This window comes from Crinia signifera, chromosome 9, assembly GCF_055691185.1.
Source record: "Crinia signifera chromosome 9, ASM5569118v1, whole genome shotgun sequence".
Taxonomy (NCBI): Eukaryota; Metazoa; Chordata; class Amphibia; order Anura; family Myobatrachidae; genus Crinia; species Crinia signifera.
Window position 1 is genome coordinate 15,391,737 of NC_139225.1, and position 576,716 is coordinate 15,968,452.

At 48.5% G+C, this 576,716-nt stretch overlaps 11 protein-coding genes, 1 long non-coding RNA gene and 1 pseudogene across 20 annotated transcripts in view; 4 read left to right on the forward strand and 9 right to left on the reverse strand.

Moving 5' to 3' along the window:
* The window catches only part of GPSM1 (G protein signaling modulator 1), a 145,936-nt gene extending 80,340 nt beyond the window's left edge, over positions 1 to 65,596 (forward strand). For 5 of the 6 annotated variants that reach the window (XM_083161132.1, XM_083161131.1, XM_083161130.1 and 2 more), the window contains 5 exons: positions 18,029 to 18,099; positions 19,295 to 19,453; positions 51,189 to 51,348; positions 54,882 to 55,090; positions 57,471 to 65,596. In XM_083161132.1, the coding sequence (XP_083017258.1) occupies positions 18,029 to 18,099; positions 19,295 to 19,453; positions 51,189 to 51,348; positions 54,882 to 55,090; positions 57,471 to 57,665 (794 nt within the window). In that variant the 3' untranslated portion in view covers positions 57,666 to 65,596. Of the gene's footprint in view, positions 1 to 18,028; positions 18,100 to 19,294; positions 19,454 to 35,584; positions 35,725 to 51,188; positions 51,349 to 54,881; positions 55,091 to 57,470 lie in introns of those variants that run through there. The other variant, XM_083161133.1, reaches the window with a different exon arrangement.
* Positions 65,597 to 71,902: 6,306 nt separating this feature from the next.
* On the reverse strand, positions 71,903 to 131,701 carry ADAMTS13 (ADAM metallopeptidase with thrombospondin type 1 motif 13). Of its 2 annotated transcripts, none has more exons than XM_083161135.1 (32): positions 131,571 to 131,701; positions 107,262 to 107,325; positions 106,762 to 107,030; positions 104,679 to 104,817; positions 102,729 to 102,877; positions 102,529 to 102,612; positions 96,416 to 96,540; positions 95,430 to 95,576; positions 94,992 to 95,135; positions 94,080 to 94,230; positions 93,012 to 93,116; positions 92,581 to 92,732; positions 92,266 to 92,329; positions 92,061 to 92,187; positions 91,036 to 91,181; positions 88,780 to 88,900; positions 88,136 to 88,216; positions 87,548 to 87,729; positions 84,321 to 84,456; positions 84,105 to 84,234; positions 83,836 to 84,015; positions 81,393 to 81,582; positions 80,417 to 80,534; positions 79,923 to 80,052; positions 79,644 to 79,823; positions 78,673 to 78,858; positions 76,385 to 76,589; positions 75,753 to 76,056; positions 73,410 to 73,556; positions 72,875 to 73,051; positions 72,439 to 72,617; positions 71,903 to 72,289 (listed from the first exon to the last, which is right to left on the reverse strand). In XM_083161135.1, exons 1-32 carry the CDS (start codon positions 131,571 to 131,573, stop codon positions 72,122 to 72,124), a joined length of 4,683 nt encoding a protein of 1,560 aa, XP_083017261.1. In that variant the 5' UTR covers positions 131,574 to 131,701; the 3' UTR covers positions 71,903 to 72,121. The 2 variants fall into 2 exon arrangements, with proteins under 2 accessions (XP_083017261.1, XP_083017260.1); XM_083161134.1 differs by lacking the exon at positions 131,571 to 131,701 and adding an exon at positions 129,716 to 129,869.
* Positions 131,702 to 135,479: 3,778 nt separating this feature from the next.
* Positions 135,480 to 343,883, forward strand: KCNT1 (potassium sodium-activated channel subfamily T member 1). Its single transcript, XM_083161136.1, is given in 35 exon segments — positions 135,480 to 135,993; positions 186,034 to 186,177; positions 279,202 to 279,281; positions 283,552 to 283,651; positions 287,198 to 287,254; positions 287,355 to 287,403; positions 289,085 to 289,144; positions 290,535 to 290,609; positions 293,382 to 293,465; positions 298,816 to 298,910; positions 305,412 to 305,592; positions 308,419 to 308,583; positions 308,888 to 309,024; positions 309,208 to 309,271; positions 309,933 to 310,041; positions 310,396 to 310,504; positions 312,354 to 312,503; positions 312,827 to 313,056; positions 318,186 to 318,402; positions 320,384 to 320,489; positions 320,591 to 320,763; positions 321,347 to 321,418; positions 321,962 to 322,096; positions 322,981 to 323,092; positions 324,302 to 324,403; positions 324,637 to 324,691; positions 324,694 to 324,719; positions 324,909 to 325,011; positions 325,014 to 325,036; positions 325,508 to 325,528; positions 326,985 to 327,089; positions 327,091 to 327,286; positions 331,434 to 331,496; positions 340,004 to 340,088; positions 340,244 to 343,883. Coding segments are annotated over 35 exon segments (3,786 nt in total). The 5' UTR covers positions 135,480 to 135,814; the 3' UTR covers positions 340,368 to 343,883.
* LOC146039973 (U2 spliceosomal RNA) lies at positions 145,790 to 145,925 on the reverse strand (annotated as a pseudogene).
* LOC146037168 (uncharacterized) lies at positions 306,842 to 312,486 on the reverse strand. Its single transcript, XR_014460991.1, has 3 exons — positions 312,172 to 312,486; positions 308,825 to 308,995; positions 306,842 to 308,659 (listed from the first exon to the last, which is right to left on the reverse strand). It is a non-coding gene; the product is annotated as an uncharacterized LOC146037168 (long non-coding RNA).
* A 3,466-nt stretch (positions 343,884 to 347,349) lies between the features above and the next one.
* Positions 347,350 to 352,667, reverse strand: LOC146037169 (uncharacterized). The gene is made up of 2 exons (XM_083161137.1): positions 352,023 to 352,667; positions 347,350 to 351,427 (listed from the first exon to the last, which is right to left on the reverse strand). Exons 1-2 carry the CDS (start codon positions 352,633 to 352,635, stop codon positions 348,468 to 348,470), a joined length of 3,573 nt encoding a protein of 1,190 aa, XP_083017263.1. The 5' UTR covers positions 352,636 to 352,667; the 3' UTR covers positions 347,350 to 348,467.
* Positions 352,668 to 356,773: 4,106 nt separating this feature from the next.
* Positions 356,774 to 376,971, reverse strand: LOC146037170 (uncharacterized). The gene is made up of 4 exons (XM_083161138.1): positions 375,583 to 376,971; positions 372,335 to 372,856; positions 365,680 to 365,853; positions 356,774 to 358,791 (listed from the first exon to the last, which is right to left on the reverse strand). The coding sequence occupies exons 1-4, from the start codon at positions 375,767 to 375,769 to the stop codon at positions 357,524 to 357,526; spliced, it is 2,151 nt and encodes a 716-aa protein (XP_083017264.1). The 5' UTR covers positions 375,770 to 376,971; the 3' UTR covers positions 356,774 to 357,523.
* A 7,982-nt stretch (positions 376,972 to 384,953) lies between these two features.
* Positions 384,954 to 426,419, reverse strand: CAMSAP1 (calmodulin regulated spectrin associated protein 1). 2 transcript variants are annotated; one of them, XM_083161139.1, is made up of 19 exons: positions 426,089 to 426,419; positions 420,214 to 420,376; positions 411,279 to 411,541; positions 405,972 to 406,133; positions 405,816 to 405,896; positions 403,495 to 403,527; positions 402,192 to 402,333; positions 401,965 to 402,104; positions 401,778 to 401,874; positions 400,792 to 400,960; positions 400,418 to 400,509; positions 399,966 to 400,050; positions 396,170 to 398,546; positions 391,874 to 392,010; positions 391,356 to 391,570; positions 391,089 to 391,191; positions 390,869 to 390,984; positions 386,905 to 387,023; positions 384,954 to 386,823 (listed from the first exon to the last, which is right to left on the reverse strand). In XM_083161139.1, the coding sequence occupies exons 2-19, from the start codon at positions 420,374 to 420,376 to the stop codon at positions 386,521 to 386,523; spliced, it is 4,797 nt and encodes a 1,598-aa protein (XP_083017265.1). In that variant the 5' UTR covers positions 426,089 to 426,419; the 3' UTR covers positions 384,954 to 386,520. The 2 variants fall into 2 exon arrangements, with proteins under 2 accessions (XP_083017265.1, XP_083017266.1); XM_083161140.1 differs by lacking the exon at positions 403,495 to 403,527.
* Positions 426,420 to 446,203: 19,784 nt separating this feature from the next.
* On the forward strand, positions 446,204 to 485,149 carry LOC146037173 (uncharacterized). The gene is made up of 17 exons (XM_083161141.1): positions 446,204 to 446,252; positions 466,281 to 466,489; positions 470,242 to 470,422; positions 471,369 to 471,600; positions 471,793 to 471,887; positions 472,050 to 472,246; positions 472,474 to 472,552; positions 475,994 to 476,172; positions 476,966 to 477,673; positions 479,170 to 479,361; positions 479,714 to 479,786; positions 480,394 to 480,516; positions 481,360 to 481,583; positions 481,849 to 481,925; positions 482,434 to 482,628; positions 482,751 to 482,862; positions 483,797 to 485,149. Exons 2-17 carry the CDS (start codon positions 466,308 to 466,310, stop codon positions 483,921 to 483,923), a joined length of 2,976 nt encoding a protein of 991 aa, XP_083017267.1. The 5' UTR covers positions 446,204 to 446,252; positions 466,281 to 466,307; the 3' UTR covers positions 483,924 to 485,149.
* A 682-nt stretch (positions 485,150 to 485,831) lies between these two features.
* Positions 485,832 to 495,479, reverse strand: COQ4 (coenzyme Q4). Its single transcript, XM_083161142.1, has 7 exons — positions 495,132 to 495,479; positions 493,694 to 493,882; positions 493,136 to 493,232; positions 491,022 to 491,124; positions 486,855 to 486,984; positions 486,687 to 486,780; positions 485,832 to 486,560 (listed from the first exon to the last, which is right to left on the reverse strand). Exons 1-7 carry the CDS (start codon positions 495,211 to 495,213, stop codon positions 486,401 to 486,403), a joined length of 855 nt encoding a protein of 284 aa, XP_083017268.1. The 5' UTR covers positions 495,214 to 495,479; the 3' UTR covers positions 485,832 to 486,400.
* A 211-nt stretch (positions 495,480 to 495,690) lies between these two features.
* Positions 495,691 to 504,778, forward strand: EDF1 (endothelial differentiation related factor 1). The gene is made up of 5 exons (XM_083161143.1): positions 495,691 to 495,920; positions 499,706 to 499,757; positions 502,479 to 502,639; positions 502,716 to 502,809; positions 504,316 to 504,778. Exons 1-5 carry the CDS (start codon positions 495,843 to 495,845, stop codon positions 504,375 to 504,377), a joined length of 447 nt encoding a protein of 148 aa, XP_083017269.1. The 5' UTR covers positions 495,691 to 495,842; the 3' UTR covers positions 504,378 to 504,778.
* Positions 504,779 to 506,532: 1,754 nt separating this feature from the next.
* Positions 506,533 to 540,137, reverse strand: MAMDC4 (MAM domain containing 4). Its single transcript, XM_083160474.1, has 30 exons — positions 539,991 to 540,137; positions 538,177 to 538,219; positions 536,947 to 537,042; positions 534,144 to 534,311; positions 532,918 to 533,043; positions 532,201 to 532,343; positions 532,032 to 532,116; positions 530,050 to 530,169; positions 527,235 to 527,351; positions 525,378 to 525,454; positions 522,849 to 523,016; positions 522,632 to 522,716; positions 520,898 to 520,984; positions 520,542 to 520,631; positions 520,254 to 520,385; positions 519,198 to 519,328; positions 518,486 to 518,594; positions 516,950 to 517,057; positions 516,330 to 516,464; positions 515,580 to 515,701; positions 515,202 to 515,421; positions 512,631 to 512,768; positions 511,984 to 512,120; positions 511,367 to 511,457; positions 509,799 to 509,948; positions 509,271 to 509,405; positions 509,048 to 509,175; positions 508,725 to 508,836; positions 507,963 to 508,129; positions 506,533 to 506,729 (listed from the first exon to the last, which is right to left on the reverse strand). Exons 1-30 carry the CDS (start codon positions 540,135 to 540,137, stop codon positions 506,694 to 506,696), a joined length of 3,603 nt encoding a protein of 1,200 aa, XP_083016600.1. The 3' UTR covers positions 506,533 to 506,693.
* Positions 536,945 to 559,059, reverse strand: PHPT1 (phosphohistidine phosphatase 1). Of its 2 annotated transcripts, XM_083161145.1 has the most exons (4): positions 558,842 to 559,059; positions 556,456 to 556,577; positions 555,566 to 555,697; positions 536,945 to 537,042 (listed from the first exon to the last, which is right to left on the reverse strand). In XM_083161145.1, the coding sequence occupies exons 1-3, from the start codon at positions 558,987 to 558,989 to the stop codon at positions 555,605 to 555,607; spliced, it is 363 nt and encodes a 120-aa protein (XP_083017271.1). In that variant the 5' UTR covers positions 558,990 to 559,059; the 3' UTR covers positions 536,945 to 537,042; positions 555,566 to 555,604. The 2 variants fall into 2 exon arrangements, with proteins under 2 accessions (XP_083017271.1, XP_083017270.1); XM_083161144.1 differs by lacking the exon at positions 536,945 to 537,042 and having other exon boundaries at positions 555,301 to 555,697; positions 558,842 to 559,058.
* Positions 559,060 to 576,716: the final 17,657 nt, after the last annotated feature.

Genomic DNA, 576,716 nt, shown 5'->3' on the forward strand with positions numbered 1-576,716 from the left:
GTGCGTGTGTTGCGGGTCTCCCCTTATCATCGTATTGCTGTCATACTGCTGATTACTCACCTGTGCTGCAGGTATGTGTGTGTGCTGACACGTGGTGTGTGTGTCCGGGGTCTCCCCTTATCATCGTATTACTGTCATACTGCTGATTACTCACCTGTGCTGCAGGTATGTGTCATACTTGCCTACCTGACCCTCTCCATGCGGGAGACAATGCTCTGTTCCTGGACTTCCCTGGTAATGTAGGATTGCCAGCACCTGTGGTGACACCTTTACCTAGCTCCCCACAGGTGATGGCAATCATACATTACCAGGGAAGTCCAGGAACAGAGCATTTTCTCCCGCATGGAGAGGGTCAGGTAGGCAAGTATGGTATGTGTGTGTGTGTGTCCGTGGTCTCACCTTACTATCGTGTCACTGTCATACTGCTAATTACTCACCTGTGCTATACAGTAGGTGTGTGTTCTGACAGGTGGTGTGTGTGTGTGTAGGGTATCACCTTAGTATTGTGTTACTGTCATACTGTTAATTACTCACCTGTGCTATAGTTGTGTGTGTGTGTGTGTGTGTGCGTGTGCTGACACATGGTGCATGTGTGTGGGGTCTCACCTTACTATCCTATCTATTCCTGCTCAGTGGGGTGCATCTCCCCGTGCAGGTCCTAGGAGCAGGCGGTGGTCTTAGTGGGGTGTGTGTGTCTACCTCTACCTCTACCTCTGTAATGGGGGGCGATGGTGGAACTTTTCTTCTGTGTGACTCCAGTCGCCGGGCAGTGTGTCCTCTGTCAGTGACATTCAGGACTTGGAGGCACCCCGAGAGCTGGGCTGGTGCCATGCTCTCTGCGCTGTGCCCACAATGTGGCTGAGGGGCATGGAGGGCATTGAGAGCCAGTAGAGATGACAGCCTCCAACTACGCCTCCGTCACAGGAATCGCTGATTGCGGCTTCTGTCCAACACAGAATCAGCCTCCCGGGATTAACCGCTTCCATACTCGCTGATCTCCACTTCTGTACATTATAGCCACTTTATGTATTATTAAGTGCCAGACAGTGTACGCAGTGCTGTACAAGGGAGACCATAAATACAGAGCACATTGGGGAACCGTAACATGAGCCCGGACCGTACATTATACATAGACATACATACATATTGTACATACATATACAGTATAGCGATGTGTGATGCTAGGACTTTTATAGACACGCCCACTAGCGGCAGAACCCTTCCCAGTGGCTGCATACAGAGACGCAGCGTCACTCGCGGCTGCTGCAGCGAGGGAGGCAGATGTGACCGTGTGGCGGCTGCTACAGCGAGGGAGGCAGATGTGACTGTGTGGCGGCTGCTACAGCGAGGGAGGCAGATGTGACCGTGTGGCGGCTGCTACAGCGAGGGAGGCAGATGTGACCATGTGGCGGCTGCTACAGCGAGGGAGGCAGATGTGACTGTGTGGCGGCTGCTACAGCGAGGGAGGCAGATGTGACCGTGTGGCGGCTGTTACAGCGAGGGAGGGAGATGTGACCGTGTGGCAGCTGCTGCTGTGAGGGAGGCAGATGTGACCTTGTGGCGGCTGCTACAGCGAGGGAGATGTGACCTTGTGGCGGCTGCTACAGCGAGGGAGGCAGATGTGACTGTGTGGCGGGTGCTGCAGCGAGGGAGGCAGATGTGACTGTGTGGAGGGCGCTGCAGCGAGGGAGGCAGATGTGACCGTGTGGCGGGCGCTGCAGCGAGGGAGGCAGCTGTGACTGTGTGGCGGCTGCTACAGCGAGGGAGGCAGATGTGACTGTGTGGCGGCTGCTACAGCGAGGGAGGCAGATGTGACCGTGTGGCGGCTGTTACAGCGAGGGAGGGAGATGTGACTGTGTGGCGGCTGCTGCTGTGAGGGAGGCAGATGTGACCTTGTGGCGGCTGCTGCAGTGAGGGAGGCAGATGTGACCTTGTGGCGGCTGCTACAGCGAGGGAGGCAGATGTGACTGTGTGGCGGGTGCTGCAGCGAGGGAGGCAGATGTGACCTTGTGGCGGCTGCTACAGCGAGGGAGGCAGATGTGACCTTGTGGCGGCTGCTACAGCGAGGGAGGCAGATGTGACCTTGTGGCGGCTGCTACAGCGAGGGAGGCAGATGTGACTGTGTGGCGGGCGCTGCAGCGAGGGAGGCAGATGTGACTGTGTGGCGGGTGCTGCAGCGAGGGAGGCAGATGTGACTGTGTGGAGGGCGCTGCAGCGAGGGAGGCAGATGTGACCGTGTGGCGGCTGCTACAGCGAGGGAGGCAGATGTGACCTTGTGGCGGCTGCTACAGCGAGGGAGGCAGATGTGACCGTGTGGCGGGCGCTGCAGCGAGGGAGGCAGATGTGACCATGTTTATACACCTTGCACCGGGCACAGTGTGAGTCGCCGGACAGAGACCCGCTGTTACCGTACTTTCCATCTGACCCTCACTCTTGCACCATAGCATCACCCTGGCCTTGTACAGCCAATCACCAGCACCTAGGAGTCTGAACTATTCCCCATAGTGTGCTGGGTCACAAATCTGCAGATGATGGAATATGTTACCGGCCGGATGTTCTCCAGGGAAAGCCGTCGCTCCCAGTTACCGGCAGTGTCACAGCTGAGTTACACAGGGCAGCGTTGGATGAAGGTTGCTTACGCCCCCAAACCTTGAGGGTGAGACTGCTATCGGGGATGACAAAGTGACAGCGAGCCGGAGTGGGTTATATGGCAAAGCAAATGAGATGGCATTGCATAGACGGGCGGCACGGAGTCACTGGCGAGTGCTGCCACAGGAATCGCCTGGAACACGTGGAGCTGAGGGCCAATATCTTATTGCTGGAAGGTGCTCAGTTACTGGTTCTAAGCTGGGACACACTTCTCCCACACCTACCTCTCTGCACATGTTACATCTGCCCCCTGCAGCGCAGCATGGTGTTACTCAGGTGCTCGGTTACTGGCTGCTTCTGCATGTAGCCCACACATGTATTCTCACACTGCAATGTAGCTCTGAGCTAAGACACACTCCTCCCACACCTAACTCTCTGCACATGTTACATCTGCCCCCTGCAGTGCAGCATGTTGTTATTCAGGTGCACGGTTATTGGCTGCTTCTGCATGTAGCCCACACATGCTGGGCAGCTGTATTCTCACACTGCAATGTAGCCCTGAGCTAAGACACACCCCTCCCACACCTAACTTTCTGCACATGTTACATCTGCCCCCTGCAGCGCAGCATGGTGTTACTCAGGTGCTCGGTTACTGGCTGCTTCTGCATGTAGCCCACACATGTATTCTCACACTGCAATGTAGCTCTGAGCTAAGACACACTCCTCCCACACCTAACTCTCTGCACATGTTACATCTGCCCCCTGCAGTGCAGCATGTTGTTATTCAGGTGCACGGTTATTGGCTGCTTCTGCATGTAGCCCACACATGCTGGGCAGCTGTATTCTCACACTGCAATGTAGCCCTGAGCTAAGACACACCCCTCCCACACCTAACTTTCTGCACATGTTACATCTGCCCCCTGCAGCGCAGCATGGTGTTACTCAGGTGCTCGGTTACTGGCTGCTTCTGCATGTAGCCCACACATGTATTCTCACACTGCAATGTAGCTCTGAGCTAAGACACACTCCTCCCACACCTAACTCTCTGCACATGTTACATCTGCCCCCTGCAGTGCAGCATGTTGTTATTCAGGTGCACGGTTATTGGCTGCTTCTGCATGTAGCCCACACATGCTGGGCAGCTGTATTCTCACACTGCAATGTACAGTAGCTCTGAGTTAGGACACGCCCCTCCCACACCTAACACTCTGCACATGTTACATCTGCCCCCTGCAGCACAGCATGGTGTTACTCAGGTGCTCGGTTACTTGCTGCTTCTGCATATTTCTCACACATGCTGGGCAGCTGTATTCTCACACTGCGATGTAGCTCTGAGCTAAGACACACTCCTCCCACACCTAACTCTCTGCACATGTTACATCTGCCCCCTGCAGTGCAGCATGTTGTTATTCAGGTGCTCGGTTATTGGCTGCTCTTATCCACTTTTCTCTGAATGGAGTACCTGACCACTCTGCCACATTTATTACGTTTTCTTGATAATTTGGCCACTGGGTGGCAACACTCTACCAGTGATATGAGCAGTGATAGCACGCGTTCCGGAATTGTAGGACTAACATACTGTACATCTTATCCCACGACGTGTGTGCACCCAACAGGTTAATGCATGGCACTGAGGGGAAAAGCCACAAGTGTCATTATGCTGGAGAAAGCAGAAATAAGCAGCCAGGAATAGCAGAGGAAGCGAGCGCGGGATGAGCGCTGACATGGGAAGAATAAGACAAATCAGGGGCTGGAAGCATGAAGAAAGCACAAGCTGTCTGTGCGCTGTATAATCAGAGGCACGCCGCGCTCAGACGCACAAAAACCGGGACAATGGAAAATTACTGACTTCAGTACGGATGCGTCTCATTTCTCCTAAGGCGCACACAGTGATAGCAGTAGCATTAACCCTCGTGTCACCAGGGGTGGAGGGGGTCCAACCAGGGCGGACTGATTGTGTCACTTAAACTCCCAGTGTGTCATCCAGACGCGCCAGGTGTAAGCTGTGAGGTACGCGCCAGGTGTAAGCTGTGAGGTACACGCCAGGTGTAAGCTGTGAGGTACGCGCCAGGTGTAAGCTGTGAGGTACGCGCCAGGTGTAAGCTGTGAGGTACGCGCCAGGTGTAAGCTGTGAGGTAGGCGCCAGGTGTAAGCTGTGAGGTACGCGCCAGGTGTAAGCTGTGCAGTACGCGCCAGGTGTAAGCTGTGAGGTACGCGCCAGGTGTAAGCTGTGAGGTACGCGCCAGGTGTAAGCTGTGAGGTACGCGCCAGGTGTAAGCTGTGAGGTACGCGCCAGGTGTAAGCTGTGAGGTACGCGCCAGGTGTAAGCTGTGAGGTACGCGCCAGGTGTAAGCTGTGAGGTACGCGCCAGGTGTAAGCTGTGAGGTAGGCGCCAGGTGTAAGCTGTGAGGTAGGCGCCAGGTGTAAGCTGTGAGGTAGGCGCCAGGTGTAAGCTGTGCGGTACGCGCCAGGTGTAAGCTGTGAGGTACGCGCCAGGTGTAAGCTGTGAGGTACGCGCCAGGTGTAAACTGTGAGGTACGCGCCAGGTGTAAGCTGTGAGGTACGCGCCAGGTGTAAGCTGTGAGGTACGCGCCAGGTGTAAGCTGTGAGGTACGCGCCAGGTGTAAGCTGTGAGGTACGCGCCAGGTGTAAGCTGTGAGGTACGCGCCAGGTGTAAGCTGTGAGGTACGCGCCAGGTGTAAGCTGTGAGGTACGCGCCAGGTGTAAGCTGTGAGGTACGCGCCAGGTGTAAGCTGTGAGGTACGCGCCAGGTGTAAGCTGTGAGGTACGCGCCAGGTGTAAGCTGTGAGGTACGCGCCAGGTGTAAGCTGTGAGGTACGCGCCAGGTGTAAGCTGTGAGGTACGCGCCAGGTGTAAGCTGTGAGGTACGCGCCAGGTGTAAGCTGTGAGGTACGCGCCAGGTGTAAGCTGTGAGGTACGCGCCAGGTGTAAGCTGTGAGGTACGCTCCAGGTGTAAGCTGTGCGGTACGCGCCAGGTGTAAGCTGTGAGGTACGCTCCAGGTGTAAGCTGTGAGGTACGCTCCAGGTGTAAGCTGTGAGGTACGCGCCAGGTGTAAGCTGTGAGGTACGCGCCAGGTGTAAGCTGTGAGGTACGCTCCAGGTGTAAGCTGTGAGGTACGCGCCAGGTGTAAGCTGTGAGGTACGCGCCAGGTGTAAGCTGTGAGGTACGCGCCAGGTGTAAGCTGTGAGGTACGCGCCAGGTGTAAGCTGTGAGGTACGCGCCAGGTGTAAGCTGTGAGGTACGCGCCAGGTGTAAGCTGTGAGGTACGCGCCAGGTGTAAGCTGTGAGGTACGCGCCAGGTGTAAGCTGTGAGGTACGCGCCAGGTGTAAGCTGTGAGGTACGCGCCAGGTGTAAGCTGTGAGGTACGCGCCAGGTGTAAGCTGTGAGGTACCCGCCAGGTGTAAGCTGTGAGGTACGCTCCAGGTGTAAGCTGTGAGGTAAGCTCCAGGTGTAAGCTGTGAGGTACGCTCCAGGTGTAAGCTGTGAGGTACGCTCCAGGTGTAAGCTGTGAGGTACGCGCCAGGTGTAAGCTGTGAGGTACGCGCCAGGTGTAAGCTGTGAGGTACGCTCCAGGTGTAAGCTGTGAGGTACGCGCCAGGTGTAAGCTGTGAGGTACGCGCCAGGTGTAAGCTGTGAGGTATGCGCCAGGTGTAAAAGTGCCCATACACTGTGCGAGGGTGCTGCGCAGAGCTCATAAAGGCCCTTATTCTGGTTGACTCACTCAGGTGTAAATTTGCACCCTTGCAAGGTAACCAGAACCCACCCTGTGAATGGTGGCACGCCGGCCCCCCTTTGCAAGATGGTTTGTTCGCCCGGCATGCGAATGGATGTTTTACCGCCGACCATCGAATGATGGTGAAGGCGCACGCATATGTAAGGGTGGTCCAGACCACTTGTACATATACGTGTAGAATTCCAGGGAATTGGGCGGGCAGCTGACATCCGGTTACGCATTTGCATGTGTACGCCCAGTGTTTTCATGGGATATGCTAATGGCCCAGCCCAGAACCCAAACCCCTCTCCACCCCCTGCTCGAAAGGCAGGGATCGTGCACCCAGCGAAGCGATTTTTCACTGAGTTCACACGCACCCAGCAAATACACTTGCGCAAAACATCGGTTCCCCTTGCGAATTCGCAGAAGAGCAAGTCAACCAGACTAAGGGCCAAGGTCTGTGCAACCCATGCTTTTTGAACTAGGTCCCGTTTGCATTGCACGCAAATAAGATGCAGCATGTAATGCAATCTAGTTTAAAACGCACAGGGATAGTTTAAAACGCACAGGGACCTTAAATTATGCACCAGGTAGTGTCTACAGATAATGATGTGTGTACCAGCAGGGCCCTCTTACCTCTCCGTGGCCCTTATTCTGGTTGGTGCGGCCGGAGCCGCATATGCGGCTCCGACCGTGCAGGCGAATCCCCGCCTTCCACACGGATCGCCACGGCCGTCCGTACGCGGACATGTGGCAGTCCGCATGAAAATGGCGGGGGATACGCCTCCACCATCTTGGAGCAGCCCCCGGCATTCGATGGTCGCCGACCATCGAAGGCAGGGCCGCACGCTCCACCAGATCCCGCACCCATAGACCTCACGGACACTTGTCCGTGTGAAAGCATGTATGGGGGCGGGCAGCTGACATCCGGCGATGTCAGATGCCCGCCCCCAACACATGCGTCACAGCCTCATTACCATGCGTACGCCCCGCGTTTGCATGGGAACGCCCATGAAACGCGGGGCGTATGCATAGGGAAATGAGGCTAAGTAGCCCCTCACGCCCCTATCCACCCCCTTTGCGGCGGTAAAAAAAAATGTGCGGCGATTTCACCTGCACATGCGCAGAGCGAAAACATCGGCGGAACGGCCGCAAGCGGCCGTTACCGCTTAGATCAGAATAAGGGCCCGTATCTCCCTATATACTGCTAATTATCCCCACCCCAGGATCAGACACATATCACATATCATACCCACATATGGATCTCCATACAGCTGTATTCCTGTGCCGGCCGCTGTGTATACAGATAATGATGTGTGTACCGGCAGGGCCCTCTTACCTCTCCGTATCTCCCTATATACTGCTAATTATCCCCACCCCAGGATCAGACTCTCCATACAGCTGTATTCCTGTGCCGGCCGCGGTGTATACAGATAATGATGTGTGTACCAGCAGGGCCCTCTTACCTCTCCGTATCTCCCTATATACTGCTAATTATCCCCACCCCAGGATCAGACTCTCCATACAGCTGTATTCCTGTGCCGGCCGCTGTGTATACAGATAATGATGTGTGTACCGGCAGGGCCCTCTTACCTCTCCGTATCTCCCTATATACTGCTAATTATCCCCCACCCCGGGATCAGACTCTCCATACAGCTGTATTCCTGTGCCGGCCGCTGTGTATACAGATAATAATGTGTGTACCAGCAGGGCCCTCTTACCTCTCCGTATCTCCCTATATACTGCTAATTATCCCCCACCCCGGGATCAGACTCTCCATACAGCTGTATTCCTGTGCCGGCCGTTGTGTATACAGATAATGATGTGTGTACCGGCAGGGCCCTCTTACCTCTCCGTATCTCCCTATATACTGCTAATTATCCCCACCCCAGGATCAGACTCTCCATACAGCTGTATTCCTGTGCCGGCCGCTGTGTATACAGATAATGATGTGTACATCAGGATAATACAATGTCACATACAGACAGGGTCATTAGGATTATTAAGCATCAGACTGAGATCGGAGCTATTCCTGGTGACACAAACTAGGTCAGGTAACAACCTCCATCATATCCTTACAAGGACAGGTTTCATCTCATATCCCCTGAACGTGCTGGTATTCTGTACGCCCCAGAGGAATGCGCACTCCGCAGTGTGATGTGCCAGCGTTGTGCACTGAGCAATCTGTCAGGGTCAGTGCTATCCGCTGAGGCGATAGCGACAAGTGGGGCTGCATATTGCTATTGCTATGGCACCTACACAAAGAGCAATCTAGTGAGATTGTTTAGTAAAGGCCCCTAAATCGCTACTTGTGTAGGCCCCATAAGTGTCTCCACAACCAGAAGCAGATTACATGTGGCTAACGAGCTGATTACGGCCCACTACTGCCCCAGCTACTCTCTCCCAGTCGCCCACTGTTTTTCCCTGTCACACTCTGCCTCTCCATGTCACCCTCTGCCACTCCCTGCCTCTCCCTGTCACCCTCTGCCTCTTCCTGTCACCCTCTGCCTCTCCCTGTCACTCTTTGCCTCCCCCTGCCACCCTCTGCCTCTCGCTGTCACCCTCTGCCTCTCGCTGTCACCCTCTGCCTCTCGCTGTCACCCTCTGCCTCTCCCTGTTACCTTCTGCCTCTTCCTGTCACCCTCTGTCTCCCCTGTCACTCTTTACCTCCCCCTGTCACTCTTTGCCTCCCCCTGTCACCCTCTGCCTCCCCCTGTCACCCTCTGCCTCCCCCTGTCACTCTTTGCCTCTCCCTGTCACTCTTTGCCTCTCCCTGTCACCTTCTGCCTCTTCCTGTCACCCTCTGCCTCTCCCTGTCACCTTCTGCCTCTCCCTGTCACCCTCTGCCTCTCCTTGTCACCCTCTGCCTCTCCTTGTCACTTTCTGCCTCTCCCTGTCACCCTCTGCCTCTCCCTGTCACCTTCTGCCTCTCCCTGTCACCTTCTGCCTCTCCCGGTCACCCTTTGCCTCCCCCTGTCACCCTCTGCCTCTCCCTGTCACCCTCTGCCTCTCCCTGTCACCCTCTGCCACTCCCTGTCACCCTCTGCCTGTCACCCTCTGCCACTCCCTGTCACCCTTTGCCACTCCCTGTCACCCTCTGCCTCTTCCTGTCACCCTCTGTCTCTCCCTGTCACTTTTTGCCTCTCCCTATCACTCTCTGCCTCTCCCTGTCACCCTCTGCCACTCCCTATCACCCTCTGCCTCTTCCGGTCTCCCTCTGCCACTCCCTGTCACTTTTTGCCTCCACCTGTCACCCTCTGCCTCTCGCTGTCACCCTTTGCTTCTCCCTGTCACTCTCTGTCTCTCCCTGCCAATCCCTGTCACCTTCTGCCTCTCCCTGTCACCTTCTGCCTCTTCCGGTCTCCCCCTGCCACTCTCTGCGTCTCCTGCCTCCCCCTGCCACTCCCTGTCACCACTTGCCTCTTCCTGTCACCCTCGGCCTCTCCATGTCACCCTCTGCCTCTCCCTGTCATCCACTGCCATGTTACATATTGTGTACTTGGGTTGGGGTGGAGGAGGGTTCCCCAATTCTATTTTTGCACCTGGGCTGAACACCTGCAACTTCCACCACTGGCATGCAGTGTGTAGTATGTGATCCTGGTCCCAGTGTGTAGTATGTGGTCTGAAGGCGATAGCACCGTGCAATGCCATGCGGGCATCACATCGCACAGTACAAAAAAGTATGTGCTGCACATACTTTTTGTACTGCCCGCGGATCACATCGCATGCAAAACGCACATATGCGATCCAATGCGATTTAGCACAAAATGCACAGGTGCTATCGCACGGTGTATGGGCACCTTGACAAAAAGTGTGTGAGCAGACGTTCTGTGTGTGTGTGTGAGCAGAAATTCTCTGTAGGTGTGTGTGTGATTGGACGTCCCGTGTGTGTGAGATGGGGGGGGGGCTAGGTATTATAGAGGGGACACCATGGGGGATGGGGGGCTATGGCATTATACAGAGGACACCTTGGCGTGTGTGTGTGTGATGGGGGGTGGGGGGCTATGGCAATATACAGAGGACACCTTGGCGTGTGTGTGATGGGGGGGGGGGGGCTACGGCATTATACAGGGGGAACTTTGGCGTGCGTGCTCTCCGCTGACCTCCTCTTGCTACAAAACCCGGCTACACGTGTCACTGGAGCAGTAGACAGTCTGTGATCTGCGGCCAATTACCCGCGCTGGATAAGATAAAGGGAATTAGTCATCGGCTTAATACTTTCTGTAATTAGTTTTATCAGGAATGCTGCAGCCACTCGCAGGGTTTCCATGTAACCGCGTCCAGAGCTGGATGGGGGTGGTCTGGGCTGTGCTATGCCCCCGATATTCATGGTGTGGGCTTCCCCCGGCAGCAGGTTCTGTAATATGTGTACACAGAACCGGTTACATGACTGTAACCCAGAGCTAATGGGGGCAGCAGGAAGCCACAGACTGAGAGTTATATAGTGGGAGGAGCAGGGTCCCCAGCAGCACAGAGTATATCAGGAGGTGAGTGATGTGTCAGTGAGGACAGGGCTGCATGTGACAAGGTCAGTGACATGATGTGAGGAGGGGAATGGGGCAGCAGGAACCCACGACTGAGAGTTATATAGTGGGAGGAGAAGGGTCCCCATCAGCACAGAGTATATCAGGAGATGAGTGATGTGTCATTGAGGACAGGGCTGCATGTAACAGGGCAGTGACATGATGTGCGGAGGGGAATGGGGCAGCAGGAAACCACAGACTGAGAGTTATATAGTGGGAGGAGAAGGGTCCTCAGCAGCACAGAGTATATCAGGAGATGAGGGATGAGTCATTGAGGACAGGGCTGCATGTGACAGGGGCAGTGACATGATGTGAGGAGGGGAATGGGGCAGCAGGAAACCACAGACTGAGAGTTATATAGTGGGAGGAGCAGGGTCCCTAGCAGCACAGAGTATATCAGGAGATGAGTGATGTGTCAGTGAGGACAGGGCTGCATGTGACAGGGGCAGTGACATGATGTGAGGAGGGGAATGGAGGCAGCAGGAAGCCACAGACTGAGAGTTATATAGTGGGAGGAGCAGGGTCCCCAGCAGCACATAGTATATCAGGAGATGGGTGATGTGTCAGTGAGGACAGTGCTGTATGTGACAGGGTTGGGATAGTTTAGTCGACCATAACTAGATCAACAAGCATTGGGTCGACACCACTGGGTCGACATGGGTTAAGGCCGACATGATATTAGGTCGACACTAGTGTTATATCGACATGGGCTAGGTCGACAGTCAAAAAGTCGACATGGGGTTCTTCACAGTTTTTTTTACCCGAAAGTCGACATGGACACAGTTTGAAGTGCACTGCATCCCCTCGCAACGCTTGCTTCGCTCGCAATGCTTCGGGCACACTACTTTATGCTCCCACCGCACCCTAGCGGGTGGCAAGGCAAGAAATACCGCCTGTCGGCACAGGTCGGCTCAAAATACATTGAAAAAAAACAACATGTCGACCTTTTGACTGTCGACCTAGCCCATGTCGACCTAACGCTACTGTCGACCTATATCCATGTCGACCTTGACCCATGTCGACCTTGCTACATGTCAACCTAGTGTTGTTGGCCCAATGCTTGTCGGCCTAGTTACTGTAGACCTAATGACTGTATCCCATGTGACCGGGGCAGTGACAAGGGGAATGAAAGCATTATATTGTGAGAAACTTATCATACTTTAGTAAGACTGACAGGAGTGCTCTCAGAGGGTGATATAGGAATTATGGGGGAGAGCTTCAAACAATGGCAACTGTACTCAGATGTGATTTCTGCAAGCTGCCCCTAAGTTGGTACCTAGTATTACATGCTAGAGATGGTCAGATGTGTGAGAGTGATGGGGCCTTTGCTGTCCCTACAGAAGGACCTACCATGCACTGTAATCAGACTGGGTCCCCCACCTCCTCACTACAGCCCTCTATGGGCCACTTAGAGTCCCCAACATGCATACCAGAGATTACAGCCTGGAAGGCTTCTCCTGTATTCCCGGGCCCCCAGGAGAGCTGGAATAGGAATGGGCATCCACTATTAGGGGCTTGGTACCACAGCGTCCTGATTCCAGGTGCCCCGATGTTGGGTGGCAATAATAAGTCGTGCAGTCTCCCACCGCCCCCCACATGAGCCGCAACCCTGATAATGCCCTGTAATGTATCCTGGGGTAACATGCTGACAGGGGGAGTAATTGGGTTACCAGCTAAGAGCCTTTACTAGGTCTGCAATGTCGCTGTATTCCTGTATATGTCTGTACTGTCAGCGTATAATGCTGGGCTAGATCAGCCTGCGGGGCAGACTCTACTAGGGGTGCCGGGATCTGGGGAGTCCACCTTTCACAGAATGAAGGATGTCTATGAAGGACATCCTTATTGTACTTACCTCAGGTGGTGACTGTGGAACTTGTAAGACTTCACCTCTACGCTGTCACTGAGGGTGCTAGAAAGTGGGTATCGGAAGGGGCGGGAGGGGGGGGGTGTGTGTGCCAAGAAGCCTCACAGGTTCCCCGGGATCTGTGGGGGGTGCTGGGAAGGGGGGGGGGGGGGGGGGCGGCAGCGGCACTAGGTGAAGTTCTGCCTAGAGTGTCGGGAAGCCTCACAGGGGCCCTGGCAGCCGGTCTGTGAGCTGCTCCATCCTCCCCTTCCCTGTTGTTCTCTGTAGGTTTCACTAATTGCTATCATGGGTTTAATTTAGTAAATGCAATTAGAGTGACTGCCGGCTAATTAGAGCCTATAAATTGATTTACCACACGCGGGACGGGGACAATCTCTGCTCCAAATCATTTTGGCCACTTTTTCCTGTTTGTGAACCTGGGAGTGATTCGTAGGCGCCGGGTGAATCGCCATTGCGGCCTTTTCTCTTTATCTGTTGTATAAAGATGAGCATCATCGACCTTTGGCCTCTGTGTCAGTAGAAGTAATGTTCCCTTATACGCCGGGATGTTGTACTGGAAGCAAAGCGCTAAAGCTGCAGCTCTCCACATACGGCACAACGCTGCGTTCTGAGAGCTCCGCCGAGGCACTTGGGCTGTAGGTGACCATGGCGGACTGAGCGACGCAGGGGATGAGTACAGGTTAGTCCCAGTGATGTGGTGACGAGGAATAACACAAAGGGAACGCCATTTCCATCACACGTCTCCTTATTGTGGCCCTGCTCTTTAGTACATAAGGCCCGATTCAGAGATGTGCGCTAGGCTGGCATGTTCTCTGTTGAACGATCGACGCACATGCGTCAAAATCCATTACAGTAGTCGCTCAAAGGGAGGATTCATCTGCAAAGGGATTGGCAGGAAGGGACGATGGTACTCTTTACCTAGCACGGCGCCCATCGCGGCCATCAAATGCACTAAAAAACGGGTGCGACGCGATGCCCGCGATTTCCCATAGGGAACAATGTTAAAAGTGTGATTAGACGCGATTTTACTGTTCAATGCCTCAATGCCCGCGATTTTTCCATAGAACACAATGTTAAATGGGCCACAGAGCCAAAATAGTCCCCCTGAAGTCTGAAATGGCCCCCACAATTGTTAACGCCACCCCACGATCAACGTGAACCCGAAGCGTGGCGAGCGCAGCGGTACGCGTCCTCCGACCTTTTCATACCCCCACTATCCACGTCGGCGTGGAGTTGAGAATAGAATAGTGTGGCGAGCGCAGCGAGCGGACGCGGATACCTTCACAGGTAAACGCGTCCCTTCGCGGGCTTCACAGGTATCCGCGTCCCCTCGCGGGGCTCGCTGCGCTCGCCACGCTTCGGGCTCGGTGGCTCGCTGCGCTCGCCACACTATTCTATTCTCAACTCCACGCCGACGTGGATAGTGGGGGTATGAAAAGGTCGGAGGACGCGTACCGCCGCCCCTCGCGGGCTCGCTGCGCTCGCCACGCTTCGGGTTCACGTTAATCGTGGGGTGGCGTTAACAATTGTGGGGGCCATTTCAGACTTCAGGGGGACTATTAGGGCTCTGTGGCCCATTTAACATTGTTTCCTATGGAAAAATCGCGGGCATTGAGGCATTGAACAGTAAAATCGCGTCCAATCACACTTTTAACATTGATCCCTATGGGAAATCGCGGGCATCGCGTCGCACACCTGTTTTTTTAGTGCATGCGATGGCCGCGATGCCCGCGATTTTTTACCCCCGATGACCGCGATGGACATCGTGGGCGCCGTGCTAGGTAAAGAGTACCGGGACGATCTGCAGGAGGTAACTGGGTGTGTTGGCACAAATGCCGGCATGTTGCGGCCAGTGTTTGGACATGTCACTGCCGGTCTCTGTGATCCAATGTGACGCCATTCTGCGTGACCGCTGGGTTACTCAGAGGACAGGTTATCTAAGGCGTACAGGACACTGTATGATGAGTGGGATCTATTGGGTCATGTAGGTATTTAGGTTGCTGAGGGGAGTGGAGGGGGCTGGTGCTAGACTTAGCCCAGGCTGGCGTGCCACTGGGATGAGGTCCCGTCGTTGTGTTGTAGGAGAACTTCGGCGTCTTCTCTTCTACATAGTTTAATGTTGGATGGTTTGGAAGAAGAAGGAGATAAATTCAGTGTGGGCGACAAACGTATATTTAAATAAATGTTGTTATAAATAAGGAAATGTTCCTCCTATCCCATTGCAAAGTACAGTGTCGGGTGCAAGAAATGATTGTGATGAATGTTTCAGAGTATGCATCAGCATGCAGGTGGGATCGTCCTATCATGACATAGAGCAGTGGTTCTCAAACTCGGTCCTCAGTTCGCGGGTTCCTGGTCCCCCGACAGTTGCACTCATTACTCACTGACACATTTTAAAAGATCACAGGTGGAGGTAATTATTTCACTTGTGGTTCTGTGAGGAAGCCTGCAAAACCTGCACTGTGGACCGATGTTGAGAACCTGTGACATAGAGGAATAATAGGTGTAAGGGTTGTGCGGGCTGGAGACAGGGGTCACTGACCCTACACTAAGAGGTGATGCTCTGCAGGTCAGCGTGGTGAATGTCAGCACAGCACATATAAGTGTCCTGGGTACTTAGGCCGCTTCCCCTCCCTCACCTCCTGCTCTGTCCCATCGGTCTCCTATAACCCACACAAACACCAGCTCGGGCATCTGGAAGCCAGGCTACACCTCAGGATCCGGCACACTCCGTCCCAGGACGTCTCTCAGAGACACAGTGAGAGCGCAGATCGTCTCCTGGAAACCTGGCCAGTTATTCCACGGGCGCAGACAGAGAGAGCATTTACTGATACCCCTGAGGTTTCCGTCCGCCTGTGCTCAGCTTGGCAATGGCAGCAGTAAATACTGGGGGGGGGGGGGGGGGGGGGGGGGGGTGACTTGCAAAGTATCCGAGATGGAATTTAGGTTCAGAATCATCTGAGAGCTGTAAGGGGAACGGCTGCTGGGAATCCTACCGCCGCAGTAAGCAGACACTATTGGCGGCCCAGTAACCACTCTCTATATGGAGCCACGCTGACAACACAAACGACATGGGGGTAGATGGATAATACTGGTGAGTGCTGCAATGGAGGCCGGGTATTGTTATCTAGTGGTGATCGCGGATTGGTTCACCCCTGCGGATCGTCTTCCGACCGAGTCATGTGATGCTGTTGGGTGGGGTGCAGCAGATTACTGAGTTATACGGACGCGATGGAGAATATCATTTGTAATCATATATACAGTGTTTGTGTATATATAATCTATAACCTGGGGATACCCATATGAGTGTATATACTGCACCGTGTACATGTTGCTATGGGGACGCAGTGTGGGGTATGTGGGACACATTGTAAGAAGGGACAGGGGTGTGTTACATCATACGGAGTAAGAGGATGAAGGGCCCAAGGCGCAGCGATTACAGGATGCCGGATGGATAATCAGAGTCGGCACTGTCGGACAGTACCTGTCGGTGTCCTGTATATATTCTGTGGCTTTACTTCATCATATATACAGTTATATCTCTTATCTTTGTGACTACAAGGAGGATTATGCTACCAAATTACAGAAGATTATTGTAAATCCCATAAAGTGGACTTTTGTCCGAGATTGACATCTCCCTTTGGTCTGATTAATAACAGGATTATAGTGGATTGTCATGTGACGGCACTGTGTCCCTGCGGTAAACATTCTAGTGACCGTGTCTCTGTTCTAGTGACTGTGTCCCAGCGGTATACACTCTAGTGACCGAGTCACTGTTCTAGTGACTTTGTCTCTGCAGTATCTGTTCTAGTGACTGTGTCTCTGCATTATACATTCTAGTGACCGTGTCTCTGTTCTAGTGACTGTGTCCCAGCGGTATACACTCTAGTGACCGAGTCACTGTTCTAGTGACTTTGTCTCTGCAGTATCTGTTCTAGTGACTGTGTCCCTGCAGTATACATACTAGTGACTGTATATCTATTCTAGTGACTCTTTCTCTACAGTATACATACTAATGATAGTGTATTTGTTCTAGTGACTGTGTCCCTGCAGTGTTCATACTAGTGACTGTGTATCTGTTCTTGTGCCTGTGTCTCTGCGGTACATGTACTAGTGACAATGTATATATTCTAGTGAATGTGTGTCTGCAGTGTATGTTCTAGTGACTTCTCTGCAGCATATATTCTGGTGACAGCGTATCTGTTCTAGCGACAGTCTCTGCAGTATACGTACTAGACAGTGTATCTCTTTTAGTTACTGTCTCTGCAGTATACATACTAGTGACAGCGTATCTGTTCTAGTGACAGTGTCTCTGCAGTGCACATACTAGTGACTTCTCTGCAGCATATATTCTGGTGACAGCGTATTTGTTCTAGTGACTGTATCTCTGCAGTATACATACTAGTGACAGTGTCTCTGCAGTGCACATACTAGTGACTTCTCGCAGCATATACTCTGGTGACAGCGTATCTGTTCTAGCGACAGTCTCTGCAGTATACGTACTAGAGACCGTGTATCTGTTCTAGTGACTGTATCTCTGCAGTGTTCATACTAGTGACTGTGTATCTGTTCAAGTGACTGTGTCACTGCGATATATGTTATGGTAACTGTCTCTGCGGTATATGTACTAGTGATAGTGTATTGGTTTTAGTGACTGTGTCTCTGCAGTATATGTTGTAGTGACAATGTATCTGTTCTAGTCACTGTGTCACAGCAGCACTTTCATTGGCTGTTTGTGTAAGGAGCCCCAGCTGCTAGGAGTCATTCACTAGCCCTGTGGCTACATTGTAGCGAGTTACAGCTGTCCAGTCACATTACACGTCCTTCCCATGTGGAAGCTTCAGGACTGGAGGATGGAGATGGTCGGTAATTAGTGACATTGTAGTGATGATGAATGACACCTTCCCGGCACTGTTCTATTTTTTACATGAGTCTTTATTATAATACTAGTTACCAGCCTATCATCATAACGGTAATGTCATCAGAACTTAAATCCCCCCATAGAGATGAGAAGCAACATTAGCCTTTTATTATATAGGATAATTATGTCATGTGACATAAATAGCTCTAACACCTGGCGCAAACTGTAAGATGCCTCCTGAATTATGACAGGGAGCACACCATATGCACACACAAACGCACACACACACGTACGTACACACACATACACACACACACATAGACCAGACCCTATATCACTACACCATGTATATACATTAATGAACTCACTTCATGTCTGCTGGTAGAGTTTGTTAAATGAACGTACAGATAACTCATGTCAGTGCCTCATGCCTCCCTGTGGTTGTTTCTCTTGCAGGAGCCAGGCCCAAGAGGCTGCATCGGACCAGCATGGACAGCTTAGACTTAATCAAGTTTCCTTCAGAAAAGGTGAGAGAGCGTGTAAAACAAAGAGTATGTCACATGACCTCACCTCCCGCAGGTATACCAGTGCCTCACACAGTAGCCATTAGGGAAGCCAATCCTGGGGCATTTTTTCAATCCCGGGATTCGGGATTGAAAAATGCTCAATCCCGGGATTGGCTTTCCTAATAGAAAAACGCCCTGGCCGCCCCTCATTTACTTACATGCAGGTGCAGCTGAGTTGCCGGGTGGGTGGATGGATGAGTTGCCGGGTGGGTGGATGGGCGGTCAGCTTCAGGAGTCGGGTTGGGGGACGGGTGGTTAATGCTGCTGCTGGCTGGCTAGTTGGGCGGGCAAGCGGCGCGGCTTCTTCATACTGCCGGGCGTGATGTGACCTGCCTGCGCAGCGTGACCTCTGATCTCGTCACGCTGAGAGGTCACGCTGCGCAGTATGCTCTGCCGGGTGCTGGCAGAAGCCGGGCAGCGCCTGAGCGGGTGCTCAGACGCTGCCTGGCATTAGAATGCGCATGCGCAGTCTAAATCCGAAATCCTGGGATTGGAAACTTCAATCCCGGGATTGAAATCCCGGCCTTTTGGGGGCCAAATACCGGGATCCCGCCGATCCCGGGATTGGCCACCCTAGTAGCCATAAAAACAGTGTGAGAGATCCCAGGCTTTCAAGTTTATTTAGCAGTCTAGAATGTTGGGCAGTGTGAAATGCCTTGCTAAATCCTAGACATTCTACATCTACCCTCCATGATGTATTATTTTCCTCATAGTCAGTAACATTTGTTTGGCAGGATCTCCCCCAGTAAATCAAGATGTTTGGGATCCTGTATTTTTTTTTTTTATATAAGATATTCTATAGCTCTTTCTTATAATTGTGTTTCCGTGAGTTTCCTTCCTACTGATGTAAGGCTCACTGGTCTATGGTTACTTGCTTCTAACTTGCTTCCACTTTTGTGCAGTGGAACAACAGTCGCTTTTTTTTTTTCAGTGTTCTGTGACGTCCTCGTACTGGAGGGAAGTGCAGAGTGGCTAGGCTGGGTCTCCCAGCACAGTGCCTGAGTGGCCGGATCCGGGCTAGTCAGTCATCAGTCAGTCTGACCTCGCTGCTTGCAGATCTTGCTGTAAGCTGTGTTATTGAAGATTGCATGGTGCAGCCAGTTTAGCAGGGTGAGGAATTAATGATATTCTGCATTTATTGTCTTTCATTTTATAGACCCAGAATGGAGACAGTCACCACATGCCAGGTATAAGGAAGGACTTTACTGCCAATGTGGTGAGAAGCGGGAAATACAGAGAGCACCAGTATTCTGCAAACACACAGGACGTAGGCGCGGTGCACACTATGGAGGTCAGAGTGCAGATGCCTCATCTGGTAAGGATACTGGTGGTATGCCCTGTGTACTGTATATTTGCTGATGGTATGCTTTGTGTACTGTATATCTACTGGTGGTATGCTCTGTGTACTGCATATTTGCTGATGGTATGATGTGTGTACTGTATATCTGCTGGTGGTATGCTCTGTGTACTGTAGAACCACTGGTGATATGTACTGTATATTCTCTGATTTTATGCTCTGTGTATATTAGCTGGTGGTATGCTCTTTGTACTGCTGGTGGTATGCTCTGTGTACTGTATATCAGCTGTTGGTATGCTGTGGGTATATATGCTGGTAGATATTGCAGTATTAGTGCAATATCTGATGTGCTGGTCATTTTCAATGAAAGATGCTCTGATCGCTTCATGGATATCAGCTGCTGGTACGAGATGGAATTAAAACCCAGCACACAACGTTTCAATATGTACTCAACTACGGTTTTGTTTTAGGCACATTGCAGGACCTATGTTGAGCCTTTCTCCCTACCTGTGCTCATCATTATTACTGCTTTATTGTTGTAATTAGGTGATTTTTCTTTGTGTCTTGGCAGAATGAGCAAGTGGCAGCTCCCATTAATATTAATAAACAGGAATTTGCAGAGAAATCTGCTCCATATGAAAGTGTGAATAATGCAGACGCTGTCCTGTACTCAGTGCCTGGTCATACAGAGAGTGAGAGTAACGCAGCCGCTGCCCTGCACTCAGTGCCTGGTCATACAGAGAGTGAGAGTAATGGCGGCAGCTGTCCTGTACTCAGTGCCTGGTCATACAGAGAGTGAGAGTAACGCAGCCGCTGTCCTGTACTCAGTGCCTGGTCATACAGAGAGTGAGAGTAATGGCGGCAGCTGTCCTGTACTCAGTGCCTGGTCATACAGAGAGTGAGAGTAACGCAGCCGCTGTCCTGTACTCAGTGCCTGGTCATACAGAGAGTGAGCGTAACGCAGCCGCTGTCCTGTACTCAGTGCCTGGTCATACAGAGAGTGAGCGTAACGCAGCCGCTGTCCTGTGCTCAGTGCCTGGTCATACAGAGCGTGAGCGTAACGCAGCCGCTGTCCTGTACTCTGTTCCTGGTCATACAGAGTGAGAGTAACGCAGCCGCTGTCCTGTACTCTGTTCCTGGACATACAGAGAGTGAGAGTAATGGCGGCAGCTGTCCTGTACTCAGTGCCTGGTCATACAGAGAGTGAGAGTAACGCAGCCGCTGTCCTGTACTCAGTGCCTGGTCATACAGAGAGTGAGCGTAACGCAGCCGCTGTCCTGTACTCAGTGCCTGGTCATACAGAGAGTGAGCGTAACGCAGCCGCTGTCCTGTGCTCAGTGCCTGGTCATACAGAGAGTGAGCGTAACGCAGCCGCTGTCCTGTACTCTGTTCCTGGTCATACAGAGTGAGAGTAACGCAGCCGCTGTCCTGTACTCTGTTCCTGGACATACAGAGAGTGGGAGTAATGGCTGCAGCTGTCCTGTACTCAGTGCCTGGTCATACAGAGAGTGAGCGTAACGCAGCCGCTGTCCTGTACTCAGTGCCTGGTCATACAGAGAGCGAGGGTAACACAGCCGCTGTCCTGTACTCAGTGCCTGGTCATACAGAGAGCGAGGGTAACGCAGCCGCTGTCCTGTACTCAGTGCCTGGTCATACAGAGAGCGAGAGTAATGCAGCCGCTGTCCTGTACTCAGTGCCTGGACATACAGAGAGTGAGCGTAACGCAGCCGCTGTCCTGTACTCAGTGCCTGGTCATACAGAGAGTGAGCGTAACACAGCCGCTGTCCTGTACTCAGTGCCTGGTCATACAGAGTGAAAGAAACACAGCCTCTGTCCTGTACTCTGTTCCTGGACATACAGAAAGTAAGAGTAATGGCTGCAGCTGTCCTGTACTCAGTGCCTGGACATACAGAGAGTGAGAGTAACGCAGCCGCTGTCCTTTACTCAATGCCTGGCCATACAGAGAGTGAGAATAACTCTGTCCTGTGCTCAGTGCTTGGTCATACAGAGAGTGAGAGTAACACAGCCGCTGTCCTGTACTCAGTGCCTCGTCATACAGAGAGTGAGAGTAACGCAGCCGCTTTCCTGGTCATACAGAGAGTGAGAGTAACGCAGCTGCTGTCCTGTACTCAATGCCTGGTCATACAGAGACTGAGAGTAACGCTGCCGCTGTCCTGTACTCAGTGCCTGGTCATACAGAGAGTGAGAGTAACGCAGCCGCTGTCCTGGTCATACAGAGAGTGAGAGTAACGCAGCTGCTGTCCTGTACTCAATGCCTGGTCATACAGAGAGTGAGAGTAACGCAGCCGCTGTCCTGTACTCAGTGTCTAGTCATACAGAGAGTGAGAGTAACACAGCCGCTGTCCTGTACTCAGTCATACAGAGAGTGAGAGTAACGCAGCTGCTGTCCTGGTCATATGGAGTGAGAGAGTAACGCAGCCGCTGTCCTGTACTTAGTGCCTAGTCATACAGAGAGTGAGAGTAACACAGCCGCTGTCCTGTACTCAGTCATACAGAGAGTGAGAGTAACGCAGCTGCTGTCCTGGTCATACGGAGTGAGAGAGTAACGCAGCCGCTGTCCTGTACTCAGTCATACAGAGAGTGAGAGTAACGCAGCTGCTGTCCTGGTCATACAGAGAGTGAGAGTAACGCAGCCGCTGTCCTGTACTCAGTGCCTGGTCATACAGAGAGTGAGAGTAACGCAGCCGCTGTCCTGTACTCAGTGCCTGGTCATACAGAGAGTGAGAGTAACGCAGCCGCTGTCCTGTGCTCAGTCATACAGAGAGTGAGAGTAACGCAGCCGCTGTCCTGTACTCAGTGCCTGGTCATACAGAGAGTGAGAGTAACACAGCCGCTGTCCTGTACTCAGTGCCTGGTCATACAGAGAGTGAGCGTAACGCAGCCGCTGTCCTGTACTCAGTGCCTGGTCATACAGAGAGTGAGAGTAACGCAGCCGCTGTCCTGTACTCTGTTCCTGGTCATACAGAGTGAGAGTAACGCAGCCGCTGTCCTGTACTCAGTGCCTGGTCATACAGAGAGTGAGAGTAACACAGCCGCTGTCCTGTACTCAGTGCCTGGTCATACAGAGAGTGAGCGTAACGCAGCCGCTGTCCTGTACTCAGTGCCTGGTCATACAGAGAGTGAGAGTAACACAGCCGCTGTCCTGTACTCAGTGCCTGGTCATACAGAGAGTGAGAGTAACACAGCCGCTGTCCTGTACTCAGTGCCTGGTCATACAGAGAGTGAGCGTAACGCAGCCGCTGTCCTGTACTCAGTGCCTGGTCATACAGAGAGTGAGAGTAACGCAGCCGCTGTCCTGTACTCTGTTCCTGGTCATACAGAGTGAGAGTAACGCAGCCGCTGTCCTGTACTCAGTGCCTGGTCATACAGAGAGTGAGAGTAACACAGCCGCTGTCCTGTACTCAGTGCCTGGTCATACAGAGAGTGAGCGTAACGCAGCCGCTGTCCTGTACTCAGTGCCTGGTCATACAGAGAGTGAGAGTAACGCAGCCGCTGTCCTGTACTCAGTGCCTGGTCATACAGAGAGTGAGAGTAACGCAGCCGTACTCAGTACCCGGTCATACGGAGTGAGAGAGTAACACAGCCGCTGTCCTGTACTCAGTGCCTGGTCATACAGAGAGTGAGAGTAACACAGCCGCTGTCCTGTACTCAGTGCCTGGTCATACAGAGAGTGAGCGTAACGCAGCCGCTGTCCTGTACTCAGTGCCTGGTCATACAGAGAGTGAGAGTTAGGCCTGGTACACACCAGAACGATCCTGATTGTTAGTAGATTGTTAGCAGATTGTGTGATGCTCGCACGATCTGTTGGGTGCACACAATCTGCTAACGATCTGCATCCAATCTGATCCCAATCCGATCTGAGTCTGTATCCAGTTGAATGGATCTTTTACAGATCCTCACTGCAGCAGGTAGGATCTGTAAAACGACCAAACGACAGCGGGGACGCGCATCGGATTGGAATCGGATCGGAATTGGACCTAAACATGCCCAATCTACATACAATCTGCATCCAATCGGTCGGAATTGGATCCAGATTGATGGAATTGAGCCCTAATCGTTCTGGTGTGTACCCCCCCTAACGCAGCCGCTGTCCTGTACTCTGTTCCTGGTCATACAGAGAGTCCTGTACTCAGTGCCTGGTCATACAGAGAGTGAGAGTAACGCAGCCATACTCAGTACCCGGTCATACGGAGTGAGAGAGTAACACAGCCAACCACACAATACTACATGTAGCATATGACAGCATGGAACACCCCATTACCATGTCGGTCAGATCACAAAGCTGTCCACTGGAAAATATTTCCTGTATGGGATAGGGTTCTGGCACTTTCCATGCGACACGCATCTGGGGGACAGCAACATAATAGTCCCGTCTGCCGATGCATTGATTACACATGGTGTCTGCAGATGGGGGGGGGGGGGGGGGGGATGCATTGTTTCCCCAGCACTGACTGACCCCAGTAACCAGATATAAACACTACATGGTAATTGATTTCTGAGATCTTGGTTACATTCATTTGCACAAATATATGAATAAGCAGCACAGGAATTGCGCAGTTCCTATGATGTCAGTGGCTGACTCGCCACGCTGTGTTACTGAAGGTCCACAAATGGTAGCTCAGAGGTTGGCAACCTGCGGCTGGGACTTGTAGTTCCACAACAGCTGGAGTGCTATGTACAGTATAATGTAATGTTTGACATATTCCCCACCATCAGCTGGAATCCCTCCGCATTGTTCAGTAGTGAGACCTATGGAAACTACTCCCAACTGGTTACTATAGCAACAAGACAACAGCCATTGACGCCGTCATCATTCTCCCTCACCGTGCGAGGTCTGTGCCGTACAGGTAGCTGTGATGGAGGCACCTCTAGCATGTAAGTGCTTTGGGGAGGGATTTCATGGCCGATTCCCATTGATTACATAACACTATAATTTCATCATGATGTGAGCCGGTCACACCGGCTACAGCTGTCACACATACCCCCCCGCGCAGACGGCGTCAGGTGTAACAGCCGCAGAGAAATGCACATGGTAAGTCGTTGTCTGCATTAGAGACTGCCGGAAATACATTTCATTTTTTGCTTTTAATTAAATGGCAGAATTATTCATCGATACAATTATCAGAATAATGACCACGTGATGTGGTCTGGATGCAAACAACACAAGTATTAACACTTACATAGCCCTGCTATGGGAGTGTAATAATAGTCCATGGCAGTGGTTCTCAACCTCGGTCCTCCGGACCCCCACACACAGTGCACGTTTTCCATGTCTCCGAACAGAATCGCAAGTGAAATAATTAGCTCCACCTGCGGATCTTTTAAAATGTGTCAGTGAGTAATAAATGCACCTGTGCACATGCTGGGTGACCTAGAAATGTGCACTGCATGGGGTTTTTGAGAACTGAGGTTGAGAACCACTGGTCTATGGGTCAGCATGCAACAAAGTCGCGCGTACACGCAGGTCCTGCGCAGCCACGGGGCGGTGGTGCCTGCAGCGCATGATCGTTCTCAGGACAGATGGATGCTCCATCCTGTCCTGCAACCATTACACTTCTGTCACTGCGCTTCTGTCCTTTGCTTTGGGCAAAGTTGTTGCCAAGAGCAGAGTGACTGTTCCTGTTCTCTTCCTTCCCTGCAGCCTTCCGGTTATAGTCTAGTCTGGTGCCGCTGCAAACTTGTGTCAATGTTATTTTCCCCTTGCATGTGAGAGATATAGTTGTTCCTACTAGGCCATGATAAAGTGAGTAATGATTTGTCACCTGGATGCAGTGGAGTCTATTAGGGGGGGGTATTTAATCCCAGTCGAGCATGTCATTTTGTCGAGTTTTTTAAATTTGTTCGACAGGAAATTACGTTTTTTCAGAGCTCGTCTATTCATTCTGACTTGAGGCGAGCTCGCCTGATTTGTGGTTCCGTTTTGCTCGCCTGTCGAGATGACCAATTTTCGAATCGTCGAGCATATTTGGGTGAGATTTCTCGGGATATTCTCATCTGCCTATTCAATGTGGATTATTGTTCAGGTGCTCAGCCGCTTCAAGGCAGGTTCTCTACTTTTTTAACTCGCCTCTTTCAGGAGTCATGATAGGGTACTTTTGCTTTACCAATCTGTCCCACAAGCATGCCCATTCCCAAACCTCATGATTTTTTGTTGTTTGTGCCACTCCTCTCAGCTCATATTCTTTTTATTTTTTGAATACTTTCATTCCATGATTTACTTTACAAAAGTGATTAAAATGTTGTGTAATTGCAATGCATTCTGTACTTCAGATTTCCAAAGTTTGTTGCTGGGGCATCTATTTCAGTAGCCTTCTATAAGTATGCTCATACTTGCCGACTTTTCGGATAGCCTCTCCGGGAGAAGCCTGGAGAGGGCAGTCGGAACTTCAGGTCTGGGGGCAGGGACGGGGCTGATGACTGAAAGCCCCGCCCCCAATACAGGCAAACACCACGATTCGCAGGTTCGAGAGTAGGGGGCGGGTCTAAAATGACACGAAATTACGCGAATTGCATCATTTTAGCTCCACCCCTTGCCACGAACCTGTGAAAAAAACGTTAATTAGTGCGGTAAGGAAGGGGGGTTCAGGGGCTGCCAGGCAAAAGCGGGAGGATTGCCAACCTTCCTGGGGGACCGGGAGGGGGACCCGATTTCGAGAGCCTCCCGACAATTCCGGGAGGGTAGGCAATCCTAAGTATGCTTCAGGATTACCTGATATTATGAAACAATGCTTATGAACAGTGTAGTTGTTTAATAAATGGTACAGTACATATGTATCTCTAGAATAGCTTAAATTCCTTTTATCCCTTATACATTTTGACGCTCTTGTAATGGGGGATATACTATATAACTACTGTACTGTACAGCTCATGTGGCCTTATGGCTTTAAATGGTGCTTTTTTCTAACTTTATTCTTTCCTTTGAAAATGTTGTCTGTCCAGATTGTATAAGTTTTTTTAAACTATGTATTTATGAGGCAATGCGAATGGACCTCACTTAGGTCCCTTGCAGTGGGTTTATAAAGTATCTGTCTAGGCGGAAAGGCGAGATCGGCACGCCTACAGCTCGTCTCATTGGTCAAATGTCGACAGGAGGAGTCACTGATGATTTACACTTTGAATAGGCGGAAACTCGAATTGTCGAGTTGCATTTTGGCTGTCGAGCAAAACGAAAAATGCAAAACTTGACTATTCTGACTATTTCTGATGGGATTAAATACCCCCTTAGTGTCCTGTAACATATGCTTCTGCTAGAGACTTGCTATATGTGATAACCTTGTCTGAGTTCCAACGTATTACTCTCTTTATGTACAGCACCCTGCATTAACTGTGCAATGCGGAGATGTTGGAGGAAGTTATACTGTGTAATGTGGATATGTTGGAGGAAGTAATACTGTGTATTGTGGAGATGTTGGTGGAAGTTATACTGTGTAATGTGGATATGTTGGAGGAAGTAATACTGTGTAATGTGGAGATGTTGGAGGAAGTCATACTGTGTATTGTGGAGATGTTGGAGGCAGTTATACTGTGCAATGTGGAGATATTGGAGGAAGTTATACTGTGTAATGTGGATATGTTAGAGGAAGTTATACTGTGTAATGTGGAGATGTTGGAAGTCATACTGTGTAATGTGGAGATGTTGGAGGAAGTCATACTGTGTATTGTGGAGATGTTGGAGGAAGTTATACTGTGTAATGTGGAGATGTTGGAGGAGGTCATACTGTGTATTGTGGAGATGTTGGAGGAAGTTATACTGTGTAATGTGGAGATGTTGGAGGAAGTTATACTGTGTAATGTGGATATGTTGGAGGAAGTTATACTGTGTAATGTGGAGATGTTGGAGGAAGTTATACTGTGTAATGTGGAGATGTTGGAGGAAGTCATACTGTGTAATGTGGAGATGTTGGCGGTAGTTATACTGTGTAATGTGGAGATGTTGGCGGTAGTTATACTGTGTAATGTGGAGATGTTGGAGGTAGTTATACTGTGTAATGTGGAGATGTTAGAGGAAGTCATACTGTGTAATGTAGATATGTTGGAGGAAGTCATACTGTGTAATGTGGAGATGTTGCAGGAAGTTATACTGTGTAATGTGGAGATGTTGGAGGAAGTTATACTGTGTAATGTGGAGATGTTGGAGGAAGTTATACTGTGTAATGTGGAGATGTTGGAGGAAGTCATACTGTGTAATGTGGAGCTGTTGGGGGAAGTCATACTGTGTAATGTGGAGATGTTGTAGGAAGTCATACTGTGTAATGTGGAGCTGTTGTAGGAAGTCATACTGTGTAATGTGGAGATGTTGTAGGAAGTCATACTGTGTAATGTGGATATGTTGGAGGAAGTTATACTGTGTAATGTGGAGATGTTGGAGGAGGTCATACTGTGTATTGTGGAGATGTTGGAGGAAGTCATACTGTGTAATGTGGATATGTTGGAGGAAGTTATACTGTGTAATGTGGATAGGTTGGAGGAAGTTATACTGTGTAATGTGGAGATGTTGGAGGAAGTCATACTGTGTAATGTGGAGATGTTGGAGGAAGTTATACTGTGTAATGTGGAGATGTTGGAGGAGGTCATACTGTGTATTGTGGAGATGTTGGAGGAAGTCATACTGTGTAATGTGGAGATGTTGGCGGTAGTTATACTGTGTAATGTGGATATGTTGGAGGAAGTTATACTGTGTAATGTGGAGATGTTGGAGGAAGTCATACTGTGTAATGTGGATAGGTTGGAGGAAGTTATACTGTGTAATGTGGAGATGTTGGAGGAAGTCATACTGTGTAATGTGGATATGTTGGAGGAAGTTATACTGTGTAATGTGGAGATGTTGGAGGAGGTCATACTGTGTATTGTGGAGATGTTGGAGGAAGTCATACTGTGTAATGTGGATATGTTGGAGGAAGTTATACTGTGTAATGTGGATAGGTTGGAGGAAGTTATACTGTGTAATGTGGAGATGTTGGAGGAAGTCATACTGTGTAATGTGGATATGTTGGAGGAAGTTATACTGTGTAATGTGGAGATGTTGGAGGAAGTTATACTGTGTAATGTGGAGATGTTGGAGGAAGTCATACTGTGTAATGTGGAGATGTTGGCGGTAGTTATACTGTGTAATGTGGAGATGTTGGCGGTAGTTATACTGTGTAATGTGGAGATGTTGGAGGTAGTTATACTGTGTAATGTGGAGATGTTGGAGGAAGTCATACTGTGTAATGTAGATATGTTGGAGGAAGTCATACTGTGTAATGTGGAGATGTTGGAGGAAGTTATACTGTGTAATGTGGAGATGTTGGAGGAAGTTATACTGTGTAATGTGGAGATGTTGGAGGAAGTTATACTGTGTAATGTGGAGATGTTGGAGGAAGTCATACTGTGTAATGTGGAGCTGTTGTAGGAAGTCATACTGTGTAATGTGGAGATGTTGTAGGAAGTCATACTGTGTAATGTGGATATGTTGGAGGAAGTTATACTGTGTAATGTGGAGATGTTGGAGGAGGTCATACTGTGTATTGTGGAGATGTTGGAGGAAGTCATACTGTGTAATGTGGATATGTTGGAGGAAGTTATACTGTGTAATGTGGATAGGTTGGAGGAAGTTATACTGTGTAATGTGGAGATGTTGGAGGAAGTCATACTGTGTAATGTGGAGATGTTGGAGGAAGTTATACTGTGTAATGTGGAGATGTTGGAGGAGGTCATACTGTGTTTTGTGGAGATGTTGGAGGAAGTCATACTGTGTAATGTGGAGATGTTGGCGGTAGTTATACTGTGTAATGTGGATATGTTGGAGGAAGTTATACTGTGTAATGTGGAGATGTTGGAGGAAGTCATACTGTGTAATGTGGATATGTTGGAGGAAGTTATACTGTGTAATGTGGAGATGTTGGAGGAGGTCATACTGTGTAATGTGGATATGTTGGAGGAAGTTATACTGTGTAATGTGGAGATGTTGGAGGAAGTTATACTGTGTAATGTGGAGATGTTGGAGGAAGTTATACTGTGTAATGTGGAGATGTTGGAGGAAGTTATACTGTGTAATGTGGAGATGTTGGAGGAAGTTATACTGTGTATTGTGGAGATGTTGGAGGAAGTCATACTGTGTAATGTGGAGATGTTGGAGGAAGTCATACTGTGTAATGTGGATATGTTGGAGGAAGTTATACTGTGTAATGTGGAGATGTTGGAGGAAGTTATACTGTGTAATGTGGAGATGTTGGAGGAAGTCATACTGTGTAAAGTGGAGATGTTGGTACACATACGATATGCCGCACCACTGATGACAATTGAGGCGGTGCCACAAGAACGAATGACCCGCGGGTAAACACTAAATTATATTGATCAGTGCCGCTGACCATAAATGATTTCTATTGGTTCTGTACCAACCTGCGGCACCCCTGAAGCGTCCTGAGATACCCCAGGGTAACATGGCACACAGCGTGGGAACCACTGGTGTAGTGTAATGTATTTTGGGCTTTATTTATACTCCATGGATTTGGGACCACAAATGTCCCATGTAAACAGATAATCTGAAAACTGTTCTTGTAGCGGCGCAGATCTGTGCTCTGCATAGTAATAAGGTGCCGCTCCGCCCGCACAGGTGCATAGCTACGTTCTGCAGCAGGTGTCTTACTCTGATGCCGCCTGCTCTCTGCTGATAAGCCTGGCATTTCATACTGTCTCCATGGCACTTGTTACAGTACAATGCCCAGTGTTATGTTCCTGGTTCCATCTGCAATGGTCACCAATATCTAGCGGCCGAAGGGGAAATAAATCATTCCATGGTCTGTCTAAACAGACTTTTATTTCCGCCGCTAATCGCCAAAAAGGGGGTGGGCACTGACGTCATATGACGCCAGCCTCCCGCCCTGAGCAGGCATCCCCAGGGCGTTCCCCTGCTCTGGCCCGGTGTGCTCCCCCACCCGCCCCCCTACGGAACCAAAGGCTCGGCTAGTGTGAAACGCCCCCACCATCGGAACTGGGCTGAATTCGGCCCTTCTTACCAAATCTGAATCGCCCCCATTATCGCCTTCTATTATTGTCACTGCAGAAATGAGAGTGGAAGGCACTGTGCTCTGGGGAGGGAGGTGCGAGGCACCACCATGTCTATTAGCACTTGAGGAGATGTTGTACAGTAGGAGGAGATGTTGTACAGTATGAGCCCCCAGCGAGGTCCCTGCGTGTGCACAGCACAGATATGTGTTCTGTATGTTGGGACGCAGATGATCTCAGCACAGATATGTGTTCTGTATGTTGGGACGCAGATGATCTCATTAATCTGTGACAGAGGGTGGATCCTACTCGTTACTGTCACTTATATACAAGTCTGTGTTCTTCCCTTCACACCGCTCCCTGTCCTGTAATAAGACCAGGGGTGGAGGGATTATCTGAGTAACGTTATAGTAGTCGCTCAGTACATGGCCTGAAGTGTCAGCTCTGCAGGAGAGGCGCCTCTCCATTACATGAGCTGAGACATTTTCCCAGTGATTTCGGTCTGCAGTGGGAGTCTGGATGGTTCAGTGTAATTATACGGGTGCGGTGTGGACCCAGGGGCCCCTGAGCACTGCTCTCCCTGAGCCCAGTATAGATCCACCAATGTACCTGACAACAGTCCCTGGTTTACTCAAGACCGTGCTGATTCCTGGACCCAGAAAGGGGTGTGTCCTAACAAGTATGTGGGCGTGGTTTATGTAGACTACAGATTGTCGTTATATGGTATTACGTCATATTATGGGAACATTCTCTGTATAATCCAATTTGATATTCCCACGTTCTGCTCACACACCTGGGGCGAAATGTAATAGGTGGCGATTTTTGGTCATGTTTAAAAATTGCACCAAATCGGACCTTTAAAAATCAAATTTTTTGCCGCGAATTCGAATATGTAATGAGAAAAAAGTGCGATTTTTAGACTTCAAAGTGTGCGCATTTTCAGTCATGCGATTTTGTGTTAAAAAAAAAGTGTGGCGGTTCCCCTTCCTGAGCATAACCAGCCCCGGGCTCAAAGAGCCTGTCCTGGTTTCATAAAATCACAGGGACAAACAAGTTGGGGTTCCCTTGATTTTACAAAACCAGCACCAAGCTCAAGGGCCGGTCCTGGTTCCCAAAATACGGGGGGACAAAATGACTAGGGATCCCCTGTATTTCAAGAACCAGCACCAGGTCCTACCAGCCAGCAGGGTAATGCCACAGCTGACGGGAGACTTTTTATACAAGTCCCCCCGGCCAAAGCATTCATCCCACTGACCAGTCAGCATGGGCAGGGGTCCTGGGGAAGTGGGGAGCCCCCAAAATAAGAGCCCCCCCCCCCCTCCAGAACTTACCTGCCCATGTTGAAGCCCTGAGCTGTCCTCGATGCCCCTGGGTGGTGGGCATCGAGCTGACAATTGGTGTAGAAAATATCCTATTGTATATTGCTGTGGAACTATGAGTCCCAGCAAGCCTGCACTGCATGCAGGGACTTGGAGAACCACAAGTCCCAGCATGCGGGGGCAATAAAGGGCCTGCTGGGACTTGTAGTCCCACAGTAGTACAAATAGTTAAATAAATACACACATACAACACACTTGCAGTAAAACTTTATTGCACACGGGGCCCACTCATCCAATACTCACTTATGTTGCCACGGAGCATCGGTCCCCTTGTCCAGTAGTATACATTTGGGGTACCTGTGGATAGAAAACATACTCACCAGCCGTCTTCAGGGCTTCTCCGGGACCCCTGCACCGCTGTAACCAAGCTCTGGTCTTCTGTTTACTTCTGAGGCTCCGCCCCACCGACCGGGACTTAGGCCCGCCCACAAGCCAATCCTGGTCCGGCATCGGGAAATCCCGGACCGTGATTGTGCGAGTTAGATACTTTGTAATTGGAAAACATCTGGATGCAAATTGAAGTGTTACTAAAAATTGCCACTTGAAAATGTGCGATTTCGCTGCAAAAAGTGCAGGTTTTTTTGCCGCGAATCGCACCCTGTTACATGTGCGAGTTTTGGAAAACGTGCGATTTCGGACGTTTTGGACCAAAATTCGCACATGTGTAAAAGAACGACCTCTATTACATTTCGCCCCTGGTGTCCTGGGAGACATAGAGGACACAGTGGGAATATCTGCGATCCTTGCTAATGGTTCGGTGACTCTGCAAGCTCTATAGGCTGTGCGGCTGTATGTCCGCGACGTATAACCCTGTAGTAATGCCCACGGACCACCACCCACATCACTATCTGCTGTCTCTGAGGCTGGTGCTCTCCTGCCGGCCCCTCTATTGCATCTGATTGACAAGACTAATAAAGTGTTCTGTAACCGTTTGGGTAAATGATTGCCGTATCTTAGCTCTATATACAGAAAGGAGTCTCCCTCTGCGGCCCGGCTTTAGGTAGGGCAGGATCACATGTTATCCCCCAGTGTGAGAATGGTCTAATTAGATAACTGACATATTTCTAGGCAATGAGACTGCATCGTGCAGCGCTGTCTCTGTGACCTGGTCTAGTGTGCGTTACTGTTACCAATGCACAAGCCTGGTACCCGATATCAGCCATCAGATGATGAGCCCTAAATCCGGGGAAGTCATGTGATCAGTCCCCCCAATCAGGCGCACTTTCTGCCGTGACAAAGCCAGGGAAGAGGCAGCGCCACCTCACGCCACCAATAGCCTGTGCGTTGCAGTGGCTGGTCAGGCCACATGGCCACCCCCCCTTCTGGTACATTACTAGTGATCCCCCAATTTGGGAGGTACGAGTGTGCATGTGGCTCGTGCCTCCATGTAGCGATTTGCTGCACGCTGATGACATCATCTTGTCCATAATAATGCAGCCGCCCTTTGGACTTAATTCAGAGTCGATCGTTGAATTCGCAGAAAGAGAGTGATTATCGAATGTTTGAGGAGATATACGGATCATAGCGACAGAAAATACATACGGATGGTAAACGCGAAGTGTCCGGGGAGGTTGGCTGACAGGAAGTCGCTGTTTGGGGGGTGGTAACTGGCTATTATTTGGGAGTGTCAGACAAAACGTAGGCATGTCCAGGCGTTATTAGGAAGGGTCTGTCGGAGCCGGCCTTGGTCAGTCTGTCTCTGTTACAGAGGTGTGGGAGAGTCAGAGTTACGCACAGACTGGGAAAACCATTTGATGACTTGTGAATTGCGTATTGATCTGTGAGTGAATCTGCAGCAGATCAGCGATCAGATCTGAATCAGGCCCTTAGTTATTAGTTAAGGCACAAAAATGGTTGCCCCCAGCTGCAGGCCATGCTTACAGTACATTATAGGCTGTGCCCGGTGTAGAGATTGGCGTAGTGACAGGATGGACCAGTCAGTCAGTAGGCTTGTTGCGGGGGAGCTGCATGGTCGCTCAGGGGGCAACCAATCAGATTATATCTATTATTTTCTAGAAGGTGCTAAATAAATAAGTAGATTCTGATTGGTTGCCCTTAGCAACATCACATGTGATATAGAACTCCCATCTTAGTAAATTTACCCCATTAGTCTTCGTGCGGCTTTAGCTCCTCCCTGCCAGTGACATCACAGCCCGTGTCAAATTCTCAGCCTATCACTGACCTGGAGGAGCAGGAACTATAAAAAAACATTTGGGAGATGTATTTGGTACTTTATCTCTCTCTCCAAGCTGTGATACTTCCCCCCTTGGTCAGTCATTTAGGAGCCCATTTATTAATAACCCCAATATGATCTGAGTACGATATTAGCACCCACAGTGGCATTGCCATATGTAATGACTCCAGGTGAGTGTATTATGCCGCACCTGCAGGGACCTCATCTTGCCACTAGGGGGAGCTAAGTGTGCTGCACGGTCACCTACACATGCGCCGTCCTGCTGCTTGCACAGGTGCGGCCGCCATTACTCTGTAGACCCAGTTTCCAGGATCCAGTTTCAGTGATAAACTCCGGATTTACTAAGGGCCAAATGTAACATCCGAGAATCATAACACAATAGATTTTGGGAGAGTTTAAAGTGGCAATCAATTACATGTCAATATATACCTGGTATTGCAGTGTAAATGATTGCCGCTTTAAAAAAACGTGAAAACTCTAACTTTGTAATTCTCACACCCTATTACATTTGGCCCCACATGTCAGACATGAACTCGTTAGCCAAATATCACCCCTGGAACAGACACTGGGGCCAATTCAGGATGGTGTGTGCAAACCCCAACTGCAAACGGCTTCGGCGAGTTACACACTTGCCGGTCTGTTCGCTGCGGGGAGGGAAGGCCGGGTCCGCCGCCCATCCTGTCTTCGTCCTAGCAGTTGAGACCGACTTTTATTTGCGAAGGCAGGAGAAATCATTCAATGTCGCGACCATCGACTGATTTTCTCCTTCTAGTGGCTGAATGCGAGGGATGTGTTCTCTCATGTTACCGAGGGGATTCGCGTTAAGCCGCTTGGTGTTGAATCAGGCCCATTGTTGGACTAATGTTAACATCACTGCTTTATCGCTTCTCAGTCGGCTCCTCCCAGCACAACCAAGACGATTCCTGTCCCTATCGGACAACGTGACTCGGCACAACATGGTGCCAAGGGGGTTATTCAGACTTGATCGCACGGCTGCGACTGTGCAGGCTGAGCAATCATTCATAGACTGTGTATGCGTATGGCTGGCGGCATGTATGCGCAAGGCCAACCTGCGATAAAATCCAGCGTTTTTTTTTCCATCACTGGCCGTTGATGGACAGAAAGCCGACATTTGTGGGTGGGAACCGGACGTCTCTGTGTGTGTCAGGTAAAACGCAGCGAGCTGCGAATGGGTTTCCCTTTAGTCACCAATCTGTGATATCTTCACAGCCCTGCGCGGGGCAGGATGTCACTCTGGCGGAGCGGCCCTACGATCAGGTGTGAATAACCCCTAAGTCGTTTTATAATTTGATGCTGAAAACTTTCCAGGAATAAGGTGCAATTAGGGATCGCAGCCGATTCTTAGTAAATCTCCCCCTATTTTCCCCCCATGCCAGTAGAATGCCTTGTGTGTTCTGGAATCCCAGCCCTGAAAGGGTTACCAGCACCACCTGGTGCATCACGCTATATAAATCCCGGGCGATGTGTTTGCTCATCCTGCCAGCGAGGAGCAGTAACATCCTTGCCGTGAGGGTGTGTGCTGCTTTATTTGGTGGGTTGGTCCCCATCCAGCCCGAATTGTATCACACAGCCGGCAAATGGGCTGTCTCAGTATAGAGCAGGTTACTGGCACTGTCTCCTGTTTCCACATGGATGATCGCTGCTCCGCCAGCACAGGGATATAGCAGAGGCTCTGTCTCCCGGGATCCGTGAGTACCACCCTGGGCACCTACTGGGCACCATCAGCTAACATAGCATCCCTTGTCTGCATCCCTCAGCCCCCCCTAATTACAGGACCCCCTGGTGCCACAGGGACGGGGTCTCGCCTCTCAGGGAATCCGTGTATGTGATAGGAATTGTTTCTGTATGTGTGTGTCCCCCAACATAGCGGAACCCCCCCAAACTTAGACTAACCCCCATTCCGCAGGAACGTTGGTGCATCCAGCGAGGTATCCGCCGGCGGCTGAGGCTTCCCAGCAGCACGGGGTTAACAGACCTACTAAATCTTTTAAGAAAGGGACTTTTATGTCGGCGCAGACGGCTCTGCTTCTCTTGCATGACTTGGCGGAGATCTGCCGGAACATGCAGAGCCTGTCTCCAGGAACTGCAGAGCACTAATGGGGCGATGGATCACCAAGGACAACTTGTATCCCTCTCTCAGTAATTCCCTCTACTTACGGCAGAGAGAGACGGGCACGACCCAACGCGTCTCCTAATCCACCGAGAGAAATGAAGGTCTATGAATTTATCCGTAGGGAGAGATAAAGTAATAGCCAACCAGCTCCTAACTGCCATGTGACAGGAGGTGGGCACTATGGACTAAACTTTAGAGAGAGGTAAAGTAGGAACCAAATCAGCGTCTAACTGGCGTGGTACTTTATCTCTCTCCGATACTTGGTCCATCTGCCCCAGTCTGGTGCCCGGCACATGGCACCCACTGCCCGTAACATGCGGGCAGGACATAAATAGTGTGTAGTGTAATGCTGATCGGTAAGTCATTAAGTGCTGATGCTGCCTGATCTCGTTTAGGTTTGTGATTATGGATTAAGTTTGGTTTAATGATGCCAGCGCTGATCTGTCAGCCATATGCTGTGTGCAGATTACAGGGGAACCCATCAGCATCAGTACTGGCCCTGTCCACCCTGTACTGTGCTCATTGCCGGCAACTCTCCCCTCTTCTGTCTGACCGGTTATGGCGGAGATATATAATGTATATAGCACATATAGATGATATGCTGTACACTAGCAGGGACAGTCAGTAACAGGACAGTATATAATGCTGTATTACTGTATATAGCACGTATAGATGATATACTGTACACTAGCAGGGACAGTCGGTAACAGGACATTATATAATGCTGTATTACTGTATATAGCACGTATAGATGATATACTGTACACTAGCAGGGACAGTCAGTAACAGGACGGTATATAATGCTGTATAACTGTATATAGCACATATAGATGATATGCTGTACACTAGCAGGGACAGTCAGTAACAGGACAGTATATAATGCTGTATTACTGTATATAGCACGTATAGATGATATACTGTACACTAGCAGGGACAGTCAGTATCAGGACAGTATATAATGCTGTATTACTGTATATAGCACGTATAGATGATATACTGTACACTAGCAGGGGCAGTCAGTAACAGGACAGTATATAATGCTGTATAACTGTATATAGCACGTATAGATAATATACTGTACACTAGCAGGGACAGTCAGTAACAGGACAGTATATAATGCTGTATAACTTTATATAGCACGCATAGATGATATACTGTACACTAGCAGGGACAGTCAGTAACAGGACAGTATATAATGCTGTATTACTGTATATAGCACGTATAGATGATATACTGTACACTAGCAGGTAGTTAGTAACAGGACAGTATATAATGCTGTATAACTGTATATAGCACGTATAGATGATATACTGTACACTAGCAGGGACAGTCAGTAACAGGACAGTATATAATGTTGTATTACTGTATATAGCACGTATAGATGATATACTGTACACTAGCAGGGGCAGTCACTAACAGGACAGTATATAATGCTGTATAACTGTATATAGCACTTATAGATGATATACTGTACACTAGCAGGGGCAGTCAGTAACAGGACAGTATATAATGCTGTATTACTGTATATAGCACATATAGATGATATACTGTACACTAGCAGGTAGTCAGTAACAGGACAGTATATAATGCTGTATAACTGTATATAGCACGTATAGATGATATACTGTACACTAGCAGGTAGTCAGTAACAGGACAGTATATAATGCTGTATTACTGTATATAGCACTTATAGATGATATACTGTACACTAGCAGGGACAGTCAGTAACAGGACAGTATATAATGCTGGGTACTTATGTAGTATCTGGGCGTCCGATTTAGAAATCGGATCGTATCGCATCGCATGCGACCAAATCGTATGCGATGCGATGGTCAAGATTTTTCCATAGGATTCAATGTTAAAATGGTCTGAGTCCATTTTAACATAGAATTCAATGGGAAAAAGGGGTCCTTTTCCTTTCCCCACTATCCAAGTGGGCATGGAGTTGGATATAAACCTGTGGCGAGCGTAGCGAGCCACCGAGCCCGAAGCGTGGCGAGCGTAGCGAGCCCCGCGAGGGGACACAGAATACTTTTTAAGAAATATGCTTCCCCTCGCTTTGCTCGCCACGCTTCGGGCTCGGTGGCTCGCTGCGCTCGCCACGCTATATAAAATCAACTCTATGCCCACTTGGATAGTGGGGAAATGAACAGGACCTTCTTAACATTGAATCCTATGCAAAATCGCATCGAATCGCATCGCATCTGATTGTATGCCTTAAGGTAAGGCATACAATCACAAAATCGGCAGCCCAGATACTACATAAGTACCTAATGCTGCATTACTGTATATAGCACGTATAGATGATATACTGTACACTAGCAGGGACAGTCAGTAACAGGACAGTATATAATGCTGTATAACTGTATATAGCACGTATAGATGATATACTGTACACTAGCAGGGACAGTCAGTAACAGGACAGTATATAATGCTGTATTACTGTATATAGCACGTATATATCATATACTGTACACTAGCAGGGACAGTCAGTAACAGGACAGTATATATTGCTGTATTACTGTATATAGCATGTATAGATGACATACTGTACACTAGCAGGGACAGTCAGTAACTGGACATTATATAATGCTGTATTACTGTATATAGCACGTATAGATGATATACTGTACACTAGCAGGGACAGTCAGTAACAGGACAGTATATAATGCTGTATTACTGTATATAGCATGTATAGATGATATACTGTACACTAGCAGGGACAGTCAGTAACAGGACAGTATATAATGCTTTATTACTGTATATAGCACATATAGATGATATACTGTACACTAGCAGGGACAGTCAGTAACAGGACAGTATATAATGCTGTATTACTGTATATAGCACGTATAGATGATATACTGTACACTAGCAGGGACAGTCAGTAACAGGACAGTATATAATGCTGTATTACTGTATATAGCACGTATAGATGATATACTGTACACTAGCAGGGACAGTCAGTAACAGGACAGTATATAATGCTGTATTACTGTATATAGCACGTATAGATGATATACTGTACACTAGCAGTAACAGGACAGTATATAATGCTGTATTACTGTATATAGCACGTATAGATGATATACTGTACACTAGCAGGGACAGTCAGTAACAGGACAGTATATAATGCTGTATTACTGTATATAGCACGTATAGATGATATACTGTACACTAGCAGGGACAGTCAGTAACAGGACAGTATATAATGCTGTATTACTGTATATAGCACGTATAGATGATATACTGTACACTAGCAGGGACAGTCAGTAACAGGACAGTATATAATGTTGTATTACTGTATATAGCACGTATAGATGATATACTGTACACTAGCAGGGACAGTCAGTAACAGGACAGTATATAATGCTGTATTACTGTATATAGCACGTATAGATGATATACTGTACACTAGCAGTAACAGGACAGTATATAATGCTGTATAACTGTATATAGCAAGTATAGATGATATACTGTACACTAGCAGGGTCAGTCAGTAACAGGACAGTATATAATGCTGTATAACTGTATATAGCATGTATAGATGATATACTGTACACTAGCAGGGGCAGTCAGTAACAGGACAGTATATAATGCCGTATTACTGTATATAGCACGTATAGATGATATACTGTACACTAGCAGGGACAGTCAGTAACAGGACAGTATAAAATGCCGTATTACTGTATATAGCACGTATAGATGATATACTGTACACTAGCAGGGACAGTCAGTAACAGGACAGTATATAATGCTATATTACTGTATATAGCACGTATAGATGATATACTGTACACTAGCAGGGGCAGTCAGTAACAGGACAGTATATAATGCTGTATAACTGTATATAGCATGTATAGATTATATACTGTACACTAGCAGGGACAGTCAGTAACAGGACAGTATATAATGCTGTATAACTTTATATAGCATGTATAGATGATATACTGTACACTTGCAGGGACAGTCAGTAACAGGACAGTATATAATGCTGTATAACTGTATATAGCACGTATAGATCATATACTGTACACTAGCAGGGACAGTCAGTAACAGGATAGTATATAATGCTGTATAACTGTATATAGCACGTATAGATCATATACTGTACAATAGCAGGGACAGTCAGTAACAGGACAGTATATAATGCTGCATTACTGTATATAGCACGTATAGATGATATACTGTACACTAGCAGTGACAGTCAGTATCAGGACAGTATATAATGCTGTATTACTGTATATAGCACGTATAGATGATATACTGTACACTAGCAGGGACAGTCAGTATCAGGACAGTATATAATGCTGTATAACTGTATATAGCACGTATAGATGATATCCTGTACACTAGCAGGGACAGTCAGTAACAGGACAGTATATAATGCTGTATTACTGTATATAGCACGTATAGATGATATCCTGTACACTAGCAGGGACAGTCAGTAACAGGACAGTATATAATGCTGTATTACTGTATATAGCACGTATAGATGATATACTGTACACTAGCAGGGACAGTCAGTAACAGGCCAGTATATAATGCTGTATAACTGTATATAGCACGTATAGATGATATACTGTACACTAGCAGGGACAGTCAGTAACAGGACAGTATATAATGCTGAATAACTGTATATAGCACGTATAGATGATCTACTGTACACTAGCAGGGACAGTCAGTAACAGGACAGTATATAATGCTGTATTACTGTATATAGCACGTATAGATGATATACTACTGTACACTAGCAGGGACAGCCAGTAATAGGACAGTATATAATGCTGTATTACTGTATATAGCACGTATAGATGATATACTGTACACTAGCATTGACAGTCAGTAACAGGACGGTATATAATGCTGTATAACTGTATATAGCACATATAGATGATATACTGTACACTAGCAGGGACAGTCAGTAACAGGACGGTATATAATGCTGTATAACTGTATATAGCACATATAGATGATATACTGTACACTAGCAGGGACAGTCAGTAACAGGACAGTATATAATGCTGTATAACTGTATATAGCACATATAGATGATATAATGTACACTAGCAGGGACAGTCAGTAACAGGACAGTATATAATGCTGTATTACTGTATATAGCACGTATAGATGATATACTGTACACTAGCAGGGACAGTCAGTAACAGGACAGTATATAATGCTGTATAACTTTATATAGCATGTATAGATGATATACTGTACACTAGCAGGGACAGTCGGTAACAGGACAGTATATAATGCTGTATTACTGTATATAGCACGTATAGATGATATACTGTACACTAGCAGGGACAGTCGGTAACAGGACAGTATATAATGCCGTATAACTGTATATAGCACATATAGATGATATACTGTACGCTAGCAGGTAGTCAGTAACAGGACAGTATATAATGCCGTATTACTGTATATAGCACGTATAGATGATATGCTATACACTAGCAGTGACAGTCAGTAACAGGACAGTATATAATGCTGTATTACTGTATATAGCACGTATAGATGATATACTGTACACTAGCAGGGACAGTCAGTATCAGGACAGTATATAATGCTGTATAACTGTATATAGCACGTATAGATGATATACTGTACACTAGCAGTCACAGTCAGTAACAGAACAGTATATAATGCTGTATAACTGTATATAGCACGTATAGATGATATACTGTACACTAGCAGGGACAGTCAGTAATAGGACAGTATATAATGCTGTATAACTGTATATAGCACGTATAGATGATATACTGTACACTAGCAGGGACAGTCAGTAACAGGACAGTATATAATGCTGTATTACTGTATATAGCACGTATAGATTATATACTGTACACTAGCAGGGACAGTCAGTAACAGGACAGTATATAATGCTGTATTACTGTATATAGCATGTATAGATGATATACTGTACACTAGCAGGGACAGTCGGTAACAGGACAGTATATAATGCTGTATTACTGTATATAGCACGTATAGATGATATACTGTACACTAGCAGGGACAGTCGGTAACAGGACAGTATATAATGCTGTATTACTGTATATAGCACGTATAGATGATATACTGTACACTAGCAGGGACAATCAGAAACAGGACAGTATATAATGCTGTATAACTGTATATAGCACATATAGATGATATACTGTACACTAGCAGGGACAGTCAGTAACAGGACAGTATATAATGCTGTATAACTGTATATAGCACATATAGATGATATACTGTACACTAGCAGGGACAGTCAGTAACAGGACAGTATATAATGCTGTATTACTGTATTTAGCACGTATAGATTATATACTGTATGCTGTAGCAGGGACAGTCTGACAGTAACAGGCCAGTATATAAACCTGTATTACTGTATATGACACAAATAGATGATATACTATACCTGCAGGTGTCATAGCGCTGTGTCTGTATGGCGTTACCTGCGGGTGTTATAGCGCTGTGTCTGTATGGCGTTACCTGCGGGTGTTATAGCGATGTGTCTGTATGGCGTTACCTGCGGGTGTTATAGCGCTGTGTCTGTATTGCGTTACCTGCAGGTGTTATAGCGCTGTGTCTATATGGCGTTTCCTGCGGGTGTTATAGTGCTGTGTCTGTATGGCGTTACCTGCGGTTTTTATAGCGCTGTGTCTGTATGGCGGTACCTGTGGGTGTTATAGCGCTGTGTCTGTATGGTGTTACCTGCGGGTGTTATAGCGCTGTGTCTGTATGGCGTTACCTGCGAGTGTTATAGCGCTGTGTCTGTATGGCGTTACCTGGGGGTGTTATAGCGCTGTGTCTGTATGGCGTTACCTGCGGGTGTTATAGCGCTGTGTCTGTATGGCATTACTTGCGGGTGTTATAGCGCTGTGCCTGTATGGCGTTACCTGCGGGTGTTATAGCGCTGTGTCTGTATGGCGTTACCTGCGGTTGTTATAGCGCTGTGTCTGTATGACGTTACCTGCGGGTGTTATAGCGCTGTGTCTGTATGGCGTTACCTGCGGGTGTTATAGCACTGTGTCTGTATGGCGTTACCTGCGGGTGTTATAGCGCTGTGTCTGTATGGCGTTACCTGCGGGTGTTATAGCGCTGTGTCTGTATGGCGTTACCTGCTAGTGGTATAGCGCTGTGTCTTAATGGCGTTTCCTGCGGGTGTTATAGCGCTGTGTCTGTATGACGTTACCTGCGGGTGTTATAGCGCTGTGTCTGTATGGCGTTACATGCTGGTGTTATAGCGCTGTGTCTGTATGGCGTTACCTGCGGGTGTTATAGCGCTGTGTCTGTATGGCGTTACCTGCGAGTGTTATAGCGCTGTGTCTGTATGGCGTTACCTGCGGGTGTTATAGCGCTGTGTCTTAATGGCGTTACCTGCGGGTGTTATAGCGCTGTGTCTGTATGGCGTTACCTGCGGGTGTTATAGCGCTGTGCCTGTATGGCATTACCTGCGGGTGTTATAGCGCTGTGTCTGTATGGCGTTACCTGTGGGTGTTATAGCGCTGTGTCTGTATGGCGTTACCTGCGGGTGTTATAGCGCTGTGTCTGTATAGCGTTACCTGCGGGTTTTATAGCGCTGTGTCTGTATGGCGTTACCTGCGGGTGTTATAGCGCTGTGCCTGTATGGCGTTACCTGCGGGTGTTATAGCGCTGTGTCACATGGATGTCTCCTGTATGGCATCGTGCAGGCACACAGCACATGTGGGGAATATATATGTTATATGTAGTAGTCAGAGGAGCACACAGTTGTCCCTGGTATGGCAGCGTGCGGGCTGCGGGCACATCACTCTCCCCGCAAGGCTCTGACAAGGTCACCCTCGGTCTGTTATCTGGTCTTACATTGCCCCTTATTTCTCTGTGTGACAATCCTTGCTAATTAGAGTCCCTGTAATTATAATCAGTCACCCTGCAGTCTGTATGAAGTCGCCTAATTACAAGGCAGCCTTGGATATGCCCTGCTTATTTCTAGGGCAACAAGGGACGCGGGAGTAATTGAAGTGCCCAGTTTAACCCCTTCCCGCGGGTGCAGAGTTCGGTCGCTGCTTCCCGGCTCTTCTGTGTCTCAGCTGGACCGGTTTTGTGTAGAGCTTGTGCACCGGCCCCGGTATATGTCTTTATGTCTTGATCTGCAGAAAGATATCGTTCTTACATGAGGTACTTTGTGTTGCATTTATGTGCATGTATGCGAGCCTGTCCCTGGTCATACACACGTGTGGCACATATTACATATATGGCGGTAGTGCTGGGGTGTCTGATGCAGCCCACATTTGGGCAGGTGCCATGTGTAGTAGGTGCAGGGTATTTATAAGAAGTTATATATAGCACTGGCAGACATGTCCGGTTGCTGGGTACAGGTTGGGAAAGGATGCAGTTGTCCTAGAGGTTAGTAATCAAGTGAGACTGTGGCCGGAACCAGTCAGAGTAAGTACCAGTCCCGGCCAACACACATGGGCGGAACGCTACATCTCTGGCCCCATAGCACAATGTGTGTGGGGGATCCTCACCCCACAGACAAACTCCCCCTCTCCCACCATTCCGTTACCTTTCCATTATTCTTCTGGGTTGTTTTCTATGCTCCATAACTTCTGTACCCCCAGCAGCAGTGGTACTTCCACCTCTGGCTTGTCAACAGAGCTGACAATCTAATTCCCCTACTACAGACACACACTGTGTAAGAACGGCTGTACCACCCATTTCTGCCAATTAGTAGATGACTGATGCCAGCTGCCTCCCTGGGCTCAGGCGTGCTGAGGTTCCTGCCCAATTAAGACTAAAACTGCCTAATCGTCTGAAACGCAGCATGTACGCGCCCCTGCGGACTGAGTTGCGGTCATCGATGTGTCACATGGTTATTAGTTGCCTATAACTTCTTCTGGTTTCTCTGCATAATTGCTTATATTAATGTAAGCAGTACCCTGCCTATAGGCACCCGCAGGACAGCGCTGTATACTCGCCAGTTACCACATGACGCAGCGGTATGTCATTACCCACAATTCATCACAGCATCTTTTTCTGTATGCATGAAGGGCAGCATATGAGACCGATACAACATGGATTAGAAACTTCATTGTCATTGAGATCTTAACGAATCCCAGTCTGTCACTGAGATCCTCATGAAACATTAAATCAAATATATAACGCAGTTTGCACTGTATCATATAACACAGTGCATATATAACATAGTGTGCACCGTATCATATAACACAGTGCATATATAATGTAGTGTGCATGTATCATATAACACAGTGCATATATAACGTAGTGTGCATGTATCATATAACACAGTGCATATATAACATAGTGTGCACGTATCATATAACACAGTGTATATATAACGTAGTGTGCACCGTATCATATAACACAGTACATATATAACATAGTGTGCACCGTATCATATAACACAGTGTATATATAACGTAGTGTGCACCGTATCATATAACACAGTGTATATATAACATAGTGTGCACTGTATCATATAACACAGTGCATATATAACATAGTGTGCACCGTATCATATAACACAGTGTATATATAACGTAGTGTGCATGTATCATATAACACAGTGCATATATAACATAGTGTGCATGTATCATATAACACAGTGCATATATAACATAGTGTGCACTGTATCATATAAAACAGTGCATATATAACATAGTGTGCACGTATCATATAACACAGTGTATATATAACGTAGTGTGCACCGTATCATATAACACAGTACATATATAACATAGTGTGCACCGTATCATATAACACAGTGTATATATAACGTAGTGTGCACCGTATCATATAACACAGTGTATATATAACATAGTGTGCACTGTATCATATAACACAGTGCTTATATAATGTAGTGTGTACGTATCATATAACACAGTGCATATATAACGTAGTGTGCATGTATCATATAACACAGTGCATATATAACATAGTGTGCATGTATCATATAACACAGTGCATATATAACATAGTGTGCACTGTATCATATAAAACAGTGCATATATAACATAGTGTGCACGTATCATATAACACAGTGTATATATAACGTAGTGTGCACCGTATCATATAACACAGTACATATATAACATAGTGTGCACCGTATCATATAACACAGTGTATATATAACGTAGTGTGCACCGTATCATATAACACAGTGTATATATAACATAGTGTGCACCGTATCATATAACACAGTGCATATATAATGTAGTGTGCACCGTATCATATAACACAGTGCATATATAACGTAGTGTGCACCGTATCATATAACTCACTGTATATATAACAGTGTGCACCGTATCAAATAACACAGTACATGTATAACGTAGTGTGCACCGCCGTATTATATAACACAATACATATATAACTCAGTGTGCACTGTATCGTATAAAACAGTGCATATATAACATAGTGTGCACCGTATCAAATAACACAGTGCATATATAATGTAGTGTGCACCGTATCATATAACACATTGTATATATAACGTAGTGTGCACCGTATCATATAACACATTGTATATATAACATAGTGTGCACCGTATCATATAACACAGTGCATATATAATGTAGTGTGCATGTATCATATAACACAGTGCATATATAACGTAGTGTGCACGTATCATATAACACAGTGTATATATAACATAGTGTGCACCGTATCATATAACACAGTGCATATATAACGCAGTGTGCACTGTATCATATAACACAGTGCATATATAACATAGTGTGCACCGTATCATATAAAACAGTGCATATATAACATAGTGCGCACCGTATCATATAACACAGTGTATATATAACATAGTGTGTACCATATCATATAACACAGTGCGTATATAACATAGTGTGCACTGTATCATATAACACATTGTATATATAACATAGTGTGCACCGTATCAAATAACACAGTGTATATATAATGTAGTGTGCATGTATCATATAAAACAGTGTATATATAATGTAGTGTGCATGTATCATATAACACAGTGCATATATAACATAGTGCGCACCGTATCATATAACACAGTGCATATATAATGTAGTGTGCACCGTATCATATAACACAGTGTATATATAACGTAGTGTGCACCGTATCATATAACACAGTGCATATATAACGTAGTGTGCACCGTATCATATAACACAGTGCATATATAAAGTAGTGTGCACGTATCATATAACACAGTGTATATATAACGTAGTGTGCACCGTATCATATAACACAGTGTATATATAACATAGTGTGCACCGTATCATATAACACAGTGCATATATATACTAGTGTGTACGTATCATATAACACAGTGCATATATAACGTAGTGTGCACCGTATCATATAACACAGTGTATATATAACGTAGTGTGCACCGTATCATATAACACAGTGCATATATATACTAGTGTGTACGTATCATATAACACAGTGCATATATAACGTAGTGTGCACCGTATCATATAACACAGTGTATATATAACGTAGTGTGCACCGTATCATATAACACAGTGCATATATATACTAGTGTGTACGTATCATATAACACAGTGTATATATAACGTAGTGTGCACCGTATCATATAACACAGTGCATATATATACTAGTGTGTACGTATCATATAACACAGTGCATATATAACATAGTGTGCACCGTATCATATAACACAGTGCATATATATACTAGTGTGTACGTATCATATAACACAGTGCATATATAACGTAGTGTGCACCGTATCATATAACACAGTGCATATATAATGTAGTGTGTACGTATCATATAACACAGTGCATATATAACGTAGTGTGCACGTATTATATAACACAGTGCATATATAACATAGTGCGCACCGTGTCATATAACACAGTGTATATACACCAGCCCAGAATGGAACGCGTAAGCAACGAAACGCGTTGACCGACCACCTTTTTGCACCAGCACTGTGTTTTAATGTAAGCTGTATTTTATATATATATATATATATATATATATATATATTTATGTCACTTTTTTAAACTTCAATTATTTATTCTATGTGGCATCATTATCTCTCTGATATCTGCATGGTAAATATACCACCGAGAGAACTACCCTTGAAACACGGAGGACTTCTATGCGGGTTCACATTGGCACCATCCGGGTACATGCTGGTAATGCACCGCCCTCAAAGAGCTCCACCAAAAGTGCATGAGCATTTATCCTTTATTACACGGTACGCACAATACAATTATACGCCAATCGGATACCTAACTATTACACCAGAGAGCGCTGCTTCTCACTCCGGTTTAGTAACCATACCTCCCAGCATGCCCCTCTCCAGGAGGACACATTGCTCTGCTCCTGGACTTCCCTGGTAATGTATGACTACCATCACCTGTGGTGACACCTTTCTTATCAATTTACCTGTTCAAGCAGGTGATGGCAATCCTACATTACCGGGGAAGTCCAGATACAGAGCATGGTCAGAGCATGATCCTCCTGGAGAGGGTTGGGAGGTATGTACTGTAGTAACTACCTTCTGAGACGATACAACAACGTTTCCCAGGTGATATATCGGCATCACCTGTCATACAGGGAGTGTATTTGATTGAATGAACTGTAACTGCAGCATTTCCCCTTTTGCTTCAGGAGGGGCGCAGGTCCTGGGTCACATGGCTGCAGTCAGGACGGGCGCAGCACCCGGGTCACGTGGCTGCAGGCAGGAGTCGGGCACGGCTGCCTCCTGTCTCTGCATTTGTTGCCTGCTCGCTGTGAATGACCTGCAATCCTTCTGGGATGTTTCCAAAGTGAAGTACATGTTCTTTGTCTGCAAGCCTCGCTGCCCCTGCACCGTTCATGTAACATTTATTGCAGTCTCTGAGCTGGTACCAGCGACAGGCCTCACCTCTGTGCTCTCACGCTGGCTGCTAATGTCTGCCCAGCAGGGACCCCAGACGTCAGGGAACGTCATGCCATGGTCAGATATGACCTAGAAACTTTTATTAGCCACAACCACCTGGTCCTGCTTCTGAGGTGTCCATAGATCATTATGTCCCCAGATATATACTGGTGTATACTACAGATGTTCTCACACCTAGACGCCATTGGTTCTGCTGCTGTGTCTTCCTGCAGTGTGTGTCCTCAGAGACCTGTGTAGGATGAGTCTGTCCTCAGAGACCTGTGTAGGATGAGTGTGTCCTTGGAGACCGCTGTGTAGGAAGAGTGTGTCCTCGGAGAACGCTGTGTAGGATGAGTGTGTCCTCAGAGACCACTGTGTAGGATGAGTGGGTCCTCTGAGAAGGCTGTGTAGGATGAGTGTGTCCTCGGAGACCGCTGTGTAGGATGAGTGTGTCCTCGGAGACCGCTGTATAGGATGAGTGTGTCCTCAGAGACCGCTGTGTAGGATGATTGTGTCCTCGGAGACCGCTGTGTAGGGTGAGTGTGTCCTCGGAGACCTCTGTGTGTAGTATCAGTGTGTCCTCAGAGACAGCTGTGTAGGGTGAGTGTGTCCTCAGAGACCGCTGTGTGTAGTATCAGTGTGTCCTCAGAGACCACTGTGTAGGATGAGTGTGTCCTCGGAGGCCGCTGTGTGTAGTGTCAGTGTGTCCTCGGAGAACGCTGTGTAGGATGAGTGTGTCCTCGGAGACCGCTGTGTGTAGTATCAGTGTGTCCTCGGAGAACGCTGTGTAGGATGATTGTGTCCTCGGAGACCGCTGTGTGTAGGATGAGTGTGTCCTCGGAGACCGCTGTGTAGGAAGAGTGTGTCCTCGGAGACCGCTGTGTAGGATGAGTGTGTCCTCGGAGACCGCTGTGTAGGATGAGTGTGTCCTCGGAGACCGCTGTGTAGGATGAGTGTGTCCTCGGAGACCGCTGTGTAGGATGAGTGTGTCCTCGGAGACCGCTGTGTAGGATGAGTGTGTCCTCGGAGACCGCTGTGTATAATGATTGTGTCCTCGGAGACCGCTGTGTAGGAAGAGTGTGTCCTCGGAGACCGCTGTGTAGGATGAGTGTGTCCTCGGAGACCGCTGTGTAGGATGAGTGTGTCCTCGGAGACCACTGTGTATTCTGCTGCAGGGAACCTCACACTGAGCGGGGTCTTTTTTTCGGGCTTACCACCTGTTAGCGACTTCTAATTACCCATGGTCTGACACATCCTTCTGATTAACATGCTGTATTAATTATCAGAGGAAGACGTGTGATATTACATTTGCAGATTTTGATCATCTCTGTGTGTCTGAGAGGAAGATGTGAAGTGTCCGCGTACAACTGTATTTAAGGCTAAATGGTGTTGTGTGATTTATGTAACATGAATCAGATTCCCCCAGACACCGTGTCCTCAGCACTCCTACACTATCACCCACAAGAGGACCTTACTCTGGTACACACGCAACGCTGCGAATGGGGATTAAACGCCACCCGCAACAGGTCTGCTGCCTGTGTCCTGCACACGGATAAAGGCGAGATCTGTATGTGTGAGAATGTGATTCCCCAGCAGATGCTTGTATAACTCATGCATCACATGCTTTGTATAATGCTAATTACTGGGAACACGCGTGTGCTGTGTCATACGCATCCAATATAGCTCAGTGATTAGCGTCACATTACACAACCTCTCATTTTATTACACAAGTACTGGTGATTGTGGTACACGGCAGGGATGTGTGCCGTACGCCGGGGCGTGTTACTCCGAACTTTATGATTCATGTCTGTTAATGTGACTTTTGTATGCGAGTGTCAGATTTGCCTGTTGTTACATCTGGAACACGTTAGCAATTGTTTCTTTATGGTTGTCGTGACTTTAGACTGTAAGCTCTGGTGCTTGATGTTTATATGATCAATATAGTGCCTCGGCCTACAGTGGGCACAGGGTGAGAGGTAACACGCCACCTTTCCCATGAGCGCTACGGCAGACTGGCAATCCTCTGACCGTGCCCGACATCCAGGCTGACTCGGATCAATAGTTACTGTAGAGAGGAGCATTAACCGCATTGATTGCTGTAGACGCAGCTCTGGGAGAGCCGAGGAAACCCCATTAATGATCTTCCCTCCTGTGTATTGCAGAAAGGCAGTCGGGCTCCGTCGGACGAGGAATGCTTCTTTGACCTCTTAAGTAAATTCCAAAGCAATCGAATGGATGACCAGAGGTGCACGTTAGAGGATGGTCAGAGCGGCGAGGCCGAAACCACAACGTCAGCCGTTCCGGTGATGGACGACCAGATATGTGAGTCCCTGTTATACACGCCACGCAGCGTGTTACATACATGTGCGTGAATTCCTACTGCACGTTCTCAGCCAGGGGGGTGGGCGGATTGTGGGGTGGAAGGGGCAGAATGCAGCCCATGCAGATCAGTGAGGAACCACTACTAGTATATAGGTGATGGCGACTTGTATTGATCCCAGGCGCATGTGCAGCTCGCCATATGTGTGTGTGTGTCAATGAGGAAGGTCATGTGCAGCGGCGTTCCTTACCCCCTGCCTAGCCGCTATTCCTAACCCCCTGGCAGCAGTCCTGTGCATGGGATGCAGTGTAAATCCCGGCGGTCGGGATCCCGGCGTTCAGAATCCCGACGCTGAAATCCCGACACTTTCTCCCTCTGTGGGTGTCCACGACACCCCCGGAGGGAGAATAAATTAGTGTGCCGAGCGTAGCGAGGCACCGGGCCCGCTGCGCGGCGAGCACAGCGAGCCCGCAAGGGGGGGGGCGATCCACGTCCCCCCCTTGTCGGGATTTCGGCGGTCGGGATTCCAGATTCGGGATTCTGAACGCCGGGATCCCGACCGCCGGGATTTAATACTGAATCCCTGTGCATCCCTACCTCTCTAGCAGCAGGCGGTCCTGTGCATCCCTACATCTCGTGTGGCGGTTCTGTGCATCCCTACCTCTCTGTCAGCAGGCGGTCCTGTGCATCCCTACCTCTCGTGTGGCGGTTCTGTGCATCCCTACCTCTCTAGCAGCAGGTGGCCCTGTGCATCCCTACCTCTCTAGCAGCAGGCGGTCCTGTGCATCCCTACCTCTCGTGTGGCGGTTCTGTGCATCCCTACCTCTCTGGCAGCAGGCGGTCCTGTGCATCCTACCTCCCTGGTGGCGGTCCTGTGCATCCCTACCTCCCTGCCAGCGAGCGGTCCTGTGCATCCCTACCTCCCAGGCAGCAGGCGGTCCTGTGCATCACTACCTCCCTGGCAACAGGCGGTCCTGTGCATCCTACCTCCCTGGTGCCGGTCCTGTGCATCCCTACCTCCCTGGCAGCAGGCGGTCCTGTGCATCCCTACCTCCCCGGCAGCAGGTGGCCCTGTGCATCCCTACCTCCCTGGCAGCAGGCGGCCCTGTGCATCCCTACCTCTCGTGTGGCGGTTCTGTGCATCCCTACCTCTCTGGCAGCAGGCGGTCCTGTGCATCACTACCTCCCTGGCAACAGGCGGTCCTGTGCATCCTACCTCCCTGGTGGCGGTCCTGTGCATCCCTACCTCCCTGGCAGCAGGTGGTCCTGTACATCCCTACCTCCCTGGTGCCGGTCCTGTGCATCCCTACCTCCCTGGCAACAGGCGGTCCTGTGCATCCTACCTCCCTGGTGCTGGTCCTGTGCATCCCTACCTCCCAGGCAGCAGGCGGTCCTGTGCATCACTACCTCCATGGCAACAGGCGGTCCTGTGCATCCTACCTCCCTGGTGGCGGTCCTGTGCATCCCTACCTCCCTGCCAGCGGGCGGTCCTGTACATCCCTACCTCGCTGGTGCCGGTCCTGTGCATCACTACCTCTCTGGCAACAGGCGGTCCTGTGCATCCTACCCCCTGGTGCCGGTCCTGTGCATCCCTACCTCCCTGGCAACAGGCGGTCCTGTACATCCCTACCTCCCTGGCAGCAGGCGGCCCTGTGCATCCCTACCTCCCCGGCAGCAGGTGGCCCTGTGCATCCCTACCTCCCCAGCAGCAGATGGCCCTGTGAATCCCAACCTCCCTGGCAGCAGGCGGCCCTGTGCATCCCTACCTCCCCAGCAGCAGATGGCCCTGTGAATCCCAACCTCCCTGGCAGCAGGCGGTCCTGTGCATCCCTACCTCCCTGGCATTTCCAAACAGTCCTCAGGCTTTCAGGATAACTGTGGTTGGGCTCAGGTGACCTAATTTAGTACCTCAGTCAATTTGTTTTAACTGTTAGCATAGCACCCAGCATGCACCTCTCCAGGAGGGACACAATGCTCTGCTCCTGCACTTCCCACTGAATGTGTGACTGCCAGCACCTTTGTGGAAACAGGTTAATGGGTAAGAAAGGCGTTTCCAAACAGGTGATGACAATCATGGATCCAGCGGGAAGCGCAGGAGCAGAGCAACGTGTCCCTCCTGGAGAGGGTCATGTAGGGAGGTATGGAGCATTGTGTCCTCCTGGAGAGGGTCATATCGGGAGGTATGTGTTAGGGGTAAATTTACTAAAGCTTCTACAATAAAAAAGGTGATGTTACCTATAGCAACCAATAGAGATTTGAGGCACACAGTGTCTCGTACCTCAGGTATGGCCCTAGTGAGAATGCACAGTCCTCAGGTGAGAGCCAGACTACCCAGTGGCTGTCACCTGTTCCCTGCGCACACAGCCATTACCGGCATTGCCAGATGCTGCATTACCCCGCGCTCGGCCTGTTACATGCCCGCTGTATCTGCAGCACTGGGCACAAAGGGTTAGTGACAGAACGTGGTTGCGGGTTCTGTCACGTCTCCTCAGTGCAGCCCCCTCTGTCCTGTGTCCCCAGCTTGTCACAATGTCAGGACAGGCAATCACTGGCTCCGGGCCTGAGGCGGTCACATACCACCAGCTGGGGCACACGCTGCCCGTAACGTTATGTTGTCGCTTTATATTCTGAGCCTGTAACCCTCATGCAGACTGATGGGTAGTCCATGACATGGTATGCGGGGACACATGCAGAGATTTACATACCCGGCATGATGCATCCCAGTGCTATCAGGTGCCCGGCGCCTCCCAGTGCTATCAGGTGCCCGGCGCATCCCAGCGCTATCAGGTGCCCGGCGCATCCCAGCGCTATCAGGTGCCCGGTGCATCCCAGCGCTATCAGGTGCCCGGTGCATCCCAGCGCTATCAGGTGCCCGGTGCATCCCAGTGCTATCAGGTGCCCTGTGCATCCCAGAGCTCTCAGGTGCCTGGTGCATCCCAGCTCTATCAGGTGCCCGGTGCATCCCAGCGCTATCAGGTGCCCGGTGCATCCCAGCACTATCAGGTGCCCGGTGCATCCCAGCGCTGTCAGGTGCCTGGTGCCTCCCACCACTATCAGATGCCTGGTGCATCCCAGCCCCATCAGGTGCCCTCTGTAACTCCCCTCCCCCCCCCCCCTCCTGTAATGCAGCAGGGTCTGTAACAGGTGCAGTTATTCCCACCTCACCATCAGCTCCATAGGACGGTTCAACTCCAGACCCCAACTCCCAGCGTCAGCTCAAACTTTGGGGGAGTATTTAGTCTATGTTGCTGGGTCAGTAATTATCCCACAGATAGAAATCCTGTAAACATGACCTGTTAGGGGCACGCAAGGGTTCCAAGCGGCTGCTGTAGAGGTTCCAGCAGGCTGGAGATGGTACTGGACATGGAGGACGGGAGGTTACAGGGATGGGACAGGGTGGGTCCGTGTATCGGCACATAAGGATACATCCGTCCAGTGTTTCGTGGCCAAGGGCACAGAACGTTCCCGGACGGCGCATGGTAAGTGATTTATCATTAGATTCCGGCTTTATGGTTTAACCCCCGGTGTCTTCCAGCTGCCTCCTCGTTAATGGCCTCGCCCCAGACAGAAGAGTTCTTTGACCTGATTGCCAGCTCGCAGAGCAGACGGCTGGATGACCAGCGAGCGAGTGTGGGGAGTTTGCCCGGCCTACGACTGACGCACAATAACATGGGTCACCTAAGAGTGGAGGGAGACCAGCAGGAGCCCGGGGACGAGTTCTTCAACATGCTGATGAAATGCCAGGTAAGTGGCCCCGAAAAATCCCAAATGTACACAGGCTGTAATTATGTAGGGGCCAAATGTTCTGCACACAGATGACTCTCGCTGGGCATGTTTATACCATGATCTGCGTCACACACGTGTGTACATCTCCACACGTATGAGGGTAATACCGTGATCTGCGTCACACACCTGTGTACATCTCCACACGTATGAGGGTAATACCGTGATCTGTGTCACACACCTGTGTACATCTCCACACGTATGAGGGTAATACGTGATCTGCGTCACACACCTGTGTACATCTGCACACGTATGAGAGTAATACCGTGATCTGCGTCACACACATGTGCCCATCTCCACATGTATGAGGGTAATACCGTGATCTGCGTCACACACCTGTGTACATCTCCACACGTATGAGGGTAATACCGTGATTTGCGTCACACACCTGTGTACATCTCCACACGTATGAGTGTAATACCGTGATCTGCGTCACACGCCTGTGTACATCTCCACACGTATGAGGGTAATACCGTGATCTGCGTCACACACCTGTGAACATCTCCACACGTATGAGTGTAATACCGTGATCTGCGTCACACCCCTGTGTACATCTCCACACGTATGAGTGTAATACCGTGATCTGCGTCACACGCCTGTGTACATCTCCACACGTATGAGTGTAATACCGTGATCTGCGTCACACACCTGTGTACATCTCCACACGTATGAGGGTAATACCGTGATCTGCGTCACACACCTGTGTACATCTCCACACGTATGAGTGTAATACCGTGATCTGCGTCACACACCTGTGTACATCTCCACACGTATGAGTGTAATACCGTGATCTGCGTCACACGCCTGTGTACATCTCCACACGTATGAGGGTAATACCGTGATCTGCGTCACACGCCTGTGTATATCTCCACACGTATGAGGGTAATACCGTGATCTGCGTCACACGCCTGTGTACATCTCCACACGTATGAGTGTAATACCGTGATCTGCGTCACACGCCTGTGTACATCTCCACACGTATGAGGGTAATACCGTGATCTGCGTCACACGCCTGTGTACATCTCCACATGTATGAGTGTAATACCGTGATCTGCGTCACACGCCTGTGTACATCTCCACACGTATGAGTGTAATACCGTGATCTGCGTCACACGCCTGTGTACATCTCCACACGTATGAGTGTAATACCGTGATCTGCGTCACACGCCTGTGTACATCTCCACACGTATGAGTGTAATACCGTGATCTGCGTCACACGCCTGTGTACATCTCCACACGTATGAGGGTAATACCGTGATCTGCGTCACACACCTGTGTACATCTCCACACGTATGAGTGTAATACCGTGATCTGCGTCACACGCCTGTGTACATCTCCACACGTATGAGGGTAATACCGTGATCTGCGTCACACACCTGTGTACATCTTCACACGTATGAGGGTAATACCGTGATCTGCGTCACACACCTGTGTACATCTCCACACGTATGAGGTTAATACCGTGATCTGCGTCACACACCTGTGTACATCTCCACACGTATGAGGGTAATACCGTGTTCTGCGTCACACAGGTCACAGTTATCTCCGGCATGTACTAATGATACTCCTCTGCATTGCTGATGTGCCTGTGTGTGTGTCAGGGATGATCATCTCCCTGTGGGTGTGTGAGCTGCTTCCAGTGTTATTACAGCACATTATTACGCTTCACTGGAATCCTGAGTCTCTATTGTATTCCATACCTCAATTATAAGACCGCCAAACGCAAGATACAGCACACGAGCCACTAATCGTGCCATCCCACGCCGTTCATTATCTACTCACATCGCGGCATCTGGGGACATCGTCACCATTACCCTGGTATTGCCAACTACATCCTCTGTACACATAAACAATGTATCCTGCTAGACTCCTGTGCACACTTTCACCATTACCAAATGTGCCAGCCTGGTATTGCCACTTACATGCCAGTGTGCCACCCCAGTGTCCGCTGTACATGCTGTCTACTGCCTCGTCAGTCCTAGGAGTACTCCCATTGTCAGTCATAATTGCAGAAGGTTCAGACCCTATAAACCCTCTGTATACCATCAGCTACAGCAGAGTGACAGAACCCATACACATTGGACACAGTAATGAGTGACTCTCAGCCCTAAGGAGGCCATAATGCACAAATGTACGTATAGAAGTCTATAGTATATTTCCCGATCAGCCTGCCATTGTAATACATGGAGTTCCCCTGTAGGTGTCACTGTCACTGAGCTCTCCCATCTTCTGTGGCGCTGGCATCTGGACTTATATACCCCTGGATACAGAACTGTACAGAGGTATACATCGTCACACCACCTATACGTTCCCTTCTCACTGACTTCCCTTCTGCTTCTAGTCTTCACGGATTGACGACCAAAGATGCGCCCCACCAGACTCCACGCCGCGGGGGCCCACCATGCCCGACGAAGACTTCTTCAGCCTCATCCAGAGAGTACAGGCCAAGAGGATGGACGAACAAAGAGTGGACCTCTCATCCAACCAGGAAGACGGAGAACGCCAAGACAGTCAGAGGAGGCCGAGCAACAGCTAAGTGCTAGCTCTTCTGCCCGGACAAACATCTGCCTTTCCCAAAGGCGTCTGAGTCCATGTAGTCTCTGAGCGCAGAGAACAATGTAGGTTAGACGTCCGTGTATGTCCTGAGCCGATAGAGGTTAGCAGGAGTCCTTACACTTACGTGGAATATTCAGGTGTCTGTGGCCAATTAGTTAATAACAATACGGAACATCCACTTTTTATAGGATGATTTTATTAGACGATGAATGAACGATATGCTGCAGTTATCAGACGGACATACATTGCGGCACACAATGCGTGGCGTAGATAGGCGAAGCTGGAGCTGGAGCGTTGTCTACAGTAGGCGAACAGCAGTCTATACACGGACTGAGTGCGGATGTGGCAGTGTGCAGGGTATAACCTGAGGATTCCACACATTTCAGGCCGTTATGATCTAGAACACCACGGCTCGCAGGCTGACCGGCGTGGAACAGGTTACCAGGTACTGATAATAGCAATAACGGGGAGACGCGGGCCTAGATCTGAGCTGTGTAGTGAATGAGCCCTAGAGATGTGCTAGAGGCTGCGCCCTGTACTGCCTCCCCCGTGCCGGAGCAATCTGCCTTCTTCATACATTACCACATAACCTGGCATTTCCTACAGAGGTACTTCCTGGGCAATCTGCTCCGCCAACCCTGCCCCAGGATTGCCATGGTGGCAGCCATCTTTAAGGAACAGTAGCTGCCCCCCTTTCTGGGGTAATTAGGGGTCCTGCCCCATTCTGACACAGCGTTACCCTCTGGTTGTGGCTGATATTCTGTAACAGGAGGCAGCAGTATAGCAGAGACATACGTCAGACATTGCCCCATGACGGTTCTATCTGCATATTGTACATACAGGGAGACATTCCAAATCATAGACGTATTTATTGTATTTCAGTAACATGTACATTATAGTCCCTACTGACCAGACTACAGATCCGGGGTTATCAGCCGTCACACAGCTCAGTGATCCCTACTCCATGACTGACCGGGACCCCCACATATAACATCACCCTGATTTCTGTCCTGTATGGTTATATATAATGTGTCTCCTATACAGGATGTAGGGACTGGTCACACCGCTCAGTGATCCCTACTCCCTGACTGACCGGGACCCCCAGATACACCATCACCCTGATTTCTGTCCTGTATAGTTATATATAATGTCTCCTATACAGGATGTAGGGACTGGTCACACAGCTCAGTGATCCCTACTCTCTGACTGACCCGGGACCCCCACATACACCATCACCCTGATTTCTGTCCTGTACGGTTATATATAATGTCTCCTATACAGGATGTAGGGACTGGTCACACAGCTCAGTGATCCCTACTCTCTGACTGACCCAGGACCCCCCACATATAACATCACCCTGATTTCTGTCCTGTATAGTTATATATAATGTCTCCTATACAGGATGTAGGGACTGGTCACACAGCTCAGTGATCCCTACTCCATGACTGACCGGGACCCCCACATATAACATCACCCTGATTTCTTTCCTGTACGGTTATATATAATGTCTCCTATACAGTATGTAGGGACTGGTCACACAGCTCAGTGATCCCTACTCTCTGACTGACCAGGGACCCCCACATACACCATCACCCTGATTTCTGTCCTGCACGGTTATATATAATGTCTCCTATACAGGATGTAGGGACTGGTCACACCGCTCAGTGATCCCTACTCCCTGACTGACCGGGACCCCCAGATACACATCACCCTGATTTCTGTCCTGTATAGTTATATATAATGTCTCCTATACAGGATGTAGGGACTGGTCACACCGCTCAGTGATCCCTACTCTCTGACTGACCAGGGACCCCCACATATAACATCACCCTGATTTCTGTCCTGTATAGTTATATATAATGTGTCTCCTATACAGGATGTAGGGACTGGTCACACAGCTCAGTGATCCCTACTCTCTGACTGACCCGGGACCCCCACATACACCATCACCCTGATTTCTGTCCTGTATAGTTATATATAATGTCTCCTATACAGGATGTAGGGGCTGGTCACACCGCTCAGTGATCCCTACTCTCTGACTGACCAGGGACCCCCACATATAACATCACCCTGATTTCTGTCCTGTATAGTTATATATAATGTGTCTCCTATACAGGATGTAGGGACTGGTCACACAGCTCAGTGATCCCTACTCTCTGACTGACCCGGGACCCCCACATACACCATCACCCTGATTTCTGTCCTGTATAGTTATATATAATGTCTCCTATACAGGATGTAGGGACTGGTCACACAGCTCAGTGATCCCTACTCTCTGACTGACCAGGGACCCCCACATACACCATCACCCTGATTTCTGTCCTGTACGGTTATATATAATGTCTCCTATACAGGATGTAGGGACTGGTCACACCGCTCAGTGATCCCTACTCCCTGACTGACCCGGGACCCCCACATACACCATCACCCTGATTTCTGTCCTGTACGGTTATATATATAATGTCTCCTATACAGGATGTAGGGACTGGTCACACAGCTCAGTGATCCCTACTCTCTGACTGACCAGGGACCCCCACATACACCATCACCCTGATTTCTGTCCTGTACGGTTATATATAATGTCTCCTATACAGGATGTAGGGGCTGGTCACACCGCTCAGTGATCCCTACTCTCCCTGACTGACCCGGGACCCCCACATACACCATCACCCTGATTTCTGTCCTGTACGGTTATATATAATGTGTCTCCTATACAGGATGTAGGGACTGGTCACACAGCTCAGTGATCCCTACTCTCTGACTGACCCGGGACCCCCACATACACCATCACCCTGATTTCTGTCCTGTATAGTTATATATAATGTGTCTCCTATACAGGATGTAGGGGCTGGTCACACAGCTCAGTGATCCCTACTCCCTGACTGACCAGGGACCCCCAGATACACATCACCCTGATTTCTGTCCTGTATAGTTATATATAATGTCTCCTATACAGGATGTAGGGACTGGTCACACCGCTCAGTGATCCCTACTCTCTCTGACTGACCCGGGACCCCCACATACACCATCACCCTGATTTCTGTCCTGTATGGTTATATATAATGTCTCCTATACAGGATGTAGGGGCTGGTCACACCGCTCAGTGATCCCTACTCTCCCTGACTGACCCGGGACCCCCAGATACACCATCACCCTGATTTCTGTCCTGTACGGTTATATATAATGTCTCCTATACAGGATGTAGGGGCTGGTCACACAGCTCAGTGATCCCTACTCTCTCTGACTGACCAGGGACCCCCACATACACCATCACCCTGATTTCTGTCCTGTATGGTTATATATAATGTCTCCTATACAGGATGTAGGGACTGGTCACACCGCTCAGTGATCCCTACTCCCTGACTGACCCGGGACCCCCACATACACCATCACCCTGATTTCTGTCCTGTACGGTTATATATAATGTCTCCTATACAGGATGTAGGGACTGGTCACACAGCTCACTGATCCCTACTCTCTGACTGACCAGGGACCCCCACATATAACATCACCCTGATTTCTGTCCTGTATAGTTATATATAATGTGTCTCTTATACAGGATGTAGGGACTGGTCACACCGCTCAGTGATCCCTACTCTCTGACTGACCCGGGACCCCCCACATACACCATCACCCTGATTTCTGTCCTGTATAGTTATATATAATGTGTCTCCTATACAGGATGTAGGGACTGGTCACACCGCTCAGTGATCCCTACTCTCTGACTGACCAGGGACCCCCACATATAACATCACCCTGATTTCTGTCCTGTATAGTTATATATAATGTGTCTCCTATACAGGATGTAGGGACTGGTCACACAGCTCAGTGATCCCTACTCTCTGACTGACCCGGGACCCCCACATACACCATCACCCTGATTTCTGTCCTGTATAGTTATATATAATGTCTCCTATACAGGATGTAGGGGCTGGTCACACCGCTCAGTGATCCCTACTCTCTGACTGACCAGGGACCCCCACATATAACATCACCCTGATTTCTGTCCTGTATAGTTATATATAATGTGTCTCCTATACAGGATGTAGGGACTGGTCACACAGCTCAGTGATCCCTACTCTCTGACTGACCCGGGACCCCCACATACACCATCACCCTGATTTCTGTCCTGTATAGTTATATATAATGTCTCCTATACAGGATGTAGGGACTGGTCACACAGCTCAGTGATCCCTACTCTCTGACTGACCAGGGACCCCCACATACACCATCACCCTGATTTCTGTCCTGTACGGTTATATATAATGTCTCCTATACAGGATGTAGGGACTGGTCACACAGCTCAGTGATCCCTACTCTCTGACTGACCAGGGACCCCCACATACACCATCACCCTGATTTCTGTCCTGTACGGTTATATATAATGTCTCCTATACAGGATGTAGGGGCTGGTCACACCGCTCAGTGATCCCTACTCTCCCTGACTGACCCGGGACCCCCACATACACCATCACCCTGATTTCTGTCCTGTACGGTTATATATAATGTGTCTCCTATACAGGATGTAGGGACTGGTCACACAGCTCAGTGATCCCTACTCTCTGACTGACCCGGGACCCCCACATACACCATCACCCTGATTTCTGTCCTGTATAGTTATATATAATGTGTCTCCTATACAGGATGTAGGGGCTGGTCACACAGCTCAGTGATCCCTACTCCCTGACTGACCAGGGACCCCCAGATACACATCACCCTGATTTCTGTCCTGTATAGTTATATATAATGTCTCCTATACAGGATGTAGGGACTGGTCACACCGCTCAGTGATCCCTACTCTCTCTGACTGACCCGGGACCCCCACATACACCATCACCCTGATTTCTGTCCTGTATGGTTATATATAATGTCTCCTATACAGGATGTAGGGGCTGGTCACACCGCTCAGTGATCCCTACTCTCCCTGACTGACCCGGGACCCCCAGATACACCATCACCCTGATTTCTGTCCTGTACGGTTATATATAATGTCTCCTATACAGGATGTAGGGGCTGGTCACACAGCTCAGTGATCCCTACTCTCTCTGACTGACCAGGGACCCCCACATACACCATCACCCTGATTTCTGTCCTGTATGGTTATATATAATGTCTCCTATACAGGATGTAGGGACTGGTCACACCGCTCAGTGATCCCTACTCCCTGACTGACCCGGGACCCCCACATACACCATCACCCTGATTTCTGTCCTGTACGGTTATATATATAATGTCTCCTATACAGGATGTAGGGACTGGTCACACCGCTCAGTGATCCCTACTCCCTGACTGACCCGGGACCCCCACATACACCATCACCCTGATTTCTGTCCTGTACGGTTATATATAATGTCTCCTATACAGGATGTAGGGACTGGTCACACCGCTCAGTGATCCCTACTCTCCCTGACTGACCCGGGACCCCCACATACACCATCACCCTGATTTCTGTCCTGTACGGTTATATATAATGTGTCTCCTATACAGGATGTAGGGACTGGTCACACAGCTCACTGATCCCTACTCTCTGACTGACCAGGGACCCCCACATATAACATCACCCTGATTTCTGTCCTGTATAGTTATATATAATGTGTCTCTTATACAGGATGTAGGGACTGGTCACACCGCTCAGTGATCCCTACTCTCTGACTGACCCGGGACCCCCCACATACACCATCACCCTGATTTCTGTCCTGTACGGTTATATATAATGTCTCCTATACAGGATGTAGGGACTGGTCACACAGCTCACTGATCCCTACTCTCTGACTGACCCGGGACCCCCCACATACACCATCACCCTGATTTCTGTCCTGTACGGTTATATATATAATGTGTCATACAGGATGTAGGGACTGGTCACACAGCTCAGTGATCCCTACTCCCTGACTGACCCGGGACCCCCACATACACCATCACCCTGATTTCTGTCCTGTACGGTTATATATAATGTCTCCTATACAGGATGTAGGGACTGGTCACACAGCTCAGTGATCCCTACTCCCTGACTGACCGGGACCCCCACATACACCATCACCCTGATTTCTGTCCTGTACGGTTATATATATAATGTCTCCTATACAGGATGTAGGGACTGGTCACACCGCTCACTGATCCCTACTCCCTGACTGACCCGGGACCCCCACATACACCATCACCCTGATTTCTGTCCTGTATAGTTATATATAATGTCTCCTATACAGGATGTAGGGACTGGTCACACAGCTCAGTGATCCCTACTCCCTGACTGACCGGGACCCCCACATACACCATCACCCTGATTTCTGTCCTGTACGGTTATATATAATGTCTCCTATACAGGATGTAGGGACTGGTCACACAGCTCAGTGATCCCTACTCTCTGACTGACCCGGGACCCCCACATACACCATCACCCTGATTTCTGTCCTGTATAGTTATATATAATGTCTCCTATACAGGATGTAGGGGCTGGTCACACAGCTCAGTGATCCCTACTCTCTGACTGACCGGGACCCCCACATACACCATCACCCTGATTTCTGTCCTGTACGGGTATATATAATGTCTCCTATACAGGATGTAGGGACTGGTCACACAGCTCAGTGATCCCTACTCTCTGACTGACCAGGGACCCCCAGATACACCATCACCCTGATTTCTGTCCTGTACGGTTATATATAATGTGTCTCCTATACAGGATGTAGGGGCTGGTCACACAGCTCAGTGATCCCTACTCTCTGACTGACCCGGGACCCCCCACATACACCATCACCCTGATTTCTGTCCTGTACGGTTATATATAATGTGTCTCCTATACAGGATGTAGGGACTGGTCACACCGCTCAGTGATCCCTACTCTCTGACTGACCAGGGACCCCCACATATAACATCACCCTGATTTCTGTCCTGTACGGTTATATATAATGTGTCTCCTATACAGGATGTAGGGACTGGTCACACAGCTCAGTGATCCCTACTCTCTGACTGACCCGGGACCCCCACATACACCATCACCTTTTCCTCCTCCTTAAATGTAATGCACCGCACTTCATCATGTGACACTGCCAGGCGTCCATCTTGGCGCCATTCATCGTTACATATGCCCAAAGCACTCCATGCCACAATGGAAATGGCGCAGAATTTCAGAGCCAGGAATAGGACCTAGAGGGTTCGCTGTCCCCAGGTGATACAGAACCACATCTGGGCAGCAGCTGGTCCTGACCATGGTAATGGTGATCTGATGCAATATACCAGAGTTACACATATCAGTGTTATTTGGGGCTGATTGCTGGTGTGGGAGTTTGTGGGTGACAACCTCCCGTTTCTAGGAGTGTCGGGGAAGGTGCCGGCGTGTGCCGGCGTGATCAGGGAGGGCCTGTGAGGTCAGCTCCGCCTTCCATCAGCCGGTCTCGGTCGCAGAGTTGTGGGAGGGTCAGAGTTGCGTACAGACTGCACACACTGGGAAATCATTAGATGCTGCGGGCGCAGACTTCCACAGAGTGGACAGCGGCTATCTGACTGCACATTTACCTTCCATACAACATGCTCCTTGTCTCCTCGCCCCACGCCAACTCCCCACCCGCCCTGCAAGGGTCCTTTACACGTCTCTGCTGACCTCATTATCAGTCGTCTCCTCAATGAGATGGAATGAGGGAGGGGGTTCTGTGCCCATTATAGCAGCATCGGCCCATGGTACGGACACTGTTACCCCCCAATCTCAGATGCTGGAACCGCGCAGGAAACACGAAGGAAACGCCGCATACTTGAATGTATTAAACTATTGCTTTTCTATTGTGCGTTTGCAGAATTCTCTTTGCAGGATGGGTCCATAACGAGAGAGGTTCTGGACTGTTCCTGACAAAACATCTGCCAAATATAGGAACAATTTGTGTTATCGTGCTTAATAAAGGAGAATATTTTGTGTTCTGTGGCGTGGCCTCATTACCTGCGCGACAATCCCAGAAACACGACTACGCAGTATATACCACATGTACGGGAGAGGCAGATAATGGGGGACCTCGGGGTCTGGAGGGGATAGGTTTTATAAATCCCCAATACTGCCTCGATACACACAACCCTGCAGAACACAATACTGCCTAGACACACACACACACACACACTACAGCACACAATACTGCCTCGATACACACCCTACAGCACACCATCCTGCCTAGACACACACACCCTACAGCACACCATCCTGCCTAGACACATACACACACACACACACTACAGCACACAATACTGCCTCGATACACATCCTACAGCACAAAATCCTGCCTAGACACACACACACACACTACAGCACACCATCCTGCCTACACACACACACACACACTACAGCACACCATCCTGCATAGACACACACACACACTACAGCACACCATCCTGCATAGACACACACACTACAGCACACCATCCTGCCTAGACACACATACTACAGCACACCATCCTGCCTAGACACACACACACACACTACAGCACACCATCCTGCCTAGACACACACAGACACACACACACACACACTACAGCACACCATCCTGCCTAGACACACACACTACTGCACACCATCCTGCCTAGACACACACACTACTGCACACCATCCTGCCTAGACACACACACTACTGCACACCATCCTGCCTAGACACACACACACTACAGCACCCCATCCTGCCTACACACACACACTACAGCACACCATCCTGCCTAGACACACACTACAGCACATCATCCTGCCTAGACACACACACACTACAGCACACCATCCTGCCTAGACACACACACCCTACAGCACACCATCCTGCCTAGACACACACACTACAGCACATCATCCTGCCTAGACACACACACTACAGCACACCATCCTGCCTAGACACACACACTACAGCACACCATCCTGCCTAGACACACACACCCTACAGCACACCATCCTGCCTAGACACACACACTACAGCACACCATCCTGCCTAGACACACACACTACAGCACACCATCCTGCCTAGACACACACACTACAGCACACCATCCTGCCTAGACACACACACTACAGCACACCATCCTGCCTAGACACACACACCCTACAGCACACCATCCTGCCTAGACTCACACATCCTACAGCACACCATCCTGCCTAGACACACTACAGCACACCATCCTGCCTAGACACACACACACTACAGCACACCATCCTGCCTAGACACACACACACTACAGCACACCATCCTGCATAGACACACACACTACAGCACACCATCCTGCATAGACACACACACTACAGCACCCCATCCTGCCTACACACACACACTACAGCACCCCATCCTGCCTACACACACACACTACAGCACACCATCCTGCCTAGACACACACACACACACACACTACAGCACACCATCCTGCCTAGACACACACACACACACACACTACAGCACACCATCCTGCCTAGACACACACACTACAGCACACCATCCTGCCTAGACACACACACTACAGCACACCATCCTGCCTAGACACACACACTACAGCACACCATCCTGCATAGACACACACACTACAGCACCCCATCCTGCCTACACACACACACACACTACAGCACACCATCCTGCCTAGACACACACACTACAGCACACCATCCTGCCTAGACACACACACTACAGCACACCATCCTGCCTAGACACACACACACACTACAGCACACCATCCTGCCTAGACACACACACACACACACTACAGCACACCATCCTGCCTAGACACACACACTACTGCACACCATCCTGCCTAGACACACACACTACTGCACACCATCCTGCCTAGACACACACACTACAGCACACCATCCTGCCTAGACACACACACTACAGCACACCATCCTGCCTAGACACACACACACACACACTACAGCACACCATCCTGCCTAGACACACACACACACACACACACACACTACAGCACACCATCCTGCCTAGACACACACACTACAGCACACCATCCTGCATAGACACACACACTACAGCACACCATCCTGCCTAGACACACACACTACAGCACCCCATCCTGCCTACACACACACACTACAGCACACCATCCTGCCTACACACACACACACTACAGCACACCATCCTGCCTAGACACACACACACTACAGCACACCATCCTGCCCACACACACACACACTACAGCACACCATCCTGCCTAGACACACACACTACAGCACACCATCCTGCCTAGACACACACACTACTGCACACCATCCTGCCTAGACACACACACTACAGCACACCATCCTGCCTAGACACACACACTACAGCACACCATCCTGCCTAGACACACACACTACAGCACACCATCCTGCCTAGACACACACACTACTGCACACCATCCTGCCTAGACACACACACTACTGCACACCATCCTGCCTAGACACACACACTACAGCACACCATCCTGCCTAGACACACACACACTACAGCACACCATCCTGCATAGACACACACACTACAGCACACCATCCTGCCTAGACACACACACACACACACACACACACACTACAGCACATCATCCTGCCTAGACACACACACTACTGCACACCATCCTGCCTACACACACACACACACTACAGCACACCATCCTGCCTAGACACACACACTACTGCACACCATCCTGCCTAGACACACACACTACTGCACACCATCCTGCCTACACACACACACACACACTACAGCACACCATCCTGCCTAGACACACACACACACACACTACAGCACACCATCCTGCCTAGACACACACACACACACACACACACACTACAGCACACCATCCTGCCTAGACACACACACTACTGCACACCATCCTGCCTACACACACACTACAGCACACCATCCTGCCTAGACACACACACACACACACACACACACTACAGCACACCATCCTGCCTAGACACACACACTACAGCACACCATCCTGCCTAGACACACACACTACAGCACACCATCCTGCCTAGACACACACACTACAGCACACCATCCTGCCTAGACACACACACTACAGCACACCATCCTGCCTAGACACACACACACACACACACACACTACAGCACACCATCCTGCCTAGACACACACACACACACTACAGCACACCATCCTGCCTAGACACACACACTACAGCACACCATCCTGCCTAGACACACACACACTACAGCACACCATCCTGCCTAGACACACACACACACACACACACACTACAGCACACCATCCTGCCTAGACACACACACACACACACACACACACACTACAGCACACCATCCTGCCTAGACACACACACACTACAGCACACCATCCTGCCTAGACACACACACACTACAGCACACCATCCTGCCTAGACACACACACTACAGCACACCATCCTGCCTAGACACACACACACACACACACACACTACAGCACACCATCCTGCCTAGACACACACACACACACACTACAGCACACCATCCTGCCTAGACACACACACACACACACACACACACACTACAGCACACCATCCTGCCTAGACACACACACTACAGCACACCATCCTGCATAGACACACACACTACAGCACACCATCCTGCCTACACACACACACTACAGCACACCATCCTGCCTACACACACACACTACAGCACACCATCCTGCCTAGACACACACACACTACAGCACACCATCCTGCCTACACACACACACTACAGCACACCATCCTGCCTACACACACACACACACTACAGCACACCATCCTGCCTAGACACACACACTACTGCACACCATCCTGCCTAGACACACACACTACAGCACACCATCCTGCCTAGACACACACACTACAGCACACCATCCTGCCTAGACACACACACTACAGCACACCATCCTGCCTAGACACACACACTACTGCACACCATCCTGCCTAGACACACACACTACAGCACACCATCCTGCATAGACACACACACACTACAGCACATCATCCTGCCTAGACACACACACTACTGCACACCATCCTGCCTACACACACACACACACACTACAGCACACCATCCTGCCTAGACACACACACTACTGCACACCATCCTGCCTAGACACACACACTACTGCACACCATCCTGCCTACACACACACACACACACTACAGCACACCATCCTGCCTAGACACACACACACACACACACACACACTACAGCACACCATCCTGCCTAGACACACACACTACAGCACATCATCCTGCCTAGACACACACACACACACACACACACACTACAGCACACCATCCTGCCTAGACACACACACACACACACACTACAGCACATCATCCTGCCTAGACACACACACACACACTACAGCACATCATCCTGCCTAGACACACACCCTACAGCACACAATCCGGCCTAGACACACACACACACACACACACACACACACACACACACACACACACACACACACTACAGCACACCATCCTGCCTAGACACACACACACACACTACAGCACACCATCCTGCCTAGACACACACACACACACTACAGCACACCATCCTGCCTAGACACACACACTACAGCACACAATCCTGCATAGACACACACACACACACACACACACTACAGCACACCATCCTGCCTAGACACACACACACACTACAGCACACAATCCTGCATAGACACACACTACAGCACACAATCCGGCCTAGACACACACACACACACCCTTCAGCACACAATTCTGCATAGATACACACCCTAGAGCACACAATCCTACATAGACACACACACACACTACAGCACACAATCCTACATAGACACACACACACTACAGCACACAATCCTGCATAGACACACACACACTACAGCACACAATCCTGCATAGACACACACACACTACAGCACACAATCCTGCATAGACACACACACACTACAGCACACAATCCTGCCTAGACACACACACACCCTACAGCACACAATCCTGCCTAGACACACACACACCCTACAGCACACAATCCTGCCTAGACACACACACACCCTACAGCACACAATCCTGCCTAGACACACACACACCTACAGCACACAATCCTGCCTAGACACACACTATAGCACACAAGCTTGCATAGACACACACACACACACACACACACTACAGCATACAATCCTGCATAGACACACACACTACAGCACACAATACTGCATCGATACACATCCTAAAGCACACAATCCTGCATTGGCACACACACTACAGCACACAATCCTGCATTGACACACACACTACAGCACACAATCCTGCATTGACACACACACTACAGCACACAATTCTGCATAGACCAGGCATATCCAAACTGTGGCCCTCCAGATGTTTTGAAACTACACATCCCAGCATGCCTTGCCAGAGTCCTAGCATTCCCTAATAGCAAAACTATGGCAAGGCAGGATGGGACTTGTAGTTTCACAACAGCTGGAGGGCCGTAGTTTGGGCATGCCTGGCATAGACACGCTACAGCACACAATACTGCATAGATACACACACTACAGCACACAATACTACATAGGTACACTACAGCACACAATACTACATAGATACACACACTACAGTACACAATACTACATAGATACACACAATACAGCACACAATACTGTACAGAGTCCCATAGAATGATCTGTGTGTTCTTAGTATTGTATAAAGGTCTCAAGTGTTCAGTGTATTGTACAGAAGGCCCTACCTAGACTGCTCACTATTGTACAGCTCAATCCACTTATATCTCTTCTTTTATTTCCTTAGCTGTAGAAAACCGCACCCATCACACTGATGTCTTATGTCGCAGCGCACTGGTAGAAAAGGAAAACAAGGAAAGAAAGGATTTGTCCTGGTGTGGTGCACCACACCAGGACAAATCCTTTCTTTCCTCGTTTTCCTTGAACTCAATACATTTGTCAGTGGTAGCACACCCCTACAAGACCATTTTTTCTGTATAGATTGAATAAGTTACTATAAGGGGGCCTCATTGATATATGCCTTTTGATTACAATCCACAAGTCTTGTGCGATTGCACCCAACATGTGCACTGGTAGAAAAGGTCACTGCTTGTTCCCAGACCACAAAGTACCACTACAGCATGCCCCTATGGCAGTGCATATTGTTTAGATCTCCCCACTGGAACACAAGTAGAATTAAGAACTGATTTAACCAGTTTGATATAATGTAATGCATAATGAAAAACTGCCTTAATGATGTGATTATAACCATGCCTCTTTATAGGAATGTGACTGGTACAATTACATAATAGTTATTAAAACACACTCTCCGTTGCCATAGAACTCACACTGATGCCATATTTTAAGTGACAACAAAAACGTGTATCCACGCACAGCAAACCTTGGAGATGACATCAGTAGGCAAATCTATGCAGAGTGTCATGTGATCTGTGTGAGGGTGGCACTGATGATGTCACATAAGTCCTCTCGGCTTTGTAGCCCAGTACTTAGCCCGGAAGTTCACTCTCTCCTGCGAGAAGTCACCGTTGAAGTCTATCTCTGCCTGACTCCCCGCGGACTCCCAGTAGAACAAGTTATTTCCATGGAAGGCGGAAGACTTCAGTGTTTTCATATCACGGATCTAGAGAGGAGAAAAATACAGTATATTACAGTCATTGTGATGATATTTAGCCTCCTTCTAGGACAGCCCTGCTCTGTAGGACGTGATAGACCAGCCTATGAAATACTATAACGTAGGAGGCCGTGGACGGACAGTGACTGGTAACTCACCAGGATGAAGTTAGGGTGGGTTGTGTTGGCTCCTGCTTCCAGATCCATATAAAAGGCATAGATTGCGATGGAATACTTCGGGGGCACATCGATAAAGGTACGGCACGCGTGAGGCCTTGACTTGGACTGTACTGGATTCTGGATGTCTCCTCGCATTCCAAACAGCTGAACGTCACAGTCTGTCAGAACAGAGAGAGTGGCGGCAGGTCAGAGACAATCCGTGCCACCTGCCTCTTCTCAGTCATGGCATCTACTATTTATATAGCAGTGATTATTTAACTCCGTACACCCCACACACGGCCAACTGGTATGTCGTTGGAATGTGGCATCACAGAGAAAACCCAGGCTACCATCTTAAGAATCAAACCCATGGCCCGGCAGCTCTGATGCAGCACTGGTGATCACGGGAGGGGGGGGGGGGACCAGTCTCTCGTACCTTGCTGACTGCCCTTTGTATCCAGTCTGCTGAAGTACTCCAGTACAATCCCGTTCCCAGCATGCACCTGGCGCTGTCTCACTTTCAGGGTGTTTGACCTGGCCAGTACCGTCACAGCTGAAAGACGCCTGCACCCTTTCCTCCACATTTCTTTGTTATAGAACTCCACAAACTCTCCTGTGAAGGCAGAAGATTATAGCAGATAAACAGCATTATTTATATGGCAACATACTGTATGCGCTGGAAACGATACATTGGAGCCATTGGCCACTAGAGGCGCTGTTCCATTGTAAACTGAGTGTATTGGCCAAGTAACAGCGCTTTGACACACAGACATAAGATGATGCTGCTGCTGGCTCAGATGGACATAAGTGTAGTGACCCCAGAGCTGCTTCATAAAACTAGTCCCATGACTGTTGGGTTCTAGATCAGGTTTATCAGATTATCTGAATCTAGTAGTCACATCCTCACCACTGCGTCGCGCAGTAGCCTTGACCTCAGATAGGGTTCTGGCGTTCTCTGTGAAGACACATACCCGCTGTACAGTTGAGGGAACTAGACAGAACTTTGATGACGATCACCTCGCCAAGCGGGCGACCGACGGAGAACACACAGTCCTTTTCAAGGAGCCCAGTAGCATTTATAACTCCAGATGAGTTCAGGAATTGATGCCCGCAGACACCTACAGGTGAGAGGAACACAACGAATCATCAAGAAGATATATACTGGGAAGATGCACAAAGAATTAACCTGGTGATATTTCCTTAGCTTGGCAGGCACAGGAGCTCATAGAGACACAAGACCAGGAACATTGAGTTCTGGGATCAGGTATCTATAAGGTGCAATCCATGCTGGGTAATGAGTAATCAATCACCTGGCCTCAACACAGTGAGCAGGTCAGGGAGGGACAGCAACATACAGGAGAAGAGGTCAGGGAGGGACAGTAACATACAGGAGAAGAGGTCAGGGAGGGACAGTAATATACAGGAGAAGAGGTCAGGGAGGGACAGTAATATACAGGAGAAGAGGTCAGGGAGGGACAGCAACATACAGGAGAAGAGGTCAGGGAGGGACTAATATACAGGAGAAGAGGTCAGGGAGGGACAGCAACATACAGGAGAAGAGGTCAGGGACGGACAGCAACATACAGGAGAAGAGGTCAGGGAGGGACAGCAATATACAAGAGAAGAGGTCAGGGAGGGACAGCAATATACAGGAGAAGGGGTCAGGGAGGGACAGCAATATACAGGAGAAGAGGTCAGGGAGGGACAGCAACATACAGGAGAAGAGGTCAGGGAGGGACAGCAACATACAGGAGAAGAGGTCAGGGAGGGACAGTAAAAACAGGAGAAGAGGTCAGGGAGGGACAGTTATATACAGGAGAAGAGGTCAGGGAGGGACAGTAATCTACAGGAGAAAAGGTCAGGGAGGGACAGCAATATACAGGAGAAGAGGTCAGGGAGGGACAGTAAAAACAGGAGAAGAGGTCAGGGAGGGACAGTAATCTACAGGATAAAAGGTCAGGGAGGGACAGTTATATACAGGAGAAGAGGTCAGGGAGGGACAGTTATACACAGGAGAAGAGGTCAGGGAGGGACAGTAATCTACAGGAGAAAAGATCAGGGATGGACAGTTATATACAGGAGAAAGGGTCAGGGAGGGACAGCAATATACAGGAGAAGAGGTCAGGGAGGGACAGTAATCTACAGGAGAAAAGGTCAGGGAGGGACAGTAATATACAGGAGAAAGGGTCAGGGAGGGACAGCAATATACAGGATAAAAGGTCAGGGAGGGACAGTAATCTACAGGAGAAAAGGTCAGGGAGGGACAGTAATATACAGGAGAAAGGGTCAGGGAGGGACAGCAATATACAGTAGAAGAGGTCAGGGAGGGACAGTAATCTACAGGAGTAGAGGTCAGGGAGGGACAGTTATATACAGGAGAAAGGGTCAGGGAGGGACAGCAATATACAGGATAAAAGGTCAGGGAGGGACAGTTATATACAGGAGAAGAGGTCAGGGAGGGACAGTTATATACAGGAGAAGAGGTCAGGGAGGGATAGCAACATACAGGAGAAAAGGTCAGGGAGGGACAGTTATATACAGGAGAAGAGGTCAGGGAGGGACAGTAATCTACAGGAGAAAAGGTCAGGGAGGGACAGTAATATACAGGAGAAAGGGTCAGGGAGGGACAGCAATATACAGGATAAAAGGTCAGGGAGGGACAGTAATCTACAGGAGAAAAGGTCAGGGAGGGACAGTAATATACAGGAGAAAGGGTCAGGGAGGGACAGCAATATACAGTAGAAGAGGTCAGGGAGGGACAGTAATCTACAGGAGTAGAGGTCAGGGAGGGACAGTTATATACAGGAGAAAGGGTCAGGGAGGGACAGCAATATACAGGATAAAAGGTCAGGGAGGGACAGTTATATACAGGAGAAGAGGTCAGGGAGGGACAGTTATATACAGGAGAAGAGGTCAGGGAGGGATAGCAACATACAGGAGAAAAGGTCAGGGAGGGACAGTTATATACAGGAGAAGAGGTCAGGGAGGGACAGCAACATACAGGAGAAAAGGTCAGGGAGGGACAGTGATATACAGGAGAAAGGGTCAGGGAGGGACAGTAATATACAGGAGAAAGGATCAGGGAGGCAACGAGCAAGCATTTTTAATGACATCCACCAGAAAAAGCAGGGCTGACCTAGGTTCAGTGTAAATGGTGCAGACCTAGGTCCGACCCTGGTCGAAGTGCTGTGTAAATGGGGTATAAAGCAGGGTCAGATCCTGGAAACTCCAGTGTTCAAAGACCAGGGTCTGACCAGGGTTTTTGGTGTAAAAGGGGTATAAATAGGGCACTATAACCAGCGGCGGATACATACCATTCCCTCCATCCGCCATCACAGACCCTTCTGATCTGTCACTTGGTGGTACATAGACAGAATGTGGGGCAGCATCTGTATCCGGAGGTCTCCGCCCAGGGTAACTTGGTGTTTGGGGTGTCACCAGTGATCTGTATGATACGTCCGGCTGTGCGTCCTGGTGGCAGGGTGTCTCCGAGCAGCCGCGCAGGGTGATTGGCTTTGGGGTGTGCCTACAGAATGCGGGACTAACTTGCTGGTGACTCTTTGTGTTGATACAGAATTGCTCACGACTTTGTATCCCGTTACCACAGGTGGCGGAACACTAAATATAAAGACACGTCACCAACACACAACAGGTACCAACAGCTCTGTAACATCTCCGATACCTGCTAGGGGCAGATTTATTAAACTCGGTGAAGTGATAAAGTTCATCACCGGCCAATCATTTCCTAACTGAAGTTACAGGCTTGGTTTGAAAAATGACAGGTAGTAACTGATTGGCCGGTGATAAAAACCAGACACTTTATCACTTCACCGCTTAATAAAGCTACCCCCATAGGTTTCTATGCGGATGCTGCCAGATTTACCAATAATATCGGCCCGCCCAGCTACCGCAACCATTTAATTACAGGAACCCATAGCAGTAATACCTGCATCCAGGCCCCTACTTCCCATGTGTAGAAGCAGCCGGTGATAAAGCAGGGAACGGCAGGCAGGGGTCTCTCCTGAGACAGACACAACGCTTCATCCACATCTCTCTGTACCTCGGCCACAATCTGCACACATGACACCTTCTGCTTAACCACGCCGTAACCGCAAGCTTCAGAACACGGGCTGGTTTCCACAACTCGCCACCTGGTGGTGACAAAGGAGAAGACACCGTTACCTTCAGAACACTGGCTGGTGTCCACAACTCGCCATCTAGTGGTGACAAAGGAGAAGACACCGTTGCCCTTAAATTTATTTCATCATCAGCAGAATGGATGTGGACGCCTGGATATCACATCCATAGGCACCAGATATATTGCGTATGGTGACCCAAGACTTGGCTGCTCGGCCATGGAAATCTAGGGTGACGTAATAGGATGAGATTTTCTGACTTTTGGGATTTTTAGTCAAAAAAATGTCTGATGTAGCCTGTTTTGTGTAATTCACACATGTAATGATAGAATAGAATTCCTTTATTAGTCTCACAATGGAGAAATTCACATTGTTACAGCAAAGCGCATAGTGGAGATAGAATAAATAGCATAATAAAAACACATAAAAAGTAAAAGAGAAACCAAAACAAAGTACAGAACAATGGTAAATAAAAATATGTAAATATCTATTGCACATGATTGGCATAAAGTAAGATGTATGCAGGAATCTACCGGGGACCAGGGCTATTTTGAGGCCGGAACGCCGTTCCTGAAGCTCTTTTGCAAAATTAGGAACGGTGTTCAGGGACCTCCGCGGTCTGCCCTGCTGTCAGTCTCCTCTGCCAATCAGAGCTCACGAGCCGGCAGCCAATCAGGAGCTGGCCCGTGATGTATGATTGACTGACGGTCCAGTCACGAGGACACAGTGAGGGGAAGGAGATACGCTGAGCCCTCTCTTCGGAAGTGGTGGTGGGGTCAGCGGCAGAGGAGAGAGACAGCAGGGGGACATCGGACTGGGGTGAGGGCTGGAGAGGCGCGTACTGCTGGACAAGGTGCGTATGGAGTAAGGCGTGTCTATTACATTTATACTTTTCTGTGTGTAAATTATTTACACATTTTTATATTACACTTTTTACAGGTGAACTACGACACCCAGCGAGCATATTAATGCCCTGCATGCTGGGTCTTGTAGTTCTCCTGTGTAAAGCAAAGTGTTTTATTCTATTTTTTTACACAGATCAGCCCGGGGTCCACCTCCCTGTGACAGCACCGAACTTCAGCCCTGGATGGAGGACCCCCCTTTTAATAGGGGGCTTCTGACTCCCCCACGGTCCCCATCCAGGGCTGAGCAGCCACGGTGCTCATGGTACGGTCGGGGGACTTTGTAGAAAAAATGTTCCCTGGCCGTGGCATGACACCGCAGGCTGTTGGAGTCCGATGCTGGTTCCCCCGTATTTTTTAACCAGGACCGGCTCAATGAGTCCGGTGCAGGTTATGCTCAGGACACCGTTTTTTTTTAAATTATGACCAAAAACCGCATATTACCATGTGTAAAAATTTCCGTGACCATAAATCGCATGCGAATTCCATCTCTACCCCTAAGATCAAATCCTATTACATGTCACCCCCACCCGTAACAGAGCTTACAGCAACATATCCCTCTGCCACGGAGGCAGTTAGGACCTCAGTATGCTCAGCAGTTACAAGTTACACCCGGGGGACGCACTCATTAAGTCAACAGTGTGAACAATGTCGACACGGTCAAAATGTCGACAAAGACAAAAGATGGACATAAGTTTTTCAAGTTTTCTTCCCAAAAATTTACTTGCTCATACTTTACCATCCCAGTGGACGTGGAGGGGGAGCATAATAGTGCGCCGAGCGCAGCGAGCCGTGCGAGGGAACGCGATAAACTTACATGATGTCCATGTCAACTTATGTCGATATAGACACACACAAAAAACACGTCGACCTTTTTCATGTGTCAACCTTTTCAATGTCGACCAATAGTGGACAACCTTTTCACTATAATCCTTAATTGTGTCATCCCTATGACCCACGACCCAACCGAGGACCCCCGTTAACACTAACCCGCCTGTACACTTATGTTCAGGAATCCTCATTGATGTCGGCATTACAGCACCGGTCTTACTGCAAGACAGGATGCGGGCGTCGGTACGCTGACTGCCGACACCCGGCCCGGCAGGATACTATCTCTACATCTGACATACTGTAACCTTAGTATCAGGAATGTGGAGCCATGCTCCACTAGTAATGGGTAAGGAAGGAGCGGGCACCTCGGGGGGCATGGCTGCTGGTTGCAGGGTTCCTGTTCCTGGGGGTGAGGCAGGTGCTGACAGTCACCATCTGCCACAATCTGTTCCTCGTTGCTGCCCTGATCGGGAGCCTTGGCACAGTACAGGACCCTCTTCAGAATGCCCCCTCCGCAGCTCACGCTACAAGATCCGGTCTTATAGCGCCACCTGTAGGAGACAGAAGCAAGAGAACCTTGTGTGGTATAACTGCACTGGTTACATGTGAGAGGCACAAGCAGAGGAGGCATAGAGGGGTACAAGAGGCGATCACTTAATAAAGGTGGTTCTATACTTGAATAGATATATAGATATACACCTACCCAAATACTGCGAAACGGAGCTCTGTGCATACACTGAGAAAACTGGGGAGTATCACCCTATACCGTATATATGGTCATAAATCACCTTTAAATAAATGTAATATAGGATTTCATTATATACTACCGATATGCTTGCCCCCCCTCTGAATCTGTGACTGTTTCATTATATACTGCTTATATGTGTGACCCCCCCCCCCTGAATTTGCTGCTGTTTCCTTATATAAGGCCCCCCCTGAATCCGCCACTGTTTCCTTATATACTACTTATATGAGGCCTCCCCTGAATCCCCCGTGTTTCCTTATATACTGTTTATATAAGGCCCCCCCTGAATCCGCCACTGTTTCCTTATATACTGCTTATATAAGGCCCCCCGTGAATCCGCCACTGTTTCCTTATATACTACTTATATGAGGCCTCCCCTGAATCCCCCGTGTTTCCTTATATACTGTTTATATGAGTATTGTAGAATACTTTCTTTCCTACGGTTTGGTGCAGGATACGTATTGCAGGGTGCACGTCCCGTGGAATCATACTGTATACTAACCAGATGGTAGTATGGGAGCAGTAGAATAAGTGAGTGCACGACTGTTATACGGGTAATAACCCTTCTCTTGTACTTAGTGTTAGTATTACCGGACTGGGCAGGGCTGCGTCGCACACTCCTTTGTGGCGCTCGGACGAGGGATTTGGCCGCAGTGGGAGTGATGTAATTGCAGCGAGCCATCGTTATCTCTTCTCACACAAGTCACAGACAGGGGTATAACTCCTCCGCCACACGTCACAGGACACGGCGACAGCTCGCGCACCTCCCAGCTGTGAGCAGGACAGTTACAGGTTACTACATAGTTCTGTGTGGCAGGCGTCACACTGCTCATAGGACAACATCAGATACATCTCATAGACCTTCCGTACATCGGAGGGCAGCTCCTGTGGCTACATGCATTGCGCCGTGTCTGCGGCTTCAGGGTTCCGTTGCAATTCTCCTCCAGAGTTTCTTCCTTGGCATAAAAGTCAACACAGATGTAGCTGAGCTCCAAAGTCCCTAAAATACAAGAATGAGAGGACCCCAGTCGCTGAGTCACATGTTAGTGCGAGGATGTCGGTATCTGGGTGACGCACTCCTGTGATGGCTCTAAGTGATTCTGTTCATGTATAGAGCAGGTAGTGTAGTAATAATATTCGCTGGAGTGCGTCTGACTGAGGTCACATGATCACCAGCTATTATCAGTTTGCCATGTGACTGTGGTTGCCATGGTAGTCACATGACAAAAGATGCCGGATTATCAATCATTAATTGCAATTGATTTGCAAAACGTTCGCAATTGTGCTTAATACGCTTTTGGAAAGTAACGTGTCCCATTGCTGGTCACAGCAGATCAGCGTCTTTTTTGTGCGATATTACTCACCAGTGCCGCACGTGACGGAACATTCCCCCAGGATCGGGCTCCAGACGTAAACAGCGGTTGTGTTCCAGTAGTGGGCGCTGATTTGCGGGTAGTCTTTATTGATGGAGGAAAGGACTTGCTGCGGAAGGAGAACACACAATATTAGTTGAATGATGTTCATAGGATCAGATTTATACTAGAATATACATATATACACATTATATTAGATATATTCATTGCCCCTGATGAAGTCCTGAAGGACGAAACGCGTAGGGGTGCAAATTATTTCTGTATGTGGCACATACAGAAATAAACCCCTGATGAAGTCCCACTTTATGGAATAAAGGGACGAAACCGGTTGCGCAAACATCTCTTCATCCCCCGCTGGCATCATAACTAGATAAGCTATACAATACGCTTTGCTAATATACGGATTCACCTACACTGTTTTCTATGTATTTTTAATCAAATTGTATTGTTTTAAATAAATGTCTTTTTTATAAAACAACATCACGCTATGAGTTCTTCCCGTATTGGGAGACTTTTTTGGTTTTAAAGGTCTTGAATGACACATGCCGGAAACATCACCTGGATACATATGATCCAAGCGTGAGTTTCGTGATAAACCAATTTATAAATATCTATTTTTTCCACAAGATGATCACTATGTGCATTTAATAAATTTAACCACAAGGTGGCGTTGCTCACCAATTTATCTTCCATGCCCAAGCACCTATAATAGTAATTTTTTTTCACAAAGTCACATAATTATCCCTGTTTGGGATAAATGATCATCTACTCCCCGTAATACTTCCCTCGTGTCTGAAATGTTCCAATGAGACGGACAGTGAGGAACGAGGGAGACCTTTAAAGAGAGAGCTACTGCTACATGTGAACTTTCAGCTATCTGCTGGCACGCATAATATAAGATCTTTAGAAGGATTGTCACATTATTAACGGTTTCAAAAACACTGAAGGCGCCGAAGCCCGTACTTACTCTGTCCCAGCCCATGGGGCACACGCTGACCATACATGGGACCACAGCGGATGGCTTCTCTTGCCCGAAGCATTTCCAGTCGTCCACAACGGCCTCCGAGCCCGACAGAGACTGCATACAGGAAACGTCCCGCTTGGCCAGGCCTGACCCGCACACTGCGGAGCAGCCCCCGGGCTCTGCCGCCTGCCATCTATGTAAGGAAGACACCATCTATACCATCCTGAGAGCAAACCACCAATTTGTCACTAATCCTATGGGCAGCACGGTGGCACAGTGTGAGAATTGCTGCCGCACATTGTCATTTCTGAATGGACTTTATCTGCATAGAGTTTGTATGTGCCTCCTCTGTCTGTTCCGGGTGCTGCGATTTTCTTGTGCAGCCCCAAAACATTTTTCTATTGCTGCATCTTGATAAATAAACCCCTTAATATTCTCTGTAAAGTACTGTATACTGTGGCACTATACAGAGATAGGATGTACTATATGAGGTATAACATGGGGACCAGTAAGGTAGAAGGGATCTCGAAGGAGGGAATCCTAACACGGTCAGGTAGGCTTAATCACCTTCCCCCTGCCCCCACCTAATCCTAATCCCCCCACCCCACAGCCTATCCCTAATCTTTCCCTCCCGGCAGCCTAACCCCAACCTTCCCCTCCCCGCTAGTGCTTAACCCTAACCTCCCCTCCCACAGCCTAACCCTAACCTTCCCCTCCCAGCTAGTGCCTAACCCTAACCACCCCTCCCATAGCCTAACTCTAACCTTCCCCTCCCCGCAGCCTAACCCCAACCTTCCCCTCCCCGCTAGTGCTTAACCCTAACCTTCCCTCCCACAGCCTAACCCTAACCTTCCCCTCCCAGCTAGTGCCTAACCCTAACCTCCCCTCCCACAGCCTAACTCTAACCTTCCCCTCCCCGCAGCCTAACCCCAACCTTCCCCTCCCACAGCCTAACCCTAACCTTCCCCTCCCTGTTAGTGCCTAACCCTAACCACCCCTCCCACAGCCTAACTCTAACCTTCCCCTCCCCGCAGCCTAACCCCAACCTGCCCCTCCCACAGCCTAACCCTAACCTTCCCCTCCCTGCTAGTGCCTAACCCTAACCTCACCTCCCACAGCCTAACCCTAACCTTCCCCTCCCCGCAGCCTTACCCCCAACCTGCCCCTCCCACAGCCTAACCCTAACCTTCCCCTCCCTGCTAGTGCCTAACCCTAACCTCACCTCCCACAGCCTAACCCTAACCTTCCCCTCCCCGCAGCCTTACCCCAACCGCCCCTCCCACAGCCTAACCCGGTACTCTTTACCTAGCACGGCGCCCACGATTTTGATCGTGGGCATCGCAGGTAAAAAAATCGCGGGCATCGCGGCCATTGAATGCACTAAAAATCGGGTGCGACGCGATGCCCGCGATTTCCCATAGGGATCAATGTTAAATTTCTCAATTGACCCGATTTTACTGTTCAATGCCTCAATTGACACGATTTTTCCATAGGAAACAATGTTAAATGGCCCACAGAGGCCAAATAGGCACCCTGAAGTGTGAAATGGCCCCCATAATTGTTAACGCCACCCCACGATCAACGTCAACCCGAAGCGTGGCGAGCGCAGCGGTACGCGTCGGGTTCACATTGATCGTGGGGTGGCGTTAACAATTGTGGGGGCCATTTCACACTTCAGGGTGGCTATTTGGCCTCTGTGGGCCATTTAACATTGATTCCTATGCAAAAATCGTGTCAATTGAGGCATTGAACAGAAAAATCGGGTCAATTGAGAAATTTAACATTGGTCCCTATGGGAAATCGCGGGCATCGCAGCCGATTTTTTAGTGCATTCAATGCCCGCCGTGCTAGGTAAAGAGTACCCCTAACCTTCCCCTCCCAGCTAGGGCCTAACCCCCAACCTTCCCCTCCCTGCTAGTGCCTAACCCTCACCTCCCCTCCCACAGCCTAACCCTATCCTTCCACTTCCCGGTAGTGCCTAACCCTAACCTTCCCCTCTTTTGTAGTGCCTAACCTTCCCTTCCCCTCCCTGGTAGTGCCTAACCTTCCCCTCCCCTGTAGTGCCTAACCCTAACCTTCCCCTTCCCAGTAGTGCCTAACCTTCCCTTCCCCTCCCTGGTAGTGCCTAACCTTCCCCTTCCCAGTAGTGCCTAACCCTAACCTTCGCCTCCCCGGTAGTGCCTAACCCTAACCTTCCCCTCCCCCGTAGTGCCTAACCTTCCCCTCCCCGCAGCCAAAACCTCCCCTCCTACAGCCTAACCTTAACCTTCTCCTCCCCATACCCTAAACTTCCCCTCCTCGCAGCCGCAGTTGGCAGGAGTGAGAATAAGGTGCCAGTCACCCATTGCATTGCCAGAGCTTAGACGTCTTTTGGACCAAGTTTTACACCATTTTCAGTGTTGGGAGGAATTGTGCCTGAATGTGTTACTTCAGGTGAGAGAGATACCTGGCAGGACAGGGTTCCAGATTACAGGTAGTAAAGCCTTCAGGTCTCGGAAAGTGGGCACAATGCCCATCGGGCAGGACTGTTTCTAGGTCCTGCTGGGTTTGGACACATTGCATGGTCCTCAGCATGACTCCACCTCCGCAGGAGACGGTACATGGAAAGTTTTCCTTCACGCCCCACCTGTAGATGGAGACAGAGGCATTTTGCGTGAGATGAGCGTCACTATGGCGCTCCACCAGACAGCTGACAATGGGAGTAGATGGACGCACCTCGGAGGGCAGGGGTCTTCTCCACATGGTTCCTGGGTGGGACTGAGTAAATCAGAGTCATTACAGAACTTGGAATCCACCAGCTGTTGGAGGGTATCATCAAAGCACTCGTGGACCACTGACCGAAAACCTGGGAAAGAATATTGTTTCCCAGTCAGGAATCAGGGTCTCAAGATAGTAATACTGGCCGGTATTGTAAGACGCCATTTTCTGTACCTCCACCACAGGTGACCGGGCATAGTCCTGGTACTGGCGTCCACACATACATATGGTCTTTTTTGGGAACATAGTAACTGTATGTGATGTCAGGATTTGTGATGTCACCGTATCCTGCACCGTATTTTCTATATACCTGGGGGGAAAAAAACACTGACATGAGTTGTTTAAGTTTTTGTGTGAATGTTGACACCTGTCAACATGGACCCCTAATTAGTGTGGCTCGTACCCTCAAACTTTAGTGTTCCTAACTGTAGTCCACGTGGATGCTAAGGTATGAAAAAGTCCAGGTCAACCATTGCTGTGTTGACCTTCTTGCTTGTGTTGACCATTTGTCAATGTCGACCAGTGTATTTTTACCTTCCATGGGCGACCTATCACCCGGATACCCCCACAATGCCAATTTGAAAGACCTTAACTACCTGTGAGTGCTCCGCTGGTGCCTGGTTACACCCAAAGAGCCGCAAGTGGTGCCGCCTGCCCACTGCGCACAGGCAAGATGATGGATCTGCACGGGCAATTGGTTGTTAGGTCGACAGTCAAAAAGGTCAACCCTTGATAAAGATCGACATGGTCAAAAGGTCGAGGTGTGTTGTCCTCACCTGTATCTCTATATGGAATGTGGCTGGTTGTCCTCACCTGTATCTCCATGCTTGATGCGGCTGTTGTCCTCCCCTGTATCTCCATGTGTGATGTGGTTGGTTGTTCTCACCTGTATCTTCATGTGTCATGTGGTTGGTTGTCCTCACCTGTATCTCCATGTGTGATGTGGTTGGTTGTCCTCACCTGTATCTCCATGTGTCATGTGGTTGGTTGTCCCCCTGTATCTCCAGGTGTGATGTGGTTGGTTGTCCTCACCTGTATCTCCATGTGTGATGTGGTTGGTTGTCCTCACCTGTATCTCCATGTGTGGTGTGGTTGGATGTCCTCATCTATATCTCCATGTGTCATGTGGTTGGTTGTCTCCCCCCCCCCCCCCCTGTATCTCCATGTGTGATGTGGCTGGTTGTCACCCCTTGCATCTTCATGTGTGTTGTGGTTGGTTGTCCTCACCTGTATCTCCATGTGTGATGTGGTTGGTTGCCATCACCTGCATCTCCATGTGTCATGTGGTTGGTTGCCCTCACCAGTATCTCCATGTGTGTTGTGGTTGGTTGTCCTCACCTGTATCTCCATGTGTGTTGTGGTTGGTTGTCCTCACCTGTATCTCCATGTGTGTTGTGGTTGGTTGTCCTCACCTGTATCTCCATGTGTGATTTGGTTGGTTGTCCTCACCTGTATCTCCATGTGTGATGTGGTTGGTTGCCCTCACCTGTATCTCCATGTGTGATGTGATTGGTTGCCCTCACCTGTATCTCCATGTGTCATGTGGTTGGTTGCCCTCACCTGTATCTTCATGTGTGATGTGATTGGTTGCCCTCACCTCTATCTCCATGTGTCATGTGGTTGGTTGCCCTCACCTGTATCTTCATGTGTGATGTGATTGGTTGCCCTCACCTGTATCTCCATGTGTCATGTGGTTGGTTGTCCTCACCTGTATCTCCATATGTGATGTGATTGGTTGCCCTCACCTGTATCTCCATGTGTCATGTGGTTGGTTGTCCTCACCTGTATCTCCATGTGTGGTGTGCTTGGATGTCCTCACCTGTATCTCCATGTGTCATGTGGTTGGTTGTCCTCACCTGTATCTCCATGTGTGATGTGGTTGGTTGTCACCCCTTGTATCTTCATGTGTGTTGTGGTTGGGTGTCCCCCCTCTATCTCCATGTGTGATGTGGTTGGTTGTCACCCCTTGTATCTCCATGTGTGTTGTGGTTGGTTGTCCTCACCTGTATCTCCATGTGTGTTGTGGTTGGTTGTCCTCACCTGTATCTCCATATGTGATGTGGTTGGTTGTCCTCACCTGTATCTCCATATGTGATGTGGTTGGTTGTCCTCACCTGTATCTCCATGTGTCATGTGGTTGGTTGTCTCCCCCCCCCCCTGCATCTCCATGTGTGATGTGGTTGGTTGTCACCCCTTGTATCTTCATGTGTGTTGTGGTTGGTTGTCCTCACCTGTATCTCCATGTGTGATGTGGTTGGTTGCCATCACCTGCATCTCCATGTGTCATGTGGTTGGTTGTCCTCACCTGTATCTCCATGTGTGATGTGGTTGGTTGTCCTCACCTGTATCTCCATATGTGATGTGATTGGTTGCCCTCACCTGTATCTCCATGTGTCATGTGGTTGGTTGTCCTCACCTGTATCTTCATGTGTCATGTGGTTGGTTGCCCTCACCTGTATCTCCATGTCTCATGTGGTTGGTTGCCCTCTCCTGTATCTCCATGTGTCATGTGGTTGGTTGTCCCCCCTTGTATCTCCATGTGTGTTGTGGTTGGTTGTCCTCACCTGTATCTCCATGTGTGATGTGGTTGGTTGCCCTCACCTGTATCTTCATGTGTGATGTGATTGGTTGCCCTCACCTGTATCTCCATGTGTCATGTGGTTGGTTGCCCTCACCTGTATCTCCATGTGTGATGTGATTGGTTGCCCTCACCTGTATCTCCATGTGTCATGTGGTTGGTTGCCCTCACCTGTATCTCCATGTGTCATGTGGTTGGTTGTCCTCACCTGTATCTCCATATGTGATGTGGTTGGTTGCCCTCACCTGTATCTTCATGTGTGATGTCATTGGTTGTCCTCACCTGTATCTCCATGTGTCATGTGGTTGGTTGTCCTCACCTGTATCTCCATGTGTCATGTGGTTGGTTGTCCTCACCTGTATCTCCATGTGTCATGTGGTTGGTTGCCCTCACCTGTATCTCCATGTGTGATGTGGTTGGTTGTCCTCACCTGTATCTCCATATGTGATGTGGTTGGTTGCCCTCACCTGTATCTTCATGTGTGATGTGATTGGTTGCCCTCACCTGTATCTCCATGTGTCATGTGGTTGGTTGCCCTCACCTGTATCTCCATGTGTCATGTGGTTGGTTGCCCTCACCTGTATCTTCATGTGGTTGGTTGCCCTCACCTGTATCTCCATGTGTGATGTGGTTGGTTGCCCTCACCTGTATCTTTATGTGTGATGTCATTGGTTGTCCTCACCTGTATCTCCATGTGTGATGTGGTTGGTTGTCCTCACCTGTATCTTCATGTGTCATGTGGTTGGTTGCCCTCACCTGTATCTTCATGTGGTTGGTTGCCCTCACCTGTATCTCCATGTGTCATGTGGTTGGTTGTCCTCACCTGTATCTCCATGTGTGATGTGGTTGGACCATTAATGTAGATGTGCTCGACATGGGGAAGCCGCTCAGGAGTTAGGAAGAGTCGATACTCTGTCCGCCTGTCCTCCAGGACTGATGGGTGGGTGACGTTCAGAGAGATGCTCATCTTCCCAGCTACAATGTACTCAGAGTTCTCTCTCACAGCTGCACAGGAAGAAAGTAGCGGAAATGTTTCTGTGTTATCACCTGTCTGATATCGCCGCAGCGGTAACATCCCAATCCCCCAATGACTGGGAACATTAAACACTTCCCCAGGGGTAAACGCATAACATGTGGACCCTTATTATTATTATAATAGGACACAGCTCTAACCTGTACAAACCATGGCTGAATGCCACCTGGTCGCAGCATGCCCTGGCAGACACAGAATGCCTGGCATTGTGCCAACATATCCACGGTGGCCACAACGTGCCAGCAGATCTCTGGGTCATGGGACAAGAACATGCATGATCACTGGTATACGGGAACATACAGCAGCCAATCACTACGTTGCTCTCACTGTCTATGCGCTGCAAGAATATCGGATTGTGTGATAGATGTCTCTGCTTACCCAAATGTGTGAAGAGAGGCTTCTGATTGGTCACAGTTATTGCCATGGAGCCCAGAGGGACGGTCAGAAAGGTCAAATATTCTGCAACATCACAAGAAAATGGAAACCTATATTACATTATAGTGTATCATAAACTCCCCTACTGCTATAATGATCCTATCCACATACAGGTGCGGGGGACCGGAGCCACGCACAGGTGCGGGGGACCGGAGCCACGCACAGGTGCGGGGGACCGGAGCCACGCGCAGGTGCGGGGGGCCAGAGCCACGCTCAGGTGCGGGGGACCGGAGCCACACACAGGTGCGGGGCGGCCGGAGCCACACACAGGTGCGATGGGCCGGAGCCACGCACAGGTGCGGGGGGCCGGAGCCACGCACAGGTGCGGTGGGCCGGAGCCACGCACAGGTGCGGGGGGCCGGAGCCACGCACAGGTGCGGGGGGCCGGAGCCACGCACAGGTGCGGTGGGCCAGAGCCACACACAGGTGCGGTGGGCCAGAGCCACACACAGGTGCGGTGGGCCAGAGCCACACACAGGTGCGGGGGGCCAGAGCCATGCACAGGTGCGGGGGGGGGGCAGAGCCACGCACAGGTGCACACATTACAGACATTACACAGGTATGACGTTCCTCTGTAGGTGACTCACCTCCCGCAGTGCCACCACGGAAAGCACCAGTGACTCTGCTGCATGTGCCGTTATCTCCACCACACACACTGCACTGATCTACCGCTAGGCCGGAATCCATTACTCCGTCACAGCCAAAGACCTGAGCGAGACACCTGCAGCATTATACACAGGTGATTACATCATAAGGGTCATTGGGCCAGATGCACTGAGCTTCACAGCCAGCCAATCAGCTCCTACCTGCCATGTCACATGTTTGAAAACTGTCAGGCAGGAGATGATATGTTGGTTGTTTATCACTCTCCATTTTATTTTACAGTTTATTGCATCTGGCCCATTATCTGCCTGCTGGTCTGTAGGTACTACATGTCCTGGCTACACGCGGCACATACGTGCTCACATCCCGGCTACACGCGGCACATACAGGCTCCCCTCCCAGCTACACGCGGCACATACGGGCTCCCCTCCGGGCTACACGCGGCACATACGTGCTCACATCCCGGCTACATGTGGCACATACGGGCTCCCCTCCCGGCTACATGCGGCACATACGGGCTCCCCTCCGGGCTACACGCGGCACATACGGGCTCCCCTCCGGGCTACACGCGGCACATACGGGCTCCCCTCCCGGATACACGCGGCACATACAGGCTCACCTCCCGGCTACACGCGGCACATACGTGCTCCCCTCCCGGCTACACGCGGCACATACAGGCTCACCTCCCGGCTACACGCGGCACATACAGGCTCACCTCCCGGCTACATGTGGCACATACGTGCTCCCCTCCCGGCTACACGCGGCACATACAGGCTCATCTCCCGGCTACACGCGGCACATACAGGCTCACCTCCCGGCTACATGTGGCACATACGGGCTCACCTCCCGGCTACATGTGGCACATACGGGCTCACCCCCCATCTCCCGGCTACATGCGGCACCGTACATGCTCACCCCCCATCTCTCGGCAACACGCGGCACTGTACCGGCTCACCCCACATCTCCCGGCTACATGCAGCACCGTACATGCTCACCCCCCATCTCTCGGCTACACGCAACACCTTACCGGTTCACCCCCCATCTCTCGGCTACACGCGGCACCGTACCGGCTCACCCCCATCTCCTGGCTATATGCGGCACCGTACAGGCTCACCCCCCCATCTCCTGGCTATATGCGGCACCGTACAGGCTCACACACACACACACCCCCATCTCCGGGCTATATGCGGCACCGTACAGGCTCACCCCCCCCCCCCTCTCCCGGCTACATGCTGCACTGTACAGGCTCACCCCCCATCTCCTGGCTACACGCGGCACCGTACAGGCTCACCCCCCATCTCCCGGCTGTATGCGGCACCGTACGGGCTCACTCCACATCTCGCGGCTATTTGCGGCACATACGGGCTCACCCCCCATCTCCCGGCTACATGCAGCACCGTACAGGCTCACCCCCCATCACCCAGCTATATGTGGCACCGTACGGGCTCACCCCCCATCTCCTGGATACACGTGGCACATACGGGCTCACCCCCCATCTCCCGTCTAACTTGCAGCACCGTACAGGCTCACCCCCCATCTCCCAGCTATATGTGGCACCGTCCGGGCTCACCCCCCATCTCCCAGCTATATGTGGCACCGTCCGGGCTCACCCCCCATCTCCCGGCTTTATGCAGCACTGTACTGGCTTACCCCCCATCTCCTGGCTACACACGGCACATACGGGCTCACCCCCCATCTCCCGGCTACATGCAGCACCGTACAGGCTCACCCCCCATCACCCAGCTATATGCGGCACCGTCCGTGCTCACCCCCCATCTCCCAGCTTTATGCAGCACTGTACTGGCTTACCCCTCATCTCCCGGCTTTATGCAGCACTGTACTGGCTCACCCCCTATCTCCCAGCTATATGCGGCACCGTCCGGGCTCACCCCCCATCTCCCGGCTTTATGCAGCACTGTACTGGCTCACCCCCTATCTCCCAGCTATATGCGGCACCGTCCGGGCTCACCCCCCATCTCCCGGCTTTATGCAGCACTGTACTGGCTCACCCCCTATCTCCCAGCTATATGCGGCACCGTCCGGGCTCACCCCCCATCTCCCGGCTTTATGCAGCACTGTACTGGCTTACCCCTCATCTCCTGGCTATATGCGGCACATACGGGTTCACCCCCCATCTCCCGGCTACATGCAGCACGTACTGGCTCACCCCCCATCTCCCAGCTACACGTGGCACGTACGGGTTCACCTCCCCCCACTACACGTGGCACATATGGACTCACCTTGCATCTCCCGCCTACACACAGCTTGTAAGGGGCACTAGTCTCTGCACTCTGGTCACACCGGGTGCCATCTATAAAGCTGTCCCCTCGTTTCACCATGAAATTCATCCCTTGGGCACGGCACATATACTGGCAGAGCGTGTCTCCTAATTAACAAAGGATAAGGTGCACGTGTATTGCTTTCCATTTGTTTTCATCCAATAACATCAGAATAATTGAATTAAGAGATAACTGTATAAAATCTGGGCTGACATGTTTTCTGTTAAGACTATCAGCGCAGCCTCATTTAGCTTCTAAAGTACAGTGCCATGGTCAGCCACAGTACCGCACCATGCTTACAGCCACAGTACCGTACCAGGCTTACAGCCACAGTACCGTACCACACTTACAGCCACAGTACCGCACCACGCTTACAGCCACAGTACCGCACCACGCTTACAGCCACAGTACCGCACCATGCTTACAGCCACAGTGCCGTACCATGGTCACAGCCACAGTACAGCACCACGCTTACAGCCACAGTACCATGCCACGCTTACAGCCACAGTCCCGTACCACGCTTACAGCCACAGTACCATACCACACTTATAGCCACAGTACCGTACCACGCTTACAGCCACAGTACCGTACCACGCTTACAGCCACAGTACCGCACATGCTAACAGCCACAGTACCGTACCACGCTTACAGCCACAGTACCGTACCACGCTTACAGCCACAGTACCACACCATGCTAACAGCCACAGTACCGCGCCACGCTTACAGCCACAGTACCGTACCACGCTTACAGCCACAGTACCGCACATGCTAACAGCCACAGTACCGTACCACGCTTACAGCCACAGTACCACACCATGCTAACAGCCACAGTACCGCGCCACGCTTACAGCCACAGTACCACACCACGTTTACAGCCACAGTACCATACCACGGTCACAGCCACGGTTCCAAACTAAACTGACCACTGCTCCTTTTCAGTAGATGACAGATTTCCTGGAACCAGTTGACCAATTCCTGGCACTTACCCTGTGCAAACCCGGCTGCTGCTGTCCATTGGTAGAAGGCGCTCTCACCACGGGAGAAGAAGAGAGGGTCGTCATCCGTGGCAGAACACTGATGTGTCATGAAGTCCAGCTGTGTTGTCTCACAGGCCTGAAACAGCCGCACAGTCATCTGGACAAACCCAAGTAACATCGACTAACAAAGACGCAATCTGAGGCCGGGTCCTACCTGCATATTACACATTTGCGCCTGGAGATCGGACCCCTCACAGCTGCGACCGCCGAATGCTGGTCTGTAGGGAGAATCAGAGGGAAATGAGCAGATACTGTTATACCCAGGATTCAAACCCATGACCTTCCATATTGCACTTAAACTCTTTACTCATGAAGCTATTTGCCTCTGTATGGGAGGGAAATGAGCAGATGTGGCGCGGGACTTTGAGATGAGGCGACCGAGGAAACGGACAAATGTGTCCTAATATTGTCAGGTGTAGTCAGATCTCCAGTAAATATAAGGCTAAACCAGCTCATATTGGCACTTCACCTTGGGTTGTTGCACTGGCGTTTCCTGGCGGTGACACCTCCTCCGCAGGTTCGGGAACATGCGCTGAAGCTACTCCAACTGGACCAGACACCGTGGACCACCGACAGCGGACTCAGCTCCTCTAGAGAACTGCAGCGACCTTTGTGACACCACTGAAATAAGGACATAGTCACACACGCCGCCACCACTGATATATATATATATATATATATATATATATATATATATATATATATATATATATATAAAAATAAATAAAACAACTGCTTTCCCACAATGAGGACTCGTTACTGTCAGACACAGAGGCAGCTGCCTGGGGCAGCAGTGTTAGGGGGCAGCACTGAATAAGCTGGAATACATAAATATCGGACGTAACACAGCTCAGGAAGATATTTACATTGAATCACTTCTCCCCCTGAGCTGCTCCTCACCTTGTTCTCCCCGCACTCAGTGCCGTCCAGAAGTGGCACGAGGAGGCGGCTGCAGGTGCTGCGGTCCTGAGGGCTGGTGTGGCAGGAGAGGACGCTGCACGTGTCCTACAGGAGACATTTGGAAGACACACGTAGAGCCATGATGGCGGTCAGCGTCTGTACATGACGAACATGAATATATAACAGCAGACAAGCCGGGTGTATGATGCACGTGAAAGAGTATTTCCAATGGGAGAACCTATCCAGATGGTAGGTCGGCAAGGTCTACCCTGACAGTCACAAGGTTGGTGCCATACGGTCGACTTTGACAATACACTGGGCGTCCATGTTGACAGGTTGTTGACATTGACACCAAAAATGTGAAAAACTCATGTCGACCTTTTCATATGTCTACCTATTTCTTGTAAACCTTTTTGCTTGCGTCAACCTTTTGACCCTGTCGACCTTTTGGGGTTGACCTATTGACTGTGAACCTAGACTCCATCCACCCTTTGAACCACACCCGAACACCCAGTGCCCGACCTAGTGGTGTAACCAGATTGAATGTTGGGGAGCACGGGGTGAGAAAGTATGCGCCATTCACACTTGGTAATTTGGGTCTCTTCCTTTCTCCCTAATGGGGGGTATTTTATTTGCTATATTCTGCCTGGGGGCTCTCTCCTTGTACTAACTTCTCCCCGCTCCCCCTCCTATTACCCCCTTCACCCCGGCCCCCAGGCTTCCTGGAATATCTCCCTTCCCCTCAGTTACAGGTGCCATGTTGGGTGATGCCTGACGGTGGTGCGGCCATCTTGCTGAAGCCCAGTGGTGTCGCAGAGGGGTCTCTCAATGGTGCCATTGGGGGTCGCATAATTAAAAAGGCATCGAGTAGAACATTTCCGCTCTCCCTGCGCCCACCCTGGCTATGCCAATGACAAGACTTGATCAGAAAAAACATATTACGTTGCCATGCCTCCCCATATGTGCCCCACCTCTGGGAACGGTATGGGATTTGCCCTATTGAGCAGGGAGGGGGGGTCTTTCTTATATGGCAATATAAGTGTGTTTGATAATTAATAAAGCACAGACCAGGTCATTGCGGGAGAATGTGCAGGCAAGGGCGGGGCTTCCAAACGCAATCTGGCACTGTTCATCAGCTCCATAGTACAGGCCAGGCTTCATGTCGGGGATACTGCCCTCTAGTGCTGGGAGGTCATCAATGCAGCTGGCCTGGTTACTGCTGTACAAAGCACACACAACACACATCACTATGGAAACAGTGAGGACATTATCCATAAAACTTATTATATGATATATTGTACAAAAGGACACATACATATTATACTGACAGAACAACACAACTTTCCTGCATTTAGAAAACCTGTAAAAGTTTGAGTTACCTAAAAAAATAACAATTTTATCAAAAATCCATATGAAGTCCAGAGATGGGGGGGCTACTTGTCAAATCTGGCCTTTAATAAATTCAGGGGTTCAATTTCTAAGCAAAAACGCTCTGTGTGGAGTTTGTATGTCCGCCAAGTGTCCGGGCAGGATTCCTTCCGCACCTGCTGGTAAGCCAACTGGCTACTGACATAACACTACCCCTAGTGGGCGTCTGGGTACATACCATACATGTGATAGGTTATATAGAGTGTGAGCTCCGCTGGGGAGATTCAGGGACCAAAATACTTTATATACATCGCTCATACCCTCCAACATGACCCATCCCATTAGGTACAAAATGCTCTGTTCCTGGACTTCCCTGCCAGTGGCAGTTACAGATGTGAGCCTACAGCACAGTCCAATATTCAAAGAGGGGGGGTCACATCAACTCTCAGTGATGTTTGGGATGGCAGCTGGTGTGGCTCCCCTTTTTGAATATTGGACTGTGCTGCAGGCTCACATCTGTAGCTGCCACTGGCAGGGAAGTCCAGGAACAGAGCATTTTGTACCTAATGGAATGGGTCATGTTGGAGGGTATGCATCGCTGTGTTCAGGTACCTGAGATGCTGGAGAAACAGGAGGAACTGTTCTCGGCTACACTGCGACCAGCTGAGGTGGACACTGTTGTGGCTTCCTTCGGCCGCCATGATGTAACCGCTCCCGCCGCAGCTGTTCCCCTCCCCGTCGTGGTTTATTCCAAAACTGCAGAAAGGGGAAACACAGGGTAAATCCTGCGGCCTGGGAAGCTCTGTCTACGCCTGACTCACCAGATCTGTGGTTCCCGAGCGAGGTCCTCAAGGCACAACAACAGTCCAGGTGTTCAGTATTTCCATGTTTGGCCACAGGTGACTTAATTAGTACCTCAGTCAGTTTGATCTGACATCTGTGCTGAGCCAAGGATATCCTTAAAACTTGGATAATTGGGGTGCCCTGAGGACCACTTTTGGGAACCTCTGCACTTCACACCACACCTCTTGGTGGGGGTGGGGGCATCACCTGTGTCCAATCTCATGCGCCATAGTGATCCCCAGGTCAAAGCCGGTATCCTCGGTGATGAGGCAACTCCAGGAGGAAGAGCAGGCCCCTCCCAGCTGGGTGACCCCTCGGACCTGCTTGTTTCCGTCCGGTGACTCAAGGTCGAACCTGCGGCGAGACAGAAGAACAGAGAGCATATCAGTGTATAGCGGTATATCAGAGAATTAGGGAAGGGTCGACACAGGCAAAATGTTGTCATGTAGTCAAAACATGAGAAGGTCTACATGAGTTTTTTTATTTTTTTGTGTCGATGTTGACAGGTGTGGATCAGTAGGTCACCATAATGTTGGACAGCAGGTCAACACCTTTAGGTCGAAATGAGTCTAGGTCGACATGCAGGAATGTCGACATGAGCCTAAGGCGACAGGGTCATTAGGTCGACAGTCAAAAGGTCGACATGCCGTTTTTTAATAAAAATTGTCCCGAATGTTGACACAGCCGACATGGACGCTGCGCTCGGCACACTATTTTATTCTCCCACCATGCCCTAGTGGATGGTAGGGCATGAAATACCGCCTGTCGGCACATGTCGACTATTTTTTTTTTTTAAACTCCATGTTGACCTTTTGACTGTCGACCTAATGACCCTGTTGACCTAACCCCTTTCGATCTTCCTGCATGTCGACCTAGACTCATGACGACCTGAATGCATGTCGACCTGATGACTGTCGACCAACATCCTGGTGACCAAATGACCATACCCCATGTTGACATGGACCCCCGATTAGCGTGTACCCTTGCATGGTGCATTGTACCACTTATCGCTGCGCTCGCCGCACTTTACCGTTCCCAATCGAAATCCACGAGGATAATTAAATATGAAAGTACAAGACTAATCCCTACTCACGTCGACCTTTGGTCCATGTTGACATTTTTGCATGGGATAATAATGATACATTTATTTATACATTATGAGAATGAGGGGAGCACATAACATTTGGGGTTACCTGGTGACGTAGAGGGTAAGGTCAGCATGCTGGGCATCGGAGTCACTGCTGGCACTCAGCTTCCTGCCCCACTGGCACACACTGATGAGGGAGGAAGTGAGGTTGGCACTTATCCGGACGCTCTCCTGGTGACACCGAATCAGAGCATCAGCCACAACATCTGCATGAAGTCTCCCCTCTATTCCGATCCACAATCCAAGTTTGGGGTTCCCTGATATAACAGCACAAAGCCTGATACCCAGTCGCCTCTGTCTGCTCTGCCTATTGTGGCATCACTGGGCAGTATGGACAGTGTAGTGGTTCCTCCGGGTGCTCCGGTTTCTTCCCACAATCCAAAAATATACTGGTAGACTATCTGGCTCCCCAAAAAATAATCCTAGAATGTCTGCGTGTATGAATATAGATTGTAAGCTCCACTGGGGCAGGGACTGATGTGAATGTTCTAATATCCTCCATACAGTGCTGCGGAATATGTGTGCGCTATATAATATAACTGGTAATAATATTCTCTGTACAGCGCTGCGGTATATGTGTGCGCTATATAATAACTGGTAGTAATATTCTCTGTACAGCGCTGCGGAATATGTGTGCGCTATATAATAACTGGTAATATTCTCTGTACAGCGCTGCGGAATATGTGTGCGCTATATAATAACTGGTAATAATATTCTCTGTACAGCACTGCGGAATATGTGTGCGCTATATAATATAACTGGTAATAATAGTCTCTGTACAGCGCTGCGGAATATGTGTGCGCTATATAAATAACTGGTAATAATATTCTCTGTACAGCGCTGCGGAATATGTGTGCGCCATATAAATAACTGGTAATAATATTCTCTGTACAGCGCTGCGGAATATGTGTGCACTATATATATAACTGGTAATAATATTCTCTGTACAGCGCTGCGGTATATGTGTGCGCTATATAAATAACTGGTAATAATATTCTCTGTACAGCGCTGCGGAATATGTGTGCGCCATATAAATAACTGGTAATAATATTCTCTGTACAGCGCTGCGGAATATGTGTGCACTATATATATAACTGGTAATAATATTCTCTGTACAGCGCTGCGGTATATGTGTGCGCTATGTAATAACTGGTGGTAATATTCTCTGTACAGTGATGTGGAATATGTGTGCGCTATATAATAACTGGTAATAATATTCTCTGTACAGCGCTGCGGAATATGTGTGCGCTATATAAATACTTGGTGATAATATTCTCTGTACAGCGCTGCGGAATATGTGTGCGCTATATAATATAACTGGTGATAATATTCTCTGTACAGCGCTGCGGAATATGTGTGCGCTATATAACTGGTAATAATATTCTCTGTACAGCGCTGTGGAATATGTGTGCGCTATATAAATAACTGGTAATAATATTCTCTGTACAGCGCTGCGGAATATGTGTGCGCTATATAAATAACTGGTAATAATATTCTCTGAACAGCGCTGCGGAATATGTGTGCACTATATAACTGGTAATAATATTCTCTGTACAGCGCTGTGGAATATGTGTGCGCTATATAAATAACTGGTGATAATATTGTCTGTACAGCGCTGCGGAATATGTGTGCGCTATATAATAACTGGTAATAATATTCTCTGTACAGCACTGCAGAAAATGTGTGCGCTATATAAATAACTGGTGATAATATTCTCTGTACAGCGCTGTGGAATATGTGTGCGCTATATAAATAACTGGTAATAATATTCTCTGTACAGCGCTGCGGAATATGTGTGCGCTATATAATAACTGGTAATAATATTCTCTGTACAGCGCTGCGGAATATGTGTGCGCTATATAATAACTGGTAATAATATTCTCTGTACAGCGCTGCGGAATATGTGTGCGCTATATAATAACTGGTAATAATATTCTCTGTACAGCGCTGCGGAATATGTGTGCGCTATATAATAACTGGTAATAATATTCTCTGTACAGCGCTGCGGAATATGTGTGCGCTATATAATAACCGGTAATAATATTCTCTGTACAGCGCTGCGGAATATGTGTGCGCTATATAAATAACTGGTAATAATATTCTCTGTACAGCGCTGCGGAATATGTGTGCGCTATACAATAACTGGTAATAATATTCTCTGTACAGCGCTGTGGAATATGTGTGCGCTATATAATAACTGGTAATAGTATTCTCTGTAGTACAGCGCTGCGGAATATGTGTGCGCTATATAATAACTGGTAATAATATTCTCTGTAGTACAGCGCTGCGGTATATGTGTGCGCTATATAATAACTGGTAGTAATATTCTCTGTACAGCGCTGCGGAATATGTGTGCGCTATATAATAACTGGTAATATTCTCTGTACAGCGCTGCGGAATATGTGTGCGCTATATAATAACTGGTAATAATATTCTCTGTACAGCGCTGCGGAATATGTGTGCGCTATATAATATAACTGGTGATAATATTCTCTGTACAGCGCTGCCGAATATGTGTGCGCTATATAAATAACTGGTAATAATATTCTCTGTACAGCGCTGCGGAATATGTGTGCGCCATATAAATAACTGGTAATAATATTCTCTGTACAGCGCTGCGGAATATGTGTGCACTATATATATAACTGGTAATAATATTCTCTGTACAGCGCTGCGGTATATGTGTGCGCTATGTAATAACTGGTGGTAATATTCTCTGTACAGTGATGTGGAATATGTGTGCGCTATATAATAACTGGTAATAATATTCTCTGTACAGCGCTGCGGAATATGTGTGCGCTATATAAATACTTGGTGATAATATTCTCTGTACAGCGCTGCGGAATATGTGTGCGCTATATAATATAACTGGTGATAATATTCTCTGTACAGCGCTGCGGAATATGTGTGCGCTATATAACTGGTAATAATATTCTCTGTACAGCGCTGTGGAATATGTGTGCGCTATATAAATAACTGGTAATAATATTCTCTGTACAGCGCTGCGGAATATGTGTGCGCTATATAAATAACTGGTAATAATATTCTCTGAACAGCGCTGCGGAATATGTGTGCACTATATAACTGGTAATAATATTCTCTGTACAGCGCTGTGGAATATGTGTGCGCTATATAAATAACTGGTGATAATATTGTCTGTACAGCGCTGCGGAATATGTGTGCGCTATATAATAACTGGTAATAATATTCTCTGTACAGCACTGCAGAATATGTGTGCGCTATATAAATAACTGGTGATAATATTCTCTGTACAGCGCTGTGGAATATGTGTGCGCTATATAAATAACTGGTAATAATATTCTCTGTACAGCGCTGCGGAATATGTGTGCGCTATATAATAACTGGTAATAATATTCTCTGTACAGCGCTGCGGAATATGTGTGCGCTATATAATAACTGGTAATAATATTCTCTGTACAGCGCTGCGGAATATGTGTGCGCTATATAATAACTGGTAATAATATTCTCTGTACAGCGCTGCGGAATATGTGTGCGCTATATAATAACCGGTAATAATATTCTCTGTACAGCGCTGCGGAATATGTGTGCGCTATATAAATAACTGGTAATAATATTCTCTGTACAGCGCTGCGGAATATGTGTGCGCTATACAATAACTGGTAATAATATTCTCTGTACAGCGCTGTGGAATATGTGTGCGCTATATAATAACTGGTAATAATAGTCTCTGTACAGCGCTGCGGAATATGTGTGCGCTATATAAATAACTGGTAATAATATTCTCTGTACAGCGCTGCGGAATATGTGTGCGCTATATAATAACTGGTGATAATATTCTGTGTACAGCGCTGCGGAATATGTGTGCACTATATAATAACTGGTAATAATATTCTCTGTACAGCGCTGCGGAATATGTGTGCGCTATATAATAACTGGTAATAATATTCTCTGTACAGCGCTGCGGAATATGTGTGCGCTATATAATAACTGGTAATAATATTCTCTGTACAGCGCTGCGGAATATGTGTGCGCTATATAATATAACTGGTGATAATATTCTCTGTACAGCGCTGCGGAATATGTGTGCGCTAAATAAATAACTGGTGATAATATTCTCTGTACAGCGCTGCGGAATATGTGTGCACTATATAAATAACTGGTAATAATATTCTCTGTACAGCGCTGCAAAATATGTGTGCACTCAGTGGCGTAGTTACGTTTTGGGCGCCCCCCCCCCCCCCGCCCATTCAAACCCCCCCAATCCCCCGCAGCCTTACCTTTCACGCTGGTCCCGGCGACTCCGTTCTTCTGCTGAGGACCACCACAAAATGGCCGCCCCCATACAGCAGACAGTTTCAGAGAACTGTGTGCTATATGGGGGCGGCCATTTTGTGGTGGTCCTCAGCAGAAGAACGGAGCCGCCGGGACCAGCGCGAAAGGTAAGGCTGCGGGGGATTGGGGGGAGGTGTAACTATAGCACTGCAGCCCCCGGCGCCCCCATATGCACAGCGCCCCCCCGCGGTGGCGGGGGCTGCGGTGCTATAGTTACGCCACTGTGTGCACTATATAAATAACTGGTTATAATATTCTCTGTACAGCGCTGCGGAATATGTGTGCGCTATATAATAACTGGTGATAATATTCTGTGTACAGCGCTGCGGAATATGTGTGCACTATATAATAACTGGTAATAATATTCTCTGTACAGCGCTGCGGAATATGTGTGCGCTATATAATAACTGGTAATAATATTCTCTGTACAGCGCTGCGGAATATGTGTGCGCTATATAATAACTGGTAATAATATTCTCTGTACAGCGCTGCGGAATATGTGTGCGCTATATAATATAACTGGTGATAATATTCTCTGTACAGCGCTGCGGAATATGTGTGCGCTAAATAAATAACTGGTGATAATATTCTCTGTACAGCGCTGCGGAATATGTGTGCACTATATAAATAACTGGTAATAATATTCTCTGTACAGCGCTGCAAAATATGTGTGCACTCAGTGGCGTAGTTACGTTTTGGGCGCCCCCCCCCCCCCCCGCCCATTCAAACCCCCCCAATCCCCCGCAGCCTTACCTTTCACGCTGGTCCCGGCGACTCCGTTCTTCTGCTGAGGACCACCACAAAATGGCCGCCCACATACAGCAGACAGTTTCAGAGAACTGTGTGCTATATGGGGGCGGCCATTTTGTGGTGGTCCTCAGCAGAAGAACGGAGCCGCCGGGACCAGCGCGAAAGGTAAGGCTGCGGGGGATTGGGGGGAGGTGTAACTATAGCACTGCAGCCCCCGGCGCCCCCATATGCACAGCGCCCCCCCGCGGTGGCGGGGGCTGCGGTGCTATAGTTACGCCACTGTGTGCACTATATAAATAACTGGTTATAATATTCTCTGTACAGCGCTGCGGAATATGTGTGCACTATATAAATAACTGGTAATAATATTCTCTGAACAGCGCTGCGGAATATGTGCGCACTATATAACTGGTAATAATATTCTCTGTACAGCGCTGTGGAATATGTGTGCGCTATATAAATAACTGGTGATAATATTCTCTGTACAGCTCTGCGGAATATGTGTGCACTATATAAATAACTGGTAATAATATTCTCTGTACAGCGCTGCAGAATATGTGTGCACCATATAATAACTGGTAATAATCTCTGAACAGCGCTGCGGAATATGTGTGCGCTATATAAATAACTGGTAATAATATTATCTGTACAGCGCTGCGGAATATGTGTGCGCTATATAAATAACTGGTAATAATCTCTGTACAGCGCTGAGGAATATGTGTGCGCTATATAAGTAACTGGTAATAATATTCTCTGTACAGCGCTGTGGAATATGTGTGCGCTATATAATAACTGGAGATAATATTCTCTGTACAGCGCTGCGGAATATGTTTGCGCTATATAATATAACTGGTGATAATATTCTCTGTACAGCGCTGCGGAGTATGTGTGCACTATTTCAATCATTGCCAGGTCTTAGGGTGGCATCTATTGGTGATGGCACTTTGTTTAAAGTTTGGCAACACTTGGCAAATGGACCCTCGGCCTCATATATCTGGAGACCCTAAACAGCACAAGGTGGCAGAGCCCAGCCTGTAGACGATTTCCCCGTCCTGGGTACAACTGGATACCTTGTACCCCTAATGTGACCAGTACCTCCGGCTCCGTCAGAATGATCATCTTCACCAGGTGAACACGGAAAGTGGTGCCCAGGGAGACGTCTCTCAATAATTCTGCCCCCTGGAATAGAACATACAGTAAGCGAGCTTGCAGTCTCCTGGCACACAGCCACATACGTACAATGCCAGGCCGTCTCCTGGCCGGCCTGGCACACAGCTAGATTGCCACATACTTACAATGTTCAGGTTGGTCAGGATGTATCTCTCCGTGTCTTCTTGGTGGAACTGGTACACGTCATGACCCACAACCACTAGAAGCTCCAAGTGCTTCACATCGAGAACTGCCCGCTTCTCCAGACGGTGGGCACTGCCGGCAATGGCTGGTGCTGCAGGAGGAGTTGAGACAGGAAGTCAGGTGATCATTCCAAATATACAAAAAACTGATCCCACCAGTGTGAGGAAGATGTCATCAATGATGTCATAGAAATGGCCATAAAGGCCCTTTTTCTGGTTCACTCGCAAGGCAAAATACCTTCTCAAATGGACAAAAACATGTGCACTGCAGGTGGGGCAGATGTAACTTGTGCAGAGAAAGTTAGATTTGGGTGAGTTATTTTGTTTCTGTGCAGGGAAAATACTGGCTGCTTTATTTTTGCACTGCTATATAGATCTCACTTTGAAGTAAAACCCCACCCAAATCTAATTATCACATGTTACATCTACCCCACCTGCAGTGCACTTGGTTTTCTCCATTTGAGATGGAATTTTCCTTTGCGCGTGAACCACAATGTGCTGCATGTAGCACCTGTATATGCAACATCTAGCGCCTGATTATTCTGTGCGCTGCATCTAGCACCCATGCATGGTGTGATCATAGTCTGGCACCTGTGCATGCTGTGTGCAGCGTCTGGCGTTTGTGCCTGTTGTGCGCTGCATCTAGCACCTGTGCATGCTGAGATCTGCGTCTGGCGCCTGTGCATGCTGTGCGCTGCATCTAGTACCTGTGTGTGCAGCGCTCTGCGTGTAGTACCTGTGTGTGCTGCGCTCTGCGTCTAGTACCTGTGTGTGCTGCACGCTGCATCTAGTACCTGTGTGTGCTGCGCTCTGCGTCTAGTACCTGAGTGTGCTGCACTCTGCGTCTAGTACCTGTGCATGCTGCGCTCTGAGTCTAGGACCTGTGTGTGCTGCGCTCTGCGTCTAGTACCTGTGTGTGCTGCACGCTGCATCTAGTACCTGTGTGTGCTGCACTCTGCGTCTAGTACCTGTGCGTGCTGCGCTCTGAGTCTAGGACCTGTGTGTGCTGCGCTCTGCATCTAGTACATGTGTGTGCTGCGCGCTGCATCTAGTACCTGTGTGTGCTGCGCGCTGTGTCTAGTACCTTGTGTGCTGCGCTCTGCGTCTAGTACCTGTGTGTGCTGCGCACTGCGTCTAGTACCTGTGTGTGCTGCATGCTGCATCTAATACTTGTGTGTGCTGCGCGCTGCATCTAGTACCTGTTTGTGCTGCACGCTGCATCTAGTACCTGTGTGTGCTGCACGCTGCATCTAGTACCTGTGCGCTGCGCACTGCGTCTAGTACCTGTGTGTGATGCATGCTGCATCTAGTACCTGTGTGTGCTGCACGCTGCATCTAGTACCTGTGTGTGCTGCACGCTGCATCTAGTACCTGTGTGTGCTGCACGCTGCATCTAGTACCTGTGTGTGCTGCACGCTGCATCTAGTACCTGTGTGTGCTGCACGCTGCATCTAGTACCTGTGTGTGCTGCTCTCTGTGCCTAGTACCTGTGTGTGCTGCGCACTGCATCTAGTACCTGTGTGTGCTGCGCTCTGCGTCTAGTACCTGTGTGTGCTGTGATCTGCGTATAACACCTGTGTGTGCTGCGCACTGCGTCTAGTACCTGTGTGTGCTGCATGCAGCATCTAGTACCTGTGTGTGCTGCGCGCAGCTTCTAGTACCTGTGTGTGCTGCGCTCTGCGTCTAGTACCTGTGTGTGCTGTGCTCTGCGTATAACACCTGTGTGTGCTGCGCACTGCGTCTAGTACCTGTATGTGCTGCATGCGGCATCTAGTACCTGTGTCTGCTGCGCGCAGCTTCTAGTATCTGTGTGTGCTGCACTCTGCGTCTAGTACCTGTGTGTGCTGCGCGCTGCGTATAACACCTGTATGTGCTGCGCTCTGCGTCTAGTACCTGTGTGTGCTGCGGGCACGTTCCTTGCTCGGGCAATGATATGAAGGTTCCATGGTCCGTCTCTATGAGTCTTTAGTAAATGTCTTCTCTTCACAGGCTGCACAGAGAACTGCTCCCCGTCCACGGTGATAAAGCCGCGCTGAGCATCAGAGAAACATGGTTACTGCTTGTTCTATACATGACAGTGATTGCCGGATGTTAGGCCTGATTCATATGCAAGTACCAGTTGACACGTAGTTGCGGCTCGCACCCCCCAGTGACGCCACCACTGAGGACGAGGACTCACACTAGATACCCGGGCTCAGAAAGGAACACACTGGGAAGTGACAAGGTTACGGTATAAAACAAAGACTGACTCATCATAGACCAAGGGTGGCCAAACCTCGAGATCCACGTATTCCAGGTCACCTAGCTGGTGCACAGCTGTAGTCATTACTAACTGTCACATTCCCCAGGTCACCTAGCTGGTGCACAGCTGTAGTCATTACTAACTGTCACATTCCCCAGGTCACCTAGCTGGTGCACAGCTGTAGTCATTACTAACTGTCACATTCCCCAGATCACCTAGCTGGTGCACAGCTGTAGTCATTACTAACTGTCACATTCCCCAGATCACCTAGCTGGTGCACAGCTGTAGTCATTACTAACTGTCACATTCCCCAGATCACCTAGCTGGTGCACAGCTGTAGTCATTACTAACTGTCACATTTTCAAACCAGCTGCATTCATTCCTCCTATAGATACACAGGTTGCCTGGAAAACATGCACCGTTGGTAGATCTTGAGGACAGGTTTGGCCACCCCTGTCATAGACAGTCACAAGGTCGACACGGAAAAAGGTCAACATGAGTTTTTAATGTTTTAAAGGTGTCTTTGTCGACATAGGTCATCATGGACACTGTCCAAGTGTACCGCGTCCCCTCGCATGACTCGTGGCGCTTGGCACACTATTTTATCCTTGCCCTAGTGGATGGTAGAGCATTAAATACCGCCTGTCCGCACATGTCGGCTGAAAATTTTGTAAAAAAATGCCTACCTTGTTCATGTCGACCTTTTGACCATGTTGATCTTTAGACCCTGTCGACCTTTTGACTGTCTACCATTAGTGGTCGACCATATGGCTGTCTATCATGAGTCAGTCTATGATCAGTCCGCATTCCCTCTGACAAAGCCAAGTCACAGTTGCAGGATTACATAGGAAGCACTTGCCTGCTATTGGAAGCACGAGTCATGTGAGCGCAGCCGTGGGATCTGGTTGGAGGAGGTGTTTACCTTCTGCTATTGGAAGCCTGAGTCATGTGAGCACAGCAGCGGGAACTGGTTGGAGGAGGTGTTTACCTTCTGCTATTGGAAGCACGAGTCATGTGAGCGCAGCAGCGGGATCTGGTTGGAGGAGCTGTTTACCTTCTGCTATTGGAAGCCTGAGTCATGTGAGCACAGCAGCGGGAACTGGTTGGAGGAGGTGTTTACCTTCTGCTATTGGAAGCACGAGTCATGTGAGCGCAGCAGTGGGATCTGGGTCACCTGACTCGGAAACATGGCTGCACCCATGCAGTTGTCTCAAAATCGGTATCCGGACCCCAGGTCAACCATGTCTAGGTCCACACCCTATGGTCGACAGTCAGTAGGTCGACACCAATGAATGGTTGACATACTCATTGCCGACAGAGTCTAAAGGTCGACACAAACTTTAGGTTGACATTGGGACGTCGACAGTCAAAAGGTTGACACAAGTTTTTCATGTTTTTTGGGGGGGCAGACATGTGCCGACAGGCGGTATTTCATACCATACGATCCACTACGGCATGTGGGGGGGGGGGGGGGAAGAATGTGCCAAACGTAGCAAGGCTCAGTGCCCAAATCATGTGAGCTAAAGCTTGTGTCGACCATAGGGTTTCAACCTAATTAATGTCGACCTAGCATACCATAAACCCTCATAATCAATAACCGGAACGCGATGACAGGCCGGGAATAGCACAACCCATCTGACTAAATCAACTCCATACAGTGAATGATACTGAATCTCGTTGGAGTTGCTTGCGGCTGGGAATCAGGCCCTTTGGCAACAAACTACAGTAACCCACCAGTTCCCCATCACAGTAGGTGACCACTGACGTCACTCCTTTGGGATGCAAGACGGTACCCAGAGACCCGCAGGCCTCCGGGAATCTCCTCAGATGGTGCAGGGAGAGATTTAGAACCCGCTCAGTGATAATCGGTCTCTCTCCCTCCTGGAGCCTGAAGATGAATCTGTGCGAATTCCCCTGCAGGATGCAGAGATGGACCGAGGACGGGGATAACGGCGTAGGGTCTGCACCGGGGCACGTCAGGTCCGCTAGATCTATGTCAGCATCTGCAGAGAGAAAAAAAATATATTATTTAGTTATATATATATATATATCTTATTCTCAGAAAATAAATTCAATCAGGTCGCTAAAAATATGGACAACAATTGTATGAGCCGCTTTACAGGATCGGGGAACGTCTCCGGCGCAATGACACAATGTCCTCTGTACATTTCTTATTTCATTTGTTCTTGCAGCCAGATGTCTTCAACAAGAAATAATCCTATTTATGAGTTTACCTAGAACGTGTTCCGTGCCGAAATACCAAACGGAGTCTTCAGCGGGCAATGTTCTCAGGAACATCTAGAAACAGGAGAGTATGAGGCAAAATCAGAAATGGTGGGGCCTGGAACTTTCATAATAGGCAGGGCACCCCCAAACTCAACCCCCCACCTTCCCGAACTCCCGGCGTGCCTGGTGAAGACCTCCGGTGTCCCCAACCTGAGACATTCTACTCTACCTCTGCGCCCCCTGTCTGTCAGGGCCCGATACTAGAGTCCTGTAGTCCCCCCCGATTGTGGGCCTGGGCAAAAAATTTCCATGAGATGCCGTATAAATAATAATAATATAACTATATAATCCTGGTCCTTTACCTGTTTTAATATAATTACATTTTAAACGTATTTAATTAGTAATAAACATCACAACTGACAAAATAAAATAATTATATTAAATCATAGTAAAAAATATTAGTTAAATGACCATGAAATTATTATTATTTTCTTTAAATACGTAACTGAAGTATATTTCATAAGCAAAAAATTTTTATTCATACCCATGGAAAATATACTTACCGGGGGAAAAAATAAAATAAAACATAAAAAAAAAAATCCAAGGGATTTGGGCATGACTCTGGACGAGGAGGAGTGGTCAGAAATAAAAACACTGATAGCAAAATCCTCAATAAACTCGAATCTCAAGGAAAATGCCTTCAAGGTCTACACTAGGTGGTACATGGTTCCCACAGTAATACACCGTATTTTCCCTTCTAGCTCTAGTCAGTGCTGGCGGAACTGTGGATCACAGGGTACGTTCATCCACATATGGTGGGACTGCCCCCAGATTAGCACCTACTGGGATGACATTTTTTCTCTTTTAGGAAAGATATTTGATTCCCCGACCCCAAAAAATCCCTTGTCGGCTCTACTTTGCAGACCAGTTGCAGGGACCCTAAAAGCAAGTTATGCAGCCACATACTCAACTCCGCCAGGTTGCTGATTGCGGCAAACTGGAAACAACCTACCGCTCCTTCCATTCAGGCCGTTATCAATAAGGTCTGGTTTGCAGCTTCCATGGAGTATATCACTGCGCTGCTACACGACTCGGTGGGGAAATACAGATCAATTTGGACTCCCTGGTATGTACATGACCAGAGGCAACTCCCTGGGTAGAAGCGATCACTGGCTCGTACTTGTTGCTCTGATAAATTTAGTTCTTGAACAGTAGATACCCTTTCATGTGCAAGGTTAAATGTTCCCCACTCCCCCTCTCTTTTTTCCCCCTTCCTCCCTCTGTCCTTTCTTTTTCTGGGTTTCCCCAATGCCATTATTTTGCTGTTTGTTCGCTGGACTAACAAAAAAAAAAACAGTGGTACTCATAGCAGTATATTTTATTTACATGCATTACACCATGTTGTTTGTTTATACCAAGTTGTATGTAAATGCATCTTTCAGATATCTGCCTCATTCAACTGTATTGTCTGCCACTGCAAAAATAAAGAGTTAAAAAAAAAAAATCCAAGTATAATAACGTTCTCACAATTAAGATGATTATTAACAGTAGTAACAATGAAGGCGAATAATACAAGAATTATCTGTAGCACAATGAGTAATATATTCAAAATTCTTAAAAATTATTCTTCCTAAAAATAAAATATGTGCTAAATTTTCCCGACCCTACCCTACAGCGTTGCGCCGTTATGTTCGTCAATAAATTAAAATCCAAATTTGAAAGATTTTTTTTTTTTTTTTTTAATCTGACGCACCAATGAATGGCGGTAAATTTAATATGTAGCTAGATATTCGATACATTGTCAATATTGTAAAAAAAGAAAACGTCATTCAAATGTCAACAAAGAGGCGCTTGACTCCCACGGTTCCGGTAACATTGATGAGTCATGGGCCCTTATTCAGATCTGATCGCAGTACAGATTTGTTCTCAAAATGGGCAAAACCATGTGCACTGCAGGTGGGGCAGATGTAACATGTGCACAGAGAGTTACATTTGGGTGGGGTGCTTTGAAACAGAAATCTAAATTGCAGTGTAAAAATAATGCAGTCAGTATTTACCCTGCACAGAAACAAAATAACTGGGATATACTAAAAGGAATGACAGTGGAATGACACTGCTGATAAGGAATGCCAATTGACTATAATGGGAGAAAATGACTTTTATATTAATATTTCTGAAATTATTGCACATATCAACTATATTTTAGGTATACTTCTTGCTAAGACCATTACACATATTTTACATGCAGAATGACGCGGAATGACGGCTTCCTCCTATGGAATGACGGCCTTTTAATTCGCCATCCTGAAGCCAAAATAGCATTAAAATAGCTCCATTATGCGATATTAAGACCCCGATGTTACGGTGATCCCCATAGCGCACGCGCTCATCCTTTTCCAAATATGTCCGCCTACACCCCTACTCTCGTAAACATGTCACCTGACGCGGAATGACGGCTGCATCCTATGGAATGACGGCCTTTTAATTCGCCATCCTGAAGCCAAAATAGCATTAAAGCAGCTCCATTATGCGATATTAAGACCCCGATGTTACGGTGATCCCCATAGCGCACGCGCTCATCCTTTTCCAAATATGCCCGCCTACACCCCTACTCTCATAAACATGTCACGTGACGCGGAATGACGGCTTCCTCCTATGGAATGACGGCCTTTTAATTCGCCATCCTGAAGCCAAAATAGCATTAAAATAGCTCCATTATGCGATATTAAGACGCCGATGTTACGGTGATCCCCATAGCGCACGCGCTCATCCTTTTCCAAATATGTCCGCCTACACCCCTACTCTAGTAAACATGTCACCTGACGCGGAATGACGGCTGCATCCTATGGAATGACAGCCTTTTAATTCGCCATCCTGAAGCCAAAATAGCATTAAAGCAGCTCCATTATGCGATATTAAGACCCCGATGTTACGGTGATCCCCATAGCGCACGCGCTCATCCTTTTCCAAATATGCCCGCCTACACCCCTACTCTCATAAACATGTCACGTGACGCGGAATGACGGCTTCCTCCTATGGAATGACGGCCTTTTAATTCGCCATCCTGAAGCCAAAATAGCATTAAAATAGCTCCATTATGCGATATTAAGACCCCGATGTTACGGTGATCCCCATAGCGCACGCGCTCATCCTTTTCCAAATATGTCCGCCTACACCCCTACTCTCGTAAACATGTCACCTGACGCGGAATGACGGCTGCATCCTATGGAATGACGGCCTTTTAATTCGCTATCCTGAAGCCAAAATAGCATTAAAATAGCTCCATTATGCGATATTAAGACGCCGATGTTACGGTGATCCCCATAGCGCACGCGCTCATCCTTTTCCAAATATGTCCGCCTACACCCCTACTCTAGTAAACATGTCACCTGACGCGGAATGACGGCTGCATCCTATGGAATGACAGCCTTTTAATTCGCCATCCTGAAGCCAAAATAGCATTAAAGCAGCTCCATTATGCGATATTAAGACCCCGATGTTACGGTGATCCCCATAGCGCACGCGCTCATCCTTTTCCAAATATGCCCGCCTACACCCCTACTCTCATAAACATGTCACGTGACGCGGAATGACGGCTTCCTCCTATGGAATGACGGCCTTTTAATTCGCCATCCTGAAGCCAAAATAGCATTAAAATAGCTCCATTATGCGATATTAAGACCCCGATGTTACGGTGATCCCCATAGCGCACGCGCTCATCCTTTTCCAAATATGTCCGCCTACACCCCTACTCTCGTAAACATGTCACCTGACGCGGAATGACGGCTGCATCCTATGGAATGACGGCCTTTTAATTCGCTATCCTGAAGCCAAAATAGCATTAAAATAGCTCCATTATGCGATATTAAGACCCCGATGTTACGGTGATCCCCATAGCGCACGCGCTCATCCTTTTCCAAATATGTCCGCCTACACCCCTACTCTCGTAAACATGTCACCTGACGCGGAATGACGGCTGCCTCCTATGGAATGACGGCCTTTTAATTCGCCATCCTGAAGCCAAAATAGCATTAAAATAGCACAGTGGAATGACAGTGGAATGACAGTGTTGTCTGCAGATAAGGAATGCCAATTGACTATAATGGGAGAAAATGACTTTTATATTAATATTTCTTAAATTATTGCATATATCAACTATATTTTAGGTATACTTCTTGCTAAGACCATTACACATATTTTACATGCAGAATGACGCGGAATGACGGCTTCCTCCTATGGAATGACGGCCTTTTAATTCGCCATCCTGAAGCCAAAATAGCATTAAAATAGCTCCATTATGCGATATTAAGACGCCGATGTTACGATGATCCCCATAGCGCACGCGCTCATCCTTTTCCAAATATGTCCGCCTACACCCCTACTCTAGTAAACATGTCACCTGACGCGGAATGACGGCTGCATCCTATGGAATGACGGCCTTTTAATTCGCCATCCTGAAGCCAAAATAGCATTAAAGCAGCTCCATTATGCGATATTAAGACCCCGATGTTACGGTGATCCCCATAGCGCACGCGCTCATCCTTTTCCAAATATGCCCGCCTACACCCCTACTCTCATAAACATGTCACGTGACGCGGAATGACGGCTTCCTCCTATGGAATGACGGCCTTTTAATTCGCCATCCTGAAGCCAAAATAGCATTAAAATAGCTCCATTATGCGATATTAAGACCCCGATGTTACGGTGATCCCCATAGCGCACGCGCTCATCCTTTTCCAAATATGTCCGCCTACACCCCTACTCTCGTAAACATGTCACCTGACGCGGAATGACGGCTGCATCCTATGGAATGACGGCCTTTTAATTCGCCATCCTGAAGCCAAAATAGCATTAAAGCAGCTCCATTATGCGATATTAAGACCCCGATGTTACGGTGATCCCCATAGCGCACGCGCTCATCCTTTTCCAAATATGCCCGCCTACACCCCTACTCTCATAAACATGTCACGTGACGCGGAATGACGGCTTCCTCCTATGGAATGACGGCGTTTTAATTCGCCATCCTGAAGCCAAAATAGCATTAAAATAGCTCCATTATGCGATATTAAGACGCCGATGTTACGGTGATCCCCATAGCGCACGCGCTCATCCTTTTCCAAATATGTCCGCCTACACCCCTACTCTAGTAAACATGTCACCTGACGCGGAATGACGGCTGCATTCTATGGAATGACAGCCTTTTAATTCGCCATCCTGAAGCCAAAATAGCATTAAAGCAGCTCCATTATGCGATATTAAGACCCCGATGTTACGGTGATCCCCATAGCGCACGCGCTCATCCTTTTCCAAATATGCCCGCCTACACCCCTACTCTCATAAACATGTCACGTGACGCGGAATGACGGCTTCCTCCTATGGAATGACGGCCTTTTAATTCGCCATCCTGAAGCCAAAATAGCATTAAAATAGCTCCATTATGCGATATTAAGACCCCGATGTTACGGTGATCCCCATAGCGCACGCGCTCATCCTTTTCCAAATATGTCCGCCTACACCCCTACTCTCGTAAACATGTCACCTGACGCGGAATGACGGCTGCATCCTATGGAATGACGGCCTTTTAATTCGCTATCCTGAAGCCAAAATAGCATTAAAATAGCTCCATTATGCGATATTAAGACCCCGATGTTACGGTGATCCCCATAGCGCACGCGCTCATCCTTTTCCAAATATGTCCGCCTACACCCCTACTCTCGTAAACATGTCACCTGACGCGGAATGACGGCTGCCTCCTATGGAATGACGGCCTTTTAATTCGCCATCCTGAAGCCAAAATAGCATTAAAATAGCACAGTGGAATGACAGTGGAATGACAGTGTTGTCTGCAGATAAGGAATGCCAATTGACTATAATGGGAGAAAATGACTTTTATATTAATATTTCTTAAATTATTGCATATATCAACTATATTTTAGGTATACTTCTTGCTAAGACCATTACACATATTTTACATGCAGAATGACGCGGAATGACGGCTTCCTCCTATGGAATGACGGCCTTTTAATTCGCCATCCTGAAGCCAAAATAGCATTAAAATAGCTCCATTATGCGATATTAAGACGCCGATGTTACGGTGATCCCCATAGCGCACGCGCTCATCCTTTTCCAAATATGTCCGCCTACACCCCTACTCTAGTAAACATGTCACCTGACGCGGAATGACGGCTGCATCCTATGGAATGACGGCCTTTTAATTCGCCATCCTGAAGCCAAAATAGCATTAAAGCAGCTCCATTATGCGATATTAAGACCCCGATGTTACGGTGATCCCCATAGCGCACGCGCTCATCCTTTTCCAAATTTGCCCGCCTACACCCCTACTCTCGTAAACATGTCACCTGACGCGGAATGACGGCTTCCTCCTATGGAATGACGGCCTTTTAATTCGCCATCCTGAAGCCAAAATAGCATTAAAATAGCTCCATTATGCGATATTAAGACCCCGATGTTACGGTGATCCCCATAGCGCACGCGCTCATCCTTTTCCAAATATGTCCGCCTACACCCCTACTCTCGTAAACATGTCACATGACGCGGAATGACGGCTTCCTCCTATGGAATGACGGCCTTTTAATTCGCCATCCTGAAGCCAAAATAGCATTAAAATAGCTCCATTATGCGATATTAAGACCCCGATGTTACGGTGATCCCCATAGCGCACGCGCTCATCCTTTTCCAAATATGTCCGCCTACACCCCTACTCTCGTAAACATGTCACCTGACGCGGAATGACGGCTGCCTCCTATGGAATGACGGCCTTTTAATTCGCCATCCTGAAGCCAAAATAGCATTAAAATAGCTCCATTATGCGATATTAAGACGCCGATGTTACGGTGATCCCCATAGCGCACGCGCTCATCCTTTTCCAAATATGTCCGCCTACACCCCTACTCTAGTAAACATGTCACCTGACGCGGAATGACGGCTGCATCCTATGGAATGACAGCCTTTTAATTCGCCATCCTGAAGCCAAAATAGCATTAAAGCAGCTCCATTATGCGATATTAAGACCCCGATGTTACGGTGATCCCCATAGCGCACGCGCTCATCCTTTTCCAAATATGCCCGCCTACACCCCTACTCTCATAAACATGTCACGTGACGCGGAATGACGGCTTCCTCCTATGGAATGACGGCCTTTTAATTCGCCATCCTGAAGCCAAAATAGCATTAAAATAGCTCCATTATGCGATATTAAGACCCCGATGTTACGGTGATCCCCATAGCGCACGCGCTCATCCTTTTCCAAATATGTCCGCCTACACCCCTACTCTAGTAAACATGTCACCTGACGCGGAATGACGGCTGCATCCTATGGAATGACAGCCTTTTAATTCGCCATCCTGAAGCCAAAATAGCATTAAAGCAGCTCCATTATGCGATATTAAGACCCCGATGTTACGGTGATCCCCATAGCGCACGCGCTCATCCTTTTCCAAATATGCCCGCCTACACCCCTACTCTCATAAACATGTCACGTGACGCGGAATGACGGCTTCCTCCTATGGAATGACGGCCTTTTAATTCGCCATCCTGAAGCCAAAATAGCATTAAAATAGCTCCATTATGCGATATTAAGACCCCGATGTTACGGTGATCCCCATAGCGCACGCGCTCATCCTTTTCCAAATATGTCCGCCTACACCCCTACTCTCGTAAACATGTCACCTGACGCGGAATGACGGCTGCATCCTATGGAATGACGGCCTTTTAATTCGCTATCCTGAAGCCAAAATAGCATTAAAATAGCTCCATTATGCGATATTAAGACCCCGATGTTACGGTGATCCCCATAGCGCACGCGCTCATCCTTTTCCAAATATGTCCGCCTACACCCCTACTCTCGTAAACATGTCACCTGACGCGGAATGACGGCTGCATCCTATGGAATGACGGCCTTTTAATTCGCCATCCTGAAGCCAAAATAGCATTAAAGCAGCTCCATTATGCGATATTAAGACCCCGATGTTACGGTGATCCCCATAGCGCACGCGCTCATCCTTTTCCAAATATGTCCGCCTACACCCCTACTCTCGTAAACATGTCACCTGACGCGGAATGACGGCTGCATCCTATGGAATGACGGCCTTTTAATTCGCCATCCTGAAGCCAAAATAGCATTAAAGCAGCTCCATTATGCGATATTAAGACCCCGATGTTACGGTGATCCCCATAGCGCACGCGCTCATCCTTTTCCAAATATGTCCGCCTACACCCCTACTCTCGTAAACATGTCACCTGACGCGGAATGACGGCTGCCTCCTATGGAATGACGGCCTTTTAATTCGCCATCCTGAAGCCAAAATAGCATTAAAGCAGCTCCATTATGCGATATTAAGACCCCGATTTTACTATGATCCAATAAGCGCACACACTAACCTCTTTCCGTATACGCCTGCCTACACCCCTACTCTTATTAATCTGTCAAATTACTTTGTTTTTTTTTTGGTACTTGTGTGTTATTGCGGTGCCCGTTACGTAGCGTCCCTGTCAAAATAGGCGTAGTGTTCCCGCGGCCAGCGTAGTTTAGTGTTCCCGCCCGTCGAGCCGGAGCTTACGTAGTTAGCGTAGTCAGTCAGTGTTATGCAGTTAGCGTAGTCAGTGATCGCATATTGTATTGTGTGGAAACCATTGACCATTTTAACCTGCCTGACATGACAGGTGTGAATGTGTTCCTGAAACACCCCCACTATCCACGCCAGCCCAAAGCGTGGTGAGTGCAGCGTCAAGCATCCTCCTGACCCTTTCATACCCCCACTATTGCCGCGCTTCGGACTCAGTGGCTCGCTGCGCTTGCCACACTTTTCTAAAATCAACTCCCCGCTGACGTGGATAGTGGGGGTATGAAAAGGTCGGGAGGACATGTAACACATCAACGCGTCCCCTTTGCGGGGCTTGCTACGCTCGCCACGCTTCAGGCTGACGTGGATAGTGGGGGTTTGAAATGGAGGCATTTGCCAGTAAGTAACATGGAGCACTGGCAAATGACTCCTTTATTGTGCATGAGACGCACTTGCTGCCAAACCCCTCCCCCCTTTGCGCAGGAGACGCACGTGCTACCGAACCCCTAACCCTGCCGTACCCTGCCGCAATAATTACTGAGACGTCTCAGACCCGCATGATCCCCTCTCCGCTGGTGTCTGCCAGCGCAGGGGATCTGGCGGTTACCAGCGCTGTGTGAGAGGCACTCACTAGGCTGGCCAGGGATGCTGGGGACAGAGCCGCAGCTCTCCTGGGGACAGTACGCTGGCTAGCTGCCTGATGGGGACACTGCGCTGACTACGCAGGGCTGCCGCGGAGTCACTACGCTGACTACGCTAGGCAGCTGTTGGGCTACGCTAACGTAGCTTAGCCTGCGCTGAAAAGGTAGCATAGCCAGGCACTGTGATAATACACAATTACCAGGGTTTTTTTTCACAAAAGTGCTTGAAGTGTGGCAGTAAACAACTTTATGACATACCGCCAGATCTGGCCACCATTTTGATCTTGCCGGAGAAAATAAAATAGCAGCCTTGGGATTGAGTATGGCATCCCAGCTCTGGAAAAGTAACATCATTATGTGTAAAGGTGTCCCTCTGTGGACAGGTGTCCATCAGCATTGGCCAAGCTGGTATGTACTGTAGGTTGAGCATGGTCCTGGCTGTAACTTTTTAGTTAGCACTGGGGCGGTGGGTATGCTGGCATTCACAATACTCACCCCTGCATACCGACTACCACCAGGAGTCCTGCCCCAGAATACCAAGATCATTGGAAATGCCTACGTCGGAATGTTGAATGCAAGTATGTGCGTTAGGAATGGCTGGGGGGGGGTTAAGGTTTAGGCACTAGGGATGACATAGGTCAATTCTGGGTAGGTGGGAGTTAGGGTTATGCACTTAGAAATGTTTTTTTTTTTTTTTTCAATAATAACTTTTTATTGAGTCTTGAACACATATAACAATAGAATCAGTAACCAATGTTTGGTTTTGGTTTCGATTGTGCAAAATATCTGAATAAATTGTAAAAAGACATTACAATTACATAGGTGTGAAACATACAAGAGTTTTAAATTTATGAGTTAAGAAGAGAAAAGGAGGAAAGAGCGGAGAGAAAAATAAGAAGATAAAAGATGAAAAGAGGGAAAGAAAGGGGTGAAAAGGAAAGGAAAAGGTCCCGGGGTGAGTTATGAGGCGGAGAGGTCCAATAGGCAGGGGGCCATAAGGGGACAACTAGCTCCTAAGTAGAGCCGTCATCCACAGAATGCGGAGGGGATAGAAGGGTTGCTGGGTCTGCAGTGTCTGTGTGAGACAGTGGAAGGCCATGGGACTCCCTATATTCACTCCGTTTAAACCTATTGACGAAGATGTATATTTAACGTTGGATGTCTCGAATAGAAAATGCTTATGAATACTAGAAATTATATGTGGCATGGAAGGGACATCTAAGGATTTCCAAAGTTGACCTATGGCAGCTTTGGTGGCTATCAGAATGTGTCGAAGAATGTATAGGTCTCCCTTGGGAAGCTGCATACAATGATGTAGGAGAGCTATTATTGGGTCCAAAGGGATACTAACTCTCAAAACATCACTAATAAGGGAGAACACTTCACCCCACAGCGGACGTATTAACGCACATTCCCAGAAGATGTGGTACAGGGAACCCACACTGCCACAGCTCCTCCAGAAAAGTTTGGAGACGGTGGGCCAGATCCCGTGGAGCCGCTGGGGGGTGAAGTACGCTCTGTGGCACAACCTGTAAAACATCTCAGAGTGGTGGAGGCATCTAGACATTTTAAAGCCAGAGTAGAGAATAGCGTTCCACTCCTCCTCCGTGAAGGTAGTGACAGATCCACCTCCCACTTCAGCTGGGCCGGTAATTTACCTTTTTTCCCTTTAGTAACCAAGTATCTATACCATCTTGAAATACCCCCTCTATGGTTCTGTGAAGTCAAATAAGAGAGTACGTAATTAGGGAAGGAGGGGCTGGCCATGGTACTTTTAAATGAGGATGACAACCAGTGCCGTATTTGAAGGTATTTATAAAAGTCCTGCTTGAGTACCCCGTATCTCTCCTGTAAAGAAGAGAACTGTAAAAGATTACCCTCGTGGTACATCTGTCTAAGGGACACTATTCCTGCCTCTATCCAAGAGTCTAGCTTCAGATTGGGAATGAGTCTCGATATAGCTTTAAGTGACAGGTCGGGTCCAGGCAGGGAAACTCCCTCCGCGCCAGTGATAGCTTTATGCCAAACCGTTACCGTAGCTTTGATAGATGTCCCAGGGCCAGACCATTTAGGGGAGACCTGAGGGGGAATCCAAAATAGGTCGTTTAGGCCCAGTCTTGGGGAGAAAGAGCGTTCTATCACCACCCAAGGCTTAGGGGAGTGCGGCGCGAACCAGTCTCTAGCTTGACTAAGCCGACAAGCCAATTGATATCTCTTGATATCCGGATAGGCCACTCCCCCCCTGTCCTTAGGCAGCGAGAGCACTCCTCTGGAGATCCTGGGCCTGGAACCCTTCCAAATGTATTTAGAAAATAAGGCATTGAATTTACAAATAAGAGAAGTAGGGAGGATCCGAGGGATAGCTCTGAACAAATACATGAGCTTAGGTAGCAAGACCATCTTTGACGCTGCTACTCTACCTAACCAGGAGATCTCGTGTATGGACCATTCAGTAATGAGCTTTTCAAAAGCATTCAGTAAAGGGATAAAATTACAATCTATAATATTGAGATCCCAAGCTACATGCACCCCCAGATATTTAATCGATTTGTTCTGCCAGGCATATTGGTATTTGTCTTTTAATACTGTAGTTACCGCGGGAGGGATATGCAGTGGGAGGGCTTCAGTCTTAGAGGTATTAAGCTTATAAAAGGATACTTTGGAATATTCCTCCAGAGTCTCGTGTAGAGCAGGGAGGGAGCTCTCAGGATCCAGAAGACATAAAAGTATGTCATCTGCAAACATACAAATTTTATGGGGAATCTCACCCACAACTGGGCCCACTATTTGGCTGTTTGTCCTAATTTTTTCCGCCAAAGGTTCTATAGCCAGAACGAAAATTAGTGGGGACAGGGGGCAACCCTGTCTGGTCCCGTTGGTAATATTAAAGCTAGAGGACAGGCAGCCGTTCACGAAGACCCTTGCGGAAGGACAGGAATACAGGGCAAGTATGGAATTCAAAAATCTACCTTCTATCCCAAAATGCATCAGAACCGAACTAAGATAACCCCAATGGAGCCTATCGAACGCTTTCTCAGCGTCAAGAGAAAGCAACAATAAGGGCTCTAGATTCATATTACAGTACTCCACAATATCAAAAACCCTTCTTGTATTATCCGGTGCCTGCCTCCCCGGGACAAATCCCACCTGATTGGCTGCCACCAAAACAGGAAGCAGAGGTGCCAAACGATTGTCGACTAATTTAGCGTATAGTTTAAGGTCCGTGTTTAAAAGGGCTATAAGGCAAAAGTTCTGGGCCGAGGTTGCAGGTTTACCAGGTTTGGGGATCGCCACTATTCTCGCCTCAAGCATTTCCCTAGGGAAGCCCTTGGATTCCGAGGCTTCACTAAAGACAGTTAACAGTACAGGGATAAGTTCTGACTTGAAGCATTTATAGAAGGTGGAGGGATATCCATCCGGGCCAGGGGCTTTATCTCGTGGCAAAGAGTCGATAGCAGCCTCTATTTCGGAAGTAGACCAGGGAGAGCATAGAGACAGCGATGTCTCGGTCCAATTTTGGGAGATTGATGCTGTTCAGAAAGTTATCTATGTCGGCTGTCGTGGGTTGGTAAGTAAGTGGGTCTGAGTTGAGATTATATAGCTGTGAGTAGTAATCAGCGAAGGTATTCGCAATGCTAAAAGGGTCCACCACTCTCGAGCCCTGGGAGTTAATTAGAAGGTTAATTTTTGCCCTGGCTCTATGGCCTCTTAATTTCCTCGCCAAAAGGCGCCCCGCTTTATTCCCAAAAATGTAAAACCGCTGATTTAATGTGGCTAGATTCTTTTGTACTTCTTGCATAGAAAATGAATTAACTTTATCTCTAGCTTGAACCAGTTCTTTATGTAGAGCCCTATCTGAGGGGTTCGCTTTATGGGCAGACTCCAATCTAGTTAATTCTTCTTCAGCTAGTAAGCGCTCTTTGATTTGAGCCTTTTTTAACCTGGAGGCTGCCTGAATGGCAGAACCTCGGATTACCGCTTTGAGCGAACACCAATGATTGAATATGGAGGTGTCGTTGGGGTGATTAGTAGAGATATAGGAAGTAAGAGCGTCCTTAATAAACTGAAGGGATTCAGGGTGGGACAAGGCCGATTTACCCAGTCTCCAGGGGCCCGGGGGAGCTCTATAGCGAGATTGATCCCAGGAGATAAACAAGGGGGCATGGTCCGACCAAGTAATGGGTAGTATTTCAATTTTACGTAGAGACTCTAAAATCCATTTATCTGTTAGCGCTAAGTCTATCCTAGAATAAGTTTGGTGAGGGTGAGAGAAGAACGTATAATCTCGCTTCCCTGGGTGCTTAGCACGCCAAGCATCATGTAGGTCAAATTCATTAATGATCTGCCTAAACCTGGAGGAGTGGTCTGCTGCTTGGGTCCCCCTTCTAGAGCAATGGCCCGATCTATCAATATTGGGGTCCAAGACCATATTGAAGTCTCCCAGAACAATGAGGGCTCCCCTTGTATGCTTCTGCACCAATGCACAGAGTCTCCTTACGAACTTTACCTGCCCAGTATTTGGAGCATAGCAGGCAACCAGGGTTACCTCCACTTCATCCAATTTACCCACTAAAATGATAAATCTGCCCTCCTAATCAGAGTGTTGAAAAGAGAGTGTGAAAGGACAGTGAACAGAAAACAGAATTGCAACACCAGCTTTCTTAAGGGGACCATTGGCTGAATAACACTGGGGATATCTAGCATCTGAGAACTTAGGAGGGGACGATTTCTTAAAGTGTGTTTCTTGTAGTGCAACTATATGAGCCTTCAATTTATGGAAGGTGGCCAGAGCAACTCTGCGTTTATGGGGGGAATTGAGCCCCTTCACATTCAGCGATAGAATGTTAACCATAATCTAACTTGGGTAAAAGTTTAACTCTATCTAGGCAGAGTACAATCTCATAATAACTCACCCACACCGGGACCCCGAGAGGAGGGATAGTAAGAAGAAAGGATAGGTTAAGCAGGGAGAATAGAGACAGAGATGTAAAGACAGCGACTCTCAGAAGAGTCGAGAAGAGGCACCAAGCAAAAAGTACCTCACACATAGTTCAAAAAGGGGGGTAGTGGCCTAACACCCCAAGGTAGTTGCATCCAAACTAGTATTAAACAGGCTTAAACAGACTATACTAAACTCTACCGATCTCCTTAATGCCAATATCAAACATTGCAGGAATAAGATAATAGAAATGCAACAGGGACACAGAGCCCTTGCTCATAGGTTAAAACATAACGGGGATCAGGAGGCCCCCTGCGGAGGTCCCCACGGTAGTTTTAATATTACAATATATTTAAACAACATTAGACCAAGTGCTGAGGCCCGCCACAGACAGCAGGCCCTCCGCTCACTCCTCGGCACGTCCCCCAAGTCGGCATAGACTAGTGAACAGATACAGTGCGCCAACAGGAGGTATAGGGCGCATCTTAGAGGACACCTGGAGCGCTCCAAGGAGAGACCGGGGCCGGTCCGCCACATGCAGTGCAATTAACGGTTTGCTACATCAGACATGGCTAATAACATAAGTACGTTGTAAAACAATTATGCTCTATATGCTTAATTCAACAGGATAATTAGGGCTATGTGGGCACTATTAATAAAAGACGTATCACAGGGTATCCACTTTCCAAATAATTTGGGAATACCACCAGCGAGAAGGCGCCATTGGGCGCGTCCTTCCCCACCGGCGTGGACTTACTCCACCGTCGACCAGTCCTGCTGAAGCCGGCGGTTTGGAGAGTCCCCTGGGTGAGTTACCGGGATGTTTCATTTCTGCAATATTTTCAAACCGTCCTCCATTGAGGAGAGAGAGATGGTTGACCCCTCACGTACAATCAGTAGTCGAGTCGGGAAACCCCAACGGTAAAGGACATTGGCCTTCCTGAGCGATAAGGTAATAGGTTGTAGCGCTCTCCTCTTAGCTAAGGTTGCCTGCGACAGGTCCCCAAACAACTGATAGGAGCCCAAGGCAGCAGCTGTCTCAGAGGAGGGTCTCGCTGCTTTTAGGAGAGCCTCTTTAATGTGGTAGAAATGTACACGCATGAGGACGTCTCTGGGTGCACCCTCAGGGGCGTAGATGGCTCGTGGAAGCCTATGAATCCGGTCTATCAACAGGTCGGAAGCCGAGGCCGATGGAAGGAGCTTCTTGAAAATCTCCAAAGTCACATCATGAAGGCTACTGTTAGAGACGTTGTCAGGAATGCCCCTTAGCTTAAGGTTATTCCTGCGGGAGCGATCCTCCAAGTCTGCAACTTTATCCCGTAACAAGGCGACTTCCGTCTCCAGATCAATCAAATCGTTATGGGAAGCAACCACCTCCCCCATTTTCAACTCCAAAGCATCCGTACGTTCTCCCAGTTCGTTTATGGAACGCTGGCACGACTGTAGGGATGTACGTATTTCCGCGGATACTTCATCTTTCAGTTGTGTAAGTAGAAATTTCAAGGTGCCAACTGTCAGCGCCTCATCATCAGGAAGCTCCCTGCGGGTTGGGGTCTCCAGAGGAGAAGACAGGGAAGGGGCTGACGTAGGGAATAGTGAAGTGGGAGACGATGTGGAAGATGGAGCATTTTCAGATTTAGAGGATCTGGGAGACGGTTTGAAAAAAGCCACCTGGGACACTGTCTTAGACACCTTGTTTTTGCGCGATCTCATAATGGCGAAGGCAGGAACATAGACTTCTCTTAAATCAATTCCTTAATAGAGTCAAGGGGGTCGGTAGCAATTTCACATAAACAGAACTGTCAGGCTGCACTCATGCAGAAAGAGGACAGTCTCACAGCATCCGCCTTGACATAATGGGGTGTATGGGAGGCCGTCACATCAAATGTACACAAGACCCATTCCTGAGCACACTGACTCCCCAATGGGCTGAATGATAAGGTAGGGATTCACAGCTAGCAGGAGGGGGGTGAGATCACTGTGTCCCGATCAATTCTGGTTGTAGCAGTATAGTGAAGTAAGGAGCAGTAGTGTAGATTCAGAGTAGGTGGCGCACAGGAGACACTTATTTTGTGTACCCACTATCTCATGCCCAGGCTGAGCTTACCCTGCAGTACAGTACAGAGGGGCTTGCCACCCAGTATGTGAGTGAAGGCAGTGCAGTACAGTAATATGCCCTGTGAGGTGTTATATTAATGTAGGCTAGGGTAGCTGTAAAGAAGGCACTGAGTGCCACTTACTGCAGCTTGCTGGGGGCAGCTGGGGGTCTGCAGGAATCCGTGTGGAGCACAGTATGCCGGGGCAGAGCAGCAGAGGTCTTAGGCTGCAGCTCCGGATCCAAGATGGCCGCCATCTCCCTGAAGCAGAGGGGATCACAACAGGGAGGACTCCTCGGGCGACAGCAGCAGATCCTCAGCCCGCTGCCAGCCTCCTCCCGCTCCTGGGTGGGCTGCTGGGGGTCTCTGCTTCACTCCAGCCACTCCGGGCGCGGCGGGCTGGACCCGGAACCGCGTCGTGGGCAGCCGCAAAACTCGAGGCCCCGGCTCCACCACCGCGAGTAGGCCGCAACCCGTGGGGACTCCGGGAATGTCCCCCGGCTCTGCGGCACTAGTCAGCTGTGCGAGGGGGCCCCGGGCAAGTGATCCGGGGCAGTTGTGGGTAGGGATGAGGCTCTGGGCACCAGGTTTTGGCCTTGATAGTGGGAGCTCCAGCAGCCCACGTCTGCTCAGCTCAGCGTCCTGGCCACGCCCCCCCCCCCAAATGTGTTTAAGGCTAGGCTTTGGGGTGGGAGGGTTCGGTTTAGTGAGCAGAGTACTAGGGTTAGTCTGTGTGGTTGGGGGAAGGTTAGGGATAGGAAGGGGCTGTAAAGTATACTTACAAGACCCCTTTCAGGATTCCGTCTTACAGGATGCCGGTGTTGGTTTTCTGACTGTCAGCATCCTCACTGCCACTCATTTATGTGTATTTCATCTCTTAAGGCCCCCCATACACTACACAATTTGGGCCCGATTTCACCCGATTCTGGAGGATCGGGCCAAGAAATCGGGTGAAATTGCCCAAATCGCGTAGGGTAGGACATCCAATCTCATCCGATGCGTGGTCCCGTGCGCATCGGATCAGATCTGGATGTCGGACGGTCTGCACATAAGATAAATCTTATGTGCAGCCGGCATTGAGCTGGTCTGGGGGAGTGGGGACCAGAGACCGGAGAGCAGGGTCCGGTCCGTGGGTGATGCAGAGGGGGTAGTCACCTAGCGGCAGGAGAGGTGGCGGGGAGTGGGGTCCGGTCCAGCTGCAGGAGGGGTAGTGGGCTAGCGGGTGGACTGGATAGGTAGCGACAGGCGGGAGCGCACGGCACAAAGCAGAGTCCAGGTATCGGCGAGCGGGAGAATAGGAAACATCCTATTCAAAAGAATGGGTGGGCAGGGCGGTCGCTGATTGGCTGAGCTCTCGGGCAATCAGCGTCCGCCCAGTCTCTCCGGTCTCTGGTCCCCGCTCCCCCAGACGGACCCTGACCCCCCCCGCCGCAAGCTCCCCCTAGACCCTGCTCTCCTGCAGCTCCCCCGGATTTGAATCGATCCGATTTATCACATGCAAAAAATGGCACATCAAGTGCCAAATCATATCAGGAGCTGCCGGGGGGAGCTCAGTGGAAGTCGGGGCCGACATTAGGCCGACTTGTCCTAATGTCCCGGCAAAGTGTAAAAAATCACACACATCATCTATAGGGATGTGGAACCATTTGTAGGCAACAAGTAGATGGTTCCCACACAATACAATATGCGATCACTGACTACGCTAACTGCATAACACTGACTGACTACGCTAACTACGTAAGCTCCGGCTCGACGGGCGGGAACACTAAACTACGCTGGCCGCGGGAACACTACGCCTATTTTGACAGGGACGCTACGTAACGGGCACCGCAATAACACACAAGTACCAAAAAAACAACAAAGTAATTTGACATATTAATAAGAGTAGGGGTGTAGGCAGGCGTATACGGAAAGAGGTTAGTGTGTGCGCTTATTGGATCATAGTAAAATCGGGGTCTTAATATAGCATAATGGAGCTGCTTTAATGCTATTTTGGCTTCAGGATGGCGAATTAAAAGGCCGTCATTCCATAGGATGCAGCCGTCATTCCGCGTCAGGTGACATGTTTACGAGAGTAGGGGTGTAGGCGGATATATTTGGTAAAGGATGAGCGCGTGCGCTATGGGGATCACCGTAACATCGGGGTCTTAATATCGCATAATGGAGCTGCTTTAATGCTATTTTGGCTTCAGGATGGCGAATTAAAAGGCCGTCATTCCATAGGAGGCAGCCGTCATTCCGCGTCACGTGACATGTTTACGAGAGTAGGGGTGTAGGCGGGCATATTTGGAAAAGGATGAGCGCGTGCGCTATGGGGATCACCGTAACATCGGGGTCTTAATATCGCATAATGGAGCTGCTTTAATGCTATTTTGGCTTCAGGATGGCAAATTAAAAGGCCGTCATTCCATAGGAGGAAGCCGTCATTCCGCGTCAGGTGACATGTTAACGAGAGTAGGGGTGTAGGCGGACATATTTGGAAAAGGATGAGCGCGTGCGCTATGGGGATCACCGTAACATCGGGGTCTTAATATCGCATAATGGAGCTATTTTAATGCTATTTTGGCTTCAGGATGGCGAATTAAAAGGCTGTCATTCCATAGGAGGCAGCCGTCATTCCGCGTCAGGTGACATGTTAACGAGAGTAGGGGTGTAGGCGGACATATTTGGAAAAGGATGAGCGTGTGCGCTATGGGGATCACCGTAACATCGGGGTCTTAATATCGCATAATGGAGCTGCTTTAATGCTATTTTGGCTACAGGATGGCGAATTAAAAGGCCGTCATTCCATAGGAGGCAGCCGTCATTCCGCGTCATTCTGCATGTAAAATATGTGTAATGGTCTTAGCAAGAAGTATACCAAAAATATAGTTGATATGTGCAATAATTTCAGAAATATTAATATAAAAGTCATTTTCTCCCATTATAGTCAATTGGCATTCCTTATCTGCAGACAACACTGTCATTCCACTGTCATTCCACTGTGCTATTTTAATGCTATTTTGGCTTCAGGATGGCGAATTAAAAGGCCGTCATTCCATAGGAGGCAGCCGTCATTCCGCGTCAGGTGACATGTTTACGAGAGTAGGGGTGTAGGCGGACATATTTGGAAAAGGATGAGCGCGTGCGCTATGGGGATCACCGTAACATCAGGGTCTTAATATCGCATAATGGAGCTGCTTTAATGCTATTTTGGCTTCAGGATGGCGAATTAAAAGGCCGTCATTCCATAGGAGGCAGCCGTCATTCCGCGTCAGGTGACATGTTTACTAGAGTAGGGGTGTAGGCGGACATATTTGGAAAAGGATGAGCGCGTGCGCTATGGGGATCACCGTAACATTGGCGTCTTAATATCGCATAATGGAGCTATTTTAATGCTATTTTGGCTTCAGGATGGCGAATTAAAAGGCCGTCATTCCATAGGAGGAAGCCTTCATTCCGCGTCACGTGACATGTTTACGAGAGCAGGGGTGTAGGCGGGCATATTTGGAAAAGGATGAGCGCGTGCGCTATGGGGATCACCGTAACATCGGGGTCTTAATATCGGATAATGGAGCTATTTTAATGCTATTTTGGCTTCAGGTTGGCGAATTAAAAGGCCGTCATTCTATAGGATGCAGCCGTCATTCCGCGTCAGGTGACATGTTTACGAGAGTAGGGGTGTAGGCGGATATATTTGGTAAAGGATGAGCGCGTGCGCTATGGGGATCACCGTAACATCGGGGTCTTAATTTCGCATAATGGAGCTGCTTTAATGCTATTTTGGCTTCAGGATGGCGAATTAAAAGGCCGTCATTCCATAGGAGGCAGCTGTCATTCCGCGTCACGTGACATGTTAACGAGAGTAGGGGTGTAGGCGGACATATTTGGAAAAGGATGAGCGCGTGCGCTATGGGGATCACCGTAACATCGGGGTCTTAATATCGCATAATGGAGCTGCTTTAATGCTATTTTGGCTACAGGATGGCGAATTAAAAGGCCGTCATTCCATAGGAGGCAGCCGTCATTCCGCGTCATTCTGCATGTAAAATATGTGTAATGGTCTTAGCAAGAAGTATACCAAAAATATAGTTGATATGTGCAATAATTTCAGAAATATTAATATAAAAGTCATTTTCTCCCATTATAGTCAATTGGCATTCCTTATCTGCAGACAACACTGTCATTCCACTGTGCTATTTTAATGCTATTTTGGCTTCAGGATGGCGAATTAAAAGGCCGTCATTCCATAGGATGCAGCCGTCATTCCGCGTCATGTGACATGTTTACGAGAGCAGGGGTGTAGGCGGGCATATTTGGAAAAGGATGAGCGCGTGCGCTATGGGGATCACCGTAACATCGGGGTCTTAATATCGGATAATGGAGCTATTTTAATGCTATTTTGGCTTCAGGTTGGCGAATTAAAAGGCCGTCATTCCATAGGATGCAGCCGTCATTCCGCGTCAGGTGACATGTTTACGAGAGTAGGGGTGTAGGCGGATATATTTGGTAAAGGATGAGCGCGTGCGCTATGGGGATCACCGTAACATCGGGGTCTTAATATCGCATAATGGAGCTGCTTTAATGCTATTTTGGCTTCAGGATGGCGAATTAAAAGGCCGTCATTCCATAGGAGGCAGCCGTCATTCCGCGTCACGTGACATGTTTACGAGAGTAGGGGTGTAGGCGGGCATATTTGGAAAAGGATGAGCGCGTGCGCTATGGGGATCACCGTAACATCGGGGTCTTAATATCGCATAATGGAGCTGCTTTAATGCTATTTTGGCTTCAGGATGGCGAATTAAAAGGCCGTCATTCCATAGGAGGCAGCCGTCATTCCGCGTCACGTGACATGTTTACGAGAGTAGGGGTGTAGGCGGGCATATTTGGAAAAGGATGAGCGCGTGCGCTATGGGGATCACCGTAACATCGGGGTCTTAATATCGCATAATGGAGCTGCTTTAATGCTATTTTGGCTTCAGGATGGCAAATTAAAAGGCCGTCATTCCATAGGAGGAAGCCGTCATTCCGCGTCAGGTGACATGTTAACGAGAGTAGGGGTGTAGGCGGACATATTTGGAAAAGGATGAGCGCGTGCGCTATGGGGATCACCGTAACATCGGGGTCTTAATATCGCATAATGGAGCTATTTTAATGCTATTTTGGCTTCAGGATGGCGAATTAAAAGGCTGTCATTCCATAGGAGGCAGCCGTCATTCCGCGTCAGGTGACATGTTAACGAGAGTAGGGGTGTAGGCGGACATATTTGGAAAAGGATGAGCGCGTGCGCTATGGGGATCACCGTAACATCGGGGTCTTAATATCGCATAATGGAGCTGCTTTAATGCTATTTTGGCTACAGGATGGCGAATTAAAAGGCTGTCATTCCATAGGAGGCAGCCGTCATTCCGCGTCAGGTGACATGTTAACGAGAGTAGGGGTGTAGGCGGACATATTTGGAAAAGGATGAGCGCGTGCGCTATGGGGATCACCGTAACATCGGGGTCTTAATATCGCATAATGGAGCTGCTTTAATGCTATTTTGGCTACAGGATGGCGAATTAAAAGGCCGTCATTCCATAGGAGGCAGCCGTCATTCCGCGTCATTCTGCATGTAAAATATGTGTAATGGTCTTAGCAAGAAGTATACCAAAAATATAGTTGATATGTGCAATAATTTCAGAAATATTAATATAAAAGTCATTTTCTCCCATTATAGTCAATTGGCATTCCTTATCTGCAGACAACACTGTCATTCCACTGTCATTCCTTTTAGTACATCCCAAATAACTCACCCAAATCTAACTCTCTCTGCACATGTTACATCTGCCCCACCTGCAGTGCACATGGTTTTGCCCATTTTGAGAACAAATTTGTTCTGCAATCAGATCTGAATAAGGGCCATGTGCTCTGTCTGTTATTATGGTTATATGTATATATATATATATATATATATATATATATATATATATATATATATATATATATATATATATATATATATATATATATATATATAACATTTCCAATATAAATCAATTGATAATGATACAGAAAACAGGCCCTGAAATTATAACTTGTGGATGACAATAAAAGCTTGCGGATAATTTGGGACAATGTTGAGCGTTCAGCACAGGAGACACTGAAGCAAAGGTCGTATTCAGGAGCTTTACACAGGGACATGCAGCAAACATACAGGAGAGTCTTATCCAGCTAAACCAGTACCTTGGTGGCGATCTGTGGCACAGGGTGCCCATGGATGGGCGCAGAGGAGGGTACAAGTAGGACAAAAACTATCAGGAGAGGGTGGCTCATCTCTGCCGGCGAGGATAATATACACCTTTGGTGGCTGATCAGTCACAGAGGTGGAGGGAGGGAGGGAGGGAGGGAGGGTAGAGGGGGTAAAGGATGTGTGTGTAGGGGGTTGGGCAGAACGGACGCTTGCACAACTTCTAGTCAGGATGTTACTGGCAATGAATATAAGGGAGCACCTGGAATCATAACGGAGTAATAACACAGAGGTAAGAGGGCCCTGCTCGTAAGCTTACACTCTATAGAACCACACTTACTACACCTCATGTATATAGAATGATTAAATGTTCTAAATCGGTATAAAAGTGATGTTAATTAGGGGTCAGCGGTCACTATACCAATGCCATTGACTACAGAGACCAGAGCAAAAACCCCAACATCATGAAATTCATTCTTTAATCTTTATAAGTAACTGAACTATATTTCTATATGGATACAAATGTTAATCGGGCACCGGAATCCCGACTGCCAGGATGCCGAACATATGTATGCCGGGGCGGATTAGGGTCAGGCTGGGGAAGGGAGGATACTGTAGGTATAGGCACAAGTGGCGGTCTTAGAGTTAGGCTACAGGGGAGGGGGGGGGGGGGGGGGTGGTTAGGGCACTTATAAGGGGGTTAGGGTAAAGCTGTGGGCAAGGGGGGATAAGTTTAGGTGGTGGGGTACGGGGGTTAGGGCATAGTTGCCTACTTTCTGACTGGGCAGCCAGTTCATTTAGGTGGGGGGATGGAGGATCAGGTGTGGGGGTGTGGCCAGCACGAATGCGTCCTCGTGGCAATCCGTGTTCGTCCGGGATGCGGTCATTTGGTCTACAGCATTATGGTCGACAGTCATTAGGTCGACACCATTAGCTCGACATGTTAAAGGGTCGACATAGAAAAAGGTTGACGTGGTTCTAGGTCGAAAGGTCATTAGTTGGACAGGTCGTTAGTTCGACAGTCATTAGGTCGACACCATTAGCTCAACATGTGAAAGGGTCGACATGGGTCCAGGTCGACATAGGAAAAGGTTAACGTGGTTCTAGGTCAAAAGGTCATTAGTTCGACAGGTCATTAGTTCGACAATGTCTAGGTCGACAGTCAAAAGATCGACATGGGGTTTTTCACTGTTTTTTGAGCCGTCATGTGCCGACAGGGGGTATTTCATGCCCTACCATCCACTAGGGCGTGGTGGGAGGATAAAATAGTGTGCCGAGCGCAGTGAGGCACCGTGCCCGACGCATTGCGAGCGCAGCAATGTCGACTGTGTTGACATTCAGGTCAAAAACAGTGAAAAACACCGTGTCGACCTTTTGACTGTCGACATAGACATTGTCGAACTAACGACCTGTCGAACTAATGACCTATCAACCTAGAACCATGTCGACCTAGACCAATGTCGACCTTTCCCCATGTCGACCTAATGGTGTTGACCTAATGACTGTTGACCATCATGCTGTAGACCAAATGATCCCAACACGTTCGTCCTGAGGCCTCCGCCACCATCTCATCCTATAGACCCAATGGTGGAAATTTCATGACTTCGATTTCACATGGGAACCAATCCGATACAATGTATTATCTTCTATAAGGTGCTAAATAAATGACAAGTTGATTCTGCTTGTTGCCCGTAGCAACATCCCATCACATCTCAGTAAATTTCCTCCAATGCACCGAACCTCGTACACACAACTGGAAATGCGACATCAGGAATAAAGGAGTAAGGGGAGAATAAAAGCAGCTGTGGAAGTAAATGAGAGAGGACTTGTCACAGCGGAAATGTGCATTACCATATTATATGATGTGTGTAGGCCGCTGCCTATACAAAGCGCCCTTTATTTTCCAGAGTTACATTATTACAGGCGCTCAGCCTCCCGCCGGCTTTTGGAAATGACGTCAACTCTTCAGTCTTCCGAGACAAACTCTCAGCGTGTCCTATAAAGCAACCACACAACATAAAGGCTCTTATTAGACAGTTATTAGTGGCGGTATAATTCAGCGCATACAGCAGAACCGCGCAGAACGATGCCGCTAACTGCTCTGCAATTAAATGTATGCCCCCCACCCCATTTACCGTGTGCTGACATGACCCCAAACTCCTCTCACCCATGGGAAATAATGACAGCACTACATGTTGCCCATAGCAACTAATAATTTCTCCATTGCAGCCTGGAAAATGAGAGATGCCTGGTATCGGTACCGGTTAAGAGCTGCAGTGTGAAAGGGGTACCAGTAATAGGAATTGCTACAGGGTATCAGTGGGGACAAAAATAATATTCAGAGATGTCCCCGATTTACTGCAATTATAATCATAATAATCATATATGAAGGTTATGTTGTATTGAGTTTTGCTTTTTTAATTTCAGCTTTATTTAAAATAAAGGTATCATAAAATTATCCTTCCTTTCTCCTGCTCTCTTTAACTCCGCCCATACATGGCAAACATCTCGAATGGCAAAGCACAGCACACCAGTTGTCTTACCTGTGGACTCCGGTATTGAACCTGTGCCAGATGCCACTTACTGATTTCTGTTACAGATCAGACGTACAGTAGACGTTGGGGTGTGAGCGCAGACTGGAGGAAAAGGATTCCCCGCTCTCTCGTGATGTTCTGCGCAATGTCCGACAGCCCCTGTGGTGATTGGCCAGTGCAGAAGGTTTGGGTCAGTGATATAGATGCAGATATGACACTTATTGTGCACTGTTGCTAGTTACGCCAATTCGATGGATATGATACACCTCTACTAAGTTTTTGATTTAGGGTCAATTAACCAAAAGCCCTAAGGCAGGCATGTCCAAACTGTGGCCCTCCAGCTGTGAATCTACACATGCCAGCATGCCTTGCCATATTTTTAGCATTCACTAATAGCAAAACTGTGGCAATGCCTGATGGGACTTGTAGTTTGACACCAGCTGGAGGGCAATAGGCCTTTATTCAGATCTGATCGCAGTACAAATGGGCAAAACCATGATGCAGTGCAGTTGGGGCAGATGTAACATGTGCAGAGAGAGTTAGATTTGTGGTAGTTATGTTGTTCTGTGCACTGTAAATTCTGTCTGCATTATTTTTACACTGCAATTTAGATTTCAGTTTCAACACACCCAGCCCAAATGTAACTCTCTCTGCACATGTTACATCTTCCCCACCTGCAGTGAACATGGTTTGCCCATTTTTAGAACAAATTTGTACTGCGATCAGATCTGAATAAGGGCCATAGTTTGAACATGCCTGAGGGCCTGATTCAGACAGGTATATTCGCAGCCTAACGAACAGGTAAACACCGCCTGGACGCCGGCCGAACGAACACCCGCTCCCCAGCCACGGGAATCCCTGCATTTACATGCTACACGCTTACACATAAAAAGTCAGTCTAGACGAAGGAGATGGATGAGTTTAGGGCTGGTGCTGGTGTAATGTGACATCTCCTGCCAGACCACTGACAAACCTGCATTCCCAGAGCCACTGACTGTACACTATAGTCCTATGACCCTGACTGATCACGCTGAGGATGCCAGCTAGCATATAATCAGCAGTGACACAGGAGCGCCACAAGGTGGCGATACAGCACAACATATAATATGGGGACAAAGAAGGAGCCTCTGACTATTACAGGGGAGAACAATGTTCCATGTCATAGTACAGGATGAGCCAGTGCTGTTTCAATGGGGGTTGGCATATGCCACCTGTAGCACAATCCCTGATAATGATTCTGCCACACTAGCTACCCACATGTCCTTAAGTATAATGCCTGGCATGCTTATACAGAGTCATACCTCAGGGGCCAATACACAGTACATTGGGCAGGTTATGCCAGCCCTGCATAGAACGTGGCAACCCCTCCAGTCTGCCCCTTTCTGCGCTGGTGTAATAGTATCGGGCTCATGGTAAGGTGGTAGAGTTGGTGCAGGGAAATGACATTTCAGGCACACAATGATGTCATTGCACTGACTTGATGACATCACAGAGTGCGCCAGGGCTTATCCCTACACTAGAGAGCTAAATGGGGTGCACATGGGAGGTGACTGATCCCCCCCCCCCATCCTGGCACCTGCAGATTAGGGGGCACCCCCAGATCTTGTATAGGATCTATCAATGGCTCCATTCAGGTACAAGTAACGAGGGCAGCCCTCTACTGAAAGTGAGGGGGGTTTAGGGGTCAGGCCGCCAGCAGGCAAATTATTGGTCGCCCGCCATCATGACACTGCCTCTTTAATTTTGGGGCTAATCCAGATGCCTCAAGACGAGAGTCTGGGGGAGCGGTAACAGCTCCATAAATTAGACTTTTTATACACTGGATACAGTATTAATATAACAGTACAGATGGTCTATAGTATAGGCCAATGGTTCCCAAACTGTGTGCCTAGGCACCCTGGGGTGCCTCAGGACACTTGCAGGGGTGCCTTGGGTTGGTGGACCAAGATCAATTCATATTATTTATGGTCAATGTACCAGGCAAAACCAGTGCTGGTGGCTGCCAATCATAATATATGTGGACAAACAGAAGCAAATCCTGTCCCTCACCACATAACTGTGACATATAAACACAATGTACTTCATTTAATTTTTTTTTTCTGACTTTCTCGATAAGAAGCATTTGGCCTAGGGGTGCTTTGAAAATATTTTGTTGCTCTAGGGTGCCATGATTCAAAAAAGTTTGGGAACCACTGGTATAGGCTGTTTCAAACGTTTAAATAAGATATGTGGTCAGGAAATGGAAAAACATATCATAATATATAAATACACAAACATAATAGAACCAATACTGCACTTTTTAAGCTCACAGTCTCCCACTTCATGGTAAGGCTCCTGTCTCTTCCTCCTGGCAGCTGCTCTCTGGTCTAATGTGATGTTTGAGGGCTCAGATCTACACACACACACACACACACACAATACTTGGTAAAAGAAGCTGCTTCCACAGGACATGTGAAGCAGCTCCGCTCTGTCCCTTACACTGATGTGGTGGCAGCTCTGTTGATCATATTATATACCAGTGCTATTGTTGGCATAATTGAAGGCACTTGCCAAGAGGAGGGGGGTTTCTGAGCAACGAGAAACCCTCCCTGTGTGTGCCTATGGGGTGCACCAAGTTGCTGCAGTGGGGTGTTCTGCACTGTCCGGCAATTTATTCCTATGCATTAATTGCATTTCATTCCAGGCAGTGCAAACCAGCACGTGCACTAGAATTTTGCCTTGCAGAAGGGAGAGTCAGCTTAAATTTGTGTGGGTGCTGCATAAACAACTTGCGGAAGAACTACAGGTTCCAGCATGTCCTGCCAGCTAGCAGCAGCCTCCTGTTAGTCACAGTACAGAACACGGCTGTATTGTACAGCAGGGAAGGAGCCCTGAGCTGGTCCATCTGCACATTCTGGGCACCAGTGCAATGTGTCCTCTATGTGCAGGAACAGAGGCGGGAGGACTGGGGTGATGGCAATCTATGAATTGGGGTCCCATCCAGGAGACACAAGACCATCAGCACTTGCAAGTACAGCAGTGTATGAGGGGTGCCACCTGGACAGAACCTGAATGATATTCTGCAAGAGTTAATATAGCTTCTTGTAGTCTCCCCACCTGGCAGCTTCCAGGACAGAATGCTGCAATACAAACACTGACCGGCAGGTGGCGCAATAGGACCAGTGCCACTGGGAGCTTTAAATCCAGCGTGTGAAACGGCTGCTGGACAGTCAGCTCAGCTGTACGGGGAAGATGGAACTGGTCGGGTTGTGACCAGAGCCGGAGGGAAGAAGTGTGTCATATAGCAGCTTGCTGTATAGGGGGCCCGGTGCTGACACAGCAATGGCTCCCCACAGGAGCAGGCAGTGCTAAGGTAGGTGCAAACCAGGAGCAGCGGCACCCACCTGCTCATTGCCTGCCCTCTGCAACTGGCATGAGTGACCCCACCTGTGCTCCGCCACCTGCAGGATCTGACTGAGGAGGGGGCTTGTAGTGCAGAAAGAGGGACCAGCTGCAGCCTAGAGCAATCTGCAGAAGTCGGAACTTCATGGTGAGTCCCTGCGCTGGGAGCCGGGGGCTGGGATGCCGTTCTCCGACCAGGACAGGAGCCTGCAGGGATTGTACAAGTCTACAGCCCACCAGCATCAGCTGCCCCCGGGAGGGGAGGCTGGCAGCGCCGACAGGAGTACGGGCAGCGAGTGCTACACCAACCAGAGCTTCGTCTATGATGATGGGACCAGCAGCCACAGGTGCACTGCCAGGTAACTAGCCAAGGGGCTCTGCCAACCACACCACAGGTACACTGCCAGGTAACTAACCAGGGGGCTCTGCCAACCACACCACAGGTGCACTGCCAGGTAACTAGCCAGGGGGCTCCACACACCACACCACAGGTGCACTGCCAGGTAACTAGCCAGGGGGCTCTGCCAACCACACCACAGGTACACTGCCAGGCAACTAGCCAGGGGGCTCTGCCAACCACACCACAGGTACACAGCCAGGTAACTAGCCAGAGGGCGGCTCCGCCCATCACACATGCTCTGCCAGGTAACTAGACACGGGGCTCCACCCACCACACCACAGGTGCACTGCCAAGTAACTAGCCAGGTGGCTCTGCCCACTACACCACAGGTGCACTGCCAGGTAACGGTACTTATGTAGTATCTGGGCGCCCGATTTTTTGATTGTATGCCTTAACTTAAGGCATACAATCAGTGCGATGCGATGCGATATCGCATCGCATGCGACCATATCGCATGCGATGCGATGCGATGACCCGATTTCCCCATAGGATTCAATGTTAAAATGGACTGAGTCCATTTTAACATGGAATTCAATGGGAAAAAGGGGTCCTTTTCATACCCCTACTATCCAAGTGGGCATGGAGTTGGATATAAACCTGTGGCGAGCGTAGCGAGCCACCGAGCCCGAACCGTGGCGAGCGAACGGTATTCTGTGTCCCCTCGCGGGGCTCGCTACGCTGCCACGCTTCGGGCTCGGTGGCTCGCTACGCTCGCCACAGGTTTATATCCAACTCCATGCCCACTTGGATAGTGGGGCAAGGAACAGGACCCCTTTTTCCCATTGAATTCTATGTTAAAATGGACTCAGACCATTTTAACATTGAATCCTATGGAAAAATCGGGTCCATCACATCGCATCGCATCCGATGGTACTTGTGTATTTTGGCGGCGCCCATCGCATCGCATACCATAACGCATACGATGGTATGCGATGCGACGCGATATCGTAAGATAGTGCACGATGGCATACAATTTTCAAATTGTATGCCATTGTACATGGCATACGATGCCATACGATGCGATTAAACATTGTATAAGCACCCTAATGGGTGCTTATACAATGTAAAGCACACAAATGGGTGCTTACAATGTTTAATGCACCCCCACGCCACCCCCCACTATAAACGTGAACCCGAAGCGTGGCGAGCGCAGCGGTACGCGTCCTACGACCTTTTCATACCCCCACTATCCACGTCGGCGTGGAGTTGAGAATAGAATAGTGTGGCGAGCGCAGCGAGCCACCGAGCCCGAAGCGTGGCGAGCGCAGCGGATACCTGTGAAGCCCGCGAAGGGACGCGTTTACCTGTGAAGGTATCCGCGTCCGCTCGCCACGCTTCGGGCTCGTATGCTCGCTGCGCTCGCCACACTATTCTATTCTCAACTCCACACCGACGTGGATAATGGGGGTATGAAAAGGTCGTAGGACGCGTACCGCCGCCCCTCGCGGGCTCGCTGCGCTCGCCACGCTTCGGGTTCATGTTTATAGTGGGGGGGTGGCGTGGGGGTGCATTTAATATTGTAAGCACCCATTAGGGTGCTCAAAAGCACCCTTTAGGGTGCTTATATGATTTTTGATCGTATAGGGGGTCAAAATCGGGTGCATGGCATGCGATGCGATCCGTTCATCGTACGACGGACATCAGGGGCGCCGCCAAAATACACAAGTACCCGTCCGATTTGGTCGCATGCGATGCGATACGATGTTCCCGATCCGACCCGATTTCTAAATCGGGCTCCCAGATACCCAGGTAACTAACCAGGGGATGGCTCCGACCACCACACCACAGGTACACTGCCTGGTAACTAGGCAGAGGGCGGCTCCGCCCACCACACATGCTCTGCCAGGTAACTAGACACGGGGCTCCACCCACCACACCACAGGTGCACTGCCAGGTAACTAACCAGGGGATGGCTCCGACCACCACACCACAGGTGCACTGCCAGGTATCTAGCCGGGGGGCTCTGCCCACCACACCACAGGTGCACTGCCATGTAACTAGTCAGGGGGTGGTTCTGCCCACCACACCACAGGTGCACTGCCAGGTAACTAGCCAGGGGGCTCCGCCCACCACACCAAAGCTGCACTGCCAGGTCACTAGCCAGGGAGTGGCTCCGCCCATCATACCACAGGTACACTGCCAGGTAACTAGCCCAGGGGGCTCCACCCACCACACCAAAGGTATACTGCCAGGAAACTAGCCCAGAAGCCTCCACCCACCACACCACAGGTACACTGCCAGTTAATTTGCCAGGGGGTGGCTACGCCCAGCACACCACAGGTAACTAGCCAGGGGGGCGGCTCTGGCCACAACACCACAGGTACACTGCTAGGTAACTAGCCAGGGGGCTCCACACACCATAGGTACACAGCCAGGTAACTAGCCACAGGGCTCCACCCACCACACCACAGGTACACTGCCAAGTAACTAGCCAGGGGCTTTGCCCACCTCACCACAGGTACACTGGCAAGTAACTAGCCAGGGGGCTCCGCTCACCACACGTACACTGCCCGGTAACTAGCCAGGGAGCTCTACCCACCACACCCACAGGTACACCACCAGGTAACTAGCTATGGGTCTCCGAAAACCATACCACAGGTGCACTGCCAGGTAACTAACCAGGGGATGGCTCCGACCACCACACCACAGGTGCACTGCCAGGTAACTAACCAGGGGATGGCTCCGACCACCACACCACAGGTGCACTGCCTGGTAACTAGTCAGGGGGTGGTTCTGCCCACCATACCACAGGTACACTGCCAGGTAACTAGCCACAGGGCACCGCCCACCACACCACAGGTACACTGCCAGGTAACTAGCCACAGGGCACCTCCCACCACACCACAGGTACACTATATATATATCACATACAGCACATGTAATATTGGTACAAGCTGAAGTCTATGTGGTTATAGTGAATGAAATAAGTATGACATCGCTATGTAGCCTAGAATGCTCATCCTGCTGTGGGACTACAAATCCCAGCAAGCTAAGGCAGACTTGTTTGTATATAGATAGATATGCTTGTGTTTTCCTGGCTGTTGCGGGTCTTGCCAGGTTCTGTGCCCTATTCCAGTGTTGGTACACCATCACATCTGGTGTACAGGGTGCCTGTGATAAAGTCCCGTGGGCAACCTCATGTGCCAACGTGCCACCACAGTACATATATCACTGTGTAACAGGCGACTGATCCTGTCACCAGCTGTGGTAACGTACACATTCCCTCGCATGTTAGAGAGAAGGGGGGACACTAGCGAGCCAGGCTGAATCAGGCACAATGTTCCGTCCATCACTGACTTTCCTATGGGTTTCCCTGTGCGCAGCATGTTGTGTAGTAACTGCCTCAGTCCTGCAGGTGTCACTGTTGTTATTTATTATTATTATCCTGCATTTGTGTTTTGTTCCATAGACAGTTATACCAGCAATGATATCTCTCAGCTGGCATGTGCATTCATATACGTGGGGTTCTCCTAAATACACACCCTGAATGTCCTATCGGGGCATCTGGGTGGTATCCCGGCAGTTCCTAGGTGGTCTCTCCGGCTGGTGGGGGTGTGAGTGTGCACTGCTGCCCTGAGCACAGATGGGGACAATACAGCACCTGCGTCCTGGCCCAGATGTAGAGCAGGGGGGAGTATGGCTGCTGTGATCACATGGGTCAGCATCAAACAGGATGCAGAGACCCCCTGCAGGGCCACATAATGCAGCGTCAGGCCACTGAGCGCACACAGGGACACGACTCTGCCCGGGGGTAATACACAACAGCAGCCAGTGATGTGCAGAGCGGAGCCTCCGTCTGCGTCCTGCGTGGCGCTGCTGCCCGTTGTACAGGGTCTCTGCAGATAATGAGGCACTGTCAGATGAACCTGGGACAGTGCCAACCTCAGCGCCAGTGATCGTGATCCCCAGAGATCATTGCTCCGTCAACACTTACACTACCAGGTTCTACAACGCTGAACCCCTGGCCCCAGGAGCTTACAGTCTAAACTCTCTGACGCACACATGGGTCCATATTACCACTATGGTTTATTAACTTATATAGCGCCAGCATAGTCCGTTGTGCTTTACAATTGAGAACAAACATTATTAGGGGGAAATTTACTAAAGGAAATTTGAAAAAAATAGGTGTAAAAATAGGTATATTTGTATCCAGAAATACACTTATTTTTGACATTTACTATCCCGAAAATACGGCAATTCGTATTCGTATTGATGTTCGATCAATTTGAATACGAATTGCCGTATTTTCGGGATAGTAAATGTCAAAAATAAGTGTATTTCTGGATACAAATATACCTATTTTTACACCTATTTTTTTCAAATTTCCTTTAGTAAATTCCCCCCAATATCTGATCAAGGCCAGTGGTCAGGACATGTTGGGGTGTAGTGTCCTATGTCTGTATAGGGTGTAATAGATGTATTATGGCCGGTGGTCAGGACATGTTGGGGTGTAGTGTCCTATGTCTGTATAGGGTGTAATAGATGTATTATGGCCGGTGGTCAGGACATGTTGGGGTGTAGTGTCCTATGTCTGTATAGGGTGTAATAGATGTATTATGGCCAGCGGTCAGGACATGTTGGGGTTGTAGTGTCCTATGTCTGTATAGGGTGTAATAGATGTATTATGGCCAGCGGTCAGGACATGTTGGGGGTGTAGTGTCCTATGTCTGTATAGGGTGTAATAGATGTATTATGGCCAGCGGTCAGGACATGTTGGGGTGTAGTGTCCTATGTCTGTATAGGGTGTAATAGATGTATTATGGCCAGCGGTCAGGACATGTTGGGGTGTAGTGTCCTATGTCTGTATAGGGTGTAATAGATGTATTATGGCCAGCGGTCAGGACATGTTGGGGTGTAGTGTCCTATGTCTGTATAGGGTGTAATAGATGTATTATGGCCAGCGGTCAGGACATGTTGGGGTGTAGTGTCCTATGTCTGTATAGGGTGTAATAGATGTAGTATGGCCGGCGGTCAGGACATGTTGGGGTGTAGTGTCCTATGTCTGTATAGGGTGTAATAGATGTATTATGGCCAGAGGTCAGGACATGTTGGGGTGTAGTGTCCAATGTCTGTATAGGGTGTAATAGTTGTATTATGGCCAGTGGTCAGGACATTTTGGGGGTGTAGTGTCCTATGTCTGTATAGGGTGTAATAGATGTATTATGGCCAGCGGTCAGGACATGTTGGGGTGTAGTGACCTATGTCTGTATAGGGTGTAATAGATGTATTATGGCCAGCGGTCAGGACATGTTGGGGTGTAGTGCCCTTTGTTTGTATAGGGTGTAATAAATGTATTATGGCCAGCGGTCAGGACATGTTGGGGGTGTAGTGTCCTATGTTTGTATAGGGTGTAATAGATGTATTATGGCCAGCGGTCAGGACATGTTGGGGTGTAGTGTCCTATGTCTGTATAGGGTGTAATAGATGTATTATGGCCAGCGGTCAGGACATGTTGGGGTGTAGCGTCCTATGTCTGTATAGGGTGTAATAGATGTATTATGGCCAGCGGTCAGGACATGTTGGGGTGTAGTGTCCTTTGTTTGTATAGGGTGTAATAGATGTATCATGGCCAGCGGTCAGGACATGTTGGGGGTGTAGTGTCCTATGTTTGTATAGGGTGTAATAGATGTATTATGGCCAGCGGTCAGGACATGTTGGGGTGTAGCGTCCTATGTCTGTATAGGGTGTAATAGATGTATTATGGCCAGCGGTCAGGACATGTTGGGGTGTAGCGTCCTATGTCTGTATAGGGTGTAATAGATGTATTATGGCCAGCGGTCAGGACATGTTGGGGTGTAGCGTCCTATGTCTGTATAGGGTGTAATAGATGTATTATGGCCAGCGGTCAGGACATGTTGGGGGTGTAGCGTCCTATGTCTGTATAGGGTGTAATAGATGTATTATGGCCAGCGGTCAGGACATGTTGGGGTGTAGTGTCCTATGTCTGTATAGGGTGTAATAGATGTATTATGGCCAGCGGTCAGGACATGTTGGGGTGTAGTGTTCTATGTCTGTATAGGGTGTAATAGATGTATTATGGCCAGCGGTCAGGACATGTTGGGGTGTAGTGTCCTATGTCTGTATAGGTGTAATAGATGTACTATGGCCAGCGGTCCGGTCATGTTGGGATGTAGTGTCCTATGTCTGTATAGGGTGTAATAGATGTATTATGGCCAGAGGTCAGGACATGTTAGGGTGTAGTGTCCAATGTCTGTATAGGGTGTAATAGTTGTATTATGGCCAGCAGGGCTGGCAACAGAAATCTTGGGGCCCGGTACACTGATATATCCGGGGGCCCAATACCCCCACAATTTTAGTACACTGCATATTGAACTTGTATTTCTATTGTTACAAAATAAACCTAATTAATATTCACTAATACCGGAGGGGGGTTCCAGGCAAGCACCCTTTCAGGAATCCAGACGGGTGCCTTTATAAACCATTGCTAGGCACTGCACTACCACAGCCATGCTTACAGCCCCTGATTCCCTTAGAACCTTGGGGCCCCTCATAAGCTTGGGGCCCGGTACAGCTGTCCCCTTTGACCCCCCCTGTCGCCTGCCCTGATGGCCAGTGGTCAGGACATGTTGGGGGTGTAGTGTCCTATGTCTGTATAGGGTGTAATAGATGTATTATGGCCAGCGGTCAGGACATGTTGGGGTGTAGTGACCTATGTCTGTATAGGGTGTAATAGATGTATTATGGCCAGCGGTCAGGACATGTTGGGGTGTAGTGTCCTTTGTTTGTATAGGGTGTAATAGATGTATTATGGCCAGCGGTCAGGACATGTTGGGGGTGTAGTGTCCTATGTCTGTATAAGGTGTAATAGATGTATTATGGCCGGTGGTCAGGACATGTTGGGGGTGTAGTGTCCTATGTCTGTATAGGGTGTAATAGATGTATTATGGCCGGTGGTCAGGACATGTTGGGATGTAGTGACCTATGTCTGTATAGGGTGTAATAGATGTATTATGGTCAGCGGTCAGGACATGTTGGGGTGTAGTGTCCTATGTCTGTATAGGGTGTAATAGATTTATTATGGCCAGTGGTCAGGACATGTTGGGGGTGTAGTGTCCTATGTCTGTATAGGGTGTAATAGATGTATTATGGCCGGCGGTCAGGACATGTTGGGGTGCAGTGTCCTATGTCTGTATAGGGTGTAATAGATGTATTATGGCCAGTGGTCAGGACATGTTGGGGGTGTAGTGTCCTATGTCTGTATATGGTGTAATAGATGTATTATGGCCGGCGGTCAGGACATGTTGGTGTGCAGTGTCCTGTGTCTGTATAGGGTGTAATAGATGTATTATGGTCAGCGGTCAGGACATGTTGGGGGTGTAGTGTCCTATGTCTGTATATGGTGTAATAGATGTATTATGGCCGGCGATCAGGACATGTTGGGGGTGTAGTGTCCTATGTCTGTATAGGGTGTAATAGATGTATTATGGCGGGCGGTCAGGACATGTTGGAGTGTATTGTCCTATGTCTGTATAGGGTGTAATAGATGTATTATGGCCAGCGGTCAGGACATGTTGGGGGTGTAGTGTCCTATGTCTGTATAGGGTGTAATAGATGTATTATGGCGGGCGGTCAGGACATGTTGGAGTGTATTGTCCTATGTCTGTATAGGGTGTAATAGATGTATTATGGCCAGCGGTCAGGACATGTTGGGGGTGTAGTGTCCTATGTCTGTATAGGGTGTAATAGATGTATTATGGTCAGTGGTCAGGACATGTTGGGGTGTAGTGTCCTATGTCTGTATAGGGTGTAATAGATGTATTATGGCCAGTGGTCAGGTCCTGTTGGGATGTAGTGTCCTATGTCTGTATAGGGTGTAATAGATGTATTATGGGCAGTGGTCAGGTCCTGTTGGGGTGTAGTGTCCTGTGTCTGTATAGGGTGTAATAAATGTATTATGGCCAGTGGTCAGGTCATGTTGGGGTGTAGTGTCCTATGTCTGTATAGGGTGTAATAGATGTATTATGGCCAGCGGTCAGGACATGTTGGGGTGTAGTGTCCTATGTCCGTATAGGGTGTAATAGATGTATTATGGGCAGCGGTCAGGTCATGTTGGGGTGTAGTGTCCTATGTCCGTATAGGGTGTAATAGATGTATTATGGGCAGTGGTCAGGTCCTGTTGGGGGTGTAGTGTCTTGATGATACACGTGCGGTTATGATTGACAGCATGGAAATGATCCAGTAGCGGCTGACACCTGCCGGGTTTACGAGCAGTCGTCTCCACTGTGTGTGAGATCAGCGGGGGCCGGATACTTGGTATCTGGCCCTATAGCACTTATTCCCCATAAGTCAGAGAGTGCCAGTGTATCCCATTGTCGCCTTTGGCCAAGCCTTTGTTTATGAAGGTTCTGCGCTTCCTTCCCCCGCAGGATAACGCCATTCAGTCCCGTGTGTGCCGGAGGCAGCAGAATATCAGTGACAGTTGCACATTCTCAGTGCTTGGCAGCTGCTCTATAGCAAACAGCCCCCCGGCCAGCCGGCCACCCCTCTGTGCATCAGCGTCTACTGCAGCCAAGAACCCAGCTCATCACTATTCCCTACTACAGGACGCGTCTTTGATCCTTAAGAAAAACAACAGATAATAATCCCAGGAACAATATTTGTGTATGGCCATTGGTTTGTGCGTTCTGCATACAAGTGTGTAGGAAACAACACACCGCGATTGTGTAAGGACATTATTGGGAGCCTGGAACCCATGACTCCACTGTAGATTCCCTAGTACAGAGGGGGGGTTATGTGTCATGGAAAATTCCCACTCCTGACTTGTGACAGGGACAATGGGGTATTGCACATATAATCCCCCCATGTGCTCTGATATTGGCTTCTGTTGGAGGGGTACAGATGAGTTTGAAACAACTCAGGAGCCCGAGGTGTGCTCCCTACCACCAGTGCTGTGCCTAAACACGTGCATAGGGGTCGTGCGATCGAATGGACCCTCTCCCAAAGGATAAGGGCCCGTATCTCCCCTAACCCCTCTCAGCCATAAGGCCGAAGAGGGGGAAAAAAGGGATCGGTGGGTCCTCTTTGCCGAAGCTTAGAGAGACCCGCTTTCCTCAACCCCGGAAGGGTTAGGACAGTGGGTCCTCCGCACCCAAAGGTTTGGAGAGACCCGCATTAGGCTTCCCTCCACCTTGCGGCTCGGGGTCGCCCTCGAGGGGACCGAAGCTCTCCCCAAAAGGATGAGAGCTTCGGTACATTGGGGAATGGTAGGCCCATAAGGGTCAGCCACACAACCCAAAAAAAAAACCTGACAAAACTACAAAAAAACAGAAAACATGAAAAGTGCACGAACGTGCGAAGAAGAGAAATAAATAATAAAGAGGACCCCAGCCAGAAGGCCGGGGTGGGGGTGTGAAAACTTGTCCTACCCCATCCAAAAGGACGAGGTAAGGACGTGCAGCCTAACCTAGAGGGGAAGTGCGCAGTGCTAGTGCCATACTAGTGCATGGTGATCTTTGGGATCACCCGTGCAGGTTCGGCAGCCCCGAGTTTCCCCGGGGGCACACTGCAGCCTCGGGCTCCAGGCAGCCAACCGATCAGCGTCCGACCAAGTGTTTCTCTGCTCCCATCATAGGGCACTTTCCAGCCCCTGGCATGAGAATGGGTACACCACTGGGCTTTTCGAATGACTCCCTTAGGGGTTGAGGCCCCCTCGGAAGAGCAATCTACTCAGTCTCAGTGTTTCTCCGATCCCAAGGTGAAGGTACTCAGCCAGACTTTTCACCACTCCCAGGCATGAGGGGTCCCAAACCCTCCGCCCATCAGAGCAGCTGCTCAGTCCAGCCTTTCTCTATTCTCTGCCAGAGGCCAGTCCATACCCACTGATAAGAACAGATACTACACTTGATCTTAGCCAAAAGGCCGAGAAGCGATGACATCAGTGCCCCTCACAGGCAGTCCTAAGTGACTGCTAGCAGTGCATGTTTTCCAGATGATGTGACAGCCAGTAGTGATTGCAGCGGTTATGGAGAACATGGAGTGTTGGGTATCCATGGGGCACATGGCAATACTGCAGAACCCCACTTGAGCGGGCAAGGGGGCAATAGCCCCTACTATGACTGGCGCAGTATTGCAGAGTGCTGACCTGCACACAGGTAATGTGGTAGACCCCATTATGATGCACATATCTGACATATTTATATCAGAGGTGTACACAGGTATATACACACAGGTAACAGTTACATCACAGGTATATACACACACAGGTAACAGTTACATCACAGATATATACACACACAGGTAACCGTTATATCACAGGTATATCCAGGTGACATGGTTATATCACAGGTATATGCAGGTGACATGGTTATATCACAGGTATATACAGGTGACATGGTTATATCACAGCTATATACAGGTGACATGGTTATATCACAGCTATATACAGGTGACATGGTTATATCACAGGTGTATACAGGTGACATTGTTATATCACAGGTACTGTATATACAGGTGACATGGTTATATCACAGGTACTGTATATACAGGTGACATGGTTATATCACAGGTATATGCAGGTGACATGGTTATATCACAGGTGTATACAGGTGACATGGTTATATCACAGGTGTATACAGGTGACATGGTTATATCACAGGTATATACAGGTGACATGGTTATATCACAGGTACTGTATATACAGGTGACATGGTTATATCACAGGTACTGTATATACAGGTGACATGGTTATATCACAGGTATATGCAGGTGACATGGTTATATCACAGGTGTATACAGGTGACATGGTTATATCACAGGTGTATACAGGTGACATGGTTATATCACAGGTATATACAGGTGACATGGTTATATCACAGGTACTGTATATACAGGTGACATGTTATATCACAGCTATATACAGGTGACATGGTTATATCACAGGTACTGTATATACAGGTGACATGGTTATATCACAGGTATATACAGGTGACATGGTTATATCACAGCTATATACAGGTGACATGGTTATATCACAGGTGTATACAGGTGACATTGTTATATCACAGGTACTGTATATACAGGTGACATGGTTATATCACAGGTACTGTATATACAGGTGACATGGTTATATCACAGGTACTGTATATACAGGTGACATGTTATATCACAGCTATATACAGGTGACATGGTTATATCACAGGTACTGTATATACAGGTGACATGGTTATATCACAGGTACTGTATATACAGATGACATGGTTATATCACAGCTATATACAGGTGACATGGTTATATCACAGGTGTATACAGGTGACATGGTTATATCACAGGTGTATACAGGTGACATGGTTATATCACAGGTATATACAGGTGACATGGTTATATCACAGGTATATACAGGTGACATGTCATATCACATCTATATACAGGTGACATGGTTATATCACAGGTATATCCAGGTGACATGGTTATATCACAGGTGTATACAGGTGACATTGTTATATCACAGGTATATCCAGGTGACATGGTTATATCACAGGTGTATACAGGTGACATGTTATATCACAGGTATATACAGGTGACATGGTTATATCACAGGTGTATACAGGTGACATGGTTATATCACAGGTGTATACAGGTGACATGGTTATATCGCAGGTGTATACAGGTGACATGGTTATATCACAGGTGTATACAGGTGACATGTTATATCACAGGTATATACAGGTGACATGGTTATATCACAGGTATATACAGGTGACATGTTATATCACAGCTATATACAGGTGACATGTTATATCACAGCTATATACAGGTGACATGGTTATATCACAGGTGTATACAGGTGACATGGTTATATCACAGGTATATCCAGGTGACATGGTTATATCACAGGTACTGTATACAGTTGATTGTTATATCACAGGTATATCCAGGTGACATAGTTATATCACAGGTAACATTTTATATCACAGCTTTATACAGGTGACCGTTACATTACAGGTGTATACAGGTGACCTGGTTATAGCACAGATTTATACTAGTGACCATTACATTACAGGTATATACAGGTGACATGGATATATCACAGGTGTATACAGGAGATGGTTATATCACAGCTGTGTACGGGTATATACAGGTGACCGTTACATTACAGGTATATACAGGTGATGGTTTAGTTACAGGACAGCTATATACAGGTTTCATCACAGGTGAGATAGTGGGGTCCTAATGATAACATATTGCAGTCACCTGTACCATCAGCCCCCCCCCCCTCCTAAAGGTACATAGTTATACCCATTTCATACCCACCAGGGTCACTGAAAACAAGTTTCAAACTGTGTTCACACTGCAGGCTGGACCAGGGTTATTACCACATATTCTTATTTTCCAGTGCTTGGAGGTGACAATCTACAAGCTTCGTTGAGCCAGATTTCAAATAGAGTATCAACAGAGTCCAGGTTAGATGACCCGGGTTACTTATTCACACTGCCCCTTAACCCGGGTCTTTCCCAGGACCAACCCTGTGTGCTACCACGGATCACAGGGCCTATTCTTCGGGCTGTGACCTGAGATAACCCGGCAATAACCTAGGTTTTTGCGGCAGTGGGAAAGGAGGTATAACCGCTGGAGAACATCTGACGGGACCGGTCCCCTGCAGCAACGTTTCACAGGATCCAAAATCCGCTTCTGCTCTCATTGACAGATTCTACTGCAGGATCCACAATCCGCTTCTGCTCTCGGTGACAGATTCTACTGCAGGATCCAGAATCCGCTTCTGCTCTCGGTGATGGATTCTGCTGCAGGATCCAGAATCCGCTTCTGCTCTCATTAACAGATTCTACTGCAGGATCCACAATCCGCTTCTGCTCTCGGTGACGGATTCTACTGCAGGATCCACAATCCGCTTCTGCTTTCGGTGACGGATTCTACTGCAGGATCCAGAATCCGCTTCTGCTCTCGGTGACAGATTCTGCTGCAGCAGCCACAATCCGCTTCTGCTCTCGGTGACAGATTCTGCTGCAGGATCCACAATCCGCTTCTGCTCTCAGTGACAGATTCTGCTGCAGGATCCACAATCCGCTTCTGCTCTCGGTGACGGATTCTTCAGCAGGATCCGGAATCCGCTTCTGCTCTCGGTGACGGATTCTTCTGCAGGGTCCACAATCCGCTTCTGCTCTCGGTGACGAATTCTTCAGCAGGATCCACAATCCGCTTCTGCTCTCGGTGACGAATTCTTCAGCAGGATCCACAATCCGCTTCTGCTCTCGGTGACGGATTCTTCTGCAGGATCCACAATCCGCTTCTGCTCTCGGTGACAGATTCTGCTGCAGGATCCACAATCCGCTTCTGCTCTCGGTGACGGATTCTGCTGAAGGATCCACAATCCGCTTCTGCTCTCGGTGACGGATTCTGCTGCAGGATCCACAATCCGCTTCTGCTCTCGGTGACGGATTCTGCTGCAGGATCCAGAATCCGCTTCTGCTCTCGGTGACGGATTCTGCTGCAGGATCCAGAATCCGCTTCTGCTCTCGGTGACGGATTCTACTGCAGGGTCCACAATCCGCTTCTGCTCTCGGTGACAGATTTTGCTGCAGGGTCCACAATCCGCTTCTGCTCTCGGTGACAGATTCTACTGCAGGATCCACAATCCGCTTCTGCTCTCGGTGACGGATTCTACTGCAGGATCCAAAATCCGCTTCTGCTCTCGGTGACAGATTCTGCTGCAGGATCCACAATCCGCTTCTGCTCTTATTGACAGATTCTGATGCAGGATCCACAATCCGCTTCTGCTCTTGGTGACAGATTCTGCTGCAGGATCCACAATCCGCTTCTGCTTTCGGTGACGGATTCTGCTGCAGGATCCACAATCCGCTTCTGCTCTCGGTGATTGATTCTTCTGCAGGGTCCACAATCCGCTTCTGCTCTCGGTGACGGATTCTGCTGCAGGATCCACAATCCGCTTCTGCCCTCGGTGACGGATTCTGCTGCAGGATCCGGAATCCGCTTCTGCTCTCGGTGACGGATTCTGCTGCAGGATCCACAATCCGCTTTTGCTCTCAGGGACAGATTCTGCTGCAGGATCCACATTCCGCTTCTGCTCTCGGTGACGGATTCTGCTGCAGGATCCAGAATCCGCTTCTGCTCTCTGTGACAGATTCTGCTGCAGGATCCACAATCCGCTTCTGCTCTCGGTGACGGATTCTGCTGCAGGATCCACAATCCGCTTCTGCCCTCGGTGACGGATTCTGCTGCAGGATCCACAATCCGCTTCTGCTCTCATTAACAGATTCTACTGCAGGATCCACAATCCGCTTCTGCCCTCGGTGACGGATTCTGCTGCAGGATCCGGAATCCGCTTCTGCTCTCGGTGACGGATTCTGCTGCAGGATCCGGAATCCGCTTCTGCTCTCGGTGACGGATTCTGCTGCAGGATCCACAATCCGCTTTTGCTCTCAGGGACAGATTCTGCTGCAGGATCCACATTCCGCTTCTGCTCTCGGTGACGGATTCTGCTGCAGGATCCAGAATCCGCTTCTGCTCTCTGTGACAGATTCTGCTGCAGGATCCACAATCCGCTTCTGCTCTCGGTGACAGATTCTGCTGCAGGATCCACAATCCGCTTTTGCTCTCGGTGACAGATTCTGCTGCAGGATCCACATTCCGCTTCTGCTCTCGGTGACGGATTCTGCTGCAGGATCCACAATCCGCTTCTGCTCTCGGTGACGGATTCTGCTGTGATGGGGTGTGTAGGGGGCTGTGATTGGGGTGTGTAGTGGGGCTATGACAGGTTGTGTGTGTGGGGGGGCTGTGACGGGGGGTGTGGGGGGCTGGAAGGCAAATCAGTGTTTTATTGTAAATTGCCCCTGATTGCTCTGATTACTGCAGTATATTTGATGCATTATGTAAGTCATAATATAAATACTGAAAATAAAACAGTTATCATAGTCCTGCAACTGGGCCATCGATACCATACCCAAGGAGGGCCACTGGTACCACCCCAAGGGCCACTGGTACCATGCCCAAGGGTCAAGGGCCTAGCACTGGTCCACCTGACATACAGTAACCTCATCGACAAGACGATATATTGATAGCGTCAGCAAGGCATACTGTACTGTGGAACGGCCCGGAGGCAGCCTGAAGGGGCCCCATGATGTCATGAGCACTCCCGGCCTATCAGAACAGCTCAGTTTGAGGCCTGTGATGCGATTTGCTGTATGTGATCCAATGACAGGCAGCACAGCTCATATACCTCCAGTGGGATGAGCCCCTTCCGTCCTCCGGGCACCTGGCTGGGTCACACAGCCTGGGTGGCGCAGTTACATGATCACCCAGCCTGAACAGACTGGCAGCAACAGAGTCGTGCCCCAGAAAGGGCGTTGTGCCAGGTGACACCAATCTCTGTGTAATTATGTGAGAGATTTGTCATGTTTCTGGGCAGCACTAGAACCAGAGCAGATGGGTAATGAGGCATAAAATGGCCGGATCACCGAATAGCGAGAGATCAGACAGATGGGTTCATAAACTAACTCATACATTCCCAATCCAAGGACATTGATGAGTTCTGTCACACAAATACAGTTATAAGACGTGGCTGCGTGGACGGGGCAGTCGTTACATTAACGAGTGGGATTTGATGTGGGGATATCGATGTACCAGTTATTATCGCTTTCTTATGGCAATAGCTGAAGAAGATGCTGATTACCGCAGCGGAGCTGACAGACCACGGGCGCGGTGCAGGCCGCAATCAGTCACAAGGAAACATGCAAACAGACCCGCGGGATTCTGGGACTCCTGCAGGATAGTGCCTATGCATTTTCCTATATAATAAAAGGCTATGTGCCACCGCGGCCACCAGCGTCTGCCCCACCAATGACTCCTGCGGGAGTTCACGGTAAAAGTGATAATGGCGGCAGCTGTTACAGCCTGCTGCTAATTCATTATAATGACTCTCATATACTTGGTGCCATACCTCGGCCACCTGTCCTGGATCCTGGCTGGTCTGTGCTCGCTGAGAAAACCTGTGTACTATCTGGGAGGTCCTCCTGTGTGTGTATACCTGTGTGTATATGCGATGTGTATACCTGTGTGTGTGTGTGTGTGTACATATATATATGTGGTGTGTGTACCTGTGTATATCCGGTGTGTGTGTGTACATATATATGTGGTGTGTGTACCTGTGTATATCCGGTGTGTGTGTGTACATATATATGTGGTGTGTGTACCTGTGTATATCCGGTGTGTGTGTGTACATATATATGTGGTGTGTGTACCTGTGTATATATGTGGTGTGTGTGTATATGTGATGTGTGTACTATCTGGGAGGTATGAGCTGCCAGCAGTCCGCACTCTGCGATGATTATCCTCCTGTGCTAATGCTGACATCACCAGGTCTCTCCATGCTGCCTGCACGGCCATTACTGAGGACTGCTCATACTCTTGCTGTGCAGCACACCCATCCAGCCATGTCCAATCTCATTTTCAGCTCCCCATGCCCATTCAAGCCACCGCCATTATCACAGGCCTGTCAGTACCAACCAAGCCAGGTTTCCCTCCAAGCACCAAACATGGGGGCAGTCATGTTGGCCTCAATCACATGATTCACCACAGCCAATCCTGCAATACCAGCTTCTGTCACCTGTTTGCTTTAGCCAATCAGCTCACACTGGCTACTAGAAGTTAAGCATGGCCACAGTTGTGGTCACCATCCTGATTGTACAAACAGTAATCGATGGCAGCATAATATCTCATGGATTACATTGATATATTTTATGACGATGGTCATCTATAATGGACTCTATGCCCCCCCCCCCCCCAGCTTTATATTGTGCTCCTGTGGGGATCTCTCAGTTCTACCACTTTCGGACAGAAATGTCTGAAAATCCCAGCCTGACCCCCCTTCGCACAGAAGAACTACCGGGTTGAAAATTTCTACCTGGTAATTTTCTGAAGAACCTGGGTATTTCTTCTGTGTGAAAGGGTCAACCAGGGTCGTAAAATCCTGGGTCCTTGACCCTAGTAAATTCCAGGGTTGGAGACCCGGGATTTACCACCTGAGTTGACCTTTTTACATAGAAATTACCAGGTAGAACTGCTTCACCCGGTAATTTTGTTTTCTGTGTGAAAGGGGTATAAGAGACTCAGTGCAAGTCTCAATCCTTCTACACCGCTGCTTCATTCAGTGTAACTGATTCCCACTCCTTCCATTCCAGTATCTACAATCATCTATCAATTACTGTCACCATCGGTTGCAATCTATCACTACGAAGGCGCCACCAGTTTCCCATCTCATCCCTAGTGTACCATTTCCTATTGCAAGTCATTCATCGGTAACAGTCATCATCGGTGATCTACTCCTCGTGCCTGTGTTATTGGTACTTCTCCAGAGCTCTAGTTACTAACCTGCAGTGTATGGCATTGCTTCATCCACCCCCAGCAATACCATCGATATTCATCATTCCTGTGACACTAATCTCGCTGTAGTATCACTGTAATCTCGCTGTAATGTTGTAATCTCGCTGTAGTGTCATTGTAATCTCCCTGTAGTGTCATTGTAATCTCCCTGCAATCTCGCTGTAGTGGGATTCCTGTATATCCTCCGGTTCCAGTCCGGTCACAGTAGTCCTTTATAGACTCACCACCAGTGTGCAGTGCTATGCTATGTGAGTACGCGCCCTCTGCAGGAGTGCTTGTGGGGTGATGCATGAAGGTTTAGGAAACCCGCTCATCTTTAGCAGATGAATCATTTACCCGTCTATTGCTTAATGGTTAGGAAATAACAATTCAACTCGGAGCCACCTGCTGTACATCCCGCTGTCAGATGCAGTTATGGGAAATATCACATTCCTAGAAAACTAAAAGCGGGCACAGGAAGACACTTGAGTACTGAAAATCCCAGAACCTCCAAACTCTCACTGTAATCTTGCTGTAGTGTCACTGTAATCTCGCTGTAGTGTCACTGTAATCTCGCTGTAGTGTCACTGTAATCTCGCAGTAGTGTCACTGTAATCTCACTGTAGTGTCACTGTAATCTCGCTGTAGTGTCACTGTAATCTCGCAGTAGTGTCACTGTAATCTCACTGTAGTGTCACTGTAATCTCGCTGTAGTGTCACTGTAATCTCACTGTAGTGTCACTGTAATCTCGCTGTAGTATCACTGTAGTGTCACTGTAATCTCCCTGTAGTATCACTGTAATCTCGCTGTAGTGTCACTGTAATCTCCCTGTAGTATCACTGTAATCTCACTTTAGTGTCAGTGTAATCTCCCTGTAGTATCACTGTAATCTCGCTGTAGTGTCACTGTAATCTCCCATTAGTATCACTGTAATCTCGCTGTAGTGTCACTGTAAACTCGCTGTAGTGTTGCTGTAATCTCGCTGTAGTGTCACTGTAATCTCGCTGTAGTGTCACTGTAATCTCGCTGTAGTGTCACTGTAATCTCCCTGTAATCTCCCTGTAGTATCACTGTAATCTCACAGTAGTGTCACTGTAATCTCCCTGTAGTATCACTGTAATCTCGCTGTAGTGTCACTGTAATCTCCCTGTAGTATCACTGTAATCTCGCTGTAGTGTCACTGTAATCTCCCTGTAGTATCACTGTAATCTCACTGTAGTGTCAGTGTAATCTCCCTGTAGTATCACTGTAATCTCGCTGTAGTGTCACTGTAATCTCCCATTAGTATCACTGTAATCTCGCTGTAGTGTCACTGTAAACTCGCTGTAGTGTTGCTGTAATCTCGCTGTAGTGTCACTGTAATCTTGCTGTAGTGTCACTGTAATCTCCCTGTAGTATCACTGTAATCTCGCTGTAGTGTCACTGTAATCTTGCTGTAGTGTTGCTGTAATCTCGCTGTAGTGTCACTGTAATCTCCCTGTAATCTCCCTGTAGTATCACTGTAATCTCGCAGTAGTGTCACTGTAATATCCCTGTAGTATCACTGTAATCTCGCTGTAGTGTCACTGTAATCTCGCTGTAGTGTTGCTGTAATCTCGCTGTAGTGTCACTGTAATCTCCCTGTAGTGTCGCTGTAATCTCCCTGTAGTATCACTGTAATCTCGCAGTAGTGTCACTGTAATCTCCCTGTAGTGTCGCTGTAGTATCACTGTAATCTCGCTATAGTGTCACTGTAATCTCGCTGTAGTGTCGCTGTAGTATCACTGTAGTCTCGCTGTAGTGTTGTTGTAATCTCCCTGTATTGTCGCTGTAGTATCACTGTAATCTCAATTTTGTGTCGCTGTAATCTCGCTGTAGTGTCGTTGTAATTACCCTGTAGTGGCGTTGTAATCTCTCTGTAGTGTCGCTGTAATCTCGCTGTAGTGTTATTGTAATCTCGCTGTAGTGTTGTTGCAATCTCGCTGTAGTGTTGCTGTAATCTCCCTGTAAGTGTCGCCATAATCTTGCTGTAGTATCACTGTAATCTCGCTGTAGTGTTGCTGTAATCTCATTGTAGTGTCGCTGTAATCTCGCTGTAGTGTCGCTGTAATCTCGCTGTAGTGTTGTTGCAATCTCTCTGTAGCGTCGCTGTAATCTCCCTGTAAATGTCGCCCTGTAAATCTCGCTGTAGTATCACTGTAAATTTGCTGTAGTATCACTGTAATCTCGCTGTAGTGTTGCTGTAATCTTGCTGTAGTGTCACTGTAATCTTGCTGTAGTGTTGCTGTAATCTCGCTGTAGTGTCGTTGTAATCTCCCTGTAGTGTTGTTGTAATCTCGCTGTAATCACACTGTAGTGGCATTGTAATCTCACTGTAGTGTTGGTGCAATTTCGCTGTAATCTGGCTGTAGTGTTGTTGCAATCTCGCAGTAATGTCGCTATAATCTCACTGTAGTATCACTGTAATCTCGCTGTAGTGTCGTTGTAATCTCCCTGTGTTGTAATCTCGCTGTAATCACGCTGTAGTGGCATTGTAATCTTGCTGTAGTGTTGGTGCAATCTCGCTGTAATCTCGCCGTAGTGTCGCTATATTCTCGCTGTAGTATCACAGTAATCTTGCTGTAGTGTTGTTGTAATCTCCCTGTAGTGTTGTTGTAATCTCCCTGTAATCACGCTGTAGTGGCATTGTAATCTCACTGTAATCTCGCTGTAGTGTTGTTGCAATCTCGCTGTAATCTCTCTGTAGTGTTGTTGCAATCTCGCTGTAATCTCTCTGTAGTGTTGTTGCAATCTCGCCGTAGTGTCGCTGTAATCTCGCTGTAGTATCACTGTAATCTCGCTGTAATGTTGTAATCTCGCTGTAGTGTCATTGTAATCTCCCTGTAGTGTCATTGTAATCTCCCTGCAATCTCGCTGTAGTGGCGTTGTAATCTCACTGTAGTATCACTGTAATCTCACTGTAGTATCACTGTAATCTCACTGTAATCTCACTGTAGTATCACAGTAATCTCACTGTAGTGTTGTTGTGGGCACTGTGTGGGCACCCTCCTGCTCCCCTTCCCCCATTGATGCATTTTGATTTATGTTTATTTTAAATTATCAGCGTTACCCACGGACGCCAGTCGACACTGGGTCCGAGATACCAGAGCGACGGTGTGTGTGGCGCCCATCACCGTGTGTCTACTGGTATCGGAGCGGACAGGGCATCGGTGGTATCACATTTACCTAACCCCGATCCCCTTTCAGCATCTGGAGGCACGCACGGCCAACTGTCTCCCCGTGAGCGTCTGAGTGACACAGCGTCGGAAATACGATCCGCACGCTGCACCCGACCGGCTTCACAGGTATCGGCGTTCCCTCGCGGGCTTCACAGGTATCGGCGTCCGCTCGCCATGCTTCTGGCTCGCTGCGCTCGCCACACTTTCTATTCTCAACTCCACGCCGACATGGATAGTGGGGGTATGAAAAGGTCGGAGGACACGTGCCGCCGCCCCTCGCGGGCTCACAGTGCTCGGCACGCTTCGGGTTCACGTTGATCGTGGGGTGGCGTTAACAATTGGGGGGGCCATTTCACACTTCAGGGTGGGTATTTGGGGTTTGTGGGCCATATAACATTGTTCCCTATGTGAAATCGCGGTAATCGCGTCGGTCGCATCGCATGCCATTATAATGCGATGGACGCCCGCGATGGGCGCCCTTCTAGGAAACAAGTACCAAATTGACTTTAAAAGTAGGCAACCCTGTCTAAGGCCTGTCAACACAATGTACGTTGACCTTAATTTGGTCGACGCAATGACCCATACCAATTTGAATAACCCCCATAAGCCCTGACAATGCATGTCTACAGTTACAGGGGTGCACAGTGTGAGGAACACATGGCGTTGCTCTCCCAGACACACAATGCATACGTCACTTTCTGTAACCCAGCAGTTTCAGGCCGCTGATGCTGTAAGTGCCATTTCTGCTCAGGACTGTGCCCTTGTATGTCCCTTCCCGTGAGAAACTGGGACATTCCTCCCCGCAGCCTCTGCAGCGTCACCCGGGTCCCTCGATAGAAATAGCTGCATAATCCTCCGGGAAACAAATGACATGGCAGAAACTTCCTAGAGGAGCTGGCACAGGTCACAGTTCTGCTCTTCATTAATTAAACGTTGGCATATTAGCTGGTATAAGCCTGAGAGATGCTGGGCGGCACCGACGTTGTCATGATGTGGCTGAGAATGAACAGAACAGCGAAGGACACTGGGGGTGAGCCGCATTTTCCGGCTCCGAGCCCAGGCGAGGATGCTATTCTCCCCAGTGATCCAGCATGAGAGACGGGAGAGTCGGTGTGTGCGGATATAGGAGGCTGTGGACTCGGCAGGTGCCCAGGTAAGAGTTCAGCGGGCAAGGAAGACCCTAGTATCTGCCGCAGGGGCATCAGTGGTTCAGAGCCTGGTATACTGAGTATGCCGATGCCTGCATGAAAAAATGCATATTCGCTTTTACGTGACCATACCGCATCCCCCCTCCCATCCCATCTAGTTCAAGCCGCCGTCCTGCACCAGCCTTATCCTAGGCGCATAGGGGGGGTATTTTGGTTCACTCCTTCTGACAAATTCCTTCTTATGCTGCCCATACACTTGTGCAATCGGATTCGATGCGACATTGCAGTGTGATGTCCATCGAACCCGATCGCATCTTGTGGTGCTAAAGTGTCCCCTTTGCCGCACCTGATGTTGCATGCCATCTTGAGATGGCACATCGGGTGCTGGAAGTGAGCGTGCAGAGGGCGACGTTATGTAGCGCAAGAAGTGCTAGCGCTAACTGGGCAGCCCTCTGATTGGCTGAGATATCTCAGCCAATCAGAGGGCTGCCCAGTGATTTAAACACTTCTGCCGCCACCGCTGACAGACCCCCGACGCCCGCTAGCTCTACTTCTTGCGTTATATAACGCTGCCCACTGTCTCCCACGCCGCCAGCGGTCTCTCCGGCCCCCTCTCCCCATCCCCACGCCGATGAAAAAGCGTTTCCTCCGCCCCCCCATCTGTGGATTGCATTCGAGCATCGCATGTGGTGAAAAACCACATGCGATTGCTCCTGCAATTCGATAAATATTATGTGCAGCACATAAAACCGCAAGACTCGACATTCGACCGGCGTGCCTGCCCATCGCATTGAATGTCCCCTTAAAAATGCATTCAATCATTCGATTTAACGGCCAGATGCGGTGGAAACCGAATGATTGCATGCAATATCTCACAAGTGTATTGGCAGCATTAGATGGACAAAACCATGCGCACTGCAGGTGGGGCAGATGTTACTTGTGCAGAGAGAGTTAGATTTGGGTTGGGTTTTACTTCAAAGTGAGATCTATATTGCAGTGTAAAAATAATGCAGCCAGTATTTACCCTGCACAGAAACAAAATAACTCACCGAAATCTAATTCTCTCTGCACATTTTTACATCTACCCCCCTGCAGTGCACATGGCTTTGTCCATCTAAGATGGAATTTGTCAGAAGGAATGAAACAAAATAACCCCCATAAATACAACGCTCCCAGGGAACACTGATGCTGGGGACAGTTTCACCTCTGATGCACGTTCCTGTGAACATCGGAGCCGGAGATCACAAGGCCTACGCTATACATTTATCGGATCCCACAGGCTTTGCTGGGATAACATAGGATACATCGTATGGAAAAGGGCTCCATACAATGTGTCACATGCAATCCTACCGCCTGAGAAGCTGCGGGTGGTTCGGAGAAGTCGCATAGTATTTGGGGGCTTAAGGTATAACGGAATATACAACAGAGAACATTAATCTGATACTTTTTTTAGTATATTTTTATGAATTTATTATAACCTAGAACTCCTGTCCCAGGTCTCCCCTGCTGTGATGAGTGTAACGTAAGCCCCCCCAGTGAGGTTACACTGTGTCAGTACGGACGGGCGGATCTTACCTGCAGGGACATGGATGTCCTTACACGGGGCAGAATGCCAGATCAGTGGCAAACCCAGGATTTTCAGAAGGGGGTTTCCAGAGGGGTGGAGCAAAGCACGGAGATGGACACTTAGGTGACCCAGTATATGCCGGGTCAGTTAAAGTATTATAGATAGACCAAATGTACTGTATATAAATAATAAAATATATATATATATATATAGCAATGGACTTGCGGGCGGCACTCACGGATATGAAAAAACGAGGACACAGCAGTGTAGCTTAACGTTTCAATTCACAGCGGAATTTTCATCAGAAGCAACTTGTACAATACACAAACAACATTTAAATACCCTTACCTACACCCCGTGGTGTGAGCAGCCGTCCCCGGCCCGATTTCCCGCCTTCGTCCGTCCCGGCGTCGCCCCGCTGATGACGTCACAGGCGTCATCCCGTTACCTGGATACTACCAGCAACACTTCCGTGTGCCGCGCTCGCGTCCTGGTCGCTATGACTACCCGCCGCTCATTCAGTCAGCTGCTACATATGCCGGCTACGTTCCCAAAGCTGGATCGGTTGCCCAGGGAGCGGTATCTGCAAAAAACAAAGTGGCATTAGGACACATTCTATGTCATGGAAACAACATTAGTATAAGCATGAGAGTAGTTTTAAAGGGAAAAGGCAATCAAAAAGAATATTCAAAGAAAACAGTTTAAATTTAGCTGTTCATTAAGGCCGGATGGGTTCACAGTGTCCAATCTATAAATCCACCGCGCTTCTTTTTGTAATAGCGCCTTGGCACGGTCGCCCCCTCTGATGTCAGGTGGTACACTGTCTATGATTTTATATCTGATAGTCGATTCTCCGTGCTTCATGGTTTTAAAATGACGGGCCACTGGTTGGTCCGTCTCTCGGCCCAATAGTGCCAAATGTATGGCACTCCTGTGTTGTCCCATCCTCTCTTTGAATTTGCATGTGGTCTTGCCCACATACGCAAGACCACATGGACATTTTATCAAATACACCACAAATGTGGAATTGCAAGTGTATACATGCTTGATTTTGAAGACTTTGCCAGATCTGGGGTGTGTGAACGTGTCACCCACCTCCAGAAAGTTACATGTTGTACATCCCAAACACCGGTAGTTTCCTGGTTTCTTACTAAGGAAATGAACAGCTGTTTCAGGCATCTTCTTTCGGGGACTGGTTTTTACAACCCAGTCTCTGATGCTGCGACTTCGTTTGAAACAGGGTACCAGTGTATTGTCCCTTAATAAGTCTTCAAAATCAAGCATGTATACACTTGCAATTCCACATTTGTGGTGTATTTGATAAAATGTCCATGTGGTCTTGCGTATGTGGGCAAGACCACATGCAAATTCAAAGAGAGGATGGGACAACACAGGAGTGCCATACATTTGGCACTATTGGGCCGAGAGACGGACCAACCAGTGGCCCGTCATTTTAAAACCATGAAGCACGGAGAATCGACTATCAGATATAAAATCATAGACAGTGTACCACCTGACATCAGAGGGGGCGACCGTGCCAAGGCGCTATTACAAAAAGAAGCGCGGTGGATTTATAGATTGGACACTGTGAACCCATCCGGCCTTAATGAACAGCTAAATTTAAACTGTTTTCTTTGAATATTCTTTTTGATTGCCTTTTCCCTTTAAAACTACTCTCATGCTTATACTAATGTTGTTTCCATGACATAGAATGTGTCCTAATGCCACTTTGTTTTTTGCAGATACCGCTCCCTGGGCAACCGATCCAGCTTTGGGAACGTAGCCGGCATATGTAGCAGCTGACTGAATGAGCGGCGGGTAGTCATAGCGACCAGGACGCGAGCGCGGCACACGGAAGTGTTGCTGGTAGTATCCAGGTAACGGGATGACGCCTGTGACGTCATCAGCGGGGCGACGCCGGGACGGACGAAGGCGGGAAATCGGGCCGGGGACGGCTGCTCACACCACGGGGTGTAGGTAAGGGTATTTAAATGTTGTTTGTGTATTGTACAAGTTGCTTCTGATGAAAATTCCGCTGTGAATTGAAACGTTAAGCTACACTGCTGTGTCCTCGTTTTTTCATATCCGTGAGTGCCGCCCGCAAGTCCATTGCTACATACCCTGATAACCAAGGAAGGCACCCGGAGCCACAGTATATCGTTAAGCTGAGTGCCGAATATCTGGGACTGTATGTATTGGTGTTTTCACACTCTTATGGCACCGCTTCATTGAAAAGTAATACCATCATCTCAAGCCTTGGTGGTGGAGCACACTAGCTGTGCGAACATTCACGGGTGTACTTCACGTTCTATGAATATGGAACCAGGGATGTCCCAGGGGGCCCATGCACCCACAGGATTGTTGGAGGTGGATCTACCAGTGGGAGACCTGTTTACGTTCTCTGAAACGGAAATTGAAGGTATTTTGAGAAGAGACAAGTGCCTGTTGGCAGCAGATGTGTCGGCACAACACATCTACCAAAATCTATTACGTCTACGCAAGAGGGAGGTCGACTTTGATTTGCACAGTATTACTCTCTCGGAGTACTACATTGAGAAACTAATCCCGAGGGGGTTCAGGATTAAAAATGCACCCACTATTGGCCGAAATAATGCTGAGTTTTGTAGAAAGTGGGCTGCGATACTTAACCGAGCATCGTTTGACCTAATACTCCTAGTGGTGGAAGAGTCTACACGCGAATGCAAAGTGACTAAAGAAAAAATCTCCACGTATGAACGCATACACCTCAATACCCTACAACAAGATAAAACAGAGAATTATTTGGAGAAACTGGACATACAAATTAAAAAATACCGGCAGGAGCTGATAACGTTTAAGAAAAAGAAATTGTCCCTAGTCAATAAGGACTATGAAGACAAGAAAGTTTACCAGTGGACCAGCGGAGTAACACGCAACTATAGGCAGAATAAATTTCGCCAGAGAGCAAACAGAAGATTCCCATTGGACACAGAAACATCTGACACAACAAACAGTGAGGGAGAGAATCGACATGGAGCCGGCACCAGTTCGGGACTCCCTTTAGGGGTATCAACCAGGGCAAAAGGAGGCCCTTTAATAGACCCCATACAAGACGAGCGGGACAAAATGTCCGCATTACAAAAGCAGAGAGCAGCAAACAAGGGGAAAAGATAATTTATAATTTATCTAACCACAAATTGAATGACAACGAACTGGCGGTATTGAAGCGTGGTTTGGGTTTTGTTCCCACCAACAAACATGACCCATTCCAAAGTAAGGTTGATCTATGTCGCTTCAATAGACAATTAAGACTCAAGGAATTTTATGGCAATCAGGAAAACATCACGACTATAGAATGCGATGCCTCCAAACCGATATTGAAGTCCAAACATTTATTTGATCCTCCCTCAAATAGTACATCGATTAAATCTTTTACTACCTCTCTGGCAGCGACCATAGAAGAGACAGCAAAGAGCAAATACACTGGACGTTATAACCTGAACTTTGCTGAGAGGGAAGCATTAAAATCGTTATCAACTAGAGAAGAAATCACCATACGCCCCGCTGACAAGGGGGGCGGTATAGTGGTTCTAAACTCAAGTGACTATATGGCAGAGGCATACGCACAGCTCAATGACATTCAAGTGTACCGTAAATTGCAAGGAGATCCCACACAACAATTTCTAAAGGAATTAGACGACATATTGAAGAAAGCCATGGAGGACAAAATAATATCCAAGAGAGAATATCTGTCTCTAATCTAACCCCCCCTGCGTGCGCTGCTGCAGATGATGCCATCATTGTGAAATCACAGGATTCCCTGTGCCCAGCCATGTGTAATCGGTTGTAACACGTTGGCAGCTGTGCTATATATGGGTGTGAATCATTAGGTCATGCAGCATGTTGGTCGGCAGTCATTAGGTCGACACTATTTTGTCGACATGCATTTAGGTCAACATGAGGCTGCTTTTGCAATTAAATATGGTAGACGGCGGCAGATATCTGCTGAGGGCCCCTGGACATACATTTGGGAATATTTAATAGGTATGCCCTGAAAACATGGCATATTCTGCAAATCCTTGATAAGCAGGGCTCCTAGGCACCACGGCCTGCACATCCAGCCCACTGTCCTTTCCCTGTGGCCTACTGATAGGGCTGCATATGGTACCCTACAAGCGCTTTACACAATGTCACATTGTCTGTGTGCTGCGGGGATTCGGCCCAGCCAAGGAAACACAATAACTTGTCTTCTCTGTGACGTCTGCGTTCAGTCTCCTGTGCACCAGACGCCGGATGGCTGCAGCCTGTAAGGTGGCGGAACAGCTGCACAGATGCCTTTATGGTTCTTTCTGCCAGCGACATTTTATGGCCCCGTAACAGGCTGATTATTCCCCCGGCGGTAGATGCTGGCGACAGGAACATCGGATTTTTCGTGATCGTTCTGGAAAGGCATTAGAATGTTTTTGTTTGCTCCTCCGCTCTATAGGGGGAATTCAAGTGTTGCGTACAGCTGCTGGCACCAACATATTAGTTCTGTTGTTCTGTCATTAGTCGGTAACTATTAAAATATATACATACATACATACATAAGCCAGTGGAACAGCCAAGGTCTTCATTCCGCACATACGTCCGAGTCGCACCGTGTATAGGTCCTGGCGGTCTGTGCACATAGACGCCGCACAGAATCGGACGCATGTGGGAGTAATAATACGTTTGCTGGCTGATCTTGGACTGCTTTCTTAAAGCGGCCATCATTTACAAGGGACAATCATGCTTTGTAAATGATTGCCACTTTAATAAAGTAATTCACCATGATACAGGCACTACCATTTTCCTGCCACTACAGCAGTGATTCCTGGGAGTCTTGTAGTAAATATCACAACATAACAATCATTTACGCTTACTAAAACTGAGCCTTTCACTAGTGTGCTGCATTGGGGCGGCCGCCTGCGCTGACTGGCTTGGACCCCGCGCCCTGGACTTAGACCTTAGTGTTAGCCTACCTCCCAACTTTGAGTAGGGATGCTGAGGGCGTGGCCTAGCGGAAAGGCGACATGACCTATGGTTGCGATGCTCCCATGAGGCCACGCCCCCGGTTGCGCCACTGTACGGGCACGAATCGACGTCTATTCATGGGTGACACCTCAGCAAGGTAGCTCCTCCCATTGGGTCTTATTCTAGTTCACTCTTTCTGACAAAATCCTTCTTAGATGGACAAAACCATGTGCACTGCAGGGGGGAAGATGTAACATGTGCAGAGAGAATTAGATTTGGGTGAGTTATTTAGTTTCTGTGCAGGGTAAATACTGGCTGCTTTATTTTTACACTGCAATATAGATCTCACTTTGAAGTAAAACCCCACCCAAATCTAACTCCCTCTGCACAAGTAACATCTGCCCCACCTGCAGCGCACATGGTTTTGTCCATCTAAGAAGGATTTTGTCAGAAAGAGTGAACTAGAACAAGGCCCATTATCTCATTATGTTTGTACTGCAGAAAGGTTGTACCCACATAGATCTGTACCTGCGGGCAGGAACCCAGGCCGGCGACTGCCATTAGATTACAGATCATTGTGGGACGCACAACCAGCAGGATATATTGTCATTTGTGCGCCAAACCCTCAGCTGACACATTAAGGACGGAGCTTTTAAAGCCTCATAATGCTTTTTAGTTTATGAAAACATATTTTCCCCAGCGGCCATCTTCTGCAGTTGCCATGGAAACGCCATTCTACCCCAGGCACCTGGGTAACATCCATTTTGAGTGGACGGCATGTAGGTCTGTAATTTCATTTGTCTGAGCCACTCATCCCTCACGGTGACCTGAGGCGGCTGTAAAACAAAAACAAATATGGAAAGTATTCTGTATGTAATCTCTATGTACTAAGAGGAGTCTCTGCCCAGTACACCGCGGCTGCAGAGCAGGGTGGGTTATATGTGCCGCAGCTGGGAGATACATAGGGTGACATGCAATGTTCCCTCTAATTTTACGAAGACTGTGTGCGGCAAAAGATTTTGGCTGTGCAACTTTGGAAGGAAATTAAAATTTTTGTGCTTCACTTTTATATAACTGGAAAATGACGTTCAGCATTTGTGTTAACTTTACTTCTAAATGATATTAAACATTTAAACATTCAAAACACAGCACACAATGTAGTTAATGGGTGAAACACACATTAATTGAGTCCACAACTGCAAAAAGGGATCACTGCTGCTTTGTGCGCTCTGTTGTAATGTCTGTGCGCACGCTCGTCGAGTGGTGTGCGCGCGCACGTGCGCACAGCTTAGAGGGAACACTGGTGACATGGACACACCACGCTGTGACTGGGACAATGCTCTTCTGGAGAATCTGCTGCAGTACCGCCTGTGGTCATTAGGTGGCAGCGTAGTGTCAGGCCTGACTGGAGAGGTGCCACACTCAGCACCTCGGCCAGAGACTAAGGAGCCAATGTCACCAAAATAGCTCCTCTGGGTATAATTTCATATTGCAGCAATAAGGCATCAATTATCCTATCAGCGGATTATGTTACCTCATGAAGGGATCTGGCTCCGATAGGAAACTGCGTCGTGTCTAAGGGGCCGAGTTATCATCGGCCTAATCCACGTTACCCGCAAATATTAGCCTTCTTCTGAATGTATGAGGGAGGGACCACAGCCTAATCCGGGTGGCTGACCGTGTCTGGGTCAACATGCATGAGGTCAGCAATTGACAAAATGTCGACATAAACAATAGCACAGGAAAAGGTGGAGTTTTTCACTCACCCTTTATTGGTGTACATTAAGTCATGCTGGTGCTATAACTGCCCGCAGAGCAGCCCAGAACTTCAAATACTGGGCAGCATTAACCCTAACCGCATACTTGCCTACTTTTTGAAACCTAGTTTCAGGGAGATTATAGTTGGTAGTAGTATTTTGAAAAGCGCCCCATTGACGGGCGTGTCTAGTTCCATATATGGAGAGATTGTGATCATGACACCTAGAAGCGTGGGTGTGGAAGTTAAAGTGACTTATATCCAAATGTAGATGAGCCCCAAAGCTGTTAGTAAGAGCTACTATACTTGGTAAAGTGCTGGGAAATGGTGCTGATGATTCAATGTAGATGTATCTATCTCTCATTCCTTTTTTCCCCAAAAATGTAACCGTGTAATGTGGGCTAGGTGACATGAGGGAGATTGCTAGACTAATGAGGGAGAGAGGGAGATTGCTGATATGTCAGGGAGTCTCCTGCAGGAGGGTAGGTAACTATGATGTAACAGTGTAATGTGGGCTAGGTGACATGAGGGAGATTGCTAGACTAATGAGGGAGAGAGGAAGATTGCTGCTATGTCAAGGAGTCTCCAGAATGCAGGAGAGGAGGTAACTATGGTGTAACAGTGTAATGTGGGCTAGGTGACATGAGGGAGATGGCTAGACTAATGAGGGAGAGAGGGAGATTGCTGCTATGTCAGGGAGACTCCTGCAGAATGCAGGAGGGGAGGTAACTATGATGTAACAGTGTAATGTGGGCTAGGTGACATGAGGGAGATTGCTAGACTAATGAGGGAGAGAGGGAGATTGCTGCAATGTCAGGGAGACTCCTGCAGAATGCAGGAGGGGAGGTAACTATGATGTAACAGTGTAATGTGGGCTAGGTGACATGAGGGAGATTGCTGATATGTCAGGGAGTCTCCTGCAGGAGGGAGGTAACTATGATGTAACAGTGTAATGTGGGCTAGGTGACATGAGGGAGATTGCTAGACTAATGAGGGAGAGAGGAAGATTGCTGCTATGTCAAGGAGTCTCCAGAATGCAGGAGAGGAGGTAACTATGGTGTAACAGGATAATGTGGGCTAGGTGACATGAGGGAGATTGCTTGACTAATGAGGGAGAGAGGGAGATTGCTGCTATGTCAGGGAGTCTCCAGAATGCAGGAGAGGAGGTAACTATGGTGTAACAGTCTAATGTGGGCTAGGTGACATGAGGGAGATGGCTAGACTAATGAGGGAGAGAGGGAGATTGCTGCTATGTCAGGGAGACTCCTGCAGACTGCAGGACGGTAGGTAACTATGATGTAACAGTGTAATGTGGGCTAGGTGACATGAGGGAGATTGCTAGACTAATGAGGGAGAGAAGGAGATTGCTGCTATGTCAGGGAGTCTCCTGCAGAATGCAGGAGGGGAGGTAACCATGATGTAACAGTGTAATGGGGGCTAGGTGACATGAGGGAGATTGCTAGACTAATGAGGGAGAGAGGGAGATTGCTGCTATGTCAGGGAGTCTCCTGCAGAATGCAGGAGGGGAGGTAACCATGATGTAACAGTGTAATGTAGGCTAGGTGACATGAGGGAGATTGCTAGACTAATGAGGGAGAGAGGGAGATTGCTGCTATGTCAGGGAGACTCCTGCAGAATGCAGGGGTGTGGTATAATTACCCGACAGTCGGGATTCCGACAGTCATTAGTCAGACGTTGGAATCCCGGCTGCACAGCGTGGGGAGCGAAATGAAGCCCCTTGCGGGATTTCGACGTCGGAGTAATGACTGTCGGAATCCCGACTGTCGGGGAGCCGTCCGGCACACGAATGCAGGAGGGGTGGCAAATATGCCTTACTGGTGCACACAGGGGCTGTAACTGCCCACAGATCAGCCCAGAGCTCCAAATACTGGGCAGCATTAACCCTTTACTGGTGCTGTAACTGCCCACAGAGCAGCCCAGAATGAAGCGTCATTGGCGCATGCCAGTGCAGTACAATTACTGTAGCCCAATTCCTGCCTGTTCGGTGCTGGAGATGCAATGGTCACATTTCTGGTGCTGGTTAGATCAGCAATATAAAGGTGGACCAATTATCCTGCAGAAGATTCCCCACCAGGAGACTGGCTTTATACACGCACCCCGCAGATCCCACCCACACTCTGCAGAGTAACCTAAACGCTGATCATCTCCGAAGTCAGCAACGGAATGAACGGAGCGAGGGAATGAGCGAGTGCAGGCGGAGGGTTAGTAAGTAACGATCTGGGAGAGATTAGATATAACGCTGGTTACTGGGGCATCTCAGGTCCGCACACTTAGGCACTTGCTTTGTGTGAGATATTACTGCGCTGCTCCCCTTTCCTGAGTGCCGACATGTGGGCCTTTCTTCCAGAAGAGGCATTTGTATTCTCTAGGGTGAGAAGTGCAGCTGGGAACACCCTTTGCCGGGCAGAACCATAACATTACTAGCGTTACCAACCTCGCGCCCACACAACACTGCAAAAGTGCGCATACTCTACCCTGGTCACTGCATCCCATGCGAATATCCAAGATTGTGCCCACGCTGGATGGGATTCTGAGGCTGGTGCATGTCCGTGGTAGCCGGATGTACTACCTCATGCCAAATCACAGTGCATATGCCCTGGGGCAGCGCATACGCAGTGTGGCGTTGGTGCTGAGTATGTGCGCACTTGTTGAGACCTCTGGGACGGTTCCAGTGGGCCTCTCTCCTTTTGGTGGCAGCGTCACGTACGATAGCGCAGCCTGGAACATGGCAGCTGCTCAGTGCCCCCCATCCCCCTCTCTATGTAAGGTGCTTCCAACTGATAAGATGTCAGCATTGTCTCTGATGTCTGCCACTTACATCCCCTGCAACCGTGCCAAAATCTGATTGGCTGTTGCAGGAGACCACGCCTCTCGCTGTGCTGTCTTACCCATAGCAACCATGTATTTACTTAATAGGTAGAAGATAAAGAAGACTGTATACGGTTGCTATAGTTACAGTGCTTTTTTTCACCACACAATAACTTGTCCTGTATGGGTTATTATTTGTATAGGAGCGGAGACGTGTATGCCAGAAATATAATAATACACAGAACATGGTGAGGGCCACATACTGATGCAGAGATGCATACGGAGCGAGATGTACAAAAAAAGCAGCGCTGGAGTTACAATGAACACAATTATAATGGATGGTAAAATACCTTTATAAATCAATTAAAATGACATTTATTACACAATTACACAACATGAATATACAATGAAAACATATGGTAAAAATAAATAAAAAAAAAGTAAAATTGATCTCACTCTGTGGTTGGATCGAAGGACCTGGACAATGTCCAATTTTGTCTGTCCAAATGGTAAGTGCACTTTCCAATAAATAGTCTGCCAAGTGGGACAAGATGGAAGTGGGTGGGGTACCGGTTCACTGGTCCTCACTATAGAAACATAGAAACATAGAATTTGACGGCAGATAAGAACCACTTGGCCCATCTAGTCTGCCCCTTTTTTTAAACATGTTACCTCAAACCATATTTGATCCTTATTTTTTTGTAAGGATATCAATATGCTTATCCCAAGCATGTTTAAATTGTACTACTGTATTTGCGTCTACCACCTCTGTTGGGAGGCTATTCCACTTATCTACTACTCTTTCTGTGAAAAAAATCTTCCTCACATTTCCCCTGAATCTTCCTCCCTCTAGTGTCAGTGCGTGTCCTCGTGTTCTGCTGCTCCTCTTCCTGTGAAGAATGTCTCCCACCTGTACCTTCCTCCCTCTAGTTTCAGTGCATGTCCTCGTGTTCTGTTGCTCCTCTTCCTGTGAAGAATGTCTCCCACCTGTACCTTCCTCCCTCTAGTGTCAGTGCATGTCCTCGTGTTCTGTTGCTCCTCTTCCTGTGAAGAATGTCTCCCACCTGTACCTTGTTAAAGCCCTTGATATATTTGAAAGTTTCTATCATGTCCCCCCTTTCCCTTCTCTGCTCTAAAGTATACATATTAAGATCTTTTAGTCTTTCCTGGTACGTTTTGTGATGTGGGCCATGCACCATTTTAGTTGCTCTTCTTTGTACAGTCTCTAATGTATTTATATCCTTCTGGAGATATGGCCTCCAGAACTGAACACAATACTCTAGGTGAGGTCGTACCAATGACCTATACAGTGGCATTATTACTTCTTTCTTTCTACTGCTGATACCTCTCCCTATGCAACTAAGCATCTGACTTGCCTTCTTCATTGCTTTGTTACATTGCCTACCTGCTTATAAGTCCCCTGAAATAGTGACACCTAGATCCCTCTCTTCCTCAGTAGTTTCCATTATAGTGCCATTTATACTATATTGAGTCTTTGGATTTCTGAGACCCAAGTGCATGATTTTGCATTTTTTGGCATTAAACTGTAGTTGCCATTCTCTTGACCATTTCTCTAATCTGCCTAGATCCTCAATCATTTGTTTTACCCCTCCTGTTTTTCCCCCAGTAAACCCATGCTGTTTTGGATCCTGTAAATTGCTGGTTTTGAGATATTCTACAACTCTTTGTTTTAAGAGTGTTTCCATCAATTTCCCTACTACTGATGTAAGGCTCACTGGTCGATAGTTGCTTACCTCTTCCTTGCTTCCACTTTTGTGCAGTGGGACTACATTTGCTGTTTTCCAGTCCTCTGAGATTACTCCAGTAGCTAGTGACTGGTTGAATAATTCTGTTATTGGTTTTACCAGCTCCCCTTTAAGCTCTTTTAGTATCCTTGGATGTATCCCATCTGGCCCCATTGATTTATCCACTTTCAGTTTTGAGAGTTCTGTGAGGACTTTCTCCTCTGTAAATGTACTTGTCTCTCCCTCAGTTTTCTGACTATACTTGCAACTTAACTGTGGCCCCTTCCCCTCTCTTTCAGTAGTGAATACTGAGCAGAAATAATTATTAATATGATCTGCTATTACATTGTCCCCCTCAAGAAAACTTCCACTCTCTGTCTTCAGTCTAATTATTCCACTTTTTGTTTTTCTCCTTTTACTTATATACCTAAAAAAAGTTTTCCCCCCTTTACCCACTGACTGGGCCATTTTCTCTTCAGCCTGTGCTTTTGCACATCTGATTACCTTCTTAGCCTCCATCTGTCTAACAAGATACACCTCTTTGTCCTCATTCTTCTGCGTCTGCTTAAATTTCTTAAAGGCCAACTTTTTTGCTTTCACAATACTTGCTACTTCTTTTGCAAACCACAATGGCTTTCTTTTTCTTGTGTTTTTCCTAACTCTTTTGACACAAAGTTCTGTTGCTTTTAGAATTGCACTTTTTAATTTTTCCCACTTATCCTGCACTCCTTCCAAGTTCTTCCACTCTGCCAAAGAATCCCTTACAGAGTTTCCCATCTCTACAAAATCAGCCTTCCTAAAATCTAACACCTTTGTTTTTGTGTGCGATGAGTCAGTCTCTGTCTTTATTTTGAACCATACTGCTTGATGGTCACTGGATCCCAGATTTTCACCCACATTTATGTCAGATATTCTGTCACCATTTGTAAGTATTAAGTCTAATATTGTGTCCTTACGAGTGGTCTCCCTCACCAATTGCTGGAGGGATGCTCCTTGCAAGGAATTCAGCATGTCCCTACTTCTGGTGGAACTTGCAACAGGCAGCTCCCAGTTTACATCAGGTAGATTAAAGTCTCCCATGATTATCACCTCTCCTTTTAATGCCATTTTATTGATGTCCTGCAATATGCTCTTGTCTAGTTTCTCTTCCTGACCTGGTGGTCTGTAGATCACCCCTATACGAAGAATCGCCTTTTCCCCTGTTTCTATGGTCACCCAAAGGGCCTCAGTTTTTTCTTCAATACTTTGTATTAAGGTAGTCTTTATATATTTTTTCACATATATTGCAACCCCTCCTCCAATTTTTCCCATTCTGTCCTTCCTAAATAAAGTATATCCTGGTATAGCTATGTCCCAGTCATGATTTTCATTGCACCATGTCTCTGTAATAGCCACAATATCCAGTTCATCCCTTGTCATTATTGCAATTAGTTCTGGGATTTTATTTCCTAAGCTCCTAGCATTTGCACACATAGCTCTTAAAGTTGTGTTTGTGCTTCTCCTGCTGCTAGCTATGTCGCGGAGATCTTGCTTGCTGCCGCTGGAGGGGTCAGTGAAGGGAATTCCGGATTGGTCCCTTTATCCTGGGCCTTTAAAGGGTATTTTGGGAGATTATAAGGTACTCTGTACTCATGCAATGAGAGTCCCCTGTATGTGACTTATTTGGGTGGAAGTCACTGCTGTAGTAGTACACACGTGTGGGAATGACAGGTGTTAGTTCTCCAAATGTGACATTTATATGGGGATCCTGGACCTCGGACAGGTGGCTATGATGTTGTTGGCTCACCTGGAGGTGTGGATAGCTGTTCACCCCGGTCACTTTGGTGAATGATGAAGATTTTGGGACCCAATTGTTGGTCCTGTTGGGGAAAAGACACAGTCTCCACAGGTGGCTGGGAATGTCAGAGTTCACCTGGAGTTCTGTATCGTAGAAGGTCCCAGAGGGAAGGAAGGTGAGGTTCCCAAACGGCAGATGATGGTAATCAAGGCGATCCAATATCACAGAGGTGAGGGGCTGCACCTGACACGTTTCGCCACTAGCTTGTGGCTTTTTCAAAGGTGCATACGGAGCGAGCCAAGCGTTCCCGGGTAATGCTATATGCTTTGCGTTCTCCTAAAAGACACTGGGCCAGATGCACTAAGCTTCAAAAGTGATAAATTGGAGAGTGATAAACAGCCAGCCAATCAGCTCCTGTCTGACATTTTTCATACACAGCCTGTGACATGGCAGGTAGGAGCTGATTGGCTGGCTGTTTATCACTCTCCATTTTATCACTTTTGAAGCTTAGTGCATCTGGTCCACCAGGAGGTTCTCTAGACATGGTCACCCACCCTCCCAGAATGGCCAGGAGGCTCCCGAAAATCGGATACGCCTCTCAAAAATCAGATACGGCTTCCCGCCCCCCGGAAAGTTGGGCAAGTCTCCCGCATCTCCACCAGTCCCCCATGCCTGCCTTCCGCAGGGGGGTCTGTGGGGCATCAAATGATGCAAATCACTTCATCGGAGGCCCTCCCTCCACTGTGCAATGCCTGTATTACTGGCATTGCATGGCAGGGGTGTGGCCATAATGATGCAATAGTTCTGGTCACACCCCAAAGTTCTTCCCATAAGCTCCGCCCCATCCTGCCTCTTTTATGACACCCCTGGTGGCTTGGAGCTGGCTGCTCTTTACAAAGTAGGCAAGCCTGCCTCTAGGAACTCCAGTATAAGCCTCCAAGTTGGCGGCCATTTTTTGGGAGGTATTTTTTCAGCTGGTTACGTGGGAGACCCTGTACCCATGTGATGCCAACTTTCTCAAGCTACCAGCATTTCTAAATCACTGACCCCTCCTGGTGTGTCTACCCTGTTGCATACCATTGTGTCATTTGCAAAAAGGCACATTTTACCCTCAATTCCATTTGCTATATCTTCAATAAAGATATTAAAAAGCACCGGTCCAAGTACAGATCCCTGTGATCCATTTACTACAACTCTCTGTTTTCTGTCCTGCAACCAAGATCTTATCAATTCAACATCTTAGAATCCAATCCAAAGCTTTCGAGTTTATTTAACAGTCTGCGGTGTGCGACAGTGTCAAAAGCCTTACTAAAGTCTAGATAAGCTACATCTACAGCCCCACCTTGATCTATTACTTTGGTCACCCAGTCAAAAAAGTCACTAAGATTTGTTTGACATGATCTTCCCCCACTAAACCCATTGCTGTTTCGGACCCTGTTGCTGGTTTTGAGATATTCTACAACTCTTTGTTTTAAGTTTTGAGTGTTTCCATCAATTTCCCTACTAATGATGTAAGGCTCACTGGTTGGTAATTGATTACCTCTTCCTTGCTTCCACTTTTGTGCAGTGGGACTACATTCACTGTTTTCCAGTCCTCTGGGATTACTCCAGTAGCTAGTGACTGGTTGAATAATTCTGTTATTGGTTTTACCAGCTCCCCTTTAAGCTCTTTTAGTATCCTTGGATGTATCCCATCTGACCCCATTGATTTATCCACTTTCAGTTTTGAGAGTTCTGTTAGGACTTTCTCCTCTGTAAAGGTACTTGTACACTCCCTAATTTTTCTGACTATTCTTGCAACTTAACTGTGGCCCCTTCCCCTCTCTTTCAGCAGTGAATACTGAGCAGAAAGAATTATTAATATGATCTGCTATTACATTGTCCCCTTCAAGAAGACTTCCACTCTCTGTCTTTAGTCTTATTACTCCACCTTTTGTTTTTCTCCTTTCACTTATATACCTAAAAAAGTTTTCCCCCCTTTACCCACTGACTGGGCCAATTTCTCCTCAGCCTGTGATATCTGATTATCTTGTGAAAATGATACACTGCCAGGTGAAGAGGCAGTGGAAGTCGCTGGACCACACTCCAATCGCTGACAATACGGTCGCTCAGCGACCATATTGCCAGCGATAAGTGCCCATGTGTAAGCACCTTTAGCCTCCTTTTTTCTAACAATCTTAACCTCTTTGTCGTCAAAGTTCCACTTATGTTTAAGAAGTTGGGAGGTATGCACAATGAGAAATATCGTTCATTATATCGTCCACATTCCTCACAGATCGCCATCTTCTACTTTGAAACTATGAGGAAATTCAGAAAACATGCTCGGCAAGGATTTGCTGAGGGTAGATTTGGAAAGCAGCGCTGTACATAACACGTTTTACCTTCCTAGCACAGCGCTTGGATCTGCCTCTGTGACAATCCAGCCTGTAAGCTCACCTGAGTGACACTATTGAGGCGGGTGTGGATCATTTGGTCTACAAGATTTTGGTCAACAAGCATTAGGTCGACATGCTGAAAGGTCGACATGGGTCTATGTCACCATGGGGTTAGGTCGACAGGTCATTAGATTATCATGGGATTAGGTCGACAGGTCATTAGTGCTACATGGGTCTACGTCGAAATGGGTTAGGTCGACAGGTCATAAGGTTGACACATGCATTAGGTCAACAATGAAAAGGTCGACATGGCGTTTTCACTGTTTTCTTTCAGCCAAATGTCGACACAGTCGACATGGACACTGAAACGTAGCATCGCGTCCCCATGCATGGCTCACTACGCTTAGCACACTATTTTATTCTCCCTCCACGCCCTAGTTGATGGTAGGGCATGAAATACCGCCTGTCGGCACATGTCGGCTCCTAAAACAGTCAAAAGCCTCATGTCGACCTTGCCCATGTCGACCTAATGCATGTGTCAACCTAATGACCTGTCGACCTAGACACATGTCCACCTAAAGCCATGTCGACCTAATGATCTGTCGACCTAGTCCCATGTCGACCATCATGCTGTAGACCAAATAACCGTATCCCTATTGAGGCCTGAGGCACTGGTTCACACTGTACCTCCCTCCAAATATATTTCACCCTTTTCTCAGGCACCCCCAGGTGTGTGCTGTAAGCAGCACCTCCTCCCCTCCCCCGTCCTCACATTAGATTGTTACTGACGGTGAGAGTGGGGCAGCTGTGCAATGAGGTGTTCAGTGTAGGGGAGGACAGGTCATTCTGAGCATGGAGGTTGTCAGGAAGATACTCGGAGAGGCGCTGGGGAAACGGTGAGTGGCCCTCAGTGGGCGCAGCGTTAATGCTTTGTTTTTCTAAATGTCTCTCAAATAACACAACAAACGTGTAGAAGGCAGCTGAGCCCTTGTGTTATGTGTGTAATTGGAGCTGACAGGCGTTGCCTGCACATGACCAGCGGCAGATGATGTTCTAGTGGTACTCTGGATCCGCGCAGAGGTCATGTGATAAAGACGTAGCGTAAACTAGGGTTGGCCAAACCAGTCTACAGAATGTGTGGTCTTGGAATGAATGCTGCCGTATGCTGTATGAATGAATGCTGTATGAAAATATGACCGTTAGTAATGACTGCACCTGTGCACCAGCTAGGTGGTCTGGGAGATGTGACAGTAATGACTACACCTGTGCACCAGCTACGTGGTCTGTGAAATGTGACAGCAGTAAAGACTGCATCTGTGAACCAGCTAGGTGGTCTAGAACACGTGACAGCTAGTAATGACTGCACCTGTGCACCAGCTAGGGGGTCTGGACAATGTGACAGCTAGTAATGACTGCACCATCAAGGTGGCCTGTGAAATGTGACAATAATAACTGCACCTGTGCACCAGATAGGTGGTCTGGAACATGTGACAGTTAGTAATGACTGCACCTGTGCACAAGCTAGGTGGTCTGTAAAAAGTTACAGTAATGACTGCACCTGTGCACCTGTGCCCCAGCTACAGCCCAGCCTGCGCGCACACACTGCCCACCCACCCGGACCAGCGGCCATTGCAAAGGGCAGCTCTTATTGAGAGTGCTGCCCTTTGTGCAAACTAAACATACTGTATGCGATCAGTATTGGTGGGATGTAGCCCTCTATCCTCACGTTCGTCCCCAGCACTAACCTGGCTTCCAGTGCCTCCTGTCTCTTATTTCCTAGTCCCTTTTTAGCTCCTTTGAATCGGCATGCTTCACTGGGCGCAGGCCATATGTCCCAGAGAGGAGATGCAGCCAGTCAGCTCGGAGGGCGGAGCTGAGCAATCGCGCTGATTAGACCCCACCCCCTTATGGTAAAATGCAGCGACTCCTGACTTTGCATAAAAGAGGTTCTAAAATGATTACATTTTGTGTTGTTTAGCCCCTCTTTAAGGCGTTGCAAGTCCCTGTATTATCTCCACAACCTGCCCACTTCACTAGTCTGTAGTGAAGCAGCAGAAATGTTCAGGATGCGGGAGATCTGCTTGATCATCCAGGAGTGCAGGGGATTACGCAGAATATTGGGAGTCTCCTGCAGCTTCCAGAAGGGGTTGGTTAGTATGGCACAGTGTGGCTCGTCCCCATGCCCTACCTCTAGCCCTCATCCAGTGATATGGCAGCTTACACTTCTTACCACTGGTGTGTCGTGTTGCTGTGTGTGTAACCTGTACAGCGGAAGCTCTGTGCGCCCTATGAAATAAAGGATAATTATACTTCATATGACATACTTGGGCAACTGGGGCTCCTTGTGTAACCAGACGTCTGAGCATTCAGGTACTTGTAGTTCCACACCAGCCGATAAGACATGAGATTGGTTCTCTGCAGTGATATAACAGTTGCTGGTACACACAAGGCTGCGTTCTGTAGGACTGATGCCAATGTCCTGGCACAAAGCAGGGGAATGAGACGCTCAGCTGGGAAAGACGCAGGGGTCAGCCTGCGCCAGCTGTCCATCTGCTGACGGCATCTGCCTGGGCTTCTCTCAGCAGTGCCACGCTCTTATATCTCCATGTATCGGTGACACAGCTGGCAGAGTGACAACGGGCAACTAGAGGGGGGGGCGAAGGATTCGAGGCTGTGATTTCTCTGTAAGAGAGAAATAGTATCTCCTGCAGGGCAGGAAGCTGTCAGTGAGTGGCGCGAGCTTGTGGTAACGTCACCGCACTGCAGACCTGTGCCCGATTCGCTGCCACAATACAGCACAGACGATGGGGCATTATATGTAACGGGCGCTACAGGGCACAGAAGGAGGTGGGAACATTGCAGCAAATACATTTGTTCAGGTATCTGTCTCCTTGGATCTGAGGACGGCAATGTCTAAGTAGAAGGTTAGTAAAGAGCCTTCCACACGCTGCCATAATGCTGTCAATGCCTTGCTCTTGCTCTAAGGGCCTGATTCGGACCGCTTGCTGGGCCGCAAGTGTTTGGAACACAGCGAGCAGGAAGTCGCCACCCCGCCGATCGAATGACCCCCGCCCCTATGCACGGCTGCGAACAGCCGCGCACAGGGGGGAAATAGCTCTCCATCAAATGATTTCGTCCTGCTCGCAGCACTGAGTAAGCCAGGACTCACTCAGCACTGCAAATTCTGTGGGGAGAAGAATGCCTCTGATGACATCATCAGCCCTCCTTGAAGGCCAGGGTACGTTTGAAAAACGCCGGCGGCACACCCCCAAACGGCCGCAGCCCATCTGAACGCGTCTGAATTGGCCCCATGCTGCACTGCACGTGGGGCAGATGTAACAGGTGCAGAGAGAGTTAGATTTGGGTGGGGGGTGTTTAAACTGATCTCTATATTGCAGTGTAAAAATAAAGCAGGCAGTATTTAACCTGCACAGAAACAATAAAACACCCAAATCGTATTCTCTCATTTTACATCAGCCACACCTGCAGTGCAGCATGGTTTTGTCCATTAGAGAGTGATTGTGCCTTGACGAGTGAATCAGAATAACCCCCAATGTGTATGAAGCACAGATATGAGGGGCAGCAGCCTATAATGGGGACTTTGGCTTCTCCATCTGGGGCTTAGTCATACAGGTGCCCCAGGGATGCTCAGACTTGGAATAGGAGGTGGATGATCAAACAGACATACAGTATAGACACATTACAGATTCCTATTGGTCTATGTGCTCGTACTTCATTATACATAGGAAGACTGAGAGGGATAAGGATGAGGGTGGGCATGTCCAAGAGGGATGAGGAGGAGGGTGATCACAGACATATAGACAAATTACAGCTTCAGGATAGACACATTAGATGTGCGTTGTAAGGTTAGACCACATCTTGACTCCAAGCCAGAGTATGTTTTACTGAAGTTAACATGATACAGGTGATAGAAGACAAACAGCAGTCAATATGATTTGGTGTCAGTCACTCCTGGGCCAAGCACTGTACAGCCGTACAGCATGGTGACGCTCCAGTAACAAAGTCACGGGCTTGTGCACATGCAGAACCTTTTATAGAGCCATGTAAACAACATGCACCTGCAGTCTAATCAACCTGACCTTTAAATCTGGTTAATCAGACGTGATGCTATTGTGGCTGATATATATGAGCGCAAATATATAAAAAATAATAACCTTTTGATACTACATTAATTTGTAAATATAATATATTACCATATACTGTATAAAACCACAAATCGAAGCCATAACCAGTTAAATAGCACACAAATAAAATGTCTCTTAGTAGACTTGTGCCTCATATGCTTGTGCTTCCCTGTAGTCCCCAGGGCCGGCAACAGAAATCTTGGGGCCCTGTACAATGATATTTCTGGGGCCCCCCACCTAATCTCAAATCCACACAACGCTCTTCTGCATGAGCCTTAAACTTTCGCTGCTCCAGATCCTGCTTTCAGGTGTGGACTTCTCTCATTCTCAGTCCTGCTGGCTTGGCTCCTGCTGCTGCTTCTTGCTGGCTCCGGCTGCTGCTGGCCTGTCACTTTCACAAAGAATGCTGAGCACTACGAGCAGGCAGGGCAGGTCTTTCGCAGAGTGCGGAACAGACGACCAGCGCAGTAAAAGTACTGGAGACAGAGACTGAGGCCACAGCACCAGCGCGGGTAAGGCTGTACGCCTGCCAAAAACAGATGGTGCACAGTAGACGGCCGGCCCACAAGGGTCACTGACAGGCCAGCTAGTACAGGCAGTGGCCATGCCCAGGGATGGAAGCTCTGGGGCCCTTCATATCTCTGGGGCCCATCACACTTGTCCCCCTTGACCCCCCCTGTCGCCTGCCCTGGTAGTCCCAGAGTCTCACCGTTATATTAGAACTGCAGCTGTCCGCTGTCATTTTCGGGGCTGTTTTGTCATGCACTTTACCAGCTGGTGTATGTAGTGTGGTCTTGTGGGGGCGGGAGAACGAGGCTACCAAAGTACCCCAGATGGGTTGTGTGGTCCTGTGTCCCGTGCGCTCATCTCCATTCTTGACAATTGGAATAAGTCGAGACCTGTGAGGGAGGACAGGTGGGTGGCCAGCGATGGGAGGGCAGGTGGGTGGGCAGCGGTGCGAGGGAGAGCCAGCGGTACTGTACTGGAGTGAAATGAGAGAGCTTGTTAGGAATGGACATTGGCAGATACCAGTATAACTTCCTCTGCCTAATGCTAAATCCAGCCCTGAACTTCTAATATCCTTATAATCTACAGAACAGGATCTACTGTATTATCCCTCTTGTGTATGCAGCAGATAATATAACTGCACCCCCTTAGTGGGTCATCAAGTGCCAGTTTGTATGTAACCCTCCCAGGGAGCTGCCAGGGGACTTCATGGCCAACCTCAAGTGTATGGGGGTCTTCTCCAGCATGGAGTGGATATAACACAATGATACAAACATTCGTGTCGGCTTTAGGCAGAACGTCGTCGACACAAGACCTACATCAGTAACACAAGAACATATTACATGTTGCAATGGCTGAAAGTGCCATGTGCATCCATCATTGTCGCCCCCCCCCCCCCCCATCTGAATCCGTGATCTCTACCTGCAGGGGGTTTCGCCAATGTAGTAAGTGCCCCCCAGACTCTCTCCCCAGTGATGGCAGCAGAGTAATGGGGGAGGATTTGCTAAACTTCTCACATAAACTACAAAGCTTCTATGTAATTGAGTTATTACATAATACATGAGGGCGGCATTTCCTGATTTCTCCATAAATATTATATGGAACGCCAGTTATTCTGCACCAATATCCTCCAGTTCTGTATTTATTAATCATCAGCAGCAGCTGCCATGTCTGCTGCGCCAATGTCACATCAAATGTCATGCATAAGAAATAACGCCATCTGGTGGCCAAATTATCATGAGGAACTGCGGAATGTTTCAATACCAATAAACTGGGGCTAAACCGTGCCTAAAATATTGGGGTTCTTCCTAATCACTCGGCAAGGCTCTGCCCTGTGGATAATAAAGTCCTCTCCAACTGCATGAGACTACATTGCTGTACAGGTGAGTGCCGAGGTGTAGTATACATACAGCCATGGCACCCACACCAAGCTCACGTCACAGCGCCCCCACCCCAACATTGTACGATGATAACCACCGTGGACAAAAACACACGATAGCTCCCACAGGGAAAAAAAACACACACATTGGGCCTAATTCAGCATCAGTCTCCCACACGCTTGGGGGACAGCACAGCACAGAGCAAGTCTGCTCTGATAGCATCACAGAAATGATGGCGAAGGCAGGAACAGGGCTGCCATGTTTTGGCTCGCAGCGACTGTGTCTGACGTCGCGCAGCCACTCCGAACCGCCCTGAAAATGGTCCAGACATGCCTGCTTTGTCCAGACGCCCTCTGAATGCTGCATCGCCCCCCCCCCCCACACACACTGTCAATCAAAATGTCAACGCATGCAACTGCAGTTTGAGCCTGCAACTATGTGCGCTGTAGCAGCTGCACACCCGCAGGAGTGTGGAAATCACCAAATGCCTATTTTTGCACTTCTACGATCAGTACTGAATCACCCTATTGACTCCAACGGGGAAAAAAACACATATTATTGGCCTACACAAAAAATTAGACCCCTAGATTCAATGATTGCTCCTACAGGAAAATAAAATAAAACCTTGATTTATTGACCCCCACAGCCATAAAAGATAATAACAAAGCAGCCCCCTAGAGAAGGCTGATCCCACCTGCAGGGACGTCACAGATAGCTGCAGAGCTAAGCACAGGAGAAAAGCCTACATTCCCTCTACTCCATACCAGTGAGTGTCTTCCTGCAGAGTCCAGACCAAGCCAGTGGGTTGTATCATGGTCCCATGCCCTACCTCCTCCGGGCCTTCATCACCGTCTTCGGCTGTTCTCACCTCCAACATCTCAACTTACTCAGTCCCTTATCTCCTTCCTCAGCCCCAGCCACCATCACCTTCCTCAGCCCCCATCACTCTCCTCAGCCCCAGCCACCATCACCTTCCTCGGCCCCAGCCAACATCACTTTCCTCAGCCACAGTCCCCATCACGTCCCTCAACCACACTTCCTCATCACCTCCCTCAGCCACAGTCCCCATCACCATCCTCAGCCACAGTCCCCACAGTGCCCATCACCTTCCTCAGCCACAGTGCCCATCACCTCCCTCAGCCACAGTCCCCATCACCATCCTCAGCCACAGTCCCCACAGTGCCCATCACCTTCCTCAGCCACAGTGCCCATCACCATCCTCAGCCACAGTCCCCCATCACCATCCTCAGCCACAGTCCCCCATCACCTTCCTCGGCCCCAGTCCCCCATCACCTTCCTCGGCCCCAGTCCCCCAGCACCATCCTCGGCCCCAGTCCCCCATCACCTTCCTCAGCCCCAGTCCCCCATCACCTTCCTCAGCCCCAGTCCCCCATCACCTTCCTCAGCCCAGACCCCCCCCATCACCTTCCTCAGCCCCCCCCCCCCCATCACCTTCCTCAGCCCAGCCCCCCCCATCACCTTCCTCGGCCACAGTCCCCATCACCTTCCTCGGCCACAGACCCCATCACCTTCCTCGGCCACAGTCCCCATCACCTTCCTCGGCCACAGTCCCCATCACCTTCCTCGGCCACAGTCCCCATCACCTTCCTCGGCCACAGTCCCCATCACCTTCCTCAGCCCAGACCCCCCCATCACCTTCCTCAGCCCCCCCCCCCATCACCTTCCTCGGCCACAGTCCCCATCACCTTCCTCGGCCACAGTCCCCATCACCTTCCTCGGCCACAGACCCCATCACCTTCCTCGGCCACAGTCCCCATCACCTTCCTCGGCCACAGTCCCCATCACCTTCCTCGGCCACAGTCCCCATCACCTTCCTCGGCCACAGTCCCCATCACCTTCCTCGGCCACAGTCCCCATCACCTTCCTCGGCCACAGTCCCCATCACCTTCCTCGGCCACAGTCCCCATCACCTTCCTCGGCCACAGTCCCCATCACCTTCCTCGGCCACAGTCCCCAACACCTTCCTCGGCCACAGTCCCCATCACCTTCCTCGGCCACAGTCCCCCCCCCCCCTCATCACCTTCCTCGGCCACAGTTCCCATCACCTTCCTTGGCCACAGTCCCCCCCCCCATCACCTTCCTCGGCCACAGTCCCCCCCCCCATCACCTTCCTCGGCCACAGACCCCATCACCTTCCTCGGCCACAGTCCCCATCACCTTCCTCGGCCACAGTCCCCATCACCTTCCTCGGCCACAGTCCCCATCACCTTCCTCGGCCACAGTCCCCATCACCTTCCTCGGCCACAGTCCCCATCACCTTCCTCGGCCACAGTCCCCATCACCTTCCTCGGCCACAGTCCCCATCACCTTCCTCGGCCACAGCCCCCATCACCTTCCTCGGCCACAGTCCCCATCACCTTCCTCGGCCACAGCCCCCATCACCTTCCTCGGCCACAGCCCCCAGCACCTTCCTCGGCCACAGTCCCCATCACCTTCCTCGGCCACAGTCCCCATCACCTTCCTCGGCCACAGTCCCCAGCACCATCCTCGGCCACAGTCCCCAGCACCATCCTCGGCCCCAGCACCTTCCTCGGCCCCAGCACCTTCCTCGGCCCCAGCACCTTCCTCGGCCCCAGCACCTTCCTCGGCCCCAGCACCATCCTCGGCCCCAGCACCATCCTCGGCCCAAGCTTCCATCACCTTCCTCAGCCACAGTCCCCACAGCCCCATCACCTTCCTCAGCCCAGCCCCCCCCCCCATCACCTTCCTCGGCCACAGTCCCCATCACCTTCCTCGGCCACAGTCCCCATCACCTTCCTCGGCCACAGTCCCCATCACCTTCCTCGGCCACAGTCCCCATCACCTTCCTCGGCCACAGTCCCCATCACCTTCCTCGGCCACAGTCCCCATCACCTTCCTCGGCCACAGTCCCCATCACCTTCCTTGGCCACAGTCCCCACCATCACCTTCCTCGGCCACAGTCCCCACCATCACCTTCCTCGGCCACAGTCCCCACCATCACCTTCCCCGGCCACAGTCCCCACCATCACCTTCCTCGGCCACAGTCCCCACCATCACCTTCCTCGGCCACAGTCCCCACCATCACCTTCCTCGGCCACAGTCCCCACCATCACCTTCCTCGGCCCCAGCACCTTCCTCGGCCCCAGCACCTTCCTCGGCCCCAGCACCTTCCTCGGCCCCAGCACCTTCCTCGGCCCCAGCACCATCCCAGGCCCCAGCACCATCCTCGGCCCCAGCACCATCCTCGGCCCCAGCACCATCCTCGGCCCCAGCACCATCCTCGGCCCCAGCACCATCCTCGGCCCCAGCCCCCAGCACCATCCTCGGCCCCAGCCCCCTGCACCATCCTCGGCCCCAGCCCCCAGCACCATCCCAGGCCCCAGCACCATCCCAGGCCCCAGCACCATCCCAGGCCCCAGCACCATCCCAGGCCCCAGCACCATCCTCGGCCCCAGCACCATCCTTGGCCCCAGCACCTTCCTCGGCCCCAGCCCCCTGCACCATCCTCGGCCCCAGCCCCCAGCACCATCCTCGGCCCCAGCCCCCAGCACCATCCTCGGCCACAGTCCCCACAGCCTCCATCACCTTCCTTGGCCACAGTCCCCACAGCCCCCATCACCTTCCTCTGCCCCAGCCCCCATCACCTTCCTCGGCCCCAGCCCCCATCACCTTCCTCGGCCACAGCCCCCATCACCTTCCTCGGCCACAGTCCCCACAGCCCCCTTCACCTTCCTCGGCCACAGTCCCCACAGCCCCCATCACCTTCCTCGGCCACAGCCCCCATCACCTTCCTCGTCCACAGTCCCCACAGCCCCCATCACCTTCCTCGTCCACAGTCCCCACAGCCCCCATCACCTTCCTCGTCCACAGTCCCCACAGCCCCCATCACCTTCCTCGGCCACAGTCCCCACAGCCCCCATCACCTTCCTCGGCCACAGTCCCCACAGCCCCCATCACCTTCCTCGACCACAGTCCCCACAGCCCCCATCACCTTCCTCGGCCACAGTCCCCACAGCCCCCATCACCTTCCTCGGCCACAGTCCCCACAGCCCCCATCACCTTCCTCGACCACAGTCCCCACAGCCCCCATCACCTTCCTCGGCCAGAGCCACCAACACCTTCCCCAGCCACCATCTCCTTCCTCGGCCCCAGCCACCATCACATTCCTCGCCCCAGCCCCCAGAACCATCCTCACCCTCAGCACCATCCTTGGCCCCAGCCCCTTCATCGGGCCCCATCCCCTTCCACAGCGCAGATGGAACAATGTATGGTGATGTGACCTGTGGCACCAAATTACTGCGCCACCAATTGTAGGCTACAAGGGAGATGCACTGTGAGTAAGGGTCCCACCTTATTGTCTCTCTGCATGGTGCAGCTTAGAGAAAGAGGGCTCCCTGGCCTGTAGGATGGGCTCCTGGCTGGCAGAGCCTGGCACCATGTCATCCTGATGTAAGGGAGGTGTCTTGTGGACAGGGTGAGGGGTGCCTGTGAGCTGGGCTCCTGGCTGGCAGAGCTGGCACCCTAATGGAATAGAGGTGTGTTGGGGAAGGGGTGCCTGCCTGTGAGATGGGTTCCTGACTGGCAGATCTGCCACCCTGATGTAAGGGAGGTGTGTTGGGGGTGGGTGAGGGGTGCACCCACCACACGGAAGGGGGTGTCTGTGAGATGGGCTCCTGGCTGGCAGAGCTGGCACCCTGATGTAAGGGAGGTGTGTTGGGGGGAGGGTGAGGGGTTCCCCCATCCCCAGATGGGGGGGTGTCTGTGAGATGGGTTCCTGGCTGGCAGAGCTGGCACCCTGATGTAAGGGAGGTGTGTTGGGGGGAGGGTGAGGGGTTCCCCTGTCCTTAGAAGGTTGGGTTTCTGTGAGATGGGTTCCTGGCTGGGGGGGCTGCCTGTGAGATGGGCTCCTGGCTGGCAGAGCTGACAGCCTGATGTAAGGGAGGTGTGTTGTGGGGTGGGTGAGGGGTTCCCCCGCCCCCAGTGGGGGGGGGGGTGTCTGTGAGATGGGTTCCTGGCTGGCAGAGCTGGCACCCTGATGTAAGGGAGGTGTGTTAGGATGAGGGGTGCCCCCGCCCCCAGAGGGGGGGGGGGGTGTCTGTGAGATGGGTTCCTGGCTGGCAGAGCTGGCACCCTGATGTAAGGGAGGTGTGTTAGGATGAGGGGTGCCCCCGCCCCCAGAGGGGGGTGCCTGTGTTGTGTATCTCTGTGTATACAATGTATCTCCCAGCAAACGTGCCCTCACCTCCTCCTTGTTCCCTCCTGCAGGCTGGCAGCGGACAGGACCGGGGTCATCCTAGACATCAGCACCCTGAGGATGAATGAGCTGGAGACCGAGGTGCCCCCTCTGCCGCCCCGATACCGCTTCCGAGACCTCCTGCTGGGGGACCAGACCTTCCAGAACGATGACAGGTGAGCGGGGGTAGCTCCTGCTGCGTGGACGGGGATGCTGGAGCTGTCCCTGGTGCTGACGCTGCGCGGGGCTGCCGGGGCTGCTATGTACTAGTACACTATGCTGATAGACTGACATATACATATATAGAGCACTGTGCATCCTTCTATACAGTACAGGGCACTGTGCAGCCTTCTATACAGTACAGAGCACTGTGCAGCCTTATATACAGTACAGAGCACTGTGCAGCCTTATATACAGTACAGAGCGCTGTGCAGCCTTATATACAGTACAGAGCGCTGTGCATCCTTATATACCGTACAGAGCGCTGTGCATCCTTATATACCGTACGTGGCACTGTGCATCCTTATATACAGTATGTGGCACTGTGCATCCTTATATACAGTATGTGGCACTGTGCATCCTTATATACAGTACGTGGCACTGTGCTTCCTTATATACAGTATGTGGCACTGTGTGCCCTTATATATAGTATAGAGCACTGTGTATCCTCCTGTACAGTACTTATATAGCCAGTGGTGTAAGTTCGTCCCAGTTGCCGGGAGGCAAAATAAATATTGCTTGCCCCCCCCCCAAACACACACAAAGCACCTTACAGTATATCATTATATGTATACATGCATGTGTATGATATCGATATTATGTTTAAATGTGATGTCTATGGTCCTGCTAGGAGGGGGAGCCAGCGACAGAAATTATATTGACAGCTTTCAATTAACGGATTCAAACTTGCAGGGGAGGAGAGGTGCCCCCTTGGGAGCAGGAGCCCGGCGGCAGATAACTCCATTGCCTCCCAGAGTTACACCTCTATATATAGCCATGTGTATTCTCCTGCACAGTACATATATAACCATGTGTATCTTCCTGTACAGTACTTATGTAGCCATGTGCATCCTCCTGTACAGTACTTATATACTGTATACTTGTGTAACCTCCTGCACAGTACTTGTATACTGTAGCTTTGTGTGTCCTCCTGCACAGTTCTTATATACAGTACTGTAACTTTGTGCATCCTCTTGTATAGCTGTATAGTGTTGCCTTGCACTGGTTGTATACTGGCAGCCCCTGCTGTGGGCTGATAGAGTGGTGACAGAGTGATCTTTCCTACTAGTGGGTGTGAGTAGGTACAATGTTACCACCATGGCAGTGTGATGTACCTGCTGGGGGCATGGAGCCCTGTAGCGGATATGTCATATCCATACTTTAGTCCTCTTCATTATACTGTGACCACAGCCAGATTAAGGGGGGACACAGGAGATACTGTACCTTGGGGCCCCCTGGCCTGAGCACAGTGACATCACTAGCTCTCCTGATTGCTGTCCCAGTGTGTAAGTAGTACAGGGGCTGCTGCTGTTCATGCATGGGACAAGACCGATGATACAGTAGATGTTATGTGTCTGTAAGTGACGTGTGGTGGTGGCTGTGAACAGAGACCCCACCACACTCCAAAGCCGCCACCTACCCTGCAGTCGCGGACACCCGACCCCCTGGCCACTGCCCACACACGGCCGCCACCAACAGCAGATCCCCCCCTGCAGGATCTGAAAACCACCCCTTCTACTGGGTACAGATCCGGATCGGATGCAGATCGTACGACCATCGTATGGTCGTCTCACGATCGTGATTGTTCTGGTGTGTACCCAGCATTACTCCCTGTCCCTCGCTGCGTCAGCCGTTGCGAATCAGTCACCGCACGTGCGCAGTGTGTCCCATGCATGTGCTGGAACGTGCGCTGTACTGTGTTGTGTTTGGGGCATGAGCTGTAGCTGACTGACGCAAAACATGACATCTGAGTGCACAGCACCGTGGCTGTAGGAGCTGCGGGTTATTACAGTAGTAACTTGTACAGCACCGTGACTGTATGCACTGCAGGTTATTACAGTAGTAACTTGTACAGCACCGTGACTGTAGGCACTGCGGGTTATTACAGTAGTAATTTGTAAAGCACCGTGACTGTATGCACTATGGGTTATTACAGTAGTAACTTGTACAGCACTGTGACTGTATGCACTGCAGGTTATTACAGTTGTAACTTGTACAGCACCGTGACTGTATGCACTGCAGGTTATTACAGTTGTAACTTGTACAGCACCGTGACTGTATGCACTATGGGTTATTACAGTAGTAACTTGTACAGCACTGTGACTGTATGCACTGCAGGTTATTACAGTTGTAACTTGTACAGCACCGTGACTGTAGGCACTGTGGGTTATTATAGTAGGAACTTGTACAGCACCGTGACTGCAGGCACTGTAGGTTATTATAGTAGGAACTTTTACAGCACCGTAACTGTAGGCACTGCGGGTTATTACAGTAGGGGCTTGTACAGCACCGTAACTGAAGGCACTCAGGTTATAACTTGTACAGCACCGTAACTGTAGGCACTGAGGGTTATTCTAGTAGGAACTTGTACAGCACCGTAACTGTAGGCACTGCGGGTTATAACAGTAGTGACTTGTACAGCACCGTGACTGCAGGCACTGCAGGTTATAACTTGTACAGCACCGTAACTGTAGGCACTGCAGGTTATTACTGTAGTAACTTGTACAGCACCGTAACTGTAGGCACTGTGGGTTATAACAGTAGTGACTTGTACAGCACCGTAACTGTAGGCACTGTAGGTTATAACAGTAGTGACTTGTACAGCACCGTAACTACAGGCACTGCGGATTATAACAGTAGTGACTGTTACAGCACCGTAACTGTATGCACTGCAGGTTATTATAGTAGGAACTTGTACAGCACCGTGACTGTAGGCACTGCGGGTTATTATAGTAGGAACTTGTACAGCACCATGACTGTAGGCACTGCGGGTTATAACAGTACTGACTTGTACAGCACCGTAACTGTAGGCACTGAGGGTTATTATAGTAGGAACTTGTACAGCACCGTGACTTTAGGCACTGAGGGTTATTAAAGTAGGAACTTGTACAGCACCGTGACTGTAGGCACTGCAGATTATTATAGTAGTAGCTTGTACAGCACCGTAACTATAGGCACTGAGGGTTATTATAGTAGGAACTTGTACAGCACCGTAACTGTAGGCACTGAGGGTTATTCTAGTAGGAACTTGTACAGCACCGTAACTGTAGGCACTGCGGGTTATAACAGTAGTGACTTGTACAGCACCATGACTGCAGGCACTGCAGGTTATAACTTGTACAGCACCGTAACTGTAGGCACTGCAGGTTATTACTGTAGTAACTTGTACAGCACCGTAACTGTAGGCACTGTGGGTTATAACAGTAGTGACTTGTACAGCACCATAACTGTAGGCACTGTGGGTTATAACAGTAGTGACTTGTACATCACCGTAACTACAGGCACTGCGGATTATAACAGTAGTGACTGATACAGCACCGTAACTGTATGCACTGCAGGTTATTATAGTAGGAACTTGTACAGCACCGTGACTGTAGGCACTGCGGGTTATTATAGTAGGAACTTGTACAGCACCATGACTGTAGGCACTGCGGGTTATTATAGTAGTAGCTTGTACAGCACCGTAACTATAGGCACTGCGGGTTATTATAGTAGGAACTTGTACAGCACCGTAACTGTAGGCAATGCGGGTTATAACATTAGTGACTTGTACAGCACCGTAACTATAGGCACTGTGGGTTATAACAGTAGTGACTTGTACAGCACCGTGACTGCAGGTTATAATTCGTACAGCACCGTGACTGTAGGCACTGCGGGTTATTATAGTAGGAACTTGTACAGCACCGTAACTGTAGGCACTGTGTGTTATAACAGTAGTGACTTGTACAGCACCGTGACTGCAGGTTATAACTTGTACAGGACCGTGACTGTAGGCACTGAGGGTTAGTATAGTAGGAACTTGTACAGCACCGTGACTTTAGGCACTGCAGGTTATTATAGTAGGAACTTGTACAGCACCGTGACTGTAGGCACTGAGGGTTATTATAGTAGTAGCTTGTACAGCACCGTAACTATAGGCACTGCGGGTTATAACATTAGTGACTTGTACAGCACCGTAACTATAGGCACTGTGGGTTATAACAGTAGTGACTTGTACAGCACCGTGACTGCAGGTTATAATTCGTACAGCACCGTGACTGTAGGCACTGCGGGTTATTATAGTAGGAACTTGTACAGCACCGTAACTGTAGGCACTGTGTGTTATAACAGTAGTGACTTGTACAGCACCGTGACTGCAGGTTATAACTTGTACAGGACAGTGACTGTAGGCACTGAGGGTTATTATAGTAGGAACTTGTACAGCACCGTGACTTTAGGCACTGCAGGTTATTATAGTAGGAACTTGTACAGCACCGTGACTGTAGGCACTGCGGGTTATTATAGTAGGAACTTGTACAGCACCGTAACTATAGGCACTGCGGGTTATAACAGTAGTGACTTGTACAGCACCGTGACTGCAGGTTATAACTTGTACAGGACCGTGACTGTAGGCACTGCGGGTTATTATAGTAGGAACTTGTACAGCACCGTAACTATAGGCACTGCGGGTTATAACAGTAGTGACTTGTACAGCACCGTGACTGCAGGTTATAACTTGTACAGGACCGTGACTGTAGGCACTGCGGGTTATTATAGTAGGAACTTGTACAGCACCGTAACTATAGGCACTGCGGGTTATAACAGTAGTGACTTGTACAGTACCGTGACTGCAGGTTATAACTTGTACAGCACTGCGGGTTATTCCGTCTTGTTAGTTACATTAGATGTGTAGTAAATTGTACAACGGCAAAAAGTTTTCTCCAGCAGAATGTAGAACAAATGGGTTCATTGTGGGGGACACGACGACTTTATGGTTCTACAGTGTCTAGATAAACAGTCAAAAGGTCGACATGAGTTGACATGAACAAGGGTCTACAAACAGACAATGAAGGTGCTGGGTTCTGTCTCTTCCCTCTGAGCAATGTCTGGTAGAAGGTCAATGTCTCTTTGGTAAATGTGCCCCAATGTCCGTCCTTCGTCGCTCCATAACATTACATGATATCACCGCGCAGTAACAGATCGCCGATGAGCAGACTCCCAGACAGGGTGGTGATCCGGAATCCATCGATTCCTGCCCTCTTATTGGCCGGCACCCAGGTTATATTTGGCGCTGACAACAGGACTCCTGTTTCAGGGTCACATAATAACAATATCATTCTTTTTATTTACCAGACATTTGTCTACAATGAAGCCACATTATTTTTATTATTATGAAGGTACGGATTGTGTATACAGTAAGACCATATTACGCTTCGGGTGACCCTGTTGCACTACACCGTACGCCAGTTACTGTGCTCGCTGTGATTTCCATGTACGTAGGATGGCGTGGGCCTTACTCGCGGGAAAACTTCACGGTTCCTGCACAAACGCCCACGGACGGAGAATCTCCCGCTGACAAGTGATCATGTCTGATTATATTAATGTGGAGATGAGACCCCCAGAGATCTCTGTAATGAACACAAACTGTCTCATTCGGACGCTGCGGCCCCCAGCCCAATCCCCAATTAGCTCAGAAATTGTGCTGTTTATTAACATTTCCCAGTGACTGCTCATATAGAAGCCAGGCTGGCATCAAACGCCAGTTACCCCATGGGGAAAAGCCTTTCTTAAGTGTGCCTCTCATAGGCCTATAGGGGGTGATTCAAACCTGATTGTACGGCTGTGAATTCACATTGATAGGCTACGCCCGTAGTACGATGCCAGGCTGTCCTGCGATAAAATCCTTATCCTTTTTTTTAGCCTGCATTTGTGGGTGTCACCTGCATGGTTTCTGGCATTTTAGGCTCTTGCTCCGATCAGTCTGAATGACCCCCATAATCTGTAATGTAGCAGCCCAGCGATCAGGTGCGAATAACCCCCATACTCTGTAATGTAGCAGCCCAGCGATCAGATTTGAATAACCCCCATACTCTGTAATGTATTTGTGCACGGTGATTGGTCAATTTATTTATGTTGCTATACAATCTCCATGATCTCACTCCCTCTTGTAATTAGTGCACATTGTACGGTGACGCGTATCCTGGGCCTGTGCTCCTCGTGATCCAGGGACAATGACGATGGGCCCGGCCTCCCCGTCGCACCTAGTAATGGATCTAAAGCAAATACTGAGATGGGAGAATGATGTCCGCAGGCAGGTGCTTGATAACCTCTGTATTATGTGCAGCCCATTACCTGGTGTGTGCATTGTATACAGATGTGAGGATCATGGGGTTATTATTGGAGTCAGATGCTCCCTATTCACACTGTAACATTAGTGTCATCCATTATCCCGTGTGCATGGCGTGTGCGCTACACAGGAAGGATGGCGTAGTAATTGGCGCTGTACCGTATGGGACAGATCGAACATTAGCTTTCCTTCTTCATCAATAAAGACTGACGTTATCAAAGCTAATATCTGATTGGCTGAGAGATCACATGACTTCATCATTGCTGTTGCAGCAGCAGAGGGCGGGGCTAGAGAACGCACGGGTGAGCTGCGCAGCTAGGTATTAGAGGCTTGGGAATTGGTCAGCACCGGCCGTTCCGGTGTCATAGACAATATGCCACAGACAGATGCCTCGGTGTCTCCTCACTGCCGGGCGCCCTGGGCATCTCCCCATATGGCCCATGCTGGGAGCAGGTTATTAAGTGAACAGTGTCTAGGTCTACCACTATCGGCTGACAGGGACACCTAAAAACCATCAACGTGCATTAGGTCAGCATTGGCAGAAGGTTGATATAAGCAAACTACTCCTTATACCACAGGCGTGGCCAACCTGTGGCTCTCTAGCTATTGGGAAACTACAAGTCCCAGCATGCCCTGCCACAGTTTTGCTATTAGGGCATGTTGGGATGTGCTATAGGTTGGCATGGCCTGACCTAATACATAGATAGGTGCAAGATTGTGGTCACACCAAAGGTTCCCAATTTCAGTCTTCAACTGGGTCGACAGTGTCTAGGTTGACAGTCAAAAGGTCGACATGGGGTTTTTCACTTTTTTGAGCCGACAGGTGCCGACAGGTGGTATTTCATGCCCTACCATCCACTAGGGCGTGGTGGAAGAATATAATAGTGTGCCGAGCGATGCGGTGCATTTCAAACTGTGTCCATGTTGACTGTGTCGACATTTGGGTCAAAAGACTGTGAAAACCCCATGTTGACATTTTGACTGTCGACCTTATGCTTGTGTCGACCTAGACCCATGTCGACCTAGTGGTGTCGACCTAATGCTTGTTGACCAACATACTGTAGACCAAACGATCCTAACCCGATATAGCACCAGTTGGTCAGCGTTAGGTGTGAGAGGCGTCCTGAAGGGATACGTTCAATGCTGACTGCCGGCATTCCTATATTACATATACAGGATTGTTCCCATTGGTCCTGGGTGCGATGGCAGGTTAAAGTTTAGGCACTAGGGAAGGAAGGTTAGGGACTTAGAGGGTTATTTTGGTTCACTCTTTCTGACAAATTGCTTCTTAGATGGACAAAACCATGTGCACTGCAGGTGGGGCAGATGTTACTTGTGCAGAGAGAGTTAGATTTGGGTGGGGTTTTACTTCAAAGTGAGATATATATTGCAGTGTAAAAATAAAGCAGTCAGTATTTTCCCTGCACAGAAACAAAATAACTCACCCAAATCTAATTCTCTCTGCACATGTTACATCTGCCCCACCTGCAGTGCACATGGTTTTGCCCTTCTAAGAAGGATTTTGTCAGAAAGAGTGAACCAAAATAACCCCCTTAGGCTGCAGGGTGGGGTGGTTAGGTTTAGGCATATGGGGGGCAGGGTGAAGGTAGGTACACTTACCTGACCCCCTGTCAGGATTCCCGCCATCAGGATGCTGTGTCGGTATTCTGACCGTCGGCATCCCCACTGCCGGTTACCTGTATGTACCCCATCCTGAGAGCGGAGTCAGGTTCCACACTGTGCACCACAGTTATATGTGGGTACTCTTATTAGAGGGTCACTTACCTGCTGGTCAGGACCACGACTCATCCCCACTAGTCAAAGTGGGCGATCGCAACACCCCCCTGTCCCCTCCTTGTTGCCCCTGGGCTTGATCATAATGACCCCCGTTCCTGCCAGTGATTGGAATACATTTTAGCTCCGCATTCAATCACTATCCTACAATAAAGTAATTCCTGTAGACCAGTGTTTCACCATCACTGGGGGATGTGCTGCACGCCGGCCTTTCCCTGTACTGGCCATAAAACAGACTAATAAGATAAATGAAATGGGGAAACTGTCTCTAGTAATATAAGTAGCCACAATTAACTTGGACGCTTGTGACATGACCCAGCACTTAGGCCGGTGATAATACGGAGGAAACAATGGTTTGGTATTGCACTCATTAACTCATCTCTGTCTGATAGGCAGAATCATGGATTGTTTTATTATTATCAATGTTATTGCTAAGCAATTAATGAGAAAAACAGAGGCAACCGGCAACTCCAAATAAAATAATTTGCATTGTTTTCATTTGCAAAAAATGTAACACTAAAGTAATAACAATGTAACAATAATAGGACAGCAAGGTGCCGCTAATGTGACAACAATGTATCGCTTATATACCAGCAATCACTAATTTCACAGCAAGGGAACACTAATGTAACCACAATGTACCACTAATATAACAACAATGTAACACTAATATAACAACAATTTTATTAAAACCACATTATAAACATAAAAAGTTCATTGAACAGTCTGCACACGAAGGAGTAATATAGGCGCTTCTTCGACAGTTTAATTTATAGTTATTTATATATTTCAAATGATTTCAAAGAAGTTTATATTGTGGATTTGATAACATTGTTGTAATACAGTATTAGTGATACATTGTTATATTAGTGTTACATTGTTGTTATATTAATGTTACATTGTTTTATTAGTGGTACATTGTTATATTAGTGTTACATTGTTGTTATATTAATGTTACATTGTTATATTAGTGTTACATTGTTGTTATATTAGTGTTACATTGTTATATTAGTGTTACATTGTTTTATTAGTGGTACATTGTTATATTAGTGTTACATTGTTGTTATATTAATGTTACATTGTTATATTAGTGTTACATTGTTATATTAATGTTACATTGTTATATTAGTGTTATATTGTTGTTATATTATTGTTACATTGTTTTATTAGTGGTACATTGTTATATTAGTGTTACATTGTTGTTATATTAATGTTACATTGTTTTATTAGTGGTACATTGTTATATTAGTGTTACATTGTTGCAGGATATTTGATTGCACTGCGCCTCTTTTTCGAATATCCGTGCTTAGTAATAACATTTGTTTTGATAATACAATCTGTGATTCTTCCGACAGACTGTGTTAATTAGCTCAATACCAAACCATTGTCTTGGGCTCACTATCTTGAGACCCGATATTAATTAGTATGCTGGGTCCGGAATCTGTACTGCCGACATGCTGATTGGTAGGTAAGTATGCAGGGAGCGCTAGCATGTGACCGGGGACGTGGAGGAGGGTTACATTTAGGCACTAGGGGGGTACATGGATGTAGACTGCAGGAGAGAGGGAATTAGGCTGGGGGGTTGGGGGGCATGTAAAGGGTAAGCGTACATATATAACTCCTGCCAGGATTCCCTCCATCAGGATGCCGGCATCCTGTCATCTGTATGTACCTAGCACATTTCTCGCTGCGTTGTAGACACTGGATGACCATTTTTCTGGCCATTTGCGCACCAGCAACAGTGTGGTGTCAGGGCACTAAAGCGGTCAGACTCCATTTCGCATGCGCAGATTGCCAGATGATTGCGCTGTGGCCATTGTACCTGCAATTGCTGCAGTGCTGCCGGATCTAGAGGGTAGGTAATTATTGGTGTGGGCCCCCTGGAACCCAGGGGCCAGTGTGCACTGCGCACATTGCACCCATTATAAATACGCCACTGCCCCCCTCCCCCCAGTACACAGGATGCACTACCCACACACACACACACATACTCGCGCCCCTTCCATTGGTAAGTGCCAGCCTTCTGCGGGCGTCTGAGGGCAGGTATGAGATAATTGACTGTAATCAGCTGCTAATTTACTGTAACGGCTGATTGTCAGGAATGAATAAACCACAATAACCTCTTACAGCATCATCCGTGTAAGGATCAGGATTAGCGCCAGTAGAGGAAGCGAGCCTGTAATGGAGCAAGGCGTATCCGCTACAGATGTAGGGCAGGCGGCAACTCGTCCCCCTGCGCAGTCCTAAATACCTGCTAAATACCACCTAGGATTTACTGGGGCTGTTACAGCTCCAACACCGGTTCTCGGTTACTGTAATTACTGCTCAGATTGTCATGGAAGTCGTCATAATGCGGAGATAGGAAAAGAACATGTGATTATATATGTGTGTGTGTGTGTGTGTGTGTGTGTGTGTGTGTGTGTATTTTCTGATTTTGGTTACTTCTAGATTGCAGCAGAAAATGTTCCAAGTGAGAAAAGAAAATCCCATTGTGTTCCTCACTATACAGATATACAGTAACAGTGTTGCCTTATTATAAATGTAGTTTGGCTTAGACTTCTTTTTCCCATGGCAACCAATTATTTATCTAGCACCTTCTAGGGGATACAAGCCAGAATCTGATTAGTTGCTGTGGGCAACATCTCATCTCAAAACTCACACTTCAGTAAATTAATCTCTGATATACTCTGTGCTGCTGGGGACCCTGCTCCTCTCACTATATAACTCTCAGTCTGTGGCTTCCTGCTGCCCCCATTCCCCTCCTCACATCATGTCACTGCCCCACATGCAGCCCTGTCCTCACTGACACATCACTCATATCCTGATATACTCTGTGCTGCTGGGGACCCTGCTCCTCCCACTATATAACTCTCAGTCTGTGGCTTCCTGCTGCCTCCATTCCCTCCTCATTTCATGTCACTGCCCTACATGCAGCCCTGTCCTCACTGACACATCACTTATCTCCTGATATACTCTGTGCTGCTGGGGACCTTGCTCCTCCCACTATATAACTCTCAGTCTGTGGCTTCCTGCTGCTCCCATTCCCTCCTCTTTTCATGTCACTGCCCCTGTCACATGCAGCCCTGTCCTCACTGATCACTTATATCCTGATATACTCTGTGCTGCTGGGGACCCTGATCCTTCCACTATATAACCCTCAGTCTGTGGCTTCCTGCTGTCCCCATTCCCTCCTCATTTCATGTCACTGCCCTACATGCAGCCCTGTCCTCACTGACTCATCACTTATCTCCTGATATACTCTGTGCTGCTGGGGACCTTGCTCCTCCCACTATATAACTCTCAGTCTGTGGCTTCCTGCTGCCCCCATTCCCTCCTCATTTCATGTCACTGCCCTACATGCAGCCCTGTCCTCACTGATCACTTATCTCCTGATATACTCTGTGCGAGTGCCGGATGGGTTCCCGACAGTCGGGATCCCGACAGTCATTTACCCCACGTCAGCATCCCGACTGTCAAAACGCCGGCAGCCGGGTGACCGACGGCCACCCGCTATTTTCCCTCGTCGGGGTCCACGACCCCCATAGAGGGAGAATAGAATAGGTGGCTCGCGTAGCGAGCCACCGTGCCCGCAGCGTGGCGAGCGCAGCGAGCCCGCAAGGGGCTTTTTTGCACTCGCCATGCTGTCTGACTCCGGGGCAGTCGGGATCCCGACATCGGGATAATGACTGTCGGGATCCCGACTGTCGGAGTCCCATACCACACCCCTCTGTGCTGCTGGGGACCCTGATACTTCCATTATATAACCCTCAGTCTGTGGCTTCCTGCTACCCCCATTCCCCTCCTCCAGTCATGTCACTGCCTCTGTCACATGCAGCCCTGTCCTCACTGACACATCACTCATCTCCTGATATACTCTGTGCTGCTGTGGACCCTGCTCCTCCCACTATATAACCCTCAGTCTGTGGCTTCCTGTTGCCTCTATTCCCCTCCCCACATCATGTCACTGCCTCTGCCACATGCAGCCCTTTCCTCACTGACACATCACTCATCTCCTGATATACTCTGTGCTGCTGGGGGACCCTGCTCCTCCCACTATATAACTCTCAGTCTGTGCCTTCCTGCTGCCTCCATTCCCCTCCTCACATCATGTCACTGCCCCTGTCACATGCAGCCCTGTCCTCACTGACACATCACTCATCTCCTGATATACTCTGTGCTGCTGGGGACACTTGGCTCCAATGAGACCTGCGATATTGCTACAATTAGAGCATCCAGCGCTGCTACATAAACTCGCTGGCTGGTGATCTGTGTGACACCCCACTCTGCACAAGTACTGGTGTGTGCAACAGTGAGTACGGCTTTACCTACCTTATCTTCAATAAAATTACTGCACTGGTTAATGACTTTTTTAAGGTGCGAGATGGTGCCAATTGCACACACCCCCCCCCCCCCCTCCCCCATGGATATAATGTTTTACCTCTTTATAATATAGCAGGATATAAAATACGGGTCAGTAGCGGCTCCGTGTCTCCATACAATGCAGAAATGCCGACGGCAGCAGTTCTGTAGTATTATAAATAACCCAGTGTATGGATGCACCCGGGCATCGGTTAGATTGGTGCCGCTAATTGTATAGCATGTGCCAGGGTAAATGACGGCCGGCTAAGTAGTCAGGCGTACAGCGCGCACACTCCAGGCATAATCCAATTACACAGCAGGAGTATCAGGTCCGATCAGGAATTGCAGAGACTCAGCACAAACAGGATTCCCCCGGAGTCATCGGTCTGTCTGCAGCTGCCATCAACCCACTGGCGTAACTAAGCCACCGCAGCCCCCGCCATGGCGGGGAGGCGCAGAGTAACTATGGGCGCCTGGGGGGCTGCGGGGCTATACCAGCACAGTAGATTCCCCCCCCCATAGCGGGAAGGTGCAGACCGTGAGGCTGGAGGCACAAGAGATCTCCCCCTTTCCATAGAGTGGAGATGCACGCCGTGAGGCTGGAGGCACAGCAGATTCCCCCCCCCCCCCCCGATAGAGTGGAGGTGCACGGCGTGAGGCTGGAGACACAGCAGATCCCCCCCCCCATTGAGTGGAGGTGCAGGCCGTGAGGCTGAAGGCACAGCAGATGCCCCCCCCCCCCCCCATACAGTGGAGGTGCAGACCTTGAGGCTGGAGGCACAGCATTTAATTCCCCATTTCCCCCCATAGAGTGGAAGTGCAGGCCATGAGGCTGGAGGCACAGCAGATTCCACCCCCCCCCCCCCCGATAGAGTGGACGTGCACGGCGTGAGGCTGGAGACACAGCAGGCCCCCCCATAGAGTGAAGGTGCAGACCGTGAGACTGGAGGCACAGCAGATCCCCCCCCCCCCCCATAGAGTGGAGGTGCACGGCGTGAGGCTGGAGGCACCATTGATAGACCTGTGTTTTAATTGCAGCGCTTTACATTATTACATAGGACTGGCCACCTGGTAATATATCTGCAAAAGTGATAGCTTTTTAGACTTGCTCTGCAGAAACGTGTTGAAGATGGAGTGCACTACTGCAGGGAAGCTTCATTCCCTGCACCAAGATGGCCACAGAGGCTACAAATGATCTTGAGACTGGGGGGCTGATTCACACCTGCTTGCAGTCGATGTTTGGGTCTGTGCATGGCCATTGTCGGCAATGCGCATGGGCAGGCTCGGATGCAAGCGCCTTCATCTAAGTTTTTATGTGCCGAGGTGTTCCAGGGAGGTGTTCCTTGGTGGACCCCCTGTGTTCCATGGGTGTGCCCACAAAAACGGTGGGCACGCCTATAGAATTTTGCGTTGACCCGCGCAGCCGCCAAGTGACTCCTGGGTCACGCGACGGCTGCGAGCACCAAACAGAGGAGAAGAAATAATTCTATGGTACGCATCTGTTCACATCCAATCGCAGACCTGCACAGGGGCTTGCGGGGGTGCGCGTTAACACACGCAGCACAGTAAGCCGGTCTGAATCAGCCCGAGTGTTAGAGTGCCACCAAGTAGTCCCTTAGTAGCGGATGGGAAGCCAGTGATGTCACCGCACTACTATCTTTGCTTTCTGACCCATAACCAATCTGGACCGGAGAGGAAATGCGTCGGCACGTCGGCGTATTACTGATGACATTATCATATCTTCATGGCTCATGTGTAGAAATGTAATCTCTTAGTAAGTATTGTACCCTGTTCCTGTATGTAATTATTGGCAGCGTCTCGTCGTGTATTGGATGTTATTTATAACTATAGTATTCATAATGTATTATCCACCGGGGACGGGAATGTAGGATGCGGAAGAATGAGCGTGTGATGTGATAGGCTGGGCAGTTAGGGCCCCCTAGATGTGAGAGGCGTACCTAGATATTCGTAGGCCCCATAGCAAAGGTTTGTAAGGGCCCCCTATATAGCAACTGATGGTGAGAAATGTATGTAAAACATAGTACTTAGACACCAAAGAAGGGCCCCCTTCAGCTCTGGGCCCCATAGCAGCTGCACCCCTGGCACCTATGGTAGTTATGGCCTTGACGTGCTCTACAGCAGGCATGTCCAACGTTGGCCCTCCAGATGTTGTGAAACTACACATCCCAGCATGCTTTGCCACAGTTTTGCTATTAGAAAATGCTAAAACTATTGCAAAGCATGCTGGGATGTGTAGTTTCACAACATCTGGAGGGCCAACGTTGGACATGCCTGCTCTACAGCCTGCGTCATACTCTGCAGCCATACACGTTGTGCTTTCATTGCATAACCTGCCGTAGCTGTTGGCTGCTGTGACTGTACAGTGTTTGTTCTGCTGACCGCAGCCCTCAATAAATATATTGTCTCATTGTCGCCACCTATGGGACTCACGTGAGATTGCAGCAGAGGTTGGTGGATGTTTTCATCTTACTTTATTATTGCCCTGTTGTGAAGAATATACCGTCTCAGGAGTAAGGGGTTACTGTGTACTAGGCCCTGGAGTGGGATACAGTGGAGAGAGCTAAAGTACCAGACAACCAGCTCCTAACTGTCATGTTACAAGTGAAGGGCTCTGTGTGGTAAGCCTTGCAGAGTGATCATGCTGAACGAGATAAAGTGCCGACCAACCAGCACCTAACAGTCATTTTCCCAAAATGACCTCTAACATGCCACTTGGGCACTGTTTGGCTGATACTTTATCTCTCTTCAAGGCTAGGCACATAGACCCCTGTGTTTGTCACCTGTACTTTACCAATGACTGGCAGTAGAGACCAGTATAAACCTCTGCAGTGAACAAGTGTTTCCCAGTGACCCTATGGCTGCCGCCACCCTAGAGGAGAACACATTGCACGGATGATAGTGATAATACCGGAGTCCAGCTGCCTGAGTACCCCTGCTACACTTAAGGTGCAGTACCTTTTTCTAGACTGGAGGTGTCGCTGTTTCCATAGAACATTGCTGCAGGTGTCCTAGACATCCAGGGCCGCTACTAGTAATGTTGGGGCCTGGGACTGACCTTCAGTCCGGGCCCCCAGCGGAACCCCCCTTGACGCGTGCCGGCACCCCCCCCCCCCCCCCCGTCGCGCGCTGGCACCCCGCCTCCCCCCAATTACTATTACTTACCAGCAGTGGCGGCGGTACAACATCTTCTCCCTCTGGGACTCAGGACTCGGAGCACTCACTGCACAGTGCAGTCTGCAGAGCGCCGAGCCCCTCTGTATCCTAGGCTCGGCGCTCTGCAGGCTGCACTGTGTATTGTGCGTGCCTGGCCGCCGGGTGGGGGGATTTGTGCGGGTGCTGGGGGGGATGCCGTGCCACTGTGGGCAGCTGCCCGGGCCCCTTCAGAGGCCGGGGCCCGGGACAGCTGTGCCCCTGGCACCCCCTTGTCGGCGGCCCTGTAGACTTCAGGACAAATATACATCACAGCTGTAGGATCAGTGTAATCTTCCTCACTCCTTGTTCCTCCTATAGAAAGTAGTGTGGATGGTGGCTTCATGCAGGGGTGCGTTTCTATACACCTGCTAAACTTTGTAATCATTACTGCCACTCACAGCTCCACCAGCAGGGGGTGCCGCTCACAGCTCCACCAGCAGGGGGTGCCGCTCACAGCTCCACCAGCAGGGGGAGACCTTGCCCACGTTCCATCTCTTGTCTATAGAAGATATTCTCTGTGTTACCTCATACCAGATATGACTCCGCTGCCGTTTGCGTCTCCGTAATGTTACTGTAATTGTAGAATGATTTCCCAGGACGCGGGCAGATTAAATCAGGCTGGAGTAATACCGAACGATCTGGCCCACAGTCAGAAATTCATTTTCTTCTGTGAGAGAGAATAGAGCAGAACGCGCGCCCTTCCTCGTGTCTGAGGCGTCCGCACTTCACATTCGCCAGGATAAAAGAATCAATTTAAGTTCTACAGATAAGTGGAAAATCTTCTGTTACATAATCCGGTGCAGCGAAGCGTCTACGGGGGAGGGGGGGGCGCTGGTGAGCAGAGCCAGAGGCTACAATGCTGCAGCCGATGTCAGAGAGGCGTACACAGTGCTCCTGAGCTTCCCACTTACATACCCTCCAACATGACCCCTTCCACCAGGTACACAGTGCTCCGCTCCTGGGCTTCCCACTTACACACCCTCCAACATGTCCCCTTCCACCAGGTACACAGTGCTCCGCTCCTGAGCTTCCCACATACATACCCTCCAACATGACCCCTTCCACCAGGTACACAGTGCTCCGCTCCTGAGCTTCCCACTTACATACCCTCCAACATGTCCCCTTTCACCAGGTACACAGTGCTCCGCTCCTGGGCTTCCCACTTACACACCCTCCAACATGTCCCCTTCCACCAGGTACGCAGTGATCCTGAGCTTCCCACTTACATACCCTCCAACTTGTCCCCTTCCACCAGGTACACAGTGCTCCGCTCCTGGGCTTCCCACTTATATGCCCTCCAACATGTCCCCTTCCACCAGGTACACAGTGCTCCGCTCCTGGGCTTCCCACTTACATACCCTCCAACATGTCCCCTTCCACCAGGTACACAGTGCTCCGCTCCTGGGCTTCCCACTTACACACCCTCCACAATGGCCCCTTCCACCAGGTACACAGTGCTCCGCTCCTGGGCTTCCCACTTACACACCCTCCAACATGTCCCCTTCCACCAGGAACACAGTGCTCCGCTCCTGGGCTTCCCACTTACATACCCTCCAACATGTCCCCTTCCACCAGGTACACAGTGCTCCGCTCCTGGGCTTCCCACTTACATACCCTCCAACATGTCCCCTTCCACCAGGTACACAGTGCTCCGCTCCTGGGCTTCCCACTTACACACCCTCCAACATGTCCCCTTCCACCAGGTACACAGTGCTCCGCTCCTGGGCTTCCCACTTACATACCCTCCAACATGTCCCCTTCCACCAGGTACACAGTGCTCCGCTCCTGGGCTTCCCACTTACATACCCTCCAACATGTCCCCTTCCACCAGGTACACAGTGCTCCGCTCCTGGGCTTCCCACTTACATACCCTCCAACATGACCCCTTCCACCAGGTACACAGTGCTCTGCTCCTGGGCTTTCCACTTACACACCCTCCAACATGTCTCCTTCCACCAGGTACACAGTGCTCCGCCCCTGGGCTTCCTACTTATACACCCTCCCACATGTCCCCTTCCACCAGGTACACAGTGCTCTGCTCCTGGGCTTCCTACTTACAAACCCTCCAACATGTCCCCTTCCATCAGGTACACAGTGCTCCGCTCCTGGGCTTCCCACTTACATACCCTCCAACATATCCCCTTCCACCAGGTACACAGTGCTCCGCTCCTGGGCTTTCCACTTACACACCCTCCAACATGGCCCCTTCCACCAGGTACACAGTGCTCCGCTCCTGGGCTTCCCACTTACATACCCTCCAACATGTCCCCTTCCACCAGGTACACAGTGATCCTGAGCTTCCCACTTACACACCCTCCAACATGACCCCTTCCACCAGGTACACAGTGCTCCGCTCCTGGGCTTCCCACTTACATACCCTCGAACATGTCCCCTTCCACCAGGTACACAGTGCTCCGCTCCTGGGCTTCCCACTTACACACCCTCCAACATGTCCCCTTCCACCAGGTACACAATGCTCCACTCCTGGGCTTCCCACTTACACACCCTCCAACATATCCCCTTCCACCAGGTACACAATGCTCCACTCCTAGACTTCCCACTTACACCTCTTTTGCGGCTATATCCCTGCAAACACCATTTTGGAAGGTCTGTACGAGGGAAGAACAGGAGCATTGGTAATGATGGAGGGCATGTAAGAGGGAAGACAAGGAGCAGAGCATTGATGGAAGGGGTAATGATGGAGGGTATGTAGGTGGGGAGACCAGGATCGGAGCATTGATGGAAGGGGTCCTGATGGAGGGTCTGTAAGAGGGAAGACCAGGAGCGGAGCATTGTTGGTGGATATGGAATTGACCTTTCAGCAGCTCAGTGCCAGCATCATGAGTGGTTTTGTGTGGCGGCTCTCCTCTGAGGTACGGTGAGATTTGGTGACTGCTCCTGTACGTGCAGCACAGTGTGACGCGGTGCATCAGCTTCAGCAGTCTAGGCTCAGTCTCTCCTGCACTGAGGCGTCAGTAATTGCAGATTACAGCAGTAGGCATCTGTGCCCATGTAGACGCACCTTCTTGTTGGGATAAATGGGTCATTAAGCATTTCCTCTGCTCTGTGTATGTAAACAATCAGAGAATCTGTCTCGTGCTCTGAATTCCTGCCCACGGGCACCTGGTGGCTCTCTGGGATGCCAACATATACCGCTGCTTCATTACACCAGAGCAGCATCGGGCAACCCCGAGAGTTCCACTGCTGGCTCCATAGGCATCGCACGCCATAATTGTACTGCGCTGTGGCATACGTTGGTGCTTTACTTCTCTTTAAGGGAAAACATTCTTTGTCCTTCATCTTATGGGGGCTATTTATCAAGCATGCCACCATCTGGAAACTCCCCCCGCCAAGCCGTGGGCCTGATGCGGGGAGAACATACAAACTCCACACTGAGAGGGTCCAGGTACAAATGGCATCCATGACGGCATTGCTGTGAGATCACAATGCTAACCACTGAGCCACTGTGCCGCTGTATGATCTGTGGTCAGATATTTGCTTAATGCTCAGTAGTGTGTATAGAGCAGTGATGGCTAACCTTGACATTCCAGCTGTTGTTGAACTACACATCCCAGCATGCCCTGCATCAGTTTTAGCATGGCCAAATAGTAAAACTGTAGCAGGGCATGCTGGGATGTGTAGTTCAACAACAGCTGGAGTGTCAAGGTTAGCCATCACCAGTATAGAGTCTATTATCTCTTTCACACTCCCAAGCGCTTGCAAGCCAGGTACAAAATCTAGGCTGTAAATCCGGCTTGCAAGTGCTTTAAGACTTGCCACCCGACCGGGCATAAAGCTGTGCGGGTGGCGTCATCTTGAGGCGGGGCCGGGGCAGCGCTGTGAGATATCAGCATCTTCCAGCGGCGCCTTTACACTGCAGTGAACTGGACCCAGGTTGCGTCAACCCAGGATACCTGTTCACACTGCGCTTGGGCCGGCGAGCATTCTGGGTCCAACCCCGGTCAAGACCTGGGTAGAAATCCTGGAACGCTGGATCCAGCATCCTCTACCAGGACCCTTTCACACTGACCAATTTCCAGGGTTGATGCGCGTTCATGTGCAATAACCCGGGAAATATTTTTCAGTGTGAAAGGGGTATAACTGGCTGTGACTAAATGTTTGTGTATGTGGCTATTGTATTGTTTTATTATGGACAACACCTGGGGTAATAAGGCACCAGGTAATGGTGGGGTGGAATTTGGAAGGAAATCGTTTGTTGCTGAAGACGTTTCCCCGATACTGAGATGTTTGTGATATTTTTACTCTTTTATACTCTTAGGGCCAGATGCACTAAGCGTCAAAAGTGATAAAATGGAGAGTGATAAACAGCAAGCCAATCAGCTACTGCCTGACATTTTCAAACACAGTCTGTGACATGGCAGGTAGGAGCTGATTGGCCGGCTGTTTATCACTCTCCATTTTATCACTTTTGAAGCTTAGTGCATCTGGCCCTTAATTCTAATCAGAGTTACTTTGGGGGGATTCTCTCCACTAAAAATAGAGCACTGTGCGAGTGATTTACAGCATTCTGCTATTGTACCTTAGTGCACCACTAGGTGGCAGTGTTCTATTGGAGTTGTACAGCTCTAAATGATACCTGGTCAGGTGCACTACAAGAACCACTCTACCTTGTGACTGCAGCATAATATAGAGTGTATTACTGTATATACATTATCTGGCTGACTAGTGACCGGCTGCATCGTATATACTCGCTATCAGCCTTGTGTCAGCAATTACAGGTATTGCTGATTAATATGGCAGCTGTGTAGAGGTGTAAGTGATGTGGGACAGGTGTGTAGAGGTGTAAGTGATGTGGGACAGGTGTGTAGAGGTGTAAGTGATGTGGGACAGGTGTGTAGAGGTGTAAGTGATGTGGGACAGGTGTGTAGAGGTGTAAGTGATGTGGGACAGGTGTGTAGAGGTGTAAGTGATGTGGGACAGGTGTGTAGTGGTGTAAGTGATGTGGGACAGGTGTGTAGAGGTGTAAGTGATGTGGAGGTGTAAAGGTGCCCATACACGTACCAATTACCCGGTACTTTTTGTGCTAAAATAGTTGTGCATGCATTGTGCATGCGATGCGATGCTATGTTAGCACAAAAAGTACCGGGTAATTGGTACGTGTATGGGCACCTTAAGTGATGTGGGACAGGTGTGTAGAGGTGTAAGTGATGCGGGACAGGTGTGTAAGTGATGCGGGACAGGTGTGTAGAGGTGTATTGCTGTGGGACAGGTGTGTAAGTGATGCGGGACAGGTGTGTAGAGGTGTATTGCTGTGGGACAGGTGTGTAGAGGTGTACATTATATAGGACAGGTGTGTAGAGTTGTATTGCTGTGGGACAGGTGTGTAGAGGTGTAAATGATGTGGGACAGTTGTGAAAAGGTGGAAATCATTGATGTCAAACTCATGGCGCTCCAGCTGTTGTGGAACTACACATCCCAGCATGCCCTGCCACAGATTTTATATAATGGATTGCTAAAACTGTGGCAGGGCATGCTGGGACGTGTAGTTCCACAACAGCTGGAGGGCCATGAGTTTGACACCACTGGATTAAGTGATGCAGGACAGGTGTGGAGAGGTGTAAATGATCTGGGACAGGTATGTAGAGGTGTAGGTGATGTGGAACAGGTACTGTATGTGGAAGTGTAAATGAAGTGGGACAGGTGTGTAGAGGTGTACATTATATAGGACAGGTGTGTAGAGGTCTAATGATGTGGGACAGGTGCGAAAAGGTGTAAATCAGTGGTGTCAAACTCATGGCCCTCCAGCTGTTGTAGAACTGCACACCCCAGCATACCCTGCCACAGATTTTATATAACGGATTGCTAAAACTGTGGCAGGGCACGCTGGGACATGTAGTTCCACAACAGCTGGAGGGCCATGAGTTTGACACCACTGGTGTATATGATGTAGGACAGGTGTGTAGAGGTGTAAGTGATGTAGGACAGGTGTGTAGAGGTGTAAGTGATGCGGGACAAGTGTGTAGAGGTGTAAGTGATGTGGGACAGGTGTGTAGAGGTGTAAGTGATGCGGGACAGGTGTGTAGAGGTGTAAGTGATGTAGGACAGGTATGTAGAGGTGTAAGTGATGTAGGACAAGTGTGTAGAGGTGTAAGTGATGTGGGACAGGTACAGTATGTTAGACAACCTTTCAGCAGGTACAGCAGATTAGTATTTCTTAGTTGCGCACATTCATGCATTTCATACATTTTCTGAAACAATCTCCATTGCAGCCTGTGACACACACACACACACACACACACACACACACACACACACACTTCTGTGCATTACAAGTCATTCCTGTGCTATGATCCCCAGCAGGCAGCCTGACATCCGCGTTCAGAACTCTCACCGCAGCGGCCCAGACGTTGTAGGCTGATCTGACCGCTGGATGTATACAGTAAATCACGACTTTGGAAGCCTATTCTGTCACACAGGTAGGGGGGCTATGTGCGTGGGAGGGTACATGTAGGTAGCTGTACTCTCATGTTAATGTAAAGTTATACTTTGTACCTCAGCCGCCCGGCAGACTATGCCATCCAGCTGGTCTCCACAATGCGCAGCTAAGAGGATCTAATCTGCAGCTGCCATTTCCAAACCTCCATGTTACAAACGTCAATTGCAAAGTACCTGAAATTGCAGAATTGGCCCCAGCGTGGTCTCCTGCAATGCCGGAATAATGCGACGGGGCTGAGGCTGGGTGGAAATAAAGATTACAATAGAAATGTCGCTGGCAGGGCAAACGTCTTTCCACCCATTTACAGAGGTTTGTATATTGCGGTAACGGTGGTATACGGTGTGCGTTTGGTGTATGCCGGGCACGTAGTACACAGCCCAGGTCATAAACTATCCAATGTTTGAACAACACAAGCAATTTCTCTGAGGACTCCATATAACACAGGGATACGGTCACTAGGTCGACATGACTGAAGGTCGACATGGGGTTTTCACTTTTTTGGGGAACCGACATGTGCCGACAGGTGGTATTTCATGCCCTTACATCCACTAGGGCATGTCCGAAGCATGGCGAATGCAGCAAGCCATGCGAGGGGACGCGGTTCTACGTTTCAGTGTCCATGTCAACTGTTGTGTCGACACAGTGACACTGTCGACCTTCCTTCATGTCGACTTAATGCTTGTAGACCTAGTTGCTGTCGGTCCAACGATCCCATTCCGTGATCGTGAAGGACAGGCACCAGTAATAGCATAGCAGTCCCACCAAGTTGCAAGTCCAGAAGAAAAGCTATATAATCAGGGCTGGATTAAAGGGGGGGCACAGGGCCCCCTCTATCTAGAGGTCCCCTGTGGTTGGCATACTTATTTTAATTTGGGGGGGGGGGTGACCACTTATGTAATGCAGGGGCGGCGGCGGTGTTTGTAATGCAGGCGGGGAGTTCACCTGCTCCTTTCTGCTGTCTCCAGGGAACGGGAGCTGGGAGCCCGCTGCCGCCGCACATGCAGGCCAATGGGAGGTGCTGTGCGCTTTCGCACATGCGCAGCAGCCCTCCAGTGGCCATTTTGGATGTGGGCAAAGTGCCGCTGCCCAGCCAGTCCAGGGGGGAGCGTGGACGGCCCGTTTTTAAGGAGTTTTGGCCGGCCCACCGGGAAATGGCCCCGTTTCCCGGCGGGCCAATCCGCCCCTGGTGCCAAGGCACACTCGCATTGCTGGGAGTTGACTAAGGCCCATAAGACTTTGCACAAGAGGTCAGAGGCTGATAGGCTTGTGCTGATCTCTGATTGGTAGAGCTCAAAACATGCTTCTCAGGCCCATGGATGATAGCATCAGCGGCCTTGTCATGGGAGGCAGCGCTGAGTCTGTCAGGGCTCCTACAGAGTAAGGTACAGAGGGACAAACACAGGCTTTTCAATTGGTGTTTTATATATTTATATAGATAAATAGAAATATATATATATGGATATAGAGAGATAGAGATATAGATAGAGATATTTATGTTTATATTAATTCCCCCCCCCTGCAGTTACCCATTGACCAAGTTCCCAACCCTGGTCCTCAAGTACCCCCAACAGTGCACGTTTTCCAGGTCACCCAGCAGGTGCACTCATTATTCAGACACATTTTACAAGATCCAAAGGTGGAGCTAATTATTTCACCTGTGATTCTGTGTAGAGACCTGCAAAACTTGCACTGTTGGGGGTAATTGAGGACCAGGGTACACCCCCCCCCCCCTGGAGCAGCGGGTCTGCCCACCCCCACCCCCAGTGCGGCATGTCTGCACGCACTCCCACCCCCCATCGCTGGAGCAGCGGGTATGCCTGCAACTCCCCGGAGGGGCGGATATGGCCGCAGCACCCCCCCCCCCCTGCTGGATCAGCGGCATCGGCAGACCCTCCGCTGCTTCAGGGGGGGGGGGGGGGGTTGTCAGTCCTGCCGCTCCGGGTGGGGGCGGGCATACCCACTGCTCCAGCGAGAAGGGGGGGGGGGGGTTCTGACCCGCTGCTCCGGCTGTGCATACCCACTACTGCGGCGGGTGGCTTGCGGGCAGACCCGCTGCTCTGGGGGTGGGGTGGGGGGCTGAAGGCTGATATGCTGATCCAGGGGGGAGGTGTAGACAGACCCGCTGCCCGCATGGGGGAGGGGTGCGCTCAGACACGCTGCTCGGGGGGGTGTGTGTGTGTGCAGACCTGCTCGCGCGGGGGGTGTGTGCGGGTACAGCCGCTGCTCACCTGTTGGCTGTGGTGTATAATGGTGGGTGGTGCTGTAGCCCTGGCTGGGCGGGGGGAGGTGTTTTCCAAGGGGGTGGGGATGTGTATAGCGCTGGTCTATCCCTAGGCAGGTTTGTGTAGAACGCTGGGGGGTTCCTAAGGCAGAAACTATGTGTGTGTGTAACGCTGTCAATCACTCTTGTAACTCCGCCCAGCGTTATATACACAGGGGATGAGTGACAGATCTGGCTAAATCTATAAAAGATAAGTTCCTCAGAGGGTTATGCGTGTGATACTTAAATATGATAGGCTTGCCTGAAGAGGTGAGCTTTCAGGCAATTGAATACGGTAAGATACAGGCAACCAATGGAGGGACTGGCAGAGCGGATCAGCAGACGATGAGCGTCTTGCAAGGAAGATCAGCCTAGCAGCAGCATTTAGAATGGATTGCAGTGGTGAGAGTCTGTTCTTGGGAAGACCAGTTAGGAGACTATTGCAATAATCAATGCGGGATATAATGAGTGCATGGATAAGAGATTTAGTAGCACAAGTAAAAAGTATACAACTTTAAACGGCGCCTGGGTGGGTGAAGTATTGCAACAAAAAACGTGATACAGAGGTGATAAATGATGCAAGAAATACTTCCTTTAAAGCATATGAAGTCTCATTAGGTCCTCATAATCACTCCATTCAGATTCCCCACAGGGTAGAGCGATTCGACATATGTGGAAAAAAAGGCTTATGATGGTGAAGACAGTATTTTATTACACATTAAAACACACAATAAACAATATACTTTAAAACAGGGTTTTCCAGAAAACAGGGTGCAAAAGGTACTAATTACCAAATGTTGTATCAGAACTGGTGGTTAGTCAGTTCAAGTGCATATGGTCAATCAATATTCACCAGTCCGGTGCCCGGGTAACAGGTCTGGGAACAGTTGAAAGTAATGGGCCCTACACACATGCCGATGTGTGCAGGGCTACCTAGCTATGCTATGTCGGGCCGTTCTGCTCAGCACACAGAGCTGACAGCCCACACACAGAGCGAGCTGTCAGCTCTGTGTGCTAAGCGAGCAGACAGCGCCAGTGTTCTCCGGTGGGAGAACACTGCCGATGCCGAGATTGATGGACACTGTCCATCAATCTCGGCCAGCGATAAAGACGCGCGGGGACGCGCACGGATGCCGATACAGCCCCCACACATACACCGATGTGAGGGCATTTGCTAAGCGACTTTGCCAAACTAAGCAAAATCGCTTAGAAAATGCCTTAATATCGGCATGTGTGTAGGCCGTATAAGTCTTTAAGTCCTCCTGATCTGGAAGTCCAAACAAATGCCACCAATCTCCGTCAACGCGTTTCGACCCTATGGAGTGTGGGTCTTTCTCAAGGCTGTGTGGGTCTTTCTCAAGGCCCCCCAAAAGGATTTTAGATCGAATTTAACCTTCAATCACAAAAGCTGTCAACATGGCAATGTTGTTTTGGGTTCTTGGTCGCTTCCTTGTGATTTCAGGTCTAAAATGTCGTAATCAAACTGTAGACTTTTAGAAATATGAATTTGAGAGTTTCCTAATCTCTGCCAGTACAATCCAGGCTGGAGATACCCATCACATTGTTCTTCAGGAGATTTAGTAGTGTCTTGTGCAAGATAGGGTCGTATTTTGGATATGTTTTTTTAGATGCATGTGTATCTGTGTGTGACGGGCCCTTAGTGTCTGTGCTGTGATTTCACTGATCATCATCTCATCTCCTGCCCTGCCTTCCCATGACTACCTACAGGGATACAGGCCGGGGAAATTCCTGGTGCTCCCCACACACCCTGCTACACCCTCTCACCCATAGTGCACATCCTGCTACACCCTCTCACCCATAGTACACACCCTGCTACACCCTCCCATAGTACACACCCTGCTACACCCTCTCACCCATAGTGCACATCCTGCTACACCCTCTCACCCATAGTACACACCCTGCTACACCCTCCCATAGTACACACCCTGCTACACCCACCCATAGTACACACCCTGCTACACCCACCCATAGTACACACTCTGCTACACCCACCCATAGTACACACCCTGCTACACCCTCCAAACCATAGAACATACCCTGCTACACCCTCTCACCCATAGTACACATCCTGCTACACCCTCTTACCCATAGTACACACCCTGCTACACCCTCCCATAGTACACACCCTGACTACACCCACCCATAGTACACACCCTGCTACACCCACCCATAGTACACACCCTGCTACACCCTCCAAATCATAGAACACACCCTGCTACACCCTCTCACCCATAGTACACATCCTGCTACACCCTCCCATAGTACACACCCTGCTACACCCACCCATAGTACACACCCTGCTACACCCACCCATAGTACACACCCTGCTACACCCTCTCACCCATAGTACACATCCTGCTACACCCTCCCATAGTACACACCCTGCTACACCCTCTCACCCATAGTACACATCCTGCTACACCCTCCCAACCAAAGTACACACCCTGCTACATCCTCCCATAATACACACCCTGCTACACCCTCTCACCCATAGTACACACCCTGCTACACCCTCTCACCCATAGTACACACCCTGCTATACTTTCCCAACCATAGAACACACACCCTGCTACACCCTCTCACCCATAGTACACACCCTGCTACACCCTCCCAACCATAGACCACACCTACTACATCCTCTCACCCATAGTACACACCCTGCTACATCCTCCCATAATACACACCCTGCTACACCCTCTCACCCATAGTACACACCCTGCTACACCCTCCCATAGTACACACCCTACTACACTTTCCCAACCATATAACACACACCCTGCTACACCCTCACCCATAGTACACACCTTGCTACACCCTCTCACCCATGGTACACACCCTGCTACACCCTCCCAACCATAGACCACACCTACTACATCCTCTAACCCATAGTACACACCCTGCTACACCCTTTCACCCATAGTACACACCCTGCTACACTTTCCCAACCATAGTACACACCCTGCTACACCCTCTCACCCATAGTACACACCCTGCTACACTCTCTCACCCATAGTACACACCCTGCTACACCCTCTCACCCATAGTACACACCCTACTACACCCTCTCACCCATAGTACACACCATGCTACATTCTCTCACCCATAGTACACACCCTGCTACACCCTCTCACCCATAGCACACACCCTGCTACAACCTCTCTCCCATAGCATACACCCTGCTACACCCTCACACCCATAGCACACACCCTGCTACACCCTCTCACCCATAGTAGACACCCTGCTACACCCTTTCACCCATAGTATACACCCTCTACACCCTCTCACCCATAGTATACACCCTGCTTCACCCTCTCACCGATAGTACACACCCTGCTACACCCTCTCACCCATAGTACACACCCTCCCATAGTACACACCCTGCTACACCCTCTCACCCATAGTACACACCCTGCTACACCCTCCCATAGTACATACCCTGCTACACCCTCTCACCCATAGTACACACCCGCTACACCCTCCCAACCATAGAACACACCCAGCTACACCCTCCCAACCATAGAACACACCCTGCTACACCCTCTCACCCATAGTACACACCCTGCTACACCCTCTCACCCATAGTATACAGCCTGCTACACCCTCTCACCCATAGTACACACCCTGCTACACCCTCTCACCCATAGTATACAGACCTGTTTCGGCCTCCCACCCATACTGCCCTCATTGCCACATCATCTATTATCATATGTCCTGGCTCTGAAGGGCCTGAAAACAATGTAATCTTTACCTTGGCTGCAATAGCAAAATCTAATGGGTAAAACCATGCTGCGCTGCAGGGAGGCAGATGTAACAGGTGCAGAGAGTAGGATTTGGGTGGGGTGTGTTTTTAAATTGAAATCTATATTGCAGTGTAAGAATAATGCAGCCAGTATTTACCCTGCACAGAACATAATAACTCCCCCAAATGTAACTCTCTCTGCACGTGTTACATCTACCCCATCTGCAGTGCAGCATGGTTTTGACCATTAAATAAGGAGTTTGCTTTTGCAAGTGAACCTGAATCGGAGATGCTCAGTCCTCCTTTATAATGTGTTGATCTCAGTCAGTAGTAGAAAGCCAGCCCAGTGCCCACATTGCCAGCGCGTGGGACCAGCTTGGCTGCCCTGGCCCGGAGTGGGGCGTGGGTGGAATCTCTGCTCAGGGGACAGATCAGGGTTTGGGAGCTGCCCGTAGTAACCACACACTGTGCACGTTATGTGTGAATGGCCTGCAGGAAGTGCGGATCACCTCAGGATCCTGTTAAGTGATCATAAATATTTAATGAATCTTCTGTAAGCTGAATAAAGTGGTCTAATAATTACAGGACGGGTCAGTGGCTCCGAGAGTGAGACATAGGGTGTGATTCCCCCCCCCCCCCCCCCCCCCCCCCCCGCAGTGACTGCCCATCACTTACACTCTAATGGTTTCTATTAGGGGGTCTGGACACTTGTGCTAGGCTTCGGTGTAATAGCTGTGGGGGCGTAGAAGAGCCCCCCCCCCACGTAACGTTGACACAACTAAATCTCTTATCTTACTTCACGATTCATGTCGGCATACAGCGATTATAATACATTATAACAGTGTGCAGAGTACCATGCGAGGGGGCGCGTTCTACTAATTACGGGGTCCATGTCGAAATAGACACCAAAAACCATGAAAAAGGCTTGCTGACCTTCCCCTGTGTAGACATTGGCATGTCAACATTTTCCGTGTGTCGACCTGTCTTCAATGTCAACCATCTTCATGTGTCGATCTACTATTGCCTGTCGACCTAAAAACCCACACTGGTATACAGTGATCTTGTTGTGTAATGTATTATATCCGACTTGTATGCGTGACGTGTGTGCGTGCGTGTGTGGTGGATAGGGGGGGGGGGTCAATTTTTTCATCTTATGTCATTATACAACCAAAAATCGGTCGTATCAAATCGCATGCAATGCGACGCGATTTTTAATTGTACAGGCACCCAGATGCCTGATTCCTATGTTAAATGGCCCCCCAGGCCCGATTTTTTAATTGTATACCCCCCATGATGGTTAATTATTAGGTAAAATGCCCCCCCATTGTTAACGCCACCCCACGATCAACGCCAACCCGAAGCAGGGCGAGCGCAGCGGTACGCGTCCTCAGACCTTCGACGGCGTGGAGTTGATTTTATATAGTGCAGCGAGCCAGCGAGCCACCGAGCCCGAAGCGTGGCGAGCGGCCGCGCATAACTTCACATGTATTCCGCGGCCCCTCGCCACGCTTCCGCCTCGGTGGCTCGCTGCGCTCGCCACACTATTTAGTATCAACTCCACGCCAACGTGGATAGTGGGGGTATGAAAAGATCGGAGGACGCGTACCGCCACCCCTCGCGGGCTCGCTGCACTTGCCACGCTTCGGGTTGGCGTTGATCATGGGGTGGCGTTAACAATGGGGGGGGGGGGCATTTTACCTAATAATTAACCATCATGGGGGGTATACAATTAAAAATCGGGTCTGGGGGCCATTTAACGTTGGGTACAATGTAAAAATCGGGTCCGTCGCATCACATGCCATTACAATGTGATGCGACCGATTTTTACACTGTACAAGGAACGTCCAAAAAAAACAAAAATCGGGTCCCATCGCGTCTCATCGCATGCCTTAAGTACTGGCATGCAATGAAAAAATCGGACGCCCAGATATTACACAAGTACCGGTCTTTCATCATATGTCTGTCACCAGGGGTGTCCTGTACAGCTTCATCTGTAACATGCAGAGAGATTTAGATTTGGGTGGGTTTTATGTTTTCTGTGCAAGGTAAATACTGTCTGCTTTTGCATGTAGCCCACACATGTTCCATCTACCCCACCCCACCTTACAATGCAACATGATTTTACCCAATTGCTTAATAATTTGCTGTATTTACAAACATGACTCAGGCCCAAAGTCCGCATTTGGGTCAGAAGTACAGGACCAACATACCCGAAATTACAAATGATTTGGGTGCCGCCAGTTTGAGGCTTTCGTTACATCTCAGATAAACGCCTGATTGTCATGCAGTGTATTCATTGTCTTATGCAAGGCGGTCCCTCCATTCCGACCGGAGGACACAACAGCCAGTCTAACATAACCGCGCGTTTGTGGGAGACAACTGATAGCAGAGAGTAATAGCTCGCACTCCTCTGCAGAGCAGATACAAATATGTGCTCGTTTGTTCTACTGTAGGCCCGGAGCGTGCAGTGAACCAGATGTAATGTATGTATCGCTCCCTTCCAGTCGGGGAACACTAGGTGGCGGCAGCGCAGATATTTACCTTATCTGTGATTAGAAGATAATTGCAGTTATTAGGACGGTTTATTTTAGTTTTGCATCTGTGACTCTGATTAGGAAGCAGAGACGTAACTTTATTTTCCTGACGCGCTTTAAAACGAAGTCGCTGCATTGAGCCGTTTGCTGAACGCTGGTGCAAAGCTTTTTCTCTAGGATTGTCACATCCGCCCCCCCCCCCTGTCCTCCCTGTACTGTGTGTATGTGGCCCCTGAGTCATCAGCTCCGGGGTCATGGTGCCAGTACGTGTCGACAGTGTCATGTGTAATAATGGGTCATCACTGGTATGTGACACTACCGCGCAGCCAGCGGGGTCCCTGAAACACTTCAGGGAAAGTAGGCGCGAGGTCGCGGGAGTAATCAGGGAAGGCACGGTGGGGGGGCTGCCTCACCCGCCTGCGGCATAGGTGAGTTCCGGCATTAGACGGAATGGCAGGTGACCCGGAAAGTCACCTCCTTATGGGAAAATGCTGCACAGGCCGACGTAATCCGTCCCTCGCCAGTGACTCAGCATCTTCTGCCGGGCTCCATCCAAGCGTGATGTCAGGCTAAAGGTGCCCACACACTAGAAAGATCTGCGATCTTAAGATGTGCGCATAAATTAGCCTTGAAATCTTCTGTCCCTCCTGGACAAAAGATTTCAGGCAAGCGCAGATCTTCACCAAAGATTTCTCTTAAGATCCCCTGTGTGTTCCTATGGATCTTTTGTTAAATCTTCTGATCTTTTGTGCAGCATGAAAGATCAGAAGATTTAGCAAAAGATCCGCCAATCGGCTCAAAAATCCGGTACTTGTTTAGTTTCACCGCTCCCGTTATATCGGATGCGATATTGGCCGATATATCGATGCGATCCGATGCTATTTTTTACCTGTTCATAACCCCACTATCCACTACGCATGGAGTTGAAGCGTGGCGAGCGGACCCGGATTACTGCGCTCGCCACACTATATTGGGTCGACAATGGTTTTGTTTTGTTTTTCTGGGGGGGGGTTGTCAATGTACAGTAGATGTGGGCACATGGACACCCCCCCACACACACACACACATGGATGATAACGATGCTTGTGACCACGTATTGTTTATACTGTTGACTGTTGACTTACGGCTTGTTGTCCCAAAGTGCCTAATTCAGACCTGATCGTAGGGCAAATTTGCTCTCAAAATTGGCAGAACCATGATGCACTACAGGTGGGGCAGATGTAACATGCGCAGAGAGAGTTCGGTTCGGGGGATTACATTGTGTATGTGCAGAGCAAATAAATACTGGCTGCTTTCTTCTTGCACTGCAATAAAAATATCAGTTTGAAAACCGTCCAGCCAAATCGAACTCTCCCTGCACCTGTTACATCTGCCCCGCCTGCAGTGCAGCACGATTTTGTCTATTTTGAGAATGAATTTGACCGGCGATCAGATCTGAATTAGGCCCCGTGTACGGATCACGCAGCACAGACGCATTCGGCTTCATGCTATTAAGATGCAAAACCTTCTCCCGCAGAGTTTTGGGAATTTCCACCCGCTGCGATTTGTATGGCTCATGCTGGTGCGCGCTGCCAATGTCCCAATGTCAGGAGGACCGTCCTAAATCTGCGGATTGGGGCTGCATTGTCCATGGATGGTGGACCGAATGAAGAACATGTTGTCCTAATAACATACAGAGATGGCCATTAAAAGTCCATTTCGGTTGCAGAGATCTGTGAGGTTTGTAATTCCCATCTCGGCGTTGGTGTACACGTTACCCACGTGATTCATTCCAGCCGGGGAACCTCCCAAAGCGCGTACAGCGCATGAGAAACACGTTCTATCGATCCTAAGTAATACTCTATAACACAACATCATTTGCTTGTATGCTGCGTTTCGATGACTTTGTTGTCTTGTACACGCGCGTCTGTCATGTGATACGTGGATTTACTTAGCTGAATCCCTTCTGTGCATTCCATCCATGTATAATTATCATCCATGCAGGCGGTACTGATCTCTCCTCTAGATCACACCACCGCTCTCTGCACTGGGCAGAATCATCTCCAGGGATAACAGCTGTGTTTGATAACCAACCTCTCTGCCTGATGATGGATCTGACATGACTACGAAGCACAGACGACGCTGTTTTTCCAGTAAGCTGCCGGAAAGTTTACAGACCAAACTATTTCATCTATATTTCACGTTGCAAAGTGCCTCTGCGTATGTGGGTGCCATATAACTTCGATAAATAAAACATGTGTGTAATTATCAGTGCTAATCACTGCTTAATGACTTCAGGACTCCTCCTGGCTCAGCACACACGCTAATGCTCGCTGCTTACACAATGACCACATTAGCGAAGTGCTGCATTAACTGTTACCAGCATTAATTACATCACTGGCAGATAGCGCCAGGGCCGACGCTGATAATAGCCGACGCACCACTGAGACCGAGTAATGGAAGATTAAAGTGGTATTTTCCCGTCAAACTTACAAATCCACTTTTCAGCAGTGAACGGTCGTGAAAAGAGAGAGTGCTAAACGTTTCATAGATATTAATGTGCTTTTTACTGTGTGTATGGTCATAAAGGCGTTCATTGCTATAATGTATAGATGTCCAGGGGCATGGATAGGGGCGGGCGATGAAAATCTATATTTTTCTTTATCTATAGGGTGCTATATGTCTTCAGTGCAGTACAGAGGGCACACAACAAGACAGTATAGGCTGTAGGGGTACAATACAGTAGCCACTACAGTAAAAAAAAAAAATTCCAGCATTGCAGTACACGGGGTGTATTCAGCGCAAGCGGTAACCTGTACCCGTTAGTGTGGCCCCAATTAGCATGAAGTCACTGAAAGTGTGGAGTCCAGAGAGCTGGAGCATGGGGTGCACAGAGAAGCTAGGGAGCAAGAGTTAGCAGAGCTCACGTACCGACAGCCAATCTGAGCAGTTACCAGTGCGCAAGCTCTGATTGGCTCAGCAGCCGGTGCTGCATTTTAATCGAGTTGAACAAGCCTGTGCTCCGAGACCTCTGGGCTGCAGCTCAGCAGAAGACGAGATGGGGGAGCAGGAGCCGGGTTAGCCCCAAAATTCCTGATGGCAGTCCTGCCTGCACACTGGACCTTACAATCTAAATGGCAGAAAAACTGGTGACACAAGGTGTGAGCCAGAGTAAAGGGTTCTGGGGGCAAGAAGTAAGAGTGATGGAGGTTGACAGAGGGGGTGGTATAGTACACGGTGATATGGTTACGTGGTAGTTAGGTGTCAAGCATGACACCTAGGCAGCGGGGCTGAGGAACAGAGGAGAAGATGGTGGCACTACCATGGCAGCAGTAAGGGGAGACCCCAGGAGATGAGGGGAGACACCAGGAGATAAGGTACTGGAGGCTGAAGGATCTTATGAGTTCTCCTAGGGACGAAGTCTACAGAGAAACGAGCAGAGTGCCAGGGATATAACCTTGTGGTAAATTTATATACAGGGAGGATGGATGGGGGGAGAGGGAACTGGAGATAGACACAGAGAAGGAGCTGTTGGCAGACTGCTAGAGAGGACAAGGGGCAGAACGTTGCCCAGTAGGACACAGTGGTCCATGGTGCCAATACCACAGAGAGGTCCAAGAGGATTCTGGAGCTTGGTAAATCTGACCGCTTGCCAGCCCCCATATGGAGGGACCATGGCTGATACTGTATGGAGACCTCTGCTGGGTTCCTCTAAGATACATTACTATTTGTGGGTATCCCCTGAAAACACCTGTAAATAGTGTTTTTTAAATATGCCCCTTAGTGACTGGCATCAGGTGTGAGTGGAAGTATAGTGATATCCTTCCCTCCTATAGCCTACAATGTACATTGTCTCTGCTGTGAGTGATCATCATTGTCTGTCACCTGAGGACGAGCGATCTGGCTCAGGCGATCAGATCCCTGATGGTCACAAATCATTAGTGGTGACAGAGGACAACAATGTTTTCTGCAACCTTGTATACAAGTATTGCTTTATCTTTCTGACCACTTCTTTTTTGCTTTTAACCAGTTACCTACCCTCCCACATCCAGTCGGAGGCTTCCGCTACAGTCATTAATCTCCTGCTGTCCTTCATTGTACTCCTAATCTCCCAGTGTCTTCTGATTCTACCAAGGGTGCCGGAGTTTCTTTACAAGGACAGGCGGGGTTTGCTGTAATTGCTGTGAATTGCTGTAGCTGCTCAGGAGTCCCTGCTGAGGACTCCTATTATTCCTCCTTGTGGAAACCCCTGACAGGAGAGAAATAAAGCAGCACATGATCACACAGGGTCTTCTTATCTGTGCTGGTGTGCACTTATCCATAGCATGCTGCTGCTGCTAGTGAGATGTGACTTAGGGTAAGAATTTTTGCTAGTAATCTTTAGATAAACACATTTTTTTAATTAGAGTATCTGGTGTGCATACTGATTTGGCTAATGATATACTGGTATGGAAAACAGCCCATCGAAAAAATATAGATAATGCCTACAAGTTACAGACAGTCCAGTGTTTACAATAGTAAAACATTTAATACACTGAAAACATACTTGTATGCTTAGGGATGAATTCACACAAGGTCAAATTGCATTAGGAATTTATCGCATTAATCATGTGTACTGTGCTGAGTGAGAAGAAATATCACAGTGAATATGTAGATGCAAACAAGAAACCCCATATTGCAGGCAGCAGTGTTATCATCAATACTTGCAATTCCCAAAGTATATTATTACTAATGTTGTATAGAAACTTCTAGCAACAGCAAGCACGTATGCAGACACGCCCACAGGTGCCACTAGACACGCCCACAGGTGCCACTACTAGACACGCCCACATGTGTCACTACTAGACACGCCCACAGGTGCCATTACTAGACACGCCCACAGGTGCCACTACTAGACACGCCCACAGGTGCCACTACTAGACACGCCCACAGGTGCCACTAGACAAAGCCTTATGTAAAGCTATTTAAACAAGGGCACAGTCATTTTGGATTTACGTAATGAATCAGAGTAATTTCCAAGAGCTCAGTCAGCCGGTTAGTATATGACCTACAATGTAACATATCTATAAATAGTATTTTTTTTTTAAATGAAGCGAATGATATATATTAATTTTTAACATGTGCACAGTGTTGTATGTTGCGGCACAGTTGTGTACAATGTGTGTTGTGTATTGCGGCACAGTTGTGCGCTGCCTAGTACAACAATAGTGTTACAAATCTAACAGATAATTAAAAAACGAAAACAAAACAAAATTGTATGTTCCTGTCAGTGTGAGCAGCTGAGTCACAGGGAGGGGATATAAATATCAGGGAGGGGGGGTTCTGCTTTCCCCCCGGTAATCCCTGCAGTGACCGCGGTGCATGTAATGTGTAGCTAAACAGCAAATTGGGGGCTTCAGTGCGGTCCAGTTAGTATACTGACGATCAGGATGGCGGCAGCTGGAATACTGATGCTGGAGAGGAGACCGGTGCTGGGGTCCTGTTATCTGCAGAGGGCAGTTAGGCTGCAGAGGGCAGAGTTAGTTGACCGATGGAATCCTGGGACCATCCCGCATCAATAGTGTGGCGCTTTTCACCATTATACGCTGCAATGTCCATCAGGTCCCGTCCGCCAGCTCCTGCGCAGGTCCATACATTATTCCAGCGCATGCGATATGGGTTAGACTGGCACATGGCATTTCCTCCTGTCTTATGTCTCCTGGCTGCACACTGCAATACAGGATAATTGGCTGCTATTCCCTGAGAGCTTCATAATGGCTTTAATGGAGTTTAAGTGAAGTATTTCACAGCTTTCCACACGAGGAATCACGTTCGGCTGTAACGTGTGACGTGGGGAATCGTTTCCTGACCTCAGAGTCCAGCAATCAGGAGGCCACAAGACACCAGGCGTGACGGGCAGGGATACTCCTCTGCCCTGTGGTACGGACAGGGATACTCGTCTCCCGTGTGATGGACAGGGACACTCGTCTCCCCTGTGATGGGCAGGGACACTCGTCTCCCCTGTGATGGGCAGGGACACTCGTCTCCCGTGTGATGGGCAGGGACACTCGTCTCCCCTGTGATGGGCAGGGATACTCATCTCCCGTGTGATGGGCAGGGATACTCGTCTCCCGTGTGATGGGCAGGGATACTCTTCTCCCGTGTGATGGGCAGGGACACTGGTCTCCCGTGTGATGGGCAGGGATATTCGTCTCCCGTGTGATGGGCAGGGATACTCGTCTCCCGTGTGATGGGCAGGGATACTCGTCTCCCGTGTGATGGGCAGGGACACTGGTCTCCTGTGTGATGGGCAGGGATACTTGTCTCCCCTGTGATGGGCAGGGATACTCGTCTCCCGTGTGATGGGCAGGGACACTCATCTCCCCTGTGATGGGCAGGGATACTTGTCTCCCGTGTGATGGGCAGGGACACTCGTCTCCCCTGTGATGGGCAGGGACACTCGTCTCCCCTGTGATGGGCAGGGACACTCGTCTCCCCTGTGATGGGCAGGGACACTCGTCTCCCCTGTGATGGGCAGGGACACTCGTCTCCCCTGTGATGGGCAGGGACACTCGTCTCCCCTGTGATGGGCAGGGACACTGGTCTCCTGTGTGATGGGCAGGGATATTCGTCTCCCGTGTGATGGGCAGGGATACTCGTCTCCCGTGTGATGGGCAGGGATACTCGTCTCCCGTGTGATGGGCAGGGATACTCGTCTCCCCTGTGATGGGCAGGGATACTCGTCTCCCCTGTGATGGGCAGGGACACTCATCTCCCCTGTGATGGGCAGGGATACTTGTCTCCCGTGTGATGGGCAGGGACACTCGTCTCCCCTGTGATGGGCAGGGACACTCGTCTCCCCTGTGATGGACAGGGACACTCGTCTCCCCTGTGATGGGCAGGGACACTCGTCTCCCCTGTGATGGGCAGGGACACTCGTCTCCCCTGTGATGGGCAGGGACACTCGTCTCCCCTGTGATGGGCAGGGACACTCGTCTCCCCTGTGATGGGCAGGGACACTCGTCTCCCCTGTGATGGGCAGGGACACTCATCTCCCCTGTGATGGGCAGGGACACTTGTCTTCCATGTGTTACGGGTGGGGATACTCCTCTCCCGTGTGACAACCAGGGATACCCGCCACTATACTAACGAGGAATCACTGCTGCTGCAGGTCTCACTGTTGGCCGATGGATGTGCAGGAATCCGCAGGCTGGAAGTTACTGGTCTCCTCATACATAAGATGCGGCTGACGACATCGCAGCGCACGGCTGATAGATTCAGCAGTATTTCCTTTTGTGGGTTTTAAGTTGTTTGTAAATTGACCACATAAGTCGCTGAGTGATTAGTAAATGCACAAATCCTCATATTGCAGCTCGTCTTCATGCAAGAAAACCCCACGTGCTCCGGTTAGGAGTTTCCCTTCTGAAATTACTAATTTAGCAGCTTTATACAGCGCCTCGTTCCCAGTAACAGGTATAATGTATAATACAGCTCTGCTGGGAACAGGGCAGATAAAGCCTCCGCCATCCTAGATGTGATGTGGGGTGAGTGCAGAGAAGACGCAGGGGACTGAGGAACAGGCTGCACGGTAATTAGTAATATCCTTACCATGGGGGGTTATTCTGATTCACTCAGAAAGGCACAATCACTCTCTAATGGACAAAACCATGTGCACTGCAGGTGGGGCTGATGTAACATGGGCAGAGAGAGTGAATCAGAATAAACCCCCATGTATGTGCAATCCCCTATCCCACTGATCCATGTACAGACAAAACCGGGGGAACCCGGGGGAATGTGCGCTGTTGCCCCATATTGGTCTTAATATGAAATTTAATGGCAGAAAAGTACCAGGCGACCAGTTCATCCTCACCCACGTTCTAGTAGAGGTCTCGCCCGCGTTCTAGTAGAGGCCTCGCCCGCGTTCTAGTAGAGGTCTCGCCCGCGTTCTAGTAGAGGTCTCGCCCGCGTTCTAGTAGAGGTCTCGCCCGCGTTCTAGTAGAGGTCTCGCCCGCGTTCTAGTAGAGGTCTCGCCCGCGTTCTAGTAGAGGTCTCGCCCGCGTTCTAGTAGAGGCCTCGCCCACGTTCTAGTAGAGGTCTCGCCCACGTTCTAGTAGAGGTCTCACCCACTTTTCAGGCATATACTGTGCTACAGGCCCAGCGGGTATCGTGGCCACTAAAGGGACTAACAAAAAACATTTGTCATTCCTACAGCATCTGCGTCAAGCACACTTGTGTATTTACTAAGATGGGAGTTCCCCATAGCAACCAATCAGAATCGACTTACTTATTTAGCACCTTCTAGAACAGGCATTCCCAGGGCTATTTTTCAGCAGGCTCCAGCAGGAACTGAGGTCCTTATTCTAGTTCACTCTTTCCGACAAAATATTTCTTAGATGGACAAAACCATGTGCACTGCAGGTGAGACAGGTGTAAAACCCCACCCAAATCTAATTATCTCTGCACAAGTAACACCTGCCTCACCTGCAGTGCACATGGTTTTGTCCATCTAAGAAATATTTTGTCGGAAAGAGTGAACTAGAATAAGGGCCTCAGTTCCTGCTGGAGCCTGCAGAAAAATAGCCCTGGGCATTCCCAAGCACGGTCCTCAAGGCACACCAACAGGGCAGGTTTTAGTGATATCCAGGCTTCAGCACAGATGGATTAATCAGAATCACTCAGGTACTGATTAAGTCACCTGTGCTCAAGCCTGGATATCACTAAAACCTGCTCTGTCAGTGTGCCTTGAGGACCGTGCTTGGGAATGCCTGCTTTAGAAGATAATAGATAGTGACTTATTGGTTGCTATGGGCAACATCCCATCGTCAGTAGAACTCTTTATCTTAGTAAATATACCCGTTCAGGTGTAGGAGATGTCGCAGCCATTGGAGACCTGAGATGGGAGAGACTCTGGGGCCCATTTATCAAACCATATTTGCAGCTAAATCTTTAGCCGCAAATATTAAGTATCACCTATACCATACTTGCCTACCTGACCCTCTCCTTCAGGGAGAAAATGCTCTGCTCCTGGGCTTCCCTGGTAATGTATGATTGTCATCACCTGTGGGGAGCTAGGTAAAGGTGTTTCACCACAGGTGATGGCAATCCTACATTACCATGGGAAGTCCAGGAGCAGAGCATTTTCCTTCCGCATGGAGAGGGGCAGGTAGGTAAGTATGACCTAAATGTATCACAGGGGGACCACAGCAGGAATCTCCGATCCCCCCTGCAGCGCCGCCGGCCGCATCCCCCATAGGTTTCTATGGGGAATGCAAAGCTGCCCGATGGATCAACATCGGGCAGCCTGGCTTCGCACCCCTGGGCTATCGCCATTCTGATATGGCGATAGCCCATTGTAGCCTATGCGCTGACTACCCCCCCCCCCCCCCCCCCCCCCGGCTTCCGGGTTAGGGCTTCGCAGGGATTGGCTCCTTTCGGAGCCCTGTCCCTGCGCCCTTAAAATTGATACATTCCCCCGATATGATCGCGGTTTACAATGCGATCCTGGGCAGTAATATTCCGCCAGATCGCATTATAAAATGCGATCTTGATAAATGTGCCTCTCTGTATGGTACAATACATATTTATGGGAAAGCATGCTGCTGTGCAACGGGGCAGATAAAGTGCCGGGTAAATACAGGCAAACGCGGAGGACTGCGAGTAGATAGCCGCCACCCACACAGAGTGAATGGCGATAATATGGCTATTCGCTTTCCTGTCGCACAGCCATATGCAATTCCCCAACCTTTAAATGATTTCTCAGTATGCGCAAGTGAGCGTAACCCTGACCCTTCCACACCTCTGCGACAGGGATCGGCTGATGTCACACACCCTCCCTGATAACGTCTGGATACGCCTGCGTTTCCCCCCTCCATATTCCCTGAAAGCGGCCGGTTACCATGCCAATGCCGACTTCCTGTCAGTCAGCCTCCGGTCGCTTTCTGTGTGTGTCAGTCAGGCCCATACCATGATTACTAGAGTTACCACCACATCATGCAGTATAAGGGGCTTAATTGAGCATGGTTTACAAAGCAAAGTCTTCTTCCAATGGGCAGAATCATGCTGCGCTGCAGGTGGGGCAGATGTAACAGGTGCAGAGAGAGTTATATTTAGGTAGGGTGTGTTCAAACTGAAATCAAAATTGCAGTGTAAGAATAAAGCAGCCAATATTTACCCTGCACAGAAACAAAATAACTCCCTCAAATCACCAAGTTTTGGGCTGCAGCGGCTTCATGTGACGCATCTGCCGCAATCCCCTCCAAACGCTCCTGCAATGCTCCGTCGTCACCCCCGCAATGCCGATGCGGCACCCCGTCGTTGCACCCCCAGCCCTTAGACTGCGGTCACATTTTTCGCTATGCGAAATGCAGCTGCATGCTGGGGACCGCCATCCATGAGAAGGTCCGTCCTGAGCTGTGATCGCAATCTCATTGTGATTGCATCGCAGGAATCACCGCGACCGCAGAGATTAGGGTCAACCGTTGCCTGCGCAGCCAGGAGCATCACTGTCATCTTTCCATGCGCAGCAGCTGCGTGCGACTACTCGCATCCGTCCTAAAAATGGCCCAGACCTGCGTTTTACTGGCCACTTATGTCGTCGCACCCTGACGCTCGCGGCTGTCAATCATATCACAATCACATCTCGTTTGCAATTTTCATACTTCTGCGTCCGATGCTGAATGACACACTAATCGATATGCAGATAAATGTCGTTATGACCGGTCGTTATTGTGCACATCATTTCCAATATCACCCAGTGTGTACGCAGCTTTAGCAACCACCTGATATGATCCAGTAATGTTAGGAAGGGACAGGTGAAACCAATTGTTACATTGTAACACCCCACGATGTATCAGGGACCAGGTGTGCTATTGGAGGGGGTCATTGACCTGTGATTGCATTGTGACACCAGAGGTATCCTATGTGGACATGACAGTGCCCGGGGCAGAATGGGGAGGTGGTTGGATGCCCCCCCCCCCCCATGCAGCTCCATAAACACATCCCCCGATACAGATGTCTTGTGCTGAATCCATTGCACCGAGGAGGACTGTACCATTCGCTGGCAGGGAGCAGGGAAGAAGTATAAGACAAGGTGGTACTTCCCTCGGTACAGCACTGCATGCAGCGTGTGAGTTGAGCAGAGGGGAGAGCGGAGGAAGTGGCAGGCTGTCTCAGCCGATAGGATGGCGAGAGCCAAGATGAAGAATTCTCCATCCGAGATCAGCACAGGTTCCAAAATCGTCCCACCTATCTCCAGGGAAGATCTCAACGGGGTGAGCCCGCTGCTGCCAGCTCGGATGATGGGCTCCTTGACAAGTGATGCTGGACAGAGGTAGGGATCTATAAATATTCGGTGCATGGCGTGGGCACGGGGTAATGTGGGTGAGGGATGCAGGCAGCGCAGGGCTCCCAGGCTAAGGATGCTCTACAGCAAATGATGCTGATCATTCTAGCGAATGCAGGATGACCACAGCTGTGCACCGTAATACTCCGGCTCATCTGTACCTGGCTCTGCAGTGGGCAGCGTTGTTCCTGCCAGCAGGGGACCAGAGAGTGGAATGGCCACTTAGCCTAAGGCAAGTTCGTAATCCAGATGCTGCTGCGTCTATCAGCACAATTCTCATGTTATAGTCATTGTGCAGTAATGTAGGGGGCCATAAAGTGCTGCGCCGTATAAGAAACTGTTAATAAATATATGGAGCCTTCATTTTCCTATAGTCAAAGTAAGTTTCATCCTGCACAGGTTCCCCAGCTCCCCTGGCCCTGGCTCCGGGTCCTGCGTGCTAATGTCACTGCCTGGCGCCAATGCAAAGCGTTCCTGTGTGCGGGGCAGTGAGGAGAGTTTGCAGGATCATTTGCATCTCTCAGGGATGTCGTTACCTGCTGTACACCCTGCTACCCCGGGCATGGGTCTTCAAACTGCGGCCTTCCAGATGTTGTGGAACTACATGTCCCAGCATGCCCTGACAGTTTTGGCATGCTCTTATAGGAAAAAATGTGGCAATGCATGCTGGGACATGTAGTTTCACAACATCTGGAGGGCCGCCGTTTGAAGACCCATGGCTAGGGGGTGTAACGCACACCCTATTGTGCTGGAGAATTATTATTGTTACATTATTCTATGTAGTATGTTCCAGCTGCCATGGGGTATTATGATTACATTATCCTATGTAGTATGTTCCAGCTGCCATGGGGTATTATGATTACATTATCCTATGTAGTGTGTTCCAGCTGGTGTTGCTGCGATGTGATTGGAGCTCCGTAGTTGGTCGGTGACCTGCAGTCATGTTTTGGCAAAGTACAGGAAATTCCTCAGGACCAGCGGGCAAGCTGGGATGAAAGGACGTTGTGGGAAGGAATCCCCGCTGGTCGCATTGCAGCTTGCGGATCTTCGTGTGACACCAGTGTTGCTTCATCTGGCATTAAACCCTTATTATTCCACGGTGACAAGTGATGAAAGTTCTAGTACGGTCCCATGTTGGGACAGCGCGGATGGTGTAGTGGTTAGCATTGCTGCCTCATGGGTTCGATTCCCACCTTGGCCCTAACTGTGTGGAGTTTGTATATGGTCCCCGTGCTTGCGTGGGTTTCCCCCCACAATCCAAAAGAATACTGGTGGGTTAATTGGCTTCCAGCAAAATTACCCCTAGAATGTCTGTGTGTGCGTGTACATGTGGTAGGGAATATAGATTGTAAGATCCACTGGGGCAGGGACTGATGTGAATGTTCAAATATTCTCTGTACAGCGCTGCGGAATATGTGTGCGCTATATAATAACTGGTAATAATATTCTCTGTACAGCGCTGCGGAATATGTGTGCGCTATATAAATAATTGGTAATAATATTCTCTGTACAGCGCTGCGGAATATGTGTGCGCTATATAATAACTGGTAATAATATTCTCTGTACAGTGCTGCGGAATATGTGTGCGCTATATAATAACTGGTAATAATATTCTCTGTACAGTGATGTGGAATATGTGTGCGCTATATAATAACTGGTAATAATATTCTCTGTACAGTGATGTGGAATATGTGTGCGCTATATAATATAACTGGTAATAATAAATCTACTGTACAGCGCTGCAGAATATGTGTGCGCTATATAATAACTGGTAATAATATTCTCTGTACAGTGATGTGGAATATGTGTGCGCTATATAAATAACTGGTAGTAATATTCTCTGTACAGCGCTGTGGAATATGTGTGCGCTATATAATAACTGGTAATAATATTCTCTGTACAGTGATGTGGAATATGTGTGCGCTATATAATAACTGGTAATAATATTCTCTGTACAGTGCTGCGGAATATGTGTGCGCTATATAATACCTGGTAATAATATTCCCTGTACAGCGCTGCAGAATATGTGTGCGCTATATAAACAACTGGTAATAATATTCTCTGTACAGCGCTGCGGAATATGTGTGCGCTATATAAATAACTGGTGATAATAGTCTCTGTACAGCACTGTGGAACAGGTGTGCGCTATATAAATAACTGGTAATAATATTCTCTGTACAGCGCTGCGGAATATGTGTGCGCTATATAATAACTGGTAATAATATTCTCTGTACAGCGCTGCGGAATATGTGTGCGCTATATAATAAACTGGTAATAATACTCTCTCTGTACAGCGCTGCGGAATATGTGCGCGCTATATAAGAACTGGTAATAATATTCTCTGTACAGCGCTGCGGAATATGTGTGCGCTATATAATAACTGGTGATAATATTCTCTGTACAGCACTGCGGAATATGTGTGCGCTATATAATAACTGGTAGTAATATTCTCTGTACAGCGCTGCGGAATATGTGTGCGCTATATAATAACTGGTAATAATAATCTCTGTACAGCGCTGCGGAATATGTATGCGCTATATAAATAACTGGTAGTAATATTCTCTGTACAGCGCTGCAGAATATGTGTGCGCTATATAAACAACTGGCAATAATATTTTCTGTACAGCGCTGCGGAATATGTGTGCGCTATATAATATAACTGGTAATTATATTCTCTGTACAGCCCTGCGGAATATGTGTGCGCTATATAAATAACTGGTAATAATATTCTCTGTACAGCGCTGTGGAATATGTGTGCGCTATATAATAACTGGTAATAATAATGTTGCCCTATTAGTATGATCGATTCCGTTTCTTACTAACATGATGGCATTTTACTACACGTCAGCAACATTTTCTAACAAGTTCAAGGACGGATTAAGCCTTCTGGGGGCCTTGTCTATCCCTAGGGGGGGCGGGTTTGTGTATAACACTGGGTGGGGGGGTGTCCTAAGGCAGAAACTAGGTGTGTATAATGCTGTCAATCACTCTTGTAACCCCGCCCAGCGTTATACACACAGGGGATGAGTGACAGATTTGGCTAAATATATAAGATATATCACATGAAAATCCTGTACTTGTCCCTCTGTACCTTACACTGTATGAGTTTGATGTAAGGGAAAAGGATAGAATAGACCAGAGCACAATTTAGGCTGAAAATGAAAAAATCCACAATTGACCAATAAAGGGGGAGCAAGTGTTGCCTCCCCAATGGTTTAGAGAATGTGGAGGTGCACCCTTGAGAGTAAAATAAGTATTTAAGGAAAAAGAAGGGAAAGACTCTCTTTTTTTTTTGTTGGGGCAGGCTCAGCACTGCATCTGATTAAAAACCCTCCCATGACAAGGCAGCTGCTGCTGCTATCCTCCATTGGAATGAGAAGCATGTGATGAACTCCACCAAGCATGTGATGAACTCCCAGTAATGTCACTGCATACGTGGTCAGTCAGTGTTCCTTGGCTCCTGATGCTAAGCACCATTCATTATTGTCACATTGGCAGATAGGTGAAGCTGCAGCACTACCCCACTGCCATGCAGAAAGCCTTTAGCTACAAAAATTACAACCAGAGGGGCCCTTAGATAGAAGGGGGCCCAGGGGTATTGACCCCCTGTGCCCCCCCTTAATCCGGCCCTGAACAAGATGACATGGTAAATGATCCGTGTATTCTTTGGTTAGGCTCATTATTAACCTCATATGGGCCTGGACTATTATTCAGCATAATAATAGGTAACATCACTGAGGCATGAGACACCATTGTGCCTCATGCCTCGCGCAGGTCGCCAGCATCCAATGAAGAACTAGGCATGTTATGTGGGCGACTGATCCATCGTTATACATATGGGTTTATCTTTGATCTGTATTTGTCATTTCCTCCCCATCAGGTGATATCTGTATTGGAAGCCTGACAGAACAATACGCACCCACAATAAACGTGCACATAAATAATTCATGCGGTGTATTACCTTGGGCATACTGGCAGCGAGTTTGTGTGTGTATAGTGAATGTGTGTGTGTGTGTGTGTGTGTGTATATAGTGAATGTGTGGGTGTGTGTGTATAGTGAATGTGTGTATGTGTGTGTCTGAACGTCCGTGTTCCCCATAACAGAGGATCATACATCTGCCCCATACTCCTTTATTGTGTAGCGAGTGCTCATGTAATGAGGAAATCACCAGCACTACCGCCCTTACAGTAAAGTCCTCTTCCCATAACGCTTCGCTACAACAGAGGCTCAGCGGCATAACTACATTTTGGGTGCCCCCCCGCCGTTAAAGGGAGGGCGCCCAGCCACTCACCCGCCCCTCCGCCCGCCGCACCAACCCCCGCAGTCTTACCTAGGTTCAGTACGCGCTGGTCCCGACTCCCTTCTTCTGCTATGAGGACCACCACAAACTGTCCGCCCCCATACAGCAGACAGTTTCAGAGAACTGTGTGTGTGCTATATGGGGGCGGCCATTTTGTGGTGGTCCTCAGCAGATGAAGGGAGCCGGGACCAGCGCGTACTGAACACAGGTAAAGACTGGGGATTGAGGGGGTTGGTGCGGCGGGTGGCGGGGTGTAACGTAACTATAGCACTGCAGCCCCCGGCGCCCGCACATGCATAGCACCCCCCCCCGCGCGCGGTCGCGGGGGCTGCGGTGCTATAGTTACGCCACTGCAGAGGCTGATAATTTCTCGGCTCCTGTGTGGCCAATGAAACCCTTGTAATAACCATAGCTGTAATAACACAATACTCAATTAGCCCCAAAGACAGATCCTTAAATTAAAGAAACGTATTCATTCACTTTTGTTCAATCATGGATATCCTGAAAACCTGCACTGTTGGGGTGCTGTGAGAACCAAGTTTGTGAACCAATAAAAAACATATAAAAGTTTGTATTACTCATGAATGTGTTTTAGTTATACCAGTAGTTCCAAAACGCAGTCATTCATTCACCCATACAGTCCAGGTTTTGTGGAAATCCATGGCTGAGCCAAGATGCTCACCTCAAAATGACTCAAATACTAATTGATTCACCTTTATCCAATCATGGGTATCCTTAAAACTGGACTGTTGGAGTTCCTTGAAGTCTATGCTGGGAAACCCTGGTCTATTATCCAGTAGTAACACAAGCTTTAACCTAGGGATGGCCATCGACTATCGATTTTCCCAAAACATTGACCTAGTGCTCGATGTTTTGGGCATCGATGTGCACGCATGCGCAGAAGAAAACTTTACCTAGATGATAGCTAGTAAAGTTTCTACTGCACATGCGCGCACCTCCCAGTGGCGCGGCCTGCCCCATTCCTCTGCACATGCGCGGGTAAGCGATGGCAGGAACCATCGATGGCCGATGATAGATTGGTTTATAGCTATTGATGCTTCCTCCCTTAGAAGCAATCAATGGCAACCATCGATGGGGGATGTGTCGATGGCCATGCTTACTACCTTCTACATTTGCAGCTGCTGCCTGGCGCTGTGCTGCCCGTCTGATTCCTGTTTGTCCTACGTTCATGGCCACCTACAGTACCAGCATTATGGTACATGGCATTATTCGTGGCTGGCACCTGCCTTGCTGTAGGTGGCTGGTAGACTGCAGTCTATTCTGAAATGAAATGATTGCAGGTGATCTATAAATTAATACAACAGTTAGCGCAGGTGCCAATTTCACCACAATAGTGCCCTAAAAGGTGCAATTTGCAGCCACTAACAAAGTCGCAATTGTATGTAACTGCAACGTTGCAACTCGCCAGCCTGTCTGCACCGGTGTCTTCTGCGCCCCGTTGGTGCGAACGCGCCTACGCATCCATGTTTGTAAACCTTTGCGTAGTTTGCGGAATAAAATAAATAAGCAGCCTGGGAATTCCCCATTTACAATGCAGAGCCGGTTCGATTTTGTAACCCTTCTCCCACCCAGGTGTGTCCCAGCCTGAGACTGCTTTCAGACTGGTGGCCCTTCCCGGCTTACTGCCCCATCTCCAAGCACTGAGTGACATATACTGTGTACCCCGCTTAACCGTTTACATTGCACCGTGAGCCGGGCTGAACCACTGCCCCAGTTCTGAGCCATATGTGGTTCACGGTCGGCTGATCCCGGGACTCTCTTCCTGTGCTGGGGGCAGGGCGCTTCGGAGGCTTATGATGTGCTGGTGGCGGTGGCGCTGCAGACTGGGGTAGCATTCTCCTCGCATCAGGCCCAGTATCGCTAAATTGAGCAATGCATTTCCCCATCCGTCTCCTGTGAGCGCTGTAATCACGGCTGTTACATACAGTATTACTTGTTAATGGCTTCCGGCACCATTCCTGCCGACACTTCACATTCTCCTAAGTAAAATCCTCTGTTTTACATAAAATGTTAATCCGTGACCACAAGATGCTTCCAGCTCCCTGAACTCCTTCCTGCGCCTCAGAGAAACTGTCCGCAGCTTCCATTTCTTACATTTACTCCTGATGTGACTGGTATGGAGATGGGTCTCTAGAAACATCGGGAGAGACCCCTACATATTATATCTATAGAGACTCCTGCGTAATATATCTATAGAGCCCACATATTCCTGGTTACGCTCCTGTATGCCTCATAAAGGCGGCGGGTTAGATGCTATAGCCCAATCCGTTATCTGTGTGACTGGTGCTGCGGATTACCTCATACATCCAGCCTCAGTACACCATGCAGCGTGATATACCTCATACATCCAGCCTCAGTACACCATGCAACGTGATATACCTCATACATCCAGCCTCAGTACACCATGCAGCGTGATATACCTCATACATCCAGCCTCAGTACACCGTGCAGCGTGATATACCTCATACATCCAGCCTCAGTACACCGTGCAGCATGATATACCTCATACATCCAGCCTCAGTACACCGTGCAGTGTGATATACCTCATAAATCCAGCCTCAGTACACCGTGCAGCATGATATACCTCATACATCCAGCCTCAGTACACCATGCAGCGTGATATACCTCATACATCCAGCCTCAGTACACCGTGCAGCGTGAGATACCTCATACATCCAGCCTCAGTACACCATGCAGCGTGATATACCTCATACATCCAGCCTCAGTACACCGTGCAGCATGATATACCTCATACATCCAGCCTCAGTACACCATGCAGCGTGATATACCTCATACATCCAGCCTCAGTACACCGTGCAGCATGATATACAGTACCTCCTACATCAAGCCTCAGTACACCATGCAGTGCGATATACCTCATACACCCAGCCAAAGTACACAATGCAGCATGTGATACCTCATACCTCTAGCCTCAGTACACCATGCAGTGTGATATACCTCATACATCCAGCCTCAGTACACCATGCAGCGTGATATACCTCATACATCCAGCCTCAGTACACCATGCAGCGTGCTATACCTCATACACCCAGCCTCAGGACACCATGCAGCGCGATATACCTCATACATCCAGCCTCAGTACACCATGCAGTGTGATATACCTCATACACCCAGCCTCAGTACACCATGCAGCGTGATATACCTCATACATCCAGCCTCAGTACACCATGCAGCATGAGATACCTCATACATCCAACCTCAGTACACCATGCAGCATGATATACCTCATACATCCCGCCTCAGTACACCATGCAGCGTGAGATACCTCATACATCCAGCCTCAGTACACCAAGCAGCGTGATATACCTCATACATCCATCCTCAGTACACCAAGCAGCGTGATATACCTCATACATCCAGCCAAAGTACACAATGCAGCATGTGATACCTCATACCTCTAGCCTCAGTACACCATGCAGTGTGAGATACCTGCAATACCATACGTCCCTCCTGGTGGGTGGCGTCTCCTCTTCTCCCAAATTAGAACACAATAGCTGATGCTACTAGAATTTCTCCTTGAGAAAGACCGTAGGGACGGTCGAAAGCGCGCTTGGAGTTCCCAGCTACCATTGGAGGGGACGTTTGAGAGGACTTTGGACCTGTTACCTACCTGCCTGTCTGTGGAGGCTGATTCCGGGTTGACCTCCACTTAAAAGCGCAGATAGAGAGCTGTTTCCATCCAGTTCTCCACCAACTGTGTGCACCCCTTGGGGACAAGCCTTCTGGCCTTTCGGCATCCTCTACGGTGAATTCTAGTAGCATCAGCTATTGTGTTCTAATTTGGGAGAAGAGGAGACGCCACCCACCAGGAGGGACGTATGGTATTGTTGGTTCAATACTATTAGCTTTGTCCGATATTGGGAGAAGAGGACCGTTACCCATCGTTAAGGGGTGTATTTTCCTCTTTCTCCTATTTGCATTGTTATTGGCGCCTGTGGAGGGAACACTCACATCCATTGTTTTTTTGCATTCTGTATTTAAGTGGAATAAGGGTTACCACTGTTGAGTGTACCCACCAGTGGGCTGCCTGGCGCATTGACAGACCCACCCAATCCTTCTTGTAGTGTGAGATACCTCATACATCCAGCCTCAGTACACCATGCAGCGTGATATACCTCATACATCCATCCTCAGTACACCATGCAGCGTGATATACCTCATACATCCAGCCTCAGTACACCGTGCAGTGTGATATACCTCATACACCCAGCCTCAGTACACCGTGCAGCGTGAGATACCTCATACATCCAGCCTCAGTACACCATGCAGCGTGATATACCTCATACATCCAGCCTCAGTACACCGTGCAGCGTGATATACCTCATACATCCAGCCTCAGTACACCATGCAGCGTGATATACCTCATACATCCAGCCAAAGTACACAATGCAGCATGTGATACCTCATACATCCAGCCTCAGTACACCATGCAGCGTGATATACCTCATACATCCAGCCTCAGTACACCATGCAGCGTGATATACCTCATACATCCAGCCTCAGTACACCATGCAGCGTGCTATACCTCATACATCCAGCCTCAGGACACCATGCAGCGCGATATACCTCATACATCCAGCCTCAGTACACCATGCAGTGCGATATACCTCATACATCCAGCCTCAGTACACCATGCAGCGTGATATACCTCATACATCCAGCCTCAGGACACCATGCAGCGCGATATACCTCATACATCCAGCCTCAGTACACCATGCAGTGCGATATACCTCATACATCCAGCCTAAGTACACCGTGCAGTGTGATATACCTCATACATCCAGCCTCAGTACACCATGCAGCGTGATATACCTCATACATCCAGCCTCAGTACACCATGCAGCATGAGATACCTCATACATCCAACCTCAGTACACCATGCAGCATGATACACCTCATACATCCAGCCTCAGTACACCATGCAGCGTGATATGCCTCAGTACACCATGCAGCATGAGATACCTCATACCTCTAGCCTCAGTACACCGTGCAGCGTGAGATACCTCATACCTCCAGCCTCAGTACACCATGCAGCGTGAGATACCTCAGCCTCCGTACACCAGGTGGTCTGAGATGTGACCGTTAGTAATGACTGCACCTGTGCACCAGCTAGGTGGTCTGGGAGATGTGACAGTAATGACTGCACCTATGCACCAGCTGGAGGGTTTGGGAGATATGACAGTAATGACTGCACCTGTGTACCAGCTGGAGGGTTTGGGAGATATGACAGTAATGACTGCACCTGTGTACCAGCTGGAGGGTTTGGGAGATATAACAGTTAGTAATGACTGCACCTGTGTACCAGCTGGAGGGTCTGGGAGATATGACCGTTAGTAATGACTGCACCTGTGTACCAGCTAGGTAGTCTGGGAAACGTGGTAATAATTCCCTTCACTGTGCAGACTATAAATCTTAGCTGAATGAGTGGAGGAAGTTTGCGGCGCAGCGTAGTCTCCGGTATACAATACTCACCACAGACAGGATGTGGCCTCCATACCCAGCGTTAGTGATGATGTGATCTATAGCGCGTTGTCACCTCCATATTATTGTATATCATACCGCTTATTACAGAATGCTTCTGGTCAGAAGGAGAGGGTTACACATTACTATAAATAATTCTATCTGGCTGTCGGTGGGACAGGAGGAACAGACCTGTTTTACTATACAATAACTATGGCTCCCATCACACCAGAGTGACGCTGCAAAGTGAGTCCTCCAGACACAGTCCCTTCACATGCACTAGAAAAATGAGGGGATCCAGGAGGGTGGTCTTCTCTCACAGGGACAGGTACTAATGATACACCTGTGCTTGGCCACGCCCCCTACAGGGCACACCAGATGTCTCTTCCTCAGCATCAGGACATTGGGGTAGATGTATGAAGCAGTGATAAGGGAGAAGTGATAAAGTACCTGGTACTTTATCACCGGCCAATCAGCTCCTGACTGTTAAATTACAGGCTGGATTTAAAAATGGACAGTTAGGAGCTGATTGGTCGGTGATAAAGTACCAGGCACTTTATCACTTCTCCCTTATCATTGCCTCATACATCTACCCCATTGTACATATCCCCTCCCCAGCAATTGCGCAGATGTGGTCTGCAAGCTGTGGCGACCACCGGGAAGTGCGCATAAAGTGCTTGCATTAATGTCACACAACGTAATCGCATCTCGCTGTCAGTAGCCTGTGTCCCCGAATGCTGGCGCCACAAGTAATAGATAACTGCCAGATAATAGCGAAAGATCTCCTGAGTGTCAGATTGGATGAGTAATTACTCCAGAGAGAGCTATCCTTAATATGGCAGCGACAGAGCGTTCTCGGAGGAGGGGCAGCGTCATACCTGACAGTGAGCTGCAATTCAGTCCTATCATTCATATATACAGAATTCTATAGAGACTGCGCTTGGTGCCTATTTATCATACTGTCCCTCCCCTGTACTGCCCCTCCCCTGTAGGATGTGAGCTCTGACGAGCAGGACCCTCCGCCCTCATGTACTTTTCCTCCTCCTACATAAATCATCTTCGATGGCACCAAATCCTGCATTCTCTGCCTGCTGATTCTGATGTCAGCGGCGTCTGCTGCTTAATTTTAGAGCATGTCCCAATATCTCACTAATGGTAAATAGCCTGGAGTTACAATACAGATTCCCCCCAATAGGGAACGTGACTCTGGGGTTGGCCACGGGTTTTGCTAAACACTTGAGTATGGTCATTGTCTTTATTATTTATTTCTCTTCCCCCTCTCACGTTTGTCACTTTTCACGTTCCTTGTTTTTGTAGTTTTGTCACGTTTTTTTGGGTTGTGTGGTCGACCCTTTCGGGCCTTCCATTTCCCCAATGTGCCGAAGCTCTCGTCTTTTGGGGAGAGCTTCGTGCCCCCCGAGGACGACCCCGAGCCGCAAGGCGGAGGGAAGTCTACCGAGGGTCTCTCCAAACCTTCCGGGGGTTGAGGAATGAGGGTCTCTCTATGCTTCGGCGAAGAGGACCCACCGTTCCCTATTTTCCCCTCTTCGGCCTTATGGTTGAGAGGGGTTAGGGAAAAAACGGGGCCCTATCTCCTTCGGGAGATGGACCCACTTCGAACGCACGGCCTCCTTTGCACGTGTTTAGGCACAGCACTGGATGGTAGGGAGCACACCTCGGGCTCCTGAGTTTTTTCAAACTCATGGTCATTGGTGCGTTTTCCACCGATGGTGCCCATCAATGGTAAACTGACAAGTGACCACCGATGACTACATTCTATCGGTGGTTACCATCGATGGTTACACAAACCAGTGGTCCTCCCTGTTGTTTGACTGGCCAGCCCTTGAGCCAATCAGAATCAGGGTGTGGGGATTCACAAATGTTGCTGGGGACGGATCTAATTATTGATTTTATTTCAAGATCCAGTAAAACATGTTTCTGGATCTATGGGTTTATTCTTCAATAATGTCAAATGTAGATTTATATATAAATATTTCAATAATGTGGCACAGAAAATATTTAGAAGTTTAATACTGTGCTTTGTTATTATTATTATATATTAATGTAATATATATAAAATTAGGTTCTGAGCTGCCGACTCATCTTACAGAACAGAGTATAGTAGAGTCGTTTTACACATTGATGGATGACCCCAAATTAATGTACAACATTCTTAATTGGAGACTACGCGGATACTAAAGTCCAAAAAATACAGTTAAAAAAACATATGCTGTCGACCAGTGTCATGTCAACCATGTCAACATAGGGACCACAGCGCGTTGTGTTGAAACCCCAGAGCGTGTTGCAGTTAGTCCCTGTCAGTGTTTGTGTAAAGATTTCCCCCACCTGTTCCTCTGACCTCTACGTGCGAGAGCTAATTACTATTCTCATTTCCATGGCAACTAGACGCTAATGAATATAACCCAATTCTCTTCTGGGGAAATCCGAACCAGCGAGAAGTGATCGCAGATCAATAAGATACAAATATAATGGTATGCCGTAAATGTGTGTGTGTATGTATGTATGTCTGTATGTATGTATATGTATATATATATATATATAATCTATATTTGCAACCAATTTTGGAAAATGTCACATTTTAATATAGCTAATAAAATATAAAAAACTATATAAAATGAGAACATTTCATTCCATTTGATATAATTGTACAATCAACATACGTGGAAATAAAAACTCAATGCGTTTCGTCATAATGACTTCATCAGGGGCAAGATTATAGGTGGTAAGAGAGACATCTATACACTGGTTCGTGCATACTTTGCTGAAAATTGGACCATAAATTAAATTAAGAAGATACCCACACAATGGGCCTTATTTTGGTTCATTCTTTCTGACAAAATCCTTCTTTGATGGACAAAACCATGTGCACTGCAGGGGGGCAGATGTAACATGTGCAGAGAGAATTAGATTTGGGTGAGTAATTTTGTTTCTGTGCAGGGAAAATACTGACTGCTTTATTTTTACACTGCAATATAGATCTCACTTTGAAGTAAAACCCCACCCAAATCTAATTCTCTCTGCACAAGTAACACCTGCCCCACCTGCAGTGCACATGGTTTTGCCCATCTAAGAAGGATTTTGTCAGAAAGAATGAACCAAAATAAGGCCCAATGTGAAGAGGGTTAGAATTTAAACCAGGAATGGGTCTTTTTATGATCTAAGCCAGTGGTTCCCAAACTTTTTGAATCACGGCACCCTAGAGCATCAAAATATTTTCAAGGCACCCCTAGGCCAAATGCTTCTTATCGAGAAATTCAGAAAAAAAAAAAATATTAAATTCACTGCATTGTGTTTATACAGTATGTCACAGTTATCTGGTGAGGGACAGGATTTGCTTCTTTTTGTCCACATATATTATGATTGGCAGCCACCAGCACTGGTTTTTCCTGGTACATTGACCATAAATAATATGAATTGATCTTGGTCCACCAACCCAAGGCACCCCTGCAAATGTCCTGAGGCACCCCAGGGTGCCTAGGCACACAGTTTAGGAACCACTGATCTAAGCAATGAATAGGTCTCCCTGGACCTTACTTTTGTGAGAAGTAAATGGTATATATATATATATATATATATATATATATATATATATATATATATATTAGGGCGGAGTGAAAAAGTTGAAATTGAGATATTCAGAATGGGCTAGTGTGAAAAAGTTGTGACTTAACCTGAATAAGAAATGTGCAAAAACATTTTGCTCTAAGCCCATATCTTCTGTTACGGCAAGACACCTAAAGATTCGGTTTTTAGATGAAAATAACGAAACGTATGAAGAAGCTCCGATCTAGTTACAATTATGTCAGGACGTCTTAGAGTGGTTCATTAATATACTTTAGCATAGTAAAAAAAAAAGAAATAATGAAAAAAGTACGAGCTTGTCCTCTGACTTTGGCAAGAGAAAAAATCCCTGATAACTGACCCCTTTTCATGGTCACAATTGTGAATATTGTGTGTTTTAACCCAAAAGTGTTGTTTTTTTTTGGAGATGATGCTCTGTAGTTGAAGTGTACAAGAAAAGAAAACTGGGGCTAAAATCAGGGTAAATCCCTTTTGTATGTCCTTAATAGAATAGTGCACCTCTGTGTCTTCTAATGTCCAACTCTTTACGGAATGCTCCAGTAAGTTAAGTAAACAATGTGTTACACTCTGTTATTTAGGTACAGTATTTTAAACAGTTCTGTTTATTGTCTTTAATTGTTGCAGTTTATTTTAAACATGAATTGGTCTGAAAAACTGTTTTGCATCCCCAATGCTGGGAACATAATTGGGCTGCATTAGATAATTAGATAATTATGCAAAAGATTAGCCAATATATTAACAGTTAAATATGTTGAAGTGCATTATGCTGTAATAAACAAATAAATCTAATGTTTAGAAAAATGAAATCAAGAACATTGATTAAAAAATAACAGTTTTCAAAAATGTTGCAGATCTGATCGCAGTACAAATTTGTTCTCAAAATGGGCAAAACCATGTGCACTGCATGTGGGGCAGATGTAACATGTAGGTGGGGTGTGTTGAGACTGAAATCTAAATGGCAGTGTAAAAATAATGCAGCCAGTATTTACCCTGCACAGAAACACAATACCTCACACAAATGTAACTCTCTCTGCACATGTTGCATCTGCCCCACCTGCAGTGCACATGGTTTTGCCCATTTTGAGAACAAATTTGTACTGCGATCAGATCTGAATAAAGGCCTAAGTCGACATAACTCAGTGTATCTATACCCGGTGTATTTAAACCTATACAATAAGGTATCAAACTTATTACAATTGTTCCACAAAAAATACAGATCTAAATTATTAATATGATTAAATAGGATAATTCCAATAAGATACAAATCTATCCATCATATGCACAAATTATTCAAAGTTTACATGTACAGAACTCATATAATTAAATGAAGTCAGTTCAGCAATATACAGATCCATCACAATTAAGAAATGCAATTAATAAATACAGCACTGATTATGATTAAAACAGAGGATTTGTGATCTTGCTGGAATCAAACAATCTTATGTAAAAACATTCAGGGTTCAACCTACCAAAGGTCAGTGTGCTGACCGGTGTATCCTTCCAGAACAGTGTACAATTGCCCACATCTGCTGGGGATGTGGAGGGATTTCTTTCCCCTGATGAAGTCATGATGACGAAACGCGTTGGGTTTTGATATCTGCTTATGTGGATCGTACGATCATATCAAATGGAATGAAATGTTCGGTACTTATGTATTATCTGGGCTCCCATGTTAAATGCACCCCATTTTTCATACCCCTACTATCCAACTACGCATGGAGTTTATTTTATATAGTGTGGCGAGCGCAGCAAGCCACCGTGCCCGAAGCGGGGCGATCGGACGCGGTCTCATAAGAAAAACGGGAGCCCAGATATTACATAAGTACCAAATGTTCTCATTTTATATTGTTTTCATATTGTATTAGCTTTATTAATTGGTTGCAAGAATTGTAATCACTATTGAGTGCCAGTTTGGTTGGTGGTGGTACACTTCTGGCGCACTCTGTTCTCTGTTCCATTGCGTCTATCTTTTCCTCCACTAACAGGGGGGACACATAGGGGGAAATTTACTAAGCTAAATACGCTCCAAAAATTTATATTTGTATAGTAAAATATGAATTTTTAAGGCATATACGTATTTTCAGGATTTACTATCGTGAAAATACGATCATTTGTATTTATGGCACATTCGTATTTGTATTTACAAATACGAATGTATACGCCATCGACAGAATACGATTAGGAATCACCCTGCTGACCAAGGGTCCTGGGGGAGTGGGCCACCCTCCCCTCCAGAATTACTCTACCCAGGTTGAAGCCTGGGGCTGTCCCCGGTGGCCCTGGAGCGGTGACATTACAAGGCCCGCTGGAACTTATAGTTCCACAGCAAGACAAATAGTTAAATAAACACACTGACACCCAATAAAAATAAAGCTTTATTACACCCAGAGCCCATTCATACTGATACTTACCTATCTTGAGCCTGTAGGTAGCCCTCCGTTCATCCGTGCGTCCGTTCCTGAAGATATCCAGGGGGTACCTGTGGAAGCAAATTATATTTGCAAGGGTCCTCTGGCTTAGATCGGGTCCTCTTCGGTCCAAATAGGCTCCAGGGACTTGGCAAAAAAATAAACTGATCACCCGAACCAAGCCGGACTATGGAGGAGTAGCCGGAGGATGTTTGTTTACCTCCAGCGGCTCCTCCTCCCGAATGCCGCTATTGGTCGGTAGATGTATTATGGCCAGCGGTCAGGACATGTTGGGGTGTAGTGTCCTATGTCTGTATAGGGTGTAATAGATGTATTATGTACAGCGGTCAGGACATGTTGGGGTGTAGTGTCCTATGTCTGTATAGGGGGTAATAGATGTATTATGGCCAGCGGTCAGGACATGTTGGGGTGTAGTGTCCTATGTCTGTATAGGGTGTAATAGATGTATTATGGCCAGTGGTCAGGTCATGTTGGGGTGTAGTGTCCTATGTCTGTATAGGGTGTAATAGATGTATTATGTCCGGCGGTCAGGACATGTTGGGGTGTAGTGTCCTGTGTCTGTATAGGGTGTAATAGATGTATTATGGCCAGTGGTCAGGACATGTTGGGGTGTAGTGTCCTATGTCTGTATAGGGTGTATTAGATGTATTATGGCCAGTGGTCAGGACATGTTGGGGTGTAGTGTCCTATGTCTGTATAGGGTGTAATAGGTGTATTATGGCCAGTGGTCAGGACATGTTGGGGTGTAGTGTCCTGTGTCTGTATAGGGTGTGATAGATGTATTATGGCCAGCGGTCAGGACATGTTTGGGTGTAGTGTCATGTGTCTGTATAGGGTGTGGTAGATATATTATGGCCAGCGGTCAGGACATGTTGGGGTGTAGTGTCCTGTGTCTGTATAGGGTGTAATAGATGTATTATGGCCAGTGGTCAGGACATGTTGGGGTGAAGTGTCCTATGTCTGTATAGGGTGTAATAGATGTATTATGGCCAGCGGTCAGGACATGTTGGGGTGTAGTGTCCTATGTCTGTATAGGGTGTAATAGATGTATTATGGCCAGTGGTCAGGACATGTTGGGGTGTAGTGTCCTATGTCTGTATAGGGTGTAATAGATGTATTATGGCCAGCGGTCAGGACATGTTGGGGTGTAGTGTCCTATGTCTGTATAGGGTGTAATAGATGTATTATGGCCAGCGGTCAGGACATGTTGGGGTGTAGTGTCCTATGTCTGTATAGGGTGTAATAGATGTATTATGAGCAATGGTCAGGACATGTTGGGGTGTAGTGTCCTATGTCTGTATAGGGTGTAATAGATGTATTATGGCCGGCGGTCAGGACATGTTGGGGTGTAGTGTCCTATGTCTGTATAGGGTGTAATAGATGTATTATGGCCGGCGGTCAGGACATGTTGGGGTGTAGTGTCCTATGTCTGTATAGGGTGTAATAGATGTATTATGACCAGCGGTCAGGACATGTTGGGGTGTAGTGTCCTATGTCTGTATAGGGTGTAATAGATGTATTATGGCCAGTGGTCAGGACATGTTAGGGGTGTAGTGTCCTATGTCTGTATAGGGTGTAATAGATGTATTATGGCCAGCGGTCAGGACATGTTGGGGGTGTAGTGTCCTGTGTCTGTATAAGGTGTAATAGATGTATTATGGCCAGCGGTCAGGACATGTTGGGGGTGTAGTGTCCTGTGTCTGTATAAGGTGTAATAGATGTATTATGGTCAGTGGTCAGGACATGTTGGGGGTGTAGTGTCCTATGTCTATATAGGGTGTAATAGATGCCCCGCGACCCCTCCCGCGATTTGCAGGGCCCCCACAACTCCCCCCCCCATCGCGATTCGCGGGACCCGGAAGTCCAGCCACCAAGTTCTGATTGACCGACAGCCTATTCAGTCGGATATAATGGATGACCATCGATAGCTACAACAATTGATGGTTATCCAAGTAATATGTTAATACTATCGATGGCAGGGTGCAAAATCGCTATCAATGCCAAAAACCTTTACTACCCCTCATGCCCACACACTTCTATCACTGCCCTGCCTCCTGTTCTCCTGCCCCGTAACTTCTGCCAGTGGGGACCCGCTCACCCTGTGTTGCCCACATTCCCCTATCATGCTTTACCGCCCAGCCTCCTGCTCTCATGCACCCTAACTCCCACCCAGTAGGAGGAGACACTGACTCAGGGGCACCGTCCTGTACTCCTGTGCTGCCACGCTGGACCCTCACCCACTGGCAGAAGCTGCACAGTGTCCCCCACCCTCCTCTTTAGTCTCCCATATGCCCACACACCCCTATCACTACCAGCTTCCCGCTCTCCTGAACCGTAACTTCCACCACTGGGGAGTCGCTGATGCTGTGTTGCCCACATGCCCCTATCATGCCTCATAGCCCAGCCTCCTGCTCTCATGCACCCTAACTCCCACCCAGTAGGAGGAGACAGTGACTCAGGGGCACCATCCTGTACTCCTGTGCTCCCACGCTGGACCCTCACCCACTGGCAGAAGCTGCACAGTGTCCCCCACCCTCCTCTTTAGTCCCCCTTATGCCCACACACCCCTATCACTACCCAGCCTCCTGTTTTCCTGTGTCGTGACCTCCGCCAGTGGGGAGCCGCTGACTCAAAAACACCCTACTATACTATTGCACACACAGCTAACCAACACGCACACACAGCCCCCCCACACACACAAATGTCACTGTACCCTCCACACTATCAATGTACATCTTACTCTGTAACCGTTTTTTAATTAAACAAAACAATACACACCCCCTTCCAAATCATATGCTCTCTATTTAACACATTTCACCTATAACTCAAGTTGCAATACAGGCATCTTTCATACAATTCTAACCATATTTCACACAATACAAACGTTCACAAATTAAGGGGGCGCAGCCCCTTACGCCGGTGTGAAGAGCGCCCGTAGGGCGCGATGAATCACCTAGTATTATAATAAGTCACGTCATTTTAAAACTGGTAACTAGGAAGAGAAATGTCGAGGTCTCTTTGACCTGGAGGCCTTGGGGTCTACGCATGCATACCCCGTTATCTGGTTAGTTCTCATTACTTGTAGACAAAACTGTGCAGACTGATTGTCTGCCCTTGTCTTCTGTTCCATCAATATCGCATTCATAGACCATGAAAACCAGAACATTTATTCATAAGAAATGACTTCTTTCAGCAGTATTCTGGCTCCTTACGCCATTTTGTTATACTTTATGCAAGCCATAACTGACAAAATGGTTTCTGCTTCTGACAAACACATGCTGCTTAGCGCAAAGGGTAGGCCTCATGCGCCGTGGCTAGTATCCTGTGCAACAAGCTAACGCCATCTGCAGCAATAATAACGAAAACAGTATAATAAAAGCATAGTATTATTGATGCGTTAATTTCTGTTTTAACAGTGTAATAGATGTATTATGGCCAGCGGTCAGGACATGTTGGGGTGTAGTGTCCTATGTCTGTATAGGGTGTAATAGATGTATTATGGTCAGCGGTCAGGACATGTTGGGGTGTAGTGTCCTATGTCTGTATAGGGTGTAATAGATGTATTATGGTCAGCGGTCAGGACATGTTGGGGTGTAGTGTCCTGTCTGTATAGGGTGTAATAGATGTATTATGGGCAGCGGTCAGGACATGTTGGGGTGTAGTGTCCTATGTCTGTATAGGGTGTAATAGATGTATTATGGGCAGCGGTCAGGACATGTTGGGGTGTAGTGTCCTATGTCTGTATAGGGTGTAATAGATGTATTATGGTCAGCGGTCAGGACATGTTGGGGTGTAGTGTCCTATGTCTGTATAGGGTGTAATAGATGTATTATGGCCAGCGGTCAGGACATGTTGGGGTGTAGTGTCCTATGTCTGTATAGGGTGTAATAGATGTATTATGGTCGGCGGTCAGGACATGTTGGGGTGTAGTGTCCTATGTCTGTATAGGGTGTAATAGATGTATTATGGCCAGCGGTCAGGACATGTTGGGGTGTAGTGTCCTATGTCTGTATAGGGTGTAATAGATGTATTATGGCCAGCGGTCAGGACATGTTGGGGTGTAGTGTCCTATGTCTGTATAGGGTGTAATAGATGTATTATGGCCAGCGGTCAGGACATGTTGGGGTGTAGTGTCCTATGTCTGTATAGGGTGTAATAGATGTATTATGGCCAGCGGTCAGGATATGTTGGGGTGTAGTGTCCTATGTCTGTATAGGGTGTAATAGATGTATTATGGCCAGCGGTCAGGATATGTTGGGGTGTAGTGTCCTATGTCTGTATAGGGTGTAATAGATGTATTATGGCCAGCGGTCAGGACATGTTGGGGGTGTAGTGTCCTATGTCTGTATAGGGTGTAATAGATGTATTATGGCCAGCGGTCAGGACATGTTAGGGGTGTAGTGTCCTATGTCTGTATAGGGTGTAATAGATGTATTATGGCCAGCGGTCAGGACATGTTGGGGTGTAGTGTCCTATGTCTGTATAGGTTGTAATAGATGTATTATGGCCAGCGGTCAGGACATGTTGGGGTGTAGTGTCCTATGTCTGTATAGGGTGTAATAGATGTATTATGGCCAGCGGTCAGGACATGTTGGGGGTGTAGTGTCCTATGTCTGTATAGGGTGTAATAGATGTATTATGGCCGGCGGTCAGGTCATGTTGGGGTGTAGTGTCCTGTGTCTGTATAGGGTGTAATAGATGTATTATGGTCGGCGGTCAGGACATGTTGGGTGTGTAGTGTCCTGTGTCTGTATAGGGTGTAATAGATGTATTATGGCCAGCGGTCAGGATATGTTGGGGTGTAGTGTCCTATGTCTGTATAGGGTGTAATAGATGTATTATGGCCAGCGGTCAGGACATGTTGGGGGTGTAGTGTCCTATGTCTGTATAGGGTGTAATAGATGTATTATGGCCAGCGGTCAGGACATGTTAGGGGTGTAGTGTCCTATGTCTGTATAGGGTGTAATAGGTGTATTATGGTCGGCGGTCAGGACATGTTGGGGTGTAGTGTTCTATGTCTGTATGGGGTGTAATAGATGTATTATGGTCAGCGGTCAGGACATGTTGGGGTGTAGTGTCCTATGTCTGTATAGGGTGTAATAGATGTATTATGGCCAGCGGTCAGGACATGTTGGGGTGTAGTGTCCTATGTCTGTATGGGGTGTAATAGATGTATTATGGTCAGCGGTCAGGACATGTTGGGGTGTAGTGTCCTATGTCTGTATAGGGTGTAATAGATGTATTATGGCCAGCGGTCAGGACATGTTGGGGTGTAGTGTCCTCTGTCTGTATAGGGTGTAATAGATGTATTGTGGCCGGCGGTCAGGACATGTTGGTGTGTAGTGTCCTATGTCTGTATAGGGTGTAATAGATGTATTATGGTCAGCGGTCAGGACATGTTGGGGTGTAGTGTCCTATGTCTGTATAGGGTGTAATAGATGTATTATGGCCAGCGGTCAGGACATGTTGGGGTGTAGTGTCCTATGTCTGTATGGGGTGTAATAGATGTATTATGGTCAGCGGTCAGGACATGTTGGGGTGTAGTGTCCTATGTCTGTATAGGGTGTAATAGATGTATTATGGCCAGCGGTCAGGACATGTTGGGGTGTAGTGTCCTATGTCTGTATAGGGTGTAATAGATGTATTATGGTCGGCGGTCAGGACATGTTGGGGTGTAGTGTCCTGTGTCTGTATAGGGTGTAATAGATGTATTATGGCCGGTGGGCAGGACATGTTGGGGTGTAGTGTCCTATGTCTGTATAGGGTGTAATAGATGTATTATGGCCAGCGGTCAGGACATGTTGGGGTGTAGTGTCCTATGTCTGTATAGGGTGTAATAGATGTATTATGGCCGGCGGTCAGGACATGTTGGGGTGTAGTGTCCTGTGTCTGTATAGGGTGTAATAGATGTATTATGGCCAGCGGTCAGGACATGTTGGGGTGTAGTGTCCTATGTCTGTATACGGTGTAATAGATGTATTATGGCCAGTGGTCAGGACATGTGGGGGACGTAGTGTCCTGTGTCTGTATAGGGGTAATAGATGTATTATGGCCAGCGGTCAGGACATGTTGGGGTGTAGTGTCCTATGTCTGTATAGGGTGTAATAGATGTATTATGGCCAGCGGTCAGGACATGTTGGGGTGTAGTGTCCTGTGTCTGTATAGGGTGTAATAGATGTATTATGGCCGGCGGTCAGGACATGTTGGGGTGTAGTGTCCTACGTCTGTATAGTGTGTAATAGATGTATTATGGCCGGTGGTCAGGACATGTTGGGGTGTAGTGTCCTATGTCTGTATAGGGTGTAATAGATGTATTATGGCCAGCGGTCAGGACATGTTGGGGTGTAGTGTCCTATGTCTATATAGGGTGTAATAGATGTATTATGACCAGCGGTCAGGACATGTTGGGGTGTAGTGTCATGTGTCTGTATAGTGTGTAATAGATATATTATGGCCGGTGGTCAGGACATGTTGGGGTGTAGTGTCCTATGTCTGTATAGGGTGTAATAGATGTATTATGGCCAGCGGTCAGGACATGTTGGAGGTGTAGTGTCCTATGTCTGTATAGGGTGTAATAGATGTATTATGGTCAGTGGTCAGGACATGTTGGGGTGTAGTGTCCTATGTCTGTATAGGGTGTAATAGATGTATTATGGCCGGTGGTCAGGACATGTTGGGGTGTAGTGTCCTATGTCTGTATAGGGTGTAATATATGTATTATGGCCAGCGGTCAGGACATGTTGGGGGTGTAGTGTCCTGTGTATGTATAGGGGTAATAGATGTATTATGGCCAGCGGTCAGGACATGTTGGAGGTGTAGTGTCCTATGTCTGTATAGGGTGTAATAGATGTATTATGGTCAGTGGTCAGGACATGTTGGGGTGTAGTGTCCTATGTCTGTATAGGGTGTAATAGATGTATTATGGCCGGTGGCCAGGACATGTTTGGGTGTAGTGTCCTATGTCTGTATAGGGTGTAATATATGTATTATGGCCAGCGGTCAGGACATGTTGGGGGTGTAGTGTCCTGTGTATGTATAGGGGTAATAGATGTATTATAGTCAGTGGTCAGGACATGTTGGGGTGTAGTGTCCTATGTCTGTATGGGGTGTAATAGATGTATTATGGTCAGCGGTCAGGACATGTTGGGGTGTAGTGTCCTATGTCTGTATAGGGTGTAATAGATGTATTATGGCCAGCGGTCAGGACATGTTGGGGTGTAGTGTCCTATGTCTGTATAGGGTGTAATAGATGTATTATGGTCGGCGGTCAGGACATGTTGGGGTGTAGTGTCCTGTGTCTGTATAGGGTGTAATAGATGTATTATGGCCGGTGGGCAGGACATGTTGGGGTGTAGTGTCCTATGTCTGTATAGGGTGTAATAGATGTATTATGGCCAGCGGTCAGGACATGTTGGGGTGTAGTGTCCTATGTCTGTATAGGGTGTAATAGATGTATTATGGCCGGCGGTCAGGACATGTTGGGGTGTAGTGTCCTGTGTCTGTATAGGGTGTAATAGATGTATTATGGCCAGCGGTCAGGACATGTTGGGGTGTAGTGTCCTATGTCTGTATACGGTGTAATAGATGTATTATGGCCAGTGGTCAGGACATGTGGGGGACGTAGTGTCCTGTGTCTGTATAGGGGTAATAGATGTATTATGGCCAGCGGTCAGGACATGTTGGGGTGTAGTGTCCTATGTCTGTATAGGGTGTAATAGATGTATTATGGCCAGCGGTCAGGACATGTTGGGGTGTAGTGTCCTGTGTCTGTATAGGGTGTAATAGATGTATTATGGCCGGCGGTCAGGACATGTTGGGGTGTAGTGTCCTACGTCTGTATAGTGTGTAATAGATGTATTATGGCCAGTGGTCAGGACATGTTGGGGTGTAGTGTCCTATGTCTGTATAGGGTGTAATAGATGTATTATGGCCGGCGGTCAGGACATGTTGGGGGTGTAGTGTCCTGTGTATGTATAGGGTGTAATATATGTATTATGGCTGGCGGTCAGGACATGTTGGGGGTGTAGTGTCCTGTGTATGTATAGGGTGTAATAGATGTATTATGGTCGGCGGTCAGGACATGTTGGGGTCAGTGGCGTAGCTTTGTTTGGGGCGCCCCCCCGCCGTTAATGGGGGGGCGCCCCCCTCTCCCGGCTGCCCCCCCTCCCGACTGCCCATGCCCCCTCCCCCCATTGCCGCAGGCTTACCTGTCCACCGCGCGCCCCGGCTCCCCTCCTGGCTTCAATGAATTCTATGCAGACGGACCACGATAAAATGGCCACCCCCATACCGCAGACAGTTTCAGAGAACAGTCTGCTTTATGGGGCGGCCATTTTATCGTGGTCCGTCTCCATAGCATTGATTGAAGCCCGGAGGGGAGCCGGGACGCGCGGACACTGGACAGGTAAGCCTGCGGGGGATGGGGGGCGGGGGGATTACTATAGCACCGCAGCCCCCCCGGCGCCCCCATATGCACAGCGCCCCCCCCGCGACCGCGGGGGCTGCGGTGCTATAGCTACGCCACTGGTTACGGTGTAGTGTCCTGTGTCTGTATAGGGTGTAATAGATGTATTATGGCCAGCGGTCAGGACATGTTGGGGTGTAGTGTCCTATGTATGCATAGGGTGTAATAGATGTATTATGGCCAGTGGTCAGGTCATGTTGGGGGTGTAGTGTCCTATGTCTGTATAGGGTGTAATAGATGTATTATGGCCAGCGGTCAGGACATGTTGGGGTGTAGTGTCCTATGTATGTATAGGGTGTAATAGATGTATTATGGCCAGTGGTCAGGTCATGTTGGGGGTGTAGTGTCCTATGTCTGTATAGGGTGTAATAGAGTAATTTTACTGCACAGATGGTGGGAGATGGGGGCATTGGGCTGAATGAAGGGGCCCTGATACATAACAGGGTGGTAGAGGATGTTTAATATGCAGAGGTGGGGTGTATAGTGGAGTGGGCTTATTATTCATAATTTTCTGGTGGGGGGACAGCTTGCTTGACTGCAGATATCTCTAGTTCCCGGAAATAGATTTCTTAGATTTTAATGGAAATTAAAACTAGAGAATCCCACCTACCAAATGGTATTGGGGACTAGGGGATCAGAATTCAGGAGGCAGAGCAATCTGCCAACGAGTATATAAAACTACATACCAGGTGTGTGGAGCTGGAGCAGTAACCAGCTTCTGGAAGGCTGATATCTCTGGTTCTGAGAACAGTAGAGTCAAGCTACTAGTGTCCATCAAAGGAGGAAAGTCCCAGCTTTTGGAAGATACCCTCAGAAAAACTATAAGTCAGACAGAACCTGAAATATCTGACTGGGAAGAGCAATTAACAGGTTTGGATGGGGACCACTGCTTTGAAGTCAGATATCTCCGGTTCCCAAGGGCCGATTTTTTAAATTCTTATACCCATGGAAAGAGGGGACCCTCAGCTTTAAGACTAGGTCCCGTAGACTCCTAGGGGGGTTTCTGGGTACTCAGAAACCCCCCCTGCGTGCGCTACTAAGGGTGTAATAGATGTATTATGGCCAGTAGTCAGGACATGTTGGGGTGTAGTGTCCTATGTCTGTATAGGGTGTATTAGATGTATTATGGCCAGCGGTCAGTACATATTGGGGTGTAGTGTCCTATGTCTGTATAGGGTGTAATAGATGTATTATGGCCAGCGGTCGGGACATGTTGGGGGTGTAGTGTCCTATGTCTGTATAGGGTGTAATAGATGTATTATGGCCAGCGGTCAGGACATGTTGGTGTGCAGTGTCCTGTGTCTGTATAGGGTGTAATAGATGTATTATGGCCAGCGGTCAGGACATGTTGGGGTGTAGTGTCCTATGTCTGTATAGGGTGTAATAGATGTATTATGACCGGCGGTCAGGACATGTTGGGGTGTAGTGTCCTATGTCTGTATAGGGTGTAATAGATGTATTATGGCCAGCGGTCAGGACATGTTGGTGTGCAGTGTCCTGTGTCTGTATAGGGTGTAATAGATGTATTATGGCCAGCGGTCAGGACATGTTGGGGTGTAGTGTCCTGTGTCTGTATAGGGTGTAATAGATGTATTATGACCGGCGGTCAGGACATGTTGGGGTGTAGTGTCCTATGTCTGTATAGGGTGTAATAGATGTATTATGACCGGCGGTCAGGACATGTTGGGGTGTAGTGTCCTATGTTTGTAGAAATAATTGTAGGGACATTGCGGTTGCTGAATTCAATTGAAGGAAACTTTTTTTTTTTTTATTTTAGGCTAAAATTGACTGTAATTTACTGTATTATAGCACTGAACCCATACATCAGGTTTTTATGATAAATAAAATGCATAAGTCCAGCTAACATATAATAATAACAATAATAATAATGATATATGGAGTTATCTGGTCATTAGTAGTGGGGATATTGTAGCACCGCTTTATTCCCCTGAATGTATTCTCTGATTCCGAGGACACTGAGGGTTTCCAGCGTGGTGTCACATGGTCTGCGCTCGGCCGGAGGATGGGTATTTATTGTGTAGCTGGAGGCGGCCGTGAAGTGACGGTTACACAGACTGATAGCTGTACAACAATCCTTCTTCAGCTTTGTCTACAAACGCAGCGAGTGCAGCAGGAGGGGAAGACCCTGAATATTTGCATTCTTGTCTTGCTATATTAAAACTTAATGGCCTCATTGATTAGGTATTGATGACATTATTACAGCCAAAGGCCTCCAAGCGTTGATCCAGGAACAAATCCATCTAAGCACAGAGGAAATCAGCAATTAAGACCTGAATCCACAGAACAGAGTATAGGCCACACATTCGCCAGATGGGAGACCGGCCCTCTCCTGTCTCCAAAGCTCGAGCCGCCAGCACCAAGCCAACACTTTTATGCCCATTCTGCCACCTTATTCCCTACTGCACGGTGCCCTTGGGTTGCAAAAATCTTCAGAAACGGAACAGTTTACCAAGTATCTTTAATTACCTGGGCCCAGGTCTCATGGAGGGGCCCACTAGGGCCCCTGTTAGCGGACCGCAGCAACTGTAGCAGCTCTTCTCAATCCATTACATGCTGCAGTTGTTCTAAGGATGCCTGGCCATGCCTCCCATCATTAGGCCACACCCCCTAAAGGTAACTGGGCCCAACCAGTCTCTCTACTGCCCTGAGCTTGTGGGCCCCAAGTAGAAGACCAGTAGTAGGGTGCCTCTGTATTTACCACAGTGCAACATTATCCCCGTGGGGTAGATGTAAGAGATACCTGACATGTATCGCAGGCATTGATGAGATGGGGGCAGGTTGGCATCTGGCTCCTGTCACAGAACTCGCCTTATCTCCCATCAGACACAGCGCTGTCAGTAAGTCAGGCGTACAGGGTGCGTTTCCTATGGGGCCAGATAAGCAGATCCTCCCGGCTGCCCCTGTGCAGGTATAATGGAGGAAGTTGCCTGTAGATAGGTTGATGTGGATTTGCAGTGACCTTCGGATATCTGGCGGACAGTGATGGATGCTGCCTGGACCTGGACCAGTCATTTACAGCAGCAGCATCTGCGATGCCAGATCAGGATAATGAGCGCTGTCCTTTATAAGCACCTATCGGCCATAGTTGCAGTAGTATGATGACTTGCAGTCTCTAATGCTATACGGTAAAGCTATTTTTGGGCAATTGTGTGTGAACTTTATATTGTGAATTGTCAGGACAAGCACCATAGGCGGTGCAGATGGGTGTGGCTTCATCTGTGCGACTTCTACATATATTACATAATATGTAGTGTTCATTCCAGCATCCTGCATCTTCCATAATCCGTGCCGTTCCTCTTCCCTGTTTGGGGTGATGGCCTCTGTTTTGGTGATTCTAGCACAGGGTGGTCTGTATGTCAGCACTGATTTGCACAGCCAATCATAAGTGTCATTCAAGAGAATGCAGCTTGTGATTTGTCTTCACCAAATGAGTCAACACCAGGGGTTTCTACCCACAGTCCTCTGGGTACATAAAAGTCCAGATTTAAGGATAGCCATAAGCACAGGTGACTTAATTAGTACCTCAGTTATATTGGATTAACTACCTTTGCTCAAGCCTGGATATCACTAAAATCTGCATTGCTCCTCTAGGCCCGGGGTTGGGAAACAGTCTCAAGATGGCTACCTTATGTACTCAGTAGAGATTTTGGGTGCCATTTTGGCATTAGGCATGAAGCCTCCTTGGAGAACAGAAATACAGGATTCTGTGCCGCAGGGAACTACTCATTTAGCAGTTAGATGGGGCATTAGTGGATGGGGCATTAGTGGATGGGGCATTAGTGGATGGGGCATTAGTGGATGGGACATTAGTGGATGGGACATTAGTGGATGGGACATTAGTGGATGGGGCATTAGTGGATGGGGCATTAGTGGATGGGGCATTAGTGGATGGGACATTAGTGGATGGGACATTAGTGGATGGGACATAAGTGGATGGGGCATTATCAGATGGGACATTAGTGGATGGGGCATTATCAGATGGGACATTAGTGGATGGGGCATTATCAGATGGGACATAAAAGGATGGGGAATTATCGGATGGGACATTAGTGGATGGGACATTAGTGGATGGGGCATTATCAGATGGGACATTATCAGCTTGGACATATGTTGATGGGGCATTCTCAGATGGGACATTAGTGGATGGGGCATTATCAGATGGGACATTAGTGGATGGGGCATTATCGGATGGGGCATTATCGGATGGGACATTATCGGATGGGACATTATCGGATGGGACATTATCGGATGGGACATTATCGGATGGGACATAAAAGGATGGGGAATTATCAGATGGGACATTAGTGGATGGGGCATTATCAGCTTGGACATATGTGGATGGGGCATTCTCAGATGGGACATAAGTGGACATAAGTGGATGGGGCATTATCAGATGGGACATTATCGGATGGGACATTATCGGATGGGACATTATCGGATGGGACATTATCGGATGGGACATTATCGGATGGGGCATTAGTGGATGGGGTATTAGTAGATGGGACATTATCGGATGGGGCATTAGTGGATGGGGCATTAGTGGATGGGGCATTAGTGGATGGGACATTAGTGGATGGGGCATTAGTGGATGGGGCATTAGTGGATGGGACATTAGTGGATGGGACGTTATCAGATGGGACGTTATCAGATGGGACATTAGTAGATGGGACGTTATCAGATGGTACATTATCAGATGGTACATTATCAGATGGTACATTAGTAGATGGGACATTATCAGATGGGACATTAGTAGATGGGACATTAGTAGATGGGACATTATCGGATGGGACATTATCGGATGGGACATTATCGGATGGGACATTAGTGGATGGGGCATTAGTGGATGGGGCATTAGTGGATGGGGCATTAGGGGATGGGACGTTATCAGATGGGACGTTATCAGATGGGACGTTATCAGATGGGACGTTATCAGATGGGACATTAGTAGATGGGACATTAGTAGATGGGACATTAGTAGATGGGACATTAGAAGATGGTACATTATCAGATGGTACATTAGTAGATGGGACATTATCAGATGGGACGTTAGTAGATTGGGCATTATCAGATGGGACATTAGTGGATGGGACATTAGTGGATGGGACATTAGTGGATGGGACATTAGTGGATGGGACATAAGTGGATGGGGCATTATCAGATGGTACATTAGTAGATGGGACGTTAGTGGATGGGACATTAGTAGATTGGGCATTATCAGATGGGACATTAGTAGATTGGGCATTATCAGATGGGACATTAGTAGATTGGGCATTAGTAAATGGGACATTAGTTGGCAGGACACTGCAGGATTAAAAGGTGCAAGTTCCATACGGGTGCAGAACGGACGGTGTAATGGTTAGCATTACTGCCTCACAGCGCTGAGGTCATGGGTTCTATCCCCACCATGTGTTATATATACGGGGCAGTACGGATGGTATAATGGTTACATTACTGCCTCACAGCGCTGAGGTCATGGGTTCTATCCCCACCATGTGTTATATATACAGGGCAGTACGGATGGTGTAATGGTTAGCATTACTGCCTCACAGCACTGAGGTCATGGGTTCAATTCCCACCATGGCCCTAACTGTGTGGAGTTTGTATATTCTCCCTGTGCTTGCGTGGGTTTACTCCGGTTTCGTCCCACGAACCAATATATACTGGTAGGTTATTTGGCTCCTAACAAAAAAATGACATGTGCATGTACATGTGGTAGGGAATATATACTGTAAGCTCCACTGGGGCAGCGACTGATGTGATTGTTCAACTTTTCTCTGTACAGCGCTACGGAATATGTGTGCGCTATATAAATAACTGGTAATAATATTCTCTGCTATATAAGAAACTGTTAATAAATAAATAATAATATAATATTTATGGTTATTCCCCGCTATTTGTTCCATTATTCTGCAGCTGATTGTCTGCCCGGTACGATGGCGTGCTTTTGTTACATAGATTATACTGGCGCACACTTCACTCAGCCACGGGGCTGCGGACTCACAATACCTGTCATTATCATACAAAGCATTAACACCGCTCGCAATTACAGCTTAGTGTGGGAATAGATTGCCAGCAAAAAATGCTCCTCCGCTGTGTACTGCGCCACAGGAGGGCGCCGCTGCCAGCTCTCACTAACGCGCCTCATGCCAGGTTCTTCTGATAATCTGGCAGGTACAGAGCTGTAGGTGGGTGATGCGTTGCTCAGGGCAACTCGCCCATTACATATATATATCTGTATATCATATATGTTGTGTATTATAATCCCACTCGCCTGTCTGTCATCTCTATCTTCATTACATTGTTTCTGCCACAGTTGCACCGCACAGGGCAGGAGAGCCTGCATCTCCCAAACCCCTCTTCCCTGCCTGAGGTGTCGCTCTCTGCTGTGGGGCTTCTAGCACAGTATAGTCTGTATTTCAGCACTGTATATGTCTACACTTAATATCCCATTAACCACACACATGTATGTACGTACGTATAAGCAGACGCAGAATAATAGAATAGACAAAGTGGTGTATCTTGTTAGACAGAAGGAGGCTAATACCCCTTTTACACCACCGCAAAACCCCGGGTCTTCGGCGGGTCAGACCCGGGTCAGCGATGGTGTAAATGGAACACGCCGTGTCCCTTTACACGGGACTTCTACCCAGGTCCTGACCTGGGAAGAACACGGCTAGGACCTGGGTAGAGGGCGGTGTAAATGGGTACGCCGGGTCATCCGACCCGGCTCCCATTTACATCAATGGGGGACGTGGAACACGCCGTGTCCCTTTACACGGGACTTCTACCCAGGTCCTGACCTGGGAAGAACACGGCTAGGACCTGGGTAGAGGGCGGTGTAAATGGGTACGCCGGGTCATCCGACCCGGCTCCCATTTACATCAATGGGGGACGTGCAACCTGCGGACCGCAGCGTCCGCAGGTTGGACGGAGGGGGGGGGGGGGGCACAGCTATACTCTGCAGACAGCAGTGGAGGAGGTGAATGGATGCCTGTGTGAGGCATCCATTCACCTCCCGGATGACGGCTGAGGGGGTGCACGGGGCTGGGGGCAGCCCAACAGCTTACCTTAGTGCTGGGCTGCCCCCAGCACATCGATCAGTGTTTCCGGCGGGGATCACCGCGGGCCCCGCGTTTGGAGATGATGTCTTCTCCAAGCGCCACCTCCGTCTACACTGAGGCTAGGCACCGCAGTGTAAACGGTGTAAATCCTGGATCTGACCCGGCTTGGATCCTTCTTCCAAATGCCGGGTCGGATCCGGGATTTTTGGTGTAAAAGGGGTATAAGAAGGTAATCAGATATGCAAAAGCACAGGCGGAGGAGAAAATGGCCCAGTCAGTTTGTAAAGGGGGGAAAACCTTTTTTTTTTAGGTATATAAGTGAAACTAGAAAAACAAAACGTGGAGTAATAAGACTAAAGACAGAGAGTGGAAGTCTTCTTGAGGGGGACAATGTAATAGCAGATAATATTACTAATTATTTCTGCTCAGTATTCACTGCTGAAAGAGAAGAGGGGAAGGGGCCACAGTTAAGTTGCAAGTATAGTCAGAAACCTGAGGGAGAAACAAGTACATTTACAGAGGAGAAAGTCCTCACAGAACTCTCAAAACTGAAAGTGGATAAATCAATGGGGCCAGATGGGATACATCCAAGGATACTAAAAGAGCTTAAAGGGTAAAACCATTAACATAATTATTCAACCAGTCGCTAGCTACTGGAGTAATCCCAGAGGACTGGGAGATAGTAAATGCAGTTCCACTGCACAAAAGTGGAAGCAAGGAAGAGGTAAGCGCCTTTCGACCAGCGAGCTATACATCAGTAGTAGGGAAATTGATGGAAACACTCTTAAAACAAAGAGTTGTAGAATATCTCAAAACTAGCAACTGCTTTGACTGGGGCACTAGTAGAACAAGGTGGGGCTGTAGATGTAGCTTATGTAGACTTTAGTAAGGCTTTTGACACTGTCCCACAGTGTCACTGCTAAATAAACTTGAAAGCTTGGGATTGGATTCTAATATGGTTGAATAGATAAGATCTTGGTTGCAGGACAGAAAACAGAGAGTTGTAGTAAACGGAGTACAGTCAATGGAGGGAAAGGTTACAAGTGGAGTACCCCAGGGATCTCTACTTGGACCAGTGCTTTTTTAATATCTTTACTGGTGATATTGCAAATGGAATTGAGGGTAAAATGTGCCTTTTTGCAGATGACACAAAGATATGCAGGGTAGACACACCAGGAGGGGTAAAACAAATGATTGATGATCTAGGTAGATTAGAGGAATGGTCAAGAGCATGGCAACTACAGTTTAATGCCAAAAAATGCAAAATCGTGCACTTGGGTCTCAGAAATCCAAAGACTAAATACAGTATAAATGGCACTATAATGGAAACTACTGAGGAAGAGAGGGATCTAGGTGTCACTATTTCAGGGGTCTTAAAGGCAGGTAGGCAATGTAACAAAGCAATGAAGAAGTCAGATGCTTGGTTGCATAGACAGAGGAATCAGCAGTAGAAAGAAAGAAGAAGTAATAATACCACTGTATAACTTATTGGTACAACCTCATCTAAAATACAGTGTTCAGTTCTGGAGGCAATATCTCCAGAAGGATATAAATACACTAGGTGATTCATCGCGCCCTCCGGGCGCTCTTCACACCGTCGTGAGGGGCTTCGCCCCATTAGAAGTAGAAATATATGTGAGTGTGAGATGTAGTGTAATATGGTGAATAATGTGGGTAAAGTTAATTTGAGTGAGAGCATAAATGTTTACAAAAGAAAGTGCATATAATTGCAAAGGGGGTGTAGTGTGTGATAGTGTTATGATGAATTTTTATGTTGTTTAAATGTTACCTAATCTAGATGTAGGAAATATGTATTTGAATAGAAATATTTTATAAGATTTTGAAAAGAGGTTGAACATTGTGATGCTTTTTATTGTAAAAAGTTAGGAAAGTGCTTTGATATAAATAAGATTAGTAAAGTCACATATTGGAGGCAAGGATGTGTGTGTGTGTGTGTGTGTGTGGTTGTGAGTATTGGAGGCAAGGATGTGTGTGTGTGTGTGTTTGTGAGTATTGGAGGCATGCATGGGTATGTGTAGTTGTGAGTATTGGAGGAATGGATGTGTGTGTGTGTACTTGTGAGTATTGGAGGCATGGGTGTGTGTGTAGTTGTGAGTATTGAAAGCATGGATGTGTGTACTTGTAAGTATTGGAGGCATAAATGTGTGTGTGTGCAATGGGTGGTTGTGTGTGTATTACAGGTATGGATGTGTGTGTGTAGTTGCGAGTATTGTCGGCATGGATATGTGTGTGTGTAGTTGTGAGTATTGGAGTCATGGATATGTGTGTGTGTGTAGTTGTGAGTATTGGAGTCATGGATATGTGTGTGTGTGTGTGTATTTGTGAGTATTGGAGGCATGGATGGTGTTTGTGTAGTTGTGAGTATTGCAGGTAAGGAGGTGTGTGTGTGTGTGGTTGTGAGTATGGTAGGCAAGGATGTGTGTGTGTGTAGTTGTGATGCTGGGATGGTTGGCTGGGTGTGTGTACTTGGATGTTTGTGTGTGGTTGTGAGTATTAGAGCTATGGATGGGTGTGTGTTGTGTGGGTGTGTTTAGTTGTGAGTATTGGAGGGATGGATGGTTGTGTGTGTGTGTAGTTGTAAGTATTGGAGGCATGGATGTGTGTGTGTGTGTAGTTGTCATGATTGGAATGGAGTGGTGTGTTTGTTTAGTGTGAGTATTGGAGGCATGGGTGTGTGTATGTGTGTAGTTGTCATGATTGGCATGGAGTGGTGTGTTTGTTTTGTGTGAGTATTGGAGGCATGGATGTGTGAGTGTGTGTGTGTAGTTGTAATGATTGGCATGGAGTGGTGTGTTTGTTTTGTGTGAGTATCGGAGGCATGGATGTGTGTGTGTGTGTGTGTGTGTAGTTGTCATGATTGGCATGGAGTGGTGTGTTTGTTTTGTGTGAGTATTGGAAGTATGGATGTGTGTGTGTGTTTGAAAATGATGTTGGTGCGTTAGCAAACATAGTAAAGTGTACAGTGGCACACCGTGATGTTTGAAGGGACCTTAAAGTGAAAGCAAAAATTATAATAGATAAAATTAAGTGTGCTTAAGTCCTAAACCCTGCAGCTATGGCCGTGAGAAGCATGGATGGGTGTGTGTGTATGTGTCGTTGTGAGTATAGGAGGCATGGATGGGTGTGTGTGTATGTGTCGTTGTGAGTATAGGAGGCATGGATGTGTGTGTATGTGTCATTGTGAGTATAGGAGGCATGGATGTGTGTGTATGTGTCGTTGTGAGTATAGGAGGCATGGGTGTGTGTGTATGTGTCGTTGTGAGTATAGGAGGCATGGGTGTGTGTGTATGTGTCGTTGTGAGTATAGGAGGCATGGATGGGTGTGTGTGTAGTTGTGAGTATAGGAGGCATGGATGGGTGTGTGTGTAGTTGTGAGTATAGGAGGCATAGATGGGTGTGTGTAGTTGTGAGCATTGGAGGCATGGATGGATGTGTGTGTGTAGTTGTGAGTATTGTAGGCATGGATGTGTGTGTGTGGGTGTGTGTGTGTAGTTGTGAGTATTGAAAGCATGGATGTGAGTGTGTACTTGTGGGTATTGGAGGCATAGATGTGTGTGTGTGTGTGGTATGGCTGGGTGTGTGTATTACAGGCATTGTTTGTGTGTGTGTACTTGAGAGTATTTTAGGGATGGATGTGTTTGAGTATGTGCGTGCGCATCTGTAGTTGTGAGTATTAGAGGCATGTGTGTGTGTGTGTAGTTGTGAGTATTTGCGGCATGGATGGTATTTGTGTAGTTGTGAGTATTGGATGCTGGAGTGGGTGGGTGTGTGTACTTGGATGTTTGTGTGTGTGTGTGGGTAGTTGTGAGCATGGATTGGTGTGTGTGTGTGTGTGTGTTTGTGTGTGTATATGTGTGTTTCGTAGTGATTATTGGAGTGATGGATGGTTGTGTGTTTGTAGTTGTGAGTATTGGAGGCATGGATGTGTGTGTATGTGTGTGTGTGTGGTTGTGATGATTGGAGGAATGGAGGGGTGTGTTTGTTTTGTGTATTGGAAGTATGGATGTGTGTCAGTGGGCAAACATACTAACCTGGTGCAATGTGTCCAGGGAGCGAGGCTGGGGGGGGGGGGGGGTGCGGCGTGTACGCTCTGCTAGAGGGTGAAGGTGGGCACGGGAGTGGCAGTTGGGGTCGTCAGGCAGCGTCTCCCGGTGTGTAATGTGTCCAGGGAGCAAGGTTGGGGGGGGGGTGCGGCGTGTAGGCTGTGCTAGAGGGTCAAGGTGGGCACGGGAGTGGCAGCTGGGGGCGTCAGCCAGCGTCTCCCGGTGTGTAATGTGTCCAGGGAGCGTGGCTGGGGGGGGGGGGGGTGCAGCGTGTAGGCTCTGCTACAGGGTGAAAGTGGCCACAGGAGTTTCAGCTGGTGTGGCAGGCAGTGTCCTGTGGGGGGTTGTGCGCTGAACGGGGCATACTAACCTGGTCTAATGTGTCCAGGGAGCGAGGCAGGGGGGTGGGGGGTGCGGCGTGTAGGCTCTGCTGGACGGTGACGGTGGGCAGGGGAGTGGCAGCTGGGGTTGGTAGGCAGCGTCTTCTGGGTGTTTGCTGCTGCTCCGTGCGCAGGGGCGTAACTATCATCTTCTGGGCCCCATAGCAAAATCCGGAAAGGGGCCCCCCACCTGTCACTAAAATGCCCCTCGGGGTGGCAGAAGAGAAAAGGATTTAAGAGCCAAAGAGGGTATCGCGGAGAGAGAGAGGGGTGGTTAGGGAGGGAGAGCGTTTAGAATCTAGATGGATGTGAGGCACAGGGGAGAACAGAGGAGAGGAAGAAAGAGAAGAGAGGTTAGATGGAGAGGGAGTGAGAGGTGGGGGTAGAAAGTGCAGCAGAGAAATAGAGTAACAGATAGAACAAAATGGGGGAGAGTGCAGGGGAGAGAGAGATTAGACCAGAGGAGAGAGAGAGTGCAGGATATAAAGAAATATAAAGGACAGGAGGGGGGTTAGACAGAGCAGGAGAGAGAGAGAGAGACAGAAACATGAGAGAGGTTAGACACCCCCCCTCCCCCCCTTGCTCCTTCCAAGTCCCCATCTACGACCTCACCCTTAAAAATAAGTGCTGAAGTTTACCTCCAGCATTGAGGGAAGGTCTCCCTGTCGGCGCCGGGTCTTTCATTCGTCTGGGCAGCAGCATGGGTCCTCCTGCATGATTCTGCCGGGGCTAGTCACTAAATAGTGACATCGAGTCCCGATATGAGGTCAGAGGGGAGGGGGCTGGATCACCACTTCTCCCTCCGTCCCTTCACAGTCAGTCACACACAGTGCCGCTGACAGGGAAGGGTGTCCTGTCCGGGACAGCGCCAGGGGTCCTGGCACTGGCAGCAGCATGGGTCCTGCACGATTAACGCCGGGGCTGGTCACTAAAATAGTGACATTGAGCCCCGGCACCATCATAGGGGAGGGCGGGCTGGATCACGCACTGGCCGCCGCTGACAGGGAAAGGTGTCTGGGACAGCGCCGCTGACACTACCCGTGCGGCATTGCTCAAATAGAATAAATAGGTGCAGGGGGTGCCTGCAGAGCCCTCGGGCCCCCCAAAGGCCCGGGCCCCATAGCAATTGCACCCCCTGCACCCTCCATAGTTCCGCCACTGTCCGTGCGGGTGTGGGGGGTTGTGCGCAGGACTGTGCGTACTGCAGCTGGTGCGAGGTTGGGGGGGCGGGCTTGTTGTGTGGCTGGGCGGCGATGGGGAGTGGCGTGCGAGGAGGGGGCGGATAGGTGTGCAAGCTGGAGGCTGAGGGGGGGGGGCATGGCGTGTAGCCGTGGGGCGGGCTTGTTGTGTGGCTGGGCGGCGATGGGGAGTGGCGGGCGAGGAGGGGGCGGATAGGTGTGCAAGCTGGAGGCTGAGGGGGGGGGGGCATGGCGTGTAGCCGTGGGGCGGGCTTGTTGTGTGGCTGGGCGGCGATGGGGAGTGGCGGGCGAGGAGGGGGCGGATAGCTGTGGAGAGCGGAGGGTTGTGTATTACGGAAGTTGGCATGTTTTGCATTGTGGCTGACAGTGACTATGGGCCTGTCAATCACCCGTGGAAGCCCGCCCACCGTTTGCTAGACTAATTGTGAGTGACGGATCTGGCTAAATATATAAGAGATTAGAGCATACTTGCCTACATTAGAAAACTAGTTTCAGGGAGATTAGAGTTGGTAGTAGAATTTTGCACAGCGCCCCATTGATGGGGCATGTTATGCTCAATCCAAAGGGCGTGTCTAGTTCTATATATGGAGATATTGGGAAAAGAGATTGTGAACGTGGCACCTAGAAGTGTGGGTGTGTACTGCTACATCTGAGAGGAATCTTTTAAAATGACTTATATCCAAATGTAGATGATCCCCAAAGCAGTTAGTAAGAGCTACTATACTTGGTAAAGTGCTGGGAAATGGCGCTGATGATTCAATGTAAATGTATCTGTCTCTCATTCCTTTTTTCTCCAACAATGTAACAGTGTAATGTGGGCTAGGTGACATGAGGGAGATTGCTAGACTAATGAGGGAGAGAGGGAGATTGCTTCTATGTCAGGGAGTCTCCTGAAGAATGCAGGAGGGGAGGTAACTATGATGTAACAGTGTAATGTGTGCTAGGTGTCATTAGGGAGATTGCTAGACTAATGAGAGGGAGAATGCTGCTATGTCAGGGAGTCTCCTGAAGAATGTACGAGGGGAGGTAACTATGATGTAACAGTGTAATGTGGGCTAGGTGTCATTAGGGAGATTGCTAGACTAATGAGGGAGAGAGGGAGAATGCTGCTATGTGAGGGAGTCTCCTGCAGAATGCAGGAGGGGAGGTAACTATGATGTAACAGTGTAATGTGGGCTAGGTGACATGAGGGAGATTGCTAGACTAATGAGTGAGAGAGGAAGATTGCTACTATGTCAGGGAGTTTCCTGCAGAATGCAGGAGGGGAGGTAACTATGATGTAACAGTGTAATGTGTGCTAGGTGTCATTAGGGAGATTGCTAGACTAATGAGTGAGAGAGGGAGAATGCTGCTATGTCAGGGAGTCTCCTGAAGAATGCAGGAGGGGAGGTAACTATGATGTAACAGTGTAATGTGGGCTAGGTGTCATGAGGGAGATTGCTAGACTAATGAGGGAGAGAGGGAGAATGCTGCTATGTGAGGGAGTCTCCTGCAGAATGCAGGAGGGGAGGTAACTATGATGTAACAGTGTAATGTGGGCTAGGTGACATGAGGGAGATTGCTAGACTAATGAGGGAGAGAGGAAGATTGCTACTATGTCAGGGAGTTTCCTGCAGAATGCAGGAGGGGAGGTAACTATGATGTAACAGTGTAATGGGGGCTAGGCGACATGAGGGAGATTGCTAGACTAATGAGGGAGAGAGGAAGATTGCTATTATGTCAGGGAGTCTCCTTCAGAATGCAGGAGGGAGGTAACTATGATGTAACAGTGTAATCTGGGCTAGGTGACATGAGGGAGATTGCTAGACTAATGAGGGAGAGAGGGAGATTGCTGCAGAATGCAGGAGGGTAGGAATTATGTCTTGCCAGTCACTCAGTAGATGTTCCTGTCCTAATCTGGGCAGTTGCCTGATGCGGTCATTCCAAATTAGTGTGTTTGTGTGTGTGTGTATATGGGTGTAGGAGTGTATATGTACAGTATGTGTGTATGGGAGTGTATGTATGTGTGTGTGTATGTGGCTGTGTATATGTAAGTGTGTACGTGTGAGAGTGTATGATTAATTGTGTGTATATGTATATATGTGTCATAGTTTATTTAAGCTAAAAACACGATGAATGGTAATGTCCCCTTGCTGTAACTGTGTAGAACACGATAATCTGTGTCCTCTTCTATAAGCACACAGATCCTTTATGAAAGCTTCCTGGTTCCACAAGCACAGACCCCGGAACCTGCCATGTCTACAGGTGCTCACACAGGACATCTAGGATAATGCTGCTCCTCACCTCTACATGGGGGATTTAAGTGTGTTGCATGCTGTTGGCCACTAGATGGCGCAATACAAGTGTTGCTGCGTATGAGCGCACAGCCGCTGGTGCAGACGTCTAGTACTGTTTATTACAGCATCACTGTATTATAGGAGTATACAGCCAGAATGTGAGGGTGAGTGTGGTGTGATGGGAACGACCTGCAGACCATGTACAGGGGGTGGCCGCGTTCTCTGTGGGTTAATCCTCAAATCGCTGCGTATAACATACACCCAGCAGGGTGCGTGTAAATCTCTGTACTACTAATATAACCGCACTGACTCAAGATGTGTAGGAGGTTCCGCAGATAATGGATCTCCCCCTTCTGTAATTATATCCGAAAATCCTGCCGTTCCCTGTCATGCTGCTGCGTGCCAATGTGGGGTCCTTATACAGAGGCAGGCTGTTCCTCAGAGCATTGTGTACAGTATGATCAGGAACAATACATGGTTCTAGTACAGAGTTATATATATAGCACATTCTGCTGCGGAACTGAGAGTATATGCTATTACTCCAGCTGCGGTCATTTGTACAGAGACAATTCACCCCATACATGGAGGATTGTGGGTCCGATTCACGTGGGGGGGATTTGGTCTACAGCATGATGGTAGACAGTCATTAGGTCGACACCATACTTGCCTACCCTCCCGGAATGGCCGGGAGGGTCCCGCAAATCGGGTCCCCCTCCCGGTCCCCCGGGAAGGGGGGCAAGTCTCCCGCATTTCCTTACAGCCCCAGCTCCCCCTCTCCCCGCGGTCTAAAAACTATGACTTTCGCGGGGAGGGGGCGGTGCTAAATGACGCAATTCGCGGCATTTCACGTCATTTTTAGCCCCTCCCCCACCCACAGACTCGCAAATTGAGGTTTCAGCCCGTCATGGGGGCGGGGCTTGATTACATCACCCGTGCCCCGCCCCCAAAACGAAGCCTCTACCCGCCCCCTTTCACTCCTCTCCGGGCTTCTCCCGGAAAGGAGTATGCCAAAGTCGGCAAGTATGGTCGACATGGGAAAAGGTCGACATGGGAAAAGGTCGACATGGGAAAAGGTCGAAAGGTCATTAGTTCGACAGTGTCTAGGTCAACAGTCAAAAGCTCGACATGGAGTTTTCCACTGTTTTTTGAGCCGACATGTGCCGACAGGCGGTACTTCATGCCCTACCATCCACTAGGAGGTGGTGGGAGAATAAAATAGTGTGCCGAGCGTAGCGAGGGGATGTGGTGCACTTTAAACTGTGTCCATGTCGACTATGTTTACATTCAGGTAAAAAAAAACAGTGAAAAACCCCATGTCAACCTTTTGACTGTCGAACTAATGACCTGTCCAACTAATGACCTTTCGCCCTAGAACCATGTCGACCTAGACCCATGTTGACCTTTTCCCATGTCGACCTAGTGGTGTTGAACTAATGATTGTCGACCATCATGCTGTAGACCAAATGATCCCAACCCGTGGTGGGACGGTCACACATGCGCAGGGCCATAGCTGCCTCCCCCCCTGCATTCTGCAGGAGACTCCCTGACATAGCAGCAATCTCCCTCTCTCCCTCATTAGTCTAGCAATCTCCCTCATGTCACCTAGCCCACATTACACTGTTACATCATAGTTACCTACCCTCCTGCAGGAGACTCCCTGACATAGCAGCAATCTCCCTCTCTCCCTCATTAGTCTAGCAATCTCCCTCATGTCACCTAGCCCACATTACACTGTTACACCATAGTTACCTCCCCTCCTGCATTCTGCAGGAGACTCCCTGAAATAGCAGCAATCTCCCTCATGTCACCTAGCCCACATTACACTGTTACACCATAGTTACCTCCCCTACTGCATTCTGCAGGATACTCCCTGACATATCAGCAATCTCCCTCTCTCCCTCAGTAGTCTAGCAATCTCCCTCATGTCACCTAGCCCACATTACACTGTTACATCATAGTTACCTCCTCTCCTACATTCTGCAGGAGACTCCCTGACATACAGTAGCAGCAATCTCCCTCATTAGTCTAGCAATCTCCCTCATGTCACCTAGCCCACATCACACTGTTACACCACAGTTACCCCCCCTCCTGCATTCTGCAGTAGACTCCCTGACATAGCAGCCATCTCCCTCTCTCCCTCATTAGCCTAGCAATCTCCCTCATGTCACCTAACCCACATTACACTGTTACACCATAGTTACCTCCCCTCCTGCATTCTGCAGGATACTCCCTGACATAGCAGCAATCTCCCTCTCTCCCTCATTAGTCTAGCAATCTCACTCATGTCACCTAGCTTACATTACACTGTTACATCATAGTTACCTCCTCTTCTGCATTATGCAGGAGTCTCCCTGACACAGCAGCAATCTCCCTCTCTCCCTCAGTAGTCTAGCAATCTCCCTCATGTCACCTAGCCCACATTACACTGTTACATCATAGTTACCTCCCCTCCTGCATTCTGTAGGAGACTCCCTGACATAGCAGCAATCTCCCTCTCTCCCTCATTAGTTTAGCAATCTCCCTCATGTCACCTAGCCCACATTACACTGTTACAGGGCCTTTTCTGTGCGTGTGCGCTGTTGCGTGCAGTGCCCCCTAATCTGCAGCCGGTTTGCCACCTTTTACACAGACAAGATGATAACTGGAAACACCTCTATGCAGTGAATGTGCCAGGTTCCACCCTGTAAATGCTCCATTTCAAGCACCTTATTACCTAACTGGTAGGTGATGCCCGCAGAATATGCCACTGGTGCCCGCAGAATATGCCACTGGTGTCCACAGAATATGCCACTGGTGCCCACAGAATACTGACTATTATATGCCCACACCTTACTCTATATTACACACCTATGGGCACTCTTGTCTAACAGAGGGAAATGTTGTCCCACCACAGAGATGTACATGACAACTCGATATGAGCACAAGTGACATCCGATATCTGGGTCTGGATCACACTGACGATCCCTGTCCCGCGGGACGCGAGGCACTGAGACCTCACGCCATCTTATATTTAATTGCAGGAATTCTTATTTCACTAATCTTCAGCCCATTAAGAGGTTTCCCTCTGTTCCTCTGTCATTGCAATCAGGCACAATTTGCTTTAATTGGGGATTAATTTTTAGGGGAGAAAAAGCATTTGGCGATGAAAGATGAATTCCGCCTCCCCGCGCTGATATCAGGCACACGTATGTACCATGCTCTCTGACCCGCATCATGACAACGACATGCAGGTCTTTCATGGTATGTGAGACACATGTGTGTTGCTATTAGATGTATTGATACAGATCCTATAGGTGCAGTGCACCTGCAGACACACTAGGGGGTGTACTTTCCCAATCAATGGCAGATTTAGGAAATGGGGGCTACAAGCTCAGATAGTATAAAGATGGCAAGGGATACGGTCCCTAGGACCGTACAGCCGATACAGCCGACATGTGCCGACAGGCGGTATTTCATGCCCTACCATCCACTAGGGCGTGGAGGGAGAATCAAATAGTGTGCCCGCAGCATGGCAAGCGCAGTGGTGCACTTTGAAGGTGTCCATGTCGACTATGTTGACATTCAGGATGAAGAAAATGTGAAAAACTCATGTAGAACTTTTGACTGCTAACCTTCCTATTGTCGACTAAACCGTAAATATTAAGTATTCCTTGAATGTATCAGGAGGAATAATCTCCAGTCCCCAGGAGGGATCAGCATTGCATCGGGTGCCCGGTCTACCACCATTCTGAGATGGGGGTAGCCCTGTGTAGCCTATAGGCAGGGGGGACAAAGGGGGGGGGGGGGGGGTCAGTGCTAACCGCACATACGCAAACCTCTGGCACCCAGTTGAGCACATCGCTGATTATCGCTGGTGCCCTTACAGTGCCGCTAGTTTTGCCTCTGACCCAGCACTGCACCCATCACCCAGCAGCACAGATCACAGCAACACCCCTCACCCCCAGCAATCTTCATCCACAGAGCCATAAGTAGACATTTTAGTGCCTTCTGCCTACAAGCATTGGCACCCCCCTATATTAATAAGCACAGCACATGCAAAATGAGGGTGGTATTGTTGGGAAGAGGGGTGTTCACACAAGAGTAACCCAGATTCAAATTAAGCCACACAGTACTGCAACCTTATTCACATAACACCACACAATAGCCACCTTATTCACATTACGTTATATAGTAGTATCCTTTTGCCTCACCCCCTTCCCCAGGCCACAGAGGTTAGGTCTGTGCAATTATTATTATTTAGGCACCACAGTGTTCAGTACCACCGCCCTTGTCGCTCCCCTGTGACCACATTTTGCTTGGTACTAGTAGGGACATATTCAGTCCCTTAAATCTATGATTACATTTCATTACCTTTTGGATGTTGACATTTTGCTTGTGTCATTCTATTCTCAATGTCAACCTACTGTATTGCATGTCAACATTTTGGTACCAGCCTATTGACTGTCTAGTCACTCTATCTAGACACTGTTGACCTTTTAATCGGGAACCTTTCATTCTGTACCGTGGAGCATGATTGGTCGCTTCTATACAGATCTGTGCAGGGCATTTTTCAGTGGCCCCCGGCTGGTCCGCGGCGTGCAGTAAGGCAGCGCAGGGGTTAATGCTGTCGCTGCGCTGGGGAGCATGAGGGGATTGTGTGTGTTCTTGTTGCTGTAGTGACACCTTCTGGGCACTGCTGTGTATTACAGCCTGGGTGCTATTAACCCCGAACAGGATGCCGCCAGCGATCTAGTTCAATGACGTGACGTATAAAGGGTCGACAGGAAAAAGGTTAGCAGTGTCTAGGTCAATCCCAAAAGGTTGACATAGGCAAAATGTTGACACGTGAAAAGGTTAACATGATTTGGCGGGGTGTCATTTGTAGATATTAATGACTTGTCGTGCTTCGGCAAACTTTACCACTCCCATTTGGTGTCCACGTAGATGAAATAGTCGACACATGAAAAGGTTGACGTGACTTTTCATATATATTTGTTGCCAGTGTCAACATCTGTTGACATTGCCTCCCCATGAGTGAAGCGTGTATCCCACAGGGCTCGCCTTCCCCTCTTCTCCTCCCATGTTTCATACATGGGCCCACACTGCGCTCGCCATAATTTACCGTTCCCAATTCCAGTCCACGCTGATCGCAAGTCCAAAGAAAGAAAAAAAAATGTGAAAAATTGATGTCGCCCGTTTCCAAGTCAATCTATGGCCTGTGTCGACCTTTTGTCAATGTTGACCGAGTGCAAGTCAATCATTCATGATCGACCTTTTGACTGTTGGCGCATCATTCGGAAACACGGTACTTGTGTATTTTGGCGGCGCCCCCGATTTCCATCGCGCAATGTTTTAATCGCATCGCATGCCATGCCCGCGAGGGGCAGCGGTACGTGTCCTCCGACTTTTTCATACCCCCACTATCCACGTCGGCGTGGAGTTGAGAATAGAAAGCGTGGCGAGGGGACGCAGATACCTTCACAGGTATCAGAGTCCCCTCGCGGCCTTCACAGGTATCCGCATGCGCTCGCCACGCTTCGGGCTCGCTGCGCTCGCCACACTTTCTATTCTCAACTCCACGCCGACGTGGATAGTGGGGGTATGAAAAGGTCGGAGGACGCGTACCGCCGGCCCTCGCGGGCTCGCTCCACTCGCCACGCTTCGGGTTCACGTTTATAGTGGGGGGGGGTGGCGGGGGGGGGTGCATTTAACATTGTAAGCACCCATTAGCGTGCTTATACAATGTTTAATCGCATCGCATCGCATTGTATGCCATATACAATGTCATACAATTTTAAAATTGTATGGCATTGTACAATATCGCGTCGCATCGCATACCATCGTATGCCTTATGGTATGCGATGCGATGGGCGCCGCCAAACTACACAAGTACCGGAAACACTTTTTTGTTTTCCTTTGATTTTCTTTAGCGGAGGATTGTGGGTAGAACGAGTCTGGTTATTGCTGAGTTTGTAGCTTTCCGCCATGATGTCCGATGTGATGATAATCAGAGCGTGAGGTTCTCTCTGTACATACAGAATGGTGACACTGTCAGCCAGATTACAGCAGATGTATTCACAGGAAGGTTCCGGGTGTTTCCCGCATTACAGCGGAGGCTGCGCAGAACGATTCACCAGCTCCGGAACTATAATTCAATGATATGGGTGCGATAACACCACAGGTGTTAGCAGCCGGCGCAGACCTTGCGCACCCACCTGTCCACTCCCGTAGGGGACATAACTGGGCCTCAATCTTAGAAACATTTGTGTTTAATTGTTCGCAGGCGAATCCGTTGGAGCCGCGATCCTGGTTAATTTCACGTAATAAGAGATGTGATGATCTTCAGGACACGCCCACATTAGGGTGAGGTGACCCTCATCCATCAGGTCAATTCGTGAAATAGTCCGACCACACACAGTCTCATTTCTACATTATAAAAGAACTATATTTGGGAGCGGGTCCTTCTCGCTGTGATTGTGAGAGCCCCAACCCCCTACCTTCCCCTGAGTGGGGAACATGCATCACTTACATAAGGTCCCTGACACATCCGCCATCTTCCCAGCTACACCGCCGCAGCTTCTGCCCTCAGGTGAATGGGATCAGAGCAATCGCTGAATATTGATCTGTTTATTTAGATGCATTTCTGTAGTTACAGGAAACGTTCAGTAAACTGCGCTGTAATGTCCCCGGGGAATTCCAAGTAATAATCCAGTCTACTGGGTCTGAGGGGCATAATGGGCTGGCGGCGGACTACTACCTTCCCGAATCTGATCCACTGTGTGGTACGCTAAGACGTGGCAATACTGCTGTGGTACGCTGTGATGTGTCAATACTGCTGTGTGGTAGACTGAGACGTGGCAATACTGCTGTGTGGTATGCTGTGACGTGGCAGTACTGCTGTGTGGTACGATGTGACGTGGCAGTACTGCTGTGTGGTACGCTGTGACGTGGCAAAACTGCTGTGTGGTACGCTGTGACGTGGCAATACTGCTGTGTGGTATGCTGTGACATGGCATTATTGCTGTGTGGTATGATGTGACGTGGCAATACTGTTGGGTGGTACGCTGTGCGGGGGCAATACTGCTGTGTGGTACGCTGTGCGGGGGCAATACTGCTGTGTGGTACGCTATGACGTGACAATACTGCTGTGTGGTACGCTGTGACGTGGCAGTAATGCTGTGTGGTACGCTGTGACGTGGCAGTAATGCTGTGTGGTACGCTGTGACGTGGCAATACTGCTGTGTGGTACGCTGTGACGTGGCAATATTGCTGTGTGGTACGCTGTGAGGTGGCAATACTGCTGTGGTACGCTGTGACGTGGCTATACTGCTGTGTGGTATGCTGTGACGTGGCAGTACTGCTGTGTGGTACGATGTGATGTGGCAGTAATGCTGTGTGGTACGATGTGATATGGCAGTAATGCTGTGTGGTATGTTGTGATGTGGCATTATTGCTGTGTGGTACACTGTGACGTGGCAATACTGCTGTGTGGTACGCTGTGAGGTGGCAATACTGCTGTGTGGTACGCTGTGACGTGGCAATATTGCTGTGTGGTACGCTGTGAGGTGGCAATACTGCTGTGGTACGCTGTGACGTGGCTATACTGCTGTGTGGTATGCTGTGACGTGGCAGTACTGCTGTGTGGTACGATGTGATGTGGCAGTAATGCTGTGTGGTACGATGTGATATGGCAGTAATGCTGTGTGGTATGTTGTGATGTGGCATTATTGCTGTGTGGTACACTGTGACGTGGCAATACTGCTGTGTGGTACGCTGTGAGGTGGCAATACTGTTGGGTGGTACGCTGTGAGGTGGCAATACTGCTGTGTGGTACGCTGTGCGGGGGCAATACTGCTGTGTGGTACGCTGTGACATTGCAGTACTGCTGTGTGGTACGCTGTGACGTGGCAGTAATGCTGTGTGGTACGCTGTGAGGTGGCAATATTGCTGTGTGGTACACTGTGAGGTGGCAATTCTTCTGTGGTACGCTGTGACGTGGCTATACTGCTGTGTGGTATGCTGTGACGTGGCAGTACTGCTGTGTGGTACGATGTGATGTGGCAGTAATGCTGTGTGGTATGCTGTGATGTGGCATTATTGCTGTGTGGTACGCTGTGATGTGGCAATACTGCTATGTGGTACGCTGTGACGGGGCAATACTGCTATGTGGTACGATGTGATGTGGCAATACTGCTGTGTGGTATGCTGTGACGTGGCAGTAATGCTGTGTGGTACGCTGTGACGTGGTATTATTGCTGTGTGGTATGCTGTGATGTGGCAATACTGCTATGTGGTACGCTGTGACGGGGCAATACTGCTATGTGGTACGATGTGATGTGGCAATACTGCTGTGTGGTACGCTGTGAGGTGGCAATACTGCTGTGTGGTACATTGTGACGTGGCATTACTGCTGTGTGGTACACTGTGAGGTGGCAGTACTGCTGTGTGGTATGCTGTGAGGTGGCAATACTGTTGGGTGGTATGCTGTGAGGTGGCAATACTGCTGTGTGGTACGCTATGACGTGACAATACTGCTGTGTGGTACACTGTGACGTGGCAGTACTGCTTTGTGGTACATTGTGAGGTGGCAATACTGCTGTGTGGTATGCTGTGACGTGGCAATACTGCTGTGTCGTACACTGTGACGTGGCAGTACTGCTGTGTGGTACATTGTGAGGTGGCAATACTGCTGTGTGGTATGCTGTGACGTGGCAATACTGCTGTGTGGTACGCTGTGAGGTGGCAATACTGCTGTGTGGTATGCTGTGACGTGGCAATACTGCTGTGTGGTACGCTGTGAGGTGGCAATACTGCTGTGTGGTATGCTGTGACGTGGCAATACTGCTGTGTGGTATGCTGTGAGGAGGCAATACTGCTGCGTGGTATGCTGTGCGGGGGCAATACTGCTGTGTGGTACGCTGTGACGTGGCAATACTGCTGTGTGGTACACTGTGATGTGGCAGTACTGCTGTGTGGTACATTGTGAGGTGGCAGTACTGCTGTGTGGTATGCTGTGACGTGGCAATACTGCTGTGTGGTACGCTGTGAGGTGGCAATACTGCTGTGTGGTATGCTGTGACGTGGCAATACTGCTGTGTGGTATGCTGTGAGGAGGCAATACTGCTGCGTGGTATGCTGTGAGGAGGCAATACTGCTGTGTGGTATGCTGTGAGGTGGCAATACTGTTGGGTGGTATGCTGTGAGGTGGCAATACTGCTGTGTGGTACGCTATGACGTGACAATACTGCTGTGTGGTACACTGTGACGTGGCAGTACTGCTTTGTGGTACATTGTGAGGTGGCAATACTGCTGTGTGGTATGCTGTGACGTGGCAATACTGCTGTGTCGTACACTGTGACGTGGCAGTACTGCTTTGTGGTACATTGTGAGGTGGCAATACTGCTGTGTGGTATGCTGTGACGTGGCAATACTGCTGTGTGGTACGCTGTGAGGTGGCAATACTGCTGTGTGGTATGCTGTGACGTGGCAATACTGCTGTGTGGTACATTGTGAGGTGGCAATACTGCTGTGTGGTATGCTGTGACGTGGCAATACTGCTGTGTGGTACGCTGTGAGGTGGCAATACTGCTGTGTGGTATGCTGTGAGGAGGCAATACTGCTGCGTGGTACGCTGTGACGTGGCAATACTGCTGTGTGGTACACTGTGATGTGGCAGTACTGCTGTGTGGTACATTGTGAGGTGGCAGTACTGCTGTGTGGTATGCTGTGACGTGGCAATACTGCTGTGTGGTACGCTGTGAGGTGGCAATACTGCTGTGTGGTACGCTGTGAGGTGGCAATACTGCTGTGTGGTACGCTGTGTGGTGGCAATACTGCTGTGTGGTATGCTGTGAGGAGGCAATACTGCTGTGTGGTATGCTGTGAGGAGGCAATACTGCTGTGTGGTATGCTGTGCGGGGGCAATACTGCTGTGTGGTACACTGAGGTGGCAATACTGCTGTGTGGTACGCTGTGACGTGGCAATACTGCTGTGTGGTATGCTGTGAGGTGGCAATACTGCTGTGTGGTATGCTGTGAGGAGGCAATACGGCTGTGTGGTATGCTGTGAGGAGGCAATACTGCTGTGTGGTACGCTGTGAGGTGGCAATACTGCTGTGTGGTATGCTGTGAGGAGGCAATACTGCTGTGTGGTATGCTGTGAGGAGGCAATATGGCTGTGTGGTATGCTGTGCGGGGGCAATACTGCTGTGTGGTATGCTGTGACGTGGCAATACTGCTGTGTGGTACGCTGTGACGTGACAATACTGCTGTGTGGTACGCTGTGACGTGGCAATACTGCTGTGTGGTATGCTGTGCGGGGGCAATACTGCTGTGTGGTATGCTGTGACGTGGCAATACTGCTGTGTGGTATGCTGTGCGGGGGCAATACTGCTGTGTGGTACACTGAGGTGGCAATACTGCTGTGTGGTACACTGAGGTGGCAATACTGCTGTGTGGTATGCTGTGCGGGGGCAATACTGCTGTGTGGTACACTGAGGTGGCAATACTGCTGTGTGGTATGCTGTGAAGTGGCAATACTGCTGTGTGGTACGCTGTGACGTGGCAATACTGCTGTGTGGTATGCTGTGAAGTGGCAATACTGCTGGGTGGCATAATGTTGGGTGTGGGATCCAGATAATTTGTACACATCGCCTAAACGTTGTCATGTCAACATAAACAAAAGGTCGACATGGCTACATGAAAGGTTGACGCAAGTTTTTCACAATTTATTGGATTTTTTTGAACTTTCTCATACTTTACCATCCATGAGGGAATGCTAACGTGGCCTGATAAAGGTAAACCTGACCCCAAGCCTTACACGCCGACTTATGCCTCATCTACAGTTCCTCGTGCCTCATACGGGAAATCCGATCTGTAGATGTTGTATATACACGCAGTACTGTGTGTCCTATGTCACTGCTGGACCATCTGCCACGTACAGATCCCAGCGCGGGATAAATGGGTATTTGTGTGGTAATAATCCTTCCTTGGTGACCCACGGCGACAAAATATAAAACCTCCGGGTGGGAATTATTATTAACAGTTTCCTATATAGCGCACACATACTGTATTCCGATATGGGGAGAGGATCAAACACTGGAGGGATAAAGTACCAGCTCATAACCTCCTGTCAACCTGTAACATGACAGTTAGGAGCGGAATGGCTGGTACTTTATCTCTCTCCAAGGGTCAGGGCACCTATCGTCTATCACTGGATCATTTACTTTCTGCTTATATCTATATAATAATCTCCTCAGTCTGTCCTGTCTGTGACATGTCTGCACCACTCCCTCCAATGACTCCCACCGGTATGGGACAGAACGGTGTGGAGGGGTAATCTGCGTCGGGGAGGGTTAATTATATACATCATGGAAGGGGGCAGGACGGGCTGAAGCAGCAGGCAGACTGAGGAGACCTGACATGTACCAGTCTGATATACAAATATTGAATAGTGTTGGTATATTGTACTCACTGTTACATGCACACTGGTGATAGGGCAGAATGGGTTATCACACAGCTTAATAGGGGCTGCGGTGCGGGGATGGAGATACAGCTTTATGGACTGCTGGTAATCTCAGGTCAGGATATTTCTGTTACACTGTAAAGTCTCACAGAGAGCCAAGAATGTCTGCACATGCTCAGTAGAGATCTTGGTGGCCATCTTGGGATAGAGCATGAAGCTGCCCTAGAGAACTGGAAGAATGAAGTATACTTACTAGCGCATTCACCTGTTAGCACCACAGGTATGATGAGCACCGTCCCCTTATCCCCTGACTCTTAGGATGCATTCAGGCCATAAGTACGCAGAACAGGTGCCCAGAGGAGATTGCTCTGCGGCCTCTATTGTGTCTGGCACAGCGGCCGTCACCTCCTCGGGTTAGTAGTGCACTGACGGATCCTCTCATTCTGTGTCTTACAGGGTACAAGTCGAGTTCTACGTCAACGAAAACACCTTCAAGGAGCGAATGAAACTGTTCTTCATCAAGAACCAGAGATCTAGTGAGTTTTTCATGGGTTGTTCTGCAAGTGACAGACGTGGCTGGGCGTCAGTCAGTGGCTTCCACGTAACGCTTACTGACTTGTGTGGCAGAAAAAAAGGAGGGCGGTGAGCAGGGCTGAATGAAAATTACTGTACCAAATGAATCAATGTTATAACAATTTAATGACACAATAAAAAATGTATTAAATTTATATTAATCTGAATTAAAAGCACATTTGCTGGACCAATACTGACTTGTGCTTGTGGCCCTCACTCCCCTGACCTACACTCACACCTGCACCCTATACCTGCTACATCCTTACACTATCCCAGAGGATAACTCTGAGCTAGGCCTGCCCAGTGCTTTAATGCTGGTAATCTCACACCTCCCATTACCAGCACTGCAATGCCGGTACTCCCAGACATCCCATTACCTGCGCTGCAATGCTGGTACTCTCAGACATCCCATTACCTGCGCTGCAATGCCGGTACTCCCAGACATTCCATTACCTGCGCTGCATTGCCGGTACTCCCACACCTCCCATTACCTGCGCTGCATTGCCGGTACTCCTACACCTCCCAGTACCTGCGCTGCAATGCTGGTACTCCTACACCTCCCATTATCTGTGCTACAATGCTGGTACTCCCACACCTCCCATTACCTTTGCTGCAATGCCGGTACTCCCACACCTCCCAGTACTTGCGCTGCAATGCCGGTACTCCCACACCTCCCATTACCTGCGCTGCAATGCCGGTACTCCTACACCTCCCATTACCTGTGCTGCAATGCCGGTACTCCCACACCTCCCATTACCTGCTCTGCAATGCCGGTACTCCCACACCTCCCATTACCTGCACTGCAATGCTGGTACTCCCACACCTCCCATTACCAGCAGGCCAGGGGTAAATGCACAAATTGATACCGTTACATTGGAACATCTTTTGTCTTAATTCAAAACATTAATCTCCTTCAATCTGTCAGGCTGACACTTACCTGTAGTTTTGTTGTACAGTCATGTTTCTTGCCCTGTGTACGGTCTGTGCTGATGTCCTGCAGTAATATTGTGTATATAACAATATTTGAGCCTTATTTTACACGTCCGTCTGTATGGTGCAGATTTTACGCTGCGTGAAGCTTGCATTCAATATGCGCCGCCTAAATAACAGGAATAGGCTTGTGAAAGGGTTAAAGGGCTGCTCATCCACTGTGCTCAGGAAGGAAACACCTTTGTGGTTATTTGCTGCCACCAACTGGCGGATTGTAGTATAGCAGGAAAGTTACAGTACTGCAATAAGTGTCCATGCTCAGGCGATGCCAGTCCTAAAGGTTTCATGAATTGCAACGTTAAATAAACATTCAGCCCCCCACCCCACCCCCCCGCCACTGAGGTGCAATGGAGTTAGTGGGATTATTATAATGTGATTCCGTATAACTATTTTAATCAAGGGGAGCATATCCATGTATGTTGTTTCTGTGCAGGGTAAATATTGGCTGCTTCTGCATGTAGCCCACACATTAGATGGCTTCATTCTTACACTGCAATTTAGATATTAGTTTGAACACACCCCACCCAATTCTAAATCTCTCTGCACATGTTACATCTGCCCCCCTGCAGTGCAGCACTGTGTTACTCAGGTGCACATCTTACATCTGCCCCCCGCAGTGCAGCATTGTATTACTCAGGTCCTCAGTTTCTGCCTTTTTTTTTTTTTACTTTGCTTCCAAAATTAGAATCACTCCCTATTTTCAGTGGGCTATTTTATTGGGCTGCATCTGTAGTCATGAGTATTCATCCAGGCCACCTCCCACGTGCTTGCACCTCGTGTTATCTGTCTGTCCCCCTTTTCCTACTAGATTGTAAGCTCCTCAGAGCAGGGACTTCATCGCCTCACATGTCACTTACTGCTCTCTCCTACTCAGCGGCCATCTTTGCCCGCATACTCCCCCGCTGGTAAATGCCCATATTCTCCCAATGGCTGCCAGCCCCTAGTAGTACACTGTCTGCTCCCTCGCTACATACATCTAAGCTGTAGTGTGTATTGTATTGTGGTGTCTTGTTACCTGTACTTATTTTTGTTATTTATTTACTGTAATGTTACGTTTTGCCTCCCTGTACTGTTCTATTGTGTGCCCTCTGTACAGCGCGGCGAAACACGCGTGGCGTCTTATAAATAAAATTTAATAACAATAAAAATCCTACAGTAGTGCCTCATGCCTCGTGATGTCACTGATGTCTGTCATTGGAGGAATCCCGGAGGAATTCTCCTCCAATATTGGTCCTGCGCACAGATTTGCTGATCTCCCTTTGGATTGAAGCAAAGGGCCACACATAAGAGATTTGGGCCCCTGACCAACGCTGATCCCTCGCCTTGTTCTATCTCCCATCCCTAATTCTCAGATAAGTTTATAACCATTTTATCCTGTACAAGTAAGCCCGCTCAATGCAAAAGCTTCGAAAGCTAGTCTGCTACTTTCTGTGTTTGTGCATGTGCGAGAAAGAGATGTAGTTTCACTATATATATATAGGTGACGCCTGGTGCTCTGTACCCATATGCGGGGCCATCACGCTGACGTCATGGTTTAATACACACTATCTGATTGGCCACTTGATGTGTCGGAATTTGCTCGCCCACCTGTGGCGCCGGCCCTGGTGGACTGCCCGTAGACACAGCCCAATGCATTGATGCGTCTATTGCTTTACTTTATCGCGTAATCGTAGCCGCCGAGTCTCCCTTAGTCTGCGTATGCCGCAAACCATCAATGCTTTTCCCCAATGGTAACAACATCGGCCACGTTTATGTCACCGATAGACAGCTCTACTCTCTGGGGCCTGCAGCAACTGCGCCATGGTACCCGCAGGACCACCCAGTGCCAACCCCCCCAGTTTTTCCATGTTGGTAACGAGCTGGTAGTGAGCACCAGGCTATGATGCCAGTGTGAAAGGTGCAGAGCAGGGTAATACATGCCAGGATAGAGGGTGGCACAGATGAGGATTTGGAGGTGGGGTGGCATTATCTGAATGCTCTGCTCCCGGCGCCCATGGCCCTGTGTTCTCTGCGCCCACACCTACGCCTCCCATCGCTGCGAGCACTGGTTATTGCTGCAGCCGCTCATTCTGCATCCTCAGCGCTGCGTCACCCACCAGTCAGCACAAGGCCGGGAAATCTCCTTGTATCTGTTGTCCGCCTACTTATAATCTCATTGCTCATTTATAGAGCCGTGGGCAGAGCAGGCTGCGATCGGAGCGCCGTCAGAGATCCCGGATGTACAGCGTCCTCTGCCATTGTGTAACTCAGAGATACGTGCGCTCATTGTCTGCTATCTGTCGCTGTCACCGTGTAAGATTAGATGCCGCCTACACCAGCAGGACGGGGCTGTGTCTGCGCCGCCATCACCGCTGTATCCGGCTTCTCCCTGGGGAAACGTCACATAAAACAGTCAGTGCGGCCATCATCGACTCGACCTCTCAGTGGACCCAATTCACACCTAATTGCAGGACAAGTTTGTGCTCAAAATGGGCAAAACCATAGTGCAGTGCAGGTGGGGCAGATGTAACATGTGCAGAGAGTGTTAGATTCTGTGTGTGTGCATGTGTGAGATGTAGCTGATGTGTCCGGCTTCACACCGGGCGCAGGTTTACTGGGTGGAACATTTGAACCCTTTTCACCGAATTAGAATTTAAATTTTAAAAATCCCAGCTTGGTACAAATAACTGTCACAGTTTCCAGACCACCCGGCAGGCCACATGTTCCAGGTTTGCCGGCAGTTAAAACGGTCACATTTTCCAGAGCACAATGGTGATGCACAATAAATGACAGGTAGACGTATTAGCACATAACATTGAAACAAAGCAACTCATTACAATTTATATATATATATATAATGCAGTCGGATGCAACTAAATTATCGGCACTCGGGATGCCAGCTGATAAAATCCTGACACCTGGCATCCTAATCGTAAGTGTGCGGGGTTTCACAGCGTTAGGCTGGGGGGAGGGGGAGGGGGTAGATTTAGGCACTAGGAGTGACTTACAATTAGGCTGTGGGGGAAGGTTAGGCTGTAACCTCTATTGGTCCGGCAGTGTCGGCACTTCTAGGCTGCAGAATATCTGCCAGCCAGAGCCTGATTGGCCGCCTGGGTGACATTACTAGTTGGTTGAGGTTACTAAAAAGATTTAATGCGTGCTATTCTTTTTCTTTTCTGTTTCTGGGCTTCCCTCCACGCTGCCGACACCTGCCGACACAATTAGCGGTGTCTCCGGTGTAACCTCTCTGCTCTCTCTGTCCAGGCCTCAGAATTCGTCTCTTCAACTTCTCCCTGAAGTTACTCTCCTGCCTCCTGTACATCGTGAGGGTCCTGCTGGACGATCCGACGCAGGGGATCGGATGGTAAGGCCGCACTGCATCCTCCTGTATGGGTCTCTGCCAGGGGGAAACTAGCAAATCATGTATCACCCGCAGCCAGACCGCGTTCCCCCATCCTGAGGGGTTCTAGCTGCGTCTCCGGCGGACCATGGGCCTGATTCAGAGCTGTTACCATACTGCACTGCAGGGGGGCAGATGTGATGTGCACCCGGGTAACACCATGCTGCACTGCAGGAGGGGGAATGCAACATGTGCACCTAGGTAACACCATACTGCACTGCAGGGGGGCAGATGTAACATGTGCACCTAGGTAACACCATGCTGCGCTGCAGGGGGGCAGATGTAATATGTGCACCTAGGTAACACCATGCTGTGCTGCAGGTGGGCAGATGTAATATGTGCACCTGGGTAACACCATGCTTCACTGCAGGTGGGGCGGATGTAACCTGCACCTGGGTAACACCATGCTGCACTGCAGGGGGGCAGATGTAACATGCACACCTGGGTAACACCATGCTGCTCTGCAGGTGGGCCAGATGTAACGTGCACCTGGGTAACACCATGCTGCACTGCAGGGGGGCAGATGTAACATGTGCACCTGGGTAACACCATGCTGCACTGCAGGGGGGTAGATGTAACATGTGCACCTGGGTAACACCATGCTTCACTGCAGGTGGGGCGGATGTAAAATGCACCTGGGTAACACCATGCTGCACTGCAGGTGGGGCGGATGTAAAATGCACCTGGGTAACACCATGCTGCACTGTGGGGGGGGGGGGGGGTGGATGTAACGTGCACCTGGGTAACACCATGCTGCTCTGCAGGTGGGCCAGATGTAACATGTGCACCTAGGTAACACCATGCTGCGCTGCAGGGGGCAGATTTAACATGCACCTGGGTAACACCATGCTGCACTGCAGGTGGGCCAGATGTAACATGTGCACCTGGGTAACACCATGCTGCGCTGCAGGGAGGGCTGATGTAACCTGCACCTGGGTAACACCATGCTGCACTGCAGGGGGTAGATGTAACATGTGCAGAGAGAGTTAGACGTGCAGCCTTTCTAACAGGTCTGACTTGGCGCTGGATGTACAGTCCGTCCCTGCCGACCCTGTAATTGTCCCGGGTTACGCCGCCCTCTGGAAGTGTATCGTGTGGCTGCATTATTGTTGGCTCATTAATAGTTCCTGCTCCGAAGAGGCGATTAAGAAAGCGTTTATATTACCATAATGGGCCAGGATCCCTGCATACATTAATACTAACGAGCGTGCATGGGAGAACGACGTGCTGGTGATGTATTATGGATGCCGGGCTCCGACATGGCGCAAAGGGGCGACAATCCCACTCTCCAGCGATAATACCTCGCCTTATAGATCACCGTGATAGCAGGGGTTACCGCGGGTGATGGCACTAGCAGGGGTTACCGTGGGTGATGGCACTAGCAGGGGTTACCGCGGGTGATGGCACTAGCAGGGGTTACCGCGGGTGATGGCAATAGCAGGGGTTACCGTGGGTGATGGCACTAGCAGGGGTTACCGCGGGTGATGGCACTAGCAGGGGTTACCGCGGGTGATGGCACTAGCAGGGGTTACCGCGGGTGATGGCACTAGCAGGGGTTACCGCGGGTGATGGCACTAGCAGGGGTTACCGCGGGTGATGGCAATAGCAGGGGTTACCGCGGGTGATGGCACTAGCAGGGGTTACCGTGGGTGATGGCACTAGCAGGGGTTACCGCGGGTGATGGCACTAGCAGGGGTTACCGCGGGTGATGGCACTAGCAGGGGTTACCGCGGGTGAGGGCACTAGCAGGGGTTACCGCGGGTGATGGCACTAGCTGGGGTTACCGCGGGTGTTGGCACTAGCTGGGGTTACCGCGGGTAATGGCACTAGCAGGGGTTACCGCGGGTCATGGCACCAGCAGGGGTTACCGTGGGTGATGGCACCAGCTGGGGTTACCGTGGGTGATGGCACCAGCTGGGGTTACCGTGGGTGATGGCACCAGCTGGGGTTACCGTGGGTGATGGCACTAACTGGTTACTGTGGGTGGTGGCACTAGCAGGGGTTACCGTGTGTGATGGCACTAGCAGAGGTTACCGTGGGTGATGGCACTAGCAGAGGTTACCGTGGGTGATGGCACTAACAGAGGTTACCGTGGGTGATGGCACTAGCAGGGGTTACCGTGGGTGATGGCACTAGCAGGGGTTACCGTGGGTGATGGCACTAGCTGGGGTTACCGCGGGTGATGGCACTAGCTGGGGTTACCGCGGGTGATGGCACTAGCTGGGGTTACCGCGGGTGTTGGCACTAGCTGGGGTTACCGCGGGTGATGGCACTAGCAGGGGTTACCGCGGGTGATGGCACTAGCAGGGGTTACCGCGGGTGATGGCACTAGCAGGGGTTACCGCGGGTCATGGCACCAGTAGGGGTTACCGTGGGTGATGGCACCAGCTGGGGTTACCGTGTGTGATGGCACCAGCTGGGGTTACCGTGGGTGGTGGCACTAGCAGGGGTTACCGTGGGTGATGGCACTAGCAGGGGTTACCGTGGGTGATGGCACTAGCAGGGGTTACCGTGGGTGATGGCACTAGCAGGGGTTAGCAGGGGTTACCGTGGGTGATGGCACTAGCAGGGGTTACCGTGGGTGATGGCACTAGCAGGGGTTACCGTGGGTGATGACACCAGCTGGGGTTACCGTGGGTGATGGCACTAGCAGGGGTTACCGTGGGTGATGGCACTAGCAGGGGTTACCGTGGGTGATGGCACTAGCAGGGGTTACCGTGGGTGATGGCACTAGCAGGGGTTACCGTGGGTGATGGCACTAGCAGGGGTTACCGTGGGTGATGACACCAGCTGGGGTTACCGTGGGTGATGGCACTAGCAGGGGTTACCGTGGGTGATGACACCAGCTGGGGTTACCGCGGGTGATGGCACTAGCAGGGGTTACTGTGGGTGATGGAACTAGCAGGGGTTACCGTGGGTGATGGCACTAGCAGGGGTTAGCAGGGGTTACCGTGGGTGATGGCACTTGACGCAATAAAATCTGATTGATGGAGAAATCCTCATCGCTGCGTATTCCCAATGAGCTGATAGTCGCTGTTTAACGTATGGACATTTATGGCACAGAAGGTATCCCGATAGTAGATCGACATCATATTGTCGACATGGTGAAAAGGTCAGTATATCCAAAGGGTCGACATGACAATGATCGACACATAAAATGGTCGCTACGAGTTTTTTTTTATTCCAATTCTTTTATTTGTCATACTTTTACCATGCATGCGGACTGTGATTGGGAACGGTAGAGCGCACCGCGGCCGCAGAGCGCGGCATCTGTCACTTGGCGAGCAGATCAGCCAGATCAGTCAAACAGTCATCGTGTCGACCTTTTACACCATACACCTATAGGAAGGGTATCCAGCTACGAGTCCCCGGGAACACCAGGCTGAGTGGTATTATAATGGTGCACCAATATCCTACTATGTAGCTGCTGTATAGATATTTGGGGACGTATTTGGGGGCCTGGCGATGTGCCCCTTACACCATTAATTGTCCATCCTCTCCTCCTTGCAGTTACGATTGTGACAAGCAGAATTACACCACACGGGTATACCCCCATATCACTAACTGGTGAGTACAACGGGCATTCTGGGTGGCGGAACGCGCAGCGTCGCCCATTGCTCCTGCAGGATTATTGTCAGCAAATGTGTGACCGCTCTCTCTCTAACAGGGATCCGATCATTTGGGTGGATCGCAGGACGCCGCTGTGGGCCATCCAGGTTAGTGGCGGTGGTTCTGTCCATAAGGTCACTGGTCGCTCTCCGTCGCCGAATATATCAGAATTGATGAGTATCATCACCTGGGGACATGGCTGCCATCCGAAATTGTGGGGTCCAGGACTGATCAAATAGGCAGCATCCCCTGTGGCGGCTCCTGATTGGCTGCTGGTCCAATTGATTTGCAGTCTGCGCCAATTTCACAATACCCCCAGCGCTATCTCCATGGCCTCCTGACCAACGCGGCGGCTGTGATAAAGCTTGCAGCCAATCCAGTGGGCCCCTTGCTGCCTGGGCCCGGAACTTGAGTACCCCCAGTCCCCCCCCCTGATGGCGACCCTGCGTGGGGATGCAGACTGAAAACAGAATGCACCAGATCCCAGAAAGTAAATTGCGCAGTGACACAATAGTAACGAGACTCGGACACGTACCAATGCTCCATCCTCTTCTATATGGTAATATAATATACGCTGGCACTCTGTAATACCATCGGGTGCGGAATCCCATGTACCAGCTGCGGTCACTGACACACGCCCTGGGCGGGTCATGTGTATGGGCACCAGTAGCTGCCTCCCAGTCTCCACCTACCTAGGAACCAGCCATCATTTCTCCGTATCTGATACAGTCTGACCCAAGGGGGTAGATTATTAGGTCAACAGTCAATAGGACGGCATGGTCCAATAACACATCGTCGACACAATCAAAAGGTCGACACAGGATAAGGTAGACACAGGAAATGGTCAATAAGAGTTTTGCACAGTTTTTGATGTCTGTCATCCCCGTATAAGTGTACTGTGCCCCCTGGCATGGCTCGCTGCATTTGGCACACCATAATATTCCCTTCCTATGCCCACTTGGATCGTGAAGCAAGATCGTCGATTTTATAAGAAAAAGAAATAACGAAAAAACTCATGTTGACCTTTTCCTGTGTCATCCTTTGACATTTTGCTTGTGTCGACATAGACCATGCTGACCTTGTTCATATGTGGACCCATTGCCTGTGGTCCCTATGACCGGGTACCCTGCCCCAATCCCAGCAGTGTCTCTGTGCCCACGCTCCCCGTACCACATGCGCCACCTGAGGTTTTAGAAACGCGTTTGATCCCATTCCCGCCACGCGGGAATCTCCTGAAACTTCCTGTAGGTGAAATTGGGCCCCGATAAGCAATGTCATCTATAGATGACGTTGGCTAATAGAAGCTGGTGGGCTCCTCTCTGCAACAATCACCAAGCGGGTTACCGCCAGTGCCCCCCTGTGGCTTGTGCATGCACAGAGGGACTGCCGGGTCACAAACACCAGAAAGGTTTCTTACTGGGTAGGGAGGGCCCTGCTCGTGAGTGAGGGTACACTCTAACTGGAAGAGGACAGAGCTGGTACAGGACCAGTGAGTGTGGGGTGAGGATGCCCTCAGGTGAGTAGTAAAGAGGGGGAGTGGGGTGAGTTCCCTAGAGAAGAAGCTTCATGTGCCCAGATATCGCCAGCCAGCTCTGGGCATCCTGTTGGCCAGAGGCACTGACAGACAGGATGCCCCCTGGCCATTTGCAATAAGAGACAGCTGGCAGAGCTGGGAGAACACCCTGCCTAGCCCATGGCGTGATCTGCGCCCGCTACCCAGCCAATAAGCGCCCCACCCTCCCTGCCCCCTGGCATCTATCAGTAATGTCCGTGTCTCTTGTATTATAGGTGACGGTGGCTATAATCAGTTTCTGTGAGACCATGCTCCTGATATATCTCAGCTATAAGGTTAGTGCTCCGGAATGTTCTGTGTCAATTCTTCCAAGGGAGAGCAGTATAATATATCCATCCCAATGTCCACATTCCTGGGTGTGTCTTGTAGATTGGTGGGAAGGACTAGGCCAGGGGTGGTAGGTGCAGGGGAGGCTGGAGGGGGCAGGTGCAGGGAGGCTCGAGGGGGCAGGTGCAGGGGAGGCTGGAGGGGGAAGGGGCAGGGGAGGCTGGGGGGTGGTAGGTGCAGGGGAGGCTGGAGGGGGCAGGTGCAGGGGAAGCCGTTTGGTGGTGGTAGGTGAGGGGTGGCCCAGGGGGGTGGCAGGATGTGGGGGGGCCCAGTGGGGTGGCAGGTGAAAGGTGAGGCCCATAGTGGCAGGTGAGGGGAGGCCCTTGGTGGCAAGTGAAGGGAGGGGTCGCAGATGAGGGGAGGCCCGTAATGGCAGGTGAGGGGAGGCCCTTGGTGGCAAGTGAAGGGAGGGGTCACAGATAAGGGGGGGGCCCGTAGTGGCAGGGGAGAGGAGGGGTCACAGGTGAGGGCAGGCCCAGAGGTGGCCAGTGAGGCGAGGCCTGTGGTGGCAGGTGAGGAAGGGGTTGCAGGTGAGGTGAGGCCCGTGGTGGCAGGGGAGGGGAGGCCCGTGGTGATAGGTGAGGGGAGGGGTCACAGATGAGGGGAGGCCCAGAGGTGGCAGGTGATGGGAGGACCGTAGTGACAGGTGCGGGTAGGCTCATGGTGGGAGGTGAGGGGAGGCCCATGGTGGGAGGCTCATGGTGGGAGGTGAGGGGAAGCCCATGGTGGGAGGTGAGGGGAGGCCCATGGTGGGAGGTGAGGGGAGGCCCATGGTGGGAGGTGAGGGGAGGCCCATGGTGGGAGGTGAGGGGAGGCCCATGGTGGGAGGGGGAGGCACTCCACCAGGTGTCTCCATGTTATACTGGGGCTGCACCAATGTCTGTTACAGCTGGTGCCTGGTCACCTGCCCTGGTGCCTCCCATGTATCAAGAGTTTCTGCAGCAGCTTGTCTGTTACCACCAAGCTGCATGCCAGGTCTAGTCCTCTCTGCCATATCTGTGTACATGGACATGGGGCCGCCATACTGTGTGCTGCAGAACCTGCCCGGTAATAGGATGCTGGGGGTCACTAACATTGGGGGTGATGTTTCCATAGTGGAGGCACCGTTGGCCTCATTCTGTGCCTCACTCATCAGACTAAGCATTATGGCACCAATGTATGAGCGATGCTGCGAGGCACAGACTATGTTATAGAACCTGAGGCACCCTACAAACTGCTATATATCCCCGTATGATGTATTTCTGAGACCAGCGATTCGGAGAATGATCTGCGGTCACACTGAGCATTATACCCGGGGATACTGACAGGTACTTACCTCTTTCTGTGCTCAACCCACAGGGGAACATCTGGGAACAGATCATTCGCATTTCCTTCATCTTGGAGATGATAAACTCGGTTCCCTTCATCATCACGGTAAGCCTCGCTCTTATCTACTCGGCTTAGTACATAGATCCCTCACTCACTGACGTGATCAACTCACCCGAATTCTGGTAGCGCCAGCAATGGACAGTGTCCGAAATTAGGCTCTGTTTGGGTTGGACGTACAGGGGCCCGGCAGTGAGGTGTGAGCTGTGGCGGTCTGTAGTTTGGGTTGGATGTACAGGGGCCCGACAATGAGGTGTGAGCTGTGGCGGTCAGGAGTTTGGGTTGGATGCACAGGGGCCCGGCAGTGAGGTGTGAGCTGTTATGGTCAGGAGTTTGGGTTGGATGTACAGGGGCCCGGCAGTGAGGTGTGAGCTGTGGCGGTCAGGAGTTTGGGTTGGATGTACAGGGGCCCGGCAGTGAGGTGTGAGCTGTTATGGTCAGGAGTTTGGGTTGGATGTACAGGGGCCCGGCAGTGAGGTGTGAGCTGTGGCGGTCAGGAGTTTGTGTTAAATGTATAGGGGCCCGGCAGTGAGGTGTGAGCTGTGGCGGTCAGGAGTTTGGGTTGGATGTACAGGGGCCCGGCAGTGAGGTGTGAGCTGTGGCGGTCAGGAGTTTGTGTTAAATGTATAGGGGCCCGGCAGTGAGGTGTGAGCTGTTATGGTCAGGAGTTTGGGTTGGATGTACAGGGGCCCGGCAGTGAGGTGTGATGTGTGGCGGTCAGGAGTTTGGGTTTTATGTACAGGGGCCCAGCAGTGAGGTGTGATTGATGGTCAGGAGTTTGGGTTAAATGTACAGAGTGACGGTCGGGAGTTTGGGTTGGACTACAGGGGCCCAGCAGTGAGGTGTGACGGTCGGGAGTTGGGGTTAAATGTACAGGGGCCTCACAGTGAGGTGCGATGTGTGTCGGTCAGGAGATTGGGTTGGATGTACAGGGGACCGGCCGTGAGGTGTGATGGTCGTGAGCTTGGGTTGGATGTTCAGGGGCCCGGCAGTGAGGTGTGACGGTCGTGAGCTTGGGTTGGATGTACAGGGGCCCGGCAGTGAGGTGTGATGGTCGTGAGTTTGGGTTGGATGTACAGGGGCCCGGCAGTGAGGTGTGACGGTCGTGAGCTTGGGTTGGATGTTCAGGGGCCTGGCAGTGAGGTGTGACGGTCGTGAGCTTGGGTTGGATGTACAGGGGCCCGGCAGGGAGGTGTGACGGCCTGTAGTTTGGGTTGGATGTACAGGGGCCCGGCAGTGAGGTGTGACCTGTAGCGGTTGTACAGGGGTCCTGTCATATTGAGGTGGAAGGATACTTACATCTGTGCAGGTGAGCATCTGTTTCCTCCCCCCGTGGTCCTCCCTGATTGCTGAGATACAGAAGAATAGTTATTTCTTTCTGTGCAGAAAGCTATGGGCCCACATTACAGGAATGAATGGCGCCCGGGGAGCCCCACATTGCCTTTGTCAGCTGAGATTTCCCACGCATTCCCTTTGTTCTCCGGCCTTGTAAATGGTATCCAGATACAAAGCCTCTGTGTGAATAAATGAAGTCTGATTTTCTCTAGTAATTGACTGAAAGCTCAGAACAGGAGGCGAGTCTGGAAATAATTGTCGCTGAGGTGGGAGGTTGTCCAAAGAGCGTTTCGACTTTTCGCTGGCGGCCTTTTACCCCTACGCGGGTCCCTAGTGACGAACATCTCTCATCGTTACTCATAGCGACCTCCGATACCACTTTCCAAAGCTTATTTACCTCAGAGACCGAACCCCAGTCTAATCTGCTCTGCGTCTACGTCTGTGCAGGTGTGCGCGGATCTGGCGTCTGTAGTGCACAGAAGTAGGGTGCAAAACTGGGGCATCCGGTGTGAGGTGTGTGCCAGGAGCGTGTGCGGGTCTGCATTTGTACATGGTGCAATTCAAGTGTTGCTCTAATTGGGAGCACACAGGCACCGGTGCTGCTGACATTACTGTTATGATGTTCCCGCCAGTTTGACGGGCTGGTAACTAGTATATGTATCCTGGAACGACATACCCCAGTCTGCATGCCCCATATGCGCACTCTCGCGGCCGATGTCAGACTTTATATGCTTCACTTCAAACCTAGTGATAATCAGTGACGTAACGATACCACCCCAGTCCAAGTGAAATCTACTGAAAATGGCCCTCCAAAAATGGCAGCCACCTTGGAAGAGACTGATACTAGAGTTACTACTGGACCTCTGTCGGAAAAGCAGAGGGTGTATAGCGCTACAGTATGTGGAGGTGCCAGATCTGGGAACGCATGCATGTCTGCAAGTATGTAAGCCCTGGCAACGTGCATGTAACCTATGGCAACGAGCATGGAGGGAAACAAAAAAAAGCTGCAGTTACACATTAGACGCCGTGGGGGTTCTTGCCGCAGCAGTGCTTTGTGAGCGGGACGAAGCGGATCCTTCCCAGCATCATGCCCCGCGGCTGCAGGCATCTGGGTGGGATGTACCAAGCACTGGCGTTACATCCTGCTGCCCATCGCCACGCTGCTCATCGCATATGTGCTAACTTATTGCAGCACAAAGGGCAGCTCTTCCCATAATCGCCACCTGGATTGTGGGTAGAGTATTCTGGATGCCCTCACATAGGTTCTGGGAAGTGGCGGAAGGTATATGGGCTGAGCAGTAATCCCGTATTCCTTTTAGGGCCTGGATGCACCTCACTGTAGATGCTCGCCGTTTAACTCTATAGACCCCCCCTGTCCTGTACCCACGCCTTGCTCAGAGAAGGATCGGAGGCAGGTGCAGCGCAATATCCCCCGCACCTTGTAACCGTCATGTAAAATGATTGCATCTCTTTGTTTATTCCTAGATATTTTGGCCGCCGCTGCGGAATCTGTTTATCCCGGTTTTCCTGAACTGCTGGCTGGCGAAATGCGTTTTAGAGAATATGATAGTAAGTATGACCGTCTCTTCTGCAGGCGTAGCACAGGGGAGTGCATGAGACTTGTGCTCCTCGTACACGTGTGACGGGTGCTAAACCCTAATTGTAACATGTTCATGTATGTACGGTGAAGATAAAATATCCTGTTCAGCGTTACCCTGACAGTCCTCTGTAGAAGTGTTCAAATGTTACCTCCCCCACTGCATTGCATACGGACAAATCTAATCCCACAACCTTTGGGCAATGCCCTATTGCGGTCAGAATGCAAAGACTGGTACATGATGTCACAGCAGCTTAAATGACTGCACAGTCATTCTGTAGCAATCAACCAATCACATGGTAAATGAGAATGGTCAGTATATCTGCAGCGCTCCCTCTTACTCCACCAGTGGAAGCGTTCTACGTGACTGAGTAAGTGGACGATTACCAAGCCTTGGCAAAAGTAGCTTTCCGGACCTGTTGCCCATGTTAGATGGCATTAGTTACTGCCACCCGTAGGCAGCACTGACTGGGGCATTGCAAATGGCGGTGTCATGTGCGCACATTTTACACGGTTATTCAGCGAAACGCGTGAGTCTGTCACCTGCAGATGGGGAGGCTGCGACCTGGTTCCAGTTAATAGATCTACAGTCAGTAGGTTGACACAAAAAGGTCAACATGCATTAGACCGACATGCGCTTGGAAGACATTGACAAAGGGCCGACATGCTAGGTCAACGTGAGTTTTTTGACAGGTGTCGACACTGACACTAAGAAGGTGAACAGTGAATCTTGACCTTTTCCATGTCAATCTTTTGTCAGTGTCACGCTAATTGTGTGAGAGGGTAAGGGGACATGTGACGCTATGTGTGGATATTTACGGTGAAGATATTAAATGTGAAAACACACCAAACATCATATACTCACACATGTTAATCCATCCTCATTACAGAAGTGAATTTAGTGAGAGCAGCCTGCCTGCCACCTTATTTTATTATTTGTGATTTCCTACTTTAAGTGTTGTTTGTTTATTTCTCCCTATTTTTTTAATAAACATTTCGCAGTATTTTTAAAGCATATCTAATAAAAGTATAAATTTTAAATGACATAGGTGCACCCATATAGACAGGACATTCCTGTTCTTCTTTCTTTTTGTGACATTTCTCACTGTCCTGGGGTAGCACACCTCCTTCTTCAGTTATTATTATATTAAACTGAATCTTGTATATCATTTTGGGGGTCATTCATAACATCATATATGTAGTCTTGTGCGACCAATCCCTCTCCTTCTGGTCTATAGTTGTGTGAGAGCTAAGGGGACATGTGACGCTAATTGCATGGGGGGGTAAGGGGACATGTGACACTAATTGTGTGAGAGGGTAAGGGGACATGTGACACTAATTGTGTGAGAGGGTAAGGGGACATGTGACGCTAATTGTGTGAGAGGATAAGGGGACATGTGCTGCTAATTGTGTGAGAGGGTAAGGGTACATGTGACGCTAATTGTGTGAGAGGGTAAGGGGACATGTGACACTAATTGTGTGAGAAGGTAAGGGGACATGTGACACTAATTGTGTGAGAGAATAGGGGGAAATGTGACACTAATTGTGTGAGAGAATGAGGGGACATGTGACACTAATTGTGTGAGAGGATAAGGGGACATGTGACACTAATTGTTTGAGAGGGTAAGGGGACATGTGACGCTAATTGTGTGAGAGGATAAGGGGACATGTGACGCTAATTGTGTGAGAGGGTAAGGGGACATGTGACACTAATTGTGTGAGAGGATAAGGGGACGTGTGACACTAATTGTGTGAGAGGATAAGGGGACATGTGACACTAATTGTTTGAGAGGGTAAGGGGACATGTGACGCTAATTGTGTGAGAGGATAAGGGGACATGTGACGCTAATTGTGTGAGAGGATAAGGGTACATATGACGCTAATTGTGTGAGAGGATAAGGGGACGTGTGACACTAATTGTGTGAGAGGATAAGGGGACATGTGACGCTAATTGTGTGAGAGGGTAAGGGGACATGTGACGCTAATTGTGTGAGAGGATAAGGGGACGTGTGACACTAATTGTGTGAGAGGGTAAGGGGACATGTGACGCTAATTGTGTGAGAGGATAAGGGTACATATGACGCTAATTGTGTGAGAGGATAAGGGGACGTGTGACACTAATTGTGTGAGAGGATAAGGGGACATGTGACGCTAATTGTGTGAGAGGATAAGGGGACATGTGACGCTAATTGTGTGAGAGGATAAGGGGACATGTGACACTAATTGTGTGAGAGGGTAAGGGGACATGTGACACTAATTGTGTAAGAGGGTAAGGGTACATGTGTCATTAATTGTGTGAGAGGATAAGGGGACATGTGACACTAATTGTGTAAGAGGGTAAGGGTACATGTGTCATTAATTGTGTGAGAGGATAAGGGGACATGTGACACTAATTGTGTTAGAGGGTAAGGGGACGTGACGCTAATTGCGTGAGAGAATAAGGGGACATGTGACACTAATTGTGTGAGAGGATAAGGGGACGTGTGACGCTAATTGTGTGAGAGGATAAGGGGACATGTGACACTAATTGTTTGAGAGGGTAAGGGGACATGTGTCGTTAATTGTGTGAGAGGATAAGGGGACATGTGACTAATTGTGTGAGAGGGTAAGGGGACGTGACGCTAATTGCGTGAGAGGGTAAGGGGACATGTGACACTAATTGTGTGAGAGGATAAGGGGACATGTGATGCTAATTGTGTGAGAGGATAAGGGGACATGTGACTAATTGTGTGAGAGGGTAAGGGGACATGTGACACTAATTGTGTGAGAGGATAAGGGGACATGTGATGCTAATTGTGTGAGAGGATAAGGGGACATGTGACTAATTGTGTGAGAGGGTAAGGGGACATGTGACGCTAATTGTGTGAGAGGATAAGGGGACATGTGTCGTTAATTGTGTGAGAGGATAAGGGGACATGTGACTAATTGTGTGAGAGGGTAAGGGGACATGTGTCGTTAATTGTGTGAGAGGATAAGGGGACGTGACTAATTGTGTGAGAGGATAAGGGGACATGTGTCGTTAATTGTGTGAGAGGGTAAGGGGACATGTGTCGTTAATTGTGTGAGAGGATAAGGGGACATGTGACACTAATTGTGTGAGAGGATAAGGGGACATGTGACGCTAATTGTGTGAGAGGATAAGGGGACGTGTGACGCTAATTGTGTGAGAGGGTAAGGGGACATGTGACACTAATTGTGTGAGAGGATAAGGGGACGTGTGTCGCTAATTGTGTGAGAGGATAAGGGGACATGTGACACTAATTGTGTGAGAGAATAAGGGGACATGTGACACTAATTGTGTGAGAGGATAAGGGGACAGGTGACGCTAATTGTGTGAGAGGATAAGGGGACATGTGATGCTAATTGTGTGAGAGGATAAGGGGACATGTGACGCTAATTGTGTGAGAGGATAAGGGGACGTGTGACACTAATTGTGTGAGAGGATAAGGGGACGTGTGTCGTTAATTGTGTGAGAGGATAAGGGGACATGTGACTAATTGTGTGAGAGGGTAAGGGGACATGTGACGCTAATTGCGTGAGAGGGTAAGGGGACATGTGACACTAATTGTGTGAGAGGATAAGGGTACATGTGACGCTAATTGTGTGAGAGGATAAGGGGACGTGTGACTAATTGTGTGAGAGGATAAGGGGACATGTGTCGTTAACATAGGCGAATGTAGGGGGTGGTCCGGGGGTGCACAGGACCACCCATTATCCCATTTTGTAGCTGAGGGATGGGGCTTTCCAACGAGCCCAACCCCAATGTCTCTAGCCCCTGGGAACCGGAGATACTGCAAGGCAAAGCTGGAACATTTTCCCTATAGGATAACATGGGACTCGCTAATTCCGACCCCCACCCAGTTCAATGGCTGCCAGTTCCCCCTTCGGCATCACTGAAGCTCGAGGTTGATCTCAGTCAAACCCAAATCGCTGGGCCTTCAATCTAATACCAACTCAAAAGTTCTTCAATATTATACTGGTCTCATGTAAATGGGTCAGTTGGTTCCAAAGATATAGCTGGTTGGTTAAAGGGGGGTAGGGAGTGGTTGTCTCTCCCCCTCACACCAGAAAATGCACTAGGCTGGTGTATAAAGGGTCAGCCTGAGAATGTCCCTGCATGATCCTGGGACCATATTCCCGGGTAAATCCCTGCATTTTCTGTTGTAAAAAGGGGTATTATTTCAAACAGCCGTGACCTGCAGTGCTCTGAATACAGCCAGGCAGCCCCCTGCTCTTTGCCCAGCTGTCAATGACTGTCACCCCTGCAGCTTCCGCTCCAATTCTTCTCCTTGCTTTCACCTCAGCCCGCCCCCCCTTTAATCATATGGTGCCGGCGCCCGGCGTGCTCCCCCAACGTCATGCACAACAACAGCGCGCACAATATTTGAAACTCTACAAGTGGCGGTATGAGGGGGCATTACGCATAATGTGTGGCTTAATGTGTAAGGGGCATTAAGGTGTGCAGCATCATGTGTAATGGGTACTATGGTGTGCGGCATCATGTGTAATGGGTATATGGTGTGCGGCATCATGTGTAATGGGTACTATGGTGTGCGGCATCATGTGTAATGGGTACTATGGTGCCATCAAGCAAGAACCCCCTACCAATGAGCTCGTAGGTAAGCAGCACTTATGTGGCAAATATGTAATGGGCATCATAATGTGTGACACAATGTGTAATAGGCATTATGGTGTGTGGCCTTATGTGTAATTGACATTACGGCATGTGGCTTTATGTGTAATGGGTATTACGGAGTTTGCTAAAATGTGTAATGGGCATTACTGTGTATGGTCTAAAGTGTAATACCACACCCCTTTTTGTGATGCCACGCCTCCTTCCCATGAGACCACGCCCCCTTTTTGCCGCGCGGCTACGCCGCGCAAAGTTCCCCCTACTATTGTGTCTGGATCTGGGACCACCCATTACCATAGTTCTAGATTCGCCTATGGTCGTTAATTGTGTGAGAGGATAAGGGGACATGTGACTAATTGTGTGAGAGGATAAGGGGACATGTGACACTAATTGTGTGAGAGGGTAAGGGGACATGTGACACTAATTGTGTGAGAGGATAAGGGTACATGTGACACTAATTGTGTGAGAGGGTAAGGGGACATGTGACGCTAATTGTGTGAGAGGGTAAGGGGACATGTGACGCTAATTGTGTGAGAGGGTAAGGGGACATGTGACACTAATTGTGTGAGAGGGTAAGGGTACATGTGACGCTAATTGTGTGAGAGGGTAAGGGGACATTTGACGCTAATTTTGTGTGTGAGTCTTGTCTTTTTTTATTTATTCATAGCAATATGTACGTCCTCTTTTAGAATGATCTTCATCGGGCGATCCAGAGGACGCAGTCGGCCATGTTTAATCAGGTGATCATTCTCATCTGCACCCTACTGTGCCTTGTCTTCACAGGGTAAGAGGTTACTTCTCTGTTTGCTATGTTTGTACAGTACAGGTTTTCTGGATTTCTTGTAGCAGTCCAGAAATCTCTGACCACTAAGAGGTCGATATGTCTACTAGGTCCTCATTGGTGGTTACACAACAAGAGGTTGATATGTACTATGTCCTCATTGGTGGTTACACAACAAGAGGTTAATATGTTCTAGGTCCTTATTGGTGGTTGCACTACAAGAGGCCGATATGTCTACTAGGTTCTCATTGGTGGTTACACAACAAGAGATTGATATGTACTAGGTCCTCATTGGTGGTTACACAACAAGAGGTTGATATGTCTACTAAGTCCTCATTGGTGGTTGCACAACAAGAGGCCAATATGTCCTAGGTCCTCATTGGTGGTTGCACAACAAGAGGTCGATATGTACTAGGTCCTCATTGGTGGTTGCACAACAAGAGGCAGATAAGTCTACTCAGGTCCTCATTGGTGGTTGCACAACAAGAGGTCGATATGTACTAGGTCCTCATTGGTGGTTGCACTACAAGAGGCCGATGTGTCTACTCAGGTCCTCACTGACAAAAGGCCAACACAAAAAAAAAAAGTCAGCATGAATTGCTCACAATTTTGCACACACCAGCCTGTACATTGTATTTTGCTGCCCTGTGACATTTGTGCTGTGAGGTAACTGTCAGTCACATGCTGCTTAGCAGTGTCCGTTCTCCTGGAAGTGATTGATAGTTTCCTCCCCTCAGGTGACAGATCCCAGACAGACAGACACGTGCGGGAAATGCATTACAACGGAATGGCAGAGAACTTTCTTTCAGCTGCGGTTTCATAATGTTTCATTAATGCGTCAGCCGCAAGTACTGTGCTGGTTTCTGGCAGCTCGTGCAATTATCCTCTCATCGATGGAACCATGTTCCGATGTTGCAGCACATAGAGGCGCTAAGCGCTGGCCGATGGTGCTGGCAAGGCTTCCGTCCCTCATTAATCAGCAGAGAGGAGCCCTGACGCTGTAATCCTGTTAATGATCAGAGTAATCTGGTTTATCTCAGTCTGACTCTATGTGATCATTGCTGCACGGCGACGATTATACGCAGTAATCACATTACGGGCTGATAGTCACCGTGTAATGATATACTGCCAACATCGGCTATAAAGAGGCCATTCGCCATATCTAAGTGAGCATTGGTGTGAGGCCAGTCTTGGGTATAAGTCCTCAACCTGCCCTCAATGATAGCTCTGCCCTAGTGTTCCCTATCTACCCGCCGTAATCCAACCGCAGCACCTCCTTTTTGTGCCAGCACCCTGAGCTGATCATTGGCACCGAGTCTGTGCCCTGGAATCCCAGGCTGGGGATGTAACCACAATCCGTGACCGGAGCCAGGTTCTCCGACCCCCCGACACCTCCTCGTCATTTATTCAAAGCTTTGATTTCATGTTCCTTTTCCTGCTGCCTGTGAGGCCCGGCGGTAAATAGGAGTGGCACAGAGCTGCCCATGGCTGGGGCATCCTGGCGTGCCTTAGCGGTCATTAATCTGTATTCACCGTCTTATTTTTAGCCTGCGGGATTTATTATAACATGATAACGTTCCTGCTGTAGATGGTAACCGAGAAGGTCTGTACTGTACACATGAGAGATCCCCCGGGGCCCGTGACTGTATAGTCTGCCCCCTACACGTCTGACCAAGGCAATTGGCACCACTGCTGAGCTATTGTCAGTGGTTGATGTCATACGGTCGCTCATCTTGTCGCTGACCTGCCCGCAATTACTCCGCTCTGTAGGCTGAAAACGCTGCTGAAAGGAGCTTTTCCAGAGGACAATTACAGCTTCCCCAGCACAGCCCGTAATTACCTCCTAAACTGGGAACATGCATTAACGCCCCTCTCGGCGCCTTTTGTCCTGGCAGAGAGCGAGACGCAGCGTTACCCCACAACTGGGATTGTGCGCAGGGCCTTAACATTAGTCATTTAATTGAACCGATTGCCAGCGGCCGCGTGATTGGTGCTAGGTAGGTGAGTCGCGCTCAAGAGCTCTTGGCGTTCGTAGCAGAAGAAGAGTCCTTGCTCCTGGCTCAGCTTCACATGCTGGTTCTGCAATGTCACCTACAGTATCTGTGGCCCAGTACCATGCTTACGCTGCCGGCCCCAGAACACCTGCTGAACTCCAACATCATGGCCACCATCCTCTGTTTTCACTAGCAGGGTCCACTTATGTGTTCTGGGGTGAGGTCACTGCTGGAATCTACATGGGCTTTGGCTTATGACGACAGGCACTGTGCACCCCAACTCCCATATCTCCCTTCCCCGTCCTTCTGTCCCACATGATTTGGTGTTGGGAACCCCATAAACCTCCAAGCTCTTGGGCAGCCAGCTAGCCTAGCAAGGTGGTGGCACCCACCCTGCCTGTGCTGGGTCCACTCATGGAAACAAACATGGTGGTCTCAGCACATCATGTGACTGATGCAGTGTCACATGACCTCCATTGTCTCTCTCGTCGGGGTGTAGCTCAAAGCATCAATACTGTCTAGGTCGACATGTGAAAAAAAGGTGGACTTGGAAAAGTTTGACCTTGACAAAAAACTTGACACAAGCAAAAGGTCGACAGAAAATAAGTCACATGAAAAGTTCAGCATTCATTTTTAAGTGGTTTTTCTTGTCAATGTCGACACCTGTTGATGTGGGCCCCGATTTAGTGTAAAGTTTACTCTCACATGGCTCGCTTCGCTTTTAAAAGCCAAATGGAAAGCTGCACATGGAAAAACCCTACTGTCATGATGCTTTTTTCCATGTGAGCTTTTTTCCCATGTTACATACAATACCGTGTGGAATTTGGTAGGTAATCAAGGCGCTTTGCAAACATTCAAGGTGAAACCCAAAAAACAAAAGAAAAAAACCACAATAGTGTAATATGGTTTTAACAGTACATAACAGTTCAATTAAAACTGGAGTCGACTCGTACCGAATTAAATGGTCTACATATGAGGTAGACAATAAGGCGTAGGGAGGGACATATGCTTGTCACAATGGAACCAAGAACTCCTCTCACTTTCTTTCCTAATTCCAGACATGGATTTTCTAGCTTCTAGGTACACATTACAATCAACCTAGAACCTAGGTGTACCTAGAGGCTAGAAAATCCATGTCTGGAATTAGGAAATACTTTGTAAATTTGGGATGGTAGTATAAATACCCCTACTGGTGACCACTTTCTGTATGCCTTGAGAAAGATACCGCAAGGTATCGAAACCGGTTGGCAGTGGTCGTTTGAAAACACTCTGGAAGGGGACCGGACGGACTTCACCTTACAGCCAGTATCCAGGGACGCCTGTGGTGGTTGTACATCTTATGCTTTTGTGTCTACAATCACTTGTGGACATAATTGAATGGTGAGAGTCCTGAGATCCCTTACATTGTGTGATGTTTTAATTGTGTGTGAATAAAAGTATGTTATACTGCACCATGAAGTTTCTCTTATCCGTTTTAGATTCATCAGCATCTAAAGAAAGTGAGAGGAGTTCTTGGTTCCATTGTGACAAGCATATGTCCCTCCCTACGCCTTATTGTCTACCTCATATGTAGACCATTTAATTCGGTACGAGTCGACTCCAGTTTTAATTGAACTGTTATGTACTGTTAAAACCATATTACACTATTGTGTTTTTTTTCTTTTGTTTTTTTTGGGCTTCACCTTGAATGTTTGCAAAGCGCCTTGGTTACCTACCAAATTCCACACGGTATTGTATGTAACTAACCTCTGGAGTGGTTCTCCAATTTTTTGGTTGTGGTTTTGGGGCTGCTATTTAAGCGCATGATATATTAGTCCAAATCTTTTGTCTTTGTTTTTTCCCATGTTGTCTTTTTCTTTCCATGTGGACTTTTTTCCATGTGGGCTTTTTTCCCCATGTGGGCTTTTTTTCCCCATGTGGGCTTTTTTTCCCCCATGTGGGCTTTTTTTACCCCATGTGGGCTTTTTTTCCCCATGTGGGCTTTTTTTTCCCCATGTGGGCTTTTTTTCCCCATGTGGGCTTTTTTTCCCATGTGGCCTTTTTTTCCCATGTGGCCTTTTTTCCATGTGGCCTTTTTTTCTCATGTGGGTTTTTTTTTCTCATGTAGGTTTTTTTTTCTCATGTAGGTTTTTTTTCCCCATGTGGTTTTTTTTTCCCATGTGGCCTTTTTTTCCATGTGGCCTTTTTTTCTCATGTGGGTTTTTTTTTCTCATGTAGGTTTTTTTTCCCCATGTGGCCTTTTTTTCCCATGTGGCCTTTTTTTCCCATGTGGACTTTTTTTCCCATGTGGACTTTTTTTCCATGTGGCCTTTTTTTCTCATGTGGGTTTTTTTTTCTCATGTAGGTTTTTTTCCCCCATGTGGGCTTTTTTTCACCTGGGCTTTTTTTTTCCGTGTGGGATTTTGCCATACAACTTGGAAAAAGGCAAGAGAGTATATAGGTCACCATTCCCTCTATACTAAAAATGGCTCCTCTGCAAACTAACTGCTTGGGTCTTGTCCTCTGTAGGTGAAATAGTATCTATTGTTATAACCCTTCCGTATGGAGGTCGTTTCTCCCATCAAATATATAAAGTGCTTCTTTTTTGGGAACTGAGATTTTACTGAGGACAATGGAGGCGGCGAGTTACGTAATGACTGAGGTGAGTGCATGAGGGAGTCACTGTGACCCTTTGAGCAGTAATCTCTTATGTAACACAGCTGCCGGAACATTATATTCTCCATTATAAGGGATTGTTCCAATCGCTCTCAGTCATCACCACATAAGTGTCCCTGACATCTGCTAATGCATTGCTGGCTGCAGGTAGGAGTAAGAGCTCATTAGCTGGAAAGTCACATTAGTAATGAACTTTCCACACAGGTATAATCTTCTGGGAGCTGATATGGAGTAGGCGGCCCTTATATACAGTGCAGGGGTGGACCTACAGTGGCTTTACGACAGTGATGGGCAACACTAAGCCCTGATTGTAAGGGTATTGGAACATTAGTTTAACAGCTATTAAATCAACGCGATAATGGTCGACACGTCGGGTGGAATATAATACGGTGTGAGAATCCGAAAGTTTTTTTCCATTTTTTTTAAAGTGGCAATCATTTACACTGCAAAACCGGGTTGCTTTTGCTATTTAAATGATTGCCGCTTTAAAAAAAAGAAGAAGGGGGAAACGCTCCCAAAATCTCTCATGTTCTGATTCTCACACCCTATTATTCCACCCATCATATGGTCAACATGATTATTTCATAATATTTGTCATTTTGGACTATCATTGCTGAAAGCATATTTAACAAATGTCGTACACTAATTCAGGGTCCAGGTGCTACAAGGTAAAAATAGACACACAAAAACCTCATATCAACCTTTTCCTCCCCACATCGACCCGTACGGTGTGCACTATTATACAGCGCTGTCTGGTACGCAGTCCCTTATGGTGTGCACTATTATACAGCGCTGTCTGGTACGCAGGCCCTTACGGTGTGCACTATTATACAGCGCTGTCTGGTACGCAGGCCCGTACGGTGTGCACTATTATACAGCGCTGTCTGGTACGCAGGCCCTTACGGTGTCCACTATTATACAGTGCTGTCTGGTACGCAGGCCCTTATGGTGTGCACTATTATACAGCTCTGTTTGGTACGCAGGCCCTTACGGTGTGCACTATTATACAGCTCTGTTTGGTACGCAGGCCCTTACGGTGTGCACTATTATACAGCGCTGTCTGGTACACAGTCCCTTATGGTGTGCACTATTATACAGTGCTGTCTGGTACGCAGGCCCTTACGGTGTGCACTATTATACAGCTCTGTTTGGTACGCAGGCCCTTACAGTGTGCACTATTATACAGCTCTGTTTGGTACGCAGGCCCTTATGGTGTGCAGTATTATACAGCACTGTCTGGTACGCAGGCCCTTACGGTGTGCACTATTATACAGCGCTGTCTGATACGCAGGCCCTTATGGTGTGCACTATTATACAGCGCTGCCTGGTACGCAGACCCTTACGGTGTGCATTATACAGCGCTGTCTGGTACGCAGGCCCTTATGGTGTGCAGTATTATACAGCACTGTCTGGTACGCAGGCCCTTATGGTGTGCAGTATTATACAGCACTGTCTGGTACGCAGGCCCTTACGGTGTGCACTATTATACAGCACTGTCTGGTACGCAGGCCCTTACGGTGTGCACTATTATACAGCGTTGTCTGGTACGCAAGCCCTTACGGTGTGCACTATTATACAGCGCTGTCTGGTACGCAGGCCCTTACGGTGTGCACTATTATATAGCGCTGTCTGGTACGCAGGCCTTTACAGTGTTGCACTTTTATACAGCGCTGTCTGGTACGCAGGCCCTTACGGTGTTGCACTATTATAGAGCGCTGTCTGGTACGCAGGCCCTTATGGTGTGTACAATTATACAGTGCTGTCTGGTACGCAGGCCCTTACGGTGTGCACTATTATACAGCGCTGTCTGGTACGCAGGCCCTTACGGTGTGCACCATTTGTTGCTGTTTTGCAGGATGTGTGGGATTCAGCATTTGGAACGAGCTGGGGAACACCTGTCCCTATTCAAATCGTTTTACTTCTGCATTGTCACCTTCTCCACGGTGGGCTACGGAGACGTGACCCCTAAGATATGGCCGTCTCAGCTGCTGGTGGTCATCATGATCTGCGTGGCACTTGTAGTGTTACCTCTCCAGGTACGTGGTATGTTTATGGATCTTGGTCCCCCCGCGACTGGTGGGTTGTGTCATCCAGGACCCTCACACAGGGAAGCGGCTTATGTTCTGTTGCATTGTGGGGTATCAAAAGATGTGCAGGTCAGAGGTCACAGCCCTCCCAGCATTCCAGGGCTGGTGTAATGTAGTGATGGCCATCGACCATCGATGATTAGAAAACATTGATGGTTTACCGGGGATGTCATATAGTTTTGCCACTGATGGGGGAGAACCAGATAGTTTCCCACCAACGATGCCAAGCTTAAACGAATAGTTTTGTTTTGCTTTTTCCTGGGACACGGAGCATAGTTCTGCCCAGGACAACTGTGAAGCCACACCCCCATATTCTGATTGGCCCAAAGGCCAATCAGTCAAAGAAAATGGATGACATGGCAAACATCGATGGCAAAGTCAACGATGGCCATCCCTAGTGACAGGCTTCTCCGCACCCTAGCAACGCGTCAACCTACTATCGCCCCCAGTCTATGAAATGCGTCAGCCACGGAGAGAACGCAGGAGCACTATTCACAAAATAGAAAGGCTTACCCACCACGTCCAGGGAACCTCATCATAGGGTAAGTCCCGACATTCTAGGGGTTCAAGAAGTCTAGGGCATAGGGCACCCCCAAACCATCCCATTAAACAATGCCAAGGCACCACACTTCTGAGAGATGGCAAACTAAGTATTAAGGAGTAGTGAGAGCATCTGCTATATATTATGTATTGGGGAGTCTCACGGCCTAGACCTGAACCCCTAAAATGTTAAGGACTCTATGATGAGGTTACCTGGCCGTGAGCGGTATGTGTGGATAGTGCACTTGCGCTCTCTCTCTCTTTGCATGTTGCACTACAAGTCTCAGCAAGGTATGATCTCTCACGTACTTATGGATGCTGATTTTCCTGGCTGCCGACTGTCTACACTGGCACAGTGTGTACAGCCCCCCCCTCCCTTGTACAGTGCTGTGGACCCCGTATGGCACATTTTATACATGTAACTACCAGACCGTTAAAATGACAGAACAACATCATCGTAATATCAGCGCCTGCGGAGGTGCTCTCCCAAATGGAGCAACACTTAACTTGCTGTGTCAGGGCCATCTAGTGACCATCAGTGAGCAAAACACTTGAATTCCCCCCATAGAGGTGAGGAGCAGGCAGTGTTGGCCTTTTATTAGAATTGGAGAAAGAGCAAGATCTGTCTCAGCAGTGGTGCACCTTGGATAATTTACAAGACTTAAAATATAACTTTTATTGGGTCAAATAATTTAAAAAAAAAGGGGGCTGCGAAATATAACAAACTACATATAACATGCAACAAGGACAAGTGAAAAATAAGTGCAAGTTAAAAACTTAGGCTCATGCGGCGTCCCTTAGCACTTTTATTCTTGATTAAACTTTTACTTTTGTTTAAGAGTCTCTTCCCTGCGTGCTGGCTGTATTTCCTATAATACACTAGGGGGACGTATTTTCATGAACCATCATAAAAGTGGCTGCCTGTCTGTGTGCAGTCTTGCTTGAATGTGTACACTGTATCCAGAAGAAAACTGTATCAATTTTGCTTTTCAATTGTATAAGTAGTAGGTGAAACAGTTATCATATATTTGTTGGGGTATATTTGTAACTATTTCTATTATGCGGCCATTCCTCGTAATGTTTCACTGTGTAGCGTATTGATCCTATTACTGGACCAGCACAGTGATGAGGTTGGGTTCCGAACACTTGGCGAAAATCGCCTAGTGTGTACTGCCCGGCGAGTATTTACATGTAAGAGCTCTTAACAATTCGCTTATTTAAACATTATACATCCCAGTATCAAAGAGATCGGCAGATGCCCACCATCGGCGGGTGACTGTAATGATATATAGGCTCAAGCGGCTGGGTCCCGTCTCTACCAGATCATGGGGTCTATAATGCGGGTTTGTCTCTCGTATATCCCCCAGTGCTGATACGCGGACTGACCGTCAGTCTGCTCCGGTCACCTATCTGCAGCTGGATGTGGCGGTGTACAACAGACAGTAACACAATTTAAAATAAAGCATTAGAGTCCTTAAAAGGACTAGAAATATAACATTCAGACAGGAGTCAGGAGCTAAGGGAGCGACCGCACGGCTATGGAGGCCGGCGTACGCTTCGCAGTTCTTCTTCAGGGCATTTATAGAGATAACCAATACTATACCCATATGGGGGCCTCTCTTCAATTGAAAAATCATAAATACAATCCCGTCCTGTGCGACTGACCTCCCAACACCCTGTTTTCAACTTGACCTTTTATTATATAGGATTTGATGATGATAATACAGCCTCTAAGTGCTCCGGGCGCTGTGATTGCTGATTACACTCTGATGAGTAACAGAGACAGGACAAGAGATTCTGATCATTTTGGATCTTTGGGGTATATGTATGAAGAAGTGATAAAGTGACTGGTAATTTATCACTGGCCAATTAGCTTCTAATTGTCCCTTTTTAAACCCAGCCAGTAACTTAACAGTCAGGAGCTGATTGGCCGGTGATAAAGTACCAGGCACTGTATCACTTCTCCTCCCTTATCACTGCTTCATAAATCTGCCCCATTGCTTTGAAAAGAACAAAAGAAAATGTATGGCTGGATTTTGGAATCTTGGCCACAGAGCTCACACCCACTCATTGGTCCCATAAAGAGCTGATGACCCCAGATTGCCAATGCACAGCCGGTAGCGTGTTCTGTACCGGAGACTCTGGTCTTTTTGGATCATTTTGCTGTTAATAAATGAAATGAATGTTTGCCCGGTTGAGTTACTAAGCTGCGCTTCCCGGCTGGTGTATTTCCAGTTTGAGGAGCTGGTGTACCTGTGGATGGAGCGCCAGAAGTCGGGAGGCAACTACAGCAGGCACCGCGCCCAGACGGAGAAGCACGTCGTCCTGTGCGTCAGCTCCCTGAAGATTGACCTTCTAATGGACTTTCTCAACGAGTTCTACGCTCATCCGCGGCTGCAGGTACCATGATTGGTCTGTTCTGGCCAGACGTCACCATGTAAAGACACTGGTGGGTCTTCTTTGGGCAGCTTCTAATCTGTAATATAATGATTTTTTTGTATTTATGAACCACAAGTAGCAGAATGCCCAGGTTCCCTGGGGTGCGTAACCCTGAGACCGCCACCTTTTGCTAGATGCCCTCCTCCATGAGATGTTCCATTCTGGGTCACCAGCCCTGTCCCCCCGATCAGCCCCAGCTCACCTGTTATCTTCTCCCATGTTCCATGCTGTGTGTATAACCGGATTTCTATTTTCAATGTTTCAGGATTATTACGTAGTCATCCTCTGCCCAACAGAAATAGACCTTCAGGTCCGGCGGGTCCTCCAGATACCACTGTGGTCCCAGCGGGTCATCTATCTCCAAGGGTCAGCTCTGAAAGACCAGGACCTCATGAGGGCAAAGTATGTGGAGACAGGACACCATAATGCTCCTACTGTCCCCCTCTAGTGGCTGGGGGAGGGAAACACGCCTGGGAAATGCAATAATGCTTCCTGACTCCCAGAGAAGACCCCTGGTATTACATAATCTAGGCCATGCCCAGGGGGATACCAAGGGATAACACTGATGTCTGCTCTCTACTACAGGATGGACGATGCAGAAGCTTGCTTCATACTCAGCAGCCGGAATGAAGTGGACCGAACCGCCGCCGTAAGACTCCTCCCCTCTGTTCTGTCTGTCGCAAATAGCGGCTGATACCCAATGGCAGCAGAAGGCAGGGAAGGGGGTGGGATAGGTCAACAGAGTCCCGATACAGTCAATAGATAGACATGCACAAGGTCACCATTGACAAAAGACACGGGGGAAAATTAACTAAGATGTGTATTCTACTTTACATTTGATGTTGCTATGGGAAACCAATCAGAATATACTTATTTATTTAGCACCCTCTAGAAGATAGTAGACAGGATCTGATTGGTTTCCCATAGCAACAACGCATGTGAAGTAGAATACACATCTTAGTAAGTTTCCCCCACTGTCGACCATTTAACCCAGAACCCCGTCTTCAGATCCGGGACTGTCACTTCAATGAAGGCTGGTTGGCAGTGATCTCGTTGGGCAGGTGGCAGAGCCGATCTGTGTGGCATAGGAGCTACTGTCTTCCCATATTGGCGTAGCAGAAACTACATATAAGTTCTGTAATAGAAAATGGTTGTGAACTACAAGTCCCAGCAATCCCTGTCCTCACCTGCCAGTCTCCCCTTCCCTGTGATGTCGTCCCCTGTAAATGTATGGCAAGCGGCCCTGGCTGTGTCTGCTAATTGCGGATTTGGGGAACATGGACCATCTCTCTCTCCTTGTTTGCCCTTAGGACCACCAAACCATCCTGAGAGCCTGGGCCGTCAAAGATTTTGCCCCCAATTGCCCCCTCTATGTCCAGATTTTGAAGCCTGAGAATAAGTTCCACGTGAAGTTTGCAGGTGAGTCGTCCGTTTGCGCATCCCGCGCTAGATTTCTGTCACATGATTCAAAATGGCTGACCACGGAGCTTCATCGGGCTGGTGACGGCTGATATTAGGGTGTAAGAAGCAAATAGAAAGAGCAAGCATTCGGTACAGGGGGCGCTACACCTGACATAGAATGTGGTCACATAACACACAAAACGCTTCAATCCCCCTATAGAGGTGAGGCGCACCTCCTCTATTGGTTCCGCCCACATTGCCTGTGCTCTATACCAGCGTCCATACATCATTCGCTCAGCCTGGCAGTATGTCACTGTGCTATAAGGAATATCCTATCATCCGTGTGTTAGTGACTTGGCGTTTGTGTTCCAGATCACGTGGTTTGTGAAGAGGAGTTTAAGTACGCCATGTTGGCATTGAACTGTGTGTGCCCTGCTACGTCGACGCTCATCACACTCCTGGTCCACACCTCCAGGGGGCAGTAAGTGCTGGTAATCTCTCTCTGGTCCGACCGTGTTACATACATACATACATACATACATACATACATGTGTATATCTGTACACTGAAGCGTAACCCGTGTAACTGACTTATTGATATGAATTGCCGACATGGGGCAGTGTCACCTGTATGTGACGGACTGTACCGCCGGTATCCGTTCTATAGGTGGGCAGTGTCAAGGTCGACAATATAGGTCAACATAGACAAAAGTTGAAACATGAAAAGCTCGACTTTACTTTTTGGGGATATTTTTCTTTAACTTCATTTTTTTCACACTTTACCATCCATGTGGACCAGTAAAGTGGCCGACAGCACGGCGAGCGATTGGGGTCCACGTCCTAAAATCTACAAGACCTTAATAAGCCCCAAGGCTTACAGTGACCACTGGAGGAGGTGAAGCCGTGGGTCACGTGTCAGCAATTCCCATCCCACCCCCTCTTTACAGCATGTAAGGGGCTGAACACCCACTTTTCTCTGCCTGTAGACCCCATTCGGCCACTGACCATAGTCACCCACGTTGGGACCCCCTCCAGCTTCTACACATGTTTCTGTTAGCGCACATCGCAGCCAATTGGGTTGGTTTATATCAGCGCAGTGCAAGATGGCCGGCGACTCGCCAAGTTGTAAATAAGCCCCATCATCAGGGTACAGGGATCCATGGGGCATACACCAAGGCGTAAGCAGATTCTCCCTCTTACAGCGCACTCTCACTTACTCTCGCCCGACTCTCACCCACCCTCTCCTACTCTCGCTCCATTCTCACCCACCCTCTCCTACTCTCGCCTACTCTTGCTCCACTCTCACACACTCTTGCTCCACTCTCACACACTCTTGCTCCACTCTCACCCACTCTCTCCTACTCTCGCCCACTCTCACCTACTCTCGCTCCACTCACCCACTCTCTCCTACGCTCTCCTCTTGCCCACTTTCTCCTACCCTCGCCCACTCTCTCCTACCCTTGCCCACTCTCACCCATTGCCCCACTCTCTCCTACTCTTGCCCACTCTCTCCTCTCACACTCTCGCCTCTCACCCATTCTCTCCTACTCTCACCCACTTTCTCCTCTCACCCATTCTCTCCCACTCTCCTACTCTCACCCACTCTCTCCTCTCACCCATTCTCTCCCACTCTCCTACTCTCACCCACTCTCTCCTCTCACCCATTCTCTCCCACTCTCCTACTCTTGCCCACTCTCACCTTCTCTTACCCACTCCCACCAGCTCTCTGCAGCTGACCTAGAAACCGGAGCCTGATCCCAGTGCTCAAGACGCTGAATGAAGGTCAGCGTAACCATGAATCTTCAATCACCTGTGCGCACTAGTCTGTGTAACTGGCTTACAAGGAGGGCGAGTAAGCCTTCAGTGTTCCTAGTACGGCTTTAGAGGAGCGTCAGCAGTTAGACACGGTCACTGCCAACGCGCGTTTCACCTCCCACCCTGCGTTTCAGTGTCTAATGTAATCAGTATCCGCGGCTGAGGAACCGCGTCACTTCCAGATCCACCCGAGTAGTTATCAGTCGCCTTCTGCCCCTAATTTCCAGCATAAGTACATAATAATGGTTATAAAACTGCAAATTACACACAATAAACTGTGTCGACTATCTCCATGTCGACATTATGAACACATTCATTTTTTTGTTCTGACTACCTTAACCATGTTGACCTTTTGACCCCGTCGACCTGATGCATGTCAACCCTTTGTGGAACGGGACGTATCAGCAGCGTAGTTCTGTATACTCTCTCTCCGGGATATCCCGTGTCCACCTTGTCATGTTATAAGATATAGGTATATGTCACTGTGTAATGCGGGATCGCTGCTTGTGTTTGCAGGGAAGGCCAGCAGTCACCGGAGCAGTGGCAGAGGATGTACGGCCGATGTTCCGGCAATGAAGTCTATCATATCCGTATGGGAGACAGCAAATTCTTCATGGAGTACGCGGGGAAGAGTTTCACGTACGCCGCGTTCCACGCTCACAAGAAGTAAGAGCCGCCTCCACGTGACCAACACACGTTTCTGGGGGAATGGTGCTTGTTGTGAGAGTTACGCGTATTGACGATCCGCCAATGAAACATTGTAGACTTCGGGAGGCGGTGTTGCTAGAACGGTCTATTGCCTTCTATCGCATGTGCACCTCCAAATAACCCTCCCTTTCAGGCAGCAGCAGGGCCGGCAGCTCCCACTCCACTTGGTATATACACAAAACAATTTTTATATCCGTGTGGCTCCAGATTATATTCCTTATTGGGCAGCTGTACATTGATTTCATTACTGCATTGTCTAACCCGATTCTGTTGTGTCTCAGGTATGGCGTGTGCCTGATTGGCGTCAGGAGGGAGGACAATAAGAGCATCTTGCTGAACCCGGGGCCCCGGCACATCATGGCCAGCTCTGACACCTGCTTCTACATCAACATCACCAAGGAGGAGAACTCGGCCTTCATCTTCAAACAAGAGGAGAAGCAGAAGAGGAAGGGACAAGGGATTTGGGGGGAGCCGTCCCGGCTGCCAGTGCACAGCATCATCGCCAGCATGGGTAGGGAGTCCCCATATGTACTTACCCTATTACCCTACACCAATGCGCATAGTGGCATCGCCAGCTTACACTACACCAGGGGGCATAGCAGCATCACCAGTTTACACTACACAGAGGGCACAGCGTAAATGCCAGCTTACACTACACCAAGGGGCACAGCAGCATCGCCAGCTTACACTACACCAGGGGGCGCTGCAGCATCACCAGCTTACACTACACCAGGGTGCCCAGCAGCATCGCCAGCTTACACTACACCAGGGGGCCCAGCAGCATCGCCAGCTTACACTACACAAGGGGGCACAGCAGCATCACCAACTTACACTACACAGGGGGCACAGCGTACTTGCCACCTTACACTACACCAAGGGGCACAGCAGCATCGCCAGCTTACACAACACCAGGGGCACAGCAGAATCACCAGTGTACACTACACCCGTGGGGGTGGGGGGGGGGACAGCGGCATCATCAACTTACACTAAATCAAGGGGCACAGCAGCATCGCCAGCTTATTACACTACACCAAGGGGCACAGCAGCATCGCCAGCTTACACAACACCAGGGGCACAGCAGAATCACCAGTGTACACTACACCCGTGGGGGTGGGGGGGGGGACACAGCGGCATCATCAACTTACACTTCATCAAGGGGCACAGCAGCATCGCCAGCTTATTACACTACACCAAGGGGTGCAGCAGCATTACCAGCTTAAACTACATCAGGAGGCCCAGCAGCATCGCCAGCTTACACTACACCAGGGGATGCAGCAGCGTCATCAGCTTACACTACACCAGGGGATGCAGCAGCGTCATCAGCTTACACTACACCAGGGGGCCTAGCAGCATCGCCAGCTTACACTACACCAGGGAGCCCAGCATCACCAGCTTACACTACACCAGGGGGCCCAGCAGCATCGCCAGCTTACACTACACCAGGGGGCCCAGCAGCATCGCCAGCTTACACTACACCAGGGGGCCCAGCAGCATCGCCAGCTTACACTACACCAGGGGGCCTGGCAGCATCGCCAGCTTACACTACACCAGGGGGTGCAGCAGCATCACCAGCTTGCACTGCACCAGGGGGTGGGCACAGTAGCATCGCTAACTTACACTACACCGCGCAGGGGCACAGCAGCATCACCAGTTTACACTACACCAAGGTGTGTGTGTGTGTGTTTTGGATAGCAGCATCACCAGCTTACACTACACCAGGGGGAACTGCAGCATCACCATCTTACACTACACAACGGGGCCCAGCAGCATCTCCAGCTTACACTACACGAGAGGGCCCAGCAGCATTGCCATCTTACACTACACCAGGGGGCCCAGCAGCATCGCCAGCATACACTACACCAGAGGGCACAGCAGCATCGCCAGCTTACACTACATCGGGGGTCACAGCAGCATCACCAGCTTACACTACATCGGGAGAGGCACAGCAACATCGCCAGCTTACACTACATCGGGGGTCACAGCAGCATCGCCAGCTTACACTACACAAGAGGGCACAGCAGAACACCAGCTTACATTACACCAGTCAGCACAGCATCGCCAGCATGGATAGATAGTTGCTCAGTCGGTAGCATCTTCCTACACCAAGATGACACTGCCTAGTCCTAAAATGATCGTTACAGATGCGCCACCTGCAGGATTTATTAAGGAACTGCATCATGTTATCACTGTATCATTAGTTGTTACTTGTTAGACCCATATACTGTAGGTAATTAAAGGCACAATCCCTTTGCCAGCAGCTGCTTCTAGTGTGTCCCTGTAAGATTCAAATATTCTGTAACAGCCATTGACTGTCAGGGCATGCTGTGACTTGTAGTGCTACTGCCATCCTCAATATAATGACTTTCTACTTCCCAACATACTTCTGTACCCTATAAGCCAAGTCGCTGATGTAAATGTGTGAGGAATATTTATGCTGAGACGATGGGTAGGATGGGAAACTCCTATGTACAGAATAATGTACAGAATATATTCCGGCCGCTGTCAGTCTCCTGGATGTGCACGTTCTGCTGATGCTTTGAAGTCATGTAAATTGTTATCATCGTTCCGCTTATAGCCAAGGGGGAATTGTGTACTGCAGTAGTCCCATGGCAGGAGCAGCGGGTGATCCTACCCCTCCCCCCCCCCTCCTTTCTATGTCTCTTATCTGTCATTCTTCATAATGGTCCTGTTACATGATACTGTATATTGGGAAATAAGGGGTCTCAGGAGTTCCATAAAAAAAGAGCGGAGTGACTTCTTGTAGCTTCTGAGCTGTTGATGCAAGAGGAACTGCATGTCCCCTTACATGTCCAGGCCCCATCCACGCCCCAGCCCCCTTACATGTCCAGGCCCCCATCCACGCCCCAGCCCCCTTACATGTCCAGGCCCCCTTACATGTCCTCCTGGCCCCATCCACGCCCCAGCCATTTTAAATGTCCAGGCCCCCATGCACGCCCCAGCCCCCTTACATGTCCAGGCCCCCATGCACGCCCCAGCCCCCTTACATGTCTAGGCCGCCTAACATGTCCAGACCCCCATCGACACCCCAGCCCCCTTACATGTCCTGGCACATCCACGCCCCAGCCCCCTTACATGTCTAGGCCCCCTAACATGTCCAGGCCCCCATCCACATCCCAGCCCCCTTACATGTCCATGCCCCCTTATATCTCCCGGCCCCCTTACATGTCCAGGCCCCATCTACACCCCAGCCCCCTTACATGTCCAGCTCCCATCCATACCCCAGCCACCTTACATGTCCAGGCCCCATCCATGCCCCAGCCCCCTTACATGTCCATGCCCCCTTACATGTCCAGGCCCCATCCACGCCCCAGCCCCCATACATGTCCTGGCACATCCACGCCCCAGCCCCCTTACATGTCTAGGCCCCCTAACATGTCCAGGCCCCCTAACATGTCCAGGCCCCCATCCACACCCCAGCCCCCTTACATGTCCATGCCCCCTTATATGTCCTGGCCCCATTACATGTCCAGGCCCCATCCACGCCCCAGCCCCCTTACATGTCCAGGCCCCATCCATACCCCAGCCCCCTTACATGTCCAGGCCCCATCCATACCCCAGCCACCTTACATGTCCAGGCCCCATCCATACCCCAGCCCCCTTACATGTCCAGGCCCCATCCATGCCCCAGCCCCCTTACATGTCCAGGCCCCCATGCACACCCCAGCCCCCTTACATGTCCATGCCCCCTTATATGTCCTGGCCCCCTTACATGTCCAGGCCCCATCTACACCCCAGCCCCCTTACATGTCCATGCCCCCTTACATGTCCTGGCCCCATCCACGCCCCAGCCCCCATACATGTCCAGGCCCCATCCACGCACCAGCCCCCTTAAATGTCCATGCCCCATTCCCCTTACATGTCCAGGCCCCATCCATGCCCCAGCCCCCTAACATGTCCAGGCCCCCATGCACACCCCAGACCCCTTACGTGTCCAACCCTTCTTCCACATCCAGGCCCCTTACATGTCCTGGCCCCCTTACACACCCCAGCCCATTACATGTCCAACATGTAACATTACCCGTCAGTAAAAGTCCTTACTTGTCCTATCGTTGCGGTGGGAGAACTTTTCTGGTTCTTTACAACTTATGATGATCTATTATTAGAACCGGGCAGGGATTATCCATTGACAATCAGTGCGGCCCCTTTGTAATATGTGTCTCGTGGCCCTTGAGGCCGATTTCTTCCATCATTCCGGAATATTCCATGTCATACGTTGCTTTGTTCTCTTGTTCCCAAGCCTCTCAGCCGTTCTTGACCTGACTTGTGTGGGCCGATTTATTGTCCAAAAACAGATGGGGAGGCTATGTCACACGGTTAATTGCATCCACACTGAACGTGTTGATTTATGCGGTTCACTTATCCAGCGTGTCACATGCAGGAGGGTGTTCTTATTTTGTACGTGTGTGTGTATAAGATCTGTGTGCAATGCTGCCTCTAGTGAGCGTTTACTGTCCTCACTGCTGTATGTTTGGTGGTATCCAGACTTTACGTCTATTGGTCGACATGATAACGGTCAACACAGCATTTGTTCCTCACGACTTCTTCATGTTTTGACCATTTTCATGTTGTGCATGTCGACATTTTGGGGTTGACCCAATAACTGTCGACCGTACGAACCAAAATGTCCTGTGATTGCCACACCCACCCCAGTGACCCATATTCCGTCACTGCGCAGTGTGGGGACACAAATCTCACTGTCACTGCCTGTACACCCAGTGTAATAATGTCAGCTATTTGGGGCTCAAGCTGAAGTAATTATTCATGAGAATGCACTAGAACTTAGTAACATCCTCTGGCATGAGGCACCGATGCCTCAGTGTCCTGCATTTATATGCAGTGTAGCTGGACCAGGGCACAAAATGGCCGCCTCCTTGCTGCTGTTTGAGTTTATAGCCCCAGGCAGTAGGGATTAATCTTGCATTACGCACATACCAGTAGCATGAGTACCAGTGTGGCATGAAAGACGCGTCACTGTCACTGGAGACTTTAACAGTGCGCCAATTCCCAGATGCATTCTGGGTATTTCTTTGTTCGGTGGCTCTCGCTGGATATATTCTCTGACATCCCCGCTGACAGGCGCCAGCTCAGCTTTCCTGGGTCCCCCATCACGCGTATCCTCCCGACCAGCGTTGCCTTAATTACTCACGCTCTCCCCAGGGGCCGGTGCTGAGGGCCCAGCGCCCAAACGCAGCCCGTGACAAGTACCCAGATCAGAGGGGGATTGCTTAATAAATAAAAGGCTTGATGTATAGGATTTGCCGATTCTGATTTACAGCTTGTCACGTTCATGTCCCAGCGGACATCCTAACCCATCCCTCGGGCCCCTGACATGTCTGTGTTCTGTGGGAGATAATGAGGACGAAGCTGTCACAACACACCGTGATTAGCTGGAAAAAATTTTTCCTGAATAAGCAGTGGGCAAAAAGTCTACATATAACGTCACATATTCACGGCAATCAATCGAGAATGGTTTTTGGGTAATGAGCTGTCAGTTCTGGGGGACCCGGTGACCCCTCTGTCGGACCGGAGCTCTAGAGTACCAGCCTCCCATGACCTAGGAGACGCTGCGAGCTGACTTGAAGTATGACCCCCCAGTAATGTACCCTCTCTGTATTGTAGGTACAGTCGCCATGGATCTCCAGAACACAGAATGCCGCCCCATTAACAGCAGCAAGCTGACTCTCCCGTCCGTGAACGGCTCCGGAACCCGGCGGCCAAGCATCGCCCCAGTCCTTGAGATCGCCGACAGTTCTACGGTGTTACCGTGTGACCTCCTCAGCGACCAGTCGGAGGATGAGATGACTCAGTCTGACGATGAAGGCCTCCCAGTGCTGGAGTAAGTAATACAGGCCGCATGTGGCAAATCTCCCGCCTTGGTCTTTTATTCCAGAAAAACTATTTTCCCGACTGGCGCAGGATATGGTGAATTTGCCGCATCTTGGGCCTTGTTGTCCTATCATGTCCGACGGCTCTTCCCTGATGCCAGCTACCAAGCTGCAATATACAAGCGGGAGAGAGAGGCCGCTGTAGTGTACTCAGCGCTCTACAGATTTATTGAGTTTTTCACATTTTTTTATCTCAAATTTCGACAGTCGACATGGATAATGAAACGTATTGCCGCGTCCTCGCTGCGCTCGCCATGCATCGGGCACGGTGCCTCGCTACACTTCGCACAATATTTTATTCTCCCACCACGCCCTAGTGGATGGTAGGGCATGATATACCGCCTGTCGGCACATGTCGGCTAAAAAAACAGTAAAAAACCCCAAGTCTACCTTTTGACTGTCGACCTTCCAACATGTCGACCTAGAGACCGTATCTCACACAGCATATTCCTTTGCCCTTTACAATAGGAGACAGTGATACAACAAACAGGGTATTTACAGACAGTCAAAGGTAGGAGGGCCCTGCTCGCAAGCTTACAATCTATAGGGAAATAGGCATTGATACACAAGGATAGATATTCTTTATTGCATTAATCACACAAGAATGCAAAGGTTCCTGGTGTGCTGTAAGATACGGTGACCCAGCAGTTTGGCCATGGGTCAGGATGATGGAAAATAAAGAGAGTGGATTTGTAGACTGTACATTGGGGATGTGATTAGATAGGAACGGTATATGAAGGTTAAGTGGCTGGTTCTGGAATTTGATAAGCTTGCCTGAAGAGGTGAGTTTTCAGGGAACGCTTGTAGGTTTGGAGACTGAGGGAGCAGTGCCGGTGCAAGGCGCCGGAGCGCCCCAGGCGGGGGGTGGCGCCCCGGCGCTCACCCGCTCCACGGGTGGGGGGGTGGGGAGGAATACGGCCGGCGCGCTGATCTGGGGGGGGGGGTGGAGGGATACGCCCGCTGTGCTGTTCCCTCCAGTGCATATATAATTACTCACCCGGGTCTAGCTCATCGGGCGGGAGGGAGAGCTGGAGGTCTGGTTTAGTGGGCAGGAGGGAGGCCTCGCAGTTCAGTCCCGCCGCAGTGTGACTGACATCTTCCTCCACCCGCACCTTGTACAGCCGCTCAGCCGGGCAGCGCTGAGCACTTGGCTCACCCTCAGACACTGCCCAGCTGAGCGGCTGTACGCGGTGCGGGTGGAGGAAGATGTCAGTTAACATGCACCGGGACTGAACTACAGCGCGGCGAGCCCTCCCTCCTGCCCGCTAAGCCAGACCTCCAGCTCTCCAGATTATTAGAAAGCAAAGAGGTAGACACGCATTTCGCATTCAGTGGTTGTCTTCTATTTCTTCTCTGCTAAACGCAGGAGGGTTGGTGTAGTACTGGGCCCAAACTCCCAGCGGGAGACCCTGAGAGGCTCTCTCCTCCCGCTGCACCCCCCCAGTCATCGGTATTTTACAACAAGTAAATTCTGTGCAGATTGATACTTAGAAGCTGCTGTTTTGTAACTAGTTACAATTGTAGATCACTTCAAACCCCTTATTCCCCTTTGTGCCTACAGATGGGGGGGAGGGTGCGGAAGGAGTCTGTAAAGCCACAAGGCTTTGGGGAAGTGTTCCCGCAACGACGTTGCATGTATATTTCATATGAAATCACATTTGCATAGTGGAGGCCTTCATGAATAATACTCATTTTCTAGGGAAAAATTCATACTCACGGATGCAACACTCTATTAAAATGATATACCGTATGGGAACAAGGCGACGCCATGTAATCGTGGTGCGATGCTGCCCTCCGGTGGAGAACTAGGGTCATGACTGACTACATTTCTATGCATTGCTTGCTGCTAATGGACCATTTCTGTCCAGCTGCCTGTTCTATTAGTAGGGGAGATGTTTTATTGCAGGTATTATAATTACTCTTATTTTTAAGGTACGTGAAAGGATATCCCCCAAATTCTCCCTATATTGGAAGCTCCCCGACGCTATGTCACCTTCTACCTGCAAAAGCTGCTTTTTGCTGCCTCCGCCTGGACAAGGTGAGTGACCGCTGTGCGGTGCGTAATGAGCAGACCCTAGGGACTGATACCTGGGTGGAGATTCTGCTGAGAACTTTCTCCAATAAATGTCCCTCTTGCAGGGCTGCAAACACAACAGCTTTGAAGACGCCAAAGCTTATGGGTTCAAGAACAAGCTGATCATTGTGTCGGCCGAGACGGCGGGGAACGGCCTCTATAATTTCATCGTGCCACTGAGAGCTTACTACAGATCCCGGAAGGAACTGAACCCCATCGTCCTCCTCCTGGATAACCCGTGAGTGGCTTCTTACTGCTCCAGTGTGGGCCGGTGAACACGAGACGCCCAGGCTATTCCCGTTCTAGAACCTTATAGGGGGAACGATGCGTTTTATAAGTTCCGGCTAGATGCTGAGATGCAGCCATTCCCAGTCTCCGCTAGGGAGTAATGCTCTGCAGAGCCGGCCCATCCTGACTGTGGCCACAAGGTGCCACGGGAGACTACAGTAAGGCTTGCAGACATATTTCTGTCTCCGCCATGACCACCTGAAGGTTACTATATATAAATCTCTTTTAGAACCAAACCTCAGTTATTCAGAGGAACCAGAGCATCGGGTCTAATGGGTTCCTGCGCGTTCAGCAAATAAACTAATTACTTCTGATGAAATATTCCCTTTAATCCTCCATTAATCCCAAACCCACGCACGTGCCTCAGGGTGATCCTGCAAACTGTTTTATATTAACGTTCGTTACTTATTTATGGCTAAATACTGCTGATCATCTGTTTATCTTCCAGTGCAAATAATCATCGGTCGCACTTCTGCGCTATCGGAGTCATCGTATCTCAGCCCTCGTAACCGCTTGCTCTCTCTCCTCTCTAGGCCGGACAACCACTTCCTAGAGGCCATCTCCTGCTTCCCGATGGTCTACTTCATGGTTGGCACAATAGATAAGTAGGTTTGTTTATCAAAGTGCTGAAATCATGTAAAAAAAACTACGCGTTTCGCCTCCATCCATTCATTATAAACTTGATGTTATCGTTAGGAGCAGACACTGAGAATGTTGCATCCTATCGGTTCTCCCATAGGATGGTAACAGCTATCTGGTTGTGTTAGATCTCCTTCAGAATGTATCCTGAGACTCAGGGGAGGTGTACTCAACTGACCAGCTCCTAACTGTCATTTTCCAAAATGGCCGCCTGTAACATGGCAGTGGAGGAGCTTAATGGCTGGTACTTTATTTCCCTCCACTTCCTACATAGACCCCAAGGAGATCTTCCAATTGTTTTGATTTAATTATGTTCTTGGCAGAAGAGCTTGCTCTCTTCCCCCGACAAGGGGTTGACTTCCTAAGAAACCAGCAGCTGAGTGGTGGAACCGATCGTGTCCGATCTCCGCAGGAAGCTGCCAGATTACACTAACACCCCTATAGTACAATGTCCCCGGTGATGGAAGTGAGGGCGCTGTAACTTTCCCCATATGTTCTGTCTCCCCCAGTCTGGATAACTTGCTTCAATGTGGGATCATCTACGCCGACAATTTGGTGGTGGTGGACAAGGAGAGTACGATGAGCGCAGAAGAAGACTACATGGCAGACGCCAAGACGATTGTCAACGTGCAGACGATGTTCAGGTAGCGCAACCTCCTGCGCCATTCTGTGCTAGACGCTGTGCAGCATGTTTTGTACTTACAGCAGGTAGGGGGAGGTTTATCAAAGCTTGGAGAGAGATAATTAGGGATGACCTTCGTTTCCATTGCCATCGATGGCAATTCTGCAACTGGCCATCGATAGTGCTAAACTATGCAAGGGATTACAATCGATATTTTTACATATCGATGGTCATCCATTCTGTTTGATTGGCCTGTGGGCCAATCAAACATGGGGGTGGGGCCTCGTGGGTTTTGGGGGGCGGAGCTATGCTTAGTGTCCCTGCACTTTGAAAAAAAAAAGCAAAACATTGTTTTTCTGTTCCATCGATGGAGGGAAACCATCTGGTTCTCCCACATCGATGGCAAAGTATTCAACATCGGCCATGAACCATCGATGATTTCAAATCATCGATGGCCATCCCTAGAGAAAACCAATCAGCCCCTAACTGTAATTTTTCAAACGCAGCCTGTAACATGGCAGCTAGGAGCTGATTGGTTGGTACTCTGATTCTCCACTGGATCTCCCCCCCACAGCTCGCAGAGAGTTGCCTGTGGGGTACATTAACGGTTAATGGCACATATAAGGGCATCAATTATGGTACTTAATTTCCATATTCTGTAACGATATTTGGCAAGAAATCAGAGATGAATGAATAAAGATGGAGATTACGTGAAGGCGTAACGACACTGCGACCATCTGGTGACCATTTGAGGACGTATTCCCATCAGTATTACTGTATAACTAATCCTACAGTATATAGATTACACCGTCCCAAGAGTCCCTCTGTTCGCTATAATGTTTCTCCCGATATGGAGACCATTGCACAATATTTAACCCTCAGTCTCCTGTATGTGTCTCATTGCAGATTATTTCCGAGCCTCAGTATCACCACGGAGTTGACGCATCCGTCCAACATGCGCTTCATGCAGTTCCGGGCCAAGGACTGTTATTCCCTCGCGCTTTCCAAGCTGGAGAAAGTGAGTTACGTCATTGTGTGTAACAACCTTATTACCACAAACTGCGATGTGTCAGCCGGTGGGGGCTGCCCTGTGCAAGTACGATCATCAGGAGCCTCCTAAGGGTCACTGTGTCATAGTGTCACTGTGTGCGGTGTGTGTGACTACATAGTGTCACTGTGTGTGGTGTCTGTGTGTGACTACATAGTATCACTGTGTGTGTGGTGTGTGTGTGTGTGTGTGTGTGACTACATAGTGTCACTGTGTGTGGTGTCTGTGTGTGACTACATAGTATTACTGTGTGTGGTGTGTGACAACATAGTGTCAGTGTGTGTGACTACATAGTGTCACTGTGTGCAGTGTGTGTGAGACTATATATTGTACATAGTGTCACTCTTTGTGATGTGTGTGACTACATAGTGTCGCTGTGTGGTGTGTGTGTATGACTACATAGTATTACTGTGTGTGGTGTGTGACAACATAGTGTCATTGTGTGAGATGTGTGTATGACTACAAAGTGTCACTGCGTGTGGTGTGTGTGACTACATAGTGTACTAAGTGTCACTGTGTGTGTGGTGTGTGCATGTGAAAACATAGTGTCACTGTGCAGTGTGTGTGTGAGACTCATAGTGTACATAATGTCAGTGTGTGGAGTATGTGTGACTACATAGTGTCACTGTGTGGTGTGTGTGACTACATAGTGTCACTGTGTAGGGGGGGGGTGACTACAGTGTCAGTGTGTGTGTGAGTACATAGTGTCATAGTGTCACTGTGTGTGTGTGTGGGGGGAGACTACAGTGTCATAGTGTGTGTGACTACATAGTTTCACTGTGTAGGGGGGTGACTTGTAGGGGGTGACTACAGTGTCAGTGTGTTTGAGTACATAGTGTCATAGTGTCACTGTGTGTGTGTGGGGGGGGGGGTGACTACAGTGTCATAGTGTGTGTGACTACATAGTGCCACTGTATGAGGGGTGACTACAGTGTTAGTGTGTGTGACTACATAGTGTCACAGTGTGGGGGGTGACTACAGTGTTAGTGTGTGTGACTACATGGTGTCACTGTGTGTGTGTGTGTGTGTGTGTGTGTGGGGGGGGGGGGGGGGGGGGGGGTTGACTACAGTGTCAGTGTGTGTGATGACCTAGTGTCATAGTGTGTGTGACTACATAGTATCTGTTGGTAATAAATCCCATCCTCATCCTCCCAGTAACCTCCGCTCCTGTTCCTACAGAAAGAACGAGAGAACGGGTCCAATCTGGCCTTCATGTTCCGTCTCCCATTCGCTGCGGGCAGAGTCTTCAGCATCAGTATGTTGGACACGTTACTATACCAGGTAATAATATTACTTGTGTTACTATTCACACACCTGGTACTTAGCTCCTGTCATCCGTAATATAGGGGCCTTATAAATAAAGATAATAATAAAGGATTGTGATGTATACAGCACACTATAGCTCTTGGAGACACATGTGGTGGCCTTTGGTATTACACGATTAATATTAAAATATTAAAGCAGAAGTGAAGATCTGTAATTGATGATGTAATTGTCCTTTTATTGTCGTTTAGTCCTTTGTAAAAGATTACATGATCACCATCACCAGACTACTCCTAGGGTTGGATACAAGCCGGGATCTGGATACCTCTGCGCGGTGAGTTGACCTATGCCCCGCTCATCTGCACTCTTACTGTATTTGATTGTCTTTAAACCTCTGTGGTTCTCAGCTCCTCACTGCTGCGTTAACATTAGCGCCATTTATCACGCATACTCCCCCGTGCTAGATTTGAGTTGCTGAAAACAAAATAAAAATTTAATTTTTGGGGGGTTTGGTTTGTCTTAGATGAAGATCACGGAGGAAGACCTATGGATCAGAACGTATGGCCGACTGTTCCAGAAGCTCTGTTCATCCAGCGCGGAGATCCCTATCGGAATCTACAGAACGCAGTCCACATGTTTTCTACGTCGGAGGTAACGCGGTCCTACTCTTTTGTGTTGCCACCAGCTAGTGGCTTAGCAGAAATGCACCAATACCAACCCGCAGCCAAATAGGTGATACATTTTATTTGCCAAATTTTCAGTATCTTAACCAAAGCTATCATGGATTGGTGCATACAAATTATTATGATAACAAATTAAAAGTTTGAAAAATATGCGCAGCATAAATCGGCTCCAAGGTCACAAAAGTGTGACAGTAGCGAACAAAACTTCACCCAATTTGCTGTAATATGACAAACTGCAGTTTATCATGTTGCCTCTGGGTGGTGATGGACTTTTTGATAGCTGCCAGGCTATCCGGGTTCCATTGCCGTGTGACCTGTGTATTTTGCAGCTGTTACTCTACGTTCTGATTGTGTTGCGAGATACAGTATGTGTTATATGTTTTGTGTGCAGCCACAATCTCCTCTGTATAACGGTAATGTTCTGTCTTGCTTCTTACAGCCGCATGACATCAGAACACAGGTAGGTTTCCTGTAAACGTCTGTATGACAATGCTCTAAGCACTCAGTAATCCTCCTCTTATGGTATGTATATTGTGTATACTGCGCTGCGCCTTCTGACTCCGACGCCATAGAACAATAATGACGCCATGTTACAAAACATAATAAAAAAAGCAAATGACACAAAAATAAATCTCATGTGCTCATATAAGTGAATGGAGTCATTGCAGTTAAAGAAACAACATTAGTGGTGGAGTAAATGAAAATAAAATATATTAGCAAGAAGCTGGGTCAGGTGCATTGAAGTGGATATTAGAAGTGGAGATGGTTGCCGTTCTAGGGTTAATTTACTCAGCTTCAAATGGAAATAAGGTGCTAACCAATCAGCTTCTAACTGTCATTTTTCAACAAGCCTGTGACATGGCAGCTATCTCCATCCAAGGCGTAGTAAGTAGGACCCCCTTATTCCTAACACTTTGTAGTGTTCAGTGGATTAGATGGAGGAGGGAGCAGGAAGATGTATGGTGTTAATTGTAATGCGGTTAAAACATTCATGGTTCCCGTTGCCATTGGTAACAGCATCCTCAATTGATATGATTCCGCAACTGGGCCGATTAATTTGCTGCCTCTGCCCTTAACAAGAACTTGCCTCTATTAAATGTATTACAAATCTGAACCAGCGCAAAAAAATAATATTGATGAAATGTTCGTTGTGTATATTAAATGTCAGAGTAAATGTCAAATGATATATACTGTAGTCAAAATCATTGGCATTCAAATGTATTTCTTTACTATATGAACATCAGGCCACCCATTCATCTGTATTTTGTAAGGAATGTGTTTATGGTGGGGGCTATTATTTGTGTCACTCCCAACATAATATGGAGAGATTAGGCAAAAGTTGGAGTGAATGTGGCACCCATAGCGGTGCTACATTTATTTCACTAGAAAAAAAAACCTCATCATGCATGAAATATAGAATATTCCTGGCTGTAGGTAAACAAAATAATAAATATAACATATAGGGCCTGATTCGGGGGGGGGGGGGGGGGGTGTTATTTTTTTTCTGGGCAGGTAAATACTGGCTGCTTTATTTTTACACTGCAATATAGATATCAGTTTAAAATACAACCCCATCAATTCTAACTATCTCCGCACATGTTCCATCTGCCCCCCCCCCCACCCTGCAGTGCAGCCTGGTTTTGTCCATTAGAGAGAGAATTTGTTTTTGTGAGTGAACCAGAATCAGGCCCATACTGTAGTACAATGTTTAATCCCTTCCTTGATTGCAAACTGAGGTGCAAACGGTTACTGTATTACTTTGGAGAACTGAGAACAGAGTACCAGCAGGTGTCCATTGTTGCATAATCTTCTCTCCTCCATTACTTACCCCATTAATTAGCTGTAAGACACCCCCCCCCCCGATCCCATAGGGCCTTTATGGACTACAGTGACATCCATTATTTTTCCATCTTCAGTCTCAAATCTCCATCAACGTGGAAGACTGCGAAGATACTAAAGACACAAAAGAACACTGGACAGGGAAACCCAGCCACCGGAACTCCACGTCTAGTGACCAGTCGGGAGCACCCTCTGCTGCGCAGGAAGAGTATGCAGTGGGCACGCAGGCTAAGCAGGAAAGGGAACAAGCAGACAGGCAAAACGGCTGAGTGGATCAGTCAGCAGAGACTAAACCTGTACAGAAGATCAGAGCGCCAAGAGTTGTCCGAGCTGGTGAAAAACCGCATGAAACACCTTGGGCTTCCCACTACGGGGTATGGTAAGTAGTGGCAGCTCCGGGGTAATACCTGCATGGCAGCGGGGCTTGTGCCCACTCATTGGCAGCCTCCAGCTTCGTCTGTGTTTTCCTATATTTAATCTATTTTTATCTTTTTTCACCTGTGGTGTTCTTTCTTGTTGTACGTGCCTGTGCGGTTCCTATGTCATACCATGTTATATGTGCTTACGTGTCCACTTATAGCATGTACCACAACAAGCGTAATGTTACTACATTCGGCCGGTGCCCAGCTGGTGCAGCCTTACACTGATCCTACCTTAGCTTTTATTGTCCGTCTCGGTTTTGTCTTCCTTTCACCTTTTATCATGTGTGTCTTACTGTGGTATGATACGTGTCTGTGATCCGTCTGTGTAACATGATGTGTGCATCGATATCTGTATATGAGAATACGTGTTCGCATAGATCACCAATGTGCATAAATTACTGCCAATGGGCACTTGATACCACACTGACCCCTGGCATCTGTGCCACGCTCTGAGACTGGGGACTTCCATTTATCTTAATGGTAAAATGTCCTGTGTGTAAATATAGTGACCTGACCACCTGTTTGCAAACTGCTCTTCCTGTCCCTGGCCAGAAGGGGTACAGGCCTTGGCTGCAGAGCTGACATTTGAAGTAGACCATTTTCCATCTCGGTAATTTGCCTAGAACACATGCATTTGCAGAAGCTCTACAAGTCCGAAGAGGTCAGGACTTAACAACGTAACTGCAGCGCCACGATTCAGATTTATTATGTTATTCTCAGGGCAGCAGAGTAACATTAACTCGAATTATAAATAAATATATATAGAAGGAAATTGTTATGATGTTCTATTTGTTTCTATGGATCCCAGCATCTTAGCCATACACAGCGGAAACTTCTGCGTCGTCATTGTTTGGAAGCCTCTTCCTCTGTTTTACCCCAAGTCTAACTCTCCCAGATGTCCCCTTCTGTCTTTTGTGCCTTTGGTTGCCTGGACACACCATGTAGGCAGCCATTTTGTGAGCCAAAACGGGCTGCCAGTTCAGTAGTACCTCTGAGTGGGGAAGGGAGACAGGAACAAAGGGTCTTATTCTAGTTCACTCTTAGAGGCAAATTCCTTCTTAGATGGACAAAACTATGTGCACTGCAGGTGGGGCAGATGTAACATGTGCAGAGAGAGTTAGATTTGGGTGGGGTTTTTCTTCAAAGTGAGATCTATATTGTAGTGTAAAAATAAAGCAGTTACATCTGCCCCCCCTGCAGTGCACATGGTTTTGTCCATCTGAGAAGGGAATTTGCCTCTAAGAGTGAACTAGAATAAGGGCTAAAGTACCCAGACCCACGTCTACGTAACGTAACCTGAAGAGATCTGCACAACCCTAATATAAGATAAAGACTGGGAGAGTCTGTCGCACAGGATTGGGTGTGTCGATTGGTCAATAAATTGGGTGGCCCCCCTGCTTATACCGATGATGAATGATAATAATATTACCTCTCAGGGGTGTGCTACCGCTGACAAAGTTGCAATGGAGTAATTACAAGGACAGAAAATGTGTGTCTTGGTGTGGTGCACCTTAAAAAACAAATCACAAAAATAAATTTTATTTAGTTGTATTTAAAAACTGTGAAATATAAAAAAAACATACAAATAATGACAAACACAGTGAAAGTAGTGCATGTTTAAAAACCGCACGTGCGGGAAGTTCCGTGTGTAATTCAAGGGTCTTTGGTTTTTTTAAATAATATTTGACTGCAGCGTTTCGAAATTGCTCCACACCAAGACGCACATTTTCTGTCCTTCGAATTACTCATTAAATAAGATAACCTGTGAGGTGATGTATGGCAACACTCAAAGGGTGTACACACAGAGAGATTTTGGTAGGAGATTTTGACTAGATAGTCAAAATCTCCTAAAAGGTTAGCCAACATTTTTCTCCTGTTTTGTCAAAATTGTCTAGCATAGATAGACTGTGCAGGCAAGGCAATTTTGACTAGCTCATAGACTATCATTACTTAGACAAAATCGCTTAGTCAAAATCTCCAGTGCATCTAGTCCAAATCTCTCTCAAAATTTCTTAGTCAAAATTGGCAATTAGACCATATCTCACCATGTGTACGGGGCTTTACTGCGTGTACCATGTATAACCCCCTGCCGTGTCTACTGTATGTTAGAACCTTACATGTTTTATGTATGGTAAGTAGTAGTAATCCTAACTTTGATTGTTTTATATAATTCTGCCCTCTAAAATCGTCCCTTGCTTGTGGTGTTCTGTGTAGGGCCTAGCATTATCTGCATAGCCCCCCTCCTCTCTCTCTTTTGTTATTGCTGTTTCAACTGATCAATGGTGGATTTTGGCAGAAGATACAATTAACCCTTTGTGTAGCCAAATGGACACTGTTCCTGATATCTGACATTCAGTTCAGTGGGACCTCAGCCCGCATGGTCCAACTGGGGAATCTCAGATGCGTTGCATTCGTCCTAGGATCTGCTAGAGCTACCTCAGGCACCTGATAAACTAGTAGTAATTCTGGTACTTATGTATTATCTGGGCTCCCATGTTAAATGCACCCCCTTTTTTCACACCCCTACTATCCAACTACACATGGAGTTGATTTTATATAGTGTGGCACGCTTTGTGCCCAAAGCGTGGTGAGCGCAGCGAGCCCCGCGAGGGGACGCGGTCTCATAAGAAAAATGGGAGCCCAGATATTACATAAGTACCGTAATTCTTCTATGTTCTTTCCTTTGTGGCCCACATTTATGTATAGGACGAAAGTTTTTGTATGTTGTCCAGAGTGATGTTTAAGCTCAATTTCCAGACCTTAGGGACCCATTTATTATCAGGGACCTATTTTCTTAAATCGTTTTATGAAAAAAATCTTGCTTTAGTCGCTGAGGAATACAGCCCTGGCCATCGTTATCTTACCAATTCTTCTTATTAGTATTTACAGATGGCCAGTGTCTCCTCTTCTCATATATTGCTCGAACCCCACCATGAAACATCCAGTAAATGGGCACCAGATTGGAATTTAGAATCCCCCTATGAAACTACATAATAAGTAGCTATTGGCTGATGCATTTTGTAGATGTCCATTTCTGCAGACAGAAAGCATGGCTAGAGATGTGCCTCATATAATCTCCCACTAATTTTGCAACCGTCTCTGGACAAAAAGGTTAATGTCACTGCAAACTATTATGTACAAGTGGGGGGTCATTGACTCTATTGACAAAACACATCAAGCAGACTATAATTGTTACACGACACAGTGACGATATATACAAGTTAAGGTTTTGAAACAAGCTAAATTTTTATAGGTTTATAGTTCTGCATTTATAAGCTGAAGACTGGGAAGACATTATTTCTGTGTAATTAGCAAGAAGCGAAACGTCCGTTTGCATCACACATGTGTTTCTGATCTATAATAGTTACACGATACAGTGACAATATATACACGTTAAGGTTACAGAGCAAGCTAAATTACCATAATTTGTACAGGTTTATAGTTATGCATTTACAAGCTGAAGACTGGGATGACATTAATTCTGTGTTATTAGCAGTAAGCGAAACGTCCGTTTGCATCACACATGACGCATTAATGCACAGGTCTTCAACCTGTGGCCCTCCAGATGTTGTGGAACTACATGTCCCAGAATGCCCTGACAGTTTTGGCATACTCTTATAGGAAAAAATGTGGCAATGCATGCTGGGACATGTAGTTTCACAGCATCTGGGGGGCCATAGGTTGAAGACCCATGCTCGGAATGCTATATAGTTGAGGTCCCGGTTGGAAATCACTGCATGCTGACTGTTCTATGTAGGTTGCCATGTTTATCCACAGCTTGCAATGTGGTAGCAATTTGTGATGCGACCTCATCTTCCTCCACTCAGCCAAGGCAGCCATTTTGTGCAACCTAGACACTGCAGCATTAGGCAGGGTGATGTGGCTTATCCGTTTGCTCAGGGATTGTGACCTCACTGAGACATGAAGCGCCTATCTCCTTGTGTTTCAGTGGCGTCGCTGGTTCGTAGTGAATGGATAGTATTGGCCATCCTGCCCACCGTAGGCCATGGGTACATTATGATTTAGAACCTGATATGCGTTTCTTGCTGATCTCTCTCTCTTTCTCTCCATGTCTGTGCCTTTCTTCTCTGTATGTTTCTGTAGAGGATGTAGCAAATTTAACTGCCAGTGATGTGATGAATCGGGTAAACCTTGGATATTTGCAAGGTAATTCTCCTCCTTGGGAGTCAGGCTTGACTCAGCGCTCAATGTGAACAGGAATATGCCAACTGCCTCCCAGGGCTCCATGCCAGCTTAGAAATTACAGACAGGAGAGGTGACAGGGGCGAGCATCAGATCCTTTAATGCCCGGACTCTACAATCATTGATGTCAGAGTCTAGCAGCAAAGAATGCTGGCGGGAATTATGATGCCTCGAGTTTATCATTATGAAGGGCCTATCAGCTTTATTAACTGCAGGACTCAATTTGTTGCAGGTCTGAACCATAAAACCGTTCTAAATTCAGTACAAGAGAAAGACGTTACATTATACGGGTAATACATTATACACTTATATGGGTAAATAAATAAATAGATAGATAGATACCTTGTGTGTGTGTGTGTGTGTGTGTGTGTGTGTGTGTGTGTGTATGTATATATATATATATATATATATATATATAATGTGTGTGTGTGTGTATATATATATATATATATATATCTTGTATACACCTATTTCTGTGCATGTGGTGGAAATCCGGGGTAAAACCAGCGATCCCTGCTTAGATCACGTACACTTCCATTGACCGTCTATAGATAAATGTTATTAGGTAGGATCGGGGAGCGCCCCCAAGTTGGCATCTTCCTCCATTGATGTGCTCATATGTACAAAATGGCCCCTAACACGGTTTCATGGAAGTCCCACAGTAACATTGTATATTGCCAGCTTCTCAGTGAGGCCTCTCTGGTGACAATGACATAATGTGGTTTGTCGGTCTAAAATGAATTCCACACTCATCACCCTCTCATGAGTGGATGACCTCTGCTTATTGGTACTCGCTACTACTATAGATGGCAATATACAGTGTCGGTGCAGATATGCTTTTACTCACTGCATGAGATCACCAGAAAAAGCTTTCTTCCATGGAGCAGAACTGGCTGCAATGACCAACAGGCCTTACCCTGAATATCCATAGTCCATGCTATACTAACATGACTATCCTCTATCCGTTAACCAGGCTATGCTAACATTATACACCCGGACTATCCTCATACCATGCCGTACCAACATTATACACCCGGGCTATCCTCATACCATGCCGTACCAACATTATACACCCGGGCTATCCTCATACCATGCCATACCAACATTATACACCCGGGCTATCCTCACACCATGCCGTACCAACATTATACACCTGGGCTATCCTCACACCATGCCGTACCAACATTATACACCCTGGCTATCCTCATACCATGCCGTACCAACATTATACACCCGGGCTATCCTCATACCATGCCATACCAACATTATACATATGGGCTATCCTCATACCATGCCGTACCAACATTATACACCCGGGCTATCCTCATACCATGCCATACCAACATTATATACCCGGGCTATCCTCACACCATGCCGTACCAACATTATACACCCTGGCTATCCTCATACCATGCCACACCAACATTATACACCCGGGCTATCCTCATACCATGCCGTACCAACATTATACACCCGGGCTATCCTCATACTATGCCATACCAACATTATACATATGGGCTATCCTCATACCATGCCGTACCAACATTATACACCCGGGCTATCCTCATACCATGCCATACCAACATTATACACCCAGATTATCCTCACACCATGCCGTATCATTATACACCGGGCTATCCTCACACCATGCCGTACCAACATTATACACCCGGGCTATCCTCATACCATACCATGCCATACCAACATTATACATCCGGGCTATCCTCATACCAACATTATACACCCGGGCTATCCTCACACCATGCCGTACCAACATTATACACCCGGATTATCCTCACACCATGCCGTACCAACATTATACACCCGGACTATCCTCACACCATGCCGTACCAACATTATACACCTGGGCTATCCTCATACCATGCCGTACCAACATTATACACCCGGGCTATCCTCACACCATGCCGTACCAACATTATACACCCGGGCTATCCTCACACCATGCCGTACCAACATTATACACCCGGGCTATCCTCACACCATGCCGTACCAACATTATACACCCGGGCTATCCTCATACCATGCCGTACCAACATTATACACCCGGGCTATCCTCATACCATGCCATACCAACATTATACATATGGGCTATCCTCATACCATGCCGTACCAACATTATACACCCGGGCTATCCTCATACCATGCCATACCAACATTATACACCCAGATTATCATCATACCATGCTATACCAACATTATACATCCGGGCTATCCTCATACCAACATTATACACCCGGGCTATCCTCACACCATGCCGTACCAACATTATACACCCGGACTATCCTCACACCATGCCGTACCAACATTATACACCCGGGCTATCCTCACACCATGCCGTACCAACATTATACACCCGGACTATCCTCACACCATGCCGTACCAACATTATACACCCGGGCAATCCTCACACCATGCCGTACCAACATTATACACCCGGACTATCCTCACACCATGCCGTAGGAACATTATACACCCGGCTTTCCTCACACCATGCCGTACCAACATTATACACGCGGGCTATCCTCACACCATGCCGTACCAACATTATACACCCAGGCTATCCTCACACCATGCCGTACCATCATTATACAACCGGGTTATCCTCACACCATGCCGTACCAACATTATACACCCTGGCTATCCTCACACATGCCTACCAACATTATTCACCCGGGCTATCCTCACACCATGCCGTACCAACATTATACACCCGGGCTATCCTCACACCATGCTGTATGCACATTATAAACCCGGGCTAGTCACATGACCATGCTATATAACTACTGACTCCCAGACCATACTGTGCCATCTGCAGATCATACTGTATTCATTGGCATATCTCATGTGGTGGTGATCAGTCCATGGGGCAGATGTATTAAGCCTGGTGAAGAGATAAAGTGGAGAGGAGATAATGCACCAGCCAATCAGCTCCTAACTGTTATTTTTTAAACACAGGCTGGTTGTGCGTTATCTCCTTTCACTTTATTTCCACATTATCTCTACACCAGGCTTTCTACATCTCCCGCATGTTCCTTACATTTCCAGAGCTGTGCCAGGGCTCTTACTGCAAGGATAAATCTCTGCCTCTCATATACAGTACAATGACAGGAGAACTATTTGTAATACAAGCCCCATTGTATTGTTCTGTGTATATCTCCATGGCCTCATGTATGCCTTGAGCAGGTGTCGTACCAAAAGTTTTCTCTCAGTAGGAAAACTGCTCCGAGGGCGCTGGCAGAGAACACAGTGAACGCATAGCATCTGTAGTGTAACGGCAGAAATCTTGTGCGACACAACCCAGACAAAACCCTTTTGTGCAACAACTAAAATATATATATTTTTATACAGAAAACTTGAATATTGAGATTCAGCTAATTCTGGTGTCTATGGCATTCACCCTGGAAGTGGGCACCTTATACTGGGCTTTACCGCAATACCTACTACACCTACCCAGCGTATTGGGCTGGGATTCTCCTGATCTGCTAATCATGAGAGTGTACTGGTTCTGTCCTATACTGTAAAATGCCAGCACAGCACTGTAACAGACACACCAGCACTGTAACATGACAGAACAGCACTTTAACATGTCAGCACAGCAGTGTATCACATGGACACACCAGCACAAGCACTGTAACATGCCAGCAAAAGAACTGTAACACACTAGCACAGCACTGTAACACACTGACACACCAGCACAGCACTGTAACACACTGACACACCAGCACAGCACTGTAACACACTGACACACCAGCACAAGCACTGTAACATGACAGAACAGCATTGTAACAAGCTGACGCGTAAGCACAGCACTGTAACACACTGACACACCAGCACAAGCACTGTAACACACTGACACACCAGCACAAGCACTGTAACACACTGACACACTAGCACAAGCACTGTAACACACTGACACACCAGCACAGCACTGTGACATACCCAGAACAGCATTGTAACACGCTGACACGTAAGCACAGCACTGTAACACACCAGCACAGCACTGTAACATACCAGAACAGCATTGTAACACACTGACACATAAGCACAGCCCTGTAACAACCTGACACACCAGCACAAGCACTGTAACATGCCAGAACAAGAACTATAACACACTGACACACCAGCACTGTAACATTCCAGAACAGCACTGTAACATGCCAGAACAGCACTGTAACACGCCAGAACAGCACTATAACACACCAGCACAGCACTGTAATACTGAAACACCAGCACAGCACTGTAGCACAACAGCACAGCACAGTAATACACTGACACACCAACACATGCAATGTAACATGCCAGCACAGCACTGTAACACAACGGTACAAGCACTGTCTCAGCTGGAGGCACACTAGGACTTGCAGTAAGTGGTTTGGGATGTGTTCTGGTCACCCCCCCCCCCCCTTATACAGGGCTTTATGGCAATACCTACTACACCTACCCAGCCTATTGGGCTGGGATTCTCCTGATCTGCTAATCATAGTGTGGAGTGGTCACATGCATGAGAGTATACTGGTTCTGTCCTATACTGTAAAACGCCAGCACAGCACTGTAACACACTGACACACCAGCACTGTAACATGTCAGCACAGCAGTGTATCACACGGACACACCAGCACAAGCACTGTAACATGCCAGCAAAAGAACTGTAACAAACTGACACACCAGCACAGCACTGTAACACACTGACACACCAGCACAAGCACTGTAACACACTGACACACCAGCACAGCACTGTAACACACTGACACACCAGCACAAGCACTGTAACATGCCAGCAAAAGAACTGTAACACACTGACACGTAAGCACAGCACTGTAACACTGACGCACTGTAACACACTGACGCACTGTAACACACTGACACACCAGCACAAGCACTGTAACACACTGACACACTAGCACAGCACTGTAACACACTGACACACCAGCACAGCACTGTGACATACCAGAACAGCATTGTAACACGCTGACACGTAAGCACAACACTGTAACACACCAGCACAGCACTGTAACATACCAGAACAGCATTGTAACACACTGACACATAAGCACAGCACTGTAACAACCTGACACACCAGCACAAGCACTGTAACATGCCAGAACAAGAACTATAACACACTGACACACCAGCACTGTAACATTCCAGCACAGCACTGTAGCACAACAGCACAGCACTGTAATACACTGACACACCAGCACATGCAATGTAACATGCCAGCACAGCACTGTAACACAACGATACAAGCACTGTCTCAGCTGGAGGCACACTAGGACTTGCAGTAAGTGGTTTGGGATGTGTTCTGGTTACTCACCCCCCCCCCCCCCCCCCGACATTCATTCTCCACTCATCTGCTGCGTGTTACACATTGTGCTCTGTAATCATCATTGTCCTCACAAAACTTTGCTGTTTCTTCTTTCATTTATGAGGATTTATTTTCAGATATCTGACAACTCTTCTATCCCCAGTACGTATTATGTTCTTATTACAGGTGCTGCTAAGCCTACAGTATTACATGATTATTATATTACACAGCATAATGCTGGACACAGAAGTCCCAGCTCCGGTTATGGAACGTACCGGGAGCGGGGAATGTTAGATGGAAGGTGTTTGGGTGGAATGATCAATGTTTTAGGGAAAAACTATCTACAAAGACAACAGGAAACAGGATTTATTATGCAAATAAGTATAAACGACGTGTATGTGATATGGTTTTATCATTGTTCCCTGATTATTGCTGGGACCTTGTTGCCGTGGATACAGGACGAGTCTTGTTTATATTTCCATTGTCATTTTTTTAATAATAGTAATTAAAACAAGCAAAAAGCAGACGCTGTATGACCATAGTACCGGAGGCCAGCATTGTATGACACATGTATGACCAAAGTACAGGTAGCGAGCAGTGTATGACACACATGTATTATCATAGTACCGGGAAACAGTGCTGTATGACACATGTATGACCATAGTACCGGGAACCAGTGCTGTATGACACATGTATGACCATAGTACCGGGGGCCAGTGCTGTATGACTCATGTATGACCATAGTGCCAGAAATCAGTGATGTATGACCATAGGACTGGGAACTGTTGTATGACACATGTATGAGCATAGTACTAAGGGACAGTGCTGTATGACACATCCATGGGGGCCAGCGTTGTATGGCACATGTATGACTATAGTACCGAGGGCCAGCGCTGTATGACTCATGTGTGACCATAGTGCCAGAAATCAGCGATGTATGACACATGTATGACCATAGCACCAGGAACCAGTGTTGTATGACACATGTATGAGCATAGTACCGGGCGCCAGCGTTGTATGACCATAGTATAAGGGCCAGCGCTGTATGACACACGTGTGACCATAGTACCGGGAATCAGTGATGTATGGTACATGCAAGACCATAGTACCGGGAGCCAGCGCTGTATGTAACATGTATGACCATAGTACCATAAATCAGCGATGTATGATACAAGTATGACCATAGTACAGAGGGCCATCACTGTATGACACATGTATGACCATAGTACCCGGAAGCCAGCACTGTATGACACATGTATGACCATAGTTTTTGAAACCAGTGCTGTATGACACATGGGAACCAGTGTTCTATAACCTATTTATGACCATAGTACTGAGGACCAGCGCTCTGACATATGTACGATCATTGCACCGGAGGCCAGCATTGTGCGACACATGTATGATACGACACATGTATGACCATAGTACCAAGGGCCAGCGCTGTATGACACATGTATGACCATAGCACCAGGAACCAGTGCTGTATGACCATAGTACCGGGAAGCAGTGCTGTATGACACATGTTTGACCATAGTACCGGGAACCAGTGCTGTATAACCATAGTTCCGGGGGCCAGATCTGTATGACTCATGTATGACCATAGTGCCAGAAATCAGTGATGTATGACCATAGGACTGGGAACTGTTGTATGACACATGTATGAGCATAGTACTAAGGGACAGTGCTGTATGACACATCCATGGGGGCCAGCGTTGTATGGCACATGTATGACTATAGTACCGAGGGCCAGCGCTGTATGACTCATGTGTGACCATAGTGCCAGAAATCAGCGATGTATGACCATAGCACCAGGAACCAGTGTTGTATGACACATGTATGAGCAAAGTACCGGGCGCCAGCGTTGTATGACCATAGTATAAGGGCCAGCGCTGTATGACACACGTGTGACCATAGTACCGGGAATCAGTGATGTATGGCACATGCAAGACCATAGTACCGGGAGCCAGCGCTGTATGTAACATGTATGACCATAGTACCATAAATCAGAGATGTATGATACAAGTATGACCATAGTACAGAGGGCCATCACTGTATGACACATGTATGACCATAGTACCCGGAAGCCAGCACTGTATGACACATGTATGACCATAGTTTTTGAAACCAGTGCTGTATGACACATGGGAACCAGTGTTCTATAACCTATTTATGGCCATAGTACTGAGGACCAGCGCTCTGACATATGTACGATCATTGCACCGGAGGCCAGCATTGTGTGACACATGTATGATACGACACATGTATGACCATAGTACCAAGGGCCAGCGCTGTATGACACATGTATGACCATAGCACCGGGAACCAGTGTTGTATGACACATGTATGACCGTAGTACAGAGGGCCAGCACTGTATGACACATGTATGACCATAGTGCCAGAAATCAGAGATGTATGACACATGTGTGACCATAGTACCGGTAACCAGTGCTGTGTGACACATGTATGACCATAGCACCGGGAACCAGTGTTGTATGACCATAGTACCGAGGGCCAGCACTGTATGACACATATATGACCGTAGTACCCGGGGCCAGAGTTGTATGACACCTGTATGACCATAGCACCTGGAACCAGTGTTGTATGACACATGTATGACTGTAGTACAGAGGGCCAGCACTGTATGACACATGTATGACCATAGTGCCAGAAATCAGAGATGTATGAGACATGTGTGACCATAGTACCGGTAACCAGTGCTGTGTGACACATGTATGACCATAGCACCAGGAACCAGTGTTGTATGACCATAGTCCCGAGGGCCAGCACTGTATGACACATATATGACCGTAGTACCGGGGGGCCAGTGTTGTATGACACATGTATGACCATAGCAGGGGAACCAGTGTTGTATGACACATGTATGACCGTAGTACAGAGGGCCAGCACTGTATGACACATGTATGACCGAGGGCCAGCAATGTATGACCATAGTACTGGAAACCAGCAATGTATGACACACATGTATGACTATAGTACTGGGAGCAAACAAAGTATGACCATCCCTGCACTGGAATTCTGGGCCTGTATGCAGGGACCTTAGCTATACAATAGCCTGATGTACTGTGCGCCGTATACAAGGATAGAATCTAATAATGCCTCCTCTGTTTTGCTATCTCTGTAACAGACGAGATGAATGACCACCAGAACACTCTGTCTTACGTCCTCATTAATCCCCCGCCGGACACACGCCTGGAGCTGAATGATATTGTGTAAGTACCGGCGGGCTGCACTCCATGGGCAGGGAACGTCTGGAATTAATGTGTTACCTATGAAGCCACAAGGACCTAGGATTCTTTTTTAAGCGCCGGACGTCTATAAACAAAATCCTGCCTCTAATTATCTTTTTTTATATTTTTCTCCTCAGATATCTCATCAGATCTGACCCGCTAGCCCATGTTGCTAACGACTCCCACAGCCGGAAGAGCAGCAACAGCTACAGGACAGAACAGACGGGTAATCCGGAGACGCGGGACGAGACGCAGCTATGAGAACGAGCCTGACTCATGGACTCTCTGCCTACTCACACAACTTAACGGACTTCTGTACGGCATCTATACGCTGTTGGGCTCGGCCCATGAGTCACCCTCCCGAGTGGACTTAGTTGGAACTTGGGTTGGAGAAGGGCGATACCGCCAGCACTCCTTACTGGAAGCCTCCCCCCTAAAAACCGGAGCTTGATGCAGACGCAGCACAGAATCACGGAGCCATGACGGTAACATCCAACTGCTATGTCCTTGGCACCGATACATCCGCTAATGTGGTGCAGCCGCAGGCTAACAAACAAGCCATGTGACGTTCTCTATCCTCCAAAAGCTCTGTTCCGCATGGAAGGTTTTACGCTATGGTATGTACTGATGTGCACTGGTCCGCACACCCCGGTGTTGGGCCCGGGGGCCCTGACCTGAAGGTGGGCTAGCAGCCACCAGATCATATCAAACATCTCCTGAATAAATGGGTGGTGGCAAACCAATGGGATGGATCTGGGAATACCGCCACCCATACAGCCACTTTCACAGACCACACAGTATTAAGGGTTTATGCAGCCGGCCGATCTCTTCCCTGGCTATAAAGAGCGAGCAGACGGTACGGTCAGTATACGACGCGTTTCGGAAGCTGCTGATAGGAAGACGCTGACCCAGCCCAGTTGTAACGTCCTAGCGGGTTAGAATTTCTTTCCTATAGTAACAGCTTCTCCCCTTTCTTATCTAGCGCTCTTATTTATTGGCCAATTCTATGTCTGCTATAGTGGGTGTATAAGAATCAGACATGGTGCAGCCGCTACCGTGTTACCGGCCCGCAGCAGCTGCCTAGGTCCAGTGTGGATCCTCACAACGGTGCTACCAGTCTCGTGCTGCACGCCTCCCGATGCTGAGGCGCTACACTAATTTTCCGTTATACGTATATGTCCGTTAGAAAGCGGTTTTGCCATTTTGTATTGTGACTCACTGTTCTAGGTGACATGTCCAAATATTTGGAGGCCTTGCAACCCCCGGTTCTTTATACAAAACGGTTTATTCATGCACCATATTGTTCCTGGCCTCCAGCGACACAGTACCCTATATCGTTACCCTCATTCTGTAGCCTCCAGGTGAGAAGCGGGTCAGGCCCCTGTATACGACACCATTCTCTGGTTTGCCTACAGTTGTATCCAGGCAGCGGCCCTGTGTCGTATCCCCGGGCAATGGAATGCTTAAAGTCGGAACGCCGCAGCCGAAAAGCACAAAACAAGGCAGTTAGTGAAAGTTGCAAGAGGGTGCAGTATGTGTAAGTCAGGCATGTCCAAACTATGGACCTCCAGCCGTTGTGAAACTACAAGTCCCATCATGCCTTGCCACAGGTTTGCTAATAGAGAATGCTAAAATTATGGCAAGGCATGCTGGGATGTGTAGTTTCACAACAGCTGGAGGGCCACAGTTTGGACATGCCTGGTGTAAGTGGAAGGATAAGTTATCTGATGGTGACTTGTAGGGTTATAGGTAGAAACCAAAGGTTAACGTGGACAAGGTTGACATAAGCAAAAGGTTACACTTTAATTGTATCAGTAAAATGTGTCCCATAGTTTGTCAGGACGCCCCCAGTTTTGTGCTGTGAGAGGCGCCGGCTGGTTATATATCAGCGGATAATCAATAACAGACATATCCCTTATATCCTGGATGAATGATCTCTGTACATATGTTCTGGGCTTATAATAAGTCGCATGTTGATTTTTTTTTTTCTTATTTTGTATTAATGTTGTACAGTATCTAATAGAGAGTCCGGTGCTGTACGGAGGACTGTACACTAATACAAGGTTCATATTGCACCATTCAAAAAGTACCATATCAGTATTAATCCCCATCCCTAACCGGGAGCAGAATAAACCTATTGATGAGGCGGTGTTACGGCTGCTGGTTATTGCACGCGGTTACAGCCACCGGCCAATCCTCTTACGTCGCTGAATTGGCGGCATCCCCATCCCTATGCTATCGGGTGCATATAATCCTCTCTTATCGTTTAACCCAGTTTGGGAATGACAAAGCTTTGGCGCAAATGGTGGCATATCGTAGCAAAGCTCCATATTTACCGGTCAGATTGGATGATGGGCCAGATTTTACCGGTTGTCATTTTGGGTTTCTGAACCATTATTGTTTGCGGTTTGTCCCACCAATAACCTCAGGTGTTGGGTTGGAGCGTTAAGGCTCCAGAATAATAGTCCAAATATACCAGAGGGACTGTCCCACGGTCACGATGGGAAGGACAGCTGTTCCAACGCTGGGGGTTACAGCGATGTACTGGCGGCGGTGAGCAGGTACCGAGTGCCTCCACTGTAAAGGTGAGGGAGGAGCGCTGTCAGTGTGTGCGTGTATACGGCAGGGGGTGGGGTGCTGTCAGTGTGTGCGCTGTGGAGAAAGGAGCGCTGACTGTCTGTATATACAGAATGCAGGTAGTGATACCATCTATCCTTGACCATATCTCTCAGTGGCCCTTATTATATATATACTCACAGAGGCAAATTCCTTCTCAAGTGGAAAAAAAACATGTGCACTGCAGGTGGGGTAGATGTTACTTGTGCAGAGAGAGTTAGATTTGGGTGGCGTTTTACTGCAAAGTGAGATCTATATTGCAGTGTAAAAATAAAGCAGTATTTTCCCTGCACAGAAACAAAATCACTCACCCAAATCTAACTCTCTGCACATGTTACATCTGCCCCACCTGCAGTGCACATGGTTTTGTCCATGTGAGAAGGAATTTGCCTCTGCAAATGAACTAAAATAAGGGCCAGTATGTGAGTATTGAGGTTGCATATTATCCCCCTACTAGTGTCTTCTATAATAAACATCTCGATGTACCGGTCCTGCAGGATGGTCTTATATATAATATATCTTCTACAGAGAGCCCCTGTCACTGAGATACATTGTACCCGTCTCATCAGTTATCCCCCCACATCCTGTGTTCTGTAATCAGCTGGCGGAACCCAGCCCCTGTCACTGAGATACATTGTATCCATCTGCTGCATCTCCTGGGGCCTGATTGGTTGGTTATGATGGATGCTGTGGGAGGACTTATATACAATTTTATATCTCCTATATCTGCTTTGATAATTTTTTGTCACTACCCAATACAATCAATAATATAAGCAGTGTGTGTGTTGTATGTATGTATGTATGTATGTATATATATACACATACATCATACAGACACAGTATATTGATGATATACATATGTATTGTCTTACGAACGAGCATTTATTGATACAAGTATATCCTTTTGTTACATATGACTTTCCTAGCAGAAGTAATGGGGGGACCCCAACCCCCCACACTGTACAGAGCGCATGTCATTTCCTCACTTTCTGATCTTTTGCCAGAATCTTGTGTCAGGGTGAGGACCTGGGGGACTGAGGACCTGGGGATGGGGAGATGGGATGCTGGACAGGCAAATGTTATTTTGTACAGTTTTTCTTAAACTTTGTTCTATGTAAAGAAAGTATTAAAATGACGAAGCGGCTGCATGCAGCTATATTACACCCGTGTGGTTCCTTGTGTCCTATGCATGAAACAAACTGGAATAACAACATAAAGGTGTATCCTGTCTGGGACCCTCCTACGTGTCCCATCCACCTGTCCTCCCGCCCCGTAATCCAGCATTGTATAACGGCAGCAGGGACCAGCACAGGCCTGAGATCTGCATTTTACAAACATCACATTTCTGTCTGCTTACACAAAGGGTGATTTTAGAATACATGACATCGATGGACATCGATATTGGGCATCCAGGACTAAAACACATTTACTGGCAGATTAATATTTAGATTTATTTATTTTTATGTTAGTAAATGTGTGATCCAGCCCTGCTTCATATTCCACAGTTTGGAAAATCTGACATCATCGGATTCCCCCATGGAAAGCTGGGCTGCAGCTGCTGTCTGGGATGGGGGTGTCTCAGAAGAATCTGCTGCAATCGCTCTGGGGTACAATAATTCAGGGATCCCCCATTGCTGCAAATATTTAACCCTTCGTTGCATGATTTATTTATTTATTTATTCAATATTTTCATGCTTCCTATGTATTGTACGGACAAGGAAAAATACTGAAAAAAAAAAATCACAGACAAAAAAATAAAAGATTTATATTGAAAAAAAAAAAAAAATGCCCTGTAGCAAATTTGATACACCGTGTAATGGTATACCGACATACCTTATGTGCATGGGGTACATTGTGAGTTACACAAATATATACATATAGATAATCTGATTAGCATTTGTTACAATTGGTTCAAGATAAGAGAATTCACAACACATGCAGTCGTCAGGGGTAACAGAAGATGGTATATATCTTCCAACTCAGTGAGTCACAAACTTTCTTGGTTTCCCGACACTCTCAGACCACAAATAACATTGGCCAGATACTGTAAGAATGTATTACATCAATTAATTGCACTTACTGTACCTGCCGGTTACATGGTGGCAGCCATGGTTGTGCTTGTGTGTGTTCACATCGTATCTGATCGGCAGCCACCAGAGCTGGTTTTTGAGTCACTAACACACAGGGGGTAACAGCCACACATGGAGAGACAGGTGTATATACTGAGATACTAACACACAGGGGGTGACAGAGACATGGAGAGACAGGTGTATATACTGAGAGACTAACACACGGGGGGTGACATAGACATGGAGAGACAGGTGTATATACTGAGATACTAACACACAGGGGGTGACATAGACATGGAGAGACAGGTGTATATACTGACAATAACACAAAGGGGATGACAGACACATGGAGAGACAGGTGTATATACTGAGATACTAACACACAGGGGGTGACAGACATGGAGAGACAGGTGTATATACTGAGACACTAACAAAGGGGGTGACAGAGACATGGACAGACAGGTGTACATCTGAGACCCTAACACACAGGGGGTGACAGAGACATGGACAGACAGGTGTACATCTGAGACCCTAACACACAGGGGGTGACAGAGACATGGAGAGACAGGTGTATATACTGAGATACTAACACACAGGGGGTGACAGATAGAGAGAGACAGGTGTATATACTGAGATACTAACACACAGGGGGTGACAGAGACATGGAGAGACAGGTGTATATACTGAGAGACTAACACAAAGTGATAACAGAGACATATGGAGAGACAGGTGTATATACTGAGACACTAACACACAGGGGGTGACAGATATAGAGAGACAGGTGTATATACTGAAACACTAACAAAGGGGGTGACAGACACATGGACAGACAGGTGTACATACTGAGATACTAACACACAGGTGACAGAGACATGGAGAGACAGGTGTATACACTGAGAAACGAAAACACACAGGGGTGACAAACAAATATGAAGAGACAGGTATATACTGAGAAACTAACACAAAGGGGGTGACAGATACATAAAAAGACAGGTGTACATAGTGAGATACTAACACACAGCCCCCTGTGTGTTAGTATCTCAGTATGTACACCTGTCTCTCCATGTCTCTGTCACTCCCTTTGTGTTAGGGGGTGACAGGTGTATATACTGAGACACTAACACACAGGGGATGACAGACACATGGATAGACAGGTGTACCTACTGAGATACTGTCACCACCTTTGTGTTAGTGTCTCAGTATATACACCTGTCTCTCGATGTGTCTGTCACCCCCTGTGTGTTAGTGTCTCAGTATATACACCTGTCTCTCAATTTGTCTGTCACCCCGTGTGTTAGTGTCTCAGTATATACACCTGTCTCTCCAATTGTCTGTCACCCCGTGTGTTAGTGTCTCAGTATATACACCTGTCTCTCCATTTGTCTGTCACCCCGTGTGTTAGTGTCTCAGTATATACAACTATCACCCCTTTGTGTTAGGGTGTGACAGGTGTATATACTGAGAGACTAACACAAAGGGGTGATAGTTGTATATACTGAGACACTAACACACGGGGTGACAGACAAATTGAGAGACAGGTGTATATACTGAGACACTAACACACAGGGGGTGACAGACACATCGAGAGACAGGTGTATATACTGAGACACTAACACAAAGGGGATGACAGACACATGGATAGACAGGTGTACATACTGAGATACTGTCACCACCTTTGTGTTAGTGTCTCAGTATATACACCTGTCTCTCGATGTGTCTGTCACCCCCTGTGTGTTAGTGTCTCAGTATATACACCTGTCTCTCAATTTGTCTGTCACCCCGTGTGTTAGTGTCTCAGTATATACACCGATCACCCCTTTGTGTTAGTGTCTCAGTATATACACCTGTCTCTCGATGTGTCTGTCACCCCCTGTGTGTTAGTGTCTCAGTATATACAACTATCACCCCTTTGTGTTAGTCTCTCAGTATATACACCTGTCACACCCTAACACAAAGGGGGTTACAGACACACATGGAGAGACAGGTGTATATACTGAGAGACTAACACACGGGAGGTGACAGAGACATGGAGAGACAGGTGTATATACTGAGAGACTAACACACAGGGGGTGACAGAGACATGGAGAGACAGATGTATATACTGAGACACTAACAGACGGGGTGACAGACAAATGGAGAGACAGGTGTACATACTGAGACACTAACACAAAGGGGATGAAAGACACATGGAGAGACAGGTGTATATACTGAGACACTAACACACAGGGGGTGACAGACATGGAGAGACAGGTGTATATACTGAGAGACTAACACACAGGGGGTGACAGAGACATGGAGAGACAGATGTATATACTGAGACACTAACACAAAGGGGTTGACAGACACATGGAGAGACAGGTGTACATACTGAGATACTGTCACCACCTTTGTGTTAGTGTCTCAGTATATACACCTGTCTCTCGATGTGTCTGTCACCCCCTGTGTGTTAGTGTCTCAGTATATACAACTATCACCCCTTTGTGTTAGTCTCTCAGTATATACACCTGTCACACCCTAACACAAAGGGGGTTACAGACACACATGGAGAGACAGGTGTATATACTGAGAGACTAACACACGGGAGGTGACAGAGACATGGAGAGACAGGTGTATATACTGAGAGACTAACACAAAGGGGTGATAGTTGTATATACTGAGACACTAACACACGGGGTGACAGACAAATGGAGAGACAGGTGTACATACTGAGACACTAACACAAAGGGGGTGACAGACACATGGATAGACAGGTGTATATACTGAGACACTAACATACTGGGGGTGACAGACATGGAGAGACAGGTGTACATACGGAGACACTAACACAAAGGGGATGACAGACACATGGAGAGACAGGTGTATATACTGACAATAACACAAAGGGGATGAAAGACACATGGAGAGACAGGTGTATATACTGAGACACTAACACACAGGGGGTGACAGACACATGGAGAGACAGGTGTACATACTGAGACACTAACACAAAGGGGGTGACAGACACATGGATAGACAGGTGTATATACTGAGACACTAACATACTGGGGGTGACAGACATGGAGAGACAGGTGTATATACTGAGACACTAACACAAAGGGGATGAAAGACACATGGAGAGACAGGTGTATATACTGACAATAACACAAAGGGGATGAAAGACACATGGAGAGACAGGTGTATATACTGAGACACTAACACACAGGGGGTGACAGAGACATGGAGAGACAGGTGTATATACTGAGACACTAACACACAGGGGGTGACAGAGACATGGAGAGACAGATGTATATACTGAGACACTAACACAAAGGGGTTGACAGACACATGGAGAGACAGGTGTATATACTGAGAGACTAACACACAGGGGGTGACAGAGACATGGAGAGACAGATGTATATACTGAGACACTAACACAAAGGGGTTGACAGACACATGGAGAGACAGGTGTATATACTGAGACACTAACACACAGGGGGTGACAGAGACATGGAGAGACAGGTGTATACACTGTGACACCAACACACAGGGGTGACAGACACACAGAGGAGGAGCAGAAACAGAAAGGTAGAGGGAAACATTGGAGGGAGTCAGGGAGAAGACAAACGTGTTTGAAGGAAACTGTTCAGCAGAAAACATTAATAAAAGAATCCCACATGGTGTAGACTACAGTACCATGTTATCGGATATCTCTCTTCTGGGTCACCACGCAATCGGTGCATGGATCTGAGGTCCTCTCCATGTCATACATCTCAGACAGTTCCAGGCTTCTCTTTAAGCTGCACATGATGTTCAAGACACTCAGCTCCTGGTCAGCCCTCAGCTCCTCCTTGCTAGGTGGTATGTATACGTGATCTGGTTTAGTGGTTACTGATAGAGGGTCCGGTACATCTAGCACAGTTCTGGGGTCTTTAGCAGCCACTGGTAAACTCCCAGCCACTTTGCAGAAATTCAGGTGTGCCAAGACACTGATCTCATCCCCGGCGCTGCCTATACCTCCACCGGAACCTGGAGTCGTCTTCAGCTTTGGACTTCTGGCATACAGGTAAGTTAGATAGTCCTTACTGTCCATAGTCTTATACACCCCAGGACTGTTACACATAAACAGGTCTTGTGTATATCCCTCCGCCAGCACAGGGCATGGACTGATCTTGCTAGAGTGATTGATCGACCGGTCCTCTCCTGTAGATACCTCCCCCATCCCTACATCACCTTCCACAACCGGAGCCCTTAATGACATACCAAATACCGAGTGAAATGGTTGCCTAGAAAGTCTGGCAGATAGGTACTCTTTCAGGCCTGGTTTGTGGTCCCTGATGGGTGGTAAAGTGAGATCATTACACATTTGAAGTGTTTTATTTCTTTCTGATTTTTGGTCACCATGAAATTTTACACTAGTTTTTTTACTGCCTGCACCACCGGTGCCCAGTAACTTTTCCTTTGTACCGATCTTGACTCGGCCACCTGACTGATCACAAAGGACATCACCATTTAGATTACATAGAAATATATTGTTTGTTTCATAATCTCGCAGTCCGTAATCCTCTGTCCTGGGTCCTCCCAGTCTATGTCGCTTTTCTTTTGGTCTGTCTTTATCTGCCGTATCATAAGTAGCTACATCTTCCAGTTTAACTTTGCTTCCAATGTCCGTCTCTTCTCGGTGAACCTCTACATCGCTCTGTTCTCCATGGCCGAAGGTTGACATGTCGAGGTTGCCTACAGACTGTCCTATGTTGTCCAAATTTGGAATAGCACCAGTGGACATTTGTATATCATTAATATTTCTGTATTCCTGTGTTTTGCCACCTGTTACTGGAACCTCTGCTGGACTAATAAGCACAGCTTTACCAAGAGGACAAGAGAAGTCCTTCAAAGGGTCCGCTTGTCCATTATTGACGGGAGTCAACAGATGATTATCTTCTGGATTCTGTGGTGGGTCGTTAATGACTGTCTTGTCTAGACTAACTACTGTATGTAGAATCTGTTGCATGTGGCCTGTATGATCTATACCATCAACGTCTTGATGAAGCATGACTGGTGAATCTAGATGGGACATCTCCGTTTGACCGATGCAGGCTGGAATATATACATTATAGTCTGGCTGTTCTTGTGATGTGTTGCATGCGTCCGGCGTCTTTTGACTTTTTGCAGTAATCGTTTTGGAACTTGTGGTCATCATCTCACTATTAGCTAAACTCACTTTGTCTTCAGTTTCTTGATCATAATAGAAGAACCCACATCTAAGTGATGATGTTTCCACTTCTCCATTGGTATGGTCATCGGTATCATGACATTGGACGTTGCTCATCGCAATGCTATTGTCCGTGTTGGCCGAAGAGTGCTCGTCCTGTAATACCGTGGAAGAATTATCACACAGATGTTCTGTGCTTGATTTGCAGTGAAGACTTGTATGACCATCCAGGATATTGTAATTTGAGGACAAACTTATGGTGCTTGAACGTTTGAAAATATCCTCAGACTTTGGCCACTCAGAGAGTCCCTGAATTAAATCTGAGTAAGACCCAGAAGGTGTGAGTTGGGTTTCTGTACTGATTCCGATATCTGATCGGCTAAGCAACGAGGACTCGCTGACTGCATTTGTCCCCTGTCTACAGTCGGCTGTAGTTTCCTCCGACTTTGGTGGCATTTGTAGAATGGTTTCACATTCTATAACATCTGATTTGTCTCTTTTACTTATTGGATCGATAGAATCAGAAGTGATCTCTGATTCTTGTTTGCTGAATAGAAGACTAACTTGAGACTTTATCGTTGGGTCACCAAAACTAGGGTCCTCACTTCCAGAGATGGCAATATCACATTTAGCATTCACCGCTTGGTCAATATTCTGCATTTCTGGTTCCATAGTTTGGCCTTCTGCTACATTCTCATTGACTTTTAAAACATCAATGGTTGGCAGACCGATGGTAGAAAGTGACGGATCGTGTATCCTGCATTCATTAGCTGGGAGAGTCTCTGTTTGGACACTAATATTTGGAAGACCAGAATTATTAGTCAATATGTCATCTGATTTCTTCTCCTCTTTTCCAATGTCCGTATTTGGACCATCAATAATGGCCAGAAGACCTGGATTACTCAGGGACACATTAATGGTCCTGCTCTCATCTCTTAGCAGACCTTCTGTTTGGCAGTCAATAACTGGTAGCTGTTGCTTACTAGAGGTCACTTGGAACATGTCTTCTCTAATAAGTCCAGCTGGGGTATTAATGGCTGGTAGAAGATGACGATCCTCTGTTTTGGCATCCAAGGCTTGTCGTACTAGACCACTAGGCAGCCTATTCTGTGCTCTTCCGGCACATCCAGCTTGAACGTCACTACTTGGTGGACCTAGAGTACTAGGTGACACATTTCTCAGCCTAATTTCATCATTAATGAGAGACTGTGTTCCGATTTCAATAATCGGTAAACCAAGACTGGATAGGGTTACATCTTTGCCAAGATGATCTTTCCCATTATGAGCTAGTTCTTTGGGTATTAATTGTGGAGTGGCACAAGTAACACTGGCATCATGGTTACCATATAGGCCTAAATTGGGCAAACTAACGCAAGGCTTCTTGGTGGAAATTGCTGGGTTTGGCCATGGACTTTCAGAGGATTCGGAGATTGGGAACGAGATTCTCTCTGTAAGATAAAACAAAACCCTCTTAGGTAAAATGAACTCACAGCACAAAGTCATTATATCACTTCAGCCTATATGATGTAATACGCATAAAGAGCCAAATGTTGGGAACACTATAATGCCAAACACAGTGGTATAGAGGAATAATGTGGATGTCCATGGAAAATACGGTGAAATGAGCACATCTCCTGTAGTCACCAGCATGCTGCCTGTCTCTGCCTATCCCTCCACACCATAAACAAAACATTTACTTTTTTAATCCAATAAAATACTAATGGCATCGTTACAATCTTTTTTCCAGCCAAATAACACTACATCTATATATATATACTTATATGTATAATACACACATATGAATATGGTATATAGGAATCCTGCTCTATTGTAGTTTACACACAATAAATATATAGACCAACGAGAAGAGCTCTAGGTCACACCCACTGGTGGCCAAAAGTGGAACTGCAATTGCTTTTTGCTCAATATATTTTGCAGACCTTAATAATGCCCCTAATCCCTATTTCCAGATAGACATATAGGTGATCGCACCAAGAAGTCCGCTGTGAGAGTTTGAGAAAGAGATCGAAAAAACTATATTACCTTCAAATAGTTCCTCATGGAAGGGGGGTGCATGCCCGGCCTTCTGCGTTCTCTTGCACTGTCCAGATGTTTCCAGTGGATTTAAAACTTCCGCCACCGCCTCACATGGCTGAAAGTCATCACAGCGATCTGCCTGGTGTTCCACACTTTGCCCCGGTAGCCCCTCATGTGGCATGGAAGGTTTATGTTTGGCCCAATCTTCACTCCTTGGTCTTGATGGTCCTGGTTCGTTGCCTGTAGGCTGAGCATCATGATCACTTCCTGGAAGATGCTCCATTAATATCCGATGATTGTGGCCTTCGATACATCCCTGTGTGCCAGAGATATCGGATGAAGACCAGAAGAAGCTAAATTCTTTTCCGTGATAGGCATCCTCAGTGGTGGTGGATCCTTCTCCAAGTTCTTCTCCATTGGTAGCCCCTTCACATGGTCCGCAGATCAGGTCCTCCTGGTCACTGATGGTTCCCCTGGGGCTATGGCTATGCTCTAGCTCATAGAACGTGCTCCAGGTCTTAGATTTTTTACAAGTTGATACTTTGCCAAATCCGTCGCCATCTTCTAATGACTGGTTATCGACGTGAGCTGGAGGATCTGTATTAAGCGTTGCTCCCATCAATTCAGTGTGTGCTTCAAAATATGTCAGCAGACCAGAAAGAGAGGAAACCTCAATCAGAAACCATCTTTACATTTCTGGGCCAAACATACCATACTGAGCGCATTGCCCCTCGGGACCAACAGTTGGCCCTTCATGGCAGGGGGACATCTGGGTGGTGATTGTGGGATAGTGATGAGCGGGAGAAAAAGAGCCAGGGACAAAGCTCATGTGGGGGAGATGTACTAAGCCTTGGTGTAGGGGTGGTTTAAAAGAGAAGGGGCCCGTGCTCAGACTCTGGGTGGGCCCCTTCCTCTTTACGTCGCAGTAGACTATTGCACATGTGCAGGTCTCTGGAAACATGGCACCCACCATATTCCAGGGACAAATTGTAACTGAGCTTGCAATTATTTACCACAACTTCAGCACCAGCAATGGACTCAGGAAAGGTAAGTAAAAACAAATGGGTGCGGAGTCGGCCCCTCCCCCAGTCCCGGGTGCCCCGAGAGATAAAGCGGAGAGAGTGATAAAATATTAGCCAATCGGCTCCTAATTGTCACAACACAAACTGTGTTTGAAAAATGACAGTTAAGTACTGGTTGGCTCATACTTTCTCTCTCTCTCGCTCTCTCTCTCTCTCCAAGGCTTAATACATCTGGTTTGATTGTGTTTGGAGATTTTTCCTGCACCTGCCAGTAACAGGGACGTCTGCGGGGGCTGGTACACTGGAGGCTGGGCACCTGCCGTGGGTGATGGGCAGAGAAGGGGCGGGAATTGCAGGACTGGCAGGGGGCTTCTGCATTGCTTCACCTATAACATTTTCCCAAATGCAACCATTACAGTCCAGGTTTCCAGGATATCCATGATGTATAATATATATAAAGGTTATATCTCCATTACATAGCAAACTCACCAGCTTCCCTGCAGCTATCCTGACGGTTCTCATATGTGTGGACGGCACTCCCGGTATTACAGTCATCGCTGGGACCGTTACCAGCAGGCAGCGTTTGTGCCGCATTTACTGCACCGTAGGGTAATTCTGGTGGCACTGGGGGAAAAGGGTCGTCACTGGGTAATTGTAGCGGATTTCCATGTGGTTTCCCTGCAGGCTGGTGCATGTTACCTTCTCCTCTCCCAGCACCAAACACTTGTAGAACCGGGGCGCTCACACATTTGCCCAACCCCTGTCTCTCAGATTTCCAGGCTCCCAACTTCGAACATTGAAACCTGTCCACATGTGTTTGGTGCCCATGAGGCTGACAGAACGCAGACTGCGCCGAGCAGAACCCAGCGGTCTCAGGCTTTGTAACCAGCAGATGTAGAGTCGCAGCCGGCCGGTCCGATAGACACTCAGGGAACATGCTGTTAGGGGGATGGGGCGATTCCAGGCAGCTACGCGTCCTTCCTGCGCGGTTCCTGTGTGAGCTACGCTCCGGGTCTGCAGCGCTGGTGACTTTGTTCTTGCAGCGGCTGCTGAGGAAACAGGTAATGGCCCAGACGGACAGGGAGAAGAGCAGCGCACCTGTGAGAGACAGGGAATTGGAGAGTGACTGTACCCAGCTAAGGAATCCAACAGACATGAAACATAACGGAATGGGGACGGCCGCTAATCTTATTCACCTCTCCTCAGGGATTTCACATTATATTCAAATAGATCAGATTATCTGCAGCACTAAATGTGTCCTGTACAGAACATAGCTGGATTGAGACTGTGCTGTTCAGTGCAACCCTTCACACTAGAGGTCCTGCATTTTAGCACCCACTCAGCCTAAAGTCCACAGCAGGTGCAATCATCTATCTGTAAATAAGGGTTAGTGAGCCTCAGGTGGAGGCTGCAAGAGAAACCATCAGGTAGAATTACAACAAGTTAATTTTCTTTGTTTTGTGATCGATGTTGGAAGAATTCAGATCGATTAATCGATGTTAAGCTTCCAGTGCCAAAACACACATTTAGTAACAGATGCATTTATATTCATTTTTTCAATCTTAGTAAATGTGTGTTGTAGCGCTGGAAGCCCAGCATGGATTGGCAGGTTCAGTTATTGCCCAGGCCCACATAAGATTCTGTACATGCCGCACATTTCTACGGCGCATCGGATCTGCGCTACATGGAAATAAGAAGCCATCATGGCCGGAGCAGCCATCGTCCCAGACTAAGGGCGTGATTCAGTAAAGCAGAAAAGCAGGTAACTGTGTCTGGAATGGATTCAGTAAGAAATCCCGACAAGGTCAAAATACCGACATTTAAAATCCCGACGAGGTCAAAATACCGACATTTAAAATCCCGACAAGGTCAAAATACCGACATTTAAAATCCTGACACTGTCAAAATACCGACATATAGAATGTAGACAGGTGAAAAAGTCAACATGACTTTCGGTCGACATGGGTTTTTTTCACTTTTTTTACCCGAATGTCGACACGGTCAACATGGACACAGTTGGAAGTCAACCGCAGCCCCTCGCTTCGCTCGCAATGCTTCAGGCACGGTGCCTCGCTGCGCTCGGCACACTATTTTATTCTCCCACCACGCCCTAGTGGATGGTAGGGCGTGAAATACTGCCTGTCAGCACGTCGGGTCAAAAAACAGTGAAAAAACCCATGTCGACCTCGCCACCTGTCGACCGAAAGTCATGTTGACTTTTTTCACCTTCTATATGTCGGTATTTTGACCTTGTCGGGATTTTGACCATGTCGGGATTTTAAATGTTGGTATTTTGACATTGTCTGGATTTTGACCTCATCCCGTCTTGAACACCATGTTGTTCTGCAAGGGGAGCAAATACATTTATTTTGTTTCTGTGCAGGGTAGATACCGACTGCTTTATTCTTACATTGCGATTTAGATTTCAGTTTGAACACCCTTCACCCAAATCTAACTCTCTCTGCACCTGTAACATCTGCCCCTCTGCAGCGCAGCATGGCATTTGCATGCGTTTTTGCTTCGCTAACAAACATGAGCTTGGACCACAGAGCTCCCCATTAATCAGGCCCTAAATTTGACACATGAAAAAGTCGACATGGTCAAAAAGGTCGACACAAGCAAAAATGTTGACATGAAAAAGGTCAACATTAGTTTTTCACAGCTTTTTTTTTTACCATCCCAGTGGATGGGGAATATAATAGTGTCGTGCCCGAAGACTGGCGAGTGCAGTACCGTTATACCGTGTCCAAGCCGACTTACTCCAAGATAGACACAAAGAAATAATATTCTTGTCAACCTTTTCAATGTCGGCCAATAGTGGTCAACAGTTTGACTGTCGACCTAACAACCCCTGCCACCACATAGGAACATATACAACAGAAATGGCTTATTCAATATACAGTGGTTTATTTTATAATTGTACAGCGTAACATTATACACACGCATTGCAAATCACATAATACAGGACTGGGGGCAGACTATTATATTATATTTTGTACTGTCGTTAGAGGGATATTGCATTGAGGTGGATCGTTCGGAATATTTGTGATTCCAGTTTCAATTTTAAAATGTAGAAATGACCTGGTTTTGTACAATATTTTCTGCGTCCTCCTTCTGGCTGCGTCACGTTACGCTGGGGAATCGTTACCGGATAAACACATACTGATCTCCTGAGATGTTTAACTTCAAAGTGCACCGTTTACAAAAACAGCCAATCAGCTTACTAGGAAGACCATTTGTCACTGCAGCAGTGGGGACACTGAGGGGAGAGAATTACAGCTGGGGAGGCCGAGGGAGTACGTTATTCAGCTCGGCAATGGTAAATATATATATATATATATAAAATCACACCAGGATCCAGCACAGCCTCTTGAAATAGTGCTTCAGTGGAGAAAGTAGCACATACAGAGTGGAGCAGCACACGGTATAAAAATATATAAAACTTAACTTTTATTTGCGACAGCAACGTTTCAATGCCCCGCAGGGATGACAATGTCGGCAGGGGCATTGAAACGTTGCTGTCGCAAATAAAAGTTAAGTTTTATATATTTTTATACCGGTGTGCTGCTCCACTCTGTATGCGCTATATATATATATATATATATATATATATATATATATATATATATATATATATATATATATATATATATATATATATATATATATATATATATATATATATATATATATATATATATATATATATATGTTAGATTCAATATTTAACGGCATGTTTTACAAGAAGAAACAAAGATCGCTGAGAGGTTATTGGACCAACAGACAAGTGTTCGTTGCTACATAAGTCTATATACTCAACCTTGTAACTATTCCTGGTACATAACTTGTAACTTCTATTACTGCTTATACTCTTAATTGAGGCCACACTGCCCCCTACTGTATATTAGTATTACTGCACATGTTACATGTTGCTCCCTCTCCTATCTGTGAACATGTGCATTCGGTGATCCCAGGGGAGCGCGCCTAGTTAGGGGTATAGAAGATCGTTCATTACAATTTGAAACCCTCGGTATGACCAACCTGATTCCACACACTGAGACAAGTGAGGGCTGCCTGGGGTAACCACCCAGACCCAGAGTATACATTGAATCATTTTTGTATGGGAAAAGTGCCTCCTTATGTGTCTCATTAGTACCGGTTTATGCAAAGAACCTGGTACCATTTATGGTGCATTATATATGTGGACAAGCAGAAACGCACCCCGTCCAGCAGGACATTACCGCCCGAAAAGCACAATTTACTTTAATTATTAATTTTCGATACATTTTACAAGTAGAAACGTTGGCCTAGGGGTGCAGAGAAAACAATGTTCATACTCTATTGCGCCGAGATATCATGAACCACCGGTTTAAGCATTGTCTCTGTTGCATCATGAATCAGATGTCCTGAGATCCAGGAGAATCCTGTGCATTCGCTTTGTACATGACCGTCAGAGCCAGGAAGCGGAAGGAGTCAGTCCCTCTACTAGTGCGGAGACGGGCGACTCGGGACTCGCTGCTGGTGGGTCTGCCTCCACCTTTCTCTGGTCCACCTTCCGTGGTTCTCCACCACCTCATGCAACAGATCTATAAAGCTGTACTCGTTGTTCTCCAGCAGCTTATCATCATCTGGGGTGCTCTGAAGGTCAGACCTGGTCTCAGATCCCTGACTGTTGAGGTCTTCCCTACCCATGCCAGTTTCCGGAGTCACAACCTTGCTCCTAGGAGCACGCCTGTCGTGGCTTGACCGTTGATAAATGTTCCTGGTTGAGGGTGCATTGCGACGTTGCCCTTCCTGGCTCTTGGTTTCCACTTTTTTCTTCCTAGTATAAGTGGCACCAGGGACAGACTCCGTGTTTGGGTCGGAATCTCTCGGCAGAATGTTCCCCTCCGTGTGCATATGACGGGAGGCCTTGGAGTCTATGTCATCCCATTTTTTAAATCGCTCATCCTTGGAGTTTCGGTCGGCAAGGTGGGATCCGCCAAGCTTGGGGGAAATATTCAGAGACTTTAAGAAGTTCTGGTAGGAATCGCTGGAGTCCTCCTTACACCGGAGCTGCTCTCTGGGCCAGGAACAAGCTCTTCTCAATAACCGTGGCTTTAGCGTGTCTGCACCTCTCTCTATCGTTACAGGGTGAACCTGAGCCACGGGTGGTTCTTCATGAGCTGTGGTCAAACACAAGTACACTATAGGCTCCAGGACATCAGGATTTGCTGGAGCCTTGGCTGACTTGCCACCATCTTCTACTGGTCTCATTGATGATGATGATAAGGTGGAGAGATCTTCTACAGTGGATGATGGGATATTCTGGATTACTCTGGTGTGTGCCCCAGTCAGCAGATATGAGGCAACGGACGGGGGCTGATAGACGTTGCTGTGTAATCTATTATAATACCACCATTCCATGTCGCTTTTTGAGACATCAACTGGAGTAGGGACAGTTTGCATCTTCTTGGCAGGTGGACGTGTAACGCAGGGTGGCTCACCCACTTTCCTCCCAACCTGCGCTGTACTGAAGTCAGCATGGAGCAGAATGGCGGAAGCCGATTTGGCCCGTCCTGGCGTGGTGAGGTTTTGCGGCTGTGTTGTGGCTTCGGGGCCTTTCGTCTTCAGTGGGTTAGCCTTCACTAACACCAGCTTACCAGCAGGCGGCACTCTTCCCCTGTCTGTTGCGCTTCTGTCTGGACGCACTTGTTTTTTATCTTGTTTTTTCTTCCGAACAAGGAAAACCAGCAAAATGAACAAAGACAGCGCTGCAATAAAACAAACAGGGATTTTGTTGTGGGAGTCAGTTTTCAGTCAGTCTGCAAAGAGCATTTGTGTGGGTAACGGCTGCAGTCATACTGTCATAGTGATCATCCTAGCACCCTGCTTCTTCTTCAGTGCAGATCCTCTTCCCTGCCTGGGGTGTCGCTCGCTCTGCTGTGTGGTCTGTATTTCAGCACTGATATGCAGACCAGACTGTGCTAGAAGCAGCACAACAGAGATAGACACCGCAGGAGGGGAAGAGGAAATGCAGGGGGCTACAATAATCACTAAATCACACATTTGCACTACCACTAAGAGGGCGTACTATGGTCAGGACACTTAAAACCATGAAGGTCCACTCACACCGATCTATGGTTACGCCACACTTCATTCGCTGACGCAGAGCACATTATGCATAGGATGAATGGGTTGATGAAGACTCATGTACACCCTGCATTGTAACATTTATTAACAAATATTCTGCCTTAATGCGGGATACCTGGGTAACGGATTATAACGGTACAACACTGGAAAGGGTGCCACCGCTACATCATTCATGTGGTTCCACCTATCTGCCATATCATAGATATTATGGGGAAAATTTACTAAAGATCTTAAAAATTATTTAATTTTTTTTTTTTAAATAAGCCAAGGCCCTCCGGCCAACTATGAGGTGAGGAAGCCTGATCATATGTTTAGAGACTGTTCTGTGGCAGTCACTGCCCATCACTCCTGGGTCCTCTCTCCAGCACTGGATCTCTTTGTACTTATCAGATCACTCTATCAGGGTCTGTGTATAAGGGTCCACCTCATCACAACATGTCTCTCCTCTAGTCTCCAATACACACATTACATGCTACCAGTCACTGATACAAGGCTGCACCCACTCTATGGAATGCCTTCCCTCGCACAACAAGACTTTCCTCGAGTCTCCAGTACACACATTACCTGCTACCAGTCACTGATACAAGGCTGCACCAACTCTATGGAATGCCCTCCCTCGCACAACAAGACTTTCCTCTAGTCTCCAATACACACATTACCTGCTACCAGTCACTGATACAATGCTGCACCCACTCTATGGAATGCCTTCCCTCGCACAACAAGACTTCCCTCTAGTCTCCAATACACACATTACCTGCTACCAGTCACTGATACAAGGCTGCACCCACTCTATGGAATGCCTTCCCTCGCACAACAGGACTTTCCTCTAGTCTCCAATACACACATTACCTGCTACCAGTCACTGATACAAGGCTGCACCCACTCTATGGAATGCCCTCCCTCGCACAACAAGACTTTCCTCTAGTCTCCAGTACACACATTACCTGCTACCAGTCACTGATACAAGGCTGCACCCACTCTATGGAATGCCTTCCCTCGCACAACAAGACTTCCCTCTAGTCTCCAATACACACATTACCTGCTACCAGTCACTGATACAAGGCTGCACCCACTCTATGGAATGCCTTCCCTCGCACAACAAGACTTTCCTCGAGTCTCCAGTACACACATTACCTGCTACCAGTCACTGATACAAGGCTGCACCAACTCTATGGAATGCCCTCCCTCGCACAACAAGACTTTCCTCTAGTCTCCAATACACACATTACCTGCTACCAGTCACTGATACAATGCTGCACCCACTCTATGGAATGCCTTCCCTCGCACAACAAGACTTCCCTCTAGTCTCCAATACACACATTACCTGCTACCAGTCACTGATACAAGGCTGCACCCACTCTATGGAATGCCTTCCCTCGCACAACAAGACTTTCCTCTAGTCTCCAATACACACATTACCTGCTACCAGTCACTGATACAAGGCTGCACCCACTCTATGGAATGCCTTCCCTCGCACAACAAGACTTTCCTCTAGTCTCCAATACACACATTACCTGCTACCAGTCACTGATACAAGGCTGCACCCACTCTATGGAATGCCTTCCCTCGCACAACAAGACTTTCCTCTAGTCTCCAATACACACATTACCTGCTACCAGTCACTGATACAAGGCTGCACCCACTCTATGGAATGCCTTCCCTCGCACAACAAGACTTTCCTCTAGTCTCCAATACACACATTACCTGCTACCAGTCACTGATACAAGGCTGCACCCACTCTATGGAATGCCTTCCCTCGCACAACAGGACTTTCCTCTAGTCTCCAATACACACATTACCTGCTACCAGTCACTGATACAAGGCTGCACCCACTCTATGGAATGCCTTCCCTCGCACAACAAGACTTTCCTCTAGTCTCCAATACACACATTACCTGCTACCAGTCACTGATACAAGGCTGCACCCACTCTATGGAATGCCTTCCCTCGCACAACAAGACTTTCCTCTAGTCTCCAATACACACATTACCTGCTACCAGTCACTGATACAAGGCTGCACCCACTCTATGGAATGCCTTCCCTCGCACAACAAGACTTTCCTCTAGTCTCCAATACACACATTACCTGCTACCAGTCACTGATACAAGGCTGCACCCACTCTATGGAATGCCTTCCCTCGCACAACAGGACTTTCCTCTAGTCTCCAATACACACATTACCTGCTACCAGTCACAGATACAAGGCTGCACCCACTCTATGGAATGCCCTCCCTCGCACAACAAGACTTTCCTCTAGTCTCCAGTACACACATTACCTGCTACCAGTCACTGATACAAGGCTGCACCCACTCTATGGAATGCCTTCCCTCGCACAACAAGACTTCCCTCTAGTCTCCAATACACACATTACCTGCTACCAGTCACTGATACAAGGCTGCACCCACTCTATGGAATGCCTTCCCTCGCACAACAAGACTTTCCTCTAGTCTCCAATACACACATTACCTGCTACCAGTCACTGATACAAGGCTGCACCCACTCTATGGAATGCCTTCCCTCGCACAACAGGACTTTCCTCTAGTCTCCAATACACACATTACCTGCTACCAGTCACAGATACAAGGCTGCACCCACTCTATGGAATGCCCTCCCTCGCACAACAAGACTTTCCTCTAGTCTCCAGTACACACATTACCTGCTACCAGTCACTGATACAAGGCTGCACCCACTCTATGGAATGCCTTCCCTTGCACAACAAGACTTCCCTCTAGTCTCCAATACACACATTACCTGCTACCAGTCACTGATACAAGGCTGCACCCACTCTATGGAATGCCTTCCCTCGCTCAACAAGACTTCCCTCTAGTCTCCAATACACACATTACCTGCTACCAGTCACTGATACAAGGCTGCACCAACTCTATGGAATGCCTTCCCTCGCTCAACAAGACTTCCCTCTAGTCTCCAATACATACATTACCTGCTACCAGTCACTGATACAAGGCTGCACCCACTCTATGGAATGCCTTCCCTCGCACAACAAGACGTTCCTCTAGTCTCCCATACACACATTACCTGCTACCAGTCAATGATACAAGGCTGCACCCACTCTATGGAATGTCCTCCCTCGCACAACAAGACTTTCCTCTAGTCTCCAGTACACACATTACCTGCTACCAGTCACTGATACAACGCTGCACCCACTCTATGGAATGCCTTCCCTCGCACAACAAGACTTCCCTCTAGTCTCCCATACACACATTACCTGCTACCAGTCACTGATACAAAGCTGCACCCACTCTATGGAATGCCTTCCCTCGCACAACAAGACGTTCCTCTAGTCTCCAATACACACATTACCTGCTACCAGTCACTGATACAAGGCTGCACCCACTCTATGGAATGCCTTCCCTCGCACAACAAGACTTCCCTCTAGTCTCCAATACACACATTACCTGCTACCAGTCACTGATACAAGGCTGCACCCACTTTATGGAATGCCTTCCCTCGCACAACAAGACTTCCCTCTAGTCTCCAATACACACATTACCTGCTACCAGTTACAGATACAAGGCTGCACCCACTCTATGGAATGCCCTCCCTCGCACAACAAGACTTTCCTCTAGTCTCCAATACACACATTACCTGCTACCAGTCACTGATACAAGGCTGCACCAACTCTATGGAATGCCTTCCCTCGCACAACAAGACTTCCCTCTAGTCTCCAATACACACATTACCTGCTACCAGTCACTGCTACAAGGCTGCACCCACTCTATGGAATGCCTTCCCTCGCACAACAAGACTTTCCTCTAGTCTCCAATACACACATTACCTGCTACCAGTCACTGCTACAAGGCTGCACCCACTCTATGGAATGCCTTCCCTCGCACAACAAGACTTTCCTCTAGTCTCCAGTACACACATTACCTGCTAACAGTAACTGATACAAGGCTGCACCCACTCTATGGAATGCCTTCCCTCGCACAACAGGACTTTCCTCTAGTCTCCAATACACACATTACCTGCTACCAGTCACTGCTACAAGGCTGCACCCACTCTATGGAATGCCCTCCCTCGCACAACAAGACTTCCCTCTAGTCTCCCATACACACATTACCTGCTACCAGTCACAGATACAAGGCTGCACCCACTCTATGGAATGCCCTCCCTCGCACAACAAGACTTCCCTCATCTCCAAACCTTCTAGTGTTACCTTAAAACTCACTCATTAATATCCCAGAATCACCCACATAACCTCCATTATCTTTTCAATAATTATATTCCCTCAATATAGTTCATGCAAGCACCCCACTGACCCCCAACCCAAATGACTGTGTGACTAGGTCATAAACCCCCAACTAAGCACCTCCTCCCTGGGCAGAGTCTAGACGGACCGGCAATGGTTTGTTTCCTACTTTCTTACATTTTATTCTGTTGTTCCCAATCCTAAATCACAATGTATGCCAGGGCTACATAAATAACAGGATTCCGTCGCCTACGCTGCGGAGATGGCGGCTACACAGCTGCTGACTACGATTACAGCCATGAATTCTTAAAAGTTTATTCTCAGTAAATTTTACACATTAAAACATGACTGTGACTGGTTTCTGTTTATCTCCACTGTCCTGGGACTGGTGGAATCCTAACACTTTATATCACAGGATGGCAATCATTTCATAGAGATGCCAGTCCAGCCTAGCTCCTATGGGGGTATCACTACGTGCTTGGGGTACTCTGCCTGTGTTCCTGCTCTCCCTGCCGTCGAGGGACATACACTGGGCCGCATGGTGCGGGAGACGGGGGCATTATTCACATGATTAAAACCTGCGGCTGTTGCCATCGGAGCCCTTCTCACACAGATTCAGACCCAGCCACACATAGGTACAAATGTCGCACATCACATTGATCAGTGTAATCTAGCAGAGGAGTTTTGTAATTTCCAATTGTTTTATCTGTGTGAATAAGATGGACATTGTCAGTAACACAATCGGCGTGGCTGTGTCACCCGGGAGCTGGCAGGCAGAGAGAGGTATGGACCCGGACAAGACCCCAGAATGCCGGACCAGACATTAAACTCTGCATTCCGGAGCTTGCAGTGATCGATCTGGGGGGTGTCCTGTCCAGGGGGCTGCCTGCAACAGCTGTCACCAGGGAGCGGAGGAGGGGAAGAACAAAGCCTCCCTGCATGGTTCGGGCATGTAGCAAAAATCGGAACGGTCCGGACCACATGAGGAGGCTGCAATCTCCCCTTCCCCATGTTCCTGGTTGGTGCGACTGAAGCTGCAGTGTAGGACGACACATCCGTAAAGGAGATTACTGTAAAAGACTTATGCAGAGAAAATCGCCAGCAGTCAAATGTGACATAGGTAAGAGAACCCAGGTGTGCTGGCATGGGAAGGGGGCGGCAGGTGTAACAGTACCTGGTCAATATCACCTTTCAGGTAATGTCACATTAAATAAACCTTTATAAGATGCATTACATCCTAAAGTGCTGAACTATTCCATTCACGACTGATGACCAATCACAAGCAGCAATGTCCATGGCTCAATTCTGATTGGATCTGATTGGTGTTCCCCCACCCTTCCTTTATGGTTTTTGGAACAATTTTGCAAATAAATGAACTTTTGAGGTTATTTTCTGGCTTTGTTCGTGTCTCTCAGCATGATGCCCCACATGTCAGTTCAGTTTCCATTAAGAATACACTGCTAGACGGGTCAACTACAGCACAGACTCTGTTATTCAGCCCTGGGTGCACTACAATCCCCAGCATGACCTGGTCTGGTGACATGGCTGCAATCTAATTATTTGCAAATGATGTGTAAATGATATAAACAGAGAAGGAGGCATCGTACTGTGCGACTGGACAAACTGGAAAGAATGTATGTGAAAGAAGAACGGGGACATTTCCGATGTGCGGTCCCATCCGACTTTTGACCTCCCCCATGGCGGGGAGCAGGGACGTATGTGATCCGTCCCAACAAATTGGATCGCAGGGTTTCGGGTGTCTGTACACTGCTGCTGAGAGACATTGCCGCAGTGTATGGGCACCTTTACAACAAAGCTGAAAAATCTGCAACTGATGCAGGAAATTGGATGGGTGGTGTTACTATGTATGTAGGGTGCTATGAGAACACAGTGCTGCAGCCTATACAGGACACAAACTATTACAGAAACCAGATGTAAAATAAACTAGGCAAAAAACAACGTGTGTCACCAAGCACAGGGGAGTCCTCAAAGTCGGTCCTCAGGACCACACACAGTGCATGTTTTCCAGGTCTCCTCACAGAATCACAAGTGAAATAATTGGTCCCACCTGTGGTTCTTTTCAAATGTGTCAGTGATTAATAAATGCACCTGTGCTCCTGCCGAGCAACCTGGAAATTTGTGAACTGCGTGGACCGAGTTTGGGAACCACTGCATTAGCACACATTAAATGATTTATACACCTTTAGGTAAACTATGAAAAATCCTCTTATCTGTATCATTTTACATCCATTGCTTTGGAGAAACCCAGTCCCACCGTCCAGAGGAACACAAGACACTCACCTAGCAGCACAAGGACAGCCGGTAAGATGGTCTTATGAAGACCGGCCGCCGGTGACATGGAGGAGACGGTACAGTTCCTGTCCGTTACATTCCACACAAACGATCCGTTCAGCTCCGGCGGATAACGGCAAGTGACCGATTCTGGATCTGCCAACCGGGATGAATTCACCAGATCTGGAACGTAAGAAGCAGAAGGGAAAAGTAAGGTGACAGGCAGAAGATGTGCAACAACATAGAACAGTGCAGGCGTCTGCAGTCACAACATGGATATATATTGTACATGAAAGCTTGTCATATTGGGAGAACTTTACTTGGTCACAGAGTTCCCCTGGAAGCTACGGTTCCAGCTGCCAGTATAAACCAAGATCTGAGCCTTTTCCCGAAAAATGCTCTTCCCTGTTCTGTGAACGGCGCAGTGAATGTGCGCTCCTCACCCGAGCATTTCAGCGGCAAAACCGCAAACTTACTAAGAGACAATATTTTAGATCAATTTTTAAGTGTCAGTAAATGTGTAATTTAGCCCCAGAAACACATCGACGTTGATCGATTTAAAAGCAATTGCGATCGAACCTTCGTAAATTTATCCCCAAGCCGCGCAAACACAAACACTCACTGTATGCGAATATAGCATGAGTCGCACAAGTGCGCCTAGCCGATATTCAGTTACGAATCCCCGGTACCCGCCATACAATACAGTCAGCATCCCAGTGATTAGGATGCTGGCATTCAGCATAGCGACGTTGGTATCTTGACTACCTTCAGACGACCGGTGCCAGAGCTGCAAACAGGTCAGGATGCCAATGGTTGAATACCAACCGCAGGCATCCTGAACCGGGCAGCCGGGGTGTTAGGGTTAGGCTGGGGGTACAGGGGTTAGGGTTAGTCACTAGGGGTATGGGTCAGGGATAAGGTCATTGGGTCAACAAGCATTGGGTCGACATTTGGGTCAAAAAACGGTGAAAAACCCCATGTCGACCTTTTGACTGTCGACCTTGCCCATGTTGACCTAATGCTTGTGTCGACCTAATGACCCGTCGACCTAGACACAGGTCGACCTTTCTGCATGTCAACCTAATGGTGTCGACCAACTTCCTGTAGACCTAATGATCCATACTTATGGGTCATGGGGCCAAAACTATGAAGGTCGACGTACAGTAATGGTCGAAAGGGCTTCAAATAGGTGAAAAGGTCGACACAAGCATTAGGTCGACAATGGGAAGGTCCACAGTCAAAAAGATCAACATGAGTTTTAACTCTTTTGGTCCCAAATTTCGATGTAAGTCGACATGACCACCGTATCGGTGTACCGCGTCCTCTCTCATGGCTCGCCGTGCTCCGGGCACTATTCTATTCTCCCGCCACGCCCTAGGATTCTGAGATTCAGGATGTTGGGGTTCTATCTATTTACTGCCAGTGTCCTAAACGCTGGGAAACCGTATGTGTCGCCCCACCACAACGTGCACAATCCTGCGCAGTGAAGCCTGTGACTAGAGGAGAGCGTGTTATACGCCCACACATACCTCGGTAATGAGCGGCGACTGGTAGTAAATTGTCAGAGGCAACGTCCTGAGCACGGCTGAGGGTCATTAGAGACGAGGTGTCACTATTTCAGGGGACTTACAGGCAGGTAGGCAATGTAACAAAGCAATGAAGTCAGATGCTTGGTTGCATAGGGAGAGGAATCAGCAGTAGAAAGAAAGAAGTAATAATGCCGCTGTCAGCACCGGGGTTCCTTGTGTTCCCGGCTGTGACCGTGGTGGACCAGTGGAGGGCGCTGGGTAGCAGGACGAAGGAGGTCAGAGGTAGCTGGAGCTCATGCACGGAGGAGAGAGGATGAACTGCCGGGGACACAGAGGATTGGCTGAGACCTAGAGCAGAGGCGCGGGGTCTAAGCCGACAGTGGTATTCACCAGGGACCCCCGCAAGGGGATATGGACTTCGCTGCAACTGCCGACCAGGTCGCGGCCCTCTGCCCAGGTTCCCCTGTGGCTTTGGCAGGGTTTGAAATACAAGAGTCTTTAGAGGGGTACTTAAACCATCGATGGTGATCGATGGCACTGAATGCTATACAGCAACACGGAGGGTACTTGAGAATAGTGAGATGCGGCCTGGAAGCCGGGGATGACACGAAGATATCACAGGGAGACGCTGGAGACAATGAGAAACACTGGAGCGGCTAGGGAGCCGATACTTGAGATCACTGGGGATCGCTGGAGCGGCTAGGGAGCCGATTCTGGAGATCGCTGGAGCGGCTTGGGAGCCGGTACTGGGGATCACTGGGGATCGCTGAAGCGGCTAGGGAGCCGATACTGGAGATCACTGGGGATCGCTGGAGCGGCTTGGGAGCCGGTACTGGGGATCACTGGGGATCGCTGAAGCGGCCTGAGAGCCGAGGGGAGACGGGCACGGAACCCACGGATAACCGGACACTGAGTAAGTAACCTGGGCTGCACGAGAAGACAGGATCACACGGCAGATGGAAACACGTGGAGACTTCAGGCAGGAGTGGAATGACCAGGACGCTGAGAGTAACACAGGTGACAGCGGACTCAGGAAACCGGACCTCTGGAGCACGTGGGGAGTCTTGACAGGAGCTTAACGCTGGAGAACTCAAAGGTAAACTGACGAGTTGTTCAAGACAAGGAGGAGACTGTGAGCTGGGCTTTTATCCTCCAGGTGATTGCTTGATTGTCTGCAGCTTGCAGCAGCAGACAGAACCAGGAAGTATGCCTTGAGTTACCTGGGATCATGTGACTGGTGCTGAACTCAGGGAGCTTCACAGGAGTTCTAATCACTGAAAATGCAGAGCAGCTGCAACAGCAGCAGCTAGGAAACAAACAGGCATGGAAACCTCAGGAAATAACTGTGAACCAAGTCAGGTTCATGACAGTACCTCCCCCTTAAGGGGTGGACTCCGAACACCCCAATGAACTTGGCAGGGACGGGAGGATCGGGCCCTTGAAGCTAGGACTCCACTATAGCTTAAGTTGCATCTAGTACGATAGCCAGGGGCTTTTGGATAGCAACTTGTAGAATTTAATTTAATTTTTTCCTGAGGCAAAACATGGTTTTCATCTTCGGAACAGGTGGACCATCCATCATTGACAAAAACTGATTTTACTGGAATATCTTCCTGGAGAAAAACATGGTCGGGAGGGATAGAACCTCCCAGGAAGGGAGTTTCATCATGAACTGGGTCATAATCGGAATCTGAGTCCAATTCTAATGGACGTATATGATCCTTTCTCTTGGAAGTATCAGTTAGAAAGTCCTGTAAATAATGTAAAGCAGAAGAACCAATACAGATTGCAGACTCTGAATGATCAGTATACTTCTCTTTAGAGACAGAAGTGATGTTAGCTGGTACATCCATGGGACTAGAATTTCTTAAAGGACCTGCAGAAGGACAGAGTGAAATTACACCCATCTTTAAGTCAAGGGACCGGGGTTTAGAAATATCTTTATTTCTGGAGATATGTTGACTCTTAATATATGGATCCTGGAGAGCCTGGTCTTGTTCAAGTTTAGATACTCCAGAAAATTGAGAACGCTGATATACACTGGGACAGGCAGAGTCCGGGCTGGAACCGGAACGGACTGAATCCGGACATTCAGATGGTCCATCTTGGACCTGGACTACACAGGGTGTAGACATAATGGCACAGGAAGAAGGCTGACCTGGAGTAAATGGCTTGGGTGCCATTTCTGGAACTGGAGAAACAGATACAGATGTTTTAGAAGTATTATGCATAAGAGTACTGCGGCATTGAGGCTTGTCACCCTTCCTGGATGTACAGAGGTTACAGTCTCTAATAAGGTGACTAGCACTACCACAATAGAAGCATAGGTGGAGCTGTCTGCGACGCTGGCGTTCAGCTTCCGAGCATTTGGAATGCGAGAATCTCCTGACTTTGTCTTCACACTGCATGGAAGAGCATGGATTATTTCTAAGGGAGTTTATAACAGGAGATTGTTTCCTTGCAGTGGGTCGAGCAGAACTTCTTGCAGTAACTTGTGTACTCTGGAGGATTTCTGGTATTAGCAGAATAATAGTGGACAGAAGACTTTGCAGCTGTTCCAACAATCTATGAAAAACACTCAGAGGCTCAGAATCCCTTTGGCAAGGGAACTGGGAAATCCGTGGACAATTCATGGGTGACAGGGGACAGGAAACTGGAACAACCGGAGTTGAATTGGAACATGGACTAGAAGTACGCAGGAATTGCTGGAGATCGTCCAAACAGGAAGTGACAGCAGGTGATGCAAAAAAATTTTGGGCAGTCGACGCAGGAGGTGTCAACGACTGCTGTATAGTGTCCAATCGAGTGGATACTCCCTGGAGACTCTTCGTTATCCACTGCTGAGTGGCTTCTTGGATCTTCATACGGGCGGAGACATCTGGAAGAGCCGCTGGTCCCACACTTGGGTCGTGAGCCGAGTCCATCGGTCTTGAACAATCTGTCAGCACCGGGGTTCCTTGTGTTCCCGGCTGTGACCGTGGTGGACCAGTGGAGGGCGCTGGGTAGCAGGACGAAGGAGGTCAGAGGTAGCTGGAGCTCATGCACGGAGGAGAGAGGATGAACTGCCGGGGACACAGAGGATTGGCTGAGACCTAGAGCAGAGGCGCGGGGTCTAAGCCGACAGTGGTATTCACCAGGGACCCCCGCAAGGGGATATGGACTTCGCTGCAACTGCCGACCAGGTCGCGGCCCTCTGCCCAGGTTCCCCTGTGGCTTTGGCAGGGTTTGAAATACAAGAGTCTTTAGAGGGGTACTTAAACCATCGATGGTGATCGATGGCACTGAATGCTATACAGCAACACGGAGGGTACTTGAGAATAGTGAGATGCGGCCTGGAAGCCGGGGATGACACGAAGATATCACAGGGAGACGCTGGAGACAATGAGAAACACTGGAGCGGCTAGGGAGCCGATACTTGAGATCACTGGGGATCGCTGGAGCGGCTAGGGAGCCGATTCTGGAGATCGCTGGAGCGGCTTGGGAGCCGGTACTGGGGATCACTGGGGATCACTGAAGCGGCTAGGGAGCCGATACTGGAGATCACTGGGGATCGCTGGAGCGGCTTGGGAGCCGGTACTGGGGATCACTGGGGATCGCTGAAGCGGCCTGAGAGCCGAGGGGAGACGGGCACGGAACCCACGGATAACCGGACACTGAGTAAGTAACCTGGGCTGCACGAGAAGACAGGATCACACGGCAGATGGAAACACGTGGAGACTTCAGGCAGGAGTGGAATGACCAGGACGCTGAGAGTAACACAGGTGACAGCGGACTCAGGAAACCGGACCTCTGGAGCACGTGGGGAGTCTTGACAGGAGCTTAACGCTGGAGAACTCAAAGGTAAACTGACGAGTTGTTCAAGACAAGGAGGAGACTGTGAGCTGGGCTTTTATCCTCCAGGTGATTGCTTGATTGTCTGCAGCTTGCAGCAGCAGACAGAACCAGGAAGTATGCCTTGAGTTACCTGGGATCATGTGACTGGTGCTGAACTCAGGGAGCTTCACAGGAGTTCTAATCACTGAAAATGCAGAGCAGCTGCAACAGCAGCAGCTAGGAAACAAACAGGCATGGAAACCTCAGGAAATAACTGTGAACCAAGTCAGGTTCATGACAGCCGCTGTATAGGTCATTGGTACGACCTCATCTAGAGTATTGTGTTCAGTTCTGGAGGCCATATCTCCAGAAGGATATAAATACATTAGAGACTGTACAAAGAAGGGCAACTAAAATGGTGCATGGCCTACATCACAAAACGTACCAGGAAAGACTAAAAGATCTTAATATGTATACTTTAGAGCAGAGAAGGGAAAGGGGGGACATGATAGAAACTATCAAATATATCAAGGGTTTTAACAAGGTACAGGTGGGAGACATTCTTCACAGGAAGAGGAGCAGCAGAACACGAGGACATGCACTGACACTAGGGGGAGGAAGGTACAGGTGGGAGACATTCCTCACAGGGGGCCTTATTTTGGTTCATTCTTTCTGACAAAATCCTTCTTAGATGGACAAAACCATGTGCACTGCAGGTGGGGCAGATGTAACATGTGCAGAGAGAATTAGATTTGGGTAAGTAATTTTGTTTCTGTGCAGGGAAAATACTGACTGCTTTATTTTTACACTGCAATATAGATCTCACTTCTAAAAACCCCACCCAAATCTAATTCTCTCTGCACAAGTAACACCTGCCCCACCTGCAGTGCACATGGTTTTGCCCAAGTAACACCTGCCCCACCTGCAGTGCACATGGTTTTGCCCATCTAAGAAGGATTTTTTTTAGAAAGAATGAACCAAAATAAGGCCCAGGAAGAGGAGCAGCAGAACACGAGGACATGCACTGACACTAGAGGGAGGAAGATTCAGGGGAAATGTGAGGAAGAATTACTTCACAGAAAGAGTAGTAGATAAGTGGAATAGCCTCCCATCAGAGGTGGTAGAGGCAAATACAGTAGAGCAATGTAAACATGATTGGGATAGGCATATTGATATCCTTACACAGAAATAAGCATCAAATATGGTTTGAGGTAACCTGTTTAAAAAAGGGGCAGACTAGATGGGCCAAGTGGTTCCTATCTGCCGTCACATTCTATGTTTTTAGAGAACATACATAGAGTAGTAACGCGTGGGGTCATCACCTTGTATATACTGCATGAAATCGTCCTGTGCGCAGGAGCAGTCCCACGGGTTCCCCCCCAGCCGGACCGTTCCGTTCAGGAGACTGAGCGTGTTGCGCTGCAGCGATGACAACTTATTGGAGGTCAGGTCCAGAGAGGAGAGCTTGGCCAGGCCGTGGAAGGTGTCCTTGCTGACTGCGCTAATTGCATTCCGGCTGAGGTTTAAGCGTTCCAGACTGGAAAACCCCTCCAACATCTCGGGACGCAGCCGGCGAATCAGGTTGCTGGATACGGTGAGGTTTTTCAAGGTGGCTGGGTCGTGAAACCAGGACGGCGAGATGGTCGTCAGGCTGTTGTTCTGCAGCTCGATGTTGGTCAGACCCTGGAATTGCTGGAAGGCGCCAGTATCGATGGTGTGAATGTTACTTCCCCTCAGCGTTAAGCTCAGCACGGACTTCAGGCTGGGGCTGGAGAACACGGACGCGTTGATCAGTCCGACATCCCGCTCCTCAAATATGAGGATCTCTATGCCCTCAATGTAATCTGAAATCACAGGGAACGGAACAAACAGGATTGTGGGGATTTTAGGAGGATGGGGGACTCAGCAGAAGTGGGGTCAATTTCGGGAGTTCTATTGAAGATCGGATGTTGCCCATAACAACCGATCAGATGCTACTTCTTATATCATATTGGTTGCCCTTAGCAACATCCCAAATTCAATAAAACACCCATCTTAGTACATTTACCCCACGCTTTCACCGTTCATCCTACTGTATTTCTGACACTAGACTCACTGATACTATGGCCCTTATTCTGGTTCACTCGCAAAGCCTATTTCCTTCTTAAATGGACAAAACCATGTGCACTGCAGGTGGGGCAGATGTAACGTGTGCAGAGAGAATTAGATTTGGGTGAGTTATTTTGTTTCTGTGCAGGGTAAATACTGGCTGCTTTATTCTTACACTGCAATATAGATTTCACTTTGAAGTAAAACCCCACCCAAATCTAATTCTCTCTGCACACGTTACATCTGCCCCACCTGCAGTGCACATGGTTTTGTCCATTTGAGAAGGAATTTGCCTTTGTGAGTGAACCAGAATAAGGGCCAATAGGACACAAAACTGAGGATACGAAGGGCTCACAGACAAAGGACGGGATTCTCTAAACTAAAAATGCGGTAAAACCCCCCGTTATCGGGTTTTACCGCATTGTGGGATGCTCTAAATTCCCCCCGCCGGGTTACCGCAATGGGGGGCATCGCCAGAAAAAGCTGGTGATGCCCCATAGAAGCCTATGGGCTTCTAGCACGACCCACCGCCACCCCGAAGGGACCCCTGCCGCCCCGCACAGACACGCGCTGCCCCCCCCCCCCCCCTCACCTATGTCCAGGCAGCACAGCGCTATGCAGCCCGGACCTGTGACCTCCTCCTCCCTGCACAGAAAATAGTCTTCCGGGTGCAGGGAGGAGGAGGCAGAGCCCGCCCGCAGCAGCACAGTGTAGGCCAGGTAAGGGAGGGGGCCGGGACCCGCTGCGCATCGCTGGCTCACCGCAAAGGACAGCTCTTAATGCAAGAGCTGTCCTCTGCCATAATTATCGCATGTTAGAGCATATGCGATAATTATGGCAGCGGTAGCCGGCGATGTGCGACGGGTGGGGGCGCAGATATTAGAGAATCCCGCCCAGACTGAGGTAGACATTTAATAGGTCACCACAAGCACCATGTCGACATGAGGAGTTTTTCCCAATTTTTACTTTTTTTTTTACTGTTTCAGGCTTAACCACCCACGTGACTTCCAAATGAGAACTTAAAGTGTGGCGAGCACAATGAGGGTAGACACTATACCAATTGGGGGCCCACGTGAGATACTAATGTCGACTTTTCCATGAATCGAGCTTTTCCACGTCAACCTTCTTTTGATTGTTGAACTTTTGGTACTGACATTGTCTGTGAGCCAAACGGTTTGCAATATTCAGGATGAAGCCGACCGGACTTATATCCGGGGCACAGTGGGAATAAACGGCTCTCCCCGGATTACATAGACTTGGTTATTCCATACATACAGTAATGAAGCCGGACGTTAGTTCAAAGGTCAACAGTCAAAAGGTCGACAGGGTCAAAAGTTTGACAGTTGAAAGGTTGACAGGGACCAACAGTAGACATGGTCAAAAGGTCGACATTGTAATGTAAGGTCAACATGCAATTTTTAACAAAATTTCGAGCTGACTTGTGCCGACAGGCGGTATTTCATGCCCTGCCATCCACTACGGCGTGGAGGGAGAATATAATAGTATGCCAAGCGCAGCGAGGCATCGATCCCGAAGCATGGCGGGTGTAACGAGGGGACGCGGCACACTTAGTGTCCATGTCGACCTATGTCGACATAGACAAAAACAACAACAATGAGAACTCATGTCGTCCTTTTGAATGTCAATCTTTTAACTGTCGGTCTTTGTGCCGTCAACCTTTTCACTGTCGACCATGAGTGGATGATCATACCTAGACCTAGACAGTGTAGATGTAATATACCATGACCGTACTTGGTACAGGAGGACATGTACAAGGTCTGAGAGGAGGAGACAACTTACACAAAATAACAGTGAGAATAAAACAAAGCATCTAGTGATAAAGCTCAGTAACTGTAATCTGGGAACAATGAGACATATATAGTGCTACAATGTAACAAAGATCTGTGACACCGCAGCTCATCCTCCTTTGTCGTTCCTTTGATGTCTCCTAGGTAACGGTTGCCATAACCCTCAATATCACGTCTCTACCACCCCGTCCTCTTCCCAACTGGACCCCATAATGGAAAGAGGGCTAGTAACACACTGCCTGGTCCGGGACATATCACTGCATAGTATTATGCAGCATCTGTATTGTATATTGTTAAAGAACTACAAGCTCCAGCATGCCTCTGGCTGGAGATATTATTAATCACACAGGGACCTAAGCCATCAGTGCATCAATCTTTAGTCAAAGCAGAAGGAGAAAACAACATTTCTATGGAAATGTTTGGCAGCAGCCTTCTTTTTTGAACTACAAGAAAGTGTGTTCGCTCTGCTTCTCTCAGTTATAGCAGCACAAGCAGGAGACTAACGTTCTAACCACCACAATGCAGCAATCACAATCTAGGTACAGGCGTTATTAGACACAACGGAGAAACAAACATTAATAAAGCTACTTCCATATCGGAATAGTGGTAACGTAACTCCTGGGGAGCGTGACCGGCCCACTATAGCTCAGAACAGAGATATAAAGCGTACCTACCTTTCTGAAACGTTTTGCAGTATCGGATCTTATCGGCATAGGCGGCGGTGCAGGTCGCTGCTGTGACATCCAGCAATCCGCAGAACGCCACCAGGCCGAGTAACACTGGGAATATAGTATACGCATTAATAAGAACACAAGGCAGCAATGTGCGTATAAGTACAGCATACACATACAATACACACATATATATATATATATATATATATATATATATATATATATATATACCTACCGTCCATGTTCTCTGTACTTCTCTGACGACGGCAGAATAGGAAAGTGTTAGATAAAGTTGTCTTGCAGAACAGGGGCAGGTTCCAGCCTGTAGTCTGACAACGGGCAGTGATTCCCCCGCACGGTCTCCTGGGGTAACCGTTAGAATCACCGGTACGCATGGGCAGCCGCCTGTTACAGTGCTGTACACTCATTAATGGTCAGTTTAACCTCTGCTGGCATCTCATCCAGATACACGGCTCAGTCTGCTGGCAAACCAAACCTGATATAAACCCGTCACTGCGCCAATATAAGCCCCCCATTGTTATTATATAATGGTTGGCATTACTGCCTCACAGCACTGAGGTCCCCACCATGTGTTATATATACAGGGCAGTACGGATGGTGTAATGGTTAGCATTACTGCCTCACAGCTCTGAGGTCATGGGTTCTATTCCCACCATGTGTTATATATACGGGGCAGTACGGATGGTGTAATGGTTATATTACTGCCTCACAGCACTGAGGTCATGGGTTCTATCCCCACCATGTGTTATATATACGGGGCAGTACGGACGGTGTAATGGTTATAGCATTACTGCCTCACAGCACTGAGGTCATGGGTTCTATTCCCACCATGTGTTATATATACGGGGCAGTACGGACGGTGTAATGGTTACATTACTGCCTCACAGCGCTGTGGTCATGGGTTCTATCCCCACCATGTGTTATATATACGGGGCAGTACGGACGGTGTAATGGTTAGCACTACTGCCTCACAGCACTGAGGTCATGGGTTCTATCCCCACCATGTGTTATATATATACGGGGCAGTACGGACGGTGTAATGGTTACATTACTGCCTCACAGCGCTGTGGTCATGGGTTCTATCCCCACCATGTGTTATATATACGGGGCAGTACGAATGGTGTAATGGTTACATTACTGCCTCACAGCACTGAGGTCATGGGTTCCATTCCCACCATGTGTTATATATACGGGCAGTACGGATGGTGTAATGGTTACATTACTGCCTCACAGCGCTCAGGTCATGGGTTCCATTCCCACCATGTGTTATATATACGGGCAGTACGGACGGTGTAATGGTTATAGCATTACTGCCTCACAGCGCTGAGGTCATGGGTTCTATCCCCACCATGTGTTATATATACGGGGCAGTACGGATGGTGTAATGGTTATAGCATTACTGCCTCACAGCACTGAGGTCATGGGTTCTATCCCAACCATGTGTTATATATACGGGGCAGTACGGATGGTGTGATGGTTAGCATTACTGCCTCACAGCACTGAGGTCATGGGTTCTATCCCCACCATGTGTTATATATACGGGCAGTACGGATGGTGTGATGGTTAGCATTACTGCCTCACAGCACTGAGGACATGGGTTCTATCCCCACCATGTGTTATATATACGGGGCAGTACGGGTGGTGTAATGGTTACATTACTGCCTCACAGCACTGAGGTCATGGGCTCTATCCCCACCATGTGTTATATATACGGGGCAGTACGGATGGTGTAATGGTTAGCATTATTGCCTCACAGCACTGAGGTCATGGGTTCTATTCCCACCATGTGTTATATATACAGGGCAGTACGGATGGTGTAATGGTTATAGCATTACTGCCTCACAGCGCTGAGGTCATGGGTTCTATCCCCACCATGTGTTTTATATACGGGGCAGCACGGATGGTGTAGTGGTTACATTACTGCCTCACAGCACTGAGGTCATGGGTTCTATTCCCACCATGTGTTATTTATACAGGGCAGTACGGATGGTGTAATGGTTACATTCCCACCATAGCCCTAACTGTGCGGAGTTTGTATATTCTCCCCGTGCTTGCGTGGGTTTCCTTTGGATACTCCGGTTTCCTCCCACAATCCAATTATATACTGGTAGGTTAATTGGCTCCCAACAAATGAACCCTAGAATGTCTGTGTGTGCGTGTGCATGTGGTAGGGAACATAGATTGTAAGCTCCACTGGGGCAGGGACTGATGTGAATGTTTAACTATCCTCCGCTGCGGAATATGTGTGCGCTATATAAGAAACTTAATAAACAAATAAATATCTGGTCTTTGCCTGGCGCTCCCTGTCATCATGCTGCTGCTACTGGCAGATCGCGGACAATGGCTGAAGTGGGATAAAGTAGCGACAATGAATCCCCATAAGAAATACATCTATACAGGACTTGGTTTGGGGCCGCTGTTCCCCCATCCTGGGACGTTAGGTGGTATAGTTCATAAGGTCGACTGCAAATGGTCAACATGCACACATTCGACATGCAAAAATGGTTCACATGGAAAGTCGACATAGTTTTTTTAATGTTTTTTTTGGGGTGTCAAATTGTAGGTTTCAACACGAAACCCCCCCCCTGCATTACTGGCTTCCACGGTTACCTAATAGAGTACAAGCCAGTAACACAAATGAATACTGCCAACAGAGGCTGATAAATGATTGGCTACCACAAGGTCACTCTACGTCCCAGCTTGCCTTGCCACTGTCTTGCTTAAACTGCAGCAGGGCTTTCTGGGATGTGTAGTGCCTCAAATTGCCTACCCCTAATTAGTTTATTCCAGGACTCTCTCTAGTCCGATAGTGACCATCCCATCAAAATGCTGGAATAACAGAACAGTAATGTCGGCACCTGTGGCTGAGCGCAACTGAAAGGAGCAACGCTTGACTTGCTCCGTCTAGTGCCTGCCAGCACCTGATTCCCCACCCCCCATAGAGGTGAGGTGCAGGATTAGCCTTGTATTATATAGGATGCGGAAGAACTCCGTAGCTTGGTTCTAGGGGTCTTATACAAACAGTAAGGTGTATCATAACAGATGCACAGGGTTCCCTGTACATGGAGAGGCCAGAAATGTACAAAATCCACTATCGCGCTTCCACGCCCTGAACACTCAGCCCTATACATAATGGCCCTTATTCTGGTTCACTCTCAGAGGCAAATTCCTTCTCAAATGGACAAAACCATGCTGCACTGCAGGTGGGGGAGATGTAACGTGTGCAGAGAGAATTAGATTTGGGTGGGGTTTTACTTTAAAGTGAGTTCTGTAATGCAGTGTAAAAATAAAGCAGTCAGTATTTTCCCTGCACAGAAACAACTCACCCAAATCTAAATCTCTCTGCACGTTACATCTGCCCCACCTGCAGTGCACATGGTTTTGTCTATTTGAGTAGGAATTTGCCTTTGCGAGTGAACCAGAATAAGGACAAATAATATCACACACCACCAGAGGGCGCCAGTGTCAGACACGGAGACGCGCTTTCTGTCCTTACAGTATACAGGTGGGGGGCCATTTCACAGCCTGTTAATTATTTGTAATGTGTGGCACCGACAGGTGGAGGCCGGAGGGATTCCTGCAACTGTCTTAAAGGAGAAAATTAGTTTTTTGGGGTTGTCTAATTGTTGGGGAGGCCCAGTCACATCCCATCTGCTGACTGACCCCCCCACCCCCCCCCCCCTACCCCACACACACACACACACACTCCGATAGAGACTTTCGAGAGCCTCAGGTAAACATGTGGAGGAGGTGCCTTACAAGTACAACACCTGCCATAAGCCTTGTTAAGCCCAACATGGACACCTCTCTGAGTCTTGTGAGAAGACTCAGCCCCCCCCCCCCCCAGATTCTGGAGACCCCAGGCAGCGGCCAACAGGCTTCAGCATCAGCCTCAGGTGATAGTAGCTTAGTGAGGGGATGGTCAGGTATGGATCAATAGGTCTACTGCAGTTAGGTCGACATGGGTCTAGGTATACATGGGTGTAGTTCTACATGTCATTAGGTCGACACAAGCATTATGTCGACATGGGCAAGGTGGACAGTCAAAAGGTCGATATGGGGGTTTTCACTGTGTTTTTTTTACCCGAATGTCGACAACGTTGACATGGACACTGAAACATAGTGCCGCGTCCCCTTGCATGCTTCAGGCACACTATTTTATTCTCCCACCACTAGTGGATGGTAGGGCATGAAATACGGCCTGTCGGCACAGGTCGGCTCAAAAAACAGTGAAAAACCCCATGTTGACCTTTTGACTCTCGACCTAATGCTTGTGTTGACCTACACCTAGACCAATGTTGGCCTTTCTGCATGTCAACCTAACGGTGTCAGCCCAAAGCTTGTCGACCTAATGACCGCATCCCGGATGGCTGTGTTCACTGGGAGGAAAGACAAAGGTTACATATAACATGTATATTGAGATGACAAATACTGTAGCACAGCCGGAGTCGCCGCACAGCGCGCAGGAGAGAGATATACAGTACAATCATTTGTTGTATGTCATTATTGCCAATCATGGCGGCTGCGTGTTGTGTGATTGGATAATGTGACCACACAGCAACCGATGGAGCGTCCCTGGTTTCATGTACAGACAGGATCACTTATCTCCGGCCTGGGGAATGTTCCGCTATGGTGTGTCAGGTTACAAGCACAGGGAGATTGTTATACAGCACACATACACAATACTGTATGAGAGGATGACACTAATAGCACTTGGTAAATAGTCTCCATACAGACCAGCAGCTCCTATTAGAAATCTGTCAATGTGCAACTTAAGGTCATGGATTTCACTCAAATATGGCAACAGACACTGAGCAACATTCTGGTTTTCTAAACAAGATTGATGTGTGGACGTTTCCCCTTTACAATACTTTTGCTATACAGGATGCATTAGTGCATACCCAATGCCTGCTTGATCACACAAACTTGCTTTGCTTGCACAATACACATTGACAGTAGGGGTCAGAACCATGTAATGCAAATCCAGCGGCTGTGCCGGATGACGGGCGAACACTGAGGTTTTATTAAAGGGGAAATCTGTTATAAGGCATGCCCCTTTAAAAAAAAAAAAAAAAAACAAGTTCGGGTTGAAACCCTTTACATCCAGCCCAATATATCTGTTGTGGACATCCAGACGGTCGACACCCGAAAGTCGGCATTCCAATAATGTGTATTTTTTACACATTTTCTGACTTTTTCATCCACGTGGGCTCTGGGAACAGTAAAGACTAGTGTAGCCGAGCACGGCACACGGCCCTGAGCCACGCAAGGGCACGGGGTCCATTAATTGGTGGTTCGTCCACATGCTCCAGTGTCAGCACTGACATTAAACAAAATGTGAAAAACCATGTTGTAATTTTCATGCGTCAACCTTTTTAGGGTCGACCTGCTAGACCAACACCCATATATTAGCAGCCTAATGGCATAGTTTTACGAGTGCCATTCATACAATGCCACAGCCTGGGCAGGGCACGTTATATACCAGATTAAAGATCTTGCTTCGTTTTGGAGATGTTTGGCAAAAGGTCTACCAGCCAATCACAATGCATCACCCTTGTGCTCTGAAACTATGACAGTTATATGCAGCTGCCTTCTAAGCAGGGATACTACAGGGTATCGACTCCTAAGGGGCCGAAAAATGCTCCGCCCAGCAAACTTTTGTCTGGTTGGTACTGGGCACATCGGCTAATGCCCGTATCCACAGATAAGTAGTCTTGGGAATAGTCTGAAACAGCACCCAACGTAAAGATTACGATTAACCATTATAAAGGATAGACTTCAACTGATGCAGAAGTGTTAGTAAATAGGTTATGTCAGTGTCTATTGGCCATATGCACCCCACAGGTTGCACCTGGTGAGCTGCCAGCCGATATCATTACCGAGTACCTGCCCTATACCAGGCACAGAATATACACAGAAACAGAGGCATATACACGAAGGTATTTTAGCAGTGCGCTGTCCAAATTGTAATGATTAAAATGCTTGCTGCCCTTGTCCGAGGCTGTAATTGGCAGCCTCCTTGGACTTGCCTGGCCGGGCTACCCTAGTGCTCAGTCTTACATCTCACTGGTGGTAAGGCACAGCCTGTACACCACAGAGTTTGATTTAGGTGGGTAATATTGTTTCCGTTCAGGGTAAATACTGACTGCTTTTGCATGTAGCCCACACGTTAGGAAAATTGGTCAAATAAGACAGAACACAAACAATTTTATTACGTAGTGACATCAGGAGCTTCCTATGGGGCTATGCAGCGTGTGGTGCCCAGTGCACTAATGTACACTACTAATATCTGGGGGTTAAAAGAGCAGATTCTGTTGTGTATACAATTATGTGCATGGACTAACTGACTTTTTTCAGTGTTTCTCTTAAACTGGTGGAGATTTTGCACCTTAAATGCGTCTCTAGAAGCTTTCTAGAAACCTAAAAATCTGAAGCATTCCCTGTATGAGGGGCAGACAGGACACGCTCAGGCAGATCAGCGCTGCCACAGTGTGAGAGACGAGAGTGCATGACCTAGCTCCTACTACACACCAGCTGGGGGAGGAGTACAGGCAGGGGAGACATCGGGATTACAGCCCAGAGACCACACGTCAGAAGGAGGAGGAGGAGGAAGTGCGTTATCACACTGGAGGGGTGTGATGGCATTTCAGGGACCTGTTAAAGAGTCGGATGCATGTAAGGGCCAGGTACAAATCAATGGGTACTTGTGTAGTTTCATGGCGCTGTGCTACTTCCGGGTGTACGCTCGCCACGAAATATGTCCAAAAAAGTAACTTAACTCCATGCCAACATGGATAGTTCATACCTCCACTATCCATGTTGGCATGGAGTTGATTTTAAATAGCGTAGCGAGCCACCGAGCCCCGCAAAGGGGACTCATGCTGGCGCCGTGAAACTACACAAGTACCAATCAATGAATAATGTATGGGCTGCAGCAGTGTTTTGTAAAGTATCATTAGAGTTAAACAGAAGGAAAGCAGTCAGACAAATCTCTACCACTGTAGAACTACTTTGTAAAAACTGCTCTGATGGCATGTGGAAGAGTCTGATGGCATGTAAGGGCATGCGGAAGAGTCTGATGGCATGAGGAAGAGTTTGATGGCATGTGGAAGAGTCTGATGGCATGTAAGGGCATGCGGAAGAGTCTGATGGCATGAGGAAGAGTCTGATGGCATGTGGAAGAGTCTGATGGCATGTAAGGGCATGCGGAAGAGTCTGATGGCATGAGGAAGAGTTTGATGGCATGTGGAAGAGTCTGATGGCATGTAAGGGCATGCGGAAGAGTCTGATGGCATGCGGAAGAGTCTGATGGCATGTGGAAGAGTCTGATGGCATGTAAGGGCATGCGGAAGAGTCTGATGGCATGCGGAAGAGTCTGATGGCATGTGGAAGAGTCTGATGGCATGTAAGGGCATGCAGAAGAGTCTGATGGCATGTAAGGGCATGCGGAAGAGTCTGATGGCATGCGGAAGAGTCTGATGGCATGTGGAAGAGTCTGATGGCATGTAAGGGCATGCGGAAGAGTCTGATGGCATGCGGAAGAGTCTGATGGCATGTGGAAGAGTCTGATGGCATGTAAGGGCATGCGGAAGAGTCTGATGGCATGCGGAAGAGTCTGATGGCATGTGGAAGAGTCTGATGGCATGTAAGGGCATGCAGAAGAGTCTGATGGCATGTGGAAGAGTCTGATGGCATGTAAGGGCATGCGGAAGAGTCTGATGGCATGCGGAAGAGTCTGATGGCATGCGGAAGAGTCTGATGGCATGTAAGACGCCTGTGGAAAAGTGTGATGGCATAGAAGGGGCAAATAAGAGTGCAATGGCATGTAAGGGGCTATGGAAGAGTGTGGGCTGGTGAAAGTCTAATGGCATTAGGGGCAAGTGAAAGAATGTGATGGCATATAAGGGGCAGGTGGAAGAATGTGATGGCATATAAACTGGCACGTGGGGAGGTCTGAGGGGCATTATGGGAACCAGTAAGTGTGCTACGCCGTAACATTCCAAATATATAGGATTGCTCGCCTGGGATTCACATAATTATTATCTCGGGTTCAATCGCTACATAATAATGAAATAAAGGGCCAAGGTATGTAAATAAATTAGTTACATTTGACACTTTCACAGTTCACATTGAACAGGTTTCATTTTGAATTGGATGAGAACCTAATTTTTACAGAAAAATAATGGAGGACAATGGAGTTAGATGTTTGTGGATTGCGGTGGGATGACGCATACGTTCTGTATATTACCATGTTATCTATCGCTGTCACCCGTTACTGCCACATGCTCCGTTATGTACACAAGAGCTGACTCTCCATAGATGTATGCACGCAGATCATCTGTCCAACTGAGAAACGCTCACTGTTCTGTGCAGGGTAAATAGCGGCTGCTTTTGCATGTAGCCAATAGCTTTATTTTTACACCGCAATTTAGATTTCAGTTTGATTACCCCCCACCCAAATCTAACTCTCTGCACGTTACATCTGCCCCCGGCAGCGCAGCATGGATTTGTCCTTTTGCGCGCCTTTTTGCTTTGCTAACAAAGCTGTATCAGAGACTGTTTGTATAAACGTAGGATGTGGACACGACAGAACGGAGGGTGATAGAGAATCTGTTCCAGTATCCAAACAAGAAGGGAATCACCCGTCCGGGGCTTAGAACCCACAGGAGTAGCCCCAAGTGAGAAACAAATCCAAACTTTCCATCAAGAGAGACAGACACAAATGTGACTGGTTTAAAGCTGGATACACACTATAAGATCAACTGTCCAATCTGGCTGGTTGGAAGGGAAATTTGGTAATCCCTGGGAATAAATGTCAATCAACCATTCATTCCCAATAGCTCAACATGGACAAAAACTGGGGAAGCCAATACCAGCCCATTTTTTCAATACCATGGGATGGGCACCCCTAGTTAAATACCCCCCCCACACACACACACACACACACACACACACACACACACACGCATATTTAATTGCATATGCCTGTGCAGCCAGCATCCGGACAGGTGCGGCCATCAGCTGGGAGCCAGGTGGGTGGGTGCACCCCCAGGGACGGGAGTAGCTGTCTGGGATTGGACTGCACATGTGCGGTCTAATTTCAAAATCCCGGGACTGGAAACTCCAATCCCGGGATTGAAATCCTAGCAATTTTGGGGCCAAATCCCAGGATCCCGCCAATCTCAACCAGTCAGATTGGACAGATAATCTTAAAGTATGTATCCGCTTTACCCCAGAAGATTACATTAATGGAAGAAAGGGAATACAAAGTAGAGGTTTGAGGTTACCGAATGTAAAGATGGAGACACAATGTAGACAGAAATATAAAAGAAAAACAAAACAAAATGGAACTAGATACATTTTCTCATTTTATTTAATTTCAGTGCTTTGATAAAATAAATAATGGAATTAAATATCCACAGTGAGGGGTGGGGGACACAGGCATGGGAGAAGCATGATAACAAAACGGATTGTGCACTGGAGACTTAGAAAGCTTTCGGTTATATACATAAACATCAACAAGTATATACAGAAGTGCAGCAAATCGCCAGCTGCGCGGGAGGCGGAGCACACCCGCTCTCTGCCCGGACAGTACAATATAATAGAACCATTAAGGTTGGTAGCGGGCCGTTTGTGGAACTACATGTCCCAGGCACAGCCTCCAAGCTGCAGTAAGCCTGCTTTATAGTAATAGTGTCTTCCTCAGTACCAGCGTAGTTCAAGTAATGCAACCCAAAAACTTAATACTCTCAAAAAAATATATTAAATATTTCTGGTGTAAGCTTTAATTTAAAGTGTAACATAACAAATGGAATTCACATCATGTTTTAGTGAAATTGTACAGAGAACTGAAACACTGTCCGAAAAGTGCATTAAATAAAAAAATCATGTAACGCGGCGTTTTAGTGTTTGCTCGGGTTTAAAGACATCGGCGAATCCTGATTGTAAGCACGAAAAAATGACCGGGTTAAAATGTCACCGTAAAACTCAGTTAGTTGGATGAGAACAGGGAGAGAAAGCAAAATAATCCCTTTCTGATATACAATATAAGTCACCCTGGGAAAAAAAAAAAAATCTAAATTGATCAGCACACGCCCATTTCCTACAGCGCGCTTCTGATTGGGTACACAGCAACCAATTACATTTTAACATCATAAAACCATTAAAAAAGAAAGGACTGATTTTTTTTTTCTCTCGTCGTACTGTATATAGACCGGAGTACCATGCTCAGACCAAAACGCATCTACTTCTATACCGTACGGTTTGCAGTGTGTAAGTATTTCTGAAAGCCGCGTACCGCTGGAGTAAATAAAAAGAACATGGAGATTAAATAAAAAGTGTCGTTCCTGGCTCTTAAGCATTATATTCTTCAGATGTGCAGAATACCAGGCAGCCATTGGTTGTAGGGTATGTGATTCCGATGCGTCAGTCAGACTTGTTTCGGGGTGGGGGTGGGGGGCAGTCTCCCCGACAGCAGCTACAAGGCCAGCAGGGAATTGCATCTGAGTTTCTGTAGGGTGTGACCCAATCCGGCTACTGGATATTAGTGTGGGAGACCGCGGGTTTATTACATGGTTAGGAGCACTTCAAGTAAAGGGAGATCCACTTGGTAGAAGTTTGCAGCATGCAACGTGTCCCCTTCTGTACTCGTGGGGAGATGGAGAGAACGACACATATGAGCACTTCCGTAGAGCAACCAGTGTTGGTGTGTGAGTAGTAGGGATCTACAACAGCTAGAATTATTACTTCCTATTGTCCGTGTAAAAAGCTCATTAAAATTCCCTTTGGAAGCAGGAGAACAAAAGTCAAACAAAAATAAACATTCAAAGTGCTGCGCTGCGTGTGTCCCACAGGGGAGAAGGCGCTCTCTCTCTCTAGCTGCGACAGAACGATCGGCCGCACCTCGCCGCTCAGGTGTCACTTGCACACGGGGCTCTTCTTTGGCAATGCGGATCGCTTGGCTTGCCACAAGTGGTTATGGATGGTCACGGCGTCCACGCTGACGGACATGGTTTTGGCGGGGATCACGGTAAACTGCTTGCGGTCCGAGCTGTACTTGTAAAGTTTGTCAATCATTTTCTTGGTGATGCTTTTGGGGCCGGTACCGGTCAGTTTAAAGATTTCTTCGGATTCCGGGTAATAGGAGTAAAGTGCACGAAACTGGCAGCCGGCGTCTCGGAAGAGGATGATGTAATGGTTGGAGTCGCTCCGTTCTAGATCCTGTAAGGAATGACATAAGACGGTGATGTCGCCGCTCAGTACATACAGATATAGATCTATATAATAATCCAGGGCACTTACATCCAAGGTAGAGTTCTTTATAGATTCGTTCACCTTCCCGGCCAGGCAGCAGTGGGCTATAGCGTTGTGTATGATGGGTTTGTTGGACTTGCTGCTGGGCTCCTTGTACAGCTTGGGACCTACAAGAATATCAGTGACAACACTGTGACCCGGCGGCTGTGTATACATGTACACTATGCGCCACAACCCCATAACATAAGGGGCTACCGTGCTTTAGGGATCATTACAGAGTTTTATATTGTTAGTTGATTCCTATTTGACATACATAGATGTAATATGCTTGTACAGACACCAATGTCTTTTATTGGGCATGATTTTGGTTCACTCGCAAAAGCAAACTCATTCTTTAACCCGTTGAGTGGTGGGTTTTGCTGGGGTAGGACAAATTTACCAGGGCAGGGTTGTCCTGCCTCAGCAAAACCCACCACAGAAAGTTGGAAGCCCCCCCTCACCTCCGCTCCGGTGTTAGTACGTCGGTGCTTCCCTGACGCCGCTGTCCCTCCCCGCTGCCTAAGCCGCCTGTCACATTCAGCAGTGAAGTCGGCGGCAGACTGGGGGATGTTCGCGGCGGCTCGGGAGGACTCGGGTGCCTGAGCGCTCCCGAGTCCCCCGAGCCACGCCGACCATACCCGAGCCTGCCGCCGACATCACTGTAAAATGAGTGACGGCTGGCTGGCGGGTCAGGGGAGCTCCGGCGTACCGGAGCAAAGGTGACGGGTAGGGGGGGCTCTAGAGGTGCTGCGCCAGTGGTGCACACCTGGACACCACTGGCGCGCACCTATTCCATATTAGTGGTATGCCTGAAGATTTTCCGGGACAGCCCACTGCGGCAGCACAGCTGAGTTTCCGGACATACCACCCAAGGGGTGAATAGACAAAACCATGTGTGTTGCAGGGGGGGGGGGGGGGGCAGATGTAATGTGAAGACAGTTAGATTTGGGTGTTATTTTGTTTCTGTGCAGGGTAAATACTGAAGTTCAAACCTCACCCAAATCTAATGCTCTCTGCACCTGTTACATCTGCCCCCCCCCCCCCTGCAGTGAAGCATCGTTTTGTCCATTAAAGAATTTTGGGTACTTGTGAGTTATCTGGGCGCCCGATTTTGGTACTAGATCGCATGCGATATCGCATGCGATTTGCATGCGATTTGCATAAGATTTGCTATTCATTTCATTACCCCACTATCCCCAAAGTGTGTCTATCAACGTGAACCCGAAGCGTGGCGAGCGCAGCGAGCCCGCGAGGGGCGGCGGTACGCGTCCACCGACCTTTTCATGCCCTACTATCCACTAGGGCGTGGAGTGAGAATAGAATAGTGTGGCGAGCGCAGCGAGCCACCGAGCCCGAAGCGTGGCGAGCGCAGCGAGCCCCGCGAGGGGACGCGGACACCTGTGAAGCCCGCAAGGGCACGCGGATACCTGTGAAGGTGTCCGCGTCCGCTCGCCACGCTTCGGGCTCGGTGGCTCGCTGCGCTCGCCACACTATTCTATTCTCACTCCACGCCCTAGTGGATAGTAGGGCATGAAAATGTCGGAGGACGCGTACCGCCGCCCCTCGCGGGCTCGCTGCGCTCGCCACGCTTCGGGTTCACGTTGATAGACACACTTTGGGGATAGTGGGGTAATGAAATGAATAGCAAATCTTATGCAAATCGCATGCTAAATCGCATGCGATATCGCATGCAAATCGCAAGTACCCAAAATCGGGCGCCCAGATAACTCACAAGTACCGAATTTTGCATTTGTGAGTGAACCAGAATCAGGGCCATTTTCTGTAATACCTGTATTACAACTGCCCAAGCTTAGAGACCAGCGCAGATGCGCCCTCATGTCATGCAGTAGGGTGTCTAGTTGTGCCATATTATTCCTACAACTCACACAGCGCGCAGGCATGTCCTCACACATTGCTGCGGTCATACCGTGCAGCACCTCATCGCACACCAGGTCCTGGGAGAATCTTCTAGCGCACAAGGAGATGGTGTGGAGTAATGTGATATATGATATCTTGTATATCCAACTCTGCCTGCGCATGTTACATCTGCCCACCTGCAGTGCAGAATGGTTTTGCCCATTTTGAGAACATATTTGTCTGCAATCAAGTCTGAATTAGGCACAATAACATTATGTGCAGCACCCAGCTCCTGTCACAGTATAGGAGCCGGCACTGCAGGCATACAGACTCCGGGGCCCCAGAGTTACAGAAAGGGGAGGTCAGTACACTTAGCCATGCCCCTCCCATCAGGCCACACGCCGACCCGTGAAGCCACAATAAGTTTTTAGTGTCCGTCATAGCAGGTGTGGAAGAGGTAAATGCGCCACCGCACACCTGTAATAAAGGCGCAGTGTGTCACACATAACGATATGTTGCCTAGTTTTGTTTCATTTTCAGGCAATGCATAAATTCCTAAACCTATAAAATTCTAAATCATAGATTAAATCTGGGGCGAATATATCACATCACTCAGCGCAGACTCCGTGTGTGTCTTTGTGACATTGCGATTAAGATGCCATTTCAGCAAAAAAAAATGAAAATAAAAAGACAGCCATCGCTGGCAGACTTATACGGGGTCTGGAAGCTCCCTCACCAGGCATCTCGGAGGAACACATAAGCCAATGCTACTTTCTGGACCATCCAAGGATAACTATGATAAATGGCAGGATGCCCAGCAAACAAAGTGGCAGTACATGGAGTGAGAAAATCCCCAGCAGGGAAGGGGTTATAGAGAACACATAGAATATGAAGCAGGCAGGCGGATAAACCAGCAGGGAGGCGCAGGCAGGCGGACAGACCAGCAGGGAGGCACAGGCAGGCAGGCAAACAGACCAGCAGGGAGGCACAGGCAGGCGGACAGACCAGCAGGGAGGCGGACAGACCAGCAGGGAGGCGCAGGCAGGCGGACAGACCAGCAGGGAGGCACAGGCAGGCAGACAGACCAGCAGGGAGGCACAGGTTAGATAGGCGGAGAGACCAGCAGGGAGTCACAGGCAGATAGGCGGACAGACCAGCAGGGAGGCGCAGGCAGGCGGACAGACCAGCAGGGAGGCGCAGGCAGGCCGACAGACCAGCAGGGAGGCACAGGCAGGCGGACAGACAAACCAGCACGGAGGCGCAGGCAGGCAGACAAACCAGCAGGTAGGTGCAGGCAGGCAGGCGGACAGACCAGCAAGAAGGCGCAAGCAGGCAGGCGGACAAACCAGCAGGGAGGCGCAGGCAGGCAGGCGGACAAACCAGCAGGGAGGCGCATGCAGGCGGACAAACCAGCAGGGAGGCGCAGGCGGACAGACCAGCAGGGAGGCACAGGCAGGCAGGCGGACAGACCAGCAGGGAGGCACAGGCAAGCGGACAGACCAGCAGGGAGGCACAGGCAGACGGACAGACCAGCAGGGAGGCACAGGCAGACGGACAGACCAGCAGGGAGGCACAAGCCAGACAGGCGGAGAGACCAGCAGGGAGTCACAGGCAGGTAGGCAGACAGACCAGCAGGGAGGCGCAGGCAGGCAGGCAGACAAGCAGGGAGGCACAGGCAGGCGGACAGACAAGCAGTGAGGCACAGGCAGGCGGACAGACAAGCAGTGAGGCACAGGCAGGCGGACAGACAAGCAGTGAGGCACAGGCAGGCAGTTGGACAGTTAGCAGGGAGGCACAGGCAGGCAGGTGGACAGACCAGCAGGGAGGCACAGGCAGGCAGGTGGACACACCAGCAGGGAGGCACAGGCAGGCGGACAGACAAGCAGTGAGGTACAGGCAGGTATGTGGACAGACCAGCAGGGTGGCACAGGCAGTTGGGCAGACCAGCAGGGTGGCACAGGCAGTTGGACAGACCAGCAGGGCGGCACAGGCAGTTGGACAGACCAGCAGGGCGACAGAGGCAGGTAGGTGGACAGACTACAGTGGCAGACAAACATACCGCAAGGAAGAAAACCCCAACAATATATTTTAGTCCAGAAAGTGGAGGATGACGCACCTGAATATTCCGCCACGGATGCGATGGAGGATGCAGTGGACGCATTCTCCCAATCTCGCTCAGCGTTTCGGCTCTGGTGCCTGCTTGCCACAGACAACGTTTCCACAGAGTTTGCCCTGTCATAGCAGGAGGGTAACAGAAGTTACTTACACTGGCTCAGGTGACCAGAGTCACACAGCCACCTGAGCAGATGGCAACAGAAAGGTACAGAAGACGGTACCTGTGCGATGGCGTTCCCCCAGAATGGACGCTCTCAGCCTCTGTAGTTGCACCGGAGGCCAGAGACAGACTAGACCCAGATTGTGCGCTGCTCAGGTTATCAGCTGCAGGAGAGAGAGCGACACAGATGGAGGACGGGCTCGGTGGGACAGTACACAGTCATATCAATATATAATAATGCATCTGAATATACCGCTATAAGCGATCTGCTGGCTGATAATGAGATATAACACACAATATACTTGGAAGATGGGATAGGAGAACATACGTGTAGAGGAATATTTAGTGCCTGAGTCACTGTACGATTCCTCTCGATGGACAGATTTCGGACGAGATTTCTTGGGTTTGGGTTTGGCCTTGGGCCGCCCTGCTCCCTGCTCCTCTAAGATCTCCTGCTGCTTCCTTCTGAGATATTCCTGTTTAATAAGCTCCCGTCTGGCCTTTTCCTCATCCTTCCGTATCCGGTCCTCCTCGGCTTTCCGTCTGGGAAAGAAAGGGCAGAGATAAGACTGGTACAATACCAGCATGTCGGCCTGTACATGAGAATAGATGGTAAGTGATCTGTGCAGCGCACACAACGGAACCCCCAGAGCCAGAACCAGGGCTGATGCAAGCCAGGAATCTACCAGAGAGGTCCTTTGTGTGTGCAGCCAACCACTTAAACATCTACATCAACCAATCGGGAGCGATGGCTATAGCCACCTCCCAAATACTATACTGTACAGAGCGGTATATGTATAGTCTAGCACAGATGTGTAAGGTAGAGGGTTTAGGTCTGGCAGTTACCGAGCTTCATCTCTCTTCATTTCAACCTCGGCCTCCAGCTGCTGTTTCCGGAGTCGGGCCTCCTCGGCCTTCTTCTGTTGTTTCAGCAGGAAGGCGGCGCGTTTCTTGGCCAGCTCGTCCTCCGCCTTCTGCTCATCCTGGAAGCGTTTCGGCAGACAGAGGGGAACAGTTAGGGAAAAGGGGTAGAGTTTGTGCTACATATTGAAAATAAAAAATGACTTTGTGTAAACGATTATTATAGGAACAGCCTCTGCCACGACTACATCACTACCTAGTACTTATTACACGGAACCGTGACGTAACATCCCCCAAAATCAGCAACATGGCCAAGTACAGGGGTCCCACTGACAGTTTGTGGACAGGTCTTGAGAATAACTTACTAAAGAACAAAAAAGCTAACTGTGAACACACATTACCATCAGTCTTCTTCCATCCGTATGCCGAGCCTTCTACGGAGAACAGAGAGGTCACTTCATACAGAAAACCGCACCCTGCCTGCCTGGGATCAACCTGGTTGACAACTATCAACTGCGCTCCCATTTCTGGTGAAGAAACACCCAGAGAACTCGGTGCTGCGTCACATGCAAAAGTGTTGGATCCCTGGTATAGCCTGACGTTGCGATGCTCAGTACATGCGGAGACACATACAGGCTGTGAGTGGAGAGAAGTATCGGGGCCATACACAGCTGCCTGATAGGCCCCATGCTGTCTGCCTCTTGCCCAATGTGGCATCATGAAGAGGACATACGCTGCCTTACTGCTGACCAGAAAGAGAACTTCATTCTGAGGTGTCCTGTTGTTGCTGCGATTCGCATACAACTCGCGGCAGAGTGGGACGCATGTGTCCGCGCACTCCCGCTATGCCGTGCACTGTAATCGGGGTGGGCTGCAATTTGGACGCTATACACCGCTGAGCTGTAGCAGGACACATCTGTAAAGTCACTTTAGGGCAAGCCCTATTAATTCAATCATTTTTAAATGTAACGGTCAGTCTGTAAAATTAATAAAATCATTTGTCTCACACATATTGCATTTCTTTTAGTAATAATAGTGAATTGTTAATGCATCGTTATCAACGCACTAGGAACTACTAGTGAATTTAGAAGTTTTACACTTTTTATTTATTCTCTGAGGATTACAGCAGGCGGTGAAACGCGTTACAGGCTTATTGGACAGTGACATTTCGGACGCTCTCGTATGCACCCAAGAATCTTCCATTTCTATTACGGTGGACACAGCCATCCATCTGATGTAAGGTGATTAACGCACCAGCAAGTGAGAGAGACAGAACACCTGGCGTCCAAAGAGGGTCTATTTAACCCTGTAAGGTACCTTTCAATTGTCCGGCCAGACAGGACATTACTGTACATTTTGGAACACGTCACACTACTAACCCTTTGTTAGTGACCATTAACAAAGTGCAAACCGGACTAACTGCGTGCAAACAAGAAGCAGAAAGGATGAACTGCACATATAACGCAACAGGAGCACACTACCTACAGTATAATAATCCAGTATTAAAGCGAATGGGCCTAAAGACGGCAGACCCGGCTTATAAGTAGTGTATTATATAAGGGATACAGAGTCCTCTATTAGCCACGCGGCAGATCCTATCAAATTGTAGTCATTTGAATTATTTTGTCAATGTTGTGTCAATATTATTTTTACAGTGTGATTATATATATATATATATATATATATATATATATATATATACACATATATACAGTATTCATGTGTATCTGGTATACAATATAAGTGATGTGGCCGATAGACAGCCCAATTCTTTCAATTCCAAATATCCATTATCCAAATGATTCCGAAAACCAAACCTACTGGCTACATCTGTACCTGGCGCTACCGGGGACGCGATCTGTACCTGGTGCTACCGGGGACGCGATCTGTACCTGGTGCTACCGGGGACGCGATCTGTACCTGGTGCTACCGGGGACGCGATCTGTACCTGGTGCTACCGGGGACGCGATCTGTACCTGGTGCTACCGGGGACGCGATCTGTACCTGGTGCTACCGGGGACGCGATCTGTACCTGGTGCTACCGGGGACGCGATCTGTACCTGGTGCTACCGGGGACGCGATCTGTACCTGGTGCTACCGGGGACGCGATCTGTACCTGGTGCTACCGGGGACGCGATCTGTACCTGGCGCTACTGGGGACGTGATCTGTACCTGGTGCTAACGGGGACGCGATTTGTGCCTGGCGCTACCGGGGACGCGATCTGTGCCTGGCGCTACCGGGGACGTGATCTGTACCTGGTGCTACCGGGGACGTGATCTGTACCTGGTGCTACCGGGGACGCGATCTGTACCTGGCGCTACTGGGGACGTGATCTGTACCTGGTGCTACCGGGGACGTGATCTGTACCTGGTGCTACCGGGGACGCGATCTGTACCTGGTGCTACCGGGGACACTATCTGTACCTGGAGCTACCGGGGACGCGATCTGTACCTGGAGCTACCGGGGACACTATCTGTACCTGGAGCTACCGGGGACGCGATCTGTACCTGGAGCTACCGGGGACGTGATCTGTACCTGGTGCTACCGGGGACGCGAACTGTATCTGGTGCTACCGGGGACACGATCTGTACCTGGAGCTACCGAGGACACGATCTGTACCTGGAGCTACCGGGGACGTGATCTGTACCTGGCGCTCCCGGGGACACGATCTGTACCTGGCGCTACCGGGGACACGATCTGTACCTGGCGCTACCGGGGACACGATCTGTACCTGGCGCTACTGGGGGCATGATCTGTACCTGGCGCTACTGGGGACATGATATGTACCTGGCACTAAATATGTGCACGGAACTGATTGCTTGGCATTCAAATTCAGTGTCTGAGATTGTACACAAACTTTGGCCCTTATTCTGCTTCACTCGCACAGGCAAATTCCTTCTAAAATAGACAAAACCATGCGCACTGCAGGTGCAGAGAGAGTGAGATTTGGGTGAGTTATTTTGTTTCTGTGCAGGGAAAATACTGACTGCTTTATTTCTACACTGCAATATAGATCTCACTTTGAAATAAAACCCCACCCAAATCTAACTCTCTCTGCACGTTACATCTGCCCCACCTGCAGTGCACATGGTTCTGTCCATTTGAGAAGGAATTTACCTTTGCGAGTGAACCAGAATAAGGGCCTTTGTTTCAGGTTTTGAAACCTTGCTTTATGCACAAATAAAATATATTTGTGTGTATTTCATGTGTTTGTATAACATAAATGCAATAAATAAAAATATTCCAAAATACGGGGTAATCTATTATCCAAAATTCGGTACTTGTGTATTATCACAGCGCCCATCGCATCGAATACCATAAGGCATGCGATGCGATATCGCGCGATGTTCTACAATGTCATACAATTTTAAAATTGTATGGCATTGTATATGGCATACAATGCCATACAATGCGATGGGATGCGATTATAACTTGTATAAGCACCCTAATGGGTGCTTACAATGTTAAATGCACCCCCACGCCACCCCCCTGTATAAACGTGAACCCGAAGCATGGCGAGCGCAGCGAGCCCGCAAGGGGCGGCGGTACACATCCTACGACCTTTTCATACCCCCACTATCGACGTCGGCGTGGAGTTGATTTTATAAAGTGTGGCGAGCGCAGCGAGCCACCACGCCCGAAGCGTGGCGAGCGCAAGCCCCGCGAGGGGACGCGCATAAGTTCACAGGTATACGCGTGCACTCGCCACACTTTATAAAATCAACTCCACGCCAACGTGGATAGTGGGGGTATGAAAAGGTCGTAGGATGCATGCCGCTCGCCACGCTTCGGGTTCACGTTTATACTGGGGGGGTGCATTTAACATTGTAAGCACCCATTAGGGTGCTTATACAATTTTTCATCGCATAGGGGGCTAAAATCGCATCGCAGTGCATCGGGTGTATGGCATGCGATGCGATGAAAAATCGCGCGACCACATATCGGGGGCGCCGTGATAATACACAAGTACCCAAAATTCTTCTGGTCCCGAGCATTTTGGAGAAGGGAGATTCAACCTGTACTATTTAGTTGTTACCATACTAATGAATCCTTTGCATAGTTTTGTCGTCGTATTGTGATTTTCTTTGTTGGGGGGTTGAGCACCCCTGAACAGTACAGCCGCATTGGGTTCATATATATGATTCTACACATATCTATATATTTATAGAATTTTGAAAATTCATATTTTATAATTTTGTTCGTTTGAAATATAATTTTACCATCTCTGATATTGATGCCACAGCGCCAGACTTTTTTTTACTGTTACACGTGCTACTTGCCTTAAAGAAAAAGCCAACGCCAGATTTCTGATCTTCGCTAATAATGTCCGTGGATTTCTCTGCGTGGTCGACTTCGTCGTCGGGATCTTTCAGCTCCGACAGATCCACCTCGATAAGACTAGTTTTGCTCTTAAGCTGCTCATCCACCGGGACGTTCTCCTTCCCAGAAGTGTCAGAGGACCCAACGCCTGCAGCGCGCAAACTGTTCAGTGCATCTCTGTGCATCTGCTCGGAAATAATATTTGCATCCTTAGACGTGGACAGAACAAACGTCCTTTGGTTATTCTCCTCGTGCAGCCGGAAACCGCCTGCAGATCTATCCTGACCAGGGCCCTCTCCTTGCTCTGAGCCGTTGTCTACGACCAGTTCTTCGGCGGCGGGGGCGCTGGGTGATTTCGGGGCATGAACCGTTTTTAAATGGGGCAAGGTTTCTATACTTTGGGCCGGAGTAATTATACGAGAGGTTTTATCTTTAGATGATTTATGGTCGAATGTCCGCGACGACCGAGAGTTTCGGCCCTGTCCGAATCGCTGAGCTTTGCGAGGTCCGGTTGCAACCCCTGTTGGGGACAAAGGTTCCACGAACTGAACGGGAGGCTTTAGCTTATGGTCTTGTTGAGCGTTATTCTTAGTGGCTGGCGCCGCAGAGGCTGGGGCCTTCATCAGCATCTCTTGCTGTTGGGAGATTTTCAGTATGGCCTGCTGTAAGGTGCTGATTGTTTCATTCAGCTTCTCAATGGACAGGTCGCACTCGTTGGCATCTATCTCAGAATCTATGTCATCAGGGCTGCCGTCAGCGATGACGCCGCACACGCCGACTTCTTCCAAATCCAGCCCTTTTGGCTTCTGATCAAAGAAGTCTTGAAATTTAGGTTCTTTGGAAACCTCGCTGGCCAGGTCCGATTTCTCAAGGTACTGTTCTGCCTTAAAGTTCATGGTGACCGGATCGCACTCCTCCCCGCCCTGCTTGGCGTAGTCCTTGGAGAAATGTTCCGGCTTCAGCAGGTGAGACGTTCCTTCGTGTTTCCCTTTCTTCACAACGTGCAAAAAGGCCTCTTTCCCCAGTTTTAAGCGCTGCCGAGCAGACAGCGACTCCATCTTTTTCTTCTGCGTCTCAATGGCCCGGCGCTTCTCCTCCAGCTGCATGTGCAGCTGCACGAGTTCAGACGCCAGGACGTTTGTGTGGTCTTTGTTCTGCCTCCCCGGGCTCTGCTCTCTCCGCTGCTTCCAAGTGGTCAGCGGAGGGAGGCCGCACTCGGAACCATCCGGAGTGGTCTTTTGTGAGCTGCTCGTACTTGATTTGGTTTCGTAACTGTTCAGCCTCTGGAATTTCCTCTCGGCGAAGCTGGTCATTCGCACGTTCCCGCTGGCCATCGAGACGCTGCTGATTTGGGAGATGGTGCTGAGACACGGGCTGGAGCGCCCGCTGCCATCGTCTTTATCATCGTGTTCCTTCACTTTCATGTCTTCTTGCAGCTTGGCGGACTCCTCTTCCTCAATGTATTTACACAAAGGTCGGGAAGGCAGATGTTCCACTTCGCACTCTTCCAGGTCTAGGTTATCGGAATCGGAATCATTCCGTAATACTGTCCACGTGCTTTCTGGATCAGGGAGTTTGTCTACTATAGCATGTGGCGTTGATTCTTCATCGGCACATTCTGCTTTAGAGTCGTGGAGGAAGAAGCCACCGCCGCCGCTGGGCTGCTCAGACGGGTCAATGCTGCTAGTGGCAAGGGGTCTAAAGGTGGTGCTGCCGGTTTCCGTGGCCTGTACAGCATCAACCCTGGGAGAGTCTGTGGTAGGGAAATCTGCACTGCTCACAGGGGTAAAAGTTCTGTTTAGATCATGCGCCGTGTGGTTAGTGGTGACCTTCTTCCTGGGGAACGACTGGGTCCCCTCATTGTGACGTCTAGACACAAACCCCCTGGGCTTGCCGTCGCCGTACTCGTCTCTCTTGTGAACGATTTGCTTCTCTTTTGCCGGTCTGAGAACAGCCGGCATTAGAGGCTCCAAGTAGAAACTCTCCGGCTTGCTCTCCACGTCACCTTCTGGTGGTCTTCTTGGGGACCTTGCTGTCACCTGCTGGCTGGAGGCTCGGGAGGAGAAGCTCTGTAACTCCAGGTCTCCTCCTTGGCTTGACGTCTCATCTGATCTTATAAAGGCAACAAGCTCTTCCTCGTCGTCTTCAATGTCTACATGTCCCATCAGGTTCCTGACGGGCGCAGATGGCGTAGGAAGGGGGTGTTTCGGCGTTGCATTGATGATGTTGGAAGCCAAGCTGTCCTTACTGATTGACCTTGCCAGGCTGATGCTATCACCAGATGCTGCATCGACATCATCCGCACAGTGGAGGGCAAATGGCGGCTGGGACAGGGGTCTGCATTGGAATGAGAAACAGGATACTGTCACCGTCAACGCAAAAAGAAACGTTTCTGTAAAACACACTGTATAGTTTAATAAATAAATAAAATGAATCATAGATGCAGCAGCATGAAAAGCTGCTGGATTGCTCCTAATACCGGATTACATGCCAGCTTTATCTCCACTACACGGAAACTTACAGGGTTTAATCTGCTCTGTTACTTTGTTTGTTGTGGTCTATGGCCTGATTTAGAAGTCTACGCTGGGATCTGTGCTGCATCCAAAGCCCTCAGAGTACATTGGCCATCGTGTTCTACGTACATGCAGTCATTGGGGCTGTATGTACCATCAAATCAGGCAATGTGTCTCCACCGTGTGCTTAGGGTTAGGCTGCGGGCAGGGGAGGGTCAATTTAGGCTGCGGGCAGGGGAGGGTCAGCTTAGGCTGCGGGCAGGGGAGGGTCGGCTTAGGCTGCGGGCAGGGGAGGGTCGGCTTAGGCTGCGGGCAGGGGAGGGTCGGCTTAGGCTGCGGGCAGGGGAGGGTCGGCTTAGGCTGCGGGCAGGGGAGGGTCGGCTTAGGCTGCGGGCAGGGGAGGGTCGGCTTAGTCTGCGGGCAGGGGAGGGCTTAGTCTGCGGGCAGGGGAGGGCTTAGACTGCGGGCAGGGGAGGGTCAGCTTAGACTGCGGGCAGGGGAGGGTCAGCTTAGACTGCGGGCAGGGGAGGGTCAGCTTAGACTGCGGGCAGGGGAGGGTCAGCTTAGACTGCGGGCAGGGGAGGGTCAGCTTAGACTGCGGGCAGGGGAGGGTCAGCTTAGACTGCGGGCAGGGGAGGGTCAGCTTAGACTGCGGGCAGGGGAGGGTCAGCTTAGACTGCGGGCAGGGGAGGGTCAGCTTAGACTGCGGGCAGGGGAGGGTCAGCTTAGACTGCGGGCAGGGGAGGGTCAGCTTAGACTGCGGGCAGGGGAGGGTCAGCTTAGACTGCGGGCAGGGGAGGGTCAGCTTAGACTGCGGGCAGGGGAGGGTCAGCTTAGACTGCGGGCAGGGGAGGGTCAGCTTAGACTGCGGGCAGGGGAGGGTCAGCTTAGTCTGCGGGCAGGGGAGGGTCAGCCTAGACTGCGGGCAGGGGAGGGTCAGCTTAGACTGCGGGCAGGGGGAGGGTCAGCTTAGACTGCGGGCAGGGGGAGGTTCAGCTTAGACTGCGGGCAGGGGGAGGTTCAGCTTAGACTGCGGGCAGGGGGAGGTTCCGCTTAGGGGGAATGTGGGAAGAAGTTTAAAATACTTCCCGAAGAACAGTTGGGACCCATGACTGCCGGAGCGGCCTCCAAGATGCCAGAGTCAGTCCTCTGACCGGCAGCATTCTCAATGCCGTAATCCCCTACATATCCCTGAGTTACACCATACAAATCCCAAGACAGTAATACCAGGGAGGTTACCCACCTCGGCCGTTTCTCTGCCCAGGCCATCACAGACGATCGAGGAGAGGCATCAGACCGCGTCAGAGAATTGGAACGATCTCGGTGATCTAAAGTGAGTGTGAGAATGATCACACAGTGACCCAGTGCGACAGGCTGCATACATCCTCATGTACAAATGCTCATTTGATGATGAATGGGTATACATGGAGACCACAGGTGGGTTCCTAAATAGCCTAAATGTCCGCATCATAACGCACTGTATAAAACGTGGCAATCTTTGTGAAGAGTCAGATTCTTATGGACATATATTATGTGCCACTTCCAAACATAGCCAGATGCTGGTCCTCTTAACCTTGATGTGATCAGCAGACACTGCCAATAGGCGCCCCCTTTATTGGTTTATAATGAACAGTACAATGAGTTTATAGAGTCACACGATTACTCATCACTGGTGGAAGCAGCGCGGATACTTACTTGGGCTGTCATCAGACTGCACTGGCTTCTGCTGCTTTTGTCTTAAGGGCAGCAGCGGATGGGAGGGGCCGAAGGCTGCGCTTCCTTTCCCGCTAGACAGAGATTAACAAAAACACGTAAATGTCGCACAAAGCTTAGTGACAAAGAAAAGTACATTGTGGTTGAGGGTTTTTACTAGGAAACTATTCTTATGTAATGAGCCCCATTTTCAGAGTCATCTATGGCCACGCACATAAGAAGCAACAGATCCCAATGTATAACCATACACAGACCCCACAACTGTAGGCCAGGCATTACTAGTACATAGATAGGTGATCAGTGTTAGATACTCCTCCCCCCCAGCCTGTATCACACAATGACAGAGTAACACTGACTTCTCTGCATCCTCGGGCTGCAGGTAACTTCTGCTGCTGGCCTCGCATATGGTCTGAGATACGGTCGGAGACTCCGATGTGCTGGCTGGACTGGCCATGAAACTCCTCTTGGTTGCATTGGATATGGGAATCTGGGGCCGGCTGCTTTTATGCGGCAATAACGCTTTAGCTGGGGAAAGCAAAAAAAAATAAAAAATCAGAAATTCGACTAAACTGCGCAGGATATACAGGATTATTGCAGACATGCGCAAAGCCTCATCCGCTTACGTATATGCTACGATATAGATTGTTTACAACTTGTTATCAAGTCAGCGCAGAACACTAATCAGGAGCCGCGAGATCAAACGGACCCCCATCCATGTTGGCCTAGCCACCCGTCAGCACAATGAACCCTTCTTACTCAAATGTGCAGTTAAAAGAACAATTACCAGTAAATACTCAATACAGGTGCACTCATTAGTCACTAACACATTTTAAAAGATCACAGGTGGAGCTAATTATTTCACCTTTGATTCTGTGTGGAGACCTGGAAAACGTGAACTGTTGGGGGGGTCCTTGAGGACCGAGGTTCAGAACCACTGGTCTACAGTAATGGTTGTGAAGCAAAAAAGTGCTATTACTCGCAGTCATAGTCCACCCTCAGTATTCAACCCACCCCCCTTCACTCGCTGTTTCGGCGAGTGCGGCTGTCAAATCATCGAGGCTCGCGGCTATATGTGGCGCGCTTGGTGCATTTGCAACGAACCTCACTGTTTGAGGGAATCCTCCTCGTCCTCTGATGGCAAGGATTTCCCCGGAACATTGCATACTACAAACCCCCCTCAACACTGGGACCATACCCCAAAAACGGAAAGACCAAAAATCTAAAGAAACTTATCGACCCTATTCACAGTGACCTATTGTTTGTGTTGACCTTTTCACTGTCCACCTAAGGCTCGAGGGTGGCGGTTCAGAAGCGCTGATGAAGCCGATGAGATCAGACTTACCTTCTTTTGATTCCTGCACATCTCTGGGCTGGACAAAGTCAGGCTTTACATTCTCGAACCACCAGAAGAGCTCAGCGATGAACACCATGATATTGGGCTGAAGACAAGAAGAAGGAAAGTACAAAATGAAGAGACTCTCGGTCGGATGACGCGCATCGTGACAGCTCACCTTGCTTCAGCGTCCTACCTTCAGAACTAACGGGGAATACAACATGTCTTCTAGGGTCAGGTAAAAGCATCTGTTCAAGTACTCGCTGGAGAACTCCTTCAGAAGCTGGATGTTATACAGGCTGTCAGCCATGGAGGGGACTTCCTTGAGACAGATGTCTGTGGGAGGTGTAAGCAGAGAGTTAGGGGACGGGGCTGGAGGGGACAAGTCTCAGACAATGTTGGGTTGAGCGGTTTCCCGCGTACCGTCCAGCTTCATCTGCTCGGGGCAGTAGTAGTGTATGACGGTCAGGAGGGCAGATCCGTCGCTAACGTCCTTCATCAGGTCTTCAAGTAATGGGAAGAAAGGAAGCTGCCTATTGGAGGGGTGATCCCGTCTGTAGCGGACCTAGAACCGGAAACGTCACGCGTTACTATTATACAAAACTTTTTATTTATAACAAAAAAAACATAGAGAAATGTTCTAGAACACCACTAAACTATAGAAGCGGGAGGACTGAGGCGCGGCTCACGGGGAATAGTAAAAATATCCACACTGCAAGAACGCTACAGTAATAACCACTCTCTAACACAACAGAGGGGCATAAACCAGTCACTATACAGGATTTCACATACCGGAGAGGGAACACCAAGCTAAAATGTGTTGTGGTGACTGTTAAACATCTCCGTCCCACTGGGCTTTATAAGACGTGTAAAATATCTCAGGAATAGGAAAGATATTATGGTATGTTCTATCGAAGGTGGTGACGTAAGCAAATATATCCCAAATAAGACAATTCCCACAATATAGCTGAATGTCCCGACCACCCAAGGTCTTATATTGCTGCGGTAAATTACACTCACGGTGAAATTAAACTTGCGTTCCCTATATATTCGGGAAGCTCTGACGTTGCATGGGGGTGACTGTGGCGGTTAAGATTCTCTAACATACCCACAACACATTTCAAAGAATGTTTCCTGATAGTTTTAATATTACACAAACATAGAACGTCAGAGGGTGACGGATATTAGTGACAGGATATGGCGATTATGTCACGGGAATGGAGCTAGCACGGATGGCGTAGGGTGGAGGGAGACGCTGAAAAGGTCTATGCAGGCCAGACGTTTTCAGGTTACACGGGAAGAGACCCCCACATGGCCGGAGAGCTAAGCTTTGGTGACCCCCAGACTCGGCAAGCCAAAACAGCTACGGGTGGGAAGGATATAGATACGGATACTGTACCACGCGTGCATACTCTGCGGACTCCAGCATGCAGTGTGCTAGGGCATGCATTAGATCAGGCTTACAGACAGATGGAACAGAGATACAGAGAGACCATGGTTAGATGGACACAATGAGGCGCACAGACAGACAAGAGCAGGGGATGGTCCTTCTCTGTGTGTGGATATTAAGTACATCTAGAATTACTCGTCCCAGGAGATGGCGGGAGAGGGGGGCATTGTGTCTCCCGCTATCTGGCGGTGGAGGTATGAGGAAGCTGACTGCGCTACGATGAGTGTGTGAGCCATGGGCGGATGGATGGATGTTACAGAGAGGGACTTCACTTACAGGTACTAACTTCCAATACCATTTTGAGGGAGACTTTAGGAAGCAAGGGAGAGAGATTAGGCAGGAGAAAGGAAAGGGTTTCAGTATCCGTACAGGTAATATACATCGGTGCATTCACTTATAATGTCTTATTAACTGTGTACCACTTACAGAGTTCTCCTGCCGAGTACACACTGCACGAGGTGCCACCCAGCCGACATAGCGATGCCATGTGATACCCTGCACGAGGTGCCACCCAGCCAATATGGTGATCCGCTGCGACACCCTGCACGAGGTGCCACCCTGCTCACATAGCGATGCGGTGTGATGCCCTGCACGAGGTGCCACCCAGCCAATATGGTGATCTGCTGCGATACCCTGCACAAGGTGCCACCCTGCTCACATAGCGATGCGGTGTGATAGCCTGCACGAGGTGCCACCCACCCGATATGCTGTGATAGCCTGCACAAGGTGCCACCCAGCCAATATGGTGATCCGCTGCGATAACCTGCACAAGGTGCCAGCCAGCCGACATGGCAATGCGCTCTGATACCCTGCACGAGATGCCACCCAGCTGATACGGCAATGCGCTGTGATACGGAGGATACGCACAGTCAGTGTACACTATTATATACCTCGGTCCCAGGTCTGGCTGAACCCAAAATGCCAGAATGGACCCAGCTCCAGCTGTCTGGGGGGGTGGAATGCCAGACTGACCGGACTTCAGTACGTTGTGCCAGCCTTACTGCTGGGCGCTGTGCAACAGTGATAAGTAGCCGTATGTAAGGGGCCCAGTTTCAAAAGAAAAAAAGGAATGCAAGTGCAATATATATAACAAACCATAGGAACCTTCCTGTTAACTGAAAACACATACAATTTGCAGTTTCAGCACAGAAGAAGCAGCATCATTGCTTATATGAAGCTCTGTAGTGGTAGAAGCCAATATAATAGAGCAGCGGTTCTCAACTGCCATGTGTGTGCTGTCTGCCGACTACACGTGTGATGTGATGGGTTATGGTATATTAGACTCCTCCCATCACTCTGTGCCTCCACAATGCTGCCATGTATGCGCTGACTGCTGACTACACGTGTGATGTGATGGGTTATGGTATTTTAGACTCCTCCCATCACTCTGTGCCTCCACAATGCTGCCATGTATGTGCTGTCTGCTGACTACACGTGTGATGTGATATGGTATATTAGACTCCTCCCATCACTCTGTGCCTCCACAATGCTGCCATGTATGCGCTGACTGCTGACTACACGTGTGATGTGATGGGTTATGGTATTTTAGACTCCTCCCATATTTTGTGCCTCCACAATGCTGCCATGTGTGTGCTGTCTGCCGACTACACGTGTGATGTGATGGGTTATGGTATATTAGACTCCTCCCATCACTCTGTGCCACCACAATGCTGCCATGTATGTGCTGTCTGCTGACTACATGTGTGATGTGATGGGTTATGGTATATTAGACTCCTCCCATCACTCTGTGCCTCCACAATGCTGCCATGTATGTGCTGTCTGCTGACTACACGTGTGATGTGATGGGTTATGGTATATTAGACTCCTCCCATCACTCTGTGCCTCCACAATGCTGCCATGTATGTGCTGTCTGCTGACTACACGTGTGATGTGATGGGTTATGGTATATTAGACTCCTCCCATCACTCTGTGCCTCCACAATGCTGCCATGTATGTGCTGTCTGCTGACTACACATGTGATGTGATGGGTTATGGTATATCAGACTCCTCCCATCACTCTGTGCCTCCACAATGCTGCCATGTGTGTGCTGTCTGCCGACTACACGTGTGATGTGATGGGTTATGGTATATTAGACTCCTCCCATCACTCTGTGCCTCCACAATACTGCCATTTATGCGCTGTCTGCTAACTACACGTGTGATGTGATGGGTTATGGTATATCAGACTCCTCCCATCACTCTGTGCCTCCACAATGCTGCCATGTGTGTGCTGTCTGCCGACTACACGTGTGATGTGATGGGTTATGGTATATCAGACTCCTCCCATCACTCTGTGCCTCCACAATGCTGCCATGTATGTGCTGTCTGCTGACTACACGTGTGATATGATGGCCATTCTGCAGTAACTTGCTGGGGTCCTGTCATTAATTTTATTGTCTGATGGGGTCCCAGAGCAAAATAGTTTGAGGACCCCTGTAATAGATCATAGTGAGGTGTGCGAGGTACAGAATGTACAAGTCTGCAGTCCCACCATCTCCCACTAGGGGGCAGCTGTCTACACCTGATCTGCCCATATGCCACACACACACACCACTGTGCCTTTGGTCAGCTTAGAACACAATAAGTGGCGCTCCTACCTTCTGGTGGCTGGGGCTCTCGATGATCTGCTGTTTTAACCTTTGCTCCTTCTCCAGAATCTCCCTCATTTTTAAGTTCACCTGAAAGAAACACATTGATCCCATTAAATGTCTTTCACCCATTTCTGCGCATGGTTTGCAGGTCAGGGTCCATACCTTATTGATCCAGAACACCATGGCGTCCTCTAGATCATAGGGCAGCTCTTTGGAGGCGCTGAATGTGGAGAAGCGCTTGACGCTGGCCACCACCTTCTCAATGCTGATCATTTCCACAGTGTACACCATCATCAGCGCATCGATCATCGACATGTGCGCGCTCTGAAAAGCAGAACGTGTGCAGGATACAGGGTCATGGTCACTGTGTGCAGCGGTGACGTACATTACTGCTCTGCGCGGACACGATACTATAGTCTATGCGCAGCCTCCTAAGTGACCGGCATTCCCGAGAGCATGTCCTATATTGGGAATTACTCAGGAGGAGAGGGATCTAGGGGTCACTATTTCAGGGGACTTACAGGCAGGTAGGCAATGTAACAAAGCAATGAAGAAGGCAAGTCAGATGCTTGGTTGCATAGGGAGAGGAATAAGCAGCAGAAAGAAGTAATAATGCCACTGTATAGGTCATTGGTACGACCTCATCTAGAGTACTGTGTCCAGTTCTGTATAGGTCACTGGTACGACCTCATCTAGAGTACTGTGTCCAGTTCTGTATAGGTCACTGGTACGACCTCATCTAGAGTACTGTGTCCAGTTCTGTATAGGTCATTGGTGCGGCCTCATCTAGAGTACCGTGTCTAGTTCTGTATAGGTCATTGGTGCGACCTCATCTAGAGTACTGTGTCCAGTTCTGTATAGGTCATTGGTGCGGCCTCATCTAGATACTGTGTCCAGTTCTGTATAGGTCATTGGTACGACCTCATCTAGAGTACTGTGTCCAGTTCTGTATAGGTCATTGGTGCGGCCTCATCTAGATACTGTGTCCAGTTCTGTATAGGTCATTGGTGCGGCCTCATCTAGAGTATTGTGTTCAGTTCTGTATAGGTCATTGGTACGACCTCATCTAGAGTACTGTGTCCAGTTCTGTATAGGTCATTGGTACGACCTCATCTAGAGTACTGTGTCCAGTTCTGTATAGGTCATTGGTGCGGCCTCATCTAGATACTGTGTCCAGTTCTGTATAGGTCATTGGTACGACCTCATCTAGAGTACTGTGTCCAGTTCTGTATAGGTCATTGGTACGACCTCATCTAGAGTACTGTGTCCAGTTCTGTATAGGTCACTGGTACGACCTCATCTAGAGTACTGTGTCCAGTTCTGTATAGGTCATTGGTACGACCTCATCTAGAGTACTGTGTCCAGTTCTGTATAGGTCATTGGTACGACCTCATCTAGATACTGTGTCCAGTTCTGTATAGGTCATTGGTACGACCTCATCTAGAGTACTGTGTCCAGTTCTGTATAGGTCATTGGTACGACCTCATCTAGAGTACTGTGTCCAGTTCTGTATAGGTCATTGGTACGACCTCATCTAGAGTACTGTGTCCAGTTCTGTATAGGTCATTGGTACGACCTCATCTAGGAGTACTGTGTCCAGTTCTGTATAGGTCATTGGTACGACCTCATCTAGGAGTACTGTGTCCAGTTCTGTATAGGTCATTGGTACGACCTCATCTAGAGTACTGTGTCCAGTTCTGTATAGGTCATTGGTGCGACCTCATCTAGATACTGTGTCCAGTTCTGTATAGGTCATTGGTACAACCTCATCTAGAGTACTGTGTCCAGTTCTGTATAGGTCACTGGTACGGCCTCATCTAGAGTACTGTGTCCAGTTCTGTATAGGTCACTGGTACGGCCTCATCTAGAGTACTGTGTCCAGTTCTGTATAGGTCATTGGTACGACCTCATCTAGATACTGTGTTCAGTTCTGTATAGGTCATTGGTACAACCTCATCTAGATACTGTGTCCAGTTCTGTATAGGCATTGGTGCGACCTCATCTAGATACTGTGTCCAGTTCTGTATAGGTCATTGGTACAACCTCATCTAGATACTGTGTCCAGTTCTGTATAGGTCATTGGTACAACCTCATCTAGAGTACTGTGTCCAGTTCTGTATAGGTCATTGGTACGACCTCATCTAGATACTGTGTTCAGTTCTGTATAGGTCATTGGTACAACCTCATCTAGAGTACTGTGTCAAGTTCTGTATAGGTCATTGGTACGACCTCATCTAGATACTGTGTCCAGTTCTGTATAGGTCATTGGTACGACCTCATCTAGATACTGTGTTCAGTTCTGTATAGGTCATTGGTACGACCTCATCCAGAGTACTGTGTCCAGTTCTGTATAGGTCATTGGTACGACCTCATCTAGATACTGTGTCCAGTTCTGTATAGGTCATTGGTACAACCTCATCTAGATACTGTGCCCAGTTCTGTATAGGTCATTGGTGCGGCCTCATCTAGATACTGTGCCCAGTTCTGTATAGGTCACTGGTGAGGCCCCATCTGGAACACTGTGTTCAGTTCTGGAGGACATATCTCCAGAAGGATATATATATATATATACACACATTAGAGACTGTACAAAGAAGGGCAACTTAACTGGCCTACATCACAAAACGTACCCGGAAAAACTAAAATAAATCTTAAATATCAAATATACCAACGTCCAGGAGGAAAACATTTTTCAAATGAAAACTAGTATTAGTGCACGAGGACCTGCACATTGGATCTAAAACACATGCGATTTGCCAGATTTCTTTGCCGGATGCATTGGAATCGTGTGAAACCAGGCTAAATAGTGTTTGAGGTAACATCAAGTTTAATATAGAGGCAGACTATATTGGCCAAATGGTTGTGATCTGCCGTCACATTCTATGTTTCTCAGTCAGTAGCGCCCTGGAGTTCTAGACATTCATGTGGCTGGGGGGCATTATACAAGACATGTCAGCTCAGTGCAGCGGCTGATTGGGGAAGAGACAGCTCTGTCACAGTACTATACTCTGTGTGTCTGGTGGTCCCTAGGGGAGTTTGGGACACACCCACGTCAGGAACAAAGGGCGCACAGCACTGGGCAGGTTACCCCTCAGAGAAGGGGAAGGGACATTGCTTAAGCTGGGGGGTGCTTCTCTCCTGGTGACACGTTCACCACAAGAGATGTGTGTGGGACTGCGGAGGAGGGAAGGGGGTGCAGGATATTATTATATAAGACCGGCAGCACCAATGTAGACACTGTGCAGGAGGTGTGTGTGTGGGACTACGGAGGAGGGAAGGGGGTTCAGGGTATTATTATATAAGACAGGCAGCACCAATGTAGACACTGTGCAGGAGGTGTGTGTGTGTGGGACTGCGGAGGAGGGAAGGGGGTGCAGGATATTATTATATAAGACAGGCAGTACCAATGTAGACACTGTGCAGGAGGTGTGTGTGTGTGGGACTGCGGAGGAGGGAAGGGGGTGCAGGATATTATTATATAAGTCAGGCAGCACCAATGTAGACACTGTGCAGGAGATGTGTGTGGGACTGCGGAGGAGGGAAGGGGGTGCAGGATATTATTATATAAGACAGGCAGCACCAATGTAGACACTGTGCAGGAGGTGTGTGTGTGTGGGACTACGGAGGAGGGAAGGGAGTGCAGGATATTATTATATAAGACAGGCAGCACCAATGTAGACACTGTGCAGGAGGTGTGTGTGTGTGGGACTGCGGAGGAGGGAAGGGAGTGCAGGATATTATTATATAAGACAGGCAGCACCAATGTAGACACTGTGCAGGAGGTGGTGTGTGTGGGACTACGGAGGAGGGAAGGGGGTGCAGGATATTATTATATAAGACAGGCAGCACCAATGTAGACACTGTGCAGGAGATGTGTGTGTGGGACTGCGGAGGAGGGAAGGGGGTGCAGGATATTATTATATAAGACAGGCAGCACCAATGTAGACACTGTGCAGGAGGTGGTGTGTGTGGGACTACGGAGGAGGGAAGGGGGTGCAGGATATTATTATATAAGACAGGCAGCACCAATGTAGACACTGTGCAGGAGGTGTGTGTGTGGGACTGCGGAGGAGGGAAGGGGGTGCAGGGTATTATTATATAAGACAGGCAGCACCAATGTAGACACTGTGCAGGAGGTGTGTGTGTGGGACTGCGGAGGAGGGAAGGGGGTGCAGGATATTATTATATAAGTCAGGCCGCACCAATGTAGACACTGTGCAGGAGGATTGTGTGTGGGACTGCGGAGGAGGGAAGGGGGTGCAGGATATTATTATATAAGACAGGCAGCACCAATGTAGACACTGTGCAGGAGTTGTGTGTGTGGGACTGCGGAGGAGGGAAGGGGGTGCAGGATATTATTATATAAGACAGGCAGCACCAATGTAGACACTGTGCAGGAGGATTGTGTGTGGGACTGCGGAGGAGGGCAGGGGGTGCAGGATATTATTATATAAGACAGGCAGCACCAATGTAGACACTGTGCAGGAGATGTGTGTGGGACTGCGGAGGAGGGAAGGGGGTGCAGGGTATTATTATATAAGACAGGCAGCACCAATGTAGACACTGTGCAGGAGGTGTGTGTGTGTGGGACTGCGGAGGAGGGAAGGGGGTGCAGGGTATTATTATATAAGACAGGCAGCACCAATGTAGACACTGTGCAGGAGGATTGTGTGTGGGACTGCGGAGGAGGGAAGGGGGTGCAGGATATTATTATATAAGACAGGCAGCACCAATGTAGACACTGTGCAGGAGATGTGTGTGGGACTGCGGAGGAGGGAAGGGGGTGCAGGATATTATTATATAAGACAGGCAGCACCAATGTAGACACTGTGCAGGAGATGTGTGTGGGACTGCGGAGGAGGGAAGGGGGTGCAGGGTATTATTATATAAGTCAGGCAGCACCAATGTAGACACTGTGCAGGAGACAGCTGCCACTGGGACCAGTTAGGGAGCTGCTGCAATAGCTGGATGCAGTATGGAGAAATAACACATGGTTTTAGCTAATACTAATCCTGCTTATACAATAATGCCAATCCTTGTGACACGATGGGATAAAGACGAGATGCCATACTGTGTGCAGTTATTACGCAGCTGCCGGAAACTGCAGTCACACAAGGATGGTGTATCGCAGACACAGCCTGTAGCGTCCTCATACACCTATCCAAGCTGCTCCGTATGCCATAAGTGTAACTGATGAGGCCCCAGCAATCATTACCTGTTATGCTGCCTGGCAGGAGGTGCCCAGTGTGTGTATCCTCTGCCCTCACCTAGCCTGGCACAGAGGGGGGATACCCCAGTGACACAAACACTCAGATGTGGGATCCCCAGAGGGTGAGAGAGGGCACACAAATAAAGGGGTCTCTGCTGCAATAACCACAGATGGAGGCTCCTCTATAAAGTGTAAGGGACAGAGACAGACTGTATCACGCGCTGCGCACATCACACGGACAACCGTCCCATCATACAGACCATTTTGATGGGGGCGAAGCTGAGGTCGGCGTCGGACACAGGTGCATCGTCGCTCTCCATGACGTAAATCCCCTTCTGGGAGAGAGCCTCAATCACGGGCTGGTGCCCCTGCAGTCCTGCCACCTGGTCCCCTTTCAGGATCAGGGTGCAGACGCGGCAGTACAGCTCGCTGGAGAGCAGGAGCTTGATGACAGGCGGCTTGATGTGCTCCTGCTCGTACTGGTCTACGTAGAACGGGTCCTTCAGCTCGTCCGGAACATTGTCTGGAACAGAGATGATGCAGCGGTAATTAATATAGATCTAACTGGCCTAACAAATAGAGCGGAAATCACACTGACGCTGCGAGCGTAATTATCACGTCTAAATCAATTGGCACCAAATATTTCATATACATGTGTCCAGATCAGAGCTAGGAGGGCACGGAGGGTAATGGCGGGGTCGGGCGAGAAGGTTCTGATATACGCACAGACGCCCTCTCATATACACCTGCCAGTAATCCCTCTAGCTGCAGCTACATATACACAGAGGTAAGTGTTTCAGGTGATGGGGCAACAATTGCAGGTTTAGACCAACACCACCACTGACCCGGGGCCCTGTCCTCTGCGGGACACAGCCTATTCCAATCCCAGCCTGTCTGCAGTATAAGTGTTATTAAATATAGAGGTTACAGACGAGTACTGTGGTAGTATAGGTCATCAGATCAGGCAGGGTGCATACTGTACATACAGAAGTCTTACAGTGTTCATTCTAGCACCCGCTATCTTCGAAAACCCATGCAGTTCCTCTTCTCTGCTGTAGTGCGTCTAGCACAGTGTGGTCTGTATATTAGCACTGTGCTAGAAACACCACAGGAGACAGCGACACCCCAGGCAGGGAAGAGGAACGACATATGTTTTCAAAGAAAGCGGGTGCTAGAATACCCCTTTCACATTCGCAAGAATATCCCGGGTTTTTGAGCATCCCGTGTTGATCCCAGAACCTACCCAGGTCAGGACCCTGGGTAGAAAGCCCGGAATGCTCATATTCTTTGTAGACCCTTTCACACTGAGCTAAATCCCAGGCTGATGCGCATTCACGTGCATCAAACCCAGGATATTTTTGCGAGTGTGAAAGGGGTATAAATCAGCATCAGGCAATCATGTGCACACCACACACACACACACACACACACACACACACACACACACACACACACAGCTGTTGTACACCTAGCAATGTCCTGTCCGGCCTGCTTCCTCAGCTCTGGGTCAGTGCTCCGTAGCGAGGAGGGATGGTCATGTGGATAGGTGGTGTGTATGACAAACTTCCTGGTAATCCCATAATCTGACCCACAATCTATCCGGCTGGATCTTCCAGTCCACCACCAAGGCCATTCTACGGGGGTCAATCTTATTATCCACAATGCTCTTACGGGTGTGAATTTGCACAAAAGCCTCATTGTTTATCTGGATCACTTTGGATCCCACCTATTCATCAAGCCGTACCCTCCTATTACCAATGGCCTCTCTTCCTACCTGCCACCTCATGTGATGGGCATCCCTGCCATGTGTACTTCCTACATAACCCAGCCCAGAGGCCGCCCTCCGGAACCCAGCCCAGAGGCCGCCCTCCGGAACCCAGCCCAGAGGCCGCCCTCCGGAACCCAGCCCAGAGGCCGCTCTCCGGAACATAGCCCAGAGGACGCCCTCTTGTAGAGTCTCAGTTACTGCTCTGTTTAGTCCTGTGTACCATGTATCATCATCTTCATCTATATATGTCTAGTGTCCGTGAGTGTACAAAGCACTGCTATGTGCTGGCAGAGTGTGAAACGACATCTCTTTCTCACACAAACACAGAAGGTAGCAGACTAGCTTTTGAAGCTTTTGCTTCGAGAGGGCTTACTAGTTGTTCTAATATGTGCCCATGTACAGCACTGCCAACCTCTTGTGGTGCCTTATAAATAAGATGTAATAATAATAAAATTGATCGCAGCCCCATAGGGCTCCGAGCAATTGTATATAAAGTCGGGCTGATTGCACAGCGGCAATGGCACATTACATCCATCAGGTGTACGAACATCAGGACTGACCCCAAATTCCTACTTCCTTATAGAGTGTAAGCGTGTAAAACTGAAACCTTTTCAGTTCATTAATATAAAATCCGCTATTCAGTGTAATGCCAGCCATACATCTACAGATCAATTGTCAGATTGGGCTGGTTGGAACAAAATCCTGGTAATGGATGAGAGTAAATGACAAGTGACCATTTGCTTTGAAATGCTGGAAAACTGCCAACAACTTTCATTCAGATATTACCAGGTTTTGGTTCCAACCAGCCAGGTCTGACAATCAATCTGTAGATGTATGGCCAGCTTTACCCCACCATAAAGTAAAGCTGGCCATACATCTACAGATTGATTGTCAGATTGGGCTGGTTGGAACAAAACCTGGTAATATCTGAATGAAAGTTGTTGGCAGTTTTCCAGCATTTCAAAGCAAATGGTCACTTGTCATTTACTCTCATCCATTACCAGGATTTTGTTCCAACCAGCCCAATCTGACAATTGATCTGTAGATGTATGGCCCGCTTTAGTTAGAACATTCTTGCAGCAGACAGGTGAGCCCAATGTCCTATATAAAAGGTATACATTTGACAATAATCGCGGATTGCATCATTACATAAAAACACATTAAGCTGAAATACGGTCACATACTGTAGTAATGGTGGACACAGGTGGGGGACGGAGGGGGCACCAACATACTGTACATACCGTACAACATATCTGCTCTCCCCGGTACAGCAGAAGTAGCCATATACAGTACGGTCTGCAATGTTACAGACCTGCAGCAGCTCAATACAGCCAATTCTATACCAATGGGCCCTGGGGCGGATTTCTGCTGCATGACAGACGTGTAAGCCGCCACCCCTTACAGGCGTGGTCATTTTACTACTATTATTATATATTTATAGATTGTGATTTGGGACCTTGCCAGTGATTAATGACTGCACAGAGGAACGAGCGCTATGAAGCAGGTCTATAATCATTTCTTACCGACCTCTCCACAACAAAGACCAGAGAAGTGAACTGATTGTGTTACCTGGACTAAGTGGTGTTATAGTAACACTGGACCGGATTCATGTTTGCAATAACAGCAACAAGAGCACACACCTGGGCAATACCGTGCTGCGCTGCAGGGGGGCAGATTTAACATGTGCAAAGAGTTAGCTGTGGGTGGGGTGTGTTCAATCTGAATTGCTATGTAAAAATAAATCAATATCTGTGGGCTACATGCAGAAGCGGTCCATATTTACTCTGAACACAAAATACATCAACTTATTTGTTCCCCTTGTATTGCAACAATGGTTTGCTCCAGACACAGAGTTACTTGCTGTTTTTTGCTTTACTTACAATACATGAATCAGGCCCAGTTTGCTTATAGGGAACCCAACTACAATATGGGGGGGGGGATTCAATTGCTTTCCCCCCTGGCTCCCACTAGGATAGCACCCAACCGAACAATTCAATTGTTGATCCATTTGGGCACACATGTAGCCCCATGAGGTATAAGCTGAAGTGTGCAATGTTTAGGCGCTCAAATGGGAGTTTCGGCAGCCGAACCAGGACTTTAGAATGTTTTAGCCACTTTGCATTGTCAGCCCGGAACAAATAGGCATGCACACATGGGAAATACATCTTGGCTGATTATATTACTGTGATGTCACTGAACTACGCAGAGTTGTGTTTTAGTGTCAAACCATGATGTCATGCCGCCATAGGGAGTCTCCGTGGGATACGGTCGTATTGTCGACCCGACTTAGGTCAACACCGTTGGGTCGACAGGCAACAAGGTCGACATGGATGAAGGTCGACAGGTGTCTAAGTCAACATGGGACAAGGTCAACATGGTTTTAGGTCGACAAATGCGTTAGTTCAACAGGTTGCGAGGGTGACATAGGTTTTTCACTGTTTTTTGAGCAAACAGGCGGTATTTCATGCCATACCATCCACTAGGGCGTGGTGGGAGAATAAAATAGTGTGCGGAGCACAGCGAGGCACCATGCCCGAAGCATGGCGAGTGCAGCTTGGGGCTGCGGATGACTTCCGACTGTATCGACATTCGGGTCAAAAAACAATGGAAAAAAACACACATGCTGACCTAGACACCTGTCGACATTCACCCTGTCGACATTCACCCTGTCGACCTAGGTCGGGTCTACAATACAATCCACACCCGTCTCCGTATACGCGCATTGGTGGTCTCAAAGCAGCATACGAGAGAGCGTAAGAGCTGTGGTTTAAGGGCTGGAGTGCAGACACATGCTCAGTCTTGTTCTATGACCGCGCGGCACATTGGGGGAACCGGCCTCAGTACACGATCCCATATATGACCACTACTTGGTAAATGATAAACCAATAGGAATTGCACAAATAGAAAGTTCACAAACTCTGGTCTGTACTTTGGATTATACAGCTGCCTGCAGCCACTAGAACGTGCGCTCGGCTCTGCATAGGATGAACCTATGGACACACAAGCTGGAGCTGCACACGAGCACTAGACGGTATCAGCCATCTTACTGAAGCACTACTGACACACAGCAGACACATCTGTGGCTGGATACAGCTGCACAATAACCACAATGGCCCCCAACATAGGAACAAGCCCCTACAGTGCACATCATCTAGGTTCACATCCACGCTGGGCGACGCACAGGCAGGACACTAGTGGGAGTGTCTGGGATATAGGACGTTACCAGGAATCACAGACATTTGTAGAGAAAGGATCATAAAACCAGGAGACACATTTAGGTCAAATGTGAGATAATTAAAGTGTTGTGCGACTGCACCTATGGGATTACACAGTAACAGGTTACATAAGCTGCATGCCTCATACTACATATCTCACACATACAAATGCTGAATCGTTATTGGCAATACTATCGATTATCGAAGTACTGCACAAGGATTATTGCGCGTATGTGCCAGCCAAAATAGTGATCGAAATAGCAAAAGTATCGGTACTTGTTTCCTAGCACGGCACCCACGATTTTAATCTTATGGCATTGTATTGATCAGATCGTATCGCATGCGATGAGACCTTATTTTTACTTGTACAGCCACCCTGATGGGTGATTACTATGTTATTGGGGAAGGATTTCTGTGTGGGTGGCGGCTATCTACTCGCAGATTAGCAAACAGGTCTGAATTATGCCCAAAATCCGGAGCTTTCTGTGCGTGGCTGAGACAGAGGCACATCTGCTCCCTGAGAACGATGTACACAGTCTTAGTATCATAAGACCACCAGGCTGTGTGGATAAGGTGCATGTGACACACAAAGCCACAAGAGGTCTCATCATGGTACACACATATTCCAAACTACGGAAACATCCCATATACAAAATACTTCTGATCCCAACAATTTGGGTTATTTGAGACTCAACCAGTAATACTATTACTGCTCCTACTAGAACTGATTACGCTATTACTTCTTCTGCTACTATTAATTTACCTACTGCTATTACTAATTCTTCTATTACTGATTACTCTATTACTTCTTCTGCTACTATTACTGCTCCTTCTATTACTGATTACTCTATTACTGTCCCTACTTCTATTACGGATTACTCTATTACTTCTACTGCTACTATTACTGCTTCTATTACTGATTACTCTATTACTTCTTCTGCTACTATTACTGCTCCTTCTATTACTGATTACTCTATTACTTCTTCTGCTACTATTACGGCTCCTACTACTATTACTGCTCCTTCTATTACTGATTTCTCTATTACTTATTCTGCTACTATTATTGCTCCTATTACTGATTACTCTATTACTTCTTCTGCTACTATTACTGTCCCTGCTGCTATTACTGCTCCTTCTATTACTGATTACTCTATTACTTCTTCTGCTACTGTTACTGTCCCTACTGCTATTACTGCTCCTTTTACTGATTACTCTATTACTTCTACAGCTACTACTGCTCCTTCTATCACTGAGTTCTCCAATACTTCTTCTGCTACTATTACTGCTCCTTCTATCACTGATTTATCTATTACATCTTCTGCTACTATTACTGTCCCTACTGCTATTACTGCTCCTTCTATTACTGATTACTCTATTACCGCTCATACTACAATTACTAATTCTTCTACTACTTCTGTACAGACGCGCGCACACACACACACCAGAAGCTAATTAAATTGAACAGTTATATTATATATTTTTTGAGTGTGGAAGCAAACCAAAGTAAACCCAAACAGGCATGGGAAAATATAATAACTCTGACCTCACTGCTAACTATTACTGCCCCAACATGTAAACAGGGCAATGGTCTTACCACAAATTGCCTGACCCAAAACCACCAAAAGAGATTTACAGAAATGTTCAGTTGTAAAGATCACAATGTAAACTTATGGCCCAACTTTGCAATTTCAGCCATATGAGACGTATAATTTCTAGCTATTTAACCAGACACCAATTACATCCTTACATAATAAGCGCTAATCACACCAATTTCAGGGACCTAAGAAGAATCTAGGAGGAGGATGTCTGTCCCCGCTACCTGGTGCACTGCTCATGCAATGTGTCCCCGCTACCTGGTGCACTGCTCGTGTAATGTCTGTCCCCGCTACCTGGTGCACTGCTCGTGCAATGTGTCCCCGCTACCTGGTGCACTGCTCGTGTAATGTCTGTCCCCACTACCTAGTGCACTGCTCGTGTAATGTCTGTCCCCACTACCTAGTGCACTGCTCGTGTAATGTCTGTCCCCACTACCTAGTGCGCTGCTCGTGTAATGTCTGCCCCCGCTACCTAGTGCACTACTCGTGTAATGTCTACCCCCGCTACCTAGTGCACTGCTCGTGTAATGTCTGCCCCCGCTACCTAGTGCACTACTTGTGTAATGTCTACCCCCGCTACCTAGTGCACTGCTCGTGTAATGTCTGTCCCCGCTACCTAGTGCGCTGCTCGTGTAATGTCTGCCCCCGCTACCTAGTGCACTACTTGTGTAATGTCTACCCCCGCTACCTAGTGCACTGCTCGTGTAATGTCTGTCCCCACTACCTAGTGCACTGCTCGTGCAATGTCTGTCCCCGCTACCTATTGCACTGTATGTGTAATGTCTGTCCCCACTACCTAGTGCGCTGTATGTGTAATGTCTGTCCCCACTACCTAGTGCGCTGCTCGTGTAATGTCTGTCCCCGCTACCTAGTGCACTGCTCGTGTAATGTCTGTCCCCACTACCTAGTGCGCTGCTCGTGTAATGTCTGCCCCCGCTACCTAGTGCACTACTTGTGTAATGTCTGTCCCCGCTACCTGGTGCACTATTTGTGTAATGTCTGCCCCCGCTACCTGGTGCACTGCTCGTGTAATGTCTGTCCCCGCTACCTAGTGCACTGTATGTGTAATGTCTGTCCCCACTACCTAGTGCGCTGTATGTGTAATGTCTGTCCCCACTACCTAGTGCGCTGCTCGTGTAATGTCTGTCCCCGCTACCTAGTGCACTGCTCGTGTAATGTCTGTCCCCACTACCTAGTGCGCTGCTCGTGTAATGTCTGCCCCCGCTACCTAGTGCACTACTTGTGTAATGTCTGTCCCCGCTACCTGGTGCACTATTTGTGTAATGTCTGCCCCCGCTACCTGGTGCACTGCTCGTGTAATGTCTGTCCCCGCTACCTAGTGCACTGCTCGTGTAATGTCTGTCCCTGCTACCTAGTGCACTGCTCGTGTAATGTCTGTCCCCACTACCTAGTGCGCTGCTCGTGTAATGTCTGTCCCCACTACCTAGTGCACTGCTCGTGTAATGTCTGTCCCCGCTACCTAGTGCACTGCTCGTGTAATGTCTGTCCCCACTACCTAGTGCACTGCTCGTGTAATGTCTGTCCCCACTACCTAGTGCACTGCTCGTGTAATGTCTGTCCCACTACCTAGTGCGCTGCTCGTGTAATGTCTGCCCCCGCTACCTAGTGCACTACTTGTGTAATGTCTGTCCCCACTACCTAGTGCACTGCTCGTGTAATGTCTGTCCCCGCTACCTAGTGCGCTGCTCGTGTAATGTCTGCCCCCGCTACCTAGTGCACTACTTGTGTAATGTCTGCCCCCGCTACCTAGTGCACTGCTCGTGTAATGTCTGTCCCCACTACCTAGTGCACTGCTCGTGTAATGTCTGTCCCGCTACCTATTGCACTGTATGTGTAATGTCTGTCCCCGCTACCTATTGCACTGTATGTGTAATGTCTGCCCCCGCTACCTAGTGCGCTGCTCGTGTAATGTCTGCCCCCGCTACCTAGTGCACTACTTGTGTAATGTCTGTCCCTGCTACCTGGTGCACTACTTGTGTAATGTCTGCCCCCGCTACCTAGTGCACTACTTGTGTAATGTCTGCCCCCGCTACCTAGTGCACTACTTGTGTAATGTCTGTCCCCGCTACCTGGTGCACTATTTGTGTAATGTCTGTCCCCGCTACCTGGTGCAGCAGGCGGGTACACTGCTCATGCAATGTCTGTCCCGGCTACCTGGTGCACTGCTCGTGTAATGGGACAGTGAAGCCTGCTAATGCACCGGCTAAGTGTGTGGACTGGTTTCCACATACACCACTGTCCAACACTGTGCATCACATCAGACAGAGAACGGCTGGAAGCAGTGACCAACAGCGTCTACTACAAATCCACTGAGACCAGGCCGGGCTTTCCCTGACATAGTCGCATCTAACGTGACCGGTCAAAAAGCCGTCTGCACTAGAATCTTCCTGCAGTTGCCACTCTCAGAGGAACCTCTGGAACTAATTATTTCACTTGTGATTCTGGAAAACATGAACTGTTTGGGGTCCAGAGGACAGAGCCTGAGAACATATTTTTGAAAAACTCTGAGGGGTCATACTGAAAAAAAAAAGGCACGATTTAATTTCTCAATCATTAACGCTACCCATTAGCAGAAGTAAAAACAATGACATCTTACCAATTCCATAGGCCTTAGCACAAATCCAATGTAAGTTAGCAGCAATTTTAGCCCTGAAGGAGTCGTACATGTCCAGCGGCACAACCTCCACCGGACATTCTGCAAAATAATCCATTTTTCTTCTGGCGCCGTCTCCAGAAGCACAAACACCAATATCCACCATCTAAAAGATACAAAACAGTAATAAGTAATGATACGGAACATGACGCTGTATCAGCCAGGAAATGTAATTCCATTTATATGCAGAACATATTTATCTAGGGACAATACCACCATAACCCCTCCCCCCCACAAGAGGCTGAGTGACTCTCTGGCTTGGACCCTCAAATCGGAGTAATCACTGAGTGTCAGTGAGAAATACTTGGCATCATAGTGCCATTGATAACTATGATCTGTATAATGTGTAAGGTGAACCAATACATTTCACATTCCATAATAACTGTCACAAATGAAAGAAAGGCTCCGAATTGAGGCTGGGAAGACTCAGTGTGAGTGCAGAGAGGCAGCAGCTGGGAAGCACCAGTGAGCAGGCTGCCGTGCAGTGTGCAGGGGTAGGATGGTCTCCAGCTGCACTGACAGTGAATTAAATCACTCATTACATTACACAAAGCAGGAGAATCCGGAAGCAGATTACCCGCACAGAGCCTGACCACCTTTCTGCTGCTGGAGAGCAGGGTTCTGGCACACAGAACCCGGGAGAGGACGCCTTCATTGTTGTTAGGGGCTTGCAGTGTGAGGTCATTGTGGGTTTTAGGAACTGGGAGCAGATTTGTCAGGCATCACACATACAAAGGCAGCTGCTGACAAGGCCGAAACCAGAGCACTCCCACCCAGCGTGCCATGGACTCCGACCTGCACATGGTTCTGCCGAATGCCCCTTCTTACAGCCAGCTACAGTACATCCCTTATTACACAGAATATTACCCCAAATGCTTTCCCATCTGCCTTACGTCATATCTGTTACTAAACCTCATCCTCCCATCCAATATCACATGAAGTAAGCAGTGGCATTATGACAAACTTGCCAGACAACATTCCCATACGTGCCTGTATATCAAACCAAACAGGGAGTTACATCACCGCAGTTCCAATATAGCAGGTCACAATTATCACTACACCTCTGCTTCCCTGCTATGCCATTCACACTGCCATGTGTACCACCCCTGGCCACACACCCCTATGGACACACTGCCATGTATCCCACCCCTGGCCACACCCTCCTATGGACACACTGCCATGTATCCCACCACTAGCCACACCCTCCTACTGACACACTGCCATGTATTCCACCCCTGGCCACACCCTCACACTGACACACTGCCATGTATCCCACCCCTGGCCACACCCTCCTATGGACATACTGCTATGTATCCCACCACTGGCCACACCCTCCTACTGACACACTGCCATGTATCCCACCCCTGGCCACACCCTCTCCCTGACACACTGCCATGTATCCCACCCCTGGCCACACCCTCTCCCTAACACTGACATGCATCCCACCCCTGGCCACACCCTCTCCCTGACACATCGCCATGTATCTCACCCCTAGCTACACTGCATTGCCAATGCCCCACCAGTAATACTGTGCTAATGCCCAACTACTGTCTGTCCACCTGTAATACTGTGATAATGCCCACCAATCATCTGCCCACCTGTAATAGTGTGCTAATGCCGGTCTACCGTCTGCCCATCGGTAATAGTGTGCTAATGCCCCCCTACTTTATATCCACCGGTAATAGTGAGCCAATGCCCGCCTACAGTCTGACCCCCTGTAATAGTGTGGTAATGCTCACCTACAGTCTGCCCGCCTGTAATAGTGTGCTAATGCCCGCCTACTGTATATCCACCGGTAATAGTGTGCTAATGCCCGCCTACTCTATACCCACCGGTAATAGTGTGCTAATGCCCGCCTGCAATCGTGTGCTAATGCCTGCTTACTGTATATACATCGGTAATAGTGTGCTAATGCCCACCTACTGTATATCCACCGGTAATAGTGTGCTAATGCCCACCTGTAATAGTGTGTCTGTCTGTAATAGTGTGCTAATGCCCGCCTACTGTATATCCACCGGTAATAGTGTGCCAATGCCAGCCTGTAATAGTGTGCTAATGACCGCCTACTGTATATCCACCGACAACTGTGTGCCAATGCCCGCCTGTAATAGTGTGACAATGCCCACATGTCATAGTGTGCTAATGCCCACATGTCATAGTGTGCTAATGCCCACATGTCATAGTGTGCTAATGCCCACATGTCATAGTGTGCTAATGCCCACATGTCATAGTGTGCTAATGCCCACATGTCATAGTGTGCTAATGCCCACATGTCATAGTGTGCTAATGCCCACATGTCATAGTGTGCTAATGCCCACATGTCATAGTGTGCTAATGCCCACATGTCATAGTGTGCTAATGCCCACATGTCATAGTGTGCTAATGCCCACATGTCATAGTGTGCTAATGCCCACATGTCATAGTGTGCTAATGCCCACATGTCATAGTGTGCTAATGCCCACATGTCATAGTGTGCTAATGCCCGCAGACTGTATATCTACCGGTAATACTGTGCTAATGCCCGCCTGTAATAGTGTGCTAATGCCCACCTACTGTATATCCACCAGTAATAGTGTGCTAATGCCCGCAGACTGTATATCCACCGGTAATGGTGTGCCAATGCCCCCTGTAATACTGTGCCAATGCCCCCTGTAATACTGTGCTAATGCCAGCCTGTAATAGTGTGCTAATGCCCGCCTACTGTATATCCACCGATAAGAGTGTGCCAATGCCAGCCTGTAATAGTGTGCTAATGCCCGCCTACTGTATATCCACCGACAACAGTGTGCAATGCCCGCCTGTAATAGTGTGCCAATGCCCGCCTGTAATAGTGTGCCCACCTGTAATAGTGTGCTAATGCCTGCCTACTGTATATCCACCGGTAATAGTGTGCCAATGCCTGCCTGTAATAATCCGCTAATGCCCGTCTAATGTATATCCACCGGTAATAGTGTGCCAATGCCCGCCTGTAATAGTGTGCTAATACCCACATGTAATAGTGTGCCCGCCTGTAATAGTGTGCTAATGCCCACCTGCTGTATATCCACCGGTAATAGTGTGCTAATGCCCGCCTGTAATAGTGTGCTAATGCCTGCCAACTGTATATCCACCAGTAATAGTGTGCTAATGCCCACCTGTAATAGTGTGCTAATGCCCGTTAACTGTATATCCACCGGTAATAGTGTGCCAATGCCAGCCTGTAATAGTGTGCTAATGACCGCCTACTGTATATCCACCGACAACAGTGTGCCAATGCCCGCCTGTCATAGTGTGCCAATGCCCACATGTCATAGTGTGCCAATGCCCACATGTCATAGTGTGCTAATGCCCACATGTCATAGTGTGCTAATGCCCACATGTCATAGTGTGCTAATGCCCACATGTCATAGTTAGCTAATGCCCACCTACTGTATATCCACCAGTACTAGTGTGCTAATGCCCGCCTGTAATAGTGTGCTAATGCCCACCTACTGTATATCCACCGGTAATAGTGTGCCCGCCTGTAATAGTGTGCTAATGCCCACCTACTGTATATCCACCGGTAATAGTGTGCTAATGCCTGCCTACTGTTTATAGTAGTCCCCCCTTGTATAATACATAGGGATATTACATGACACACCTGTCCCCCCCCTTGTATAATACATAGGGATATTACATGTCACACCTGCGTCCCCCCTGTATAATACATAGGGATATTACATGTCACACCTGTCTCCCCCCGTATAATACATAGGGATGTTACATGACAAACCTGTGTCCCCCTGTATAATACATAGGGAAATTACATGACACATCTGTGCCCCCCCTGTATAATACATAGGGATATTACATGACACGCCTGCCTCCCCCTGTATAATACATAGGGATATTACATGTCACGCCTGTCCCCCCTGTATAACACATAGGGATATTACATGACACACCTGTGTCCCCCCCTGTATAATACATAGGGATATTACATGACACACCTGTGTCCCCCCCTGTATAATACATAGGGATATTACATGACACACCTGTCCCCCCTGTATAATACATAGGGATATTACATGACACACCTGTGTCCCCCCTGTATAATACATAGGGATATTACATGACACACCTGTGTCCCCCCTGTGTAATACATAGGGATATTACATGGCACACCTGTGTACCCCCTGTGTAATACATAGGGATATTACATGGCACACCTGTGTACCCCCTGTATAATACATAGGGATATTACATGACACACATGTGCCCCCCCTGTATAATACATAGGGATATTACATGACACACCTGTGTCCCCCCTGTATAATACATACTGGATATTACATGACACACCTGTGTCCCCCCTGTATAATACATAGTGATATTACCTGTCACACCTGTGTCCCCCCCTGTACAATACATAGGGATATTACCTGTCCCCCCTGTATAATACAGAGGGATATTGCATGTCACACCTGTCCCCCCCCCCCCCCCTATATAATGCATAGGGATATTACCTGCCCCCCCCCCCCCCCCCCCCCGTATAACACATAGGGATATCACATGACACACCTGTCTCCCCGTGTAAAATACATAGGGATATTACCTGTCCCCCCTGTATAACACATAGGGATATTACATGTCACACCTTTCCCCCCCCCCTATATAATGCATAGGGATATTACCTGCCCCCCCACCCACCCCTGTATAACACATAGGGATATTACCTGCCCCCTCCCCCCGTATAATACATAGGGATATTACATGTCACACCTGTCCCCCCCTGTATAATACATAGGGATATTACATGTCACACCTGTATAATACATAGGGATATTAAATGTCACACCTGTCCCCCCCTGTATAATACATAGGGATATTACATGTCACACCTGTCCTCCAATGTATAATACATAGGGATATTACATGTCACACCTGTCCCCCCCCTGTATAATACATAGGGATATTACATGTCACACCTGTCCCCCCCTGTATAATACATAGGGATATTACATGTCACACCTGTCCCCCCCTGTATAATACATAGGGATATTACATGTCACACCTGTATAATACATAGGGATATTAAATGTCACACCTGTCCCCCCCTGTATAATACATAGGGATATTACATGTCACACCTGTCCTCCAATGTATAATACATAGGGATATTACATGTCACACCTGTCCCCCAATGTATAATACATAGGGATATTACATGTCACACATGTCCCCCCCTGTATAATACATAGGGATATTACATGTCACACCTGTCCCCTCTGTATAATACATAGGGATATTACATGTCACACCTGTCCCCCTGTATAATACATAGGGATAATACCTGTCCCCCCCTGTATAATACATAGGGATATTACATGTCACACCTGTCCCCCCCCCCTGTATAATACATAGGGAATCGGATATTACATGTCACACCTGTCCACCCCTGTATAATACATAGGGATATTACATGTCACACCTGTCCTCCTGTATAATACATAGGGATAATACCTGCCCCCCCTGTATAATACATAGGGATATTACCTGTCCCCCCTGTATAATACATAGGGATATTACCTGTCCCCCCTGTATAATACATAGGGATATTACCTGTCCCCCCCTGTATAATACATAGGGATATTACATGTCACACCTGTCTCCCCCTGTATAATACAGAGGGATATTACATGTCACACCTGTCGTCGTCGTCCCCCCCCCTATATAATGCATAGGGATATTACCTGCCCCCTCCCCCCGTATAATACATAGGGATGACACACCTGTCCCCCCTGTATAATACATAGGGATATTACCGGTCCCCCTGTATAATACATGAGGCCGCTCTTACCTCTCTGGGCCCGGGGGAATGAGCAAACACCGGCGGTACCGGGACTGGGGCTGCCTCCAGGGCCTACATGTCACCGGGCCGGGGGCTGACGCTGAGGAGGAGGCGGCGCCGGTGACCCCTTCCTCCTGTCACCACGCAGCCGCACCGTCTCGCTGCCTCCCCGTTACCGGGGCTTCCCTTCTGGATCCCGGGACCGTTCTCAGCCCTCCTATGTGCCGGCCACAGACACTGACAGGGACCCGCTGGTTGCCCGGGATCCGCCTGCGCATGCGTGGAAGGGGGCTGAGAATCGGCTGTGCTACGCATGCGCGGGCGAACGCTGTTGCTGGAGACGGCAGGCTGCTCCGGAATCTGCGCATGCGCGGGAGGCTGCTGTGGCTGGAGCGGTACTTGCCTTTGGTTCTGCGCAAGCGCGGCGGGTTGCTAGCGAAACGGATGCGCCGCTCCGGCTGCGCCTGCGCAGTACAGCCCATTTTCACCAGCGTATATATGGCTATTGTGCTGTTTAATGGGTGCAGCCCCGGCAGCCTCAGTCACATCTGTGTGGGTCCTCCTCACCATCACTCTCACCAAGGGAGGGATAAAAAGCAATCACACACAATTTTTATTGGGGTCATAGGTACCATCTCAGATCTACATTTTAGCAGCGTCCTGCACTGTGAGGGGACAAATGCATGCATTTATACATTTTGCATGCGGAGTAAATACTGGCTGATTGTGCATGCAGCCTACACATGCTGTACATTTTTTTTTCCCAGCAATTTAGCTTAGATTTGCATTTGGGCTCCAAATTGTATGCTGCGGATATATTGCCCGTTGAATTGAAATTGAATATCACGGATGCGTCGGTGTTTACATTATTATTGCGCCAGCTGTGCATCAGAGCTAATGGTCAGTATGGATGGCCAGCCTGTACACCTGCTGCAGAGGCCACAACGTCACAGCAGGGTGGGCACGCGTAAATGACGTCAGGCACAAAAACATCAGGGCGGCGATCGGTCACTGTGGTCGGAGGTTCAGCTGGACGGCCGATCCATCGCCCTAGTGTGTGTACCCCTCTTTACTCTCCCTGGCCATGTTACATCTGCCCCCCTGCAGTGCAACACAGTTTTGTCTAGGTGTGTCAATAGATTCCCCCATCTACAAACACTCCTGCTCCCATTAAAAATGTCCCTCCCAAAATGGCCACTTTATCCTCCTCCTATCATCCTAAATAACTATCTCCTCTGAGGCAGCGGCCATTTTGTGAGGGACATTTTCAAGTACAAGTATCTGCAGGGGTCTAGCAATATAACCCACATAGCCCCAGCTCCTCAAAGCCACTGATAAGTATGCAAGACAGAACAAATCAGGCAGTGCTCAACATGTCCTTTAGTTCCATTGTGCCGTAAATCCCCTTTAGGGTTATCAGCCTGTAGCAGATGGAACAACATCATTGAACCCCTTCTTCGGCAGCAGCATTGCAGAAATTCCCGTAAAAATGGGACTGGGAAAATGTCTACTACACCATTTTCCTGGAGACGTACCTGCACACGTGCAGTATGATCTGGGACAGCAATAGGGTTCCCTAGCTAGCGAGGAGAGGGTCCAGACAGAGTCTGTACACAGGCCTCATGCTCTCTACAAGTGCCTCTGGTTCATACAATATAATTATTACATTTACAGGGTCTGTCATTTAGGAATTAGGGCAATAATGCATTTAGGCCTAATAGCAGGAAACATGGAGACCACAGATACATCAGCAGAAGTCTGTACTGATGTCATCTATCCAGAAAATGGCAGCAAGGTTTGTGCGTGACTCCGACCAGTACCTAGACACATACAACAGGTGACATCCACTTACTGCCACTTACAGACCTGAGGGAGAGATGATCTCAAAAGTAAAATAAAAATTTTGTGGAGAAATGTCTGTTTTTGGCTCAGAGATCGATCATTAAAACGGCCGTGTCTGTTTCTGATTACTATAATTGTCGTTAGACTTGTGGGCACCAGCTGTGCCCGTGATTGCCCCTGTCAGCTGCATAGGATGCCAGCCTTTTGATATTAATTCCCTGATTGATAAAGTGCCAGCATATTCTGCAGAACAGTAAAATGGCGCGATGACTGCGCATCGTGTGCTGGAGAGGGCGTACTATGCAATCTGCCTATAAAGTTGATTCTATTCTAAAACGATTAACAGTGTTTGTACCTTCACCCCCAGGTTTATAACACGGCACACCCTAATTGTCATGTGTTAATGCATGCTACTAGAGACGGCCATCATTGCCAGTGCCATCGATGGTTGCCATCGATATTTTTACATATCAAAACATGGGGGTGGGGCTTTGCGGGTGTCAGGGGGCGGAGCTATGCTCAGTGTCCCGGAACTTTGAAAAAAAAAAAAACCCCGAAAAACATCGTTTTGCTGTTTCATCGATGGAGGGAAACCATCTGGTTCTCCCCCATCGATGGCAAAAGTATTCAACATCGGACATGAACCATCGATGATTTCGAATCATCGATGGTCGATGGCCATCCCTACATGCTACTGGTAACCAGGAGGCGTAACCAGCATCACAGATCCTTAAGGCTCCCTGCTTTCCATCTCGGAGCAACTACCTTCTCTCCAGACCCGGGCGAGCGGAAGTGTTAGAAGTGAAGTGGTTGCTGGGAACTTTCTGCTATTTTTTAATTTAATGCTGTATGGACATTTGGAATAAAATCATTTTTTTACTACTTACAATTGAGTCTGGATTGATGATTCATCCATGATGGTGCGGTTACTGTGGAGCAAACAAACCTTTTATTGAAAATTGTCAACCACAGCGATTACAGCCTAATCTCGAGGACTGCACGTTGCAGCATTGTTGAAGCGGTTACACTCACATCCAAGATTGACGCTAGGCCACGCTCTACGCATTTCGTCACCGAGACTTCATCAGAGGGCCTCTGACGAAGTCTCGCTGATGAAACGCGTAGGGTCTCGCTGATGAAACGCGTAGGGTAATTGCCTAGTGTCAATCTTGGATGTGAGTGTAACCGCTTCAGGAAAGCTGCAACTTGCACACCTCCAGATTATGCTGTAATCGCTGCGGTTGTGTTAACCGCTGATCTTGGTACGTGATTTTATACCACATATAAGAGTGGATTTTAAAAGAAATAAAAACTTTTATATTTTGTTTTTCCAGGTAAATCCTACCTACAAATCCAGGTGCCTGAAAGATGTAGTTTCACTTGCTGCCAGCAGATGGCAGTGTTTCGGTTACACATGGACCGAGACTGTGGAAATGTAAGGAGGGCATATATATTATTATCATTAATTATTTGCATGTCTGCAATTTTGTACATTTCTACATGATACTCCAAATCTCAGGCCCTGACGATATATTTGTTTTGGAGACACGACTGAGTCTCTCTCTGGACGTGACAGAGCGATGCTGCACACATTTCACGCTGACTTCATCACCTGGGCTGTGAGGGGGCTGAGAGCTGAGGAACATGGCTCCCATCTCCATAGCAACCAACACTATGAATCATTATGGCTGCCCGATGACGTGATGTCATCAGCCGAGGATGGGGGCAGAGGTCACAAACAGGAGAGACAATGCCCTCAGGCCAGGGGGTCACCAAACAAATATACATAAAGCCTCCCTAGTATAATATTGATTTGTATAACCATAAAAGGCAAATGAAGGCATAAGCTTTAGTTTCCTGGTTAATTATTATTTTAGAAAGAGTCACAATTTCCTCCCCCCAAAAAATTAGATATATTTGTGTGTGTGTGTTTTGTGGTGCATGCACCTTGTGTCCTTTGTGTACCGGGTGTATGCAGTGAGGTGTGGCCTGCTAGAAATCTGCTTAAATGAATGGGAAATCCATGAGCGTCCCCCTTGGGACAGAGTAATGCATCTCCCCCAGTGACGCACCAGCTGCATGCTGCATCCGCCTCCCCGCTGCTGGTGCCGCCATACTGAGCTCAGGCGTTCACCAGCTCTCCAGTAATTGCGGTGGGCTGTGATCTATGAGAGAGAGCTGGCATCCCAGCCCAGCAGAGCCGCAGGGAGACCATGCCCTCTGATTAGACAACACAAGCAGCCATCTGCCCGGGCAAGCTCACGCCATCTGACAGGCTGCCGGGGGAGTGGATGAAATCAATCATAATAGGTCCCTGACACCCACCAGGTGACAGAGACAGATTACCGATACACTGCAGACAGTATATATATATATATATATATGTATATATAATATATATATATATATATATATATATATATGTGTGTGCTGCCTGTGTTCAGGGAAGGCAAAGTCCCACGTGCAGGCTGCAGTGTGTGATGGATGGGAGCTGACAGATCCCAGTGTGACTGAGCCTGTTTATCAGATGAGGGTCTGATTCGGGGTCTGTGTAGGAACAGAACACCCGCATCAGGGTACACAGCACTGCATCGCCGACGCCACAGGACGACACAGACCAGCCTACGTGTTACTTGCACTTAGCCAGTCAGTAAATAAATAATGAGTCAGCTTTACACTGCAACATCCCCCCAATGTGCAGGGAAAGGGGTGGATTAGAGGAGAATTAGGAGGGGCCAGGGGCCAATGTGGAGGGATTAGTGCCAGAGACCGGAGAACGGACGGACAGCTCCATCTAATAGAGAGTTGCCGTTACCGATGACGCAGTACCACTTCCTCACATCGGAAATGAAGAAGCGCGGCACACAATCTGCGTTAATGTTTTATGTATATTCCTAGACAAATGGGGTGCTCCTCAGGCTCTGTTTGCTGCAGACTGTAGTGAGTATTGGGGGTAGGGGGCAATCCCCCAGCACACGTGAGGTGCTACACGTTAATGTACCGGCTGCATATGGTATAGTCCAGGCAGCTTGTTACCATACACACTCCCCGATCCACTGGGACTGACATCACGACTGGACAACCACTGAGCTGTCACTCATCGGTGGCTCCTGGCGCGGCTGTACAGGAGGTTGGCGGATCGCTGTACACACAGCACGATGCACCGATGTATCTTTAAATATATGTCAGACATCAGCTGTTTTGCACAGCCAACGCGATATATCTGCGTACGCCGCCGATCACAGATATATCGCACCTAATGGAATCTCTACTACTGTAAAACTACTTTAAAGAAAATACATCCAATACAAAGACGATTTGCTTTCGATTTCCCCAATTCTACCCCCTTTCGATTTGGCCTTTGCTTTCCATTCGATTTCACATTCGATATAGATTTCAATGTCAAATTCGATGTGCATTCGAGTCACAGTGTACACATTTGATTCACTGGATCCAATTCGATATTTCCTTGTCTGCAGTCTATTTTTCTTTTCGATGTAGAGAAAACGGGAGCGCATCGAATCGAATGCAGATCGAAAGCATCTTAAAAACCATTCGATTTCGATTCGATTTTGCTTCTATAAGCAAAATCTAATCGTAAACCTGTCTAAATCGAAGTGTGTGTACACCCCTAGAGACAGACAGACACACAATGACCTGGCCAGCAGAATCCAGGTTCTGTGCCTGTGACATAAGCCCATCCCTCAGGAACCGGTTGGGTCTCTTACAGATAAGAGACGGGAAGTTCCTTCTGCTGAATACAGATCAGATCATCCCTAACATGACATTAATAAGGTGACAGAGCAGCTGCAGGCACAGGTGTATCTATCTGCCTGAGAAGAGCCGCCCCTGATGCTCATGTCCTTGCTGTAGGCACCTGTCAGTGCAGTGTATAGGAGGTGGTTATGTAACACCCTCCATCAGCGCCAAATCTGCGCCAACACCCAGACACTCATCCCCCGCTGCGACGGGAACCTTCCCTGCAACCATCCGGAACCTCCCAGCTCCATGCAACACGCCATCGCCACTGCTCTGCTTTTATTGTTCTACAATAAAGTCCCGACAAAGCCCATTCTGGCCTCACACAGCTGAGTCCGTACAGATATTAATACAGAATAAAGGTACAACAGTAAGGGGCGTATTTGTCATTGGAGAGCGATGTCCGGCGCGGTGACATCGCCGGACATTGCATTGCGGTATCGTACAATACCGCCGGGATTTATCAATGTAAGGGCGCAGGGACAGGGCTCCGAAAGGAGCCTGTCCCTGCGAAGCCCTGACCCGGAAGCTGGGGGGTCTGCACATGCGCGGTTATGCGCTGACCCCCGCGACCCCGCTGACCACACTGCCGCTCAGTGCGATGTGTAGCCATAGACTACAATGGGCTGTCGCCATATCAGAATGGCGATAGCCCAGCGATGCGGCCTATGAGGGATGCGGCCGGCGGCGCTGCAGGGGAGATCGCAGCAGGGATCGGAGATTCCTGCTGCGGCCCCCCTTTAATACATTTGGAGGATACTTAATATTTGCGGTTAACCCCCGAAAACTGGTGTTTTCGGGGATTTAGCAGCAAAAATTACTGGTACTTGTGTAGTTTCACGGCGCCACCGCGCGCACAGTGAAACTTTGAAACTTGTCAGTCTGCCAGACTCTGTGTTTACTGTGCGCGTGCCGCTCTAGCTGTTCTCAGCGCAGCGCGTGGCTGCTTTCCTTATGTAAGCTACGTAATCAGCATAGTGCTGGGCAGCAGCAGTGCACCCAGCGCTGACAGGTCACTGTGGTACTTGTAGTTCCAAAGAGAAATAGGCAGTCCTGCAAACCGCTGACAACCCGGCAATTTAGACTCCTGCGCACCGCTGACAACCCGGCAATTTAGACACTAAAGCGTCTAAATCCAGAAACTCCCTGAACTGGATACCCCGGCAATTTAGAAGTCTAGATTTAGACATCTAAATCCAGACTCCCTGCAAACCGCTAAGATGGGGGCATCTAAATTTAGACGCTAAAGTGTCTAAATTTAGTAGGGTCTAGGGGTACACTATTAAACCTGTTCACAATGACACTAGTCGACGTAACAGCTGACGACCTTGTTAATTCCACTATCCACGCCAACCCGAAGCATGGCGAGCCCAGCGAGCCCGCGAGGGGCGGCGGTACGCGTCCTACGACCTTTTCATACCCCCACTATCCACGTCGGCGTGGAGTTGATTTTATAAAGTGTGGCAAGCGCAGCGAGCAACCGAGCCCAAAGCGTGCCGAGCGCAGCGAGCCCCACGAGGGGACGTGGATACCTGTGAAGCCCGCGAGGGGACGCGTATACCTGTGAAGCCCGCGAGGGGACGCGGATACCTGTGAAGCCCGCGAGGGGACGCGGATACCTGTGAAGCCCGCGAGGGGACGCGGATACCTGTGAAGGTATCCGCGTCCCCTCGCGGGGCTCGCTGCGCTCGCAGGGAGTCTGGATTTAGACGTCTAAATCTAGACTTCTAAATTGCCGGGGTGTCCGGTTCAGGGAGTCTCTGGATTTAGACGCTTTAGCGTCTAAATTGCTGGGTTGTCAGCGGTGCGCAGGAGTCTAAATTGCCGGGTTGTCAGCGGTGCGCAGGACTGCCTATTTCACTGTGGAACTACAAGTACCACAGTGACCTGTCAGTGCTGGGCAGCACGCGCTGCTGCTGCTAAGTGCTATGCTGATAAATTAGCTTACATAAGGAAAGCAGCCACGCGCTGCGCTGAGAACAGCTAGAGCGGCACGCGCACAGTTAAACAGAGCGTCTGGCAAGCTGCCAAGTTTCAGACACAGACTGTGCACGCGGTGGCGCCGTGAAACTACACAAGTACCAAATTACTTGATAAATACGGCCCTATGTGTGCAGAGGTGGTGATTCTATAATGTCAGGAATGTAAAAATAAATCTATAATTGAGTTAGCAATAATCTCCTATGTGCAGCTATAGGGGGAGCTGTGAGCAGCATTGTATACTAGGGTTACATTACACAGGCATATAAATAATCATCCCATTGGTGGATGGCTGGAGCTATACACCAATCAAAGAGCAGCATTCGCTCCCTGCCAGCAGCCAGACAGTGAATGGCCATCTCCATGCTGATTGGTGGATGGCTAGAGCTAGCCACCAATCAGAGTGCAGCATTCTCTCCCTGCCTCTCAGCCTGCAGCCAGATGGTGAATGGCTGTCACCATGCTGATTGGTGGATGGCTAGAGCTATCCACCAATCAGAGTGCAGCATTCTCTCCCTGCCTACCAGCCTGCAGCCAGACAGTAAATGGCTGTCACCATAGACGTGAGACACGCTGTACTTTCGCAGAGCAATGCCTGCACTCAGCAGCGTCCAGTGAGCAACCTCTGGTTAATCAGGTATGCCTTCACCTGATGGAGAGATCAGACAATGCAATGAGCCTCCTGTATATAATATGGCTTTTCCCTGGCAGAGTAAATGGTTTATCTCGTTATGTCACATATAACAGGATATACTCCCCTCCCGCTGTGCAGCAGATCCCCTCACCCAGCAGTCCTATCTGGTACATGTAGTAGGAGAGAGAACAGACGGCTTATCCCCTGGACGTGGCCCAGGGAGCGTGTCTAGCAGCAGAACGTGTGGGCGACATCTACAGCATGACACTGCGTCCTGATAGGAGTCAGCCATCATTGTTTCCGCATTACTTATACAACCTGCGTCCTAGGACGGACACCCCATCAGGTGGCTTGTGGATGTCAGATGGGAGGGGAACGGGTGAGGGCTTTGCAGTGGCAACACAGCATTACTAGAGGGTTTCCAAATGCAGTCCATAATCTCCCAAACTGCGGAGCATGGAAGCAAGTGCGGGTGTCTGGGGGAGCGGCAGAAGAACCTGGTAACCACCCTGGACATTACTGAACACATTGGTCTTTTTATACACTGGATCCTGTATGGAGTACAGCTTAAATATATGGTCTATAGAATGGTCTGTATCAAACATTTAACTATAAATAAGTGGTCAGAAAAAAGAGGTTAAATATGCCATAATAAATAAATTCCGAAACATAATAGAACCAGTATTGCACTTTCTAAGCTCACAATCTCCCACCTCATGGTAAGGCTCCTGTCTCTTCTTCCTGGTTACTGCTCTCTGGTCCAGTGCACTGACTGAGGATCCGCACACACAGCAAATTTGGAAGAAGAAGCAGCTACCGCTGAGCATGTGCAGCAGCTCTGCTCTGTGCCTTACACTGCATGATGTGGCGGCGGCTCTAGTAATCCTATTATAGAATATTGCTATTGTTGCCAGAATTTGAGCCACTTGCCAAGAGGAGGGGTAAGTAACACCTGAATGTATGAAGAAGGGATGGCAGCAGTTACGATCCCTATATTCCCGCCGGCAGCCGCATGAGCCATAAGTTTTGATGCTGCAATATCGTGAATCTTTAGAATGCGGTAACCTGTTGCAACCCACGGGCTAAAGATCAGGGATATAGTTCCGGCAGGGTTCCCCAGGAAACCTACGCTAGAAGTGGGCAGGGTGGTCTGGACGACAGCAGCCCCCAAGGCAGCCATAACAACACATTGCAGTGAGTGAAGTGTGGCCACACCCCCTCTTGAAGACTGGCCACACCCCTAACCATTAACTGATAGGTATAGCCAGCCAAACCTATGACTGTCCTACAGTGTAGCGATCTCATCACAGTTCTGTACAGGGTGTTACAGTAGAAGTGGTAGTACAGGCTGTCCCCTGGGGGAGGCGCCACAGAGCAGTTATATTCTCTCCTCCAAAGTAAAGGTGCGTACACACACTAGGTAATATTTTAAACGATATCGCTGATTTTGTCCCTTCTGAGCGATATCGTTTGTAATATCGCTACATAGAAAGAGGTTTTATACAGCAGATTAATACTCAACCTCGTTCTTATAATTCACTAAGGGTGAGGATCATTTTATCAACCACATTAGGTCGACAGTCATTAAGTCAACAGTCATTAGGTCAACACTGTTGGGTCGACAGGGGGGAAGGTCGACAGGTGTCTAGGTCGACATAGGACAAGGTTGACATGGGTTTAGGTCGACATAGCGTTAGGTCGACATGGGTTATGTCGACAAGTCGGAAGGTCGACATGTTTTTTTAACCTTTTTTTTGCCTGAATGTCGACACAGTCGACATGGGCACCGTTGAAAGGCAACTGCAGCCCCTCGCATCGCTCGTTTCGCTCGCCATGCTTCGGGCACGGTGCCTCGCTGCACTCGGCACACTATTTTATTCTCCCACCACGCACTAGTGGGTAGGGCATGAAATACCGCCTGTCGGCACATGTCGGCTCAAAAAACAGTAAAAAAAAACATGTTGACCTTCCGACCTGTCACTATGTCGACCTAAACCGATGTCGACCTTGTCCTATGTCGACCTAGACACCTGTCGACCTTCACCTATGTCGACCTAGACACCTGTCGACCTTCCCCCTGTCGACCCAACGGTGACCTATGTGTGGTCGATTATTCGACCGTATCCCATATCCCAGACTGCATTCTATACGGTATACTATGCTGGCATAATGAATGTTCATGTTCCCAGCTATTAGCGCCATCTTGTGACTAAAACCGGAACTGCAGCTGAGCAATCTGGTCATGCATTACAGATCTGCACCATTTATAAAACCTCTGCTTAGCACAGAATTATGGGCCTGATTCAGAGTTGATCCCTGATCAGCAAATTTGCAGATTATGGAATGACTGCACATGCAGTATGCAGTATGGATCGTAAACACAAAGCGGCTAGAGGTTGACTGACAGGAAGGTGGCATTTGTGGGTGGTAAATGGACATTTTCTGGATGTGGCAGAAAAACTGCAGGCGTGCCAAGGCTCAGGGAGGGTCTCTGATGTCAGCTACTTCCTCGATAAGCCTGTCTCTATTGCAGATGACTGATAGGGTCATAGTTACCTTTGCACAAACTGTGAAAAACATTCAATTGTTCAGGAATTACATATGGATGTGCGACAGGGTTGCGAATAGTGATCCACTTGCAATTCACTTGTAGATTTGCATGGTGCAAGTTTTCTGTCAGCATCAGAATGATCCAGATACAGTACTTTGTCCGTAGATTTTAAAGAATCATATTGGCGTTGCAATCGTTTGCTTCATTTTGGAGTTTATGTTGCAAAACATCCACCTGCCATTCACAATGCATCACCGTTGTGCTCTGGAAAATGCAACAGTTGGTGAACTCATCCTTGGCCCCTGCTGGGTGGTCAGTTAATTGCAGCCACCCACTAAGCAGGGAATTTTCGACTCCTAAGGAGGTGAAATGTTCCACCCAGCAAAACCTTTGTCCGGTTTAAACCAGGCACATCTTCTAGTAAATTTCTCTAGTTGAGAGTGTTGAGAGGACAGAGCTAGAATAACAGACTAGAAGCTTTAAAAGAAGGATGGTGCTTGGAATCATTGATTTTTTTTTCTGTTAACCATTGTTAGGAAAAATGTGTAATTATCATTGCTTTGCACAAAAAGGGCTTCACAGGCAAGGATATTACTGCCAGTATGTGCATAAATGTAATGTCATTGTCAATAAAAGCCTCGGACACTTATGAAACACAGTAATGTTACGTCAGTACCACAGTCTGACATCTGATAAACTGTGCGACTGACAACCAACACTTTGATGCATAGTTACTAATAACATATGCACTAACATATCCGATTAGTAAAGCAAAGGATAAGAGCTGTCCTTTGCAAAATGGCTAGGGTGCTGGACTTCTGGGTCTGAGACCCGGGAGTCCCTAGGATTCTATAGGGTATCGCCAGCATGAGCGGTTAGCGCTGACCCCCAGCCGACCCCGCTGACTGCACTGCCCCGGCAGCAGTGTGGTGTGTAACCCATAGGCAACAATGGGCTACTGCCATCTCAGAATGGCGGTAGCCCAGGGATGCAATGTGCTGCTGCCCGATGTTGATACATGGGGCAGCTTTTCATCCCCCATATAAACCTATGGGGGAGGTGGCCGCCGGCGGTACAGGAGGGATCGCAGAAGGGATTGGCGATTCCTGCTGCGGTCCCTCCTACATACTGTACATTGGGGTGATACTTAATATTTGCGGCTAAAGGTGCATATTCAGCATCCTGATGAAGCCGACAAGGTGAAACTAGTCGATCTGGAGAAGGTTGGATCCCACTTGGTACTGTGCAGGATATCACACTACCCACTTGGGAAGTCTGCCGGCAGACCCTCAGCCACCACAACGCCCTGGTAAGCACCTGCAATTTGGACATAAACACCATATCTGCTACCTTGTGCAAAATTGCACCAATGTACAATCAACCTTTAACTGGATACAAAATATAAAGTTAACTATAAGAGACTTTCTGTAACCTACCGAAGGAGGATTATATACTTATTTGATACCATATGTGTTTAATGTAAGTTTGTCTTGTATTGTCATACCATCCCCAGTGTGTATACCGGTATTAGTAGAACCTTGTATGTTATCATAAGATTACTTTTAGCCTTTCTTAAACCAATTATTATTTTATATTATATATTTTTCTATATATGTACCGTATAAACTAAATAAATACATTTTTTATTCAAAACCTATTCAGGTGCACAATGTGTTTGTCATTAGAATATATGTGATCTTGCGCAGAGTACACCCCCCCCCCCCTCTTTTAAAGGTGCATACACACTGTACAATTTTTTTGACCAATTTCGTTGGAAAACATTTCCCTTGAACCCAGTGTCCTGGACGAAAGATGATGACGAAAGATATTGACGATAGACGAAAGATCTAGCTACAGTTTATTGGCTCTTTTTGAAAGATGTCCAAATTGAGCTGCCTGCACAGTTGACGAACAACCTCGATGAACAACTGGCGGGTACGCGCATCATCATTCGTCGTTCGTCACAAACGCACTGAAAGATATTTTGACCAATTTTGTACAGAATGGCCGAAATGAACGAAATTGTGCAAAAAAGTTGGTCAAAAAAACTGTACAGCGTGTATGCACCTTAACTCCCAAAAAAGGGTGTTTTCGGGAATTTAGCCGCAAATATTGAATGATAAATGGGCCCCATACCCCGCTAAGTAATCCGGGTGAAATGCGACAAACAAAGCAGTGTAACAAGTCGCTAAAGTCCTCAGGATACATATGGAGTCCAGCGTAACAGTAGTGTCATCCGGGAGCCATTAATGAGCGCTAGAGTCGGTACCTAACAGTAAAGGAGGAGGGAAGGTGTAGTTGTAGCGATCTTTTTCAATAATTGTGACTTTGGTCACTGGGGTTTATATACGCGGAGGGATATTGATGCATTTCTCTGCTGTCCGCGAGTAACGTTTTGCTCAGAAGTTAGTGATGATATATGTCCACCACTACCGGGTTCCGCTGCATGGTGGAAGCTGTCACAGGAAACCGTGTATTTGTATAATTGGATTCCCAATAAGGTGATATTATGTGAAGCTTGGTCTCTGTTATTGGCCAATGAAGTTTTAAATAACGTGTTAGACCTGGATCCGTGTAAGTGAGGTATTGTTAGTGTGTTATATAATTTTTTTGATAAATATTTCATATTAATTTGTATCTGTGTATGGGCTCTTATCTGTGAATTATTGGATGGATAATTACTGTGTAAACATCCAAGCATCTGACCTCTACATACCTCCCAACTTACAGGGAGATGGAGTAGGGACGCAGAGTTGCGCGCCGCAGGTGCGCCAAACATTTCGGGGTGTGGCCTAATTAAAGTGGGCGTGGCCTATACATGCTGATTGCCCACGAGGTCGCGCCCCATTTTGACGCTATGGGGGCATGGCACAGAGGCTCTGTGAGCCTCTAGCCATACCCCCAGCCCCCTGGCTGTGGGAATAGATGCTGTGTGCATGCGCACAGCGTTTCTTCCCCACTGCTCAGCAACCGATAGGGGGACTCCCAACAGCCCCCCCCCCCTCGCCGCGGGACGGTGGCGGGAATGTCCCCGAAAACCGGGACATTCCCACGGTAATCGGGACTGTTCAGAGGTTTGTATATACATTCACATTCCGTAAACTTACAAACTAAACCTAAAATAATGACTCTGAGACTTAGGTTCGGCAGAAATTGTTAGCTGATTTATTTAAGCACTTTTAAGCTAGATTAATTTATTAATAATTATTAATTAATTAATGGTGGCCCAGAAAGAACGGCTAATTAACTAAACTCCACCCCACAATCTGCATATGTAAACACACCTACCCTAACAAGCGGTATCCACTCGCCCTACTGTATTGACTACCTGTCCCCGAGTGGGTGATCCAGCGAAGGCCTAAGCCAATGAGAGGAGATTGTCTATACTTATGTTCTTCCATTGTAGCCTGCAGCTACGGCTGGAAGAACATAAGTATAGACTCTCTTTGTGACCGGTTCATCTACCAGCGGAATAACTATAGCTGCAGGCTACACTGCACAACATAGTACATCTTACAACATATGTGACATACTGCCCTAGGATACCAGCCATTGCATACCTCCCAACTTTGCATCCTCAGCAGTCGGGACACCCAGAAGCGCGCCTCTGGCGTGTCAAAATTTTTGGGGGCGTGGCCTAATTTACGGGGGTGTGGCCTCTACTCGCGGCTCCCATTATCATCATTGTGGGGGCATGCCCAGCAGCTCAGTGGGCTGCTGGGCATGCCCCCAGCTCCCTCTGCAGCAGGAATAGATGCTGTGCGCAAGCGATAGGAGGGACAGTTGGGAGGTATGCCATTGTATATATGCCAACTGGAATTCTAAGTGCTTCACAAAGGGATTATTCTCTGCCTTTCACTAATGCTTGTCCATTATTTGGCATGTCTCTAGTTGCAGGGGCGGGGCCTTGTGACGCAACCCCTGCTGTTAACATTTCGGGGGCGTGGCCACCATGTGCAGGACTACAATGATCGGCAGCTGCTTTGCAGAGCAGGGAAACGGTGCTCTCCCAACTGTCCCCCACCTGCGGGACACTGTGACCCACGGGTGGGGCAGCGGGACAGGGTCCAATGTGCGGGGGGCAGACAGTTGCAAGGTATGGGTATGCTGTGTATTTATATGTTCTGAGTTTTAAGGCATATTTACAGGACTGTTAGTTATTCTATTAAAGAGGTTTTACTGTGATACAGGAGTTGGATTTGGGAAGGACTGAGCTGGTTCCGGTGCTGCTCGTTTCACTTATAGCGGGTATACAATTTTATTATATATACCCGCTGCTCATTTCACTTATAGCGGGTATATCATTTTATTATATATACCCACTGCTCGTTTCATTTATAGCGGGTATATCATTTTATTTTCTAAAGACGGAGTTGGTTTAACCCTGAGTTATCGGCCTCCCAGTTTTAATTAAATAAAGGATTGGGCGCGATGTATCCATTTTTCTTGTGCGTTCTTAATGTTGCTACAAATATGCACAAATGTTATTGTAATACATACAAGGCAACATAAAGTACAGCTCAGTAAGTATACTGAATAGCTTGTAAAGCGCAACGGAATGGGTGCCGGACGCATTCCCGACAGTCGGGATCTTGACAGTCAAAACGCTGACAGCCGGGTGCCCGACGGCCACCCGCTATTTTCCCTCGTGGGGGTCTATGCAGGGCCGGTGCAAGCCCCCCACCCGCCCCAGGCAAAACTCCCCACGCCGCCCGCCCCAGGCAAAACTCCCCGCGCCGCACGGGGGGGGGGGGGGTGGGGTGTGCGGCCGATACTGCGGCGGGCGATACTGCCGCGCTGAAATCCCCCAAGCGTTGAGCGGGCGGCGCGGGGGGCAGCGTTGATTAACGGCCGGGATGGGGGTCTATGGTACCTCGGCGGCTCAGTACCGCCCTCCAGTGGCCGGCGCCCTAGGCAAATGCCTAGTCCTGCCTACTGGTGGCGCCGGTTTTGCATACCTCCCAACTTCTGTGTTGGGGAAATAGGGACACTCGCACGGCCGCGACCTCAACCTCATTTTCATACGAGAATAGACGCTGTGCGCATGCGCACAGCGTCTATTCTATTAGATTGGGGGGTCTCCCAACTGCCACCCCCCGCAGCGGGACAATGCCTGCCGCGGGTGGGACAGCGGGACAGGACCCTAAAATCGGGACTGTCCCGCTGTAATCGTGACAGTTGGGAGGTATGGTTTTGGGTCTATGACCCCCATAGAGGGAGAATAGAATAGGTGGCGAGCCACCGTGCCCGCAAGGGGCTTTTTTGCACTCACCATGCTGTCTGAGTCCGGGCAGTCGGGATCCCGACGTCGGGCAAATGACTGTCGGGATCCCGACTGTCGGAACCCCATACTACACCCAAACGGAATATGCTGCGCTATATCATACCTCCCAACTGTCACGATTACAGCGGGACAGTCCCGATTTTCGGGTCCTGTCCCGCTGTCCCACCCGCGGCAGGCATTGTCCCGCTGCGGGGGGTGGAAGTTGGGAGACCCCCCAATCTAGTAGAATAGACGCTGTGCGCATGCGCACAGCGTCTATTCTCGTATGAAAATGAGGTCGCCGCGCGAGTGTCCCTATTTCATCAGGACACAAGTTGGGAGGTATGCTATATAAGAAACTGAAAATAAATAAATGTAAATAACTAGGTAGTTATATGTACTATACGATTTGTCCACCAGGTGGCGATGCAAGAAGTCACTAACTATCTCAGGTCCTGTGTAGTTTGTAATGATTGACTAAAAATGTTCCCAGTGATGTCAAAGTGGCAGCGTTGAGCCTGCAATATATATAACTAATACCCCTTTCACACTGCAGCTCTTAAACGGTACATTTACGTTTATTTAGCCTTTTAAAACGGGTAGAGCTGCAGTGTGAAAGCTCCAGGGTGCTTAATACCGGTATTTGTTAAACGGTTAAAAAGCAGTGTCCTACCCGTTTCAGAGCCCTTTTTTGGCAGTGAGAAAGGGTCTATTTCTATGGCTTGAAAAGTGTTCCTTGGGGGTTAAACGGGCTAATGCTGCTTTCACACCGCAAAACCTTTCACACCGCATGTAAATAACATAAGCAACAGTGAAAAGCGGAAAAACTGCCGCCCGGCCAGTGCGATGTGCAGCCATAGGCTACAATGTGCTATTGCCATCCCAGAATGGCGACAGCCCTGGGATGCAAAGCCGGGCTGCCCAATGTTGATACATGGGGCAGTTTCGCATCCCCCATAGAAACCTATGGGGGATGCGGCCGGCGACGGTGCAGGGGGGATCACAGCAGGGATTCCTGCTGCAGTCCCCCTTTAATAAATTCAGGGGATACTTAATATTTGCGGTTAACCCCTGAAAACGGGTGTTTTTGGGGTTTTAGCCGCAAATATTACTTGATAAATGGGGTTCTTAGTGGCTCAGACCCGTTTTAAATATCATTTTGAAATACCGGGTCTTAACGTTTAGGCAATGTGAAAGCAGCATAATGCCCCTCACACCAGCCAAAGCCGGCTAACAGGGTTGCTCACGCGACCAGCCCAGGTTACGGGATGGTGTGAAAGGTACTTACCCCGGTCCCAGTCCCGGCGGTAGGCAGTGGGGTCCAGGGACCATTTTCCCTGGTAAGTCGCTTCATTTTCTGGTTTGAAAGGGGTTTTAGTGAGATGCCACCATCAGGGTCGGATTAAGCCTTCGGGGGGCACGGGGCCCTCTCCCTCTTGTCATTACAGTCCATAGAGTCGCTAAAATAGCAGATAAAAGCAAGTGACTCTATCAGCAGCAAAGCCTGGAATGTAGATCACATATGTATAATGTAAGGACATGTTATCAAGCAACAGTAGGAACATTGCGCTACGAGAGTACATGTAAACTCCAAAGTTGCTGGGAGAGTACATGTAATCTACATGGGTAAGCATGCCAGTCATGGCATCTGGATTATCAGAGAGTTGTACCCATAATATATGTAGTCTATAAATGAAGGTTGTCAGAAAGAATAGACAGAAAAAATGACATGGGAGAGTACGTACAAACCTGCTAGTATTAGATCTAGAATGTATAAGAGCCTGATCATTTAAAAGCTCTAATGGGGAAATGCCCATAATTGGCTCAAGTTATAGGATCAATGGTCAATGGGTGACTGCAGGGTGGGAGGGATATATATACAGTATATACACCACATGAAAAGCCTGTGTTTGTCCCTCTGTACCTGGCTCTGTAGGAGACCTCACAGGCTCATATCAGCGCTGCCTTTGATTAAAAACCCTCCCATGATGAGGCTGCTGCTGCTGCTTCTGTCCTCCACTGGCCTAAGAGGAATGCGATTTGCTCCACCAATCAGTCAGAGCTCAGCACAAGCCTCTCAGCCTCTGACCTCTTGTGCAAAGTCTCATGGGACTTAGGGGCCCATTTATCATGATCGCATTTACAATGCGATCTGGGCGGAATATTACCGCCCAGGATCGCATTGTAAAGTGCGATCATATTGGGCGAATGTATCATTTTTAAGGGCGCAGGGACAGGGCTCCGATAGGAGCCCGTCCCTGCAAAGCCCTAACCCGGAAGCTGGGAGGTCAGCGCATGTGCGGTTATGCGCTGACCCCCGCCGACCCCTCTTACTGCACTGCCCAGCTCGGGCTGTTCGCGATGTGTAGCCATAGGCTACAATGGGCTATCGCCATATCAGAATGGCGATAGCCCAGGGGTGTGATGCCGGGCTGCCCGATGTTGATACATCGGGCAGCTTCGCATCCTCCAAAGAAACCTATGGGGGATGTGGCCGGCAGTGCTGCAGGGAGGATCGCAGCAGGGATCGGAGATCCCTGCTGTGGTCCCCCTTTGATACATTTAGGAGATACTTAATATTTGCGGCTAAACCCCGAAAACGTGCATTTTCAGGGATTTAGCCGCAAATATGGTTTGATAAATGGGCCCCTATGTCCTCTCCCAGCAATGCACTGCTCATCACCATTAATCATTGTCACACTGGCAGATAGGTGAAGCTGCAGCGCTAACCCACTGCCATGCCGACCACAAGGGGTCCTAGATAGAGGGGGGCCCGGGGGTACTGGCCACCATTGTGGACTCTTCTGACTCCTGGTAAAAGGTTCAGGTTTGTTAGCAAAACAAAAAAGCACATAACTGGGCAAATCCATGCTGCACTGCAAAGGGGCAGATGTAATAGGTGCAGAGAGAGGTAGATTTTGTTAGGAAATTGCACAGGACCCCTTCTGTGCATGTGCAGAACAGGTCCTGTGATTGCTGTCTTTGGATGTTAGAGCGAAGGTATTGTGTGACATCCAGAGAGATGCAGCACACACCAGGTTTGTGTCAGTAAGTGGTACCTGTGTCAGTAAGTGGTACCTGTGTCAGTAAGGGTTGCCTGTGTCAGTAAGGGTTGCCTGTGTCCGTAAGAGTTGTCTGTGTCAGTAAGTGTGTCTGTGTCAGTAAGTGGTGTCTGTGTCAGTAAGTGGTGTCTGTGTCAGTAAGTGTGTCTGTGTCAGTAAGGGGTGTCTGTGTCAGTAAGGGGTGTCTGTGTCCGTAAGTGGTGTATGTGTCAGTAAGTGGTGTCTGTGTCAGAGGTGTGTCTGTGTCAGTAAGGGGTGCCTGTGTCAGTAAGGGGTGTCTGTGTCAGTAAGTGTGTCTGTGTCAGTAAGTGTTGTCTGTGTCAGTAAGTGTGTCTGTGTCAGTAAGGGGTGTCTGTGTAAGCAAGGGGTGTCTGTGTCAGAGGTGTGTCTGTGTCAGTATGTGATGTCTGTGTCAGTAAGGGGTGCCTGTGTCAGTAAGGCATGTCTCTGTCAGTAAATGTACCAGGAGCCCGCAATTCCTTGTCTGCTCTGTGGGGATACGGTCAATATGCCGGCGGTCGGAATCCCGGAGGTCAAAATACTGACGACAGGAATCCCGACCTTCACAATGCTGGCACCTTGTCCGTCTATGGGTGTCCACGTATTTCGACCGCCGGGATTATGACCCGCTCTGTGTTACCCCCTTAGCTGCAGTATAACGGACACCCTACGGTGCACCCGGGGTGGTTATACAACTGAGGCTGATTATATTGGGGCTTATGTAGCAGATTTTGCCTGGTAAATGATTGCTGCTTTACAACTCTCCGGAATGGCGACACTGTCGGCATCCTGCCGACTACCACATAAGCTGTGATGACCCATCTGTGTCTGCCGTTATCAATGTGAGACGGAGTAATCCTGATTGCTGGGCGTGTGTCTGGCTGGCAGCATTGCAGGCAGGTCAGGATACTGGCTCAGTGGCTGGGGGGGGGGGGGGGGGTACTGGAGCAGACAATGACTGGAGCCAGTCCCAGCCTCCCAGAGGAGGAAGGTCCCTATGCTGATTGGTGAGCTCAGGAGAGGGATCACTTCTCCCAAACACACACACAGGGAGACTGCCAGAGACAGCAGCAATGAGACAGGTAACTTACGCACAGCCCCTGCTGTCTCTGTAACGCTCTCCTATACTCTAACCACTGCCTGTCTGTCTCACTGGGACATGTACTAAGCCTGGGAGAGAGATAAAGTACCAGCCAACCAGCTCCTAACTGTAAGACAGCCTGTAATGTGGTGGTTAGGGGCTGATTGGCTGCTACTTTATCTCTCTCCACTTTATCCCTCTACAAGGCTTAGTACATCTGTCCCTCAGTGTATCTGCATCTCTCACACGCGGGGTCTGTATGTCTCTTATACCGTCTCTGCATCTCTCACACACGGGGTCTGTATGTCTCTTATACCGTCTCTGCATCTCTCACACGCGGTCTGTATGTCACTTATACCGTCTCTGCACCTCTCACACGCGGGGTCTGTATGTCTCTTATACCGTCTCTGCATCTCTCACACGCGGTCTGTATGTCACTTATACCGTCTCTGCATCTCTCACACGGGGTCTGTATGTCTCTTATACCGTCTCTGCATCTCTCACACGCGGTCTGTATGTCTCTTATACAGTCTCTGCATCTCTCACACGCGGTCTGTATGTCTCTTATACCGTCTCTGCATCTCTCACACGCGGGTCTGTATGTCACTTATACCGTCTCTGCATCTCTCACACACGGTCTGTATGTCACTTATACCGTCTCTGCATCTCTCACACGCGGGTCTGTATGTCACTTATACCGTCTCTGCATCTCTCACACGCGGTCTGTATGTCACTTATACCGTCTCTGCATCTCTCACACGGGGTCTGTATGTCTCTTATACCGTCTCTGCATCTCTCACACGCGGTCTGTATGTCTCTTATACCGTCTCTCCATCTCTCACACGCGGTCTGTATGTCTCTTATACCGTCTCTGCATCTCTCACACGCGGTCTGTATGTCTCTTATACCGTCTCTGCATCTCTCACACGGGGTCTGTATGTCTCTTATACCGTCTCCATCTCTCACACGCAGGGTCTGTATGTCTCTTATACCGTCTCTGCATCTCTCACACACGCGGGGTCTGTATGTCACTTATACCGTCTCTGCATCTCTCACACGCGGGGTCTGTATGTCTCTTATACCGTCTCTGCATCTCTCACACACGGGGTCTGTATGTCTCTTATACCGTCTCTGCATCTCTCACACGCGGGGTCTGTATGTCACTTATACCGTCTCTGCATCTCTCACACGCGGTCTGTATGTCTCTTATACCGTCTCTGCATCTCTCACACACGGTCTGTATGTCTCTTATACCGTCTCTGCATCTCTCACACGCGGGGTCTGTATGTCACTTATACCGTCTCTGGATCTCTCACATGGGGTCTGTGTGTCACTTATACCGTCTCTGCATCTCTCACACGCGGGGTCTGTATGTCTCTTATACCGTCTCTGCATCTCTCACACGCGGGGTCTGTATGTCTCTTATACCGTCTCTGCATCTCTCACACACGGGGTCTGTATGTCTCTTATACCGTCTCTGCACCTCTCACACGCGGGGTCTGTATGTCTCTTATACCGTCTCTGCATCTCTCACACGCGGGGTCTGTATGTCTCTTATACCGTCTCTGCATCTTTCACACGCGGGGTCTGTATGTCACTTATACCGTCTCTGCATCTCTCACACACGGGGTCTGTATGTCTCTTATACCGTCTCTGCATCTCTCACATGCGCAGGTCTGTATGTCACTTATACCGTCTCTGCATCTCTCACACGCGGGGTCTGTATGTCTCTTATACCGTCTCTGCATCTCTCACACGCGGGGTCTGTATGTCTCTTATACCGTCTCTGCATCTTTCACACGCGGGGTCTGTATGTCACTTATACCGTCTCTGCATCTCTCACACACGGGGTCTGTATGTCTCTTATACCGTCTCTGCATCTCTCACATGCGCAGGTCTGTATGTCACTTATACCGTCTCTGCATCTCTCACACACGGGGTCTGTATGTCTCTTATACCGTCTCTGCATCTCTCACACGCGGGGTCTGTATGTCACTTATACCGTCTCTGCATCTCTCACACACGGGGTCTGTATGTCTCTTATACCGTCTCTGCATCTCTCACACGCGGGGTCTGTATGTCTCTTATACCGTCTCTGCATCTTTCACACGCGGGGTCTGTATGTCACTTATACCGTCTCTGCATCTCTCACACACGGGGTCTGTATGTCTCTTATACCGTCTCTGCATCTCTCACACACGGGGTCTGTATGTCTCTTATACCGTCTCTGCATCTCTCACACACGGGGTCTGTATGTCTCTTATACCGTCTCTGCATCTCTCACATGCGCAGGTCTGTATGTCACTTATTCCGTCTCTGCATCTCTCACACACGGGGTCTGTGTGTCACTTATACCGTCTCTGCATCTCTCACACGCGGGGTCTGTATGTCTCTTATACGTCTCTGCATCTCTCACACGCGGGGTCTGTATGTCACTTATACCGTCTCTGCATCTCTCACACACGGGGTCTGTGTGTCACTTATACCGTCTCTGCACCTCTCACATGCGGGGTCTGTATGTCTCTTATACCGTCTCTGCATCTCTCACACACGGGGTCTGTATGTCTCTTATACCGTCTCTGCATCTCTCACACACGGGGTCTGTATGTCACTTATACCGTCTCTGCAACTCTCACACGCGGGGTCTGTATGTCTCTTATACCGTCTCTGCATCTCTCACACACGGGGTCTGTATGTCTCTTATACCGTCTCTGCATCTCTCACACACGGTCTGTATGTCTCTTATACCGTCTCTGCATCTCTCACACACGGGGTCTGTATGTCACTTATACCGTCTCTGCATCTCTCACACGCGGGGTCTGTATGTCTCTTATACCGTCTCTGGATCTCTCACATGGGATCTGTATGTCTCTTATACCGTCTCTGCATCTCTCACACACGGGGTCTGTATGTCTCTTATACCGTCTCTGCATCTCTCACACGCGGGGTCTGTATGTCTCTTATACCGTCTCTGCATCTCTCACACGTGTGGTCTGTATGTCTCTCATACCGTCTCTGCATCTCTCACACGCGGTCTGTATGTCTCTTATACCGTCTCCATCTCTCACACGCGGAGTCTGTATGTCTCTAATACCGTCTCTGCATCTCTCACACGCGGGGTCTGTATGTCTCTTATACCGTCTCTGCATCTCTCACACGTGTGGTCTGTATGTCTCTCATACCGTCTCTGCATCTCTCACACGCGGTCTGTATGTCACTTATACCGTCTCCATCTCTCACACGCGGAGTCTGTATGTCTCTAATACCGTCTCTGCATCTCTCACACGCGGGGTCTGTATGTCTCTTATACCGTCTCTGCATCTCTCACACGCGGTCTGTATGTCTCTTATACCGTCTCTGCATCTCTCACACGCGTGGTCTGTATGTCTCTTATACAGTCTCTGCATCTCTCACACGCGGGGTCTGTATGTCTCTTATACCGTCTCTGCATCTCTCACACGTGTGGTCTGTATGTCTCTCATACCGTCTCTGCATCTCTCACACGCGGTCTGTATGTCTCTTATACCGTCTCTGCATCTCTCACACACGGGGTCTGAATGTCTCTTATACCGTCTCTGCATCTCTCACACGCGGTCTGTATGTCTCTTATACCGTCTCTGCATCTCTCACACGCGGGGTCTGTATGTAACTTCTACCGTCTCTGCATCTCACACGCGGGGTCTGTATGTCACTTATACCGTCTCTGCATCTCTCACACACGGGGTCTGTGTGTCACTTATACCGTCTCTACATCTCTCACACGTGGTCTGTATGTCTCTTATACCGTCTCTGCATCTCTCACACGCGGGGTCTGTATGTCTCTTATACAGTCTCTGCATCTCTCACACGCGGGGTCTGTATGTCTCTTATACCGTCTCTGCATCTCTCACACGCGGTCTGTATGTCACTTATACCGTCTCTGCATCTCTCACACGGGGTCTGTATGTCACTTATACCGTCTCTGCATCTCTCACACACGGGGTCTGTATGTCACTTATACCGTCTCTGCAACTCTCACACGCGGGGTCTGTATGTCTCTTATACCGTCTCTGCATCTCTCACACACGGGGTCTGTATGTCTCTTATACCGTCTCTGCATCTCTCACACACGGTCTGTATGTCACTTATACCGTCTCCATCTCTCACACGCGGAGTCTGTATGTCTCTAATACCGTCTCTGCATCTCTCACACGCGGGGTCTGTATGTCTCTTATACCGTCTCTGCATCTCTCACACGCGGTCTGTATGTCTCTTATACCATCTCTGCATCTCTCACACACGTGGTCTGTATGTCTCTTATACAGTCTCTGCATCTCTCACACGCGGGGTCTGTATGTCTCTTATACCGTCTCTGCATCTCTCACACACGTGGTCTGTATGTCTCTCATACCGTCTCTGCATCTCTCACACGCGGTCTGTATGTCTCGTATACCGTCTCTGCATCTCTCACACGCGGTCTGTATGTCTCTTATACCGTCTCTGCATCTCTCACACGCGTGGTCTGTATGTCTCTTATACAGTCTCTGCATCTCTCACACACGCGGTCTGTATGTCTCTTATACCGTCTCTGCATCTCTCACACACGTGGTCTGTATGTCTCTCATACCGTCTCTGCATCTCTCACACGCGGTCTGTATGTCTCTTATACAGTCTCTGCATCTCTCACACACGCGGTCTGTATGTCTCTTAAACCGTCTCTGCATCTCTCACACACGTGGTCTGTATGTCTCTCATACCGTCTCTGCATCTCTCACACGCGGGGTCTGTATGTCTCTTATACCGTCTCTGCATCTCTCACATGCGGTCTGTATGTCTCTTATACCGTCTCTGCATCTCTCACACGTGTGGTCTGTATGTCTCTTATACAGTCTCTGCATCTCTCACACGCGGGGTCTGTATGTCTCTTATACCGTCTCTGCATCTCTCACACACGTGGTCTGTATGTCTCTCATACCGTCTCTGCATCTCTCACACGCGGTCTGTATGTCTCTTATACCGTCTCTGCATCTCTCACACACGGGGTCTGAATGTCTCTAATACCGTCTCTGCATCTCTCACACGCGGGGTCTGTATGTCTCTTATACCGTCTCTGCATCTCTCACACGCGGTCTGTATGTCTCTTATACCGTCTCTGCATCTCTCACACGCGTGGTCTGTATGTCTCTTATACAGTCTCTGCATCTCTCACACACGCGGTCTGTATGTCTCTTATACCGTCTCTGCATCTCTCACACACGTGGTCTGTATGTCTCTCATACCGTCTCTGCATCTCTCACACGCGGTCTGTATGTCTCTTATACCGTCTCTGCATCTCTCACACACGGGGTCTGAATGTCTCTTATACCGTCTCTGCATCTCTCACACACGGGGTCTGTATGTCTCTTATACCGTCTCTGCATCTCTCACACACGGGGTCTGTATGTCTCTTATACCGTCTCTGCATCTCTCACACACGGGGTCTGTATGTCTCTTATACCGTCTCTGAATTTCTCACACGCAGAGTCTGTATGTCTCTTATACCGTCTCTGCATCTCTCACACACGGGGTCTGTATGTCTCTCTTATACCGTCTCTGCATCTCTCACACGCGGGTCTGTATGTCACTTATACCGTCTCTGCATCTCTCACACACGCGGGGTCTGTATGTCTCTTATACCATCTCTGCATCTCTCACACGTGGGGTCTGTATGTCTCTTATACCGTCTCTGCATCTCTCACACGCGGGGTCTGTATGTCTCTTATACCGTCTCTGCATCTCTCACACACGGGGTCTGTATGTCTCTTATACAGTCTCTGCATCTCTCACACGGGGTCTGTATGTCACTTATACCGTCTCTGCATCTCTCACACACGGGGTCTGTATGTCTCTTATACCGTCTCTGCATCTCTCACACGGGGTCTGTATGTCACTTATACCGTCTCTCCATCACTCACACGCAGGTCTGTATGTCTCTTATACCGTCTCTGCATCTCACACACGCGGGGTCTGTATGTCTCTTATACCGTCTCTGCATCTCTCACACACGGGGTCTGTATGTCTCTTATACCGTCTCTGCATCTCTCACACGCGGGGTCTGTATGTCACTTATACCGTCTCTGCATCTCTCACACGCGGTCTGTATGTCTCTTATACCGTCTCTGCATCTCTCACACACGGGGTCTGTATGTCACTTATACCGTCTCTGCATCTCTCACACGCGGGGTCTGTATGTCTCTTATACCGTCTCTGGATCTCTCACATGGGATCTGTATGTCTCTTATACCGTCTCTGCATCTCTCACACGCTGTCTGTATGTCTCTTATACCGTCTCTGCATCTCTCACACGTGGGGTCTGTATGTCTCTTATACCGTCTCTGCATCTCTCACACGCGGTCTGTATGTCACTTATACCATCTCTGCATCTCTCACACGCGGGGTCTGTATGTCTCTTATACCGTCTCTGCATCACTCACACGGGGTCTGTATGTCTCTTATACCGTCTCTGCATCTCTCACACGCGGGGTCTGTATGTCTCTTATACCGTCTCTGCATCTCTCACACGCGGGGTCTGTATGTCTCTTATACCGTCTCTGCATCTCTCACACGCGGGGTCTGTATGTCACTTATACCGTCTCTGCATCTCTCACACGTGGGGTCTGTATGTCTCTTATACCGTCTCTGGATCTCTCACATGGGATCTGTATGTCTCTTATACCGTCTCTGCATCTCTCACACACGGGGTCTGTATGTCTCTTATACCGTCTCTGCATCTCACACACGCGGGGTCTGTATGTCTCTTATACTGTCTCTGAATTTCTCACACGCGGGGTCTGTATGTCTCTGCATCTCTCACGCGGGGTCTGTATGTCTCTTATACCGTCTCTGTATCTCTCACACGCGGGGTCTGTATGTCTCTTATACCGTCTCTGCATCTCTCACACGCGGGATCTGTATGTCTCTTATACCATCTCTGCATCTCTCACACACGGGGTCTGTATGTCTCTTATACCGTCTCTGAATTTCTCACACGCGGGGTCTGTATGTCTCTGCATCTCTCACGCGGGGTCTGTATGTCTCTTATACCGTCTCTGAATTTCTCACACGCGGGGTCTGTATGTCTCTTATACCGTCTCTGCATCTCTCACACGCGGGGTCTGTATGTCTCTTATACCTTCTCTGCATCTGTCACACACGCGGTCTGTATGTCACTTATACCGTCTCTGCATCTCTCACACGCGGGGTCTGTATGTCTCTTATACCGTCTCTGCATCTCTCACACGCGGTCTGTATGTCACTTATACCGTCTCTGCATCTCTCACACGGGGTCTGTATGTCTCTTATACCGTCTCTGCATCTCTCACACGCGGTCTGTATGTCTCTTATACCGTCTCTCCATCTCTCACACGCGGTCTGTATGTCTCTTATACCGTCTCTGCATCTCTCACACGCGGGTCTGTATGTCACTTATACCGTCTCTGCATCTCTCACACACGGTCTGTATGTCACTTATACCGTCTCTGCATCTCTCACACGCGGGTCTGTATGTCACTTATACCGTCTCTGCATCTCTCACACGCGGTCTGTATGTCACTTATACCGTCTCTGCATCTCTCACACGGGGTCTGTATGTCACTTATACCGTCTCTGCATCTCTCACACGCGGGGTCTGTATGTCTCTTATACCGTCTCTGCATCTCTCACACGCGGGGTCTGTATGTCTCTTATACCGTCTCTGCATCTCTCACACACGGGGTCTGTATGTCTCTTATACCGTCTCTGCACCTCTCACACGCGGGGTCTGTATGTCTCTTATACCGTCTCTGCATCTCTCACACGCGGGGTCTGTATGTCTCTTATACCGTCTCTGCATCTTTCACACGCGGGGTCTGTATGTCACTTATACCGTCTCTGCATCTCTCACACACGGGGTCTGTATGTCTCTTATACCGTCTCTGCATCTCTCACATGCGCAGGTCTGTATGTCACTTATACCGTCTCTGCATCTCTCACACGCGGGGTCTGTATGTCTCTTATACCGTCTCTGCATCTCTCACACGCGGGGTCTGTATGTCTCTTATACCGTCTCTGCATCTTTCACACGCGGGGTCTGTATGTCACTTATACCGTCTCTGCATCTCTCACACACGGGGTCTGTATGTCTCTTATACCGTCTCTGCATCTCTCACATGCGCAGGTCTGTATGTCACTTATACCGTCTCTGCATCTCTCACACACGGGGTCTGTATGTCTCTTATACCGTCTCTGCATCTCTCACACGCGGGGTCTGTATGTCACTTATACCGTCTCTGCATCTCTCACACACGGGGTCTGTATGTCTCTTATACCGTCTCTGCATCTCTCACACGCGGGGTCTGTATGTCTCTTATACCGTCTCTGCATCTTTCACACGCGGGGTCTGTATGTCACTTATACCGTCTCTGCATCTCTCACACACGGGGTCTGTATGTCTCTTATACCGTCTCTGCATCTCTCACACACGGGGTCTGTATGTCTCTTATACCGTCTCTGCATCTCTCACACACGGGGTCTGTATGTCTCTTATACCGTCTCTGCATCTCTCACATGCGCAGGTCTGTATGTCACTTATACCGTCTCTGCATCTCTCACACACGGGGTCTGTGTGTCACTTATACCGTCTCTGCATCTCTCACACGCGGGGTCTGTATGTCTCTTATACCGTCTCTGCATCTCTCACACGCGGGGTCTGTATGTCACTTATACCGTCTCTGCATCTCTCACACACGGGGTCTGTGTGTCACTTATACCGTCTCTGCACCTCTCACATGCGGGGTCTGTATGTCTCTTATACCGTCTCTGCATCTCTCACACACGGGGTCTGTATGTCTCTTATACCGTCTCTGCATCTCTCACACACGGGGTCTGTATGTCACTTATACCGTCTCTGCAACTCTCACACGCGGGGTCTGTATGTCTCTTATACCGTCTCTGCATCTCTCACACACGGGGTCTGTATGTCTCTTATACCGTCTCTGCATCTCTCACACACGGTCTGTATGTCTCTTATACCGTCTCTGCATCTCTCACACACGGGGTCTGTATGTCACTTATACCGTCTCTGCATCTCTCACACGCGGGGTCTGTATGTCTCTTATACCGTCTCTGGATCTCTCACATGGGATCTGTATGTCTCTTATACCGTCTCTGCATCTCTCACACACGGGGTCTGTATGTCTCTTATACCGTCTCTGCATCTCTCACACGCGGGGTCTGTATGTCTCTTATACCGTCTCTGCATCTCTCACACGTGTGGTCTGTATGTCTCTCATACCGTCTCTGCATCTCTCACACGCGGTCTGTATGTCTCTTATACCGTCTCCATCTCTCACACGCGGAGTCTGTATGTCTCTAATACCGTCTCTGCATCTCTCACACGCGGGGTCTGTATGTCTCTTATACCGTCTCTGCATCTCTCACACGTGTGGTCTGTATGTCTCTCATACCGTCTCTGCATCTCTCACACGCGGTCTGTATGTCACTTATACCGTCTCCATCTCTCACACGCGGAGTCTGTATGTCTCTAATACCGTCTCTGCATCTCTCACACGCGGGGTCTGTATGTCTCTTATACCGTCTCTGCATCTCTCACACGCGGTCTGTATGTCTCTTATACCGTCTCTGCATCTCTCACACGCGTGGTCTGTATGTCTCTTATACAGTCTCTGCATCTCTCACACGCGGGGTCTGTATGTCTCTTATACCGTCTCTGCATCTCTCACACGTGTGGTCTGTATGTCTCTCATACCGTCTCTGCATCTCTCACACGCGGTCTGTATGTCTCTTATACCGTCTCTGCATCTCTCACACACGGGGTCTGAATGTCTCTTATACCGTCTCTGCATCTCTCACACGCGGTCTGTATGTCTCTTATACCGTCTCTGCATCTCTCACACGCGGGGTCTGTATGTAACTTCTACCGTCTCTGCATCTCACACGCGGGGTCTGTATGTCACTTATACCGTCTCTGCATCTCTCACACACGGGGTCTGTGTGTCACTTATACCGTCTCTACATCTCTCACACGTGGTCTGTATGTCTCTTATACCGTCTCTGCATCTCTCACACGCGGGGTCTGTATGTCTCTTATACAGTCTCTGCATCTCTCACACGCGGGGTCTGTATGTCTCTTATACCGTCTCTGCATCTCTCACACGCGGTCTGTATGTCACTTATACCGTCTCTGCATCTCTCACACGGGGTCTGTATGTCACTTATACCGTCTCTGCATCTCTCACACACGGGGTCTGTATGTCACTTATACCGTCTCTGCAACTCTCACACGCGGGGTCTGTATGTCTCTTATACCGTCTCTGCATCTCTCACACACGGGGTCTGTATGTCTCTTATACCGTCTCTGCATCTCTCACACACGGTCTGTATGTCACTTATACCGTCTCCATCTCTCACACGCGGAGTCTGTATGTCTCTAATACCGTCTCTGCATCTCTCACACGCGGGGTCTGTATGTCTCTTATACCGTCTCTGCATCTCTCACACGCGGTCTGTATGTCTCTTATACCGTCTCTGCATCTCTCACACGCGTGGTCTGTATGTCTCTTATACAGTCTCTGCATCTCTCACACGCGGGGTCTGTATGTCTCTTATACCGTCTCTGCATCTCTCACACACGTGGTCTGTATGTCTCTCATACCGTCTCTGCATCTCTCACACGCGGTCTGTATGTCTCGTATACCGTCTCTGCATCTCTCACACGCGGTCTGTATGTCTCTTATACCGTCTCTGCATCTCTCACACGCGTGGTCTGTATGTCTCTTATACAGTCTCTGCATCTCTCACACACGCGGTCTGTATGTCTCTTATACCGTCTCTGCATCTCTCACACACGTGGTCTGTATGTCTCTCATACCGTCTCTGCATCTCTCACACGCGGTCTGTATGTCTCTTATACAGTCTCTGCATCTCTCACACACGCGGTCTGTATGTCTCTTATACCGTCTCTGCATCTCTCACACACGTGGTCTGTATGTCTCTCATACCGTCTCTGCATCTCTCACACGCGGGGTCTGTATGTCTCTTATACCGTCTCTGCATCTCTCACATGCGGTCTGTATGTCTCTTATACCGTCTCTGCATCTCTCACACGTGTGGTCTGTATGTCTCTTATACAGTCTCTGCATCTCTCACACGCGGGGTCTGTATGTCTCTTATACCGTCTCTGCATCTCTCACACACGTGGTCTGTATGTCTCTCATACCGTCTCTGCATCTCTCACACGCGGTCTGTATGTCTCTTATACCGTCTCTGGATCTCTCACACACGGGGTCTGAATGTCTCTAATACCGTCTCTGCATCTCTCACACGCGGGGTCTGTATGTCTCTTATACCGTCTCTGCATCTCTCACACGCGGTCTGTATGTCTCTTATACCGTCTCTGCATCTCTCACACGCGTGGTCTGTATGTCTCTTATACAGTCTCTGCATCTCTCACACACGCGGTCTGTATGTCTCTTATACCGTCTCTGCATCTCTCACACACGTGGTCTGTATGTCTCTCATACCGTCTCTGCATCTCTCACACGCGGTCTGTATGTCTCTTATACCGTCTCTGCATCTCTCACACACGGGGTCTGAATGTCTCTTATACCGTCTCTGCATCTCTCACACACGGGGTCTGTATGTCTCTTATACCGTCTCTGCATCTCTCACACACGGGGTCTGTATGTCTCTTATACCGTCTCTGCATCTCTCACACACGGGGTCTGTATGTCTCTTATACCGTCTCTGAATTTCTCACACGCAGAGTCTGTATGTCTCTTATACCGTCTCTGCATCTCTCACACACGGGGTCTGTATGTCTCTCTTATACCGTCTCTGCATCTCTCACACGCGGGTCTGTATGTCACTTATACCGTCTCTGCATCTCTCACACACGCGGGGTCTGTATGTCTCTTATACCATCTCTGCATCTCTCACACGTGGGGTCTGTATGTCTCTTATACCGTCTCTGCATCTCTCACACGCGGGGTCTGTATGTCTCTTATACCGTCTCTGCATCTCTCACACACGGGGTCTGTATGTCTCTTATACAGTCTCTGCATCTCTCACACGGGGTCTGTATGTCACTTATACCGTCTCTGCATCTCTCACACACGGGGTCTGTATGTCTCTTATACCGTCTCTGCATCTCTCACACGGGGTCTGTATGTCACTTATACCGTCTCTCCATCACTCACACGCAGGTCTGTATGTCTCTTATACCGTCTCTGCATCTCACACACGCGGGGTCTGTATGTCTCTTATACCATCTCTGCATCTCTCACACACGGGGTCTGTATGTCTCTTATACCGTCTCTGCATCTCTCACACGCGGGGTCTGTATGTCACTTATACCGTCTCTGCATCTCTCACACGCGGTCTGTATGTCTCTTATACCGTCTCTGCATCTCTCACACACGGGGTCTGTATGTCACTTATACCGACTCTGCATCTCTCACACGCGGGGTCTGTATGTCTCTTATACCGTCTCTGGATCTCTCACATGGGATCTGTATGTCTCTTATACCGTCTCTGCATCTCTCACACGCTGTCTGTATGTCTCTTATACCGTCTCTGCATCTCTCACACGTGGGGTCTGTATGTCTCTTATACCGTCTCTGCATCTCTCACACGCGGTCTGTATGTCACTTATACCATCTCTGCATCTCTCACACGCGGGGTCTGTATGTCTCTTATACCGTCTCTGCATCACTCACACGGGGTCTGTATGTCTCTTATACCGTCTCTGCATCTCTCACACGCGGGGTCTGTATGTCTCTTATACCGTCTCTGCATCTCTCACACGCGGGGTCTGTATGTCTCTTATACCGTCTCTGCATCTCTCACACGCGGGGTCTGTATGTCACTTATACCGTCTCTGCATCTCTCACACGTGGGGTCTGTATGTCTCTTATACCGTCTCTGGATCTCTCACATGGGATCTGTATGTCTCTTATACCGTCTCTGCATCTCTCACACACGGGGTCTGTATGTCTCTTATACCGTCTCTGCATCTCACACACGCGGGGTCTGTATGTCTCTTATACCGTCTCTGAATTTCTCACACGCGGGGTCTGTATGTCTCTGCATCTCTCACGCGGGGTCTGTATGTCTCTTATACCGTCTCTGTATCTCTCACACGCGGGGTCTGTATGTCTCTTATACCGTCTCTGCATCTCTCACACGCGGGATCTGTATGTCTCTTATACCATCTCTGCATCTCTCACACACGGGGTCTGTATGTCTCTTATACCGTCTCTGAATTTCTCACACGCGGGGTCTGTATGTCTCTGCATCTCTCACGCGGGGTCTGTATGTCTCTTATACCGTCTCTGAATTTCTCACACGCGGGGTCTGTATGTCTCTTATACCGTCTCTGCATCTCTCACACGCGGGGTCTGTATGTCTCTTATACCTTCTCTGCATCTGTCACACACGCGGTCTGTATGTCACTTATACCGTCTCTGCATCTCTCACACGCGGGGTCTGTATGTCTCTTATACCTTCTCTGCATCTCTCACACACGCGGTCTGTATGTCTCTTATACCTTCTCTGCATCTCTCACACACGCGGTCTGTATGTCTCTTATACCGTCTCTGCATCTCTCACACGCGGGGTCTGTATGTCTCTTATACCGTCTCTGCATCTCTCACACACGCGGTCTGTATGTCTCTTATACCGTCTCTGCATCTCTCACACTCGGGGTCTGTATGTCTCTTATACCGTCTCTGAATTTCTCACACGCGGGGTCTGTATGTCTCTTATACCGTCTCTGCATCTCTCACACGCGGGATCTGTATGTCTCTTATACCGTCTCTGCATCTCTCACACACGGGGTCTGTATGTCACTTATACCGTCTCTGCATCTCTCACACACGGGGTCTGTATGTCTCTTATACTGTCTCTCCATCACTCACACGTGGGGTCTGTATGTCTCTTATACCGTCTCTGCATCTCTCACACGCGGGGTCTGTATGTCTCTTATACCGTCTCTGCATCTCTCACACGCGGTCTGTATGTCTCTTATACCGTCTCTGCATCTCTCACACGCGGGGTCTGTATGTCTCTTATACCGTCTCTGCATCTCTCACACGCGTGGTCTGTATGTCTCTTATACCGTCTCTGCATCTCTCACACGCGGTCTGTATGTCTCTTATACCGTCTCTGCATCTCTCACACGCGTGGTCTGTATGTCTCTTATACAGTCTCTGCATCTCTCACACACGCGGTCTGTATGTCTCTTATACCGTCTCTGCATCTCTCACACACGTGGTCTGTATGTCTCTTATACAGTCTCTGCATCTCTCACACGCGGGGTCTGTATGTCTCTTATACCGTCTCTGCATCTCTCACACGCGGGGTCTGTATGTCTCTTATACCGTCTCTGCATCTCTCACACATGGTCTGTATGTCTCTTATACCGTCTCTGCATCTCTCACACGCGGTCTGTATGTCTCTTATACCGTCTCTGCATCTCTCACACACGGGGTCTGAATGTCTCTTATACCGTCTCTGCATCTCTCACACACGGGGTCTGTATGTCTCTTATACCATCTCTGCATCTCTCACACACGGGGTCTGTATGTCTCTTATACCGTCTCTGCATCTCTCACACACGGGGTCTGTATGTCTCTTATACCGTCTCTGAATTTCTCACACGCAGAGTCTGTATGTCTCTTATACCGTCTCTGCATCTCTCACACACGGGGTCTGTATGTCTCTCTTATACCGTCTCTGCATCTCTCACACGCGGGTCTGTATGTCACTTATACCGTCTCTGCATCTCTCACACACGCGGGGTCTGTATGTCTCTTATACCGTCTCTGCATCTCTCACACGTGGGGTCTGTATGTCTCTTATACCGTCTCTGCATCTCTCACACGCGGGGTCTGTATGTCTCTTATACCGTCTCTGCATCTCTCACACACGGGGTCTGTATGTCTCTTATACAGTCTCTGCATCTCTCACACGGGGTCTGTATGTCACTTATACCGTCTCTGCATCTCTCACACACGGGGTCTGTATGTCACTTATACCGTCTCTGCATCTCTCACACGCGGTCTGTATGTCTCTTATACCGTCTCTGCATCTCTCACACACGGGGTCTGTATGTCACTTATACCGTCTCTGCATCTCTCACACGCGGGGTCTGTATGTCTCTTATACCATCTCTGGATCTCTCACATGGGATCTGTATGTCTCTTATACCGTCTCTGCATCTCTCACACGCGGTCTGTATGTCTCTTATACCGTCTCTGCATCTCTCACACGTGGGGTCTGTATGTCTCTTATACCGTCTCTGCATCTCTCACACGCGGTCTGTATGTCACTTATACCATCTCTGCATCTCTCACACGCGGGGTCTGTATGTCTCTTATACCGTCTCTGCATCACTCACACGGGGTCTGTATGTCTCTTATACCGTCTCTGCATCTCTCACACGCGGGGTCTGTATGTCTCTTATACCGTCTCTGCATCTCTCACACGCGGGGTCTGTATGTCACTTATACCGTCTCTGCATCTCTCACACGTGGGGTCTGTATGTCTCTTATACCGTCTCTGGATCTCTCACATGGGATCTGTATGTCTCTTATACCGTCTCTGCATCTCTCACACACGGGGTCTGTATGTCTCTTATACCGTCTCTGCATCTCTCACACTCGGGGTCTGTATGTCACTTATACCGTCTCTGCATCTCTCACACGCGGGGTCTGTAGGTCTCTTATACCGTCTCTGCATCTCTCACACGTGGGGTCTGTATGTCTCTTATACCGTCTCTGCATCTCTCACACGCGGTCTGTATGTCACTTATACCGTCTCTGCATCTCTCACACGCGGGGTCTGTATGTCTCTTATACCGTCTCTGCATCTCTCACACGCGGTCTCTATGTCACTTATACCATTTCTGCATCTCTCACACACGGGGTCTGTATGTCTCTTATACCGTCTCTGCATCTCTCACACACGCGGTCTGTATGTCTCTTATACCGTCTCTGCATCTTTCACACACGGTCTGTATGTCTCTTATACCGTCTCTGCATCTCACACACGCGGGGTCTGTATGTCTCTTATACCGTCTCTGCATCTCTCACACGCGCAGGTCTGTATGTCACTTATACCGTCTCTGCATCTCTCACACGCGGGGTCTGTATGTCTCTTATACCATCTCTGCATCTCTCACACGCGGGGTCTGTATGTCTCTTATACCGTCTCTGCTTCTCTCACACGCGGTCTCTATGTCACTTATACCTTTTCTGCATCTCTCACACACGGGGTCTGTATGTCTCTTATACCGTCTCTGCATCTCTCCCACACGCGGTCTGTATGTCTCTTATACAGTCTCTGCATCTCTCACATGCGGTCTGTATGTCTCTTATAACGTCTCCATCTCTCACACGGGGTCTGTATGTCTCTTATACCGTCTCTGCATCCAGGGGCGGATCCAGGATAAAATGACAGGGGGGGCACCATGATAAAAGAGGGTTTAGGTGGGGGGCGGTGTTAGTGGTGCCAGTGTACATGCTAAGAGAGCGGCAGAGAGAGGGTGGGAATGGGATTAAAAATAGGCCCTGGCATTTAAAGTATGCAGGCCCACCATGGTGACAAAAGTGAAGGATGTAGTTTTGCGCTCTCCGGAAAATGTGGTGTGGCCACTCAACAGGGGGCATGTCCTTGAGTGTAGTGTACAACACCATATACAACTTCTACACATTATGCAACAAAATACTAGACCCCATAATACTTGCCCCTTACACATGATGCCAAATGGAATGAGCCAAAATTCACATAATGCCACACGGATTGAGCCAAAATTCAAATAATGCCACATGGATTGAGCCAAAATTCACATAATGCCACACGGATTGAGCAAAAATTCACATAATGCCACACGGATTGAGCCAAAATTCACATAATGCCACACGGATTGTGACAAAATTCACATAATGCCACACGGATTGAGCCAAAATTCACATAATGCCACACGGATTGAGACAAAATTCACAATACGTTTCATAAACAGGAACATTGTCCACCAAAGGCGCGCATTAAACATTTACACCATAATGTCCATTACACGTTAAGTTACACGCCATTATGTCCATTATGTGTTATGCCAAACACCATAATGCGTATTAAAAATTATGCTACATAAGTGCTGCTTATCTACATGCTCATTGCCAAGGGTTCCATGCTCATTGCCAGAGGTTCCATGCTCATTGCCATGTGGGATTACATGCTCATTGCCAAGGGGAATACATGCTCGCGGTAAATGGGGGACAGCCGCCAGGCAGAAGTGATAGCCACTGACAGTGGCAGAGCCTGGCTGTATTCAGAGCACTGCAGGTCCAGGCTATTAGAAATAATACCCCTTTCACACCAGAAAATGCATTCCCAGGTTGGCCCCTTTTACACCAGCCTAGTCCCTGTATTTTCTTGTGTGAGGGGGAGAGAAAACCACCCCTCCCCCCCTTTAACCAGTTATCTTATTTAACCGGCTATATCTTCGGAACCAACTGATCCATTTACATGAGACAAGTATCATATTGAAGAACTTTTGAGTGGGCTTTGAATGATTTTGGTCCAGTGAAACTGGAACGTTTGGTTCCAGAGTAATCTGCCCCAAAGAACATGAACAGCCATGAAATTACATTTCAAAAATAAAAAAATTAGTTTACACGTAATATCTCTGGAACCGATTGACCGATATGGACCAGCCTGGTATCATCTTGACGGGTCCCATATTATCCTATGGGGAAAAAACGTTACAGCTTTGCCAGGCGATATCTCTGGTTCCCGGGGGGCTAGAGACACGGGGCTGGGCTCGTTGGAAAGCCCTGGTCCTCAGCTACAAAATGAAATGACAGGGGGGGCACGTGCCCGGGTGCCCCCCCCCCTGAATCCGCCACTGTCTGCATCTCTCACACGGGGTCTGTATGTCTCTTATACAGTCTCTGCATCTCTCACACGCGAGGTCTGTATGTCACTTATACCGTCTCTGCATCTCTCACACGCGGGGTCTGTATGTCTCTTATACCGTCTCTGCATCTCTCACACGGTCTGTATGTCTCTTATACCGTCTCTGCATCTCTCACACACGGTCTGTATGTCACTTATACCGTCTCTGCATCTCTCACACGCGGGGTCTGTATGTCACTTATAACGTCTCTGCATCTCTCACACACGCGGTCTGTATGTCACTTATACCGTCTCTGCATCTCTCACACGCGGGGTCTGTATGTCTCTTATACCGTCTCTGCATCTCTCACACACGGTCTGTATGTCTCTTATACCGTCTCTGCATCTCTCACACACGGTCTGTATGTCTCTTATACCGTCTCTGCATCTCTCACACACGGTCTGTATGTCTCTTATACCGTCTCTGCATCTCTCACACACGGTCTGTATGTCTCTTATACCGTCTCTGCATCTCTCACACGCGGGTCTGTATGTCACTTATACCGTCTCTGCATCTCACACACGCGGGGTCTGTATGTCTCTTATACCGTCTCTGCATCTCTCACACGGGGTCTGTATGTCTCTTATACCGTCTCTGCATCTCTCACACGCGGGGTCTGTATGTCTCTTATACCGTCTCTGCATCTCTCACACGCGGGGTCTGTATGTCACTTATACCGTATCTGCATCTCTCACACGTGGGGTCTGTATGTCTCTTATACCGTCTCTGCATCTCTCACACGGGGTCTGTATGTCTCTTATACCGTCTCTGCATCTCTCACACACGGGGTCTGTATGTCTCTTATACCGTCTCTGCATCTCTCACACGCGGTCTGTATGTCTCTTATACCGTCTCTGTATCTCTCACACACGGTCTGTATGTCACTTATACCGTCTCTGCATCTCTCACACGGGGTCTGTATGTCTCTTATACCGTCTCTGCATCTTTCACACACGGGGTCTGTATGTCACTTATACCGTCTCTCCATCACTCACACGCAGGTCTGTATGTCACTTATACCGTCTCTGCATCTCTCACACACGGGGTCGGTATGTCTCTTATACCATCTCCATCTCTCACACGCGGGGTCTGTATGTCTCTTATACCGTCTCTGCATCTCTCACACGCGGGGTCTGTATGTCACTTATACCGTTTCTGCATCTCTCACACGCGGGGTCTGTATGTCTCTTATACCGTCTCTGCATCTCTCACACGCGGGGTCTGTATGTCACTTATACCGTCTCTGCATCTCTCACACACGCGGGGTCTGTATATCTCTTATTCCATCTCTGCATCTCTCACACACGCGGACTGTATGTCTCTTATACCGTCTCTCCATCACTCACACACGGGGTCTGTATGTCTCTTATACCGTCTCTGCATCTCTCACATGCGCAGGTCTGTATGTCACTTATACCGTCTCTGCATCTCTCACACGCTGGGTCTGTATGTCACTTATACCGTCTCTGCATCTCTCACACACGGGGTCTGTATGTCTCTTATACCGTCTCTGCATCTCTCACACACGGGGTCTGTATGTCTCTTATACGTCTCTGCATCTCTCACACGGGGTCTGTATGTCACTTATACCGTCTCTGCATCTCTCACACGCTGGGTCTGTATGTCACTTATACCGTCTCTGCATCTCTCACACACGGGGTCTGTATGTCTCTTATACCGTCTCTGCATCTCTCACACACGGGGTCTGTATGTCTCTTATACCGTCTCTCCATCACTCACACACGGGGTCTGTATGTCTCTTATACCATCTCTGCACCTCTCACACGCGGGGTCTGTATGTCATTTATACCACCTCACACCGGAGGCCAGGAGAACGTATGTTAGTTCCCAGGCTGCAGAGAGCGTGGATCCGTGTTAGTTCTCGGGATCTATAGGCCCCCCCACGTGTTAGGCCCCAGAGAGTTATTGTCCCCACAGCTCCTAGGTCTGACTGCGTGGGGTAGTGGCACGTAATAGAATGGCGCAGGGCTGAGGTTTAGCCGCAGGGTTCAGGTGAATCAGCCCCTAAGTCTGCCTATGTTACCGGTTATTCTGCAGGTACCTCGTGGTGACAGAACCTGAGCCATGGATGGCGTGTTACACCAGCTTCTCGCCCCATCGCCCCATGAGGTGCAGCAGTGCGTGGGGCAGCTGATGGGAGAGGTGCAGACGAGATGTGAGGAGTTGGTGGAGGCTCTGGTAAAAGACACGAGGCGCACTCAGTACTTAGCGGCGCTGGGCAGTCAGCTGGAGACGCCCAATGTAAGGTAGGTGCTTGTACCCTGCACAGTGACCTTGTGGGTGTGGTGGGTGTGCATAGGTCGGTGTCAGGGCACGTCGGTGGTTGGTCTGTGTTATGGTGGGTACACACACGGTTCGGAGGGAGTGAGGCGGGAGGACGGAGATCGAAGCAGACTTTCCTGGTGCTGCGGGGCCGCGCATTGGGATCAAATCTGCATTGAGGGCAGTTGACGCACTTCTATAAGAAAAATCGAATAGGGAAATTACAGAAATACAGTCACTATTGGGGCAGGTGGGTGTTGGGGCAGGTGGGTGTTGGGGTATGGGTTCACTGTTGGGGTATAGGAAATCTCCATTGGGGCCAAGACTCACGTGAGGAATAAATATTGTCTATAAAGTGTCTACCTTAAAGGTCCTCACATGGTATCCTGACTGATCATAGACTGACTCATGATAGACAGTCATATGCGAGCGCAGCGAGCCATGCGAGGGGACGTGGTACACTTAGACAGTGTCCATGTTGACCTATGTCAACATAGACACCCTAAAAACATTAAAAACTCACGTCGACCTTTTGACCATGTGGACTTTTTGACTGTCTACCATTAGTGGTCGACCATATGACTGTCTAAGATGAGTCAGTCTATGATGCATACCATAACCCCTCACATAGAGGAGACTCTGCTTGCACCTTGGGGGGGTTAACTACAGAAGGATTGCTGGCAGAAATTCTTACCTTTATTGCAGCAGCAACACGCTATGGATGAGTGCACACCAGCACAGATAAGAAGTCACTGTGTGATCATGTTCTGCTGTGTCTCTCTCCTGTCAGGTGTTCCCACAATTAAAAAAATTGGTTCAACTCATAAAAATTCCTATCCTGAATGCAATCATGCTGTTAGCCTTGTATTCACATACGCCAACCGTGTCAATTAATTAAACCTCCTCCGTTTTCCACCCAAAAAATTATACAAAATTCCCCATAATAATAATAATACTGGATAAAGAAAAGTGTCATTACCATCCAGCCACAATTGCCTATAGAGTCTATAGCATTTGTAACCGCCCAATGACAATAAGCTCCCCATCAGCTTAACATTTATATATTGCTAGCTTAGTGAAAACAACATTAACACTGCGGATCTTATTCCACGTTATAAGGTTTGGTGATATAACTGGTCATTCTTATAAAGCGATTATAACATAAACCTATTAGACAAGGGACGGACAGGACATCAATAGCTTTATTAGCAAAGAATGGCGAACAAATACAGAGCACACATCAAACAAGCTCCGGATAAGGTGTACACAGGGCGGAGGCGGCTCAGTTACAGCAGGGCCGTATCGGCGGAGCTCGGGGGATAATAGAGTAACTGAATATAATGCGTGCACAGGGTAAACACATGCATTAAGCCGCATGACAGATACTCAGCAACCAATCCTCACATAAATGGCAGGCGTAGCAGTGCAAACACGGCTAAACCTGTAACAAAACTGCGCTATCCCGACGCTCAATCCCTCGGCGTCAGAGCGGCTTAGAGGCTGAAAGGGTGCAGACGGAACTTGGACAGGGGTTCAGGTTGATTTACCGACAGACATTATACCGACACCCATTGAACAACAGTCAAAATACCAACATGGTCAATATAACAACATTTATTATACCGACATGTTCAATTGACCGACATGGTCAAAATACTGACATTTAACATGCCGACAGGTCAACATCTCGACATGTGTTTCTATGGGGGGTTTTTTTGGTGTGTATGTCGACCTAGGTAAAACATCAGTATATTGACGGCATCCCTAGGACAGTTATAGATGAAATACCAGCAATGTTAACGGCTCAATGTGATGGCAGCCATTTTGAGGAGCCATTTTGTGGGCTGAGCCATATTCAGCTTTTCCAGTGGCTGGGAACTAGCGGTTTGTTTGAGGTGTGAGGTAAAATGTAATAGTTTCAGTTCAGGGTTCCCAAACATGTTCCTCAAGGCCCACTTACAGTGCAGGTTTAAAGGATAGCTATACTTGAACACAGGTGATTTACAATATGTAGTCCCTCAGTTTTTTTGATTGAACCATCTGTGCTCAAGTCTGGATATTACTAAAACCTGGTCCGAGGATGAGATCCGCTGTTACTAGCGAGTGTATAGGAATCCTGCACATGTATATAAGTGGGGCTTGGCAGCACGAGGTTAGCTCTTACCGCCTCAGGCCAGTATCACGGGGCACTTAGTGGCTGCTGGGACTTATTTGTGGGTTCTGTTACGTTGGGAAGAAAAACAATATTTTCTACCGACATTAGCTCCCGAGAGTGCAGTTGTATTGGGTGAATGTATCGCCCACATTCGGAGCCTGTCCCTGCGCTGTGCCATGCACATGCGCGGTAATGCTGTCCGCGGTGGACAGCGGCTATTTTGGGCAGAGGTTTCCTAGAGGACCCTGCTGGAACAACAGATAAAAACTGGGAGAAATAGCCACAAACATTGGTTGTTAAGTTGGATATGGCACCCTTGGATATGACGTGGATCTTCTGATCTCTGTGCTGCTTTGTGTTATATGTACTCTCCTTAGCCCGCACTATGCTGCGTCTATGGGGTCAGGACACCTTGGCCGTGTTGGGATACAGTAGTAGCTCATCGGCGTGTTTGCATGGCCAGCCCTGAGCTGCTTGTGTAATCCACGTGCTGTGCAGACCTGCTGGCTCTGTTCCACTCCTGGCTCCACAAGGCTCCGTTTACTTACAAGCGTTCCCCCGGCAACCAGAGGGCTGAGGCCTATGTTGTTTACGCCAGAGAGCCTCTCCCCTCCGTGGCCTTCCTGTGAGATGAGGAGAGGGTGAGGCCTCGCTAGGTCGACATTATGAAAGGTCAACATACACTAGGTGGACCACTACAGGTCAACAGGGCTTAGGTCGATACATGAATTAGGTCAACATGACTAAGATTGACAGGGTCGGAAGGTCGACAAAAGCATTAGGTCGACAATGGAAAAGTTGACCGTCGAGGTCGACATGATTTTTTCACGTTTCTTTTAAAACAAGGATTGCATGCCCAAAGCATGGCGAGCACAGCGGAACACTGATACGGTGTCCATGTCGACTCACCTCAAAAATCGGGACAAAAAAACATGAAAAACTCATGAATGTCGACCTTCATAGTGTCAACCCCATGACCCATACCCCAGGGGGGATATTTGCTAAGCATTGTGTTGGGTTGCGATCCGCCATCGCCATTTATCACCGGAACGTTTTGTCCGACGGGGATAGGAATCGCGTCGGTTGTGCTGGGAGGTGCAAATTTAGCTGCAATAAAGCATGGGACCCGGATGATAGTTAATAGGTGAACTTTTGATAAAAGGTTGACATGCACTATGTTGACATTGGCATAAAAACAGTGAAAAACTCATGTCAACTGTTTCCGTGTCACCATTTTTTGTCAATGTCGACCTGATTAAATCACTGACTTGCAAAATCGGGGGATTATTGCTGAAAAACTGCAAATTGGTAATTGCAGACCGAAGTTATTTCCCCCCGAGCATGCAGTTCTGCGTCAGATCCAAGGGGTCATTTACTATCTACATAAATGACATTTTATAGTTCTCCCCAAATATTTCCCAGTGCAAGTACTTGGCCTGAATTATTTAATTAATGCTACAAATTTGGCCCATCTTCCGCAAAGGTGGGAGAGGCAGAAGTCGTCCCATGGGTGGTTTGGGGTGGGTAACAAGGGGGCGTGGCAGCTTTCTGCGTAATATCATATGCTTGCCCCCTTTGCAGACTGTGCAGTAATATCGCATATATACTCGGGATGGTGGCAGAAGATCCGTCCGTGGCCGTCCTGTTGGTAGATCTGGCAGAGAGTTCCACAGACTGGGACCTGCTGGGCAGACTGGGAGCCATGCTCCTGTGGGAAGATGCGGAAGCCGTGATGAATGCTGCTGGAGCCTTGGGCACGTTGGTGAGTGACGCGTTTCGCACAGACTGTGAGGATTCTCCCCAGAGTATTGTGCCATCTGGGTGGCAACGAGGAGGAGTAGGGTGGGGCCTTTGTATATTAAGGGGTGTGGCCTCACAGGGTAGGGTTCAGATTCACATTATGCCCACAAGGTATGGCGCCTTATTGCCCATTATGCCTGGCGAACCACATGAAAAATAAAGCATGTGGGAGAACCCAGATTATGTGTTTGTACTGAAGTAGAAAGATACCAATATCAGACAGTGGTTTGCCAGTAAAACTGTTCTGGTATGTGTGATGGGGTACCGGATGAGTGACTGACAGTTGGGATTCAGATGGTCATTTCTCCGACATTGGAATCCCAACTGTCAGTAGCGCGACAGTCAGAATCCCAACTTGCACATGCTATTTTCCTTCGTGCGGTCCAAGACCCCCATAGGGGAACAATATATGACAAGGGGCTTCAATGCACTCACCCCTGTTGGGTTCCTGATGGCCGGGATTCCGATGTTGGTAAGTTATACCATACCCGTGTAATGTGCAAATACAGAAAGACAATATATACAGTACCCTAGTCATAGGAACATGTAGGTTGATAAGACCTGGATATAAAGGGCTGGAGTTTTTGCCTTACTGTTCAGCACCTGTGTGTAAAAGCCCAAACTGAATTAAATGCAAAATGGATTGATAAATAGAAAATGAAGTTAATTTAAATTGATTAACCCCACAATAAGTCATGTTCCTAATAAAGACTCCTATACCCCAGTTTTATCCTGCATTTTAATCTGAAAAATATACTTTCAGACTTACATATGTTTTTTCATCGCAACACTTACATATGTTTTTTCATCGCAACACCATGAACGCTTATACATTATTATTAGAAAAGCTGTATTCGGTCCGTGCCCGGTACTCACAAATAATAGGTCTATCACATCTTATTCCACAGGCAGAGAATGGTCGCGGCAGACGGTGGCTCCTCTCCTCGCCGGAGTCTGACTTCATCATTGAGAACATCACAAACCTCTTGGACTCTCAAAGCGACTGGACAGCCAGTAACTGTGCCCTGGTGCTTGCTCGCATCTCTATGTGCCACGATGGCTGTGCCCGGCTACTGAACCATCCCAAATCTGACATGATATTAAGAAAGATCATCTCATCACTTCATGTGGATGAAGCAGGTGAGCAGGAGTGTAGCATATGGGATTAAATCTAGGGGCTTTGGTAGGTACCCATGGCGGTTCCAGAATTGCAGTGCTAAGGCTAATCTTTATCACTAAACTTTAGCACACATCTCACATCTGAGCTTTAGTTAAGCTATTAATGAGCAGATATCATACTTTATATTGGTAATTCTGTTGCTATTCTCCTAGGTTGTGGGCTGAATGCGGCCTTCACTCTCGGACGTATCTGTGACACGGACATAGGGAGGAGACGAGTGCTTGGTCTGCGGGAGGCAAACAACATGGTGAGTAAGCAATATTGCTGGGGTTGTTCTTGGTAGATGCTGGGATCGATGTTACCAGAGTATGGACTACATGATTTTCTTTCATGGCGGTAAATATGACCTTGGGCTGGTGTCACCAATGACCTATTGTCAGTAAGTGTATTCATCCCCTGATAAGTCTAGATCTCTGCTCTGGAGGCCATGATGTCCGGTGGTGATGCCGGAGGGAGCCGAAATGCCTGCTTTGCACTTACTTGCCTAGCAACTAGTGATGCGGGCCACCAGCATGTCCTGAGGAGCCAATACTTTCCTAAGGTCCTCGATACGCTCTGCCACCTACTGCAGTCAAAGGAACAGGAGACTTGTTGGTTCGCTGCCATGTAAGTGCTTTGGGTTCCTGTCAGGTGATCCATGATACCACCAGGTTCATGAGGAGTTGGGTGGAGGCAGTTACTAATTAGCTGAGTTCTAGCGGGGGGGGGGGATGTTGATTTGTGGCAGAGGAAGAGTAATGTATAGTTAAACCTATGGCCAATTGTAGAATTGGAATATTCACAGGATGAGATCAACCTCATAAATAACCTTTCATTGTCTGTTACCTTTGCAGAACTATTAAGATTCTATCCAAGTATCCGGCAGGAGTTGTGAGACTTCGTCAGCACCAGGTCCTGGAGACGGTCCTTAAGGTAAAATGCCAGTATTGGCACCAGGATCTTATTATCTGCCAGCCTTTAAAGGGATTTTGTGGCTAACTTACGTCCTCCTGCTTTGGTAGTGGTGGCAACTCTAGAGCGCCCCCCCGGGCTGCCACAGGGTTTCCATTAGTGGCAGTTAGTGAGGACCTCTGCTGGTCAGCCTCTGTAATGACCTCTAACATCTGGTTCTGCATTGGATGATGCTCCAATCGGGATACGGCAATTAGGTGGACCCTATTAAGGCCGACATGCATTAGGGCTTAGGTCGACACCTGAAATGAGTTGACACAAGCATCCGGTCGACAATGGAAAGGTCGACTTGAAAAAATGTCAACATGAGTTTTTTTGCATATTTTTGGTGGTATTTCATACACTACCATCCACTACGGCATGATGTGAGAATAAAATAGTGTGACCAGCACAGCGAGGCACCGTGTCCGAGTCATAACCCAATGGTGCAAATAGTTACACAGTATCACACATGCAGTGGCGTAACTACTAATTTTTCTCCCCCCTGCCACAAATTGAGGCAGCGCCCCCCCCTGTACCCTCCGTACCCGGTACCTCCTAGCGCTGGCACTTCTGGCGGGTCCCCGGCTCTGGCTGCTAATAAAAAGTGACACTCGGAAAATGTCTGCCGCGTGTCACTTTCTGTTAGCAGCCGGCAGGACAGAAGCGCCAGCGGCAGGAGGTAACAGCAGGCGGGGTGCGCGTCGCTTGCAGCCGGGAAGCCAGGCAGCCAGTGTGGGGAGCATGTTTAAAAGTAGGAGACGCGTCTCACCTACCCGGCGGCCGGCAGCAGCAGGGGGAGCGGCCTGGCCACACTGAGAGCTAGCCAGAAAACCCAGCACAGGAGTAGCCAGCCGCCCGGCTCCCCGCACCCAGAAGCGACGGCGGGCGGACACCAGCAGGTAACTATAGCCCCGCAGACCCCCCGGCGCCCACACCTTCTTAGCGCCTCCCCGCCACCGCGGGGGCTGCGGGACTATAGTTACGCCACTGCACACATGTCACGTGTCGGTGTAACACTGTCACACATCTCGCTAGTCGGTGTCATCCATCAGACTAGCTGCTCATGGCTGACTGAGCCCGGAATGTTCTCTGTCACAGGATGAATGGCGGCTGGCACCACACAGTGACAGAGCAGATTTCCTCTCCCACCATTGTGTAGTGTGACTGCAGGATTACATTCAGGTCGTAGTGACCTGCAGCCCCCCCAGTGTCTCCCATCTCCATGGAGACTTGGCCCATAAATATTTTACTGTCATTGCCATAGTCACTGGGCGTTCCGGTTAGAACCTGATTGTGAGCAGTGGTTGGCAGGTTACTACGTAGAAGGTCGCCATGGTTATTGTGGGGGGTAAAGTCACTTGTATCATGGAGAAGAGGGCTGGTGCTTCCTCACCCACTGTCCCTATATACCCCCAGACATGCAGTGTGTGCAACTTTTATATATTAGGATTAGGCAAATGTGGTTAAAAAATAAATAACCGCAAGTTGGCTGATGAGAGATTCAGAAAGTGAGAGATTTGGCAAGAAATTTACCTTGTTTTTTTTTTAAAGCGGCAATAATTTACACTGCAAAACCAGTTTGATTTTGCAGTGTAAATTATTGTCACTTTAAAAAAACCTGGAGATTTCTTCCCAAATCTCTCACTTTCTGAATCTCTCGTCCTAGTACATTTCAGCCTAAATGCGCTTATCGGCCTGGATCCATCTCTGTGCCCGTATCTTTTCTATTTGTGCCTGATAGCAAAAAGCCACAGCAGCACAGAGTATATCAGGAGATGAGTGATGAGGAGGGGGAATGAAGGTAGCAGGAAGCCACAGACTGAGTTATATAGTGGGAGGAGCAGGGCCACAGCAGCACAGAGTATATCAGGAGATGAGGGATGTGTCAGCGAGGACAGGGCTGTATGTGACAGGAACAGTGTCATGATGTGATGAGGAGAATGGAGGCAGCATGAAGCCACAGACTGAGAGTTATATAGTGGGAGGAGCAGGGTCCCCAGCAGCACAGATTATATCAGGAGATGGGTGATGTGTCAGTGAGGACAGGGCTGCGTGTGACAGGGCAGTGACATGATGTGAGGAGGGGAATGGGGGCAGCAGGAAGCCACAGACTGAGAGTTATATAGTGGGAGGAGCAGTGTCCCTACAGCACAGAGTATATCCAGGGGCGAATTTAGGGGTCAGGCCGCCCCTAGGCACAACATTTTTGTGCCCCCCCCCCCCCCCCCTATTTTAATGTAATCATATATGTATATACATTGTTATTTATATATTTCATAAAAATGTAACTGTAGCCCACCTTAATATTTTTTAAGCACTCTGGACTGCTCACTGTATGGAGGACCCGGAACGAGGCACTTATTAGCACAGTGATTAGCACAATGTCTCCATCAGTCTCTCTCCGGCTCACAAACTGTGACTGACTGAGCGCAGGGAGGATCTGCACGCCGCTCAGCTCAGCTGCTGGATACACAGCAGCCAATAGATTGTGTGTGTGTAGAGTAGCCAATGGGCGGGAGCCAGCAGCAGTGAGCCTGAGCCATTTCCGGACACGCAGGGGGACCGTTGGACCCAGCCACTAAGCGGTGATGTAATGTGCATGGAAGAGTGGGTGGGCAGTGGCGGGTGACGAACGGCGCTGCCACCGACATATGATAATTCATGTCTGCGGCGGCGCTCATCACTCGCCTCTGCCCAACCGCTGTGCCATTTAACAGAATGTCAGCCTGCCTGCCGCCCTTAATTGGTGCCGCCCTGAGGCCGGTGCCTCACAGGCCTAGGCACAAATCTGGCCCTGAGTATATCAGGAGATGAGTGATGTGTCAGTGAGGACAGGGCTGCATGTGACAGGGGCAGTGACATGATGTGGGGTGGGGAATGGAGGCAGCAGGAAGCCACAGACTGAGAGTTACATATTGGGAGGGAGCAGGGTCCCCAGCAGCACAGAGTATATCAGGAGATGAGTGGTGTGTCAGTGAGGACAGGACTGCATGTGACAGGAGCAGTGACATGGTGTGAGGAGGGGGAATGGGGCAGCAGGAGGCCACAGACTGAGAGTTATATAGTGGGAGGAGCAGGGTCCCCAGCAGCACAGAGTATATCAGGAGATGAGTGGTGTGTCAGTGAGGACAGGACTGCATGTGACAGGAGCAGTGACATGGTGTGAGGAGGGGGAATGGGGCAGCAGGAGGCCACAGACTGAGAGTTATATAGTGGGAGGAGCAGGGTCCCTAGCAGCACATTTTGTGGTGAATGTATCATGACAGCCCTGCCCCTGCTGAATAATTGCATCATTGTACAGTGGGGTGTGGGTCTTAATGAATGCTATCTACAGCCCCCTCCCACAGAACCTAATACAAATTTCAGCACGTTCGGGTGTAGTGTTGATGCAGTGTTGTGACCGGCATGTTTCTGTCTCAGGCGGTTGCAGCGTCGCACGCGGCCGGGGCAGACTTGCAGGAAGAGGTGGAGTTGACGTTACAGAACCTCCAGCGTCTTCCCCAGCCTGCGGCCCCGACTGCGAAGATCCTGGAGTCCGGTTCAGTGATAGTCAGCTGGGAGGAGCACAAACCGAAAAGTGGCCTTGCCGTGACTTACAGGTGAGAACCCTGCTATGTCCATATACAGTAGGTATGATATATATACACATACATGAAAAGCGTCAAATCCGATGTGTTTGGTCTGTGATTCGATGAGCAGTCCTGTGCACATGGGATCAGAGCCGGAGATCGGACCTGCTGCACCAAGGATCCATCGGATCCCGCAGCCGGGATTGGGATCGTATACGATGTGCTCAGCCATAGGATTTACTAATGCTTCTAAAAATAGAAAGTACAGGCGTGGCCCATAGCAACCAATCAGAATCTAACTCTTTTTTCTCTGCTGCATCCTTCAGTTGGACAGAAATTGAATCCTACTGGTTGCTAAGGGCAACAACATCACCACTTGTCTGTTTTAGAAGCTTTAGCAAAAATGATCACCGGATTTAAAGCCTCTCGGTGATAAATATGCACCTAAATCCTGACAGGAAGGTTTGAATCTATGGACAGTAAGGGGGTAAAGCTTCCAAAAATATAAAAAGGGAATATTGGCAATAGCAACCAACCAGGTCTCAGCAGCCTCGAGAATAAAACTCGGATATCTGAGAGAATCCGTCCTATGTTGTCCCCAATCCTCGCCCCCTGCTCTCACCCGCAGTATAAGATAAAGGGCCAAATATATTAAGACTTCACAAGTGATACAGTGGAGAGTATCAGCCAATCAGTTCCTGTCATGTTAGAGGATGTTAGCAAAATGACAGTTGGGGGCCGATTGGCTGTCCAATTTATCACTTATCTGAATACATTCGGGTTACAACCACATGACTGACCGCCATTACTTTCCTGTCCGCAGTCTGTTTGATGGCGACAAGCTCCTGTACCACGGCGCTTCCTTCTCCTACATCATCCCGCACTGCAATCCCGGGCAGCACCATCTGAGAATTGTCATGAAAAGCGAAGGCGACCAGAGTGCAGACAGTCCCATCACCTGCGTGGCGGTGGAGGAACCATTGCCGGGCTGCCCCTCGGATTTCCAAGTGGTGGGACGCACGGCCAAAAAAGTGAAGCTAAGTTGGAGCCCACCCGCAGCAAACTTCAGCGCGCACATTAAGTATTACGTGGTCTATAGAGATGAGATGCTCGTGGAGACCACAGCGGATCTGAGCTGTATTGTCGGGGGTTTATCCCCTTCCACCAGTTACACTTTCAGTGTGTGTTCCTGTAACTCCAGGGGCCACAGCCCAAAGGTCTCCTTGGTCACCAGGACAATGGACAGAGGAGACCATGCTCCAGACAGGCTCAATGTCTACGTCATTGGCCGAAGTGAGATGTTCATCACGTGGGAAGTTCCCAAAGACCCCACCGGCAGATTTTTTAATTATGAGCTGAGCCTGGATGGGAAGTCGGTGTACCTAGGCACAGAGCGATCTTATACAGCGCGGCGCCTTACGCCCAACACCGAGTACACATGTACTGTGTGCGCAATCACAAGCGAAGGCCGCTTCGAGAGTCGTCCCGTCACCAAGCGCACTGCTAGAGATGAGTACAGCAACCTGAACAAGTGAGTCACAATACCACCATGGCGAGATGCATTTTCCTTCAAGTTATGGTGTCCTACCTAGTTGTTATAGTCAGGTGTTATTATACCCAGGCAAAAGGCCACTGGCAACTTTGAATCAAGACCATATTTTGGAACCTAGATGCTTGCCTATGTAACCCTTGCTACAGGCTGATACACTGCTGCTCCATTCTGCTCCTTTTTGCACTGACCATCTCTCCCACCCAGAATATATTAAAAAATACTATATTTTTAAAATTATAATTTAATCTTGCCCAATTGTACATGTAACGTTCTTTCTACCCCATCTACACTACAACATGTCTCATCGCTCTGCATCTTTAGGATTTCTCTTCAGCTGCCCCTTTTTCTCTGGAACTCTCTACCTTATTCCATCAGACTCTGCGCCCATTACTCCAGCTGTACGAGATACCTGAAAGCTCCCATTCTAGAAAAGATGACCGACCCATTCTAGAAAACTCACCCTGCTTCCCGTCCTCGCCAGTGCCTTCTACAACGTTATACTTTCTGCCGGCATAGGCAGCCCACACCTTGCGGATCGCTTGTTCCATTTAGACTTTAATTCCTTTGGACCAGGGATGGGGAATATTACGCTGTGTGTCTCCCTGCAGTAGTGTTACCACCCATGATTCTGTTGCTTGGAGAAAAATAGGGGGAACCACACGCTCTCTCCACTCCACCCCTGTTATGGACTACCAGCCTAGGATAATTAATCTGGCACTGATTAGGAAACCTAAATACGCTGCTTAGTAACTCTGGTGTATATCCTATTACTGCATTATTATTAAGAGTTGAAGTAATCTAATTAGGAACGTACAAGCAATTATTACATCAGTAGGATCTATCACCTACAGGACCTCAGGGATTCCTGAGGAATTGATACACTGGACTTGAATAAATTTGGGTCAGGCCACAGACTGGTATGGCACACTGGGGGAGATGTATTAAACGTTCCCAAGAAGACAAATGTAGGTTCCTTGTATCATTTATCCAGTACAGTCTGAAAAATGATTGGTAGAAAATGATTGGTTTGATACATCTCCTTGTGTTCATTCCTGTGTCTTCCAAAACCCATGCAGTTCCTCTTCCCTGCCCCGGGTGTCGCTTTCTGCTGTGGTGCTTCTAACACAGTGTGGTCTGCATATCAGTGCTGAAATACAGACCCTACTGTACTACAAGAACCATAGCGGCACCCCAGGCAGGGAAGAGAAACTGCATGGGTTTTGGACAATATAGGGTGCTACAATGGACCCAACATCTCCCTACAAAGTTTTATGTCTATCAGCATTTATTACAGTAATGGCTGCCAGCAGTATAGCTATAATCTGACTAAGGATAATCCAGTTTAAATATAAATCTCTATGAAGCCTGCGATGATTAGCTGGAGCATTATATGTGGCTGTGTAGCAGGAGAGAATGACCGACGACTGCATGACCTCATTATCCTAATCCTATCTGGACTTTATATTTCTTTATAGGAACCAAACCGGAAGTAACCGGCACGCGGCCAGTTCACCGACCACAGAACCCACGGATCACAATGAGAAACAGCCCCGGGCCGAGGCGCCGCGCAGGAGCTCTCTCACCAAGAGCCAGAGCCTGCGGCTGGTCATGAGCAGGCAGAACAGCCGGCTGAGGGGAGACGGCAAAGTCCTCGCCAACAGATCACGGTACCAGGCCCCGTATTATACCTCTGCTAATCTATGGCAGTCATAGGCTGTATGTAATATCTCCTTCTAAGGGTCCTTCAGCAACCACAAAAACCACCCACAGTCCTTCTGTATTTACCCACTTGGCAATGGTGGTGATGGTGGACGCCCAAATCCTGGTCTTTGGATTCTCGTCATTTAGACTTATGTAGAGAACCAGACACTACAACCCCGGCCCGGCCAATCCGTCCCATCAGACCGTGCAGTGTTGTGGCCATCTTGCCCCCCCTGTACAACGCCTGCATCTAGGTGCTTGATGTTGCAGAAGAACATGTAGACAAGCACGCTAGTAAGCGCAACTTTCTTTTTCTAGGAGAGAGTCGGTGACATCTTGGTCTGCGGAATCAAGCGAAGGCCCTCTAGCGACTCAACAGTCTTCAAGCCAGGTGAGAACATATGAGACAGACGGCGAGGGTCCATGGGTCAGATCATACTACCAGTGAGAATACCCTAGGACAATTGGAACATGATATGTACACGGCTAATACATGTTGGTTGTCCTGGTAGTCTAGGTCAGTTGGTCTCAACCTCGATCCTCAAGTACCCCCAACAGTGAATGTTTTCTAGGTCACCTGGCAGGTGACACATTTTAAAAGTTGAAACTAATTATTTCACCTGTGATTCTGTGCGGAGACCTGGAAAACGTGCACTGTTGGGGGTCCTTGAGGACCGAGGTTAAGAACCAATGGCCTAGGTCTCCTACATGCATGCATCGCATGCGGGATAGCAGCACGGGCTGCAGAAGGGCACTTGGTCAAGTGGTGGTCATCGGTGGTTCCCATGACCTACAATGCACAGGATTACCCGCTGCTTCCTGTCCTTCCAGGACCCTCCAATGTAGCGGCCGCCATGGCTTGGAGTCTTATAAACTTCTGTCCCCATTGTGCAGGTGACACCGACATCTCATAGTCTTATACCCAGTGGCGGAGAGCCACACGTAAAGAAGGCGCCTATACTCACACACTAACCCGCTCTTGTGTTTGCACCGCTCAGCCCTCCACGCCGTGCGATGTACCGGCCGGACAGACAGAGAAAAGCATACAGCAACGGGAGAACAAGATGTGTCCGGACCAGCCCCAAACCAGCCATGAAAGGAAGACGGAGAAGAATCCTATGGTCATAAATTTCTCTTATTCGTATATTGCCGTTTATTACCCAGCACTTTGTTCTCACAGTATGCTCATCCGTTCCCCTGGGCCTCCCCGATTTATTATATTTGTCAATAAGAGAAACGTTACCTGTATATAATGATCTGTAGTGTCCTGTAGGCAACAGGCAACCCTCCGGCTGCTGTGGAACTACACATCCCTGCATGCCCTGCCACAGTTTTTCTGTTGGGGCTTGATAAAACGGAGTCCAGTTCATGCTGGGATATGTAGAACTCAAGCTGCTGGCGTGCAACACATTGCTGTAGCTTACAAAGATTGCTGTAAGTAATTTTGTAAATCACAGTGGTCACAGCGCCACCTACTGGCTGCTAGAAGCTACTGGGCAACACACTCTGCAAATTTGTTCTCAAAATGGGTAAAACCATGTTGCGGCGCTGTAGATGGGGCAGATTCAACATGTGCAGAGAGAGTTAGATTTGGAGGGGGGGGGGGGTACAAACTGACATCTAAACTGAAATGTAAGTATAAAGCAGCCAGTATTTACCCTGCACAGAAACAAAATAACCCACCCAAATTAACTTTCTGCACCTGTTACATCTGCCTCCCTGCAGTGCAGCATGCTTTTTTCCCCATTTTGAGAACAACTTTGTCCTGCGGCCAGGCCTGCATAAGGGCCAGTGTAGCAGGTTCCTGGAAATCCTTTTAGTGTATTATCTTCCACTATAGGGATTCTCATGAATTAATGAATGTCAAATGTGGGCCATATAAAACACCTAGCACATAGTTTTCTAATAAATACTGTATTGCTGTATGCTGGTCCTCATTGTTGTTCTTTATACCTTCTATGCAGCCTCCAAAGATGATCCCGTTAAAGGCGCCAGACAGCGCGTGTGACCAGACGCTACAACCCTGTCTATCGCCGGACACCAAGAAGCCACAAAGTGCGCTGGGATTTAGGCTGACACCCATTGCGTCTCTCTGCAGCCTGGAGGCGGAGAATCTGCTCAATGGAAGAGCCAAGACCGAGAGCGAACTTATACGGCCACCGGCTGAGGATGGGCACAACAAGCCAACGTATGTGCCTACTACAACGCAACATAAATATAGCAAGCTGGAGATAGGTTTGTCCCAGGTGTCAGGCCTATGTATCTGAAACCCCCAGGAAATATCATAGTTCCATAACAGATAAATGTAGGCAAGCTGCTTAGGACTAACTGACCATGCTGGGCCTTGTAGTTCATAAACAGATGTGTGAACTAACCCGTTTCTTCCTCAGTATGTAACAAATATTTACAGCAAACGTTGCAATCTCTAATAAGTATCCTTATCTCACGCACAGCATCGCCCAAGAGTATACCAGAGGCCTGGACAAGGAAAGAAGTTTCAGTCACAAGAAAACACTACAGCCAGTGAAAGGTACCAGTGGCCCAGTTTGGTGTAATATATATTATACTGGATATATTTATGATGCTGATGACAGTGTTTAAGCTGAAACCTTGATCACAGCTTTGACTAACGTGTTCGTTTCGGGTTTACAACACATAATAGATTGACACATTGCAACATAGTAACTGATAGACGTGTCCATTATATGCTGAGGTGTGTTCATACAATCTGCAGCTGTACTGCTGCAAATAGCGAAACGCATTGTCAGTATTCACCCTGACTGAAGGTGCGGCCAGTACTGCTGCAAATAGCGAAATGCGTCAATGTCTATATTCATCCTAACTGAAGGTGCGGCCAGTACTGCTGCAAATAGCGAAACGCAGTGGAATCAATATTTACCCTGACTGAAGGTGCGGCCTGTACCACTCCTGCATGTGTTCCATTCTATAAATACAAGTCTATATGTGTAACCTACTACAATCTGTAAGGACATGCATGTTAATCACCTATCTTGTTATGATCTTGGCATATCCCCTAGTGAGGTACAGACACAAGAACATGAAGATCAATGCTTGGGACATCACTGGAACTTTAAGAAGCGGAGATGGGAAGTTGTGTAATGTTACTGGGAAGTGCCCCCCGACCAATAATGAGCATATACTGTCTCATCTATCTCCAATTTCCAAGAACCTGGAGCGGAAGGACAGAGATGTGCTACTGTCACGTCCTGCCGGTAAGACATGGTCCTATGGCTGGTCAGTACTGGAGCGGGAACCAGCTAATTTCCACCCAGTACAAACAGAAGAAAAACCCATTTCCAAATAATTTCAGCTTAAACTCTGGTTTTGTCTCCAGGTCTTCCTGTTCCCAGACAGCGCTCCTGGAGTCTCCCCGGCTCAGACCTATCACAGCTTCAGGGTTTAAAGACCACAGAAGGGAAGTCAATAGAAGCCATTAAAGGACCCAGGTATGAGACAGAGCTTCCTGGGGACTGAATGTCTTCTTGGTCCTCATTCACTATGGATCGCTTCTGTGACCACAGCCTAGTGTCCCGAGGGGTGTTGCCCCTGTTTTCCTTAAGTGACCATGCCAGGGACTGCGCTGAGAGGGTCGGGCAGCACAAGTAAAGTTAGACTTACTCAGGCTGCAGTCGCAGAGGGGCAACGACTGATAGTCACATTGTTCTTTTGAAATTGCAATCGCAAATGCAGGCAGGGGGTGGTGTGCGGGCAGGGGGTGGCATGCGGGCAGGGGGTGGTGTGCAGGCAGGGGGTGGTGTGCAGGCAGGGGGTGGTGTTCTCTGAAACCAGCAGTCTCCTGGCAGCCAGAAAATTAAATGCATTTACCCCCTTGAATTGCACCTTGTTTGCTTTTTTTTCCCCATCTGCACCTAACTAGGCCCTATTATATATATATATATATATATATATGTGTTGGGATCATTTGGTCTACAGCATGATGGTCGACAGTCATTAGGTCGACATGGGTCTAGGTCGACATGGGAAAAGGTCGAAAGGTCATTAGTTTGACAGGTCATTAGTTCCACAATGTCTAGGTTGACATGGGGTTTTTCACTGTTTTTTTTTACCTGAATGTCAACACAATCGACATGGGCACAGTTTAAAGTGCACCGCATCCCCTCGCTGCGCTCGGCACACTATTTTATCCTAGTGGATGGTAGTGCATGAAATACTGCCTGTCAGCACATGTCGGCTCAAAAAAAACAGTGAAAAATCCCATGTCGACCTTTTGACTGTCGACCTAGACACTGCCGAACTAACTACCTTTTGACCTAGAACCAAGTCGACCTTTCCCCATGTCGACCTAATGACTGCTGACCATCATGCTGTAGACCAAATGACCGCATCCCTTATAGATATCATGTCTCTCATTGCTTCCAGGAGTAAGAGGCCGCTGTCCAGAAATCTACGCAGAGACATCCAAGCCCTAATTGGAGACTCCAAGGTGACATTCCGACTTCTACCTCCCCCTAACGCCATGCCACAGAGAGTCCGCCCGCACCACTGACCGCACCGGAGCACCCACATACCCGTCATCCCTATGAGGGCTGTGCAACATGGGAACGTACGGCTGCAGTCACCCAACACCCACACATACAGGAATAAAACCACCCCCCAGTGGCCAACAACACTGATCAGGTGTCACGTTCTGCGCCACAGAAGACGGATGGAGCAACTGCTGGCGCCATGAGCTGTTGGAACGTATCATTACGGGGACAATGGGAAATTAGTGCTGTACGGAGATGAAAAGAGGGAATAATGGCCCAACGCCGGTTATGGGAATGTGTGCGGCTCAGATCTGCTCGGGGACAATGGCGAGGCGTGCGGAGCTGTGCCAGCAGCGTTCCGGGTTACTCATGTAGACTGAAATTACAGAAGCCTTCACTTTCCACAGCTATTAATTACTGGGCGCAGATCGCAATGTTTCCGTGTGACGTGCAGATGAGATCAGTAGAACCTAAAGGACGCAGCACCGTGATCACCGATAAAGTCGGATATGGTTGTCAAGGAAACAGGAAATGTGATTTATTTTTTTTGTAATAAAAATATATATTTTAGCGCATTTATAAGTGAAGAGCAGTAATTGGCTGGTTGGGCTGCTGTCCAATCAGCTGTCCTGCATAGTCCAGCATAGGAGAGGTCCTTTATTGCCAGGCGGTGTTCTAGGGCACATTCCCAGCAAACCCCAGTGTAGGCCACAGACAGCAGCTCTGGTTCTACCAACATTCGTATAGGAGAAATCTCCTATCGCGTCGGCCGGTTACACCTACAGTATTACCTGGAGTAGCGCAAGCTTATGTTTCTGTATACATTGGATTCATATGGAGATTATTAGTCCACTAGTAAGCCCGTTTGACGCAAAAGCTTCGAAAGCTAGTCTGCTACCTTCTGAGTTTGTGCATGTGCGAGAAAGAGATGTAGTTTCAGCTGATGTAGTTTCGCTTCCTGCCAGCAGATGGCAGTGTTTCCTCGTCACACGGACACTAGACATACGGTATATATAGAGGATATGGACACCCGGTGGCACAGTGGTTAGCTTTGCTGTCCCTACAGCACTGGGGTCAAGGTGTTGGTCCCACTCTGTGAGGTGGAGAATATAGATTGTAAGCAGAGCAGAGACCGGCGTGTAGGGTGCTGAATAGTATTGTACATGCTATGAGCTCAATCAGGGCCGGCGCCACCACTAAGCAGCCTTTGGCATTTGCCTAGGGTGCCGGCCACTGCAGGGCGGCAGTTAGGAGCAGGTCCCTGTAGATGGAGGTTAGCAGCAACTCCCCACTCCCCAGAGCGACTCGGTGGCCGACACCTCCGCATCACCCCCCGTGGAGTTACTCCGCGGCCCTAGCCGCATCACACCCGCCCCCTCACGTTGAACGTTGCTGTGGCCCGCTATGCAATACCGCGCACCCCCTCGTGGAGCGACCGGAGCAGGTGAGCGCCGTAGTGCCCGGCACCCCCCCCCCCCAGTGGAGCGACGGAGCGGCATCCCCCCCTCCACGGTGGAGCGGGTGAGCACCATAGCGCACCCCCCCCGCCTGGGCCTAATGCTAGGCTGGGTATATAACACTGCCCCAGCGGCGCATGCTCCCCCTGCCGCCCGAGTTCCCTCGCTATGCTGCAAGTGGATGTGTACCCTTAAACATCCGCTCACAGAGGACAAATCATTTGATGGTTGCTCAACCATCGATTGATTTTTTCTCTGTTCCCAGATGAAGGCAAGCCAGGACTGATGGCCGCTCTTCTATGAATTGGGGGCGGGCGTCATGTGACATCATCTGCCTGCCCCGACCATCTGGACTCAAGCATGGATATTCTTAAAACCTGGTGGAGTTTGGTGTTATGGTGTGAAAGTGCAGCAGGTCCTATACCGGAGCACCAACCACGTTCACATGACAGGAACACGGCACAAAATGGCTGTCATTCAGGCCACAAAATTTATTTTCTTTAATAGCAAAAATATTTCACTCATAGAATTTAATGTCGGGCGTAAGATTTATCGGTGAGGAAAGTCCCTGGCCCTGCAAACAGATTAAGGCCAATCCGGGTGAAAACAGGTCACTTACGGCAGCGGCAGGATTGCAGCACTGTCCGCTGACCATATCAACTAGGTGCAGGAAGGCTGCTAACATTCAGCCTATCAACTCCTTTGGAACTAATGAAATGACTGAGGTACCATGTGCCTCATACCTCGGTGCAGACACTAGTGAACGCACAGGAAGCTCGCAGAATGGCTGCCACTAGTTTATGCATCTTCTTAGTTAATGCTGCAGGATAGAACAAGACTGAGCGCTGTACACTAGATCACAATGGAAATGATTGCTTAGGCCGGAGATGTACCAACAGTCAGTGCTGTCATTGTTCGTACACATGCAGCCAGCACCTCCGTCCGTGATTGGAGGATATCTTATGTCCAATCCTGAAGCAGTACCCAATTACAAGAGGCGGGTCCGTACCCTGATGTACCAGTCACGGACACACAGTAAATCAGACTTTGATCTGCGGCGGAGGCTGGATCCCGATCTCTGCACGGAGCGCCTCCACCGTCTGCTCCCAGCGTTTCTCGTAGTAAAAATTGAGGACACAGCGGGCGCCACGCCCATTCTGCACCGCCCAGGGAACCAGCTCCAGCAGTTTCTGATTCCTCCTACAAAAACAATCAGAGTGTAAATGCATCATGTGATGCCCCCAACTGGCAGGACCACTACAGTACACACTGATGAAATCACACAATGATAAGTCGATGTGCGGCTGTTAAGTTCTCTTATCTTACTTGGCACTGAGGCGGAGAGGCCCAAATACGGCTCCCAGGATACACATGGGCAGTCCTGTCTGAACGGCTTCGAACCACTTCACCACCACCTCCCCTGCCGGAGAGACAGATGTGTCAGCAGCTGCTGACCTCCTGGCGAGATCCTGCCACAGGCAGCGGTGCACTCACCTAGCATGTTGGTTGGCATCCCCAGTAGCGTGTGCATTAGGTCATGGACCTCCCGATACCGCTGGGCTACATATGCCAACTCCTCATTATCTACAAACTTCACAGGCATGCGGGTGTCTGGGGTGACCCGCTGGAGATAAATCACAACATCGGGGTTATTGCAGGATACTGGCCAGGTGGAAGCATTAGCAAAGGTTAGTAGACCAATGATTTTCAACCTTTTTACCTTGTGGCACACTAAATAAGATTTTAAAATTGCCAAGGCACAGCATGAGATCCCCACAGGGCAAAAGACATTGGCCCACACAGGAAAAAAACTATTGGCCCCCATATAAAGAAAAAACAATCAGACTGGTCCCCACAGGTAACAAAAATAAAAGACATTGGCCCTTTACATGAAAAGAAGAGACCAGTAAATAACAGTTGAACTGGTGGTGGCTGTAAACTGGTTTGGGCATCTCTAGATCTGGGGGCACACCTGAGAACAGCTCAAGGCACACTAGTGTACCACGGCACAGTGGTTGGAAAACACTGGGTTAGACAATCATTTTATCTGAAGCGCTTCATCGACAGACACCCCAATAAACATTTTTCAAAATGGGGTTAATTACTTTTTGAGTAGATATTATTAACCGAAATAATTTTAAAAAGTGAAAATACAGTAATGAAGTTTTGTAACAAAAAAGAAATAATATTTGCCAGTTAAGACACCTACGGTACTTATGTAGTATCTGGGTGCCAGATTTTTTGATGTATGCCTTAACTGAAGGCATACAATCAGATGCGATGGACCCGATTTTTTTGGAAAAATCGGGTCGATTGCATCGCATGCAACCAAATCGCATGCGATGCGATCGACGCGATTTTTACATTGGATTCAATGTTAAATGCCCCCAAGACCCCATTTTTTATTGTATACCCACCCTGTTCATACCCCCACTATCCAAGTGGGCATGGAGTTGGTTTTATATAGCGTGGCGAGCCACCGAGCCCGAAGCGTGGCGAGCGGACGCGGAATACATTTTAAGTAATCCGCGTCCGCTCGCCACGCTATATAAAATCAACTCCATGCCCAGTTGGATAGTGGGGGTATGAACAGGGTGGGTATACAATAAAAAAATGGAGTCTGGGGGGTATTTAACATTGAATCCAATGTAAAAATTGCGTCGATCGCATCGCATGCGATTTGGTTGCATGCGATGAACACGATTTTTCCGACCCGATCAAAAAAATCGGGCGCCCAGATAATACATAAGTACCCACCTACTTGTCTGCGTCTCATCCTGTCGCCCTACAGGCAGTACTACTAGTCCTATCATTGGTTTTCTAGGTCCCCTGTGGGCAAGAATGTTATTAAAAGGGGCAGTACGGACGGTGTAATGGTTATAGCATTACTGCCTCACAGCACTGAGGTCATGGGTTCTATCCCCACCATGTGTTATATATATGGGGCAGTACGGATGGTGTAATGGTTACATTACTGCCTCACAGTACTGAGGTCATGGGTTCTATATCCACCATGTGTTATATATACGGGGCAGCACGGATGGTGTAATGGTTACATTACTGCCTCACAGCACTGAGGTCATGGGTTCTATCCCCACCATGTGTTATACATACGGGGCAGTACGGATGGTGTAATGGTTAGAATTACTGCCTCACAGCACTGAGCACAGGGGTTCTATCCCCACCATGTGTTATATATACGGGGCAGTATGGACGGTGTAATGGTTAGCATTACTGCCTCACAGCACTGAGGTCATGGGTTCTATCCCCACCATATGTTATATATACAGGGCAGTACGGATGGTGTAATGGTTACATTACTGCCTCACAGCACTGAGGTCATGGGTTCTATCCCCACCATGTGTTATATATACGGGGCAGTACGGATGGTGTAATGGTTATAGCATTACTGCCTCACAGCACTGAGGTCATGGGTTCTATCCCCACCATGTGTTATACATACGGGGCAGTACGGATGGTGTAATGGTTAGAATTACTGCCTCACAGCACTGAGCACAGGGGTTCTATCCCCACCATGTGTTATATATACGGGGCAGTATGGACGGTGTAATGGTTAGCATAACTGCCTCACAGCACTGAGGTCATGGGTTCTATCCCCACCATGTGTTATATATACGGGGCAGTACGGACGGTGTAATGGTTATAGCATTACTGCCTCACAGCACTGAGGTCATGGGTTCTATCCCCACCATGTGTTATACATACGGGGCAGTACGGATGGTGTAATGGTTAGAATTACTGCCTCACAGCACTGAGCACAGGGGTTCTATCCCCACCATGTGTTATATATACGGGGCAGTATGGACGGTGTAATGGTTAGCATTACTGCCTCACAGCACTGAGGTCACGGGTTCTATCCCCACCATGTGTTATATATACTGGGCAGTACGGACAATGTAATAGTTAGCATTACTGCCTCACAGCACTGAGGTCATGGGTTCCATTCCCACCATGGCCCTAACTGTGCAGCATTTGTATATTCTCCCCGTACTTGCGGGTACTCCGGTTTCCTCCCACAATCCAAAAATATACTGGTAGGTTATTTGGCTCCCAACAAAATTAACCCTAGAATGAATTTGTGTGCGTGTACATGTGGTAGGGAATATAGATTGTAAGCTCCACTGGTGCAGGGACTGATGTGAATGTTCAAATATACTCTGTACAGTGCTGTGGAATATGTGTGCGCTATATAAGAAGCTGTTAATAAAGAAATAAGAGAAATGCAAATAAAACCCAGGAGAGCCAGTGTGAAATGGGTATTCACACGGTACGCATCTATGCCCCCCTGGTGGCCTTACATAGATTACACTATTGCTCTGCACCACTTTGAAAGCCCGGCTTCCTTTATGCGTTCCGTGGATCCAACCGTGGGGGCAGCGCAGTTTTCAGGCCCGAAGCTGGCGAAGCTCCCTGAATATGAGGAATTATTGTTCTCTGCCATCTCATCACTAAATTCCCTGTCACGGTCTGGTCGGCCGATTCACCAGATACCTCAATCTGAATCGCCACCAGAGACTTATGGATACCCCAGCAGGTGCGAATGCTAAAATTTCCAAACTCACACTGCCACCAGCAAAAGGAAATAAAAAAAAAATATATGGATATCCGATATTCCTTTTGTCATTTATTTATATCTAGGCTTACCAAATTGCAAAACTCAGGTAGCGTTTGGCCTCACAGGCGCTTAGATATGTTATGGACACGGAGAATACGCTAGAATTAATTCTTTTAATCCAAACAAAACATTCCAAGGTCAATACAAAACAATTACAAACAGACAGGAAATACAGTACATAGAAATAATATGTCAGAACCTAACTTACACCAAGTACTTGGCAATCTGTTGTGAGGGACTGCACAGGAATACAGGGTCACTTCCAGCCTTCTCGCTGATCCCCATTCAAAATCATTGATGGTTTATGGCCCAAGTAGAATACTTTTGCCATCGATGGGGAGAACCAGATTGTTTCCCTACATCGATGGCACAGCAAAACCGATGTTTTGCTCTTTTTTTTTTTTTCAAAGTGCCGGGGCACGGATCATAGCCCTGCCCCCAACACCCAGGAAGCCCAGCCCACAGGCCACTCACTCAAACATAATAGAGGACCATCGATATATAAAAACTATCGATGGTCACCCATTGAATAGTTTTACACTAATGATGGCCAGTTGCACTTTTGCCATCGGTGAGAGAGAGAGACAGTTATACCCTGCAGATTCATGCCCTCACCCTTGTGGTTTAACCAGCTCACTGCTGGACAATGGACAGTTAGGACCTCCTTACAAACTGTGGGCAACAGACATGGTAGGGGGTTCAGTCAAGAGGACACAGATCTCCTTCAAAGAGAGAGGGGTCTTGTAACGAGATCTATATCTGTCTCCCTTGGATGGATTTATGACTAGCCAGGTAGTTTGGTGGATCGTTTATCCAATTCATATGCATCACAATTTAGAACAGTAACATATTCCCAACTGTAGAGTCACTCCTGCAGGATCTATTAATTGCTCCCTGGAAGCAACGTTACTTCGGACTGACATTACGTACCCAGGTATGGGGTGACTCTATGATCTATGATGCTACCAGTCTGTATGCGGAGCATTCCGACCACCAGAATAATGTGTACCGCGTAGGCGACTTACATTGACATCTAAGAATCGGACATACTCTCTTCCAAACGTCCCATCCGGCAACTCTCGGAGTCTCTCAATATCCAGATTAGACATGAGAATACGGGGCCGTTCTCTGCGGGGGGAGAGGAGGGACTATGTCAGACAATCCGCCATCTCCCGTAGTACTATTACTTGGCTTATATGTAATAAAGCGATACACGGGTCTGGCGTTATAATCATGTTATATATTGGGCCGGCTTCTACTGATCATCATGTGACAATGTGCAGGTGTCTAGTGATCCCTACACATGCTGTATGATCATACTGTAATCATTACTATTTCTGACGCGGCGCAGTGATGTACCAATACGGATGATATACAGCTAGCAAGCCCACCTATGGCAGTGAAGGACTGTCATAGGTGGGGGCTGGCTTTGCCTGTGAGGAGGAAGGACCTCACTGTATATCTGTCTAGCAGTCACTGAGGTCTCTGAGATGGGGGCAGGGCCTCACTGTATATCAGTCTACCAGTCACTGAGAGCTCCTAGGTGGGGGCGGGGCCACACTGCATATCAGTCTACCAGTCACTGAGAGCTCTGAGGTGGGGGTGGGGCCACACTGTATATCAGTCTACCAGTCACTGAGAGCTCTGAGGTGGGGGCGGGACCTCACTGTATATCAGTCTACCAGTCACTGAGAGCTCTGAGGTGGGGGCGGGGCCTCACTGTATGTCAGTCTAGCTCGGTGAAGTGATAAACTGTCTGGTTTTTATCACCGGCCAATCAGCTCTTACCTGGCATTTTTCAAACCAAGCCTGTAGTTTCACAGGTAGGAGCTGATTGGCCGGTGATAAAAACCAGACAGTTTATCACTTCTCCAAGCTTAATAAATCTACCCCTCAGCTCTCTGAGATGAGGGCGGGGCCTCACTGTATATCAGTCTACCAGTAACTGAGAGCTCGGAGGTGGGGTGGAACCTCGCTGTATTAGTCAGTCTACCAGTCACTGAAATTTCTGAGGTGGGGGCGTGGCCTCACTGTATATCAGTCTACCAGTCACAGATCTCTGAGATGAGGGCGGGGTCTCACTGTATATCAGTCTACCAGTCAGAGATCGCTGAGGTGGGGGCAGGGCCTCACTGTATATCAGTCTACCAGTCACTGAGATCTCTGAGGTGGGGTGGAACCTCGCTGTATGTCAGTCTACCAGTCACTAAGATCTCTGAGATGAGGGCGGGGCCTCACTGTATATCAGTCTACCAGTCACTGAGAGCTCTGAGATGGGGGCAGGGCCTCACTGTATATCAGTCTACCAGTCACTGAGATCTCTGAGGTGGGGTGGAACCTCGCTGTATGTCAGTCTACCAGTCACTGAGAGCCCTGAGGTGGGGGCGGGGCCTCACTGTATATCAGTCTACCAGTCCACTGAGAGCTCTGAGGTGGGGTGGAACCTCGCTGTATGTCAGTCTACCAGTCACTGAGAGCTCTGAGGTGGGGGCGGGGCCTCACTGTATGTCAGTCTACCAGTCAGAGATTGCTGAGGTGGGGGCGGGGCCTCACTGTATGTCAGTCTACCAGTCACTGAGATCTGAGATGAGGACGCGGCCTCACTGTATATCAGTCTACCAGTCACTGAGAGCTCTGAGATGGGGGCGGGGTCTCACTGTATATCAGTCTACCAGTCACTGAGATCTCTGAGGTGGGGTGGAACCTCGCTGTATGTCAGTCTACCAGTCACTGAGATCTCTGAGGTGGGGGTGGGGCCTCACTGTATATCAGTTTACCAGTCACTGAAAGCTGAGGTGGGGACGGGGCCTCACTGTATGTCAGTCTACCAGTCACTGAGAGCTCTGAGGTGGGGGCGGGGCCTCACTGTATGTCAGTCTACCAGTCACTGAGATCTCTGAGATGAGGGAGGGGCCTCCCCTGATCTCTAGTGTGCAGCTGCTTAGCAGGCATTAGACTGGGTATTAGATAACGACCACCGTCATCAGTCAATGGTCAGTTTATTCCCGGTCACAGAACAGTTTCAAAGGCAAAATCAGCAACTTCACACAATATATCTTATATTTGCTCTCTATGTGGCGGGGGTTAATGCTGAATGGATTATATCATAATGGATATGTACAACATTTCAGAAACTCACTGTAGAATCTGCAGCCCCTCTGGGTCATTTCTCATTGTTTCATGCAGATTTTGCAAGGCCTGAGCTCCCGTGGTTTCCCCCAGAACAGCGACCATATCTGCAGAGTAGAAATACAAATCTTACCATCCTGACAGTACTATGGTACTATGGCCCTTATTTCAGATCTGATCGCAGTACAAATTATTTCACAAAATGGGCAAAACCATGTGCACTGCAGGTGGGGCAGATGTAACAAGTGCAGAGAGAGTTACATTTGGGTGGGGTGTGTTAAAACTGAAATCTAAATTGCAGTGTAAAAATAATGCAGTATTTACCCTGCACAGAAACAAAATAACCCACACAAATCTAACTTTCTCTGCACGTGTTACATCTGCCCCACCTGCAGTGCAGCATGGTATTACCCATTTTCAGAACAAATTTGTACTGCGATCAGATCTGAATAAGGGCCTATGGGCCTCCAGTATGTCACAGGCTCCCAGTGATTGTATAGGAATATTGGCACATGCATTTTAGGCAGCAGTAGGTCTCATTTGCTACCGGTGTCAGGCAGCTCCTTACCGTGTCTGTACGGGTCATATAGAGACATCACGGCTGAGCCGGCAGACAGCAGAAACTTCTGCAGAGAGTTGGTGGGTATGTGGTTTGGGTACAATGTACCAGGTTCAGGACTCCCAGCACTGAAATTCCCTTCTGCTTCCTGTCCCTCTGCCACCATGGTATAAGCCCGGTTACAGGGTCGCCGGAAACCTGCCAGGAAAAAACAAGAAGAACGCCAAGATGTACAGGCAGGTACCGATTCCAAATCTAAAGTGACACACCTTAAATTACATCATAAGGTTCCATACATGACATGCATTGCCCACTTCTGAACTCACCAGCCAAAGAGGAGGCAGCAGTAATAAAGAACATACCCCAGGCCACAGATCAGTCTACTTGATCATTTGTGAAGTGAACGCAGCACCTGATTGGACAGGGGTCTCTGCCTATATAAATGTGCCCCTTTCCCCTCACAGTTCCATCCTGGACAGAGTGAATTGATCATCCCTACCCCAGCGGCCAACTATGGGGCTGCATGCTGGCGCAAACCAAAGGAATGGGGAGTCAACTATCCTATAATACAGCAGTCTATGTTCAATGATGTCACTAGGGGTCATTTACATACAATTTGGAGAATAAATGAGATCCAGCGGATCCATTTCCAGGTTGGTTACTGCAGCGAGGTGGGATTCTGCGGAGCCCTGGAGTTTACAGAGGCAATACCGGGCTATCATAGGACGGATGTTACAGCTGATTCATACACTCTGCTGGGTAACGTCATGTGGGGTCCCACAAACACAGTAAGAATGTATGCCGACACTATAATCCATACAATAGTAATCCATCTAAGTTATTTATATAGTGATATTATTATGCCAGCGTGTATACAGGCCCTTATTCTGGTTCACTCGCAAATTCCTTCTCAAATGGAGAAAACCATGTGCACTGCTGGTGGGGCAGATGTAACATGTGCAGAGAGAATTACATTGAGTTATTTTGTTTGTGTGCAGGGAAAATACTGGCTGCATTATTTTTTACACTGCAATATAGATCTCACTTTGAAGAAAAACCAAACCCAAATCTAATTGTCTCTGCATATGTTCCATCTGCCCCCCCTGCAGTGCACATGGTTTTCTCCATTTGGGAAGGAATTTGCCTTTGCGAGTGAACCAGAATAAGGGCCATAATGCATCACTTTCGATTAGATAGATAGATAGATAGATAGATAGATAGATAGATAGATAGATAGTGGGATATATACAGTATGGATCCAGAGACAAAAAGGTGTAATAATATACCCCCTGTGACCCCACCAGGGTGAGCAGCCATCCACAGGCAGAGAGAGTGACCCCCCGTGACCCCACCAGGGTGAGCAGCCAGCCACAGGCATAGAAATCCTTTGACCCCCTGACTCCAGGGTCAGACAGGTGAAGGTTATAGGGGCAGGGCAGTCACTTGCCTGTAAGTATGGGGGGAGCAGCAGCGGCCCTCATAACCCTCCATGCCGGGGCCAGCCACAGCCCTCTTGTCATCAGCCCCATGTTCTCTCTCTACCCTGGCTAGACAGCCTGCTGGGACTTGTAGTGCAGCAAGAAGTGACAGCAGCCGGCTACGGAAGCCGGGAAGAGACATACAACGCCACCTAGCGGTCCGAGTGGGTGCTGCAGCCAGAGACCGGCCATTACCCCAAGTTACCCCAGCAGCTGCACATAAGACGTCATCGAGAGCCGTTGCCAGGACAACCAGCGCCCGCCGGCACGCTAAGGGTTACTGTGTGTTTACCAGTTCGTTACATCAGCCATGAATGGGGCGGGGCGAGAACCAGGACCCGTCCACACAGCGGCCTCAGCCAATGAGCTTGCCTCATGGCCCTGCTATACAGCCAATCGGTACTACTCAATCCTACAACCAATTGGCGCACGGATTGCTGCTGCAACGCAGCCAATCAGAGGCCACTCAGGAGCCAAACCCCATTTTTCCAGATCTTTCCTCGGGCAGCGGCCAATCCGATTCCCGGAATGAGCGTTGCCAATCGGAGGCCGCGCCTGGGTGACCGACGGGGAAGCTGAGCAATGAGGGCTCTCGGGAGGTGGGGACGGCAGAGTGCGGCGTGTGTACGGCAGTAGTGTGAGTCTGAATTGTCTGCTGCTGAGAAGGAAGAAACGGAGACATGGCTGAGAGCGACTGGGATACCGTCACCGTGCTGCGCAAGAAGGGCCCGACCGCCGCCCAGGCCAAGTCCAAACAGGTACGGGCAGGCGCTGGGCCAGAGCCGGGCGTGTACATGAGGCAAAGGCCTGGGCCTGTAATACTCAGGGGGAGAGGACAGGCCTGTAATAGAGAGAGAAAGAGTAAGGCCATGCTTGAGCCTATAATAGAGGCCAGGGCTGGGCTGATAACAGAGAGAGAGAGCAGACCTAGGCTGATAACAGAGAGTGTGAGAGAGGGGCAGAGAGAGAGAGACCTGTCTGGTCTCATAACAGAGAGAAATAAGATTGTAATAGTGACTGAGAGAGGCCAAGCAGGAGTGGGCCTATAATAGAGGGAAGCCATGCTTGAGCCTATAATAGAGAGAGACCAGGTCTGGGCTCATAACAGAGACACATGGGATTGTAATAGTGACTGAGTGAGGCCAGGCAGGACTGGGCCTATAATAGAGGGAAGCCATGCTTGGGCCTATAATAGAGAGAGACCAGATCTGGGCTCATAACAGAGAGAGACATGGGATTGTAATAGTGACTGAGAGAGGCCAGGCAGGACTGGGTCTATAATAAGAGAGTGGCTAGGGCTGATGATAGAGAGTGAGACATACATGGGATTGTAATACTGAGAGCCAGGACTGGACCAATAACAGAGATTGGGGGCAGATGTACTAAGTGGTGTAATAAGAGATATATAAAGTGGAGAGAGATAAAGTGGTACTTATGTAATATCTGGACTCCCGTTTTTCTTATTAGACCGTGTCCCCTCGCGGGGCTCGCTGCGCTCACCACGCTTCGGGCACGGTGGCTCGCTGCGCTCGCCACACTATATAAAATCAACTCCATGCGTAGTTGGATAGTAGGGGTATGAAAAAATGGGGTGCAATTAACATGGGAGTCCAGATAATACATAACTACCGATAAAGTAGCAGCCAACCGTCTAATTTTTGTAACCGCCTGTAATAGTTAGGGGCTGATTTGCTGCTATTTTATCTCTTCACTTTATTTCTCTCCAAGGCTTAGTACATAGATCCCAGAGAGAGGCCAGGTCTGGGCTGATAACAGAAAAGGATAGAGAGAGAGTGTCCAGGCCTGGTCCTGTAATAGTGAGCGGTGTGTGTCCTGGGCTGATATCAGAGAGAGATCATCTCCAATGCCTCAGTTCTAGAGAGACTCCAATGAGGTTAGGGGAGCATTTATTAAAAAAACAAACCTAATGCAGAGGCTCCTGTAAGTGCAATAAATTGGGGGCATCACCTCTATATGAATAGAGTGCAGCTGCCACCCACATGCCTCAGGCACTAGCTTGTATATGTAGGATCTATAGCTGTGAGCTAATGTTACAGCTGTTAGTAATGATCCTCATACACCAGGCCTAGGCCATGGTGCGGAGCAGTTATATATTACTTTATCCTTTAGCTTTACTGACACCCGGATTATTCTTAACTCCTGCACACACGGGGGCCTCTTGCTGAGCGATCTGTGCTGACCACTGGTCTCTTGCTGAGAACACTGGGATCTGACTAGATTTTGATTGCAAGCAGTATAAATCTAGTCAGGTGATGCATTGCCGTCGCTGGAGAGTATACACACAGGGTGACGTGTGCTTAACTTCTAAGCCATCTAGTCATGTCACTTAGATACAGCCGTGAAATCACTGTGTGTGTGTGCACCCAGATAGACCGATCTAACAATGGATTTTGGGAGATCAGGCTTCCAAAGCCACAAAAGGTGGGCCAAGTGTTCTGAGGAACGCTTTGATACCCCTTTCACATCGCCCAAATAACCCAGGTCCAGCAACCCAACATTCCAACCTGGATTAAAAGAAGAGTTAATCCCAGGTTGCTGTGCAGTGTGAACACTATAAGAAGGAGGCAGCGTTAGCTCCAAGCACTGCCCCGCCAATGAGGCGCCGTTGCTTAGGTGTTGGCCTGGCCGTTACTTTGGAATGAACAGTTGCTGCTTTTCCATTGCAGAATGCAGAAGATATGGGCAGGTGTAAAGACCTGGGTGACACTGCGTGACTGGATCAAAGCGTTTACAGCGGCACTTGTGTGGTGCTCATGGTTGGCTGCTGTGAGCAGCTGCTGACCGTGGGCTGTCAGAACTCATGGATGGAAGACAACAGAAAGGCCGCTGTGGCTGCAAATGTTATTATTGGTGTAAAACTCAAAGTGCATCCAACCCTCCTGCGTAACTGCAGACCAGTCAGTGACCACGGTAACACCTGGCAAGCAAGCCTCAGAAGTGGACCTGGTATCGGTGGAAGAATCCCATTCTCTGTTGCATCGTGTGTGCGGCCAGGATGGGGACATTGGTTACCTATGGAAGAGGTGGCAGCCAATGAAGGGAGTGTGAGGTTATAGATGATGTTCTGCCGGGAAAAGCTACTGTAGGTCCTGCCCCTCCTGTGGATGTTAATTTGGAGCCTACCAGCTAATTGCAGGCCAGGTACATCCTGTCACGGAAGCTGAGTTCTCCGATGGAAGTAGCCCGTCAGCAGGGTAATGTGCCACGCTGCAAAGATTGGACAGAATTGTTTGTGGAACATGAACTGAAGGTGATGCCATGGCCTCCAAATCCAGCCGAGCATCTGTGGGATGCGTTGGGACAAGTCGTCCTTGCAGTTTATAGGCGTAATACGCGTGTGCTAAATGCGTAGAGAGATGCTGGTGCTATAAAAGTAAATTAAAATGACATCACATGCTTTTCCATGTGGGAGGTTTCCAGCCAGTGGAATTGTGTACTCTTGTTGTGGGTGCAGCACTGACTGGGGTTGGTTGTTCTGCTTATTGATTCTCCGATCAGACACATCGGAAGCAGGCTGGTGCTGTGTAGTGTTACTGCAGTGGTACTGAGACCTGGAGTTAAAGTCCCATCAAGGGCCCTCTTTGTGGATAGAGTTAGTACCTGTTCCTTGTGTTTGCATGGGTTTTGTCCTATACTTCAAAACATAATGCTGTTGGATCCGACAAATCTAGTGTAGCATTACGATCTCTGGCTCCGATGCGCACTGGACCGCACATCAGATCAGAATCGGAGACCAAACGCATACAATTTGCCACTTTTCACTTGAATTTAGGTATAGGGACTGTAGTGTATTTATACATTATATCATCACATACAGGCGGCACTGGGGCTTTCGTTATAACGCTTTAGATTGATGTTGTCATTTAGTGTGTTTCCAGGGTTCTATTATACAGTGCTAGCTGCTTGTGTTGCACAGATCTCTGCTTGTATCAGGAGGCAGACTCTGCTCGTGCCTCCAGCAGAATATATCTCCTAAAGGTAACTTACAGGTCCCGGCAGCCTGAGTGTGCCCTGTAGTCACAGTACATGATGTGAGCCAATGCAGAGACTGATGGCACCACACATGTATGGGTAGGAGCAGCTTGGCTACTTAGATTCCTACAGATCTCTGCTTGTATCAGGAGGCAGACTCTGCTCGTGCCTCCAGCAGAATATATCTCCTAAAGGTAACTTACAGGTCCCGGCAGCCCGAGTGTGCCCTGTAGTCACAGTACATGATGTGAGCCAATGCAGAGACTGATGGCATCACACATGTATGGGTAGGAGCAGCTTGGCTACTTAGATTCATACAGATCTCTGCATGAAGCCATATGTGCCCATTGAGTTCTGCTTAGTGCGGAAGTGGGTATGGCCAGCTTGCATTCAGCACCGTAACACCCCCAATAGATCAGTCTTTTAGGGCACCATACCCGCTCACCAGGACAATGTCACCATCTGGTATCATGCGTGCCGTTTAGAGGCATCATCCGTTTCTGGGGTCTGCTTTGATTGACATATTGACATCTGTGACTTTGTCTTGCAGGCAATCGTCGCTGCGCAGAGGAGAGGGGAAGATGTGGAGACTTCCAAAAAATGTAACATTTCTCTGTTTCTTTATATGTGAAAACATAACACAATGTAAATAAATGTATTTCCGTGCCCCCACCCGTTGAGGTCATTAGACAAGCACCCAATAGTAATCTCCTCCCCCGCGACCAATTGTCCACCCCCTGCACAGCTGTCACTTTCACCGCATAGACATTCGCTCGTCCCCCATTTGAGCAGTTGCCGGGTTAGAGGCTCCGGTACTTGTGAGTTATCCGGGCGCCCGATTTTTGGTCGTATACGCATCGCGTCGCATCGCATGGCATCGTATGTTAACCAAATGGCATACGATGCGACGCGACGAGATGACCACCCGAACCCGATTTTACATCGCATGGCATCGTATGTTAACCAAATGGCATACGACGCGACGAGATGACCACCCGAACCCGATTTTACATCGGGTACCATGTAAAGTGATCACGTCGCATCGCATGTTAACCACATGGCATGCGATGCGATGCGATACCACCCGATTTTTGCAGTGTAAAACCCCTAGAAAGTGTCTCAAAAAGTGACACAATGTCAGTCCCATCCCCATTGTTAACGCCACTCCACTATCAACGTGAACCCGAAGCGTGGCGAGCGCAGCGAGCCCGCGAGGGGCGGCGGTACGCGTCCTCCGACCTTTTCATGCCCTACTATCCACTAGGGCGTGGAGTGAGAATATAATAGTGTGGCGAGCGCAGCGAGCCACCGAGCCCGAAGCGTGGCGAGCGGACACGGATACCTTCACAGGTAAGCGCGTCCCTTCGCGGGCTTCACAGGTGTCCACGTCGCCGTGGACACCTGTGAAGCCCGTGAAGGGACGCGCTTACCTGTGAAGGTATCCGTGTCCCCTCGCGGGGCTCGCTGCGCTCGCCACGCTTCGGGCACGGTGGCTCGCTGCGCTCGCCACACTATTATATTCTCACTCCACGCCCTAGTGGATAGTAGGGCATGAAAAGGTCGGAGGACGCGTACCGCCGCCCCTCGCGGGCTCGCTGCGCTCGCCACGCTTCGGGTTCACGTTGATAGTGGAGTGGCTGTGAGCATCCAATATCATTCATCAATATCATGCATATCTGACACATTAAGGACAACTGAATTAAAGGTAATAACTGTGTAATTAACATAAGAATGAAATAAATTACAATAACAAATAATCATAAAGCACACAATAATCAATCAACATCATGATTTATCAACTAACGTGAGCGCATGCAGAATACGCTCAAATGCGTTGTCTCTCGCCAGGCATTTTCGCCACACGAACTCCTGCATGTAGGAATCTAGATGATGGCGGGCTGTGCCCCGCTGGCGTTTGTTGCGCCATTTTGCACACCCCCATAGTCTCTCAATGTTCTGTGTGTGTGCACCAGTCTCTGGGTCGACGAAATTAAAGCGGTGATTTACCCGCAAGTGGCTGTAACCAGCCCGCTCCAGTTCACTGGTTTGGTAGGCGCGCCAGCAATCACTGACGATGGTGCTGCCAGGTGCCACGTGCTCCACAATTGCACCAAGGAGAGTGGGTGCATCTCGTTTGGGAACTGCGACCATGAAACAGTCCCCTGTCTCCCGGCACACTCCTCCGAACACCCACTGCTGTGGGAGTATTCTGCCAACATTGGCCTTGCGCTTTACAAACAGGGTTTCATCAACCTCCACCATTTGCCCTGGGCCTCCAATCTGCCGTTGAGGCTGTGCCATTAAGTCACATTGGCATGCCTCCCGCATCAAGGCATTATAAAAAACGGTGCTTTTATTGCATAGTTTTAAATTCTTTGCACAGAACTCGATTGATGTCAGTTCATCACACCAGCACCAGATAAAGCGCAGGATCGTCATGAATGGGAGCCTGCACCCAGGATAGAACAGGGAGGCCCGCAGACTCTGTTTTTTGCTGCAGCTTTTAATATAGCAGCGCCATTTGCGCTCTTTCAGGGACAGGCGCATAGGGTGCCCATTTGGGCATGTGGCAGTCAATGGGAGCAGCCCTTTCTCCTGCAGGAATGCGACTGTCTCTTCCTCAGTTTTTGGGAGGCTGAAGATGCCATCAACCAAAGCCATTTTGGCAATAATGGTGTAAGGGGTGAAATGGGGCAGGTGTAAGGGGCCAAATGGGGCAATATTGGGGTAAATGTCCAAAAATTCACCTCACAAATATGGAACAACGCTGTAAATCAATATCTCTCTCAGTAAAACACTTGCTCTCTCCTCTGGAAACTACCTCACACTGTTTTTCTGCCAGATGTGCCAGAGGGCGGGTTTAAAAATGGGCGGGAAGTGTAAACATCGCGTCGCATCGCATCCCATTGTATACCATACAATAAGCATACGATGCGACGAGATACGACGCGATGGAAAATCGCGTCGCATCGTATGCTTATTATAATGGCATGCGATGACCACATCGGGCGCCCGGATAACTCACAAGTACCGAGGCTCCTCACTGGTATTCGCAGCATCAGATGTTACAGCAATTGAGTCCCTGGAAAGGACTCGGTCTGCAATGAGCAGACATACGATTAGGTCCCTTCTCTGCAGCCGTCGCTGTCCAACCTCTCCACGCTGTGACTCTTACATGTACCAGCGGGTGTTATTGCCTCTCACACCCTGGGTGTGGCCCTTACACTTGTAATTGTAGCAGGAGACCTTATACTGTGTCAGTGTGTGTGTGTGTGTGTGACATTATGTGGACATACACTCACATGGCTGACTTTTCTCCCAAGGGTCTGCAGGACAGAACAAGCAGCACACCATCACCAAGAACACAGCCAAGCTGGACAGAGAGACAGAGGAACTGCACCATGACCGAGTGCCGCTAGAGGTGGGCAAAGTCATCCAGCAGGGCCGGCAGAGCAAAGGCCTGACGCAGAAGGACTTGGCCACGGTAAGAGATCGGCCTTTAGTGTTAGTGACTTGGCCTAACAATGAGATATAATGCAATGTGTTCTCTTACCTCCCAGAGAATTAACGAGAAGCCGCAGGTAATTGCAGATTACGAAAGCGGCAAAGCCATTCCCAGTAACCAGGTCATGGGGAAGATTGAGAGAGCGATCGGTGAGTCATTATAATCACCTGATGTCTGTACTGTATGTAGCCGTATCTCCCGGCTCTGGCCACCTTTGATCAGATGAATCTAGTCCAGTGTAGTTTCCGGGTAACACTTGGGTAGGTCTGAGATGTGAGCTGGGATCGTGCGGCTTTCTATTGTGAGAATCTTCCGCTGTGGTCCGGACGTGGACAGTTGGCTGCTTGTTACCACGGAAACGAGTGTTTGCTGAGTTAATTACGGTGTGAGAATGACACGATGGCGATGTAGGATGTACACACTAACTGAATACATGACTATACTACATCCTGATGGGCTATCTGGTGCCATTCTCTACATGCGATCATGTGGATGGCATATGTCATTTGTGTATAGGCCCGAAATGAGCAGCATTCTCATCCTGTGTGTATCGGATAAGCCCTGACGCTAGGGACTGTGACCATAGTGATTGCCTTATCTACAGAAATGGTTCCCCACTGCTGGCACTAGAAGACCATTTAGCATTGTGTCTTATTGTGGGTTACACAGCAGATGTGCTTTACATACAATATTCTCCCCCCACCCCTTGTTATTTCCTAATAATCCCATATAACATAAGACCTTCGCTCGCTATCTGTCAATTATAATATGCAAATCAGGTCTCACCTCCCGCTACCAAATGATGTGGGAAGACTGCTCCCAGCCTACGTGTATTCATTAATCCCGTTACCTTATGATCTCTGGGTCGTTTGGTCTTCATATACACAGATGATGGGTTATGTCCTTCAAACCAACTACCCCCATGCGATTATATGTAGGAGAATGACACCTGAGATTTAAGGGCCCTACACGCGGGAAGATGCTGAGCGATGCTAGAACACTCAGCAATGTGTTCAGCGCTGTGTGCTGAATTATTTGTCAGGGCCAGTGGCAGGCTCGGGGATGTTTGGCGCGGCTCGGGAGCCCGAGTCCTTCCGAGCCGCCCTGAGCATCCCCGAGCCTGCCATCTGGTCACTGTCTACTTTGAATAGTGGCAGGGAAGATTCGGCGTACGATCGCCAGAGCAAAGATGAGGGGTGCGGCCTATGTTCTGTGGTGGGTTTTGATGGGGCAGGACAGACTGGCATTGCTATGGCCCCTGCACATGGAGCGATGTAGAAGCATTTTCTAAGCGATTTAGTTAGATCTTTTAGAAAATGCCCTGAAATTGCCCCATTACCGTATGAGGGGCAATACATTTGTCTGTATGTGAATGACAAGAAGTAAGATGCCAATAACTGCCCCTGAGATACAGAAGGTCAGATTTATCATGGCTGTGTGTGATAGAGATGTCAATCAGTCGTCATTCTCATGTCCCATGTGATATTTCTGGGTTGATGGTGCACAAACTGTACAATGATCTGAGTGCTCGGTCGTTCACCTGCAGATCGCCCAGATAATTGTATAATGTATGTCAGCAGTAGTATCTGATTGCTTCATCCATATACTGCAATGTTTTCTGGTTGATTCCATCTCGTCGTTCCCCCATCTTGCAGGTCTGAAGTTACGTGGAAGGGACATTGGAAAACCCCTCGAAGCTGTCCCAAAGGGCAACTGAAAGCAAAGCCTCGAAATCAGTGGTCCCCAGCTGATCTCGCCCGGTCTGTCTGACAGGCGGACCGGGAACTTATGTTGCCAATCCTGAGCACGTGGGGGGAGGGGGGGTTTCGGACTGTACTCGATGGGAGAGACTAAATGCAATGTTACCTGCTCTCAATACCAACCAAGAATCACCACATTTCTGCCACACCCGAGTCCTGATCCGCGGGGTGATGATTAACGACCAGGGAGTTACAGGACCAGTGATTCCGCTTTGATTTGTTTCCCGGATGGGGTGTTCCTTTTTCTTTTTTATTTTATTTTTTTTCCTGGCGAACCGGAAGAACAGTCCCTACATTCATACGATCTCACGCCCTTTCTTGTATGTAATTGTAAAATAAAAATTGTTATCCTTCTTCACCTGACTGCGTCCTCAGTATCTTCCCGACTCCATTACAAGGCCCGAGAACTAGGAAATACATGGAAGAGTTACTAGCCCCGGATGTAGCCACGTGCATCTGCTCAGTCTGGCCAAGTTCTAGTGGTGAGGTAGAGGTAAGGGACCGCATAGCCAGTATAGGCCTCTGTATAGGCGTTTGCTGTTATTACAGTAATGATTGTACCAGTCTCTAGAGACCCAGTGCTGACTGCCGAGCTCCAGGTATAATACTGATTCAGTATGGCGATGTGTATTGTCGTCATCTACATTCCCAGTGACTCTGCGCAGCGATACACAAGGCTACATGCAGGTGCTGGGTCTGTGCATGAGAGCGGGCAACATACGCTCGGGTACATCGTGGCCATGACTAATGCAACATTCCTTTACTGTATGCGCTGGCCTTGTGGTGATGCATCTGTGGAAACCCGGAGATGGTTTATTTCCTTTTGTTGTTATAGTGGGAAACTCACGTACACTTCCTCCTGCCTGCCCCGCCTCACTTACACCTCCTCCTGCCTGCCCCGCCTCACTTACACCACCTCCTGCCTGCCCCGCCTCACTTACACCACCTCCTGCCTGCCCCGCCTCACTTACACCACCTCCTACCTGCCCCGCCTCACTTACACCACCTCCTACCTGCCCCGCCTCACTTACACCACCTCCTACCTGCCCCGCCTCACTTACACCTCCTCCTACCTGCCCCGCCTCACTTACACGTCCTCCTACCTGCCCCGCCTCATGTGCACTTCCTCCTACCTGCCCCGCCTCATGTGCACTTCCTCCTACCTGCCCCGCCTCATGTGCACTTCCTCCTACCTGCCCCGCCACATGTGCACTTCCTCCTACCTGCCCCGCCACATGTGCACTTCCTCCTACCTGCCCCGCCTCATGTGCACTTCCTCCTACCTGCCCCGCCTCATGTACACTTCCTCCTACCTGCCCCGCCTCATGTACACTTCCTCCTACCTGCCCCGCCTCAAGTACACTTCCTCCTACCTGCCCCGCCTCACGTACACTTCCTCCTACCTGCCCCGCCTCACGTACACTTCCTCCTGCCTGCCCCGCCTCACGGACACTTCCTCTTGCCTGCCCCGCCTGAAGTACACCTCCTTCTACCTGCCCCGCGTACACCTCCTCTTACCTGCCCCGCCTCGCGTACACCTCCTCTTACCTGCCCCGCCTCCTTACTTAGTTATGGGGAGCGGTGGTGGTTATATACATGTTGTTCAATGATAAAAATCCCTTCTGCCTTCCATCCTCACCAATCAATACATCACTGCCTCTTACCTGCCCCCTGTCACTTACATTACACCTTACCTGCCCCCTGTCACTTACACTACCCCTTACCTGCCGCGCCTCACTTACATCACCTCCTATCTGCCTCACTTAAATTGATTATTCATTGGGAGGGAGGGAGGGAGGGGGGCGTAGCAGGAATCCCAACACTTTTTAGTTTAAAATGAAGGTGTTCCCTGCTTTTATAATCTCATGAAAAGTGCATAAAACCCCGTGAATTTATGAATTTGCTTATCCGAAAATGTGCACCTGAAATATAGAATTCGGGATTTGCTGCTTCCCGCAGGCTTCCATGTAATGAAGGTTTGTTAGCGGTCATTAGGTAATTGGCGCATATTTACGTGGCAGTAAAATGTGACCCTACAGAAAGGCAGAGAGCGCACAACACGTTCCAGTCATACTAATACAATTCCGTCTGTAATAAACACGCAGCCCATGATCCCATGATCGCCTACACACCAGGATATTTATTTCTGAAGGACCGGAGGCTGTATAACCAGGATGTGGCGATGGGTCTCGGAACAGTTCTGTAATGTGGGGAGCAGGATCCTCGTTCCCTTGGGATTTATGTTCTTGGTAGCTGAGCTGGATACACGGTAATCATCTGCCAGAGGAGACGGACATGTTGTCTTCATTCTGTGGGGGGAAATAACAAGCTCTTAAGCTGGGTAATAAATGGGCATGTCTGTCCTGGCCTACCAGAAATGGGGGTAGGGCTGTTATACAGTGTGGGCCATACAGAACATCAGCCCCTCCCAGGAGTGACTGGTACCTCACAGGGACATGGCACTGTTCTACTGATCCACCATTGGAGTTCCGTTCTCCGGTGCTGCTGTGAGAACTGCTGACCTGCACATGATTATTATTCTCATCTAGTTCTCCGCCCATCAAAATGATGGCACAACGTAACCGTAATGTCGGTGCCGGCGACTGTGTGCCGACACAGAGCAACACTTGAATTGCGCTGTTGGACGCTGTCTAGTGTCCTCCTGCGCACCAAACCACTTGAATTCCCCCACAGCGGTAAGGTGGGGAATGAACCTTTAATTATATAGGATGAGAATAGTTACATGTTGGCTTATTTAATGTAATTGTGAGTGCAATATTCAGGTGAAAATGGTTTTCTAAAATACAATGTTCTATAAAACAGTGATAGAAATCCCTGTACATACCACCACTAGGTGGCAGTGTGGGAGAAATTATATAGGTCTTATAGGAATAGGTGCTCCTGGCAGGAACACACTTGTCATGGGGGTGGTATTGGAGGGCAGTGTGCAGGAGACAGACCGAGGCATCCCCATGTGCAGTTAATATGCCACAAACTGATTGGAAGGGGGCCTGGAACCTGTAAGCATTGGGCAGACAGCCTCTGGGGGGTGGGTGACCTAAGTGCACCTGTCCACCTGTACTAGACCCTCCTCCATGCCCGCATCCTGCCCCTACACATTGGCCTTTATTCAGATCTGATCGGAGTACAAATTTGTTCTCAAAATGGGCAAAACCATGTGCACTGCAGGTGGGGCAGATGTAACGTGCAGAGAGTTAAATTTGGGTAATGGATAATGAATGGGCACGTCTGTCCTGGCCTACCGGAAATGGGGGTAGGGGGTGTTGAAACTGAAATCTAAATTGCAGTGTAAAAATAATGCAGCCGGTATTTACCCTGCACAGAAACAAAATAACTCGCACAAATCTAGCACATCGGGGAACTGTATAACTTTAATGTGCCGTCCCCAATGCTGCCTCAATGTTCCTGAATGCTAGTGGGTATACTGGCGCTGGATGGCAGCGGGCATGAGGCCTTACACTGGCACACACGTCCTAGTCTGGCCTGGGTACATAGAGAACATTCTGCTGATAATAAATTACCTCTTCAAACACCACGTTATCGAAACCATCTATTCGCTCCGGCATTGGCGGCGCCCTTTCCAGGTTCCTTTTGCGTTTGCGGTACAGAAGATATGCCAGCAAGATGACCAGCAGCGCAGCGATCACGCCAATCACTATCGCCCAGATGGTTCCTGAGTTGCTTTTACCTGGCGGAGCAAGCGGTGGCATTTTATTTTCAGCTACGTAGACATCTACAACCATGTGCATGCATTATGTGATCGTCGCTCTCTGTATGTATACAGTAACCAAATCTGATCAGAGACACACTGTGCCTCGTGCCTACCGCTATGTGTTACTGTGTAACCTCTCTGCAATGCTGACCCACCTCTACAGGGCCGCACGCACCGGCGGTGTTCAGAGTTCAGCAAAACTACCGCTGCCAAGTAACATGCAAGCACAGGGCACTTGCGCTACAGGAAATGTGCTGGGCTGTGGCTATTCTGATTCATGTAGGTGGGCGTGCTATGGCAGAGCCACCGGCAGGCCGCTGGAGTGGTTGCGTACAGTACCTCTCACATCAGAGCCCATACTCAGATGGAGAATGTGCACATGTCACAATGCTACAACCGATAGTGGTGAGATTACATCGTCCACAGACGCTGACAGCGGGCATCTCAGCCTTGGCGCATACAGTCGTACACCGGGGACGGGCGCTGTGGCGGCACCTGCATAGTCACAGACATGCAGGGCAAGGTGATGCTCTATATAGGTATTGGTAACGTCAGTCACATTGTACATTACCTGCCGCCGTTTCCTGTTCCGCGTTACAGAGCGTGTCCAGCGTGTACGTCACATCGTCCAGAGAGACCACAGCCGAGTGCGGGCGGGAGCCCTTCGATGCTTCAAATATAATCTGTAGCAGAACAACAGCCTCTGTCAGCGACTACCGGGCAGGTGTCAGGTAAGTCTTGTGCCGGCAGCAAGCGCCAGTCATTCTATATGGGTATCTATAGGGGCGATGTACTAATCCCAGGAGAGTGATAAAATATCAGCCAATCAGTGCGCATCTGCTGTGTGACAAGGAACTGATTGGTTCCCCTCCCCGCTTGCCCTGTGCATGGTACCTGGAACTCCTCGGTGCTGTTGAGCTGTATCTGATGCTCCTGCCAGCCATTGCTATGGTACCCATGGAGTGCCCACACTGGCAGCAGCCCCTGTGCGCCAGTCACATACAGCACCAGCTCCCCCAGATCTGGACAGGACACAGAATGATGTTTATAGAGAGGACAATATAATAATACATCAGGGATCCTCTAGGAAGGAGACCGGCATTTTCCCATCACTCACGGAAATGATCCGGGGAGTCTGTCCGGTACCAGAAGCTGAAGCAGGATCCGGCGGTCTGCGGTAGGTGCTCGCTGATCAGCCAGGCAGAGGTGCCCTCAGTGTGCAGGGCGCCAGTGTCCACAAAGGCATAATGTCCTGTGAGGGTCAATAAGTGCCCATTAGATACCCACCGTCACTGTATAACAAAGGCCTTCTTCCTAGTACTCATTATCTGGTGTGTGACTATGGGGTATATGTACTAATCCACGGAGAGAGGTAAAGTACCAACCAGTCAGCCAAAAGGCGTGTAACGGTATAACATATAAAGGTTACTACTGCGTATCGCTACCAGCTATAGCGGCACATACAGCAGCTGACCCACGGGGTCCCGATACTTGACTAGCAGGCGAGTATGAGGATCTAGCGTCTGACCTTCTGGGCTCCCGACACTGTGATCTGTTTCTGGCAGCTATAGCGGCACATACAGCAACTGACCCAAGGGGTCCCGATACTTGACTAGCAGGCGAGTATGAGGATCTAGCGTCTGACCTTCTGGGCTCCTGACGCTGTGATCTGTTTCTGGGGCTGTTCTCGGTCTGTTTATGGCTTCTCCGTTAGTCCAGTCCCAGTCATAGGTGTCCATAAGGGGGATCCGGACATTGCTCCAGCCGCAAGACCCCCATTCAAAGTCACAGGACACTGCGGATGAGCAGAACGTTTCATTAATGATCAGCACTACTGCTCCCAGCAAGCCCAGGCTAAGAAAAGAGAGACAGGTCAGTAACACGCTACACAACATTCACACTGCCATACACCACACCATACCATATTATACCATATCATACCACACCATACCATACCATATCATACCACACCATACCATATCATACCACACCATACCATACCACACCATACCATACCATATCATACCACACCATACCATATCACAGGATATCACACTATACCCTATTATACCACACCACATCATACCATATCATACAACACAACACCATATCTTACCACACCATACCATACCATATCACATGACACCATATCATACCACACCATACCATTCCACACCATATCATACCACACCACACCATACCATATCATTCCACACCATATCACACAACACGTCACTATATTATACCACACAATACTATATCATACCACACCATATCACACAACACGACAACATATTATATCACACCATACCATATCACAGACCATACCATATCATATACCACACCATATCACACAACACGACACCATATCATACCACACCATATCACACAACATGACGCCATATCTTACCACACCATACCATACACCATGACACCATATCATACCACACCACACCATACCATATCCCACGACGCCATATCATACCATACCATATCACACAACACAACACTGTATCATACCACACCATACAACACGACACCATATCATACCACACCATACCATATCACACCATACCATATCCCATAACACAACACCATATCATACCATATCACACAACAGAACACCATATCATACCACACCACACCACACAACACGACACCATATCATACCACACCATATCATACCATACCACACCACACCACACCACACCATACCATACCATACCACACCATACCATATCCCATAACACAACACCATATCATACCATATCACACAACAGAACACCATATCATACCACACCACACCATATCACACAACACCATATCACACAATATCATACCACACCACAGAAAAGCACAATGTGCATAAAATATATTCCAACCTACTACACTATGTGCATTCCCCTTCTTTTATTAGGCTGAATCACTTCATGCCTGAGGCGAAGGTTCTGTCAGGAATAAACTTTATCTGTGAAATATTACTTATCTTATTTTGTGACAGAGCTGCAAGAGCTAATGTTTAACATTCACCTCAGGAATATTTACTCAGCTGACAAAATGGCTGCCGGCGCTGTTTGTACCTCAGTATTGTCACTAGTCTGTATTCTCGTGCATATAGGGTCTGCATACAAAATGGCTGCCTGCCCAGTGTCTAGGTGGAGAGGGGGGAGCACTTTCATCTATTGTATGTGTCAAGAACTAAAGATTGAGTACCTGCTTCATGACAGCGGTGATGGCTGATGTGAATGTCATCCAGTGCGATATAGGAGTGGTCTCCGCCAGCACCCACCGCTTCAAACAGAAGCTGCAATGAGAAGAGATATGGTCAGGAAGTCTCTGTGTATGGGCGCTCTTCTATCTCCAGACCATACAGGGCCCAATCCTGTGTCACACACATCTGCGGCCGTCCGCTGCTGCTGGAGTAACTGGCACCATTAGTATTTGGACTGGCACCAGCCCTATGCTCCGTCCATGCATTATGATCATGCATGGAAGTTGCATTCACCGACCACGGCACAGCCACGGAATGGGGCTGATCCCTATGCTCACATGCTTACCTCCCAGCTACATGTCCGAAATGCCCATTTCCTAAAAAGTCAGATCTGGGAACTGATCTCTATCACACACTAGGTCAGTGATGGCTAACCTTGACACTCCAGCTGTTGTTGAACTACACATCCCAGCATGCTCTGCTACAGTTTTACTATTTGGCCATGCTAAAAATAATGTAGGGCATGCTGGGCTGTGTAGTTCAATAACAGCTGGAGTGTCAAGGTTAGCCATCATGGCACCAGGCGATATCGAGCGGCCGATTGGTAAGTGAGTATTACCGCCCACTGCGTCTCAGACTGGAGCGCCGCGCTTCCATGGTACCAGCTCTGCTGCTGCTGCGTGTTACTGATCCGCAGGAGCTCTCTCTTCACTTTCTTCGTCCCGGTGTCCTCCTCAGCGTAGACAATCAGCGTTCCTGCCAAAAACACAGACCACCATGTATACTGGTGAACACCAGATTAAGAGAATGGAATCTGGGAGAGACTCTCCGAGCGGCAGATGTACTAAGCCTTGTAGAGGCAGCCAATCAGCTCTCCACTTTACCACCCCCATTACCTATAAGGGGGGCACAGCTGACAGTAGGGTTGGCGCTAGGCCGTTATAACATCTTATATGTACAGCCGCCTCATTAGATCTGTAATGACCGTTACGTACCTCCCAAAGATCCCGATTTGGAGAGACTTTCGTAGATACCTTACCTTAGTCCTAAGGGTCGGAATGGTGGGGTTGTATCTATATTCTCCCAGACCTGGCACAGACCAGTTTGGTATCCTAGGCAAGATTTTACCTGGTGCCCATTAAATAATGTGAGGGTGGGCCACTGTGACTGCCTCATGCCCCCCTCCGAGGAATGGCGCCCTAGGTGTTCGTTACAGTTGGGCACAGCAATGCAGAGGTTTGAGGGGTATAAGAGGATAAAACTTACCAGGGTCTGCACCCCCCAGCTGGTACCAGAAGTTCAGGCACCCCTCATCTGGCTGGGCACTGTACCCACTTAATGCCAGCATAGCAGACTGTTTCTGAGGGAGGTGAGTGGCGCTGGTGTCTATCACCATGGAGTGTCCTGAGGATGCGAGGATACACGGTAGTCACTATGCATGCTGGTCACCATTATCCTGTTCCAGTTCTGTCATCATTATCCTGTCTCCGTCAGTCACCATTCTTCTATGCCGGAATAGTCATTATTCTCCAATTCACGATCAGTCATCATTCTTCTATACGCCGTCAGTCATCATTATCCTATTCCCATTCAGTCATTATTATCTTATTCCCTGTCAGTCATCATTATCCTATTCCCCGTCAGTTTTCATTCTTCTATTCTTGGTCAGTAATCATTCCCCTATGCCCGATCAGTAGTTATTTTCCAATTCCCAGTCAGTCGTCATTCTTCTATACCCGGTCAGTCATCATTATCCTATTCCCAGTTAGTCCATTCTCCTATTCCCAGTTAGTCCATTCTTCTATTCCCGGTCAGTCATTATTATCTTATTCTCAGTCAGTCACCATTCTCCTATTCCCATTCAGTCTCCATTCTTCTTTACCCAGTCAGTCGCCATTCTCCTATTCCCGGTCAGTCACCATTCTCCTATTCCCGGTCAGTCACCATTCTCCTATTCCCGGTCAGTCACCATTCTCCTATTCCCGGTCAGTCATCATTATTATATTCCCGGTCAGTCGCCATTCTCCTATTCCCATTCAGTCATCATTCTCCTATTCCCAGTCAGTCACCATTCTCCTATTCCCAGTCAGTCGCCATTCTCCTATTCCCAGTCATTCGCCATTCTCCTATTTCCAGTCAGTCACCATTCTCCTATTCCCGGTCAGTCATCATTATTCTATTCCCGGTCAGTCATCATTCTCCTATTCCCGGTCAGTCGCCATTCTCCTATTCCCAGTCAGTCACCATTCTCCTATTCCCGGTCAGTCATCATTATTCTATTCCCAGTCAGTCACCATTCTCCTATTCCCAGTCAGTCACCATTCTCCTATTCCCAGTCAGTCACCATTCTCCTATTCCCGGTCAGTCATCATTATTCTATTCCCGGTCAGTCATCATTCTCCTATTCCCGGTCAGTCATCATTCTCCTATTCCCAGTCAGTCACCATTCTCCTATTCCCAGTCAGTCGCCATTCTCCTATTCCCGGTCAGTCACCATTCTCCTATTCCCGGTCAGTCATCATTATTCTATTCCCGGTCAGTCATCATTATTCTATTCCCATTCAGTCATCATTATTCTATTCCCGGTCTGTCGCCATTCTCCTATTCCCAGTCAGTCACCATTCTCCTATTCCCGGTCAGTCACAATTCTCCTATTCCCGGTCAGTCACAATTCTCCTATTCCCGGTCAGTCACCATTCTCCTATTCCCAGTCAGTCACCATTCTCCTATTCTCAGTCAGTCATCATTATTCTATTCCCGGTCAGTCACCATTCTCCTATTCCCAGTCAGTCACCATTCTCCTATTCCCAGTCAGTCACCATTCTCCTATTCCCGGTCAGTCATCATTCTCCTATTCCCGGTCAGTCATCATTCTCCTATTCCCGGTCAGTCATCATTATTCTATTCCCGGTCAGTCGCCATTCTCCTATTCCCAGTCAGTCGCCATTCTCCTATTCCCAGTCAGTCGCCATTCTCCTATTCCCAGTCAGTCGCCATTCTCCTATTCCCAGTCAGTCACCATTCTCCTATTCCCGGTCAGTCATCATTATTCTATTCCCGGTCAGTCATCATTCTCCTATTCCCAGTCAGTCGCCATTCTCCTATTCCCAGTCAGTCACCATTCTCCTATTCCCGGTCAGTCATCATTATTCTATTCCCAGTCAGTCACCATTCTCCTATTCCCAGTCAGTCACCATTCTCCTATTCCCGGTCAGTCATCATTATTCTATTCCCGGTCAGTCATCATTATTCTATTCCCGGTCAGTCATCATTCTCCTATTCCCGGTCAGTCATCATTCTCCTATTCCCAGTCAGTCACCATTCTCCTATTCCCAGTCAGTCACCATTCTCCTATTCCCAGTCAGTCGCCATTCTCCTATTCCCGGTCAGTCATCATTATTCTATTCCCGGTCAGTCATCATTATCCTATTCCTATTCAGTCATCATTATTCTATTCCCGGTCAGTCACCATTCTCCTATTCCCGGTCAGTCATCATTCTCCTATTCCCGGTCAGTCACAATTCTCCTATTCCCGGTCAGTCACAATTCTCCTATTCCCGGTCAGTCTCCATTCTCCTATTCCCGGTCAGTCATCATTATTCTATTCCCATTCAGTCATCATTATTCTATTCCCGGTCAGTCGCCATTCTCCTATTCCCAGTCAGTCGCCATTCTCCTATTCCCAGTCAGTCGCCATTCTCCTATTCCCGGTCAGTCATAATTCTCCTATTCCCGGTCAGTCACCATTCTCCTATTCCCGGTCAGTCACCATTCTCCTATTCCCGGTCAGTCACCATTCTCCTATTCCCGGTCAGTTGTCATTATCCCGCCGGTTACCTGTGAAGCTCTGCAGCGTGTGATCATGGAAAGGCCCCGGCTGATGGTTGAGGGGAAAGTTCTGATGTAAGGTCCATTTGTACTTTCCCTCAGAGGTGAAGCCACAGGTTCCAGCCTCAAAAGAACAACGCCTGGGGGCGTCACAGGGTCCGGGGGTCACTGTGATGTCATCAATAGCCATGTGCCCCACAGAGCCATCACGCACCGCCTCAAACACAACCTGGAACACAGGGCATAAGACAGGTGCTGCTAAATGCCATCACACCATGGCGATCACTGTGCAGAACTAGGCTCCCCATTAACCTCAATCATTCCTATTATCTTGTATGAAAGAAGAAGTAACTATGTATTGGCAAGAAGATGGTGCCGCTACAGTACCTGATATTTCTTGTCGCTCAGAGTTACAGATTCGTGGTGCCAACGATTCCCATGGGTGCCGACGCTCGCCCAGATCAGCTTCTCCTCTTCCCCATCATATTTACTAAACAGGTTCAAAGCGCCTAAATGGGACGTGAGCAAGAAAGGAATCTGCGGTCATTACAGTAACATCTCTGCAAACCACCACAATACCTATCCCAGAGAACACCTTGGTCATTGTCATGCTACGCAGCGATAAGGCAGGGCCGCAACTGGGGGAGCAATAGGGACACCCCCCCCCCCCCTCCCTGATACACAGAGAAGCCTTGATGGTTATTCATTACGGCATCTTATTCATATATTTGAGTAAATACAAATATACCTTTTGACTGTTGACCTAATGCTTGTGTCGACCTAAGGACCTGTCGACCTAGAACCATGTCGACCCAGTGCTTGTCGAACAACATGCTGTAGACCCAATGACCGTATCCCGGGGGGGGGGGGGGAGAGGGAGACCATCCAACGCTGCCAATGACACAGCAGTGATCCCATCTCTGGGCGCAGTGCGATGGTAGTGTGTGGGGTGCGTGGTAACTCACTGACAGTGACCACTGTGACTGGGACAGCGCTGGCCAGGGGCACTACCAGGTAATAACACTTGGGTTACCACGGCCCATGCAGCCACCTGACATAGAGGTGCGGGGGCGTGACTAGATATTCATTGTCCCCATAGCAACTGCACCTATAGTAGTTACGTCTCGTCCTGCTCACCTGTATCTGGGCCAAACATCCGGTGATAAAATGACAGGCACCGGGCCTGCGAGGAGGCGTTCTGTGCATAGGAGATCAGGCGTGCTCTCGTACCATGATCCAAGCGCGACTCGCCTTCCACATACATGTAATGACCTGCGACAGACAAGAGTATTACACACCAGTACACAGGAAACGGCTCACTGGTCTCCTCTCTACCCCTGACCCCAGTTTGGCATTGGGGGGACTATACCAAGGCTTGGAGAGTGGAGAAGTTACCCACAGCCTCCAATCAGCTTCTCTCTGTCATGTCAAAGACTATGCTAGGTAGAGGGAAGCTGATTGGATGCTTTAGCCGGCTTCTCCGTATTACCTCTCCAAGGTTTGATACATCTCCCCCTATGGTATTAGAAGGTTCTACCCTCTATCTGTACCATGGTTACAGCACCTCTAGATCTGGGACATGCAGCTCAGCCTTGTACCAGTCCCAATATTAACGCTTCACCCAGCTACATACACCTGGGGGGCTCACCTCAGCCTATGACGTGTATCTGCTGGATCTAAGAGCTGCAACCGGTGACCGGCGCTGTCAGATCACCCGGCACCTGCGGCTCATCGCCCTAAGGATCTGAGGAGCTCACCTTGGCCGGTCGTGTGGTCAGATAATGTCCCAATCTTCCAGTCTATCTCCTCTGTCAGATCTTGGTACCAGCCGCAGAGTCCAGTCTCAAAATTACATGTCACCGACTCTAGAAAAGCCAGAAATAACACACATTAATGTGTCCTGCCCTCACAGAAGAGCGCTTACTGCGGCACCTGGGATAGGGAATACGATTCGCGGTAAGTTTAAATAACGCAATAGCGGGAATCTGCCGCCATATTGCGCTATGAAAATTTCATCCCCGTTAGCTCCTCTGAATATCTTATTTTTACATTGTGCAACCGACTCATCTCTCCGCACTTATCCAGGTGATCCCTTCTCGCCACACTAACTCCTCCCATTGGCGTGCGCAGCCACTTCCAATGCTGCCATCAATGCCGCTATGTTCCACAATATGTTACACTGTGATGGATTTCGCAGATGTGTTGGTGGACTCGCCAAGTATACACAATTACCGAACGGCCGCTGCTGGTCAGGACACCCAGCTGTGGCACCAGCCCCTACAGCAAGTGTATAGGTGGTTGGCGAATCCTATACTTTATCTCACCAAAGCTTGATAAATCTCCCCCTATGGAATTAGTAAAAATAAATCTTCTATTGCCCACGACAGATGATGAGAGCGGGCATCCTAATAATAATCCCCAAACTGTGCTAGAACTTGTCTTGGGTTGCGGGCACAGTCGCAAAAATATAGTTTGCCCCCCCCCTTTCTTCTGCCCCAAGTTCAAAATATGCAACAAAGCAGTGGGTGACAGGGGGAGGCAGATTGTGATGGGGAGGCAGGGAGAGGCAAGGGGTGACAGAGAAGGAAAGGAAGAGGGAGGCAGGGAGAGGCAGAGGGTGTCAGGGAGAGGCAGAGGGTGACAGGGAGAGGCAGAGTGTGACAGGGAGAGGCAGAGGGTGACAGGGAGAGGCAGAGAGTGACAGGGGAAGCAGAGTGTGATAGGGGGAGGCAGGGAGAGGCAGAGTGTAACAGGGGGAGGCAAGGAGAGGCAGATGTGACCAGGAGGCAGGGAGAGGCAGAGTGTGGCAGGGGGTGACAGGGAGAGGCAGAGTGTGATAGGGAAAAAAACGTGGATTCCAGGGGCCCCAGTGCACTGTACCTACTGCACCAATGGTAGTTCACCTCTGGTCCCAAACAGTGCTGTAAAATTCCACAGATCGTGGTGAATGGGGCGGAGATGGAGCCAATAGGAAAAAATTCCATTGGGTTCTGGTCATTTTGGTCACAGCTGACCCACGATTCATGGAATTTCTTCCACTAAGGGGAGGGGCCTAATGATGGTAGCCATCTACAACAGGGCAGGAACTGTAAGGTGATATAGTGTGTGTACTGTAGGTGTGCTACAGGTGTTTCCTATATATGAATATATGCATAGGCGCCGAAACCGTGGGTGCTCCGGGGCCCGAGCACCCACAGGAGGGAGGGAGGGGGGTGGAAGCACCCACAGAAAAAAACATAAATAGACGCCCCTGAATATATGTATCTGTCCCACCTGCTGTGTAACCCGCTTACCTGTATTGGTGACCAGTTCATTGCTGCAGCGTAGAAACTGCACCTCGCCCACTGCAGCGCCCCAGTTCCCTATTCCAGGTTCGGGGTCCACTGCCCCATCTAGCACCAGCTAAATCCAAGAGATAAATAGACTCAGAGCAGCAGAGGACCAAGCGCCCCCTAGTGGCAGTGACATCAGAGCATACGTCAGTATAGCTATTCTAGAGAACAGGACATGTCTCCTGATTGCAGGGTAAGTAACCTGGTATGAATCACAGGATTAACATTGTCTGGACAAAAAGTCGACATGGAAATTTCAACATGAGTTTTTCACTTTTGTGTTGTCAGTGTCGACGCCTGAGCACGTCGACTCCCAATTGGATTACGCGTGTATGAAAAAGTCAAAACATTGGAGCAAACCTGAAAAACTCACGTCCACCTTTTTATATGTCGACCTTGGACATGTCGATCTTTTTCTTGTGTCAACCTTTTGTCAATGCATGTCATCTTGACCTACTGACTATCTACCTAGTGCACGTCAACCTTTTGGCGTTGACCTATTGACTGTGTCAACCTAATGGCCCTCAGAATGTTAGCTCTGATGCCCAGTTTCCTGTATGTGCATGATGTGACCAGTTGTACCCTCAGTCCAATCTTACGTTCATCATGCCAGCGAGGGGGGCATCAGAAGTGTCTGAGCTGGCACAAAGCATTGCCCCCCTGGCACCTGTACCTGGAAGGGGCGCGGTCTCTCCCCCAGAGGTATGACGACAGACTGCCAGCTGGCGTTCCTCTCTCCCTGTGTGTGCCAGACGTGTGCTTGTGTCTCCAGCTCAGGGTCCCACACGTGTACAGTGAGGAAGCCTGGAACAGAAAGATGGCGGCATACAGTCACATATAATGGCGGCCGTCGCTACAGTAATCAGGGAACAGCCTAGGATGGGATTCTGTGGCCGTACTCTATAGCTGGGCGCAACTCCGAGTGTGGCAACTATTAGTGATCAGCGCATTGGCTGCGGGGGAAAGGCGCAACTTGGAGCAGCCAGGGACGGTGCTGACGCATCTCGGTCACTTCTCGCTGGGGCCAGATGTACTGCAAAAAGTGATTAGCGTGGAGAGAGATAAAGTAGCAGCCAATCAGCTCCTAACTGCCAGGTTACCTGCTTTAATTAAAAAATTACAGTTGGGAGCTGATTTGCCTTTTCTCTTTCCCTGAGAGGCAGCGGGGTATTAGCGCATAGGAGAAGCGACCCATGGGTGTGTCGCCAGGGTGAGTATGGGTGTGGTACAGCTCACAGACAGTGTCTAGGTAGACAGTCAATACCAAAAGGTCGACACATGGTCTCAATGTCAACACCTGAGCACCTGGACCCACAATTAGTTTCACTCTCCATGCTTCTGGCTAGCTATGTTGCTCCGCTGCCACTGTGCACGGCGCACTCCACCTCTCCACATGGATCATTAAGCATGAAAAACTCATGGCAAGTCAACCTTTTGATTGTCATGTCAACCTTTTGATTGTGTATTCTTTTTCATTCATTGTCGACCTAGAGTGTCTGTGAGCTATCGAGAAACCGGCTGCTGCCTACTGTAAGCTGAACATAGTCACATCTGCTGTTGCCAGGGACGACGGCGGTTCTTGCGGCCCGGATGTGTGGTGGCGGGGATAGTAGCCCAATCTGCGGCCTCTTTGCACCAGGCCCACTAAGGACCGCACAGACAAACCTATAAACATTATAAGATAAGACAGCGATTCCCCGCCTACCGCGCAGGGGCCAGTCTCACGTACCCGCAGGGCCACTGTAGAGGTAATAGGTCAGGTGCAAGGCACAGGCAGGTCCTGTAGGGCACAGGAGGGGGCTCTGAATCTCCGCAAAAGTCTTTAGGTTCCCCTCAGATGTGAGCACGGTCAGGTGGGTGCCTGAGGAGATGACAGGAGGTGGATAGTCAGCGAGGCCACCGGGAAGCCACTGTGGGCCTCATTAATGTCCCCATTCATCCTACAGGCTGCCAACTGGAAACATGGGTAGTGTGTAGGATAAGATGTGACATAAAACATTGGAGACTGGCTCCTTACCGTTGTTGCCGTCCTTGGATGTCCCCCATCTTATCCCCCCAATACTGACGTCCGTCCATCCTTCATTACCCTTCCCAAAGTCAAATTTTTCTGTAGAAAGGGAAAAGAAAACAGTGGCATAGTAAAGTGAGAATAGCCTGATTAAGGAGAGGCATACCTGCCAGGGGTAGCTCTCCCTCTTGTGCAGCAGCAGAACCAGACAGCTAGAATGTGAGCTGGACAATATGCAGTGCAGTGCAGGCACAGGAGTACCAGGCTTCATGTGGTCCTGGGCACCTGATGGGTTGATCTCAGTAATGCCAGAGCCTGCAATGTATTATATGCCACACGAAGTTGGTGCAATGACCTTCTCTCACCTGGTACATTAGTGCACACTTCTCTCACATCGCCGATGGGCACTTTGGGAGCGGTCGCTGATATCCACGAACTTTCATTATATCCCTCTGCAGAAAGATTTCACGCCAAGTACATATAAGACCACAAAATACCTAAAAATGCTGCTTAGGGACAAGGGACATCACTGAGGCACAATGTTATTTGGGACATCCCACCAACCCAAAGCTGTGATACCACTATCTTGCTTGTGCAATTGTGTGTGAAACTCCTACTGTACATTATTAGGCCCCTCCCTAATCTGTCTCCTCAGAGGGCGGACACAAGCAATTAAGGGATAGAGACTATTGAGGTTAGGGTTAGGCTGCTGGGGGAGGAGGGTTAGGCTGCTGGGGGAGGACTCAGAGGGTTAGGCTGCTGAGGGAGGTTAGGGTTAGGCTGCTGGGGGAGGACTCAGAGGGTTAGGCTGCTGGGGGAGGTTAGGATAGGCTGCTGGGGGAGGTTAGGTTAGGCTGCTGGGGGAGGTTAGGGTTAGGGCTGATGGGGGAGGTTAGGGTTAGGCTGCTGAGGAAGGAGGGTTAGGCTTAGGCTGCTGGGGGAGGAGGGTTAAGCTAAAGGTCCATACACATGTATGGACAGCGATGATCGCATTCATCGCTGCGGGGAAAGCCGCTCAGTGCATACACACAGAGCGGCTTTCCCCCTGCCCGGCGCCGACGGAGGGGGGAGGACGGCGTTGCATAGCAGAGCGCTATGCAAAGCCGTCCTGAAAGCCGCTCATCTGCTGGTATAACCAGCAGATGAACGGCTTTCCCTGGAGATGTTACGGGAGCGCGCAGCCGGACCATACACACTGAGCGGCTTTGAGATGAAAGCCGCTCAAACCTGCTGTTTTGAGCGACTTTCAGCTCAAAGTCGCCCAGTGTGTATGGGCCTTTAGGCTGCTGGGGGAGGATGGCTAGGGTTAGGCTGCTGAGGAAGGAGGGTTAGGGTTAAGCTGCTGGGGGAGGTTAGGGTTAGGCTGCTGGGGGAGGAGGGTTAGGCTGCTGGGGGAGGAGGGTTAGGTTTAGGCTTCTGCAGGAGGTTAGGGTTAGGCATCTGAGGGAGGCTAGTTAGGGTTAGGCTGCTGGGGGAGGAGGGTTAGGCTGCTGGGGGAGGAGGGTTAGGCTGCTGGGGGGAGGAGGGTTAGGGTTAGGCTGCTGGGGGAGGACTGTTAGGGTTAGGCTGATGGGGCAGGACGGTTAGAGGTAAGCTGATGGGGGAGGTTAGGTTGCAGGGAGGGGAGGGTTAGGGTTAGGATGTGGGAAGGATGGTTAGGGTTAGGCTGCTGGGGGGGAGGGATAGGCTGCTGGGGGAGGACAATTAGGGTTAGGCTGCTGGGGGAAGACTGTTAGGGTTAGGCTGTGGGTAGAGGGGTTTGGGTTAGGCTGCTGGGGGAGGACTGTTAGGGTTAGGCTGCTGGGGGAGGACTGCTAGGGTTAGGCTGGGGGTAGGGGGGGTTTGGGTTAGGCTGCTTGAGGGGAGGGTTAGGCTGTGGGTAGAGGGTTTTGGGTTAGGCTGCATGAGGGGAGGGTTAGGGATAGGCTGTGGGTAGGGGGGTTAGGGTTAGGATGCTGGGGGATAAGGGCTAGAGTTAACCTGCAGATAGGGGGTTATGTTAAGGCTATTGGGGGAGGAGGTTTAGGATGTCTACATATATGTCGGTTTCCCAGCCATCTATAGGATCCTCTCCCTCCTAGATCCCGCAGAGCACTCACCCTGCAGTATACACCCAGGAGATAGAATGACATCATCCAGAGCAACAGTCGCCGTCGTCACCCCAGCGTTACCCTCAATGACGATCTGAGAAGAGCACAGAAGACAGCGATGGTGACAGTAATCCCAGCACAATGTGGCCAATCCTCAGCCGGAACAAGGGCTGGAAGGCGGAGATCAGATCCCATTGGTAGGACATAGACATAATCGTGGTCTTACATGGAAGTTACCGGAGTGCGGGAAATTGACCTTTTCCCGGAGCCACACGGGGCCCCTCTGTCCTTTTCTCTCTAACAGGATTTGGTCCCTGTTATTATTGGGATTGGTTCGGAATTTGACAACCAGCGAGTTATCGGCGGAGCCATCCAGGAGGTAATAGAACACGAGCTGTCGGACAAGACACAAAGAAATGGACCCAGGACTGTACGTCTATAATTGCTGCACAGTCAGTAACAAACCAACGTCAGGATTAGGACGATGTAATACTCTCAGTAATGACAGCGATCTACACGGCGCTGTACGTCTACAAGTGCACTATGTACCTGCAGCATGAGGCCCAGCAAATCCCATTACTAGAACAATCAGGTCGCCATGTTATTTATATGTGAAGCCATTCCGACAGGTATTCATACAGCAGAAGCCTCAGCTAAAGGGAAGGGACACGGTCACTAGGTCTACAAGCATTAAGGTTGACATGCATTAAGGTCGACATGCATTAAGGTCGACATGGCTGAATGTCGACATGGCAGAAGGTCGACAGGGTCATTATGTCGACAGAAGCATTCGATCGACATGGGAAAGGTCGACATTCAAAAGGTCAACATGGGGTTTTTCACATTTTTTTTAAGCCGACATGTGCCGACAGGTGGTATTTTATGCCCTACCATCCACTGCAGCGTGGTGGGAGAATATAATTGTGTGCCGAGCGTAGCGAGCCATGTGAGGGGACACGGTGCTACGTTTCAGTGACCATGTAGACTGTGTCGAAATACAGGGCAAAAAAATGTGAAAAACCCCATGTCGACCTAATGCTTCTGTCGACCTAATGACCCTGTCAACCTAACCCATGTCGACCATCAGTTATATTGACATTCCTGCATGCCGATCATAATTCATGTCGACCTTAATATATGTCGAACTAATGGTGTCGACCTAATGCTTGTCGGACAACGTGCTGCCTAGCCAATGATCCATACACAAAGGGAAAACAGAATTTAAAAAATAATGAGCTCAGACCTTTGTCGTTGTTTATCCGATGATATCAGAGATAATGAGAGGTGTCATCTGTGCGCACGTCAGCCGGCTGCCTGGGCCCCGCACCTGCACCGCTGCAAAGACTGGCCAGTGACGGGGGTCAGCAATCACCGCCCGGGCCGGTATCACAGATGCACAGGGGTATGACCGCCATAGGGAATTTTCGGGGTGATTCAGACCAGCCCGTAGCGGGGCCAAATTCGGTTCCCCGACCGCTGCTGGGGCTCTGTATGCCTGAATACGCGCATGTGCAACCCCCTGAGCGAACGCCTTTGGCAAGTTTCTCCCCCTCTGGAGCGTTCGCTCCAATATAGGAGGTGGGCATGGGGTTTGAAATAAAACCTGTGGCAAGCGTAGCGAGCCACCGAGCCCGAAGCGAAGCGAGCCCCGCGAGGGGACGGTATTCTGTGTCCCCTCGCGGGGCTCGCTATGCTCGCCACGCTTCGGGCTCGGTGGCTCGCTACGCTCGCCACAGGTTTATATCCAACTCCATGCCCACTTGGATAGTAGGGGTATGAAAAGGACCCCTTTTTCCCATTGAATTCCATGTTAAAATGGACCCAGTCCATTTTAACATTGAATCCTATGGAAAAATCGGGTCATCGCATTGCATGCGATATGGTCGTATGCGATGCGATGCGATATCGCATCGCATCTGATTGTATGCCTTAACTTAAGGCATAAAATCCAAAAATCGGGCGCCCAGATACTACATAAGTACCGATTTTTTTGCTTGTGCGCTCGGCGGGGTGGCATTTACCCGTCCACTGGGCAGCAAATATATGCTGACTAGCGAGTCGGGCTGAATCGGGCCCTTTGTTTTGTTAAACTGAAGCCATAAGTGATTGTTGTCTCTCTGCATAAATCAGTTGGACGAGATCCTAGGAATCGCCAGATTACAGATCTGCCAATCGGAACCACTGAGTATAGTCACAGTCTCATTGCATATGTATGTGTTTGTTATAGGTACTGGGGGCCCAGGGGACACACCGTGTACCCAATCAGAGACAACACCTGTCCCCCGGCACCGCAGAAAGCAACGTTGCAAGCTCCATTTCAGCTGAGACCTGCGGCAATCACTGGGAACAACGTCTGATCTCCCATTAGCAGATATCTATACATATAAAAAGCTAACTCCTCCTCACCTCTATGAGGTGCTGTACCGCCGCTGGCCACTAGAGGCCACTCGACTGACCAAGTTACCTCTTGGTGTGTTATATGTCATAACAGAAAGTGAAAGAAATTTTTGCAGGGAAACTGGTCTGTTTTTAAACTTGCTGGATATGAAGGAAGCTGTGAAGACAGAGATTGGAGGCAGCAGCAGATAGGGACTAGGGACGGGGGTGAAGAGTCTGAGGGCTAAAAACTGTCACAGCCCAAAGTGAACGTAAAAACGGTCACAGCTCAAAGTGTAAGTACATTGCAGAAGCAGTCATCGTGATTTATATCATGGATATAGCGTTTCCCTGGGGGACAACTGTGGATATAACTCACGTAGCACTGGGTGTCATTGTCCTGCATCGGAGGGCTGACCAGGGTGCTTGTGTTCTGGAATGCTCGTAAAAAATAACCTGAAATGTCAAGTAAAAATTTTAATTAGATCCAGCGTCACCTGGGCAGGTTTGGGGGGGGGGGGTCTAGTCTCGATCTCACAGTGCATCCACGAAAGCTAGGCATGTGCACCCCCTAGTTGTATGGACAAGGGTAGAAATCCACATTGGACCTGATTTATTCACAAGAAATGCCAATGTTTACAAAAGTGTAACTCAGCCATGAACCATCGATGATTTGTAATCAGGAAGTCACCGTTCAGAAGCACTAAGGGGGAGTGGTTGGAAAAATGCAGTTGTATAAATTCTGCTGTCGGTTGAGTCGCTACTGCAGTATGTCCAGTTGGAGAGGCCATAGGGCTGCCCTAGCAGGGGGTGTTCCTCTTTCTGGTGTATACGCTGTGTATGTGTACACAATGAGGTCGCGATGGCCCCGGTGGGCGTCTCTTTTCATTACTGGGCAGCAGCTGCACTTGCAGGTATCAGCAGTTCCTGATCGCCTTTTGCTAAAACATTTGCGTACAGACAGGTGTCGAAGTCGTGTTGCATCCACGCCGCACTAGCATACTCTGGCCGCCATTTTGGTTCGCATATTTATAACGTAAATAGTGTATAGAAGCAAGTAGGAATATTGTGCGAACCCAGAGGGCAGCCATACTAATACACATAGACCCATACTCCACACTAATAATAAATAAAATATAGTTCTATGGTTTAATATCGCTACACATCGAATTAATGGTAATACACGATCTCCCCTGGATATTTTTAGTATCTATGTGATCAGTCTCTTACTCTCAGTTTCCCGGTGTTTATCTAAAAAGCGCAGTATATACCAGTCAGAAGTTATGGACAATAATATATCTTAAGTTATACATTGCCATGTGGAAGGGCTAACTGAAAGAGATCCAGCTGAAACCAGATGCACAGCATGAGCCCTGTACATATGATGACGAAGCTTTGAACAAAGACACAGCTGTGCATCTATACTGTACCAATCAGGAGAAGCGAAACCTGACCTCTTGGCCAATGAAGAACTTTACTGTACCTTATTGTCTGGAGCCTATATATTGCTGCGCAAGGGCTAGAGACGGTCTATTTGGACTGTGCTCAGAACTGAATACAGCTACTCGGTCCGAGTGGCGTCTGCGAGTTGAGAGACGATAACTGTACCTTTGTATTGTTGTATTTGTACTGTGGCTGATTGTGCTTACATATGTTTTTCCCCTTTTCGTTAGTTATTGTTAAGTATTGTATAGAGATTTGTACATTGTGTTGTGGTTTCATATTCTGTTACTCCTTTGTCCATTAGGGACTAAATACATGCGGTGAAGGACTTTGCACCGTTACTCCGAATTTATACCAAGTCTTGTGTAATTTGTTTGCAATAAGCGGAAGGGTTTTCAGGAATGATACCTGGTACATTGAGAGTGTGTTTAAGTACTAAGTACTGCGACGGATACCGCCATAAGGGTATCGGTGTAGCGTGAGATACGCTGATCACTACGTGGCGCAACGCATTGGTTCGCCCGTAGTTAGGAATAAACGGGATAAGTTTACGGACACATTACGTAAACTGCGAAACTTACTTATTGTCCATCGGTTTGGGATTTATTAGGATTTAACACATGGATCTTGCCTGAGTCACTTTGACGTCACACTGTGCATCCATTACCCAGTAATACAACTTCTAATGCACAAAGTGGGCATTTATACCCACGTCGGTACACCAGTGGGGGCGCAAAGTCATAGGAGGTGCAACTGGCAAAAGAAGCAGGCACGCACGTCCACGTGATATCACCTGATCGGCTGTTTGCCGTATGATCTCTGCCGGGCTGGGAGTAAGATCCATTAACCATTTCCCACGTCGATGTCCAATTACAAGTGTTCTGTGAAAAACCGCAGGGCTGGAATCCCTCTGCAATGAGAATAACATGCGGTATATACAGAGGGGTATGTAGTCATCCATTGCTGCAATAGGCACATGTGGAAACAGGGGGTATGTCAGTAAACGCACATCCCTGCCCTGCCTGCGCTTCCTTTAGAACATCCCACTACAGCCGAGTTACCCACCTTCAGCCATAAGTGCAGATGCCACTCCGCACCACCCAAGGACCACACTCAGCTCTGGATAACACACAAGACGCATCCAAATAAACGGTCCTAGAATTATCTTTGCGTTACCCCCATTGTCTCTGCATATTGGGGATGATTCTTATATGGAAAAATTTCAACTATGTATCTGGTACAAACCATGTTGCCAAGGGGAGCAAATACATTTATATGTTTTCTGTGCAGGGTAAATACTGTCTGCTTCTGCGTGCAGCCCACACATGTTAGACAGCTTTATTGTTACACTCCATTCTGCATGTTATATCTGCCTCCCTGCAGCACAGCATGGTGTTATTTTTTAGTGGGAATCAAGAATTTCCAACATTATTATTTATTAACACTATCTTATATATTGCCATATATTCTGTTGCGCTTTTCAATTGGAAACAACAACAAGAATATAACAAAACTGGGTAATAACAGACAGCCATAGAAGTGGGAAGGCCTTGCTCACCATACAGGGTGTCACAAAAACTTTTTTCCCATTGTAGTGCCCTATTATATTTATTAAACCAAAGTAATGCCCTAGTTAATATTAAGCCCCGTAGTAGCAGTGCCCTAGTTAATATTATGCCCTGTAGTAGTAGTGCCCTAGTTAATATTATGCCATGTAGTAGTGTGTCCTAGTTAATATTATGCCCCCGTAATAGTGTCCTAGTTAATATTATGCCCCATAATAGTGCCCTAGTTAATATTATGCCCCATAATAGTGCCTAGTTTATTTTATGAACCACAGTAGTTCCCTAGTTTACATGATATTAAATTGTAGTACATTATGACATACTTTGCCCCCAGTTCATATTATGACACATTACAGTGCTCCCTGTTCATAATGAACCACATTTGCGTTCCCTCCATTTCAATTATTGCCACATTACAGTGCCAAGGACAGTTCATATTATGCCACTTGTTCTGGAATCTGATAGGCTGCCTGAAGAGGTGAGAACTCAGGGAATGCTTGTAGGTTTGGAGACTGGAGGAGAGTCTTATTGTGCTTGGGAGAGAATTCCACAGAGTGGGCGCAGCCTGAAGAAATTCCTGCAATCGGGAATGGGAGCGAGTAATGAGTGTGGATGGGGGACATAGATCTTGTGCAAAGCGGAGAGGTTGGGTTGGAAGATATTATGAGATAAGAGATGTATGTACATTGGTGTCGTTTGGTAAATAGCGTGTGTAAGCGTAAGTAAAAGTATTGTATACTGAATTCGGTACTCTTTACCTAGGACGGCGCCCATCGCGGGCATCCGTCCATCGTATGCACTAAAGTAACGGGTGCGACGCGACCGACGCGATGCCCGCGATTTCCCATAGGGATCAATGTTTAATTTTTCAATGGACCCGATTTTTCAGTTCAATGCCTCAATGCCCGCGATTTTGCCATAGGAAACAATGTTAAATGGGCCACAGAGCCCAAATAGGCACCCTTAGCAGTGAAATGTCCCCCACAATTGTTAACGACACCCCACGATCCACGCGAACCCGAAGCGTGGCGAGCGCAGCGAGCCCGCGAGGGGCGGCGGTACGCGTCCTCCGACCTTTTCATACCCCCACTATCCACGTCGGCGTGGAGTTGAGAATAGAATAGTGTGGCGAGCGCAGCGAGGGGACACGGATACCTGTGAAGCCCGCGTAGGGCCGCGTTTACCTGTGAAGGTATCCGCGTCCCCTCGCCACGCTTCGGGCTCGGTGGCTCGCTGCGCTCGCCACACTATTCTATTCTCGACTCCACGCCGACGTGGATAGTGGGGGTATGAAAAGGTCGGAGGACGCGTACCGCTGCGCTCGCCACGCTTCGGGTTCGCGTGGATCGTGGGGTGTCGTTAACAATTGTGGGGGACATTTCACTGCTAAGGGTGCCTATTTGGGCTCTGTGGCCCATTTAACATTGTTTCCTATGGCAAAATCGCGGGCATTGAGGCATTGAACTGAAAAATCGGGTCCATTGAAAAATTAAACATTGATCCCTATGGGAAATCGCGGGCATCGCGTTGGTCGCGTCGCACCCGTTACTTTAGTGCATACGATGGACGCGATGCCCGCAATTTTTTACACCCGATGACCGCGATGGACATCGTGGGCGCCGTGCTAGGTAAAGAGTACCCTGAATTCGGCAGAATACAGGAAAGCAATGGAGGAACCGACAGAGCGGATCTACAGACAATGCGGGAAAGATCAGCCTCGCAGCTGCATAATGGATTGTAGTGGTGAGAGTGTGTATTGTAGGGAGACTATTGCAATAACCAATGCGGGAGATGATGAGAGCATGGATTAGAGTGTTAGCAGCATCCTTTGTAACATATGGAATATGTTGGACATTGACGATCCCCCTAAGGATAACAGAGAATCACCCAGATTCTCCCCTGATGTATGGGTCCAATTAGATGTGAGGACTGTGTATCACACACATTAACCACAAGTGAAGCTGATGAGTGTTATAAATGTCTGACAGCGACCTGAGAAACCAGGGAGGGAATTCTGCAACAAAGTAGCTATATACAACTCACCACAACTGCTCTCATCAGATCCATCGCCACAATCATCGGTCCCATCACAGCGGACATTGTCGTCCACGCAGCTGCCAGAATCACAGTGGAACTGTCCAGCAGCACACTGTGCCTGTGGTCCTGGAAACACACAATTACTGTCAAAATCGCTGATCGGGAATTACAGAGTTACTGTACAAAGCGCTGACCTGGAACTACAGAGTTACTGTACAAAGTGCTGACCTGGAGCTACAGAGTTACTGTACAAAGTGCTGACCTGGAGCTACAGAGTTACTGTACAAAGTGCTGACCTGGAGCTACAGAGTTACTGTACAAAGCGCTGACCTGGAACTACAGAGTTACTGTACAAAGTGCTGATCTGGAACTACAGAGTTACTGTACAAAGTGCTGACCTGGCGCTACCGAGTTACTGTACAAAGCACTGACCTAGATCTACAGAGTTACTGTACAAAGTGCTGACCTGGAACTACAGAGTTACTGTACAAAGTGCTGACCTGGAACTACAGAGTTACTGTACAAAGCACTGACCTAGATCTACAGAGTTACTGTACAAAGTGCTGACCTGGAACTACAGAGTTACTGTACAAAGTGCTGACCTGGAGCTACATAGTTACTGTACAAAGTGCTGACCTGGAGTTACAGAGTTACTGTACAAAGCACTGACCTAGATCTACAGAGTTACTGTACAAAGTGCTGACCTGGAACTACAGAGTTACTGTACAAAGTGCTGACCTGGAACTACAGAGTTACTGTACAAAGCACTGACCTAGATCTACAGAGTTACTGTACAAAGTGCTGACCTGGAACTACAGAGTTACTGTACAAAGTGCTGACCTGGAACTACATAGTTACTGTACAAAGTGCTGACCAGGAGCTACAGAGTTACTGTACAAAGTGCTGACCTGGAGCTACAGAGTTACGGTACAAAGTGCTGACCTGGAACTACAGAGTTACTGTACAAAGTGCTGACCTGGGACTACAGAGTTACTGTACAAAGCACTGACCTAGATCTACAGAGTTACTGTACAAAGTGCTGACCTGGAACTACAGAGTTACTGTACAAAGCACTGATCCGGAACTACAGAGTTACTGTACAAAGTGCTGATCTGGAGTTACAGAGTTACTGTACAAAGTGCTGACCTGGAGCTACAGAGTCACTGTAAAAAGTGCTGACCTGGCGCTACAGAGTTACTGTACAAAGTGCTGACCTGGAGCTACAGAGTTACTGCACAAAGTGCTGACCTGGAACTACAGAGTTACGTACAAAGTGCTGACCTGTAACTACAGAGTTACTGTACAAAGTGCTGACCTGGAGCTACAGAGTTACTGTACAAAGTGCTGACCTGGGACTACAGCGTTACTGCACAAAGTGATGACTAGAACTACAGAGTTACTGTACAAAGTGCTGACCTGGGACTACAGAGTTACTGTACAAAGTGCTGACCTGGAACTACAGAGTTACTGTACAAAGCACTGATCCGGAACTACAGAGTTACTGTACAAAGTGCTGATCTGGAGTTACAGAGTTACTGCACAAAGTGCTGACCTGGAACTACAGAGTTACTGCACAAAGTGCTGACCTGGAACTACAGAGTTACTGAACAAAGTGCTGACCTGGAGCTACAGAGATACTGCACAAAGTGCTGACCTAGAACTACAGAGTTAGTGCACAAAGTGCTGACCTGGAGCTACAGAGTTACTGTACAAAGTGCTGATCTGGAACTACAGTGTTACTGTACAAAGCACTGACTCGGAACTACAGAGTCACTGTACAAAGTGCTGATCTGGTACTACAGAGTTACTGTACAAAGTGCTGACCTGGAACTACAGAGTTACTGTACAAAGTGCTGACCTGGAAATACAGAGTTACTGTGCAAAGTGCTGACCTGGAACTACAGAGTTACTGTATAAAGTGCTGACCTGGACCTACAGAGTTACTGTACAAAGTGCTGACCTGTAGCTACAGAGTTTCTGCACGATACCTGAGAGAGCACAGTGCCGGAACTCCAAGTCATCCACGGCGATGTTTCCAAAGCTAAGAGCTTTGTGTGAGGCCGTCAGTGTAACCTACAGGGCAGAGAGAGACAGTCAGTGGGTACAGCTAGTGCCAGAGAAGAGAGTTCAAAGGGTAAGTACGGGGTTAAGTCTCACTTTGAATTCCCCGGTGACCCTGCCAGTGAACATGACCGCTCGTCTCCATGATAGCAAACTGCGCTGGTTGCTTTCCCACAAGACGTACGTTTGGGTGCTGTCTGTCAACTGCACAGAGAGGGTCCCATTCAAGCTAGGAGAGTCTGAGGGAAAGATAAGACATGTCTTCAGGTGCCACTGCATTGTCTATGTCCCACAGAGCTGTTTATTTACATTGCCCTGGTATACAGTTTCATTACCCTTGGATATGAGATAGATCATAGCAGATCTATGTCATATCCAAGGGCAATGAAACTAACCAACTCCGCCTGATCACATAAAAACATGGCTGAAAGCCGAAGACGGAAGCAAGAAGGGTTGAGCAATCAATGCAGTGAAAGCTGCAGGAGGGTATGTACATAAAGCACTATTTTGCATTAATAAATAGATCCAAGACATTGACTAAAGAACGAATATACTGAAATATTGATACTGAAGTACACGTGTTATTAAGGTATCCAGGAAGGTGCAATGGGTGAGTGACAGATTGGCAGACCTATTGGCAGGCTCAATGTACAGGGGCATGACCAATGAGATCAGCGCAGCTTAAGTGACTGGAATTTTAGCTTTTTGGTCCTGCGTCATATCCCACTAGCAGATTGCCCTAAGGATGGTGGATCAGGATAACACAGACTCTGTACCCTTATGTCTCGTATATTAATGTTGGGGATTACTCACTTGCAGCAAACATACGGTAATGAATGTGGATCTCGCAGGTGGCGGCTGCATCCCTCAATACAGGAGATTGGAGACGCGCTGATACCGCAGATTTCCAGCTTTCACCTTCTGCCGCCATCAGCCAACCTGTGCGCAAGACACAAGGAATATGGTACATGTGTGATACACAGACTGCAGGGCTGCCTGGCATGTAATCCAGATACTGCTGTCACCATGGTAACCTCTGGCTTTGGCATACCCACGCGGAAGTCTAAATAACACATATGAAGGTTTAATGTATACCGCAGCAATGCCTGAGATTATGGTCCAGATGCACTAAGCTTTAAAAGTGATCAAATGGAAAGTGATAAACCACCAGCCAATCAGCTCCTGCCTGCCATGTCACAGACTGTGTTTGAAAAATGTCAGGCAGGAGCTGATTGGCTGGTGGTTTATCACTCTCCATTTTATCGCTTTTGAAGCTTAGTGCATCTGGCCCTATGGATGACCAGAGATAATACAAAATCATTGATGGTCTATGGCCAATGTTGAATAGTTTTTCCATCGATGGTTTCCCACCATCGATGATGCACAAGCAATGGGTTTTTTTTGCCAAGACAATAAGCTTTGCTCCGCCCCACTCCTGTGGAGCCCCACCCCTAGGCTCTCATTGGCCTGCAGCTTACTAAATTTTAAAGCAGGGGTGACCATTGGTGGGTGAAATCATCAATGGTTCCCTTGCAGATGGTTTGACACCATCTAGGTTACCATCGATAGTGATCATCGATGGGTAAACCACGATGGTCATAGCTACCTGAGGTTTATCCTGATTGGCAGTTGGGGCATAATACTGATAACATGCATTCACACACATGGAGATACATCCTATATCAGTGATGGCTAACCTTGACACTCCAGCTGTTGTTGAACTACACATCCCAGCATACTCTGCATCAGTTTTAGCATGGCCAAATAGCAAAACTGTAGCAGGGCATGCTGGGATGTGTAGTTCAACAACATCTGGAGTGTCAAGGTCAGCCATCACTGTCCTATATAATGAAAAGCTGCTCCTCACCTCTACAGGGGGAATGCAAGTGTTATGTGCATTGGCGGCCACTAGATGGCGCACAATGGAATAACAAAAGTGATGCTCGGTTCGGGCGCACGCAGCTGACGGCGCTGACATTACTGTTCCTTTGTTCCGTAATTGTGACTAGTAAATAATATACTGCAAAAGGCGGATTTACCCCACTTGTTCCTCAGAGTGTGATCGGCGTGGGGCTGCCACATAGCTGCGCTCCGGCGGTCTCTCACCCATCGGAAGTTGGATGTACTGATGTCTTTCCAGCCGCAGTCGTCATGTTCAAAGTCACAGCTGAAGGGCACGCCCCAGGCGGGCGAGGCTCGGTGGTAACCTGCGGGCAGAGGTGCAGCTGGTCACAAACAACCCTCCTACCTCCATGTCGGTTTATATCTACACAGTTTGTTTAATCACTGTTGTGTCCAATTGTAAAGGTGCCCATACACGCTCCGATCCCGGCGTGCGTTCTGGGCTAAAATAGCATCCATCGCATCACATTGCATGCCTTGTGCATGCGTTTTGCATGCAATGTGATGCGATGAAAAGCAAGTACAGCACATACTTTTTGTACTGTGCGATGAGGTGCCGCGGGAGCGCGCACCTCAAAGCACAGATCGCACCGCCGGGATCGGTGCGTGTATGGGCACCTTTAAGCGCAGTGGAATATGCTGCGCTGTATAAGAAACTGTAAATAATAAACAAATAATAATAATAGTCTAGGTCGAAAGTCAAAATGTCGACATGGGGTTTTTCACTATTTTTTGACCTGAATGACAACACAGTCGACATGGACACAGTTTAAAGTGCACCGCATCCCCTCGCATCGCTCGCAATGCGTCGGGAACGGTGCCTCACTACGCTCGGCACACTATTTTATTCTCCCACCACGCCCTAGTGCAGTGGTAGCCAATCCTAGCCCTCGAGAGCTACCAACAGTTCACATGTTCCAGACAACCTAGCTGCTGCACAGCTGCACTCATTAATCACTGACACATTTTAAAAGATACACAGATGGAGCTAATTAGCTCACTTGTGATTCTGTGAGGAGACCTGCAAAACATGCACTGTTGGTAGCTCTCGAGGACTAGGGTTGGCTACCCCAGTCCTAGAGGATGGTAGGGCATGAAATACCACCTGTCGGCACATGTCGGCTCAAAAAAAAAGTGAAAAACCCCATGTCGACCTTTTGACTGTCGACCTAGACAATGTTGAACTAATGACCTGTCGAACTAACGACCTTTCGACCTGGAACCATGTCGACCTTTTCCCATGTCGATCTAATGGTGTCGACCTAATGACTGTCGACCATAATGCTGTAGACCAGAGGTGGGGAACCTCAGGCCCGGGGGCCGTATGCGGCCCCCGTAGCTGGTCTGAGTGGCCCGCCCACCCGCCTGGTGACTTTGCCAGGAGTCAAGTACAGGGGAATTCTCGTGAGCGTTGGTAGTTCTTGCAAGATTCCTCTTAATCAGCAGCAGCCAGAGACTGTCAGTCCTATTCAGCAGCAGCCGCCGGAGCGTGGGACGGCTGCAGCAGGACAATTTGTACAAGACATTTTTACATATGGCCCCGAAGGATTTTTCCCCATACAAATGGCCATTGACACAAAAAAGGTTCCCCACCCCTGCTGTAGACCAAATGACCGCATCCCATTGTCAGACAGCCTTCCCTTGGTAGTGAGTGGTCAGTGGGTGCAGTGCCATGACAGTGATTCTGAGCATTAGTAGGTGTGCAAGCCCATTTTCCCAGCGTTTGCCACATTCACAGCAGGGTCAATGGTCACCATACCAAGGAGGTGGGGGCCCAGACAAAGATACACACAGACCCCTCCTCTCCTAATAAACACCTGTTCCCCAGGGGTTTAAATTTGAAGGTAGCTCATAGTTGCCTACCCTCCTGCATGAGACTCCCTGAAATAGCAGCAATCTCCCTCTCTCCCTCTTTAGTCTAGCAATCTCCCTCATTTCACCTAACCCACATTATCCTGTTCCATTTTTGGGGAAAAAAGGAATGAGAGATGGATACATTTACATTAAATCATCAGCGCCATTTCCCAGCACTTTACCAATTATAGCATCTCTTACTAACTGCTTTGGGGCTCATCTACATTTGGATATAAGTAATTTTAGAAGATTCCTCTCAGATGTAGCAGTGCACTCCCACGCTTCAATCTCTTTTCGCAATCTCTCCATATATGGAAGTAGACACGCCCTTTGGGTGGAGCATGACACGCTCCCTCAATGGGACGCTGTGCAAAATTCTACTACCAACCATAAACTCCCTGAAACTAGTTTTCAAAAGTAGGCAAGTATGAGGTAGCTGAGCCAGGTTGGACCATCCCTCAACCAGTGTCCTCAGCTTGTGCCACCCCGGCCCACCTGTAGTTACTGCCACCTGCTGAATGTGAAGGCGTCTTCTGCAGTCATAACCTGTCTCTCGGGCCTTTATTCTAGTTCACTCTTTCTGACAAAATCCTTCTTGGATGGACAAAACCATGTGCACTGCAGGTGGGGCAGATGTTACTTGTGCAGAAAGAATTAGATTTGGGTGGGGTTTTACTTTAAAGTGAGATCTATATTGCAGTGTAAAAATAAAGCGGCCAGTATTTTTCCTGCACAGAAACAAAATGACTCACCCAAATCTAATTCTCTCTGCACATTTTACATCTGCCCCCCTACAGTGCACATGGTTTTGTCCATCTAAGAAGGATTTTGTCAGAAAGAGTGAACTAAAATAAGGCCCTCTGTGAGGGGAGCTGTGCATTGTAATGGCTGCCATGATGTATTACACGGAGCAGGAGTTATCAGTGATTTATCGTGTCCAGTACTGGGGCAGACTGAGTGGAATGACATTTTTTTTTTAATAGCTGATTTACAAAAAGTATTTAAAAAAAAAAATCTAATTTCACAGAATTCTATTCCCCGGAATAGGATGCCTCACCTTCGAAGCGACAGAATTGCAATACTCACCACATTGCCGCTCATCGGAGCAGTCCCAGCAGTCACATACAAAGTTACAGCGGCTCTGGATGGGGCTGTCACAAGGTGATGAGGCGGCAGACGTAGCTGTGGAAAACGTGGCAGATTAGCAGGCATGTCACAGGCCACGGAGCAAAGATAACACAATTTCACCCGGTGACAGGGATGGGGTCACCGTACCAGTAGATCTGTGCCCAGTATTCCGTGACATTATTTGGGGTTTATGCTGTTCCGCTTGTAGTAAGGGCCTTATTCTGGTTCACTCGCAAAGGCAAATTCCTTCTCAAATGGACAAAACCCTGTGCACTGCAGGTGGGGCAGATGTAACATGTGCAGAGAGAGTTAGATTTGGGTGAGTTATTTTGTTTCTGTGCAGGGTAAATACTGACTGCTTTATTTCTACACTGCAATATAGATCTCACTTTGAAGTAAAACTGCACCCAAATCTAATTCTCTCTGCATATGTTACATCTGCCCCACCTGCAGTGCATATGGTTTTGTATATTTGAGAAGGAATTTGCCTCCGAGAGTGAACCAGAATAAGGCCCCATGTTTGCGCATAATGTGGTATAGCCAAATTATTTTCATCTAACTAGATCTGACCATTATACGATCACTAACTTTCGGCATGTAACTGGTTTAGGAGGGGGGCGCTTCTCTATCTACTCTGGTGGAGTCAGACACAGGGGGTCTAAGTCAGTTTTGTTAGCAAAGAAAAAAAGCACATAACTGGGTAACACCATGTTGCACTGCAGGGGGGGGGGGGGGTCAGATGTTATGTGCAGAGGAAACCTGGTAACGCCATGCTGCACTGCAGGGGGGCATATGTAAACTGGAGAGAAAAATTAGTAACTCCTGTGTTGACTATTCAGTGTCTACCTGCTATACCAGTACCCTGCAAAAGGTACAGAAGCAATGGCTCCCCGGCCGCTGTAGGACTACATGTCTAATCATGCCCATGCTGTACTTCTATTACAGCAAGCAGTGGTTGAGAACCTCTGACTGGCATGGAACTACAAGTCCCAGCATGTACTATAAGATCAGTAGTAGGCAACAGGTGGCATGCCAGTGGTATCAGCACTCCTAATTAGAAGGTTAGTCTGGGACTTGTAGTACCTCTGCCTCACATTACACCCCCACAAAATGCCCAGTACCAGATAACAGCCCCTCCAGCCCAATTGTGGGGTAAGAGCCAGTATCCGGAGCTCAGCAGTCACTCACCGGAGCAGCACACAGCGAGCAGGAACAGGGAGATGTGTGATCTCTGCATGATAACCCCCAAGAGAGCTCAGAGTACAGGGCAGGATCCTCTCAGGAACTGCACAAGTGGACTTTTACCCCTGATTAGCAGAACTCAGAGGTCTGCAGTGTAAGGTGCCCGGGATAATACTCTGCAATGTAAGCAGCCGGCTACTCAGTGCAAGCTCTGGAAACAGCAAATAGTAATGGAAATAGTCATTATTCTACAATAAACCATCCAGATTGGAATGGAGACAGCTGTCTGCCGTACGTCACAGACTCCCTCCTTGGCTGGTTTATTTAGAGCTAGCACAACGGCTTGTTACAATGCATATAGCATACTCTGCCGGAATGGCCGGGATACTCCCGATTTATGGTGTGCGGCCCCTGTGTACTTCATGGAGAGCAAACTAGGCTCCTGCTCCCACCCAGTTAAGTAGTTGCAGAGAATCACACCAATCAATGCAGAACTGTAAGCTGGGGTGGAGCCATGATTCAGGGTGCCACACCTCCTGTACCTCCCACACGGAACTAGTCCTCTGGGGTCTCTCTGCAAGAAGCACTGAAAGTACGCTTCCCAGTGTCCCAATTTATACAGAACACTTTTGGTTATGGGGCATACCTGCCTACTATTGAAAACTAGAATCAGTAGGATGCAGCAACCCTGCAAGGGGTGCCTGGCTCCACATATGGGCGTGTCTATGATTAAATGCTTGCTGTTACAAGATATTTCTATATAACATTAGTAATAATTTACTTTGGGAAGTTTGCAAGTATTGATGATAACATTGCTGTCTGCAATATGGGGTTTCTTTTTTTGCAGCTATATATTCGCTGTGATATTTCTCACTCAGCACAGTATACATGAATAATGTGATTTCTATGCAATAAATTCCAAATGCAATTTGTCTTTTTGTGAATTCATCCCTAGGCATATAAGTATGTTTTCTGCGTATTAAATGTTATTTAATGTGAACACTGGATGGTCTGCAACTGTTAGGCAAACCCTCAATTTATTGTGTGTGCTGTTTTCTATACCGTTATAACATTAGCCAAATCAGTATGGGCACCAGATACTCGATTAAACAAATGTGTTTAACTAAAGATTACTAACAAACATTCTTATCTTAAATCACAGCTCACTAGCAGCAGCACAATATGGATAAGTGCACACCAGCACAGATAAGACCTTGTGTGATCATGTGCTGCTTTCTCTCTTGTCAGGGTTCCCACAAGGGGAATAATGAAAGTCAGTAGAGAAAATCACAGTAATTACAGGCATCTGTATTGTGGGAGCATGTATCCTGCTTCCCAAATGGAGTCCTTGTTGCAAGAGAGGGCTGACCAAGCATGGGTGCAAGACCACCTCCCATTGGAAATTGGTGCAATTACAGATACTGTGCCATGGTGTGGGGGAGGGGGTTGGAGGGCCTTAATCCTTTGCCTTCATGGCTGGCCCAGACTCTTCATACATGCCTCAGCAGGGGCATCTTAGTGTATGGTCTTAACAGGAAGCTGCCCATGGGCCCCACAATTCCCTACTTTGGAGCAGGGCCAGGCATTTAACTCCGCCTGCAGCCACACAGTGGGTGGCTTTCAGCATGTTGATTGGTGGATGGCTGGGGCTATCCACCAATCAGAGTGCTGACAGCCAGTCACCATATAGAAGCATGTGGAGTGATGGCCCAAATTGCTCCAAGTCTCTAGGTAGTTACTGGTGCCTGGTTCTGATCCATATAATACCCTATTTGTAAGACCTATGTTGGGTAATTTATAAGGAAGGAGGTTTTTCTTACAGTCGGTCCCATGTACTTCTGAGCTGTGGACACGGTTGCATCATACGGTCTATGAACTTCTCCTTCCAGAACCTTCCTTGTAGTCAGCTGTTTCCTTATTCCAACAAGTTTTCCTGATTTGTCCGGGCACGTTCCTAGCCAGCGCATGGAGGCAGTGGATGATATGTAGGGGGCAGACTGTGTGGTTTGCTCTAGTCCAGAGATGGGGAACCTTTGGCCCTCCAGCTGTTGTTGAACTACGCATCCCAGCATGCCCTGCAACAGTTTTAGCATGGCCGAATAGCAAATCTGTAGTAGGGCATGCTGGGATGGTTAGTTCAACAACAGCTGGAGGGCCGAAGGTTCCCCATCCCTACACATGACCTGTGCATTATAGGGATTGTTACATGTTGGATGAAGGTGACTGAGTCTATAAATACCTATAATATAACCACACACATAGCAGGTTAATACGGGCCCAACGCTGCGTGAGACATGGGCCAGGCTGCAGAGCACATCGAGGGTGTGGTCTGTCCATACTCAGCGACTATTTATTAAACCCCCCCAATATGGAAACACGTTGCTCCAGCCAATCAGCTCTCAATTTACTTTTTTTTTTAAAACACATGACAAAAGCTGATTGGCTGGGGCACCATACAGTTATAAAATGGGCTCCTATTAGTGCTTGCTTTTTTCACTAGATACCCTAATGTTGTTCCAAACTCAGTCCTCAAGACAACTAAGCAGTCCAAGTTTTCTGGATAACCATGCTGAAGCACAGCTGATTAAATCAAACTGACTGAGTTAATAATTAACCCCTTCAGTGGTGGGCAAGTTTTTTCTGGGGAGCGCTCCCCAAAAAAACCCTACCACTGCAACCCCAGGTCCGGGCAGCGCCACTGAACAGTCTATCAGCCACGGCCGGCCCCCGGCTGTGTGGAGCGTGACGTTACAAGGTCACTCTGCACACAGCAGAGGGGAGGGAGGCAGGGCCGGGCAGCCGCTGAAGTTGAGCACCGCGCTGATTTCAGCGGCGTAGCCCGGCTGGAGGGAGCGCAGGCAGTGGCTCTCCCGAGAATTTTCCGGGTTTGCCTGTCTGCGCACTGGAGCAAAACCTGGAAAATTCTCGGGAGTGCCACGGAAGGGGTTAAATAACATGTGCTCAAGCACAGATATTCTTAAATCCTGGACTGTTAAGGTAGCTTAACCCTTTGAGTGCCAATTGGACTAGTTAAAATAGGTGTGAAAATTGCCAAAAAACTTTTTTATTCATCATAATGACCGGTAATGTTACTTTATGTGAGAAATAGAACCTTTTTTTTTTTTACACAACATTTTTTATTTGAATTTGTATAACAAGTGTGAGCGACGTTGGCATTGTTAGCAGATATTTTGCACATCTCTCACAGACATTGGCACTCAAAGGGCGAAGGACTGTGATCGGAAACCACTGCACTAACTTGTTACACTATGCCCTGTTTATGTGCATCACACATAGAATTTGAATTTGACGGCAGATAAGAACCACTTGGCCCATCTAGTCTGCCCCTTTTTTAAACATGTTACCTCAAACCATATTTGATCCTTATTTTTTTGTAAGGATATCAATATGCCTATCCCAAGCATGTTTAAATTGTACTACTGTATTTGCCTCTACCACCTCTGATGGGAGGCTATTCCACTTATCTACTACTCTTTCTGTGAAGTAATTCTTCCTTAAATTTCCCCTGAATCTTCCTCCCTCTAGTTTCAGTGCATGTCCTCGTGTTCTGCTGCTCCTCTTCCTGTGAAGAATGTCTCCCACCTGTACCTTGTTAAAACCCTTGATATATTTGAAAGTTTCTATCATGTCCCCCCTTTCCCTTCTCTGCTCTAAAGTATACATATTAAGATCTTTTAGTCTTTCCTGGTACGTTTTGTGATGTAGGCCATGCACCATTTTAGTTGCCCTTCTTTGTACAGTCTCTAATGTATTTATATCCTTCTGGAGATATGGCCTCCAGAACTGAACACAATACTCTAGATGAGGTCGTACCAATGACCTATACAGTGGCATTATTACTTCTTTCTTTCTACTGCTGATACCTCTCCCTATGCAACCAAGCATCTGACTTGCCTTCTTCATTGCTTTGTTACATTGCCTACCTGCCTTTAAGTCCCCTGAAATAGTGACACCTAGATCCCTCTCTTCCTCAGTAGTTTCCATTATAGTGCCATTTATACTATATTTAGTCTTTGGATTTTTGCAACCCAAGTGCATGATTTTGCATTTTTTGGCATTAAACTGTAGTTGCCATGCTCTTGACCATTCCTCTAATCTACCTAGATCATCAATCATTTGTTTTACCCCTCCTGGTGTGTCTACCCTGTTGCATACCTTTGTATCATCTGCAAAAAGGCACATTTTACCCTCAATTCCATTTGCAATATCACCAATAAAGATATTAAAAAGCACTGGTCCAAGTACAGATCCCTGGGGTACTCCACTTGTAACCTTTCCCTCCTTTGACTGTACTCCATTTACTACAACTCTCTGTTTTCTGTCCTGCAACCATGCTCTTATCCATTCAACTATCTTAGAATCCAATCCCAAGCTTTCAAGTTTATTTAACAGTCTGCGATGTGGGACAGTGTCAAAAGCCTTACTAAAGTCTAGATAAGCTACATCTACAGCCCCACCTTGATCTATTACTTTAGTCACCCAGTCAAAAAAGTCAATAAGATTTGTTTGACATGATCTTCCCCCAGTAAACCCATGCTGTTTTGGATCCTGTAAATTGCTGGTTTTGAGATATTCTACAACTCTTTCTTTTAAGAGTGTTTCCATCAATTTCCCTACTACTGATGTAAGGCTCACTGGTCGATAGTTGCTTACCTCTTCTTTGCTTCCACTTTTGTGCAGTGGGACTACATTCGCTGTTTTCCAGTCCTCTGGAATTACTCCAGTAGCTAGTGACTGGTTGAATAATTCTGTTATTGGTTTTACCAGCTCCCCTTTGAGCTCTTTTAGTATCCTTGGATGTATCCCATCTGGCCCCATTGATTTATCCACTTTCAGTTTTGAGAGTTCTGTGAGGACTTTCTTCTCTGTAAATGTACTTGTTTCTCCCTCAGTTTTCTGACTATACTTGCAACTTAATTGTGGCCCCTTCCCCTCTCTTTCAGCAGTGAATACTGAGCAGAAATAATTATTAATATTATCTGCTATTACATTGTCCCCCTCAAGAAAACTTCCACTCTCAGTCTTTAGTCTTATTATTCCACTTTTTGTTTTTCTCCTTTCACTTATATACCTAAAAAAAGTTTTCCCCCCTTTACCCACTGATTGGGCCATTTTCTCTTCAGCCTGTGCTTTTGCACATCTGATTACCTTCTTAGCCTCCTTCTGTCTAACAAGATACACCTCTTTGTCCTCATTCTTCTGCGTCTTCTTAAATTTCTTAAAGGCCAACTTTTTTGCTTTCACAATACTTGCTACTTCTTTTGCAAACCACAATGGCTTCCTTTTTCGTGTGTTTTTCCTAACTCTTTTGACACAAAGTTCTGTTGCTTTTAGAATTGCACTTTTTAATTTTTCCCACTTATCCTGCACTCCTTCCAAGTTCCTCCACTCTGCCAAAGAATCCCTTACAGAGTTTCCCATCTCTACAAAATCAGCCTTCCTAAAATCTAACACCTTTGTTTTTGTGTGCGATGAGTCAGTCTCTGTCTTTATTTTGAACCATACTGCTTGATGGTCACTGGATCCCAGGTTTTCACCCACATTTATGTCAGATATTCTGTCACCATTTGTAAGTATTAAGTCTAATATTGCGTCCTTACGAGTGGGCTCCCTCACCAATTGCTGGAGGGATGCTCCTTGCAAGGAATTCAGCATGTCCCTACTTCTGGTGGAACTTGCAACAGGCAGCTCCCAGTTTACATCAGGTAGATTAAAGTCTCCCATGATTATCACCTCTCCTTTTAATGCCATTTTATTGATGTCCTGCAATAGGCTCTTGTCAAGTTCCTCTTCCTGACCTGGTGGTCTGTAGATCACCCCTATACGAAAAATCGCCTTCTCCCCTGTTTCTATGGTCACCCAAAGGGCCTCAGTTTTTTCTTCAATACTTTGTATTAAGGTAGTCTTTATACTTTTTTTCACATATATTGCAACCCCTCCCCCAATTCTTCCCATTCTGTCCTTCCTAAATAAAGTATATCCTGGTATAGCTATGTCCCAGTCATGATTTTCATTGCACCATGTCTCTGTAATAGCCACAATATCCAGTTCATCCCTTGTCATTATTGCAATTAGTTCTGGGATTTTATTTCCTAAGCTTCTAGCATTTGCACACATAGCTCTTAAAGTTGTGTTTGTGCTTCTCCTGCTGCTAGCTATGTTCATCTTTCTGCCTATATCTATTCGGTTTTGATTGGTACTATCTTTTGTTGCAGTGGATAGGCTTCCTGTTCCATTTTCCTGCTGAGACAATACCTCTAGGTTGGGGGAGCAGATTTCTTCATTTGGTTCACTGCCCCCCTCTGCTAGTTTAAATAGTTGCTTATGAAGCTTCCAAACTTCTCACTTAATATTCTCGTTCCCCTTGAAGATGGGTGCAGGCCATCACTTTTATATAAGGCTCTGTCTTGCCAGGTAGCTTGACTTTGACGTATGAGGAAATGTGGTGCCGTCAGCTGAAAAATCAGTCTGCTCATTCAGATAAGGTAAGTGTAATGATGGCTTATCTGTTTATCAGATGTGATAGATACATTTCCATTTTGTTCATTCAGTTTGTACTAGGCTGTGATGGAAACAGGCTGATCGGGGCTGGAGCACTCGAACGCCTGCGTTTTATCTGGCACTCCCAGAAAATGGCCGGATACCGCCCCCAAACGCAGGCTTCCTGTGAACTTGCGAATGGCCATAAATTAAAAGGACACTGGAATTTATCACAGGATGACCCCGTGCATACATACTATGGACTGTACGTCTGCACAGTCGTTCAATTATTACTTGGCCTGCAAATTCACAGATGTGCGATTAGGTCTGAATAACCCCCATGGTCACAAATAAATTGGTCAATAAACACAAGGTTGTTATAACTCCGGCCATTTTTTATGGGGGATTTTTTTTCATTTTTATTTTTTTCAATTGAATTTAACCCCCGCCCTACCAGCACATCACTTACTTGACAGGATGATTGGTGTTTTAGAATTTGTCTATTGTTCCGCACAGTTCCCAGAGCAGGGAAGAAATGAGTCAGCTCACGACTTTCCCAGACTATTCATGGTAAGGCATAATGCAGATACACCCCCGGTGGTACCAGGCGGCCATGACACACATTCATGTACAGATGTGTCCACGTGCGGCTATGCTCTGTGCGCTGCACGCCGCGCTACCAGGAAACAACTGTAACGTAGCATTCCGGAAGTGGACACAGCAGCGGTCGCACACAGAATATAGGCAATATTATTTTATTCAGCAGACGCTGCTTGTGTGTCCTATTCACATTGCATTGGGAATAGGACCCTTTATAACAAAAAACGCTACTACCTATCCAGGGCATGGCGTGGCAAGGAGGAGGCCAGAGGTATATGGACAGCTCTGTAGCCTCTGGAGAGACCAACCAGCTATTCCCCATCGGAGAAAGTCACTGGGCAATGGGGTGTACACAAGGTGAGATTCCTTTGCTTTGGGCAGCACGGACGGTGTAATGCAGGGATGGGGAACCTTCGGCCGTCCAGCTGTTGTTGAACTGCACATCCCAGCATGCCCTGCTACAGTTTTGCTATTTTGAAATACTTAAACAGTTGCAGGGCATGCTGGGACGTGTAGTTCAACAACAGCTGGAGGGCCGCAGGTTCCCATCCCTGGTGTAATGGTTAGTGCTACTGCCTCACAGCACTGAGGTCATGGGTTCTATTCCCACCATGGCCCTAACTGTGCGGAGTTTGTAAATTCTCCCCGTACTTGTCTGGGTTTCCTCCGGGTACTCCAGTTTCCTCCCACAATCCAAAAATAAACTGGTAGGTTAATTGCCTCCCAACAAAACATTAGGTTTTTACTATATAGTCAAAACGAAGGGTAAATTGTACCGTGTGTACACACCATAAGAAACCCATCAGATTTCCCCCAGCTGTGTGATGAGAGGACAGGTGTATGGTGACCTGCAGGGGCTGTAAATGACAACACACCTGGTGCTGTCAGCGGTTCCCAGGCCACATCAGACCTGACCTTAGCACCAAACACCACAGCCTGCACTTAGCTCCCAGCTATTAAGTCATAAAACAGTGTTCCAGGTATTTATGATGCTGCCACCACCACGTCTTAGCCACCCCTTCTGCGCCAGGTATAACGGTTACAGTTATGGTGTAGAAGGTTACGATTGGCCCTTCCGCAGCAGCCTGCTGGGTAATGCATTACAGTACAGCTATTATGACCGTGATACTGACATTTTATATGTGTGGGTTCTAGCTGACATCTGTTGAGCCCTGGCATCTTTTCATGAGAACTGTACCTCCGGATTGTGGCTCAGCGGTGCAGAGTGTGACCTCCTGCCAGGCTGGCAGATGCCATCACACTGACATATGCCGACAGAGCCTGTCCGCAAGGTTACCTGTGCTTACAGAGCGTTTATAGAGGAGAAGCCTGAGCGGGCACCAGCGGGTGTGACATCGTTCTGCTGCGCCTGTGACATCGTATGGGGCAGATAGAGATAGAGGAGATAACGCACCAGCCAGTCAACTGTGTATGAAAAATGACAGTTGGGAGTTGATTGGCTGGTGCGTTCTCTCTTAGTACATCTGCCCCTTTATGTTCTACCCTTAGAGGAGATTGCGGCACGGTTACCATGGGCATCAGCTATCAGTCATGGCAGCGCTGTATAATTAACCCCTTCCCGACATTTGACGTACATTTACGTCATGGCCGGGAAGCACTTCCCGACACATGGCGTAAATGTACGTCATGGCTTTAAACTGTCACCGCGTCTATAGACGCGGTGACAGTTTCAACATGTCTGCTGTCCCTGACAGCAGACATGTCCGTGCATGCCCCGGGGGGGCTGCGATGCCGCCCCCCCGTCGGCGATCGCTGTGATTGGCTGTTCAGTGTGAACAGCCATTCACAGCGTTTTCCTGTGTCACCGGCGAATAACGTTCGCCGGTGACACGGGATCAGAGGTGATTGGTGCTGTAAAGTACAGCACCAATCACCGCGGGGTGTAAGGGTGACACTGGTGTCACCCCACCTCACCCCGCCCGCCCCCAAAGGCCGTGATTGGTCCGTCGGACCGACGGACCAATCACAGCCAAGGAGGGGGATTTAAACTAACGGTGACTGCACTGCAGACGCCATTCCGGTCTGGAAAGCGTGCAGTGCGGTCACCGTACCCCCCTGCCGCCATACTGACCAGAACCTTGCTGCCTGCAATACTTACTTGATCGCTGCTGATTGATTACTGGATCCTGTTCAATAATTGTGCCTGTGAAATTGTGCTGCTGCACTGTATTAGCTAGATAGATAGAGAGATAGAGAGATAGATAGAGAGATAGATAGAGAGATAGATAGAGAGATAGATAGAGAGAGATAGAGAGAGATAGAGAGAGATAGAGAGAGATAGAGAGAGATAGAGAGAGAGATAGTGTCAGAGAGTGCTATATTTTGTGCTGCTGCAGTGTGATATAGTTATAGATAGAGAGAGAGAGATAGAGAGAGAGAGATAGAGAGAGAGGCCTACTGACAGAGTGCTATATTTTGTGCTGCTGCAGTGTGATAGTTATAGAGAGATAGAGAGAGAGAGATAGAGAGAGATAGTGACAGATTGTGCTATATATTTTTTATATAACTGACTGCTGCCCCCTCCTTTTGTGCTGATCAGTATAAATTAACTGATCAGTAACTTTTTGGGGGCGCAGGGTTTTTTTTATATATAGATATACCTGTGAGTGCTGCTGCTGCAGTGTCATAGAGTGTTAGATAGTGTTAGATAGTGAGAGATAGAGAGATAGAGAGAGATAGTGATAGAGAGTGCTAAATTTTGTGTCTGCTGTCCCCGCCTTTTGTGCTGATCACTATATCTGAGGTGATCAGCAACTTTTTTGGGGGTACAGAGGTTTTTTTTTTTTTATATATACCTGTCAGTTGCACCAAAGGTTGTGCACCTGCTGCACCTCACTGGTAATCAGTGTCGCATCACTGATCACCTTTTTTTTTTGTGTGTGTGCTGTGGGGTATTTTTTTAATTTTTTTTTTTACACACACTGTGATTTTGTGGGTGTCCTGTGGCCGCTGTGCGCTGATCAGTGACGTACATCACTGATCATCTTTTTCGGCACAGGGTTGATCTATTTTTTTTTTTTTTTTGATCAAATTCCTGTTGCCTTTGAGCGCTGTTCAGTGACAGACGTTACTGACCAACATCTGTGCTCAATTTTTGGCGCAGGACCTTTTTTTTTTTTAACCCCTTCCTTTTTTTTTTTTTTAACCCCTTCATTTTTTTTTTTTTTTAACCCCTTCATTTTTTTTTTTTTTATTGGTATAAAGCATTTTTTTTTTTTTTCTGCACCACATACACACTACACACTACATACCCCCCGGATTGAAATAAAGTTTGTGCCCCCCCCTACACTATACACGTGTTGAAACATTTCACTACCGGTAACACAAAAATAAAAATGGCATCCCAAATGTCCTCCCAAATGTCCTCCCAAATGTCCTCCCAATCATCCAGGAGAATGTATTCAGTGGAGGAGGCATATGCCATGCTTGCTTCGGACTCTGACACAGGCAGTGATGCAAGCGGGGAATTTGAAGGATTTGCCTTAAGCTCCTCTTCCTCCTCTGCTGATGAGGGACCCCCTCAAAGACGCCCCCGTAGATCAGCTGAGATTCCCCCCCCAATAATTGATCTAGTATGGACCCCACCACCAGACAATTTTGAGCCCCAGGTTCCTGAGTTTTTGGGCATGCCAGGAATCCAATTTGATTCCACAGGTCTCAGAGAAATTGACTTTTTCAAATTATTTTTCTCTGATGATTTTATAAATTTAATGGTGGACCAAACTAATTTATATGCCCAGCAGTTTATTGCTCAAAACCCCACGTCATCATTTGCTAGGTGGACCCCTGTAGATGCAGTAGAGATGATGACGTTTTGGGGTCTGGTGTTTCATATGGGCATAGTAAAAAAGCCAGAAATTAGGCAATATTGGAGTACAGATGTTCTGTACAGTACTCCATTTTACCGTATGGCCATGCCCCGGACTCGATTTGAGACAATTCTTAAATTCATACATTACACCGATAATGCACAGTGCCCACCCAGAGATGATCCCACCTTTGACCGGCTATTCAAAGTCAGGCCGGTCATTGATCATTTCAGTGCCAAATTTGAAGAGGTGTACATCCCTGAAAAATTTATTTGTATCGACGAGTCCCTTATACATTTTAAAGGAAGGGTTAAATTCCGCCAGTACCTTCCCAATAAGAGGGCAAGGTATGGCATAAAAATGTATAAGCTGTGTGAAAGCACCTCAGGGTACACTCACAGGTTTAGGGTATATGAAGGGAAGGATTCAAGAATTGAACCGCCAGAATGCCCCCCCTCCCTCGTAGGTGTTAGTGGGAAAATTGTCTGGGATTTAGTGCACCCCTTCCTGGATAAAGGTTATCACCTCTATGTGGATAACTATTACACTAGCATCCCCCTGTTTAAGGCCCTTGGTTCAAGAGGTACAGCAGCTTGCGGTACTGTGCGCAAGAACCAAAGAGGCCTCCCAAAAACGCACATTGCCCAAGTAATGAGAAGGGGTGAAAGCAGGGGAATATGCAACGAAAATATGTTGTTGGTCAAATATAAGGACAAGAGGGATGTCCTTATACTGACAACAATTCACGGAGACAGTACCACCTCCGTCCCTGTACGAGGTGCTAGTACCCACACCTCCAAACCTAATTGTATCCTGGATTACAATAGGTACATGGGCGGAGTGGATCTTTCAGATCAGGTACTGAAGCCGTACAGTGCCCTGCGGAAAACAAAAATCTGGTACAAGAAGGTGGCCGTGTATATCATCCAGATGGCACTGTATAACGCTTACGTGCTATTCCGTTCTACCGGCCAGAGGGGGACATTTATGCACTTTCAAGAGGAAGTCATAAAGGGCCTAATATTTGGGAACCAGCAGGCAGAGGGCCCCAGTACTTCTAGTACTGGCCCCCGTATTGTACCAGGGCAGCATTTTCCTGATGAAATCCCCTCCACTGGAAAAAAGGGCAGGACACAAAAAAGGTGCAAAGTTTGCTATAAAAAGGGAATAAGAAAGCAAACTATTTTCCAGTGTGACACTTGCCCCGACAAACCCGGCCTATGTATAAAGGAGTGTTTTAAATTATACCACACATCTATGGAATATTAGGTTCATAATTTCACCGTGCTTCGGGGGTCTTGCTAATGCCACATAGCACCCACCATTCATTCCACCAGAATCTGAGCCGCAAAATCCAAAAATCACTCCTTCCCTTCTGAGTCCTGCCATGCACCCAACTGGTATTTTTTGGTCACATGTGAGGCATTGCCGTACTTGGGAGAAATTGGGGCACAGATTTTGGGGTGCTTTTTCTCCTTCATTCCTTGTGAAATTGAAAAATTTTGAGCCAGAACTGCATTTTTGTGTAAAAAAATGTAATTTTTCATGTTCACTGCCCACTTGTATCAAAATTGGTGAAACCCCTGGGGGTTTGAAATGTACACTATACCCCTAGATGAATTCCCTGAGGGGTGTAGTTTGCAAAATGGGGTCACTTGTGGGGGGGTTCCACTGTATTGGTGCTTTGGGGGTCTTGCTAATGCGACATAGCACCCACCATTATTCCACCAGAATTTGTGCTGCAAAATCCAAATATCACTCCTTCCCTTCTGAGTCCTGCCACTTTTTGGTCACACATGAGGCATTGCCGTACTCGGGAGAAATTGGGGCACAGATTTTGGGGTGCTTTGTCTCCTTCATTCCTTCTGAAAATGAAAAATTTTGAGCCAGAACTGCATTTTTGTGTAAAAAAATGTAATTTTTCATTTTCACTGCCCACTTGTATCAAAATTGGTGAAACCCCTGGGGGTTTGAAATGTACACTCTACCCCTAGATGAATTCCCTGAGGGGTGTACTTCGCAAAATGGGGTGACTTGTGGGGGGGTTCCACTGTATTGGTGCAACATAGCACCCACCATTCATTCCACCAGAATCTGAGCTGCAAAATCCAAAAAATCACTCCTTCCGTTCTGAGTCCTGCCATGCACCCAACTGGTATTTTTTGGTCACATGTCAGGCATTGCCGTACTCGGGAGAAATTGGGGCACAGATTTTGGGGTGCTTTTTCTCCTTCATACCTTCTGAAAATTAAAAATTTTGAGCCAGAACTGCATTTTTGTGTAAAAAAATGTAATTTTTCATGTTCACTGCCCACTTGTATCAAAATTGGTGAAACCCCTGGGGGTTTGAAATGTACACTATACCCCTAGATGAATTCCCTGAGGGGTGTAGTTTGCAAAATGGGGTGACTTGTGGGGGGGTTCCACTGTATTGGTGCTTGGGGGGTCTTGCTAATGCCACATAGCACCCACCAAAATTCCACCAGAATCTGAGCTGCAAAATCCAAAAATCACTCCTTCCCTTCTGAGTCCTGCCATGCACCCAACTGGTATTTTTTGGTCACATGTCAGGCATTGCCGTACTCGGGAGAAATTGGGGCACAGATTTTGGGGTGCTTTTTCTCCTTCATACCTTCTGAAAATGAAAAATTTTGAGCCAGAACTGCATTTTTGTGTAAAAAAATGTAATTTTTCATGTTCACTGCCCACTTGTATCAAAATTGGTGAAACCCCTGGGGGTTTGAAATGTACACTATACCCCTAGATGAATTCCCTGAGGGGTGTAGTTTGCAAAATGGGGTGACTTGAGGGGGGGTTCCACTGTATTGGTGCTTGGGGGGTCTTGCTAATGCCACATAGCACCCACCAAAATTCCACCAGAATCTGAGCTGCAAAATCCAAAAATCACTCCTTCCCTTCTGAGTCCTGCCATGCACCCAACTGGTATTTTTTGGTCACATGTCAGGCATTGCCGTACTCGGGAGAAATTGGGGCACAGATTTTGGGGTGCTTTTTCTCCTTCATACCTTCTGAAAATGAAAAATTTTGAGCCAGAACTGCATTTTTGTGTAAAAAAATGTAATTTTTCATGTTCACTGCCCACTTGTATCAAAATTGGTGAAACCCCTGGGGGTTTGAAATGTACACTATACCCCTAGATGAATTCCCTGAGGGGTGTAGTTTGCAAAATGGGGTGACTTGTGGGGGGGTTCCACTGTATTGGTGCTTGGGGGGTCTTGCTAATGCCACATAGCACCCACCAAAATTCCACCAGAATCTGAGCTGCAAAATCCAAAAATCACTCCTTCCCTTCTGAGTCCTGCCATGCACCCAACTGGTATTTTTTGGTCACATGTCAGGCATTGCCGTACTCGGGAGAAATTGGGGCACAGATTTTGGGGTGCTTTTTCTCCTTCATACCTTCTGAAAATGAAAAATTTTGAGCCAGAACTGCATTTTTGTGTAAAAAAATGTAATTTTTCATTTTCACTGCCCACTTGTATCAAAATTGGTGAAACCCCTGGGGGTTTGAAATGTACACTATACCCCTAGATGAATTCCCTGAGGGGTGTAGTTTGCAAAATGGGGTGACTTGAGGGGGGGTTCCACTGTATTGGTGCTTGGGGGGTCTTGCTAATGCGACATAGCACCCACCAAAATTCCACCAGAATCTGAGCTGCAAAATCCACAAAATCACTCCTTCCGTTCTGAGTCCTGCCATGCACCCAACTGGTATTTTATGGTCACATGTCAGGCATTGCCGTACTCGGGAGAAATTGGGGCACAGATTTTGGGGTGCTTTTTCTCCTTCATACCTTCTGAAAATTAAAAATTTTGAGGCAGAACTGCATTTTTGTGTAAAAAAATGTAATTTTTCATGTTCACTGCCCACTTGTATCAAAATTGGTGAAACCCCTGGGGGTTTGAAATGTACACTATACCCCTAGATGAATTCCCTGAGGGGTGTACTTTGCAAAATGGGGTGACTTGTGGGGGGGTTCCACTGTATTGATGCAACATAGCACCCACCATTCATTCCACCAAAATCTGAGCCGCAAAATCCAAAAATCACTCCTTCCCTTCTGAGTCCTGCCATGCACCCAACTGGTATTTTTTGGTCACATGTGAGGCATTGCCGTACTCGGGAGAAATTGGGGCACAGATTTTGGGGTGCTTTTTCTCCTTCATACCTTCTGAAAATTAAAAATTTTGAGCCTGAACTGCATTTTTGTGTAAAAAAATGTAATTTTTCATTTTCACTGCCCACTTGTATCAAAATTGGTGAAACCCCTGGGGGTTTGAAATGTACACTATACCCCTAGATGAATTCCCTGAGGGGTGTACTTTGCAAAATGGGGTGACTTGTGGGGGGGTTCCACTGTATTGATGCAACATAGCACCCACCATTCATTCCACCAAAATCTGAGCCGCAAAATCCAAAAATCACTCCTTCCCTTCTGAGTCCTGCCATGCACCCAACTGGTATTTTTTGGTCACATGTGAGGCATTGCCGTACTCGGGAGAAATTGGGGCACAGATTTTGGGGTGCTTTTTCTCCTTCATACCTTCTGAAAATTAAAAATTTTGAGCCTGAACTGCATTTTTGTGTAAAAAAATGTAATTTTTCATTTTCACTGCCCACTTGTATCAAAATTGGTGAAACCCCTGGGGGTTTGAAATGTACACTATACCCCTAGATGAATTCCCTGAGGGGTGTAGTTTGCAAAATGGGGTGACTTGTGGGGGGGTTCCACTGTATTGGTGCTTGGGGGGTCTTGCTAATGCGACATAGCACCCACCAAAATTCCACCAGAATCTGAGCTGCAAAATCCAAAAATCACTCCTTCCCTTCGGAGTCCTGCCATGCACCCAACTGGTATTTTTTGGTCACATGTGAGGCATTGCCGTACTCGGGAGAAATTGGGGCACATATTTTGGGGTGCTTTTTCTCCTTCATTCCTTGTGAAAATGAAAAATTTTGAGCCAGAACTGCATTTTTGTGTAAAAAATTTAATTTTTCATTTTCAATGCCCAGTTGTACCACAATTGGTGAAACCCCTGGGGGTTTGAAATGTACACTATACCCCTAGATGAATTCCCTGAGGGGTGTAGTTTGCAAAATGGGGTCACTTGTGGGGGGGTTCCTAAATTTTAGCATCTTATGGTGCCTAGAAACCTACATGGTGCCTAAAAAATAATCTCAGAAAAAGGAGTCTCCAAAATCAAGTAGGTGCTCCTTCTATTATGAAGCCTGTGGTTTGGTCAACGTGCACACTAGGGCCACATATAGGATATTTATGAAAACAAAAGAATTGGGGGAATCAATTTTTAGTCACATTTCTCTAGTAAAATGTACTGTGTTCCTTAGAAAAATGTATTAAAATTGCAAATCTGCAAAAAAAAAGAAATTTTGAAATTTCACCTACACTTTGTTTTAATTCCTGTGAAACACCTAAAGGGTTAACAAACTTCCAAAATGCTGTTTTGAATACTGTGAGGGGTGCAGTTTTTGAAATGGCATCATTTATGGGGGTGTCTCACATACAAGTCCCTCAAAGTCACATCAGAACTGAACTGGTCCCTAAAAAAATCAGTGTTTGAAATTTTCTTGAAAATTTGAGAATTTGCTATTCATATTGTAAGCCTCCTAGTGTCCAAAAAAATGAAAAGGAAGTTGAAATAATGATGGAAATATAAAGTAGACATATGGTCTATGTTAGTTATTAACTATTTTGAGTGGTATGATTATTTGTCTCACAAGCAGAAAATTTAACATTTTGCAAATCGCTAAATTTTCCATTTTTTCACGACATTTTGGTATTTTTCACAAAAAAACACAGACTGTATCGACCCAAATTTACCACTAATTTGAAGTACAATGTGTCACGAAAAAACAATCTCAAAATCACTGGGATAAGTAAAAGCAAAAAAAAGTTATCCCCACTTAAGTGAGACATGTCAGATTTGAAAAAAATGGCTCTGTCAGGAACGCCAAAACTAGCTCTGTCAGGAAGGGGTTAAGGGATTAATCCACCTCAGTGATCTCTGGCAATTCCAGCCCTCGCCCAGCAGGGGGCATCTACCAGTACTTGGCAGGGAAACAAATGGCTTAAGCACAGGTGCAGAGGAATCTGTTCTACGTAGGGAGCGTTGTACAGCAAATAGCCGTCACTAGTAGGAAGAGCAGCACTACAGCCGATGGAGGGGTAAAAGGTTTAATGCACGCCTGTTACCTGCAGCCATTGTGATGTCACGGGTTAATCGATAGTCTACAGATGTATATAGTATAACACAGTTACAGCTGCCAGAGATGTGTGTAGGCGATCCGTGCACTGTAACACAGTGAGGATCCAACCTTCCCATGAGCTGAGGACTCCTCTCAGCACAGAACGCTGCCCCTTGTGGCCAGACGAGAGACACCTAGCTCAGCAGTCTCCACATAGTATATGGCACTGGTTGCCTACCAGCTGGCGTAGGAATCTGTACACGCAGCGACGCAGTATCTAGTATCCTTCATCCGCCCAAGTCACCTCGTAGTCCGGATACTTGGCTTTTATTAGCTCCATAGACACGGCATGCCTGGCCCGACCAAACCCCTACAGAGGGACAGAGCAAGAAGAATAGATATTACTACGGTATTATGTACACTTATAAAGCACAGGTCCCTTGCCCACAGGCTGTGTCCCTACCCTGCTGTATCATTTTGGGGGAACACCTCAAATAATAATAAAGACAGAAAATAACTATGTAATAAGAAAACCATGTATGTGTTGCTCAGTGATTGCTGCCATATTTTTTGTAAAAGTCCACCCCCATCTCTCATGACATCGACCTTCAGTAACAGAGCAGCTTACAGTAAGCAGAAGCCATAATGAGGGAATGTACTTATTGTGCATCTCCAGTTATATACACGTATTCTCACTGGCCTGTAATCTGTACAAAGCACAGTGCCCCATCCACCCTATTCCACTATCCTGGCCTAATGGCCGCCTGGTGGATCTGATCGTGGCTCAACAGGATACCAAAGTGTTATCTATCGAAATCCATTGCCATTGAGAAGTGGAAACGTGGGCAGAGGAGAGCCCTGAAATCCCTGTGCACAGCCCACCTGCTAATTTACAAGGTACATAGGTTAGGCTAAGCCTAAGGCCCCACACTAGTGCCTAAATCTAACACCCACCCCCACCTCAGCCTAACACTGACCTGCACTTACGATGGGCATGCTGGCTGTCTGCATGTTGGAATCCCGGTGCAATGACATGTATATATGACCTGGATAACCCTGTTGGGGCGGGGAGATATTGGGTACCCGTGCCCCCTGTACCTGTCTATAAATACAGCAGGAACGTCTTACCAGAGAGTAGCCGTAAATGTGGATCTTCTTGTTGGAGTGGCTGATGCGGCCTCCGCCCAGACATTCGCAGTCATAGACGCCGTCCTTCTCAATCTCTGCCGCCACCTTGTCATAGATATCAGCTGCAGCGGGACACACAAGTCAGACATTATATATGTGTAACCTGCCATACTTACTACTGGCATCCCCTTCATGATGTAAAGGGGAGCGAGGAGATGCGTGGGACTGGTATTACTGCTGAATCTAACAAGTCGGCAATAGTGGTTTGGTGGCAAGCAGGTACATACGCTCCTCTCTATAGTTAACACAGAGTTACCAACAATTAAGTATTGGACACTACGATAATTTAATCCAATCAGAGACTGAGAGTACCCGCACTGAATATACCGCCACCAGCACTGGGAGCACCCACACCATATATACTACCCCCAGCACTGGGAGCATCCACACTGTATATACCGCCCCCCCAAGCACTGGGTGTACTCTTATTGTATATACCACCCCCAGGCACTGGGAGTACCCACACTGTAAAGACCACTCCAGTCCCCAGCACTGGGAGTACCAGCACTGTATATACCACCCTCTGTACTGAAAGTACACATACTGTGTATACCAGCATTAGGAGTACCCAATATACAACCCCCAGCACTGAGAGTACCTGCACTGTATATACCACCCCCAACACTGGGAGTAATAGCACTGTATATACCTCCCTCAGTACTGGAAGTACACATACTGTGTATACCAGCACTAATGCTGGCCACACATCAGACCAACTTTCCTCCAACCATCCAACTAGTTGGTTGGTTGGACTGAAAATCTGGTACTGGATGGGAGCAAAGGACAATAAGCCATTTGCTCACAAACCCAGGAGAATGGACAAAAACATTCAGTGAAATTATTTACATCAAACAGATACAACTACAGTGCATTGTCTGAGTGACAGGTGTTGTCCATTTTCCAATTTGGGAAACAAATTACATTTGCTCCCATCCAGTACCAGATTTTTATTCCATCCAACCATCTAGTTGCCGGGGGGTGGTATATACCACCCCCCGGCACTGGGAGTACCCGCATTGTATATACCACCCCCCGGCACTGGGAGTACCCGCACCGTATATACCACCCCCCGGCACTGGGAGTACCCGCACCGTATATACCACCCCCCGGCACTGGGAGTACCCGCACCGTATATACCACCCCCCGGCACTGGGAGTACCCGCACCGTATATACCACCCCCCGGCACTGGGAGTACCCGCACCGTATATACCACCCCCCGGCACTGGGAGTACCCGCACCGTATATACCACCCCCCGGCACTGGGAGTACCCGCACCGTATATACCACCCCCCGGCACTGGGAGTACCCGCACCGTATATACCACCCCCCGGCACTGGGAGTACCCGCACCGTATATACCACCCCCCGGCACTGGGAGTACCCGCACCGTATATACCACCCCCCGGCACTGGGAGTACCCGCACCGTATATACCACCCCCCGGCACTGGGAGTACCCGCACCGTATATACCACCCCCCGGCACTGGGAGTACCCGCACCGTATATACCACCCCCCGGCACTGGGAGTACCCGCACCGTATATACCACCCCCTGGCACTGGGAGTACCCGCACCGTATATACCACCCCCAGCACTGGGAGTACCCGCACCGTATATACCACCCCCAGCACTGGGAGTACCCGCACCGTATATACCACCCCCAGCACTGGGAGTACCCGCACTGGATATACCACGCCCAGCACTGGGAGTACACGCACTGTATATACCACCCCCAGCACTGGGAGTACACGCACTGTATATACCACCCCCAGCACTGGGAGTACCCGCACTGTATATACCACCCCCAGCACTGGGAGTACCCGCACTGTATATACCACACCCAGCACTGGGAGTACCCACACTGTGTATATACCGCCCCCAGCACTGGGAGTACCCACTCTGGATATACCACGCCCAGCACTAGGAGTACCTGCACTGTATATACTAGAAGTACCCACACCGGATATACCACGCCCAGCACTAGGAGTACACTGTATATACCACCCTCTGCACTGGAAGTACACATACTGTGTATACCAGCACTAGGAGTACCCACACTGGATATACCACGCCCAGCACTAGGAGTACACTGTATATACCACCCTCTGCACTGGAAGTACACATTCTGTGTATACCAGCACTAGGAGTACCCACACTGGATATACCACGCCCAGCACTAGGAGTACCTGCACTGTATATACTAGGAGTACCCACAACGGATATACCACGCCCAGCACTAGGAGTACCCGCACTGACGTGACGTCACACTGTATGTATGAAGGGGCGGGTACAATGGATGAGCTGCAGTAATGGCGGCTGTCCCCTCACCGTGGTACTCAGCAAAGCTGTATCCCCGCACAATGTCCTTGTACTCCTCCGAGCCCTCCTTTATATGGACCCGGATGAGCACGTACTTGAAGACGCCGCTCGGGTCTATATCCACCGCGGGGACCCGCTCAAGCCCCTTCTCCGCCATCCCAACGTGCAAGTGACTGACAGACAGACAGCACAGGCAACCAATCCACGGTCACCCCGCCCACTCCTACCGACTGCCCAATAACATGAACAATTGTACGCTAAATAATATCTGGCTGACGTCACTTCCAGTTGTGGCTGAGGCTCGGTCAGCCATATTGTTCCTGGGCATTCCCTGCTAGCATCGAATTACATGTGCCTGTCTAGTAATAAGTGCGCACGGGATGCGGTCATTTGGTCTACTGCATTATGGTCGACAGTCATTAGGTCGACATGCTAAAAGGTCGACATGACTCTAGGTCGACATGGGAAAAGGTCGACATGATTCTAGTTCGAAAGGTCATTAGTTCGACAGGTCATTAGTTCGACAAGGTCATTAGTTCGACATTGTCTATGTCGACATTCACAAGGTCGACATGGAGTTTTTCACTGTTTTTTGAGCCAACATGTGCCGACAGGCGGTATTTCATGCCCTACCATCCACTAGGGCGTGGTGGGAGAATAAAATAGTGTGCCGAGCGTAGCGAGGCACCGTGCCCGACGCATAGCGAGCGCAGCGAGCGATGCGAGGGGATGCAGTGCACTTTAAACTGTGTCCATGTCGACTGTGTTGACATTCAGGTTAAAAAACAGTGAAAAACCCCATGTCGACCTTGTGAATGTCGACATAGACAATGTCGAACTAATGACCTTGTCGAACTAATGACCTGTCGAACTAATGACCTTTCAACCTAGAATCATGTCGACCTTTTCCCATGTCGACCTAGAGTCATGTCGACCTTTTAGCATGTCGACCTAATGGATTCGACCTAATGACTTTCGTCCATAGCGCAATAGACCAAATGATCCCAACCCGTACGCACTGTGTGTTATCACTGTGACATCTAACTGCTGCTTTTATATCACATCAGTGTCCCGCAATACATACTGGGGCTTACATCATAGTAAGGCATTGTTTCTGGGACTTGTAGTTCTCCAGCATCTGGAGAGCCGCAGGCTTGGTTTATGTTCACCTTACCAGTGTGTCCTTAATGGAATTTGGGCAGGTATCGACCACTCTTTACGACAGGGGGATCTAGACACTAAAGGGATTTTTTTGGGGGGAACCTTTGGCCCACCAGCTGTTGTTGAACTACGCATCCCACCATGCCCTGCTACATTTTTGGTATTTGCCCATGCTAAAACTGTTGCAGGGCATGCTGGGATGTGAAGTTCAACAACAGCCGGAGGGCCAAAGGTTCCACATCCCTACTTTACGATGTAAAGCTGGCCATATATCTACAGATTGATTGTCAGACCTGGCTGGTTGAAACAAAAACCTGGTAATATCTGAGTGTCAGTTTTTGGCAGCTTTCCAGCATTTCACAGCAACTGTCATTTGATCTCATTCATTACCATTTTGTTCCAACCAGCCCAATCTGACAATAAATCTGTAGATGTTTGGCCGGCTTAACCCATAATAGGGTAAAATGGAGTCCCGGGCACGCAGGAGGCCCTGGTATATCGGCTGTGTCCACTCCCAGATATATTATAATTGTAAAATTACAATATGCTGTGTGTCAGGGCCGGTAACAAGGAGTACGCCACCGGCACTAGCACCTGGGGTGCAAGACTGATAAGGTGGCATGATGGTGTGCTCAGTGGCACCCCACTACCTTGTGGGGCACTGTAAGAAAGTCACAGGGTGCATCCTGGGACCTGCCCCTCTGCTGTGCTTTCTGCGTGATAATTGCCCGATCTGCCGATTGGCTGATCAGCGATCAACTTTGAATAAGGCCCTTGGTTTTTGTGTGGTAACCATAGGGATGCATCCGCAATGCGGCTCAGATATACGCAGACTAAAAACATTGCCCGCTTGCGTTTGTCGATGTTATAGCGTCCACCCCTTCATCAGACGCAGTGTCAGGTGCGTCCCTTTGCTGGGTGCATCTTGCATCGGTTCGCACTGCACGTGCCCCAGGGATGAGCGTGTGCAAGTGTCACCCCCATGTAAGCAAATTCGGGGGCCAGATGCACTAAGCTTCAAAAGTGATAACATAGAGAGTGATAAATAGCCAGCCAATCAGCTCCTACCTGCCATGTCACAGACTGTGTTTGAAAAATGTCAGGCAGGAGCTGATTGGCTGGCTGTTTATCACTCTCCATCAGTGGCGTAACTATAGCACCGCAGCCCCCACAGTCGCGGGGGGGCGCTGTGCATATGGGGGCGCCCGGGGGGCTGCGGTGCTATAGTAATCCCCCCGCCCCCCATCCCCAGCAGGCTTACCTGTCCGCGGCGTCCCGGCTCCCCTCCTGGCTTCAATCAATGCTATGGAGACGGACCACGATAAAATGGCCGCCCCATAAAGCAGACTGTTCTCTGAAACTGTCTGCGGTATGGGGGCGGCCATTTTATCGTGGTCCGTCTGCATAGAATTAATTGAAGCCAGGAGGGGAGTCGGGATGCGCGGACAGGTAAGCATGCGGCAATGGGGGAGGAGGCACGGGCGGACGGGCGGGGAGAGGGGGGCGCCCCCCCATTAACGGCGGGGGGGGTCGCCCCAAACAAAGCTACGCCACTGCTCTCCATGTTATCACTTTTGAAGCTTAGTGCATCTGGTCCTCGGTGAGGGCACCCCAGCGTAATTGTGCACCATGTGCGCTGACAGATGTGAATTAGGCAATCACCTCTGCGTTGTCCCCCACATATGTGCAGGAAGCATTATACACAATGAGAGGCCAGGCAGAGAGCCTTGTACATTCAAGTTTATATTTTATTATTATCATTATCTATTAAAACTTTTTATCTGCAGTTTGTTCAGAAGTTCTCTTTCTGCCCAAGGAATTTTCTACAACAAAATATGAATTACATAGAAGTGCTCGTCATGGAAGCTTACGTTATATTTACTGCTCCGCATGCGGTATATGACAGACCTGAGACAAGAGCAGCCCCTGCTTCTGTGCTGCCTGTGAGGCCCCCCCGCCCCCCCCCCCCCCCCCCCCCCCCACATCACTGGACCTTTATTCACACCCCATACACTGATTGTGCAATAATAAAATAAGCATAAAGTGAAATGACATTGTGCCTGATGGCAAAAACACCAACACTTGAATGTAACTGGAAATTGAAAATGACAGCTGCACTGATATTATACACCGCTATACACAGGGCTGGCAGCCATCTTTACAGCTGGACTACTGCTTATTAATCCACTAGGAACCAGCAACTGTGCTAAGGAGCATAGATCTGTGGTAGATCATGGTGGCCGACTTTTACAGTCTCCTCTTCGGGAGAACCCTGTGGAGAGGAGACTGTCAGCAGCACTTCTAGGGGCGGGGCTGAAGGAGACACCATTAGTCCCTGCCCCCAGTAATGCAAATCCCGCAATTCACATGTCTCTGGCGAATGGGCGGGGCTAAATCAGCGGGATTTGCATATTTATCACCGCCTCCTCAACAGAAAAGCCACGAATCGTGGCATTTTAAAGCTCTACCACAGGGGAAATGTATTTATTAATTTATTATCAGTTTCTTATATAGCGCACACATATTCCGCAGCGATGTACAGAGAATATTATTACCAGGTATTTATATAGAGCACACATATTCCGCAGCGCTTTACAGAGGATATTTGAACATTCACATCAGTCCCTGCCCCAGTGGAGCTTACAATCTATATCCCCTACCGCATGTACACGCACGCACACACACAGACATTCTAGGGTTAATTTTGTTGGGAGCCAATTAGCCTACCAGTATATTTTTGGATTGTGGGAGGGAACCGGAGTACCCGGAGGAAACCCACGCAAGTATGGGGATAATATACGGTGGTCTGCCGGTATCCTGGGGTGGTTGCCCACCTTTCCGGGCAGGGGCTGGCTGGCAACTTTTAGCCTGGGGGGGCAAGTCCAGAGCACCGGCCCATAAGTAAAGGAGCGTACACACAGGGGCGATTATTGCAAATATCGCTGGAAATATGGTTGCTGAGCGACCATATTGCCAGCGATGGAAGTGTGCACCGGCTATAAATCGTTGGGTGAGCGCTCCCGTTTTCTGCCCGCAGCTGATTTCCACTGCCGGGCTCCCCCGGCAGTTTATTTTACATCTGCGACCATCTCTGGTCGCAGATGAAAACGGGACACTGAGCAATATGATTGCTAAGCAATATATTGCCCCGTGTGTACGCACCTTAACAGTGCATTGTTAAATTGAGGTTTTTCATTTTACAAATATGTATTAAGAAAAAAATCAATAATAGGACCCCACAGGCTGCTCCCCCTGTATAATATCAGGACACCACAGGCTACTCCCCAGTCTTATAATTATAACAAGACACCACAGGCTGCTCCCCTGTATAATAATAGGACCCCCACAGGCTGCTCCCCCTGTATAATATCCGGACACCACAGGCTACTCCCCCTGTCTTATAATAATAACAGGACGCCACTGGCTGCTCCTCTGTATAATAATAACAGGACACAACAGGCTGCTCCCTTGTATAATAATAGGACCCCCACAGGCTGTTCCCCCTGTATAATATCAGGACACCACAGGCTACTCCCCCTTTCTTATAATAATAAAAGGACTCCACAGGCTGCTCCACCTGTATAATAATAACAGGACACAACAGGCTGCACCCCCTGTATAATAATTACTGGACCCCCACAGGTGGCACCCCTGTATAATACAGGGTTGCCGACTTTTTAATGCTCCTCTCCGGGAGAAGCCCGGAGAGGAGACGTTCCTTACCCAATCGGGGGCGGGGCTTGACGGTGACGTCATTAAGCCCCGCCCCCACTATGGGAAATAGTAGAAATTACTGATATCCATGGAGGGGGCGGGGCTAAAATGACGCGATTGTGCCATTTTAGCTCCGCCCCCTCCTCTGAGACCCGCGGATTGCGGCATTTACATGCCGCGATTCGGGGGGTTCAGGGGGGTCCCCGAGATTCCGGGAGGGTTGCCCACCCTTCCGGGGGGCCGGGAGGGGGACCCGATTTTCGGGAGACTCCCGGGAATTCCGGGAGGGTCGGCAACCCTGGTATAATAATAATGGGACCCCTACAGGCTGCTCCCCCTGTACAATAATAATGGGTCCCCCACAGGCTGCTCCCCCTGTAAAATAATTACCAGACCCCCACAGGTTGCTCCCCCTGCATAATAATTAAGGGACACCCACAGGTTGCTTCCCCTGTATAATAATTAAGGGACCTCAAAGGCTGCTTCCCCTTATAATAATAACAGGACCCCCACAGGCTGCTCTCCCCTGTATAATAACTGGACCGCACAGGCTGCTTCGCCTGTACAGTCCCTCTTACCTGATCTTGAAGCCGGACCTAAGCGGGCTGCAACACGGGAAAAAGTAGATGTGGAACGCACAGACCGGAAGTAAATTAGAACACACAGAGTCTGTCTCCAACTGGTCTCCAGAAACATGGCCGCCGGCCTCCTGCACTAGACATGTCCTCAGTGCAGGAGGCTGGCGGCCATGTTTCTGGAGACCAATCAGAGACTGGTCAGCCCCGTGGCTGCAGCAGCAGCCGAAGAAATAAGGTAGCCCGCGCACAAATAGTTTGGGCGGCCCGTGGGGCACATGGCACCCTGCCCACCGGCCCAGCCCGCCCCTGTTTCCGGGGAGCCGGGAGGGGGGTCCAGATTTTGTCCATAGCAACGAATTAGATTCTATTTACCATTTCTTTGTTGCCTTCGACAAAATGATCTCTGAATCTCTGGTTGCTATGGGAAACATCACCTCTTTTCATTTTTATAAGCTTTAGTAAATTTACCTCACACAGTTCATTGTCAGCGGTAATTGAACACAATCCTCCAATTCCATTACGGCCCCCCACGGTATGCAGACTTTAAATCTACAGTGTCTTGGTCGACAATCAAAAGGTTGCCATTCAAACTAATGGTTGGCAGTCAAAAGATCGACATGGTCAAAAGGTAAACAGTCAAAAAGATTGACACGGTCAAAAAGTCGACAAACAAAAGGCCAACTTGGCCAAAAGGTTGACAGTCAAAATTTCGACATGGTCAAAAGTTCGACATGAGTTTTATACATTTTTTTTTTGCCTTTTGACTGTCGACCTTTTTACTGTAGAATTATACATTCTGGATCTTATATACCGTAAACGCCGCCCACAGAGGATACATGACATAACTGTCCCCACTGGTGTAGGGATAGGGGGTTCAGGCGAACAGGTGTGGTATATATAGCATGTCGACAATATCTAGGTTGACCCTAAAAGGTACTCACGCACAAGGTCGACCCTGGAAAAAAGTAGACACAAACAAAAGGTTGACACCTGAAAAGGTCAACATATTTTTTCACTTTTGTCCGTGTCAATGTCAACACCCAAGATATTGTAGAATATGTCTCCAAAGTAGGGGGATCGAAGTCAGACCAAATTCGCCCAATAGAATCAGCAGGTGCTCCCTGACATGTTTTGCCGTCCAACTGACAGTTGTTTTTTTTGGAGACATATTCTACAATTTGCTATACTTGGGCTAACAGCTGCAGCTACTATTCGGGATACCACTACCTCATACCCTCCAACTGTACCGAATTTTCCGGTACAGTACCGTTTTTTAACGGTCTGTACCGGCAAATTAAATCTGTACCGAATGTACCGATTTTAAAGAATTGACAGCCGGGCAGAGAGCTGTCTCTGCGCTGCCCGGCTGGATCTAATTTTTACCGTATACTTCGTAGTCAAACAAGTGTCAGAAGCCTGGTCTGACGCTGTTGTATCAATTCTCCCTAGTCTGGACGGCCGCGAGCCAATAGGAGCTCGCGGTGCGGCAGCCGCTCATTATTGGCTGCCGGACCAGGCTGCTGCCACTGCTCCGTCGCACCGGTCCGGCAGCCATCTTACGACACCCACCTTAGCAGCAGCTGTTAGGTACAGGGACTGGCGGGGTTTTGTTTTGTGTTATGCACGCTCAGCGGGGGACAGGGTGATTCTTATGCGTGTACTCATACCCATCAGTCCCGCCACCTCCATCCCCCCATAGATGGCCATCTCCCCCGTACAAATTTCTGAAAGGCGCTGTGGCCACGCCCCCATTTACCTGTGGCTACGCCCCTTTCTTGATTTGTACCGATTTCAGCCCCTGAAATGTTGGAGGGTATGCTACCTGCACATTGAGGATTACAATTCCGCATTATCGTTGAGGATTCCCCATATTCCAACAGGGGCTTACATCCATCCTCCAGCGCGTTCACAATCCGTCAAGGTTTATGGACCCACTTACCCTCCAGCTTTCCATGGACTGACCCAATGAAAATAAAATACGTGCACATGTCTCCTTATCCCAAGGACTCCAAACGGGACTTCAGACAAATTAAGTATCAGACCCATTCTTTTTATTGTAAAAACTATACTGTATTCTTTTAAGTTATAGATTGTACCAGATCTTTGTAACCAACGGTTATATGCTTGTTTTTTAATATACACCATACCCAGTGCCTTGGCACACCATTTATTAAATAAGAAATAAATGTTTCGGATATTATATATCAACTCTAACCAACAGGGCCGGCGCCACCACTAGGCAAATCTAGGCATTTGCCTAGGGCACCGGCCACTGGAGGGCGGTATTTCGCCCCCCCCCTTGCCGCCCGGGTGCCTGTCCTGCGGCGTATATGTGCGTAAAAGCTGGCAGCGGCAGCGGGGGGTCCCTGCAGTCAATAAGAAATAACGAGCGCTATCCGCCGGGCTATGCGGAAGCGCTTCCGTTTTGGAAACACTGGCCGCACGCTGATTGGCTGAGATTCAGCCAATCAGCGTGTGCCATGCGCCCAGTGTTTCCATAACAGAAGCGCTTCCGCATAGCCCGGCGGATAGCGCTCGTTATTTCTTATTGACTGCAGGGACCCCCCACTGCCGCCGCCGCCAGCTTTACAGCACCGCAGGACAGGTACCCGGGAGGCAGACACCGGGGCTCCCCCACCCCGACTTGCCTGGGGCGCTCTGGTGCCTTGCACCGGCCCTGCTAACCAATTATTCACGTTGTAGCGCTCCACCCACCTTTTTGCTATTTGTATTTCCCTTAGGGGTCTGACACCCCCTAGTAGGAGCAGCTTGACAAAACCACCCTATTAGGCGCCCGCTAACTGTTAGCCGCAAAGCTACTAGTTAATCCCTTCTGATAAAGAGAGATAAACGTCCAGCCAATCAACTCCTTACTGACTTTTTTCAAACACAGCCTGTAACATGGCAGTTAGCAGGTGATTGGCTGGACATTTATCTCTCTTTATCACCCTTGCATTTATCTCTTTTTAACCCCTTCCCGACATATGACGTACATTTACGTCATATGTCGGTTGCGGGGGAATCAAGCCAGCTCACGGAGTGAGCTGGCTTGAAAGAGAGCAGGTAATGGCTGTATATTACAGCCAGGTAACTGCTCTCACGGCCACGAGCGGCGAGTTCGCCGATCGTGGCCGTTTAACCCTTTAAGCACCGCGGGCAAAGCGCCCGCAGTGCTTAAATAGCTGATCGGAGGGGGGGCGCCCCCCTCCGGCGCCGATCGGGACCCCCCGCGGCGAGATCGGAGGGTGCCGATCGGTTGCCATGGTAGCCAGGGGTCTAATGTAGACCCCTGTGCTGGCCGTGTCAGCATTCCTATTACATCCTGCCTGAGGCAGGATGTAATAGAAAGTGCTGAAAATCACTATGTTCAGCCATAGAGCTCTATGGCTGAACCTAGTACAGGCGATCGCGCCCCCTAGTGGTCAAGTACACTAGGGGGCCTTGTAGTAAAAGTAAAAAAAAAAAAAAAAAATAAGTTTAAAAATAAAAAAAAAATAAAAAAATATTAAAAGTTCAAATCACCCCCCTTTCCCCATTTCACAAATAAAAATAAATAAAAAATAAAAAAAATAAACATATTTGGAGCCGCGCCGGGTCCCTCATTACAGACGCGGCGGCCATCTTGGATTTCGGGAGAAGCTGCTGCAGCATCTCCTGACCCCAATCGAACCAGCACCCTGGGCTGCCACACATTACCAGGCTGAAGACACTGGGGCACTGTCCCCAGCCACCACACAGGAGCCCCAGCACACTGGGATTAAAGGTACTGGGCACAGTATATATATACAAGGAGGCAGGACGAGGCGGCCATATTGCAGGTGGCACAGGCTCCCTTAATCTGACCAAGGCTGCACAGAACCATAGGGCAGGCTTTTGGTGGGGTCCCATTTAGAGGGCACAAATCATCACAGGGTGCCCCATTCCCAACCCTTCCCATCTGCTGCAGGACCTGGCCACGACACCATTAAGCCAGGCCCTGTGCTCTAAGGCAATACATACAGCTCCCAGCCTCTGCTATATAGCACACAAGCTGTACAATATATGTGGACAGTTTACCTATTGCTACTAACACAGCTATAAGACTTTACCTCTTCCTGCTGAGCTGGGCCACTGCATTTAGTTGTTGCTGCCTTGCTACCCTTAACTCTGTGAACTGAGTGCTGATATAACACCCATCTCTGAGGCCTGCTGAGATTAGAGCTCCATCTTGTGACCTAAAGCAGCGATTGCAGCTACAGTGTTTTTTTTCTCCAGCTGCTAATATCCAGCAGAAACCCTCAACTGTCTAACACACTCTGTATTCACAACTCACCTACAGTAGCTCCCCTCCCCTCCCCGGGCAGTAATACGGTTGGACTGTACGAAATCACAATGCAAAGATAAAGTGGATTTTATCTATCAGAGACGTATTTAGTTTGCCCAAATCTTTCATTCGCGCCCTAAGTTTACAGGACACCCAAAAGTAATCTTTAAGATTTCGCAGCCGCTGCGGAAGCCGAACCCCCTGTTGCCTTGTCCAGATTGGCCCCTAGTAAATTTCCTGGCTTTCCGATCTGAAACAACTCTAGAGATGTAAGGCGAACACCCAGCTGCCCACCCGGCTCATCACTAGCTACCTGTTAATAATCACTCTGAACTTTGACCCACTTTACTTTACCTCAATATGAGCAAGAACAGCACTAAAGGAGGTAAAAAGCAGCCCCAGCAGAGTATACGTCCTCTTTTTGCCCGCTCGGACCCGTCCACGATGACTCACTCCCCTTCTTCCTCTCCAAATCATTCGTCGACTATGTCTCCTGCAGCTGAGGACGTTTACGCCACTAAAAGCGACATCCAAACCATGTTCGAAGAATTCAGTAAAACTCTAACTTCCAACCTTCAACAACTATCCGTCGACATACGAAAAGAGCTTGTTGCTCTATCTAAGCGAACTTCAGTGGTGGAGGAAAAAGTTGACTCTATGACCAAAGGCCTTACTGATGCGATTTAGGACATTGATTTCCTTCATCGGGAACTAGAGTTTCTTAAGGATAAAACTGAGGACCTCGAAAACAGAGAGAAACGGAATAACCTGCGGATTCGGAATATTCCGGAGACGGTCTCTCCCAAATCCCTGGAACCGTACCTCAAACGTCTCTTTATCTCACTGGTCCCTACACTGGACGAGAGCCAGATTCAGATTGAAAGAGCGCATCAGGCTCTGAGACCCAAGCCCAAAGACGATGCCCCTCCCAGAGATGTCATCTTGAGGTTCCTCTCTTTTCAAGTTAAGGACCAAATTAGCCAGGCAAGTCGCTCCTCATCCCACATCAGTTTCGAAGGTAGCTCTTTGCAAATATTCCAAGATCTGGCCCCCACCACCCTGATGAGGAGAAGGGAACTCCGAGATGTCACTAAGCTACTCAGAGACAATGCCTTCAAGTATAAATGGGGCTTTCCATTCCGCCTCATTGTGGATGCCAACGGTCGACAGGAATCAGTACGTACTGTTGAGGAGGGGAAGAGTCTGCTCCGCAAACTCCAGCTGCTCCAACCTGATGATGGAGCCCCCCCCAACCGCACCTCCTTGCCTACTTAACTTTGATAAGGTTGAATTTAACAGTTTTTTCCATATTTGGACATAGGTCTATGTGATATTTTGTTGTTGCTGTTTTGCCTGTTTACTGGTTTTCCCCCTCTCCCTCCCTCCCTATTAGTACCCGTTTCTGCGGGCGTGGTGGGGTGGGGGAGGGGGGGGCCCTCATATTGCTGTTTTTCAAGGTTTCGAATGTATATCTAGGCGCCGGGTGGGCCGCCCTCGGCTATACCCATTTGTTTTCTCTCTTTATTCACACTTATATTCTGCCCATAGCTCATAATTTCTATATCTATCATATATTTTGGCCGCGCCCCACTCACCCTCCCCTTAGGGATCGCTGCATAACGAACCGGATTAGGTTCTGCGGCTGTCCCAACATTTGCACCCTTCTGTGACAAACACCCCTTCCTTACCTCTTTTCTAGGGGGTGTTTCTCTCTCTTCTCTTTTTTTCCCCTTTCTTCCTTTATCCTCACCTGTCCCTCTTACTTTTGGTCCTCTTTGTTGGGTGCTCAACTAGTGGGCCCTCCCCTCTTTCCCTAGGAATAAGAGGGTAAAGTCGTCCACTCCCCCCCCCCCCCCCCTTTTTTTTTTTTTTTTTTTTTTTTTTGTTCCCCTCCCTATTCCCCCCTTTTCCCAGACACTGTTGTGACCACTGGTCTGTGCCTGGGAACGATGACGTTGACTGTGCTTTCCCTCAATGTGAAGGGCCTTAATACACCGCGTAAGAGATCGTTGCTGCATAGAACTGTACAATCCAAAAGGGGGGATATAGTCCTGCTACAAGAGACTCATTTCAAAAAACACTCCCATCCCTCCCTATCCTCCAGGCGCTTTCCTAATGTTTTTCATTCCACCAATCTCTCAAAGAAACAAGGTGTTTCAATCCTCATTCGCTCATCGGTACCATTTCAACTTATTTCTAAAGCTGTAGATCCAGAGGGGAGATATATTATTTTAATAGCACAAATTGGCCATCAAATCATGACCATTGTTAATATTTATGCCCCTAACACCGGTCAGTCTAAATTCTTCCGGGATCTATTTGACAGGTTGCACCCTATACGTAGGGGACTATTGTTACTAGGAGGTGACTTTAATACTGTCCTCTCACCCACGTTAGACAGAAGCTCCCCTAAAAAAAAGACCCCCTCTAGTGGCGCGCAATTCAACTCCCTCCAGAAATTGATAACAGAGGCTGGACTGTTCGACACTTGGAGAGCAATCCACCCGACCTCACGAGACTATACTTTTTACTCTATCCCCCACGACACTTATTCCAGGATAGATATGTTGCTGGGTTGTAGCGGTTTGTTATCTACCCTAGCCAGAGTTGATCACACACCCGTGGTTTGGTCTGACCACTCCATGGTATCTATAATTATAGACCCCATTAACTCTAAGGTTGGACGGCCCTCTTGGCGACTTAATGAGTCCTTGCTTCAGATCCCTAAGTTTAGAGAAGAACTCCAATCTCAGATAAAAGAATATTTTGCCCACAACTCCTCCTCTGGGACCGCTGAAGCGACAGTCTGGGAGGCCCACAAGGCTGTTATTAGGGGGGCCATAATTAGATACGCCTCATATAGGAAGAAGGTACAGACTGGCAGGATTATGGCTTTAACTAAACAACTGGAAGGTTTAGAAACCCTGCATAAACAAACACACTCTAATGAGACGCAGAAACAAATACAGGGGGTAAGAGGGGAACTCCAAGCCATTCTTGCTGAGCAAACAGAGAAATCCTTACGTTGGGCTAACCAGAGGTTTTACGAAAAGGGTAACAAGTCTGACGCACTACTGGCAAGGCAATTGAGAGCTAAACGTGCCTCTCAAGCTATTGTATCTATTCGAGACGAGAATAATACACTCACTTACGACCCGTCTTCGATTAATGACACGTTTTATAACTACTACAAGTCGCTGTACAACTTGTCTCCGTCCCGATCGCCCGCACCTGCACCCTCACTCATAGCCCAACAATATCTGAACTCTTGCAAACTCCCAAAACTTAATGATGCCCAGACATCAACCTTAAATGCTCCTATAACACCCGAAGAATTACAATCTGCGTTACGATCACAGAAGCCATCCAAAGCCCCCGGCCCAGACGGCTTTACTGCCATGTACTATAAAACCTTCTCATCCACCCTTTCCCCACATTTATTATCTCTCTTCAACAAAATTTTACTCGGGGAAAAGTTCCACCCAGACTCATTAAAATCCACCATTATTGTTATCCCTAAACCTAATAAAGACCATACCTGTAAAACAAATTTTAGGCCAATCTCTCTGATTAACTCAGATATTAAACTATTCGCCAAGATTCTGGCTAATCGACTTAACCTTTTACTACCCCAGCTTATTTATCCGGATCAGGTGGGGTTTGTTCCTTCCCGCCAAGCGCTAGATAACACCAGACGAACTATCAATTTGATATCCTATATTAATAGATGCAAACTCCCCTCTGTGCTGTTGTCATTAGATGCAGAAAAGGCCTTTGACCGCCTTTCCTGGCCATTTATGTTCCAAACTTTGCAATCCTATGGAATCAACGGTAACTTCCTGCAGGCCATCGGCTCCCTATACGAAAACCCTACAGCTGCTGTTTCCACTAACGGCCTGTCCTCCCCGCTTTTTGCCCTAAATAATGGAACAAGACAGGGTTGCCCTCTTTCTCCCTTGCTTTATGTCCTGAGCATCGAACCGCTGGCCACTAAAATTAGAGACAACCCAAATATAAAAGGCATTGAGGTTAGGGACAAGGAGTACAAAATATCCTTATTTGCGGACGATGTCCTATTAACCCTATCCTCACCTCTGATTTCTCTTCCCAATCTCATGAAAGAACTCCAGGAATACGGGGGATGCTCGGGACATAAAATCAACGACAGAAAGTCTGAAGCCATGCCACTTCACCTACCCTCAGATACTGCCAACCTCCTCCACCAGAGTTTTGGATTTACATGGAAATCCAACTCTTTTACCTATTTGGGTATCCAAATTACAAAATCCTTTGATCAACTTTTCAAAGAAAACTATATTCCCTTATTGCACTCGATTAAATCAGATCTAAAAAGATGGTCCCCCTTTTACATCTCATGGACTGGCCGCATTAATTCAATTAAGATGAACGTCTTGCCACGCGTATTATATCTGTTCCAAACAATTCCCGCTAAGGTCCCTCCTTCGTTTTTAAAAGAAATTCAATCCCTCTGCGGCTCGTTCATCTGGGCGAACACCAAACCCAGAATTAATAGGACGATCCTTTCTAAATCTCGACTAAATGGGGGGTTAGGCCTTCCCATCTTTGAGAGATATTACAATGCGGTGCAACTGAGTCATATATCATCCTGGCACACCACACCGAACAATAAAATCTGGGTGGCCATTGAGTCAGATTTAATAGGATTACCATCAGTTAGCTACCTTCCATGGCTCCCCCCAAGGCTGAGACCACCCTCAATAGCCTCAGTCCCATGTGTGCGGGCGGTATTGCAGTTATGGGACAAAGTTAACAAAAAATTGAACCTTTCAACCTATCCGTCACCATTAACTCCTCTCTGGAAACATCCAGATTTCCCCTTAGGAAATATTAGATCGTATTCCTCCCTCTGGACCTCAGCTGGTATCGATAGAATAAGACATATAAGGGGAGAATTTTCCCCCCCAGATTTTAAATCACTAAGCGACCGCTATAACCTTCCTGCCACCGCTAACTTTGCTTACTTGCAAATCGTTAACTTCATTAGATCTATCAATAAATCTGACAAATTCAGAAGCCCCACCCCCTTTGAACGTCATTGCATCTATAGTCCAGGTCGTAAGGGCACAATCTCCACACTGTACTCGTTAACTATCCCACAAATCCCATCGTCCAAAGAAAAACACGAGTTAGCTTGGGAACGGGACCTGGGGGTGTGCCTGGAGGATGAGGACTGGTCGGAGCTGCGTCAATTTGTAAGTAAAACCTCAATTAATACGGGTATCAGAGAGAACTCTTTTAAGATCTATTCCCGGTGGTATATGACCCCAGATAAGTTATCTAAGCTCTTCCCGAGCTCCTCAGACCTCTGTTGGAGGCAATGCGGACACACTGGCACCTTCTACCATATTTGGTGGGACTGCCCTGTGATTTCTAAATTCTGGGACGAGGTTACACAAGAAGCGACTAAGGTTCTAGGCCACCCTGTCCCTAAGTCACCACTAAATATTCTTCTATGTAAACCTTTCGATTCCCTATCCAAGGTTCAAAATGCATTTTGCTTGCATTTGTTCAGTGCAGCAAGGCTTCTTATCGCGACCCAATGGAAGCAGACGGAGGCCCCTTCACTAATCGCGCTGACTAATAAAATATGGTACTTAGCTTCCATGGAATATATTACGGCCCTTCTACGTAACAGGATTATAAAGTTCCAGCGCGTCTGGGACCCCTGGTACAGGCTACACCAAAGACGGCTACCTGGTCTAGAGTGAGCTGGACTTGCTCTCGGACCATTTAGGTAGTCCCATTCCTAAACTCCTACCCCCCCTCCCCTTTTTTTTTTTTTTTTTTTCCCCCTCTCTCTTCCTCCCCTATCCTCCTCTTACTCTTTCTTCTGCTTTATTACTTTCTCCCTTCTTTATTCTTCTTCAGAAAATTGTTAAAAAAAACAATAGCCATCTGCGTCAGTCAGTTGGGAATATTTTAGGTTGTGAAATAAGTACCGATATGTATGTGGATACTGTACTGCATGTTACTAATCGCATTATTGTTACTCTCTTGTTGGCTATTTCAATAAAACATATGATAAAAAAAAAAAAAAAAAAATAAACATATTTGGTATCGCCGCGTTCCTAAAAGTCCGATCTATTAAAATATAACATTAGTTATACAGCACGTTTAAAGGCGTAAACGGAAAATAATTCCCAACGCCAAAACTACGTTTTTTGGTCGCATCGCCTACCCAAAAAAAAATAACTAAAAGAGATCAGAAAGTCGCCCATATCCCATAATGGTATTAATTAAAAAGTACACTTCAGCCCGCAAAAAATGAGCCCTCACCCAGGTCCGTAGGTGGAAAAATAAAAAAGTTATAAGCCGCAGAACATGGCGACGCGACGCAAATTAGAAAAACCGTAAAAGTTGCTATTTTTTTTTTAGTGGTAAAACATAACGAAAACTATATAAGTTTGGTATCACCAGAATCGTAACGACCCATAGAATAAAGATAACCCATCATTTTAAACGAACTATGAACTCCAAAAAAACCGTAACCAGCGCAAAATTGTGGAATGGCGTTTTTTTTTTTTTTACCCCACATTGAATTATTTCCTGATTCCCCAGAATATTATACGGTATAGTAAATGGTACCATTAAAAAGTACAACTTGTCCCGCAAAAAAAAAGCCCTCATGTGTCTATATAGCCGGAAAATTAAAAAAGTTACGCTTATTTGAACGCAAGGAGGAAAAAAAAAAAATTAACAAAAAAGGCCTCGTCGGGAAGGGGTTAAGGCTTAATACATCTGCCCCAATGGGTGATAAGATTGATAGTGAGAATTCCACAACCTACAGAATAATAGGGAGCTGTACAGCGACCTACAGTAACGGTGCTACTTCTGCCATATATTACTGGGCCAAGCTGCCCAAATCCCTCTACATACATACATCCTATGCAGCGGTACTGTGCAAATTATCCTTGTATGATTTGCTTCTGCTTTGCTTTACATAGACCAGGAAATTACATTTATTTTCACACAAATTATACTCTATATAACATTTGTTCTATTAAAAAAATGACTTCTCTGGTGCCTGAGACTTGGTTCAATACGATGTTATTGCTTTACAAACCAAGCGAATGCTTTGCCATTTTGTATGATTATGTGACAACTGGGAGCCATGTTCTGCTGTAAACTGTGCATATTACCTCACATATGGGAATCAAAGCCACAGAGGAACATGGTACTGTGTGCTGACACACATGAGCCCACGCTTTTTGATCATAAATTAACTCCATGTACAGTTCTATACGTGTGACTATATAATATATAGAATATAACGTAGAAAAGAATCTCATTATGACAATTTAGTGCTTCTCGTTCTTATTGCAATTGTGTCCCCATTTATGTTGTAGCAAAAACACATATATAACATGATTGCTAAAGATTCTCCTTGTACCACATTTGCTTTTGTGGACGGCGGCCATTTTGTGGGCTGAACCATCTCATCAATTCCATAGGGATCGGTGGCTGAGGCATGTAATGTTCATATATTTCCAGAAGTTTGTCAGATATTTCTGATATATTAAGATAATTATTAAGTTCCATATGTTCGGCTATATATTTACTAACATCTAAGAACTGATGACATGGTTTTGCATCAGTGGGCCATGATGATCTGCCCAATGCATAGCAAGGTACATGGCTTCCCTCCGATCATGGGAAGCGTCTCTGGCGTGCAACCAGGCGTGAGTCAGGGAATGTGGAAAAGGCGCACTATGCGTAGCCGTAACATAATATTGCGTCCTAGTCCCACAGTAGTACCGACTTATTTGATACGCCCAGGTGCTTTGGTGGTCCTTTAGGTGTACGTGCACAAATACGGCACAGTAGGGGATTTGAAGTTTGAGGCAGCCATTTTGAGCTTTGTGATAAGCCCCGCGGGGCATTACCAATAAAAAGTCTGGGAGAGAAACTCAATTATAATGACCACCTGCAATGGATACGATCTTCGTTGAACCGCCCAGCTGCTTTGGATGTTGTTCTTTTGCATACGATATATCATATGCGATCCCAAGCAAAGGCTGCTGGAATCCATAACTTTTGATGGCAGCCCTGCATCCCTGGCTCTGATCACCCACCATCGGATCAGGAT

What these genes read in the sequence shown, in the direction of transcription:
- EDF1 (XM_083161143.1), top strand. Translation starts at nt 495,843, where the DNA reads ATGGCTGAGAGCGACTGGGATACCGTCACCGTGCTGCGCAAGAAGGGC. An exon ending in CGCAGAAGGACTTGGCCACG is followed by an intron (nt 502,640 to 502,715) that starts GTAAGAGATCGG and finishes CTTACCTCCCAG; the next exon opens with AGAATTAACGAGAAGCCGCA. An exon ending in GAAGATTGAGAGAGCGATCG is followed by an intron (nt 502,810 to 504,315) that starts GTGAGTCATTAT and finishes CCCATCTTGCAG; the next exon opens with GTCTGAAGTTACGTGGAAGG.
- LOC146037170 (XM_083161138.1), bottom strand. Translation starts at nt 375,769, where the DNA reads ATGTGTGTATTGTATGTGTATGCTGTACTTATACGCACATTGCTGCCT. An exon ending in CTGCAAAACGTTTCAGAAAG is followed by an intron (nt 372,857 to 375,582) that starts GTAGGTACGCTT and finishes CTGTGATTTCAG; the next exon opens with ATTACATTGAGGGCATAGAG. An exon ending in TTTCATGCAGTATATACAAG is followed by an intron (nt 365,854 to 372,334) that starts GTGATGACCCCA and finishes CTTACGTTCCAG; the next exon opens with ATCTGGTGAATTCATCCCGG.
- ADAMTS13 (XM_083161134.1), bottom strand. Translation starts at nt 129,805, where the DNA reads ATGAGCCACCCTCTCCTGATAGTTTTTGTCCTACTTGTACCCTCCTCT. An exon ending in CGCAAATGTGTAATATGCAG is followed by an intron (nt 92,188 to 92,265) that starts GTAGGACCCGGC and finishes CGGCTGTTTCAG; the next exon opens with GCCTGTGAGACAACACAGCT. An exon ending in ACGCAGCCCTGCCCAGTCCG is followed by an intron (nt 78,859 to 79,643) that starts GTAATACTAACA and finishes TGTCTCCTACAG; the next exon opens with GTGGCGCTATAAGACCGGAT.
- CAMSAP1 (XM_083161139.1), bottom strand. Translation starts at nt 420,376, where the DNA reads ATGGTGGATATTGGTGTTTGTGCTTCTGGAGACGGCGCCAGAAGAAAA. An exon ending in GCTTCGCCCCCATCAAAATG is followed by an intron (nt 406,134 to 411,278) that starts GTCTGTATGATG and finishes TCTGCTTTTCAG; the next exon opens with AGCGCGCACATGTCGATGAT. An exon ending in TGGTGTTCTGGATCAATAAG is followed by an intron (nt 405,897 to 405,971) that starts GTATGGACCCTG and finishes TGTTTCTTTCAG; the next exon opens with GTGAACTTAAAAATGAGGGA.
- PHPT1 (XM_083161145.1), bottom strand. Translation starts at nt 558,989, where the DNA reads ATGGCGGAGAAGGGGCTTGAGCGGGTCCCCGCGGTGGATATAGACCCG. An exon ending in CAGCTTTGCTGAGTACCACG is followed by an intron (nt 556,578 to 558,841) that starts GTGAGGGGACAG and finishes GTCCCGCTGCAG; the next exon opens with CTGATATCTATGACAAGGTG. An exon ending in ACATTTACGGCTACTCTCTG is followed by an intron (nt 555,698 to 556,455) that starts GTAAGACGTTCC and finishes GTCCCTCTGTAG; the next exon opens with GGGTTTGGTCGGGCCAGGCA.
- COQ4 (XM_083161142.1), bottom strand. Translation starts at nt 495,213, where the DNA reads ATGGGGCTGATGACAAGAGGGCTGTGGCTGGCCCCGGCATGGAGGGTT. An exon ending in GAGGGGCTGCAGATTCTACA is followed by an intron (nt 491,125 to 493,135) that starts GTGAGTTTCTGA and finishes CTCCCCCCGCAG; the next exon opens with AGAACGGCCCCGTATTCTCA. An exon ending in CCTCTCCGCCTCAGTGCCAA is followed by an intron (nt 486,561 to 486,686) that starts GTAAGATAAGAG and finishes TTGTTTTTGTAG; the next exon opens with GAGGAATCAGAAACTGCTGG.
- LOC146037169 (XM_083161137.1), bottom strand. Translation starts at nt 352,635, where the DNA reads ATGGGAGCAACGCTTAATACAGATCCTCCAGCTCACGTCGATAACCAG. An exon ending in CCATGAGGAACTATTTGAAG is followed by an intron (nt 351,428 to 352,022) that starts GTAATATAGTTT and finishes TTTATCTTACAG; the next exon opens with AGAGAATCTCGTTCCCAATC.
- MAMDC4 (XM_083160474.1), bottom strand. Translation starts at nt 540,137, where the DNA reads ATGCGCTGGCTAGGAACGTGCCCGGACAAATCAGGAAAACTTGTTGGA. An exon ending in CACTCTGAGGAACAAGTGGG is followed by an intron (nt 533,044 to 534,143) that starts GTAAATCCGCCT and finishes TCTTGCGCACAG; the next exon opens with GTTGGCTGATGGCGGCAGAA. An exon ending in ATCTGATGAGAGCAGTTGTG is followed by an intron (nt 527,352 to 530,049) that starts GTGAGTTGTATA and finishes TTCTCATTGCAG; the next exon opens with AGGGATTCCAGCCCTGCGGT.
- LOC146037173 (XM_083161141.1), top strand. Translation starts at nt 466,308, where the DNA reads ATGGATGGCGTGTTACACCAGCTTCTCGCCCCATCGCCCCATGAGGTG. An exon ending in CTGGAGCCTTGGGCACGTTG is followed by an intron (nt 470,423 to 471,368) that starts GTGAGTGACGCG and finishes CTTATTCCACAG; the next exon opens with GCAGAGAATGGTCGCGGCAG. An exon ending in TCCTGGAGACGGTCCTTAAG is followed by an intron (nt 472,553 to 475,993) that starts GTAAAATGCCAG and finishes TTTCTGTCTCAG; the next exon opens with GCGGTTGCAGCGTCGCACGC.